We start from the raw sequence: 576,716 nt of genomic DNA, 5'->3' as shown, positions 1-576,716 counted from the left end.
ACCACATAGTTTTTCTTGCTACCATCCATGGTATACCTACTCCATGTTTCAGAAAGTATATTGCTTAACTTTTGCTACATAACAAACCATCCCAACACAGTGCCTTGGTCTATTGCATTTCTTCAAGTCTGGGCCAATTCTACCAATCTTTCTGCTTGTGGTCAATCTGTTGAGTGGCAGTTGTTGGCTGAGGTGTATCATTTCTCCTCCATTCAGTGTCTCATCCTTCCAGCAGCTTAGCTTGAGCATTTTAACATGATGTCCCTGGGATCCAAGGGCAGGAAGTATTTGTCAGGTCTCAGGTTGGGTTACATTTGCTATTGTCCCAGTGGCCAAAGTAAGACACATGTTCAAGCCCAGATTCAGGGTTTGAGGGTATTACATATGGGAATGACTACTAGGAGATTTGAACAAACTAGGCAATATTACAGAAACAATCTACCACAGGTGGAAAGCCACATAGCCTGTCTATATTAATTTCCAATCATATAATTTTCCTGGTTTTGTGGAATACTGATGAGTAAAAAGTCAAATAATGGAAGAGAATGCGAAGAGTGGAAATTTTCTTGCTCTCAGAAAGTTACGGATTTCCAGTAGGTAAATGTCCATACACCTCTAGTTGGAAAGTGAAATGGAATCACAGTGCAATGGGTCACCTCTCTACCTGCCCAATGGGGGCATAATGGGGATCAGCTCAATTATCTGCCTGAATGTCCCATTTGTGTGTGATTATTAGAACTTCCTGCTGAAATTTGGAATATTATATTTAATTTCCCTATGCTGCAGATATTTTCAATCCTAGGTTCTGTGTATTTCCTTGACTTGTTCAAATGAAAAGGAGGTAAGGGGGAATCTGGCACTACTGCTTGCCATCATCATACCCTGAGGTGCTTTCCACATTTTTCTTTATATTAAAACTGTGCCTATATTCAAATCTATAAATATTGATCATGTGTTACTTTTTTTGTACAGATTTTAGGAGAATATGATTGAAATAAAATAGTCTGTATGATCAGTAATTCATTATTTCATAGAAACTATATCTTGTGTTTCAGAATGAAAGTTTTTCGGGGGGTGTCCTAAGCCATGTGGTTCTGAGAATACATTCCATTTAATCATTAAAATACGATGTAATACTGATAAATTCTAATTCTCCTTCTCTCTCTCTCTCTCTCTCTCTTTCTCTCATCCTATACCCCCCTAACTTAAAAAAAGTGCTCTGCTAACAGTAAGCCCATTTTCCAAGTTATTCATTCTTCATTTACTTTGACAACCCTTATCTTGGAAACGTTCTCCATAGACATTTTCCCAATTAAACATGTCTCCTATCAATTGTTAAAGAGTAACACAAAATTAACAAGTATTGGAAAATAAAAAAACTCTGATAACTTATGACAAGTACAACTGAAAAATGGTCCAGTGGTTTCAGAATCTATACCTTTCGCACACTTTGTTGTGTGTGTGTTTTTTTTCCTTTTCCCAGGTAGTTATTTTTAATAGGCCTGAATTTTTATCATTCTTCTATGGGTTTAGAGTGTTAATGTTTTAATACTTCAGTGATACGTGTGAAAGAATTTTTAAAATTCAGCTCTAAACGCAAAAGTTATTCTTAAATACTCTGTTTTGACTAACATCATCTAATGTTAAAATCTGGTTTTACTACATTTACTACATTAGAAAAGAGCTTAAGGCATAGATAATCTCAAATTTGCTGTACAGGAGAGCTCTGTGATCTCTAGCCAGAACCACTTGTAACATTTTGTTCTTCTAAATAGTTTGCAGTCAATGGTCACTGCCCACTCTTCCCAACTAAGCTAAAAAATATTTACTGCTTCATTTAATTTTGCATTTATCATTCAACAAATATTCATGGAACCCTTGAAACAGGCGAGGCAGTCATCTAAACCCTGAAAATACAAAGATGTATAATACAAAAATTTCCTACTCAGGAAAATCACATCTTTGTGATGGATATAGACAAGTAAGCAAAGAGTTAACATCCCAGGCTATAACAGAGACATGAAATATCATCTCTCGGAAACACAGGAGGAGGCAAAAGCAAAGGAAGGAGTCATTTGGGGAGATATGCAACAAGCTGACCATGGAAAAGGCCAATAAAAGGCCCAAGTGAGAAGGAAGCTATGAAGACAAATCTGAGTTAGGAACTGGAAGGTGCTGATGGGGATCAAACAAGAAAGCTGGAAGACTATTCAACTGAGTCCTAGAGAATCTGGGTGAATGATAAGTTGCTTTGAATCTTCATACGCTTTTACAATATTATGTTCCATTTAAAACACTTTAATCATGACTGCTAGCCTACATGCAAACATTCTTCCATGTCCCTGTGAGAAATAATTCTACCCTTAGCCAAGAGCCTAGCATTCCAGAAACTTAAGTCGTGATACAGAAATCCAAATTCAATTCAACACCATCTGCATAACCAGCTGTTCACCTCCCATATTTCCTTCTTTTTTCATGTACCACATGTTCACGGGAAAAAAGAAATTATGAATGAAAATGTTTTCTGTGCTTTGAAGTCCTACATTTCATTATCCCAAAGTCATCCACTGATATTCTCTGAAAGTGTTGTTTATGCCACCCAGAGAAGCAGATTGTATTGTCTTGGGGCAGGAGTCAGGTATTTGGTAACTTTTAACAATGTCTTCATACTAAGATCCTAAAAGCACATGCCAGAAAACCAGTACATGTGCCTGGTGATTTGTTGGAATGGTTACAACCAGCAAGCCCCTTGGCAGTTGGCAGACACTCACCAGCCCCATCGCAATTTCTGAGTCAGGCTCTTCTTTTTGTCCTATGCTTCTTTTCCAGAGGATTTGAGCTCCTGTTCACACATCTATCCATTTATTCATCCACAAACATTCACATAATGCTTATTACATACTCGGTAGACAACAAAATACAACAAACATATCTTTCAAGTATTGCCAATTGTTCAAAGGGTTTTTTTTTATTCTTTTATTCCCCTTAGTCACTGAAGGTAATAAAACTACCTAATGTATATGGTAGCTTTCAATACTAAATGAAACAGTGCAAGTCAAGGACTTCCTAAAATCACAGACTGGTGGGGCACCTAGTGGCTCATTTGGTAGAGCAGGAGACTCTTATTTTAAGTTTATTTATTTATTTTGATAGGGAGAAAGAGAATTCCAAGCAGGCTCTGCACCATCAGCACAGAGCCCAACACAGGGCTTAAACTCACAAACTATGAGATCATGACCTGAGCCAAAATCAAGATTTGGACGCTTAACCAACTGAGCCACCCAGGTGCCCTGAGCATGAGACTCTTGATATCAAGGGCATGAGCTCAAGCTCCATGTTGGGTGTAGAAATTACTAAATATCAATCAATCAATCAATCAATCAATCAATCACAGACTGTCCCATAGTAAGTATTCATTATGTATTTGTTATTATTATTTTAATAATGCAAAAAAACAGGACTAATACATAGGCCATAAATTTTATGATTCACAACACCTTTATGAGTAAAACTATTTCTAAGTATTCTTACATAATTTTGCCTTGTCTATATTGACTACACACACACACACACACACACACACACACACACAAATTAAACAATTATCCAATACATTAGAATGGTATTACAGCCGATGCAAATGATGCAATTTGGTTTTTTTAATGTGTAGTTTATTAAAACAAAATACAGTTTGCCGAGGATTATATTTACTCCTCATTTCAGTCAACCATTATTGGAACAAAGGTATGATCTGTTGCTTTGTTGGTGATATTTTTAAATATAAAATTTATTATTCCATGGAAACACAAGAAGACACATCAATAAAATTGTAATATATTATTTAATTAGATAAATCTTAAAACTAACCTAAAAATAACCAAACTGCATTGTTGAAAGGACTTTGAAAGACAGGGTTGAGTCTGATTCTGTGATTCATGCCAAGTAAGCATCATGAAAGATAGAAATTAAACATCTCATCTCTGTTTCCTTTTCTATCTGTTCCAGAACAGCATGCCTTCAAAGCATCGTGGTGTAACATATTTTGTGCATAATTCTTATTTGTTCCTTTTGTTGTCCCTGATTATTGCTATAGAATACCTGTGCTTCACCATAATCCTCCAAAAAGCACATTTTCCCCTTTTATTTTTGATCTATGATTTCCACAAATTTAAAAAAAAAGTAGGATAAAAAATGTTGCTTAAGGACTATGAACTTGAGGTCAGAGGAGTCACAGCCTTCTTCCCTTCTCTGTTTTTATCTTTTAAAAAATGGGAATAATTAGAATCCTGGAAGATATTATAATATGGAAACCTATAAACATTTTATAAGCTTGTGTCTTCAAGTTATCCTTGGGAGAGTCTATCACCTGTGGCAAAGTGTTTTATTATAAAGGTTACAAGAGCCATGAAAATGCTATCAGTTTCTCTATTATCCAGAAACCCTAAGCAACTGGAATACTGGAACAGAATTTCTGGTCCTCATAATTTATCTGTAGTGCATTTATTGACATTTAATTTTAAATGTCATTCCCATCACAAACAGATCCAAAAGTTGCTGGGAATATCTGGCAAATTAATTAGAGAGGATTAGCAATTACATGAGGGTTTGTAGTTTTGTTTAAGACTGTGCGCAGACACCTCAGAGACAGAGAGGAGCAAACAGGTGTCTCTGCAGACTTGAGTCAGAGGCCTGTGTGGTGAAGGCTGAGGCAAAACCCGAAGGCGCTGTTTTCAAAAAGGACTATCAGTTGAGGTACAGGCTGCACTGATTAAATCCCTGGACAAAAAGTGAGGAGACTTCTACTTGTTTCTGCCTGGAACACTAATCTAGTACATCAAGAGTCTTCACACATCAGTGTTTTCCAGATGGGCAACAAAAATGACCCCAATTAATCTTCAAATGGCTTATCAGGCAAAGGTCATCTTTGTGGAGCTAATGAGTCATGGCAGGTATTATGGACTGAACTGTGCCTCCTGACCCCACTCCCTTCCACCCCCCCCCCCACCACCGCCAAATTCATATGCTGAAAGCCTAACCCTCAGCACCTCAGACTGTGACTATATTTGGAGTTGGGGGTCTGCAAAGAAGTGATTAAATTTAAATAAGTCCTTTAGGGTAGACCCTCATCCAACTGGACTGGTGTCTTCATAAGAGGAAATTCAGACACATGGAAGAGACATCACACACAGAACAAAGACCATGTGGGGAAACAGCAAGAAGACAGCCATCTGCATGTCAAGGAGAGAGGCCTCAGAATAAATGAAGCCTACTGACACCTGGATCTTAGACTTCCAGCCTCCATGCCTGTGAGAAAATAAATTTATGTTGTTTAAGCCACCCATTCTGTGGTATTTTGCTGTGGAAGCTGTAGCAAACTAATATAGCAGGAAGTCAAAACACACGGACTGTGACGGTAGTTGACATATTGGTTTATAAACACACATGAAACAAACCTTGGGAGTATTCAGACATAAGTGAGAGAGTGGAGGCTCAGGAATCCCTCAATGTCTTTATCAGCAGAAATAACGAGGTCAATCTCATAGGGTTTTTGTAAGGATTAAATGAATTGATATATGTGTTATTAAACTGTGTAGCAATACAGGGACATATGTAAGTGTTAACTATCAGTATTTTTATTATTATTTTCATTATGTATTTATTATTATTATTATTATACTAATTTGAAAAGACACCAGTCAAAATATTGACTCAATCTTCACAAAAATTTTTAGGTGACTGAAACATGATGAAGTTTAGCTACTCAAGTTCACACCATCAGTAGGTGGACCCAAAGTCTGACCTTAAACATTACAGACCCATATATTACTGTGCTCCATAGAAATAAATTTATTTACAGTGCCAAATAAATCAAATATATCTCTAAATGCCAAATAGATCACTAAACACAAGGTGTATTTATGTTTACCAAATTTACATTAATCCAAGAGACTTCTCCAAGTGACAAATTTACAATTAAAAATACTTCTTTTATGACTGCAGTTTGACAAGTAGAAAATGATAGTTTAGACAGTGTATTAAAACAATAGGCTTCTCTTTTTTCTAAAGACATATTATCTATTAAGTAATTAAGGGAAACATTTAATGATAAACATTTGATTGAGGTAAACAGAGATAAACAGCTTTTAGAATATATTCAGAATGCTTTACTATATGCATTTTAACATTTTTCTATATTTTTTTATTTTTAAAATTTATTCAGGAAGTAGAAATATGTGAATCCCAGATTGAACAATGCCTTCATAAAGAAATGCTGATTACATTGTCCCCATTTACAAGTTCTTTAATCACAAACCAAATCCTGATGTGCATGTGCTTGGATTGAGAAATAATTCCTCATTTCCTTTAAGAACAAAATTATATATGCAAAGTGGTGGTCTGTGAAAAAGCAAGGGAAAGAGAGAATTAATTATTAATAAAAAGCAGCAAAGTTTATTTTTTTCTCATAAACATTAGAATATTCAATGCCTGTAATTAATTAGTTTTCCAAATGCAGGGACAAACCTATAGCATCCTTTCCATTCCATCTCACTTGGCTACACAGGGATGAAGTAGACACAATATTTATGAGAAAGAAAAAAACTGTGTTTCAAATTCTTCTCTCCTTGATGCCTCTTTGGGATACTAACTTTATATGGGAAATATTTTTGGATACTGAAATAGCTAAAGCCTGAACTCAACTTAGTGGCTGGGCCACTTTTTCTACTGGGAGAGCCACCATGAAAGAATGGAGCTTGACTGCATAGACAAATTCTGTCAAAATAATGTAATCATTCCTTTTTTTTACCTGCTAAAATGGAAGTAATAATGAGTAAAGAATTCTGTGTCTTGGAGAGATTGTGTATTTAGCATTTGAATATTTCTGAAAAGTCAAATCACTGTGGTGAATCGAGCATCTTGTCTAGTTTTTATCTCCCAGTAATGTCTTAAAAACTTTCAAAACAGGTAATCAAGGAGGATAAGAAAAGATAGGTTAAAGTTTAGGAAAGGAGCTAAAGAAAAGATGCATTGCTCTAATTCAAGATACACATTGCTCCCAATCTCCTTCTAGCTTGCTTGAGACACCACAGAACAAGTTTTTAAAATATTCAACAGCATTTTTAGTCGTTATTCATTTTTAGATAAATCAATTTTCTATGCCTGCAAATTTGATTAAAATAATAAAATATAGACATATTCATTTTTAATTATAAAAACTGAAACAGAATACTAGAGTATCTTCTATTTGAAATAATAAAGGCACCTTGGAATTTTAATTTTAATGCTATAACAGTGAATATAAAATGATAATACTTCAATCATAAGAATTTTAGGTGGTAGCAAAAGTAGTTTTTTGTCACATTATCAGAGATCATCAACCTTCCTTCATTATTAAGAAATAGGTGTAGGAATGACTTTACCACTTCTCCAAACAAATGTATATATACTGTGTCAATTCTTTACCTATGCCGCTATACCGCTTATCCATTGAATGTGCCTTCACTGTTCTGGACCTCCCTGATCTACCTCATTTTTAAGTTGTCATAGTAGAACAAGTGTGTCATTAGACTTATTAATAGGCAAATTACCTCAACCATTAAGTAATTATTCTATTCACATATTTATAATATAAAGACAAGTGTGGTTTTACTTGTTTTCTACAATAAAATATCACAGTATGTTCAATCAGTAATATAATAAATGCATATTTTTGAATTAAATATTCTACATATTACAAATCTTTGCAAGCATTACAAGTCAGCTGGGGCAGGTTTATAATACCTACCAAAAGTTAATTTTCATGAAAATGTATGAGAAAAATTAATTTTCTTTGTTTTTACATTGTGAAAAGCCTGTCTACTTCCTCTGCCAGGACTCTAATTTTGACAGCATTTATTCTATGTTATTAGTTCCTACTCCCCAACCTATAAAATTTTTTAAAAACTATAATTTAGAAGAAAACTTGTGTTATATATTGAACTACCATGGGGAGATTATTATATATTTACTTGTTTAGTTTTAAAAAGAACACTAAATATTGCATTTCAAATGCTTTACTTACCACAAATTAGTGAAATAAATACATTACTTTGATTATATAAAATAACAGAAGAAATCTAGTAATAGAAAACTCTAAAATCCAAACATAATTCATTTTTTAAAAACTTAAATCCATGTATTATTCCAAATTACAAAAAATACATGTACTTCCTTATTTTAAAAAGCTCCCTAGGGCCTTTGTACAATAAATCACCACATCCAAGCCTATCATACTGTTTTTAAAAGTTACTTAAGGTTCTCAGCATTAATTCAGGTGCCTGTTCCCACCTGCCAGATGGGAAAAGACAGTATTTCACAGGTCACTGGGGAAGGCATATGGAGGTTCTTGCCTCAGTAGTGGGAGTAATTAACCCTAAGTACTCCAGGACTGCCTAATAAATCTTGAAAACAGGACCCGAAAAAAAATCAACCTGTTTATAAGAGCTTAAGTGCATCTTCAGAATAAACCTGAAGAATATTTATAGAAATATAAAAATATAGAGCACCCAACATAATAAAATACACAAACATCTATCATCTAATCAAGAATTACCAAACATGCAATGAAGCAGGAAAATGAACCCATATGAGGGTCACCAATTGGAACCAACCCAGAACAAAGCACAGATGTGAGAATCAGCAGGGGACATTAAAGGAGTTATTATAACTTTATTTCATATGTTCAAATAGTAAATAGAGGCATGAGAGATACAAAAAGATGCTAGTCAAACTTGCAGAGGTGAAAACTACAATGTCTGGGATCAAAAATACCCTGGATGGGATTAATATCAGATTAAACATTGCTGAATAAAAGAACAGGAACTCGAAGACATAACAACAAAAGTATTCAAAATGAAATACATAGGGAAAATTAAATATAAAAATTAACAGAGCACCAGTGAGCTGTGGGATAACTTCAAGCAGCCTAGTGAACTTGAAATTAGTGTCCCCAAAGGCACAGGAGAGAGGGGGGACATGGAAAAAATGTATTTTAAAAACTAGTTATGATTTTAGATGAAATTTGATGAAATCTATAAAACTATGGGTCCAAAAAAGGTTAACAAATACCAAACACAAGAGGTATGAAGAAAATTACAAGTAAGTCACATCATAATCAAACTGCTTAAAATCAATGGTAAGGCGATAATAAAACCAGCCAGTCGGGGGGTGGGGGTGGGGAAGACATATTATATTTACAAGAACAAAGGAAGGATAGCAATAGATTTCTCATTAGGATCAATGCATAGTAGAACACAGTCCAGCAACATCTTTAACTAACTGAAAAAAAAAAAAAAAAAAAAAAAAACCTGTCAAACTAGAAGTCTATACCCAGAGAAACTATTTTTCAAAATCAAGGCATCACAAAGAATTTTTCAGACACATAAAAGTTGAAAGAATTCACACCAGCAAACCCAGAATACCAAACCAAACCAAACCAACAATAAACCTTAAAGGAACTCTTTTAGTCCAAAGGTAAATTACACCAAATAAAAATATGCATCTGCATAACAGAAGCATATCAGAAATGGTAACTATGTGAATATATAAATACATAAGACTTTTCCTAATTATTTATATCTCCTTAATAGATTGACCCTTTAAACAAAAATGATATACTGTATTATGGAATTTTTAGCATATATCCAAGCAATATGTCTGCCAAAAACAGCACAAAAGCCAGGATGGGAGAAATGGAATTATACTACTCTCAGGTTTTCATGTTAAATGTGAAGTGATAAGATTCACTTGGAGGTAGACTCTGATAAATTAAGGATTATAATATGAACCCCAAAGAAACCACCAAAATAATCAAAGAGTTAATAACAATAATAATAAACCCAGAAAGGAAATAAAACATAATCCTAAAACTACTCAATTCATCCAAGAGAAGGCAGACAACGACAAAACTGGGAACAAAGAACAGATGGGACAAATAGAAAAGAAAATAATAAGATGATAATAATAAGATTTTAACTCAACCATATGAATAATCACATTAAACTAACTAATCTTTATACCCCCAGTTAAATGGCAGAGGCCATCAACATCATGTGTCATTTGAGAAATCCAAATTAAAAACACAAATTAGTAATGAGAAAATAAAAACCAAACAACAAGAAAACTTGATGATGATGCAGGAGAGCAAAGGAACTCTGCTAAGTGTTGACAGAATTGCAAAATGTACAGTCACTTTGGAAACCAGTCTGGCAGTTTCATATAAAGTTAAACATACACTTACAGTATGACCCAGCGATTTCACTGCTAGATATTTATCCAAGAGAAATGAAAACTTATGTTCACATAAAAACCTACATGCAAATATTTATGTTGGCTTTATTCATAGATAGATATCAAAAACTGTGAACAGACCATATGTCCTCAAACTGGTGAGTGGTTAAACGAACTGCGGTAGTCATCAATAACATTCCATTGATATAAGCAACAAAATGCATGAATTTGGAATGTTTGAAGCTGAATGAAAAAAGCCATATTTAAAAGGCTATACATACTGTATGATTTCGTTTATATAATGATCTGGAAAAGAAAAAACTAGAGACAGTGGTTGCCAGAGAGTGGGAGTGGGTAGTGGGGTTGAAAATAAGGGGGCAGCACAAGGCAGTCTTTGTCACTGATGGAAATGTCCTGTACCTTGAATGTGATGGTGGTGTATGACTCTATGAATTTATCAAAACTCATAGCACTATACACCAAAGAGTACATTTTACTGTTAGGTAAAATTTTTAAAGTAGATTTAGTCCCACTTTTCGCAGGAAGTCATCCCAGGTCACTTCCACTAGAAATATTCCTCTCAATCCCTAAGTTCAAAGGCCCCATTCTCCTGGAAATGCCCTGAAGGAATGATGCTGTAGTCTCTATCAGAGTTTGTTACAGAGAGATAATTACTGGTTGAATGCATACACAGTATATCTGGGCCATACGGTGTCCCACTTTTATAACTCACATTCCCAATAATTTGGCAGTGCTAATTCTCATTAATTGCACATTATCTGTAGGGACAGATCTAAATAGGAAAAGCAACTACAGTTATGGCAATTATCTAGGTAATTAAACTTAAAGTATACATTTCATCCAAGCATCTGTTAGCACCCTCAACCAGCAGGGAATGCTGTGTTTTGCTAACCACCCACAAGTTTTTTTGTTTGTTTGTTTTGTTTTGTTTTTTCCCTCATGAGTAGAAACAACTGTATCTAAATTGTATAAATTTGGTAAATTTTCATAATCTATTCACTGTTTATATTTTACATAAAAGTTAAAATTACATGCATGCTTATTTTTTCTCTATAGCATATTCGATTACATTACCCTATTTTTACTGATTAACCAATGAACGAATTGTGTACAATATTTGTCCGTATAAAAATGATTAAGAAAATAGGGATTGACATATAATAGTGGACACATCTGTCTGCTTTTACCATTTCTTTTTCCCTTATGAGTGACTTAGAAAAGAGAAATGCATGGAAAAAGTCACAACTCTCTACGGCTCACCAACAATCTGTATGAAGATGTGAATATCATGTGCTAAGGTGCAAGATTTGAAATTGTTCCTCATCCTTGATGTTCCGTCTATGAATGTAAAACAAGGAAAATTGTTTACCGTGCAGATAGTTGTCTCTGCACAGAAAATCAGTATCTATGATAAGCAAGCACTGGGGGGAAAAAAAAACAAAATACTCAACAAAACAGGAAAGACCAATTTGAATGTTCCACAAAAGACAGAATATAATGGCAGCCATTAACTTACATTTTGGAAGAAAAAAATGCTTCTAATCAGGCCCAAGGTACTGCACAACCCCAAGTACATTATGTTCACATTGTTATCTATGTAAACAGTAATTCTCGCAAAGCTACTGCAGTGAATAAGCTGCATGATTCTACACAGAAAGCCTGCTTATAATTTAACGTAAATAATCAGAGTCAGGGGCGTTTGCATGGCTCATTTGGTTAGGCATCTGACTGTTGGTTACCACTGAGGCCACGATCTCACAGTGTGTGGATTCAAGCCCCGCTGTCAGCACAGAGCCAGCTTGGGATTCTCTCTCTCTCCCCACCCCTCTCTCTTGGCCCCTCCCCTGCTCATTCTCTCTCTCTTTCTCTCTCTCTCTCTCTCAAAATAAACTTAAAAACAATAATTAGATTCATGATTCAGTTATAACATGTGTGATTATTAGTAAGCATGACAAAATATTAACAGTGATACCTCTTAGTTGTAACATTATATTTGAATTGTCTGAATACTCCATAATGAAAATAATTCACTACATTAATTAATGAAAAAAATGTTTATTCCTATAAAAATAACAGCAACTAAAACAAAAGAAAACAAGAACATTAAAAACCCAAGAAAAGCCAGGCTTCAAATCATTGCAAAGGCACTTCTAGGTTTAGAAACCTTAGACGTGTTATACAAAACCCCTCAGTTTCTGTTCCTTTACTAATAAAACAAAGAAAATACCTACCTCAGAAAGGTGTTGCAAAGATCACAAAAATAGTGTCTGGGATGTAGTAGATCTAAACAAATTTAGCCACTATTATTCATCTTGAAAGCAGCTTACTAACAGAAAAAAGAAAACTTTGGGATGTCTCTTTTTTATTTATTTTTTTTAATATATGAAATTTATTGTCAAATTGGTTTCCATACAACACCCAGTGCTCATCCCAAAAGGTGCCCTCCTCAATACCCATCACCCACCCTCCCCTCCCTCCCACCCCCCATCAACCCTCAGTTTGTTCTCAGTTTTTAAGAGTCTCTTATGCTTTGGCTGTCTCCCACTCTAACCTCTTTTTTTTTTTTTTCCTTCCCCTCCCCCATGGGTTTCTGTTAAGTTTCTCAGGCTCCACATAAGAGTGAAACCATATGGTATCTGTCTTTCTCTGTATGGCTTATTTCACTTAGCATCACACTCTCCAGTTCCATCCACGTTGCTACAAAAGGCCATATTTCATTTTTTCTCATTGCCACGTAGTATTCCATTGTGTATATAAACCACAATTTCTTTATCCATTCATCAGTTGATGGACATTTAGGCTCTTTCCATAATTTGGCTATTGTTGAGAGTGCTGCTATAAACACTGGGGTACAAGTGCCCCTATGCATCAGTACTCCTGTATCCCTTGGATAAATTCCTAGCAGTGCTATTGCTGGGTCATAGGGTAGGTCTATTTTTAATTTTCTGAGGAACCCCCACACTGCTTTCCAGAGCGGCTGCACCAATTTGCATTCCCACCAACAGTGCAAGAGGGTTCCCGTTTCTCCACATCCTCTCCAGCATCTATAGTCTCCTGATTTGTTCATTTTGGCCACTCTGACTGGCGTGAGGTGATATCTGAGTGTGGTTTTGATTTGTATTTCCCTAATAAGGAGCGACGTTGAACATCTTTTCATGTGCCTGTTGGCCATCCAGATGTCTTCTTTAGAGAAGTGTCTATTCATGTTTTCTGCCCATTTCTTCACTGGGTTATTTGTTTTTCGGGTGTGGAGTTTGGTGAGCTCTTTATAGATTTTGGATACTAGCCCTTTGTCCGATATGTCATTTGCAAATATCTTTTCCCATTCTGTTGGTTGCCTTTTAGTTTTGTTGGTTGTTTCCTTTGCTGTGCAGAAGCTTTTTATCTTCATAAGGTCCCAGTAATTCACTTTTGCTTTTAATTCCCTTGCCTTTGGGGATGTGTCGAGTAAGAGATTGCTATGGCTGAGGTCAAAGAGGTCTTTTCCTGCTTTCTCCTCTAAGGTTTTAATGGTTTCCTGTCTCACATTCAGGTCCTTTATCCATTTTGAGTTTATTTTTGTGAATGGTGTGAGAAAGTGGTCTAGTTTCAACCTTCTGCATGTTGCTGTCCTGTTTTCCCAGCACCATTTGTTAAAGAGACTGTCTTTTTTCCATTGGATGTTCTTTCCTGCTTTGTCAAAGATGAGTTGGCCATACGTTTGTGGGTCTAGTTCTGGGGTTTCTATTCTATTCCATTGGTCTATGTGTCTGTTTTTGTGCCAATACCATGCTGTCTTGATGATGACAGCTTTGTAGTAGAGACTAAAGTCTGGGATTGTGATGCCTCCTGCTTTGGTCTTCTTCTACAAAATTACTTTGGCTATTCGGGGCCTTTTGTGGTTCCATATGAATTTTAGGATTGCTTGTTCTAGTTTCGAGAAGAGTGCTGGTGCAATTTTGTTTGGGATTGCATTGAATGTGTAGATAGCTTTGGGTAGTATTGACATTTTGACAATATTTATTCTTCCAATCCATGAGCAGGGAATGTCTTTCCATTTCTTTAAATCTTCTTCAATTACCTTCATAAGCTTTCTATAGTTTTCAGCATACAGATCTTTTACATCTTTGGTTAGATTTATTCCTAGTTATTTTATGCTTCTTGGTGCAATTGTGAATGGGATCAGTTTCTTTATTTGTCTTTCTGTTGCTTCATTGTTAGTGTATAAGAATGCAACTGATTTCTGTACATTGATTTTGTATCCTGCAACTTTGCTGACTTCATGTATCAGTTCTAGCAGACTTTTGGTGGAGTCTATCGGATTTTCCATGTATAATATCATGTCATCTGCAAAAAGCGAAAGCTTGACTTCATCGTTGCCAATTTTGATGCCTTTGATTTCCTTTTGTTGTCTGATTGCTGATGCTAGAACTTCCAGCACTATGTTAAACAACAGTGGTGAGAGTGGGCATCCCTGTCGTGTTCCTGATCTCAGGGAAAAAGCTCTCAGTTTTTCCCCGTTGAGGATGATGTTAGCTGTGGGCTTTTCATAAATGGCTTTTATGATCTTTAAGTATGTTCCTTCTATCCCGACTTTCTCAAGGGTTTTTATTAAGAAAGGGTGCTGGATTTTGTCAAAGGCCTTTTCTGCATCGATTGACAGGATCATATGGTTATCTCTTTCATGACTACCTCTTCAAAGAAGTCATCTTTCCTTGGTACATAAGAATTTTCCTTTAAATGGTATACATCATACAAAACATGCACCTAAAAAATCCCTTCCATGTGTGCTAGTTCCCTAAAAAAGAAGGTTAAATTACATTTAGGGCAAATAATTTGGACAATAAGTTCTACTTTATGAGATGAAATTGGAATCAATGCGAGTTTTCTTCTCTGAAGTTCTTAATCAATAGTCTCAGAGTCTTCCTATGTCCCCAACAAAGCCACTGGGTGAAGATTCTGATCACAGCATTATCAGAGAGGATAGTGTGGGAAAGCGAATACAGAGTTTGTGTAGGAAGTTTCAAAAGGACTACAAAAGGAAAGTTTTACAAGAAGGTAGAAGGATGTATATATGGAGAATGAGACAGTTTCATAAAAATATTGGGAATGAGGCATTTTAAGTATGAATTGCTTTAGCAAGACAAACAGATCTCTCTCATGTAATTATTGGCTTGGTCAATCTTTTGCTTTAGCTGTGTATTTACAGGTTAAATGAGGTCTAAGAAAAGTTAAATTAGGGACCAACAAAAGAGAAGAAAAATGAGAAAAAAGGGATTGCTTTAATTGACCATCTATTATCATCCAAGTATAAACTTTATGTATATTCTGCCACTGAAAATATTTAGAGCAAATTAAATCACAAGACAAATATACAAAAAAACAACTGTTTTATGAACAGTAAGGATTGACTGAAAATATATTTGTTTGTTATATATTTATGTAAGGTACTTTTAATTCAATGTTGTTAAGATTTGTATTGTTTATTGGATATTTGTGTAATAACTATAACTGCACCTAACAGCATAGTGAAAATATATGTGTTGTACCTTTTATGATTACAACTTGAAAACCCTGATTATGTTGTCCAGTTTTACAATTGCAAATTGGAATTATGTCATAACTTTTAAGCAAATTAAAGAGAACCACTTATTTCAATTATCAAATATTTTAAAAATCCTTATATAACTGCAAGAGAATTTTAATCTAAAACAATGTTAGGAGAATATGAATAAAACTATCTTGTAACTTAATAGTTAAAAAACTGAATTTCTAAAAATATTTAGGTATAACATTTTCGTTCAATAACGACTCTAATAGTATATAATATGAGAGTTTGGGTGCCTGGGTGGCTCAGTCAGTTGAGCATCCAACTCTTGATTCCGACTCAGCTCATGATCCCAGGGTTGTGGGATCGAGCCCCACATAGGGCTCTGAACTGAGCATGGAGCCTGTTTAAGATTCTCTCTCTCTCTCTCTCTCTCTCTCTCTCTCTCTCTCTTCCCCTGCCACCTCCCCTGCTGTCTTGTTCTCTCTCAAAGAAAATAATAGAAAAGAAAGAAAAGAAAGGAAAGAAAATAAAAGCTCATTTCCAGTCGTCCTAAAACTACTTAATTCTCTCTTCCTCTGCCCCTCTCCCCCACTCTCCTGCTGTCTCAAAGAAAAGAAAGGAAAGGAAAGGAAAGGAAAGGAAAGGAAAGGAAAGGAAAGGAAAGGAAAGGAAAGGAAAGGAAAGGAAAGGAAAAGAAAGGGAAAGAAGGGAAAGAAGGGAAAGAAGGAAAAGAAGGAAAAGGAAAGGAAAGGAAAGGGAAAAGAAAAAGCTCATTTCCAGTCATACTAAAACTACTTAATTCTCTCTTCCTCTGCCCCTTTTCCCCACTCTCTTGCTCTCTCAAAGAAAAGAACAGAAAAGAACAGAAAGGAAAAAGCTAATTTCCAGTCATCCTAAAACTACTTAATTCTTATACGAGGTGTAACTTACATTACATATAGAAACACTATATGCATGCACTACTCACATAGTTGACATTGTTTTGGAGTTTCTGACCCATATCACCTCTCAAAATTACAGTGACCTAGAGAACATCATTTGGGGACATAGGAAAAAGTGGGGTGTGGATATTGAAGATGGAAGACAGGTTTCAAGAAGGATGAACAAATTTTGGGAAAATGTAAAATAAGTTATGTCAAAATTGCTACCTGTAAACACCCTTCAGAGTTCTAGAGTTCCAATCCTCATATTCCCCCAAAGTACTGCACGGGTCAGCCTTCAGCCAGGCAATTTCAAAGACACAAATGTAAGATTGAAGACTTTAGCACAAATAATGTAACTGTAAATGGGTTTTCTAAGACTACTCTTTAAGTTGAAGACAGTACTGTTGCCTTTTCCTAACTAAATACTCTCATTAAATTTAAGTTCCATGTATAGTATTTTCAAAAGAATCTTGAAACCATTCAGCTAAATGCAATACTAAATAACTAGAGAAGTATCAGGAAGTAAGTAAAGCATTCAGGCAAAAGCTACAAAATTATTGATCAAAATATTTAATTAATTTGAAAAAGGACAAAATGTCTAAATGTATTTATAAGCCCTCCAAGATATATTGGAGGAAATTATTTGAGGAGTTACTACAATGTTCAATCTCAAGTTGTTTTACAGGCAAAATATTACATTGTAGCCATCCAGAACAATAAATATAACCACTTAAAAAACCTAACTTACCCCCAAATTGTTTAAAGTATCTTGAAAAATCTGAATTTGAGTACTCCCACTTAAATATTCATTTTTTTGTCTTCATTCACAGGTTAATTGCATCTGGCAAACAAATTTTGATTTTTTTTTTTTGTTAAACCAATATTTAACTTTAGTAGGATACATTACAAGCCAATGTACTTTAAATTAATGTTTTGCTCGATTTATCAAAATATTTTCAGTTTTTCTGTAGTGTCCTGTTATTTTTGCCACCAAGCATCTATCCCCTTTCAGGTAATATAATCTTCTTTGATAATATTACCTTTATCATTCTTTATCCCACTCTCAATATATAAACTTTGATTGAATTTGATTCCATCTTGTTTCAGAGTAAGCATAAACCAAAGGACTTATTTCCTTGGCCAATCAGAAGAATCTATTTCCTTGACCACAGTGTAAGGTTCAAAAGTATGTTCTTGCCCAAAGTCACTGAGATGCAAGGAGACCTTAAAACCTTTTCTTCACCCATCCTCATGGGATTAGAACTTGGAATCAAGTAGCAGCCAAATTGGTATTATATAGACAGAGTATGAAGCAATGTGAATGGTAAAGCCAAGAGCTAGCACAGAACCGTTCTTTGAATGCAGCCAAACCAGGAGCTATATCTTCCATGGGATTTTCAGATATGTCTGGCTACATGACCCTTTTATCTTTAGGGACTTGCAGTTGGATTTTCTGTCTTTTGTAGTAGGGAATTCGCTTGTTTGTATTATCTGCTACACAACATTGTGCCTATAGTAAACAGTATTGTATTGTGCACTTAAAATTTGTTGAATGTAAATCTCATGTTAAGAGCTCTTACCACCGCAACAATAATAAAAAAAAACAATAGACAACTGAGGGGGTGGTGACAGAGTTTGCCTTTTGCTTCATGTGAACTCTGAGCAGCAGGGATAAGGTCTTTAATGAATAAGCCATTTGGTGAAACAGGTAAGGGGGAAGCACTTGGCAGAATGTCCACAGCTATTAGAAAGTATATTTGTTTACATCTTCATTACACATTGTTTATACAACAAAAGAAAAATAAAACATAAAATAAAAAGCTCAGATCATTTTTGTAGTTTGTACATTTTCTCTTTTGTGTCCTTGTCCGTTTATCCTCGTAATATATTCATCCTTTTATTATTGATTTGTAAGATATCTTTTTAAATTAATTATTTTTTCACCTTTATTGAGATATAACTGACATATAACACTGTGTAAGTTTTAGGTATACAACATGTTGATTAGATACACTTATATATTACAAAACAATTACCACCATTACCATTTTTTTGTAGACAACATTTAAGATTTACTTGTAGCAACTCTCAAGCATATGATACAGTACTGTTAACTATAATCACTACATTATACATTATAACCCGAGAACTTATTCATCTTATAACTGGAAATTTGTATTTTTTTTTACCAATATCTTACCTTTTTATCTGCCCCTTAGGCCCAGGTAACCACCATTCAAGTGTCTATTTCTATGAGTTGGGCTTTTTTAGATTCCACACACAAGTGATACAGTATTTATGCTTCCCTGATTTATATCACTTAATATAATGTCCTCAAGGTCCATGCATATTGTCACAAACTGCAGCATGTCCTTCTTTCTTCTTTCCTCTATCATGAATAACATTCGTACGCATATGCACACATACATATAGTGATCCATTCATCCATTTGATGGACACGTCAGTTGCTACATTTAATCTTCCACTCTATGAAGATTTCTTTGAATACTTGCAGAATTCTATCTTTTTTTAAAAAGTTTATTTATGTATTTATTTTGAGAGAGAGAGAGAGAGAGAGAGAGGGAGGGAGAGAGAGAGAGAGAGAGAGAGAGAGAGAGAGAGAGAGAATCCTAAACAGACTCCATGCTGTCAGTGCAGAGCCCGATGAGGGGTTCAATCTCACAAACCATGAGATTAAGACCTGAGCCGAAATCAAGAGGCATACACTTAACAGACTGAGCCACCCAGGTGCCCCACAGAATTCTATCTTTTAAATTTTTTTTTATGTTTATTTTTGAGACAGAGACAGAGCATAACTGGGGGAGGGGCAGAGATACAGGGAGACACAGAATCTGAAGCAGGCTCCAGGCACTGAGCTGTCAGCACAGAGCCTGATGTGGGCCTTGGTCTCATGGACTGTGAAATCATGAACTGAGTCAAAGTTGGACACTTAACCGACTAAGCCACCCAGGAACCCCCAGAATTCTCTCTTTATCACCAAATTTTAAAAAATAAAATATATAAGAGTGAGTCTAAAGATCGGTCTCTTTTAGTTTCTGGTTCTTAGTTTACTCTATCAATTTGTGATCTGTATCTTCTTCTGAAGACAGTTTTCTTGTATCACATCTGCACTTAGTTCTTCTGTTGTGTCCCCTCTTCAACAACACCAGATAGCTACATTTTGCATTTCAATTATTTTTTTCCAACAATTGTTCCTCAATCTTTTATATTATGTATATCACCTAATTTGTAAATTATTATAAAATGAGTTTTTTACATTAGTGATCAATTCTATTTTTTATTTTTAATGTTGATACTAAACTTGATACTGTCTTTAGTTTAACTGTGAGCTCACTCTGCATCATAGTCAGCTGTTTCATAATCACAAACAAGTGCTCTTCTCTTGTTCTTTAATGAATTACTGTTTTCTTAAATATTATTAAGAACACCAAGCAATGATTTGTACAATTTCCATCTATTTCCTATAATAAATCTTTTAAAGGGTCAACCTTATTTCTAAATCTTGATTGTTAGATCTTTTTTCCTATGTTGCTTATGCTGAAATAGGCAGCATTTTGTTGTTGTCATTGTCACTGTTGTTGTTATCGTTTTTTGTGTTTTTCCTGTTCACTTTTGCTTAAATGATAAAAGCAGTATCCAGTTCTATCATTTGCCCATATAAACAAAGGGTGGATTATTCTTAGTTCCTGTTATTGTCCTTGTGTATGTAATTAAATTTCTATTTCTCATCTTGAGCTTCTGTGCTATTTTATGTATAAAGGTTCTAGCTAATACCTGGTGTCTGGCCAAAGCTTACATTATATGCTTCTAGACTGAAGAGAAAATTCTTTTTCTTTTTCCAGTTGTGATATATAGGGAAAAGACTTTATTTAGGGACAATATGAATTCTTTACACTTAAGTATCAGACAGAAGGTATAAAACTACAACCTCTAAACTTCTCTGTTCATACCTTCCTTAAGCTCAGAGGAGTATTAATGGGGGAAATTAGGAGGCTATGATGGTGCAACAAGTTTGGTCCCTTTACAACCTAGCTTTTGGAAACACAAGTATAGTCTGCATTGTTATGTTTACCAGAATATTTGCATGTTTAAGATAATAAATACAGAGATCAGTTGAAGATTACAAATCTTGAGACTAGTGACTAGTCCTTTAAACATTACCCCCTAATGTGTGTGTGTGTGTGTGTCTCTCTCTCTCTCTCTCTCTCTCTCTCTCTGTGTGTGTGTCTTTGGTATACTCTGGCAGGGAATAATATTGCTAATATTTCTAGCTGAAAATTTCAAATATTTTGGTATTTTTGGTAGGTATTTCAATCAAAGGCAAAGAAAAGTAGAATAACCGTGAAATTTTTTCCACTATAATGACATCTTAATTATTGACTTTTGAGTGACTAAATATTCTCATACCAAAAGTTACAAAATAATTTACACTTCAAACAATCCAGTTTTCCTCTGTTAATATAGACCTCATCTAAATGCATGTTCTTGTCATTTATTATTTTTATTCTCCAAAACTTATTTACTCTGTTCAACATTCATATAAAGGTAACTAGAGAATCAAATATACAAATACAGAAAAATAAAGAGAAATAAAAAGAAAGATCTACAGTCAACTAAAGAAGAGTGATTTCTAGCAATTCACAAACCCATTGTTATTGACTCTCAGTTGGCACTCACAGTTGGAACAACTCACATCTCACATATCCAAATTGACAGATGGTCAACTCATTAAAGGGGTCTTAGTGGTTCTTAATGTTTTCACAGAGGTGTTTCTGTGGGAATATGAATTCTGTCATGGTGAACATGTACATCAATATCATGGGTACAAGGATAGTAAGAAAACCTCTTCAGTTGTGAGAACATGGAACTAAGAAAAGCATATTAAATGGGCAAAGAAAAACACTGCTACAGTCTATCGTCTTCAAATATCCCCATCAAGTCAGGATAGTATCACATTTTTGTGTAATGGAGATATTTGTGATGTAACAGAGAAACCAAGGCATAGGAGTCAGACTTTCCTCCTGCTGTTATTGTATATATGCTAGAGCTTCACTGATGTCAATATATTCCTAGGGTTGAATCTCCATGATGTCTAGACTCTGATATATAATAGATAAAAATGGATTTTTTTCTCTTCCCAAATAAAAATAAAGAGAAAAATCATTGAAAGTCCTGATGACTTTTATCTTCTATGATGATATGCTTCATGATAGAGTTTTCAGCCATTGAACCCCATCTAAAGAATTGTACAAAAGGAATCTTAACCAATCTATAAATATATATGTATATGTAAGAAATTATTGATCAACTTCTAAGGCAGATATTTGTCTCACATTTTTCATTTTTATCGTGTCTAATGAAATGATTGTGTTTTTTTCTTTGCCTAGGTAATGTGACTCCAAACTAAACTTCATTCAAACTAATTTTCATTTAAAAAGTGCATTTTGCACCTTTTAGATATTCTAATATTTGTGTAAAATATAATCTGAAATACACAATAAACATATATCTGAACATATGAATTCTTAAACCATTTCTTAGCAGACTGATATTTTCAAGTTTAAAAGATAATATACTGAAATCAAAATTTAGTTTTCTTACCTTTCTGGATAGGTAAGTGATTGTACCATGACACGGTGGATGTTGTAATTACATTGGAAACATTGCCAATTTGAGCTCTGAAAATATCCCAAACCAATGCCTGAAATATTTACAACATCATTTGAAAACTGAGCAAGAATCTTGACTTCTTGAAGTTGATAAAATGATCTGTTCTTCCTAAACAGAAAATTTAATATGCTCACCATATTAGTAATTTAAAATTTAATTTAACTCTAAAGTCAATATAATCTTAATGTAGTATAGAAACAACAATCTTAAAGGAAAAAAAGCCAAAACATATTTGTGAAGTATTTATTAAAATAAATGAAAACAAAATAAAATAATAATATAGGTATCCTCATACAAAATTATTTGGGGACACTTTTTGAGAAAAAAGTGGGGCATCTTGTCTTTCTGACTTGGTGTCTAGATTGTACATTTGTCTAAGATTACAGGAGTCATTTTATGCTTCCTGTTTTAGTCACCGTAACAACTATTACAGTTCCCTGAATGGACAGGATACTCAAATAATAATTCTTAATTGATCTGTGCCATTTTTTCAAATATTTGTGAATTATTACAAAAGCTTCAGATTCAAAAGGAAAAAAAATAAATGTAGAATTTAATAAGTACAATTTCCTGAGCATTTACAGTGTACCCAGAACTATAATGAAGCTTGACATGCTTGACCTTATCTAACTATCTTGACAACTCCCTTTACTAGGTACTATTAGTATTGCCATTTACAGATGAGAAAACTGAATATCAGAGCATACAAATGACTTTCCAAAGCTAATGAATGCAAAACAAACACAGCCACGTCAATGCTCTTCTTCATCACTCTACTCAAATTCCTCACCCCTATGTGCCAGAAACATAGGGGGGCCTGGAGTCAGATCAATATGGATCTGCTTGACTACAAAGGAAACTCCAAAGAAGGTGAAGAAGGAGGAGGAGGAGCAGGATAAGTAAGAGAAGGAGGAAAGAAAGGGAGGGAGAGTAGGAGGAAGGTGGGGGAGGGGGAAGAGGAAAGGAGGAAGGAAGGAAAGAGAAAAGAGGAGAGAGTAAAAAAAAAAAAAAATTAAAAAATCTGTCGTGGTAATTTCCTCCTTCAAGGTGACAATGATTTGCTTGAGCAAAGGCAACAATCATACGTAAAACAGCTGAGGAGCAACCAGTGGTGTCTCCAGCTCTTGTGCCATCTTATATTTATCCCTACTCTTTCCTGCTTTTGATTCTTCGAAACAGCTGGGCTCCAAAAAGGTTGTCATTACTCTCCTCAAAGCCCATATCTATTACCCCCAGGAACTGATATTACCTCCTCTTTCATGGAATATAATGTCATTGTTCATATCTCTAATTTCTAAGATATTATCTAGATTTCTCAGAGATACTTCAGAGCCAGTATGTCCAGATGGGAGCGTGCTATCTCTCCCTACAATTTCACATCCACTTCAATGATTTCAAATACCAACTATTTGCTCGTGACCACCAAACCTCTGCCTCTATCTGAGCTCTGTTTGCTGAGATCTATTGCTTTTCACCATGTGTACCTGCATACCTTAAGGATGTCTAAAACTCAGTAGGGTTCAAATCTAAATGACATCTTTCCCAATGCCCATAGCTCACAAAAAAATAAATAAAATAAATAAAAATAAAACCTACAACTAACAAATTTTCTTATTATTTTAAATGGCATCACTACCTATTACCCAAGCTAGACAACTAGGATTCACCCTTGATATCACCCCCTCTTTCAATCCCTACATCCAATCTATCATAAATTCCTACTGATTATTCCTAGTAAATATCCTGAATCTGCTTTGAATTCATACATTTCCACAGCAAGCACTCAGACACCACTGTTCCTTTCCTATATTCTTGCAACAGCATCCTGTCTTTTTCCTTGTCAACACATTGTGGTCAAATTGTTTTTCCAAAATGAAAATCCAACCCGGCTCCAACCAAACTGCTCCAACTAAAACCTTTTAGTGATTTTCATTTGCTCAGTGAGTAAAATATAAATCCCAAAACATGCCCTACAAGTTCTAGTTCTTACAAAATCCAGGGGCTCTCTACTTCTCTCATATCTCTCTTGCTGATCCTGCCTCCATTCTAAGACATTAGAAAATTCCTTCAGATCCTGAAATGGGCTATGTTCCCTCCTGCTTCAGGATCTGTGCATTTGTTGATACTTTGTCCTGTAATATAGCAAAGAAAATCAATCTTGTCCCTCATTTAGGTCTCAACTAAAATGTCCTCAGAGAAACTTTTAGTGACCTAATTCATATCCCTTATTTCATGTTTCCATGCACACTATAATTTGCCTCAAGACATTTTTCAGATTTTATTTATGTAGTTTTATTTAATTTTTATAACTGTTACATATTTCATTGGGGCTTCAAGCTTAAAAAGGGTAGGACCATATCTATCTTTCTCATCACAGTATCTTCAGCACTTAGCACAATTCCTAGCTCAATGTAGATTCCTCTGTTCGAATAGAGGAATGATGAACATCATCATTTTATTTGTATTATGTATGTGTAAAGTCTATCTGCTGCACTAGACAGAAGTTATGTAAAGACAGAAATCTAATTTGTCCAGAATTGTATCCCTAATTTCTAGTACAGTCATTGGCCTATAGAAGCTTTCAAGAAATTATACTGAATGATTAAACTGGCTCCTCTCCATGACTTCCTAGCTCAATAAATGGCATCATAATTTAACTAGTTACCTTGAAACTGGTTTCTTTACTTTACTTTCACATATTTAATTAATCATAAACAATATCTATCCTAAATCCTAAAAAAAAAAAAAAAAAAGGAAGAAACACCTCCACGTATTGAGTCTAGACCTCTATCATGTCTCACATAAATTATTATAACAGCCACCTCCACCTCTTTGGACACGTGCCACTCTAATCTCTCCATTACTCATCCTCTGGGGGAATCCTTCCAACCAGAATGTCCAAAATTGATACCTCTTGTTTAAAATCCTATATTTATATATTATTATATTTAGCATATTATAAAGTGTAATATTTAGCGACATCAAAAAATGATTGCACTGTAGCATTCAGTATAAAAATCAGGATACAGAACACATTTGTGGTAAGATCCTAATTTTGCTAAATGAAGAAAATAATGTGTGTGCACAAGGGTATATATCAGAATGAAGAGAGGAAAAAGAGGAGGTAAAGGAAAGGAGACATAGTTGTAGACCACATAGTAAATGTGAACATCGCTGGATGATATAATTATATATGATTCTCATTTTCTACTATATAATATGACACATTTTCTACAGTAAGCAAATCTTCCTATTTTAATTTTGAAGAGGGAAACAAAAGGTCATTTAAAAATCTCTGACTTCCGGGGCGCCTGGGTGGCGCAGTCGGTTAAGCGTCCGACTTCAGCCAGGTCACGATCTCGCGGTCCGTGAGTTTGAGCCCCGCGTCGGGCTCTGGGCTGATGGCTCAGAGCCTGGAGCCTGTTTCCGATTCTGTGTCTCCCTCTCTCTCTGCCCCTCCCCCGTTCATGCTCTGTCTCTCTCTGTCCCAAAAATAAATAAACATTGAAAAAAAAAAAAATTTAAAAATCTCTGACTTCCCTGGTTTCTGAAACAGTTTAAATCTCAAAGCATGACTAAAGTTATTAGCAAAGAATTATTAATAGAAAAACAATAAAGCCCTTGGCCAGTCATAGATGGACAGATGTGTCATGAATATATCATCCTTCATGAAAAATGCACTAATTGAAGGACGTGAATAAAATATATCAATATTTCAGGGTGTTCTGCATACACAATGATGTTTATAAGGGAAATGAAGAATCACAATTTCTTTGCCTTTTGAACAAGTTGGAAACAACTTCTCTAGGACTGTAGTCTGTGAGCTGTTACTGAACTCAGGTACTCTCCTATCTTCATGCCTTTGAAAACACTGTCTCCATTCCTTGATTGCAATATCTCTCCTTTAAATGTTTCCTTGCATCCTCTTCATACACCCACAGCACATAAGTATTCTGCTACTATAGATCTTATTACTCAAAGCTGTAATTACTCATCAGTCTCCTTCAGTGTTCTGTGACTTCCTTAAGAACCGTAACAGTGCTATTTTAGCTTGAGTATCCATTATTTAGCGAAACGCCTGAATAAGTTTCAGTGTTGCTGAATAACACTGTTGAATAAGTGGATTCAAAAGCTAAGAAAGCATATATTTCATAAAAATAAATAAAGGATCATACGCATATGTGTGTGCACAGATAGGCACATACATACACTATTTTAAGCAACATAAAGCAATAAACTATTACAAAATAACTATTATAACCCAGTCAATCGTGCTGAGAATTAGGTGGAAAGAATTTGAAGTTTCTCTTATTAAAATATGGGCCTTGATGTAAATGAAGAATTTAGATTGAAATCCCGGTTTGATTTATTTAATAGTCTTTGGGTGACTGAAAAGAAGTTGAGAAAAGGGAAAAAACAAAAATAATTGATGCTCACTCAGGACAAGTTTTATCCAACTACTAAATTATCTGCAAAGCCTTTAAAAATTTTATGAAAACTATTTTGGTAAGGCTCTAATATTAAAAATACATTTATCTCAAAGTTAAAAAATTTTTCTCTGACTTATGACTCAGAATGTTATTTCCAAGAGTGGCCTTAGTATCCCATGATACTATAAATAGTTTCTATGTTATGTCAGTACACAGGTTCTCAATATTTGATTATAATATACTTCTTTTACTATTATTTTCTTTGTGGATTTTAAGGTGTTAAAGATTTATCTACAAAACAAACTTCGTTTATTATGAGCTATGGCTACTTTGTATATTTTTGTTATTTTAGATTTTAAACAAAGGTTCATATTAATACTGTAAAATTACATACATCACTGCCATTATTTGTGACACTAATGTGCAAATATATAAGCATGCAGAGACTTTTTCCTGGTTCACTTTAATGGTTGCATAAATTTGGATGTCATGATGTACTCAAGTCTGAATCCCATCACACACTAGATTTAGTCAATTCAGGTATTGTAACTACCTAGACTGTGACAACAGTAAACATTGGATATACCAACTATGCTTCCTGAAATTTGAATGATATCATCAGTAATCAGTCTAAACTTAAACCAAACTGTTGTAAGTCCAGGTGTAATAAAATAAAGTGTTTCTTTTATCACATCACTAGATATGTTACCTGTGAGCCTTTCAAAAAGTTACATTATTTAATAGATTTCTAGAAGTCTAGCACAGCAGGTTCGAAACTACTATTTAAAAATGTTTTTAATGTTTATTTATTTTCGATAGAGAGAGATGGGGGCCCAGGGGCGGGGCAGAGAGAGAGGGAGACAGAATCTGAAGCAGGCTCCAGGCTCTGAACTGTCAGCACAGAGCCTGACGCAGAGCTCGAACTCAAAAACCGAGAGATCATGACCTGAATTGAAGTCAGACACTTATCCAACTGAGCCACCCAGGCACCCTGAGGAAACCACAATTTTAATAGTAGCATGCATCTTCATACCATTCTTTTATTTAACAGAAAATGAATTTCCTTGTTTGAGAACTTATGAAATAGACAGGTATACCTTCAATAAATTCAGGCTGAGAACATTCTTTGAGATGATTAGATAACTTTTAAAATATGTATATATAACATACATCTATACACAAAAAGCTAAATAGAAGATTAAGTAAAAAAAAACCCTCTTCTATTTTGTAGGATTTGTAGCTGCAAGTGTTTCTCTGAAATACTGAAACTGGGTCGCTCTACTGACAGAAGTTGCTTGACATTTGGTCATATCACTGTGAATACAATGTTGCCTGAAAACTAGAGAGAAATAGAAGGCAAGGTAGTTTGAGAAGAAGAACACAGGAATGACAATCAAAAGAGAAAAAAAAAAAGTTTTCCTAATGTTTGTAGTCCCTAGGTGTGTATGACATAAAGAAGTTAAGTAGTAGACGTCATATTCCACATCTTTCTGCAGACAATGAATGAATTAGAATATAACACCTGAGATATTTTAATATTTAATATTTTAAGACTCTCTGGAGAAAAAAATTTACACTATTTGTATTATATTCCAAAGTGGATGCTCAAGAAAACAAACATTTAATTTATGAAAGAAAAAAATTACTAAATTATACTTACTCATAGACCCTTGACTCTTCAACCATTCCAAGCTGGTTTAATAATTTAAATGTAATACAGCCATTTTTCATATTGTTATCCAGAACAGTTATACTGAGAACAAAATAATAGCCTACAAAAAATATAGAATGCAATTGACATTATTATTATTTTCTACTTATTTTTGGTACCTATACAGATATATATGTGTGTTTGTAAATATGTGTGTATAATATACGTATTATATGTAATATACAGGTAATACATGTAATTACATACATGTAATCTAGACACATATTATATATGTACATAATATCAAGAGGCATTTTGTACATGGGTAATATATTTTCATTTTGTCAATTTTTAACTAGACTTGAAAATGAGAAATGGAAAAACCTGCCAGAAAGTCATGGGTATGGTAAAGAGCTGGCCAAATAGAGAACACTAACTGGTGTGCAAACCAAAAAAAATCATAGTTTACGTCAATGAAACAATTTTTATTTTTCAGTAGCACACCTAAAATAAATATGATAAGTTTCCATATTTATCTGAGGAATTGTCTTGGCTAAAATTGCTTGACAAATATAATTCCCAATTTCATTGTTTTTTAGGAATGAGTGTAAAATTAAGTATTTTTATACATACCCAGCTCGTAGTAGCTCTTATTCAAAATACCCAGTCAAAATATCTGTACACTGAAAACTACATAACACTTATGGGAAAAAAACTGAAGAAGACACAAAGAAATGGAAAAACAGTCCATGTTTTTGGTTTGGAAAAACAAATGTTGTTAAAATGTCAGTACTACCCAATGCAGTCTACATATTCACTGCAACCCTTTTTCAAAGGAACATAAGCATTCTTCACAGAGCTAGAACAAACAATTCTAAAATTTGTATGGAACCAGAAAATACCTCAAATAGCCAATGTAATGTTGAAAAAGAAAATCAAAGCTGAGGGCATCACAATTCCATACTTTAAGCTGTATTACAAAGTTGTAATCATCTAGACAATATGGTACTAACACAAAAATAGATATAGATCAACGGAACAGAATAAATAATACAGAAATGGATCCAAAAATGTATGACCAACTAATCTTTGACAAAGCAGGAAAGAATATCCAATGGAAAAAAGACAGTCTCTTAAGCAAATGGTGTTGGGAAAACTGGACAGTGACATGCAAAAGAATGAACCTGGACCACTTAATTACACCATACACGAAAATAAACTCAAAATGGAAGAAACACCTAATTGTAAGACAGAAAACCATCAAAATCCTAGAGAAGAAAACAGTCAACAACCTCTTTGATGTTGGCCACAGTAACTTCTTACTAAACATATCCCTGGAGGTAAGGGACACAAAAGCAAAAATGAATTATTGGGACTTCATTGAGATGAAAAGGTTCTGCATAGTGAAGGAAACAATAAGCAAAACTAAAAGGCAATCGATAGAATAAGATGAGATATTTGCAAATGATATATCAGATAAAATGTTAGTATCCAAAATCTATAAAGAACATGTCAAACTCAACACCCAAAAAACAAATAATCCTGTGAAGAAATGCGAAAAAGACACCAACAGACACTTTTCCAAAGAAGATATCCAGATGGCTAACAGAGACCTAAAAAGATGCCTAACATCACTCATCACCAGGGAACTACAAATAAAAACCACAATGAGATACCACCTCACGCTTGTCAAAATGGCTAAAATGAATAACTCAGGAAACAACAGATGTTGGCAAGGATGCAGAGAAAGGAGAACCCTTTTGCACTGTTGGTGGGAATGCAAACTGGTGGAGCCACTCTGGAAAACAGTATGGAGGTTCCTCCAAAATTTGAAAATAGAACTACCTTATGACCCAGCAATTGCAATATTAAGTATTTATCCAAAGGACACAAAATGCTGATTCGAAGAGGCACATGCACCCCAATGTTGAAAGCAGCAGCACTATTGCCAATAGCCAAATTGTGAAAAGAGCCTAAATGTCCACTGACACACACACACACACACACACACACACACACACACACACACACAGGAATATTACTCGGTGATCAAAAAGAATAAAATCTTGCCATTTGCAACAATGTCAATGGAACTAGAGTGTATTATGTATGCTTAAGTGAAATAAGTCAGTCAGAGAAAGATAAGTATCATATGATTTCACTCATGTGTGGAATTTATGAAACAAAACAGATGAACATAGGGAAAGGGAAGGAAAATAAGATAAAAATAGAAAGGGGGTCAATCATAACAGACTCTAAAATACAGATAACTGAGGGTTGCTGAAGGGGTATGGGGTGAGAGGATGAGCTAAATGGGTGACAGGCATTAAGGAGGGCAGTTATCAGGATGAGCACTGGGGGTTAAATGTGAATGATGAATCACTAAATTCTACTTCTGAAACCATTACTACATAAAATGTTAAATAACTTGGATTTAAATTTAAAAAAATGCCCAGCTAAAAATTGATACATATTTCAGAGGCAAGGATACTGAACTCACCCCCATACTCAGTGTTGTCTGAACTATAGAGAAAGTTCTGACTCCCTGTGAGATTTTTTTTTAGCACAGAAGAATTTATTAAGGAATATGTAGCTCAAACAATCATTCAGGGCCAGAGAACAAGGCTCAGCCAGAAACACTGCCCCAAAATCACAGGACAGACTGCTTCAAGATCCCATTGCTACCACTTCCAAACATGAGCTAGAAGATTAGCTAAGAAAGCAAGTTTAAGACACTTTCATTTCTATGATGAGAAAATATTAACACATGTGGACAGGGAATACCCAGAGGGAAGATTTAAATTCACATCAAAGAGATATTTTTAAGTATGCATTACATCTACCCCTTTTACCAACTAACATCAATATCCACTCTTCCTCCTATATTTCAAGCACGATGCTATTATTGCTTAGGTGCCCATTCCATAGTACCAGTAACAGCCAAGTGGGCTACATTTGACTGCAATCCAGGGTAAGGCAATACCCATTCTTTTAGTTCTATCCCAATCCTGTTGTGATATTGTAACTTATGGACTAGAATGTACAGTCCATCTCCATCATACTTTATATAAGGGAGGTAGACACTAGTCCCTGTACTGTGAACTATTTCTTAGAAGAAAACATATAAAAACAGAACATGGAATGTATGAAATTATCTTGTGAGAAATACATGTAGTAAAACCATGCAGGCTAGGTGTTAAATGTTGCTACAGAACAGACAAGAGTAACTTCTTGTTTTATGCCTGATGCTTACTCAGTACCACCTTAAATAAGATAATTTATTTACCACTGGACCTCAAGAAATTCTAACACAAGAGACTGAAGAACCACTTCTTACCCTGAAGTGACTCCCCAGCTTTAGACAAAAGACTTTGTTTCACCTCACCCAGAAAAGTAGGTGTTCAGACTCTCTCAGATGATTTCTGGTAGTGTGACATATTAAGATGTCACAGAAAAAGCCCATCTCATGTTACAAGTACATGGAAATGATGACTGTACAATCCATAAATTAAATACAAAACCAAGCTCAGATGAAGGCAGGGAAAATATCACAAGGCAGAAAGGAAGAGAAAATAAAGGCAAAACATAAGGAGGACTGAAGCCCTGGATCCCTACACAACCTGGGAACTAGATTTATCATGAAGACAGAGGATGCATGTCAGCTTCCATGCACAGGAGGCATGATGCTAAGTAAAGGAGCTCAGTAAGTAGAAGTTAAACCCAAAAGGAAGAAGTAGGGGAGGGAGAAGAAGGCCAGATAAAATGTAGAAAAACAACTGGTAAATAGAGGGAGTATTTGATGTAATAGCATCCATAATAAATACTAATTGTTAAACAACAAGTGAAATAAAATACTATAGAACATAATATTCAAGATGGAAAAGAAGACAGATTCAAGGGGTCTATGAGACAAATTGTTGTGATAGAATCAGATAAAATCGGGAGGCAATTTTATGTACAAAGAAAAAAAGAAGGAAGTCACCAGGCAACTATAAAAATCCTGAACTTTTATACATCTAAGAAGCCATAGTCTCAGAATAAAGCTAAAATCTAAACAATAGCTGCCTGCTCAAAATAAAAGATTTAAATAGGACTCAAATTCCAACATAATAGACAAAATGCTCAAAACATTATTGAAAATTGCCCATTATACCAAGAACAAAGACAATCACAACTTTGGTGAGAAAGGAAATCAATTGATGCCAACACTGAGATGAATCAGATGCTAGGATTATCTGACAAGGATTTCAAAGAAGCCATTATAAAAATGCTTCAAAGTCAGTTTCTTGAAAACAATGAATAGAAAAATCTGAGCAAAAAAATAGAAACTGGAAAAGAAAGTAGAAATTACATAAGTAAAAACTACAGTAATGTATATATAACTCATTGCATGTGCCTGACAGTAGAGTGGATGATAAAGGATAGAAATCAGTGAATCTGAAGACAGATCAATTTGGCACTCAATCTCAGCAATGTAGAGAAAAGAGATTTAGGGGGAAAAAATTAACAGGGCCTCAGACACTTGTGGGACTAAAACAAAAGATGTAATTTCTGTGTTATCATCATATCAAAAAGAGAGAAAGGAGAGTGAGGCTGAAAAAGTATTCAAAGAAATGATGGCTGATGGCTGAGGACTTTCTAAATTTGGTGAAGGAAACTAACATGAAGATTCAAGAAGCTGAGTGAACGTAAACAGGATACTAAACAAATCCTCACCATGTCATCTCATAACTAAACTTCAGAAAACTGGGAGGAGGAGCCAAGATGGTGAAACAGCATGGAAGGTTTTTGTGTGTCTCACATCCATGAAATACAGCCAGACCAACACTAAACCATCTTGCACACCTAGAAACCTAATCTGAGGATTAACACAACAATCTACACAACCTGAACCACAGGATTCAGCAGGTACGTGGCATGGAGAGGTGAACTTGGGGAGAGAGAAAACCTGGAGGGCAGGGAACTGCTTTTGCATGCAGAGAGAGGATGGACATGGTGGGAGAGAATAAGGAGAAAGCACCCCTCCCTAAAAGCAGCTGGAGAGAAAGTGGAAAATTGGAAACAGCTGCAGGGACTGAACTAAAAAGGGAGAAAGGAGAAAGGAGAGGGTTTAAATTCCATTAAGACTGTAAACAAGGGGATCACAGTCTGCAACTCTGCAGTTCAATACCTGGCGGTGGTCTGGTGGAAAGGGTGAATCCCCAGGAGCAGAGTGGGGTCCGACAGGTTCTCGGGCTACAAGGGGAGAAGCGGTTCCACTGCTGGAGTGACGTTTGGTAGAGGCTGTGAGGCCACCTATGTCCAGAAGACCCCAGAGAAGGGCCACATTCACTGGTGCTGGAACAAGGTCATTAGGGGTGAAGCCTGATGCCAGATGTGTGTTATTATTTTCCATACCCCTGAGGTGCTGCTGCTACACTGTCTTACGAACTTTTTCTGGGGCGGGCTAGCACCCAGCCGCAGTTAGTGGGCATCGGCAGCAGCATGATCCCGCAAGCATTCCTGGGTGTGGCCGGCACCCGACTATTGCTCTGTGAGACCCTCCGCAGAGGGGCAGAGTAGGTTAAAGCCACAGTATCTCAGAAGTGGGGGGATGGGGAAGGCAGCAGCATCTGAGACAAAACTCTGGAGGGAGGTGCTGCCTGGGGTCTGGTCACTGATGGTGTGGAAGTGGCGAGCGGACAGAAGCTGAAGATGAAGGACGGGTGCACGATTGCTGATTGGGGAGAAAAGAGTTCCAATACTAGAGACTGAGTAGCTGGGTGACACCATTTTCACTGCTCCCACACATGCGCATATGCACCTACAAGTGCCACAACAATCCACCCCAGTAGGCTAGCAGCGCCATCTAGTGGATAAGGGAGCCATTACACTAAGCCCCCACCAACTGGGCTGACCAAGCTCTTCAAGAACACAAGTCTCACTGCTTGCTCAGTTTATGTACTATAAAGTGCTTCATAGTCTGACTTCTAGGGGAAAATGAAGTAATTTAAGTACTATTTCAATCTGTTAGCACGTCCATCTATTCAATTTTCTTTTTTTTCTTTTTTTCACCTCTTTTTCTTGAATACAGAAAGAGAAAAAAGTTTTTATTTTTAATTTCTATTAAAAATATATTTCTTTAATTTTTTCTACTATATTCTTTACTTTTGTGTAATTTTTTTCAAATTCTATTTTACTTCCATCATTTCATTTTAGTCCATTTCAGTATTTTCATTTTTTTCAAATTCTCAAACAATTTCCTTTGTTTCCCCCTTTTTTCTCTAATCTATCAGACCACTTTCAACACCCAAACCAAAACACACCCAGGATCTAGCATCATTTATTCGATTTTTTGTATGAGTGTGTTTTTAATTTTTTAATTTTAATATTTTTTAATTTTAATTTTTCTACCTCATTAATTCCTTTTCTCCCTTCAAAATGACAAAAGGAAGGAATTCACCCCAAAAGAAAAGAGCACGAAGAAACGACAGCAAGGGATTTAACCAACACAGATACAAGCAAGATATCTGAACCAGAATTCAGAATCATGATAATAAGAATACTAGCTGGAGTTCAAAATAGATTAGAATCCCTTTCTGCAGAGATAAAAGAAGTAAAAACTAGTCAGGATGAAATAAAAAATGCTACACCTGAGCCGCAATCATGGGTGGATGCCTCAGGGGTAAGGATGGATGAAGCAGAACAGAGAATGAGCGATATAGAGGACAAAATTATGGAGAATTATGAAGCAGAAAAAAGAGGGACATTAAGGCAAAAGAGCATGATTTAAGAATTAGAGAAATCAGTTACTCATTAAAAAGGAACAACTTCAGAATCGTAGGGGTTCCAGAAGAGAAAGAGAGAGAAATAGGGGTAGAAGGGTTATGTGAGCAAAACATAGCAGAAAACTTTCCTAACCTGGGGAAAGATACAGACATCAAAATCCAGTAAGCACAGAGGACCCCCATTAGAGTCAACAAAAACCGACCATCAGCAAAGCACATCATAGTCAAATTCACAAAATACTCAGGAAAGAAGAGAATCATGAAAGCAACAAGGGGAAAAAACTCCCTAACCTACAAGGGAAGACCAATCAATGAGCAGCAGACCTATCCAGAGAAACTTAGCAGGCCAGAAAGGAGTGGCAGGATATATTTAATGTGTTGAATCAGAAAAATATGCAGCCAAGAATTCTTTATCCAGCAAGGCTGTCATTCAAAATAGAAGGAGATAAAACGTTTCCCAGACAAATAAAAATTAAAGGAGTTTGTGACCACTAAACCAGCCCTGCAAGAAATTTTAAGGGGAACTCTCTGAGAGGAGAAAAGATGATATTATAAATAAATAAACAAATAAATAAATACCAAAAGCAACAAAGATTAGAAAGGACCAGAGAACACCACCAGAAACTCTAAGCATCATAATGGCAATAAATTCATATATTTCAGTACTCACCCATTAAATGTCAATGGACTCAATGCTCCAATTAAAAGACATAGGGTAACAGAATAGATAAGAAAACAAGATCCATTTGTTTACAAGAGACCCACTTTAGACCTAAAGACACCTTTCGATTGAAAATAAGGGGATGGAGAACCATCTATCATGCTTATAGTCAACAAAAGAAAGTCAGAATAGCCATACTTGTATCAGACAATCTAGACTTTAAAATAAAGACTGTATCAAGAAATGCAGAAGGGCATTGTATCATAATCAAGGGATGTATTCACCAAGAGGACCTAACAATCATAAACATTTATGTGCCAAATGTGAACGCACCCAAATATATAAATCAATTAATCACAAACATAAAGAAACTCATCAATAGTAATACCATAATAGTAGGAGACTTCAAAACCCCACTCACAGCAATGGACAGATCATCTAATCAGAAAATCAACAAGGAAACAATGGCTTTGAATGACACACTGGACCAGATTGACTTAACAGATATATTTAGAGCATTTCATCCTAAAGCAGCAGAATACACATTCTTTTCCAGTGCACATGGAACGTTCTCCAGAATAGACCACATGCTGGGACACAACAGCCCTCAGCAAGTATAAAAAGATCGAGATCATACCATGCATATTTTCAGACCACAATGCTATGAAACTCGAAATCAACCACAAGAAAAAATGTGGAAAGGCAAATACTTGAAGACTGAACAACATCCTACTAAAGAATGAATGGGCTAACCAAGCAGTTAAAGAGGAAATTAAAAAGTATATGGAAGCCAATGAAAATGATAACACCATAATCAAAATCTCTGGGACGCAGCAAAGGCAGTCATAAGAGGAAAGTATATGGCAATCCAGGCCTTTCTAAAGAAGGAAGATCTCAGATACACAACCTAACCTTACGCCTTAAAGAACTGGGAAAAGAACAGCAAATAAAACCCAAAACCAGCAGAAGACAGGAAATAATAAAGATTAGAGCAGAAACTAATGCTAACGAAACCAAAAAAACAGTAGAACAGGTAAATGTTAATTCTTTGAAAGAATTAACAAAATTGATAAACCACTAGCCAGTCTGATCAAAAATAAAAAGGAAATCACCCAAATAAATGATATCAAGAATGAAAGAGGAGGGATCACAACCAACACAACAGAAATAAAAACAATAATTAGAGAATATTATGAGAAATTATATGTCAATAAAATGGGCAATCTGGAAGAAATGGACAAATTCCTAGAAACATATACACTACCAAAACTGAAACAGGAAGAAATAGAAAATTTGAACAGACCATAACCAGTAAGGAAATCGAATTAGTAATAAAAAATCTGCCAAAAAACAAGAGTCCAGGGCTGGATGGCTTTACAGCGTAATTCTACCAAACATTTAAGGAAGAGTTAACACCTATTCTCTTGAAGCTGTTCCAAAAAATAGAAATGGAAGGAAAACTTCCAAACTCTTTCTATGAAGCCAGCATTGCCTTGATTCCAAAACCATACAGAGACCCCACTAAAAAGGAGAGCTATAGACCAATTTCCCTGATGAACATGGATGCAAAAATCCTCAACAAGATATCAGCCAACCGACTCCAACAATACATTAAAAACATTATTCACCACAACCAAGCGGGATTTATACCTGGGATGCAGGGCTGGTTCAATATCCACAAAACAATTAACGTGATTGATCACATCAATAAAAGAAAGGATAAGAACCATATGATCCTCTCAATAGATGCAGAGAAAGCATTTGACGAAATACAGCATCCTTTCTTGATAAAAACCCTCAAGAAAGTAGGGATAGAAGGAGCATACTTAGAGATCATAAAAGCCATATATGAATGACCCAATGCTAATATCATCCTCAATGGGGAAAAACTGAGAGCTGTCCCCCTAAGGTCACGAACAAGATGGGATGTCCACTCTTGCCACTGTTATTCAACATAGTATTGGAAGCCTCTGCAATCAGACAACACAAAGAAATAAAAGGCATCCAAATCGGCCAGGAGGAGGTCAAACTATCACTCTTCACAGATGACATAATACTCTATATGGAAAACGCTAAAGATTCCACCAAAAACTCATAGAACTGATTCATGAATTCAGCAATGCTGCAGGATATAAAATCAATGCACAGAAATCAGATGCATTCCTATACACCAACAATGAAGCAACAGAAAGAGAAATCAAAGAATAGATCCCATTTACAATTGCATTAAAAACCATTAAATACCTAGGAATAAATCTAACCAAAGAGATGAAAAATCTATACACTGAAAGCTATAGAAAGCTTATGAAAGAAATTGAAGAAGACACAAAAAAATGGAAAAAGATTCCATGCTCCTGGATAGGAAGAACAAATATTGTTAAAATGTCGATACTACCCAAAGCAATCTACATATTCAATGCAATCCCTATCTAAATAATACCAGAAGTCTTCACAGAGCTAGAACAAATAATCCTAAAATTTGTATGGATCCAGAAAAGACCCCAAATAGCCAAAGCAATCTTGAAAAAGAAAACCAAAGCAGAAGGCCTCACAATCCCAGACTTCAAGCTGTACTACAAGGCTGTAATCATGAAGACAGTATGGTACTGGCACAACAACAGATACTCAGATCAATGGATCAGAATACAGAACCAAGAAATCGACCCACGAACGTATGGATAACTAATCTTTGACAAAGCAGGAAAGAATATCCAATGGAATAAAGACAGTCTCTTCAAGTGGTGCTGGGAAAACTGGACAGCGACATGCAGAAAAATGAAACTGTACAACTTTCTTACACCATACACAAAAATAAACTCAAGATGGATGAAAGACCTAAATGTAAGACAGGAAGCCATCAAAATCCTCAGGGAGAAAGCATAAAAAAGCCTTTTGACCTTGGCCGCAGCAACTTCTTACTCAACACGTCTCCAGAGGCAAGGGAAACAAAAGAAAAAATGAACTACTGGTACCTCATCAAAATAAAAGCTTCTGCACAGCAAAGGAAACAATCAGCAAAACTAAAAGGCAACCGACACGATGGGAGATGGTATTTGCAAACAACATATCAGATAAAGGGTTAGTATCCAAAATCTATAAAGAACTTATCAAACTCAACACCCAAAAAACAAATAATCCAGTGAGGAAATGGGCAAAAGACATGAATAGACACTTCTCCAAAGCAGACATCCAGATGGCCAACTGACACATGAAAAAATGCCCAACACCACTCATCATCAAGGAAATACAAATCAAAACCACAATGAGATACCACCTTACACCTGTCAGAATGGCTAACATTAACAGCTCAGGCAACAACAGATGTTGGCAAGGATGCAGAAAAAGAGGATCTCTTTTGCATTGTTGGTGGGAATGCAAGCTCGCACAGCCACTCTGGAAAACAGTATGGAGGTTCCTCAAGAACCTACCCTAGGACCCAGCAATTGCACTACTAGGCATTTACCCACGGGATACAGGTGTGCTGTTTTGGAGGGACACATGCACCCCCATGTTTATAGCAGCACTATCAACAATAGCCAAAGTATGGAAAGAGCCCAAATGTCCATCGATGGGTGGATGAATGGATAAAGAAGAAGTGGTATACATATATACAATGGAGTATTACTCGGCCATTAAAAAGAATGAAATCTTGCCATTTGCAACTACGTGGATGGAACTGGAGGGTATTATGCTAAGTGAAATTAGTCAGAGAAAGACAAATATCATATGACTTCACTCATATGAGGACTTTAAGAGACAAAACAGATGAACGTAAGGGAAGGGAAACAAAAATAATATAAAAACAGGGAGGGGAACAAAACAGAAGTGACTCATAAATATGGAGAACAAACTGAGGGTTACCGGAGGGGTTGGGGGAGGGGGGATGGGCTAAATGGGTAAGGGACACTAAGTAATCTACTCCTGAAATCATTGTTGCACTATATGATAACTAATTTGGATATAAAATATAAAAAAAAATAAATAATGTAAAATAAAATAAAAATAAAATAAAATAAAATAAAATATCCAGTTAAGAAATAGGCAAAGGATATGAACACACGTTTCACCAAAGAGGATATACAGAAAAGATATTCATTATTATACACCATCAGGGTAACAAAAATTAAAACCACAATATGGCATCACTATCCACCTATTAGAATGAATAATTTTTTAAATAATCACAACACCAATTATTAGTAAGAAATCAGAGATATTGGATCACTCATACTTTGCTGAGGGGATTGCAAAATGATACAGCACTCTGAAAAACACTTGGTCAATTTCTTATAAAGTTAATTATCTTCTGACCTAGCAAGTGCATTTCTTAGGCCTTTGGAGAAACAAAAACTTAAATTCACACAAAAACTTGTATATAAATGTTCATAGCTTTATTCATAAAGCCAAAATTAAAAATATCCCTCGTGTCCTTCAAGAGATGAACAATTAAACCAGCTGTAGTACATATATACCATGGAATACTACTCAGCAATAAAAAGGAATGATGGATAAACCTCCAGAGAATGCTGAGTGAAAAAAAAAAGAGGCAATTAAAAGGTCACATACTGAATGAGTCCCTTTATATGACATTTTCAAAATGACAAAATTTTATTTATTTTTTATTGTATCTTCTTTTTTTTTAAATTTAAACTTTAGTTAGTTAACATACAGGGCAATATTGGTTTCAGGAGAATTCAGTGATTCACCACTTATATACAACACCCAGTGCTCATCACAAGTGTCCTCCTTAATACCCATCACTCACCTAGCCCATCCCACACGCACCTCCCTCCATCAACCCTCAGTTTGTTCTCTATCATTAAGAGCAAAATGACAAAATTTTAGAAAAGCAGGACAGGATGGTATATGTGGTTATAAAAGTATCACCCAAAGGATCCTTGTGGTGATGGAACTGTTCACGATCTTCACTGTAGTGACAGATACTAGCCTTAAACGTATGATTAAATTGTACAGAACTACACACACACACAGACACAGAGGAGTGCCTGGGGAAATATGAATATCCTGGTAGTGATATTATATTATAATTATACTATGTTGCAAAATATTAACATTAAGGAAAACTGGATAAAGTGTACACAGGAGCTCTCTGTATTTCTTATATCTGCATTTGAATCTAAATTTAATTTAGTAAAAATTTTAATTAAATTAATAGGCCTAATTCCAAATGGTACAATATAACACTAATATTTAAAAATTATTTTAAAATATTTTAAAAATTACAATATCTTAAAATTGATAGCAACTGTGTCTGCAAAATATTAACACTAACAGCCCTAAAAATACTTTTATTTTTTATCTATTTTTTAAATGTTTATTTATTTTTTAGAGAGAGAGAGAAAAAGAGTGCGAGCAGGGGAGGGGCAGAGAGAGAAAGAGAGAGAGACACAGAATCTGAAGCAGGCTCCAGGCTCTGAGCCGTCAGCACAGAGCTCAAGGCAGGGCTCAAATTCACAAACTGCGAGATCATGACCTGAGCCAAAGTTGGATGCTTAACTGACAGCCACTCAGGAGCCCCAAAATACTTTTAAATACGAGAATCGATTTTAAGTACTTATCCATCAGTAACTAAAGTCAATGGCAGCGACTTGAAACTTCTCGTAAGATTCTTCTTATAATAGGATTTACCTTTATTTATAAACTACCAGCTTTTCATCTTTAAACAGAATAAAATTTAAAATAGCTCCTCATAAGTCTAATTATTTAATATATTTCTAAGAGATTCTCTCTTGTTCATTGAATTTTCTCTGGTCTCTAAATATATAGGGGAGGTTATTATTTACTTATACATTTTGTATTTATATAGTTTAGGTTCAGTTCCCAAAGGATATTAATAGTGTAGACAGATGTCTTGAACTCTATAATCAGGTATATGTTGACATAACTCTAAAGGTGGGAAGGATAATCAGGCAAATTTGGAGGAAAAGAACAAACAGACTTTATTGTTTCCTTGGGAAAATATTGTCCAAAGCATATGTTCATTCAATCTAAAATATCAAGTCCTTATTTGAATTTGGCTCTAACAAATTTCAGAATTCCTTGAAATTACATGATGAAATTGGAGTGGTTAGAAAGAACATTTTGGAGAATATATAAATTAGTATATAAAACTATTATTTGTTCATTTGTTGAAAATGTTAACTTACTGCAGAATGGTTTTGTGCCAGTAGTATCCAAAAACACAGTGGTCCTAAGAAATCTTTTTTCTTTTCTTTCTTTTAAAACATCTTTCCATAGCTCAGCTTGATAACCTGAGATTTGAGAAAGAAAACATTAGAAACTAGACTTCAAGCAAATAGCACACAAAGCTTTCAAATCACTAAAGGAACTAAAGGATCAATGTATTATGATAATTATTATAATTATAGTTCAGGATCTTTATCACTTAAAAATGATTTTTCAAATAATTTTACATTATATTTATTTTTTAAAAATTTTTTTTTTAACGTTTATTCATTTTTGGGACAGAGAGAGACAGAGCATGAACGGGGGAGGGGCAGAGAGAGGGGGAGACACAGAATCGGAAACAGGCTCCAGGCTCTGAGCCATCAGCCCAGAGCCCGACGCGGGGCTCGAACTCACAGACCGCGAGATCGTGACCTGGCTGAAGTCGGACGCTTAACCGACTGCGCCACCCAGGCGCCCCACATTATATTTATTTTAATTACATGATAATTCAAATTAAAGATTCACAAGCAAATCTACTCCCTGGAAATCTTATCAGAGGTTAGAATACTCTATATGGCTACAATCCATTTGTAGCAGTCTTTACTAATATATCATAAATTAAGAATTTTATTTGTATCTTTTTAGTAAATATAGCAGAATAAAATTATTAGATAAAATAAACACAGAATTTAGTTCCATGAGTACACCCCCCAATTCTCCTACAAATACACATTCAAAGAGATACAGTATATATGTCTGTACATTATATATAATACATGAAGTGTAGATAGCATCTATATACACTATATATTATGTATATAATATGTATATTTCCAATATATACATTATTACTAAATTTGAAATATTATCACACACACATATATATTGAAAATGCTTCCCACTTTATGTATTTGTCTCTTTCCACTTTCTACCTCTGAATTTGAAATGTGAACAAGGTAGAAAGAACACTGAATTGAGAATTAAGGATTTTAACTCTAGCTCTCACTTGTGTCCTTACACAATACTTATGCTCACACTGGGTCACAATTTTCTCATTTATATGGAAGAGCAATGAAACCAGAAAAGCAATCCCCAACATGAGGTCTGAAAAAAAGGAATCCCATAGGATGTTTTCTGGACAGAAGAGGTCTACAAGAAAATAAGTCTGACAAAGCCTGCATATTGCCTGTCTCTCCTAGCAATTCTCTATGCATGTTAGTATAAACCTCCTGCTGAAGAAAACTGCAGGAAGCTTTTTAATTCAGCCTTTGTAATTCCTTCCCATTTAATAGAGCCCCTTTGGCTCTGGAAACATTTCTGGCAGATCCTGAAAATGACACTGATCAGATGTTTACATGCTCATAACATGCCTGGGGGTTGGTAATGTCTTTGGAAAATCCTGAACAAACAACCTCTGAGATTCTTTCCAGCTCTTATGTTCTATTTTTATGCGGATTCATTTTTCTCTATAATTTCCCACCAGCAGGCTGTAGTTATTGAAAGTTGGAATACTTAACCACTCTTGCCAAGTTTTATCAATTTGGAAGGTGTGAACCATGTATGATTCATGTCTACTTGCTAATAGCAAATGAATAGCTAACAATGGTTTATACCTCTTCACTTGCTCCTAAAGCTTTCCATAAAAATAAAAACCCTCAATGCCACTAAGAATGCACAACTCTCAAAAGAAAGAAAGAAAGAAAGAAAGAATGCAGTCTCTTTCTTTAATGGAAATATACATGGATGATAAATAGTGAGAGTCCTCTGCAAAGCAAGAACAAAGATCCTCATGAGACCACCAGATCTGTATACTACACTGAGCATAGAAAGGCAGTTGATTAAACTTCTCTCACTAAATACCTTATAAAATACTTAGTAGGAAATAAACTCTTGTGTCTGGTCGTTCCACAGGCAATTTTTCCATAAAATGCTAACATGTTCATAAGTAAATAAAAAGCTTCCAGCAAAAAATACTAACAATTATGTTATTTATTTTCCACAAAATCTTATAGTCATCATACCAATCTCACTTACCTAGCCTAGGACATGATTTTTCCTTGAAGTCGTCACAGTCCACACATGAACCAGCATGGAAATTTTTGTATGAAGGACAAGGAAATGAAATAAAATTGCAGGTTGTTTCCAAAGATGCCATGAACAAGTAAACGGCTCTCTGGTGACTGCATTTAATAAATGCAACACCTTAAGTGTTAAAAAACGAAAAACAAAAAACAAGCAAAAGAACTGCAGATGTATTAAACCAAGTTCAAGCAAATTAGAGAAAAAATTAAAGGTTAAGTTCTACTCAATACCATGCACTTGTGAATATTGAAATGTTGCCTGACCACAATGTGCCGTTTTATCTCAAGCAGCTAGAGGTAGTACCATTGAAAATGTAAATTCAGTATGCTTTTACAGGAGATTTAAAAGACATTTTTCTAAAGTAATAATTACCACAGGGGAAAAATGTGTTTAATTTCAATAATCTGACACACTACAAACACAGTGCCACAACACTTAATGGCTATGTACACATGGTTCTCTTCTAACCCCTCACCCCTAATATTTCTATTTAATGTCAGAGAGGATTATGAAACCAGGTAACATTAGAACTTCATTATGTCCCTTTCTTTCCTCAACTTCTCACATCCTTATAACCTTTGATCAAACTTCTCTAGCTACAGTGGGCTTTGGCCATATGTTACTTGACAGGTGTCACTGTAGATGCTTCCTATGGCTCTGAACTGAGCCAAACTCCATACCTGGAGCAGCTGTTTGGCTATTTATGTAATAACCAAGTGCAAGAGATTATGAATCTGTGTTTGTACAATACTATAGTGATGGTAAAGATTAAGTCCTGGAACCAAACTCATGTTATATGATACTTTGACCAGATTGCTTCTTCAATAACTCAGAATTTCTCCTAATGTTTAAAATAATGAAATACAACTGTTGAAACTAATGTAATAGGTTTCATCATGACCAAATGGTATATCTACTGGTCAACTTTATGAACCAATAAAAATCCAATTAAACCATTTTTCACCAATGACTCTCATTAATCATGAGCAACAGTGATCAAAATCTTGCCCATAGATTAAGAGGGAAAAAAAGTAAACTGATTTTCTTTCATCATTTTGAATCATCTGTAATTCATTCAAAAATATTATTGGTATACCTGAAAAAATGGATTTGGGACAGCCAGGTTGCTTTTTTCCTCCATTTGCATAAAAATCTATATGTCCCAAAGGTTCATTAATGCCTAAACCTGAGAAGAAAAGCACTCGAGAATCACAAAGTGAACATAATCAGGTCAGCAACACTTGTACAAATAGCATCTCCTATAAATTCCATTGAAAGTGACTCCTACAGTTTGAATTGAAAATAAAATACATGCTATTTTTAAAAAGACGTGTTTTAATGCCTCAAATTAACTCCTCATGAAAATTATGTCATTAATTTAACATATTTATCAGTCACCGATTTACTATGCCCATCACAGTTCTTTGTGCTATGAATATGCAAGTAAAAAAGAAAAAGAGAGAAAAAATCCTTTTTTTTTTTTTGGTGGAAATTAAATTTTAGTGAGAGAAAGACCTAATAAACAAGTAAGAATATAGTATGCCAGATAATAATAAGGGCTGTAGAGAAAACACAAGTAGAACAAGAGTACAGTTAGTGCCTAGTGAGGGTGGCAGGTTGCTCTTTCAAACAGTTTGGTTAAGGAAATTCCCATTGAGGAGGTAGAGTCACACAAAATGTGAAAGATGTAAGACAGTGAGCCAAGCAGAAAACTATGTGAGCGTACCTAAAGTATTCAAAGAAGCCAGGCTAGCTGGAGTACAACGTGGATGAGGGAGCACTGGAAAGAATGAAGCCAAGTCATACAGGACCTTTTAAGCCAGTGTGATGATTTGCTTGTACCCTGGATAATAAGGCCTAAGACTTGGTACTAGATTCACTAACTGGAAAAATCTAAATATGCTGCTTCAGCTGGAACAAACTGGGCCAGAGTGACATAAACCTGTAGCTATGATTTAAGGGCTTTTGTATATCTGTAGATCCTCAAGGCACTGGAGAATTACAAATTCTGAGTCCATGATTACCAATATGGGATCTATAACTTAGGGAAGTCATAGGAATGAAAGAGGGTAACAAGTTCAGAATACTCAGGACTATGATTAGAAATGAAAATCTTGCTGCCAAGTAAGCCTGCTGGGCTTTGGCTTAGGGACCACAAATTTCCTACAACATAATAAACTCTTAAAAGTGATCGGCAATAGATTTATATAACAAAGTAAATACTTGTGGCTGACAGTCAGGATTAAGATGCAGCAACATGATTTAGTTCTAGTATGTAACAGAACAAGATAACCGTTAGTGAGGTATTTATTACCAGAGCATAAGAACACCGGGCATGTGCAATATCGGGGAGGGGATTCAATGTGTAAGGAAAGGCAAAGAACAATTTTTTTCCCCTTCTTTTAATGTTTATTTATTTCTGAGAGAGACAGAGACAGAGACAGAGACAGAGACAGACAGACGATGTGAGTGGGGGAGGGACAGAGAGAGACAGGGAGACACCAAATCTGAAGCAGGCTCCCTAAGCAGGCTCCAGGGTTTTAGCTGTCCACACAGAGCTCATGAACCACAAGATCATGCCCTGAGCCGAAGTCGGATGCTTAACCAACAGAGCCACCTAGGCACCCCAGCAAAGAACAATTTGGGTGAATTCATTGGAACTCCTTAGAATTGGGAAGCATAAGTGTGATTTGACTGTAACAGTGGTAAGGGTTTGATAGCCTCTTTATATTCCATCAACTGCCTGAAATTTCCTAAATATGGCCCCAAAAAACAAAAAGGCCAATGATTTTGGAGACCTTTAATTTCCTTATGTCTGAACTCAACATGGAGTTCCAAGACTAGGGGTTCCAGGTTGGAGCCATCATTTTCTCCAATCTTCTACTAAAGTAGAATCAAGCCAAGAAGACTCCTCAGGGATCAAAGAGAAGCAAAAGACATTTATATTAACTTAACAAACAGCCCTTGATGTCATTTTCCCTTTATCAGATGGAGGAAGATGAGCAGTTTGGTCACTTAGGTCATTCATTTCCTTCATTTGAGGAAGTATAGGAAAAGCATATATGGCTTTTTAAATTTTCTTTTTATTATAGTTTATAATACATATATGAAGAAAACATAAAGCTATGGATTAATTACTATCGGGGAAATAGCCAATTAGCTACCACACCAATGTCAACATATAGCACCTGGAAACCTCTACAGTGTTCTTATCTAATCACCAGCTTCTCCTTTTCCTACAATAATAATAACTACCTTTTAATAAAATAATTTTTTTGCTAACTTTCGCTTCTAAGGATGCCTCCCAAAACATTACAATTTATATTTTCCCATATAAAAATTGACTCATATTCATGTGTCCTTTTGTGTATGCTTTTATTATAAACTTGCTTTTTTATAATAATCCAAATTGGGTATGATTAATTATCCATTTTTATATGTTGCTGAATTGGTTTACTAGTGTGATGTTTTATGTAGAATTTTTGTATCCATGGTTATAATAGAAAATGTCCACAAATTTTCTTTTCTGTAATGTCTGTCTCAAGTTTTGACATTAAATTTATGAAGGCTTTTTAAAAAGGTTGTAAATAGTTTCCTACATTTTTTTTTACTTTTTAATTTTTTTTTAAACATTTATTTATTTTTTGTGAGACAGAGAGAGAGAGACAGAGTGTGAATGGGGGAGGGGCAGAGAGAGAGGGAGACACAGAATCTGAAGCAGGCTCCAGGTTCTGAGCTGTCAGCACAGAACCTGATGTAGGGCTCTAACTCATGAACTACGAGATCGTGACCTGAGCCGAAGTCAGATGCTTAACTGACTGAGCCACCCAGGCACCCTGGGAATTTTTAAATTACAGTTTCTATTTCATTAATAATTATAGAACCAAATTTTCTCTCTTAATTTGTTAGTTTGGTAAATGATTTTTCTTCTTCATAAAATTTTTCTATTTTATATATCATACCATATAATCATATATTTTCATTTCTGCATAATATTGTTCATTATATCATAATACAGTCATTTTAAGACCTGTAGCATCTGTAACACTATCTCCTGTTTATTATTGATATTGTGTCTTCTCTCTTTGTTCTATTTTTTCTCTCAAAGAATATATTAATATGGAGAGTGATATATAAAGTTTAAGCATTCTATATTTCCTTCATTTCATGGAAAGAAGATAAAAATGAGATGTTTTACAAGCTTCATGTATGGGTTTCAAAAATATTTCTGATACCTCTGCATCAGAGAACCTACTATGAGAAAAGTGACTCCAAATCACCAGTTCACTTCTAGAATTTTTCTAGATGTCGGACTGGTAAGTTTTCCCTGATATCCCAGCAGGAATATTAGCCCAAATTACCTAATTCACAATTTTGGAAGGCAACATAGATTTTTTAACATATACAACTGAATAAGGACAAAACCTATTGGTAAGTAAAAGATGCACTCTGAATAGTATTCAAGGAAGAATTAATCTGTCAGATATGTACTGACCCCAAATATCTCATTCAGAAATTCCTTGAGACAGGTGGATATGCAGCATCAAAATTCTGTGTCCCTCATTTGTAATGGTCATGAAAAGATCAACCAAAGGTGCCAAAACAATGTGGCATTTAGTGGTAAGTTAGATCTGATAGGTTGGGTCATCAAAAGATGTTGAGAATGAAAGACAATACAAAACAGTTTATTAGGAAAATCCAAAAAATAAATAAATAAAAAGTAGGAAGAGCTAATTCCAAGGCCATAGGCAGAACTGAAATTGGGATTTCAGAAAGAAGAGCTCAGACAAAGAACTGCAGAGCAACTGGGCAGTAGGTGTACTATGCGTGGGAATGCTAAGCTGATATAAGAGCTAGAGATAAGGAAGACTTGAGAGGTTGAGGTATCACACTAGAACTGTGAACCTTAGGCACTGACTCCCTGTGAGATATAAGTGAACTCAGATTCCACTTTAGAAGCAAAACTGTACCCATATAGGGTTAGCCCAGGCATTGATATTGAGAAATTGTCATCTATGGCATTTATAGCATTTATATCTCTTGCAAAGGCACTGGTATGGATCACCATGAAGTGAATTCAGAGGACTATGGGAGCAAATAAATTACCTGGACCAAAGAGAAAAGTAACCTGAGGAAATAGGAGAATCAGAATAGTCTTTGCATCACTTCCCCCTTTCTCCATGGTAGCACCACACCTCCCCATGCCCACAGTGACAACACATGTAAATTATCAGCTAATCAGAACAAGAAACTGGTGAAGGCAGGCTCTGGAATCAAAAGATTTGAAATTTTGAAATTTGAAATTTCAAAAAATTGAAATTTTGAAATTTGAAATTTCAAAATTGAAATTTTGAAATTTGAAAGCGGCTCTGCCGCTTACTGGCCTTGTGACTTTGACTCTAGCTTCCCCATAAGTAAAAAAGAGATGACATTTACTTATCTCATGGGAACTTAGGAGAATGCCATAATTAATTCACATAAAACATTTAAAACACTGCCTGAAGTATATAGAAAGTGCTCAATAAATATTAGTATCATCAATTCCAAATCAGAAAAGGGCTTAGGGCCATCTAACTTATTCCTTGAAAGTGCCTGTCCAAAGCATTCTGGACCAAACTATCAATAGCATATTTGACATTTGCAGGAAGATAATTAAAAACAATAGAGAAATTATTTCTCTACCTTTTGGGGAAGGTATTCTTTATCTGTGCCTGAAATGCTGTTTTCATTTCTAGTTGATAGATATCACAGCAAGAAAATGAGTGGAGAATGGTAACCTAAATACATCAGGAACATTAAGCATGGGAGAATTTGTGATCAAATCAAAATTGTCAATAGCATGAACAAGATGAAGTATTTTTTAATCAAATTTCCGCTTTTTAGGATGATAGGACAGGTCTTGAAACCTGAAGGAGGTAAATTGAAGGCAAAAAGTGCCATGTTAACACCACAGGATATCACTAACTCCAAGAAATACCACTTGTGGGAAACATAATCATTTTATAATTACAGACTCATCATCACTTTATCCACTAATCTTCCTCCTTTTATGTTCTCCGCATCCCAATGTCTACACCTCCTTTTCATTTTCAAGTAATTAAGCAATAAATTCTACATTGTTACCATTGATATCAGAATGGATGACATCCACAAACTTTGCATCAGTGTAATCTAATCTGAGATCACATGGCTGTCCAGAGAACTTTGGCCCAGCTGGGTCAAGACCTGAAATTCAAGAAAGAAACTATCAATCAATTAATCAACTTCTACTATAGTGTTTATTAGGTCATATGTTTGCAGTATTTTATTATAAACATAAGTCTATACAGCTTTAAACTTGTCTAAAAACTAATCTAAATGAAATTGGATGAATAGCAAATATCTTCATTATCTGAATACTTTATACCAATCTTCCGAGTTTACCAACAATCTAGTGTTAAGCCACACTAGAAATGCCTCAACAAAATATTGTAGGTTTTTTTTCTTAGCATTTTTATTTAAGAAGTACTTAGAGATAAACTGGTAGTATTTTTATAGTTAATAAGTAACTACTACTTTTCCTGGAGGGGAAGGGGAATGAGTAATAGCCTGGTCCTATCTTGAACTTCATTCCTTACTAGTTCATCCCAGATCTATCTACATTTCTAAAATGAATTTTAAGTGCCAAATACAATTTGTGGTGGGGTATAAAACATAATTATTATTATGTTATCATTCATTTTCCACCAAAAGCTTCCCATATACACACAAGAAAAGAAAAATGTATTAAAAGTTCCATGGAATATAGATATTATTTCTGGTGCATGTGAAATTCTACATAGAAATTCTAGGCTCATGACCTACTGGCAACTGTCAAAAAGGGGCAAAGAGGTAAAATTCAACACCTTGAGAACATCTGTGCAATGGGAGATACACTCATCTCAAAAAAGAGATTTTTTAAACTAAAATATAATGTTGCTCATCCCAAGCCCTTCTATTTTCCCTAGTGTATTTAGCCCACTTGACTGAATGAGGCAGAAACTTCTCTTTTCATAAATAATTCTGATGTAGAACTACTACACTTGCTGGAATTTTAAACCCTGATGATTGCTTGACATGTGGAGCCATTCAAACTGGACTAATATGTGAATAAACACACTTTAACATAAAGTAGGATTACTGTGATGGTTGAAAGAGAAATAGGCTTTGGTTGCTAGAAAGCTTTGCATAAATCCTGGCTTAGCTGTTAAGAACTTTTTGACCTTCCTACATTCATTCAGTTAACCTGTTTCCGTATCTGTGTAACAGGGATATTACTAAAACTGATCAAAGTAAGAAAGGTATACTTAAAGTTTGTAAAGCTCTTACTTATGCAATTTATTCACCTCTCCCCTCCCCCTTTGCTTCACTTAATACTCTATTACTTTTATTAACACTCAAAATCATTATAAATATTCTACAGACACATATGTCAATAATTGTTTTAAAAAAACTATAGGGCACTTAACCTGACTATAGGGAACCTAGGTGTCTGACTCTTGATTTCAGCTCAGGTCATTCATGGTTTGGGTTCCACACTGACAGTGTGGAACCTGCTTGGGATTCTCAGTCTCCCTTTCTCTCTGCCCTTCTTCTCATGCTTTCTCTCTCTCTCTCTCTCTCTCTCTCCCTCCCTCCCTCCCTCCCTACCTCCCTCTCTCTCTCTCAAATAATAAACCTTTTTTTTTAAGCTAAATTGGTTGGGGAAGGATACTAACTTTCTGGTTCTAAAATCACCACCATTCCCAAAAGGAAGCATGAAAATCCACGTCAGCATTATTTGGCTACTAAACTTTCTGCATGCAGGAACTCTGTGAAGGAAAATATGAGAGGAATCAGGATCTAGACTCTCTCAAGCCTGGTTGTCAACTCCTGATTCTCTCTTCTGATGTTCAAGTAAAATTTTTAAAAGAACTGAAATATGTTAAAGTTTATGAAAATTAAATACATGGGTATATATTTAGTTAATACATGAAAAATTTTTATAAAAAAAAAGTTACAGAGGGAAGGAGGCAAACCATAAGAGACTCTTAAATACTAAGAACAAACTGAGGGTTGATGGGGGGTGGAAGAGAGGGGAAAGTGGGTGGTGGGCATTGAGGAGGGCACCTGTTGGGATGAGCACTGGGTGTTGTATGGAAACCCATTTGACAATAAATTATATTTAATATAAAAAAAGAAAAAAGTTTTACATTTAATGAGTCAAGCTTTTCTCTGGATTATTACAATAATAGGTTCTTAAAATTCACATGGAGCTGCAGAAATTGATCGTCCTCCCAGTTCTATATGAGCACTTCAACACTGCTTAGAACTAAACAAGAAAGAAGACTTTAGAATCTAACTAAAACAAAGGTGAGCATTGAATATAATACAGAAAAAAATAATGTGCATCATTTTTACTGTTTAACTATTGTGCCTGTTAACTTGTAAATAAAGTAATTTCTCATGGTTAAAATTATGCTAAAACACTAATTTTATCAAAAATATTTTACCTGTTATTCTTCCAAGTTGACCTTGAAATATCTTTCCAACAAATCCACTCACATGAGCCCCTAAGCTCATACCTATGAAATGAAAATTATCAAGAGTCGCTCCATGGTTCTGCAATTGAAAATGAAGTGTTATGATTTTCATTTCAGAAATCACAAATTACGCCCTGTGCATCAATATTATAGTATTCACTATTTTTTTTTCTGGTTTAATACATTTCTGGGAGATAGAGAATGGGATTTTATAATTTCAAAACAACATATTGTTCAAATTTTTCCATAAGATATCTGATTTTTCTCAATATATTTTTAGTAATAACATTAAGCTTTTAAAAACCTTTGTTATCTATTATCTAAAATAGTATATGCAAAATAATATATTAATTAATAAATAATTTTGTAATAATATTAATAGACATTAACAGGTACTTAACTTGAATAAGTGTTTTATAACTATCATATTCACATTAACTTGAATAAGTGTTTTGTAAATCTCATATTCACATTAGTCCTACGAGTTATTTATTTTTATCCTATTGCCCAAAGTTATTAAGAGCACATATTAAGTGTTGAATGAATAGTTTGATAATGAGTTGCCCAAAGCCAAATATACTTATTACTATAAGGGAAAAAGATGGACTTCAAGTCCAGGCCTATTTAACTCCAAAATATATACTAATCTGCCTCCTTGTTTTATCTGATCAGATTGTGTCAAAATCCCTAGGAAGACTGAACAGTGTGAATTATCATTCTCATTTCAGAGATGATAAAATGAGACTCATGGATTTTAAGTGATTTCCCAAATCCACAAGCTGGAGAGTGATGGAATCTGATCTTCCAAGCCCAAGTTTTGAGCACTTCTTAGAGTCTTAGCCCTGGAGGGCCACTAGGGAGCTAACAAGGAGGGAAAGTTTCTCACACCACACTTTCAGAAAGCAGGTTGTGGTCCATTCAGCAGAGTGACACATTTGATGGCTTGGAGAAAGATGTGGAACATTTACTGCCAATGAGAAACTAGACCCAGGCTTTCCAGCCACAGGTTAATTTTCTTCAAATTTCTTAGAGCAATGCCCAGAAACCTGAAGGGGTATTGCTGTCAACTTTAGTGTTATTAATCTTTTCATTTTTTTCCTTAATATAAAGCCTCTTTCTAAATTTCTATATTTAATAATCATATTTCCAACACTTTGAAGTACATGTTTATTAGAGAAAAGACCACTTCTACAAGCAAAAATCAGTTATGTAGTTTACAGGTGATAAGAACAGGTGAATCAATCACCTCCTCTGTCTCTCTATAGAGAGATGGTTTGGTTTTGTCCAAACTTGGGGATGTATAAATTATACTGATCCTGATTTTTACTCAGATTATTTTATGCCAGGTCCTGGTTAAGAATTAATGTCATTTCATACTTATATAAAATATTGTCATAAAGTTTGATTATCTCAAATATATAGATAAATAAATGAGGCAGAGAGATTAAACAATTGGTCAGAGTCACACAGAGGATAACAGATTGATTTGATCTTTGAACTCCTCCAGTCTGACTCCTAACCATTATATGTAACTGCTTCTTGGATCAGTTATGCTTGCTTAGTTTTAAGAGAGTCTCCCAAGCACAACTGAGCAAGTTGAGTTGAGCACAACTCAAAACAGATTTCAAGCCCATGAATGCCCCAGAAATTACCTTTCTTTCTCTCAAGCGCTCATCACTACCACATCTCTCTCTAGAATAGACACTGATCGCCATATGGGTTGACATAGTAAATGTAGATGTAAATTCCTGATAAGCCCAAATTAGCCTCAATTTGTTAGACTCATCCCAACCCTGGACCTAAATGCTGGACAAATCTAAATGTTATATAAGACTGGTCTCGAAGATTGGCAGAAGTATGCAACTTTTTAAGATGTTTTTCCCTCACTTTTACCAATTCACACTCAATTAACTATAAACATATTAGCCATACCTTAGAAAAGAACTTAATGATTATATAGTTTATCTCCTTGGTGCACAGAGAATCACTACCTTAACCTCAAGTCAGTACAGGTAAAGTTACAAAAGGATAAAAATCTTAAAAGATTGTTTTAAGTTTATTTATTTATTTTGAGAGAGAGAGCACATGCAGGCATGCACGCATGTGAGCAGGGGATGGGCAGAGAGAGAGGGAAAGACAGAATCTTAAGCAGGCTCTGCCAGCACAGAGCCCAATGTGGGGCTCGAAGCCACAAACAGTGAAATAATGACCTGAGCCGAAACTAAGAGTCACTTAACTGACTGAGCCACCAGGTGCCCCCAAAAATCTTAAAAGATTTTTAAGACAAAATGTAATAACTAAGTCTTTAAGACATTTCTTCTAAAAATAAGACAGTACACATCTACATATGGCATTTATCCATTTCCACATAGAAAACATGGCTGTAAATGGTAGCATATAAAAGCAATAATTCTTAATGCTTATAGAAAAAAAAGTATTTATCTTACTATCACTCTGTGGTATTGCATAAAACACTGTATATTGTATAACATACATAATATATAAAATTCTTACCAAAAGAATCTGAATGTATGTACCCAAAGTAGCAGCAACTTTTCTGATGTTTTTAACTGCTCTGTGGTAAATAAAAGTTGTAGCACCCCGGTTCCAGTCTACTACAATTACATTCAGATCCTCGTGATTCAACAAAACCTTTAGAAAGTTCTGAAGCCATTTAGGAGTGGAGCCCATTGGTCTGTATCCATGAATAATCCAGACTGTTTTCTTGCTTGTATTGAAATTAACATTAAGTGAGTTATTCTGCTCAAACAGTGGCTCAGCACAGGAAGGGTTGTTTCTTGTATACATCATCAAAACAATGTCCATTTGGGGAGAAAACAAATCTTTGATGGAATGCAATATGTTTAGCTGAGAGAATTCAAGGCATGGTCTTTTATTCTCTGAAATTGAAAAAAAATTCAGTTAAGCTGAGTACTGGGATAGTATTTGATACAATTCTTATTACTGTTAAAAAGAACAGATTTGAACTTGAAGGGTGGTAAGGATTTTATTTCACTAGTATTTCAACATAATATCCTGAGCAACTACAATGATTAATTTGTTGATTGTATAAAGACTTTTTGAACAAGAAGCATTCAAAATTTTAAAATAAAATATAGAAAGAAATATGGTTGGTTAAAAAAATTATTTTTTATCTGTACAAAACAGCAATGGTGTGACTAAAATCATTAATATTGTTAGTAACGAAAGTATTATTCATACCAGTAAAAGTACATAAATTGATTGTGAGCTTTAAAAGAAATTCTGCAGAAGAATACTTACATGTGAATAATAATCATTCAAAAATATATTTTATCTAATTAGCGATCAAATAAAAAATCAAAACAATATGGTATAAATTTCTTCCTATCAAATTAAAGAAAATGAAGAAAATCATATTAATACTTAATACTTGTGAAGGTAAATTTGACACATAATTATATAAATGAATGCTAAGAGTATAAATTGGTATAACATCCTTTCCTTTTGAAATTGAAATTATGTGGTACACATTCATAATCTTAAAAATATGTATTCTTCCTCACTTTCCTTCTAGGATTTATATTAATGAAATAAACAATTTGTATTAAATATAAGACATTAATAACAGGTTTATGCACAATTGTACAAAAATTTAAAACAACTTAAATATCATCATTTAGTATTTTCTACTTTTTTTAAGTTTATTTATTCATGTTGAGGGGACAAGAGGACAAGCGGAACAGAGACATAGAGAGAAAAAGAAACAGAGAGAATCTTAAGCAGGGCCCATACTGTCAGCACAGAGCCTGATGTTGGGCTTGAACACACAAACCATGAGATCATGATCTGAGTTAAAATCAAGAGTCAGACACTTAACCAACTTAGCCACCCAGGCACCCTGTCATCTTATAGTATTTTTATCAATGCATGCATCCTATATGTCTGCCTATCTATCTACCTTATGTACCTACCTACCTATCTATCCATCCATCTATCCTACAAGGAAGTAGGGAAGAAAATAAAATATCTAAGCCAAATCAATAGCAAGAATCATAGCTAGGCAATGAAACAATGGCTGCTTTTTTAATTTTCTTTTCCATAGGTTCTCAGAATTGTAATTTCTTTCAAAGTAAGCATGTAATCCCATTTTTTTATTTCTAAAAAGAGAGAGAGCATGTGAGTGGGAGAAAGGGGCAGAGGGAGAGAGAGAGAGAATCTTAAGCTGGCTTCACACTCAGCATGGAGCCCAACAGGGGGCTGATATCAGGACCCTGGGATCTATGACCTGAGCCGAAATCTAGAGTCTGATCAACTGACTGAGCCACCCAGCTACCCCTCAATTTTTTTTTTATGAGAGCATATGATTGTACTGTTTCTGGAAGTTTTACTTGTTAAAAGATTTGGGAAACAATTTGCCAGCATATATCAAAAATTCACAAAATCATTAATATACTTCATGTCAATAATTCTACTTCTAAAAATTTATCCCAAGAAAATAGTCATTTAAACATACAAAAAAGGAAGAAAGATTTCAATTAGGAGAAGAAACAAAGATTGGGGACAGGAAATGATGATTCAAGTTAAAAATCATCGTTTTACTGGAATGGGAAATAATTGGAGAGGGAGGGGTAGCAGTTACAATAACTAAGGAAATAATTGCACACCAGGGTGTGCAAACTGAAAGACTCAACACAATCTAGAGAAAATAAGCTAATTAGACTCATCAAGAGACTTCCTAGAAACTGCTTTGGGTTTTGATGAAAGAGAAAAATATCCTAAAAACATCAAGGCAGAAAATCCATGTTAAAAATAGAGGAACGAAGTCTTGATGACTTCAGATTTGCCTTCCGAAGCAATACATTAGACAGATAAAAGTGTAATGAATGAAGGTTATAAGTGGAAAAGTTTGTGGCCTAAGAATTTTATATCCTCCCTTAAGTGCACCACTCACAAATGACACAGTACAGTTCCCAACATCATCATTGTTAAATAAGTGCTATATTTAATGAAGACAAGATCCACAGAAACTCACAGTATAAAAAGATTGAAAGTGAGCATAGAAATAGGTTAGACACCAATATAAGTGTAAATATTAAAAACTGGGTAAAACAAATGCAATATCAAAAGGCATTCTTATTTGAATGTTTGATAAGAATATTTAAATATTAAGACAAGTCAATATACTAATAAGATGGGAATTTCAGTTAAAAGTAGTATCAACAAAGTAGGTGTGGATAAAATTCTTTAACTGGGGGATTCAAAAGACGTCAGTTATTTTTAATTTTAATATATAGTTAAATGTGGCTTTAAAAAGATATTGAACCCTGAAATGTTAAACCCTGTACTATGTAAAACAGTACATGTAACTTTGTACACACTAAAAACATAGAAGTACAGCAATGTATATATATATAAGAAAAAATGAAAAAGAGAAATATAGAAAGTTAAATCCATGAAACAAAATAATACAATTATACTAGAGAAAAAATATACGATATATACAAACTTATGTAACTGTACAAAGATTGCCTATTCAAAAACAAAGAATCTTCAGTTTTCATTAAAAAATGACACTTAGCTATAAGTTATTTAAAAGAAGTACACAGAAATTTTAAATAAATGGGAAGGTATATTCTACACAAAATAAAAGGAAAGCTGTTTGGTATACTAGATTATAAGGGTGGCTCCAATTCATCCCCCTTTTCTTGCCATGGAAAATAGGATCTTGGTATATATAATACAAGCAGAAACTTAAAATGGGCTTATACATTGCGGGGTTGGCCTCTCCTACTTTGGCCATCACCATGAGAATATCCCTGGTCTGGCCTGTTAGAAGAAGAGAAAGAGGTGTAGAAGAGCCCAGCTCATCAAGTTTCCAGCTGGTCACCCCAGGTGACTGACAGCCAGTCAAAAGCAAAACATGCAAGTGAACCCAACAGAAGAGCAGTGCTACCTAACCACAAAATCCCCACCTGACTCCACAAGTATGACTAATGCTGCTTTAAGCCAAATGCTACTGAGGGCCTGGGGTTTTGTTTTGTTCCATGGTGTTTGGCTTTACTGTGACATGATATAATTTTTTTCATTGGTAATATTAATATCAGGTACAGAAAATAAAAACAAGCGTCTTTAAAAGATAATAAAATGTTACACTAGTATACAGTAAAACTCCTAAAAAAAAACATTGAACTGAATTATAGATGTTAGGAATAGAAAAATAAAGCTCTATATATCAAAAACTTATCAGAATTCCCAATAATACTGTCATATTTCTCAGCAGAAACTTTGTAGTCCAGAAGGCAATGAGATGATATATATTTAAAGTGATGAAAGAGAAAAACTTTCAACCTAGAATTCTATATCCAGCAAAACTGCCCTTAAAAAAATGAGAGCTAAGTTAAGACATCCCTAGACAAACAAAAGCTGAGGGAATTCACTGCCATAGACTTGGCTCTACATGAAATAACAATGGGAGCCTTCAAGTTGAAATGAAAGGGCATTAGACAATAACTTAAAGTCATATGAAAACATAAAGAGCTCTGGAAAGGGCAAATGTATAAACAAATACAAAAAATAGTATTTTTAAATTTTGATTTATAACTCTTTTTATTTTCTACAGAATATAAAAGGCAAATGCATAAATACAATTATAAATCTATGTTAATGGTATGCAATATAAATACAAAATTTGTGCCATCAATAACTGAAATGAGGAAAGCAGAGCTATAAAGGAGTAGTTGTTTATGTAAAAGTTAAGTTTTTTATTGAGGTCTTTATTTTTTTGAAGTTAACTTAGTATCAATTTAAAATAGATTGTCGTAACTTTACGATGGTACAAGTAATCCCTATGATAACCAAAAAGAAAATAATCTATAGGACATATACAAAAGAAAATGAGAAGGGAATCATAATGTGTCACTAAAAAAAAAAAAATTAAATACAAGATAGTAATGGAGGAAATGAAAGACAAAAATGAGCTCTAAGACATATAAAAAAACAAATAAGAAAATGGAAAAAAGTAAGTGCTTCCTATCAGTAATAACTTTAAATGTAAATGGATTAAACCACTTAATAAAAAGAAATAGATTGAAAGAGTGGATAAAAAACAACAACATCCAAGTGTATGCTGTCTACAAGAGACTCACTTTAAAGACATTCATAGGTTGAAAGTGTTAGGATGCAAACAAGATACTCAATGCAAAAAGTAACTGAAAGAAAGCAGGGATATGAAGAGATATCTCCACATTCATGTTCACTGCAGCATTATTCACAATAATTAAGACATGGAAACAACCTAAATTTCCGTAAGCGAATGAATGGATTTAAAAAATGTAGTATATATACATAATAGAATTTATTCAACCATAAAAAAGTAAATCCTCTCATTTGGAACAGTAGATAAAACTAGAGGGCATTATGCTAAGTGAAATAAGCCAGACAGAGAAAAACAAATGCTATATAATATCAACTATAAATGGAATCTAAAAACAAAAACAAAACACAAAAAAACAATTTCATATTAACAGATAATAAAATGGTGGTTACCAGAGGCTTGGGACTGGTAAATGGGGAGGTACAGTAACTTCCAGTAACAAGATAAATAAGTTCTTAGGATCTAGTGTGCATCAGGTGACTATAGTTAATAATACGATACTGTATATTTGATTATGTAATAATATAATATTGCATACTTGAAAGTTGCTGAGAGTGAATCTTAAGCATTCTCATCATGCACAGAAAAAGTGTTAATTTTGAGAGGTGATGGAGGTATTAATTATCTTGATCTTGGTAATCATTCCACAATGTATATGTGTATCAAATCATCACATTGTAAAATTTAAATATACACAATTATATTTGTCAATTATTCCTCAATAAAGTTTGGGATAAGAAAAGAACAGAGATTGGGACATCTATACTTCTACCAGAGAAAATAGACTCTAAGTTAAAAATTCTTATAAGAGATAAAGAAGGATATAATAGAACTAAAACCATAAAACTCTTAGAAGAAAATACAAGAGAAAACTTCAAGACTTTGGGTCTCAAAATTACTTTTTGAGAATTACCAAAAACAGCACAGACAATAAAAGAAAAAAGGATGAAATGTACTTCATCAAAATTAAAAACTTTTGTGCATTGAAGGACATTATAAACAGAGCGAAAAGGCAATCCAGGGAATGGGAGAAAATGTTTAACAATCATATATCTGATAAGGGATTTATATTCAGAATACATAAAGAACTCCCATAATTCAATAACAACAAACAACCAATTAAAAAACTGGCAAAAGATTTGAATGGACATATAGATAAGATATACAAATGGCTAATAAGCACATGAAAAAATGCTCAATCTCACTAATCATTAGAGAAATGCAAATCAAAACCATAATGAGATACCACTTCAATTCCATTAGAATCTGAAGGTAAAAGATGTAGCTACTACCAAGAAACACAAAATAACAATTGTTGGCAAGAATGTGGAAAAATTGGAATGCTGCCCATTGCTGATGGGAATGGAAAATGGTATGGTGGTTCCTTAAAACATTAAAAATAAAATAACAATATAATCTAGAAACTCCACTTCTGGGTATACACCTAAAAGAACTGAAAGCAGAGACTCAAAGAGATATTTATATCACCATGTTCATAGAAACATTATTTATAATAACCAAAAGGTGGAAGCAACCCAAACATCCATCAATAGATCAGTGTAAAAACAAAATCTGGTATACATATACAATAAAATATTATTCAGCCTTAAAATGAAAGTAAATTCTGACATGTGCTATAACACGGAAGAACTCTGAAGACATTATACTAAGTGAAATAAGCCAGTCACAAAAATACAAATACTGCATGATTACACTTACATGAGTACCTAAGGTAGTCAATATAGAGAGACATAAAATAGAATAGTGGTTGCCAGGGGCTGGGAAGGAGAGGAAAATGGGGAACTATGTTTTTTATAGGTATAGAGTTTCATTTTGGAAAGATGAAAACGTTCCGGTGATGGATAGTGGCAATGGTTGTACAAAATGTGAGTGTACTTAATGCCACTGAACTGTAAAAATTATTAAAATGGCGACTTTTATATGTGTTTTACCACAATTAAAACAAAACCTTCTAGAATCCAATTCCTGTCATGAAATATATCAGATTCCATACTTCTCTCACTTCTGTAAACAACTCGAACAGTGGATAAAATGTGTATATGAAACTTTAGACACTGGACAACAAAAAGCACAGAACTGTGATCTCTAAAAGAAAGGAAACAAATTATGTGAACACTATAATCTAGTAGCTTCCTGCCTAGAGATAGTCTCCCTTAGTTCAGGAAGTTTGGACCCAAGGAGAGCATGATGATGTTACCAAGTTGGGGAGAAAGATCAGGGTTTGGGGAGAGTAAAACAACTAGAATTTCTAGATTATATGCTGCAAAAGAAGTGGCTCTACAGAGGCAGAGGCTTGAAATCTGCAGAGGGGTCCCCAAGAATCGGTTGCTGTATACAGACCTATGCATGCATAGTGTGAAACTCCACAAAGAGCTGTAAACTGAACAGTTCCAGAGGTCACAATGCTCTGGGAGACAATGAAGCCCTGGCTAGCCAGAGTAGAAAGACCCTAAGGAACATCATGGACATTCAACAGAGACCCTAGAAAGGTCACATTTGGTTTTAAGAGAGCTAAACTAGCTCTAGAGTGAAAGAGACTCATCTTTTCCTCTTTTCATTCTCTCAACTCTACTTGCTTTGATTCAACTTCATTCTCTGGCAGGCAGCAGGCTATATGTCTGTAATATTGAGAGAAAATATTAATGATCTTGAAGTAAGCAAATATTTCTCAGACAAGATTACAGTGAGTGTGAAACATAAAAGAAAAAGGTGATAAATTGGACAGTCATAATGAAACATGTCTGTTCCTGAAAAGACACTCATCGTTAAGAATGTGAATATGTAGGCTTGTCATATGTACACCTGAAAATCACCTGTATCCAGAATATGGTGGGGTGGAGGGAATCTGAGTGTTTATATACACATATATGTTAAACACACGAACTCAATTTTTCAGAATTGTCAAAATAATTGAAGACACTTAACAAAAGATGGTATAATGGCCTAAGATCCATGCTCAACATCACTAGTCACCAGTAAAATGTAAGTTAAATTAAAATAATAATATCACTACACACCCACTAGAAAGGCTAAAATTAAAAAGACGGAGGGGCACCCGGCTGGTTCATCCAACTCCTGATGTCGGCTCAGGTCATGATCTCTCAGTTGGAGAGATCAAGCCCCGCATCAGGATTTTCTCTCTCTCCCTCTCTGTCCCTCTCCCACTGGTGCGTAGTTTCTCTCTTTCTCTATCAAAAATAAACTTAAAAAAAATATGGACAGAACCAAGTATAGGTGAAGATGTAGGGCAACTTGAAGCATCCTTCATTGCTAAGGGAAGTAACAAAATGATATATTTTGGAAAACCATTTAGCAATTTCTCAAAATATTAAGTATATACTTTTATGACCCTAAAAAATCAGTTTCAATTGTTTACCTCTGAGAAATAAAAGCATTTGTCCACAACATGTACAAGCTCATAGACGTTTTTTCATAAGGACCCCAAACTGGAAAAAACCTGCATGTCAATAAAAGGAGTATAGATATACAAATTGTGGCATAATTATACCATGTAATACTACCCAGCAATAAAAAGGAATAAGCTGCCCATACATGCAACAACTTTGATAAGACTCAAAAACATGATATTGAACAAAATGTTCCACAAAGAAAAGTACATGTTGTTTAATCCCATTTTTATGAAATTCTTGAAAAGGGATATTTAATCTAGAGTATCAGAAAGCAGGTCAGATTTGTTTAAAACCAGACAAGGAGAGGGGGTTACTTGCAAAGAGCTAACTTTTGGTAATTCAATAAACATTTTATTTTTTGATAAGACTGTTACATGCCATGTAAAATGTGGTGCACATATTTTTAAAAACTCATCAAAGTATACTCTTAAATGAGTACATTTTAGCATATATAAGTTATACCTCAATAAAGTTAAAAAAAACTTATAGTAAAGTTCTAATTTTTTTACAAAACAGAGAAAAACATAAAGCTTAATCATTTTTAGAAGCTAGAATATCTCTAATATCAAGCATAACAAAAATAGGGCAAATATCCACATAGATAGATACAGGAGCTATAAATTACTCCAATTCATGTAACAATTAAAGGCAAAATTCCCAAATAACACACTTACAAGCATATACAGTCCATAGCACAGTCCACAGCATAAAACTAGAACAAGAGTTAATACTATATTATATAAATTAAAAATAGAAGTATATTTTATTAAAATGACAAAATATTACCTATTACATGCCAATAACGATTGTCATATTAGTGATGAAACATTAGTGACATTATTTCCATTAAAATTAAAAAAATATAAAACATCTGCTGTCATACATTCTTCTGTCTAACTCAGCAACAATATAAGAAAAAGAACCAAACTCAACACCTGAAAGACAAATAATCCAGTGAAGAAATGGGCAGAAAACATGAATAGACACTTTTCCAAAGAAGACATCCAGATGGCCAACAGACACATGAAAAGATGCTCAACGTCACTTATCAGGGAAATACAAATCAAAGCCACACTGAGATACCACCTCACACAGCTCAGTGGCTAAAACGAACAAATCAGGAAACTACAGATGCTGGTGAGAAGGTGGATAAAAGGAAACCCTCTTGCACTGTTGGTGGGAATGCAAACTGGTGCAGCTGCTCTGGAAAACAGTGTAGAGGTTCCTCAAAAAATTAAAAATAGAACTACCCTATGATAGCTAGTAGCTAGAGTCAAACCACATAAGACCCTTAAATACAGAGAACAAACTGATGGTTGACGGGGAGGGGCAGAGAGGGGACATGGGTGATGGGCACTGAGGAGGGTGCTTGTTGGAATGAGCACTGGGTGTTGTATATAAGCCAATTTTACAATGAATTATTTTTAAAAAATTCAAAAAATAAAAAAATGCAAGGCCCCCCAGCAAAAAATATATGTAAGAAAAGAAATATAATCATTGGGTACAGACATAACTTGCTTAATGTGTTATATTCTATTAAAAATATGAAAACAGGAACTCAAAAAATTAATCCAAGGGGAAGTTTTAATATACACATATAAAAGAGGCACCTGGGTGGCTCAGTTGGTTAAGCCTCCGACATTGGCTCAGGTCATGATATCACAGTTCATGGGTTCAAGACCTGTTTCAGGCTCTGTGCTGACAGATCAGAGCCTGGAGCCTGCTTCACATTCTGTGTCTCCTCTCTCTCTGCCCCTCTCCTGCTCACCCTGTGCATGTCTTTCTCTCTCAAAAAATAAATAAAACTAAATGGGCACCTGGGTGGTTCAGTTACTTAAGCCTCTGACTCTTGGTTTCAGCTCAGGTCATAATTTTGTGGTTTGCAAAATCAAGCCCCACACTGGGCTCTGTGCTGACAGTTCAGAGCCTGCGTGGGATTCTCTCTCTCCCTCTGTCTCTGCCCCTCCTCCCGCTTACTCTCTGTCTCTCTCTCAAAAATAAATAACCTTGAAAAATTTTTAAATAATAAATATTAAAAAATAGATATATAAATATATAAAAATCATTAGCCTTGGCTCATATTAGCAATAGTCAATATAAAATATAATAAAATTATTAAAACCCACAAAAATATAAATATTAATAATATTTCTGCAAATATATTTTATATTTACAGTTCTCCAGCTTTTCTTTTTCAAAACTTCCCCCACAGTAAGTGAATTTTTGGAGCTAACCATAAAGATATGCTCTCCCTTCATCCTAGACCAATTTGAATACCCAATCAACCTAGACCCAAGATTAGACCACAGGGGAATGTAAAATCCAAACAGGTCCATTCAGGACCCTTTGGGGTAGGTTGATATAGACCATGGGAGAGAAAGTGGCTTTCTTTCCAGATTTCAAGCTATAAGGAAATAAATCCTGAAGCTACAGACGGCAATCTTTCTTTTTTTTCAGTACTTGGATCCAGTGGTATTTAATGCAAAACTTTTCAGTTATATGACATAATAAGTTCCATATATATATATATATACATATATATATATATATACACACATATATATATACACGTATATATATATACACACATATATGTATATACACATATATATACACACATATATGTATATACACATATATATATATACACACATATATATATACACATATATATATATAACAACCATATATATATATATGGTTATGGAATATATATATATATATATGTATATATATATATATATAAACCATCAAAAAGAATGAAATCTTGCCATTTACAACAACGTGAATAGAGCCAGAATGTATTATGCTAAGTGAAATAAGTTAATCAGAGAAAGACAAATCCATATGATTTCACTAACATGTGGAATTTAAGACACAAAACATATGAACATATGGGAAGTTGTGGGGGTGGAGAGAGAGGGAAACATACCGCAAGAGACTCTTAACAATAGAGAAAAAAACTGAGGGCTGACAGAGGGAGGTGGGTGGGAGATGCGCCAGATGGGTAATGGGTACTAAGGAGGGTACTTGTTGGGATGGGCACTGGGCGTTGTATGTAAGTGCCGAATCACTGAACTCTACAACTGAACCCAATATTGCATTACATGTTAACTAAACAAAATTTAAAAATAAATAAATAAATAATAAATAAATAAATAAATAAATATATTTTTAATATATTTAATTTAATTTATTTAATATATTTTTTAATAAATAAATAAATATAAATAAATAAATAAATAAATAAATAAATAAATAAATAAAGTCCCTTCTTTCCTTAGCTAGTTTGAACCAGGTTCCTATGATTTGCAAGTTAACTAGCCCTTTGAAAAGAGGAGAAGAAAGAAGAAAGGATGAAGAAAAGGAGGAGGAAAAAGACAATAGGAAAGAAGACCAGAAGGGAAAGAGAAATATACAGTGCCCCTAAAAGAAAAACAAAGCTTAAAAATATTACAAAGGAACATAAAAGATTTGAATAAACACTGAGATATACCATGATCCAGAATGGAAGATCTATTATCACAAAATCAATTCTACTCATATTAAATTTATATGTGTAATATGATTCTAAATTAAGGTCTCAATGAGATGTCTCCAGGGAGGGGATAAATGCTCAAGGAAAATGAATGATATTTTAAAGATAATAAATGGGCATGATTAAAATTATGTTTATATTATAAACTAATTAAAAAGAGGCCCTGAAACTGCATCAAGAATTGATATACAGATTAATGAAACTGAATGGGAACACCCAGAAATAAACTATACTACCCATAATAATTATGGCAATTCATGGTCAAAGATAATGGATTTTTAAATAAACAATGACAAGGATAATTGATGTTAGTCCTATTTAAAAATGCCATGTAAAAATTAAATTATATGACCTAGAAAAATATAGTTAATATGTACATGACCTCAGTTTGAGGAATGAATTTTTAGCATAAAAACAAAAGAAACTATAAAGTAGGAGACTAATAGATTTCACAGCACATAAATTTAAAACTTCTGTACATAAAAACTATATACCAGCCAAAAGACAAAATATATAAGCTAGGGAAATATTTTCAATGTAAGGTAGGAAAGGAATTGATATGCTTACAAGTAAGTATAAATGAAGAAAAAGAATACCCACCTGAATACCAAGTGAAAGATATAAACAAATATTTTATAAAATAAAATATGAAAATGGCTCATAAAGTTATCAAAATGTACTTAATCTTCTTAAAAATCAAATAAAAATTACCATATTTTCTTATCACATTTTTATTATACCCATTAATAACACCAATTTATATCACAGGATTTTTAACAGTGAATATTTGAGAATCAACTAAATGCACAGAAATGAGAGACTAGAAAAATAAATTAATGGTGTATCCATATGATGGGGGCTGTATGCAGCAATCAAAAAATTTATATAATCCATATATATGTGTGTGTTAATATACAGTTGTAAGTTTTATCTGTTATATATATATGTGTATATATATATATATATATTATACTAAAAACATACACATTTGTGCACACATACATATTTATTATAATAGAACTGATAGGAAATAAAACAACTTAGTTGTTGGCAATATTGGAGTCGTTTTTTTTCTGTATTTTTATGTGTGTTTTCTATTTTTTGTACTTCACCATTTTCTAAATGTTCTAGATCTAAAATATGCATTAATTTTACACTAATGAAAAATGATTTAAATAGGCTTCAATTAATTGATAATGACAATAGCAAAAATAAGTTAACAGCAAAAGGATGAATATATCGAGAACAGAAAGGCAAGTATCATTTTTTTAAATCCTGTTTAAAAAATAACAAATTGAGGGTCTAGAGAATACAGTAAGTAATTCTATCGTGGTAAGAAATTCAGTAGCAGGGGCACAGTATCAGATTCCATTGCCAAATATGTAGGGAGATGATGACTCTAGTAATCTCAACAGAGGTACACTGAGAAAGAATTCTGAAAATCTTCTGAGACTTCAATTCTAGAAGCAGTAAAATTGTTAAAAAATATCAAAGACATATGGTGGAATTAGGATAATCATTCTAAGTTGTTCAGTTGTATCTCTGAAATATATTTCCATTACAGTGACAATGGCTGTGATGAAGACAAGGGGATCAAAATGGACAGAGTCCAGAAACATGGACAGTGCCCTGGACATGGGCAGCTGAGACCCAAGTGCCTCTAGCCTCCTCAAATATCTCTTGTGACTCTGAGTAAATCTTCTCATCTCTGAGTCTTAGTTTCTTTAAATGCAAGGAGTTGAAGCAAATGCTCCCTATGACTTGTATTATTCTAACATTCTTTGATTCCAAACCTATTTTCATATTCAGTAAGCTGCTAAGACCAGTTAGTCTGCCTTGCAACTTTCAGTGTTGACCAAGCCAATAACAGAGGAGCCTCAAAACCCAGCCAAAGAAAGCCAACAATCCCAACACATTCTGGAAAGGTCTACTGCTACTTCCTTTGATAATCCTCTGAAATCCCACACTCACCCTAAAAAGACTCCATGAAAACCCTCTTTTCTCTTTTCCCCATTTCTGAAAACAAAACATATTTGTTAACACCTATAAACAAAACCATCAATGATAGTAATAATGGCTAATGGTTATTTAGCAATCACTCTGTGTTGGGCACTGTGGTGCTTTTGTATTTGCTATCCTTTCCCTCATTTTATATATGAAGAAAGGTCACACAATTAGAAGCAACAGAACATTTATGAGTGATATCTGAAAAGCATGACCATATTCACAGCACAAGTTACTATGTAAACAGTTGAGCAACATAAGTTCACTAGCTTAATTATACTCATGTGTAATAAAAAGAATGAAGACCTTTGGGGGCTAGCAAAATATCAGGTACCAAACAGTAGACTGACTTTATAGCTACAAAATCAGAGATTTTTATGGTCATAGAGCCAGTTAAGACACAAAACTGTAGGTAGAACTGTAATATCTCGGAAGGTTAAAGGCAGAAAGCAAAATTAAAGGTAAAAGTATCCTTAATTTTCTGATTCTGAAGCAATCAAAGCACATTTAGAAAATGTACACTTGTTTAACAAGTCATAAGTAGCCCAGATATTCAATCCACAACTCTTTCAACTGTGCAAATGTTTGGAAAGTTGTTAAAAATGAAGCTGACTACACACACACACAATAAACTTGATGTCTGATAGGTCTTGAGGCCAAGAATTCTCAAGCATGGTTTTAAAAATGGGTGTAAAAAATGACTGGGAACGTTTGTTCAAAGTGTAGTTTCCTGGTCCCATCCCCAGAGATTCTGGTTTGGTAGGTAAATCTGCATTTTAAAATGCATAACCCAGGGGATTCCGATATAGGTAGTCCATACAAGTCTACCACAACTGTGTACAGGTAGATATAACATGAAGACTTATACCTGGAAGTTAATCTGAGACAATTACAGAGAAAAGGTACATGGGAAGAAAACAGCGGATTATTCTAACCTAATTTATAACTGACCAAATCGTACTTTATCTCCTCTGAGCTTTTCAATGCAGTGAGACAGTATTATAACTTTTACTTCCATTTAAAAATGAGGAAACTGAGGTTCACAGAAGCTAAGTGATTTGTCTGGGATTATAAACTGCCAGGACTTGAATCTGGGTCTTTCAATTGCAAATTCCATGTTCTTGCCTGTTCCCCTTATTTTAAAGACACTTTGGTACAATAAATTGTACCAATAAATTTGGTACAATAAGTTGCTTGTAGTCATCTGATTTTAGCAGATCAGTGGAAATGAATTACTAGTCATATCAGATTTTTAAATACAAATTATACAAATTTACATAAATTGTACAAAATTTTTATACAAATATATAAATTTTTATACAATTACATAATGATGAATTTATTGAGTCCATGGGCTTAGAATGCCATGAGTTTCAGAAAGACCACTGCCCTACAAACAGCCCACTAAATAAAGTTCTACAAATGTCTATACTCTCACTACTCAAAGTGCAGTCCCATATACCCACAGGCATCATCTGGGAGTTTATGAGAACTGCAGAATCTTGGACTTCACTTCCTGCCTATGGGATAAGAATTTGTATTTTAAACAAGACTCCCAGGTGTTTTGTATTACATATGATAGGTGCTATCTATCATCTTAGAAAAGTGACTCCATTTTTCTGAATTTCACTTTCTTCAACTGTAAAATGAGAAAGAAGAATTATTTTTTTTAAGTTTCTTTCTTATTTATCTTGAGAAAGAGAATGAGCAGGAAAGAAGCAGAGAGAGAGACAGAGAGAGACAGACAGAGAGAGAACATCAAGCAGGCTCCATGCTAACAGCATGGAACCTGATTCAGGGCTAGAACCTACGAACCGTGAGATCATGACCTGAGCTGAAATCAAGAGTCAGGTGCTTACCTGACTTAGCCCCCTATGAACCCCTAATTTATCTTTAATATCTCTTCCAGATTACCAGAACAATAGAATTGGCAAACTATGTCCAGAAGGCCCAATCCGGCTGGCAAGATAAGGCAGGTTTTTACATTTTTAAATGGTTGAAAAAAATTAAAATAATATTTTGTGACACGTGAAAATTACAATAAATTCAAATGTTAGTGTCTATAATAAATTTTATTAGAAAACAACCATACTCATTAATTTACGAATTATCTACGGCAGTTTTCACATTATGATGACAGAGCTGAATAGATACAGCAGAAATCATATGGCCCTCAAACCTTAAATATTGATCAACCAGCCCTTTACAGAAACATTTGCTGCCCCTTGCTATGATAATAGCAGCAACTACAACTACCGTTTAAGCACTTATATGAGCAAAAAACTGTAACAAGAATGTATATTCATATAATTTGAATATATATGCATACCGCTACATATCTGTACAGTTTGTTCAGCTATCTCTTCATTCCCATTTTTTCCATTAAATTTTTTTTTTTAAACATTTGACTAATCTCAGTTTTTCAGAATGTTTTTCCTTTGTTGAAGGCAGATATAACCATATAATGATTCTCATGTTGAGGAGTGTGAGGATTGAGGAGATGCTAAGAGACATCTATAAGAATCTCTAGCAGAGAAGGGAGGAGAATGTATGGTTTAAATAAAACATACTTACATGAAAGTAATTACTGAAAATTCAACAAAATTCCCTAGGCATGTGGGATTTCGAGGAAAATGACAGAGAGCACGAGAGTTTGCATGGGTTACAAATGATTTTGAGAATAGATGAATTCTTTACCTTATTTTCTATTTACTGTTTTTAATATCTAAAAGGTCTTCTATTTCAGTCAACAGAGACAGAAACATACTTAGTAATTATATCTGAGGGTTCCCAATTGAAAAATCAGGTAATTACTAACTACTAATCAAAACAATAATCTTAGAAAGTCTGCCACATGAGGTTGGAGTAGAAACTATGATACTAAGAAAATGCCAACTCTAAATGACATAAAAGTTAGGGGCTTAGACTTCAAATTTCTCTGACTTCCAATTTAAGGTGGCACTATCATGCATTACACAAATATAAAATGCCTACCAAGAAAAATCTAAATGAGAAAAAATATAATAAACTGTATATTAGCACCATTTAGATTCTGCATTTGAATATAAAACTCAAACATTTCTAGAATTTATGATAAACTCAAATATCTAATTGAAAAGAAACAAGAAATAATTTGAATTTCTAGGTGATATTTTAAGGTTATTCAAGTATGCATTCAATAATTTTTTAAAAGAAAATTTAAAACAAAATCATCTGCCTTTGCAAGGGACAAAAATCTATATGCATCATGAATTTTAAATTTATAACATTATCATAAAGTAGAACAAGTACTTCTACTTTATTACCAGAAAGAAATAAATGATATTACTAACATTAGTAAACTTTATTACCATAAATCTGTAAAACAGGAGAATAAAGTTCTACTTTATTACTATAAACTAATTTTGGTTTTAGTCACACTTGAGCATAATAGTACAAAAAAAAAGTTGTAGTATACATTTACTTGTTAGTTTTGCAATTGACAATTTACCTATGTAAACATTTTCCTCAAAAGTAAGATTATTTGAGCATTCAAATTGAAATAAGATGTTTATCAAGTCATGATTTTCAAATAGATTTAATTTCTCTATTACTGAATTATTCTGTCTCTTGAATATTTGTTCTCTATTTACTTAGTTATTAACTGGAAATTAAGTAAAATACAGAATATAAAATTTACCAAACACACACACACACACACGCAAACTTTATTCATAATTAACCATTTGATATAGTTAGTATTCACAGTCATACTATTTCCTTTCATACCATGATGTCACAGAATTTTTTATCCCAGAGTCAAAATACTATACTCATTATTTGACACACAATTTGGTAAGATAAATCAAATTATTAAGTTCTTACCAGATCTTGCCCAGCACATCAAACAAAGAAAAATGTATACTCTCATTTGGAATCCAGTAAAAGTAAAAGCAGCTCTGAGATTCAACACAAAAGAAATTCTGAAATTCATTAAGGTTTCTCTTTTGTAAGATTGTCAGAGTCTGGTAGGTTTTATCATAAAAGATCCCTGATCTTTTGCTCCTCCCTGTTTGTTGAAAAGGTAAGGTAGGTTGGGTTTTTTTTTTTTTTTTTTTTTTCCCTCTCATCTGGCTTGTGGTTGTAAGAGGATTTTTAAGTCAAAACTCTGTAATAAGTCACAAACAGCTGCCCAAGTTGAATTGAAGGGAAAGAAAAAGCTAATTATATCTTTCCTTATTCCTCTTAACCTCAGAATTTCAGAAGCGGTCAGGAAGAATATGTTTATTGAAAGCCTAGAGCAAATGTGATGTTAGAAAATGCTAGAAATGGAAAAAGTCAGAAAACGTTGTGGTTTATGTTCATTTTGATTACAAACCAAGCTGTCTTCATATACCATAAAATCAATAATAAAATCCATATCCATCAAGCTGTCAGATATAAAATATGACCTTTTCATGTTTATATCATTTTGCAACCCAAATTCAGTGGCTATTTTAAAATTCAAAATGCTAGCTTGTCTCTTGAGTTCTACAATTGGAAAATCAAAAAAACACATTTTTGTTTTTAATATAACAAACATTTTTTTAAAATTATTATAGGTTTCTTTTCGCATGTTTATTTTTCCCCTTATTTTCCTTCCAGTAATAGACTTTAGTAGGTCAGGAAAATAGAGAACCATTTTCAGTACATGCATTATCAGTTCAAAAATTAAATTTGTTTTTTGTAAATTCAAGTTTCTGTAAATCTGCAAAGATACTTTAAGAACAGTATCAGCAGAAACTAATCTGAAGTCTAGGGAAATATTTCAAAGAATCCACAAACAAAATGAGATATTCATTTAAAAACTGTGAAAAATGTAAAAATCATCATTTTCAATTGTTTGATCTCTAGGGGGTTTATGTGAAACTTCATTTTTAGAAGGGGGCCATTACTATAATTTGACTGGAGACCACCAAATAACCTATGTCCTTTAATATCACTTAGCTGTAACAACTGTACTTCTCTAACAAAAATATAAATAAACCACATCTCTTCAAAATGTGGGAAAAAATGTAATGCAATTGTTGTACATGTTAAAAGAGATTATTAACAAGTTTATACTTAAATTAAAAGATAAACCTTTCCTATTTAACATATACTTCTTTTATTTTGTGCTTTTGATGTGACACTGTAATATGAATCTTATACATTATTTTCATCGTTGTCATTCTAAAGAGCTTATATTGAAAATCTCAACTTGGGGGCGCCTGGGTGGCTTGGTCGGTTAAGCGTCCGACTTTGGCTCAGGTCATGATCTCACGGTCCATGAGTTCGAGCCCCATGTCGGCTCTGTGCTGACAGCTCAGAGCCTGGAGCCTGTTTCAGATTCTGTGTCTCCCTCTCTCTCTGCCCCTCCCCTGTTCATGCTCTGTCTCTCTCTGTCTCAAAAATAAATAAAAACGTTAAAAAAATTAAAGAAAAAAAAGAAAATCTCAACTTGGCATTTAAGACAGTACAATACATAGCAGTAACAAAATATAAAAATTATACTGTTTTCATATTTTTTACTTACTGTCAATAGCGATAAAACAGATGAATGTCCATTGCATTAAATAGCATAATACTGAGGAGTAACAAAATATTATATAAAATGTCTATAATTTAGTAAGACAATATTTCTGTGCTTTTTTTAGTCCTCCTGAGAAATAAACAATGATTTTAAGCTTACAGACATGGATACATTATTAATAATACTATAAAGGTGATAATGAGGATGATGAGGATGAAGATATAAAATTGATTCAGCTCTGTGTACCAGGCAGGCTTCCAGGCAGTTTATAGGTAATTATAATAGGTAGCTGAGTAGTGTATATTGAGATGGGGTAGTCATTGTTTATCAGAATATATTTTGGCACAATCTTTTGTATAATTTAGCAATATGTGTCAAAATGCTTAATGGTTATTACCCTTTGATTCAACAATTAAACATCCAAGATATTTTCCTACATAAATTTTTTACTAACATATGTGCACAAAGGCATATGAGCAAGGACGTTAATATCAGTATTTTTTTAATGGCAAAAAAAATGGATACAATGTAAATGTCTAATAGTGGGGGATTAGTCTATGGATACATACAGTGGATTAAAACTAATGATGTGAGGGGCGCCTGGGTGGCGTAGTCGGTTAGGCGTCCGACTTCAGCCAGGTCACGATCTCGCGGTCCGTGAGTTCGAGCCCCGCGTCAGGCTCTGGGCTGATGGCTCAGAGCCTGGAGCCTGTTTCCGATTCTGTGTCTCCCTCTCTCTCTGCCCCTCCCCCGTTCATGCTCTGTCTCTCTCTGTCCCAAAAATGAATAAACGTTGAAAAAAAAAAAAAAAAAAAACTAATGATGTGTATAAATCACTATTTATTGGTAAAGAAAGTCTCCGTTACATAGCACAAGGGGAGAAAAGGTAAGCTACAAAACAGTATGTATAGTAAGATTTATTTTCCTAAAATGTTTTATGTATATATGTATATGTATATGCACATGTATATTTCAAACTAAGGAAGGTTTTCCTCCAAAATGTTTATGTCTGCATGGTAGACTTATTGATGATTTTTACTTTCTTATTTATTTCTTTAAACATTAAAAATATTTCTTTACAATAAGTATCTAATACAAGTAAAACAAACAAAAAAGCTTGGGACAGAAACAGTTAAGAAAATCAGAATAAATAAAAAATGAAGGTAGGAAATAAGTGAAGTCAAAAGTGAGGTCAATTTTAGAAAAAGCATCCACTAACTAGAGTCCCTTAATACTAATTTATCAAGTTTCTCCTTTCATTCATTCATTTATCTAACTTTTACTAAGCATCTACTAATTTCCAGGTATAATGTAGTTGTCGAACATACAAAGTAGAGACATTTGTTTATTCAAACTGTACTATATCAACAATTATTTATGATATATCCACAGATATGTCAGGGATTGTCCTAAGTACTGAAATATATTTATTTACCTTATAGCAATTCACAGTGAGGAGGGCTTGAAAAAGGCGTATCTATGAAACTATGGCACCACACAGCAGGACCGTTAGCTAATCTAGAGTGCAGACTTCAGGGAAGATCTTCAGGACATGCTGCCTGGGCTGAAGTGCCAAAGAGAGTAAGAGTCAGTTGGGCAAAGAAGGGAAGAAAGAAGCTCTAGTTTTAGACAGATAGGTAAATAGATACACTTATTTATTTATATACATAGCTTATAGTTTTACATATATTATTATATATAAACGTTTTCATTTTTGAATACATAAAGTTAGGGGTATAAAACATCCTGATAGGAGTTAAGAAAGGCCAATTCTTTATAGTGTACCATGCACTTAACACATTGAAACTTATATTTGGCTAATGGTCCAGGAAATGCTGAGGATAAAGTGAATTATATTTGGGGGCACCAGTTGAGTGTCCCACTTTGGCTTAGGTCATGAACTCACTTTCTCTCCCTCTCCCACTACCCTCTTCCACTTGTATTCGCGCTCTCTCTCTCTCTCTCCCTCTCTCAAAAAAAAAAAAAAAAAAAAATTAAACCAAGCAAAAGCAAAAAGTGAAGTTTTTAAAATCCATTAAGAAGGTGGCTTTTTGAGGCAACTGGGTGGATCAGTTGGTTAAGCAGCTGACTCTTGGTTTTGGCTCAGGTCATGATCTCATGGTTCATGGGTTTGGGCTCTGAGTCAGGCTAGCTGCTGTCAGCAGAGCCCACTTCAGATCCTGGGTCTCCCTTGCTCTCTGCCCCTCCCCCGCGCTCACTCTCTTTCTCTCTCTCAAAAATAAGTAAACATTAAAAATAAGTGAATTATTTTTTAGCTGCTGCTAGGTTTATTACTACGTGTTCATTCAACAGAAGCTAGGAAATACAGTAAGCTTACGTGAGAAAAATGATATATATTAAGGTCAAATTCTGAACAGTTAACCGCACGAGCTTTCAAAGCTCATAACATTAATTTTTTTAATGCTTATATATTTTGACAAAGAGAGAGCACACCCATACAAGCAAGTGGGGGAGGGGCAGAGGGAAAGGGAGAGAGGGAGAGAGAGAGAGAGAGAGAGAAGCCGGAGCCTATGATATGGGGCTCAATCATGACCTGAGCAGAAATCAGGAGTCAGACACTTAACCAACTGAGCCACCCAGGCACCCCAGAACTTATAACAGTAAAAAAAGTACCATAGAGATACAAGCACCATAAACTTAGTCCTGCCAAAAGAAAAGAGGATTGATAAGAACATGAAAATCATACACATTTCTAAAAAAAGAAAAAAAAAACTATGATGCAAACCTCAAAACTATGATGCAAACCTCAATATAGCAAGACAACATGATCATTAACTATTTGTAAATACAGCTAAAGTTTTGTATCATTCACAATCATATACATGGGCACTGCAAATTTTACAATGAAACCTGAAGATAACAGCTCCCAGATCAGTGTGACTGAGGGGAAATGAAAAATATGTTCATTTGGATAAGATTTATGAGATAAATGAATTTTAAAAATCAATAGAATTATACATAATAGAAATCTTTGGGTATCCATTCATTTGATCCACACATATTTGTTATATATCTACAATGTGCTAGTTTCTTTAACCCCTTCCTACCCTACCGCAATGTTGATGGCAGAGGAAAGGAAAAATGGAGACAAGACCTGTATACTTATATCAACAGAAGGTGACTGCTGAAGTTACTGACACATTATGTTGTATTTATTTGTATAGGAAAATATTAAATGAAGTACTGTAATTACATTAGCTCAATACATTCCTTAAGAAATAGAATTTGAATTCCTAAAAGTGATATTACTTATATAAAATCATAAAATTAAATAATGTCACAGTTCAATTAGAAATCAGGTTTCCAAAGATGTGTTCCTTTTCATTAGAAAAGAAGGGCATTTTTGTCCACCAACTAAGTAAATGCGTGCAATGCAAAATGAATTATCACCACTCCTAACTAAAGGCCAAATGATGTCCTGATTACTTGTTTATTTACAGGATAATTTCAGGGTCTTTTGGAGACATGGATTCTTCAGAAAGGAAACCAAGTTAATAGTTGTCAGTTGATTTATTAATCTATTGACATTCTGAGTAGGTTTTCTTCCCCCTTTAATTACCTTTCTTCTTCTTCTTCTTCTTTTTTTTTTTCCTAACCCTCCTCAAAAAAGAATGAATTCTTCACCCTGTTCACTGTATACAAACATTGGATCCCGCTACAAGCGCCCTGCAGCCATCCTCAAGAATTCTGGCTTCAGTCACAAAACCTGCTATACTCTTTCTAGTGTTCCTAGGTATAGGATGTTTTCTCAGGCCTTCTGGCCTGAGAAATGCCTTCTGGAGTCCACCTAAAATGTCTATGCCCATTTTCAAAGACTTCTCTAGGGTGCGCTTCCTAGGTAAATAAACTTTAATTCTAGCACTCCATTGTATTCCACACCCATAGCCATGCATGCATGGATTTATTCTTTCAAAAAGCATTTTGTACAGAATATACATTCAAAATCCTAGTGATTTATACATTTACTCTTTGGAAACAAATCTTCCCCCATTAGCCTAGGAGCGACTGTACAGCAGCTAGTACGTCTTAAAGCCTCTCTACACACATTTTGTTGAAAATTTTGATTGAATAAATCCGAAGTCAATTAATAACGGTGCGTCCAAGAAAATGGAGGGCACTCCACAAGCAAGAGGGGCAAGCCCCGAGCACAGTAATCCTTTTTATTCTCACTCACACCCCCTCGGTCCCGGCCGGATCCAGGGCGTTGGGGAGGCATGGTGGGCGGCCCCGCGGGGCGCCGGGGGGCGTAGCGCCTACCTCGCTCCGCCCCTGGCGCGCGCGCTCCCGTCGTCCGCGCGACTCCCCTAGTCCGAGAGGCGCAGTAACACGGCGAGAGGGGGCGGGGTCTGGGTGCCTCCTCTATCCTCGGCCGGAGACCGGAGGGATGTTCCCTGCTCAGGAGGAGGCCGACAGGACGGTGTTTGTGGGGAATTTAGAGGCCCGAGTACGGGAAGAGATTCTTTACGAGCTGTTCCTTCAGGTACCGTCTGCGGGGGGCGGTGGAGGGGCGGGGAGCGTTAAGCCGGAAGCGCAGCCCGAGGGGCGGGGCACACCTGGACCACCCGGTGCCCGGCCCCCTTCCCGCCCCATCCTTTATAGTTTAGTTCCGTTTGGGCTCACCTGTCCCCACGTGAGCAGCTGGCATTGAAGTGATATAATGTACGTCCTATCGCCGTCCCCACTGTACAGTTCTGCGGGTAGGGGGTGACTTGGCTCCCCCCAGCGCCCAGCCCTGAGTGAGGGCTTCCCAGAAACTGCCTGGGCCTTGAGTATCTTGGGCAAAACAGAAAACAGCCCTGTCACTGCCTTCCTTCAGGCAATAAGCACCCTCACGCCTTACATCCAGCGAAATGAGAGGTATAGATTTTAAAATGTTGCTCTATACATTACTTATGCCCCCAAGCCCTTTTATATGGAGGGTATTTTTACTCCAGTATGGTAAATGAAATTTAGTGATTTGGACAGCCGCATCATAGCTGACCAATTGATTCCTTGGGAAGCTCCCTGTATTTCATACCAAGAGGACCTTCTGGAAACTTTTTGAGACCTAGGACTTCCATGAGTAAGCCTCCTCTGTCTCCTCTAAACACTCACCTATTATATACATGTAGGTGTCACTTGCTAAAGGGATATCTTCATCCAGCCATTTATCTAACTCTTTAACATTTATTTATTTTTGAGACAGAGAGAGACAGAGCATGAATGGGGGAGGGTCAGAGAGAGAGGGAGACACAGAATCCGAAACAGACCCCAGGCTCTGAGCTGTCAGCACAGAGCCCGACGCGGGGCTCGAACTCACGGACCGTGAGATCATGACCTGAGCCGAAGTCGGACGCTTAACCGACCAAGCCACCCAGGCGCCCCTATCTAACTGTTTAATGGTACAAAAATTACATGGCAAACACAAAGTAAGATGCTGAGCATACAAATTTAAGAGATAGGCCTTGGTTTTTCTAAAAGGGAAAATTTTAAATTAAGTTTTTGATTTAAGATAATCTACAAAAAGGTGGATATGTAATATAACGTAGCTGTTTGACTCTGATGTCAGCAAAGTGACACTGGGCAAGTAAATGAATATCTCAGTACTTCAGTTTCCTTAAATGTCAAATGGTAGTAATAGCATCTACAGTATGATGTGATGTGAAGGTTAAATATATTAATCCAGGTAAAACAGTTAGAATTGAGCCTGGCACTTTTAAGCGTTTGCTGCTGCAAACTACTGCTACTACTGATAGTATTACTATTACTACTAACATCAAGAGAAATCAAGAAAGAATGACTTCTCTCTATCCTAATAAGGGCAAGTTCCAAGGGAGACTATAACAAAACTAAATTTCTAGGACTAAGTATGAGTACCGGTGGTGAAAAGGGTTCTCGATATAGTTTCTGAAAAGCCCTAACTTTGTGTCTGTCTACTGCTAATTATAGATACACACAATTTGGTAGAGAGAATTCCCTCCCCACCCCAGGAACATAAAACTTGTTATTATTTGAAAAATATTGTTTATTTTAAGACTTTTATGCTTATTCTAATATGCCCTCTTAAAAAGGTACTTAAGTTTAAAAAGTTTAAAAAACTGGCCTTTTTTAATCTGTTCTGATAGTTTCCTATAGTTATTTCCCCAAATATCATTTGAAACTTATGACTCTAACTAAAAGAAAAAAAATTTTTGAGACAAAAAAAAAAAAAAAAAAAAAAAGAAAGGGAGGGAGGGAAGGAGGAAGGAAGAAAGGAAGGAAAACAGAAAGAAGCCTTATAGTTGTTTTCCCGTTAAAGGCTTCTTCAATGATGAGCTTCCAAAAAGAAGGCGGGGAGCTGGTAAAGGTGTTGGGGATAATCATGAAGGCCCCATGCACTTACATTATTTCTAGTCAGCAGGGCCTGGATCCATCTATTTATATACATATATATGTGTGTGTGTGTGTATATATATATATATGTGTATATATATAATATATATATATTATATATATATATTTATATTATAATGTAATATATAAATTATATACAACTATATAAAATTTTCTCATTTTTTATAATTTCACCATTAGAGATCAGGCAACCAAGCATATGTTTTTATTTTTGCCTTGGTCCTTCTGTATTCTGGAAGGATTTGCTAAAGTGAGGTATCTTTTAAAAAGGCTTTTTAAAACACATAACCTTAGTCTTTAAAAAGATTGAAAGGTGATGGGATTGTTGCTATGAGCAAATCTTGTTGAAATTTATCTTTAAAAATGCTTTGGTATATCTTTGAATTTGTGAAATTCAAAGCATTTAAGCATATTCTGTTCATTTGTGATATTATATATTTACTATCTGTAGAAGAACAATACTGATTAAAATTGATTTTATTTTATTACTGTGTATTTATCCTTTTACTAGTTTTTTTTAATTTCTCATTATCCTTTGACGTGAGAAAATCAGGTTTAATATTTTTGTACTTTTGACTAAGAAATACTGAAGTAAAGATGTGGGGGAGAAAGATAATGAATGCAGTTTCAAATGTGTTGAGTCTGAAGTACAGTCACACAGAGGTCTCTAAGAGTCATGAGTATAACAAATAGATTTGTTGGTGAAGTGGTCTTTGAAGTCATAGGGAAGGATGAGCTAGTCCCTGGGAAAGCAGAAAATGAAAAAAAAGAAAGACTGAATCTTAAAATATAGTATAATTTTAAAGATAATAGTTAACATTTTTCTTTAAAGGCAGTTTATTTATCCAACTCTACAGAGAAAAGTAATCAATCATTAATATGCAATTAAAAAGTATGAGCCATTTGCCATTAAATCTTGTTTATAAGTCTTTGTGGGTACTACCTGTAACACTTATAATGGGGGAGATGTAAGTTTTTAGTTTTAATTAACACTTTTTTATAATATTTGCTTCTACTTTTTAACTCTGTTTTGCTAATTATAGGTTTTACTATAAATACAATCTGAATATTTTAAATTTATTTTATCCCACTTTAGCAATACACAATGGAATAATATTCACCCATTGTTGGGTTTGGAATCTTTCTAATTTTTCACTCACATAAATAGTGCACCTACTTAAAAGTTTTAAAAATATTAAAACTTTTTTTTCTTTGGAAATATTTATCAAATAGGATTATTAGATCAAAACACATGATAAATTTAGTTTCTCTTGTAAAAATGTTTAATCTTGACAAAAGAAATTAGGCCTCAATACAATATTAACACTTTTTTTAGGATCACTCAAATAACATTAGGTTGGTGATTTCAATTTATTTTTGAGTTTACACAGTTAATATGTATGGAGAAAAGTAGTATTTCATTCTTAGATTCAAATGCTCTCTACATTGTTTTGTTAAGCCTAACAGAGGGTTTTCTGTTCCTAATACTACAAATGTTTCCTTGATCAGCCAAAAAATACCAGAAAGTGTGATGAAATATTACTGTTAGTAAAATGTATTATTTGCAGAACTACATAAAGCTATTATTGCTAACAAATTTTTTTAACTTTGAAGTTGAATATACTTGATTTATCTGAATGTAAAAAAAAATCTTTAGATTTATGAGAAAATAATTTTTAGGTTTCTTATAGGCTGGGCCATTAACCAAAGTGACTATATGCAAAGACAGAGAAGGAAAGCCGAAGTCTTTTGGATTTGTCTGCTTTAAACACCCTGAATCAGTGTCTTATGCCATAGCTTTGCTGAATGGAATTCGTTTATATGGAAGACCAATTAATGTACAGTATCGATTTGGTAGGTCTTGCCATCGATGAATCTTCCAAGTGTGTTTTGTTGATGGTGTTGTTCTCAGAGGTGTAAATATTGTGTGTTCTATATGATGTATAGGGCCCTTGTGGTCTCTGTTAAATTTTCTCAAAATACATGTGGACATTGAAAATGTTATATGACTAATTAGTATTGCCAACTCTATAGCACTTTTTTCTATATGAAAATTTAAAATGTTCTTAGTACCAGCCAGAAGGTAGCTACGATATTGCTATTTGCTGTTTTAAATTAAGCAAATCTAAATGAACTGCGGACACACAGCTCTAGCCTTTATACAGCAAGGCTATTTGCTAATCTTCTCGTCAGTGCTAATGTATGGTATCAAATACCTACTATTTGGAAGGTATATTGAGTGTCTTAGTCATTCTTCTGGGAAAACCATACTCTACATATTGCCCTGGATCAAAGTCCCTGCAAGAGCAGCTGGCTGAAAGTGGCTGCAGAGTGACCCTCAGTAACTGGAGGAAAGCTTCCTGACATGAATGACCTCAAATGCCTTCTCCTGCATACCCCCCAACAACTGGTTAAATACGAGGGAACACTGTGCTACTGCTCTACCTCTTTCATGCTTTGAGAGACTGATAGAGGCGATGCTTATGCTCATGGTGCAGGACTTGGGATGCTTATGTTCCGTCCCTCCCCAGATTATTCAAGGATATTGATGTATTCCTTGTTTGTTTTTTATTCCTCTCATTATACTAAAAATGAATAAGAATAAGAAAACAATACCTCATTGCAAAGGAAAAGGGTTTCTCCTTGTGTTTCTTTCTTTTATTTATTTTGTTAATGTTTTCTCAAAGCTAATTAGCTATAATGCTCTCAAGTACTTTCCGGTTAACTCACAAGGACTGGTAAAATGGGCCACGGCATAGTATGTTCTGACACATCCCAGCCAGCTGCTCAGCGTCCTAAGGTTGCATCCGCTTTTGCCAGTGGGGGTTGGAGAACTCATGCATTCTACAAAGGATGCAAATAACACAAATGTTTGCCATTGTTAGTCTACAGGCATGTAGAACAATACAACATCAGGGACCTTATGGTCCCATATCAGTATCATTTTTCTGTACAGCCATTACTTTGGACAAATCTTGGTTGTAATTCATTCATTTGCAGTGATGTAAATAATTTATAAATATTACTTGGGAGATCAAAGATATATTTGGGTATCTTAATTATATGATTAAGGAATTTTAACCAGTGCTAAATCCTTTCAGGTTTTGAGTTTCTGTATGGCTTAATGTTAGAACTCAAAAAAAAAAAGTACCATTAAGTAATCAGTTGTTCTATTTCTTCCATAGGGAGCTCTCGCTCTTCTGAACCAGCCAACCAAAGTTTCGAGAGCTGTGTTAAGATAAATTCACACAGCTACAGGTAATTAAAAATATTTTTTTTTTCAAAAAGGTAAAGCAAATAAATGTGTTCTTATACCAGCAGTAGTTTTTATATATACTGGACTATTGTAAAACCTTACTATTTAGACATAGGATAAAATTAAGCAATTCGCTTTTTTTCTGAAACCATGAAAAGTGACAAAATATTTTCATTTAAAGTGGGGTTTTAATATTTTCATCAGTAGGTGGGAGAGATCTATGTTTCTAGTGTTCTTTATGGTTTACCTTGTGCCTGTCATAGTTGTTAAATTACTTAAGCATCCAAGGTGTCATTGTGATGATCACAGAGATACCATTATCCATATTTTATATTTGAATAAATTGAAATGCAAATGTTAACTAATTTTTAAGGTCATGAAGATGAAAAAGTGGTAGTGGCTAGTCTTGAAATAAAGCCTTCTGCCATTAAGCCATTCTGTTATTTATTTTACTACTTTTTAGAACTTCCCTATTGTAATTTTCCAAATATTCTAAAATTTTGCATTGGCTGATTTTTCGATGCAACGTTAACCTCTAAGGACATTGTCAGGCAAGCTATCCCAGAGGTCATGGAACAGAAGGACTCTCAAACTGAATTAAGATGTTTGAGTCACACTGTTTATTAAACCAATTTAAAAGACACAGTGAAAAACAACAGGAAAGATACTGGATAGGTTAGCACACTTAAGCAGTGGGTACAAGTGGGCCGAAGGACCAGTGTACCGCGTTCTGGTTACACTAATATTCATGCACCGTTTTTCGCTCTGCTGCATCAGCCTTCCTCACTGCTAGCATGCTTCTGAGAACTAGAGTTGAGGTTCAATAAGGATATCCATTCAGATGGAATATTCCCAGAATTTTCCTTCTCAAAGAGGGTCAGGGGCAAATACACCTGGCCACACAAGTAACTTGTTGGTTAGTCTGCTAGATGCCCCCAGGTTTTATCTGAGTTTCTGAGGCAGAGCAAAGATAAGAGAAGCAACATAATTGTTAGCCCAGGGGTGACATGATGAGGACATGGTGTTTCTTTCCCTTTTTGTCCATAAGTAACGTTCTTACTTATTCCATCCTATATTCTGTTGAATCTATCTATAGCATGTCTGGCAGCATACTAACTTATTTCCTATCTATATTTAATATTTATTATAAATTCTGCCTTTATCTCCCAAGTGATTTGCTTATTCTATCTCTAACCCAGCTTCATCACTGTTCCATAAACCGGCAGCTTACTTAGAGTCTATTACAAGCATTTCATCCATCTTGTTTGTTTTTGCCTTCTGCAGCAGAACCAAATATTCTCAAGTAAACTAGCTGTAGCTGAAACTCCTGTCCCTCTGAGGCATAAGACAGTGCCTCTTAGGACTGACAATTACACAGGCTTATCTGTAGTAAAACTATTTCATCCCAAATAAAACACAGTGTGCTTCACATCATCTTTCTTCCCAGCATTTCTGTATCAGGGACATTAGAAGTTAAAAAGTAGGCACTGACATCAAATTGCCTGAATTTGAATTCTGCTTTTACCACTGTTTTAATGTTATGACCTTGGACAGGTTATTTCACCACACCATAACCTGCCTTTAAAATGAGGATAAGGGGCGCATAGGTGACTCAGTCAGTTAAGCATCCAACTCTTGGTTTCAGGTCAGGTCATGATCTCACGGTTCATGAGTTCGAGCCCCGTGTCGGTCTCTGCACTGACAGTGCGGGACCTACTTGGGATTCTCTCTCTCACTCTCTCTCTGCCCCTCCCCTGCTCATTCTCTCCCTCTCTCTCTAAATAAATAAATAAACTTAAAATAAAACAAAGATAATACCTCAAAGATTATTATGAGAATCAAATTTTGTAATAAATGCAATGTATTAAAAATACTGGACACATAACAAGTATTCAGTGAATACTTTCAGCCAGTGTTACCAAAAAGGAGAGAGTAATTAACTGTGTTGGTAGGGGAAGTGCTATAGACTCCTGAATTGAGCTATATATTTAAAATAAGAGTTTCCCCTCTTCTCGTGGTAAAATATACCTCTTTTTTCTCAGGAATTAGGAAGGAACAAGTTATTGCTACGATTTGAGCAGAGGTAGAAAGACAAGACAAACCTTATAAGATGTTAACATAACTCTCGTATTCTGTACTTACGTTTGACAAACTAACTCATCACAAATTCTAGGGTAGAAAATCAAAATTATAAGTATATTCCATAATACTATACTTCATCGGTAGTAGTAACTTATCTTCTAGTTATTTGTTATATTATAAAGGAAGAATGAGAATAGGTTACAGTAATGTCCAGAGAAAAGTGGTGTACATGTCAAACCCTTCATCTTTCACTGGTCTTTCTTGGAAAAGGGTTTTTGTGCTTCTATTGATTGCCTCTCATACCTTCTGTTTTTAATAAATAGTTCCTGTATTAGTTTGTTAAAGCTGTCATAACAAAGTACCACAAACAGGTATTTAAACAACAGAAATATTTTGTCTCACAGTTCCGAAGGCTAGGAGCCCAAGATCAAGGTGCCCAAAGAGTTAGTTCCTTCTGAGGGCTGTGAGAAAGAGTCTGTTCTGTGTCTCTCCCTTAGCATCTCCTGGTTATTTGGCAATATTTGATATTCCTTAGCTTATAGACCCATCACCTATATCTCTGCTTTCATCTTCATATGGTGTTTTCCCTGTGGGCACCCATCTCTAAATTTCCCCCTTTTATAAAGACACCAGTCCTGGGGCATCTGGGTGGCTCAGTCAGTTAAGCGTCCAACTCTTGATCTCAGCTCAGGTCATGATCTTACAGTTCATGAGCTTGAGCCCTGCATCAGCGTCTGCACATGACAGCACAGAGGCTGCTTGGGATGCTGTCTCTCCTTCTCTCTGCCTCCCCCTCCCCCCAGTCTCTCACTCTCTCTCTCAAAAAAAAAAATAAATAAACATTAAAAAAAATAAAAATAAAAAAATAAAGACACCAGTCCTATTGGATTAGCAGCTCATGCTACTCTAGTATGACCTCCTCTTGATTATATCTGCAACAATCCTATTTCCAAATAAGCTCTCATTCTGAGGTTTAGGGGGTTAGGATTTCAAAATAATAAATTTGAGGTGACAGTTTAGCTCATAACCCTTCCCAATTTACATGCAATTCTTCTATGTAGACAACTGTGCATGCCCAGATACTCACATAGGAAGGATCGTGGTTTTAGAGAATCTGTAATTGCTTTCATGATGGTGCTAATTTCACTATTTCTGCTACTGAGGTCATATCTTCCCTACTCTAGAATTTCATTGCACTTTCCATTTGTTTCTTTACTATTGCTTGTTCTATACACATGTTCTGGTCTTTGCACCTTGTCTCCAAATCAGGCTATTATATTACCCCCCCCCCGAAAAATCTTTCATCCTTCACATCCTTACTTCCCATACACTTCCTCTTTTATAACTGACAGCTGTCTAATTCCTTCCTTAATGAAATTTACTCTTCCTCTGGTTTTTGCAGTACTGTCACCGCTTATAAATGGGATCTCCGCCTATCCATCTAACTGCTTCCTGTCATTCACCTGTCCTCATTTTTGCCTTTACCTGCCTGTGTTAGTTTTTTTAATATGAAATTTATTGTCAAATTGGTTTCCATATGACACCCAGTGCTCATCCCAACAGGTGCCCTCCTCAATGCCCATCACCCACCCTCCCCTCCCTCCTATCCCCCATCAACCTCACTTTATTCTCAGTTTTTAAGAGTCTCTTATGGTTTGGCTCCTTCCCTGTCTAACTTTTTTTTTCCCTTCCCCTCCCCTATGGTCTTCTGTTAAGTTTCTCAGAATCCACGTAAGAGTGAAAACATATGGTATCTGTCTTTCTCTGTATGACTTATTTCACTTACCATAACACTCTCCAGTTCCATCCACGTTGCTACAAAAGGCCATATTTCATTCTTTCTCATTGCCAAGTAGTATTCCATTGTGTATATAAACCACAATTTCTTTATCCATTCATCAGTTAATGGACATTTAGGCTCTTTCCATAATTTGGCTATTGTTGAAAGTGCTGCTATAAACATTGGGGTACAAGTCTCCCTATGCATCAGCACTCCTGTATCCCTTGGGTAAATTCCTAGCAGTGCTATTGCTGGGTCATAGGGTAGATCTATTGTTAATTTTTTGAGGACCTTCCACACTGTTTTCCAGAGCAGCTGTACCAGTTTGCATTCCCACCAACAGTACGAGACGGTTCCCGTTTCTCCACATCCTCTCCAGCATCTATAGTCTCCTGATTTGTTCATTTCAGCCACTCTGACTGACATGAGGTGGTATCTGAATGTGGTTTTGATTTGTATTTCCCTGATGAGGAGCGACGTTGAGCATCTTTTCATGTGCCTGTTGGCCATCTGGAAATCTTCTTTAGAGAAATGTCTGCTCATGTCTTCTGCCCATTTCTTCACTGGATTATTTGTTTTTCAGGTGTGGAGTTTGGTGAGTTATTTATAGATTTTGGATACTAGCCATTTGTCTGATATGTCATTTGCAAATATCTTTTCCCATTCCATCGGTTGCCTTTTAGTTTTGTTGATTGTTTCCTTTGCAGTGCAGAAGCTTTTTATCTTGATGAGGTCCCAATAGTTCATTTTTGCTTTTAATTCCCTTTCCTTTGGAGATGTGTCAAGTAAGAAATTGCTGCGGCTGAGGTCAGAGAGGTTTTTCCTGCTTTCTCCTCTAGGCTTGTGATGGTTTTCTGTCTCACATTCAGGTCCTTCATCCATTTTGAGTTTATTTTTTGTGAATTGTGTAAGAAAGTGGTCTAGTTTCATTCTTCTGCATGTTGCTGTCCAGTTCTCCCAGCACCATTTGTTAAAGAGACTGTCTTTTTTCCATTGGATATCCTTTCCTGCTTTGTCAAAAATTAGTTGGCCATAAATTTGTGTATCCAATTCTGGGGTTTCTATTCTATTCCATTGGTCAGTGTGTCTGTTTTGTGCCAATACCATGCTGTCTTGATGATTACAGCTTTGTAGTAGAGGCTAAAGTCTGGGATTGTGATGCCTCCCACTTTGGTCTTCTTCTTCAAAATTACTTTGGCTATTCGGGGTCTTTTGTGGTTCCATACAAATTTTAGGATTGCTTGTTCTAGCTTTGAGAAGAATGCTGGTGCAGTTTTGGTTGGGATTGCTTTGAATGTGTAGATTGCTTTCAGTAGTATTGACATTTTAACAATATTTATTCTTCCAATCCATGAGTATGGAATGTTTTCCCATTTCTTTGTTATCTTCTTCAATTTTCTTCGTAAGCTGTCTATAGTTTTCAGCATACAGATCTTTTACATCTTTAGTTAGGTTTATTCCTAGGTATTTATGCTTCTTGGTGCAATTGGGAATGGGATCAGTTTCTTTATTTGTCTTTCTGTTGCTTCATTGTTAGTGTATAAGAATGCAACTGATTTCTGTACATTAAATTTGTATCCTGTGACTTTGCTGAATTCATGTATCAGTTCTAGCAAACTTTTGTAGAGTCTATCGGGTTTTCCATGTATAATATCATGTCATCTGCAACAAGTGAAAGCTTGACTTCATCTTTGCCAATTTTGATGCCTTTGATTTCCTTTTGTTGTCTGATTGCTGACGCTAGAACTTCCAACACTATGTTAAACAATAGCAGTGAGAGTGGACATCCCTGTCGTGTTCCTGATCTCAGGGAGAAAGCTCTCAGTTTTCCCCTATTGAGGATGATATTAGCTGTGGGCTTTTCATAAATGGCTTTTATGATGTTTAAGTATGTTCCTTCTATCTCAACTTTCTCAAGGGTTTTTATTAAGAAAGGATGCTGAATTTTGTCAAATGCTTTTTCTGCATCAATTGACAGGATCATATGGTTCTTATGTTTTCTTTTATTAATGTTATGTATCACATTGATTGATTTGTGAATGTTGAGCCAGTCCTGCAGCCCAAGAATGAATCCCACTTGATCATGGTGAATAATTCTTTTTATACGCTGTTGAATTTGATTTGCTAGTATCTTATTGAGAATTTTTGCATCCATATTCACCAGGGATATTGGCCTGTAGTTCTCTTTTTTACTGGGTCTCTATCTTGTTTGGGGATCAGAGTAATGCTGGCTGCATAGAAGGAGTCTGGAAGTTTTCCTTCCCTTTCTATTTTTTGGAACAGCTTGAGGAGGATAGGTATTATCTCTGCTTTAAATGTCTGGTAGAATTCCCCAGGGAAGCCATCTGGTCCTGGACTCTTATTTGTTGGGAGATTTTTGATAACTGATTCAATTTCTTTGCTGGTTATGGGTCTATTCAAGTTTTCTATTTCTTCCTGTTTGAGTTTTGGAAGTGTGTGGGTGCTTAGGAATTTGTCCATTTCTTCCAGGTTGTCCAATTTGTTGGCATATAATTTTTTATAGTATTTCCTGATAATTGCTTGTATTTCTGACAGATTAGTTGTAATAATTGCATTGTCATTCGTGATTCTATCTATTTGGGTCATCTCCCTTTTCTTTTTGAGAAGCCTGGCTAGAGGTTTGTCAATTTTGTTTATTTTTTAAAAAAAACCAACTCTTGGGGCGCCTGGGTGGCGCAGTCGGTTAAGCGTCCGACTTCAGCCAGGTCACGATCTCGCGGTCTGTGAGTTCGAGCCCCGCGTCGGGCTCTGGGCTGATGGCTCAGAGCCTGGAGCCTGTTTCCGATTCTGTGTCTCCCTCTCTCTCTGCCCCTCCCCCGTTCATGCTCTGTCTCTCTCTGTCCCAAAAATAAATAAACGTTGAAAAAAAAAAAAAAAAAAAAACCAACTCTTGGTTTCATTGATCTGCTCTACAGCTTTTTAGATTCTATATTGTTTATTTCTGCTCTGATCTTTATTATTTATTTTCTTCTGCTGGGTTTGGGGTATCTTTGCTGTTCTGCTTCTGTTTCCTTTAGGTGTGCTGTTAGATTTTGTATTTGGGATTTTTCTTGTTTCTTGAGATAGGCCTGGATTGCAATGTATTTTCATCTCAGGACTGCCTTCGCTGCATCCCAAAGTGTTTGGATTGTTGTAATTTCATTTGATTCCATTGGTTAAGCCATTCATTCTTTAGTAGGGTGTTCTTTAACCTCCATGCTTTTGGAGGTTTTCCAGACTTTTTCCTGTGGCTGATTTCAAGTTTCATAGCATTGTGGTCTGAAAGTGTGCATGGTATGATCTCAGTTCTTTTATACTTATGAAGGGCTGTTTTGTGACCCAATATGTGATCTATCTTGGAGAATGTTCCATGTGCACTCAAGAAGAAAGTATATTCTGTTGCTTTGGGATGCAGATATATCTAAATATATCTGTCAAGTCCATCTGGTCCACTGTATCATTCAGGGCCCTTGTTTCTTTATTGATCCTGTGTCTAGATGATCTATCCATTGTTGTATGTGGGGTATTAAAAGTCCCCTGAAATTACCACATTCTTATCAATAAGATTGATTGTGTTTGTGATTAATTGTTTTATATATTTGAGGGCTCCCATATTCGGCGCATAGACCTTTATAATTGTTAGCTCTTCATGATGGATAGACCCTGTAATTATTATATAATACTCTTCTTCATCTCTTGTTACAGCCTGAAATTTAAAGTCTAGTTTGTCTGATATAAGTATGGCTATTCCAGCTTTCCTTTGACTTCCAGTAGCATGATAGTTCTGCATCCCCTCACTTTCAATCTGAAGGTGTCCTCAGGTCTAAAATGAGTCTCTTGTAGACAGCAAATAGATGGGTCTTGTTTTTTTTATCCATTCTTATACCCTGTGTCTTTTGGTTGGAACATTTAGTCCATTTACATTCAGTGTTATTATTGAAAGTTATGGGTTTAAAGTCATTATGATGTCTGTAGTTTCCTGCTTATAGTGATGTCTCTGGTACACTGTGGTCCTTGCAACATTTCACTCACAGAATTCCCCTTTAGGATATCTTGTAGGCCTGGTTTAGTGGTGATGAATTCCTTCAGAGTTTGTTTCTTTGGGAAAACCTTTATCTCTCCTATTCTGAATGACAGACTTGCTTGATAAAGGATTCTCGGCTGCATATTTTTTCTGTTCATCACATTAAAGATTTCCTGCCATTCCTTTCTGGCCTGCCAAGTTTCAGTATATAGGTCTACTACTATTCTTATGTGTCTACCTTTGTAAGTTAGAGCCTGTTTATCCCTAGCTACTTTCAGAATTTTCTCTTTATCCTTGTATTTTGCCAGTTTCACTATGATATGTCGTACAGAAGATCGATTCAAGTTACGTCTGAAGGGAGTTCTCTGTGCCTCTTGGATTTCAGTGCCTTTTTCCTTCCCCAGATCAGGGAAGTTCTCAGCTATGATTTGTTCAAGTACACCTTCAGCCCCTTTCTCTCTGTCTTCTTCTTCTGGAATTCCTATGATATGGATATTGTTTCATTTGATTCCATCACTCAGTTCTCTAATTCTCCCCTCATACTCCTGGATTTTTTTATCTCTCTCTTTCTCAGCTTCCTCTTTTTCAATTTTATCTTCTAATTCACCTATTCTCTCCTCTGCCTCTTCAATCCATGCTATGGCCACTTCCTTTTATTTTGCACCTCATTTATATCATTTTTTTAGCTCCACATGACTATTTCTTAGTCTTTTGATCTCTGTAGCAATAGATTCTCTGCTGTCCTGTATGTGTTTTTCAAGCCCAGTGATTAATTTCATGACTATTATTCTAAATTCTTGTTCTTTTATATTGCTTAAATTGTTTTTGATCAATTCATTAGCTGTCGCTACTTCCTGGAGTTTCTTTGAGGATAATTCTTCCATTTTGTCATTTTGGGTAGTCCCTGTGGTGGCTCCAAACTGCAAGGCACTTCTCCTGTGCTGTTCAGAGTAACTTGTGTTGTTGGGCAGGGCCACAGTCAGACCCAATGTCTGCCCCTAGCCCACTGCTGGGGCCACAGTCAGACTGGTGTATACCTTATCTTCCCCTCTCCCAGAGTCAGGACTCACTGTGGAGTGGTGCGGCCCCTGTCTGGGCTACTTGCATGCTGCCAGGCTTGTGGTGCTGCTTCGATGGGATCTGGCGTATTAGCCGGGGTGGATCTGCAAGGTGCACAGGGGCAGGGGGGCAGGCTTAGCTCACTTTGACGTTGGTGGTCCCCTGTGGGAGGGGCCCTGCAGCACCTGGAGGGAGGCAGGCCTGTCGGAGGGATGGATCCACAGAAGCACAGCGTTGGGTGTTTGCAGGGTGCAAGCAAGTTCAGTGACGGGAACTGGTTCCCTTTGGAATTTTGGCTGGTGAATGAGAAAGGGAGAGGGCGCTTGCCAGTGCCTTTGTTCCCCTGCTGAGCTGAGCTCTGTCTTCCGGGACTCAACAACTCTCCTGGCATCCTCTCGCCCTCCCCACTCTCCAAGAGCAGAGCTTTTGACTTATAACATTCCAGATGTTTAGTTCCGCTGGCTGTCAGAACTCATGGAGTCCAGCCCCTCCGTTTTTGCAATTCAGACTGGGGGCTCTGCCCTGCAGGGCGGGCTGCCCGTCCACTGCCCTGGTTCCCTCCCGCCAGTCCGTGTAGCATGCACCGCCCCTCTGTCCTTCCTACCCTCTTCGTGGGCCTCTGTATATGCTTGGCTCTGGAGTGCATTCTGCAAGTCTTCTGATGGTTTTCTGGGCTATTTAGGCCGATGTGGGTGGAATCTAAGCGATCAGCAGGAGGAGGTGAGCCCAGCGTCCTCCTATGCCGCCATCTTCCCAGGTCCCAAAAACATGCCCGTGTTAGTTTTACCCTTTCTCCCAGCACATCTCTTTCCTAAGGATTAGTCGTATTTGCATTAAAATTGTGGAATACTGAGGAGCAAGTAGCAAATGAAGGCTAGTTGTTCTAACATTGGAATTTATTAAACATCTTCATAGAAGCAATATTACACTTACAAATGAAACTTTAGCTCACAACTGTTCTTGAATTAGGGATTTTTATTATCTTAATTCATGTGTGAAAGAAATCAGCAAACATGGCTTGATGGTAACATTAACAGTCCATTTAGGAAAGAGCATAATCTTTATAGTTAAACAATGAAGATACCTTCCAAAATAAATTGAGGATAAATTCTATATTTCTTTCACTTTTTATATCTGTAGAAAATTAAATGCATTCTTGGTGGTTACTAATGACTAGCTTTGCTCTCTTCATATCTAAGTGTTCTTTTTCTTTATACAAATATAACATATTGAACATTTTCCTATCAGAAAGTCAGATGTGACTCTATATATTTAGATTTCAGTATGTTAGCAATTAATAAGATATAAGGCACTATGAGGTCACTATTTTATCAGTATAATGTCTGATCATTTGTATGTATATGTTTCAAGTTAATCTTAATCGAGTTGTCTTAAGGAAGCTTTGTTTTTTAATTACAAAGAGCTTTTATTATTTTTTTATTGTTTTTTTAGAAAAAAGGACATTTGTGTGTAAGAATTTTAACTGTTCATTAATTTTTCTTTTCCCTTCCCAAAGAAATGAAGAAGTTGTGGGCAGATCTTCCTTTCCCATGCAGTTTTTTCCAATTAATGGTGCAACTTTACCTCAAGAATATTTTTTCTTTCAGAAAATGGTAAGTTTGATATGCCTTTGGTTCAATGTATAATATAATACAGACTATGGTGGAACTTACGGTTCTCAAATCTCAACCTGGAGTGAAGGCAGAGGCTGTCTTCTGCCCAGTGGTGGTCGGCTCTAACACAGGCATCTTCAGTCTCAAACTTAGTACCTGAGCGAGTGTGTCAGCACAAAGCAGGTAGATGGTAGTGAGGATGCACTGTGGTCCAAGGAAAATTTGAATAGAGAGTTCTCATTTAAATTTAAATTTAATTTAATTTAGGTTCTCAGTTGGTAGAGTAAACTGCATTATTTCCAAAGGCTCTCAAAAATGTAGTTCCAGCCTCGAAATTATAAGTATGGTCACAATAAGTTAAAGGGGAACTTAGGAAAATATTTTTCGTTTAACTCTTCATTTTATGCCTAATAAAACTGAAGGATACAAATAGGCCCAAAACACCTTGTCAGTGACAGATGTGGGATTGTAACACAAGTAGTGTGATTCACAGGTTGTGATTTTTTTTTTTAAATACCCAACATATATGTGAGCTTCAGATGTTTCACGTAGGCATTTTCATTTTGTAAACATAAGGAACATCGAGAATTGAACCTCTGGAAAAAATTTTTCTTAGTTACAGTGAGATACTAGCAAACAACTAGTTCTCATTCAAAACTGTCAATATCGTTCTTCCTACATGTCATGTTGTTGGTAGAGATGAGAAACATACGCACCCATGCATGCACTCACACACACAAGTTCATTTTGTCTCTATTAATCTTTCATCTACTTTTTGTAGTTAGAAACTTGAATTAAAATCAAGAAAGTGTCTATCTTAATAGTGGACAAACATGCTCTATCGTACGATGGCCATTAGCCGCATGTGAGAATAAGGAGCTGAGTTTTAATTTTACTTAATTTTAATTTTTATTAAAATTTAAAAACAGATAACTCGGTTCAGTTATTAGAATATTTTTTTAATTTTTTTAATGTTTATTTTTGAAGCAGAGAGAGTCAGAGCATGAGCAGGGGAAGGGCATAGAGAGAGGGGGACACAGAATCCAAAGCAGGCTCCAGGCTCTGAGCCATCAGCACAGGGCCTGATGCGGGGCTCGAACCCACAAACCGGGAGATCATGATCTGAGCCGAAGTCGGATGCTTAACCGACTGAACCACTCAGGCGCCCTCAGTTATTAGAATATTTTTAAGAATATTTGAAACCTTGGGTATGTGAATCTCCTTTTTCAAATGTAAATTTTGGATAATCTAAATTCAGATCAAGTATTGTCTGTGCAAATGTAGCATCTTAATTGAGACGTGCTATAAGTATAAAATGCACACCAAATTTTAAAGACTTGGTATGGAAAAGGGAAAGTAAAAAAGCTCATTAATAATTCTTATATTATTCACATGTTCAAATGACAGTATTTGGGATATTTTGGGATAAATAAAATACATTATTAATATTAGAAACAGTATAAAATATTTTATTTTCGTATTGTAGCTACTAGAAAATATAAAACTGTATCTGTGGCTTGTACTGTATTTCTGTAAGGCAGCACTAATCTGTATTGTAATAAGGCATATACTACCTTCAATCTTCACATTAACCATTTAAGGAAACTACCACATTACCGTTTTGAAAAGTCACTGTCCTTCTAACACGCGGTTTAGTTTGCTTGTAGTTATTTGTAACTGTTAACTTTTTTTAAACGTTTGGGCTTGTTTTGGTAGAAGATTATCTTCTTTTTCATGGCAGTGGCACGCGTATAACCCAGCACTGCAGCTTCCGTACTATGAGGTGACAGCACCGCTTCCCAGTAGCACGGCCATGTCTTCTCCCCTAAATTGTGTTCCAGATCTAGAGGCTGGACCCAGCTCTTACGAATGGACTCACCAACAGCCCAGCGAACCTGACCTTCATCAGACGAATAAACGAAAGAGGCAAAAACAAACCAGTGACAGTGACAGTAGCACAGAAAATAATAGAGGAAATGAATATAGCCAAAAGTTCCGAAAGTGTAAGAAAAAGAAAAGATATTAGGGATTATGTTCAAATGAAATTTGTGTATACTGCTCTTCATTTTCTTTAAAAAAAACAAACAAAAACACAAACAACCAGTATTCTCCTAAATGACCAGTTTCGTGGCTTTCTTGTGCTGTTTGAAATATATAATAATATGACATCTGATTTCCTGTTAATTGACAAAAATTTTTGTCTTGAATGACAAAAACTTAAAAATAATATAATGTAGTATTTTTTGTATTTGTAATAGTATTTTTGACACATTGTCAACAAGAAATACGCTTTGAGTTATTATATTTTAGTACTGATGATGGCATTGCACTAACTTCTCAATCAGAAGTCACTTCCTGAGCACTTGTGGATAAGGCACCCTGCTCTCCGAGACTGTTGCCTGTATGGAGCGGTGGATTTTCTGAATGAAATCTAGTGTAAATATTTAGGAGTTGCATGTTGTTCCTAACAAAGATGGAAAAGCAGGCTTTAGTTTCCTTTGTGAGTAACATTTTATCTTTTATGTCTAAATATGGTGTTTCTGAGCCTTACTCTCCTGCAGCTTTATTTCATAAAATGAGGATACCAAAGGAAAGCTTATTATCATGGGACTGGTTTTTAGATCCTTCCCTTTTTATGTAACTGTATAGAAATAGGAATACCTGCCTCTTCACTTCTCGCTTAATTGTAGTTCATGAAAATTAGCTATGACCGTATTACCCAACCTCTTTTGTCAGCTGGGTTTGATATAGTATATTTGACATACTTAAATCTTGATGATGAACAATAAATAGAATGATACTTCATTAATGTATGGTATTTAATATTTATTATCAAATCATATTTCTTGTCTCTGGTTCATTTATTTTATTTTTTATTTTAGAGAGAGAATGGGAGCAGGAGAGAGGGACAGAGAGGGGGAGAGAGAGAGAGAGAGGGGCTCTGGATTTCCGTAGAAATTATATTTTAAAGCAGAAAGTTCAAAGGACATCTTTTTTTTTACAAAGGATGCTTCTGTACCTCAAGCCTGAGGAAGTTCAGTGAACACAACTTCTCTGGTTTGCATTAAGTGATATTTTCTGAAGTTGATAGTGATGATGTTATTTGATCAGAATGGGTTCTACAAGGTCACGTGAGGCCACAACTGTGGACTAAGTCTACTACTAGTCATGCCCAACCTGCAAAAATTACTTCATGTGTGTGTAGAAACTGCTTTAGCAGATAAGATCAAGTAATCTATTACCTGGTTCCCAGTAATATTTCCTTTTCAGTTTCCAATACCATCTTGTTATATCATCAACAGGTATAAGGGTTAAGAAACACATGTGCTACTTGCATTGTAATTAGAAAACATAACCAGTATGTAAGGAAGGATACAAACTCACATATTTCCTGTGTTATAAACTCTGAGAATGATTGGCTCTCAACAAGTTTATAGAACATCATCTACTGCAAGGAACCTGGATATAACAATAATTGTTTCAACTACTGGACCTTGCTTGGGGAGCTTAATAAATGAAAACATACTGTAAGTGAATACTGTTAATCAGTCCCATACACTATGAATCCTAATAATTAATGTCTTTGCTTCTATTTCTATATGAGAAAATTAGTAATATCCTGGATAGGAAAATAACTTTCACCCCAGCTGCTTGCCCCAGGCTGGCAACAAATCTTCACTAATTTTATCCCACCTCTAAGTTAATCACAAGGGAAAACATTGCAGATTCTCTTGCATGCCAATCAAAACCCTTGGAGTTATTCTAGACAGTTCCCATCACTCCCATTTCTAAGTAGTCATTAACTCCTCATTGTGACCTTGTTCAGGTTCTCTTCATTTCCTGCTTGGAGTACTCATTAAAGCAAATCAATCAACAAGGCATGATTATCATTCCAAACACAGAGTTTGGTGCTGAGGTGACAGACATCACTGGAAAAGTTTGATCCCAACATTTGAGGAGTTTATGGTCTTCTGGCATAGATGCAGAGTTAGGTGATTTCAGGATAATGTTATAGTAGAGGTAAACAGAGAACAATAGGAGGTCATGAGAGTCTCCATTCCTCAAGACAATAAATCCTGGGAGGAAGAAAGGCAGTCACCCGAATACACAGAAAAAAAGGGAGAATACCTAGAAGTCCAGTTTTCTATCCTGACTCTCAACTGTTCTCACATTTTTAGGCCTGCTCTTTACCCATCCTTGGAAGAATGGCTCCAAGTTTTAAACCTGTATTAGTAAAATGGTTTGCCTCTTGTCAATATCACCCCAACCTCTTAAGGATACAGGAACGTGGGTTATGCAATGTATTTTTTAAATCATGTTCTTATGGAATAGTGTAGTGGAAAGAGAAAAATTAAGGTCAATAACAAAGTTAGATGTTGATAACAGCTAACTGCTGAGGAAAAAAGATCTATATATACACACATATGTATGTACACACACACACACACACACACATATATATATATATATATTTTTTTTAAAGAACATGTTTAGGGATTAAAAACTCAAAGCAGGAAAGAAAGCTATGTGGATATCTGAGGAATGAACACCAGGCAAAGGGAACAGCAGAGTCAAAGACCCCATGGGGGAAGCATTCCAGGGAAGAAAGAGAATATGGCTAATATGGTGGAGGAGGTTGATCACAGCAGAGATGTGAACAGAAGATAATGGGAACTTACAGGTCATTGTAACAACCTTGACATATTATTCTTAGCAGGGATGTCTTGTGGATGGGGTGTGGGGAGTGAGGGTAGGACAAGGGCAGAAATATTGAGACTATTGAAGTTATCCAGTCAAGAGGACATGGTTGTTTGGATCAGAACAGTAACAATAGAAGTGGTCAGATTCTAGATGTATTTTAAAGGTAAAGATGACCATTCACTAAGCATTCTAATCATGGGAAAGAGGGAATGAAGGGTAACCAATGACTCTTAAGGTATTTGGTTAGAGCAACTGGAAGAATTACCATTTACTGATATGGGCAAAACTATGGAGGAGTAAGTTTTAGAGCAAAATCTGGAGAATTTTGGACATGTTAATTATGATTTGCATGTCAGAAATCTAATAGATATCAAGAAATTTGTACATATAAATCTGCAGTCCAGAGAAAGATCTAGGTTGAAGATTTAAATATTATATATTAGTGGTATTTCAAGCCTTAAGACTGGATAAGACCATCTAGGAAGTGTGTGTAGGTAGAAAGGAGAGGAGCTCCAAGGCCTGTGCCCTGGGTATTGCCAGTATTTGTACCATAGGGAGATGAGGAAGAACCGCAGTAGAATGACAAACAGAACATGGTATCTGGGAATCCAAGCGAAGACAGTGTTTCCAGGAGGAAGAAATAATTAGTTGTGTCAAATGCTATTGATAGATCAGGTAAGATAAGTACTCAGAATTGGTCACTGGATTTAGCAATGATGTTTCATATAAGACATTTTGGTTAAATGATTCTGGCACAAGCATGATCAGACTGATTTCGAGTGAGAATGAGAAAATAACTATAGCTAATGGACTGCAAAAGGATAATTTATTCAAGTTTCTTCCTGTGAAAGGGAGGAGAGAAAGAGACATAAGGAAGATATGTGGTTAAGAGATTTTTATTGGGTTGGTTAGTTTGTGTTCTTAAAAATCTAGAGAATGTCAAAAATTTTGTTGTTGGCCTTTTCCCAACCTCTGCTGCTTAAATATTTTTTTCTTTTTTTTAATTCTTATTCTTGTTTTAATCGGTTTTTGGAGAACGAGGAGATAAAACTGTGTTTCTCAGTATGTCAGTGTGTCAGGTCTAAAAGGAATTTCTATTTGCTGATTTTTAAATCCTTCTTTATCTTAAGAAACTTCACTCCTTGTTATATATATTTAAATAATTTTCCAGGGTTTTTTTATTTAATTTCCAGAGCAGATTTTAATTTTCATATAGTTTGTGGGGGATAAGCTTAGGAGTCCCCCAGGTTTATACCAATGGGTTAACAAGGCATAAAGAAATACAAAGTCATAAAATGCTCACACCCAAGTTTGGGTAAACCAGATTGGCACACCAAGAACAGGGGGTGCAAAACACCCTGAGAATAGTGAGGTGCAAAGGTGCCAGGAATATGGAGGTGCAAAGGCACCCCAAAATAGAGAGGGGGTGCAGAGTCCCCAGAGTAGAGAGGGAGAGGCAAAGGCCTAAAATAGGAACGGTGCAAAGGTGACCAATACATAGGAATATGAAATAAACGAGATTAGATGTTCAGGGTGGAAGCACCCCCAATTTAGTACTGTGGCAGAAAAGCTGCTTTCACAGTAGGATAGAGCTAGGTTAGGTAAATTGTTGAATTGGACTATGGACCCTGCACTGCAGGCAAGCAGCCCAGAGCAGAGATGGTGACCAAAAGAAAAGGTGCCTTGTCAACCCTGAGGTTATTCCTCCTACCTGCCTCATGCCCTAGGCTAGCTAAGATAAACAGAGGTGCTGCCTCACATCCGCGGTAAACAACCTTTCTCCCAACTGCCCTGTGCCGGATTTTGTGTTATATTGATCCAAACCCCCAAACACTGTATATCTTCAAATACCCCCTTTTCCCTCACATGCCCAAGTTAATGTTCCCAGTTTCTTTGTCTATTTGTACATGCCCATCACGTTTGTAAGCCTTCTGATCTGAATAAAAACAGGGCAAGGACCCTTATTCAGGGCTCTTGTCTTTCCCAGACATTAGCCATCTCTCACTATCAATCCTGCATCCAGCTCTTTTGCTAGACAAGAGAGAACTTTAGACCCAGAGTCCACGACATAGTTAATATCTTATCATACATATTAGTCTTTCTTATAGTTTTGGGGATTTTTCCCAGAAAGCCTTTCATAATCAAAGATTAAGAAAAAATCTATTTTGTTTTAGAATTTTGCCGAATTCAATTTTACACATAAATCTTTGATCGTGGTGTGTTTTTTTTAGGATATGAAGGGTAAAATCTTTAGATTTTTGTACAATATAAACAATTTTGAATTTCTTTCGGAATGCTTGCCGAAGGGTTTTTTTTTTCATATTAAAATAGTGATTGTGTTCGTATGTGAGATACTCCTGTAGAGGATACAGTCCTGAGGGAAGGAGGGAATACTCCCAGTGACCGAATTTATTGCCCCCACCCATTGTCATGGGAGTGTGGAGCAGAAAGTAAGTTAAAGAAGTGATGCCAGCCTTTTGCACAGAATAAACAGTGTAGTCAACAAAGGTGACAAGGTAGAGTTTATGAAGGTGGTGACATTAAACTTGAATTTAGAACAATGAGTGGTATTTTGAAACATCCAGAATGAGGAGCTTATTTCTCAGCAAAATGAATATTTAGAGGTAAGAAAATGACAGCATAATCAGAATATGGCAAATAAAATTAGAGGAAATTAAGGAACTGAAGTAAGATACAGTTGATGGTGTTTAGAAACTTAAAAGTTAACTATAGTTTAAGTTAGGGAAATCTTAAATAATAATATGACACAGTTTAAAATATCCTAGACGGGCTCCTGGGTGGCTCAGTCAGGTAAGCGTCTGACTTTGGTTCAGGTCATGATATCAGGGTTCAGGAGTTCAAGCCCCACATCAGGCTCTGTGCTGACAGCTCAGAGCCTGGAGCCTGCTTCGGATTCTGTGTCTCCCTCTCTCTCTGGCCCTCCCCCACTCATGCTCTGTCTCTCTCAAAAAAATAAAAACATTAAAAAAAATTTTAAAAACAGCTTAGGAAATATGTCTGCTGTCATAAAATAAAAACATCTAAGAAAATAGATGAATGAAGCTCTAAGGAAAAGTAAATTGTCAGTTGTTATGCAAGGAGCAGGATTGTCTGAAAATAACCCACATGCCTACTTTGAAAAGGAGCTGGCCAAAATAAGGATTCCTGCTGCTGCTTCCAGCCACAAGTGTTCAACTTAAGCTCAATTCCCTAGGGGATAAGTGGCTTCCTCCCACCTTTCTCTCTTAGCGGAGACAGCAACTTCCTATGTGTCCAAGGTCTTTAAGTTCGGGGCAGCAGTGACCCCTGCACTGGCCCACAGACTCACAGGCACGCAGCTTCTCACAGGGAATAATTGGAGGGCGGTGAACCGTGCCTTCTCTTTTCTTGTTCTAAGTTTCAATGGAGTCTCCTCTTGAACCCATCAATGGGATGAGGAGAAATTCATCCTGAGTCCTATCACAAGACAGCTGGTGACTCCAAAGTGACCCATCTTACAGACAACGATCTATAAGCTACTTTCGGAAACCAAAGACACAAAGATTAAGAAAATTGACCTTGTTTCCAAACTTTCAAGCTGTGATATGTTTGCCTCCTGTAAAGATACTGGAGTTTAACATCATGGGAAGTAGGGGTATGTATTCAAGTGGGTTATCTTTAATTACCAAGGTGGGTAGTGTTAGGAGGAAAACTTTTCTGCTACCAATTTAGGTGTAAGTAGTCTGGAGCCTGAAAATTAAATTGACAAAGGTTAATTCAGTAATTTTGTTTGAAATTATTTGCCTGAATAAATGAATTTAAGAAAAGTTTACTTCACATGCATGTGGGAGCATACTATAAGGACTGGCTCCTCAAATTGCAAGGGCCAATGGTTTATACACCAGCTTGCCAAATGAGCGGAGAGGGTTAGGGCTTCAGTGGGAAAGTATGGAAGATTCTTTTGTTTACATGTGTTTACATGTTTTCATGCAGGTGCTGATAGGCAGTTTCCTTCCTGGCTTGAAGCTCTCCCAAAGGGGCGTTTATGGCAGCCTAACTCTCATCTGACAGGGTTAAGGATCAGTATTCTCTCGAACATGAGCCCCTTCAGGAGAAAGTTTATGGCTCTACTTAAGGCCATAACGGGAAGTTACTTTCTGAGGATGCTATTTGTTCAGGTGTTTTCAGTTTAAAGTTATCCTCAAACCACTCTGATGGGTTGTTGGTCCCTTTAATAGCAAATATACTTGCTTGTTTATATTTATATAAGGAACCTGATACTACATTTTTAAAAAACATCTTAAATGGTGAAAATTCAGTAATATTTAAACTGTATTTCCTATGAGCTAAGACAGTTTTGATTCAACTAACATGCCTCTGTATGTATATCCATATATCATACTATTTTTTATTGTTCAAATGCTTGTACAATACTTAGGTCTGGAAAATTGGCATGTTTCTTTAACCAGACATTCTTATATTAGTGACTATATTGCTTTAAAATGTAATTAAAATATCCTGAGCTTAAAACCTCATTCCTAGGTAGTGGCATAGCTCAGGGCCATGTCACAGGATCTTGGAAGGCAAATGAGACCAGCCATTTGGCCCAATTTCTTTCCTTAGAATATGTGCACACAGGAAAAATCTGATCAAAATAAATGTCATTGTTAGAAAATAAGAAGATGAACTCCAGAACGTTAGCCAATGGGTTATGTGTGAAAATGGGAGTGAGGTGGTTACAAGTCATTTCTTTGATGAAAATCTCAGGTTTGCCTTTCTCATAAACTAGTAATCTCTACCTTCTACCTACGGGTTATCCAGCTGCCCACACAGCAATTACTTCCCTCCTCCCCCTGGCATCCAAATAGGACAAAGACAATTATTCTCACCCACTGACCACAGAAGCAATTGGGAACTTTATGAAAAGAATTTTTCAGAATTCCATCATGTACTTTTCCGAAGAACACTGCAGATAAACTCACTGAACTGCTTCAAAGAACTAAATTTTCAGGCAATATGAAAAAAAAATAAGAACATTAGTCAAACTTTCTTTGTTTACTGCTTGAGTATTCATTACTGGATTTGGGGAGTAGGAATGAATGAATGAATGAATGAATGAACGAACGGGCTGAAACTGTACAAGGTTAATAATCATAATAACTACTATTTATTCAGGCCACTGAATGCCAGACATTAATCCTGAGAAAAAATACCCTATAAATGACGAAGCTGAGGCTCATTTGCCCAAAAACACACATCTTTTTTCAGCAGAGAAAATGCTAGAATATAAGTCTTGTGAGTTCTGTTCCAGTGCTCTAAATATGTTACTATACTGTTGGTACTAAAAATTTATTTACAGGATCTATAATAACCGGTCAGTACTTTTGAGAAAAATTTGTAAACAGATATCATAATTACCTCATGCTAGATTGAATGTCATTGTCACATCTCCTTCATAGAAATCGGGGCCCAATGGTCAGTGGGACTAAAAATGAGGCTCTCTATCAAGATTCTGCCCTAACTGAGGATAAATTTCAAATCTATTAAAGTTACTTCGGGTAAACTAAATGGAAGCTTCCCAACAATATTATGAGCAAGAGAACCATTTTATGGCAAAACTGCTTTTTTATTCTTTGATACCGTAATCATCCAATTTCAGTTTTATTTCTCCAGATTTCAATTATTTTTTCTCCAGATAACATGTACCATTTAGGAAATATAAACATGAGACATGTATTAAGTACAGGTGACACACGATATTACAGTAGTTTCAGGTGTACAACACAGTGATTCAATAAGTCTATATATACCTTATGCTCTGCTCACCACAAGTGTTGCTACCATCTGTATGTACAATGCTATTACGATACCACTGACTATATTTTCTATGCTGTACCTTTTATCCCCATAACATGAGAAATTTTATTTTTTTAAGTTTATTTATTTTGAGAGAGAGAGAGCCCAAAAGTGGGGAGGGGCAGAGAGATGAGAAAGAGAGAGAGAGATGAGGGATAGAGAGAGAGGAGACAGAGAGAATTCCAAGCAGGCTCCACCCTGTCAGCGCAGAGCCTGATGCAGGGCTCAATCTCACAAACCATGAGATTATGACCTGAGCCGAAATCAGGAGTCGGATGCTTAACTGACTGAGCCACCGAGATGTCCCAAAGTGAGAAATTTTAAATGGACTCGTTGAGTGTTTGTGTATTTAAGAGGGACATCAGTAGAAAAAATATTTTTAAAAAAGCTTTTAAATGCAAGAAAATCACCTCCTGCCAAGATGAGTGACAATAAAAAGCTACCTTCTTTTTTTTTCAATTTTTTTTTATATTTTTTAATGTTCATTTATTTTTGAGACAGAGACAGAGCATGAGTGGGGGAGGGGCAGAGAGAGAGGGAGACACAGAATCTGAAGCAGGCTCCAGGCTCTGAGCTGTCAGCACAGAGCCTGACGTGGGGCTCAAACTCATCAACCATGAGATCATAACCTGAGCCAAAGTCAGATGCTCAACCAACTGAGCCACCCAGTAGCCCCTTCAACGTTTATTTTTGAGAGAGAGAGAGAAAGAGGAAGAGAGAGCATGAGTGGAGGAGGGCAAGTTAGAGACGGGGGCAGAGGATCTAAAGCGGGCTCTGTGCTGACAGCAGCAAGCCTGCCACAGGGCTTGAACCCACGAACCATGAAATCATGAGCCAAAACCAAGAGTTGGGTGCTCAACCGATGCAGCTGCCCAGACACCCTGAAAAGCAACCTTCCTAATGAAGGTTTTGCTTGGTTAATTTTTTTTTTTTTTTTGAGACAGTGAGTCTGAGTGGGGGAGGGGCAGAGGGAGAGGGAGAGAGAGAATCTTAAGCAGGGTCCTCACCCAGCGTGGAGCCCAACATGGGGCTCCATCTCACAAACCATGAGATCATGCATGACCTGAGCTGAAACCAAGAGTTGTATCCTCAACTGACAGGGCCACCTGGAGCTCCTGCTTGGTTAAATTTTTATGTCACTAGCTTCAAGAAACCTGAAATTGAGGCATATTGACTATATTGAGATTTGAAAGGTACAATATAAAGCAGAGTTGTTGCCCATAGAGTGGAGCTGTACAAGGTTAATAACCATAATAACTACTATTTATTCAGGCTACTGCATGCCAGATGTTAGTACTGAGGAAAACACCTCAGAAAACATAAGGATGCTGATGATCTCCCTGAAATTGTTAAATTCAAAATGACGAGTCTATGAAGAGTCTAGTCCTCCATTTTGAAGTTCAGGAACCTGATTATGATTATGTCTGCACACATATTGTGAATTGCCTCACATTAAATAATCTCATTTAAAGACCAATCCTGCCTCACCATGATCACGTTATAACAGCAATTTCATAAAAGGACACTGTTTCCTTAGTCGCACATGTTTGGAATACATGCATAAAACCCAACCCAAGCCAATCCTTGTCGCCCCCCCACTTGTAGTCAAAAGTGCTTGGTTGGGATTGGCACCCAATCCAAGGAGGCTCAATCATGGTCTTTTCTGCCTGAAAATACAAAAAGGAAAGGAAAGAGTGGTTTTATTCAAAAAATGAAAATTTGGGGGCTATCTACAGCTGGCTTTTCATCTTGTAGGTAAGGAAAACAGATGAAGTCCTTTACAGAATAGAATAACATAGATATGTGGAGAAAAACAGAAAGAAACAAAAGAGGGTAACAAGAACATCTGAGACCCTCATTCAAAAAATCAACCTAAGACCCCTGTAGTTTTACAATAAATTCCTTTCTTTGGCTTGGGTGTTTGATTTGCATTCTAAATGATACACTCCTTAAATCCAAGAGTTTATGGTAATGTAAGGACCATAGGTTTAACTGGTAGTGATTTCTGTATCTCAATCTGATTTCGGTCACTTCCTAGCTGTTAACTTAGGGTAAGTTGCTTAATATTTCTTGTTTTGATTTTCTCTTCAGAAAGATTATGCTAATTTACATTTCTATCAGCAGCACTAGTTCAAGCTGCTATAACAAAATGCCATAGACTAGGTGGCTTATAAATAAAAGAAATTTATTTTTCATAATTCTGGAGGCTGGATGTCTAATGCCAGCAAAGTCAAGTTCTGGGGAGAGCACACTTCCAATTTGCAGACAATGCTCTTTTTATTGTATCCTCACATGGCAGAAAGGACAAAGGTGAAGCAGGTTCTCACCTGACTCTTCAGGCACTAATCCCAAAGGGCTTAGTGCTCCCCACTGATGACCTCATCTATTCCTAATCATCTCCCAAGGGTCCCCCTTCCTGATATCATTACCTTGAAGGGGTAGTTTTCAACATATGAATTTTAGGGAATACAAACATTCAAAATGAGACAGCTAGCTCATTTTCCAACAACCTTACCCTTATTCAATATTTAGTTTCTTTTATAATTGCCAATCTAATAAGCCATGTGTGCTATTTTTTTCTTTTTTAAGTTTTCATAGATTTTATTACAAATAAAATTTATGAAGAAAAATAACATGAACGTTTTTTCTAACTTATTGATCATTTCCTGTTGCTTCCAGTTTTGTTTAGGTACCTGTGAGCTGGAGAATTTAGCTTATATTCAAGTCTACCATTTTCTCCCTTGTGGTACCTGCCATGCATGACATTCTCAGGAAGACCCTTTTTTTTTCCTACTAAATTATGTGACTATTTCCAGGTTTTCTTCTCGTATTTTATTTCATACTTAGCATTAAAATATATAATCAACCTAGAATTAATGTTATTGTGTGATATAAGGCAGGAATCTAACCTTGTTCATTCTCCAAATGTTTAGTTAAAATGACTCTTCTGTCATATAATAAAATTTTACTTGTTTGTTTCTTGCAGCAAAGTGTATTTTTTATTCTATTCCTTTGAACCATCTGGCTTTACACTAATATTGCATTGTTTTAATTACTCTAGCTTCACAATATAAGATTCTATCTCCATAGCCTTTTGCCTCTCCATAAAACATTTAAATCAATAAAGTTTTATTGTAGTTAAAATGTGTTTTTCTGTTTGTTCTATTGATTTGACGTAAAATAGTTTAAATTAAAGGACTACTTGCCAGTGATTACATAAAGAATATGGCAAAATAATCACCTTGAAGAACTAATTTTGCTTTGGGATTCCTTTCAATCTCTTTTCTAAAGTGAGCTAAAGTATCTACAGAATTAGTCCCAGAAATTTATTTGAAAAATCTGTAAGAAAAGGCTGCCCTCTTGTGTCAATGTAACTTACATTTTATCAATTATTCCAGTTTTAAGTAGTCTCTATTTACAGTGAAAAGGATAAAACACAATCAATATTTTTGAACATTTTATTTGAATGTATCATTAAAAATAAGTAATAAAAGAAAGTGAACAATCTAATGTTACTCTCTTTTTTTCTCTCATCCTCGTTTAATTAATAGCTCTTGTATCATAATTTTTTTTCCTGAAAATTCTTTGCCACTTATAAAAATGTGCTAATTCTATTTTCAGTGGTATTGACACATAATACTTAAAAACGACTAAAGATCTCCTAGTCTTTAAATATGTAAATCTGTCAGGCAGGTGTTTCTCCGTGGAGAGCCCTCCCATGGTGTGGTTCTCTAGTATCCACAAACTAGGAAGAGGCTAATCTGAAATTCATATAACATTACCTCTAGCTCAAGAGCAGGAAATACTAGCGTTATTGGAGAGAGTCAAGCTGGAAGACACTTCAGAAGATGGTGAGACTTTGAAAAACAATTAGGAAATTGTTATTGAAAAGTTTGGTAACATAGCTTCCTGTCATAATGTAGAAAATAAAAATGGTATTTAATGAACTTCTGGATCTAGCTGGAGAGATTTAAAGACAGAATGTGGAAAATCTCAACAGGCTTCTAGCTTTCTGTAACTACACACAAGATGGAAGGGCGGCTGGGAAGAGGAAGAGAAACTAAAGAAAGAACTGTACCATTTTCATTCAGATTTTAAGAATTTAGAAGAGGTATAAAGGCTCAGGGATTTGGGGATTTGAAAATAAAATTGGTTTTCATCCTCAGCTATTACATCCAGAAAAAGATTCTCAAAGAAATAAATAGCTTTAGCAATCCAGCTCTATAGCAATAGCTATAAAATTGTTATATAGCAATACCTATAAAATTACTATATAGCAATAGCTTTAAAATCCAGCATACTAAAAGGAACTTGGGGTAAAGAATGCAAGTGTCTGGCTGCTGTAAATCCCCTTGTTGGCATCTCAAACAAAAACTAAGGACATGTCTCCTAGTACTCTGCTAGATCGTATAGATGTTGCCCCACATCATTCTTACTCTTGTCCCAAGGTAGAGAAAAGCCCGTCTCAGTAAACAAACAAAGAAACAACAGTGTGTGATATGGCTTATGCTTAATGGCATGGATTTAGAAAGTACAAAATAAAAAGTCTTTGGACATCCCCAATTTACTGTGGGCAGGAAGCAGGCTAAGAAGTACACTTTGTCGCACAAACTTTGCCATTCCATATAGATGAGGACACAAAAGGCAGAACCAAGAGCTTAGAAGGCAGTGCCAAGAACCAAGGAGAATCATTCCCAGGAGTAAAACTGTCCCCTTTTCGGGATTTCAAAATTACTAACCCCAGTAACTGCTGTGCATCTAATTCTGTCCCTATTTGCACTGCACTTATTTTTGGCTCACCATCCTGTGGTGACAGAAAAACGTATCTCTTTAGTTCACAGCTTATCAGATAGAGAGGAACCACATCCTAGGAACCAAAGAACCCATCCATACCTGGACCTGATTCAGATGATGACCACCTGAGCATGATGCTGTAACATGAGAACCTCAGGGGTCATGGAAGGGGCTGAATGTATTTTCTGTGCAGTCGGAGGGCAGGTAAAACACAATAAAGATGACCCTAAGTTCTTTGGTTCTCTCCTCACTGAGCTAGAGGGTATTTGTTTCCTCCCCTTGAATCTAAATGGGCTCTTTGACAGCCTTAGGAAATAGAATATGGCCAAAGTGATGAGATGCCAGTTTTTGGACCTAAGCCTTCAGAGACTAATGTTTCCATTTTCTGTACCTTGAAATACTTACCATTGGAGCCTTTAGTCTCCATGTAAGCAATTCTGCTAGAGGGACTATGTGGAGAGGTCCTAAAACTACATGGAGAGGGAGAAGAGCACAGCTGAATCCAACCTTCCAACCATTCCTGCTAAGGCCAGGCATATTAATGAATCCATTTTGGACCCATCAGCTGAATAACACCGAATGACGCCAGCCAACAACATAGGGAGAAGAATCAAACCATTGAGCTCTGCCTACATTTCTGACCCACCGAATCATGAAATAAAATAAAATGTTTTGGCTTTTTAGCCACTCAGGTTTTAGTCATTTTGGGATAATTTATTGCATTGCAGTAAATAATTGGAACAATGTTTCAGCATGAGACATCTCAGTCTACAGTTGGTGGGATACAGAAGAAAAGCATTCATATCATTTTCATATGGAGAAGAAGAACAGCTGTTTCCATTGATCTTCTTGGGGTAAGGTTGGTCTCAGGTGTAGGTATTCTCTGTTCCTTATACAATAAATTGGACCAGCACCACCTTTGCTGAGTTAATAAGCTTTCATGAATTTTAGAGTTTAATAATTGGGGACTATTTAGATGTAATACTCTACGTTTTCCTCCCAAGCTTTATTAATAAAGATAGTTATGTTTTGGCCACTCCTTGTCTTCCCATATCTTTGGAAGTCAGATGAAGCTAAGGGGGGATATGTTTTCATTCCTCTCTAAAACATTTCTGCCAAGCCCAATTTTCCAAATTTTATTTTATTTCCGATTGGTTTTATTTGCTTTTAAATACAAGTGAGATGGAGGGGAAAAAACTGATTTTTTTTGTCACATTCCATTAACCAACGCAAATAACTTTCCATATGCTCACTGAACAATTTAAATGCATCTCTGCAGTCAACCTGCCTTTAATCTTTTTGCAACATATCTGTTAGCTGGGGAGTTTAGATCTCCATGGCACCTCTCCCTCCTTATGGTTAGAGAGTAAGTAAAACTACAGACTTCAATCCTTACAGTTAATCTATAAAATTTTTAATGCTCATTTAATTTAAACCATAAAAAAATCCCATTTAATCATATGCTATATCCATAAACAGATACGTTTAAAAGCTGGCCTTAAAAAGACTTGGGAAATCAACTTGCCTTAAAGATGTTCTAAGAATTTTCGTATTCTGCTTCTTGTTAACTCTGGGTGTCCTCTCTGAGCTGGCCATCTGTACAGCTCTTTCTTAGCCTTCTTCACATTTAACTATGATTAGGGCAAACCACACAACCTAGGAAAGCTTCAAATCCAGCTTAATCTTCTCAGATGGAGTAATATTACAAAAGCACTGTTTATCTCACACAACACTTTTCATTTCTTTACATTTCCTTCAGGGAGACAAAGTCGGCTCCTCCCACCTTCTTTCCCAATCCATCCTGTTTATTCACAGTGACCATCATGCAGATCCAGCCTTGTGATTCTCAGGCTTTCTAACTCCAAACATCTAAGTGGTATTAGGCTCCCCAATATTTCCTATAACTATTAAGTAGGAATCTAGGTATAAGTATAGAATATAAGGTATTCTATAAATAAGAATCTGGATTCTATAGCTATTTCATGGTTAAATCAGAGTTATAAATCCCTCAGGTGACTGGATTATTTTGGGGGTTCCATCCAAAGGGACAAGCTGTGTGCTGACAAAATGTCCCTTCCTCTTCCTTCTCATTACTAATAAAGGAGGGCTCTGTAGCTCTGTAATGTTCTGGTAAGAGCTTCACCATTCTCTCTCCCTGCTACTTTTAATCCTGGTACCCACAGCACCCCCATAATTATTTTCCCTGACACCATTAAGATCGATCTTATTATGGTGTTCATCTTGATTTCCTTCAGTTGCTACAAAAAAGCACATTAAGTTATCCCTCATCTCCCAGACTATAGGGACCAGAAGGCTTGTGAAAATTCCTTTTCTTGCCCATATTCCATCCCTTCCCAATTCCTGAAACTTCCTGCTAAATTCCTTTGAGAATTCACAGTCTTTTGGCGCACCCGAGTGGCCAAAGCTTCTGACTTTGGCTCAGATCATGATCTTGAGATTTGTGGGTTCCAACCCTGCCTTGGGCTCTGTGCTGACAGCTCAGAGTCTGGAGCCTGCTTCGGATTCTGTGTCTCACACTCTCTCTGCCCTTCCCCCAATCGTGCTCTGCTTCTCTCTCTCAAAAAATAAATAAACATAAAAATTTTTTTTAGTAAAAAAATAGAGAATTCACAGTCTTTCAACAGAAAGATCTCCTGTCTCCTTAGGCTGTTCTGTTGCCTTCATGCTCTAACTGAAACTGGATTCTCCCCTGAGGACACTGGTTCCCTTGCAGCCTTCTCAAGAGAAGGCTGTCTCCTTATGTACCTGTCCCTTTCTGCTCAGCCTGGAGGAGGGGTAGTTTCTCTTTCCTCAACATTTCCACTTCAAGATCATTCTCTCTTCTCTCTGTTGGGATATATCTCCTGCCATACCTACTCACCGCATCATTTACAGTGTTCTCTCATTTCCAGAATCTAACTCCTGGCTCATTATCAGTGTCTTCAAATCTATTCCTGCTAAAATTTCAGTGATTTCAATGTACATCCAGCAGATCCTTCCGAAGGACTGGTCCCTTAGTTCCCTGAATTCTTCTCGAAGCTTCTCAATTCTTAACCTCATACACTCCCTCCCATGGTCATATATTAGACCTGGCCCCATTACCAAAAAATGCAACCTCTCCGTATTTCAATTTCAAGAATCCTACACTTCACTTCCTGAACAACTCCTGTCTTTCCATTAACAGGTGAGGGCAAGAGAAAGATTCTTGCTTCAAACTTTGATCTAATGCAGGCTGGAGAACCTACATTTCATAATACTGCTTGATTACTCTGCTAGGAATGTGAACTGTTTTTCACTATTGTAGATCATGCTGAGCCAGACATCTTTATGCAAACTGCTGACCATTAGTGAATTTATTTACTTATATGCATTTCTAGGCATTCATAGACTCAGAAGGATGAGCTCTTTTAGTGTTCCTGCTGCATTAGTTGAAAGTGGTTAACTTTCAGAGGAGTTATAATGAGAACTAGAAGATACAAACCTTTTTCCCCCCTTCATATTTCTGTATAGTTTGAGTTTTAAAATAACAACCAGCATTTATGAATCAGTGATAGAGCTAAAATGTTTTAGTTTTAAAAATAGTAGATAATACTAACCAGTAATTCACGGAAGATAAAAAGCAAATTGCCAATGAATATGTGAAAAAAAAGTTCCAAAGTTGAACTTTAAGACCAGGATGAGTATTCTCTTATTCTTTGTAAGAAACATAGCTTTTGCCTCTTCATACTTTTAGGATTTTGCTCTTTATCATTCTGTTTTCTTTTTTTTTTTTTAATCTGAGAGTATATTCAAGGTGTTGATTTCATCTCATTTACAGGATATTTAAAAGTGTGAATGTATTCTTGTTGATTCTACCTGAGATATGCTGTCCTCTTCTTCCAATTTTGCTTTTTTTTTTCATTTATGGTATATGTAAAACCCCTCTTTTTCTCATTCATCTCCCGTTTTGTAATGTTTTATTCATCTTTACACCAACCTGTTCTTTCTTTGTGGTTCTTCTGCCATGTTTAATTAATGTGGAAACCTCTTGTGTCACGAGGTAAATAAACATGCTCATTATTACATTGCTTAAAGTAATCAATCTCTGGAGTTTCCTCTTTTTCTGAAACTTTATGAATACTTCTATTCTGTTGCTTTATCATACATTTTAATTCCCCTCTTTTAAAATGTACTCATTTTTTAAACGAGAACTCTCCTCAAACAGTATTTACCAAATTACATGCAATAAGGAATGAGTTTATGTCCATTGTGTGCCAACTTGGGTGCAATTCCCATTCTTGTGTTGGGACTTTATCCAGAACACTGTTTCAGGAGCATGTGCCGAGCTCATAAGCTCTTTGATTACTTAGAAGACTTTTATCTATTTCTGTCCTGCAGGAATGAGATGAGCCTTTTCTGTATTCACCACCTGGGTTTTTAACATTCTAAACAGATAATACACATGGATCTGTAGAACCCTCAGTGTGTACTGTGACCAGAGATCTTCCCGACTCCACCCCTGTTTCTAATGCTTTATTTGTGAGCCTTACACATTGCAGAGGATAGTAAGCCACCACCATCAGTCTTGATTTTGGGTGGCTCCTGGTTCTATCCCACCAGTAGTATGCGAATTTTGGTATCTAATTAGGTGTAGAAAAAGTTGAAGTGGGATGTAGATATTGATATTACAAAGTAGAGGAATAGCTGTTAATTTTCTATTTGATAGCGATCTTCAAGTTCTGAAACAGGAAGAGAATGGCAGAGAATGGAGGGAGAATGGCTCCTGCTTCTCACAGCTGAGCTAATTGGCTTCTTCTCACTTCCACCAGCCTGGCAGATGGTAGGGAATTTCCCAGCTTCGGACAAGTTTACTCCTGTGGCCACTTTGAGTTTTTCTTGTCTTCTGCTTCTAGAATTGATAATTTGAGTCCGAAGCTGAGTGAGGCAAATTATAGCCATTTTCTTAAAAAGACAAGAGGTCATTAGTCAAACTACTTTTTATTCATGAGATGTAAAAAGGAAACCAAAACAAGCAGGTGGGGAAAAAATAATGTATAGATGATGGATCTGATTTCCAAATAATCCTGAAAACAAAATGCAAATTACTAATACTTTTCTATCATTTTCTTTATCTTTTACTAAGAGAAGCATTTAAATACATGCTCTGGGCACAATGAATTGAAACAGAAAGAGTAAATATGTTGTAAAAATCTCATTAGTCCTCTTGATGCAGCCTCATATCATAGAAGTAAGTTCATCTGTTCTGTCTCCACAGCTTTTGAAGAAGATACAATGCTGTCGACCTCAATGAAGAGGCAAGCTTAAAAATCATTAATAAAGATGAGTTTATTCGGGAATAACAGAGGAATTGTAATTCAGGACAGGCAAACTGTAACAAGCTACAAGCAAATCTACTGAGGGTTTGGGGTGGGCTGTATTTATGGGAAGGAGTGTAAAGGGTGGGGGAGGTCAGTTAGAGCCTGATAAAATCAAAACAAGTGCAGACCATCCTTTCTTCAAAATTCCCCAGCCAGCCAAAACCGGTCCAGTCATACAGACAAAGCTTAATTTAACTCATTTTGCCAGCCAACCCAACCTGGGTCATTTCTTGTTTAAGACTCTGGAAAAGAAATAAAACTTTCCAAAATCTCTGGTTACTTTCCTATCTTTTAAGAAAATCCAGGGTGCCTGGGTGGGTCAGTAGATTAAGCGACCAACTGCGGCTCAGGTCATGATCTGCGTGGTTCACAAGTTTGAGTCCTGCATTGGGCTCTGAATGTCTGACACCTCACAGACTGTAGCCTGCTTCAGATTCTGTGTCTCCCCCTCTCTCCTCCTCCCCTGCTCACACTCTGTCTCTCTCAAAAGTGAATACATGTTAAAAAAAATTAAAAAAGGAAAATCTGAATATTACTAGTTTTCTACCTGTTAGGTATTCGGGGGAAATCAGTCTCTCTGTCCTTAAGTTTTGCTTTCTTGAGGGCACATCCATGAGGTTTTCCATCTTAAATTCTCTGGTTCTGTTTTAGATTAAAATTCGTTCATAGTGCCTTTGAATCAAGTGGACTAGATATTTGATTTTTCTTACCAATCATTTGAAGATATCATTGTTTACTAGCACTGAAGTCAGTGTGCATTAATAGTTTGATGGCAGGAATATATGCATTTAAATTGACTTATATCGCTACTTAGGACATTTTCAGAAATTGCCATATGCTAGTTGTCCTAAATTCTCTGTATAACAGATCCTTTAACATTTCTTCAAGAAACTGAATGTCTGAAATCTATATCCAATCCAAATCAAATATAGAAACATAGCCCATGAAATCTGTACCATTTCTATTCTCAGTTTTATTCATTTGAAAGTGAAAAACAATGATCTATTTCATATGTTAAGGATAAATGCAACTAAGAATGTCCTAGACACCTTGTAAACATTTAGTAAATATTATTTTTCTTTATGGACTACAAAAATCTAATTCATCATATCTATTGCAAGAATTCTGTTTGTAATCATGAGATGGGACATGGAAATGGACTGATGCTTTTGCCATACAAATACATAAAAGCAAAGCTCTGTTCCACATCAATGAGAAAACACTCAATGCAGAAGCACCAGTTAATAGCTTTCAATATTAATACAAGGATATTCTATTGCTATGTTCAGTTTTCCATATCTCTTTTGTTATGTTTATCCATTGAGTCAGATAATTGATACAATTCTCCAATTTAAGTCATCTGTGTGAGGAAGAATTTTAATATTTTTCATTCTATAGAAAACATGATTAGATGAGGAATATATCTCATTTCCTCAAATTGTTTACCCATTATCTACCTAGTGTAGTCAGATTGTAAGGGATAAATTGCTGCCATGTGACACAGCAGGAAAGCAAGTTAAAATTCTTAATAAGTCCAAGGCAACTATTTGGATATCCCAGAATGCAGTGAAGCGATAGGGATATGACTAGATCATGCAAGTGTTCGCCAGATCACCCTACTTATTCTATAGTTTTACCTGTGCAAAAACAACATTAATGTTTTGACTCATCATGCTCTTTGCTACCATGGATATAACAGTCATTAGGTCCCTTACAAAATTCATTTTTGCAATGAGAACTAAGAAAGAGAAAAATTACATCTTACATGTGTCTGAGAGTTGTAATATTATAATCCTACAGCTTCCTGAGAAGATAGATGGCAGTCATGAATATAGACTAATTATATAGAATCACTGACCCTTTTTAGCAGATGTCAAAGGAAGGCTAAGAAAGTCCTTCCAGTCCTAGAAACTATAGGGCAAACAACAAACTACTTCCAGAGAATAGGATGCTTGAGTTCCAATCATCATCACTTACCTTGGGGGTTTGTAAATAACTTTAAACAAAGGTTTTGGTTATTAATCTAGCTAATTCTGAGTAGAGAATTTTTTTTTTTTGGTCTGAATGATCAAATCCAGATATTTGATAGAGAGAAACAATTAGTTATCTATCTATTAAAGAAAATCAAGCTTCACTTCTTAATTCAAGAAGATTTAGACTTTGAGCTTCTAGTAAAACGTACAGAGTCCAGGGCACTCAGTATATTTTCAGACTGACCAGTATATCTCCTTTGACCCTTTGCTATTCTCTCACTATTTTATTTCTCAAAAATATCTCATCCATAATCTCTGTGAATCCTCCCTGTGGTCCATATTCCAGCCCTGAACTCTCTCCTGAATAGCAGTCACTTGTTCCCAAGTACTTACAATGTGCTTTAACTGCAGATAGTTGATGTAGTTGATTGTTTGGAAGAACAGAAGGAGAAAAGTGGGGGTTACAGCTCTGCTCCACAAAAAAATGAGTTCTCTTGAGATTCAGCAGAGAATCCTCCTGACTTGTATCTCAGGGGTGCCATGGACAGCTTTAAAATACAATAGAGAATGGAGCACAGGAAGATGGCGGCATAGGAGGACGCTGGGCTCACCGCGCGTCCTGCTGATCACTTAGATTCCACCTACACCTGCCTAAATAACCCAGAAAACCGCCAGAGGATTAGCAGAACAGAGTCGCCGGAGCCAAGCGCAGACGAGAGGCCCACGGAAGAGGGTAGGAAGGGCGGCGAGGCGGTGCACGCTGCACGGACTGGCGGGAGGGAGCCGGGGCGGAGGGGCGGCTCGCCAGCCAAGCAGAGCCCCCGAGTCTGGTGGGCAAAAGTGGAGGGGCCTGACGGACTGTGTTCCGACAGCAAGTGCGACTTAGCGTCTGGGAGGTCATAAGTTAACAGCTCTGCTCGGAAAGCGGGAAGGCTGGAGGACAAAGGGAGGGAGAGCTGCTGAGCCCCCGGACGACAGAGCTCAGTTTGGTGGGGAACAAAGGCGCTCGCCAGCGCCATCTCCCCCGCCCATCCCCCAGCCAAAATCCCAAAGAGAACCAGTTCCTACCAGGGAACTTCCTCGCTCGAGCAAACACCCAACTCTGTGCTTCTGCGGAGGAGCCAAACCTCCCGCAGCGGATCTGACTCCCTCCCGCTGCCACAGGGCCCCTCCTGAAGTGGATCACCTAAGGAGAAGCCAGCTAAGCCTGCCCCTTCTGCCCCTGTGCACCTTGCCTACCCACCCCAGCTAATACGCCAGATCCCCAGCATCACAAGCCTGGCAGTGTGCAAGTAGCCCAGATGGGCCACGCCACCCCACAGTGAATCCCACCCCTAGGAGAGGGGAAGAGAAGGCACACACCAGTCTGACTGTGGCCCCAGCGGTGGGCCGGGGGCAGACATCAGGTCTGACTGCGACTCCGCCCACCAACTCCAGTTATACACCACAGCACAGGGGAAGTGCCCTGCAGGTCCTCACCATGCCAGGGACTATCCAAAATGACCAAGCAGAAGAATTCCCCTCAGAAGAATCTCCAGGAAATAACAACAGCTAATGAGCTGATCAAAAAGGATTTAAATAATATAACAGAAAGTGAATTTAGAATAATAGTCATAAAATTAATCGCTGGGCTTGAAAACAGTATAGAGGACAGCAAAGAATCTCTTGCTACAGAGATCAAGGGACTAAGGAACAGTCACGAGGAGCTGAAAAATGCTGTAAATGAAATGCAAAACAAAATGGAAACCACCACAGCTCGGATTGAAGAGGCAGAGGAGAGAATAGGTGAACTAGAAGATAAAGTTATGGAAAAAGAGGACGCTGAGAAAAAGAGATAAAAAAATCCAGGAGTATGAGGGGAAAATTAGAGAACTAAGTGATACACTAAAAAGAAATAATATACACATAATTGGTATCCCAGAGGAGGAAGAGAGAGGGAAAGGTGCTGAAGGAGTACTTGAAGAAATAATAGCTGAGAACTTCCCTGAACTGGGGAAGGAAAAAGGCATTGAAATCCAAGAGGCACAGAGAACTCCCTTCAGACGTAACTTGAATCGATCTTCTGCACGACATATCATAGTGAAACTGGCAAAATACAAGGATAAAGAGAAAATTCTGAAAGCAGCAAGGGGTAAACGTGCCCTCACATATAAAGGGAGACCTATAAGACTCGTGACTGATCTCTCTTTTGAAACTTGGCAGGCCAGAAAGAATTGGCAAGAGATTTTCAGTGTGCTAGACAGAAAAAATATGCAGCCAAGAATCCTTTATCCAGCAAGTCTGTCATTTAGAATAGAAGGAGAGATAAAGGTCTTCCCAAACAAACAAAAACTGAAGGAATTTGTCACCACTAAACCAGCCCTACAAGAGATCCTAAGGGGGACCTTGTGAGACAAAGTACCAGAGACAACACTACAAGCATAAAACATACAGACATCACAATGACTCTAAACCCGTATCTTTCTATAATAACACTGAATGTAAATGGATTAAATGCGCCAACCAAAAGACATAGGGTATCAGAATGGATAAAAAAAACAAGACCCATCTATTTGCTGTCTACAAGAGATTCATTTTAGACTTGAGGACACCTTTAGATTGAGAGTGAGGGGATGGAGAACTATTTATCATGCTACTGGAAGCCAAAAGAAAGCTGGAGTAGCCATACTTATATCAGACAAACTAGACTTTAAATTAAAGGCTGTAACAAGAGATGAAGAAGGACATTATATAATAGTTACAGGGTCTATTCATCAGGAAGAGCTAACAATTATAAATGTCTATGCGCCAAATACCGGAGCCCCCAAATATATAAAACAACTACTCATAAACATAAGCAACCTTATTGATAAAAATGTGATAATTGCAGGGGACTTTAACACCCCACTTACAGAAATGGACAGATCATCTAGACACACGGTCAGTAAAGAAACAAGGGCCCTGAATGATACATTGGATCAGATGGACTTGACAGATATATTTAGAACTCTGCATCCCAAAGCAACAGAATATACTTTCTTCTCGAGTGCACATGGAACATTCTCCAAGATAGATCATATACTGGGTCACAAAACAGCCCTTCATAAATTTACCAGAATTGAAATTATACCATGCATACTTTCAGACCACAATGCTATGAAGCTTGAAATCAACCACAGAAAAAAGTCTGGAAAACCTCCAAAAGCATGGAGGTTAAAGAACACCCTACTAACGAATGAGTGGGTCAACCAGGCAATTAGAGAAGAAATTAAAAAATATATGGAAACAAACGAAAATGAAAATACAACAATCCAAACGCTTTGGGACGCAGAGAAGGCAGTCCTGAGAGGAAAATACATTGCAATCCAGACCTATCTCAAGAAACAAGAAAAATCCCAAATACAAAATCTAACAGCACACCTAAAGGAAATAGAAGCAGAACAGCAAAGACACCCCAAACCCAGCAGAAGAAGAGAAATAATAAAGATCAGAGCAGAAATAAACAATATAGAGTCTAAAAAAAACTGTAGAGCAGATCAACGAAACCAAGAGTTGGTTTTTTGAAAAAATAAACAAAATTGACAAACCTCTAGCCAGGCTTCTCAAAAAGAAAAGGGAGATGACCCAAATAGATAAAATCATTAATGAAAATGGAATTATTACAACCAATCCCTCAGAGATACAAACAATTATCAGGGAATATTATGAAAAATTATATGCCAACAAATTGGACAACCTGGAAGAAATGGACAAATTCCTAAACACCCACACTCTTCCAAAATTCAATCAGGAAGAAATAGAAAGCTTGAACAGACCCATAACCAGCGAAGAAATTGAATCGGTTATCAAAAATCTCCCAACAAATAAGAGTCCAGGACCAGATGGCTTCCCAGGGGAGTTCTACCAGACGTTTAAAGCAAAGATAATACCTATCCTTCTCAAGCTATTCCAAGAAATAGAAAGGGAAGGAAAAGTTCCAGATTCATTCTATGAAGCCAGTATTACTTTGATTCCTAAACCAGACAGAGACCCAGTAAAAAAAGAGAACTACCGGCCAATATCCCTGATGAATATGGATGCAAAAATTCTCAATAAGATACTAGCAAATCGAATTCAACGGCATATAAAAAGAATTATTCACCATGATCAAGTGGGATTCATTCCTGGGATGCAGGGCTGGTTCAACATTCGCAAATCAATCAACGTGATACATCACATTAACAAAAAAAAAGAGAAGAACCATATGATCCTGTCAATCGATGCAGAAAAGGCCTTTGACAAAATCCAGCACCCTTTCTTAATAAAAACCCTTGAGAAAGTCGGGATAGAAGGAACATACTTAAAGATCATAAAAGCCATTTATGAAAAGCCCACAGCTAACATCATCCTCAACGGGGAAAAACTGAGAGCTTTTTCCCTGAGATCAGGAACACGACAGGGATGCCCACTCTCACCGCTGTTGTTTAACATAGTGCTGGAAGTTCTAGCATCAGCAATCAGACAACAAAAGGAAATCAAAGGCATCAAAATTGGCAAAGATGAAGTCAAGCTTTTGCTTTTTGCAGATGACATGATATTATACATGGAAAATCCGATAGACTCCACCAAAAGTCTGCTAGAATTGATACATGAATTCAGCAAAGTTGCAGGATACAAAATCAATGTACAGAAATCAGTTGCATTCTTATACACTAACAATGAAGCAACAGAAAGACAAATAAAGAAACTGATCCCATTCACAATTGCACCAAGAAGCATAAAATAACTAGGAATAAATCTAACCAAAGATGTAAAAGATCTGTATGCTGAAAACTATAGAAAGCTTATGAAGGTAATTGAAGAAGATTTAAAGAAATGGAAAGACATTCCCTGCTCATGGATTGGAAGAATAAATATTGTCAAAATGTCAATACTACCCAAAGCTATCTACACATTCAATGCAATCCCAATCAAAATTGCACCAGCATTCTTCTCGAAAATAGAACAAGCAATCCTAAAATTCATATGGAACCACAAAAGGCCCCGAATAGCCAAAGGAATTTTGAAGAAGAAGACCAAAGCAGGAGGCATCACAATCCCAGACTTTAGCCTCTACTACAAAGCTGTCATCATCAAGACAGCATGGTATTGGCACAAAAACAGACACATAGACCAATGGAATAGAATAGAAACCCCAGAACTAGACCCACAAACGTATGGCCAACTCATCTTTGACAAAGCAGGAAAGAACATCCAATGGAAAAAAGACAGCCTCTTTAACAAATGGTGCTGGGAGAACTGGACAGCAACATGCAGAAGGTTGAAACTAGACCACTTTCTCACACCATTCACAAAAATAAACTCAAAATGGATAAAGGACCTGAATGTGAGACAGGAAACCATCAAAACCTTAGAGGAGAAAGCAGGAAAAGACCTCTCTGACCTCAGCCGTAGCAATCTCTTACTCAACACATCCCCAAAGGCAAGGGAACTAAAAGCAAAAGTGAATTACTGGGACCTTATGAAGATAAAAAGCTTCTGCACAGCAAAGGAAACAACCAACAAAACTAAAAGGCAACCAACGGAATGGGAAAAGATATTTGCAAATGACATATCAGACAAAGGGCTAGTATCCAAAATCTATAAAGAGCTCACCAAACTCCACACCCGAAAAACAAATAACCCAGTGAAGAAATGGGCAGAAAACATGAATAGACACTTCTCTAAAGAAGACATCTGGATGGCCAACAGGCACATGAAAAGATGTTCAGCGTCGCTCCTTATCAGGGAAACACAAATCAAAACCACACTCAGGTATCACCTCACGCCAGTCAGAGTGGCCAAAATGAACAAATCAGGAGACTATAGATGCTGGAGAGGATGTGGAGAAACGGGAACCCTCTTGCACTGTTGGTGGGAATGCAAATTGGTGCAGCCGCTCTGGAAAGCAGTGTGGGGGTTCCTCAGAAAATTAAAAATAGACCTACCCTATGACCCAGCAATAGCACTGCTAGGAATTTATCCAAGGGATACAGGAGTACTGAGGCATAGGGGCACTTGTACCCCAATGTTCATAGCAGCACTCTCAACAATAGCCAAATTATGGAAAGAGCCTAAATGTCCATCAACTGATGAATGGATAAAGAAATTGTGGTTTATATACACAATGGAATACTACGTGGCAATGAGAAAAAATGAAATATGGCCTTTTGTAGCAACGTGGATGGAACTGGAGAGTGTGATGCTAAGTGAAATAAGCCATACAGAGAAAGACAGATACCATATGGTTTCACTCTTATGTGGATCCTGAGAAACTTAACAGGAACCCATGGGGGAGGGGGAGGAAAAAAGAAAAAAAAAAAAAAAGACGTTAGAGTGGGAGAGAGCCAAAGCATAAGAGACTGTTAAAAACTGAGAACAAACTGAGGGTTGATGGGTGGTGGGAGGGAGGTGAGGGTGGGTGATGGGTATTGAGGAGGGCACCTTTTGGGATGAGCACTGGGTGTTGTATGGAAACCAATTTGACAATAAATTTCATATAATAAAAAAAAAATAAATAAAATAAAATAAAATACAATAGATATTTTTTAATCACACGAGTGTTTGTATAGGCATTTGACTCATATCTGATCATTGAGAATGAAAAATATTATTTCAGCCAACAGAATTTTACATATGGGTCATAAAAGCCAGTTGTCAGTGCCATTAAACAAAACAAACAAAAAGCAAAACCCTTGGTATGTCTCCTTAAACCCTCTAATTTTAATAATTTCTTCTGTTACACAAAACATGATGAATTATGATGATATGTGGTCCAGTGAATTACTTCTTGGAAGATATTTGTATTTGATATTGACAGATCATTTCTTTTCAGAGAAATCATGTTTTTGCAAAATAAGTGGAAAAATACTAATGTCTTTCTAATCAATTTCTCAACAATTTAAAGAAGTTGGAAAATAAAGTTATATAAAAATCATGCTGAAACTGGCTTAATCTATTGTAAGTGAAATGTTTCAAAATGAATTAAGCTTAACAGCTGAAAGGGGTGATTAGGCAGTGTCTTTATTTAGCAAAATACCTTGAGACGCCATTAGAGGGCAATCATTTAGTGGGAAACTAGGGAAAAAAATGCCAGCACTGCATAGAAATGAATAGAATTGTGTGAAAGAGTAAAGAAGGGAAATTGAGAAAAACAGAAAGGAGAGCAAGAGAGAGACAATACAGCTGATCAAAATAGTATGAGACTGGATCCTTTGTTGGTGGAAAGTACCACAAGATAGTGTTTAATACTCAGTTTCAAATTATTTACAATTTCAAATTACTCATCAATGTAATGTCAACCTAAGTCATCCATCCAGATTATCAGTGAAGTCAAGTAGGCCAGTAAAGACCCTGTGTGTGTGTGTGTGTGTGTGTGTGTACATGAGCACACATGCACATGTGTTAAAAATAAAAAAAAAAACACTGAGTTCAGTGTTTGAATTAATAAGGTATGGAGCAGTATCAATATATTATTTATACTAATTTAGTGGAAGAAGGAATTTGAAGATAAAGATGACTATGGCTATGACTACGTTGGGTATTTCTAGAAATCTTGGGGAGGCTCCTGCATACTTCATAAAACATGGATCTGGGATTTGAATCAGTCTTAACAATCTTAAGTAGTAGAGTTTAACTCTCACAAAAGATTTGATATGACACACACATATGTTCACCTTTTTACTGAGTAAAAGATTGGCATGGAGCTTTTAAGTGGTTACCAGTTCATAGTGGCAAATAAAATAGTCTCGGCAGACACGTATGTATCTGTATCAACATCTATCATCTATCTATCTATCCTATCTATCTATCTATCTATCTATGTACCTACCTATCTGTCTGTCTATCTGTCTATCTATCTATCTACCAAAAATAAGAGATAAAAACCCATAAGGAATCTTGGAAGAAAGAAAAGCAAAGCATGGCCCAAATAATCATTGGATATACTGCTCCCAATAGCAGGATAACAATGAAAGCACTCTAGACCCAGGGTCTGTAGACAGCTAGAGCCAAAGAAGGTGCAGGTGAAACTTACAGTGTGATTTGTTACTTGCAGAAGGATCATCCAGACAGGGTGATCCCCCAGCCCATCCACTGTGAGCTCCTCCTTTGAGCAGCAGCCCTAGGGCCTCTGTCTCCTGGTAGCTCTGGAAGAGGTGGGTCACATCTACCAATGACTTTGTCAACTTTTCTTTGATTCTATTTCATTTATATTTATATTTTTATGACAGAAAGAAAACTCTAATGTTAATGCATCAGTATTAGTACTAATTCCAATGCTGTGGGCTTGAGAAATAAATTTAATCATAACAGTTTTATGTTACAGAATTCCTAAAATATCTAAAGAGTTGTTAATATAGTTAAAGTATAAGGAGGTCAATATATCATGAAGCACTGGGTCAATATTTCGTGAAGCATGATACCTAGGCCTTCCCTTAGAAAACTGTTCCTTTAGAATATTAGACCATATCTCTCAAATTTGGGCCAATGCTCTGTCACCTTGAAACTCACTTTTGGGTTCATTTAATTTTAGTGTTCTGCTGCATGGGAGGAAATATACACAGCTACTTAATGGACCTAGGAGGTAATCTATAAGAGCAGTGTTGGGTATTGAAGAAGTTGGCTGTTGAAGTTGGAAGCTGTTTGCTCTGATAGGCGGCAAGTGTCCCCCTCAAATGGGAAATATCCTGTCCCTGATTGGCTTTTGACCTAAGGGTTAAGCCTAATGGATTAAGAGAATGGAAAGCCTGGGGGTATTAGAGGGAAATATGTTGTTCATTCACCTCATGTTTTCATTCCATGGACATTTCCAAATAATTCTTTGTAGCCTCTTATCCTATATCGTATTTACTTGACCCTATGGAGGTGTGGAGTTCTTCCTTGAAGAAAACTGTTAATCCATATTTTCTGATTGTATGGACATATTGATAAAAAACTGGAAGTCGTAGGGATTTAACTCCTATCTTCTTCCCCATCTGCCCTGGACTCATGTGAGAAATCACAGTCCTGGGAACATATGTCGGCTCTGCAGAACTAAACTTTTCACCCTTTGGTTGTGTCAGTGTCTACGCTCCATACGAGGCGGTGTTCATAGCTCTTCTAGTTTGTGTTTGTTCTTTTAAAGGTCTTTCTAGTTTGCAGTTTTCTGGTGTATTTCATAGGGTTTTTTTTTCACCTTGGAATTTGAACCTCTTTTTCATTCAAGGTCAAGGAATGGAAACTGGAAATGCCAATACTGATTTTAAGTTCCCACTAAGTCCAGCGATGGTCACTAATATAGACTGCAGCTGGTGAGGCCAGGAAGTCAAATCATGTTAAGATACTGCAACAATAAAATGCAAAAAATGCATTAGTAATCAAATGTCAATATACGATTTCCTCATTTTAATATAATCACTGACAATGTTTCCAGGGAGAAATTAACAAAATTAATCTCCTCACAACCTGAAAGAAATGAAAAGGAAATTAAAGTCCCATAGACTGAAATAAAATAATCTTGCCCTTGTGAGTTAAGGCCCCAAAAACTCTAAAAATTTTTAAGTTAAAGTCCAAAGAAATTAACTTTTTGTGGTTTTGTGTTCTTCTCAGTAGCAGCCTGAGCAATTCTCCATGCCTGTTTGAGGCTGGGTTTCCTTTATGGCTGCATCTGGGTTCTGCCTCATAGTCTCCATAAGTTTTCCCGATCCAGTAAAAACAACTGGAGACCACTCCCATTGAAGGATTTAATTTGACAATGTGTTTTGTCACATCTGAAGGAAAAGTTCATCTATATACCCATTTCCTTTCTCAGAGATATTTAAAGATTGCTGCCTTACAAAATTTAGGAAATCCCTATGGTGATAGCCCCAGTCTGCAGGTTTTTTGAGGTTTCTTATTTTGGTACGCTCCCAAATATTCAGAAGTTTATCATCTCAATTTCCTCTTCCAACCCTGATTTCTCGTTCTTTAAGCCTGCATGGAAAATAAGAGTCAGTCCTGCAAGATGTGAAAGAAGAGTTTAAGGACCTCCATTTTGACCTTCGTCTGTACTTTCTCACTGATTAAGTTCTTTCTAGCTTATCTCTTAACTCAGGCAAAAGACCTGGCAGGCAAGGCATCTTGTGATGGGAACCTGACCTACCCAAGCAATACCAACTGCCCTGATTCTACTAAGACCCCAGATGTTTGACCCCAAAACAAGGACCTACCCAACCTTTACTGCCCAGCTGTCTGTACCCACTGACCTTTGCCCCACATTTTCTTATATAAACCTAGAAGTATTTTCAGCATTTTGGAGACAGTCTTTGAGACTGAGATTGTAGTGTGCTATCTTCCTGGTGTTGACCTCACTGAAATAAATTCCTTTCTTGTTTCTAGGCCACCCGTCTCTCTCTGCCTTTGAATTTTGTCAGCAGCGAGTGGCTGAATCCGGTCTATCTGAGACCCCTGGAGACAGGTCTCTTGCACCCTTGGGCCCTGATTACAATACCTCCCTTCAGACACCATTTGCAAGTCTGGGTTATCATCTGACCAACTGGATCTGGATTGGAGGTTCCAACAACTCCTGCCTTGGTTCAATTAATTTGCTAGAGCAGCTCACAGAACTCAGAGAAACACTTCACTTACTAGAGCAGCAGTTTATTACAAATAATATGTATAACTAAGAACAGCCAAATAGAGATGCATAGGCAAGGTATGGGAAAATGGTGCAGGGCTCCCATGACCTCTGTGAGCACATCACTTTCCCCAAACTTCCCTTTGTTTGCCAACCTGGCAGCTCGGAGCCTGTCCTTTTGAGTTTTTATGGAGGCTCCTTGAATGAACATGAACACAATTGATTAAATCATTGACCATCTGCTATTGATTCAGCCTCCAGCCCCTCCTCCTCCTCTGAGTTCAGGGAGGTGGGATTCAAAGGTCCAACTTTCAAATCACAGGGTTGGAGTTTTTGTCACTCAGGCTCTACCCTCAGGTGGGTTCCAAAAGTCACCTCATTAACATCACAAGAGACCCCTTCGTAACTCCTCTCTTAGGAAATTCCAACGGTTTTCGGAACCCTATCCCAGAAATGAAGTTGAAGACCAAACATTATTTCTTATTGCAAATCGCAATATCCAAAGTTGTACCCCAGAGTCATCCCACTGGAGGGTGAGGAGTCTGGGCCATTTATCCTTGGACTTCCATCCCCCATCAGCTAAGAGTTGCCTTGGGCACATTAACTACCCATTCCAGCCTTTCCAGGGCTCTGGAGAATTTGCAGACAGAAAGGAGACTGACTGGCTGGAGGGAGAAAGCTGGGAGCTATGGGACATTGTACTTAGCTGCTAGTGAACTCAGATGGGCCGGGGAAAAGAGTGAAGATTCATCCACAGCATCTGCTACATACTCTAGCCTGAAGTTTTCCTCTGTTATCCCCCTACTACTTCAGCTAAACTCAACAGTTTCTAGAAGTTTCTGATAATTTACCATTGCAGGATAATTATTTTCCTTATGTTAGCCGAACCCCAGTGTTCCTTTCATTTTAGTTTTCTTTTCCTTTCTGGCCCAGTTTTCTTGTTTTGAAAGGCCACCCATAGTAAGATAGATTTATAAAGCATACACAATAAATTCAGAGTCTCTGAAAAACATCAAGTATACAGCTCTTTCCCACCTGCACCTCATGGAGCTGGATTATGTTACCCAAAATGTATTCTCTTATCCAAGCATCTTCTAATCCAAGCTTGGACTCTTGTCTTGGACTCTTTTGCTCAGAGCCCTTCAATATGTATCATTTCTACTGTCCCTTCCCTTCGAAAGCTATTCTCTAACTTCTGGAACATGACTTTAAGGGTCAGGGGAATGCTCTGTCACCTCGACATTCACTTAATAAGGGTGTGTGTATATTATACCAATTTTGTCAGCTTTCCACTTTCACATTTATACAATCCTTTGATATAGCTGTTCCACTTTTTAAAGGATGTGTCACAGTTTGGGTTCTCCAGAAAGGAAATTTTGCATGCAGTTTAGTGTGCAAGATGTTTATCAGAGAGTACACTTGGGATCAACACCAAAGGAGGGAGATGTGAGCAGTAATGGGCAGAGGGAGACATGATCGTCCTTTCATAATTAGAGCTATCCTGTTTTGGACTGAAATGGCCTGGTCTTTATACCCCAGCCTCAATCACCCTCATTTAATGTAGGCTACTCCAGAGTGTATGCCATTGGGGGTAATGCCATAAAGAAACACAGGACAGGAAAAAGAAAGAAAGAAAGAAAGAAAGAAAGAAAGAAAGAAAGAAAGAAAGAAAGAAAGAAAGAAGAAAGAAAGAAAGAAAGACACAAAATAAAATGGTATATTTAAACCCAAATACATCAGTAATCACATGATATATGAAAGCTCTAGATAAATGACATTTTCACACCAATTTTTTAAAAGTCCATCCATCTTCTATTTACAATAAATCAACTAATGGCAAAGGATACTTAAATGTCCGAAGCAATAGAATGGGAAGGTATATACCATGGTAACATAAAGAAAAAAATTGGCAAAAATGTATTAATATCAGGAAATAGAGACTTTAAAGCAAACACTATTATACATGATAAAGTGGGAACTTGAAAACAATAAAAGTTCAATTCATTAGTATGATATAAATCTAAAATTGTATGTACCTAATATCATCATCAAAATACGTAAAGCAAAAAATTGCCAGAGCTGTGAAGAGAAATAGTCACAATTATAGTGAAAGATTTAAATTTTTTTTAATGTTTTATTTATTTTTGAGACAGAGAGAGCATGAGCAGGGGAGGAACAGAGAAAGAGAGAGAGACACACACACAAAATTCGAAGCAGGCTCCAGGCCCTGAGCTGTCAGCACAGAGCCCGATGTGGGGCTTGAACTCACAAACTGTGAGATCATGACCTGAGCCAAAGTCGGATGCTTAACCAACTGAACCACCCAGGTGCCCCTATAGTGAGAGATTTTAAACAAGTTTACACGTAATATAAAGAAGTAGATATACAAATCAACAAAGGCTTTAGTAAAATTGAACAATGCAAGTATCAATTATAATTAAAAATAATTGATACTGGTGCTCGCTTCGGCAGCACATATAATAATAATTGATATTGATATCAAAATATTGATAATTCATATTTGATATTGATATCAAATGTAACTAATAATTTAATTATTTGACTATTATCTCTATCTCACTATATATCCATCTATCTATCATCACACCAACAAGAACACTAAACAATTAAGAAAGTTGAACTTAGACTAGTCATAAAACAAGTCTTTAAAAATTGTAAAGACAGATATCACATATATTAGGGGTTAGTAAATTATGAACTATAGGCCACATTCAGTTTGCTGTTTATTTTTTAAAATAAATATGTATTGTAATAATATAGCCACAACATTGTCGATGGCTGCTTGCATACTGCAATGGGAGACTTGAGTAGTTGTGTTAGAGGTCTTTGTTTCTGTTAACTTAGTGATCTCGGTTCCCAATGGAGTAATTCTTGCAGTAGAGGACCCAGTAGTAAGGTACCATTAAATTGGAAGTTGAGACTACCACCTGGCCACTTGGAGCTCCACATGCCAATAAATTAATAGACAAAAAAGGGGGTAAATGTCCTGAGTAGGCAATTAATTCTGATAAGCTAGATAAAATGTATTGCTACAACACAAGGGGTATAAGTAGATCTGGAATTTGGGAATTTTCCCTGCTTCTATCCCTTAGTATTCCAAAGTTCACAGCAAATGGGATGTTATTTAAAAAGCGTCCAGCAGATGGTGCCCGAGTAACATGCGTAGTGGAACTGCCGCTCCTGCAGGCTAGTGGTGGATTTGATTTGCATCCACTGGCCCCTGCTTTTCCCCTTGGAAAGGTAAAGTCTGCATTTGCAATTGTTAAAACGCTGGCTAGACAGCCTCCTGCTTCTATATAGGAGCTGAATGCAATTGCTTGTTTTACTTTGGGAGTAGAAAGAATAAAGGTTAAACCAATACCTTCTAGTTTTTATAGACTTACTGATAGAGTTTTTATAGAATCATAAAATATTCTTGAAATTAAAAGTGTGTGGGCATAAAGATAATACTATATAATCATATATCATATATTTTAATGGAAAAGTCATATTTGAAAAGCGTGTTCAATTTTTAATCCATACTATGCATAGGCATGCTGTTTTATTCTAGGGTTAGTGTCTAATCCCGAACAAGAGCACTTGTTAAGCTTTATTTGATCTTTTATAGGAATTCCCCCATCAACTGAAATGAGTATTTGAGATTTTATAAGGGATTTCAATTCAAATTTACAAAGCTATAGATAATCAAAAGCACTTGCTCAGCAAGGTTGAAGTTATAGTATATAAAGGATTTAATTATTTGGGGCAAAATGGTAGAAAGTATAGCTCTGGAGACAACCAACCTAGGTTCATACATTTATTTGCTCTGTACAATTTGGAACAAGGTTCTCAGAGTCTCTCTGTGCCTCAGTTTCCTCAGCTTTAATATGAGAATAATTATAGTTTTTCCTAATAGGTTTCTCTGAGTCAACATGAGTACAAATAAAACACTTAGAACATACCTGGCATATAAGAAATGCTAAAAAAAATGTTAATATTATCACTATTATTTAAGAAATTTAAATTTCATGAACATGCGTCTAAAATATTAAAATTTTATTTTGTAATTTGGGCCACTCATGTAGGGTAAATGTGTCCTTATTCTTATTTAAATCTTTTATGTTAATCAAATTTCTTTACAAAATGCAATGTTATTATCTTTCATTTAAGTAGAGTATATGTAATTTAATTTAAATGAATTTTGATTAAATCAGGATTTAATTCAGGGACCAGAATTAATTTCCTCATTCTATTTTATAAATGGCATATTCTGGTTCAATATATCAATATTTACATTCTTGATAATTAAACTATAGTTGCAAATTTTGTACTTAAATGTAATAAACAGTTTGGAATGCATATCTTATATATTTCAAATAATATCCAATTAAATATATTACATTCTGTAGCTACAATCAGACACAGTTTTGTTCTAGTTATAGAAGTTTATTCAGGGGACTCTGATGGGAGCCCTGGAAGGTTTCTCTCCCCTAAGTTTCATTTAAGCACATGATTGCACCTGTGTTACATTGAGACCTAGTGACAAAAACTTAACAATTTGACTTTGATTACATTGAAAAAATATCAATACTCCTGAAGTTAACATATACATTTAACACAATCCCACACCATACACTTATTTTGTAACTAAATACATTTTCTGGTAAAAAAATAAATTTGCAAGACTATGAAACAATACTGGGAAACAAATGAAAACCATGGGTTTAGTAAGAAAGTATAGCCTATCAAAGAATGTAACATATTTTGATCCAATAGTTACTAAAGTACCCTTGTACAGCCATAAAAATATATCAGTGAAAACGAATAGAAATTTTAGAAATAGATACAATTGCATATGATAATTCACAATGTAAGGAAGTACATAACACTAAGTGATGGCAAAAGGGATATTTAATAAGCAGTGTTGTGATAAATGAACAATATTTAAAAGAATTATATCCACATATTTTAACATATTAAAAATAAATTCCAGTTATATTAAATAGGTCAATTTAAAAACTCAAGACTTTAGAAAACCAATCCTTTCAAAAATCCCGTAAGATTTTTAAGTACTAATTGCATAGTATGACTGGGAAAACTTATTTTAAAGAGATTAAGTAAACTACCCGAGGTCACTGAGCTCTCTACTAGAAGAATAATGAATCAAACACAAGTTCATTTGAATATAAAATCTGTAATTTTCCATTACAATTCTATATAAAGTGCTTAGAAAAGTACCTGGCGTATTTTGAATTAGTCAAGCTTATCATTTTAGTGGTGTTGTCATGTCATGATCATTAGTATTCTCAGAGCTAGAGGAGAGTTCAGAACCAGGTGAAATAATGTAAGTTAATAGTCTATACTTCTGGGTAATATTGCCAAAGCTAAAACCAGAGCCATTGAAATGTTTCAACCTCCTGAACTTGGTTCAACGAATAATTCTTGGTAATTCATTTCAAGGAAGTAGTGAAACGAAGTGGACAGAAACACTTCGTGCACAAAGAGGTTATGACGTGAGTCCTTTGTGACAGTAAAAATTAGAAAATAATCTAAAATTTGAAGAATCACCATTACTTTATTAATTAAATTATGCTACATTAGCAATAAAATGTTAGGTAGTTATTTTTTTTTTTTAAATGTGAACTCCAATTATGTTATTTTATTTTATTTATTTTTTTTCAACGTTTATTTATTTTTTGGGGACAGAGAGAGGCAGAGCATGAACGGGGGAGGGGCAGAGAGAGAGGGAGACACAGAATCGGAAACAGGCTCCAGGCTCTGAGCCATCAGCCCAGAGCCTGACGCGGGGCTCGAACTCACGGACCGCGAGATCGTGACCTGGCTGAAGTCGGACGCTTTACCGACTGCGCCACCCAGGCGCCCCAGGTAGTTATTTTAAAATGATAATTATAGGGGTGCCTGAGTGGCTCAGCCGGCTAAGTTTCCAACTCTTGTTTTTGGCTCAGGTCATGATTTTACGGGGGATGAATTTGAGCCCCACACTGGGCTCTGTGCTGATCATGCCCAGCCTGCTTGGGATTCTCTCTCTTCCTCTCTCTCTCTGCCCCTCCTGAGAATGTGTATGCTCTCTCCCTCAAAAAAATAAATAAATAAACATAAAAAATAAATAAGACAAAATGATAACTATGTAGAAAATGTAGCAAAAGGCAATCCTTGTAGGAAAAGGAAAAACATAAATGTAATCATGGTAAAATTTCAGTTAAATGTAGTAATGGTGCTCATAGAGAAAATCAGAACATAGAAAAATCATCCACAGGGTGGCCATCAGAGGAGCATGGAATTTGGGTGATTTTCTTCTTTGCTTTTTTTAAAAATCTTTTTTATGTTTGTTCAGTTCATGAAATTGTAAGATGATACATTCAGGTAATTTGCTTAATATATTCATCATCATAATTATTTCAAATATGAACATAGGTATATTTGACATTTAAATTCAAAATAATGTGAGCTTTAAAGTAGATTGTTTTAGCAATTACAAAGATAATAAATTAATCATATTAAATAATACATACTTTCACTTTCTTTTCCATTTTGTCCAAATTCAGCTAAATTTTCTTCTCTTTAATCCTTAAATTAACTCCCAATTAACAATGAATCACTGGGGGAGAAACCATGTCCAAATTTTTGTAGGGGTCTACTGCAATTAAGGCTGGATAATCACGTTGGTAGTCTTGGAAGAATCTAAAGGTTTTTTGACTTCTCTCTGTTCATTAATGTGCATTTTAACAGCCAAATTAATAAAACTCTTGCTTCTATAGCTCATCCTTATCCCACAAATTCATCTTGTTAATGTTAATGGGAAGATAATTACTACATTCTTGTGTCATACCATCACCTTTCCTTTAATAGCTAAAGATTGATGGTGATTCTAAGTAGGAGAAATTGGTCAAGGAGGGGACAGGAAAAGAGGCAGAAATTGTGCACAGCCTGTCATGACCCCTTTTCAAGCTTTTAAATACACATGATTTTATCATTTCTACTTGAAAGACATTACCTCTGGCACACCTGGGTGGCTCAGTTGGTCAAGCGTCCAACTCTTGGTTTAGGCACAGGTCATGATCTCACGGTTTGTGAGACTGAGCCCTGTGTCAGGCTCTGTGCTGACGGTGTGGAGCCTACTTGGGATTCTCTCTCTCCCTCTCTCTCTGTCCCTCCCCTGCTTATGCATGCTCTTCCTCTCTCAAAATAAATTTAAAAAAATAAATACATTAGCTTTATTTTAGAAAGTATTTTTTTTAATAAGAAGCCTCCTTTGAAACTTTTATCCTTGATTAAATTACACCATATGCTGTTCACAATACTGTAATTCATTGGATCTAAGATGTCAATGATTATAGATTTACCATTATTTCATGGACAACTAAGGAAAAAAGTATACTACCAACTAAACTATGAAATAAGGTTTTCTTACCTATCACATGTGTTATTTTATATTTCTAAGAGAATGTTTTTAGACTTTAGAGAGTTTTTTTTATTTATCACTGTTCCACCTGCATGAAAATGATAGAACAGGAATAAACCAAATCAATTCATACATTTCTAAAACGTCCTGGTACTCAGATCCAACTTTTATGAATCCCTCTTCAAATCAGAGTTGTTGTGGTCCTGTTTGTCCGCACCACATTGTCCTCTGTGCAATCAGGAGCCGGTGTAGGTGGACATTCTGAAAAGTGTCCAGTTTTTTCCAAATGGCAGACACCTGTTCTGCAAGTTTTCACGCCAATTTCCTTGGCTATTGCCAGACACCACATTCCTTGTTCCTCTTTTCCCACAGGAATTTGCTTAAAAATCCTTTTTCAGAGAGTAAACATTTTGCTGATCACCACATACAAATTGCCACAACATCACTCATATTTCTTTCCCTCTTTCCCTTACTGTTTTCCCCCACAGTGCACTGACAGCAAAACATTGCTTTATGTATGTATTCACTGTTTGTTCCCCCAGATGTAAAGTTAAGTTTTATGTAGACAGGATTCTACTTCCTTTAAAATTTTTTGTTTTTGTTTTATCCAGCACCTACCACCGCAATATTTTATCCAAGCACCTACCCCATAATAGATACTTAAAGAGTAACAGATGAATGACTAAGTGACTATTCACCTGAACTGTGGAAAATTCAGAAAAAAAAAAAAAAAAAAAAAAAAAAGCAAGCACTCCTAGCTTTCAGGAATTGTCCTCCCTTTGAAACGCTGGGGTTATGCACTTAGAAAATATGTTTCTCCCTGAACCCTAGTCTATGATAACAACCCCACCCCATTTTGTTGACACCACCTTTCCCTAGCTGTGTGAATATCACTACACACAATCTTCCATAGTTTTTGGGCTTTCGTAGCATGGTTGGCTACCTTCCATTCTGAATATCTTGATGGTAAAATGCTTCTGGTCAACTCTTGGATGATCAGCCATATGACTCTTTCAAGTTATTTATTTTCTCAAAAATTCCTGGTCGTATGGACTTAGATTATAAATGTAAACAATATACCAACTAACATAGTAAATGCACTATTCATGTTAACTGTTATTAAGTTTGGATCTTAAAGTCTTCAGGGGTCTGTTTTAGCATCTTACATGAGTTTGATAAAAAAAAAATACTCAAATCTATTAGAATAGATTTGCACTATGCATTATCTACAGAATGTATAGAAGAAAACATGGACAGAGTTGTGTAATGTGGCTCAATACATGTTCATTTAAATAAGATAAATGTGGACTTTGCTCCATAAATGTCTCTCTAGAAACCAAATAATGATTCAGGCAATGTTGGAAAAAGATGGAGAAATAAAGAATACGGTCTGCTGCATGTTTAGCAATACCTAGTCATGGGCAGATTGCCTGTTTTCAAGTAATTTGCATCATAAAAAACATGAAAAAAACACACAAAGAAAAAGTGTTTAGGTTTCTGCCCATAGTATTTCTCTACCTGACGTTGTTTGCCTTGTGCTATTGTGGTTGGCTACAGTGTATTCATTATGTTATAACTTGTGAGCCTTCCCCAGCTAATTTGGAACGGTGTTCCGTATCTTGATTCACTTGTTCTCTATTATTGCATCTTGTTCATTTTCTTCATATCACTGTACATTTTGTAGTTATTTATTTTCTTGTCGGTCTCTCCCACTAGTGTATAATTCAGTGAAGACGAGAACAATTCACTACAGTCCCAGCACCTACAAGAATGCCTGGCACATAGAAAGTAGTCAGTGCTTGTTAAACACATGATAAAGAGTGGCACCTGGGTGGCTCAGTGGGCTAAGCGCCTAACTCTTGATTTTGGCTCAGGTCATGATCTCACGGTTCATGAGGTGGAGCCCGACATTCAGTTCAGTACTGATAATGTGCAGTTTGCTTAGGATTTTCTCTCCTCCTCTTTCTCTGCCCTTGCCCCGCGCTGTCTATCTGTCTCTCTCTCTCTCTCTCAAAATTAATAAGTAAACTGGAAAAAAAAAAAAGAATTAAGACATGATAAATAAAGCAGTGAAGATTTGAAGAAATTCTCTGGAAAATATTTGGAAATTTCTCTTGGCTCAATGATGAGCATACAACTTTGGGATCAAAGAAAAACGATCACAAATAAATTGTTGCCATAAAAATGAGCAGACTTATAGCTTCTCTCATACATTCGCAAATCACTAGTTATTTGAGGTAAAAGGAAAGGGTATTATATTGCTATAGTGGAAAAACAAACACAAAGAATCCTGGATTCAAGGCAATCTAATACTTTGCCCTGGTTTTCTTTCTAACTGGAGTCGTAGGAAAGTCATTGAACTTTCCCCTGGCCTCCTGGTCTCCTCCTCTGTGCCATAGTGGATTTGGAATAAATCCTGAGAACCTCGAGATCTTTTCTAATATTGCTTTATTTTTAATTTCTCTAGTGTTGATTTTTTAACTTTTGTAATGCAGTCTAAAACAGAGCAACTTGCACTTGCTTTTAATACATGGAATTAATAAGTGACCTTATACTATTTAGACTATTATTTGTGAAAATATATAAAAGAAATTTCATTTAAAATGGAGTCAGAAAAAAAAATAATAATAAAATGGAGTCAGGGGCACTGAAAGGGGTGCTGTCATGCACTATAACTCAATGTAAGAAGGGTACCTCATCCCAAATGGAAGAAATTTACTATTCATACCACATCAACAGGAAGAATTTCTCCTTGCCCATCAATAGTCCAGCCAATGAGAAACTGCCGCACTCAGCCAATGAAAAGCCATCACCACCCTGAACTCAGCAAAATAGCCCCTCCCAGCTTCCTCCTTTCTTCTATGAAAGCAAGCCCCTCTCTTGTGTTCTCCGGACTTGCCTACGGTTTGCCAAAGTTTGCTTGTCCCGAATTGCAATTCCTCTGCTATTCTTGAATTAACTCATTTGGCCAGTAAAATAACTGGCTCTTTTGTTTTTTAAGGTCAACATGTTCTTCTAACTCCACTTAGCTATTAGGAAGAACGCGGGGCTGAAAAAGTTGGCAATTTTCTCTATACTGTCAGATTCTGAGGTCTGAGGTCTGAGTTTCATAGAGAAAAAACCTGTGCATACTTGATAGAAATAGACCAAGATATTCTAACCTGAAAAACGTTTGATTCGCCCTGTCAAAATCAATACCTGCCCTTTCCTTTTGCTGCTAAATGCCATTATTGTGATTCGTGTGGAAATTCTGAGGAAATTTGGTTATGCTTACTACTGGGGGAAAAAATAGTAGCCATGTTCAATAAAGAATAAAGCCATCAACTCCAAATGACAGACCTGCATGCGGGGTTCCCTGTAAACCCAGTAGAAGAAAGCCAAGTTCACCTTTAATAGACAGCCGTCTGTTGGCAGAGTCCTTTGGAAAGTTGTTCTATCTGCCCCTCTAAAGTCATGTTTGGAATCGTGATCTGGTGACTGATTGTTTAAATACAACTTGTCAAGGTTTATACTCTTTGAGATGTGCTGGTCTCCAGTTCCCTCCCACTTTCCTATCCACAGTGACACACTCAAAAGCAGTCTCAATTCTTGCATCTTAATATCTTACAGGTTCTCTTCGTGGAGTAAATCCAATCATTGCTTCAAATACTCTCGTTCCCATGTGGATAAGGAAATCTGGAAAGACAGCCTCATAATTCTGCTCACTGGCTGTGCTTTACATTTCTGGTTTCCCATGTCAGCTGGGCCCTAGCCTTTGGACTTTTTAGATATGGCTGTAAATGTAATGTGATTGCAATGTTTACTGAGCACTTAACTGCATGCTAGGTTCTGTGCCCAACATTTTAATTTAGATTCTAATTCAGATTCTAATTTAGTACTTTTGGTGCCCTGTGAGGTAAAAATTAGGCTGAAAAGCTGAGGCTAAGAAACAAGAAGCTAAGTAACTTGCCTTGTTTCACACAGGTCACAAATGCAAACCGAAATTCTAGCCCAGTTCTCACACTCAAGCCTTGTTTTCAACCCGGTCCTCAGTAATCTCCTCCTCTCTTATTCTGATAATGAGCCGTGGAGGTACAAAGCATGTGCTGAAGAATTATATGTCTATTTAAAAACACATCTGCCTAATGGAGAAACATCCCTCATTTAACGTTTATTTTTGTCTACTTTAAAAACTAATGCATGTTTGCTATAGAGAATTTTGAAAATATATAAATATGGAGAATAAAAATCTTTCATAATCTCACTATCCCATGGGGACCACTATTAACACTGCTTATTTGCAAACGGCAAATAATTTAACATTTTTAAATGACAATAATTTAACTAATTACGTATACTTTACAGTTGCTGTCATAGATAGAGGCTATATCCTTTAAAAGTTGTATAATTATATAATTATATTGTTAGCATGTTCAGATGTTAACTTTTATCATAAATATCATGACATAATATTGCATCATGTGGATGTATATATATTAACTCAAAGGTGGTCCTATTGCTATACTTTAATTTTTCCTTGCTCGAAATATATAAATAATGACCCAGTGAAAATATTTATCAGTAAAACATTCGATTTCATTGCTGTTTATTCCCTTGGGGTGGAATGTGAATCATTAGGAAATTCTGTTATTTAAAATTAATTTTTTTTTTTAATTTTTTAACGTTTATTTATTTTTGAGACAGAGAGAGACAGAGCATGAATGGGGGAGGGGCAGAGAGAGAGGGAGACACAGAATCAGAAGCAGGCTCCAGGCTCTGAGCCATCAGCCCAGAGCCCGACGCGGGGTTCGAACTCACGGACCGTGAGATCGTGACCTGAGCTGAAGTCGGGCGCTTAACCGACTGAGCCACCCAGGCACCCCTAAAATTAAATTTTAAATATAATGTAAATTCTCTTCAGACCTTTCCTGAATGATAGTCTTGCTATGCACCATGGATGAATAATTAGTCTTAGGACCTTGTCTTTTTTCACTTGTCTTCCTCACTTTGTAAATATTTGGACCCATAATGCAAAAGTAATCCCGGGTAAAACTGCTGGCTCCCCAGGACAAAAGAATGTAGGAAAGCCAAGCCAAGTCCAAGCAGTCACTGCTTTCTTTACCATTGTGTGTCCCAGTAAATTAAAGTGTGTGTGTGTGTGTACAAATATTAAATCTTGACCCTTGAGTATGTATTTCTAGTATTTTGTGTGATGAAATTCTAAGTCGCACAAAGAACTTCTGCTACATGACAAAGTATGATAGTAGCTTTGAGGAAAAACACTTATACAACGGTCTAAACTGAAGCTGAATTGACACTATATCACAGGACACCAGTTTTACATGAAAGAATGATTGAAGACAAACTATGGTTATTCAGACTTGGATACCTGGCAGAATTTGCTCAACAGTAAATAGAGCGAATCTATCATTGCAAGGAATATAACTGACAGTGTTTGTTGCCAATGAAAAATTCAAGGTTTTTAGAGAAAGTTGTATTTTTCCACTACCAGTATTCACCATTATGAGCTTGACAGCTTTCCAATACTTAAAAAACTTTTTGCTGAAGTTGATGGTGATATCAATAAGCTTTTTCGGATATTGCATTATGATATGTGTCAACATTTGGAATATATTCATAACTCAGTTATTCATACTGAGTTATTCATAACTCATCATACAGTTATAAAATCATACAGTTATAAAAGATTCATTCAAAATGCAAGATAGACCAATGAATTTTAATGTAGCACAAAAGGTTTGCTGATAGGGTTTCAGGTTCTACATTGCAACTAACTTTTAAGAAACTAGCAGAGGTTTGCTGTTATTATCAGACAAATATCCGGGACTACCTGAAGAGCAACTAAATTAGTCCACCTCTTCCAACTATAATGTGTGTGAAGTGAGATTTTCTTCATCTACTTCAATCAAAAACATACATCGTAATAGACTGAATACAGAAGGAGGCATGGGAGTCCCACCATCTTTTACTAAACCAGGCATTAAAATGTAAAACAATGCCAGTATTCTTAGGAAAAAAAAAAACAAAAAACAAAAAAAAAAAACTTTGTTCTTTAAATATAGCTATTTTTCATAAATAATATATCATTAATGAAAACAGGTAATGGGTTATTGTTAGCTTTAAATAAATTAATAAATCAAAAATGTTAAAGTCTCATTTTAATTTCTAATGTAGTAAATATCCCTAGAGATCCTCCATATATGCAAAAGTTGTTTAAGTACTCAGTAATTTTGGAGTATGTAAAGGGTTTCTGAATCCAAAAAGTTAGAGCTCTCTTGATCTAAGAGAAATTCATACACCAGTCCTCCAAGAGAGAGATTCTTCACAGCACTGACCATGGGAGCAAGGAATTGGAATGAGCCTATAGCTTGTTCACTAGGCAATTATTTAAGTAATAATTATCACAATAATTTATGTAATATATACCATGTGTTCTTGCTGTTCTAAGTGCTTTACTTATTACACAATTGGATTGTGTAATGCTTACCACGAATCTATGAAGAAGGCATTGCTATTACTTCCATTTTATAGATGGGAAAGTGAGCTCTGAGATGTTAAATGACTTGCTGTTAAATAGTGGCACTGGACTTTAACCTGAAGTCTTACCTCACAGTCTACACGCTTAATGACATTCAAGTTCCTGTAAATTGTAGTGTTTGCAGAGAACAAAGCACCATGGAGAAGTCAGGAACAGCAGGTGAGTATTGCACAGCCTCACGTGGGTAGATCCTCTACAAAGAATAAGTTAAAAAATATGGGGGGAGGGAAGGAATTGTACTGCAATTGCGATGACTTGTAGGAAAATGCCATTTGTATACTTCCATGTTATTCCAGATAAATGACTTATGGTGGCTAATAAATGTACTGGAAAAAGAACCAGTGGGGAAATATCAATGAAACAAAATAAAATAAAAATGGCCCTTCACAAAATGGTGGTAGTATGCCATGAACTGAATAGTATTGTTTATTCAATTTTTAATGGCAAGGTTAAAAAAAGCAATGAAAATAACATCTACTCCATACCACCCCCCACCCCCCCCCCCATTAAAACATAAACTCTGATTGTCTTGAGGAAAAGAATTCTCCCCTGTCGGCCACAGCGCCAAACACTTGCCCAGATAACTATGGGAAACAGGCAGCTCTTTCTTTCAGCCTTATTTCTAATCAGCCTCATTTCTAATCAGCCTCAGAGATTCTGATCCTAATCTATGAAGCTCTCAACAAGAAAGGATAAGGTGTGTGCCTAGAGCACTTCTAAAGTAGAACAGAATCCCTGGAAGGAAAAGAACCCCAAAATGAGTCTTTCCAGCAAGCTAAAAAAATTGAATACTATGACATAAAACGTGTCCCACCCATTACTAAATCCATATGCCCTTTTATTCCCTCTCTCCATGATTTTCTTTTTGCTGAGAAGGAAATATTTATTTTATAATTCAGTTAGTGTGAGAGTTCAGTGATAGAATGCTAACTCTGTGGCAATGTTTAGTTTATGTCAAGGTCATTTTTTTCATACTTTCTGTTGCCTAGGTAAATCTAAATATTTTACTGTTTTTTTTTTTAAGTATTGAAGCAATGAAAATTGTCATTCCTTTCTTAAAAACCTCTCATGCCTTCCATCTCATTAGTGCAGTCTTACTGTACCTACCTCCTTCAAAATAGAGAATCTTGGCATTAAAATATGATTCTGGGGGCTCCCAGGGATTTTCCCCCAATTCCTTTGAGTGGAGACGGTATTACTCCAGTTTCCCAACACACCTATAGCCCTGATGTTTACTAAATTACCTTGGGGACCTCTCTCCTCCCACTGATCAGTAAACTGTGTGTCTCTATAGAGCTGAGTATGTGTAGAAATCTGTCTGCTTTCAGTTGCTAGAACCAGCTTTTTCTGAGGGGACTGATTCCAAGAAGAGGAAGGAAAACAAACGTTGAATTTAAAGCCTGAGCTATTTTTAGGCCTCTTCTTCCTGGCTTACCTCCTTTATGGCACAGGTCCAAACTTCCTTCTTTCCTTGTATCTGAAAAGCAAGGACTAGCTCTACAAGAAGATCTTGCACATGGAATCCACACAATGAGCAGTTTCAAAGTACAGATGGAGAAAGGGCCCCTCAGGCTGAGGTTGCTCAATATGAGATATCCCCAGATTGGCACATGAGTTTGTGTAAAGTTCTGGAAGAAGTGAGACAAAGTTTCTAAGTCCTGAGCTGCGATCTCATCTCATTTCTTCATAGACACATTTGTTTTAAAGTAAAATCTGTCACTTCCTCTTTGCATAGGGCCAGACAAACGTGGCCCAAAGAGAGGAAGAAAGCCAAATAAATCTTTTCTAGACATCTATGACAAATCATTTAGTCTAACCCTTATGTAGAAATTATCTGGTTCCTCACAGTTTGACTCATTCTATGAGCAGACTAAAACTTCCTCCAGGTATCATCTTTGGGCCTTTTTCTCTTGGAAGCTGGCTCTCTCCAATGCTAAATCTCATTCTTTCTATTTACCTCTAACATTAATTTCAAGAAGCAGACATAATTTCCCTTTGTCCTGAAATATAATTACCCATCCTTGCAAAATCATCACACTGCCTTATCTTTACCCCATTATTCAGAATGTCTAAAATTTCTTCCCCTTGGGGTGCTTGGCTGGCTTAGCCAGTGAAGCAAGACTCTCTATCGCAAGGTGGTGAGATCGAGCCCTACATGGGGATGGAGCCTACTTTAAAAAATAAAATAAATAAATAAAAATAAATAAAATTGCTCATTCTTCTGTCGCTTCAGGGTCTAAGTTAATTGAAACAAAATATTTCCTCAGACCAATGACACATCTCAGGGATCAGCAAATCTTCCTCAAAGTATTGCATACACCAGACTTCTTCTTTTTTAAAAATGTTTTATTTTTTTATTTTGAGAGAGCAAGCACAAGTCGAGGAGGGGCAAAGGGACAGAGGGAGAGAGAGAGAGAGAGAGAGAGAATTCCAAGCAGGATCCTCCCTGTCAGCGCAGAGCTGATCCCCTAGGCTCAATCTCACCAACCAGGAGATCATGGCCTGAGACCAGCAAGAGAGTGATGCTTAACTGACTGAGCCACCCAGGTGCCCCTACAGCAGTATGTCTTTATACAAGGCTCCCTGTTCCTTAATAGTTATTGAAACTCAAAATGCCATCCTTAACATTATATTCCCTTTTATATGTCTTGTATCTCGTTTAGCTCTTTGCTAGTTCTAGTTACTGAGGAGTTTTTCATTTATTATGTTGCTTTATACTTAATTTGAAGAATAAAATTTGGATTCCATATACTCCTATGGTTTTCTAATAGTAAGGGAAGCATTTCATGTGTTTCTAATTTTATTTTTTTTTTAATTTTTTTTTCAACGTTTATTTATTTTTGGGACACAGAGAGACAGAGCATGAACGGGGGAGGGGCAGAGAGAGAGGGAGACACAGAATCGGAAACAGGCTCCAGGCTCTGAGCCATCAGCCCAGAGCCCGACGCGGGGCTCGAACTCATGGACCGCGAGATCGTGACCTGCCTGAAGTCGGACGCTTAACCGACTGCGCCACCCAGGCGCCCCATGTGTTTCTAATTTTAAAACCAGTCCAATAAAATTCACTTCATACAATTCTACTGACACCTGTTGTCCTTAACAGTTCCCTGTAGGGGACAACTGCAATATTCTGTTTACAAACAAAATTTCTCCCCTCATCCCAGGGAGAAATGAGCTTTGTGCTCTATCATGAAGAAACACTGATTTTCTAACAGAGCAATCCTGCAGCTTCAAGAGTGGAGACCTACAAAGTGCAAACTCCCCCGGAGGCAGATCTTAGTACCCTACAGAAGGTCCCGCCTCTCCTTCCGCCCCTACCTCCCACTCCGACCCCCCTGCCTGCTCCACCCCGCGCCCGCCTCCCGCCTCCTGCCGGTCGCCCGGGGCGCGCTCGCGGGAAGGGTCGGGTCCGGGCACTGCGACTGCCAACTAGGTCTGGGCTGAGTGCGCGCGTCCTTCCACCTTGTAGGCGCCGGACTGACCGACCCCAGCGGAGAGAGGTGACAGCCTCGGTGCCTCTCCCCGCCTCCCGTCGTCGCCAGGCGCCCGAGGACCATGTTCTCCGGCCCGCGGAGGTGGGGCGCCCGCGGCGACTACGAGCGGGTCTCCGAGGGGCCTGAGGCGCAGGTAATGCTTATTGGTCCTGCGGGGAGAGGCGGGCGGTCTCCCGGCCACTCTCGATGGGGAAAGGGAGTTGGGGAGGGGAGAGCCTCCTGTTAAGACGCTGAAACGCGAAGTGATGGTTTAGAGCCTTGTTTTAGCCGTAATCACACACGAGACACACACACACACACGCGAGGGCAGTCTTGAGAGCGGCAGTCGAGGAGGCTGCTGGAGGAGAGAAAGGCATCTTTGTTTGAAGGGATGAATAACTCCCCCGTAGTAAACAGAAACAAGCATTTGAGAAAAGAACGAGTGGACCTGGCATCGCTGAAGGAGTAGAGGTTGGAATTAGAATTCTGCAAGCGGTGGCAGACCCCATTGAAGCCGCAGGAGAGACTCGGGATAAATAATGCTGTGTTAACCGACAGTTTTGGGAGACTGAGGTTGGGGCAACCCAGAAACTGCGGACACTGAACTGTGCCTTACTCTGCCCCCATGATAACACGTGCTTCTTCCACAATAGGAGTCACGTGCTAGGGCAGAAGTACAGGGAAATGAACCCCGCACTTGTGTGTTAGGAGGAATTTCCTTAACAAAAAATTCCACTTGTTTTACTTTTCACCACTATAGGAGATAAGTCTTAGAAATAGCCCCTAACGTAAGTAGTTCTGTAATTCTAAAGAGGAGGAGGAGGAGGAGGAGGGAGATTTCAGATCCAGGTGATCTTGTTCTACTCCTGGTTTTTGTTAGTGACTCCAAGTGTCACTTACATACGACGATACTGTTCTGATTACATATGAAATGAAACTATAAACTTCTTTAAAGGTAAAGCAAATTATATGGAAAGTATTCTTTTAAAAGTTTATAAAACATAAATGTTGAATAAATCGCTTAAAAATATGAAAGAGCTCCACCAGGACAATACACCTTTTTTATTTGTTAGGCTTAAAGTGGGAAACGGGTTTAACATCACTAATACAACTACAGAGGTGGCAGTAAATCACACACTTGTAGGGAGAGAATTTATAAAACAAATAATTCTCTTACCCCAAATTCCAGTCAGTTCTTCCCATAGGATTCCATCAATGTTTATATCTTTGACTATTATTCAATCTGGATAGCTTTGTGGACCAGGAATCCATTTAGGTAAGATTGAAAATACTAGTTTTAATTGCATTTTCTTTTTGTTATTTCTGTGATGTCAAATTGAAAAAAAAAAAAGTTAAAGGTTTCAAAGCATATTGAAAACCTTTTATGATTACATTCCATTAAAACGACTTGATATTTTTGACATAATAGATCTCAGATAAGAATACTACCTACTTATAAACTAAGAACATGGCTTTGTTTTAATATTTATGTATTTATTTTGAGAGAGAGAGAGAGAGAGAGAGAGAGAGAGGAGAGGGAGAATCCCAAGCAGGGTCCCTGCTGACAGTGCCAGTGAACAGTGAAATCATGACCTGAGCCAAAAATCGACATTTGGATGCTTAATTGACTGAGCCACGCAGGCACCCCAAGAATATGACTACCTGATAGAGTCTACGGTTGGCATGGTGACCTACGAATAGAATGCTTCTAAATATTTTTCTTGCAATGATTAGTGGCCATTCATTCATTCCTCCAAAACATGTTTGTTATGAGGTAGTCTCTGGGCTGAAACTGAAAGTATAAAGATAAATCAAATATGGTTTTCTGTCTTTCAGAGCAATTACGTCTAGCAGGAGAGAAGAAACTGTGAGCAGATGATTAGTCAGGAAACAGTGAGGGTAAATTCAGTGAAGACTGAAGCCCTTTAAATCCTTCGTGAAGAATATGTTGAGATTGCTATGGTAACCCAGAACAACAATATAAGCCTTGAAGGCTGGGATGGGAGGAAAGTAATTATCAAAGTAAATCTTTTTCCTTCCTTCCTTCCTTCCTTCTTTCTTTCTTTCTTTCTTTCTTTCCTTCTTTCTTTCTTTCTTTCTTTTTTTCGAAGGCAATAAATCTTAAATAGGATTGAAGTACAAGTGAGAATTAGCCAGAAGTGAAGTAGAAGGATGTGGGCAGGAGGAAGGGTATCTCTAAGCATCAGCAAAAGCCTGTAACAGGTAGAGTTGAGAGTGTGGAATTATGGCTGGGAGATAGAGTGAACTAAGTAGATTAGATCCAGTCGCTTAAACTTCTTAGCTGGAGGATCTTCAGGTAATTTTCTTAAACTCTAGGTCTTCATTTTGTCTTCTGTAAAATGGGGATGACAAAAATGGTCTCACCACAAAGACATGTTATAGTTAATGAGATAATATACTTTGTACAGAATCTGGCACATAATAATTGACTAAGGAACCAATTCTTTTTGATTTCTGGATATTTTCCCTTCTCCATGAAGCTGTACTTCCACCTCCGCTTAATTTCCTCCACCAATTCCAGAACTCTCCTCCAGTATCTAAAAGAGAGCTCTTGAAGCTAGGGGTTATGAGATATCGTTAAATGTAGCAGTCACACAAACCATATCTTCATTGGCCACATCTGAAGATTGAACCCAAGGAGACTGAAAGCAACACGCTGCATTAATCCTGGACCCTGACTATGCTGTGGTATCATGGTCTGAATACTTCCTGTTCTTCCATCATAATCCAGAAATAACAGGACCTCTATTTAGTTGAAAATTGCCCTTAAGTCAGAAATGTTAAGGTATGTTTATGGAATTCCTACTATATGCCCAATGGTAGATAAGTACAGTAGATAAGAAAATGGCTTAGAAAACAAAGGCCTGTACTAGGCTTGGGTAGATGAGGAAAATGGGAAAGATTTGGGGTAAATAGATCTGCAGACCAAAAATACTGTCAGAGTGAGGGTAAGTGAGTTAGAAGGACTGAGAAATGCTTAGGAGAGGATAGGAGGAACTCAGAACACTGAAAGATACTTTTAGAATTGTTCTGTCTTAGTTTTCTATATAGATGTTGCTTTGTGGCAATATATCAATAATGAACTCAGTGAGACCCGTGCTGTGAATTCAGTAAGTATTTATTAAAAAGTCATTCATACATTCTTGGTGCTTGGTAAGGCTTATTACCTTCACCAGATATTTTACCTGTTTACTGTTTATTTTCTGGGAGGTAAATATGCTTGGAATTCACTGTGACAAGTTCAGTGTAAGATGCCTGGAGCACATCTAAGGAGTCTGTTTAACAGAGGACTCAAAGGACCTCATAGGAGATGCTTTCCCATGGACAGTGGGCCTAGACAGAAAGTTAAATCAAATACTGAGTTCTTGGTCTGCTAAAATAACCCTCTCTAGAAGCTTTGTAAGACATGGGTGCTGAAACCAACCACCTTTTTTTTTTTTTTTTTTTTTTTTTTTTTTTTAATTAGCTCATGATTCTCTGATCAGTTGGATCATGACCTAGTTTGGGTCAGCTTGACTGAACTCTGCTGAACTGTTTTAAGCACTACTGCCAGCTGGAGGGTTGAATGGTGACTGGGTAGTCTAATCATATGTCTGGCAGTTTCCAAGCCAGGATGACAGACAGATGAGCACCTCAGCTCTCTTCTCCGGGGTCTCTCATCCATTAGCAGGCCAGCTTAGGATCAGACACGTGGTGCACTCAGGGTCCTGAGCACACCAAGCCTCTTGGGGCTTAGAATTGGAGCTCTCTTTGTGTCACTCCAGATCAAAATAAGAAGCAACGCCAGCTCAGATTCAAGGGGTGGAAAATGGAGTCTACCTCTTGATGGGAAAAGCTGCTAAGAATTTGTAGCCATTTTTAATCTGCCACAGACATACTTGTGTCTTGGATGTGAATAAAATCTTTTCATTGGTGGTAAACGATCAAATTGGCAACTCCCTGTGAAAGAAAATGTGCCTTCCAGGTTAATTGAAGAATTTTCAGAACGTTTTCCACAATAATATGTGCACTTATTTTCCAAATGATACGTTTGGTAATAGTAGTGATGATGATATCATAGGTCACAGGAGTGAGTGGTTGTTTTGGGCCACAGTGTGATGATGACTGTTTTACATTTGTCATTGCATTTACTTTGGCAACAGTAATATCAAGGTAGATAGCAATTGAGTAAATTATATATATCTTCAATGATTTATAGTATGTCATTTGCTACAACTCAGAGAGCAGATTTGGAATAAATAATGTTCTCACCTCCATACTCAGGACATTTTGCTGTACAGGATAGAATTTTGGCACTCACTCCTTCTAGGATAAGAATTTTTTAAAAACATGGTAAACACTTTGTGTATGAAATCAGAACCGGATTAGAGAGGATGTATGATAAAATTGTTAAATATGGGACAGTTTCTAATAATGAGCTTGACTGTGGTGATCAGTTTTACTTTTTAAAATACGGACATTGATGCTGACTCTAAAAATATAAAATGATTACTTTTGAGGCCCTCTTTGTTAAAACTTTCTTTTGGTTGAACTCACCAGATCAACAGGAAGGAATTTATGGAAATGTTATAACTTCCCAAAATAATATGTAATGGTGACAAATAGATAATTGTTTATGTATTTATACATTTATACAAAAATATGTAATTAAACACACAGAAGTAAACCAAATGACTATTAGTCTCTTATTTTTCTATTTTCCAGAAAAAGACAAAGCTATCTTTAATTTAATGAATAAAATATTTTGAATTTAGCTTATATATATACATATATATATATCTTCACGTATATACACAGTCATAGAAATTTGAGGATATATATATACACACACAGAGAGAAAATGAGAAGTAGAAATATCAGAAATGATTTTTCTTTCCTACATGGTTTTTTGCTGTGAAAACGAGTCATAATGATAATTTTGGGAGAAATCTTAAAATGCTTGTAGTCTATCCACCATTCTAATATCTTAATTTTATTCCTTAAGGATTACGATATGAACATAGCTGCGACTGTTAGTAAATGAAATTTTTTCATGTGTACTTTTCCACCTGCTGACAAAGATATTTCAAATATAAAGGCATATTCTTCACAGACTACTTGTTGTATTTTTCTTTCTAGAAATGCAATCCAGAGAAAAGTGCTTCATTCTTCAGTAGGATGACATATTCCTGGTTTAGCAGGTAGGAATTTTACTAATTTGTATGTAACATACTACCCTAAGGAAGATTCCAAGGGAAATGACACCTAAATGTTATTCCTCTAATCTAAGCATGAATATATATATTTTTTAATGTTTATTTATTTCTGAGAGAGAGAGAGAGAGAGAGAGAGGAGGAGCAGAGAAAGAGGGAGACACAGAATCTGAAGCAGGCTCCAGGCTCTGAGCTGTCAGCACAGAGCCCGACGCGGGGCTCAAACTCCAAAACTGCAAGATCATGACCTGAGCTTAAGTTGGACACTCAACTAATCGAGCCACCTAGATGTTCCAGCATGAATATTTTTATAGAATGACTTTGTGAAGGTTTTTTCTCATAGAAAAAATTTTATTATAGGGGTGCCTGGGTGGCTCAGTCGGTTGAGCGTCTGACTTTGGCTCAGGTCAGGATCTCGCAGTTTGTGAGTTTAAACCCCGCGTCGGGCTCTGTGCTGACAGCTCAGAGCCTGGAGCCTGCTTCCGATTCTGTGTCTCCCTCTCTCTCTGCCCCTCCCCCGTTCGTGCTCTGTCTCTCTCTGTCTCAAAAATAAATAAATGTTAAAAAAAATTAAAAAAAAATTTTTATTATAGAGAAACCACAGATAGTAACATAGAAAGTGGTTCACAGATAAGATTGCTAATAGTCCTGCAATATGGCTGTCCCTTTATAGGATTTGTATCATATTAGCACCATGGAGGGGCAGAAATTTGGATTTTTTTTTATTATCCAGTATATATGTGTATATAATTTCACTTAATTCTCCCCCCAAGTCTTATGAGATAGGCATTTACAGATGAGAAAATTGAAAATTGAAACTTAAGGAGGGGAAGTAACTTGTCCATTGATACCCAGGAAGAAGCACACCAACTTGGTGTTAGAAGTCAGATTCTTTGAGTCCATGTTTCATGCTTTTTTTTTTCATTTTGTTATTCTACTCTTTATTAGGAATACTCCCACAAATATTTGAGGTCTATCTATCTATATCATAAGCTCAATTTGAGCTTTTATATATGTATATATATTATATATATTATAAAATATTACGTATATTATATATTACAGACATTATATATATACATTATATATTATAAAATATAACTATTGTATATATTACTAATTACTTAATTACTATTACTAATTACTAAAACACATACACAGTCATTTTTATAAGACATATGGTGTGATTTATCTCACAGAGTAATTCATCTAGAATTCAAACAAGAGCAGAGCTGACTTTTTCTAATTTTATAAATTCAGAAGCTTTCTTTAGAAATGTATTTTTCCCCCATAACAGAAAAATCATGATCATAGGAAACTAAATTTATTATCTTAACTTTATGCCCCTTGTTCTATAGTTAATAGAAACAAAATTTCCCAATTTGATGTACAAATATGCTCTCATGATTCTCATAGATGAATCCTTAAAGAAACAGAAAAGGTTGATTGTGTGCCAGATACCCTGCATTATGCTAACCTTTAAAAATGCAGAGAAAAGTGACCCAGTTCCTATCATCTAGGAATTTGTAGTAGATTTAGAAAGATTAAAAGGTGCTTTTTCAATTACCCAAAAAGGCAAAAGGCAATATAAGCATTATAAAGAAACACAAATTTCAGGAGTGCCATGTAAGCGCATTTGCACAGTTAGGGAATGTTTTGCAAGTAATTCATGCTTTTAACTCAACATTTGACAATGTGTAAGATGAAGCCAAGTGGCATTCCAAATTGAGCAAATACTGTATGCAAACCAGAGGCAAGAGTGAACTGACCCCTCCCCCATTGCAGCCAGTTGATGTGGCAAGAGATCAAACTGAAAGAACAGATCATAAAGAGTTTTCTAGGTCATTCCAAAGATAATGAGAAGCCACTGAAGAATTTTAAATAGAGAGTAATGTATTCGTGTTTGCGCTTCAGAAAATCACCTTTGCAGTTGTGTGGATATGGTATGTACCAGATGAAAATGGAGATAGAGGGAATGGTTAGAAGGTTCTTCAATTATCCTGGTAGATTTATGGTTAAAGTTTGAACTATCGTAATGATAAAGAGGATGAAGAGGAAGGAACAGATTCAAAAGCTAATTAATAACATTGATTAGATAAGGAAATTGAAGAACTGGGAAGAATGTTAATCATTTTTTGGCTCAGATAACTGTCAGATTCAGGTGTGACAAAAAACTTTATGTTCAGTTTAGAGAAGCTTCAATTTAAGATGTCTAACTCATTCCCATAAAAAGTATTAAATAGGTGTTTGGATATATAGGCTTTTGATCTATGAATACGGATTTGGGAGTCATTGACTATATGTCAGTAGTGGAAGCCATGAGCATGAATAAGATCATCCAGAAAGAGAGCTTATTGAACGGGATGAACAAATGGAACATTGAGATTCCTCAGTATTTAAATGGTAAAAGGAGTGGTAATCTAACAAGAAAGCTAAGGAAAGACATTCAGAGTGTAAGAGACAAACAAAAGAAAGAGTGTGTTTGAAAGCTAAGGAAACTGTCAAAAAAGGAGGACAATAAGGTGGTCAGTAGTGCCTAACGCTGAAGAGGGGTAAATTTAAAAAAAAAAAAGAATTGGGTATTCTTTATTGAGTTTATCATTGTAAAGTTCATTGGTGATTTTTATGAAAGCAGTGTAAATAGATAACTGGTATACTTGGTGAGCAAATAATTGGGCAGAAGCATATAATTGGGTTGGGTTATAAGAATTCCAAGTTAACACAAATCTATGAATCACTTAAGGAGGATGGCAAAAATTTTACACCAACATATTACGTTAAATTATATATATATATATACTATAAAAAAAGAAAGGTTAAATAAGAATTATGTAAATGTGGGCTATTTATACTTAATGATTTTTTGTTCATGTTTATTTTCCAAACCTGAGTTATATTTCATTTGTGTCTTGAGAGAAAGAGTGAGGTCTATTCTGGCTTTAAAAGTTTCAGACTGTCAGTTTTAAGTCACAGAAAATATCACAGAATTTAAATAATGCAAATAAAATTAATTTTAAGTAACTGTACTTTTAAAACTTAATTATCAAACTATAAAAACTATATGTGTTTGTTTTAAATATTATGAATACCATTTTATGAAGCCTAAAATATGAAGCTGAAATTAAACTTAATACGCAGGATAAGGCACAACAAACTTTAAAATATGGCACCTCAATATCTGTCACTATCTTAGATCAATCAAACCAATAAGATATAATTGTTGAATATAACATTTATTTTCTGTTCAAATTTAACATCTTAGACCTAGATAGGAAATATTTTTATAGCATGCTCCTATCTGGAACTGTCACTGGCATGAATCTAATTTGAGTTCTTATCTGGTAATTAAACGGTAGCAGCTGAAACATAGCTATTGTTTAAGAGAATGCCTTTTTGAAGACAGTGGCTAATTGTGTTCTCAGATCTGTTCTTTGAGTTACAGAATAAAGTCAGAAATTATTTCCTAGGCCAAATTCAAGCTCCCATAATTATATGAATAATTCAATTAAAATGTGCTCAGATGATACAAATAATTAGGGAATTATATGCTTATGAGCCTTAATTCCTAAGGCAGAAGTTGTAGCGTGGTTTTGATGATCAAATAATTATGAAGCCTTTATTAGCAAATATAATCTGTCATCAGTGTATAATAATCATTGTCATAGAATAATCCCCTTGACATACACGGAAAACTCTAGTTAAAGTTTTTACCGGTCACAATTGAATCACTATTTTAACCAGGGATACACTATCCAGTCTGCCCTACCTTTTCCTCACATATTAATAAAACTTGTACACTGCCTGACTTTGTCCTATCCTACAACTGTTGGACAGACTGACTTTTTGCCTTCTCCTGTGACACAATCACCGCTTTCCAGAAATATTTAAAAAGGTGATTAACAGTAGTGAACTTGATAATTCGATTGTATATCTATACTTTCCACACTTTCTGGTATTACACATCTACAAAATTTACCTTTCATCTCATCTTCCTGGCCTACTGCTACTGGTTTGCTGCTCTTAACATCAGTTGGATGAGATGTGTACTCACACTTGTTAATGTCAAATATACTCAGAATTCTAAGATAGCAATATTGAAAACAGAGTGGAAATATTACACTTAATGGCATTGTCTGCCTATGGTCACGTTAGCACCGGTTTATGTCACATTTAAAAAACTCTGACCAGGCTCTGGAGTTCCTGGTGTTTAACCGCCTGTAAACACGGGAAATTAATACTGCTCTGCCTGCTTCAGAGAGTTGCGAGTATCAAATTCATTGAACTGAATGACCTTTGAAAAGCACTATCAGTGTAAAACATACAAGATGCATGCAGGAACCTTATTACCACTTAGGAATCAAGTCCTTAAGTTTATGGGACCCAGTCCAGGCTGCATTCCACTCTCGGGAGGGTCAGCTGTTGGTCCTTGTTGCCTCCCTAAGAGCTGCCTCATCATTGGATTTAAAGAAGCACTGCTTCCTCTTTTCCTGGATGCTTATGTGTGGTAGGAAGATGAGCCAGGGTGATGAGCATATTTAAATGTACAGAAGAGAGCAAAAGAGAAGGAAGAAGCACACACCTGGGAAAAGGGAAGTCACGGTGGTTAAACAACTGAGCCATGTGCATCACAATCAATTCAGTGTAAGTGTCACTTTTAGATGCTGCATTATTTGGAGACTCAGCATGAAAGCCAGGGGTCACTTATCCCTGTGCACCAAAACCGCTGAGTTTTGCATGGTTCTAACTCAAAATGCTGAGGCAGTAAATGCTATTAAAATGCTTTTGTGAAAATCAATGCAATCTTATTTTGAAAATGAATATTTACTTTGTGGAATGGAAGAGAAAGGCTTAATATGACTTAAAAGTAGTTTATTGCTTAATATGGTTTTGAAACTGCAGTGCAGGAAAATGTCCAGCATATTTGAGCCAACAGAAACGTGATTACAGAAGGTCCTTTCTTATTACATTTAAACCTTTTTGTTAAATATGAACTGTAATATGATATTATATAGTGTAATAAAAGTAAAAATGAATCCTGTGGAGACTCTGGTTACCACAGAGTTTAAATCCATCTCAGGGTCAATCAATAATAGAGATTGTTCAGTAATAATGACAATGAAGCAGTCCCAATTTGGGATAGTGTAACACCATGTTATGGTTTCTTGGACTAATAAGGTACTTTATAATGGAAAGAACAGAAACTATTGAGTCAGAAGGCCTGAGTTTAAATGTCGGTTTAATTTCTTACTGAACAAGTCATGTCACCAAGCTCATAAACTGAGTATATCTGAACTTAGGAACATGTTTTGCCTCAAGCAACACAATAGCCAGATAATTATAGCTTAAACAAATAGGTATTTATTTTTTTATGTTACTGAGAAGAACGCTGGGAATAAGCTGATGAACTACCTTAGAAATGTTACAAAGGGCCCAGAGTTTTTCTTTCTACTTCCCATCCTTATTATTTGGCTTTTCACCCATGGTGAAGAAGATGGCTTCTCTATATCAGAGCATTATGCCTTCAGTGCAGGCAGGAAGGAGGAAGGGGAAGGAAAAAGGAGGCAAGACATTTTCTCCTCTCGAAGTTTGAGCCTTCTTTTGGAAAAGAAAGTTCTCCTCAGCAGACTGAGTTATATTGTTAATGCCAAGCAAAATGTCAGATTACCAGGACTGCTTTAGACTGATCATAATTATGACTCTGGCTGAGATAAGGACTTATCCTGAGTTCAAGAGATTTTCACCTGAATAAGTATCAAGATTCCTGGTAGTAGGAAGATGATGGGGCAGAAGGATGGCTGTGAGGTAAGTATAATTTATTGTCTGCCACAACATCTGTGGTGTAACTAGATCATGCATCCTAGTTTGCCTGGGACAGTTCTAATTTAGACCTGTTGTTCTTGCATAATTTATTCACAGTCTCCCTTGGGGCAAGTTCATTGAATGGGGGAGAGTGGAAGTGCTGAGACTAGCAGTCATTTGTCACACTTCTTAAGGCATGGGTTCAGAAATGACACTGTCACTTTGGCTCATAGTCTATTGGTCAAAATAGGTCATATGGCCAAGGCTGATGTTTATGGGGCACAAACAAGTACTCCACATCTAGTTGGACAATTTGTAAAGTCAAGTGGCAAAGGGTATATATATAATGTCCCGGTGGAATAGGAGAAGTTGCAGATGCAGAGGTTGGATCCATTTCTCCTCTTATTCAAGACTAAAAAGCAGCTAGTTTGGGGTTTTGGAGTGAATACACCTTACTGTGAATGTTAACTATTTAAATTTCAGTAAGGTAGGTAAGTAGTAGGTGACTCCAATATGAAATGAGTAAATTTAGTGTTTCACTAAATAAATGGATGTCCCAATAATTCTAAAAGCTACAAATGATTATTACACATTGTTCAACTGCAGGATAAGTTGTATGACTTTCCAAAATACAGTCTAATCATTCCATCCTGATTAAAAAAATAATTTATAAATCAAAGAATAAAATAAATGCATGAAAAATTATTTTTAAGTTGATTATTAGTTTTGCTGAATTGTTTACCTTACTCTTTCATTTTTAGAATAATTCTTTTAGGATATAAGAAGCCTTTGGAAAGAGAAGATCTTTTTGAACTAAATGAAAGTGATTCTTCCTATATTGTGTGTCCCATCTTTGAAAAACAATGGAGGAAGGAAGTTTTAAGGAATCAAGAGAGGCAAGAAATAAAGGTAATTAATTCTTTTTTTTAATGTTTTTGTTTATTTTTGAGACAGAGAGAGACAGAGCATGAGTGGGTTAGGGACAGAGAGAGAGGGAGACACAGAATTGGAAGCAGGCTCCAGGCTCTGAGCTGTCAGCACAGAGCCTTACGTGGGGCTCGAACTCATGGACAGTGAGATCATGACCTGAGCTGAAGTTGGACGCTCAACCGACTGAGCCACCCAGGCGCCCCAAGGTAATTAATTCTTAAATCTTAAGTACCTAATTACTACCTAAAACTAGAAAAAGCTTCTTCCAAATGTGGGATATTATTATTAATTTAGAAAGTTCCTAAAATATGTGAAATGACAAGCCATTTTCATAAGTACAATTGATTTTTATTGCAACTAATTTATGTCATAAAATTATTCAGCATCTCCTCCCTTTAATATCAAGAACAATGTGTTGATATGTTATCTTTGGCTTTTCACCAGTATCTTTTGCTCAACTATCATGGCAAAGATGGTTTCTATATCTCATGGCCTCATGTCTATTGGTCCATGTAAGTAATATGGCAACCATGGCCAAAGTTTATGGTGCAGGGGCAGGTACTCCATATCTTATATCACATATGCACACATATCTCCTCTTTAGAATTCCCAAAAAGAAAATATAATTTGAAGATAAAACTCTATTTATATTAATTATTTTAATGAAAGTTTCAACATTCACAAAAGTAATAAAATACAACTATTTCTCTTGTGCATTTATACCCCATGATATAAGTAATATCAGGCGTTCTGGAGACATACTTTACCAATGATATAGGTCATATTTTCAAGTTTAACTGAATTTATCCCTTTCTTATTACTTTATTATTTTTGTTTTATTTATTTATTTATTTATTTATTTATTTATTTATTTATATTTTTCGAGAGGGAGAGAAAGAGAGAGAGCATGAGTGGGGGTGCAGGGGCAGAAGGAGAGGGAAAGAGAATCTTAAGCAGGCTCCATGTGGAGCCCCATGCAGGGTTCAATCTCATGACTGTGAAACCACGACTTGAGTTGAAATCAGTAGTTGAACACTTACTGGGTGACTGAGCCACCCAGGTGCCCCTATTTTATTATCTTTGGGTTACATTACTAATTTTATGGTTGGTTTATATATATATTTCATTTTTACTTGTATTTGCTCTGTCCAATTTTCTCATGGTTTCTTATTTTCTTTCATTATGTAGGCATCCTTTCATAAAGAGGCACGTGCCAGGAAACCATCTCTGCTCTATGCATTGTGGAACACCTTTAAGTTTGTCCTGATTCAAGTTGCTTTATTCAAAGTGTTTGCTGATATTTTGTCCTTCACTAGCCCACTCATAATGAAGTAAGTTGTAGTCTTTTCTTTTTTTTTTTTTTACTCTCTCTACAGTTAAATGATAAGCAAATGATAAGCAAGTGTTTCGCTCTAAGAGTTGTACTAAAAAAGAGTAGGAAAAGACCTTATTGCAAATTTTACTTAGGATATGGACATTCTGTTAGCTTTGCCATTCACACAAATGTGAATGATGATAATATAGTCAATATTTACTGAAGCCAACTGTGTACTACACACTCTTCTAAATTCTTTATATTAATTATCTTATTCAATCTTTACAACCATCCTATGAGATAGGAAGTATTATTACAATCGTTATCATGATGCAGAAACAGAGAGGTTTAAGTAATTTGCCTAACTGCACAGAGCTAGAAAATGCCAGAGTTATGACTAAAATCTAGGAACTCTGTTTTAGATGTATATTCAGAAAATGAAATGATACATATGAAGGAAAAACAAATTTTTTTATTGACCTATAATAATATTTTTGTATTGAATACATTTCCAGGTTGTTGGAGTTTTTAAGAACTATTCAATTCATGAAAACAGAATTAATCCTTAGTTACTTGACTCTTAGATAATGTCCAGGCTTGTATTTTGTCCGGTATTTATTGAGTACTTACTACACGCTACTGTACTTGATTGACCCTAGGGGTAGACAAAAGTCAAAAAGTCCCTGCTCTGATGACACTCAGAGGGGTGAGACAAATAGTAAACAAATGAATAAATATAAATGATACTAAGAAATAATCAGTGTTAAGGACAAAGTATTCAACAAGGAGAAGCAGGAAATGCCTCTCTAGGGAGATCGAAATGCTATGTTAATTTAAAGAAGTTAGGGAAGATACTAGTGATAAGGTGACATTTGAAAAAAGTCCTGAAGGAAGTTAGAGAGGAAGCCAAGACCTTATCTATTGCAAATAGGAAGAACAAGAAGGGCAAGAGCCTTGAGGCAGGTGCATGCCTGGTGTCTTTGAGGACTCATGGGAGATAAGTGAGGCTAGAACAAAGAATTGGAGAAGAAATCAGAGGTAAGAAAGGTCTGGGAATGAACAAGATTTTAAAGGAACTTATGGAATATGATGGGGGAAATAGGCTTTTATTCTGTGTTAAGAGGGAAAACGTTGGAAATTTTGAGCAGGAATTGATATGATTAGACCTAAGTTTTATAGGGATCACTCTGCTGCTATGCAGAAAATAATATAAAAAGGAGGAAAAGTAAAAGCATCACCAGTTGAAATACTGAGATAATCCAGGCAGAAGTCAGTGGTGGCTTCGGCTAGGTTGTAGCAACGAAGGTGATAAGAAGTAGTTAGATTCTGGCTCTATTTTAAAGGTAGAGTCAACATCATATACTGATGGATTGAATGTAAGTTGAGAGAGGGGAGGAATCAAGGATGCCTTCAGAGTTTTTGGTTGAAGTCACAAGGTAAATGAGACACCATTTACTGAGATATAGAAGGCTCAGGAAAGAGTAGAGTAGGGTGTGGGGCTTCCTTTTGGACTTGCTAAATTTGAAATACATATTAGCCATTTTGCAGGAAAGAATGAACTGACTCACTGCTGTCCTTTGGAAAGCCTGACTGCTATTCTTTGGAAGGTCTGCTTAGAGGGGTGACTTTTGGTAGGCAACTGGAACTTGCATTTCAGGAGGGTTCCCGCTACCATAACTGTTAACAGTGGCTCAGTACGTCCAAACTGCTTAACAATCAATACGATTCATGCTGAATACCTGCTTTCCTTCTGGGAGTCTGGAATTTTGGGATATGTTAGGAAAAGGGTGCCCTGGATACTGAATCTCTAATGAGCTTATCTGGTAGACAACATTTTACATATGCGGCCACAACTAGTTGCCAGGATAATTGTGTTTTGTGTGACCCTACTGAGAGAAGACTTTTGGAAGCTTTTATCTGTTTTCTCCTGGACTTTACTACATGTACCTTTTCTCTTTGCTGATTTTTTGTGTATACTTTCACCATAATAAATCATAGTCATTAGTATAACTAGATGCTGACTGCTATATGTCCTTCTAATGGATGATTTAACTAGGGAGTGGCGTTGGGGATCCCTGATAGCCATCTAGCCAATCCAAAAAGATTGAGTAAGCTTAAGTCTGGAGTTAAGAAAGATATTAGCTGAGATAATAAAATTGGGAACTGTTCCAACAAATTAGATTGGGTATGTCAAATCATTTTTCTGGATGAGACCACCTTACCATGGATAAGGAGAAGTAAACATCTCTGTAGATAATCAGCTATTCCAGTGTGTGGAATTAATGAAGATAGGGAAATCCACAAAAGGACAGTGAGAAGGAGTGCATAGTGCAAAGAGAGGAGAACCCAGAGAAAATGGTGTTGGGGAATCTAGGGCAAGAAGATATCTCTTTGCTATCAGAAAACTGGTCCTGTCATTTTTCACCCCAAAGTCTGGTTCCCTTGCCTACGGAAATATAATCCAAATGTCTGCTGGGTTAAAATCCCCCGCAGACAAGGTAACATACCTTTCCTTCCCCCTACCTCTGCTGCTCACCCTTATATATCCCGGCTATTTTAAGGAGTTGCCATAGAGTTATCTCATCTTTGGCCAGAAATCTATCAGAAATGTATATTAAACAGCATCTTCCTCTCCTGCCCTGTACTGGTGATCTATTGCCGTAGTATTAAGTATGTCAAATTTATTGGCATAGAACAATGATGATTATGTTCACAAATATCTGTGAGGCAAACACAATAATCACTGCGCTACAGAAACAAGGCATAATCTTGTGTATTCAGAGAGGGATGGATTTTCTTTGATCCACCATGATGGTGGCTTTAGCTGAGTAGCTTGAATGGCTGGAGAGACCTGTAGCAGCTCAAGTAGAGACAAATTTTGTGGGCCTTGGCTCTGGCTGTTAGCTGGGTTACTTTGGTTCTTTTTTATGTGTACTGGTGCTGGAATGTCCAGGATGGCTTCTTAACTTACATACTGATGCCCGGGCTACGATGGGTGGAAATGGCCTGATATCAATCTTTGTCTGCCTGTCTGTCTGTCTCTATCTCTCCATTGCCTCTCCAAATGGTTAGGTTGAACACAGGAGTCTCTGGTAAGTTGAACTTCTCACATGGCAGCTGGATTTTTTCAGAGTGAACATGCCAAGAGGCTCAGACAAGTCTTGTTATGACTTAGACTTAGAAGAGCCAGAGTGTCACTTCTGCCACATTAGTTTGGTCACACAAGCCCCTAAATTAGCCCAGAGCCAAGGGGAGGAGAATTAGAATACTTAGGTTTAACTTGTCAGTGAAAGGTGTAGTAAGACATTCCCAGCCATTTTTAGGCATGCTCTGATTCCTATTTTCCAATGACTACTGCTCAAAAACTCATTCTAGAATCTCACTGTGGTTACTGTTTTCTAAAATAGCTATAGGTGATGGCAATTCAGGGTCTCTATCTTCTCCAAATATTTGCAGTCTATAATAGGGTGTTAAAGAATTGCTAACTCCTTGCCTAAGGGTTACACAATGGTGCCCATAATTTTATGACATACTTTTGTAACATTCTAGCTTGACCATACCTGCAAAACAGTAGTGTCAATATTGTATTGAAATGAGTTGATGTGTATTTCTTCCTGCCTAGACTTCCAGCTCCTCCTGGTAAAGGATCATGTGTTACTCAATGTCTGTGTCCTTAGCACCTAGCACAGAGCCTGGCACATAGGACTCAAATACATTTCCTCAATAGAATACTAAATAAATGGGCTTATCCAAAGTTATACTCTTCAAGAATCAAGAGAATCAAGAGATTCTCATTCTAAAGTAGATGAATAGCCTTAATATTTCCACATTGAGGAATAAATGATCAGAAAAAAATTTATGAGTTTAACTATATGTTAACTAACTAGAATGTAAATAAAAAGTTGAAACATAAAAAAAGAAAGAATTTTATGAGTTTGTATGATCATAATCCGAGCCTGGGGGAGTTAATTTTTTTTAGCTAATTTCGAGATGTCTATTTTTTCTTTTGATAAGGAAAAGTACTAGACAGGACTGTTTGTAAGGATGAAAATATATTGTCCTGTTATCATGACTCATATATGTAATAATCAAACATCTAAAAATAACACTTTCATTAATTTACTGTTAGAAGAAACATGTTTCTTGCTGATTGTTGTGCTTACTATTTTCCCCCTTTCTATGAATTTTATTATATTAGTCAAACAAAAAAATGAGTATTCACATCTGATATGATGAATATGGTTTTATGGTCTTCACCATGTATTGATCACAGATTATTTTTAGTACTTCCTGATTTATATGTGTAGACCCACTGTGATACTTATTATAGTCATTTAGTTGTTTGATTTTATGAGAAAGGAAAAAGTCTGATAGGTAGATATATCCACAATAAGAATAGTGCACTTCTTTCAGGAAATTTAATTTCCAGACCAAGAAAACATTCAGTAAGTTGCTCTTGTAAAAATAATTTGGTGTCCCAATGGATAGCATCTGATACAGATCCACTGATAAGTACCAAACCTCCTATTATTTTATCTAGGTGGGGTATGGAATAATTTAATAGTGTCATTGAGAATATACAATGCTCCAAATAATTTTCAATGACTAGAGGTTTTAATAGTCATTTTAGAAACACTGGTTGGTATATAGTTGATTCCAAAGTACAATTTTAATAAAGTTAATATTTTGAAGTACTTGGTTTATAAAGCAATTTGGTTTATAAAGCAACACAGATTGCTTTTAATTTTTCACCCATATGCTGTCCAAGGTGCGAATAAAATAGATCCAAGCTTAGACATCAATTTTTTATTTTTTAAAAATGTAAACTCACATAAAGAATGAATTTTTATTTTTTATTTTTTTAAGTTTATTTTTGAGAGAGAGAGAGAGAGGGAGAAAGCGAGCAAGGACGGGGGAGGGAGACACAGAATCCGAAGCAGGGTCCAGGCTCTGAACTGTCAGCATAGAGCCTGACATGGGGCTCAAACCTATGAGCTGTGAGATCATGACCTGAGCTGAAGTCAGACGCTTGACCGACTGAGTCACCCAGGCGCCCCTAAACAATGAATTTTTAAATTCATTGTTCTTAAAATAATTTAGGTATAGTCTTACCTAATTACATGTGGTTTCCTGTGAGTATAACCTTAAGTACATTCAAAATGGCTATTCACAATGACAAAGCACATTTCTGTATCTCCAGAACTCAGAGTAAAAAAAGGTATATTTCTAAAACATCTTCTAATATTATACTTTTTACCTATAAAATAACAGGAACTACTTAAATCAAGAACTGAGCCTGCAAAATAAATGATGTATTAATCTGTAGTATCAGAAAGAATATATCCAAGTTGTTTCCACCATTATGTAGAGTATATGTAGTCTTTTAAAATTATTATTATTATTAGTCACATAGAGGCAGTTGAAAAAAGGTTAAGAGTACCACTATAATGTTATTAACAATGACATCAGGCATTCTGAGTTTTAAGCAGTGTATAGTTGAAGGACAATAAGCAACCAAGATCGTTTTGATTAGAACCGTCCCCATTGTCTAGCATTGTCCCCAGCATTGACCTGATATCATGGCCCTGCCTTCACCAAACTTAAGAGAAAATAAGGGAAGATAGAATAGAGGGGAGTTGGATAGGATAAATGTAATAATAAGAGGTGAGATATAATTCAGACCTTTGAAAAAAAACTATGTGCCATTTTAAGAGATTCACTACTTAAATTTTAACTGTCATGTTTCCATATATTTAACAAAATGCATGATTATGATAAAACAGAAGCTTTAAGTGTCTGTATCTTAACTTTCATGATGAAGTTAGACCAGAACAGTTAGTTGATGAGATTACCATATGAAAACTAGAAAATAACCTTGCACTCAAAAGCATCTGAAAGTAACTGTTGATTCTATTAATTTTATTATATAATACTTGAATTAAAAATAAATGGGGGCACTTGTGCTGAGCATTGGATGTTATATTTAAGTAATGAATCACTAAATTCTACAAGTAAGAATAAGTGTGTGTGTGTGTGTGTATGTGTATGTGTATTAGTTTGAAAACACTTAACTCTAATTAGCATTTAACTATTAGATGTTTAACATTTCTTCCCCTTTCTCAATTTTTGTATGACATTCAGGCAAATGATTATTTTCTGTGAACATCGCCAAGATTTTGGATGGAGAGGCTATGGTTATGCTTTGGCACTTTTTGTTGTAGTCTTTTTGCAAACCTTGATCCTTCAGCAATATCAACGTTTTAACATGCTCACTTCAGCAAAAATTAAGACAGCTGTAATTGGACTCATCTACAAAAAGGTAAAAAGTTAAGGAATTCTCAATTTCTAAATGGATTCTTTCATTGTATGCTTTGAAATAGCCTATAGTATATTAAAAATTCTTAGAGTGCCCGTTGAATATACATTTATTTTGCTTTAAAAAACTTTGACTCATCAATACTGGTTGTATTAATTTCTCTATATGGTTCTCTATAGTCCTTACAGTCCCTGAAACTTCTAGTGAGCCCTAATCCAGGAAACTAGATGATGGTTTCTGTCCACTGTTGTGTCACTGAACTCCTCCTCACACAATAGCCTTGAGTATTTTCATGTTTGTCTGTGTTTATGTACGAACATTTCTTCCTTTCATGATCATTTTCTTTCTGCATGCTACTTTTTTCTTCCTGTGCTCACTCTGCTTTCTCATGCAACAAAGCCATCTTTCTCTATGCAGTCATTATCTGCTTCTCTTTCATTCTGTGCCTTGCCTCTGCACTGCACCCCCAGAAACGAAACCTGGCTGATACTTATACTTGTCATAACCCTGAAGTTTAATTTGTTCTTTCTTGAAAATACAGTTTTAAATACCACCTCGTTACCATCCAGAGCCTTTTATTTACATCATAATTAAACTGTTAAAGAGCTTATTTACATCATAATTAAACTATTAAGGAATTTCTTCCTTCCAGTAGTTATCTCTTGAATTATTCAATTAAGTGTATTTTGCATTCCTACTCACTACCCTTTTGTAAATTGTGGGCTCTTTAAGATTTGGAATAGAAACCTATTTACCTGTTGTACTTTTATCATCTGGGAGAGTGGCTTTTATACATTTTTATAAAAAGCTGGATGTCTGAGTAAATAAATAAACAAGCCACTCCTTCAAGAAATTAGGGGGAATTATTAGCATATATAATTGATGTGTGGAACTAAATGCAGGTTTTATAAGAGGTCAAAAGAACAGGAAATCTACAATGATTGTGTGCGGTTAAGGAAGGTTTCACATAGAAAGGAAGCCTTGAAGTGGTCTTTGGGACGGGTGTAGAATTCGTATGAGTGGAAGGAAGTATTACAATTTGGACTGAGCTGGGCATTAAGCATTACAGGCCATTTGGCCATATTGGGCCAAAATGGGAGTATGGAATGGTTTTAGCCCAAGTGCTGGGTCATACTGCCACAGTCATAATTCTAGAGGCTATAAATTCTGAGAAATCCTAATAGGGAGGAAAGATGTCAACAAATCTAGGAATCAGTTTAAATGCTAACACTTGTCTTTGATATACAGTCCATATGGAATAGGATTTCATTCAGTGATTAAAGCATTGGAGTTTGAGTGTAGGATTTGGGTGGATTTGCAAATATGAAAGAGGGGAATGTGGTAGAAATTAGAACAAGTTGTCAAATAAAAAGAAGAAAATCAAGCATTGTGGGTGACTCTTACAAGGGCAGAGAGACCTTGGAGATAATAACGTAAAAGGTCACACTGGCTACAGGGAGGAAACCATAGATTCTTTAGAGAGATTGTTTAAGAACAAAGAACACTCAGGATCAAAGGAGTATATCAATCAAGCCAGCTCAGTAGACCTTGCCATAGGGATTATGATTTAATTCCAAGTCCATCAAACAAGCAGCAGAAGACATTACAACCTGTTGTTATAACCTGCATTGATGCACTGAGGTAGCATGTGCACATGCCACTGATTTTATAAGGGTGGCTTTTTTTCTGAGTCTCCTATCCTACACCTGCTTTCTAGAGGGAGTCTCTCTCCATGGAACTAATTAGGGTAGTTACATTTCTCTTCTCTTTCTCTTCTTTGTCTCTTTACAGGTTGTAGAATTCTGATTTTCATCATACTTAGATACTCAATGTCCAAAATGTCTCTCATAGTGGTGCCAGATACCCATATTAATCTGACATTGGCTCTAGTTCATCAAGGACTTGTTTTTAGAGTGGGGTAAACCTGATCTCAGATCCTGTTCTTGTTGAAGAGGGGAGCTGTTAGGACTTTCTTGTTCTCTGTCCATTCACATGCTGCTCGTTTGGAATAAAGGTCAGGGCATACCAATTTTAAGGTTTGTGGAAAAAGCAGGGGCCTCCTTCCACTTGATCACTTTAGGAGTTCATGAGTCTCAAAGCTCAGATTTTGTTACACCTTAGGTCACAGGTACGGCTCCATGACAATTCTTGAGGTCTAAGAAATGGGATATGCTTCAAAAGCAGCATCAGTTATCCTGGGTTTAATGTGGGCAGTCTGAGAGCATTCCTCTACCAAACACTGTCCAGTAGAATCTTTGTGATTTTAAAAATGGGTGAAGATGATCAGAATGTATAAAACTTTTATTTAAAAAATAAATGTCATGGGAATATAATGTGTAGCATGGTGACTATATTTTGTATTTGAAAGCTGCCAAGAGAGTAGTTCTTAAAAGTTCTCATCACAAGAAATTTTGTAATTTTGTACTATGTGTAGTGATGGATGTTTAGACTTGTGATCATTTTGCAATATATACACATATCGAAGCATTATGTTACACACCTGAAGCTAATGTATGTCAACTAAATATATCTCAATTTTATATTAAAATGTTTTTAATGTTTGTCTATTTATTTTTTAAGTTTATTTTGAGAGAGAGAGAGAGAACACAAGCAGTGGAGGGGAAGAGGAGAGAGAGAGAATCCCAAGAAGGCTCCATGCTGTCAGCATGGAGCTCAGTGTGGGGCTTGAGCTCACGAACCGTGAGATCATGACCTGAGCCAAAATCAAGAGTCGGTTGCTTAACGGACTGAGCCACCCAGGCACCCCTTTGTTTATTTTTGAGAGACAGAGAGAGAGAGAGAGAGAGAGAGAGGTGGGAGCAGAAAGAGAAGGAGACATAGAATTCAAAGCAGGCTCCAGGCTCCGAGCTGTCAGCATAAAGCCCAATGCGGGGCTTGAACTCATGAACCGTGAGATCATGACCTGAGCCAAAGTTGGACACTTAACCAACTGAGCCACCCAGGCACCCCAATATATCTCAATTTTTAAAAGAGGGAGGAGAAAAGGAAAAACAGGAGAGATTTGAGACATGGAGTGCTGACAAAGAGAAAAGATTTGAGTTAGAGACCAAAGTTTTGTTTTCCGTTGAAGGAATAATATGAGGATTTGGGATATCTGGAAAAAAATAAAGTGAAATAAAAGTTTCAAAACAATTTTTTTAACTAAAAAAAGTACTACATCCACACTATCTGGTTGGGCAGCCACTAGTAACATATGATTATTGAGCCTTTGAACTATAGCTAGTAAGATTAAGGAGATGAATTTTTAATTTTAATTAAATGTAATAACCACACATATAGCTAATGACTACCATATTGGATAGTATTACAGTGCCTAGACTGTCTACATTTGTACTTTAAAGATTTATTCTTACCTTAATTGTGATAATTATAAAATGCAAGAAAATTGATAAAATATATATATACATATATATATATAATTTTTGTTTATTTATTTTTGAAAGAGAGAGAAAGAGAGCATGGAGGAGGAGTAGAGAGAGGGAGACAGAGGATCTGAAGCAGTCTCTGCGCTGACAGCAGAGAGCCTGACACGGGGCTTGAACTCATGAACTGTGAGATCATGATTTGAGCCGAAGTTGGACGCGTAACCGACTGAGCCACCCAGGCACCTCAGATATATTTTTTTAAAATAAAGACACTCTACTGTGGTCAGGATTAGGAGAAGCAGAATCCATATCATGCACGTAGAGTCAGAAAGATAATTCTGGCATATTGTATTGCATGCAGTGGAATTGAAGAAGAATGCGTTCTTATAAATGTTACGAGGGTCTACCTTTAGGTACACCTTATGTCATTAGAAGTATAGTAACTTTTGGTTTAGAATCACTGGGTTAGGAATTTTTAGGGCCCTTCCAGCTCTAAATTATGTGATTTCTGTGACTTATAGCAGCGTTGGTCAGGAAAAATGTCATGGTTAATATTGCATAATATTGCATGACGTAGGTCTGAAGGATGAATTGCATAAGGCAAAGGCTCTACTGTTGGAAATATATAGTGGGAGGGAGTCCACAGATGAATACATGGCTTACTCAGAAAATGATGAGTAGATTAATGTAGCTAGAGATAATATTTTATGAGCACGTTGGTGGGGAGGGTTAGGATGGTAAGATAGAAGGGATTGCAGCTCATTTTTTTAGAAGCTTGCAAACTACATTGTGAAAATGTACTTTAGTTCTAGAGGAAGTTAGGACTCATTTGAGCCATAGGACAGATGGATAATCAGGAGAAAGTAATTAAAATAGGTTGGGTTGGAAATAAAGAATATTTTAGAACTATATTAATAGTTCTGGAAGTAAAGATATGAACCAGAGCCATGGCAGTGAGTCTAGAAATGAAAACATACATTAAGAGGGAGAATGTGAAATGGCAAACATATTTCACCATCAGATGATAAAATGAGATACTGGTGAATTGAGTTCAGTGATAGTCAAGATATCTCCAGTCAATAAGATGTTTTTAAAGGCTGGGGCCATACCTGGCTCATCTGGCTCTTGTTGGAGTATAATTCAATATATGAAATCAATGACGTTTCACAATGTGATGAGTCACCTACCTGTGCTGTGTGTGTGTAGACTAGATAAAGACAATATTCTACAATATTCTAGAAAAGAAATCTCAAACTTGGATGGAATTTAAAAATAACAGAGCTTTGTGAGTGTGATTACGATTACAATATGACTGTTAAATGAAAATTGGCTAATTTTCATTTTGATTGCAGAGTATTTATAAACTCTCAACTTTTCATATGGTTTTAGATTTTACATTTTTTTCCCTTTTACCTCAGTGTTGCTTTCTCTCTTTTATAAGGTTAAATACTTTTTACCAGATAATTTTTCAGTATGTTGCACCGTCCAGTATACTTGTGGTGTCATATTGCAGTATTCTTCCAAATTGTTTTGTATAACAAAGAGGCAGTTTAGATTGTGTAATTTAGGAATAAATGGTAACTAAATTCCCCTTCATGCCTTGTGAATTTTGTCCCTCACAGAAATGTAAAAGTTTAGTTGGCAGAAAAAAATATTGAAAGAAAAATCAGTGCTCCTGATGTTAAAAATGCAATGCAGAACAACATCCATTTATATAGTGCCCTTTAATCTTAATATTTTGAAAGCAGTTAATTTTTAAAGATAATTTTCTTTTGTATATTGAAGAAAATATGTGTAATGAATAAAATGGGGCAGACAAAATGACAGCAATTCATAATTCCAGATTGCAAAGGTAATCATTGATGTAATTTCCTCTAATTATTTTACATGCATGCATATATATGTGTAATATACTTTTTTATAATCTATTATTTATTTCATAATAGGTCATGACCAAACATGTTGAGAAAATTCTTTGTTATATGACACAAACAATTTAAATTCATAGCAGAAACTTTCATATATGTATACACTACACTTTTTCCTACTACTGTCATTTTTTGCCTGATTTACTTGTCACCTTGTTTACCATCTTCACTCATGATACATATGGTTCACTCAATGTATATTGGAGTTCTTTTTCCACACATTCTTATTTTTTTTAAATTTTTTTTAACGTTTATTTATTTTTGAGACAGGGAGAGACAGAGCATGAACGGGGGAGGGTCAGAGAGAGAGGGAGACACAGAATCCGAAACAGGCTCCAGGCTCTGAGCTGTCAGCACAGAGCCCGACGCGGGGCTCGAACTCACGGACCGCGAGATCATGACCTGAGCCGAAGGTGGACGCTTAACCGACTGAGCCACCCAGGCGCCCCTCCACACATTCTTTATAACCATAGCAGTATTGTCTTCTGACTACAGATTTTACAGCTGCTGCCAACCCCCACCTCTTACCCCACCATTTTCAGATAACCTGTTTTATTTTAATTTTACTGTGTTTGGGTGCTTGTATTTCTTTTTTTTTTTTAATTTTTTTAAAAATATTTATTTATTTTTGAGAGAGACAGGGAGAAACAGAGCATGGGGGAGGGGCAGAGAGCCTAGAGAGACACAGAATCCAAAGCAGATTCCAGGCTCTGAGCACTCAGCACAGAGCCCAATGTGGGGCTCAAACCCATGAGCTGTGAGATCATGACCTGAGCTGAAGTCGGATGCTCAACCGACTGAGCCACCCAGGTGCCCCATAAGTATATCTTTCTAAGGATAATTTTAACATTATAGAATTTGCAAATTTTACCAGGATAAGAGAAGGTACTGTTTTCTAACTAAATTGACTGATACTTCCTGATTGCTTTTGGTTTGAAATATTTTCTTCAATCAGAGAGATTGTCTTCTGTTTTATCTTTAATTATTTCTTATTCTTTACTTGTAAAGTAATTGTTATGTATTTATGTGTCTACATATATATATATATATATAATATACACACATGTATATAATAGACACATACAAACATATATGTTGCACTCTGTTTTAAGCACTATTATGTACATAGAAATAGATACATGGTCAGTTATAGATATGGATGTAGCTGTCAATATAATGCTTAAATATGTAATATAAAGAAACTTAAAGTCAGAACAATTGAGTAACTTACCCACTGTCAAAGAGTTATGAAATAGTGTTACTGGCTGGCCCTAGAACCCAGGCATTTCACCCTACAAGTTGGTTATTCATTAATCTGTATTTATAAAGAAATATAAATGTATATGTAAATACATATTAATATAAATACATCATATTTATATTAATATGTATTTATATATTTATAATATATATTTAATATATTCATATAAATATAATACATTTAAAACATACTTATGTAATATATACATATATGTGTGTATATTTATATCCCATGAGTGTATACCTACCTGAAACTCCTCCATGCCTTAAATCTTTTTTTTTTTTAATATTTCATGTTTAAAATATGTTTTCTCTAATATCTGGGAAAAGTTTTTGAACATATCTACTGGTTTAGGAATTCCATTTTTGGGGGCGCCTGGGTGGCTTAAACAGTTAAGTGTCTGGCTTTGGCTCAGGTCATGCTCTCATAGTTCGCGAGTTCAAGCTCCACATCAGGCTCTCTGCTGTTAGCAGGGAGCCTGCTTCAGATCCTCTGTCCCCCTCTCTCTCTGCCCCCTCCCCTGCTGTCTCTCTCTGTCTCTCTCACTCTCAAAAATAAACATAAAATTGAAAAAAAAAATCCTTTCGTGTAACATCCATTTGGACTTTTGGTGCCTCCACTGTAATTTTAAACAATTTGACATTTGTATTTTCAATTTAAATTACTCTTTTTTGTTTTTACTCATTTTAAACAGTTATCGTGTTCTTTTGCTATAAGAGTAAAAAGGGATATTCATATATTTCTCATGTTTCTTGTGGTATATTTTGTTCCAATAGGTCATTTATTTGATTCCTTGGATAATTTAGCTACTTTGAACTATTCAATCTGCTAGTATTTTCATAAATACTAAATACTCTTTAACTTTTCCTTCTATAAGTGTGAGAGAAAATAGTTTATAACTTTTTATAATTATAAGTTGCTGGTGGATTCTATTAGAGATCATTGGTCCTCTCTTAAGAAATGTTATAGACTTAATGAAATGAGAGTTACAGTTCTAGGATTTCCATGGTTTCACTTGGCCAAATTAGGCGATCAGTAACATGTTAGGGGAAGGTTAAAGAGCTGCCTTTGGGGAAAGCTTAATATCATAATGACTAATATGTTTTTCTTTTTTTCCCCCTCTTGTGGCAGTAGTAGTCATTCTGTTTTATCACTAGCACAACTGTCCCCCCATTACTAGTCAGTAATAGAACTGTTTCTAATTTACTGTGTAGAAATGTAAACAAGGATTGAACACTGCAGCAGTCATAAATGTTAGGGGGATTCTGGAACCTTATGATGCTCCCTTATGATATGGATATGGATATGATACAACCTAATGAGGCTGTGCAGACCACCACCCCCCCTGCCCCCAAGAAGGTGTACCTCTCTCTTACATGAAGCCCTCCTGCTTTAAACTCAGGAATTATAGAAGAGTTCCACTGAAAGTCGTACCTACTTATTTTTAATATAGGCCTTTTCTTTGGCTTTTTATTATTCATTTGTTGAAAAAAATAGACTTTGAGTGCTTCCTATATCCCATTTACTCTTGTTAGCCCCAGCTGTCTATCCTGTCCCTCTTTAAATCAGTGCAGTGGACGTTCCTTAAAATTCTTGGCATATGAATGAACTTTTGCCTGGCTTCCAGTACAAATACCAATTCCCCACTACTTTTGCAGTTTATTTTTTCATTTCACTGGGAATTTTAAATAAGTGGAGCATTAAATAAATGAATTTCTAACATCAACCTTAGTAAGAGTTACCAATAATTAAACTTGGGAATATTGAATTCAGTATACAAATATTAAAATAATGTGCATAGAGACAAAGTGAGAATTGGGCCTTGGAAGAAAAAATGTATTTCCATCTGCTCCACGAAGCCTTTCCAATATTTTTATCTTTCTAAATTCCCATAGCCCTTCTTAGCTATTTTTATACTTACTATCATTCTGTGTGGGAGGTATATGTGTGTGTGGGGGGGTGGTGGTAAGTAGACTCCACAACCAGATTATAATCTTTTTGAGAATTAGGATAGTGTCATTTTTAAATTTTCTAGTTTCAAGCATAATACTATTCATCAGCATGCATTAGATATTTATTGATTCTTTTATGTACTTTGTATTGATAAAATTTAGATGGTTTAGCATTTTAGGGGTGCCAACGGATAGAGAAGATCCTCAATGCTAAAAATATAAAATAGATTTTTTTGTGTGTGAATTCTATACCCATTGTGGGGCTTGACCTCATGACCTCAAGATCAACAGTCACATGCTGTACGTACTGAGCCAGCTAAGCACCCCTAGAACAGATTTTTTTTTTAAATTTTGTAATCAGCAATTTGTAGAGGGTTCTTAGTGAAGATATTTGCTTGGGAATACAAATGTTACTCTCTACCAATATGCAGTGAATTTTAAAACTGTATGTTTTGATCAATAATTGTATCTTCCTCATGTAATAACATTAAAAGTTCTCAATATTTTATAATCCTAATACATAAATAATCTTGTATGTTTTCCTAAATATATTAAAAATTGATATTAAAAGTTACCATTGTTTGATGATAATAATGCCCCAAGTTCTACAGAACTCTTAAATATTTTGCTGCTGCTTTTTTTTTTTTTTTTCCTAGGCCCTACTTTTATCTAATGTCTCACGAAAGAGGTTTTCAACTGGGGAAGTTATTAACTTGATGTCAGCAGATGCCCAGCAGCTCATGGACTTGACTGCAAATCTCAATCTCCTTTGGTCAGCCCCTTTACAAATCCTGATGGCCGTATCACTGCTTTGGCAAGAGCTGGGTCCAGCAGTGTTGGCAGGGACAGCAGTCCTGGTGTTGGTTATACCAATAAATGCTTTGGTTGCAACTAGAGTAAAAAAGCTAAAGGTAAGAAAAAGACTGCATCCTGTTACACGCGTCAAACAGAAGCCGCGTTTTCTGACTTGTGTTGACAATAACCATCTAGCAAATTCTGTATATGTGGAAATACCCAACTTTGTCATTCATTCATTCAACCAATATCGATTGGACTTCTGTTCTGTGCTGAAGTACTGCAGTGAAGAGAACTGATGAGTTCCAGCTTTCATTGGAAGAGAAGGCATTGAGAAATGAGTAAATAACACAATGCCAGATGTTAATTTGTATACGAAGAAATACGAATTAGGCTAGGATGATAGAGTAACAGAGTGCCATTTCATATACAGGGGTAGTGAAGTCCTCAGGAAGGATATGAGATATCAGCAGGGTAAGGGAGGAATCCATGTACATATCTGAGAAAAAGATTTACTAAGCAAAAGTAACAGTGTGCACACAGTCTAGAGATAAGGGTGTGCTTGTTTTGTCTGAAGAGTGGCAGGGAGGCTGGTGGGTTACAGTAAGCAAGGAGTGACTACATCCAGAAAGTAGTTGGTAAGTGATTAACTGAAATAATTTTAATATTCTTACTTTACATTCATTCATCTTACTGTTAATACCTTATTTGATGTCTGCCATGTACCAGACAGTGTGGACTATGCTATACTGTAGAAATGGAGAAACAGGACATAGTTTACTACACCAAAAAACCACAGTTTAAGGGGAAGGACGAATGGTTTCATGTGTTAAAGTAAACACACACATGCAGGTGTATTGCTTATGACACTTATTTTATTTTTTTAAATGGATAAAAGATTAACACTATCTATGTACTGACATGGAAATGTGTCAATCACATATTAGGGGGAAAATAAAGAAACCTATATATGCAGATATATGTGTATATTATGCATACATGTACATATACATAACCCAATTTTTTTTATGTTTTTAACCTTTATTTATTTTTGAGAGAGAGAGAGCGAGAGAGCATGAGTGGGGGAGGGGAGAGAGAGAGGGAGATATGGAATGTGGAGCAGGCTCCAGGCTCTAAGCTGTCAGCACAGAGCCCAACACGGGGCTCAAACTCAGACCATGAGATCATGACCTGAGCCGAAGTCTGACACCCAACAGACTGAGCCACCCAGGTGCCCCAAATTTTTTAAAATGTGAATATACCTATGACATGGGTGTGATAGAGAATACTAAATGAAATGATACAGATTTAGATATAAATGAATTTTTATAGGCATAGAAATAATCTAGAGATGAAGCACCAGTCTTTTAAGAATGGTTACCTATAGAGTAGAATTAAATGGAAGGAGGGAGATTTTTCACTAATTACTTGAATACATTTAAGGGATGAGGATTTACACCTTCTTTTATATTTTTCTGAATTTTCTAAATACAGATCAATCACCAAATAATTACTAAAATTACTACCAAATAATTACTAGAAAGATGACTAGTCTTTAGAGATGAAAACTAGAAAATACCATATAACTATGAAATAGTTATGAATTACTAACACAATACTATTTAGAATAACAAGTTTGTATTATAATTAATATTTTTAAACTAGCTTTTAAAAATTCTAGATTTTAAATAATTTAAATTCAAACTTTTATGAATTGAAATACATTTGGGGGAAATTTCAAAGAGAGTACAATATTATGTACAAATATACTAAACAGAAAATATGCCTCTAATCACACAAATAGTATTATGGATAGTAACTTGTAAGTGTGTAGTTTGTTAGATATACAAATACTGTACTTATTATTTGCCAAAAAAGAATAAGTATTTGAAAATATCCATTTTAATCACTTTAATTTCCAAAGTATTAATACTCAAGATAGTATACTTATAATATACAGACTTTTATGTTTATTCTATTATAAATAAATATATATATGTGTATATATATATATATATATAATTGATAAAATTTGGGGGATTTAATCCCATTTAAATAGAGTATGGATGGATATTATTTTTTTATTCAATTTTAAACAAATTACATGTAAATAAGTTTTCTACTATTTTGTAAAGTATGCAGTTTGCTCTTATTCTACTGCTGGCTACTTTTAAGTTTTAAAATATCTACTTATAACTAATTTTTACCTTTACCAATGAAAGAATATATGAATATTTTATGATGGTTTTTCAACTAAATATTATATAAAATAGAGGGAAGAGACTGTATTTTTTTTAAAAAGCTGTAGCAAAGTAAGTTAAATTATTAGCAACCTTTGTCAAATATGCTATCATTTTCTTCCCCTTAAATAGAAAAGCCAAACGAAGAACAAAGATAAACAGATAAAACTACTCAATGAAATCTTACATGGAATTAAGGTAATATAAAAAGAATGTGATTTTAATTTCACTATTTAGAATACAGTAATGTTAGTGAATAAATGAATTTTTTACCATTCTCAATATCAAAGTAATGAAATATATATATTGAAGGAAAGTAATGAAATATATATATTTATATGTATATATATATGCAAAAAATACATATGAGTATATCATATAAACATAGGATACACATTATCTACCATTATATCATAGGATATAAACATTCACCATTACTACACTATAAACATTCATCAACACTATCATTATAAACATAGGATATGCCCGTTATATGTACACATTGATTCACATATATAGGTATACACACACACACACACACACACACACACACACACACACACACACGCACATGTAATTGTTGGCAGAGTATTTCAAGTCTCATGTATAGGAATTCTTATTGTTAAAATAGCATTTAAATGAAACCAAATAAAATGCAGGTATTTTCTTTTTGTTTCTCACCCAAGAATTAAACATAAATATCCCCAAAGAGACAACATATAACTTGTTTTAAGGGGTTGTGTGGAAGAGATGGAATGAGGCAGGCAAGAGTGGCAATGACATTATCATCAGGTTGAAGGCAGGTTTATATGGGGAAAGTGATGAAATGTCATTCAGGTTCTTTTAGGTGGAATGGAAATGATCATACAAATGGTATTTTACAAAATGTATGTTATAAATTATTTATCCCTAAGAAAGCTACCCCCCATTCCACTAATATTTTCTCTATCATAAAAGAGTGCAACCTCATGAACTTTCTAGATAGGTAGATAGATAGATAGATAGATAGATAGATAGATAGATAGAATTTCAAATTCTGTTTCACCTAGATTATACCATATCAGATTTTTCTTTTTTTTAATTTTAATGTTTATTTATTTATTTTCTGAGAGAAAGAGAGAGACAGAGAGAGAATGAGAGCAAGCCAGGGAGGAGCAGAGAGAGAGAGAAATCTCAAGCAGGCTCTGCACTGTCAGCACACAGCCCGATGTGGGGCTCAAACTCACAAGCTGTGAGATCATGACCAGAGCCAAGACCAAGAGTCCAGTGCTTAACTACTCAGCCACCCAGGAACCCCTAGATTTTTTCTAAAGGACAAAATTTGTAAAGCCCACATGGAATTTCCTTCTGGAATTGACAATTGCATAGGAAATTTTCTGTCTTGTGCATTTATCATTACAAACATAGGATATGCCCATTATATGTACACATTGATTCACTTTAGGAATCATTAAAAATTCTGCTCTATTGTACTGTGTAGAACTTTCACAAAATTGAAAACTACTGAAGTGAAAGACATTGTTAAAGATACCTTGAAAAGAGACTGATATGATTCACTTACTTATCTGAATATAAGAGTAGCCTTAAGTAGCTCTGAAATTTAACTCAGATTAAATTACTGAATAGCTGATATTCTGTAATAAGGTCATACACCCCCAAAGGAATGTGATCCTAATGCATCCAGTACTTCTCAGTGGGTTAATTGATAACCCCTGCATTCATACAAAGTGTAGCAATGTATGTTTATAGGTTGTAAATGCTGATATTGGTGGGGGGGCGCTGGGTGGCTCAATTGGTTAAGCGTCCGACTCTTTATTTCAGCTCAGGTCATGATCTCACAGTTTATGGGTTTGAACCCTGCATCGGGCTGTGTGCTGACAACATAGAGCCTGCTTAGGATTCGCTCTCTCTCTCCCTCTCTCTAGCCCCTCCCTCACACTGTCTCTGTCTCTAAATGAATAAAAAATAAATAAATAAAGATTGATCTTCATAAAAGGAAATTTATATTATCAGTAAGACTGGGACAGTGTAGATAAAATAAAAGAACATTTCCTAGATATCTGAGCAAAGTCAAAACTTTGAAATTAGTTCCAGCAGTGAATATACTAGACAACTGGTAGAGGACCAAGTATAGGGAAGTTTAAAGTATAGGATAGTTTGAAGGTGTGGGCAGTCAGCATCCCTGGGGTTTGGGGGAAGAAAACAGATGCGATAGCCTCTCTCTGATAATGATAATAGCTCTCATTTAGTGAACAATTTTTACGTGCCACATGCTGTAATGATCACTTTGGATCTGTTTCCTCATACAATTCTTAGGAACCCCAAGAAAATAACTTCTCATCTTCATTTTCCAAATAAGGAAACAAAGTCTCTGAGAAGTTAAGTGTCATGTCTGAGTTCACAGAGCCAGTGAGAGATTTTTAGGGTTCTCCAGAGAAACAGAGCAATAGGTTGTATGTGACTGTATATATTCCAGTTTACAATCTCAAAACACTAGTCACCTTTCAGAAAATGGCTTGAAGTCCCATGCCATCAGTCTTCCAGAAATTGAGAGGCCATAGAAAGGAGCATAGCTATGGGGAAATGGGAGTGGACAGAAGTGAGAGCTGAACCAGCAGGAAGAGTACTAATATTAAGCTAGACAGAAACACTGTGGGGCTCATGCCCAGAGCTGAGATGTTGCTGAAGTCTGGCTCAGGAATAAGCTATTGGTGGATGAGAAGGACAGAAACCTGGAGAGGTGGTGATTTTCTACTCCCAGCCATCTACCCCCCAAAAACCCATAATAAAAGGAAATACTTTTTTTATGTTTATTTTTGAGGGAGAGAAGATAGAGAGCACGAGCAAGGGAGGGGCAAAGGGGGAGGGAGACAGAGAATCTGAAACAGACTCTGTGCTGTCAGCACAAAGCCTGACGTGGAGCTTGAACCCATGAACCGTGAGATCATGATCTGAGCCCAAGTCAGATGCTCAACCGACTGACCTACCCAGGAGCCCCAGGAAAAATTTGACCCAGGTGAAAATAGGAGTATTATTTGCTTTATGAGTTTAATGTCTTTTTTAAAAAACCTTTACAGGGGGCGCCTGGGTGGCGCAGTCGGTTAAGCGTCCAACTTCAGCCAGGTCACGATCTCGCGGTCCGTGAGTTCGAGCCCCCGCGTCGGGCTCTGGGTTGATGGCTCAGAGCCTGGAGCCTGTTTCCGATTCTGTGTCTCCCTCTCTCTCTGGCCCTCCCCTGTTCATGCTCTGGCTCTCTCTGTCCCAAAAATAAATAAACATTGGAAAAAAAAAATTTACAGTTGTGTGTATGTTGGGGGCCGGGGGAGTATACTGTGTATATTTGTATGGGTGCAGGTTTTTATTTCTTATATGATATTGATTTATCAAATAGTCATTGTCTGCGTCCTTTACAGATCCTCAAACTTTATGCATGGGAACCCTCCTATAAAAAGAAGATTGTTGAAATTCGAGAACAGGAGTTAGAAGTTCAAAAATCAGCTGGGTATCTTGCTGTATTTTCTATGCTGACATTAACTTGCATTCCATTCTTGGTGAGTGTGTATAATATTTCCTGTTTTGATTTTCAAATTTGATCTGCAGATCACCTCCAAATTACCTGGACTTAAGGTGTCCAAAGTGGAGTCTTCTGTATCTGAAATAACATTTTCATGAAATGCAGTCGTTGATTTATGTAGATTAGAGAATGGAAGTTTTAAAGAAGAGGAAAGTGTATGCATTCTCATTGGTCTGTATTTTTTACCTATAATACAGTTTTGTTTCTTTACAAATTTCTCACAGATCGACCACTTGCCTTTCTATCCTTAAACAGTATAACCTGCATTTAAGAGTTTCATTTCAGGTATAAAATTCCTTGATTGGTGTGATTAAGCAAGACCCAAAGGCATACTATATGGAGTTGGGAAGGGAATGAAGAATTATTGAGTGCTTCTCCAGCATGCCAGACAAGTTAATAGAGGTTGCCTTGTTTCATTCTTGCAATGATAAGGCATTGCTTTTCTCATTTCACAATAGGAAATGAAAGTCCATTCTACTTTGGTAATATCCTCAAAGTTATAGGATTAATATTCGGAGGCAAATTGATATGAACTGAGGGTGTTCTCTTTCTGTCATACCATGTAAGCGTTGGGAATTCCATGCTATTTAAACTAGAATATAAAGTGCCTTGAGGTATAAAGCGATGACTGAAAGCCAAAGGAAGACCAGACCACATAGAGCTGAAGCATCAATGTTAATCAAAGTTACCACTCCTGGTGGTGATGGGGGCCAGGGGAAGTTCCATATGTCTCCCTGGTTGGAAATTTTAAATATTATTATTTTTTATTTAGATAAATATATGAGTATTATGAAAATAAAAGTGATATTTACATTTGGAATTCTTTGGTAAAAATGTCCAAGAAGTATTTGCTTAAGATAAGTCCTATGTACATGATAGCATATTCTCATGCATATATGAACTTTTCTGCCCTTTCTAAATGACACTTACAAAAGTAAATATAAATGTTATGAACCATGATTTATTCATACTTTCTTCAGTTAATTTTGTGACTCACAGAAAGTATAATCATTACATATGAGTCCGGGTGTATACATATACCATTGGAAAATAAATTTACATAATACTCCATCTTAAAAAAAAAGATGTACACATTTTATTTATTTTTTAAATTTTTTTTAAGTAAATTTCTTCTGAGAGAGAGAGATTGGACAAGGGAGAGACAGAGAGAGAGAGGGAGAGAGAGAGAGAGAGAAAGAGAATTCCCAACAGGCTCTGCACAGACAGTGCATTAGTACACATTTTAAATGGGAATAATTCCAGTAGGAACATGATATCTGAAAGAAGGGAATTGGGCCACATGGTCTCAAGGATGCCGTTTTCTAAGATACACAATTGTATTATCTAAATATTATTTTATATTCTTCAGCAATCATACTGAATAGTACTGGATTTTGGTAAACAACAATAAAAAAGGTTTTAACATTTTTTCCCCTATTTTGGGGGACTTTAACTCATACTGTTGTTAGCACTGAATAATTGAAGGAAAGAACATGTCTGTATTTTTTAGGTGTCCCTGGCGACGTTTGGCATCTATTTCTTATTGGATGAAGGAAACTTTTTAACAGCCACTAAAGTGTTCACATCTATGTCTTTGTTTAATATTTTGAAGCTTCCCTTGTTTGATTTACCAATGGTGATCTCAGCTGTGGTCCAGGTACATCCAAAATATGCTTAAACCTTAGAAGAGTCATTCATCTACTGAAGTCTGTGGTTTTGCACATTTTACTTCTGTGTCTTTTTTTTTCGGTATTTATTTCACTTTTTGTTGTTGTTTTACACTGCCTTCAAAATTAATCTCCCCGAATTAATGAGTAATAGGGAACATTAACGAATCGAAGGAATCATGTTTTCTTTGCCTATGCTTTTCTCCTATCAAAATGACTTTTAAGTGTTTCCATATAGGATATTGTTTTCATTGCTAAGTGTTAGTTTATTTTATTTAGCTCTTTAAAAGGTAGTGTTAGACATAATGCCATCAAAAGTCTCATTTTATGTTTTCAGTTGAAAAAATATTTAGCTAGATGCTTTGTATGGAACTTGATATGAATGTTTCTCCAGGGTTCAGCAACATTTCATCTGTACTGAAGGAATAAGACAGGGAAACAAGTGCACTGATAATGTCAGTCTGCCAACAAACCGTGTATGAGGTATCTGCTTCAGCAGATCTTTATTGTAGTCTCCAGTCACTGGGGGCTCTTTTAATATTATTATAATGAGTAGAAAGCTGCTAAAACCACAGGGAATGTGGAGAATGATCCCTTTGCGCTGAGATTTTGTGTTAAATTTTTTGAATGTCAGGTTTCGATTTTCTGGGTGGCCTCCATTGAATCCTCTTCCTCAAGTCTGAGTTAATAAGCAAAGTGAAGCTTTGCTAATTGGAACCAGCTCTTTAATCTATGAACTTTGCCTTTAAATTTTTATATGATTTGATGGGTGCCTGGGTGGCTCCATCTGTTAAGCATCTGACTTTGACTCAGGTCATGAGCTCTCGGTTCGTGAGTTTGAGCCCTGGTTTAGGTGAGCTCAAGTCCCGCTTCCGGTGAGCCCCACCTCTCTCTCTCTCTCTTTCTCCACTCCCTCTCTGCCTCTCATGAGTTTCTCTCTGTCTGTCCCTCACTCACTTCTGCCCTCTCTCTCTCTCAAAAAAAATTTTTTTCTGTATTATTTAAGTAAATAGTAACTTATAGTTACTAATAGTAACTGTAATGGCAATAATTATATTAAATTATATTAATTATATTAAAATTATAATAGTAATAGTATATTATTTGAATAAATATATAGTGAATACCAAGTAATACATTTTTGTTTTATCATACCTTTTCTGGTTGTTATTTTACTAATAATGACCAACAGAGGGCATAGAAGTACTATTGATGTGATGCTTCTAACAACTTGTTTTCATGGCATTCTGAAAAATGCCATTCTTAGAATAAGTATTGTTTTGGTTTTGAAATTAGAATCTAGCTAAAGGTCTAGTATCTCAAAGTGTTCTCCAACTCCTAGTGGTACACTACTGCCTTCACTAAATAAATATGGAGAACAGTTGTTAAAAGAAAGGAAAGGAAAGGAGAGGGAGGGAGGAGAGCAGGGGAGAGGGAGGAGAGGGGGCAGAGGGGGGAGAGGGGGGAGAGGGGGGAGAGGGAGAGGGAAAGGGAGGACAGGGAGGAGAGGGAAAGGGAGGAGAGGGAGAGAAGAGGGAGAGGAGAGGGAGAGAGAGAGGGAGAGGAGAGGGAGAGGGAGCTGGAGAGGAGAGGGAAAAGGGGAAAGGGAGGGGGAAGGGGAAAGGGAAAGGGAAGGGGAAAGGAAAGGGGAACGGAAAGAAAGGAAAGGAGGCATACCTATATGCCGCACTTGGTAAACAAAACCGTGGCCCAGTACATCTTATCCACTAACAATAGATATCTTCTAGCATAGTGTGAATAAAAACATACTAGAGATTTCATGTAAGTCAGTTTCAGGAAAACAAAATTGATTTTATTTATCCTAATTGTAGGTAAGCATTTTATAGCTTTTTTACTAAAACTAAATGTTATTATTGCCAAGACTATCATTTTATACTCAGAAGCAGAACTCATTGAACAATTCTGAAGTTGCTTTTGAAAACTAATCTTTCTATAATTATTAATGAATTAGTCATTATGGCTTTACTAGAGTGTTAAGGAGTAGTTTTTGGCATATATGCCTTCCTGCATATATGATGTTTGTTTTGGTCTTTGATCCTTGAAGCTGTTCTTTCTTTTTAGGAATGAAATTATTTATAAACATTAAAATAATTCAAACTATGCTAACTGAAAATTTATATCAATATCTTCCATTTGCATCAAATATTTTTAATCGTACTGTAAAGTCCCAACAAATTTTTTTTAGTTGAAGCGCTCCTTGACCCCCAAATAAATTCCATCTGTGTTTATTCTGATAGACAAGAATATCATTGGGTCGGTTGGAAGACTTTCTCAACACTGAGGAGCTTCTTCCTCAAAATATTGAAACAAACTACATAGGAGGTCAGCATTTTCTCTGCCTTCAATATTTATTTGACTTCTGGGTTGAAGATAATTGGCTCTAAAATGCACCATTGTATTTATTTTTCTTCACAGATCATGCCATTGGTTTTACAAATGCTTCCTTCTCCTGGGATAAAACAGGGATTCCAGTACTTAAAAAGTAAGTCATAGTTTGGGAAAAATTAAAAACAAAAAATATTTTAGCATTGAATTCTATAATGTTCCATATTTTTATTTCTTGGAGTTAAAAAAAATTTAATGTTTATTCATTTTTGAAAGGCAGAGAGACAGAGCATAAGCAGGGGTGGGGCAGAGAGAGTGGGGGACACAGAATCTGAAGCAGACTCCAGGCTCTGAGCTGTCAGCACAGAGCCCGACGCGGGGCTCGAACTCACGAACTGTGAGAGCATGACCTGAGCTGGAGTCGGCTGGTCAACCGACTGAGCCACCCAGGTGCCCCATATTTCTTGGAGTTTTTAAAGCAGAAGATGAATATATTGAAATTTACAAGGCTATTTTTTTTAAATCTCTCACAATACCTTTCATTTTTATAGTTTTTTTCCCTCTCTTGCTTTCTATTCATTTCCTCTGTTTCCTCTGTAGCATTTGTTGTTCACAGTTTGAAAGGTTGGGTATTCATAGAATAGTGTAGTCTCATATGAATAGAAGCAATTTCAAGGATGATGCTCTAATTTATCTAGGAATATACATTGAAAACTGTAACAAGAACTTCCTATATCACTCTCTCCTTTTCTTGTCATGCAGCTTGAACATAAAGATTCCAGAAGGAGCTTTAGTGGCTGTCATAGGGCAAGTTGGATCTGGAAAATCATCTGTGCTTTCTGCCATGCTTGGGGAAATGGAGAAACTTACAGGAGTTGTTCAAAGAAAGGTAGAGTCAACAATACATTCATTCTCTATCTCCTAGTGTAATAGGCCATAGCCAACACATGGTTAGTGTCCTAAGAATTTATCAAATCAAATTGAAGATGCAAGTATGTAATGGGCATTTCTAGTTTGTAACAAACATTTCAATTTCCACAAAAATTGATTAGCTATGGATGGCTTAGTAACAGCATTCTGTCCTCCAAATACTTTAGCAAATCATTTATGAATGCTTATGGTAATTGTTTGATGATATTAACTGAATTGCAACCAATTATAGAGAAACTAATGTGATTTATATTTTAATTTGATTTGCTTTCTTATTATCTTCCATTGCAAAGTTCCCTAAGTAATTACAGCCACATTTCTAAGAAGTCTTGTAGTTGCTCATGGGTAGGATTTTTGACCTAGAAAAAAATCAGAAAAATAATAATATTAATAGCTTACTTTTAAATTTCAGCCTTGGACTAGGGAGAGGACTACTCCAAGCCTTTTGTTCTATTCTTAAAGGTCAATAGGAATAAGAATTCAACAGGTTCTTAATCAGCTGTTTCTTTTTTGGAACATTAGACTATCTAATGAGTTTTTCCTTAGGTTTAACTAGCTCTTGGATAAAATACTAACCTAATACTAACCTACTCCTCACTTCTGATAAGATGGAGAAGTTCTATGGATGTGAGACCAGTTTCTTCACAGTTTTCTCTCTAGGAAGAATCAATTCCAACTCTTTTATTTTTCTTCATAATATGTATTTCCTCATATCCTTTTATCTTTCCTGATTCCAGCCCTCCAATGAATAGTTCTACATTTATTCTTCTCTCTCAGCATTACTGTTCTTATTTTAGGATCAACTATGATGTCTGGGACATTTTCTGATGCAATTATACTGAAATGAATAGCCCTACTTTTTAACCTTAAGTATATTGTGTTTGTAGCCCTGTGCTCTTCATAACAATTGCAGTCAGCCTTTTGTCTATAGTTGAAGATGATTGTACTATATCCTAGGCCAATAAGTGTCCTTTAAAAATATTATGATTATCATATTGACTTTATTTTCATTTTGTCTCTTCAGCTATTTTTACCAAGCAATTATTGCACACATACTGTGTTCTTGATACTTAGTACAAGCAAAATAAACACGAATATGACATACCCCTCTTTTTACAGAGTTCATAGCCCGGTGAGAGAGATACTAAAATTAATTATGATGAGTATTTAAATCAGACATAAACAAATGGATCAAAGTATAAAAAACAACAGATTCTGCCTTGAAGAGTTAGAAAAATTATAGAGAGGAGGTAGCCTTTTATTTGATCTTGAGAAATAATTAGGAATTAATCAAGATAACAACAATATCAATTTTGGGTTTCATCTAATGCTTTAATGTGCAAAGACTTAGCCTGGTTCTTGGCAGAGTCAGATAGCTCCCTGTGAATTTTAATGGTTATTGTTATCTTTACTATGATTGTTGAGACTCTCATGGTAAGATTTAAAGATTATTTCTGATACCTTTGAGGGTTTGAAATTAAGAAAATGTTCATGGTTATGCAAGAAACCATAACAATGCTGTTCCTAATTATAAAGCTTTGTTTAAATTAAGCTAAGCTTGTGGAAGAGAGCAGATATTGTCTGTCAGTATAGTTGGCCACTTTGTCCTTCAGAAAGTTCTTTGGTCTGGAGCAGTGGCAGGACATGAGGTGTCATATATGAATTATTTCCCAAAACTTTTTTAATACTAAATTTATAACTATCATTCTTATTATCTCTGATTTAGTAATAATAATCATAACAATAGACGTGACACTTTGTGTTTACAAGGTGCTTTTGTGTTTTATCTTTCTGTTCCTCAAGGTTTCACATGAGAATTTTTTGAGGAATATCATGTTACAATGTTCAACCTCCGGTCTCCTGGTTCTCAGTATCAAAGGTTCACACCAGGCACTATTTATTCAGAGTATTCAGTGTTCGGTGTTGTTTGATGGAACATTACAGATTTGGAAGACCATTTTTGAATTAGCAAATCTTCTATTGTGGTTTTATTATTAAGAATAAAATGAAACAAAAACCCATTTTCATTTGTGTATAAAATTAAAATAGTATAAAAATTAAAGGAAAAACTTACACCTCTGTGAAAATGGATCAACTCTTCTGTAGTTCCAGTTATACCAGCACATCGAGTCTATACCTGTCAATGTAGTATTTAGTTTCTGTTTTATATTTTGTGCCATTTTTTGCTGTTCTTCAGCCTTTTTCTCCTGTGTTTTTCATCCTCTTTCCCCTTATCTTGCTGAATACATAGCAAGTGTTCAAAATCTTTATCACTTGAGGATTGATTTAATATTATTCTAATTAAAGGTTATTCAAGAGCAATCACCTTTGTGTTCAAGATCAAGTTGGATCAGAATTACATTGTTTTGGATCAAAAGCCACTCCATGTCTTACATGCTCAAAAAAGAAGAATTAAAGTTAATCTTGGATCTTTAAAGTACCTGATAGAAATCAAAATGTTAATAGTTATATACATACGCATAAGTTCATAGGTCAAAAAGTACGTTCAGTGTTTTGCATTATTGTACAGCACACAGCAGTCAAAATAAATTCTTTAAAATCAATGTTTGGATAGAGTCCATGGGGTAGATTGAAAGGTAAGTCTCTAGTTCAAATACTGTGGGTCCTTTCTAAGAAAAGAAGGGTTATTTAAAAGGATATTTTATGCAGCAGACTGTCACATATTCAGGAATCATTTTGAGACATAAAATCATCAAAAAATAAACTTAGGAACAGTGAGTATGTGGAAGACACAGATGTGCCACCTAGATCCCCCTTCTAGGAAGGGCTTGCCTCCCAGCTGTGGGAATACATATAGCAAGCCAGCTCATTCAGGGTTGGCCTGGCTAAGGCCCCACTCCTGAAGGTCAGGCCAATTTAGCCTAACACAGAACAACTCTGATGGATAATACTCCTCTATGTCTCTCTGGGGAGTTGGTCAAAACCTTGTGGGATCTGTATCACAGTGTGACTTTTCCATCTGCCCAATCCTCCTACCCCGTTTTCTTCCACAAGCATTGATCCCAAGTGAGCAACCTGTACTTCAGGCTTAGTGTTATGGGCCAAACCTCCCGCCCCCAAATAGATATTTGGAAGTCCTAATCCACAGAATGTGACTGTATTTGGAGAGAGGGTCTTTAAAGAGGCAATTAAATTAAAATAAGGTCAGTAGGGTGGGCCCTATTCCAATACGACTGATGTTCTTACAAGAAGAAATTAAGACACACATACTCACACGGAGAGAAGGCCATGTGAAAACTCAAGAAGGGAATCATCTACAAGCTAGAGATTTAGGCCTCAGGAGAAATATTGCTGACAGCTTGTCAGACTTTTAGCCTCCAGAATTATGAGAAAAGAAATTTCTGTTGTTTAAGCAACTTAGTCTGTGGTACCTTATAATGGCTGCTGGAGCTAATACACTCAGCCTCTACTTCCAGAAAACTCCACCAAAGACAGATAACTTTGAGAGAAACTACAGAGAAAGTAAATAAAAAAAGCACAAAAGTAACTCATTTGAAAGGGCCTATAATAAACATATATAAAATTAAAATGCAAATAGGATATATTTATATTTAAGAAATAACCTAGTTCTGTAAAAATTCAGTTTAAAGTTAAAAGAAAACAAAACCATGGACTAAATATGTTTATGTTCCTTTAATGTGGTACATGCAATGTTTTTTCTTTTCCCTTGTTAGGAGTGTTTCTTTTATTTCTTTCCTTTTTAGGGTTCCGTGGCTTATGTTGCCCAGCAGGCCTGGATTCAGAATTGCATTTTACAAGAAAACATTCTCTTTGGCTCCACCATGCAGAAGCAATTTTATGAGCAAGTATTGGAAGCCTGTGCTCTCCTTCCTGATTTGGAGCAGTTACCAAATGGAGATCAAACTGAGATTGGAGAAAGAGTAAGGAAAATATAATTCATCACGTGCAGGAATAGAATTCCATTCAGCCATGCTAATAACATATTTATAGTCTTTTTTCTGAAGTCTTAAAGAGCTCTGTACAACTATAATTTTTAAAAATCATTACAGAATTTCTATGAAAGGGATGGCGATATTAAGGACAAATAATTATCTATAATTGACTATTTGGAAAACAGATTTAAAATCAGCAGGGAATGCTGTCGTTAGTGTCCACATGGGGGAACGAAAGCCTACCAACTGGATCATCAACACTTTGTTTTTAGCTGCTCCCATAATGCTGTTCACTGTCTAATGAGTGAATGATGTTTTGTGTTTTTCCTGTATCTCTTGTGCGCAAAGTCAAGCCTAGGACAGTAGCAACAGAACACCAGTCTCCAGCGGTGGCACCGAGGCCAGGTTCTAAAAAGACTCAGACGATGCTGCCGTTAACGTGCCTTCTCCATGTTTGCTCATTCTTGCTTAAGAGGATCTTGCTTCCCATATTCTTTGTTCTATTTTATTTTCATTGCGTTAATGAATAGTCATTACTCTGCCCAGTGTTTTGGAGTTTAAACAAAACAAAACAAGAGAGCATGAGCCAAAGTATGAACCCTGAGAGATTATCTCTGACCCGTGACTAAACTCTCCATTAATTAAACATGAATGCAAAAGCAGCCTCTGCCTGTGATTCATGTGTGCTGTGAAGATGGGTAAATGATCTTTACCAAGTGCTTTGAATTTCTGAAAAGAGTGTCAGCATAGTGTTGTTAGGCGTTTGTACCCCTGGCCCCAAGTTGTTTAATAGTGCTGTTATATAAATTGATAAATAAAATAATTAGAGAGCAAAAAGATAGAAAGTAGAAATATTTAAGATCTAGAATGAGGCAAAATTTACCTTTTAACGAGACTTATGTTGGCTTTGTTCATAGCCTGTTACTTTGCAGATGTATTTTCTCAAGTTATTAAATAGATTTCATTTTTTTTCCACCACATCTGTGTTGTCGTTTTTTTTTTTTTGTTTTTTGTTTTTTGTTTTTGGTGTCTTTGCTATCCCTTGGCAAAATGACACCATAGCTAAAATGATGCAGAAATGTGACTTCTTCAAACTTGTTACTACATACTGAATATTATGCTGATAAAGCCAAACTCTAACAATATGAAATGTTGACGGTATGTAAGTAAAAAGAATTTAAAGAGGAAGAAAATGCAAAATGTGAAGTATATATTAAATATAGGCATAAATGTCATCACCATATATAACTTACACTTTTTGTAATTAGATGTCTCCCAATCTGATGATATGCTTTAAAATAAACATGTAATTGACTATTTCAAAAGGAAATCTGTTTACAGCTGTTTATGAGACAACTAAGATAATGGATATAGAATTGTATTCATTTTTATTCATCTTTTCCTTTGGCATTCTTCAATTGACCACAAATATTTTTAAATCTATTATATGCCTTTTTTCTGCTATGGGGTACATAATGGTGAGCAAGGGAACTGTCCCCCTACCTTCAAGAGATTTGCAATCCAGTGTATCTCTGCCAATGATATTATCAGTTGTCCTTATTAATATTTATTAATCACCTAGTGTCAGACACAATCTATGTGCTGGGAGTGTAAGGATAAACTAGATCATAGGTTTGTGAGGGAGACTGATGTGGGTATTGCCATTTCTGGCAATGGGATGAGTAAACTGAGCATCGCAAGACAAGAATGGAAGGAACGAATCACTTTACTTGGAACAGTGGGTGGAAGATTGCTTTGGAAAAAGACTTCTTAGAGTGACTAGATTTTGAATTAAAAGGGAGGATATGGGCTCTAAGTAGAATGAACAGCTTGGGCCGGTCTGGCTGGCAGGCCACCTTCAGGTGAGGACAGTATCAGGAGAATGGTTGAAAGATGAGTCAACACCAGAACGTAATTATTGTAGATTTATACTAAGGAATTTGTTGTTGCTCCTGGATGATGGCAAATGAGATGTGGGCATCCCAGGTTTTTAAACAAAGTGATGACATAATCACAGGATATGCAATGACAAGGCAGAGGATGAATTAGAAGAATGATTGGGGATAATAGCTAATGTTGATTGTGTCTGTACTTGGTGTTGGATTTGTTGTAAACTTGTAAGTTTTTTAAATTTTTTACAAATATCTTTTGGTTTTTTGTAACTTATTTATTGTAAATATCTTATTAAATGCTCATGACAAACCCATGAGTTGGGGGCTGTTATAATCACACACACACACACACACACACACACACACACTCACACACACATATTATATTATTTTATATATATTTTTGCATGCCTTTCCCCCCTGCTAAACTGTGACCTCCTCATGACAGAGGCTCAGTTTCATTATCTTTGAATCCCAAGTGTTATCTAGCACCCAGAATATGATTATACAAAGCAGGTATTTGTTGAGTAGGCACAAGGTGAGAAAGGCAAAAAAGCAATGGCATTTTACAATTAGAGGTAACTGGCTAAGTTCTGTGCTGCAAGGAAAGCTTTTAAGCCAGATCTGTAAACACTAAATATAAAATAAATCAAGTAAATTGGGCCTGGCCCCATAATTCTCTATACAGGGCTGTACATGTCGACTTTAATTCTCACATGGAATGATGGATATTCCTTATTTCTTGCTTCTTAGAGTTGTACTTTTGCCAACAAGACTTGTAGTAATCTTTCTACAGAATAAAATAGGACATGATGATTACTGCTTTAGTAATTTAGCTATTATTCTCAATTTTCTATGTGTCAATTTAAAAATGATCACTGGTGTCAGTATATGGTTAGCAGCCAAAAATCTTATTTAATATATCAGAGGCATGACTTTTCAGAGTTAGGGGATTGGAAATTCTTTTCTCCTTAATTGTTAGTATCTACTTTTGAGAGTAAGCAATTAAGAGAAAGCAGATATATCTGTTAATTTGCACAAGTTAGTAGCACTTGGAAATAGCGGATGGGGGCTAGGCCTTTTGTATTTTGGAATAAAGAAAGGTTTGAGGGTTGATCTTGAATTGTCTTCTGTCCATGCTGCAGAAGAGAAATTGGATGTCACTCTATGTGCTTTGAGATTTACCCATTTTTGGTCATGGTTTTTCTCCTGCTCCATTTTCAGGGTGTGAATATAAGTGGGGGCCAGAAGCATCGAGTGAGTCTGGCCAGAGCTGTGTATAGCAGGGCTGACATCTACCTCCTGGATGATCCCTTTTCTGCAGTTGATGTCCATATTGGAAAGCAACTTTTTGAAAAAGTGATTGGGTCCTCGGGTATTTTGAAAAACAAGGTAGCCATAGTGTCATTTATGCTTTGAAAGGATAAAGGGAAGATAATCTGCATCGCGGTGTGCCTAAAATTCCAGTATTTTGTTCATTTGTTGAAGCAAAGTAGTGAAATTTTACGTGAAAGGGGGGGTATTACATTAATCTTTTTACAGACAAATTTTCATGAATATTTTTTAAAGTTTTATTTGCAAGTTTACTGTGACAACAATTTATGTGATTGTTACTTTATAGACTGATACCACACTCTAAAGGGAATTTGTATGTCAAAATGAGTTGTTTTTTGTTTATTTGATTTTTTTGAAAAACGGTATTTTCATACATAGCAATTTCATAGAAAGTATTATTTTACTATTAATTTGTTACTTAAAATTATGGTATTATTAATATAGCAATAACAATTCAGTTCTCTTGTGAAAGGGCCAAGAAGAAGGGTATTAATATTTACTGAGTGCATTCCATGTCTGACACTAAATTAGTTCATTTAGTTCTTAAACCAAGTCTCTGAATAGGTATTAACATTATTCCTGTTTTACCTCTGAAGGAACTTGTAGTTCAAAATAGTTTGATATAGGTTGCGTAGCTTAAGAAGAGCAGAGATTTTAATAACATTTAGAATTGTTGAATTATTATGTTATGCACCAGAAACTAACATAATATTGTGTGTCAACTGTACTTTATTATTTTTTAATTTTTTAAAAATTGTAAATGTTTATTTGAGAGAGAGAGAGAGAGAGAGAGAGAGAGAGAGAAATGGAGTGTGAGCTAGGGAAGGGACAGAGAAAGGTGGGGGACAGAGGATCCGAAGGGGGGCTCTGTACTGACACCAGAGAGGCTGATGCGGGGCTCACATACACAAACCTTGAGATCATGACCTGAGCCAAAGGCGATGCTTAACAAACTGAGCCACCCAGGTGCCCTCAACTGTACTTTAATTAAAAAAAAAAAAAAGAACAGATTTTAAAAAGTCTGTCTGACCACAAAGCCATACTCATTCCTTCATAATATGCATTTATGGATTTGTTAATATAAGCACTCTGGAAACATTAAATAAATGTGTAAATGGTAAAGTATATATTTAAGTAAATAATAAATACCTTACTTATCAAAATGAACCCAAGATAAAAACTTATCGTTCAATCCTATGTGTGTGTGTGTACAGTAATATGGAAAGATTTAAAAATGAATAATATGAATTATGACTGTAATCAAACACTTTATTGTAATCCTATAGGGCCTTTAAAAAACTAAGCCATGGATGACAGATACGAAATTTTTAAATTTGTTATGAAATTGATTCATTTTTTTTTTTAATTTTTTTTTTCAATGTTTATTTATTTTTGGGACAGAGAGAGACAGAGCATGAATGGGGGAGGAGCAGAGAGAGAGGGAGACACAGAATCGGAAACAGGCTCCAGGCTCTGAGCCATCAGCCCAGAGCCTGACGCGGGGCTCGAACTCACGGACCCCGAGATCGTGACCTGGCTGAAGTCGGACGCTTAACCGACTGCGCCACCCAGGCGCCCCTGAAATTGATTCATGTTTAATGAATGAAGAGTCCCTGAACCAATGGGTTAAAAACGTTTGCAGTCCAGGGCGCCTGGGTGGCTCAGTTGGTTAAGCGTCTGACTTTGGCTCAGGTCATGATCTTAGGGTTCGTGGGTTTGAGCCCCGTGTTGGGCTTTGTGCTGACAACTCAGAACCTGGAACCTGCTTCGGATTCTGTGTCTCCCTCTCTCTCTGGCCCTCTCCCCCTCGTTTTCTGTCTGTCTCTCTCTTTCTTAAAAATAAATAAGCATTTTGCAATCCTTTTTTTGGTCTAGCAGCATATAATCATTCATTGTGAAATATATAAATGCTGCCTTAAACTGATACCAACCAACAATTACACTCTTAAATAGTAAAAAAAAAAAAAAAAAAAAAAAAAAAAAAAAGAAGAAGAAAGAAAGAAAAAGAAAGTAAGAAAGACTACAGCTTTCCTTAAAATAGATTATTTTTGGGGCGCCTGGGTGGCTCAGTCGGTCAAGCGTCCAACTTCGGCTCAGGTCATGATCTCACGGTCCGTGAGTTCGAGCCCCGCGTCGGGCTCTGTGCCGATAGCTCGGAGCCTGAAGCCTGTTTCAGATTCTGTGTCTCCCTCTCTCTCTGACCCTCCCCCGTTCATGCTCTCTCTCTGTCTCAAAAATAAATAAACGTTAAAAAAATAAAAAAAAAAAATAAAATAGATTCATTTTGCCATTTTTTACTATAATGCAAGAAATAAAACACTCTTTTTCAGACTCGTGTTTTAGTGACACACAACCTCACACTGCTACCACAGATGGATTTGATTGTTGTAATGGAGAGTGGCAGAGTTGCACAAATGGGAACATACCAGGAGCTGCTGTCTAAAACCAGAAACCTCACACATTTGCTTCAGGCCTTCAGTGAACAAGAAAAAGGTGAGACACAATGAAAAATAAGCCTAAGATGTAGCGTGCCTACCCATTCTGAAAGTCCATTAATTGTGTGATTTCTTACAATGCATTTTTCTTTATTCATCCTGCTTAAGTCAGGAATTGGGCACCTTCCTTTCTCTAGAAAGGAAACAAATACATTGGAACACATCAGCTAAAAATTAACCTCATTTATGATTTTTAAGCAAAATGTCATGCCCCAAGATCTGTTTGTTCATCTATGAAATGAGAGATTAGATGATTTATAAGCTCTACTGCAGGTCTAGAATATAATGGGTCTAAACATTCTACTTTCTTTTAAATTAAGAACAGGGAGCATAAATCTATGTCAAGTAAATAATAAATATTTTAAATGTTGCATGTTGAAGGAGAGAAAAAAAAGAAGGGAAATGATATTTGTCTAACTTTTATTATGAATTAACAATTGAGTTTACTAGTTTTTCTTATTATACTCCTAGCATTTTAACTTAAGATTCATAAATGTTTATGTAAATGAAGTGGTTTGATCCTTACCTAATTAAGGCACAGGGATGTTTGAAATCAAGCATCCGAGGGGTCCATTATTTCCCATCTCTGAAAGTTTAATGCACATCATCTTTTTCTAGCTAGATGGTTTCTTATGTAGACCACTATGATCATTGTCCTGTAACTTCCCAGAATACTACTGAAAAATTACTATAAAATCAGTTAACTATTTCATAATTTTGGGGTAACAGAAGAAATATTGAGCTATGCTTTGTATTTTCTATATGAACTGGGTAGCCACTAATTCACTTTACGTTGTGCCTAATTATAAACGTCATAAAAATGTGTAACCAGTTTATAACAAGATCAGTGCAATTTATTATTTGAATGTTGTGAAATTAAAAAAACAAAGCAATTTTGCTGATGTGTTTCCTTTTTGGACTGCAGCAAATACCAATTAGTTATGCACCACTGTTTTTCTATACCTCGTCTTTATTCTTTCTCAAATTCAAATATTCTATTTGCAGTTGCATTCTGAAATTCTTAATAAAAGAAGGACCTCCTATTCTCTTAATGGCTAGCGATTTTGGAAATGATCTCTTACTTACTTGGTCAGGCTCAGTAATAATTTATATTTAGTATAAGTATAGGAAAGAGATGTCTGTGAATGTCTCCAGGACTAGCATGAGAATGTGGTCTGTCATTTTTTTTTCTTTTCCCAGCACTTAGGTAGTCTCATGCAAGGGAGATTACAGGTACTCAGTAGCTGTTAAGCAGGTGAATCTGCCGGAAGTATGTCTCCTCAGGAATTAATGGGATGATTTAGAATGCTATGAACCAGTGTATTTTTCATGTGGCCATTTATTTTAAAGGCCACATGAAATATAAGTTATATTATTTTGGAAAATAGAGCTCTAAAAGCAGACAATAACTTCAATGTTCCATATTTAATTCACCATAAAATATGAATAGTGTGTCTTTTGAAAGTTGTGGAATTTGCTCTTGTTTAAAACTCCATTTTTGGAAACAAAAATCATGCCCTTTCTGTATTTCTGTATACCTTCTTATGTATATGAATCCTCTATGGTAACAAGTGAAAACAGTATTATTCTTGAAGCAGGGCTGACATTAATAGATGTCACTGCCTTACCACCAGAAATATGCCAGAGTTAGAAAAATGTAAATTGAACTTTTTTTTCTTAATGACTGCAGTGTTGTGTCTTCTCTGTTAAAATTCAGGAAGGTGATGAATAGAGTTATTTTTTGCATTAAAAATATAATACATTTTTAAATGAATATTTCTAGGACTTTGATTTTTTGGATGCTGAATAAAAATGTAAAATGAAGGCTTTTTAAAAGCAGTCATCAAATTACTTTACCCATGATGATACTAGATGTTAGATAGATATTTGTAAAAGGTCAGCTATGTATAGTGCAATTCCCTTAGGGGCCACACAGAGCAAGGCAAAAGTAGTTTTTGATGACATAAAACACCCCACTAAACAATAGCTTCAAACCAGGTTACATTCAGTGTCAAGTTCTTGCAGTGCTGCCCTTAGACATGGGCCAATGTGACCCAGTACTATGCTCCATGCTTTAGAGAGTCCCTGTTTCAGACTTTCCTAGCTGGTTCTCTGACCAAGAGCCCAAGGGATTATTGTGCCCATGAAGGGTCCCCTTCTGATATTCTACCTTTTTTATTGTTTGTATTTTTAAACAATTTTTTTTAATTTTATTTATTTATTTTTGAGAGACAGAGAGAGTGTGCAGGGGAGGGGAAGAGGGAGAGAGGAAGAAAGAAAATCCCAATCAGGCTCTACACCACCAACATGGAGCCTGATGCGGGGCTCAAACCCATGAACCATGAGATCGTGACCCAAGCTGAAATCAAGAGTTGGATGCTCAACTGAACCAGCCAGGTTCAGAAGATGAACCAACCTCATCTTCTACTTTTTTTTCTACTGTTCTGGGTATTTGGGGTTCCAGAATTCTCTGTCGAGATGACATAAACTTGCTCCTCAGTTCTGCCCTCCCAAAGGCAGGCTGATCTACTGGCATTTGCCACTCTTTGGCTTGAGGAATTTTTTTTCTTTCTTGGAAGGGTTAGGGTGAGTACAGCCTAGACATGTAGCCTGAAGTGTCCATCCACAGACATGGTTCAGGGTGGGGCCAGGGTAGGAGAGAAGGGGACAGGAACCTTGACTGAGGCCATGTCACCCAGAACTTCCATGTTTTCCAGAGGAACTCTTAGGGTTCCAAATACTCTCACATGGACCTTGCCTTGAATATGGTTGGGGAGGTGGATTGCTAAGGATAAGCAATAGAACATATTTGTGAGTCTGTTAGTTCAATCTGTAACTATTAAATAATTAGCAATATGGCATGTGGGGCCTTCATTTATACTCTTGCCCTGGTTCCCACCAATGTGAGATGCAGGCTTGTCCCTGTGGGGCATTTCTTTTTTTAATTTGCATAAGTAGTAGGGAAAACCCAAACTATATCTGAGAGCATTTTTGTTGGGATTTAGAGGAAAAAGATGGTCTGGACAGGTAGTAAAATTTAAGAGGTATGATCCTTAGTTTGAAAATACCCTGTGATCTGTCATTTATTTAACTTATCTTCTTTGATCTTGAGTCTGTTCAAGAATTCTTTTAAAAAGAACACAGTCCTTCCATTTTAAAATTTGTGTTAACTTATGTGACACCAGAGTGGGAGTAAATGTCAGCACAACCTGGTGGAAACAACACTGGGCCAATTTTAGGTGCCCCAAGCACCTAACTAGGTGAATCTTCATAAATATGACTTAACTCTTCTGGTTCTTCCCATTTATAAAACATGGGACTTGAACTAGATCCACTTTTCCTGGTGGCTGATGTGGAATTGAACAATGCAGGTTTTTATCACTCCTTTGCCCTCAAAACTGCTTATGACTCAGCTGCTTTTTCTCCTTTTCTTATCATCCTCAATCTTGCTATTGGGGTTGAGAACAGATAACTTAAAAAAAGTAGTTTTACAGTATGATCTGGGTTTGGATACATCAGACCTTTAAGAATCCACCCAGCTCTGAAAAGTCTATAAATCTCACCTTTTGGAAATATTATATTAGAGAATTAATCAGAGGTAAAAAGAAAGGTCAATGAAGAAAGATATGAGGACTAATGATAAATTTACATGGAATCTCATGTCTCAGAGAGATAGGTGATGTAAGTCAGATTCTTCCATTAAGGGCTATTTGATATTTATTTCTGAAATAAGAAAACATAGAATTCATATAAGAGATTGTAGAAATTCCCAACTTCAGTTTCTATCTTTAAAAATGAGAAGTCTGAAATTCAAGGAGTTTAGGTATCATACTGTAAAAAAAGACAAAACCCAGCCAAGTTCTGAGATGTTTCCCTTCAGATTCAGGTTCAGATAACTCGAACCTCTCAGTGTTGTAGTTCTAGATGTGACACTTGTTTCTGTGACTTGCTTAACTTCTCTGTGCCTCAGTCTTTTTATCCCCAAGATAAAGGGATAATTATACTATCTTCCTCATAGGAATATTCTTGAGAATTAAGGGAAAAATTTATATATATATATATATATATATATATATATATATATATATATGATTTAGAATAGTGCCTGCCACATAGGAAGTTAGTATTAGTGATATTAGTAAGAAGATGACAGAGATTTGGGGGACTTACCATTGTGTTTCATCAATAATCTTCACAATAATCACAATTTTCTGTAAGACTTCATTAAATTACATTTTTCCTTTAAAGACTAGAGTCATATTCCTCTTGGGCAAATAACTAGCCCTTCTGTGGAAGATCCAAAACAAGTTAGAACTCTAATGTCCAAAAAAATAATTTCTGTGGACTTATTCATTATGAAATCTCAGTTTTTATGAAGATATTACAAGATATTTCAGGCAAAGGGGAAATTATGGGGCAAATGAAAGGACTCCCTATATTCCTGTGGATCCAGAACACAAAAATTTCTTCAACTGGTATCTTTCACCAAATTTCTCACTATTTAATGCATTGTTTGCTTATATGTATATAAAAGCACTCACCATCTTCCTCTCCAGCTCATGCTTTAAAGCGAGTCAGTGTAATCAACTCCAGAACTATACTGAAAGACCAAATCTTGGAGCAAAATGATAGGTGAGTATTAGGATGATACCAAGCTCACTGGGATTATGGACTAATTACACTTTTTTAAACATTTAAAACGCATCCTTTATAAAGGATCTACACATTATAATGGCTACAAAAGTACTTAGTGGTTTCCAAATTTTGAACTATAGGTTAGATGGATGTGTCTCAGTTTTTAAGTGAGATGGATGTGACTTAGTTTGGGGAAGATATGCTCATTAGACTCTCAGTAACTTCTAGACAAATTCTAGTAGAAGAAGTGTGTGTGTGTGCGCGCGCACTAAAAATATCTCCAACCTATAGCATTCATATGCACTGCTGATGTAAATGGGAAAATAAGCTTGAGACATGAAAATTCTACAATGGACTGGGATGATTATCAGGCCAGGATATGTAACCTAGAAATACAGACTTGGTGTAGGAATTGAAGAATCTGTTTGCTAAGACAAAAGGAAGGAAAGAAGGAAGGAAGAAAGAGAGGGAGAAAAGTGGGGAAGGAGGTATGAAGGGAAATAGGGAAGGAGGAAGTGAAAGAAGGATGGGAGAAAGTGAGAGAGAAAGAAAAATAATACAACGTTGACCCTGATTGGATTTTGTTATATTACACTTCTTTTTTTGTAAGTTTCCAAAATGAGCAGTAATTGAAGCTTATTACCCTAATCTGTTATTTGCTCCAAATTTCCCCACAGCAGTTGCAAATAGGAGCCTGAAAGAAGAAAAAGAAATAATAGGAATAAAAAGATTAAAAAGTCAGTGCCAGAATTATAAGGAGCGGTCACTCAGCAAGATTGCTAAAATGGAGAATTGGAATGGATTATAGGGAAGCAAGCACTTTGGGATCCAATAGCTTAGAAATTTGTAGATTTGACTTTCAATTAAAAAAATGGACCTTAAAATAAATGGAATTTATTTATTTATTTTGAAAAGAGTAGATATCCCTAAGGATGTGTGGATGATGTGAACATTACAGGTTTGAGTTTTGCCTCCACGACAGATTCAGCTGACTCAATAGATCAACTAAATCATTCTCCCAGATATCATGGCTTGCTCACCCAACTTCTGTAGGTCTTGTTCCAATGTTACCTTATGAATGAAGACTTTAGGTTTAGTCACCCTATTTTAACATAATACTTCCTCCCCTTTCCTGGCTTAATTTTTTTCCCCATAATTCTTATTAATTTTCAGTATACTGGAAAACTTACTTACTTTTATTTTGCCTTTCATTTCTAGGTTTTAAGCTGTAGGACAGCAGAAATTTTGTCTATTTGTTCATTGCTTTACTGCCATCTAAACAAGTTTCAACTAAACCCTGAGTAGCATATAAGCTGATGTTCAATAAATATTTTGTTGGATGGATGAATAAGTAACTGAAGTCTGAAAGAACACTCAGTGATTTTAATCCATCATTTGTTCTATGTTATTTTTTTGAGCATTATAACAATAGCTTTCATTTAAATGAGTGCCAGTTTTTAAGCATCCCTAAAAGAAGCAAATCCAGGAGCACTGAACCAGACTTTGAAATTTATGTGCTGTAGGATCTACACATCTCTGATCACTAGGAGAATTTTCACCTGTGTGTAGTTTCACTGGCAGCCAAATTGTAACTTGTTTAAAAGCTTAAAACTTAAAAATCTATAAGGATTGTTGTAAACTTAATCATACCCTTCTCTCTATAATAAATCAATTTCTCTTATTTATAAAATCACTGTCAGTCATAATATCTAAATTGAACCCCTCATAGTTTTTGTGAGTCACCTTTGGGAAATTTCTACTTAAAATAAGAATCCCAACCCCCATAAAAATACACTTACAGAATTGATTTCTAAACATTTCTCAAGTTGTGGAGACCCAAACTGAAGCCAGCATTCTGAAACTTCCTTCTCCAGTAAGGAGCACATTGAGAAGATGGCCTCAATTCCAGTATGTCATATTCTTATCAACACAGCCCACTATCAAGCTTCCTTTTTAATGACTGTGATAAAAATGTAATTGAAGGTCCATAAATTCCCCCATGCTAATCTTTTCTTGTTTGTCGCCATAGTAATTAAATCATTTTTTATTTTGTGTTTGAGAGACCAGAGGCCTATTTTAATTTTTCCAAAATATGCGCATGTTTGGCTACTACCTATGTATTTCCTAGTTTATTATTTTCTGTGCTACTTCCCATTCTTGGTTTCATTTTTTTTTTATCTGCTTTACTATTTGGTAAGATAATATTACATGGAGAAAATTTCCTGACTTTTCAAACTAATTTTCTATTTTTAAGAATTACCCAAATTTCCATTAGTGCAGCATTAAGATAGACTAGGGGTTGGAAGATACACAGAGGCAGGAACTATACAACAGCAAGAAACTCTCTACAATGGAATGTACAGAGAGAGAATACAGTGAGTCTTCTTCATGGAAGAATTCGTGGGGATAATGGCTAATTGCCCATCGGGAGGTAGGTGAAAAGGAAGAGAGTTGGACTAAATAATGTCTGAGAATCCCTCCCCACCCTGAAATTTAAGGCCTAGAATCATTTTCTGATGTTAATTCAGATTTCTAATAGGGACTAAAATAATTTGAACTGTCTCCACATTTTTTTTCACTTTTTGGTTTAAAGTTACCTGGTGTATATTAATTATTTTATTTCTTTAAATATTCCTTAATATCTTCCACAAGTAAATTAAATTAGGAGTGTTATTTCAGTACCTAGACTGCCCCCTTTCTGTCTTTCATGTCAGACTCTTTTCATCACTTTAATCCTCCCATGCACATTCCAGACTTTGCAACTGCATGCTCAGTTCCAGAATAATGGTTTCAGTATGTTAATTTTATATCTTTTATACAAAAATATGCAGACGGGTATTGTGCCAACTTTCCTGAGGGTTTCTGAAGGACAACACGAAACTCATTTTTAAAACTTCTCTACCAGCAAAATAATTCGCTCTTTTAAAATTCAGATAGAATCTGTTATTCACAACAAAGTGCCCCAAACTAAATGCAGTATTTTGTGGAAAAAATAAATAACATTGTAGTCTGGAAAAGCAATACCCTCCTGTATAGTGTCCAATAAATTCTTGGTTTTTGTTAGTTGTGTCTAATTACGATGCTTTAATTCCCTTTTAACAGTTGGGTTTCACAGCATTTTATATCCAGCTACATTAAGAATTAATTTTTTGGCTTGATACCAATGCCGAATTTGCTTATCCAAACAGAAGCCATGCCAAGGGCTTGAAAGATGATGACAGTAATTAACCCAAATCATATACCAGGAGTTGTTCCAATGAAAGTGTCTGTTAAATAGTGTATCTTTTCCTGATGGTGAAGCTGATTGTACAGAGGCCATGTATTGCAACGTCCCACAGAATGTTTCTTGACACTAGAGCCAGAGACAGAAAGGGAAGAGCCACCAGACTGATCAAATAAAGCCTTTCTTATTCTGGTAAATAACATGGGAAATGGGGAGAAATGAGGGCACATAGCTCAGCTCAGTATTTCTAGAGGTCAGTTCGATATTAGATAAATCAAATGACCTAGAACTTGGCATACTTCACGCTTCTATGTCCCTACAAGGGACAATGAGATATAGGTAAAAAGCATGACCATTGCAGCAAAAAAGTAGGAAAAAACTGCAGCCACTATAACTACTGATTTTGTTATGTAAATCTTAATATAGTAAAGTGATAAAATATATCATCATAATATAAAATATAATGCTGTTATAGAATAATATTTTAGGTTCATTATATACTGAGCTACAAAGACCATGTATAAAATGGTTTAAAAATTAAAAATCTGTTTTAGAACAACATTTGTATTGTGATACTACACACATGTAGGGAAAAGACTGTGGTAATATTCACAAGCACTTGAGCACCGAATGTCTCTGGAGCATAGGATTATGAATGTTCCTTCTCCTGCTTCTCTCCCTCCTCTGTTTTCCCTCCTCCTTTGCCATTACTTTTCTTCATGCTGTTAGACATTTTCCAAATGTTTCTCCAATAATACAGATCTAGAGGAATTGACACACACTTGGTGATTGGTTAGAAATATGCCAAGATTGAGACAGAGGAAGTATTTGTAGCCCTTTACAAAGCCAAGGAAAGCTTTAAAGAAGGTAGGAAAATAACTGATTCAATTTAGGGTGGTATAGAGATAAACAAGCAATGAGATGAATTGGATGTCGAATAAGCATTTTACTGTATAGATCTGGAGCTCAGGGAGGAAGTATGGACTAGAACAATCAATCTGAGAGTCACCCACAAGGAAGAAAGTTTTTGTAACTGGGAGTGAATGAGATTGCTCAGGAGAGTGTGGAGCATACAAAGGCAATACAGCTGGCCCTTGAACAATGTGAGGGGTTGGGGGCACCGACTCCCCATGCCGTTGAAAATCTGAGTGTAACTTTTGACTCTGCAAAAGCTTAACTACTAATAACCTACTGTTGCTGGGAAGCCTTACTGATAGCAAACAGTCAATTAACACATATTTTGTGTGTATTAACTGAGTCCCAGGCAAACCTATTATTTCTCTCTATTCCCTTCGATATGCAGCCTGTACTCCATGATTACCATCTCATCCAAACGATGGCAGTAATGTGAAGTCTCAGGCTTTGCTTTCTTTCCATTAAACCTTCATGTTAGAACTCACATGTCAGTGCTCATCACACTTGCTTCAAAAGATCATACAGCTGTATAAATTGGTTCCACCGTGAATTAACACCTTTCCTCCACCTGGGCTCTTAATAGTGCCTAGAAAGTCTTCCATGACTCTCAGAAGGGGCCCCACATCTTACTTGATGGAGAAAGTAAGGGCAGACAGGAAAGTCAGTCAGATACATTTATCTGCATCTCTACACAGCCTTTTATAGTTCTCTCCTACAGCAAACAAAGGAAATTCTTTATTAACATCCAAGAATAGCCAGATGATCTGAATTCCATTCTGTCCCATTTAGTCAAAACACTTTTATTTTTTAATGTTTATTTATTTTGAGAGAGACAGAGAGAGAAAGACAATGTGAGCGAGGAAAGGGCAGAGAGGGACGGAGGGAGTGGGAGAGGGAGAGAGGGAGATAGGGAGAGAGAGAGAGAGAGAGAGAGAGAGAGAGAGAGAGAGAGTGAATCCCAAGCAGGCTCTATAGTCAGCATGGAGCCTGACACAGGACTCCATCTCATGAACAGTGAGATCACAACCTGAGCTGAAAGCAACAGTTGGATATGTTGTGTGTATTATGTACTGTATTCTTACAATAAGATAAGCTAGAGAAAAGAAAATATTATTGAGTAAATCAAAAAGAAAAGAGAATACATTTACAGTACTGTATGTATATTTATTGAAAAAAATCTACACATAACTGGACCTGTGCACTTCTAGCCTGTGTGGTTCAAGGGTAGACTGTAATGACTAGATCTGAACCTAAGGAAAAATGAACATTAAATGGAAGACAGAGAAAGAAACTCAAAGAGAAACAAATGGGGGGTGGGGCAGAGAGGAGTGAGAAAATACAAATGCATGGTGGTAGGGAAGTAAAAGGAAATGTCCCTTAAGCAAGGGAGTGGTCAGTGGTGATGAATGTCATGGAGAGTTAAAGTGAAATAATTTTTAAAATATTCCATGGATACAACAATAAGTATTTTACTTATTTCATTAAGATGTTGTTGATGGAAACGCTTTCAGCCAGGTGCCAAGTAGTTCAAAAAGGAAAGGTGACTTGGCAGAAAAACATTTAGCTATAAAAAAGTCATGAAGTAGGATAGTAAGTGAAGAGGGATATGGCATTGAGAATAGAATCATTTTAGTAGCGATGGTATTGGTTTTAAGATAAGAAGAATGTGAGGTGCCTGTATGGTTCATTCAGTTATGCGTCCGACTTCGGCTCAGGTCGTCTGGCTCTGTGCTGACAGCTCAGAGTCTGGACCCTATTTTGGATTCTGTGTCTCCTTCTCTCTCTGCCTCTCTCTCTCTCTCAAAAATAAGTAAACATTTGGGGTGCCTGGGTGGCTCAGTCAGTTGAGCGGCCGACTTCGGCTCAGGTCATGATCTCGCGGTCCATGAGTTTGAGCCCCGCGTCGGGCTCTGTGCTGACCGCTCAGAGCCTGGAGCCTGTTTCAGATTCTGTGTCTCCCTCTCTCTCTGACCCTCCCCCATTCATGCTCTGTCTCTCTCTGTCTCAAAAATAAATAAACATTAAAAATTTTTTTTTAAATAAGTAAACATTAAAATAATTTTAAAAAGATAAGAATATGTTATTCTCTATAGACTGATGGGAAGGAGTCAGGAGAAGGGAAGAACAAAATGAAGATTAGAAGATTGTGAACAATTCTGGGTTTCTTAGATTTGCCCTAAGATGAAAATCCCTTGGATCATTTATTTGAAAGGCAAGTTTCTAGAGGGGAAATCTTATAATCTGTATTTTTTTTTTAATTTTTTTTTCAACGTTTATTTATTTTTGGGACAGAGAGAGACAGAGCATGAATGGGGGAGGGGCAGAGAGAGAGGGAGACACAGAATCGGAAACAGGCTCCAGGCTCTGAGCCATCAGCCCAGAGCCCGACGCGGGGCTCGAACTCATGGACCGCGAGATCGTGACCTGCCTGAAGTCGGACGCTTAACCGACTGCGCCACCCAGGCGCCCCTTATAATCTGTATTTTTAACAAGCACCATCAAGTGACTCATTGATAGGAAAGTGTGGAAACACTATAATTAATAAATGTGTTTTACAGCACCTGGCTGGCTCAGTTGGTTAGGCATCCAACTGTTGCTTTCAGCTCAGGTTGTGATCTCACTGTTCATGAGATGGAGCCCTGTGTCAGGCTCCATGCTGACTATAGAGCCTGCTTGGGATTCACTCTCTCTCTCTCTCTCTCTCTCTCTCCCTCTCCCTCTCCCACTCCCTCCATCCGTCTCTGCCCTTTCCTCGCTCACATTGTCTTTCTCTCTCTGTCTCTCTCAAAATAAATAAACATTAAAAAATAAAAGTGTTTTGACTAAATGGGACAGAATGGAATTCAGATCATCTGGCTATTCTTGGATATTAATAAAGAATTTCCTTTGTTTGCTGTAGGAGAGAACTATAAAAGGCTGTGTAGAGATGCAGATAAATGTAGAGATCCAGTGACTGATTTTCCTGTCTGCCCTTACTTTCTCCATCAAGTAAGATGTGGGGCCCCTTCTGAGAGTCATGGAAGACTTTCTAGGCACTATTAAGAGCCCAGGTGGAGGAAAGGTGTTAATTCACGGTGGAACCAATTTATACAGCTGTATGATCTTTTGAAGCAAGTGTGATGAGCACTGACATGTGAGTTCTAACATGAAGGTTTAATGGAAAGAAAGCAAAGCCTGAGACTTCACATTACTGCCATCGTTTGGATGAGATGGTAATCATGGAGTACAGGCTGCATATCGAAGGGAATAGAGAGAAATAATAGGTTTGCATGGGACTGAGAGTTTCCTGGAATGTGGGACAGTTAATGCTAAAACTAAGAATATCTGGGGAAACCAGAATCATCCTAGAGAGCAAGGATGGTAGAAAGTTGGATTCAGGATCTGGAAGTCTAGATGGAATAAAAACCAAATGTAGTGAGAATAATTTAATGTACAATTTGGAATAGAAAAGGTTATGGCCAGAGATTGAAATGTTTAGAGTTGAGTTTTCCAAGGTGTGTTAGTTCCAGGTTATAAGATTCATGACTTAAGGACCTGACAATTGATGGTCAAAGTAGAATGCAGATGAAGGACCCTAAATATATGATGGCTCTGAAGTTGAAAAGAGATTGAGTTTAATGAGCTGTCTCTGTAAGCTATGACATCACTCAGGATGGTGGCAGAACAAAGTGGGACGGTGAGCCTGATGCCATTTTTGATAGGCCAGGAGGCAAGTAGATGAGAAGACATAGATTATGGTACAGATAGGTGGCATTAGCTTAAATAATCTAGGGATTTAGCTCAAACTTGGAGGATAATTATCTGTAGAAGAAGGAAAAAATCAGACTTATTCTCCTGACTTTAAAATATATGGGATATCAGAGAATGAACTCTCCATTTGAAGAGATTAATGGAACAATGCTATATCATCAAGGCAGAGGAATATGCAGCAAAGCAGTTGAGAATGTATAATTTAAAAAAAATGCTTGGTCAATCTAAAACTTACAAAATGTACATTGTCTTGCTTTATCAGGCCCTCATTGGATCGAGGAAAACAGTTCTCGATGAAAAAGGAAAAGATCCCTATTGGTGGGGTAAGCACCAGAATAAATATTATTATTTGTTATTAATATATATTAATGTATATGATTATATTGCATTATTAATAAATATATATTTGTCATTGAATTTGAGGAGGTTTGTTATATAATAATTCGAAGAACATACATTAAATGGAACTATTGGATATATAGTGTTGTTTAATTAGGATTACATGCTACTTAGCGATATATATTCTTGTTTACTAATGATAGTAACTAATATTATTTGAATATTTATTTTTAAGTGCTCTGGACTGTGCCAGCACTTTACATATAACTTATAAGGTGGCTACTATTACTATTCCAAGTTAGAGATGAGTACTCTGAGAGATATGGAAGTTAGTAACTTGACTAAGATCACATGCCTCCAGCAATGTCAAGTAGGATTTAAATCTACCTTGTCTCACTTTTAAGTACAGTAACCTAATTTTGTATCAACTTTGCTTTTAGGTGAAGTTCTCAATCATTCTGAAGTACCTCCAAGCCTTTGGCTGGCTCTGGGTGTGGCTGAGTGTGGCCAGTTATGTAGGGCAGAATTTGGTAGGCATTGGGCAGAATCTATGGCTGAGTGCCTGGGCAAAAGAAGCAAAACACATGAATGAGTTCACAGAATGGAAGCAAATAAGAAGCAATAAACTTAATATCTATGGATTATTGGGATTAATGCAAGGTAAAAAAAAACAAAGAAACAGCTGCTTCTCTTTTCTCTTTTTGTCCTATTCTAATGCAAGCATGTGGCATCATTTTATTTCACATAAAATCTGTGCCATAATTTGCATATATTTTAGAATAATTTAAATGCATATGTTTTTAATTCACCGTATTTGAGAAAGTAAACCAAAACTTATGTGTGTCAGCTACATGGCCCACAGTAAATAATGTGTTTGTCTCATTTAGTCTTGACAAAAAATTATTTATAAAGGTGTTATTATCCCTATTTTACAGCTGAGGAAACTGAGACTCATCTGCTAAGTCATTCAGGACTCAAAAGTCTTGATTACATGGCTACTCACTATATGTGTTTAAACTAATTTATTAATTTATTTAACATACATTCTAATGAAGGGACTCCTTGAACTTGGGCATCCTGCTTAGATAATATGTGTAAAGCTTATAGAAAAATGCTGAGCATAAACCAAGAGTGCAGTAAGTGTTGGCCGTTACTTAACACTATACAGAATGAACACTGTGCACGAAATCCTATGGATAGAAAGTTTTAGAGCCAGGATTTGAATTCATGTCTACCTGATTCCCCAAACTTAACCACTAAATTAACATTTCCAAAAGGAGTTTTACATGAAACAATAGAGAGGCTCCACAAATACAGGATTCTGTCCTCTAATAGGTCTGCAAAACTGAGAACTGTATTTTTCTGTGCATCTGAAATCTTTTTTCTTTCCTTTTGCTAAAAAGTTTGAGATATTCTTCAATAAACTGACCCATTTAATTATATTTAAATCAATGTTTCTCAAATCCATTTGACCATAGGGAAAAATTATTTTCTTGTGTTGTCCATTAACATCTTGAGCAACTTGTTTTCCACAGAATACATTTTGGAAAACTCTATACTATTATATGCTCCATTCCAAGTGAAAAGTATAATGTAACAAAAGCCAGAAAGAAAAAAAAATAGTCTTTCAAAAAACTTCTTAATAGTTCTGAAATGCTATGGAAATGTTAAGGAGAAAGAAAATTGAGAAAAGTTCTGTGATTATAGTCAAAGATGCATAATCCAGAAAGAGGTAGGAAAAGAATGCAGATTGTAGGTAGTTGAATAATTGATGATTAAGGAGTAGATACATGTTGTCCTTCAAAGAAGTTAGGTGATTTGAAAGAGAAAATTGAAGGATATTCAAAAGTACAGTAGAAATAAAGAGAAGATTTTTTTAAATATAGACATTTTGTGTGTGTGTTTTATAAGAAGAAAGTAAGGCACCTTGAGGGAGAATGATAGCAAATTCAAATTAGAAAATGATACATGGAAGTCATGCTATCTAAGGATATTCATAAGGGAAAAGACAAAGAGAAGTACATGCATTTGGGAAAATAAAATAAAGATAAAATAAAAAATACGAAACTAGGGCTTTGCTTCTCTTTTGTCCTTTCCCATCTTTATTGTGTGGCCCGAGTATTTCTTGTAAGTATCTCCATCAAAAAGTAAGCAAATATTGTGAGACAGATTTATGTTTATTTTGTCATTCTGCTAACATAATTCACTGGGGAAAGAGATGTTACATTAATGACTAAAATGAGATATAAGGACTAGCTATAGTATGAAAGATACACTATGTTTGCCTTTGAATCAGTGAGAGTCAAGTTTATTGGCTTGCAGTTTACAATTCATTGAGGAAAAAATGGATATAGCGGTCTAGAATTCTAAGCAGCTAAAGAGGATCCATATATACAAATATCTCTATATCTGTGTCTATCACATGTGCATATGAGAGTTAAACTCATATCGATCCAGGAGCTCATGTTACAACTTTCAGGGAAATTCAGTATACTTTGAAGAATATTTTAAGTGAGCAAATATCATTCCCTATACTAGACAAGGTATGCAGGTTTAGTACTCACAATTTTACTTTTGTATATGAGAATTTTTAAAAAATTTTTATTTAAATTCCAGTTAGTTAACATACAGTCTAATATTAGTATCAGGTGTAGAGTTTAGTGATTCATCACTTACATATAACACCCAGTGCTCATCACAGTAAGTGCTCTCCTTAATGCCCATCACCCATTTAACATGCTCCCTCACCCTCCCCTTCAGTAACCCTCAATTTGTTCTCTACAGTTAAGAGTCTTTTTCCTGATTTGCGTCTCTTTTTGTTTCCCCCTATATTTATCTGCTTTGTTTCTTAAAGTCCACATATGAGTGAAATTATATAGCATTTTTTCTTTCTCTGACTGACTTATTTCCCTTAGCATCATACTCTTTGCTTCATCCATGTCATTACAAATGGCAAGATTTCATCTTTTTTAATGGCTGAGTAATATTCCGTGTGTGTGTGTGTGTGTGTGTGTGTGTGTGTGTGTGTGTGTGTACACCACAATGTTTTTATCCACTCATCAGCAGATGAACATTTGGGCTCTTTCCATAATTTGGCTATTGCAGATAATGCTGCTATAAACATTAGGGTGCATATATCCCTTTGAATTACTATTTTTGTAATCTTTGCATAAATACCTAGTAGTGCAATGCTAGATCATAGGGCAGTTTTCTTCTTAACTTTTGGAGGAACCTCCATACTGCTTTCCAGAGTAGCTGCACCAGTTTGCATTCCAAACAGTGCAGGGGGGTTCCCCTTTCTCCACATCCTCACCAGTACCTGTTGTTTCTTGTATTGTTGACTTTAGCCATTCTGACAGGTGTGAGGTGATATCTCATTGTGGTTTGATTTGTATTCCCCTAATGATGAGTGATGTTGAACATCTTTTCATGTGTCTCTTGGTCATCTGTCTGTCTTCTTTGGAAAAATGTCTGTTCATGTCTTCTACCCATTTGTTAATTGGACTCTTCACTTTTGGGGGGTTGAATTTTATAAGTCCTTTAAATTTTGTATACTAACCCTTTATCAGATATGTCATTTGCAGATATCTTCTCTAACTTCATAGGTTGTTGGAATTGTTCATTTTGCTGATTGTTTCCTTCACAGTGCAGAAGCTTTTTTATTTTGATATAGTCCCAATGTTTTATTTTTGCTTTTGTTTCCCTTGCCTCAGGAGACATTTAGTAAGAAGTTGCTACATTTTATATCAAAAGGGTTGCTACCTGTGTGCTCTAGGATTTTGATGGTTTCCTATCTCAGATTTAGGTCTTTCATTCATTTTGAATTTATTTTTGTGTATGGTGTAAGGAAGTGGTACAGTTTCATTCTTTTGCATGTTGCTGTCCAGTTTTCCAAACACCATTTGTTGAAGAGACTGTCTTGTTTTTAATTAACTATCAATAGACACAGGAAATATTTTGTAATGAAGGCAATAGATTATGCACAGCTTAATCAAAAGATTTTTTCTTGATTGGTGTTTTGTGTAGAGTGGTCTTCAGTCATTAAAATATGAATCTTCTCTATTTTTTCTTTATTTTTAATTTTTTGCATTAAAAATTAAAATTTTCTGAAGATTTGTTATTAGATGCAATTATAAGTTATCTATAAGTAGGGTGGGCCTAAGAAATGAAAATGCATAATTTCTAATTTTTTTCAGTAGACTATAGCTGCATCTTATGGAATCTTGTCCAATCAAGAGCAGGCTGTATTCACTGACATCATCATAGCTCACAAAATAAAAAAAGCTAGTGGGGGCAGAGGGGCGGTTAAAGCATAAACAGCATTGTCATATGTTATTACCACAGGCCTCTTATGAATTATATAAATTTTAACATTCAAAATAAGCTAGAGTTCGAAGCACAATGTTAGATCTATATTTTATAACAATAATAAAACTCTTACCTTATTTTCTACAAAAGAAATATTTCTGCACATTTTTTTTCCCTGGGTCCCAGCTATTTGCCTTAGAATCTCTAGGACACTCTGAACATCTCTTATCTATTGTGTTTTATGCCTTACCTTTCTCCAATCCAATGTGAACATATAGGCATCTTATTTTCAAAGTGCAATGTGTTTTTTTTATTTAAATTTTTATTTATTTTTATTTTTTGAGAGAGAGAGAGAAAGAGAGAACTCATGTGCAAGCAGGGTAAGGGGCAGAGGGAGAGAGAGAGAATGAGAGAGAGAGAGACAGAGAGGGAGAATCCCAAGCAGGCTCCATGCCCAGCATGGAGCTCAACTGGGGCTTGATCTCATGACCCTGGGATCATGATCAGAGCTGAAATCAAGAGTCAGACATTCAACCGACTGAGCCAGCCAGACGTCCCCAAAGTGCACTGTTTAGAGTACACTGCTGTTTCTAGTTTAACATGAGTAAGTGGATCATCTACTTTACTTACCTCACAAAATACCACCGAAATGACAGTGAATAAATATAAAGGAAAGACTTCAGAAGATTTCAGAGTGATAAAGTTTTACATAAGCAGTTATTATACTGATAGATAATCAAGGGTAGAGGAACCTGTAGATATGGGAGAAGCTGTAACAGAAGAGGGAGTTGTTCCTTTGAGCAGTGGATAAACACTAAACTCATGGTCATGGGTAGAGAATAGGATTGAATTGCATGGAAATAATCAAAGTAATTCACTAGACCATTGTTCTCCTCCCATTAGCCTCTCCTACAACACCCACCACCGTCACCAATGTGCACAGCAACTGTCATTGTAGTAATTTCATTGTAGTAATACAATGAAAACTAGAAAGTTGATATATAAAGAGGAAATGAGGGTTTCTAGTGTGTGTGACATACATAAGAAATCCTTAAATGGCTTTTGGAGAAGCTCCAGCCTACGCGTCTATATTCCAGTATTCCAGACTCTCTGTGTCACACCTACCCAATTTTGTGGAATTTGAAGCAATCTCTTCCATTCAGAGGAAAAAAATGTTGGGGGAAATTAATGTGTGCAATAGCAGAAGGAAGCCATCAGGTACCTCTATTAATTAACCATGTGTTTATTTCATATGTTTAAACTGATAATGATGGATGATTTTGCATTTTAATTAAACCAACAGTATAAATAACAGCTAACAAATCAAGCAATGGAGTTTAGTAATGAAACAATCCTATTTGAAAGAGAAGCTTAAAATGTCAAATTAGTATCTTCAGAGATTCAAAATACTATATCCACAAAGCCAGTGCAAAAATGTGCTGAAAAAAGTTCAATCATAGACAAAAAATACTTGAAACATTTAAAGAATTTAAAGAGATTATACAAGTGTGAGAAGATATGTTAGAAGACATTTTCCCAGAAGTACAACATAAAAAATATAAATCGAAATGATAAATAAGAAAATTAAGGGAATAATCCAGGAAGTTCAACATTCACATAATACATCTTTCAATAAACGCAAGTGAAAATGGTCAAATTCACAATATTTAGCATTTCCCAAAACTGAAGAATGCAAGTGTTCTGATCTTGCAACCATTCCAGGTTAGAGTGGAAAGTGAGAGGGTTCCAAAAGAGTAGATGATGCTGCAAAACAGGAGAGGGCTAAATAGGATGAAGGAAATAGAATATCTGATGAGTCTGAATATATTTGGAAAAGATTTGCTGACAATTGAAGTGTTTGGGAATGAATTAGTGCTTGTTATAGAAAACTAAGAATATGAAAAAAGAGTGGTACAACCATAATAAATTTCGTTAACTTCATACATAATGTATGTTTGGTGGCAATATAAACATTGGATATTTATTTGAGGAAAGAGGGTAACAACCTGTTTTTGAAAGGGAAAGAAGGAAGTATGGGGGAGTGAGGTAGGAAAAAAAAAGAAAATGTATAAAGTTAGAAATCACTTAACAGCAGCATATGATATTATTTAAAATATAAAGGAATTAGTTAAAATAATTTAAGATGATCAGGGTTAACTATCATTCTTTTGTTTTGGAAGTGTTTTACACACTTCCGAGGGTATAAGAATTATGCTGGCATCACACTTTTGTTAGCAATTTCGTGTATTAGAGAGCAGTGGAGCAACTGTGTATCCCCTATGACTCAGAACAAACTAGCATAAGTAACATGGGAATTTATTGACTCCCCAGACTGAAAAGTCTAGGCGTAGGTCATGATACATGCTACAGATGAAGTGTCCACTATTTTTTTTAATTTTTTTTAATGTTTATTCATTTTTGAGACAGAGGGAGACAGAGCATGAATGGGGGAAGGTCAGAGAGGGAGACACAGAATCCGAAGCGGGCTCCAGGCTCTGAGCTGTCAGCACAGAGCCTGACGCGGGGCTCGAACTCACAGACCGTGAGATCATGACCTGAGCCAAAGTTGGACGCCCAACCGACTGAGCCACCCAGGCGCCCCAAGTGTCCACTATTCTTTTTTTTTTTTTTTCAACGTTTATTTATTTTTTTGGGGGGGACAGAGAGAGACAGAGCATGAACGGGGGAGGGGCAGAGAGAGAGGGAGACACAGAATCGGAAACAAGCTCCAGGCTCTGAGCCATCAGCCCAGAGCCCGACGCGGGGCTCGAACTCACGGACTGAGAGATCTGAAGTCACGGACTGAAGTCAGACGCTCAACCGACTGCGCCACCCAGGCGCCCCTGTCCACTATTCTTTACGAACTCTACTTGTTGTCCTCATTGGCTTAATTCTCAGGCTTCACATGATGATGGAAATGTTCTCTTTCAAAGAACTTCCTTTGATGTTCATAGAAATTCATAAAATTTTACTCCTTGAAACAATTTGAATCACATATCCATCCTTGACCAATCACTGTAACAAAGCATGACTTCTTTTAGCCCTATAAGTTCTCCATTTTGAGAATTCTTTGTCCTTTCATTTCCTCTCCCACATGGATAGCCTTCTATGAGCTTGTCTCTTTCTTGTCATACTTTGTCAAATGCAAGTAACAATAGTCGATAGATAAAGCTAGATGCTTATTATTTATATGTCTGCCTTTTCAGCTGTGGCAAGAACAACTCTTCCCCCAACCAAATCTCAGTAGCTTAACAGACCAAAAAAAAAAAAAAAATGTGTTCATTGTGGGTCAAGTAAAGGACTACACTTGTTCTTGTGACCCAAGTTGAAGAAGCAATCCAACCACCATTATAAATGTTAACAGGCACTGTACAAGGAATAAACGTGAGCAGTTCTGGTACCAGCAATTAAATGCTTTAACCTGGTATTATGTGTTGTTTCTCCCTCAACTTGTTCTTTAGAACCCTTGATATGGTCCCCTACATCACAAGGAGGCCAGAAAGGACAACTCTACCATGGACTAGAAGCTAGGAGAACTGAATTATTTGGCTAGAAGCACCAGTAACTACCATATTGTCCCATGGGACATCACGAAGAGGTTGCTAGAATTCTGTGAACCTGGTTGATCTGCTATATTTTGTGCATTACTCCAGAATCTATGCCCATGAATAAGGAGAGTTCTTCTTTGATAGGACTGCAACCCATCAGAGTGTCTGTATTTATTATAAATGCACCATTTACATCTACACTTAGTTTGATCCACAGTCGCACGTTAAGTTTGCGCTTTGAGTTTTCCATTTAAAAAATGCTATGATAAACAACACTTTGAGAATTAAAATATAAAATTCCTTAAAAAGGTTAACATGCCCTTGATAACAATTTGTTTTTAGGTCTCTTTGTCTGCTCTGGAGCCTATATACTCACTCGAGGGTCCCTGGCTGCCTCTCGAACATTGTATGCTCAGCTATTGGATAATGTGCTACACCTCCCGCTCCAGTTTTTTGAAACCAGTCCTATAGGCCAGATAATCAATCGGTTCACCAAGGTTAGTAAAGCTGTACCTTATTGAATAGCATGCTTAAAAATGATGATCCATATTTAATACCTTGCAATAGCATTTTTTAAATTTTTAAAAAATTTTTTAGTGTTTATTTTTGAGACAGAGAGAGACAGAGCATGAGTGGGGGAGGGGCAGAGAGAGAGGGAGACACAGAATCTGAAGCAGGCTCCAGGCTCTGAGCCATCAGCCCAGAGCCTGATGCGGGGCTCGAACTCACGAACTGTAGGATCGTGACCTGGCTGAAGTCGGACGCTTAACCGACTGCGCCACCCAGGCGCCCCTCACTCTCTCTCTTTTAAAAGTTTATTTTGAGAGAGAGAGAGAGAGAGAGAGGAGGGGAGGGGCAGAGAGAGAAGAGAGAGAAAGGGAGAGAGAGAGAATCCTTAGCAAGCTCCACACTGTTGTGGGGAGCCTGATGTGGGGCTCAAACTCAAGAACCTGAGCCGAAGTTGGACAATTAACTGACTGAGCCACCCAGAAACCCCCGCTATGTTCTTCTCTAATTCCCATTGTCCACTTCAATCTTTCAGTTTCTAATTTTGTAAATGAAAATTATTTTGTTTTCCTGCCTTTTGTGATGTTGACAGGACCCAGCTAGCCAAGAAGGCCACTGAACGTGTTCTTGATGGATAAGAATGGCCCAGGAGTATTTTACATTTTTTAAGTAGTGACTAGTGCTAGGCCAATGCTCCTGAACACCCAATTACTGGGGTTTGGACTCTTTTTTAAAATCTTTTTAAGCAGAGTCTGACATTAGTCATATAAACTAAGTGCTGTGTATTTGTCACTGGGAAACACACATTGCTTGATCATAGGCATTTTGTTACTAAATACCCTCTTAACTATTACAACTGACTACAGGGGGAAAATATGTGGGGATAGATTGGGGAGGGCAAAGACCATGTAGTTAGACGTATTCAATCATCATATTGTCACATCCAGGTATTTTTAAAATTTTTACATTGAATGATATATTTCTTCTTCTTCTCATTTTAAACCATGAAAAGTTAAAAATATAGTGACCTGATATCAATTTTTTAGGACATGTTTATAATTGATATGCGTTTCCATTACTACTTACGGACCTGGGTGAATTGTACATTGGATGTTATTGGAACAGTTTTGGTCATTGTAGGAGCTTTACCACTCTTCATTCTGGGGGTTATTCCCTTGGTTTTCCTCTATTTCACTATACAGGTAAGTACATGGACTTTTATGTGTATTAATAACAGAAGTTCACAGTCAATTATAGGTTCAAGCCCACTTCAATTGCCTGTTAGTTCAAGTTCTCCAAAAAGTAGATTCCAAGAAAGGATTCCATATAGTAGAGTATGACTAGAGAATGCCTGCAAATGATAGAGGAGAGGGAGCCAAGGGGTGAGCCCTCAGACAGCAATGCATGTCTGATTCCTGTGAGGGAGAGAAGAGGATTGGGTAGGGAAAATCTTGGATTACAGGACAGTTCCATGAAAGATTCATCAAATGGATGGGGAATCTACAACCAATGTCACCCATTGGAGTATTCCATGTGTCCCCGAGATGGGCCTGCTCTAGCACCCCTGCCATCCCCACTCATTGCCTGGAAACAACCTGTGGGTAACATGGCCTCCATGCTTAATAGAGTAGTAGATGCTGGGGCAGCAGCCGGACTGACAGTCAGCTGTTCTGCCTGCAGCTGGAGAACAGAGTTGTGCATTTTTATGGTCACCACAAAATCTATATGGTATTTGCATTTTAGCAGAAAGTTAATTTGTCTGTAAATCCAAGAGAGAAACAGATGCTGCCTTTTTGTCCTGTTATCCCTGATATCGGCAAAGTGCTCCTAGAAGAACTAAACAGGTCTCTCATGACGTGATATATATCTTTATATTCCAATTAAAATGTGGTCAACCACATTCCAAAATTATGTCACTGTGAGACTACAGTGTAAAATGAAATTTATTTTTTAATGAGATGTCTTAACACATATTTAATTTAAATACGAAAGTATTTTGAGGCTGTTTACATGAAAGGATGCAGTTCTTGTAGTTCAGTGCTTTCCCAAAACCCAAGTTTTAAAATTCGTATTGGAGTTTAATCTGCCCAAACCAGAATGTTAATCATTTTCTTATTTCTACACCTTTGTGATTATTATTCCTCCTACTTTCTATGTTTTCCCTATTTTCTCTGCCTGACTGGATGTTACTTACCTTTCATGGCCTAGGTCATATTTCATTTTCTGTGTGAATGAAGTATTCTTTACCAAAATAGTGCAAAGAGATGAGACTCATTCAGGTATTATTGATTTATTATACTACTAGTATTATAGGCTATTTTTAGACCACAAATTATCTCTCCAATGAGATTGTAAGTCTTCTAGGGAAGACAACTACATCTTAGGGCTAAAAGAAACAAATCTAGACCATGAAGGATGGTACTGATGGTACGATTGTACCTGCTTAAAAAAAAAAAAAAAAACCCTCATATCACAAAAGAAAATTTATGTGATAGTCTTGTGGTTGGTAAACTATAACAGGGTGACCAGGAGTGGAAACGATCTAGAAATCATCTCTTGTTAGGGGACACTGTATGGAGTGAGCCCTGAATATGAATTCAAGAGCCTCAAATTCTAATTACTTTCCTGACTTTTATGTTTGGCACATCACTTCCCTTTCTAGGCTTCATTGATCCCCCCTATAAAACAGGAGTTTTGTTTTATATCAGTGCTACTCAAAGTATGGTCCCTAGACCTATGGGAGATACCCCAGACCTATTGAATCAGAATCTTTGGTTGTACCTCTTTTTTAAAAAATCACATCTTAATGTATACATATATAATTTTTATTTGGTAATCACATTCTAATAAAACTGGGAGGAAATAAAGAATCTATCATGGTGAGGCCCACAGTCTGTGTTTTACCTTCCAGGTGATTTTTATTAAAGTATGAGAAGCATTGATCTAGATCAATAGTTCTTAAACTAAATACTCTAGATAGATTTGTGGAAGAACTCCAGTGCTTTTGCAATTCGTCGAAATTTCCTGCAAATTTCTTTATGACAATCTCTTAAGTCCCCTTGCAATCCCAGAATGCCATAATCCTTCCTCTGTGTTCTCCAGGAGAGCAGAGCTGGTAGACTGCAAGTTGACAGGCCATATGGAGTTTCCGATATGTTTGTGTCCGGCCTGCTCAGTGTTTTTTACTAAAATGAAGACATTTTAAAATCAGTGATTTTACATAAAACTCCAAGCCCAAAGATTTTTCTTGAAAACATTGCAAAACGTGATAATTCTTGATTTTCATTTCCGGTGTGTTGTGATTATCTGGGGCTGATGAATGATGGTCCAGTTAACTAGGACATGCTCCCTCCAGCCCTCCAGTCTCTGCCCATCCCAATTATTCTCAACTAAGTTGGAGGGGAAGTAGCCAATTATACTTGTGGCTGCACTGGAGGGAAGTGCTTGTAGACCAGAAAAATGAATATTTTTTCCATAATTATATTTAGGAACAAAAATAGTATTGTTTGTATACTTGAATAACTTCCTTCACTTGATGGGTTCACTCCCTAGTCACATTTCCAACATGTGACATAGAGCTTTTTCCATAGCAGGTACTCAGTAATGGTTGTTAGAAAAGATTACCAAAGTGGAACCTTACCCACCTCTGTTCTAGTTGTGCTGTCCAGAATCTGGGTTTTTTACTGTGCCAAGGGTGTATTCATTTCTTAGAGCTCCTGTAACAAATTTGGTAGCTTAAAACAACAAAAAAAATTACTCTTTCACAGTTCTGGAGGCCAACAGTCCAAAATCAAGGTGTACATAGGGTTGGTTCCTTCCGGAGCCTTTGAGGGAGAATTGGTTTCATGCTTCTCTCCTGGTTCTGGTGGCTGTTCGCAATGCTTGGCATTTTCCCTGGTTTATGCACACATTTCTCCAATCTCATCCTCACATGGCTTCCTCCCTGTGGCTTTGTCTTCTCCTTTTCTGTCTCTTATGAGGACACTCAGAGTTGGGCTTAGGGCCCACCCTAAATCCAGGATGATCTCATCCAGAGATCCTTAATGACATCTGCAAAGATTCCATTCCCAAATAAAGCCACACTCACAGGTACTGGAGACTGAACTTGAACTTCACTTTTTGGGGTCTTGTCATTTTCAAACTATGGAAGCAATTTCTGCTCCATCTTTCCAACTGCTTTTTTCTGTTTTCCGGCTAGAGATACTACGTAGCAAGCTCTCGGCAGATTCGACGATTGGCAGGAGCCTCTCGCTCTCCTATCATTTCCCACTTTAGTGAGACTTTATCAGGGGTGTCCACTATCCGGGCATTTGGACACGAACAGAGGTTTATCCAGCAAAACAAAGAGGTGGTGAATGAGAACTTGGTCTGTTTCTACAATAATGTAATTTCAAACAGGTAAGTGAGAGCAATATACCTACCTCAAGACCAGTCTCTTTTAAGATGTCTTGTGCCCTGACTTCTAAACAGAAGGAATGTTTTGCAATGGCATTTCATGAAATTATTAAAAAAAGAAAAAGAAGAAAGCCTTAACTGTTTCTAATACTTAATGGACATTTAAGTTAAAATGTATCTGTTCATATTCATATAAAAGTACACCCTACTTTACATGAAAATAAGGTCCCAAGTTTTTTGAAGGTCATATAGGATGCTATTGGAATTTCTAGAGATATGACTCTGTTATATTCTATATTTGTAGAATATGTTCTATTTGCAAGCAATACTTTATAATAGTTTAAATTTGAGATCATCATTTTACATAAAGAGGAAAATGAAATATTAAATAATAGCGGGGCACATATAACTTTTGGAGACTAATGTTACCATACAAAAAAGGATATGTAATCGGAAAGGTGATTGATTTTCTAATAAGATTTTAAAATACGACGCATCATTTTAGCTGGTGTTCTTTTTTGATTTTTTTATTCTGATTAAGTTTTAAAGCAAAGTTCTGCAAAAGTAAAGTTTTTATGCAAAGGAATCCTTTAATGTATCATCACTGCAATCGTCCTATTTTGACTGAGTTCTTAGGAAAAGAAAGCAGCTATTGATGTTTATTTTCCATTTCCCAGAGGAGAGTTCAGACCAAGTACACCAAAAATCTTGCATCTCAGTTGAAGAATATTTTCCATTGTCACAGGTGGCTGTCTGTTAGACTTGAATTCCTTGGCAACCTAATGGTATTTTTTGCTGCACTGCTTGCTGTGCTGGCTGGCAGTTCGATAGATTCAGCAATAGTTGGCTTGTCCATATCCTATGCCCTAAATGTAAGTAATAATGATTTTGTGGTATATGATATGTTTATAATGCAATTAATTAAGCTATCCTCTCCTTTGCCTGTCTGAATTATAGATTGTATTAACTAAGTAATGAGAGACAAATCTGGATTGCCCTGGAGGCTCATTTCTTCCTCTGTTGCTACTAGCAGGAAGCTGGCTCAGCAATACTAAGTCAGCTCGCAGAAAGAACAGGCTGAGTGCTAAAAGACCAGGAAACTCCTGCTGTTACACAGTTACCCAGAAGTTTCTTGTTCTCCTATCTTTATGGATTTATAGCATGTCATGGGGGGGGGGGGGGGGAGGGGAGGGCCTCTCTCCACTGTGGCCTGCCAATCCAGTTTGCCCAGTCTAACCAAGAAGATAATGCAAACTCTGGGGAGAGTACATGCTCTCCTTCTTTGCTTGTAAGTTTTTCCCTAATAAGCCCTATTTTATATTACATTGAAAAGTGCTAGTGGTATGAGGGTGTTCTTGCCCTCTTTGTAAAATAGAATATTCCTTAAATTACTTAGTATAATTACATATTATTAGAGGATAAGTCTAGATGATGTGGGTACTTGCCCTTCATCCCTTATCCAAAAACCTTAATTAAGGCCAGTTGCATTTCAGAATTCCGAACTTAGTCTTGTAGAAAGGAAATAATGACACATATACCATAGTCAAGGTCTGGGGCAGAATCCCATAATCAAACTACTTGCTTTGCAGTAAAATATATGAATGTTTACTCTAAGTGGGTTCAGTAAAGACTTTACAGAGCCCCATGTCAGTTCAAGTCAGGTTGGCCATCAAATGATTTGGCAGCAAACTTAAGGAAAAACTGAACTGACAAGAGTTGTTTGACGTCCAGAATTAGGCTTGAATTACCACCTGTACTTGTGGGTAGGGTGAAAAGAAAGTAGAGTTTAAAAAAAAAAAGAGGAGACGAGAGTGGTCAAGGGTTAGGAGATTCCTGCTTCCAGTGAATCCTGCCAAAGGTAATGTTATTCACAACTTTTTTCTCACTTGGGACGTACATTTCTTGAGGCACATCTCATCAGTCTTGTATCCACCGTTCCTTACACTAAGTATGGACTCCTTCAATACCTGCTGAACTATATTCATTCTATCTTCTGCCAAAAAAACATTGTTTGTATTGATCAGTTTAACATAAAGAAACACTTGTGTGTATGTGTATAAATATATTTACTTCTGAAGTTGTTAAATAATCAGAAGAGAGAAAAGTACATGAAAACTATGAAAAGTGAAAGTGTATAAAGTATGATTAATATTATGTAAAATACTAAAGAACCAGTCAGTAAGCTCTTGGGTTTTTTCCCTCCAGATTACTCAATCTCTGAATTTTTGGGTAAGGAAAGCTTGTGAAATTGAAACCAATGCAGTTTCCATTGAAAGAGTTTGTGAATATGAAAATATGGGTAAAGAGGTAAGCACTCCTAAATAACCAATAAATAGATGCAGGATTGAGATATTGTAGTGCACCTTGAATTGACATTTAAAAAAAATTTGGTTGGCTCACTAGGTTAAGTGTCCAACTTTGGCCCAGCTCATGATCTCAGAGTTTGTGAGTTCAAGCCCTGCGTCGGGGTCTGTGCTGACAGCTTGGGGCCTGGAGTCTGCTTCTGATTCTGTCTCCCTCTCTCTCTCTGCCCCCCCCCCCCGCCCCACTCACACTATGTCTCTCTCTCTCTCTCTATCTCAAAAATAACTAAATGTTTAAAAAAATAAAATAAAATAAAATAAAATAAATAAATTTTAAACAAAGCCTACCTTTCCAAATTCATGTTTTAATATTCAGCATTTCAATAAAATTAAAACCCAATGTATTGTGGAATACACCATTATTTTATTTTATTTATTTATTTTTTTAATTTTTTTTTCAACGTTTTATTTATTTTTTGGGGGACAGAGAGAGACAGAGCATGAACGGGGGAGGGGCAGAGAGAGAGGGAGACACAGAATCGGAAACAGGCTCCAGGCTCTGAGCCATCAGCCCAGAGCCTGACGCGGGGCTCGAACTCCCGGACCGTGAGATCGTGACCTGGCTGAAGTCGGATGAAGTGAACCGACTGCGCCACCCAGGCGCCCCCACCATTATTTTATATATCACAAAAATAGAAGAAAAGACCACAGATAACTAAATTAGGATAATACATTAAATGTAAGATACATTTGTAAAATGTAAGATATATAACATTTGTTATGTTATAAAAATGAAATATGATTACTTGTTTTTAGAAGGCACAATGATTTGTCCTCTACCAATGTAGAGTAAAATATGCAATCTAAGATTATAACTTATGTGAGGATTTTATGTTGAGAAAGGTGTCTTAATATAGTGCTCTCATAATTAAAGTCTGTGCAATTTTTAAATTAACTATTGCTTATGCCTTCTGTTTCATTTACTCATCATTAGCATCTCTGCGCATGGGAAAGAGGAGGAGAATAAATCAGTCTGTTTTATTTCCTTTAATTAGTTATAATTTAGACAAGAGAAGAATTGGGGGTGCCTGGGTGGCTCTGTGAGTTAAGCACCTGACCCTTGATTTCAGCTCAGGTCATGATTTCAAGGTTCCTGAGTTTGATCCCAATATTAGGCTCTGTGCTGGTGGTACAGATCCTGCTTTGGATTCCCTCTCTCTCTCTGCTTCTCTCTCTCTCTCTCTCTCTCTCTCTCTCAAAAATAAATAAATAAACTTAAGAAAGAAGTAGAAAAATTAACTCTCTCTCTCTCTCTCTCTCTCTCTCTCTCTCTCAAAAATAAATAAACATTAAAAGAAAGTTTTTAAAGGGGGTCCCTGGGTAGCTCAGTCAGTTAAGCATCCAACTTCGACCCAGGTCATGATCTCACAGTTTGTGAGTTTGAGCCCTGTATTGGGCTCTGTGCTGACAGCCCAGAGCCTGGAGCCTGCTTCAAACTGTGTCTCCTTTTCTCTCTGCCCTTTCCTCTCCCGTTCTCTCTCTCTCTCTCTCTCTCTCTCAAAAATAAATAAACATTTAAAAAAATTTTTTTGAAGAGTAGAAGAATTAGACTATTGACAGTATAATATTTGAGATATCAGTGTATTTTACTAATCTGATTTACTTCTGTCTCCCAGTTCCATGAATTAACAAGGCAGATGTTATAGTTGACTTGAGTTTCTGTATCTTCTTCAGTCCACCTGTAAAGGTATCTGAATCTTCATGAAACATTCCTCTTTTGCTCATGTCTCTCAGGAAGAGGTGTCCCTCCTCCAAATAGAAAACCTGAGTTTCTACTTGTATTTTTGGTAATATTTGTTCATTTTTTCTCTCAGATGTTGCTTCATTAACCACTTCCTTTAATTCCTACGTATCAGTACCCTGACCCCCTTGCCTCTCTTAACCTACAAAGATGCTAAAATATTATCAACAGCCTGGAGCTCCTGGGTGGCTCAGTAGGTTAAGCATCCGGACTCTTGATTTCAGCTCAGGTCATCATCTCACAATTAGAAGCCCCATATTGGGCTGGGAACTGACAGTGAGGGGCCTGCTTGGAGTTCTCTCTCTCCCTCTCTCTCTCTGCCCCTCCCTGCCTCTCTATCTCAAAATAAATAAACTTAAAAAATTTTAATATCTATATCCTCCAACTCTACCTAAACTTTGATTCTTCTCTAGAGTCTTCCTCAGGTCTTAACCTCTTTTTTCACACATGGTTCATGGAAGATTAATCTACCTTCACAACCTCCAATTATCAGTATTCAGTTTGCTCAGCCTATTGCCACTGTATCATTTTATTGTTTTCTGTATTTTCTAAATATTTGTATAAATATTTTTATATGTAAACTTTTTATATGTATAAATGTTATATATATATTCTTTTCATATTGTAAAAAACAATAAAATGTGTGTGAATACACACATAACACACCCACACCCACACATTTTTAAAACGAAATCATCTTTATGTGGGGTGGTTGCGTGGCTCAGTCCATTAAGCGCCCAACTCTTGGGTTTGTCTCAGGTCATGATCTCACGGTTCCTGGGTTCAAGTCTCGAGTCAGGCTCTGTGCTGACAGTGAGGAGCCTACTTGGGATTCTCTCTCTTCCTCTCTCTCTGCCCTTTCCCCCACCTGCATGCACTCTTTCTCTCAAAATAAATAAATAGACATTAAAAAAAATCATCTTTATGTAATTTGGTAACTCAAGTTATAAAACCTCTTGACATGCAAGAAGTAAACTGTCCAGATAATTCTGTTTATCTCTCGGTAGCCCAAGGTATTTTACAGCAGAATTCTTTGGAATAGCCTCTCATCCTACTTTGGACTCGCTCCAAACAGGCTTTTAATTCCACCACTTCACGAACCTGCCCTTGGAGATCACCCGTGGTCTCCTTTCAGGCCTCCCTTGACCTGATCCATCATCTGACACTGGGCGTCACTCCCTCTCATGAAAGCACTTCACCTCCCCACCAGACATCACACTCTCCTGCGTGTTCTTCTGCTTCCTCCTGTTCCCCCAACATCCCAAGCAGGCCCTGTCTCAGGACCTCAGCACGTGTTGTTAGGTGCCTGCCAGGAAAGTGATTCAACCCATATCCCAACAGCTTGTTCTCATATCTTGTCCAACCGAGCCTTTCCTAACCACCCTACTTAAAAATCACGCCGCCTCTAACTTGCCTATCTCCCGTCTTCCAAAGCTTTATCACTGTTTAGCATTTTGCATATGCTATGTGATTCTTTCTGTCCCTTCCCAGCAGGCTCTATGCTCTGTAAAGGCAAGAATTTGTGTCTGTTTTGCTCACTGCTGAATCTCCAGCAACTAAAGCACCGACTAGCATAGTAAATACTCAGTATTTGGGCAATGAATGAATGCCAAACTGTCCTCATCTCAGCTGCAATTTCAAATAGATTACCTTCAGCTCCTTTGTAGGGTTTAAGAAGACTCTTCTTAATAACTGGATAGGGAGTGGGAAGCCTGGTTACCTCTAAAAATTTATTTCTAAGCTTTCTTATAACTAGATGAGAAGTTTTATGCCGGTAATATTTAAAACTGTATTCAGGAGATCATAATATCCACAAATGTTTTCCATCACTTGTGTTTTTTATGCATGGTAATTATTTTTAGAGGGAAAGGTACTTTTATTGTAGTTACTGTAATCTTTCTTTGTTTCAAGGCACCCTGGATAATGTCTAAAAGGCCTCCAGCACAATGGCCCAACAAAGGGATAGTGGAATTTATTAATTATCAGGCTCGATACCGAGATGATCTTGGTTTAGCATTACAAGATATCACTTTCCAGACTCATGGAGAAGAGAAGGTACCATATACATTTCATAAGTTTCACTCTCCTTTTTATCTGAAAGTATTCATTGTTAAGGTCAAAGTTTAATACGGTACGGAATAGAAGATGGTCTTTTGTTCAAATTTCATATAAAAGTATTAAACTCAACTGTTTGCTATATATAGAATAAAATTCCCTCTTTTAAAAAAGGTATTTTTAGGGGCGCCTGGGTGGCGCAGTCGGTTAAGCGTCCGACTTCAGCCAGGTCACGATCTTGCGGTCCGTGAGTTCGAGCCCCGCGTCGGGCTCTGGGCTGATGGCTCAGAGCCTGGAGCCTGTTTCCGATTCTGTGTCTCCCTCTCTCTCTGCCCCTCCCCCGTTCATGCTCTGTCTCTCTCTGTCCCAAAAATAAATAAATGTTGAAAAAAAAAATTTAAAAAAAAAAAAAAAAAAGGTATTTTTAGGGGAATCTGAGTGGCTCAGTTGGTTAAGCATCATACTCTTGATTTTAGCTCAGGTCATGATCTCACAGTTTTGTGAGTTCAAGCCCCACATCAAGCTCTTCACTGGCAATGTGGAGCCTGCTTGGGATTCTCTCTCTCTGCCCCTCCCCGACTCATTCTCTCTCTTTCTCAAAATAAATAAATAAACTTTAAAAAAGGTATTTTTAAATTGTGCATACTATATTATGAAACTTGATTTTAGTGTATGTTTCCAGCTTTACTGAGTTATAATTAATAAGTAAATAATGTATATATTTAAGCTGTACAAGGTGATGGTTTGATGATGAAATGATTACCACATTCAAAGTAATTAACACATCCATCACCTCACATAATTACAAGGCTTTTTGTTTTTGTTTTATTTATTCATTTATTTTTGCATGTGGTAGGAACACCTAAGATGTACTGTCTTAGCAAATTTCAAGTATACAATACAGTACTCTTAACTATAGTCAGCTCACTGTACTTTACATCCCCAGAACACGTTCTTCTTATTCATCTGAAAGTTTATGCCCTTTGACCAACATCTTCCCATTTAGCCCACTCCTCAGTCCCTGGTATCTACCATTTACCCTGTGGTACTACAAGTTTGACTTGTAGATTCCATGTATAAGCAAGATCATACAGTATTTGTCTTTCTCCATATAGCTTATTCCCCTTAGCATAATGTCCACCAGGTTCATCTATGTTGCCACAAATGGTAGGATTCCCTTTCTTTTTATGGCTGAATAGTATTCCAGTGTGTGTGTGTGTGTGTGTGTGTGTGTGTGTGTGTGTGTGTGTACATTTTCTTTATCCATTCTTCTATGGACACTTTGGTTGTTTCCATATGTTGGCTATTGGGAATATGAACATGGGAGTGCAGATTTCAATTCAAGATACTAATTTTATTTCCTTTGGATATATACCCAGTAGTAGTGTACTATTATTTTTACTTCCTCTATTAGGTAAAGAGTGATAATAAGACAATAAAATTAAGTTACCTGAAATATAGTAAATTCATAGGAGAGAATATCTGTATAGTCAATGACATGTTTTCCAGCATTACTAGTGAGATGGGAAAATACTTGAGATGTAATTTGATTAATAAAAACTACATACAAAACAGTTGATACTATATCAATTTTCTGTTTTAAAAAAGCAAACAGGTAAACACATTAGCAAAAATCCTAGAACAGTTGTAAAACATAAATAGTAGTCCTCTTCAGGTGACAGGATTATAAATAGTTTCTACTTCTATAGTTTTTCCCATAGTCTTTAAAATGTTTTATGAAAACATATTATTTCCCTAGACAGAAAGATTTTACCAATAAGTGAAAGTAAAAAAAAAAAAAATGAACAAAAAATTAACGGCAATGGCCCATTTTTTCTTTTACAGACCTGGCTTTTGTAACCCCAGCCATCTCTTTTTCTAAATGTCTAAACCAGGTCCACTGCATAACATCAAGGACAAAAAAATGTCTTTGGAACAAATGAAATCATTGTGGAATTTTGATTATGCCAATTAATTTAACAGATTCCTGATTTTTCTGGCATAGAGTGTCAGATTTAAGATCTTTTATCAGGGAAAACCAACCTCCGTAATGTTTTCTCTGCCTTATGTTCCCATTAACACCAAAGTACAAATCAACACCCAGAAGGAATTGCTTCAGTCCTCATGGTCAAAGGAATATATGCAATCATTTGCTATTTATGACAAGGTGATTATTTTGTCCAAGAATCCAAGATCCTGCATGTTATCTGTGGCCACCTTCTATAGTTTTAGTGCAGTACCTGTTTTGATACACCAAGGGAATTTGCAAACATTCCTTTGGATTTGCTATCCTTCTGGCAAAGGTTCCTGTTCCCTTTGTTTGTTCCCTTTGTTTGTTTGTCCCTTGGGGGCAAGGAGAGTAGAGAAGCCTCATTTTGAAAGTCCCAAGAAAACCACCCCATTATCTGAGTCATCTTTGGCCACACTCTTAATGGCTAGTCCCAGGATAGGTCAGGGGTGGTCTGCTCCTCCTGGGGCTGCTGGCGTGTTTTGGTTATGCGGTTATTAAATAACTCAAAAGTAGAGAAAATATACATTTTAACCTGAGCCTTTTCCATGAGTAATGAGTGTCTGGGTAAAGACTTATCCTTACAGTCCACATTACATATTCCATGCCAGTCAGGGTTATTCTGGTTGGCAAAATTAAATCCCGCTGACCTGACAGTGTATCTGTTGTCGGTGCAAAAGCCCCAGTCCCTTACAAAAAGCACAGTGCAAACTGCCCATGATCATTTTATTGCAGATTGGAATTGTGGGACGGACTGGAGCAGGCAAATCAACACTTTCAAATTGCCTATTTAGAATTGTGGAAAGATCAGGAGGCAAAATTATTATCGATGGAATTGACATATCAACTATCGGACTTCATGACCTTCGGGGCAAACTTAATATTATTCCACAGGTAAAGCCTGTTTTGTCAGTAGACCTTCTTAACTCCCTCTAAATAAACTTCTTCTTTTTTTTTAGTGTGTTCCTTCCAAGCATCTAAATTCATTTTTCAAAGTCAGAGCATTTTAGATGTGTTATGAAGTATCACTACATAACTGAATCCTATTAAACATTCTTACTGTAAAGTATTTTTCCTAAATGCATTTATCTATTTGAAAAACTGGCACATTGCTTTACAAGTTCCCTTCATAATAGTAAATGCAAATAAAATTTGAATGAAGTGGATCTCAGACTGAAACACACATTGGTATTTTTTGGAAGAAAAAAAATTACAAAAGCTTTTGCGTAGTTGGTAGAGTGAGTGTAGAATTTTGCCTCTTTTGATTTGAAATTTAAATACATTTTAAAAGATGAAAAGAATAATAATTCAGTTAGATCATTTTTTCAAGTCCTTTGATTTGTCTCTCTGTGGCATCAAAGGAACTTGATCATTAACAAGTATGCAAATTGGCTCAAGAATATGCCCCTGTAGTCAAAGATGACTTATTCAGTTGTTTGAGAGATTTAAGCTGAGCATTTGTGAGATATCTTTGTATTACCTTCTAAAAATATCTTAAAATACTTTAGTCTCTTTGTCATATTATTTAGACATATGCCTCTATTCATGAATTTACTTCAAAAGCAAATTTGAATGGAATTCTTGCAGGGAAAAAATTAATGAAGAAAAGAGATATTAGTCATTCCTCTCTTAAAAATAAATACAGGTGTAGTAAAATACAGTTTCACCAGGCATGTTGGTAAGCTGGAAAGAGCATGGACTTGTCCTATTTGAATTCTACCCAACCACTTACCTTCTGTGTCTTTGGACAATTTAGACAAGCATTCTTTTGAACCTCCAGGTCACTACGTGTAAAATGGGAGTATGGACTTCCATCTTTCTGGAAGATGATTGATAACATTATGTCCATACTATAGTTTGCATTTATTCAATTCTGTGTTATCTTATATCTCTGACCGAATGGCAGCTGTCATCATCATTAATATTATGGCTAGTATTGACATTGTTAAGGAGAAAGATGATCAGGAAATTGAAAATGATTCAATCTCACTTATAGCTTATTCTAATTCTCTTCTGCTTTTGTTTTCAATATAATGAATATTATAACTATTTAGGTCAATCATTTTGCTTTTTCCTTGTTTATTTTCTGAATCTAATTTTTTAATGTATCTATGCATCATGTGACAATGAGATTACTGGTGATGATTTTATTCTCTAGGATCCTGTTTTATTTTCTGGAACCCTTCAAATGAACCTGGATCCCTTAGACAAGTATTCTGATTGCCAGCTGTGGGAGGTGCTAGAACTGTGTCACTTAAAAGAGTTTGTGCAGTCCCTTCCCAAGAAGCTGCTGCATGAGATTTCAGAGGGTGGTGAAAACCTCAGGTAAGCTGCTAAGAACAAAGCTTGGTCCGGTTATTCATTCCAAGGCTCCTTAGGAACTTTGAGTTAGCCTCAAAGGGAAGTCGCTCCTGAGTCACCAGAGACCTCCTTTTGTCTATTCGGAGCACACTATTGCTGATTCCCTTTAGGGAAGAGGTACAAGGAATAAAATGGTAGCCACTGGTTGGGAAACGCTGGTGAAAGGAAGAAAGGGCGGGGAGAAGGAACAATACAGTATGAAAAGTCATATTTAATTGACTCTTCTTTTATAAAGACTCCTACTCGAATTAACTTCTTCCTAAAAATGTTGTAAAGGGCTCCTTTTTTCTTCCTGGCGGTTTGATGACCAATGACAGTCCCTTTCATGTGATCAGAGACATAAGGAAAGAGAACTAGATCCTCCCTGTGATCAGAGACATAAGAGAACTAGATCCCCTCAAGCCCTGCACTGCATGACTCAGCCTCTTGGTTGCTTTCTCCCTGCCTCTGTTTCTGCCACACTGGCCCCCTCACTGTTTCCTGAACATGCCTAGCCAGCCCTTGACTGCCTCAGGGATTTTGCATCTTCTGTTCCCTTTGCCAGGAACAAGTTTCCACTGGAAATCTGCATGGCTCAGTCTCCCCTTCCTAAGGGTCTCGAAATAAAAGGCAACTTCCTCAATCCAGTGAGGGTTTCTTTGGCAGGCCCATGTAATGTTCACCCCATGCCCACTCTCTATACCCTCCCTTCCTGTGTGCTTGAATTCTTCTTATTACTATGCATTTTACTCATTTATCATGTTTATTTTTTCTGTCTACCCGTAAGAATATAAACTCCACATTGAGATTTTTGTCTCTTTTGACAAAATAAATATTTCTTGAATAAATGAATGTGTGGCTTAGAAAGTGAATTGCAATGTAATCAGAATTACAGAACAGGAAGTGTGTAGCCATAAAGTCCACTGTAGAAGTTATTTTACTATTTTTTTAACAGCGTTGGACAACGGCAGCTTGTCTGTCTTGCTCGTGCTTTGCTTCGAAAAACAAAAATTCTCATCTTGGATGAGGCAACAGCTTCCATCGATTTTGAGACTGATAACCTGGTGCAGACCACAGTCAGGAAGGAGTTTTCCGATTGTACCATCCTGACGATTGCTCACAGATTGCATTCTATCATTGATTCTGATAGGTATGCTTTGTTTTCAGAAATAAAACATCTCTCTATATCTCTATAGAGATAGCCACTGAATACACTAAACATACTGATTGCCATTAATAATTTTACCTGTGCTGAAAACAGTTGTTTTCTGAAACAACTAGAAGAATATGCTAATCCTGACAGAATATTAGAAAACTGGATATACTTCTTGAGTTCCGTGGTCCCCATATTTTGTAGTGACATAACTCACTAGGTAATCTAAACTTTACTTTATCAAGAAAAAGAAAAAGAAAAAGAAAAAGAAAAAAAGGTGAACTGGAAAACTGATTATAATTACCTGACTGGGTTCTTTTCACATTGCAGGGTACTTGTTCTAGACTCTGGAAGGATTACAGAATTTGGAACACCACAGAATTTGATATGCCAGAAAGGACTTTTCTTTGAAATGCTAACAGAAGCTGGAATAACACAAGATTCAGTGACAAAATAATGATTTTAGCTGTGTATTGGTTATACTCAATAAAAAATAAGTTAGTATTTAAAAAAATGACAAGGAGCAGTGCACAAAGACAGGCCCCTAGCTACATGTTGGCATAAATATCGATAAGCATCATATTTCTAACTTTCCTGGGCTGTACCCAAACTTCTCTCTTCCATTCCTGCCCTCTGGAATATCGGCCTGCTCCACAGCGCCCAATGTGCTACATGCCATTTGTCCTTTAAAATTTCTGAGTTCATCCAGGAGTCACCTTCTCTGTGACATGTCCCCTGATATTCCCCTCTGTTCTCCAGTCTGATCCAACTGCCCCATTTCTGTGCCCTCACCGTCCCCACATGCATACCCATGTACCATGGCAGGGACTCTATTTCAGTTATTTTAGTCTGTCTTCCCACTAATGCTACTTAAAGGCGAGTACCCAGTTTCAGTTGTCTTTGTATGTGAAGTTCCTAGCATAGTGATTTTCATACAGTTGATACCCAACAAATGTTTGAAGAATGAATGACTTGGCATTTTCAAGTATATGATACAGGTATTTATAGACATACATAATATATGCTGAGCTACTGGACAGTATATAAAATGATGGAGGAATCACAAATAATATTAAGAGTTATTCAGTTGATTTTGGAAATAGTGATTGTATATTAACTGAATTTTCTGGTGTGCTTTATTTAAAAAAAATATTTTTACTATTGACTTTGAATTAAAAAATGGTATTTTCTATGAAACATTATACTTTTGGTTGGGTTAACCTCAGTGACTTATATATCAGATGGTATACATTCACAAGAAGATTGTTGATTTCTAATACTAATCATATTTTGAAGGACTTTTTAATTTAGTAGTTTTATGTAATACAAGCAATATTATTTCTCTGAGTTGCCCTTCAAATTTGAAGTATTTAAATTTTAATGGCATTTTCCTTTCAAGATGGTTTTAATAAAATATTTTAACATGTTCTTGAAAAACCATCAATTATTTCTTTCATTCACTTTTTCTCCTTCCTACAGCCATGTACAACCTGGCTTCATCCCTACAGGTATTTATGAAAATTTGCTTTAAGTTATAAAACCCTAGATTATCTAAAGCCTCCTTCCATTAGAATGGAAGCCACTAGAGGTGTTTTCCTGTCTTTACAATCCCTGAAGTGTCAACCACTATATTTTGTACTCAGTAAACAATGAATAAGTATCTGTTGAATTCCATTAAGAAAGGGATCTAGACTCTTCAACAAATGATGTTGGGGACACTGGATAGCTACCTACAAAAGAATGAAACTGGACTACTTTCTTTCACCATACACAAAAATAAACGCAAAATAGATTAAAGACCTAAATATGAGACCTGAAATCTAATGTTTTCTTAGAAGAAAACATAATAATTTCTTGGACATTGGCCTAGCAACGTTATTCTAGATATGTCTCCTTAACCAGGGAAACAAAAGCAAAAATAAACTATTGGGAGATTCTGCATACTAAAGGAAACCATTAACAAAACATCAGGCAAACTACTGAATGGGAGAGATATTTCCAAATGATATATCTGATAAAGGGTTAATATCTAAAATATATAAAGAACATATACAATTCAACACCAAGAAAATGAGTATACTGATTAAAAATGGGCAGAGTACCTGAATAGACATTTTTCCAAAGAGGACATATACATGGCCAACAGAGACATGAAAAGAGGCCCAACATCATTCATTATCAGGGAAATGCAAATCAAAATTACAGTGAGATATGTTACACCTGTCATAATGGCTAAAATCAAAAACACAAGAAATAACAACGTTGGCAAGAATGTGAAGGAAAAGGAACTCTGGTGGGAATGCAAATTGGTGCAGCCACTGTGGAAAACAGAATGAGGTTCCTCAAAAAATTAAAAATATAATTACCATATCATCCAGTAATTCCATTACTAGAAAACAAAAACACTAATTTGAGAAGATATATACACCCTTGTGTTTATTGCAGCATTATTTATAATATCCAAGATACAGAAGCAACTGAAGTGCCCATTAATAAATGAATGGATAAAGAAGATACGGTATGTATGTATGTGTGTGCGTGTGTGTATATAAAAAGAATATCATTTAGCTATAGAACAATAAATCAGTCTTGGCATGTGCAACAACATGGATAGATCTAGAGGGTAAAATGCTAAGTAAAACAAGTCAGGGAAGAACAAATACCATAAGATTTCACTCATATGTAGAATTTAAGAAACAAAAAAAGGACAAGAAGATTTTAAAACAGTGGTTTTGTTTGTTTGTTTGTTTGTTTTTTTCTTTTTAAGAGAGAGAGTGCAAGTGGGCATGAGAGAGAAGGAATCTTAAGCAGACTCCAGTGCTCAGGGCAGAGCCTGATGGGTGACTCTATCCCACGCCCCTGTGGGATCATGACCTGAGCCAAAATCAAGAGTCAGACACTCAACTAACTGAGCCACACAGGGAACCCCCCAAAAAACATGGTCTTAAATACAGAGAACAAATTGGTGGTTGCCCAAGGGAAGATGGGTAGGGGGATGGGTGAAAGAGGCGAAGAGGATTAAAACTACACATTTTGATGAGCACTGAGTAATGTATAGCATTATTCAATCATTGTACACTTGAAACTAATACAATACTGCATGTTAATTATACTTCAGTTTAAAAAACGGAGGGGCACCTGGGTGGCTCAGTCGGTTAAGCCTCCGACTTCAGCTCAGGTCACGATCTCACGGTCTGAGTTTGTGCCCTGCATCCGGCTCTGGGCTGATGGCTCAGAGCCTGGAGCCTGCTTCCGATTCTTTGTCTCCCTCTGTCTCTGCCCCTCCCCCGTTCATGCTCTGTCTCTCTCTGTCTCAAAAATAAATAAACATTAAATTTTTTTTTTTTTTTAATAAAAAAAAGGAAAGGCAGGGGCGCCTGGGTGGCTCAGTCGGTTGAGCATCCGACTTCAGCTCAGGTCATGATCTCGCAGTTCCTGAGTTCAAGCCCCGCGTCGGGCTCTGTGTTGACAGCTCGGAGACTGCAGCCTGCTTCGCATTCTGTGTCTCCCTCTCTGCCCCTCCCCCGATCATGCTCTGTCTCCCTCTCTCTCAAAAATAAATATTTTTAAAAAATTAAAAAGGAAAAGGATCTAGATATTTCATTAAGTTAAAAGATTGTTTTAGCCTCTTTACACCTTTGGTAAATCAACCAGAGACCTTCTGCTATTTATTTATTTATTCATTCATTCATTCATTCATCCATTCATTTATTATTTGTGACCCTCCGTAATTTAAAAAAAACAAATGGGAAATCAACAGTAGCCTGAATAAACTGCAGCACAGTCACACAGTGGAAATATATACAGCCATGAGCATGAACAACAGCTACAGGCAACAGTAAGGACGGATCTGACAAGTAAGATGTTGAGGGCAAGAAACCAACTGCAAAGGAGTAGTAGTATGTGATTCTATAATTCTGTTTCTACAAAAGTTTTTTAAAAAGGAAAAAGTATACTGCTACTAGAAGTCAGGATACTGTTTCTTCTTGGTGAAGACAGAGGGGACAAGATTGAAGGGGTACACAAATCGGGCTTCTTGGATAATGGTTATATTCTGTTTCTTGATCTGGGTCTGATTATTGGTTCAGTTCGTGAAAATTCATCAAGCCATATACTTAGGAGTGCAGTTTTATATCTATATCTATATCATCTAGATCTAGATCTAGATCTAGATCTAGATAGATATACATATACACACATATGTATATGTATACACACATATAACATATAGTATACTTTAAAGAGTAAAAAGAAAGAAAAGTAAGCATAAAATATGACTAAGTCAAAATTACTCAAAAATAATTTTTTCATGTTTTAAGAAATTAGTATTACATTTTCATTTCAATTACGTTCACAAAGCTTATTCAATCGCTGAGTATACGAGAAGCAAAGTGCAAGGTCCTCAGTATGACTGGATTACAGAGAAGTAAGTTCATTTGAATTTTTAAAACAAACATGTGTATTCAATGATTGTCTGGTTTGCTTAAAGACTAACTCCGAAACAGGTTTAAGAAGATAAGGATTATAATTTCAATATATAGAAATATTTATCTTAGCTTATAGAAGGAAAATCCTAAGCAGCATTAAGTTGAATTTTTTAGGATATTGAGGATATTTATTATTGAAAGCATACCTATGCCAACTAATGTGTGAGGCATTGGAATCATTTGTTACTTCAGTCTTCACTAAGGAATATAAGAAAGGCATTATTATCCACTCTATGTTTCCAAAAATAAGATTTCAAGATCTTGGCCAATAAAATGTAGACTCCAGGTCCATGTGATGGGAAAACTGATTGTCTTTGCAGTGCCTACTAAGATGTCCCATTCCTGGGAGAGCTAGTTAACAAGAGTCTGGTGGTTAAAAATAGAGAAGGACTTAAAACCAATAGTGTTGTAAGCATAGTAAATGGAATTAAAGCTTGCGGGCAGGCTGCTTTTTCAAATGTATTATTAGTTTGAACCATATGAAATAGCCATTTTTGTAGGTCAAAATGGTTTAGTAATGGTAATTTTATATGTTTTCTAGCATAGCTTTGATATCCAACAGTATTGAGATGTAATGCTGCATTTTAATATACACACAAATAATAGTTATAACTGATCTGTAGAGCCTTCCACTTAGGAAACATAATCAAGAAAACTAAAAAAGGAAAATACAGTAGTTTTTAAAGCTACTGGATCGTGAGATAGGATGTTCAATTCCACTCTCACCACTTTGTAGTCCTGTACACTGGGGCAAGTTAACTTACTTCTCTGGACTTGGTAGTAACAATTTTATCTACCTCCTGAAGTTTTTGAAAATGAAATCATGTAACACAAACTCTTAGGACAGTGTCTGGCATATAAAACACATTCAATAACATGTTAACCATTTCAATATCAGCAGTCACAGCTCCTTGCAATTGGTGTCTCCTACTTATAAACGCATCACAGAATGCACTGCTAAGTAAATAAAAAGGGCAAAATTGAGCCAATGTTTATGAAGGTCTATTTTATACACAGCAACTTTGGGATAACCAGGGATTAAAGTAAGATCTAATCCCCATTGCTACACAATATGGCTATATTATTATCAGGTTATTATGTCACTTGAGGGAGGCAGCAGTCAGGAGAGATCTAGTTCCTTCCTGTTTTCCCAACTCCCATCTTTCTGGCTGTCATTTTCTAAGCAAGTGGGCCATCTCTAGAATACTGAAATCTTGACTTCTGGCTATATTGTGAGCTCTATTTCTCTAAATGTGCTAATGGAAATGAAGACTAGGTAGTTCATGTGGCTGCTGTGCTACTGAATTAGTAAGGCCAAGGCAGTGGGTATGAACTGGGCCAAGGCTGACTGGCTTCTCTTGATCTCTGACAAAGGTAACCAGAGTTGCTCACCTGTTTTTTTACGGATTGACCAATCTGAGTACATGGGTAGTTATATAGTTGATCAAAGATGGGAATCTTGTTTATCTCCTGAGCATGGCACAAAGAACAAAATAAACATGAATAGACATATGAGTAAAATGTAAAAATAGGTTATAAATGGAGAAATATTTGATATTTATAAAAAAATATTGTGAAAATCTTGAAAACTATTTGCTCCAAGATGTTAGAAGGGAAGTAACACACATGCATTTTTGTGTGTGTGCTAAGATAAGCAATAAAGGTCAATGTTTGCATTCACGTTTATAAAATGTAGCTCATCATTAATATATTTACAATTGGTTTACTGCTGATATATGTAGTAGAAAATGTAATGTGTTCAGAAAGTAAGACTTAAATGATTTGGAATGAGTGACAGTGAAGTGCAAATAGGAATGCAATATACATATTGATAACACTTCAGTCACCATGAATTCCCTCTAAACATCCTCTTTTGGCTTTCTGTTCTGAGCATTTGTGTAAGTCTCCAGGTATTACAAAACAGTCTTCTGGGGCGCCTGGGTGGCGCAGTCGGTTAAGCGTCCAACTTCAGCCAGGTCACGATCTCGCGGTCCGTGAGTTCGAGCCCCGCGTCGGGCTCTGGGCTGATGGCTCAGAGCCTGGAGCCTGTTTCCGATTCTGTGTCTCCCTCTCTCTCTGCCCCTCCCCCGTTCATGCTCTGTCTCTCTCTGTCCCAAAAATAAATAAAAACGTGGAAAAAAAAATTTAAAAAAAAAAAAAAAAAAAAAAAAAAGTCTTCTGCTTTCCCTGCATTGCCATATCTATGATTTTACAGAGGTAATGGACATGAATTAATGTTGACCATGATGTGCAAAGTCCTGTTGTTTCATATATTTCATCTGATATTTAGTTGAATCAGTTCCTTTTCATTCGGTCTTGGCCAGAAGCACAGGGGCAACAAATGACACTTTGGCCAAATGTTCATGTAGTTTTTGTCCAAAGAATAAGATGAACTTTATCAGAAAATTACAAAGTATTAATGAATCAACCAATTATGCAGGATTATTTATTAACTATAGGTTAATTTAGGTCTTGGCTCCATTATGGTCAAAGGCCATGAATTGGTATTCAGAATACTGGACATACTATTCAGATGGTAAAGGAACTGTCTCTTCTAAATTAGGAAAATACAGAAATTAGAAAAATTAGAAAAGTACAGAAGCAACCCCAGAGTCAGGATGCAGACAAGTAGGCAACAGCTGCTGAAGTCACATGCCATGAGCATCAGATCAGCTCTCTCCCTACCTTCTCTGTCACTTGTAAACCTCAAAAATGTACTCTTGCCTAGTCCTGAATGGAAAATAAAGTACACAGTTTAAAAAACAAACTTCAAAGTGGTATTTATTTACATTAAAATGTGAATTACCTGTACACACACAAATTTAAGAGGCACAATCTGCTATGCACAAGAACTATATAGTTTTCAGTACATGTGATACACAGTAGCATCTGTTAAGTCAGTGGTTTGAGTGAAAACACAGTACCAAAACATTCCTGATACAAAATAAATTACTCATTCACATATTCTAATCATACAACAGTTAATATTTAAAAAGTTATGCACTTCAAAAAACACTAGCTAGATGTACAACCAAAATGTATTAGGTTTGTTTTATGAAAAATGTTTTCAGATTAGGCATAAATATCCCTTTCAGGAAGCATTTTTATCTTTTAAATAAATAAACTACATTGATTTCAAGACCATTTATATATAGCCCCCTAAAATATGATCAAAGACAGACATTACTTCGTATTTTTAAAGGTGTAACTATATTAGAGAATATGCTAAACACTGCCCCCAAATTCCAACACTGCCATTCTATTTTTCAGACACTATCAAATTATTTAAATTCCCTTTTTAGTGTATGAGATTAGCTGCCCTTTTTTAACAAATTGTTGCCCTAACACATTGTCCTAAACTATCTCATGTATTTGAGAAAGTCAAGGTTTTTTTTTTAAAAAACGTCAAAATTCTTCAGGTTAAAATTGATATTTTATGTGGAGATTTTAACAGATGGAACACTTTTTTCTTAAAGACCTTTGCAAAAAGATCTTTTCCAATTCTAAAATCTATTAAAGATTCATATCGTCTGAGAGAACACTCAAATATTTTCATAATGCAGTGAAGGATTCATCTTTGGCATTTCTCTGTTAGTTCTAAAATAAAATATGTCAACAAACATTTTTTTCCTACCTACTTGACATTCCGTACACAAACTATTTGATTGAAATTGTGTCTTAACAGCAATCTCATTGCTAACATTATTTTTTTAGATCTGCGAAAAATATTAACATTCAGCTTTTTATTATGAGTAGCTGAATTGTTTTGATGTTGCTGAAATGAGTTTGCTTAGTTCTCTTTTCAGTGATTGGAAATTCAACAGCCTTTAAATTCAACAATGGATATAAAGCAGACATACTTTACATCAACAAACATGTTGACCAGAGTATAATCTTTGAATATGGTATGAAGCATGCTTGTATTAAGAAAAAAAAAAAATAAAATAAATCTTTAAATATGGGCATCTCAGAAACAGAACTGCTTGCTATATTTTCTTTCTTGGTCCCTGTAGCTTTTCTAAACAGAAACAAACAAAAGCAAAACAAAACTGCTACAAATGCTGATTTGTAGAAATTTTTCCACATTGCCTTCCACATTAGATTGCAACATTACTTCCAATATTCACAATTTTTTTTTGCTCTCATCACATACTAACCTTAAGGCTAAAAACAGTCCAAGAGTGACCATTGTAAAATGATAGTGGGAAACAGTAATAAGGATTTTACAAATGATCTTCAGTCAAATAACATGGGGTAAAATCTCTGTAGAAACTGAATCAAGTAGGATTTGACAGTTCAAATGCAAGCTACAGTGTCCAGGGCTCATTGAAAATAAAGATACAAAAACAAAAACAAAAACATAAATACTGTAGCTAATTACTGCTAATTACCAAGTCTGCAAACATTGTGGATAACAAAAAAGAGATAGTGATGATGGCTTTATTATGACATTAAGACATGTATCAAATCAAATTAATAATTCCTGTTTTCTAACCAGGCAGAATCATGGAAATCCAAGCAAATAATGTATAACAAATGAAGGAACTACAGTGTAAGTTGGTTACTTTTACTGTCTGGTACTGAAACATTTGAATAAATCACATAAGTTTGAATTTGTGAAAGCAAATTTATTACATACATGTCAGTTACTGAATATTACATATGCAGCTTATATTAATAATACTGCCTATCTCTCAGCCAATGTAAAAATCTGACACCAATACTGTCCTTCAAGTATGGCTCAAACTAATAGTTAACATGTGATGACCAAGTCAATCAATTACCAGCTCCTGCTAATACAATTTAGTAAGAACTGGGAATTGTAAAATTGGCACCAGGCAATGTTTACAGAATACAACGTTAAGTGCATATGGTTATCTACTTCCAGAATCCAAAAAACAAAGCCACCCATGCTCCTTTAAGAGTTTTACCTCAATTCTGTCATTTTAGAAGTATTTGTTGGAATGTGATCTCTCCAAAATCAAATAGGATCAATCTGGTCACATTTCATCCTAAAACAAAATGTTATGTAAAATTTCTGTGTATCTAAATGTTCCCTTTCAGGTAAATTTGTGAGATTATTTTACAGATTTTTCTTTATTGGAGGAGGTGGTCTGATAAGGAGGAAGAGATCATGAGACAATCACAAATAATCATCCCTCTATAATTCAGTTGAAGTTGGTCTTCTGTAAATGCTTATTGGGAATTTCTAAAGCACTGACTTGAAGAGGCCAAGAGCCTCCATCGATCCCTGCTTGGATGGCCACTCCTGTCACCACGGCCAGGTCAGGGTCTACAGAAGTGTTGGGATCCTTTCCAAAGAACTCTTGAATGACTTGGCGGATTCGAGGAATACGAGTAGAGCCCCCAACCAAAACCACCTCATCAATCTCAGTCTTTTCCAGGTGGCCTTCTTTTAGTACTTGCTGAATGGGTACAAGTATTTTCTGGAAGAGATCTTCATTAAGGGTGTCAAAGAGCTTCCGTGATATTTCTGTTTCAAATAACACCTGACTTTCTCCACTTTTCTTTTCAGAAAGGCCAGCTTCAAACACACTGTTCACATGGTGGCCATCAGCGGGGGAAAATCTGTCCTTTGGCAGTTCAGTGTCACTACTCTGAGGTTCTTTCTTGTCTTTTTCCTCCACTGTTAGTAATACTGACAACTGAGCAGACTGATGAAGAGTCAGGTTTAATTTGACCATTTCCACAGCTTGTCTTAATCGGTGAATTTCTTCTTTCCTAGAGGGTCGAAAGCCGTATGTTTGATAGATCTGTTTATATAAGTACTGAAGCAATCTTTGATTGAAGTCCTGTCCTCCAAGTTTATTGTTTCCTAAGTTAGAAATAAAAAAGTTCATATTACACTTATGCATTTGTATGTGTATATGCATATACATGTCTGTAGTATGTATGGAAATGATATTCTAGACATACATCTCTTGCTTAATGTACTTAACTATTAAGATTTTATTCATACAAAATCTGATTAAAAATAATTGGGTTAAAAAGATTTTAACTAAAATGTGTTCTATTTAAAAACAGTGCATATCTGGTTAAAATTTTTATTTTTCTTAGTTTTAATTTTTTAAATATAATTTATTTTCAAGTTAGCTAACATATGTACACAGTGTGCTTTTGGTTGCAGGAATAGATTCCCATGATTCATCGCTTACATACAACGCCGAGTGCTCATCCCATCAAGTGCCATCCTCAATGCCCATCACCCATTTTCCCCTCTCCCCTGGCCACCCCAACAACCTTCAGTTTGTTCTCTGTATTTAAGAGTCTCTTATGGTTTGCCTCCCTCTCTGTTTGAAACTATTTTTTTCCCCTTCCCTTCCCCCATGGTTAAAATTTTTAAATGATAGAAAAGGAAATATTTCTTAATGATATCAAATAATTTTCCAGAAGACAAAGATTGACAACAGATTAGCTTTTAATTGCAATTTAAAAACACTGACTGCCATTATTCTCAAATGAAGAAAGTCCTTATAATTAAAAAGTAGCAGTAGACATTTTGTCTTTTTATAACATGTTTGCTTGCTTAAGAGCTGAAATTAAAAGAAAAAAAAGATGTAAAGGGAAAAGATTAATGTGGTACAAACCCCTGGCACTGAACTTGGTTCTAAAGAATCCAGTTAGGAAAAAGAAAAAAGCAGGAGTTAGACAACCTATAACTGACAACTTCTCTTTCAAAACAGGCTCAATTCCTTAAATTAAAACAAAACCTTTAAAGAAAGATTTAGAATGCACAATCCTCTTATTTCTTAGAGAATACTATTAATAGTATTAGATTTTCTAAAGACATCTATTTTGTAAAATATATTATCAAATGAAATAAACTGATCACTCTTCATTTTAAAGGGTTTTTCTTGCTTTCTGTCCCCTTCACCACAGCCATCAAGTCCTACTGGCTCAGTGAACTACAACTGGCAGTATATTTATCTACCATGTAGGATGCCCATTTTTTTTAGACTTTACTTTTTGCTGTAAAAATACACAAATGGTGGTTATAAAATAACATACATAGATTACCAAAATGAAGTCAAAGTACACTGAAAAAAATTTTTAAATAAACATTTAACACATTAGGTGTGCTAAGGAAAGCATTGTGTGAACCTCTTTTAGCCTCCCTGTATTTTTCTTACCAGACATTGCTCGGGTTAGAAACATTCCTCCTTGTTTATTTAGCAACGACACATCTAGAGTTCCTCCGCCCAAATCTATCACCAAGACGTGAAAGACATCAGCTTTATGGAGGCCATAGGCCATAGCTGCCGCCGTGGGTTCATTTATTACCCTCAAGATCTTCAGTCCTATAAGATTGGTTGGAAGGAAGAACAATTCATCGCAGGACACCATTATCAAAATTTCTTCCCACTCAACCTCACACAATGTTAGTGTGTTTTCTAAAGCATGAACCCCAATGAGTAACAATGGCTTTTATTAAGGTAAGAAAAAGAAAAGCCCAGATTCAGTGGAATGTATCATTCTAGTCTTTATTAATTAATATTTAATTAAAAACACTCTTAGCTTCTTCTAATTTTCATTATTTTACTTGGGAATACATAAGCAATAAAAGCTTAATCATTACGTGCTAGAATAAATTGCTGTGGAAATGAAAGCCTGGAGCCTGTTTCAAATTCTGTGTCTCCCTCTCTCTGCCCCTCCCCCGCTTGCACTGTCTCTCTCTCTCTCTCTCTCTCTCAAAAATAAATAAAACATCATATATATATATGATATATATCATATATGTATGTCATATGTATATGACATACATATATGATATATATATACCATATATATATATACCATATATATATAATATATATATACACCATATATATATAATATATATATACCACATATATATATAATATATATACACCACATATATATATATAATATATATATACCATATATACATATATATGACTTTGACAGGGGCTTCTGGGTGGCTCAGTTGGTTAAGCATCTGACTCTTGATTCTGGCTCAGATCATGATCTCAGTTTGTGGCATCGAGCCCCGTGTTGGGCTCTGAGCTTGGGATTCTCTCTCACTCCCTCTCTCTCTGCCCTTCCCCTACTTGCCCTTTGTCTCTCTCAAAATAAAGAAACTTAAAAAAAAAAAAAGCCTCTGATAAAAACAAGCAGATAAATAGATAAAAAATTAGATGAAATATTTCAGGGGTGCCTGGGTGGCGCAGTCGGTTGAGCGTCCGACTTCAGCCAGGTCACGATCTCGCGGTCCGGGAGTTCGAGCCCCGCGTCAGGCTCTGGGCTGATGGCTCAGAGCCTGGAGCCTGTTTCCGATTCTGTGTCTCCCTCTCTCTCTGCCCCTCCCCCGTTCATGCTCTGTCTCTCTCTGTCCCAAAAATAAATAAACGTTGAAAAAAAAAAATTAAAAAAAAAAAAAAAGAAATATTTCAATAGACACAATGACTCAAAAAGTAGACTTAAAATTTAGGATGCTCAAAAAAAAATTTAGGACCCTCAAATGCAAATCTGAAATATACAGCAATCTGATCTTGAAGATAATGTTAAACATTACAGTGAACAGTGAAAGTTCAGATTTCTTTGTGCAAATTTCTTGCTTTACCCTAAGTGCCACACTTAATGAGTGGTTTAGAAAGCAATATGCTATTATGCATCAGGAACCATAAAAAACTATTCAAACTCTGAAGAATTTATTTAAAAACCTTAACACCATTTCCTTTAGCTCTCTGACTTCATCACTCACTCTGCTCTGGCCACACTACCTACTTCTCATCTTCACATGTGCCAGCAAATTCCCATTTTATGGCTGCTAAATGACTGTTTTCTCTCCTGCAACAGACTTCCTCTGTATATCTGCTTGTCTAACAACCTCACCTCCTTCAAATCTGCTTACATGTCACCTTCTCAAGGAGGCCTACTTGGCCACTGTAAAACCCAAGTCCCCCACTTCCTGACCACTCCCAGCAATCCTCGTCTTATGCTGTTCTGTCTTCCATAGCACATTTCTTTCTGATACACATTTATCAGGGCTCTGCACCAGGGGCAATTCTGGCCCTCAGGGAACACTGGGCAATGCCAGAAGACAGATGACTGTCACGTCCTGGAGAGGCTGGTGCTGCTGGCATCTAGTGAGCAGAGGCTAGGGATGCTACTAACTCTCCTATAATGCATGGGACAGTTCCCCACAAGAGAATTATCTAGGCCCAAATATGCTAGGGGTGAGAAACCCCATAATATACTTATTTTTAATACAGACTTTCTGTTTCTCTCCAATAGAATAGAAGCTCCACGGAAACAGGGATTTATGTTTTGTTTGCCAAGGGACCCAATATTTGCTGAATGGTTTTAAATGAGTTCTCTTCCACCTCAGATTTAAAAAAAAAAAAAAATATTACACTCATCTTAACATTAAAGAAAATTTATAAAAAAAATTCCTCACTGCTATCATGAACCCATGTCCTCAGTCTTTGTCACAGGGCTATCTTACTGGCCGTTGTCATAATATGTTGCATTTTACATTGCGTTATAGAATTTTTTTAATTTTTATCTTTAAATGTATATCAAAATCCACCTAATTTACCTCCTTTGGGTTTATTTACATGCCTAGATAATTAGGTGGTTTGCAAAGTGATATACCTTACTACAGAAGATTTCTAAAATAAGAACATTTTGAGAAAAAATGCAACACAGTCAAGGGTGGTATTACCTGCAAGGTTAGCAGCTTCAATTGTTGAATTTCTCTGTTTTAGATCAAATTCTGCTGGTACAGAAATAACCGCATTAGCAACTGGCATTCCGAGATACTCCTCTGCCATTTCCTTTAACTTCAACAGTAGTCTAGAGCCAACATATTCTGGGGAAACGGTGATGGTCTCATTACTTGTCACCGAAAACTCAACCATTCCATTTTTGTTTAAAACCTATGAATAGGATTAGTAAAAAACAAACAAAACAAAAAGGACAGAAAGAAATGTAAAACTGTGTGTGTACACATCCACACACATATACTTAAACACATACATACATACACACTGGACTTATTCAATGAAAATTTAACTTCATAAGGTCATAAAATTTTTTCTAATCTGTCATTTACCAAAATGAGAAGTTATTAAAAGTTATACTTCAAAATCTATAAAGTGAATCAACACCATAGCTTTCAATAACAGCAGAATAACCAAATTCATCACCAAGCATATAAATGGAACACAGAAGATCTTCAATATATATTTGTTAAACGAATAAAAGAAAAAAGGTGAAATATAAGGAATAAAAGTTGCTGGATCATGTATTTGATTCAGGATCTTCTTTTAATTAACTTGTTTCCAAAAATAATTGATAACTGAACAAATGTTCTGGTACATATTAACACGAATCATTTTAGTAGTTCATTATGTTCTTATCCAAGAATCAAGTATCATTTACATTCTTATTTCCACGAAAACATGTATCATGTATTAGCTCCTTATCCCTGCTAATGTGGTTGTATATTTAAAAAACTAGATGAGGGGCACCTGGGTGGCCCAGTCGGTTAAACATCTGACTTCTGATTTTGGCTCAGGTCAAGATCTCACGGTTCGTGGGGGATTAAGCTTCTAGTCTGGTTCTTCACTGACAGTGTGGAGCCTGCTTGGGATTCTCTCTCTCCCTCTCCCCTGCTTGTGCATGCATGCTCTCTCTCTCTCAAAATACATAAACTTTAAAAAAATAAATAAAAATAAAGAAATAGATTAATTCTAAAACATACTATTCCACTTTCACCAACAGACTATATTAATATCAATAGTAAAGACAATTAGTCTCTTCTAAGAAATTATAAGAACTTTACTCTCATCGCTCTAGACTGTATAATAGGTTTCAATGAAGAAAACTTGACCATCCACAGACCTATCTGGGAAAAACAAAAACAAGCTACGATTAAAACAGACGTATCTGGGAAAACAAGACACGATTAAAATAAGATTCAAAGACACCATACCCTCAGAGCCCAGGTGAAACAAACAACAACAAAAAAAATCAAAACACTTAGAAGCTTAACAACAACAACAAAAACTGAAAATAACTCTGTGTTGGAAAACAGTACAGAAGTTCCTCAAAAAACTGAAGCTAGGACTACCATATGATGTAGCAATTCCACTTCTGGGAATATACCCTTGTGTAGCTATCTGCACTCCCACGTTCACAGCAGCATTTACTTACAATAGCCACGCCATGAATACAAACTAAGTGTCTATCAACAGATAAATGGATAATGTTGATATTAATACATAATGAAATATTATTCAGCCATGAAAAAGAAAATCCTTCTGTCTGTGACAACATGAATGGACCCTGAGAGTATTACACTAAGTGTCAATAAGTCAGAGAAAGACAAACACTATATGACCTCTCATGTGAAGAATCTAAAACAACAACCAAACTCAGATAAGCTGGTTTATCAGCTGGTTTACCAGCGGTAGGGGATGGGCGCATGGGCAAAATGGATGAAGGTGGTCAAAACAAAAGGTACAAACTTCCAGTCATAAGGTAAACAAGTACTGGGAACATAATGTTGAACATGATAACCAGAGTTAATACCGCTGTGTGGTATATATGAAAGCTGTTGAGAGAATAAATTCCAAGAGCTCTCACAACAAAGGAAAAATTTTATTTCTTCTTCTGTATCTATATGAGTTGATGGATGTTAACTTATTGTGCTAAACATTTCACAACATATTTAAGGCAAATCATTATGTTGTACACCATAAACTTACACAGGGCTGTATGTCAGTTATATCCTAAAAGTCAGGGAAAAAATAACTTGCATCAACAGGTAATACACTCAAAATCATAATTTTGAGGACATGTATAGCTTTATATAATTTAAGCACTGCTTACGAAAGATTTATAAATTAATAAAAGATTCTAAGAATAAAGCCAAAAAAGAACAAAGAAATAAATATAAGAAATACATGGGGTAAATTTATGTTCTCCTTCGTATATGCATAAAAAATCTGAGAATTTTATTCAATAAGCAGCACTATTAATTTTAAAACCTATTCATTTAGAATTCCACTTCATAATTACCAAAAAAAAAAAAAAGAAAGAAAAAAAAACCCCTCTATGGAAAGAACATTTAAATATTTAAAAGACATGGGTCGGGGGTATGGATAAAATAAGTGATGGGGATTAAAGAGTACACTTACCATAATGAAAAAAAGAATTAAAATATTTAAAAGAAAAAACATCAAAACACAACCTTACAAATGCTCAAGTAAAAGTATTAGAAAAAAATTCAAATGGATAGGATGGAAAAGGGCATTGTAAGTCTGTAAGAGTCTATAAGCATTTTTTTTAAAATTTCAAGATGATTTGCCACATGAAAATTTAACATTAAGAAAAAAATTTTTTTCAATGTTTATTTATTTTTGAGAGACAGAGAGAGACAGAGCATGAGCAGGGAAGGGGCAGAGAGAAAGGGAGACACAGAATTCAAAGCAGGCTCCAGGTTCTGAGCTGTCAGCACAGAGCCTGACGCGGGGCTCGAACCCACAAACTATGAGATCATGATCTCACATGACTGTGAGATCAGATGCTTAACTGACTGAGCCACACAGGTGTCCTGAAAATTTAACATTCTTGAAAGCTCAAAAGCAAAATTATATAGCATCAGTTAAATAATAGAAAGAATTATTTTTTAAATAATAAAAAGAACATTAGAAACAAAAGAAAAAACACTGAAAACATATCACAAAGGTATTTTATAGTCATAAAAAAAGATACACCCCAAAATAGGATTCCTAAAGAAAATAAAAATGCCAATGAACATATTAAAAAAAAAATCTGACCTCACTAAAAATCAAAGGAATGAAAAATTAATATAAGATACCATTTTCACTTATTTTTTGGCAAAGATTAAAAAATAGTAACTAGGGAAGACATAAGCATTCTAAAAAAGATAGTTAAGACACACAACCTTTCAGCGCACAATTTGACAATATCAATCAAAGTACTCAGAGAACTCAAATTCTCCTACTTCTACAATTCCAGTTTAGGAAATGATCAAGAAGAACACAAAGATATATGTACAAGGCTACTCAAAGAAGTTACAACATAAGTGGAAAACCAGGGAAAAAATAAAATGTGCACTTATTGAGAATGGACAAATATAGGGATAGCCGTTCCAAGTGTCCATGAAAACAATGTGAACCTATTATCCAACTGTCCGTGTCACATTGTTGAGTTTCAAACAAGTCATAAAACAGCAATGCCTAGTATGATCTCTCTCTCTTTTTTTTAAGTACACAAATGTGTATAACCTAACACACACAAAGCATCTGTCCATCTATCTGGCTATCTGGCCATTGATCCATAGTACATGGGGCTTCAGCTTTCTTGCTACAATGAAACAAAGAGATAAGTAGACTCTGAGGATGGCAGAGCAAGGATACAGCTAAGGCTCTGAGTCCATGATAGCACTGTGGAGCCAATGAATCAACTCATTCTGGAATTGCTGTAGGTCTGCTCGTTGTAACATGACTTCCACGCAGATTAAGGCGAAACAGAATGTTGTATAAGGCATCACTTGCAACAATATATGCTGAACTAAAATTAAAATAGATTTTAGCCTAATCACTTACCTTAAATGGGTATCTGCCAACCTCAGCCTCCAGCTCTTCTGGGGTAAATATCTTGCCTATGAATCTTTTGGCATCATATATTGTGTTCTGAGGATTTGAATCGGCGAGCTCTAAGCTTTCATAACCCACATACACATCATCGTCAGTAAAGGACACCATGCTGGGTATACTGATATGCCCATTTTCATCTGGAATGACCTTTACTTTTCCTGTGCCAGGAAAAAACACCCCAACCGAACAGTAGGTGGTGCCAAGGTCAATGCCAATCACTTTAGGAGTAGGCAATGGTAAATACTGTTGTGCCAAATAGCCAGCCAACAGGAGAGTCAAAACAGCTGATCCTGAAATACAGGCAAATTAAAAGATAGGTCTTAGTAAACTAGTATGATACGCTAAATTACTATAGCAAACTCCCTTTAATATCACTCTTTGAGATAAGACTAATAATCCACACTCTCAAAATATTTTCTTTTATAGTACTAATGGTAACAATTCTCTCAGGCATCAAGTTTTTCATAATGCAAAGTCATCATAACACAATTAAAATGAAGGAACAACAACAACAACAAAAAACTCCTCTAGTTGTAGGTCTGTGTACTTCACCTTGGTGAATGAGAAGTAAAAACTTTTAATTGTGCTGATGCTGACAGGAAAACCCATTTATCTCTAGCAAAAGCTAGATAAATGTTAAATATAGATGTATTTCAAATTCTTGATCATTTGGTATTTAGATCTTATAGCTTTCTACACAGCTTCAATTATCATTATTAAAAAGAAATTTCATTATTAAAATTTCCACAGCAAAGACTTTGTTATTATCGTAGGGCTAAAACTCTACCCCTTCATCTCCTTTCTCTTTCCAAAAGAATGAACGGGATAAATTGGTAAAATGATTTTGAAAGTTGTTTAAATATTAAACTGTCACTTTACAACAGAACACAGTTAACTTCTTGTATTTAAACAGGAATTAAGGAATACTTCTTGAGGAGTTAATATGTAGGGAAAGAGAACCATAAATGTGGAACCCTGAAGGCAACATAAAGCGCCTTGAAGGCAGGTTTTGTTCACTGTTGTATCCCCTCCACCAGGAATGGCTCCTAGCAAATAGCAGAGGCTCAACTAATATTAATTGATTAAAACACACACACACACACACACACACACACACACACACACACACAAAAATATGAACAAACGTCATGCAGATTGTAAACATAAGTGATGAAGAAAGATGCCACTTTGAAATTACAATTAATCTGTTATTTGTTTTCAGGAGAGAATATCCATACGTGTTACATACGACCCCAAACGTCAATCGGTAGGAGTCTGTTTCACTAACTGTATGCTCATCTTCAACACATAACTCAAAAAAAAAAAAAAAAAAAAAAAAAAAAAAGACATCAAGCGCCAACCCCACTTTCCACTTGCTCCTACGTGGGAAACTTCAGACATTTCATCGTTTTCCCGTTCGGGGAGGATTAATTGCTAAGCTAGATGGGCGGAAAGAGCATCAGACCACACATCCAAGAGGCCTGACCTCTCAAGATGCAGCAGCATCCCAGGACTCTGCAGCTCAGGCTGCTGGTGCTGCTCCTCCCCCTTCCTCTACAAAGAGGTCTTGGGGATGCACGTTCTTGCGACCTCTCGAAGGCCTCAATTCAACCAATGACTCAAAATCGACGTTCTTTTGAAAAGAACCGTTCCTGAGGCCCGATGTCCTTGGGATGTACGCAGAGGGTCGCCGCCGGCCCTGCATGGCCTACTCTGGCCCAGGCCATTCTAGACGCGACCCCCAATTCGGCAACCCGAAGAGCCAAAAACCGACTCTAAGTCATCTTTTCGAAGCCCTTCCCACTGCGCCAATTGGATCCAGGAGGTGACAACCACCCCCGCCTATCCCCGCCTCCCCAAACTGCTCGAGTGCCCGCAACAGCCACAGGGAACCCCTGGTCACTGACCTAAGATCGTCATCTCTCCGGCCATCACAGTCCCGCCGAAGAGGCTTGGGATGACTGTACCAGACGTGAGGTGACGCCCCCACGCCGCCCCGCAGCCCCAAGGCCTACTGGGTAATGTAGTTCTTTTTCTCCGACGCATTCGGAGAAGCTACATATCTGACCAGAGAAGGGACTTCATTTACCGTCAGGTCGCAGGACTGAAAACTTCCATTCAACAGCTGCCAGTGGCGTCTAAGCCGCCCTCCTACGCCGGGGCTACGGAACCAATGAGGCTGAGGTGGAGGAGAGCCAAGAAGAGGCACTGGAATTTATAATCAAACCTGAAGCGACTGGAGCCAAGTAGAGGTAAAAACAAACGATTTCTTTAGCGCCGCCCTGCCGCTTTGCATTATGGGAAGTGTAGTTCCGGCCTGCCCCCTCTTCGCTGGAGGGAGAGTGAGGACAGTTAGGTTATTGCTTCGTTTGGCCCTGTTCCTAACCAGGCCCGGGTTCGAGGCTTTGTTTTTTCGTTCTTCCTGCCTTTCAAGGAGTGCTCCTTTGCCTAGATCTAGATTCTGCATGGGGATCCTTTAAGCGCCCCTCACCCCTCCAGCCTTCCTACAACAGCCCCTACAGCAGTGTGGGCACAGAGGCAGGCTGATGGGGCATCGCTGAAACTCCCAATAAAGCTCCTCAGCCCTCTACTTTTGTTTTGGGATAAAAGTATTCAAGCAGTCTTCAGTGAATGTGAATTATTCAAGAGAGCAAGGAAGCATTTTGTCTTGCTAACACCGAAGTGGACTATTACTAACGAAAACAAAACACTTGAGCTTTCTCTTGAATTAAGTCACAATTGGTAGGAATTGCCTTCATGGACAAGTCCTGTAACATATAATGGCCATTTAGGACACTTGTGAAGTGTTTTCTCAGGTCCGTGTCTATAATATACAACTCCCCTCCCCCTTTTTTTCTTCTTTTCTTCTTGGTTACTGGGTAGTACTTAATGGCTCTTTTTGAGAGTGTTTTGTCTTTTATTGCTGTTATTAAAGGGCACCAGAACTATGATCCTGGAGAATTGAAATGTTTCCTCACCTTAGATGTAAATCAAGTTGATATCCCTGTTGATAACAAGTCTACCTGCTGGAGTAATACACCACCACTGGCTTTCTAGCTGCTTAAAACACATACGTGAAAATATTATGGTTATTGAAGGTGAAGGAAGTATAGTTAATGGGGATTTATTATAATCTCTCCATTTCGTGCATTGAAAAAAATATTTCACAATGTAAAGCATAAAAAGTATGTGTATGTCTAGGGAGTACTATTGAGTATAATTTCCCTATGAAGAACACATAATTCACTCAATTCATGGATATTATTAAGTATAATGATCATATTAACAAACATTTATTGACCATAGTGGTAACCACTGGTAACAACAGAAGGAGAGACAGAAGGTAAACACATACATGTAATTGATTATGGTATATGCTGTGAAAATAAAGGAAACCTCATCTAAAATGGAGCCCAGAAGTCTTGAATGGGCAGTTCTCTGGGACTACCACTGGTTGTCAGTTGCAGACTCCACCAGAAGGAATCATACCTTGCATGCTTAGCAGGAAGAAGCTTAATTTACTGCCCCAGCAGGAGGAAGTAAACTTTTCTCCTTGACCAGCAATAGCGATAGCCAATGAGAAGTTCAAACTCTCACTCAACTCCAACAGACTTTTGTTTAAGAAAGAGCTTCACAATTTCATCCTTTCCTCCATAAAAGCAAGCCACTGGACTTTGTGCTCTGGACTTGCCTGTGGTTCACTATAGTTTGCTTGTCCCAAGTTGCAATTCCTCTGCTATTCCTGAATAAACTCACTTTGCTAATAAAATAACTGGCTAATTTTAGGATTGACAACACCGTATTTGCGGTATGGACAGAGGGCAGAAACAGAATTGAATAAACACTGTAATTTTATCTTGAAGTTGAGAAGGCTTAGTGAAAGAGAATATGTCTAAGAAATACTTAGAAGAGTAAAAGGGAGCCAGGAGATGGGTTAATAGGATAATATGAAGCAATTGGTTGAAGGTGTCCCAGAAAGAGGGAACTGAATTACCAAGAGCATATAAACAGAAAATAATCTCATAGGTTAGATGTTCTGGATCATAAAGCAATAGGTGAAAGTCTGAGAGGGAGGACAAGAGATATAAACCAAATCAAGAGGATTAGTAATTTGTGGCAGGCCCTATTATCCCTATTATCCCTGCCACCCACTCCTTCCTCCTTGTTAATAGGATCCTGATATGGTCAAGAAGTAGGTAGAGCTCACATGATCTCATCGTGGAATGCTCTTAATATAGGAGAGAAACTAAAATAGAACTAAACACTTTCTATTTTTCCATTACATTACTGCCTTAAATTACCACAAATTTATTATTTTACATTTCTGTAGATCAGAATTTTGGTATGGATCTCACTGGATTAAATCAAAACAGCAGAGGGCTACATTCCTTTCTGGAGATTCTAGGGGGGAATTGTTTCCTGCTAGATAGGAATTGCTGGCAGAATTTATTTCCTTGGCGATTGGAGGATCAAGGTTCTTATTTTCTTGCTACCTGTAAACTTAGGCTTATTTCCAGCTTCTAGAGGCCACCCACATTACTTAACCGAGAGACTTTCTACCTCTGTGGCAACGGTAGACTCAGAAGACATCATGTGATTAAATTGGACCCACCTGGACAATCCAAGATAATCTCCCCATCTCGAGCCCTGTAACTTAAAAAAAAAAAAAAACCTGTAAAGCCTGTTTTGCCTTGCAAAGTAACATAGTCACAGGTTATAAGGATTAGAATGTGAATTTAAGCCTACCACGATTTGCTCTCTGGTCCCCAAAGATTTGCATCCATCCACATGCAAAGTCTCATCCTACTACAGCATCAACTCAAAGTCCAAGAAACTCTTGTAAACATCATCAGCTCAAAAGTTCTAAATATCATTACCTAAATCATCTAAAGTGGATGGTAGCTGTGGTCATTTATTCCTTCTTGTCTGCTTATAACCAGAGGAACAATGAAATACTTAGATAAGAATGTTGGTTATGCTAATGTTAAATAGAACTGCAAACCCCGGAGTTGGGAAATAAGGATGAGGGCAGGGATATGGAAAGAAATGTGGATATACCGTTTTCTTCATTTTTCTTAGCAGGGAGTTCTTAGATATTTGGAATGGAGAATTTAAGAAATCAAAGTTTAAATAGATAATTCAAGGTTATGAAGGCAACTTTCTGAATGACTAAAAAATGATAAAATATACAGATAAAAGAATAGGTTATAAAGAAGAATAAGTAGGACAAAATTAAAATATATACTTTTTTCAGTTTTTCCTAGAAAAGTGTCAATACATGTCATTTAAAGTTAAATTTAAAAAATCTATGTACCAAAACATATTAAAAAAGGAAGCAATAAACCAAAAAAATTTACCAGATAACAGATTTAGGATCAATTGTTATTGTATGCATAAATATAAATAGGGTGGACTAAAAACTACCAGATTGTCTTTTTTTATTCACAGTTGTAAGTATTTATTAGAGACTTTTAAATAGATAACTAAATGAAGTTCATAGCCGGAAAATATCTTAGAGGGCATCTGGATCCACCCCTTTATTTATAGAGAGAAAAATAGAGGCCAAGAGAAGTCAAGAAAATTATGATCTCAATTAGTGTTCATTCTCTTAATAAATTATACTTCACCTTCAATTTGGTGATTAGAGGTAATCTTTAACAATAGTAGCTGAAGTGAAAAATTGTCTAATTATATATCCCGATATTTCTCATTATTATTTCAGAAATGTGCTCCATTAGGAAAATCACTGCCAAATAATAAAAATCTTACCATATATCAATCTAATTCAGGGGACAAATTGTCCTTGTTGTTGTTTAATTCACACATTTCTCTTCCCTCATCTGTATACGAAAAGTTCATTGAATGGAAAATTGATCCAGTTCTCTGCACATTCATTAAAAGAATAAGTGTATTGAAATTACAATTTAGTTTGAGTTACATTGCTAGATTCTATGAAGCACTATAATATTTGAACATAAAAGATTACTACTATGTTAAAATTATGCCATAATAGGACAGATCTCATGTATTGAGCCAGAGTATTTATACATTTTTTCCTTCTGCTAGACTGTTATGGTTCCATATATTTCTGTTTTCGGGGGATTGAAAATTTATTGCATGAAGATTTTTCATGTAAAGGTATTGGTAGGAAATAAATTTGATTTCTAACTAAAAAGCTGATACTAATGTTTTTGTTTTTTCACAGAATCTCATTATACCTCCAAACTTTTGAAAGATGAATGTTTGCCTTTTATTTTAAAAATAGCTTATATTTTCATTATTGTCTGTAAGTTTAAATTAATTTAAGTGGAAATGTATATCACATATGTTTACAATAAGAAATGTATGATCAAAGATATATCCCAAACAACAAACCAGCACCAACCTTAGAATTATTACCAGTACAGTTGAAAATGAGATAAGAATACTCATTTACAACTATTATATAAGAGTACTTTGGAATTAGCAGTCTCTGCAAAAAATAAATAGAAAGTATAAATTCGAGAAAAATAGGCAAATTTATCATCATTTTCTAATTATATGATTATTGTATTAGTTCAGGCTACTATAGCAAAATAACATAAGCTAGATAGCTCATAGACAACAGAAATGTAATTCTCATAGTTCTGGAGGCTGTGAAGTCCCTGTTTCCTGGTTCAAGACTGCTGTCCTCATTCTGTGTCTTCACAGGGTGGAAGGAACAAGGGAACTCTCTGGGGTCTTTCATAAGGGTATTAATCACATTCATGAGGATTATACCCTCATGATCTAACTACCTCTCAAAGGTCCCACCTTCTAAAACTATTATATTGGGGATTAAGTTTAACATAGATTTAGGGGGTAAGAAGGAATGATTGCCTTAGAGATGTCGTTCCATTGCCATTGTCTTCTATTGTTTCTTTTGGAAAGTCAGTCATAAATCTCATTCTTACTTTCTGAAGTTAATCAAATCTTCTGAAATCTTGTCTTGTCTCTGCCTAATTAAAAAGTTTTTCTGTTTGTTTTTGAGCATTTTACCTATGTTTTTCCATGTATAGTTCCTTTGTATCTATCCTTTTTGGGGTTGACTGAGATTCCTGGATCTCTGATTGATGCCTCTCATAAGGCTTGGAAAAATTCTCATCCATATCTCTTTAAATATTGTTTCTGTCCCTTTTCTCTTCATCTGAGATTCCACTTACACATACATTAGCTCATGTCTTGTATTAACTTTTTCTCCTATATTCATTTATACTCAGTTCTTTCTGTTCTTTCTATTTTTTTCTCTCTGTGCTTCAGTTTGAATATTTTTCTGTTTTTATGTTTACTAATAGTGTCTTTACTGTGTCGAATCTGGTATTAAACTATTCCATGAATTATTAAATTCATATATGTATTTTTTTGATTCTAGAATGTTTCATTGGTTTTTACATTGATTCTAATTATATGTTGAAAATATCAATCTTTTATTCTTTACATAATTTACTGTATTTAAAATTATTGTAATCTTGTTATTTACTTTAAAGCTCTTGTCTGTTTATTCTGATGACATTCATGGAAGGGATGTGGTCTCCTTATATCATCTTATTTTTCCCCATTTCAATTACATTTTCCTGCTTCTTCCAATGTCTCATATTTACTTTTGCATGCCAAAGAACCATGAAGAGAGAGGTTGATGTTATTTCCCTCAGCATTTGCCCTTTTCTTTGTTACACACATGGGCTGAGGGCAGATCATCTCAGTTCACAAGGGAATTTAGCTTGGTGGGCACTTAATTGTAACTTAAGATAAATTTAGTACTTCTATGGTTTCATATATTTCAAGTAGAGAAATTTTCTGTGTTTTTGTGGACCCCACCCTCTAAAGGGGCTTTGTCTCCTCAGCTGTGCAAAAAAGCAGGAATTTTTGCACCACCCCAACACTCACATTTGGGCTCCTTTAGATTCTATTGCTGATGACCACCCAAAACTCTGCTGATTTCTCTTTCTGTAGCAAGTTTTTTTTCTTAATTTAAGTCAAGCTGGATCTTTAGTATGTACATGGAAGATTTTGCAAATGCTCCCAATGAAGAGAATTGCCACTGGTCTTATCTTGCCCAAGAGGAGCTCTTCCATCCCTGGAAACAATTCTTCTAGGCCTCTTCGCTTTCTCACTACTTTCAGGTTTGCCTTTACAAACTTGAGTTACATGCCTTTTTTCTTGCATGCCTTTTTTCTTGTTTATTGAAACAGGGGCTAGAGCTTGCTCCTATGTTCTGCATTCTACTCAGGGGTTTTTATTTATTTTTCTTTATTTATTTTTGAGAGAGAAGGAGAGAGAGAGAGAGAGAGACAGAGGGAGAGAGAGAGAGGGGGAGAGAGGGAGAGAGAATGAGAGAGGAGCAGAGAGAGAGGGAGACAGAGAATTCCAAGCAGAATCCCTCTGCCGTCAGCTCAGAGCCTGACTCAGGGCTCGCTCGAATTCATGAACCGTGAGATCGTGACCTGAGCTGAAATCAAGGGTCTGATTCTTAACCTACTGAGCCACCAGTCACCCCTATATTAAGGGGTTTTAAGTACATAATTTAACTTGTTTATTAACTTTTTTAATGTTTATTTTTGAGAGAGAGAAAGGGAGAGAGCAAGAGCCAGAAAGGGGTGGAGAGAGAGGGGGACAGAGGATCCAAAGCACCCTCTGTGCTGACAGCAGCAAGCCCAATGTGGGGCTTGAACTCATGAACCTTGCAATCATGGCCCGAGTGGAAGTCAGATGCTCAACCAACTTGAGCCCCATCTTGCTTGTTAACTTTAAGTGATAAGTCATTGCTGGTGTGAATACTGTGATTCACAGTGTTCATGGTATTCACAGGATTGAAAAGGATTTTGAAATCACATTCGGAGTCTTGGGAAATGAGAGCCATAATTAATTAACAATGTCTACCATGGGTTTGGATATGGAGGTGTGGCATACATGCTATTCCTATGTCTGATTGCACTATTTATTACTGTGTGCTAAAAACTTTGGTGGGTGGTAAAGGTGCCCAAGACAGAGGAAGATGAAGAAGGAAACAGGCAAGTACAGTGCAGACTATGGTGGAGGTTTCAGGAGACAAGGGGCTTTGTTGTCTTGTTCTTCGTTATATTCCCTGTTCCTAGAACTGTGAGTGCCAAATACATGGTGACTGCCTAAAATATATTAACTGAATGAATAAATAAAAGAAGTAAATACCAAAAGGATATGAAAGGATATGGGTGAAACCCTTTACTAAGTCTTAGGGATCCAGCTGCTTAAAGACTCTGACTATGTCTACCACATTTTAATATTTTCAGAGCATGCCATACATGAATATTAGATGCTTTGTGATTGAATGAATGTGTATTGGAACATGTCATCACATATATTTCTAGTGTTACTAAAATAATTGGATTTATCCATGAACTATTATCTATTCCCAAGTTGTGTCAAATGCTGTATTCACTGAGGGCGATTTTTACTTAAGCTAATAATGATATGTGAGTTTGTACAAATAGCATGATTATATCTTTAAATTTATTGTGCCAAATGCTGCATAAACAGTGTGTTCAACAACCTGACAAAATAATTTTATAGGCTTTTATCTTCTTTAATGAGTATTAGTATATTCTGCCATGAGGCTAGTCATTCAAAGATCACACTACCTTGAACTTGAAGATCAAAACAAATGATTAGACTCATGAAAGATAAACCACTTCTTTCTGGACAATCAATTTTTAATGATGAGTTTGAATTTAAATATGTATTATTTGAGCTGTCTTTAAGGTATAACAGTCTATGGTTTGCTAAAAAGTTTATTTGAATTATTAATAAAACATAAAATAATAGTAGTTACCTATTTACTTCTATAATAGCTGCTTTGTATGTATTGTAAGCTTTTTTTGCAAGCTTTATTTCTAAAAATGGATTTGTGATAGATTAATAACTTTTTAAAGACAGGAAACAGATTTTGAGAGTTAGCTAAGGGAGAATTTGAAACTAGGTCTGTTTATTAAAGACATTAACAAACAACCTATCTTCTTGTCTTAGTCAACTTGGGCTGTCATAATAACAAAATACCATAGATTAGGTGGCTTAAGCAATAGAAATTTACTTTCTCATATTTCTAGGGACTGTAAACTCCAAGATCAAGGTATCAAGGTAGCAGCTGATTCAGTTTCTGGTGAAAGTTCTCTTCCTTGTTTGCAGAGGGTTGCCTTTTCTGTGTGTCTTCACATGGTTTTAAGAGAGAGGGAGAGGGAGTGGGAAGGGAGAGAGATTTCTCTTCTTATAAGGTCATAATCCTTTTATTTTTATTTATTTAAAAATTTTTAAGTTTATTTATTTAAGGGGCACCTGGGCGGCTCAGTCAGTTAAGCATCTGACGCTTGGTTTGATTGAAGTCATGATCTCACAGTACGTGTGTTTGAGCCCCATGTCAGGCACTGCACTGACAGCAGAGGGATTCTGCTTGGGATTCTCTATCTCTCTTTCTCTGCCCCTCACTGGTTCACGCTGTCTCTGACTCTCTCAAAATAAATAAATAAACTTTTTTGAACAAGTGACTGAGCCACCCAGGTGCCCCGGTCATAGTCCTTATAGATTAGGACCCCACCTATATAACCTCATTTAATCTTAATCACCTCCTATAGATCATATATATATAGTCACATGGAGCTTAGGGCTTCAATATAATAATTTGGAGGAATGCAGTGCAATCCATAGCAGTTTTTAAACACTATAATATGCAGTTTTGTAATTAGCATTGTTATCATTTTTAAATGAGGATGAAATATTTTAATATTTTGAGTTATTTTTCAGTTATTTTATTTGTTTTCTGGGTGTGATTCATTTTGTGACTTACAGTTAATAACTCCATGAGTAACTCATGGCACAGAGTAATGGTGAAATAATAAATGCATTCCACCACCTGAGAAGAATAAGTTTATGGTCACACAGACTTGTGTTCTTATAGGATTTTCAATTTTTTTGTCTCCAAAGTATGAGTAAGTTATGCATTGTTTTCAATGCAAATGACACATCCTTTAATTGTTCTTGCTAGCAGCTCTAGAATTCAAAGCGTAAACTCAGCTTCTGGCCCCTAAATTTAATTATGCCTTATGATTTGGCACTTCAAGTGTCTAATCCTCCTTGCCATCTTCATTGTTCCTCAGCCCATCAAAATATTATGTTGTCACAGGACGATCATTAGATTTAAGATATGCTTTTGAGCACATGAAGAAAACTGTCCTGATAGTTAAAAAATTATTTTTCATAGCTGGGCCAGTAAGGGAGTTAATATGGAGTCTAGAATATGGCAGCTTTTCAGGTTTCTTTTTTCTTTCAACAAAGAAATCCTTAAGAAACGTGGTCTTTTCAATGTATTTATTTAGTTTTCTATAACACATAGTTTTGGCCTTAAATTTTTAGCTAACATAAAGAAGAAACTTGATAGAGTTGCAAAATAAAATAGCTTCTAACCTTAACTACAGACAGGCTGGAGACAAAGGAGAGAAGGGAAGGGAAGGGACATTCATAATCCATTGATCCTATTCAAATGGTCTGATTCAAATGTTGTAACAACAATCTGAGATTTTAGTGATAAGTGTTGAAAGGTTTGCCTAAATTTTACCAAATTTGCCGTATGAAATACATGAAGATATTCAAACTGGGATGAAATCCACTAATTGAAACAAAATAGCATCTGTTGTCTGGTAGAGCAGAAAAATTCTGGTCTAGGTAGTAGAAGACAATTCCAGGGCCAGCTCGGTTGTACTGATTACATACTTCTTATATCTCTTTTATCTCTGCTAAAGAGAGATGGCATTGGAGTACCTTTTTCTTCCAAAATGTGACTGATTTCCTTCTTCCTCTCCTCCCTCCCTTCCATAAATATTTGTTTTAGACCTACTGTTTCCTAGACACTCTGCACACAGTAAGGAACCAGAATGAAAGAATTCCTGAGCTCAGGGAGCTTATAAGAGCCCAGACATTTAACACTTAGTTGCTGAAATAGTCATATAATTTTAAGTGTGATAACTGCTTCAAAGAAAAATTTACCTTAGTGGAGAGGAGGCTTTTTAAAAATATTATTTTATGTCTTTATATATACTTAAACTTCCATGTATTGAAGGGAAGCATTCAGAGTCTTTTTTTTTCCCCTTACTGCAGTGAAAGAAAAATTTAATTGATAATGGGCTAAAATTTCTATGAAGAAAATAACATTTGTAATGCAGTCTAACTTGGGCTTCTTTTAGGCTAACAGAAGGACTCTTATAAATACATTTTAAGCAACATTATCTGTCCATTTCCTAAAAATTTTCTTTTGCACTATTCTAGGAGATTTCAGTGCCTTCTACTTTAGGAATTACAAAAGTTGCCAATGAGTTGTTTTATTCATGAAGATGATGAGCTCAGAGGATTAGGTGAAATATACTGTGCCCTAGATTTCTCCTTTTTTTTAATGTGAATTTTTTTCTAGATTTTAGGCCAGCTGAAAGCACTCTCTTTATATAGCTTTTTATAAAAAAATCTCAACAATGCAGTAGTATATAAAATTAGAAAGAAAACTTTTTCCCTTCAAACAATCCAACTTTCCCATATGGTGTCTTTCCTTGAAAAAAAAATGTTTTTGCATAGATATGCATAACATAGCTATACATTTTTATTAACAGGAATGTGTTTCTGTGATACAGTTTTGTAATTTGTATATCTTCCTTAACTACACACACACACACACACACACACACACAATGGATATTTTTCCATGCCGTTGTACATAATTCTGTTTTCGCTCTAATAGTTACGTAATTTTCCACTACACTAATGTACTGTAATTTATTTAAACAGTCAGATAATTGGGTAATGTTGGATACTTGTGTTATTTCTATCTTTTTGCTAGTATAATTCTGCAATGAAATCCTTCTGCGTCCGTTTTTCCTTTTTCTATAATTTTTGTGTACCAGTAATTGAGGTTAAAATTTATACAGATTCAGAATTTTAATAGATATTGCTATTTTGCCATCTAAAAAGCTGTGTACCAAATTATACTCTTGTATATTCATGTGTATTTGCCCCTGTTCCTCCCTGCCTTCTGGCCAGTGCTGCATTTTACCAATATTTGCTCATTTCATAGGGAAGATTACATTGCTGTTGCTTTATTTTTGCAATTATATGTTTACTGGCGTTGTTAAAAATCTTTGTTAATGTTTATAATTCACTTATACTTATTTTTCATATCCAAACTTATTACTGATTTTACCTATTATTTTGTAGATACTTACTATTAATATTCACATCAAGACTCACAATTATATGCTATTTTTTTTCTCAGTATGTCATTTGTTTTATTTTGTTTATACCATCTTTTTGTCATGTTAAAATTTTACATTTTTATATAGGTAAGTCTCTTTTTTGGCTTTTAAAATTGGTATCATGCATTAAAAGAACTTCCCAGATTAAGATTTAAACAATGCTCCCCCACATTTTATTCTTACATACTTATGTTTTTAAATATTCAAATCTTAACATAAATTTTTTATAACATATGTTGCAAGATTGATTTCCAACTTTATTTCTAAATATAAAGGCAATTGTTAAAATAATATTTACCAAATAAACTATTCTTTCCCCACTGGTTTGAAATGTTTCATTTACCATATATAAAATTTCCATATGCGCATGAGTCTTTGGTTGACTGTTGTGTTTCATTAATCTGATTGTCAAGGTGAGTAACATACAGTTTTAGTAACTGAAGCAGTGTCATAAATATTTATATCTGGTTAGACAAATATATGCTTATTATTCTTCATTTTGACAATTTCTTGTCTCTTTACATTGACCTTCTTTTCCACATAGACTTAAGAGTCAACTTACTTCCCTTTCCTCTAAAAACATTACAAGGATTTTGATTAAAACTTTAATTTTATGTATTAGTTTGAGAAGAATTGACATCTTTAGAACAATGAGATTTCCTATCTAGGAATAAGATATATTTATACATTTAATAAAGATTTCTATGTCCAGTGTTTTAGTTTTCCTCAAATAGTTGTACACATTCTCTGTTAACTTTATTCCAAGGTATTCTGTAGCTTTTGTTGGTATTGTTATGCAATCTTTGTTAGAGTTATATTGCCAATTAAAAACTTTTAAACTGCTGATTTTTGATACATTAGATCATTGAATTTATTTATACTTGATTTGTTTCTGATTTTCTAAGTAATGATCATCTCCAAGTAATGATACTTGGTTTCTGTTGTGGAGTAAGGAAATAGGGAAGGAATTCCCAGCAAATGGGTGGAAGCATTTTTCTTTTCATGTGCACTATATAGAATGGTGTTATTGGGAATACTGTAAAACCTTGGATTGCAAGTAACTTGTTCTGTGAGTATTCCGCAAGACGAGCAAACATTTCTAATAAATTTTAACTTGATAAAGGAGTGACCTGTTGCAATAGGAGTATGTGATGCTGAATGGCACATGATCACAACTGAGCCAATGGTTCTCTCTCTGTCTCTCTCTCTCTCTCTCTCACTCGCTTGCTGTGGGATTGTGGGTGATTGTCTCCCATGCTCAGATGCTCCCATGCTCCCATGCTCAGAGTCAGCTGTGTCTGGCAGAAATCAGTGATTTTTCAGAACAGTGGGAGGTGCCCACAACTGGCATTAGTTTATTTTTTGTCACTTCAAAGCACCTATATGAATGGTCCTTTACTTTTCCATACAAGAGTAAACCTAGGGATACTTTGCTTCATTCTAGGTTGAGCTGCCTGCAGATCTAGACCCTTTCCTCTGCTGCCTTATTGCCATTTACATTAAATATAGTATATGACAAGGGCTTATTAATACTGTACTGTAGTCAACATCTGTGTGAGCATATATAATGGCTCCCATGCAAAAAAAAAAAGTTTGATAAGAAAGGTGGTAAGAAGAAGGAGATGATTATGGTGGAAGTTAAGAAGGAAATCATTGAGAAGTAGGAACAAGGTATGCAAGTGGCTGAAATTGCAAAATTTTATGATAAGTCTACGTCTGCATCTTGTATGCAGAGGAGGAGTAGAAAAAGGCGGAAAAATTCCTCACTTCAAATGAGATTAGGGAGATGTGTAAAATGTGGGAAACCGTGCAAAATTTTGTAGAAAAGCACCACCCAAATAAGACTGTACTGTGCGAGCGATAAATCTGTTTAATGACAATGCAATGTCACATTTCCACGGAATCCTCAAAAGGAGGCAAAAGCAAGTGTTATTGCATAGGTTCCCTGCTAAAGATTTCATTGAGCCAATTGATAGCAGTGATTCTGTTAGTGATAGTGAAAGTCGTCCTACACAATAACCCTCTGCTCTCTTGTTTCCCTCACACCAGCCCGGAAAGTTTTCAAAGGTAATTGCAGGTTAATTTGTTTATTTTTCTTTATATTTTGTATTGTCTTTATTATTACATATTATATTACAGTATTGTAATAATTTTTATAGGAATATTTTTGGGTTGTGGAACAAATCACCTGAGTTTCCATTGTTTCTCATTGGGGAAATTAACTTTGATGTGTAAATGCTTTGGATGACAAGCATATTTCCGGAACGAATTATGCTCACAAAGCAGGGTTTTACCGTACTACTCCATTGCTACTCTGGCTGTGAGAACCGTGTTAGGAACCTGCTGCAATATTGTCCTAAACGCAGTCGTGACCGGTTACAGCCTTAGTTCGTTGGACAGACAAGCCTTTCTGGTGTATACTCAGAGTACTAACTAAAATTACTACTCCTAAATTATTTTGCTTACCCTGAGGCTTACACCTGGGCCTGCTCATGTTTGTAGCCTTTGCTATCTCTGAGGATGGGTTTTTCTAGGGTGGTTCAGAAAATTGGTGCACCTTCTGCTCTAGACACTGCATTCTTTTCCTGTCCATTTTTTTTAAATGTCTTACCTCTTGTTTTTATGCCTTTCTTATCTCAATGCTTTATTTTTTATTATTATTACATACTATTTGATACACACAAAATTATATGCATAATATATATGCAAATTGTGAAGTGAAATAATGAAATGAACACCAGTGAATCTCCCCTCTCACCTGGAGGACTTTACCCCTGCCATTCTGAATACCATTGAATCCACAAATGTATTTCTTTCTTATCCTTTCCTATCCCTGCTTCCCTCCAAGAGGCAATTTTGTGTTTGCCATTTTCTGTCCTAAAAAAATTTGTTATCAATATGATGCATAGCAAAGCAATGCATTTTTTAGTTTTAGTTTCGAGTTACCTAAAACATTTGGACACACTCTGACGTTGTGCTGTTTGTATCAGGTAGGGTTTGCTCAAGGAAGCAGAACCCATGTGAGTGATAATGAATAAGGGATTTATCACAGGGATCAGAATTTAGGCAATTATGGAGCCGTAATTATGGAACCAATTAGGCAGTTTATGTACGTCTGGCCTTTCTCAGTTCAAAGTCAGCCAGGCTTGAGTCTGAGTCTGAAGCTGGACGTGAAGTGGGAGAGACCACTAACAAACACATTTATTTCCTGTGGCCTCCAATTTGGATGATGTAGGTGACCTGAAGGATGATTCCCTTCACCCCGGAGCTGAGCCATATCTGGCCAGAGTCAGAGAACCTGAGGGAGAAAATGTGGAGGGATTTGGGGAAGCTGCAGGCAGGCCTGGCTGCTGTCTTTTGCCCGGATCAGTGACAATGTGTCTGGAGCTACAGCTACACATGAATGATTCTGACCTTCTGGGAGTTAAAACTTTCACCTTCTAAAAATCTCAGATACATTTTTTTAAGCAAGCAAACTTAATTAAAAATCACAGAAAGAAGTATTATGGGACATGTAGTTTCAAATTACTTAAATTGACATGATGGAAAATGTATCCAGTCTATATAGATTTACATGCCTTTTTCCTCTCCATATTTATTTTGTAAGATGTTTTGTGTAGCTATATGTTCTTAGTTTTTGTTGATATATAAATAGTTCATTATGGGAAAAATCTGAAATTTATTTACCCATTCTCCCATTTCTGGACATTGCACTTATTTTCAGTTACCATCATCATCAAGAATGCTACAGTGGACACTCTTGTCTGTTTCTCCTGATGGTTTAGAAATAGGAGAAAGTATGATATACAAATGTTCAGCCTTATAAAATAATTCCAAATTGCTTGTCAGAATAGTTTTGCCAAATTTATACTCCTACTCATGCCATTTCAAGTTTTAATTGAACCACATTGCTGCCAATGCATGGCATTATCATACCGCTTAATATTTGCTAGTCTGATGAAAGTAGAATGATATTTTTTGTGATATTTATTTGCATTTTCCTGATTGCCAGTGAAATTGAATATATTTTCATGCTTATTCTCCAGTTCTTTTTATCCTGTGGAAATTCCTGTTTGTATAATTTCACTTGTTTTGTTTTTTATTTTTTCCTAATTTTTAGAAGTTCTTTGTAGATTTTGAATACTAACATTTTGCAGATTATATGTGTTGCAAGTATCTCTATGGTTTATCTTTCTAATATATTTGTAGTTCCATTTAATGACATAAATTTTAATTATATAAAGTGCCAAATTTTATCAATCATTTATGGTTAGCACTGTTTGTATCTTGTTTAAAAATACCTAACCTATTCTGGGGTAATTAATAAATCCTCCTGTGTTATATTCTATTAGCTTTGAGATTGGGTCTTTAATCAACCTCGAATTGATTTGTATGTGGTTTGTGGCAAGGATCCTATACCATTTTTTCCCATATGTATAACTATTAGCCCAATATTTATTGAAGAGTCCATGATTTCTATAATATTTTACGTGACCATCTCTTTCATATATCAAGTTTCAATATGCATACATCTGTTTCTGAGCTATGTATTCTATTTTGCCCATCAATTGATCAAACACTCTTTTTATTATTATAGTTTTATAGTTGGTCATGCTATTTATCAAGGCAAATACCTTTGCTGTGTTCCTCTTCTTCAGGAGTATGTTGGCCATTTCTCTTTCCATTATTCTTCATAAAAATATTAGGAAGGAAATTGTCCAGCTTTCAGTTCTGTATGTAAGGCTCTTGGAAGTCTCCACTATGTCCTAACAACAAGTAAAAAGGTGAACAGACTGAACTGAAAAATCAGCAACTCTTTTATGATTTATAAGGCAGGTGAGGACATAGGATAAACTGATGTTCCCAAGATTACAGAGACAAACAGGTGAATACAGGGAGTCATGGCTTACCAGAGCAGAGACTCAGGAATAGAAATTGCTGTGGGAACCAGTGCCAGGGTAGGAAAACTTGAACTATAATTGGTGAATTGCTGGAAGCTCTGGGTGGACAACAAATATCAGAGAAAAATCCCCTTCTACTTCTAGGAGGGAGGGGGAAAAGGAACCATTTTGAAATAAACAAGAACTCTCTGTTCTTCTTAATAATGTCTGCCCTTAGGAGTTAACCAGAGTCCAGCTGACCTGGAGGAGGGGAAGTACCCAACTTTACTCAGTTCTAGCCTTCCATGTGGGAGAATGGAAATACTCAACCCCAGCCCACTCTAGCCATCCATTCCAACCTGGGGGGTGGAGAGGGGACTTGTGAAACACTTGTGAAATTTACAGTCCAGAGGCATAGATTCACTAAAATCCTCAGAACTAATCATAAGACAGATCCAGGAAGCTCAGAAAGAACTAGACAGTCACCTAGGAGAAATGGGGGGGGGTGTTGGGGGGACTGCAGAATTTATCCTGTTAATTGCCTAGGAGAAATGGGAGGGGTGCGGAATTTATCCTGTTATCTGATATCATATTATACTGGATCTCTCTTCTTCTCTCCCTCTCTCTCTCTCTTTCTCTCTATTTAGATAGATAGATAATATAGGTACAAGATGAGAATTATATCTGATATATCCTCAGAAACCATGCAAGCAAGAAGAGAGTGAAGTATTTAAATTTTTTTAAGTTTATTTATTTATTTTATTTTAACAGAGAGAGAGAGAGAGAGCGCGCACAAGTGAGGGAGGGGCAGAGAGAAGGAGAGACAGAATCCCAAGCAGGCTCCATGCCATCAGCACAGAGCCCTATGCGGGTCTCGAACTCACAAACTGTGAGGTCATGATCTGAGCAGAGATCAAGAGTCAGATGCTCAACTGACTGCACCACCTAGGCACTCCAGATAAGTTGGACTTCATTAAAATTAAAGACTTCTGTTCTACTGGGGCACTTGGGTGGGTCAGTGAGTTAAACATCTGACTTCAGCTCAGGTCATGATCTCACAGCTTGTCAGTTCGAGCCCTGTGTTGGGCTCTGTGCTAACAGCTCAGAGCCTGGAGCCTGCTTCAGATTCTGTGTCTTCCTCTTTCTCTGCCCCTCTCCCACTCACACTGTATCTCTCTCTCTCTCTCTCTCTCTCTCTCAAAAATAAAGAAACATTAAAAAATTTTAAAACTTCTGTTCTACAAAAGACAATATTAAGAGAAGGAAAAGACAAGCCAAAAACTAGGAAAAAATATTTGCAAAACACGCATCTGATAAAGGATAACTATCCAAAATACACAAAGAACTCTTAAAATTCAACCATAAGAAAACAACTAGATTAAAAATGGGCCAAATACCTTAACAGACACCTCAATAAAGAAGATACACAGATACCAAAAAATCATATGAAAAGATGTAATATATTATATGTCATCAGGGAAATGCACATTAAATAACCGTGCGATCCACTTACTAGAATGGCCAAAATCCAGAACACTGACAACATCAAAAGCTGGTGAGGATGTGGAGCAACAGGAACTCTCATTCATTGCAGGTGGGAATGCAAAATGGTGCAGTCACTTTGGAAAACATTTGGCAGTTTTTATCAAAACTTCATTCATAATAATTATTCGTTCATAATTAATAAAATTTGGAATCAAGATGTCCTTCTGTAGGTGATTTGCAATCAAGATGTCCTTCTGTAGGTGAATGTATAGATAAATTGTGGTACGGGCAGATAATGGAATATTATTCAGTGCTAAAAAGAAAGGAGCTATCAAGCCATGAAAAGACATGGAGGAACCTTAAATGCCTATTACTAAGTGAAAGCAGTCGATTTGAAAAAGCTACGTACCGTATGATTCCAACTATACGACATTCTGAAAAAGACAAATCTGTGAGGATAGTAAAATATCAGTGGTTGCCAAGGGTTGGAGTAGAGGGGAGGGATAAATAGGAGGAACACAGGATTTTTAGGATGATTGAAGTACTCTCAATGATACTATAATGATGGATACTTATCATTATACACTTATCAAAACCTATAGAATGTACAGAATCAAGAGTGAACCCTAAGGTAAACTATGGACTTTGGGTGATTATGATATGTCAGTGTAGGTTCATCAGTTGTAACAAATGTGCCATTCTGGTGGGAAATGTTGATAATGGAGGAGGGTATGCATGTGTGAGAGAAGGGAATATATGGGAAATCTCTGTACCCCCCACCCCCAATAATTTTGCTGTGAACCTAGAAATGCTCTAAAAAAATAAGTCTTGGGGCTCCTGGGTGGCTCAGTTGGTTGAGCATTTGACTCTTGGTTTCAGCTTAGGTCATGATTTCATGCTTTGTGGGATGGAGCCCCCACATCAGGCTCCGTGCTGACTGCCAGAGTGTGCCTGGGATTCTCTCTCCCTCTTTCTCTTCCCCTCCCCTGCTCTCTCTCACTTGCATGTCAGCTTCTCTCTCTCTCTCTCAAATAAAAACAAAACAAAACAACAGCAACATTTTTTTAATTAAGTATTTATATTAAAAAAATGACTTATGAAATGATCCACTTTAATCAGGACAATTGATTTTGGACCACTTTAGTCTTGTCCAAGGACTTTGGCTAAATCCATGAATCTCAGGTTCATCTTCTCTGTCTTGCTAATGGCCCAGAATTTGGAGTGATGATCTTAGCATTTGCCTTTAGGGTATCTCTGCCTCCCTCCTTTTGAGTTTCAACAAACTTTTAAAATATTTTCGTCCCTCAGATATTTCCCTCCAAGTTTCAAGAGATTAGCATGCAATTAAAACAATGGTTTATGAAAACCCCCACCTTTTTCCTAATGAGAGGGCTCTTTAATGTGTCTAATACACAGTTTTTCCAGAAATACAAGTCCTCCAGATTTCTTATGTTGCAGTTTTAAAACTCTTGAGCCAAAAATGTCACATTTTGAATTGACTGATGACCTTTGAAATGGTAATTTTTACTTGTGAGTTAGGGTCAGTGAAAGTGACCAAACAGTTTAGCTCTGCCATTAAAACCAATTGACCCAGACCCACTTCCTCTTTTTTTATTGTACATTATTACCGAAATTGGAAAGAACTGTGTACCTAGATAGTTAGCAGCCCTTAACCTTCTTTCTCTCTTATTTAAAAACTATAAATTAGAGATTATTTGCTCCCAAATAGGGTTATACTAATCAATAATAGTGAAAAGCCATGCCAAAATGAGAAAAGCAATCAAGAAAATCTCAGTGTCAATAGTTAATTTTAAGAACTTTAAAAAACAAGCTACAATATAGATATGCCTGAATGATATCCTGCAAACTAAGTATCTGAAACAAACAAAACTAGATTATGATATTACCTGTTATTCAATGTCAATCTTCAGTATGATTCTAGGATACTTCAAGTTATTTTTGAAATCCTGAATTGAAAGTCTGCCAACTGAGTTCTTAGCCAGATCTTGCTATCAAGATTACTTAAGTAGTAGTCCGCTAACATTTTGGCATGCTACAAATTGGATGTAGTTTGAAACAGGCTTTAACTTTAACATTTAGCTTTAGGAGGATGAGGCAGGGACAGGATTCATTTCAACGTTTCAAGCAGTGTCTTCCCCAGAGAGACTAAGTAGGATCATACTGAGAGCACAATCTTTGGAGCTATATGGACCTGACTTCACATCCCAATACACAATCTGAGGGAAGCTCTTCCAGACTCTGTGAGCCTCAGGCAACCTCAGTACAGAAATAGAGATCACAATCTCTTCTTTGCAAAACTTTTGTGAGAATGAAGTGAGATAATATTGTCGTTTATGTTTGAAGGCATTCATTAATAGTTGCATATATTCCCTATTGCAATTACTAGTATATACTTACTGGAGTCTTATATAATTCAGGACAAATCTATTTTTTCTTGAAGAGGATTAGATAATAAAAAGGACAATGATAATTGTTGCTTTCTCTTATGCAGTATTTATCCTTCAATCAGGGAGTAGAGCAAGGACAGTAGAAGAGAGTGAGCATGGGAATCTCATTTACCAGACTGGTCATCAATATGAATCAAATTTATTGCTTAACTTTCGTCTTCATTTATTATTGGCATAGATACCAAGTAAATAATTTAATCATCATATCGAATGTATGAAGTTATATATGAACTTCTTTCCCTGCAGCTGAAGTTTGAATCCAAATATTATTAGCAGAATAACTCAAGTGGAGCCAATCTATTTTGGACCACTTATGGTGAAGATTCCTGCCAAACTAATCTTCCCTAAACAGTGAATTTATCAAGTCACTCTCTTTGAATTTATCAAAACTCCCCTTTCTATGTCCTGATGCATCAAATCTAAACTTTCTGCCAAGCTTTCAAAAATCTCCCTACACTGGCCCCACACTTCCAAGACATATATTTCTTACTATTCCATAACTTCACTCACTGCTTTCAGGAGACCTACCCTGTGCTCACAAACAAATTCTTACCAGGGTTTGCTCCCTTCCCATTACTCATGTTGTTCTCTTTGCCTGAAACAATTTTCACTAAAACTACCTACTTGACTTTAGCACACTATTCATGTGCCCACTCAGTGTTTATTTCTACCATGAACATTTCCCTAACTGGTTTCTAACCATCCTAGCACTCATGCAGGAACTTTTACATGACTTTGGGCTATCATCATTTGATTTAGCTCTTAATTAAATGCTGACATTTTTGTACAATAGTTCATGTGAAATAAAGTAGTCTATCCAATTAGAATTGAAAATAGATTGTCTTACAGTTCTGCATCTTTTACAATCCTTACTATTGAACACAGAGGGTTAATACATGTCAACTGATGAACTAATTGATTACAATTAGCCCTTTTTATATTTACTCACATTGTGAATTTAGCCATGAACAATATCTCACTGAGTTAATTTATGCCACATGCAATTTTAGATTCTGAATGTAATTCTTAGTTTTGAAATATTTTTTAAATCTTTATTTTCAAAGCAAGAGATTTGACGGCACTAAGGAAAATGCAAATTATATTGTGTTTAACAAAAGTATATTTATTCATAGTATTAATCTCAATTAGAAAAAAAAAATAACTTCTGAGTTAAAGTTCTCTTTGTGATAGGAGTCCCAATTTATGTCTCAATCAACTGATTAATGTTTGTCTGACACCTTTTAAGTACCACTATAGTTGATATAGACACATCTATGGTGAACATTTTATAGCAGTGAGAGGAGATAAACCAGTTTCTTTTACTGGCATATAGTGTTAGAAGGTAAGCTTTTATTATTTCTACATAATCATGGCTTACATTCTTTTTCTAAGACAAAATGCTAGCTTGGTATCTTAGATACATTTGTTTTATCATTTTTATCATTGTCATTAACCATACTATTATTATGTACTTTCAAAAAGCAAACACTGGTTATTTTTGTTCTGGTAAAGGAGACTTGTATGGTATACTTTAACTTTTAGCAACATTATTACATTACACAAAGCAGTTTTAATGTAATTATATTAAAATGGCATCAGCAAAATTGTCTTGGTAGCACAGATTTTTCTCCAGATTCAAAGTGAAAAATACACTCCATTGATTTAATTATCTTTTTATAGGAATCTATCATTATGTTCATGCTGTGAATTTTCAGTGGTTTGGAGACTATCTGAGGGAACAGGATACAGAATGAAAGAACAAATGCATTTGAGAATTTGAACAGTGAAATAGATGATAACCAGCAGGTGTCTCTGTTACACAATACAGTTGAGATTCTGGAAGCTTTTCTTACATTGACCCTATTTTACATCTAACTAAATTCTCTTCAGTTTTTACATTTAAATTTCCTTTCTTCTCTCATGCCATGTGAAGAAATTGTTATTACTCTGATGTTGTTAATCATGGCTCTGCTTCTTATTTTCCTTACAGTGCTGTATCCAAAATTATTTTTTAGTGCCTGACTTTTGCCTTCCTTCTCTAAGTTCATCTTATACGATCTTTCAGAATGAGGGCTGGATTAAGATGTTTACCCTAAGTACTGAAAAGATTGTGATATCACATCTCCACATATGTAATTAAATCAAAATATAGTAAATTAGCTAATGGTAAGGACATTTGATGTTTTTTCAAAAAATGTAACTAAAAGTTAAATAATAACTATGGCAGCATGGTAATGTTTTCTTAATATACTCTTTTTCTTAAAAGTTTAGAAAAAATCTGATGATCTATATTGAGAGATTTCTAAATTTGGGCTGCCTTTTGTATAATGTATCACTGAGTTAAAGGGAGGGTCAAGATGAAGCCCAGAATTATGCAGAATTCCCCTGCAAAGAATTTAAATCATACAGCAACAAAGTAGAATAGATAAAGGAGACCAAAGGAGAGTCAAATGAAAGCAGAAGCAGAGTGAATGAGCACACCTAGACATTGCTAGTGAGAGCATAATTTGTACATTCTTCCCAACAGAATCTAACGTTTATCTATAGTTTAGTATGTGCTAAGCTTTGTATATATTCTTTTTTTCTCACTGTAGCTCTAATTGGTGCTATGGATTAATCTCATAAGTGAATAAACTGAGGCCCAGAGATAAGTTGCACAGGGTTATACAGTAAGAGATTGGCTAACATTCCTAACCTCTGACCTCTATGCTATATTGTTAGAAGACAGTTTGACACTATTTTTTTAATTTTTTATTATTTTTTAAAATGTTTATTTATGAGAGAGAGAGTCTGAGACAGAGGGAGACACAGAATCTGAAGCAGGCTCCATGCTCTGAACTGTCAACACAGAGCTTGATGTGGGGCTTGAACTCACAGACTGTGAGATCATGACCTGAGCCGAAGTTGGTCACTTAACCAACTGAGCCACCGAGGCACCCTGACACTATTTTTTTAATTAAAATTTTGCAAACTTTTGGCTTATTACTTCTAAAATTTAAAGAAACAATAATGGATAAGTGCTAACTGTATCTACAAGGTTTTATTTTTTTTAGAAAATTTGTATTGAAATTCTTAGTTAATACTACAGAATCAGACTTCCACAGACATTTATTTATTATGAGGCTTCCAAAGAGTCTCCAGAGAAATGGAAAGTTGATTCAATAAGGATCAAGTAATCAGGAAGGAAGAGGAAAGAAGCAGTCTTGTAGCTAGTAGATCTGGTCCAGATGCCCTCATAACTTTAGCAGACACTACCCCTGTTCAGATGAACAACCTCTAACATCTTCCTTCTTTACTTACCTCAAGACTCGATGTTCAAAGTCCCAGGAGAAGGCCTCCAGCTAGCCCAATTTAGGCTACCTGCCAACAATACCTGGCTGTTGAAACAGAAGAGATAATTTCTTCCCTTTGGCTGCTGTAATGGAAGGCAGTCTCTGAGAATTTTTCTCTCCCAAGACTTAAAACAGTGGAAAAGAGTTACTTTCTAAAAATTAGGGTGCTGCTGGGGAGAGGGAATAAACCTTGAAAGACCAAAAATCAAAAAAGGGACAAATGACCCCTGGACTATTTTAAAGTTGAAATATCCAGCAAGGAGGATTAATGGATTAAGTATATTATGCCACATCAATCTAATAGAATACAAATGAACAATTAAAAATCAAGTTGTAGAAGACTGTTTCTTGACATTGAAAGATGATTGTTGGGGCCGCCCACGGCCTGCCTCTGCCCCTCTCCCACTCGTGCTTACTCTCTCTCTGTCTTTTTCAAGAGCAAACTTAAAAAAAATAAAGGTATGGGGCGCCTGGGTGGCGCAGTCGGTTAAGCGTCCGACTTCAGCCAGGTCACGATCTGGCGGTCCGTGAGTTCGAGTCCCGCATCAGGCTCTGGGCTGATGGCTCAGAGCCTGTAGCCTGTTTCCGATTCTGTGTCTCCCTCTCTCTCTGCCCCTCCCCCATTCATGCTCTGTTTCTCTCTGTCCCAAAAATAAAAAAAATAAACGTTGAAAAAAAAATAAAAAAAAAATAAAGGTGGTCATGATATACTGATGAATTAAAATTAAGCTAAATTAAAAATAATTTGTAATGTATGGGTCCTTTCTTGTAAACACACACACATAGTCACACATACACATTTTTTAATTTAAAGTTCAGAAACACTAATTCTTAGAACTGGTACTATCCTAAAATTGCCCAGCAGCTTTTTGTTCTTCTTAATAGTTTTCTCTTCCTTTTCTCCTGACTTCTTTATTAGGTCCTCTTTCACTTTCAGTTCCAGTTAACCTCTGGGAGAGAGAGGAGTGGAAGTGATTGTGTGTGTGTGTGTGTGTGTGTGTGTGTGTGTGTGTGAGAGAGAGAGAAAGAGAGAGAGAGAGAGAGAGAAGGGGGGGAGAAAGAGAGAGGTCTTCTAGAATTATACAACTTTACCCTTCCCTTTGTCATTTGTGTGTGTGTGTGTGTGTGCGCGCGCGCGCGTATGCCAGCGTAAATAGTTGTAGAAGCTGATTTAGGTCATGTGAATTGTGCTATGAAATCATTTCAGAATCATTGATTGAGAGCGATCATCATTTGATTTGAAATAATTGGAAAATTTGGGTGGTTCTAATCTCTTTGCTTCCTTCATGAATTTACATTACTTTCTCTATGAGGGAGACACAATCACACCGTTTATTGAATTTATAGGAGCACTGGGAAAAATGAATAAAAGCGCTTATAAAATGTGTTAAGTATTTTAGGCAAATTTTATTATAAAAGCATTATATAGTAATGATAAATGTCCATTTATAAAGATTGCTAATTTTCCAGCATCTAATCTAAAGTCAGTTTTTTTGAAATACCATCTAGTCTTGAAAATACATCTGAAAAGAGCTTGAGACAATCTGTTAACACATGTGGGATTATGCTGATATTTATCAAATGTTTCTTTAAAGGCAGTCCAAACTATTAACCACTGCAATGCCTCACTTAAATATCACTCTTGTCTGTGCTGACATGTGACTTGTAGTTGTCTTGATGTCTGACTAGTACAAAGAACTATTTGTTTAGACTAAATGTATTTTTGAAGCTTCCTGCTTTCCCTGGTCAGCTGAGAATGATCTCATTCACACAGATTTCCTTAGTGCACCGTAAGTTGTTCCAGAAGTCACAGCTGAGCATATTTTCAAGTTAGAGTATAGTGTTAATAAGGTCAGGGAGCTGGGTTTTATAGGCCAGTTAGCTTTGCTGTATATCTAGCCCCAGTGCCTTAACTCCATACCATTGTTTGTCAGATATGTGCCTCAGGAGAACTGCGTTGAAGTTTACCTATGGATTAGTGGAAATCTATTACCTATAATAGAAAAAGGAATCAAGATCCACATCATCTGCCTTATGTAAAATTCAAAGCATATCGTAAAACAAACAATAATTTTGAAAAAAACATACATATTTTACAAAATGCAACATGGGCTAACACATGGTGATTTAAACAATACAGTAACTTGTTACAGCATATTAGAAGAGATTTCAGAATGAAAAAATTAAAAATCTAGGAGTGACTAGATCTCATTGGATCATAAGTTCTTTTGTCTGTCTGGAAGCAAGACAGAAAGTCCACCATCCCAGATGCTGATTTCACATCTTTCCTAATCACACACTGCAGGAGAATAAAATCACATTAATGTTTTAAAATATTTCAATTAATGTAATGAAAATAAAATGAGATTGATTGTCACTCCTTTTTGCATATATATTTCCTGTAGTGTGTTCATTTTATTAAAAAAAACTGGTGTGCTCTAGTCACATGGTAAAATGAAATCACAGAACACATATCATATTATATACTTGAAAGCAATTAAATAGAGTAAGCAGGGTACTGAACCACTAATGTAGAACTTTTTGTTTCTATCGCATGTGCATAATTAATATGCATATAAATGTATTAAAATAATGAGTCCAATGTTTGTACTACTTTGAGTGTGAAGGCAATATTGGGACAGAACACATTTTGAACACTTTTCTATTTTACATTACTTGCAGAGTATTTTCTAAATGATTTTCCCAAGTTTTTGTTCTTTGCCTCCATGTGAAATGTCTTCTTAAAGTATTAATAGTCTGTATTTCAAAGTGGAAATAAGGAATTAATAGCTTTTACATTTCCATATACAAGTTATATAGGATGCTTAAGTTAAATGGAATGCTTCCAGTGGGATGCCTGATGAAAGCAAACAAAGGTGTGATTATCCTCCTGCTGCAAACATGAATAAAATGTAATAATTTTTAAATGTACCAATGAGTTCAGAAAAAGACAGGGAAATGCCGAGGTGCCACAATGAAGAGGGAACCGATTCCTGGAGTGCTAAGTGCACTAATACACCATGCCCTTTATGGAGGTCTCAGTCCTGGTAACCAAGGAGCTGTATTTTAAGTCTCATGTAGGGACCAACTATGAGGCTTGGGATCTGACAGGCCTTTTGAGCCTAGATCAATACAAAAGCCATGATCCTAAAGAGTTATGCTACTGAGAGAAATTATATAGTAAAGGGAAAAAATATCCATCACCAGCAATAAGGAAGTTTTCTGTAACTGGGACCTGGGTGGAAATAAAAGTAAAACACAACAGTAGTGGTCTTTTCTGAGAAATCAAAACTCCTAGCTCTTCCTCTTGCAACTTAGGGATCCAAATTGAAGCCGAAATCGCAAACTGAGAGATTAACATAAAAGTTGGCCCCTGCCTGGGATACTCTAGAATATTTTGTGGAAGGCTTTGAAGAATCATAGTGAAATTAGACCACATAATCCACATCATACAGAAATCCACACAAAAATGACAAAAAATAGCAAATAACAAACAGGAAGAATAGAACCTCCAGAACTTTGCATAATAGAACAACCTAAAAGACTAAACATGTTTTTTTTTGAAGATATAAAAAAAGACATTAGAACATTAAGAAGGAAATGCTTTTTTAAAAAATATTTTGAAAAGAACCAAATAGAACTTTTTGAGGAAAAAATTGCTTCATTTCTTTCTAGCACAGGTAGATAAAGCAAACAATTCACCAGAAGGATATAACAATCTTAAATACACTAAGAATATAGCCTCAAAATACAGGTGTTTGTGTTCACTTTTGTTTCAAATATAATGAGGAATTTTTAAATTCCCTTCAGTTAATAAATAGATTAAGCCAATGAAATATTAATAGGACTGTAGAAGACTTGAGCATTTCAATTAACCTTCTTAACCCATGGACTTTTTTAGACCCTGTACCCAATCTTTATAAAATGCATGTTCTTTTCAAGACTACATGGAATGTACCAAAATTAATTGTGTTCTCAACCTACAAAAAATCTCAAGAATTCAAATGAATCAGTATTACACAGGCAACATTCCCTCACCAGGAAAATATATAGAAATAATTACATAAATTAAAATTAATACCCATAATATAAAAATATAATAAAAAGTCCTTACACATTAGGAAATTAATGCAACATATTTCTAAATATTTCATGGGCCAAAGTAGAAATAAAAATGTAAATTAGAAATTATTTAGTACTGGATAACAATGAACACACTTTATAACAAAACTTAACCAGATGCCACTCAAGCAGTAAAGAGAATGTATAGCCTTAAATTCATTTGAAGAAAAGTCAGAGTGATGAATAATGACTGAAGCATTCGCTAAAGAAGTTAAAGAATAAAAATAGAAAGCCAGAGGGAAGAATATAATGATGATAAGAAAGTGAAGTGAAATAGAAACATGAATAATAAAGATCATCAAAAGTCAGATCTCAGTTCTTAGATCAATGCAGGTCTGTTTCTATGTGTTCTGATTTTTTTTTCTTTTTTCTTATTTTTCTTTTCTCCTCCTCCTTCTTCTTCTTCTTCTTCTTCTTCTTCTTCTTCTTCTTCTTCTTCTTCTTCTTCTAGGGTCTATTTCTGACATTGCTTTAATTATAACACATATTCTAAAAGCTACTGTAATCAAGACAAAGAAGGTACTACCAAATCAGTAAACCAAGGATGGAATATTCAATAAATGGTACTGGGATAAGTAGCTATACCTTTGGAAATACGTAAAGCTAGACACTTACCTCTCACCAATATAAAACTATATTCCAAATAGATTATATACCAAATATAAAAAGCAAAACTAAACATTTTAAAAGAACATATCTTTATGCTATTGGAGTAGCATACGATATCCAATAGCATGAAGATACGATAACAAGAAAACACGCAGAAACTATAAAGGAGTATCAAGTAAATATATTCAAGTATGCTCAACATCCTTAAAGAAATGCAAACATTAAAATCATAATGAGATACTTCTATTCTCCCACCAGAGTGACTAAAATGAAAAGGATTGACATACCAAATGTTGACATTGGGTGTGGAGCATTTGGAACATTCATATACCAATAATGGGAGTGTAAATTGAGATAACTACTTTGTAAAACTTTCTGTTAGTTTCTACCAACTCTAAACAAATGCCTACCCCATGGCCAAGCAAATCCACACATCCAATAATATTTACAGAACTTGTAGTCATGGTTCTAGTATTCCCATCACTAGAAACATCTCAAATGGCCACAAGCATGAAAATGAATGAATTGTGGTAAAGAATGAGCTATAGCTACTCTCAACATGGATGAATCTCACAAATAATGCTGACAAAAGAAACCAGTTACAGGAATTGACATTGTATCTTTATATTCCTATGACATAAGACTAGGCACAACTGATCTGTCATAGTTGATGTCAGAATACTCGTTACTTTTGCAGAATGTATCTACAGGGAAGGGACACAAGGAAGTCTGCTGAGGTGCTGGCATTGTTCTATACCTTGATTAATGTGATGGGTACACAGGCACACAAATATGTAAAAATTCATTGATCTATACACTTAAGATTTGTATACTTTAATGTTAGTTTATACCTCAAAAACACATTTAAAAATATATTTATCAATGGGGGCACTTGGATGGCTCGGTTAAGTGACCGACTTTGGCTCAGGTCATGATCTCCCAGTCCCTGAGTTCGAGCCCTGTGTTGGGCTATCTCCTGACAGCTCAGAGCCTGGAACCTGCTTCAGATTCTGTGTCCCCCTCTCTCTGCCTCTCCCCCTCTCCCGCTCTGTCTCTCTCTCTCAAAAAGTAAGCATACATTTTTTTTAATTATTTATCAATGGGTTCACTAAAAGTGACAAAAAGGGTGATAATGTTTGTAACTATATAACTAACAAAGAATTAGTATCCAAACTCTACAAAGAACTTCTAACCCTTAATAAAAGAAAAGTACAAACAATTCAGAACAAATAGGCAAAGGATAAAATGGGCGATTATTAACCAATGGACATTAAGCTGACAAGCTGTTAAAGCTAACTAGGAATTGGGGAAGTACAAATTAAATCAAAGTGAAATATAATTTCATACCCATCAGATGAACAAAATTAATTGGTCAGGTAACGCAAATCTTGGTAATATATCAGTTGCTAGGAGCTCTGAGGGGTTGCTGGTGGATCTACATACTAATATACTTGGGAGAGCAATTTGGTAGTTCTAGAAAAGTTGAAGATGTGCAAAGCATCCAACCAGTAATTCTACACTTGTGGCTACAACCTAGAAACATTTCCCCAAACATTCACAAGAAAAAAAAATTCAAGTCTAGACTGTTTATAATAAAGTGGAAAAACTTGTTACCTAATAGAGATATAAATGAACTTTAAATGTGTTCTATTTATGCAATGCACTCTAATTTCTTGATTAAAATAAATGAATATATCAACCTATCTCAGTATATACATTTGTCACAAATATGAGTAAAAAAATAAGATATATTGTAATACTACTTATGTAAAATTTAAAACACAGAAACATAGTATATATTATTAATGTACATATACATATGTAACAATTACAAAAATATTCATGACAATAATATACACCAAGGTCAGGATAGTAGATAATGAATGGAGGGGAATGGGGATTTTACTGTGTCTGTAACTTTTATTTAAAATAAACTTTGGGGGTGCCTGGGTGGCTCAGTTAGTTGAGCATCTGACTTCAGCTCAGGTCATGATCTCGCGGTTCATGGGTTTGGGCCCCATGTTGGGCTCTGTGCTACCAGCTCTGAGCCTGGAGCCTGCTTCAGCTTCTGTGTCTCCCTCTCTCTCTACCCCTCCCCTGTTCATGCTCTGTCTCTCCCTATCTCAAAAATAAAAACATTAAAAAAAATTAAAATAAACTTTGTATGAAGGATATATTATTTTCTTTACTTTGGAGTTACTTAATAATTAAAAATCTTAATTATTCAGAAAGAAATGAGACTGGACTATGCCTTGAATTTTCCATGAATTATCTTCTCTTGGACTTGATCATATATTCTAGCACAATTTTATAAAACTTAGGACAATATTAGTATAAGAAATTTTCCATGTCCTGCACTGTCATTTTAATCCTAAAATAGTTTCTTCTAGAGATAGTACAGTGGAGAAAAAGCTGTGGCCTGGGAGAAGGATTTGGCTTTGAATTCCAACTTTTTATAATCCTAGATGAATCTGTTTACTTCACTGAATCTTGGGTTTCTCATCTGTAAAATAATAAGTTTGGACTGTGTTATGGGCTGAATTGTTTTTCCTCAAAACTCATATGTTGAAACTCTAAGCTGCAGTACCTCAGGATGTGACTATATTTGGAGGCAGGCCTTTAAAGAGATGATTAAGTTAAAAGGAGGCCATTAGGGTGCGTCCTAATCCATTCTGACTGGTGTCCTTGTGAGCAGAGGAAATCTGGACACACAGACACCAGGGATGCATGAGCCCTGAAAAAAGACCATATGAAGGGCACAGCAAGAAGGTGGCCATCTGTAAGCTAAGGAGAAAGGTCTCAGAAGAAACCAAACCTGCCAACACATTGATCTTGGCTTTTTAGCCTCCAGAACAGTGAGAAATTAAATTTCTGTTGTTTTAGCAACCTAGTCTGTGGCATTTTGTTACGGCAGCCCTAGCAATGTCATACAGTAATATTAATAAATCACTGATAATGTCTTTTCCAGACCTAAATTTCTACTGTTGTTTTAAAAGATGGCTTCTCTCTTTCTTGATAGTCGAAGTGGATACAGATAATGCTGATAAACTTGGTGTGGTCCTAATCTTGCTTGTCTGTCCTCCTCTGCCTCTAGATATTTGCTACGAATTGGTAGAATCTCACTAGCTTATGGTGTAGAATTCTAATATCATACACAAATAAAACTTTACTCCCTCAGCTTTTGTGTATACTCCTTCATTGCTATGTTTGGTCTTTCAACTCAGAATCGGTGCATGAGGATTGAAGTGTGGATTTTTCAGACCTTTATCTTTTCTATGATCATCATTGGTAAAATATATCGATGAGTTATTATATAAGTAAATTCTTCTAGTCTCACCAGTTTATTTCTACAACTATAGTCTCTTCATGTTTCCAGTGCCTTTAGTATCAGATCCTCCCCATTTCATTCTTCACATAATTCTGATAAATATAAAATCTTGACGCATTTGGTTTTATTATAAGTTAAATGATATTTTCCGCGTGCAGAGGTAGCATATATTGCATGCATATCTTCATGATGGCACAAAGCATGGTAACTAGGACTCCCTAGAGAAATTATTGATTCTAGAACTGGAGTAGGAATTATACAAGATGAGTCTGGACCATCCTGTGGTGCCAGAAAATAAGGAAATGCTTACAAATAAACAAAATCCATATTGATGGGAGTGTGTCAAAGGGAAACAGAAGCCAACCAAAAGAGCCCTTCATGGCCAAAACTGGAACAAATTAAGCACAAAAATAAAGTAGTATTGGGTTATAACCCAAAGTATAAAATAAATATTCATGAGTCCTTACTGTCTTAATAATATCAATGTAACAGATGATTGAATAAGTAGATAATGGTAGGAGAAGGAACAAATTTATGGACAAGGACTCTAAGTAATTGATGTAGCTACTGTGCCCTCAGGGAGAAGAAGCATAATTGCCCACTTCTTAGGTGTGGGTTGCCCATAGTGACTTCTTTCCAAACAGAAGAATATGAACAGGGGTGGAGAGAATAACTCTATAATGGAGAAACCTATTAAACACTAACTCAGGTGGTTAAGATCAACAGCAATAGTCATAAATTATAGTGATAGTATGTACCCTTGGTATGCTGTGAGAAAAACAGCACTTTAATGCCATGAGAGTCTTCCCCCCAAATCCATAACTGGGTATAATCATAAGAAAAATATCAGACAAACTCCTAGTTGGGGGGATACTGCAAAAAATCCTCCTCAAAGCTGTCTAGATTATCAAGCAAAACAAAGTCTAAGAAACTGTCACAGGCAACAGGAGCCTAAGGAGACATAACAGCTAAATGTAATGGGGCATTCTGGATAGAATCCTGGAACTAAAAAGGGTTATTAGGTATTGATCCATTAATTGTAACAAATGTACCATACTAAAGTAAGATATTAATAAAAAGAGAAGCTGGGTCCGGGAACTCTGTGCACCATCTTCTTGATTTTTCTGTAAATCTTAATCTGTTTTTCAAAAAAAAAAAAAAACTATTTAAAAACAAACAAAATAAACAAAGCCATAAAGTCAGACTTTAAACCTAAGTATTATGATGACATTTTGAGCTGAGCACTGATGATAATATTAGAAAAAAGGTTAAAGTGTGTCTAAAAACTTGTATTTTAATTAGGTTTCCAGAATAAAATTAATTTGAGTTTTCTCTTAAAAACAAACAAACAAAAAAAGCTTAAGATTATGAAGTCCATCCTGGTTCCTGATACATCACAAAGCTTTTTCCTAAAACAGTAAAATTTGGGAAAATGTAATTTAGTAAGACATTTTATTTTGTATTACTTTTCAGTTTTGAAATTTGCCCTCATAAATATGATGTGTAATTATCATTAATTCTCACTTGCAGATCAGGAAACCAGTACACGGATATATGCTCAAGGTTACAAAATTAACAGGACCGAATGGAGACCTGAACCCAATTTTCAAGATTCCTAGCTAAAGATGTGGACTACCACAACAGTGGTCTCAAATACTTTTATGGCATGTGCTTATCAGTAAATTATTTTGAGAAATATCCCCAAGTATATGTTTGTATGTTTATGAATCATATGCATGCACTGCTAAATTAATTTTGAGTAAAGTATAAATCATACTCCAAACTAAGTTTTAAGATGATTCAATAGCAAATGCATATAAAATTTCGATACTTTCCTACATACCAGGTGTCTGTTCAGCCTTGTTAATAAAGTACTGATGAGGGGCACCTGGGTGGCTCAGTCAGTTAAGTATCCAACTTGGGCTCAGGTCATGATCTCACGGTGTGTGAGTTCGAGCCCCACATCGGGCTCTGTGCTGACAGCTCAGAGCCTGGAACCTGCTTCAGATTCTGTGTCTGCCTCTCTCTGCCCCTCCTCCACTTGTGCTCTCTCTCTCTCTCTCTCTCTCTCTCTCTCTCTCTGTGTGTCTCTTAAAAATAAACATTAAACTATAAAGTACTGATGAGTACTAGTGTTCCAATTATTTATTGCTATGTAACAAACCATGTCAAAACAATAATTTGTAGGTTAAAAGCATTTGCATTTTATTATTATTTTGCCTGGTTCTAGGGTTGACTGGGCTCAGTGGTTTTCACTCAGGGCATCTCTCATGGTTGCAGTCAAATAGTTATGGGCCAGAATCATCTGGCAGCTTTGCTCATTCACCTATTGTGCCTAGGATGGGAAGATGCCCACAGCTGAGGCTCCTCATACCATCTCTGTCTCTCTCTGTTCTCCCTTCGTTTCTCTCCAGCACAGTGTCTTCAGGGTAGTTGGAGTTCATCCATGGTGGTTCAGAGTTCCAAGGCCACATTCCAAGAGAGAGCCACGTGGTTATTTTATCTCTTTTTATGACCTAGACTCAAAATTCATGCAGTGATGCTGTTGATTCTGTTAAGCGTCACCAAAGTCAGTGTATTTCCAAGGGGAGGGACTTAGACTTTACAACTAACTATTAATGAGAACAATGTCAAAGGACTTGCTGACATGCTTTAAAATCATCAAAACCAAAATGAATAAACGTTAAAATTTTTTTTAATAAAAAAAAATAAATAAAATAATCAAATCCAGAGTCTGAACTCTGGTCATTTTACTTTATGGGGTAAAGTCTACCTAAGAATCGACAGCTTTGAAGAAAGAATCTAGGTATCACTCCATACTTCTGACAGCTGCCTTACTGTGGTCATTTTCACAAATAATTCTACTGATACTCTCCTCTTCTGTAATTCCTTAAAGAGGAAAGGTACGAATTCTCAGACGCCTCAGAACTCTTTCTCTCTCATCTACATCTCTAGCAGCTTCCCAGGAACTTTTCCCCATCAGCCCAAAGCTGTTTCCACCCTGGACAGGGGATAGGATTTTTACAGTAAAGGCTACTGATACTGTTTTTGTTTTGTTTGTTTGTTTTGTACTTTGCTCTTTCAGCAAGCTTTAACATAAATTGCTGGCATCACTAATATTTCTACTGAGCACTTTTTGACTCCTTGTTATTCAGCATACTCAATATGTATTAGTCTCTGGATTGCATTTGCTTTCTTCAAGACCAGTGACAAACAAAAGAATATAATCATCAATGCCGTTGTCATTTTATTTCCTAGACAATTCTGCCTCAAATATCGCTACTCCTAAATGAAAACAAATGGAATATAACTTATGTCAAAGTATGGCATGTGCACCTCTTTTTGGGGTGCATGCTGAAGACACTATTTCTGTTTCTTCTATTATCCCCTTAAACCACTCAGGTAAGTGGTTCTACTTTTTTACCCAATTTGATATGTTGGACTTACGACTTTTCTATTTTTTCTGATTATAAAAGAACTCTTACCACTTTCCAACTTAAAAACAGCCTCATTTTAGTAATAGATTCAATCCAGAGTTTCAATATAAATTCTTACTTCATTTATAGCTACAATAACCTGTCTCAGTTCTGGCTTGCTACTGCCTGTAAGCCACAATGTGGAAGAAGTGAGGGCTTTGTCACTGGTTTTTGTTTTCTTTTCTCTCTTTCCCTGCTTTAAGTTGTTCTGCCTCCTGCTCCAGATTGTCTCTGGCTCTGTGCAAGTGGTGGGAAGGAAAGGGGGAGGAATATATGGGTACCTTTCACTTTTCAAGTTTCAGGACACTGGTGTTCTTATCGTCTTCCTGTTCACTTTATTATTCTCATTCTCAAAACTTCCTGATCCTTTTCCACACTCAGAAATTCCAGCTGAGTAATTTGTGAAATGAAGGGTTTAAAGAAGTAGAACTTCTAGGCCATATGGATGTGGTGCTCCCTAAGCACCTGGAGGTTTAGATAGACCTGAGGCAGGGAAGAAAGCACAGGATAAATGGGTTTTGATCACTGAAATATTAGGTTCTTGCAAAATAGAATGATAATGGATCAAGAAGAAAGATCAAGGTTCTTGCAAAAAAGAATGATAATGGATCAAGAAGAAAGATCATGGAATATGAGAATTCACAGTTGGCAAGCTTTATAAGGTACCTACACTTAATTTAGTGAGGGACAAAATGTTTTGTCATACAATTAGAAACAAGGCTTAAATGCAAATTATCCAGGAAAAATTACAACAATAAAAGTCATTCAAACTATGGGTACCTGGGTGGCTCTTCAGTTGAACATCTGACTCTTGATTTTGGCTCAGGTCATGATCCCACGGTTGTGGAATTGATCCCCACATCAGGCTCTACACTGTCAGTGTGGAGATTGGGATTCTATCTCTCTCCCTCTGCCTCTCTCCCCAACTTGAACATGCTCTCTCTAAAAAAAAATGTGTATATATATTTGCATGGCCCAAACTGGCTATACATATACATAGCCAGTATGTAAAATTCATACTAAAGTGTAAATGGTTAATATAAAATCAGTCTTGGACATGATGATGGGAGAAAAAGGTCACTGCACTTCCCATGGGCAGTAAACAACAACCCCCAACATCTGGATGAGAAAATGGCACAAAGATGTTTAAGGAGACCAAGACTGGTTCTTTTTTTTTTTTTTTTTTTTTACCACAACGGCCTTTGGATAAGTAAATTTTTCTGAGATATGTGACATTTTTTATATGGGACATGTTTCAAATGTTCTGCCTCAAAGTACACAGAAAAGGACTTAAAAGGGACAGGGGGAGCCACATTTCTTGTGGACAGTAATTCTGATTCTGAAGAACACATGCGGTTGCTCAGCAACACTGCTGGCTTGAGAGATGAGGTCTTGGGAATTACCAAAAAGTGCTTTCAAGATAATAGAGCTTTACAATGTTCCATTGCCTGCAGGGGAACTCCAGGGCAGATGGTCTTCTCTGGAAAAGGGCTAAGCCTCTAAAACAGAACAACAAACAACGAAGGAACTGAGGCTTTGGAGTTGTTTTAAGGAAACAAACACCTGTGCATGCATATACACAAATTCCTGCCACTTCAGGATTGACAGTACTTACTTTTACTCGTTTTTTTTTTTTGTTTTTTGCTTGTTTTGTTTGTTTTGTTTTTGGTGGCATTGGTAAATGAATGTCTCCTGGGGGATCAAGTCTTCATAGCAGGAGGAAAGCAGAGACAGGAAGCAGCTATGTGGAAAATTCAGGGAGATTTGCTGCTTCTGCATACATTAGCATAGGCATGTCTTTCTAGAAGCTCCTGAGGAACTGGTCAGTGCTAAGAAACTGCTTTCAAAATTACGTTTGAAATATTCATTTTTTACCTTGGTTTCTTTCACCTCCAAAATTTTCATGATTATTGGCTCTCCTATTATTTGACATTTCATAAAGAATTTCAAAAATTGTAAACATTACAGTTCATTTGACCTTGTAACCCTTTTCAGCTTGAGCCCAGGCCTCTTCTAATATTTACACTACAGATAGGCTGAATTTTAGTCTGTCAACACACACAAAATTTAAGGGACAGTGTCTTTTGTGCTCACTCATCTCCTTTGTCAGCACTACTTTGGTGATTCTGCTGCTTCCATCTGCTCTGGCCCCTGCGTCCTGGCACCAGTTCCACCTTGGCTGCCATTCTCAAATAGCCTTTCTTTTTCCAGTCAGTAAATAGATATGGGAAACAGTGGTATCCTTACACTTTGGCATGAGGTGAAAATGTTTACATCTGATTTGTGGATCCCGAGATACAATTTTGAAGCAAAGACTGATGGTAGTGAAAGTGGCAGGTAAAATTACATGGAGCCCTTGCCTTATGCCTCTTTTAACAATTACACCTCAAAAATCCTCATCCTCTGAACTCGATCGAAGGGAAGCCCTCTTCACTATTTCTTTGTCTGGATGTGACTTGTAGTTATCTAACAGGATGATGAGATTCTCATTCTTCATTTAGGATAAGACTACAGCTATAAGCATGGAAAAGAACTAGAAAATTGTTCTAGTATATTAACAAATCGATCATTTGGAATAAATGCCCAGGATGATAAGTAGGAGGTCTCTTAGAATCATCCAGATAACGTCTCCAAGATTCCACTTCTTGTTATGATGACTTGGCCTCTCACATTACATCTACTTGAAACTACTACCTAACTAAACAGACGTGAGGATGCTCGTAGCAGCGTAAAGCAAATTCTTTGTGGTACAATTGTCACATATTTTACTAAAACCAGTAGAGCTAGAATTATGGCGATGAATTTATTTAGGTGATAGTATATAAGATAAAGTAAGTCTCATTAAGACAGAGATTTGTAAGGCGTTCTGCTTTCTTGGTTTTTGCTTCCCTTGGACAATAGAATAGTGATTTTTCATAGCTAGCAAGATTCTACCTGATCTGGGTAGCTATCTAAAAAGATAGTTGTAGGTATTCTTTAAGATTTTATAAGGTAATGAAAATATTTTTCTATGAATAACAGAGTCCACACTTTCTATACGCATAGCTTTTGTTACAACACAAAATTTTTAAATCACTCAGCACATTTCATTATTAAAAATTTTCCTTTACCTTCTCCCATCTCCCTTGAGCTCTACTTCACTGTAATCACTGTAAAATTATTTTGTAACTATATCCTTCCAGATTTTTTATTCAATGGCTTCCTTTTTATTCTTTCCAGACTATTCTTCTGGAAACTATACCAGATGGATGTTGGCCTCTTGGGAATTTCCTCTACGTCACTAGATGATTTTTTTTTCTACTTTTAAACTTTATGCATTTATGATGTATTCTGGGAACATTGGTCCATTTTCTCTCCCAACTCACTGATTTGCTCTGTAGCAATGACTATTCAGTCTACATATAAAGGTTTGTTGTTGGTATTTAATTTCTACGAATACATATTACTTCTTTTTCATAATTTTCTGTCCCTACTGCCTAGATGAAATACCTTCCTGCATCACTTTAAGGATAATTACATTTCATTTTAAATATCTTTTCTGACTGCAGAAGTAGTTATTTTTACTCACTTATCAGTCCTTTCTTCATTATTCCCCCTCATGGTTTTGGTTTTCATCAAAACTTATCTCTCTAGTTCAGAATTCCAACTGTTGGTAGCCAGCCTAGGAGGAAGGGTGGAATCATCTTCCAAGGGGTTAACTTCACCTGTTTCCAGCTACAATGAAGAGAAGGGAATAATGTCTCAGCAACTGGTCTTCTGGCCCTAACATCTGCCAAATCTTCGATGGTGTCATCACCTTTTTGGGTGACATGTCTCTTTGACCTGAACACTGCTCATTCCTGGAGACAAACCCTACTATAATGTCAGGGGCATGATACATAGGGGCGGAGGGTTGCAGAGTCAGCCAGTTTCTATGCTCTTCGTGCGGTAACCAATTAAGCCTGTCAATAGAACCATACTTTGCATAATAGTTGAAAGATTGCTTTTAGCACTTAACAATATATTCAGGACATATTTCCAGGTTATCCACTTCATTGTTTTTAATGTCTGCACAGTATTCCATTGTATAGACATGTTATAATTTGTTTAATTACCCCCTTATGGATTTTAAACTTGTTTCCAGCGTTCTGCTATTGTAAACAAAAATTTGACTGTTATTCTTTTCTTTATTTTCAAAGAATAGATTCTTAGAAGGATGATTGCTGGGTCATAGAGTATGCACGTTTTTAATGATGTATAATCTCATCAACAACATTGGAGAGTATCTGTTTCTCCACTTGTAAATCAACTTAATCTTTTTTAATTTTGCCAAGTTGATACATGAAGAATGGTATCTGACTTATTTTGACTTGTATTGGCGTCATTATAAAATTTTTCTTCTGTATTTCCTTCTAATTTGATTACAATTTCGTTGTTTTCTTAAATGATCTGTCATTTATTGTGGTATAAATGTGATATAAGAATTCAACTATTCTTTTTCATATGTGTCAATACCACTTATTGAATAAAACTTCCTTTTCCCCACTGATACTAAATGTCAAATTTATCATATATAGATTCTAATATATACTTGCATTGTTTCTGAACTCTATTCTAGTCTGGTGACCAATTTCTCTATTCTTATATTTGTATTAGACTTACATTCATAATGACAAGGGAGTGCATCTTATTATCTGATGGGCTACATCTCTTCTCATTATTTTTTCAAAATTTTCTTAACTTTTGTATCCACTTGTCAGATTTTAAAAAGAAAATAAAAGGTCAAGCTTCTGTTTGGAATATCATTGCACTTATCTAATAATATATATCCTTTATATATGAATGGAATTAAGTCTTCTCATCTGGGAAAATTGTGTTTCTTCCTGTATGTCCTTTAGTAAGGCTGTATAGGTTTCTTCTTATAGTTTTTATTTCTTTTTTTTTTCATATTAAAACATTACCAATTTTTGTTACTAATATAAATGTGTTCTTTTTCTCCATTTTCTTTTTAACTTTATTTTTTTTCATAAAGGAAACCTATTGGCATATTTTCTTATATAGGTCCACTTTATAGAACTCACTTATTCTAAAATTATTTTAACTTAGGAAAATAAGCCAAAACAAAATGGAAAGACCACATCCTGAATGGGAGAAAATATTTATAAATCATATATCTGGTAAGGGATTAAGATTCAAAATATATAAAGAACTCATTCAACTTAATAACAAAAAACCCAAACAATACAATTAAAAAATGGGCAGAGGATCTGAATAGGCATTTTTCCAAAGAAGACAAACAGGTCACCAATAGATACACAAAAAGGTGCTCAACATCCTAATCATCAGGGAAATGCAAGTCAAAATCACAATTAGATATCCTCTCACAACTGTTAGAATGGCTATTATCAAACATAAAAGAAATAAGTGTTTTCCAGGATGTGGAGAAATGGGAACCCTTTTGCACTGTTGGTAGGAATGTAAATTGGTGCAGCCACCATGGAAAACTGTATGGGGGTTGCTCAAAAAATTAAAAATAGAGCTAACGTATGATGCAGCAAATCTACTTCTGGGTATTTATCAGAAGAAAATGAAAGCACTAACTCAAAAGCATATATGCAACCCCATGTTTACTGCAACATTGTTTGCAATAGCCAAGACATAAAAACAACTTAAGTGTCCATCTATGGCTGAATGGATAAACAAAATTTGACATATGTATACAATAGGATATTATTCATCCATAGAAGAATGAAATACTGCCATCCATAGAAGAATGAATGAATGGACCTAGAAGGTATTATGCCAAGTGAAATAAGTCAGACAGAGAAAGACAAATATTGTATAATCTCACTTATGTGTGGAATCTTAAAACAAAAACAAAACCAAAAACAAATGTAAAAATCCAAACTTACAGATACTGAGAACAGATTTGTGGTTGCTGGGGTGGATAAAATGTGTGAAGGTCATCAAAAGGTACAAACTTCAGTTATAAAATAAGAAAGTCCTGGAGATACAATGTACATTATGGAAGCTATAGTTAAAATAGTGTACTGTATATTTGAAATTTGCTAAGAGAGTAGATCTTAAAATTTCTTATCACAAGAAAACAGAATTAACTGTGTAGTGATGGTTGTTAACTAGACTTATTGTAGTTATCATTTTGAAGTATATATATTATGTTGAAATCATTATGTTGTACACTTGAAACTAATATAGTGGTTTATGTCAATTATATCTCAACTTAAAAAAAAATTACTCCAACAGCTGTGAGGATCATTGATTAGAGAAGAAAGAATATAGTTGTTAAAACAGGGAGGGGGGCGCCTGGGTGGCGCAGTCGGTTAAGCGTCCGACTTCAGCCAGGTCACGATCTCGCGGTCCGTGAGTTCGAGCCCCGCGTCGGGCTCTGGGCTGATGGCTCGGAGCCTGGAGCCTGCTTCCGATTCTGTGTCTCTCTCTCTCTCTGCCCCTCCCCCGTTCATGCTGTGTCTCTCTCTGTCCCAAAAATAAATAAACGTTGAAAAAAAAAAATTTTAAAAAAAATAAAAATAAAAAAATAAAACAGGGAGGGAACAAAACATAAAAGACTCTTAAACGTAGAGAACAACCAAAAGGTTGCTGGAGGGGTTGTGGGAGGGGGGATGGTCTAAGTGGGTAAGGCCATTAAGGAATCTACTCCTGAAATCATTGTTGCACTATATGCTAACTAACTTGGATGTAAATTAAACAATAAAAAAAAAAGAAAAGAATGTAGTTGTTAAAGTAACCCAGACCAGAGAGGGTGGTGGCCTGCAGTAAAGTCATTGTATTGGAGATAGAGAGAAGTAGATCACGATTAAAGTGAAAATGTTGGACTTCAGTAATTCCTTTACTTTGCTACCACCATGCAAACAATCATGAGAACTTATAGGCTCCAACTTTTACTTTCTCAGACATGACATCCTATTTCTAATAGAAATAGTAGTAGTAGTAATAATAATAAACATTTAGTTATTTCTTTTGGATTCTCTAAGCATAAAATTACATCATCTACAAATAATAATAGTTTCTTTCTCTTCTTTTACACAATTTGATCCATTAGCAAACTCTTCTGAAACTTGTTGCATGAGCTATAGCCTCCAAACTATTGGTGACCCTCAGTTATATTCGTATTACTCTTGGCTTTGTTGGGGATGATTTAGTATGTCATCTTTTAATGTTTTCTGTTGGTTTCATACATACATATATATATATATATATATATATATATATATATATATATATGTTTTTTTTTTTTTTAAGTAATCTCTACATCCAACGTGGGGCTCAAACTCACATCCCTGAGATTAAGAATCACATGCTCTATCAACTAAGCCAGCCAGGTACCTCTTTTCTAGTAAATACTACTCATGATGTTTAGGACATTATCTTTTCTATTTTTATATTAGAAGCATTTTTTTAAAAGGAGAAATATCTGCCACATTTTGTCAAGTTTTCTCTTTAAAGTACTAGTAATAATCTTATATCATCTGAGGAAATTCATCTGGCCTGATCTGGACTCTTTCTCTGTACCGGGCAAGTCTCTGGTCCCATGTGATCTGCAGTAAAACATCTGCTGCTTACTTTTTTTATCATTACCTTTTATTTTATGTGTATATATTTAATGAGTACATAATGTACTGAATCTTTCTCAACCAATTTCTTTGGAAGTCCCAATTTTGTCCAAATCTCACCAAACGCTCTCTGTGGCCATATGATGCTGTGACTCTTTTCTCATGTCTCCGTCTTTCATTTGGATCCATGTTCTCTCTTTGGCAACTAATCCTGTTTTCTCTGTGGTAGCAGCAACCTCAATGGCAACAGGAGTAGGGGAGATTTTTACATCCTCTTTGGCAAGAATAAACACTTCCTGCCTGGAACCCAAAATGCAAATAAATTGCCCACTGTGCAAAAACATGGAAGTCATGATACTCCTGATGAAACATCTTTAAATAGTCTCCCAGCAGTCATGGTTTTGGGTGTTACTATTTACACAACCATAGGGGTCACATTTCCATGAGGTTTTGAATAATTTAGCAATAAAATACAAATTATTTATTGTGTAATGTCTATTTTTTTGCACTGTTTACACTTTAGTATTCTATTAGCTCTGAGGGATGGTGTCCGTTATTTGCATCTTTATTTCTGCCATTCATGGAAAAAGAAAGAATGGAAGTGACTTGGACATTTCAAACAAGTTGGCATTGTGAATGATTACAATTATAATCCTGAAGCTGATTCTTAAGAATGGGATTTTTTTTTGCACTGAAGTGAAATTAAATAATTGGCGTGTTGCTGTGTATTTTCTTTTGTGACGGTAGGTCATACCAGTTAGAACTTTAATTGTATTTTATTCTTTGCCTGCTATGCAAAATGGTTCTAAATTTTCTATCTTCCCTTGACCTTTTACCATGCTAGTTGTTTTATTTTTCGCATATCTAAGATTGCCCCATTCTCAACCCTTCTTTATTTACTAAACTTTTTAATTTGGTTGTTGTTCTCTGAATTTTTTCCAGTTTCTTGATGTGCTTTAACAAATAAAAAAAAAAAACAAAACTAAGAACTTCAATGTTGAGTGCTTTTAGTTGCCACATAGGGAAGAAAAATAATCTGTGTTTACATGTGATACTCTTATTAACAACAGTCTCAGTTCAGTATTTATTTTTCTGGTGAGGATATTTATTATTGACTCATCCTTTTTATTCCTTTCCTTATAACCTTGAGGGTAATATATAATGAACAGGAAATGAAACTTAAAGCATAGGGCAGAGATTGGGGGTCACAAGAAGGTGGTATGATGTTTTTTCAAAATTAGCTTAGCATTTGTGATATTTGCCAGTCAAACAAACTTTGGGTATTGAATCAACGATATATCGACAATTATACACAATTTAAATGCCCCTCTGCCTCTACCAGACTTTGGCCGTGATGTAAATAGGATCACATTAAACATTCTTATTGCTGATGTTATCATAATTTTGACTTAGTTCCTACAGATTGCTTTCAACCTTTTATCTTTACATTTCCAAATAATCACTTGGTGTTATTTCATTTTTATTGTAGATATGAGTTCATGCTTCCTGACCATAAATATAAATTCAAGGGTATTTTATGGCACTTTCCAGTTTGGAAAAAGCTTTCATGTATGTATTCTCACTTGATCCTATAGCCTTAAGGGGTGGACAGGAAATGGACTCTTGGTTTCATTTTATACATGGAAAATCGAGGCCCAGATTACTTAAGAAGTTGTCCAATGAGCTAGCAAATGTGAATAATTCCATGAATACCTGTTAGAAGAGCTTGGGTTAGTGTATAGGTCCATTGACTCCTGGTCAATTCGTAGTTTAAGTACACAACTCTATAGAAAAAAAAGTTTAGCTATTACTTTAACTCTTTCATCATTGCGTTTAGACTACTATGCCCACAATGTATCAATGGTAGGACTCAAATGCAGATGGAATGAATATGGTCATAGAAATTAAGAAGGAAAGAATAAAGAAAGTCAATCAAGGAAGGAGCTAGAGAGAGTAGCCTCACGTGAATTGTATCTGGGTGCTCATGGAACTGTTGTCAGACATCACCAATTTAAATTTAATTTTTGAATCTGTCTGAGCCCTTTAGTACTGACAATATAAATTATGCCAATGAGGGCATATATGAATATCTGTTACTTGTATAACTAATATTCCCAGTTTGTGTGTGTGTGTCTGTGTGTGTGTGTACGTGTGTGTGTGTGTGATTTGTGTTTGTGTTCGTAGTAACAAAATTAACCACTGCTACAAGTCTTTTACTCTAAACCTCAGATCTCAAAAATTACAGTCCTTTCTCTCTCAGAGACCTAACGCTTACCTTGTTGCCACCATGAGAACTGTTCCATACCCTGGAGCCTGCAAGGCATTATTCTTCTGTAACTGAGCTCTTGGCATGTGGTTTCATTTCTATATGAAAGACCACCCAGACTCTCTCCCCTGTAGCCTTTCAACTTATGTTTGTTGGTACAAATGTTGTAAACTTGGGATCAAAGGGAAAGTCATAACTTATGTTAGGTATCATTCTTTTTTAAATTTTATTTATTTATTTTGAGAAGGAGAGAAAGGGGGTGGGGAGAGGGACAGAGAGACAGTGGGGCTTGATCCCATAAACTGTGAGTGAGGTCCTGACCTGAGCAGAAATCAAGAGTTGGACACCCCACTGACTGAGCCACCCAGGAACCCCTATTAGGTATCATTTGTATTAAAAGTGTTTATAGATCTAATAAAGAAGGTCAACTGCAGAGATTTCCTAGAGGTAAGTTGTAAAATGAAATAACAGAAACTCCAACAAATGTTTTAACTTTTCTTTAATTTCTGTTTGACTTCTGAACCTATGATGATTCCATCAGAATATTCCAGAGTTGTGAATGTACCTAATTCATTTCTTTCGTACTAGCATTCTAGCTTTGAGTAAGTTATAATTATGGACACTTTAGTATAAGGCAGAGACTTGTGCTCCCTGTGCAATTCTGGCTTCCATTTCTGGCTCACTGCCACTCTCTCCTGTGGCAAAGACCCAGAAGCCTGGGATCAGAAGAAATACACTATCAGTTCTCATCACACCAACCTGGCTTTTTGCCACTTTCAGCTGAGAGCACCTGAAAAATAACAACCAGGTTAGCTGCCATTTTATTGACCTGGGGAAAAGGAAAAAGCCAAATGGGCAAACTATTCCTTATTTAAACTGAATTCAGTTCAATCCATCACACATTTTTGAAAGCGCGTTCTGTGACTGGCACAAAGCATGCAGAAATGAACAGGGGTTTGCTTCAGACGAGGCCGGTGCTTACAATATATCACGATTAGGGAACTTTCAGTTGTATGTACAGATAAGCAGTAGTGTCTCATTATTACCCCAACGAGAGGATCATTTGTCCATCTGCATTAGACCTCACAGCCCCTTTGTTATGTCAGAACGTGGCATGAAACACTGAATGCTCTCTGCAGTTCCACAGAGGGCACTAGAACAGCCAGTAGGAAGTGGTGGACTTTTCTAACAGTCTTGGACTCTTGGAGTGTCTGGCAGCCAATGACATTAAAGGTATTAAAGGTCTAACCCTCTTAGGTTTGGGATTGGCAGGACACCATTTTACTAGTTAGTAGAAAACCCGCTAATACAAAGACTGTTTAAAAATATCAATAGCTAACTTGCATGAGGAGCTGTCATGGTAAGAAGCCATCCTTGCAGACCAGGGAAGAGAGCAAGTAGAATGAAAAGTTATTGAGATAATATTACGGTATTGAACTACATCAGGGATAATAGCATTGATTCACTCCAGAAGGATATTGTAAATAATGACCAATTAATTGTTGCAGAAACTTTGAAAATAAATCAATGAAAATCAGGAAGACAGATTTGGGTGACTCAGTGAGTCTGTTCAGTTTTTTAGAAAGTCCTCCTTCTGAGTCCTCTGTCATCAGGGCTCATGGTATGTTTGCAGTTCCTTCTGTCAGAAGCCTTGAGAAATTTTATCACACCATTGTGACTTGAATGTGGACTTTTCTAGAGTACCTATGCCTCCTTCTTTGCTCATTACTAAACCCTTAAAAACAACAAGGCTGACAAGTAGAAAGACACCTGTGGAAAAAATTGACCCTTTAATGCTTATTTTATTTGGGAAAACAACCAGAGGTCTTCGTTGATGGGGTGCGGTAGTCTATCAGCTTGGACGAGTGACCAGGAATGATCTATTTTTCTGTCTTGTGCATAGCACTTTTGCAATTTGCATTTTCCTTTTCTTAAGATGCAAATAGCACTCATTGGCTTCTCTGACCCGCCACCTCTCCTGTCACTCCTACAGTCATGTTGAGAAAATGACACCTTTACAAAAGGTCAAGTATTTGTCATATGTAAGAAAACTCTCTCAGAATTATGATCTCAAGATACAGAGGCAAAAAGTTAGGTTACTAAAATCTTTCGATTGGGTTTACCCATTTGAATCATGAGAAATGCACCAACTTTATGGATGCTTTGAACTATTTATGAGGAGGTCTTGAATGAAAGTTTTCATCCTTTAAACTGTCATCTCTCTGATTCCTTCATGCCTTCAGAAAGTAAACAGCTCTCCTCTGATTGGGGTTGTTTTCAGGATGTAGTAAAGTGATGGGCAGTCATTCCAAACAAGTGAAAAATAATAGAACCTTCAAAGATATGTGCATCTAAAGGAAGTGTTCAGAATTAGCCAAGTATCAACGCTCAATATTCTTCAACTCCTGACCAGGCAGTATGCTCATCTTCTGGGCAATTTTTTTAAAAAATAAAATGACTGAAAATCATTTTAAACTGCTTATTTATTGTATAATAACAGCTTACAAATGAGGAATGCTTCCTATGTGCACCTGATATGCATTTTTATTTCATGCTCACCATGAGCCTGTATGGTGGATCCTCATTGTTTGTTTTGTTTTGTTTTTGTTTTTGTTTTTGTCCCTTTATTCTACTGGTAAGTTGGCCATCCCTTCACCCCCCACTTACATCACTGGCCCTATTGATTCTATCCCCAGGATACAACTTGAACGGTCTACTTAACACCATATCCAGGGTCAACCTGCTAGTTCAAGGCACTATCATCCCTCACTTAGCCTCCTGTAGTAACAGTCCTCTTTTCTATTCTGGCTCCCATCCAATCTACATAGTAGCCACAAGTACCTTCTTAAAATGCATATTGATTCACATTGCTTCTCCCTGTAAAATCCTGCTCTGTGATGTTCTGTGGAAGCCAACCCACCATACCCTGGCTGTTCTGATCTCACCCAATTCTCCAGCCTCATCTTCTACCACCTTGTCCTTGCTCATGCCACTCCAGGCTCATGATTGTCTTTCTTTTCTAGAAGACGCACACTTGTCTTTCCTTCACATGAGCTGTTTGCACCCAGGCTGCCTGATGGATGCACTCCCTCAGAATTTGCCTGGCTACTGCTTCTCCTCATTTAGGTCTCTGCTGGAACATCGGTTCTCAGTTTCCTCAACTCATCCCTCTAAAATAGGTTGTTCGCTTTTTGCTCTCATAGCAGCATTCTGTACGTCAGTATCTATTTATCTCTGCTATATCTACTGTATTTTCATCCACATGGATAGATTTTGTCTCAGACCCTTTCTGATGCTGTCCTAGACCTGCCATAATTTTACTGTATAAGTCCAAAATCACTTAGCATTTTTTAAAACAAAAGAAAAACATTTTAGAGGCACTTTTGAAAATTTTTTTAAATTAACTTATTTTTATTTTTAGTTTTTTTTTTAATTTACATCAAAATTAGCATATAGTGCAACAATGATTTCAGGAGTAGATTCCTTAATGCCCCTTACCCATTTAGACCATCCCCTCTCCCACAACCTCTCCAGTAACCCTCTGTTTGTTCTCCATATTTAAGAGTCCCTTATGTTTTGTTCCCCTCCCTGTTTTTATATTATTTTTGTTTCCCTTCCCTTAGATTCATATGTTTTGTCTCTTAAAGTCCTATTATAGTGAAGTCATAAGATATTTGTCTTTCTCTGACTGACTAATTTCGCTTAGCATAATACCCTCCAGTTCCATCCACATAGTTGCAAATGGCAAGATTTCATTTTTTTTTATTGCCGAGTAATATTCCATTGTATATATATGCTACATCTTCTTTATCCATTCATCCATCAATGGACATTTGGGCTCTTTCCATATTTTGGCTATTGTTGATAGTGCTGCTATAAACACTGGGGTGCATATATCCCTTGGAAACAGCACACCCATATCCCTTGGATAAATACCTAGTAGTGCAATTGCTGGGCTGTAGGGTAGTTCTATTTTTAATTTTTTTGAGGAACCTCCATACTGTTTTCCAAAGTGGCTGCACCAGCTTGCATTCCCACCAACAATGCAAAAGAGATCCTCTTTCTCTGCATCCTCGCCAACATCTGTTGTTGCCTGAGTTGTTAATGTTAGCCATTCTGACAGGTGTAAGGTGATATCTCATTGTGGTTTTGATTTGTATCTCCCTGATGATGAGTGATGTTGAGCATTTTTTCATGTGTCGGTTGGCCATCTGGATGTCTTCTTTGGAGAAGTGTCTATTCATGTGCTTTGCCCATTTCTTCACCAGATTATTTGTTTTTTTGGGTGTTGAGTTTGATAAGTTCTTTATAGATTTTGGATACTAACCCTTTATCTGATATGTCGTTTGCAAATATTGTCTCCCATTCTGTCGATTGCCTTTTAGTTTTGCTGATTGTTTCCTTCTCTGTATAGAAGTTTTTATTTTGACGAAGGCCCAATAGTTCATTTTTGCTTTTGTTTCCCTTGTCTCTGGAGACGTGTTGAGTAAGAAGTTGCTGTGGCCTTGATCAAAGAGGTTTTTGCCTGCTTTCTCCTTGAGGATTTTGATGGCTTCCTGTCTTATATTTAGGTCTTTCATCCATTTTGAGTTTATTTTTGTGTATGGTGTAAGAAAGTGGTCCAGGTTCATTCTTCTGCAAGTCACTGTCCAGTTTTCCCAGCACCACTTGCTGAATAGACTGTCTTTATTCCATTGGATGTTCTTTCCTGCATTGTCAAAGATTAGTTGGCCATACATTTCTCTATGGTTCTCTCTTCTGGGTTCTCTCTTCTGGGTTCTCTATTCTGTTCCATTGATCTGAGTGTCTGTTCTTGTGCCAGTACCATACTGTGTTGATGATTACAACTTTGTAGTACAGCTTGAAGTCTGGGATTGTGATGCCTTTAGAGGCACTTCTTAAGATTTGGAGACCAAAAGGAACAGCATACCATAGTTCCATAACATTTTATTCCAAAACCCTGATCTTCAAAGTTCTGTGGGGAATTTTTCTTAAAATCTCTGATTGTCCCTCCTCACATTGACTTCACCATCACACAGGATGCAACCAATACAAGTGCACTAGAATTCCCACCACCAATTCCCCGAGGCAATAGCACTTATATTCCCCATCCAAAATGAATAGCAATTATTTCTGGTCTAGCTTCTACCAACTAATCTCCACTAGTTACACATTGGTCTACACAGACAATCCAGCCACTAGAATGGTTTAACAAGCTGTGGGGAGGGGCATGTGGGTGGCCCAGTTTATTAAGCATCTGACTTTGGCTCAAGTCATGATCTCAAGGTTTGTGAGTTCGAGTGGGACTCTGTTGTCAGCACAGAGCCCGCTTTGGATACTTTGTGCCCCTGTCTCTCTACCCCTGCCCCACATTCTTTCTCTCTCTCAAAAACAAATAAACACTAAAAAACAATAAAAATAAAAAAATAAAAAGCTGTGGGGGATATATGTAACTTAGTGGTGTTTTGTTACATTAATTTCTGTGATTTTTTAAGTTTATTTATTTATTTAGAGACGGAGACAGCACAACTGGGAGGGGGGCAGAAAGACGGGGGAGAGAGAGAATCCCAAGCAGGCTCCACACTGTCAGCACAAAGCCCAATGCTGGGCTTGAACTTATGAACTGTGAGATCATGACCTGAGCTGAAATCGAAAGTGGGAGGCTTAACCAACTGAATCACCCAGGCGCCCCTCTATGATTTTTTTAATGCCTGTCTCCTCACCATACTGAGTTCCATAATAGCAGAGACCATGACTATTATAGTCATAGTTAATACCCCCTGCACCTAGCACAGTGCCTGGCTCATGAAAATCACTAAATAAGTAGTTCTTCAATGAATTGAATAACTTACATGAGATCACACGGTAGCAAGTAGTGGAGCCATAATTTGAATCTAGGTATGTGCCTGATTCCAAAGGCCATGTTTAAAACACACACACACACAGTGCTCCAAAAGCCATGATTGATGCAATTGTGCAATGTGTATGCAAATCGATGTATGGTCTCATACACACCTGATTTGTCTTTGTCAATCAAGGCTTGCATAATATAGTGACATGACTTTAAATGCATTGATGCTTAAGAGATGTAAGCACTAGAGACCATTATGAGACCTTGTAGATATGGTTCTAACTTGTGTTTTTTCCTAACAGGGAACTACTGATCATTTATCATTCTACCACCTGCCTCCTCTTATCACATTTTCACAATCTAGAGTGTGAAAAGAAATCTAGGCATCATAAGACATAACTCCCAGTACAGTTTCTCTTTCAAAGAACTAAATGGCAATTCCCTGCCATAGCAAGAGAAGATTTAAAGATACAGATGTGTGCAAACTCTTTGGGAAGCTGTTACGTGACCTCTAAGGTTTGTGTGCTATCGTACTCTCAGAACGATCAGTGACAGAACCATAAGAGGACAACAACAGGTGGCCGTGCCCTGGGCTCCCTACTGCAAAGTAGGGTGCCCTAGAAGGAGAGCTCTCTGTGTGGTTTCTGAATGGCCCAATCATCAGACAGAGAAAGCAGAGTCATTTTTTAAAATTAGCTTTTATTCTCAAGTTGTCAAAGATAACTCATTTATTTATTCATATGTTTATTCATGATGATTACCAGGCATCATTTACTAAATCACAAGTAATCCCCATTCTAAATTACACTTGCATGCCAATGTAATGTTTCTCTTTTTGGTTATAAATTTAATATAATTTAGAATATTTGGAAAGTACTGGACAAAAGGTAAAGATTATTTTTAAAAATCTCCAAATTCATGAATAAACACAATTTTTGTATGTATTTGGGTTTAAGGACATATGCATTTCAATGTTTGTGTACATTCCTACCATAACTTATGAAAAAAGAACTGGGGTTATCCTCTTCTATAGAACGAAGAAGGAAATTTTAGGATATAAGGCAAAAAGTTTCACATGCGTTTTATCCCATGTGAAGTGCGATGTTCAGTCTCCATGCAGAAATCACCTGGACTCTCCCAGTCTTTCATTGAATGGGTAGAATTTTCATTGGTGGAGTGGTGCTTTTCCCCAAACCTGGTTCCGTCCGCTTGGTGGTGGAGGACAGGTCAGAGGGGTCTTGCTTACCCTTGTTACTCTTGAACATCATTGGGACTACCAGGCTAGTGTCCAGTAAGAAGTGGGGCTGTTACAATTCTGTTACTTCCCCCAGGATCAAGATTGTGAGCCCATTGACGAAATCAAGTTATAAAATTCACTTCTGCCGTTATTCTGCAGTCACAAGTTTCTCTATTATTTCATTCAAAGATTATTACCTTTGAATATACTTACCAAACAGAACAAACAAGAAGGATTTGCAAACAAAGGGGAATTTAAGCAAGGGGTATGAAGATGCTACTCATTTTCTTAGAGCAAGGATGTAGCTTGTATTTCCAAAAGTTTATAATTTCTTTTTGTCGGGGTGCCTGGGTGGCTCAGTCGATTGAGTGTCCGACTTCAGCTCAGGTCATCATCTCACGGTCTGTGAGTTCGAGCCCTGCGTCGGGCTCTGTGCGGACAGCTCAGAGCCCGGAGCCTGTTTCGGTTTCTATGTCTCCCTCTCTCTCTGACCCTCCCCCGTTGACGCTCTGTCTCTCTCTGTCTCAAAAAAATAAATAAAAGTTAAAAAAAATTAAAAAAAATTTCTTTGTCAGAGTTTGCTTATGACAAAGTCCTCTTTCTTTTACCTTGATAAAATAAAGACACAAGAAATTCCCATAATAATTTTTAAAGCGCATTTTATCAAATTTAATTCTTATGACATAGCTAAGATTACATATATTATCTGCTTGGACTGTCATAATAAACTACCACAGACAGTGTGGCTTCAATAACTGAAATTAATTTTCTCACAGTTCTGGAGTCTAGAATTGCAAGATTCAGGTGTTGACAGGGTTCCTTTATTCGGAGGCCTTTTTCCTTGGCTTATGGATGGCTTTGTTCATTCTGTGTCTTCACCTGGTCTTTCCTCTGTACATGTCTGTGTTATAATCTCTTCTTATATAGGAATAGTAGTTTAGGGTTCACCCCAATGCCCTCACTTTAACTTAATTACCCCTTTAAAGAACCTACCTCCAAATACAGTCACATATGACTTCAACACATGATTTTTGGGGAGGGAACACAATTCAGCCCATAACACATAGGTAGTGAATTAAGAGTCTGGGGTTTAAGTCTGGGGTGGCTCAGTGGGTTAAGCATCTGACTTCGGGTCAGGTCATGATCTCACAGCTCTTGACTTCGAGCCTGCGTCAGGGTCTGTGCTGACAGCTCAGGGCCTGGAGCTGGGTTCGAATTCTGTGTGTCTCTCTCTGCCCCTCCCTCGCTCCTCTCTCTCTCTCTCTTTCTCTTTCTCTCTCTCTCTCTCTCTCAAAAACAAACAAACAAACAAACAAACAAACAAACAAACAGAATCTGGGGCTTAAACAATGGGTTTTCTGACTCCCAAGTCCAGAATTTTCTGGACCATACCCTCTGTATCATTAATTCTCTTCTCTACTAACTTTATTCCATCTAGTCAGCTCTACTTCCCACCATCCCAAGGTGCTGCTTCTTGCTAGTAAGATTTTGAACAAATTAAAGTCCTTCTCTTCAGAAGATGGAGTGGGTTAGCTGAGAGGAAAAGAGGCATCAGTCAGCAAATGAAATACTTGAAATACAGTTGAAGGAGGTTGTACAATTATTATCTGAAAAAAAAAATTATTGAATGAATGTGAGTTATTTGAAAATAATTACTACATTATTTGGAAGTATTCTCAATGAGTGGGAACTAGTTTAAGGAGAAAAGAATAACAAGTCCCCAGGTCTACCTAGTCATTGTTTTATTTGTTCTTCAGTATAACCCTGCTAGGTGAACAGAGTTCTTTATTTTTATCATTATAAAGAATAAGGAGTTGAAGCTCAAAGAGTTTGTGTAACTTGCCCAAGTGGTAGAACTAGGACTCCAACCCACTTCTTTTGATTCCAGGTGCAGTGATCTTTTGCTCGTACCAGCTGCCTCCCTATTCAGCGTACCCACAGGATGCTGTGTGAAGTTCTGGTAGGTAATCTGTAGATTCGCCACAGGATATGCTCTCAAAGAACCTCCTTTGTGAAAGATCAGACTATCATACTCCTCACTGTATCCCTCTGCCCCACCCCTGAAGCCCATGGGCACACAGATAGATATGCATACCCACACGCAGAAAGTCCTATTTCATGGAAATAAATTTTCTAAAAGTGGACCTTACCTAGAGGGGGGCGGGCAACTACCTGATACACAGTATGACTGAGAAGTTCGCAAGCTCACACCTGCCCTCAGATGTTTCTACCAGTCTGCCAAGATGCCACACTTATTCTTCTTAACTGATTCTAACACTTCATCCAGAAGGAGAGCTAGAATTAGTTGTTGTTTTTTTTTAAGTGGCTCAACTGTCACTATCTGAGTGTTTGTCACTAGTGAGTTCTGAAATCAATTTTGTGGGTCAAGGCCATCATTTCGAATATGAAATGCAATAAATAAAATAGAAAAATATCAGAGTGTACTGCATGAAATTAGAGGAAATATTATTTCATGAAATTTTTGTTTCCATGTTTTTCTCTGTTTGTGTGCAAGGCCACATACTGGACCCTTAAGAAAATGTATTTTGTGATGGATGGCAGTGAAAAAAAGGTTGAGAAACAATCTTTTTTAAAATAGTTTTTTATACTTTTTTAAAAAAATGTTAACGTTTATTCATTTTTGAGAGACAGAGTGTGAGCAAGGGAGGGGCGGAGAGACAGGGAGACACAGAATCTGAAGCAGGCTCTAGGCTCTGAGCTGTCAGCACAGAGCCCAATGAGGGGCTCGAACCCACGAACCACGAGATCATGAGATCATGACCTGAGCTGAAGTCAGACGCTTAGCCAACCAAGCCACTCAGGGGCCCAAGCTTTTTATACTTTTTGAATTGAGTATTCTTTTGATAGTTATGGTCTCCTTCCCAAAATAAATGCACACAACTGGAGAGTTCTTCTGGGCCCTTTTCCTCAACACTTCCATATTTAACCTTGAGAAATTTAGAGTTAAGAGCCTATCCTGAAAAGGATGAGAAAACAGGGTGTTCAAGCCATACCACACCAGCTCCACCAAGATTAAGTTCTAAAGGGGGAGAAGGACAATAAACAGCCTAACGAATGAGGTGATTTCAGATCAGGTTAAGTGGTGTAAAGAAATTGGGGGGATGAGATAGAAGCAACTGGAGAGGAGACGGGATAGATTAAGGAAAGAAGTTTGTTTTGGCTTGGGCATCAGAGAATGTGTCTCTTTTATCACTGGTCATGCTTTCCATGCTACATTGCACCTATCAGAGTATTTTACAATATTTCATAGCATTCCATGAATATTTATTGATTGTGATTTTATTTAACTTTTTTTCAGGATAGATGGAAAAAATGTCATGTCTAAAAGTATAGATTCTGGCATCAGACTGCCCGAACTTGAATTCTTGCTCTGCCCTTTTACTAGCAATGTGACTGTGAGTGAGTTACTTAATCTCATTAAGCTTCAGTTTCTTCAGGCTTATTTCTAAAATGGGGCAAATAGTATTACCTACATGATTAGACTATTATGAGGATTAAATAGGTTAACAAATGTAAAGAGCATGCATATTACATTTTCTGATACCCACCCCAGTCCTTAGTGGCTTTGAAAAACAACCATTTTAAGATCTCTCACAATTTGTGGGTCAGGAACCTGGGCAGCTCTCAGTGGGGCAGTTTTTCTACCTTATTCTTCCATTTTATCAACTGAAGTCACTCGGTGGTTTTTAGCTGGCAGATGAGCTATTCAGGGAAGGTAGAGAGGTTTCAAGTGGCTTTGTTCACATGTCCGGCATGTGGTAGGAATGACCGGAAGGGTGGAACAGTAGACCAGCGCTCCTTCATGTGACCTATTCAGTAGGTTTTCTCAGAATAATCATTTCTTATTTAGAAGCTCAGGGCTCCCAGAGAGAGCGTTCTAAGAAAGGGGAAACAGTAGCTGATGGCTTCTTAGGGGCTGGGTCCAGAAACTAACACAGAGATACTTTTGCCATATTCAACTGGTCTAAATCATCACAGAACCAACCCAGATTCAAGAAGGAATTGTAGACCCCACCTTTCCATGGGAGAAACGTTAAAGAATTTGTAGCCATCTTTAACCGGCCACACTAAGCAAAGCACCTGGAAAGTACTAGATAAATATTTAATCTATAGTTTTTATATCCTGCTATATCTTTCAAAAATTCTGGTTTTGTGTTTATTTCAGATTGTCAGAGAAAAATCAGACTCTACCTTTGCTTTTTCTTTACCTTTTTTTTTTTTTTAAACCTTTTCATACTTCTTAAAATAGCCCTCATCAATAGGTGGCAGTTGGAGATTTAAAAATTGGCAGATCCTACACAGGCCATTGAGCTTTAACTGGGGTAATTTCCCTCCCTTGGTAGCGGTGATTTTTATTTATGTCACAAATCATACAAAACTTGGTTTCAGTTTATCCATTGGTAGCCTGTAATTCCACGAATATCACCACATGGTTGTGTGTGTTTCCTCTTCAGAAGGCAGGGACTTAGAGCAGTACATTAAAATTTATTAGTAAACAATTAAATTTTTCTTGACACAGGTACTACTTGACGGAACCCCAGGCTCTTCTTTCTTCCCCCAACACCAACTAAATCTTCTAAACTAAAAGGACAGAAATAAAAAGCCATATAAAAAGTTGGACAAGATCACATTTAAAAATTTCTTGTAAAAGACCGAGGATTGTGTGGCATTAATCTAAACAGACATTTCCTGTAACCACTTACACCCCCTAACAAACCAGCAACTTAATGTGGGTTCTGCATTCTCATCTATTGGTTCGGCTGCCCTACTGAGTATTTGTTTGTTTTGGCCAACTCTGCCTATCCTGCTTTCCTTTTTATTTATTTATTTATTTTTTCCAGAGTTAATACTGTCCTGAGGTACACAGATGCTCTTTTTGGTTTGTGAAGCTCAAGGTCAATTTAAAGGCAGGTCCCTGGAGAAGTAAGCATTGGTGACTGGGTCATCTGTTTCCCTGAATCTGTTACAGCTTTTGAGATATATGTAAGGAGGAGCAAACAGATAAGCCAAATTGGTTTTTGAAACGAGGGACACCTACGAATGGAGCACTATTGACCATGAAAATGTAGCATAACAGTATTTATTTGGAGAAAAGATCCATTTCATCATTTTATCCTCTAACTTGAAAACAAAATGTGTATACCCTGCTCTTCTTTTAAAAAATTCATCAAAATGTAAGCCATTCATGCCCCCACCCACCAGCCTCAGTTCTGTCTTTTAAATAAATTCTGTTTTGAAGTCATTATTTTTTCCAAGTTTCCCAGCATTACCACTCCCCCCTCCCAAAACTGTTCTAATTTGTGTTACAACACTACTCCATAAGGGATATTTGCTAGCGAGAGTATTGATTCAGTAATGGAGTTGCAGTTCAATTGTGGTGACAAGGAGCCTGCTTTTTTTGTTCTTTAAGGATCATCAAGATATTTAGACTCCAGGGTATAAAATTTCTTACATGAAATCACCCGATTTTACCTGCGCCATTTCTTTTTACGCTTAGGCAATACACTTGCCTTAGCGGGTTGCTCAAAGTTCACACATTTGTACCTTTGAATAGCTTTCAAAAAGAAGGCTGTCATTCCCTCTTTGGAAAAGAAAAATTGCCTTCTAACAAGTGGGAAGTTTGATATTCCTCGGAGACCACCAGGCTTCTCATGCGTGACTTTATTCCCATTATCATACTGGGACTCTTACAGACTTTACCTAAAGCACAGCGTGGTGGAAGGAGACTAATCAGCAGCCAGGAGGACGGGCTTTGATATTCTCTTCTGCTCTTTGCCAGCTGCTGAAATTGGACTTGTGCTTAACCTTTTAGGCGTCCTCTTCCTCTGCCATTTAAGGCAAGAATGAAGAACTGTGTGATCTTACGGGTCTCTTTCAGTTCAAAAGGCAAACGCATAACAAGCTTGAAATATTTAGCTTTGGTATGAATTTAGAATGGACAGTGGCAATTGAAACACTTTAAATCTTTTTCGTTTTGATGTACTTTTTAATGTTGATTTAAATAATCAATTTCTCTCCTCTGAGATTTTTTAACCTAAAGGTGGTCCTGTTCTCCTTATTTCTCCTGAGAAGATACTCAGAGAAACTTGCAGAGGGTGTGAAGATGGAAAATGTTGATCTGATTTCTGAGTTTCAGTCACCTTTGCACTCCAGGCTAGCACTTCCCAGAAAACAGATGCCCACAGTTCTATTTCTTGTAGCAAATGGCTTGGCCACAGGGCTTGTACAATTTCTCTCTCTCTCTCTCTCTCTCTCTCTCTTTTTTTCTCAGCGCAGCACCTTCTAAGTTCACATAAACTCTGTGTTAATTATTTTGGCTGTTAGCTGAGAAAGAAGAAAAGCTCACATTTGCTAAATCAAGAATGACAAAGTGGATTCAGAAATGCTCTCTCTACAAGATGCTTTACACTCTGCGGCTAATGCAGACTCTCTCTTTGTTTCAATGTGTTGCTCACAAATATCGATTAATCATTTTTCTTCATTAGCTTACGTCCTCTCAGTAGTATAATGCATTTGACTCTCTTTTTGCCTTCCAGGAGAGTGGGATGCTATAAACCGAGCTGACACTATCAGCAAAAGGACTCCAGCAGTTTCTAGAGGTGGGGAAAGAGATAAGTAATGTTAGTCTCCTCTACTGAAAGATATAAACGTTAGAGGGGAGAGTGGGTTTTTTTTCATATCCTATAAAAACTTTGTGTTGTATGTGGCTCATAGTGAGAGTGGTAGTGAAATCATCCAGTTCAAGACTTGAATCTTTCTGTTGGTTCCACACTGTTCCCTAGACAAACTTTTCAGTGCTTTTTAAAGAAGGACCAGAGGCCAATTCTAAGACATGCACAGCTGGCAGAGAAAGTGTGGAGGCACAGGAGAGAGTCCACATGAGCTCCTTCCCTCTAACTACCTGAGGAATGTGTATTTTCAGGTGCAGAAGAAAGAATTAAGCTGCCTTTCCAGGTCTGAGTTGGTAAGCACTAGTTTTAATAGTCAGAACTCTCTGGCTCCAAGTACGAAAAGGAATTGAGTTAGTTTACATGTAGGAGTTGCTTCCAGGGGTGGGAACTGGGTTTTACAAGGACACGGGGAATTATCTCCCTGTACATCTGTTTCCTCCTCTCATGTTGCACACTGGCTTTTGCTTTTCAGTTAACACTAAGGGGAAGATAGACCCCTCATAGCTCCTAGGATCACACTGTCTTATTTCAAAACAATAACAACAACGAACAAACCGTACTAAGCTGAGGGTCTTTTAGCCTCCACTCTTACTGTCTCCGCTCATGTCAGAGGAGTACTCTTCCTTGAATTAACTGCCGCTAAGGGTTTGATAATGAAACACATCCCTGGCTGCCAGGATGGCCTGCTACCAATTCACCTACCCCACCACTCTGAGTCAGGGAAGCCAAGCAAGTATAATTAGCGGTTACATATTTTACCATCATTAAAAACCTGAGCTTTTGTAGTCACTCCTATGAAAGTAAAACCCAACATATGTTTTCACTTGATCAGCCTTTTATATGCTTGTCAAGAGGGGCTTTTCCAAATAGAAAGTACAGTCCAAAGCTGAGGCCAAGATGCATTTCCGTTACTATTTCTTTGAATTTTAGGGACTATTTATTGACTTCCACTGTGGAAGAAGAGAATTTTGTTCTCTTGGATACCCAGCATCTCCACCTCCCCAACATAGATGCCTAGCTCCCTCACCCCACACAGCATTCTCACACACTACTTTTCCTATGCCTGCCATATAGTTATACCAGGACTCTGGATAAAACAATAATTACTGTGTTTATTACTGTGAACATGTAAATGTTATTTATGACAGAACTATGTAAAATACTGCGTTAGACAGAATGGGCTAATCTACATCACAATGATGAGCAATGCCAGAACCGCAGGGACTTTTGCTCATACAAAGTCCAGCAAAGGACCAGTGGCTCCCCTGGGCAGTTTTCCCTTAATGCATTGACCTAGCAGTCCAGAATGCTCTCATCTTGTGGCTGTGCCAGCTCAACAGCAACCTCTAACGCAAAAGAGGGAGAATGGAGTGGAAAATCCCCTGGATTTTACTGCGTCAGATCAGAAATGATTTATACTACTGCTACTCACGTTTCATTGGCCCAGATCAGTCATATGGCCTTGTCTAATTACGAGAATATTGGGATGTGGAATTCTCAAGAAAGAGAAGAGAATGGGATATTTGTGATGTCTAATGCATATGAGATTGCTTTTTAAAATTTTTTTAAACTTCCTGAAATTCCTATTATACTGGTTTTGTTATTCTGTATGCTTATATATAGGATGTGCCACTTCTGCCTTCTTGACAATATCTGTCTTCTAGCATTTTGACCAGCTCCAAATGGTACTGGTTTTCTGCATATCAGTTCTATAATTGTTTTCCTGGAGTTGCTTTCACCTATTACTTGAGTCGATCTCTAATATTCTTTTTTTTGGTTTATGGCCTCATTCTAGTGGAACATGTCTTCCAGTGATTACTTGAGAAAGGGTAAATTAGAGATAAATTGTTAAATAACATGTGTGTCTAAAAATGCCTTTATTTTGCTTCCTTTTATTGATAATTTGGTTAAATATGCAAACCTAGTTATGAATAACTTCTTACAATTTTAAAGGCATTGATCTTTTGTTTTCTTGTTTTACTATATCTAGTGCTTCTCTGGGGAAGGATATAAACCATTTTTATTCCAATTTTTTATGTCATCTTTCTTCCTTCTGGAATTCTTGTAGAATCGTGTCTTCTTTCCTAATATTCTGAAATTTCATGGTGATAGGTAATGTGTGCATCTATCATCATTCTGTGGGTCACTCAGTGGATCCCTTTAAGTGGAATCTTAGATCTTTCAATTCAGAACATTTTACCTACAACATTTTTAAAAATTTAGTTCTTTTCTTTTTCTCTATTAGGATTTTGGTATCTCTTTGGTGGATTTGTACATCCTATTCTGGTCCTATAATTTTCTTTTTTTTTTAATTTTATATTTAGTTTTAAAAATATTTCCCTTTAACATTTTTATTAATTTTTAATTTCTATGGCAATATTTAACATTTTTAAGGTTTTTTTCTTGTTCTTTGATTATCTCCTTTGTAGAATTGATGCTTATTTCATGAATGAAATAGTTCCTCTTTCTTCTCTGAAACTATTAACAATATTTTTTCCTCTCTCCCGGCATAAATTGTTTCCTATAAGTTACTTTCCAATGTTGGCTTGTTTGCACTTGTCTTTCACATTAGACACTTTTTTCAGATGTCTGGTGATTTTTGGATGTATGCTTATATGTACAGGTTGGGCACTATAATATTTACTGGAGTGTTTGTAAACGTATATGTGTGTGTATGTGTGTTCGTGACTTGATGGTAGGCTTTATTTTAAAGCATTCTTATTGGGCTTATTCTCATTGGAGATCTTAAGTCAAAATGTTTGGATCTTTTTTCTTGTGACTGGCTCAGATTCTCCAGATAAAAACCTTTTCTTGTTCAGATGGAGAAAGCCTGCTGCCAGCATCCTTAGAGTTAGGAGGGATAAAGAACTGGGGGTTTCAGTATGAAGGTATAAACCTTTACTTCGAATCTTTGTTTTTAGTATGGGTTACCTTATTTCAGATGCTTTATTTCAGATGCCAGGTGCCAGGCAACTAGAACTCCTTTACCAAATGGTAGGAATAAACAATGGTAAAACTGTGGGGCAATCTGACATTATCTACTAAAACTTATGATTTAGAAAATTCACTTCTTGAAATATCTAATAGAAATACATATACAGGCATAGCAAGAGGCATTGAAAAGAATGTTCATATCTGTATTATTTTCAGTCATCTCAAACTGAAACAACTTAAGGTCCATAATCAGAAAAATTTTATAAATATATTGTAAATACTCATTTATTAGTATATACAGCATGTAACTACTATACAGCAATGAAAGTTACAAATGGTTGCTACATACAACAGAGATCAACCCCACAAAAGTTACAGTGAACAAAGAAAGTCCAATAGAAAATAATATATATTGTATGATTCCATTTAGAGAAAGTTTACAAGGAGACAAAATTAATCTATGGCATTAGACATCAGGACAGTGATTGCCTTGGGGGAGGAGAAGAGGAGTAGATGATTGGATTGAGTACAAAGTGAGACTTCAGGTGGTGTCAGTGTTCTATGTCTTGACTTGAGTGGGTATTTCATGGGTGTGTTCACTTTTTGCTAATTCATCAAGTTGTACATGAACCTGTACACTTTTCTGAATATACACAATACATCAATTAAAAAGTTTCAAAAGAAACTGACCTGCTTAAAATAAATCCCATTCTGTCCAATATACATGAACCAACCCAATCTCTAAATTTTTTATTTCTGTAAGAACAGTATTGATGCTCTTTATTTGTATGGTATCCAGCAATTTTCAGAGAACTATAAAGTAAATTATCTCATTTACCTTCAGGGCATCATAATGAAGTATTGAACAGGTAATTTTAGATTTGTTGAAAAAAATAGAATAACTCAGAGAGCCATCCTTTGTTTGTGGTAAGCACAGTTCCTTGTTTCCTTCCTTGTGGCAGAGTTGGGACTGTAACCCCAGACGAGTGACTCTTCACACAGCTTTCTTTCACTACACTTACTTGGATCCACAGCCTGTAACCTTGAGACTTTGGACAGATTTTATTCTTATGTTTCATTCCCTAATGAGTCTTCTTGGGTCATAGCTATCCTAAAGAACCAGTGTAGGCAACTTACTAGTGAATTATGAGCTAACTATGTTTTATTTTTTTTAAGTTTATTTATTTATTTTGAGAGAGAAAGAGACAGCGCTAGCAGAGAAGGGGCAGAGAGAGGGAGAGATAGAATACTAAGCAAGGTCCACACTGTCAGTGCAGAACCCAATACTGGGCTTGATTGGATGCTTAACCAGCTGAGCCACTCAGGCACCCCTGAGTCATCTATGTTTTAAAAGGAGCCTTCTTAGGAAATTTTCTCACCCACAGGTGAGATGAGACACCATACCATGGCAGTTTGATTACTGGGGTGTGGGGGCTAGGGCAGAAGATGGGGAAATACTTTGCTTTTTGCTATGTTACCATTAGATACAGGACCTTAGTATCACATTATATAATACCTAATAAATATGCTTATGTGTAGACCCAGGTTTGTTTGAAGGGAACCGATCCTCTACAAATGAGTACATTTATTACTTAGAATTCTAGAAGTTCCCGGACCTCTCTTGTGCTAAAAGCACAAAGCACACATAGTGGGGGAGATATGGAAAGAGGTCAAATATAGAGGTCTGTTGCTCTAGTCATCCTGCTGCAGGTATCCTTGGGTTTTAAAACATCATCCTCCAATTTACATTTAAGTTCAAGGACCTGATAGGAGGTGGTAGTAGGGAGAGCATAGAGAATACCCGTCCTAATTTGGGATGAGGTTGGGAATGCTTAGGAGGTGGGATGAGAGAGTGCAGGTAGGAATGAGAAGGGAGGGAGACCACATAATACTTTAAAAGACCTGAGGTTTATACTCCTGTAAATAAGTAGGTTTATATTCACGCAAATAAACTAGAGTCTATATTCATAGGAAAAACTCACATAAATATCAGAAGGCAAGGCCCATTGCCTTTTTCTTTCTGTTCCGAGTTCTTTTTTGCTCAAGCTCCAGATTGTTCTTTTGTGTTTTGTTTTCCCCTTTAAGATTTTCCTTGATTCCCACAATCTCTCTTCTTCATGTAGGTGATATATCTCTGCTCTGTTTGGATTTGCTCCATAATCTTGAGAGAAACCTGAATTTAACCATATTTCTTAACTAGGGATTCTTAAGAGAGGGGTTTAAAGACAACTAGGCAATGACTTAAGATGATTAGTGGTTAGGCACTCATTTGCCTTGTTTATGTTGTTCTGTCCCTCATCGAAAACTGTTTGGGAATCATGGTTTTATAAAAGAAAAGTGAACTAACAGTTTTATAATGCTTTCTAAATTTTTTAAACATGAAAGAGTTTTCAATGGGAATTCAACATACTTTATAGCATTCAGACCAAATGCCCAAGTGGTTCAGTCAGATTAATAACAAAATCAGGAAAATAGTCTACAAACTAAGTCTACAAACTTAGTCTACAAACTAAGAATGCATCCCACTTTAAAACAGAACCAGGGTGCCTGGGTGGCTCAGTTGGTTAGGCATCTGACTTCGGCTCGGGTCATGATCTCATGGTCTGTGGGTTCGAGCCCCACGTCGGGCTCTGTGCTGACAGCTCAGAGCCTGGAACCTGCTTTAGACTCTGTGTCTCCCTCTCTCTCTGCCCCTCCCCTGCTCTTGCTCTATCTTTCTCTTTCTCTCTCTCTCAAAAATAAATAAACATTATTTTTTTTTTAATAGAATATGAAGCTTATGCTATTTACAGCATGATTTTAACTGCTTTAATGTGGGACATTTTTCCCAATGAAGACACTTTTACCAATCAGTCTTTGCTGCTCTGAAAGAAGCCATTGTAAATTTTTGGGTAAACAGTATTTCAACAGAGTGCAGTGTTTAATCTCAGATATGCATTTGACTCTTAACATTGTCTTTTTAGTCTGATTAAATGTGAATTTTTCATATTTAGTCCTAGGTTAAGACATAAAGATGTAACTTCACCTTTTCTTCCCTCCCCCCCTTTCAACTCTTCTCCCTTAGTACGTTACAAGAAAGCAGTTAATTACCATTTGTAAATGGTGATCATAGTGATTCAAAACATGAGACATTCAAAGTACTCACTGAACTCATTTTTGATTCCATCACAAATCAATTTTATTTTCATATCATCTTTAGAAACTACAACGTGCAGAGGGGGAAAAAGATGGAACCCATGAGCCATACCTACCTCTACAACCTCTGCCATTGCCTGCAGCTCCAGAATCTTCACTTCCCTGGCTGGGCCCAGGGAAGTTTTGTGCTTAATTTGGGACAACAGAACAGAGGAAAAAAGGTAGGAGAATGAATTTTGTTCTGTTTGGCTTATAAACTGTGTTAGATAGAATCAGTGGGAAAAAATAGACAAGTTATCTTTTAAAAAGTATTTTTATTTCAAAAATAATACATGTTCCCACAGAAAATACTGAAAAAAATTTTAAAGAATTTAAGTATCTCTAAGAATCTCTAAAGGATAAAATATCTAATCCCATGACCTAGAGAACTCCTATTAATGTTTTTTCAACTTTTGTGTAGGTTTTTCTTATATGTACATACATACAGTGTATAATATGTATAGAAGCCGCTTTTAGGCAACAGGCTTGAGCAATAGAAACTTAATCAGCGCAAAAGGGCCCAGAGTGACCCCAACCTCACGACTGAATACAAACAGGCCCATTAAGCGGCCCACCTCAAAATATCCCTAAACCCTAGCTGACCAATGGACTATTGCAACCAGGCAGGAAAAATTCCATATGTCCCCATACCTTCTCACCCCCCTTTAAATACAGCCCTCACCCACTGCCTCTTTGCAGACTTCTCCTTTGCTGTCTTGCCTGCTGCTCCCTTGCAGTATATTCAGTGTATTTAATATACTTATATCTCCTTTGTCCTGCCTATGTCACTGGCTTCCAGCTGATGGGGTTGCCCCACATTTAGGGGCCCCCATCCAGTCAGGAGAAACACCACAATATATATGTGTGTGTTTCATATATATATGCCCATATGCACACATATATACATTTATACAGCTGTGCATTTTATTTTTTAATTTTAATAAGCTAGTAATAAATGATACATTCCAATGCTATTATATATAATCCTCTGTCCCCAAAAGCAAACAAATAAGCTAACCATTTCTCCATTGCATATTTTAGGTTTTACCCATTCACTATATGTTGAGTCTCTACTCAGTGTTAAGGATACAATTTTTGCTCTGGAGAGCAATCAAATTAACAGAGAGTGTAAACACACAATTTCCTGAGAGTGATAAATGCTGTAGTAGAAGAATGCCCAGAATTATATGGAAGCACACACATCAGGCTATTGAATCATAGTGAGGATATCTGGGACATTCTTTCAGAAAATGTTAGTATCTGAGCTAAGTCTTGAAGGCTGATGAAGAATTTCAGTAAAAGGAGCAGTCCTAGATATGGGGAGCAAGGGGGTGTGAACCAGTTTGAAAAGTTTGAGAGCAAAGCACATTGAAAAATTAAAAGCAATCTCCTATCACAAGAGGATAGGGTAATGAGGTAGGAGTGGTGGAGTGATGAATGATGAAGCTGGAGAATTAGGTAGAAGCAGATAATTAAAAATCAGTGTAAATGTTTGAATTTCTTTTAGATAAAGTACTTGAGAGCCAGGGAAGGATTTCAGTTGGGGAGTGGTGTAATCAGATTTACATTATAGGATACAGTCTGGGAATGGATTGGAGAAGATCAAGTATGGAGTTACTGAGATTAGTTGGAATTTTGATGGTATAATTTTGAAAAAGGAGATAATAGTCCTGAGGCTGAGGCAGTGGGCAGGAAGGGGAAGGAATAAGTTTGGAGTATAATGTTTTGGCATTGATGGGAGAGGAAAGAATCAATGGTCATTTGGATTTCTTTCTTTTTTTTTCTTTTCATTTTTATATTTCTAATTGGAATCTGGGTGGATGATGGAGCACTGGTAGAGAATAAAGTTTTGGAAAGAAGGTAGTGAATTTAATTTTGAATAGGCTAAGTTGGAAATTCATGTGAGACATTGAAAGTAAATCATTGAATTGAAGGGCTGGGCTAAAAATCTAGAATGGATAGAATCACTGAGGTAAATGAAAATATTGTTTTAGTTATTTTGGATACAGATCTGGGAGTGGAATTGCTGAGTCATATTGTAAGTCTACATTTAACTCCATGGGACCTCTATTTGAAGAACTGCCAAAATGTTTTCCGAAGGGGTTGTGCCATTTCACATTCTTACCGCAATGCCTGAGGGTTCCAATTTCTCCACACTCTTAGCATTCGTTATCATCTGTCCTTTTGATTCTAACCATCCCGGTCAGTGTGAAGTAATATCTCAGTGTGGTTTTGATTTTCATTGCCCTCATCACTAATGATATTGAGCGTGTTCTCATGTGCTTCGGGGCCATGCATATATCTCCTTTGGAGAAATGTTTGTTCAAATCCTTTACTCATTTTTTAATTGGGTTATTTAGTTTTCTATTATTGAGTTGTAAGGATTCTTCATACTTTATGGATACAAATCTATTATCGGATATATGATTTGTAAATATTCCCCCCAATCTGTGGATTGTCTTTATATTTTTTTGGTAGTATTTTTTAAAAAGTATCCTAAAAAATGATTTTTAATTTTGATGAGTCCAGTATATCTATTTTTCATTTCTTACTTGTGCTTTTTGTATCATCTAAAAAACTATTGCCTAATACAAGGTCAGGAAAAGTTTAACCTTATGTTTTCTTCTAAGAGTTTTATAGATTTAGCTTTTGCATTTTAATCTATGATTTACTTTGAATTAATTTTTCTATACTGTTTAAGTTTATTTTTTGCATGAAGATATCTAGTTGTCCCAGTAGCATTTGCTAAAAATATTATTTTTTCCTCACTGTAATATCTTGGCATGCTTGTTGAAAATCAAGTGGCCATAAATGTCAAGGTTAATTTTTGGATTTCTCAATACTATTCTAGTGATCCATATGTATAACCTTATGCGAGTATTTGGAATCAAGAAGTGTGAATACTTCAGATTTGTTCTTTTTTCAGGATTGTTTTGACTATTCGGTGTCCTTTGCATTTCCATAGGACTTTTAGGATCAGTGGGTCCATTTCTGCAAAATGGCAGAGGAACTATTGATACAGTTGCATTGGATATGTAAATCATTGGGGTGAGTTTTGCCATCTCAACCATGTTGTCTTCTAATCCATGAACACTGGTATCTTTCCACTTATTTAGGTCTCCAGTTTATTTCAGTTATGTTTTGTTTTCAGTGTACATATCTTATACTTTTTAAAAATTAATTCTTAAGCATTGTATTATTTTCCATAAATTTTTCCAATTGAATAGTTTTCTTGATTTCCTTTTGGGATTATTCACTACAATTGTAAAGGAATGCAGTTGCTTTTTTAATATTGATCTTATATCCTCCTTCATTACAAAACTCATTTATTCTATTTTTTAAATGTGGAGAGGGAGAAAGCATTCATTCTTTTACCATTAACTAGGATGATATATATATATATATATATATATATATATATATATATATATACTAATAAGTGTTTTTATCACGAAAGAGTGTTGGGTTTTGTAAAATACTTTTTCTGCATCTGTTGAGATTATAGAGATGATAAATTTTTCTTCATTCTATTAATGTGATGTATTACATAAATGGCTTTTTTTTTTATGTCAAAACACCCTTGCATCCTTGTGATAAATCCCACCTGGTCATGATTTATAATCCTTTTTATATGTTGTTGTATCTGTCTTGCTAGTATTCTGTTGAGGGTTACTGCCTCTATATTCATAAAGAGTATTTATTTGTAGTTTTCTTTCCCTTGTAGTATGTTTTAAGCTTTTGTATCAGAATAATACCAGCTTTATAGAATAATTTGGGAAGTTTTCCATTCTTTTATTTTGGGGGAGATTTTCAAAATATTGATGTTAAATATTCTTTAAATGTTTGATAGAACTCACTGGTAAAGCTATTTGGTTGTGGGCTTTTTTTTGTGGGAATGTTTTGAATATTAATTCAATTTCTTATCATGCTATAGTTCTAGTTGAATTTTGTTTCCTCTTGAGTCAGTTTCAATAATTTGTTTCTTTGTAGGAATTTTTCTATTTCATCTAAGTTATCTAGTTTGTTGGCATGCAATTTTTCATAATATTTTTTATAATTCCTTTTGTTTCTGTGTAGGCAGTAATCACATCCTATTATTCTTGATTTTACTAAATTGATTCTTTCTATTTAACTTCGTTTAGTTTAACAAAATTAGATTTATTAATTTTGTTGTTTATGTTAGTTGTTGATTTTTTTCAAAGAACCAGCTTTAAATTTGTTGATTTGGGGGGCACACGGGTGGCTTGGTTCGTTAATTGTCCAACTTCACTGCAGGTCATGATGTCACAGTTCAGGGATTCGAGGCCCGTGTCAGGCTTTGTGCTGACAACTAGGAGCCTGGAGCCTACTTTGAATTCTGTCTCCCTCTCTCTCTGCCCCTCCCCTGCTTGTACTCTGTCTCTCTCTGTCTCTCAAAAATAAATAAATAAGAAACTTAAAAAATTTAAGTTTGTTGTGTTTTTTTGTTACTTTCTATTCTTTATTTTATTTATTTCCCCTCTAATCTTTATTATTTTCTTTCATCAGCCTGCTTTGGGTTTAGTCTACTCTTCTTAGTTCCTTAAAATAGAAGGCTAAATTATTAATTTGAGATCATTCTTCTTTTTCAGTATAGACATTTACCCTATCAGTTTCACTCTAAACATGGTTTTTGCTGCATACACTAAAACTTGTCATGTTGTATTTTCATTTTCATTCATCTCAAAGTATTTACTAATTTCCCTGGTGATCTTTCACCCATTGATTATGTAGAAGTATGTTGTTTAGTTTCCATATATTTTTGAATTCCCCAAATATCTATTGGTTCCTAATTCATTCCACTATGATCAGAGAGCACACTTTGTATTATTGCAAATTTCCAATTTAAAAAGAATTATCACGTAGCTGTATACTCAAGAATGTTCCATCTGCCCTTGAGAAAAATGTGTATTCTTCTGTTTATATGGAGTGTTGTATAGATTTCTGTTAAGCCTACTTGGCCTATTGTGTTATTGAAATCTTCTATTTAGTGAATGACCTTTTGCCTAGTTGTTTAAATGTCACTGTTTTTATCTTTTTAATAATAAAATTTAACATAAAATCTATTTGGTCTGAAATTTAAAAAGCCAGTTTAGTTCTCTTTTGCTTAACTCTGCATATCTTTTCCTGTCCTTTTGCTTTCATCCTATTTGTGTCTTTGAACTGGAACTGTGTCTCATGTCAACAGTATACAGTTGAATCATGTTTTCTAAAAATCCATTCTGCCAAAAGGTCTTTTTATTTTTTATTATTTTTATTTTTTTAACTAAGTTTCTTATTTTAATTCCAGTATAGTTAACATACAACGTTATGTTAGTATCAGTTGTAAAATATAGTGATTTAACAATTCTGTACCTTACTCAGTGCTCATCGTAAGTGTACTCTTAATCCCCAGCACCTATTTAACCCATCCCCCTACCCACTCCCCTTCTGATAACTGTAAGTTTGTTCTCTGCAGTTAAGAGTCTGTGTCTTGGTTTGTCTCTCTTCTTCTTTGCTCATTTGTTTTGTTTACTGAATTCCACATATGAGTGCAATCATATGGTATTTGTCTTTCTGTGACTTTTTTCACTTAACATTGTACTCTCTAGTTCCATCTATGTTGTTGCAAATGGCAAGATTTCATTCTTTTTTTATGACTGAATATATGCCATTCCTTCTTTATGCTTTCATCTATTGATTAGCACTTGGGCTGATTACATAATTTGGCTATTGTAAATAATGCTGCAGTAAACATAGGGATGCATGTATCCCTTTGAATTAGTGTTTTTATATTTTGGGGGCACATACCCAGTAGTGAGATTGCTGGATCATAGGGTAGTTCTATTTTTAACTTTTTGAAGAACCCTCCATACTGTTTTCCAGAGTAGGTGCAACAGTTTGCATTCCCACCAACAGTGTAAGAGGGTTCCCTTTTCTCCACATCCTTGTCAACACCTATAGTTTGTTTCTTGTGTTGTTGATTTTAGCCATTCTGACAGGTGTGAAATAATATCTCATTATGGTTTTAATTTGCTTTTCCCTGATGATGAGTGACGTTTAACATCTTTTCATGTGTCTGCATGTATTCTTCATCTGTTCATGTGTTCTACCCATTTTTAGTTGGGTTATTTGTTTTTTGTGCGTTGAGTTGTATCAGCTCTTTATATATTTTGATTACTAACATTTTATCAAATATTTTTTTGCAGATATCTTCTCTCATTCAGTAGGATTGCCTTTTAATAGAGTTGATTGTTTCCTTTGCTGTGCAGACCTTCTTATTTTCATGTAGTCCCAATAGTTTATATTTGCTTTTGTTTCCATTGCTGCAGGAGACATATCTAGAAAAATGTTGCTACTGCTGATGTCAGAGAAATTACCGCCTGTGCTCTCTTCTAAGAGTTTTATGGTTCAGGTTTCACATTTAGGTCTTTAATCCATTTTGAGTTTATTTTTGTGTATGGTGAAAGAAAGTGGTCCAGTTTCATTCTTTTGCATGTAGCTGTCCAGTTTTCTCAACACCATCTTTTGAAGAGACTGTCTTTTTCTCATTGGGTATTCTTTCTTTCTTTGTTGAAGATTAATTGACCATATAATTGTGTGGTTATTTCCAGGTTTTTTATTCTATTCCATTGATCTATGTGTCTATTTTCGTGTTAGTACCATGTTTTTGATTACTACAACTTTTTAAATATAACTTGAAGTTTTCCAACTTTGTTTCTCTTTTTCAAGATTACTTTGGCTACTTGGGGTCTTTTGTGGTTCTATACAAATTTTAGTACATGCGCTGCTGAAGTGAGAGCTCTGTACAAAGTTTAGTATTGTTTATTCTAGTTCTGTGAAAAATGCTGTTGGCATTTTGATAAGGATTGCATTAAATGTCTACATTGCTTTGAGACTCTAGGCATTTTAACAATATTTGTTCTTTCAATCCATGAGCATGGAACATATTTCCATTTCTTTGTGTCATCTTCAGTTTCTTTTACTAGTGTTTTTTGTTTTGTTTTGTTTTGTTTTGTTTTGTTTTTCAGTTTTCAGAGTACAGGTCTTTCACCTCCTTGGTTAAGTTTATTCCTAGGTATTTTATTAATTTCGGGTCAATTATAGATGAGATTGTTTTCTTAATTTCTCTTTCTGCTGCTTCATTATTAGTGTATGGAAATGGAACAGATTTCTGACATTAATTTTGTATCCTGCAACTTTAGTGAATTCATTTATCAGTTCTAGTAGTTTTGATTGACTCATTCAGGTTTTGTATATAGAGTATCATGTTGTCTGCAAATAATAAAGATTTTACTTCTTTCTTACCAATTTGGATGCCTTTTATGTATTTATTTATTTATTTTTTGTTTGATTGCTGTTGTTAGGACTTCTAGTGCTATGTTGAATAAAAGTGGTGAGAGCGGACATCCTTGTCTTGTTTCTGGCCTTAGGGGAAAGCTCTCAGTTTTTCCTCCATTGAGTATAGTGCTCACTGTGGGCTTTTCATATAAGGCTTTTATTATGTTGAAGTCTTTTTCCTCTAAACCTACTTTGTTGAGGATTCTGCAAATTCTGTCTTTTAACTGGAATATTTAAACTATTTACATTTAACTTAATTACTGGTAAGGTAAGATTTCTGTATGTAAGTGTCTTTGTGTTCATTTATTTCTCCATTACTTCCTTCTTTTGTGATATATAGATGTTTTGAATTAGACTGTTAAAATTTCTGTTTATTTTACTTTAAAGATTTTCTTAATAATTGTACTGAGGATTACAGAGTTGTAAATTTTTAAAAATTAATTCTTATTAATAAAAGTTTAACTCAAATAGTTTGTAAACACTTATTCCATTATAGCCCTGTTCTCTCTCACTTTTTGTGCCATTATTGTCATACAGATTAAATTTTTACATGTTATAAGGCAGTCAACAGCTTTATAGTCATTGTTTTCTGTAATTTAAATCAAATAGCAGAAAAAAGTTACAAATTAAATACATTTATAATGTTTTTATATTAATGTGTGCACTTATCTTTACCAGTGATCTTTATTTGTTCTTGCACATTTTAGTTATTGTTTAGTGCCTCTCATAGCCTGAAACACTCCCTTAGTATTACTTATAAAGTAGGTCTGCCAGCAATATATTCTTTCAGTTTACAATTACTGAGAATGTCTTCATTTCTCCTTCCTTTTTGCAGGATAGTTTTGCTGAACATAGAATTCTTGAGAACATTGGTCAACAATGTTTTTCTTTCAGTGCCCTGTACCTGTCATCCTACTTCCTCCTAGAACCTATGGTTTCTCATGAGAACCTACCTGTTGATCTTTGAGGAACTTTGTACATTATAAAATACGTTTATTTTGCTACTTTCAAGATCATCTCTTTTCCTTGGCTTTTGACAATTTACTCTAATTTGTCTAGGAATGAATCTGTCTGAGTTTATCCTACCTGGAATTTATGTTGCTTCCTAGGTGTGCATGTTCATGTTTTTTTTTTTTTTTTTTAAATCAAATTGGGAAGTTTCTGGCCTCAGTTTCTTCAAATTGTTTGTTTGTTGTTTTGTTTTGTTTTGTTTTTTACCTTCTCTCTCTCCTTTTTTTTTCTGGAACAACCATGATGTGCATATTGGTATGCTTATTGGTATCACACAGTCTCTGAGGCTCTGTTAATTTTTCTTCATTAACTGTCCTTCTATTCTTCAGCCTGAATAACCTAAGGTGTTCTGTCTTAAGATTCTGCCATTTCAAATCTGCTGTTAAATCCCTGTAATTAATTTTTTCATTTCAGTTTTTATACTTTAAATTTCCAGAATTTTTATTTGACCCTTTTAAAAATAATTTTTTCCTTTTATTGATATTCTCTATTTGGTAAGATATAGTCCTTAAATTTTCCTTTAATTCTTTAGACATGGTTTTATTTAGTTCTTAGAACATATTTATAATAGCTATTTTAATGTCTTTGTCTAGTAAGTCCAGTATCTGAGCTCCTCAAAGACAGTTTCTTTTCGCTTATTTTTTTTTCCTTTTTATGGTCTATAACTTCCTGTTTCCTTGCATGTGTTATAGTTCCCCCATGCCTCACCCTTGAAAAATAAATCTTTCTGACTCTGGAAATCCAGCTCCCTCCTCCCCCTCCCACAATCCTTGTAGTTTTGTTGTTTGGTATTGATTTGGTTGTTATGGATGTTGGTTTGTTTATTCAGTTTCCTGAGCAAATTCTGTAGAGTCTGAATTCTTTGTCTTGTATAAAACTCAACATCTCTTCTCAGTTAGTGTAGTGGTCAGCTAATGATTGGACAGAAATCTCCTTGAATGTACTAAACCAATAAGTCTTCCCAACTTTGTTGAGGGATTTGTGTGTGTTGGGGAGGAATATTTCAATACTCCAGTAGGCAGTTTAAAACACTACAATAGCCTTCACTTCTTGCTTGTACAGACTCACAGGCATCTACACATGGGAGATTAGAGCCTCCTCAATGTCTTTCCTGAGCATGTGCACATTCTTGCACATGCATATGGCCTTTTAGATTTCCAGGAATATGTCAAATATTTTCAACATCCCACATAAAAATTTCATTCCCTGGTTTTCCTTTATAATATTTTAGTAAGTTTCTTACTTAACCCAACTGGTATTGCTACCTCAGGCACCTGAATTTTTAAATGATTGATATTGATTTTCTTTTGACAAATGCCATAGGGGCAGGTCTGTTCACACCGAGTGAGCTGAGTCAAGTTTGATTCAGCAGTCACCCAGGTTAACAAAAAATAAGTGCTGAGAATGGAGATACAAGACAGGTAAATAGTGACAATTCTCTAGAGATGCAATTTTTTTTTGGGGGGGGGGGAGTAACTCCAAGCCTGTTCTGTTTGTTCCAGTGGCTGATAGGCTGCTGTTTTTCACAATGAATAAAATCATGTAGCTTTTGGTTTGAAGGCTACAACAGAGATTGGGGGTAGGGGTAGGGATGGGAAGAATCAAAATGCCACAAAACTTTGTTCTTACCAAGTTTCAGCTATTTTTCTTGAATAAACGCTTCTTATATTTTTGAAAACCTTTGATTAATTTCCAGAGTTCTGAAAAAGTTTATTTTGCCTATTTTTGCTAATATTCTCATTTCTTTTATGGAGGAATGGATACATGGAGGCCTTTACTCTGCCTTTTAAAGTCTTTTCTATTAGAATTTTAAAAGCTCCTTATGGACAGCTTCTAATGTTCAGGCAAAGTTGAAACCCACTTATTTTTTAGAGAAAGGTTCAAGGGCCTGATTATAGAAAACACAAGGCATTTAAGACCAGGACAAAAACAAGGAGCTTATGAATGAGTCAGATAGGGATTGGTTCAGAGATGGATGGGGCTTATAAAAAACAAAAGAGAAAAGAGTTTTAGGAAGAGAATAGTCAAAGCTATTGAATGCTGCCCACATGGTTCAGAAAATGGTTTGAAAACTACGGATTTGAATGATCTACTAAGAGGTCACTGTGATCTTTGTTAGAGCAATTGCAGTGGGGTGGAAAGGCAGAATCTTAACTGCAGTAATTTGTAACATGAATAGGAGGTAAAAAAGAGAAAACAAGTTTAGAATGAAGAGCCTGGACTGTGAACAAAAGGAGAGATAATACAGGTCAGTAGCTGGAATAGAATGTGAAGTCAAAAAAGTTGCTTTGTCCTAGGGATCATTTTAACCACTTTACTCTTATTCACAATTTTTTCTTTTGGTCTCGACCCTAGACCATAGGGCCATCACTAGTGGCTTGTATTTGAGGATAAGAAAAGTGACTTTTCTTCCATTGTATGGGAAAGAAATGTGACCTTAGACAGATAAATTTTGCCTCAAAACAGATTCTCGGTGAAACTGTATGACTGGCATTGTGAGGGGTAGTGGACTGGGACATATATAAAGTCTGAGAAAACTGAGTTGAAATCCCAGCTCCATCACTTTACTGGTGCTAGCTGCGTGATTTTAGTGGAGCTACTTGGCTCTTTCGGCCTCACTTGTCTCATGTGGATAGGAATACCAATCTTTTGAGATTGTTGTGTGGATTAATTTATACAATACCTAGGTTTTACAGTAAAGAAGAGGATGTTATATAAGGAAGAAAAAGTTAGCCATTTAATCTCAGTTTTCTCACCTGTACCATAAAAGAGTTGTATTATGTAATCTCCATGATGTGTTTCAGCTCTAACCAAATGGGCCCCCAATATCTTTTCATTCAGTACCATTCTGAACAAAACCTCTATTCTGGACGAGGTAGATATTTGGAATTGGTTGATGACCTAAACCATTCTGTGTAAGATAGTTTCCATTTGAAAAGACATTTAGAATTCCAAAGGATTGACTTACAAATAAATTTGAAGGATAGCTTTGCTGAGCTGGGGTGTACTTTTAAATAGATGAGCTCATCCCAGGACATATAATAGAGAGCACTCAGCAAAGCATATTTTAGATCCTTGAGAAATGAGCTTTGAGGAGATATACATCTGGCATGCTATCAGATCCCAAAGATACCATATCTGTATTTGGGAATACAGATTGATTGTTCTGGATTGATTGTTCTACTTAAAATATTTGTGTTTGTGAATGTTTATAACTGCTAGTTTTGGGCGGTTGAGGAAACTTTGAAACAATAAGCCACATGAAGAAGAAAGGCAGGTTTGAAACCAGCCAGAAAGTGCTCGGGGAAAGAAATAAAAGGTGAAGCAGGAATGAGTCAATGTATATAGGAGGCTTGTGAGACCAACAGAGCAAAATGAGAGTAGGATTAGATAAGGGACTCAGAGACACAGGAAAAAGTGAAACCAGAGGCCAATTGAGGCTGAACTGGACTAGAACAAGAAGAACGAAACAAAAATGATTTGCCTCGTCAGAGACTGATTTACCAATGCTCTCAGCTTGTTTTGTTGAGTTCACTGATATATTTTGGTAGAATTTTATTTGGGTAGACATAGGGGGAGTGCCTCTCATTTCTGGCAAGCATTGAAAACTTGCTCATTTTCTATTAGCAGATTAGTGATTTAAAGATTAAGAAAATATGCTCTGTGATTTCAAAGATGAAATGCCTATAAAATAAGAACACTGAAACGCGGTGCCATATTTATTGTAATTTTATTAAAACCACCCTCCATGAAACTGAATCCACAGTGTCTCAGATACAGCTTCTTTCTGAATTTTGAAAGATTGTACTTTGGTTCTTTTTTTTTCTTCCTCTGCTGATTCTCCTCAATTGGCTGTACCATAACTTTACTTTTAAAATTAAATATAGTTGGCAAATTTTGCTTTAGAAGTGACCCAGTTTCACACTACTTCTTCAAATGGCTAGAATTGTCCAGGGTGGACTATTAATCTATATTGTCTACTCTACCAGAGGCTTCATATCCGTTCAAGACACTTTGCTCACATGTAACTTTTGGCAAAAGAGGATGACTGGCAGGTCATTGGATGGCCCCTTGTCAAAGTGGACTCTTTAGATAGGACTATTGATGAGCAGAGGCTTTATAGGCAGCTGGGCAACACTGCAGCCCGAGCGATCTTCCTCGGCAACCTGCAAATGAAACTAACGTTATGAAGGATTTCTCCAAAGACAGACATCTTAAATTAGGCAAAGTCCTATAACCGGACACATCTCAGGAAGATTTAAGGCAGAGCTGGTCGCTGTGCCAGCCAAGGGGCCTGCTCTGCCAGTTGAAAGGCAAGCACATCCTTCCCTGCCAGCTTGCAAGGAGCTCGTTCTTGCCGTGACAGCACATCTACCATGCATGTTTGATTTAAGGCCCGCCATTACCATGCATTTGTAATTATCATCAGGTGATGACGAGCCCTGGGAAAGGTAGAAGTCTTAAATATGGAGATCCAGGAGCCTAATCAAAATGCAATGCATAGAATATATCTTTCTTCTTGATGCTCCACCTCTTTTCAACCAAGCGTTACTGGTTTGAGGAAAACTGTAGCACAACCCTTTGCCAATGATTGTGATTCATTTTCACTTCGCTAATCAAAATGTGTTTCATAAGGTCCTGACGGCGTTCAAGACTTCTTAAAGGAGGTATGACTTTTCTCTCAGTTGACTGGCATAGATTTCATAATTTACACGCAGATGTGGCAAAGATTTGTAAAAGCCTCCTTGGGCTTATAAATTCTCTTATTCTCTATTAGCATCCTCATAGAGTCTTATAGATTCTCATCAGGATTCTATATGGGCAAACATTATATTGCTGACAATTTCTATTTTGTTATTACTTTGGGTCAATGATGTCCAAACTAGTGATTCTACTTTTTTCCTACTTAGGGACCATATGTTATTGTATAGTGTATGTATGTATAACACAGATTTCAGAGAATTTGTATGGGTGAGAGAAGTTACTTGTTCTTGATAAGACATAACTTCAGTCAGAGAAATTATGTTAAATATTCAACTTTACCTGGTGCCCTGTGTTACTCCTATGGTGAAGCAGCATGCTATGAAGGAAAGATACCTGGAGTTAATTCCAGAAGATCTCAATGCAAATCTGAACTCTTCTCATTTGTGAATAGATGTTATCATGGATGGACCTTTATCCCTCTAGGCCTCCATCTCTTCTACACCATGATGGCATTGGAACAGACCCTCTCCAAGTCCCCTCCATGTCTGGCATCTATGATTCCTTGAAGTCAAGAGTCCCTTCTTTTAAGGATATAGCCATTAGTATTCAAATATTAAGTATATAATTTGTAAAAGTCATTCTTTATGACACTCAAGTGACTAATATATAGGAACTCCTTTCTCCCAAGATGTCACCCTTACCTGTATTGTATTATTGCAGATATTTGAAATTTGGGGGAATTTGAAATAGAAGAAGGCTTTATTTGCACCATTTCCACATTCATGGATCCAGGGTTACAATAAGAATGGCTTCTTTTGGTTTGAGGAGTATTATAACCACTGAGACACTTGTGTCTGATAGATTCATTCAGCCTTTAATGTATGCCCCCCTTGTATTATTGAGTCATATATAAAACCTGACCTCCTAAACAGAAGATAAGTCCCTGAAGGCCTGGGAGTATGTTTAGGGGTTATAAATCTCCCTAACACCTACCATTTAACATTTAGCCCCACAACTAATCACTTATTATGTTATATGACATATTTTTGTGTATAAAAATGCTTATGGAAAAATTATATAGGCTAAAGATGTCCTTTTATCACTGAAATGTAAACAATTTTCCACAAAAATAAATGAAAATGGAATGTAGAAATGAATAATTTGGTCTACTGTGGGGCATTGAAATTCACTCTGGGGTGATTAGTGGTTATTCAGTTTTTAACTGACAATAACTCACATAAGTCATATTGTATACAACTAAGTAGTTGGTACTTCAAAAATAGCTTACCTAGTATATGGTTATATAGTAAGTGTCTGTTTGGTTTCCACCTCATTCCCCCCCAAAAATCTGTATATTGAGGACCAGAGTGTCTCAGTTTAGAAGGCAAGTATCCTATCTCCCAACACTTAGCGGTGTCTCCCTCCTTTGAACTCTACAGCTATTACTTTGTCCTGTTGGCTTGGCACTATGATGCATCTCTTGTTACAGGATTCTGTTGCTATGATACTTTTTGATATTTGTCATGCCTCCTCAGCTAGACTGCAAACATGATGAGAGAAAACACCATGTATCCTATGATCATATATTCCAAAGTGTCTAACAGAGTTTTAATTATCTAAAAAATATTCAATTTGTATTTGCTGGAATTGTATAGATAGGGCAAGAGACACATTGTCCATTGCAAGTTCGCAATAAAATCAACAAACATTTATCTACTTACTGAACTTCCTAATTCATGAAACATCCTTACTGCATAAACAACTATTTTTCTCTTATAGAATTCAACTTCTCTAAATTTTTGTCGTTCTGTTTCTCTTATATCAAAAGGTATATTTAGGTCTTTTAGATATTACCACAGTTTAGTCTGGGATCTTTTGTGGGAATTGGGTATTTCAACATTTAAAATACCTTTAATTCATCTAAAATAACAATTTATTGGATAACTGAGTTTTCTTTCAATGTGCAGTACACATTAAAATTTGAGACAGCTTTCTAATTATTGAAAAAAGATAGTTGATTTTTATTAATAGAAATTTATGTGCTATCTGATTCTTGTTTCAGAAATGCACTAGTAGGGGCGCCTGGGTGGCGCAGTCGGTTAAGCGTCCGACTTCAGCCAGGTCACGATCTTGCGGTCCGTGAGTTCGAGCCCCGCGTCGGGCTCTGGGCTGATGGCTCAGAGCCTGGAGCCTGTTTCCGATTCTGTGTCTCCCTCTCTCTCTGCCCCTCCCCCGTTCATACTCTGTCTCTCTCTGTCCCAAAAATAAATAAACGTTGAAAAAAAAAATTATTAAAAAAAAAAAGAAATGCACTAGTAAAGAAGCCTTAAATTTACATACTTTTCCTACATTTTAAAGAGTTTTGGGGCTTTATTCAGAGGAAAACTATCCTAGACCTCTTAAAGCATAGTAAATAAAACATTTATAAAGGCAGTATAAAAGGTACACTCTAGGAAAATCTACATAAATCATAGTTCCCAGAGTCCTTTTTAAGATTCAGGATAAGAAAGTAATTTCTCTCATTTAACTCCCTTGGTGTGAATATGATACTTCAATATTTCATAAATATTTAATGAATTATTATTTCCTACAACTTATGAGTATTTGGACAATTGAAAGAATTATTTGAAATACACGTATATGTCTGGCTGTGTGGAAAAATGGGTGATTATAAATGCTTGACACTGCGTGTCTTTAAAAAAATTGGGGAAAAATAATTTCTAAATTTTAAAGAGGGCAGGAAGGATGTTTGGTAAGATTCTTTATTATATAAATTTGAAAGTGCCTGGGAGTGTGTCTTCATTCTTAATTTTTTTTAATGTTCATTTATTTTTGAGAGAGAGAGAGAGAGGGAGAGAGCAGATGGTAAGTGGGGGAGGAGCAGAGAGACAGAGGGAGACACAGAATCTGAAGCAGGCTCCATGCTCTGAGCTGTCAGCACAGACCCCAATTCAGGGCTCGAACTCACCAACCATGAGATCATGACCTGAGCTGAAGTTGGACACTTAGCCAACTGAGCCCCCAGGCGCCCCTTCATTCTTAATTCTTAAAGTATTATTACCAAAGATAATATCACTAATACAAACACTGGACCTGACAGAGGTAAAACATTGCAGATATCATGCTAGGTGCCTTACTTGTTCAAGTTTGTTTAAGATACAACTCTGCAATGTAGGCACTAATGTTTCTTTTACACTGGAATAAACTAGAAGAACTTGAAACAAATAAGTGCTGAAACCAAGTCTTATTCCAAATCTCTCACATTCCAAAAATCTATGCTTTTAAATTGCATCATATTCATTTCGTATGTTGAGGAAAAGTTATTTTTCTTTTATTATCTAAAATATAGGTAGTTCTTTGCATACTGTTTCTGGCACTGTCTCACACAGGAGCTTCCAATAACTGCCAGTCACATGGTGACAATTATGCTTGATTAAGCAGATCCAGTAAGTACTTGATCGACTTTTTCCCATAAATGCTGACATTTGCAGCCAAAGGGAAAAGAACGCTTGCCATTATTCTAAGCACTCTGGCCATCTCCCCTTGTCCCTCCCAGTAACACCAAACCGAGTTTCCTAAGAGCAGTGTCCCCAGATGCTTAGACTCAGCCCAGATTCCAAGGTTTCTATCAAATACTTATTTGGGTAATCTGAATTATTGAGGTCTGTAAGTCCTATAAGCTGACAGGTGACAATTTATGAGATTTGAAAGGGATGTTTGACAAAGTGTCATTGTTGCTATTGGTCATTCTATCCCTGATAATTCACTGCTATAAATTTTGAAGTCTTTACAATGTCCCAGAATCCTCTAAAAATACATGAAAGAGTGCTTTGGAAACTATAAAATCAAATAAAAGAGTAAGTAAATTATAAATTCATGTTATTATAAGAATGTAAAGAACTCCATGAGATAATACCATAGCTATTGACTAGCACATTGATTTATAGTCAACTGAGAAGATGACTTTAGTCATTGTTCTCAAAAGGTGTTTCAGAATCGCTCAATGAGCTAAATACCGGTCTGGGTCCTATGCTCCTTGTCTCAGACCATCATACTATCAAACATAGAGTATTAGGGTAATAATAAGTGGCTTAAGACATTAAAGTTTAATTTTGTGTGGCGCTCTAATATGGGTCAAGCCGCATAAAGAGCCTGAATGGTTGTCTTCCAAAAATGACCCGGGGGTTCAGGCTTTTCCTATAATGGGCTCTTTGGTTCAGAGTTCATTGTTTCCAGCTATACAAATAAAGGAGTGGGAAAGTACAGGAAAGAATAAGGGAAACCTAGTGAGGTGAGAACATGAACCTCAAAGGAGATCTTAGGAGCTAGGTCCTAACTTTGGCCAGAACTTGTCACACAAACCCAACCGAATGCAAGAGGGCTGATAGACACAGTTTAATGAAACGATAGCATCTTTCCCTGCTTCATAGGTTAGATAAGTTTGTATAAAGCAGAGAAAAGAGAAATCAAGCAAGCATGAAAAATTTTGATCATAATAGAATTTTAATGGGTCCCCAACAATGCCTTTATAGTTAATATAGGCCTGTGCAAAAAATATATATGACCATAATGTGACTTTTAGGCAGGTTATTCTCATTTTCATAATCTATAATATGGCCCTTGGGACAATCCAAATGGGGACAATTGATAAGGAATATCTGAAACCAGGACTAGTTTTACGGACATGTAGCCTGTGTTGTTGCACAGGACTCTGTTCCTACAAAGGCTCCGTATTTTTTTAATGCTCTGCTACTACTGTCTTAAGAGTCTTAATAGTTTTGAATATGGGGCTCTGCATTTTGATTTTGTGCTAAGCCATTATTCTAAGCTCTCGACATCCCCCATTATGTAGCTAGTCCCACCTGAAACTTATGCTTAAAATCTTTAAGATAAATAGTTAATGCTAATTAATGTTTTAAAGAAGACAAGTTACAACAGCAAAGTGTATGTGCATGCATATAAATATACGCCCACGCAGGAATGTATCTTTTTAAGAAAGAGTTTATTGGGAGGAATTTGTTTTAATTGATATTCATCGAACATCATCCCATTGCTTATTGTTAGTTACTCATGTGAAGAGTTGGTTGATGTCTATAGCACAAGCATTTGTTTCAGATAAATGGATGTTTCAGTTGGATAAGTTTTAATTAAGCAACCTTTATTGTACAAGTAGTTGTTTTTGAAACCATGAGAAAACCACCGTAATTTGCTAATTCCGTTACCCAAAATCTGAAGGTGTTGCATCTTGTCTATAACCTTGAATACAGTTTTGTCTATAAATGTCTCAAATAAGGAATAAGAAACTTTTCCACTGTAATGTTAAATTCCTTTTCTACCAAGACACAACTTAACTCTTCTCAAGCTCATAGAATCATCTAAAGTGAATGATTTATCTTTAGATCCTGCTTCCACACCACTTGCTACGGTCACTACTTTAGCATTTCGCATTTCATAGGAATTTACTTATTTACACATTTGCCAAAGGAGTAAACTGAACTCTTTAACTCCTTGAGAACAGGTGTTGTTGCTGTTCATCTTGCTATTTCCAGAGCCTAGTATAGTTTCCAGGCACCCAAAACATGTTCAATCAATATTATTGAAGGAACGAAGGAATGAAGGACGAAATGAGTCATACAAAAACATTTTTGTTTCAGCAAAACATATATTTCCAAGTCTTAAAGAAGGTTCTACTCTTAATAAAGCCAAAATTAGTTTTTGTTTTGTTTTGTTTTACAAGAATGTTTTAAACTTGCATTATCCTTTAGCTCATAGCAGCTGTATTCCAGGGGAGGATGAAACAAAGCATACTCTTATTAAGTGAAATTTTAAAACATCTGAAGGGTAAGAATAGTACGTATTTAACTGTCATATTTATAAATTAGGTATTTTAATAAAAGAGCTTTTTTTCCTATTAAAAAATGAGTTGCTTGAATACATTCACCTAACACATGTAAAAGTAAGGAAGAACAATATACACAGGTTTCAGCAGATATATATGTTAATATTCCTTTGTATTAAATTGGTTGTTAATACTGTAATTTTTTTTTCCCATTGTCTACTAGTAATACCCATGTATAGGGGTTACTATCCTTCTCTTTAAGGCTGGGAATGGTTTATCCATGGTATTAGTTACTTGTGGCTGCTATAACAAGTTATCACAAACTTGGTGGCTTAAATGTGTTTTCCCCTAGTTCTGGAAGTCGGAAGTCCCGAATCAGTTATCACTGCACCACAACTCAAAACATGTCTGGAGAGCTACACTTCCTCTAGAGGCTGCAGAAGAGAATCTGTTTCCTGGCTGTTCCAGTTTCTGGTAGCTGCCAGAATCCCTTGGTTTATGGCCACATCACTCAATCATCAAAGCCAGCATCTTCAAATCTCTTTGCTCTGTCTTCACACTACATTTTCTTCCTTGTGTAAGAAATCTTTTTCTATTATAAGGATACTTGTAATTATATGTAGGGCCCACCAAGATAATCCAGCAGAATCTCTCTATATAAAGATCCTTAATTAATCACATCTGCAAAGACCCTTTACCCAAATAAGGTAATATTTATGAGGCTCTGTGCACTAGGATCTTCTGTCTTTGGGAATGGTTAATCAGCCTACTATACTTTTACCCTGCCCATTTTTGCATTACTGACTAAGAGGTGGAATTCTAGATGATGTATAATAGTATATTTTTCTCTATGCTCACTGACACAGGAATGAGGGTGCCATACAGTAAGTGAGTGCTGGAGAACTATAAACTAAATAGTTCTATAAAGGAAATGCTGCCTAAAGAAGCAGGCTTTGGCAAGTAGGGCTCAGAGAGGGAGCTCATAACTTCATGATAATACTTCACATAAATTAAAGTAATGTTAATTGTCTCTTCCAAAACAAGGCCATTAAGCAGTTTATTGCTCCTACCTTAAGAATTTATTTTGGTATTTCTTGTGGTCCTACCTTTCCAATGTATTTTACTTTTTACCCAGTGGGGATATAAACACCTCCATGACAGTCCTTTCTGGTATATTTCATCTCTAAGGATAACAAGAGGAGGAAATAAATGACCAAATAGGTCCCGATAAGCTCTGCAGCAATCAAAAAACAAAAGTCTCCAGGAAGATATCAGTAGGTGGAGCTTCATTTTGAAATACAGTTCCTAACAAATGGAAAGAATAAGTTTGTCTACATAGCCTAGTTGTGAACAGCTGAACTGTCAGTGACCTTGTGCCTGAACAGGGAAGAATTTTGTTTCATTTTTTTCCACTGTATGGAGGTAAGACATTTGAACCAGGAGAGAAGATGTTTTATTTTTTTGGCCCATTTTTATTCATCTCCTACTATGTGCCAGCTATTAGGTGTAAAACCCTGGTTAATACGATTGCTTTCTTTGTCCCTCTGTCAGTGGTCTTCCATTTCATTTTCAAGTTTCTCAAAACTTTGCAGTCTTATGCTTGGTCATCTACAACTGATCCAAGGTCACAAAAGGACAGCTTAGCTGGAAGGGAAAAAGAAGAAGAAGAAGAAGAAGAAGAAGAAGAAGAAGAAGAAGAAGAAGAAGAAGAAAAAAACAAGAACGCTAAGAAGTTACATAAATGTCCTCTAGCACATTCCCTGTTCTGAGGGCTAATGTACTGTAGCAATTCATCAGTCATTCTAATAGTCTTTTAACTTCTGTCAGAAAGCCTACTAAATGCTAACATCTTAAATGTTTAATATTCTAAAACATATTTTCATTAATCATGCAAATTATCTGGGCATCCATATTTTACGATAACCTCTTTTGAGATTAAGAGTCCTGAGGCTTTGTGTATGAGAGACCCATGTTAGCAAATGATACTGTAGGTGAAATATAACTTAGAATTAAAGAATTTTAGCAATGAAAAGTCACTAGTAAAATTCCAGTATCAATGTGCCATCTCATTTATAAAAAAACCAAAATGCTATCAATGTCAGATTTTTTTGATTAGGTAGCAAGCAGCTAAAATATGCATTTGCTTCATTCTATTTTATTACATAGTTGATGGATGAATATTAATGTTGGTAGATTGTATATTATCCCAATAGAAATGATCCTATGTTTCACAGCAAAGTAGACTGTTATTAGGAAGGGGTAGAACATGTGTTCCATGCATTTAGGTTGGTATGAACTGCACCATGAAAACCTTCATTTATATGCTGCCAATCCTATTCCAGTGATTCTTAGCTGCTTGGAAAAAGGAGAAATATGTGCATGGGCCTCATTAAACAGATTAATAAGAAATTGAAAGGGGTAAAGGGCATGAGTTTTGGTAGTGTTAGTGGAAATGCTTTACCTTAAAGCTATTTGTCAGTAGGGATGGAGGCTGGTAGTGAAACAGATAGAAATGACCTGAGACCATGTAAATGTAGTTATGCTGGAGTCATGGAGCAATGCTCATTAGACTCAAGAACATGACCTAAGTAACTGAAAGTCATGAGCAATGATAGATCAGTACACTAGTCCGGCTACCAAAAGGAAGCAGATGGCACAATCAAATTAGGATAATTCGAGGAAGGCTGATTTATAAAGGGACTAATTGCAACAGTATAGGCACAGTGAAGGGTAAAGGAACCATTAAAGGCTGGGCAGATAGTGAGCTAACAGCCACAGAACAGTTATTAAATCTAAGCCTTTAGAAGTAAGAGGAAAGGAACAATTACCAGAATCTGAAGGAAGGAGAATCATGTACAGAATGACACTTTTAGACCTTTCCTTAAGGGAGACAGGCAACATAAAGTGATCTCATGGGGTGAGCAAATACCCTGACCTCATTCCTCTCTCTCCCTCCAGTCTCTTGATGGGGCTTCCCATTCATTGAGCCCAACAGGAACCCGAGGGTACAGATCAAGGATGTTGTCCATACAGATGAGCCTCTCTAAAAGGGTATCAGGGCCTTACATGTGGAGAGTGGATCTGAAGGGAGACATGCAGGGTCAGAAACATCTAATTTTGGTATGAATACAACCTCTTTGGTTTTGTGACCAAAATTCATAGTTACACTTTGAATGATTTTCTTATGTCTCCCCCCCTTTTTTTACCCATTTCTTAAATTTTCTTTTATGGTTATTTTCTTTCACAATATCTCCTGAGGCTGTTTTCATTAACAAAATTTCTAGTAGCAATGCTACATACCCAGTACACACAAAGGAACAACCTTAGCCTCTGAGTAAATATATGTATGTATGTGTATATATATATATATATATATATATATATATATATATATAATAGCTAAATGCTATCCAGACAGTTTATTATTCTCTCTATATAGCTTTTTTTAGTATATCAGTGTGAATTTTTTTTTACATTTATTTATTTTTGAGAGACAGAGAGAGACAGCGTGAGCAGGGGAGGGGCAGAGAGAGAGGGAGACACAGAATCAGAAGTAGGCTCCAGGCTCCGAGCTGTCAGCACAGAGCCTGACATGAGGCTCGAACCCAAGAACCGTGAGATTATGACCTAAGCCGAAGTTGGACGCTTAACCGACTGAGCCACCCAGGCGGCCCATATCAGCGTGAATTTTAATGTCTGTAGTCTGTATTGCTAAAGGGATGGTGAAGTCTTCACTTTTCTACGTGGTTTGCCTTCTAATTATATTTCTCTAGTACAATATTTAACCATCATTTCCTCAATCATGGGTTCTAAAGTGCAATGAAAAAAATCTAAAGGGAAATATATTTGTTACTTTTCAAAAAGATTTTTTTCTGGAGCATTTTCAATGATTGCTGCAGGAATGAATGAGTAAAGGTTTCAAGAATGAATAGTTGCAGAAAACCAACTTACTTTTGTACAGAAGTCCATGCAGCAGCCCCCCAGGGTAGAAGTACTTTTGTATCTCCTTTTGTTGAGTTCTCTATTTTTTTATGAATATGCATATTGGGGGAAAAACTTCCATCTGCTCTCTTTTAGCTGATTATATCACATTTTGGAGCTGCACATCGTTATGGAGCTTCAGAGAAAGATGATCATTTACATTACATATGGATATAAAGTAGAGAAGGAGTTGATGAATTGCAAACAAGTATAATTTATATGGACAAAGTGTGCCAGAAGTGCTTTTCACCCCATTTTACTCTGCAAATGGAATGATTCCTGCCCATTCACTTGGCACGGTTCCCAAAAACTCAGAGAGGAAAACGATCCCGTTAGCCTTCTGCATCAGGATTCCACTCCTTCCCTAAGAGGAGACAGTGCTCTGCCCTCAGGCCCACCAGGGACCCCAGAAGGCCAAAGGAGATCTCTGAACACACTAATGTCACTTTTAAGGTTTTTCCGTCATGGCTTCTTAATTTATAATCTACATCACGCAGACAACCTAATACTCAGACTGTTGGTAATTCAAATGTGAGAAGTTTGCATGATGAAGAAAGAAAGGGAGAATAATGAAAAGCTCATATTTTCCTCTGTGCTGTGATTTTCCCATGGCAGATCATTTGCCTAAATGCCTGTAAGCTTTGTAAATATGTGAAAATCTACAGTTAAGGTGTGTTTCTAAGGGCTTCTGTGTGGGCTATTGCACAGTCAGCTGTGACTCCATATTGTAAAGACCTGGGCCCAAGATGCAGTAATAAAAGTAATAACCCCAAATCTTGTTTTATGTTATTTAATTAATTAATGTGGGCATTTAATTATATATTCAATCATTCAGTCCTCAAAAGTGATTATTCCTATTATGTGTCAAGAGTGAGGAGTCAAAGCTAAATACCATACAGCCTCTTCCTAAACTGTCATAACTCAACAAAGAAATATTCTGTCAGGACAAAACAGTCATTTATCTGTGAAGTTCTGGTGAATCAGCTGATTCTCATTGCTACTGGAAGACACAGTTGTCCTAGCCCTCATACAATCTGGGTCTGAAGAATTTCAATTAGTACGAGCCTAAGCCCGTCCTATGGTAGCGTATGCACCACTTTTATTTTATGTTCAGATATTAGTTTTTATGCATGCACAGTGCTGAGTGTTTTGCACATATTATCTCATTTAATCAACACAGAAATATGAAATATTAGTATTATAGTATTTGTATTTCACAGAGGAGGGAAAAAAAAAGCTTGGAGGATAAGTGATCCACCCAAAGTCACATAATCCTCAAACCAGGACCTCTGGGTCAACATTGGGTGTGATCAGATGAATTCAATGGTAAGATAGGAGGTAGCCTAAAGTAAGGGTTGCTTCCATCTTAGTTCTGTAGGCAGAAAACCTGGTCAATTTTAGAAACTGCTGTTCTTTTACCTATATTTAGTCCCTATTCATTTTTCTCTCAACCTTTACATAATTTTAGCATGACTTCCCACTTTAGGAAGGAGTTCTTGAAGTGTGCATGCTGATTAGTTACACAGTTTTCTTTGGTGGTGGTGGGGGAATGGAAGCGTGTGTGTGTGCGTGCGCGTGTGTGTGTGTGTGTGTGTGTGTGTGTGTGGCGTGACAGAGTATCTAAAATTTCTTCATGTTATTTTTCTCAGAACTTAGGCCTGTAACGGAAGTTTCTCAACATGAAATGTCATCAATTTGGCCTCACACAGGAAGTTGCAAGGCGCTTGACTAACCTCAGTGAACTGGATGTTGTCTAAAACCTGATAATCTTTAGCTATCACTTTAGAAGTTTTAAAAGTTATTTTATTTCTTAACTCATTATCTTAGAAATGTAACTGATAAAAAAGAAAAGCTTCTGATAACAATTTCAGGGTTAAGATATATTGGTACTTATATCAGGAAAAGAATCGGATGAGGGGGCAGAATTTAAATGATCTCATTTTTGTTCTTATTATCAAAAAATTATTATAAGGATTTTATCCATACTTAGAATAAAATTTCTCTAGCCATGCATACTTCACATCATACTTGAATTTGTAATTTCTGATTCCTGGGATCAGAATAATCATTGCATCGCAGAACAGTTTTACAACATTTCTGTACTGAAAGACTCAGCTTGTTCCAGTGAGAGACTATGGCAAGATTTTAATGCAGATTATCTGAGCCAAAGGGCCTTTATTGGCATGGTCTTGGGGAGCATATATGTCTTGGGGAGCAAATAAATGAACAAGACTGGGACTCCCTTGAAACCAGGTTTCAACCTAGAACCAGTGTGATCATCTGGTAACCATTAAAATGTCAACTTTCTAACCATCTTCACATCTACTCTTGAAAGGCTCAGATTCTTGTCTATCTTCTAGTCAAGGGCAGTGGAAGGCCTAAGTCTCTCAACTGCCTCACAACCTTGGATGAACTATGTCTTGCCTTTTCACTCCTCTTTATCCAGCTTCCATAGTTGAGAGAAAAACCTAAGGAAAATGAGCTTCAGGGATCCAGTCTGTGAAATGAAGGCAGCAGTACTCTCTTCAGTGTGGTGTATATGGCTACAGGTATCCTTTTCAGTGCTGTGCTATGTGATGGGGTCATCCTTCTGGTAACTTGAACCTCATGGAATCCAGTCTCTCTTCTTCTTCAATCTCCTCATGGCCTTTGCGGCATTTCTGCTCATAAGCGTTTCCATAAATCCTTGACTGGATGCCAGATATTCATTTTTAAAGAATAGAAATCATGGCTGAGGACATTTCACCAGCAATTTCCACCATTTTACATTTAAGCGGTTCCTTAGATGGTTCCTAACCTACAATTTCTTGGTATCTTCATAAGGAAGCTGTACTCTCTGGAACTCCCTGAGGCAGCAAGTTGATGAAAATTTAAAAATTATGGTCAGTGGCTATGCAGTGTCCAAGGAGGTCCTAGAATAATCTATTTGGAGTGCTGACCATGGCCAGGAGTGGGGCCATGATGCAAGAAGCATGTTAGAGGGTTGAAACTGAAACACTATTTCCTGCTGTGGAGAGGGAAGAATAGAAGTAGGCATGTGATTTACTCCTGACCTGGGCACTGCATATAGGATTAAATCTCATGGATCTGGAAAAATACACTAGAGATTAACAGTGTAACATTGTCTCCCAGCATTTGAAATAACATTTTGTGTTTCCTGATTTTTCCTAAAGTATTGTGTTTTACATATTTAAGAAACTTTTAGATCACTTTGGCAGGCATTTACCTATAGACTAAGTACATTGATTTAAACATAAATATAGAATTGTTATATGGGAATAATTCCATTCAATGCACTTCAGCAAACATTTCCGAGGTTCCCATTCTGTACCCAGTACTGTACCAGGCACCAGGGATCTCTTTCACAAAAAGATCACAGTGTTGTGGAAGGGCAAGTGCCTTTCAAATAGATAAAGTATAATATGTTAAGTGCCATAACCAACAGAGATACAAGTTGCTATGGAAACACAGAGAAGTACACCGAAGGAAATCATGGAACACTTCACAGAGTAAGTGACTTTTGTGATGTGTCTTAAGAGGAAAAACAGAGGGAGTCTCCTAGATGTAGAAATTCATAGTAGCCACTCCAGGAAAATAAATAGCATAAGAAAAGTCACAAAAGAAATAGTGAATTTGTAGAATTGCAACTAGATTGTTATGGCTGCAGAGTGTAGAATGAGAGAAAGGAGAGGAAAGATACAAATCATAGGTTAGGTAAAAAAATGGTTGTGAAGAACCTTATGTATCTTGGAAGAAAGTTTAAATATTATACTAAAGATAGTGAGGAGCTAAAAAAAAACTTCAAGCTGGAAGTACATGATTTGATATACAGGTTAGATCTTTCTGGGAGCTGTTGGGAGGATGGATTAAAAGGTAGGGCACAGGTAGAACAGGGATGAGTTGGAAAGCCATTGCACTATTTAATATATGAGATAATGACATTCCAAAGCAATACAGTAGCCATGGGAATGGTTAGAAAGCCATGAATGGCAGAGCACACCTAGAGGTCAGACTTGATTACATATTGAATCTGTATGAGAAATGTATGAGTGAGATGAAGTGAGAAATGATTTTCTGTTTTGGGTAACTGGGTATTGGTGCCATTAAAGAGAGAGCTTTGTTTGGAATAAAAAAGGAGAGGCAAATTTGTAGAGAAAATCAAAGATTTAGGTATGTTGAGTTGAAGCTTCTAGAGTGTTATGGGCTGAACTGGACCCCTCTTCCCACAAAGTTCATATGTTGAAGCTCTCACCCCCAGTGTATGGTACCAGTGTATGGTATTTATAGATGGGGTTTTGAGGAGATAATTAGTTTAAATAAGGCTGTAAGGGTGGGGCCTTCATGATTGGACCAGTGCCCTTCTAAGAAAAAACACCAGAAAGCTTACTGTTTCTGATGTGTGAGGATACAGTGAGAAGGTAGCTATCTGTAAGCCAAGAAGAGCTCTCATTAAAGTCCACCCATGCTGCAGCCCCATCTTGGACTTTTGGCCTCCAGAACTGTAAGAAATTAAATTTCTATTGTTTAAGCCACCCAATCTGTGGTATTTTGTTACACAGCCCGAGCTGACTAAGACATAGAAGTATTCAGGAAGTTGGATGACACAGATCTATCAGGAGGAGACAGATTGAAGTGTTGATTGATTTGGAAATTATATATATATATATATATATATATATATATATATATATACAATATATAAAATAAAATATTATATATATTAAAATAATATATATAACAATATATATATTGTTTCCATAAGTAAACAATGTATTTGTTTATTATTAAAGAGATATTTACACTCAGATATTCAAGCCTGGCTATCCTAGAAGATAAAGTTTGCCCTTTTTTTTTGCTCACCTGCAGTTTTGTGGGATTCATATATATATATAGATAGATAGATAGATATAGATATCCATATATATATGGAGAGAGAGAGAGAGAGAGAGAGAGAGAGAGACTGACTATAAAACCTTGTATGGCAAGAGATATTTTGTCTAGAAGTCAAAACATTAAAAAATACCTTAAGCACCACTCGTGTGGAAAAGAGTAAATGCATGTAGTTCTTTTTATTATTAAAATTAGGCTATTTCAAAATTTAAAATATTTATAATTAAAAATGAAACATCTGTACAATTATTAAAATTAGTTTTACTAAATAAGAATTGACAACATCTTGTTAACTCTTCTTTTATACCAGATAACAGTGAAGAAATCAACAAAAAATAATTACTAAAACTCCACTCTGGATCAAGAGAAAATGTCTCCAGTATCAACTCACGCTTTCCTATTAAGTATAAAAATGAGTGTAACTGCTGCTTGGACAATTGGTTATACAGATGCTCTCTCCATTACTATTTGTTCAATAACGTACATAAGTTCAAAACTGGCAGGGTTGAAAAAATGAGTTTTCCCTGCAGAATTTTTCATGTTGCACTTAGAAAATAAAGATGAATAAATCTTATCTCACACACACCAAAGACTTACACCATACCTCTTCTCATACAGGCAAATGAAATATTAACATGTAGCATTCAAAATAATAAATACACATACTATTTACAATAATTGGGAATGTTGGAGACACGAACTTTTGTGTAAAATCATTCTGATTAAAATATTTTAACTTCAGGTTGTATTCACAAATACTTCTCTTTCTCTCCTATTTGATCTTTTAGCTCAAATAGAATTAAAGTGGAATGTGTCTGTAGATATAAAGTTGAGAGTGTGTATTCAGTCACTTGGCTCTGTGATAGTAATCTTCTGTACCATGTCAGAGAGATTTTCAGATTCCACATCTTCTTTGCCATTATCTGAATTTTCTGGTGAGATATAACAACCAGAGTCCCTTGGGCAGTCCTCTAACTGTGACTTATTTAAGGAGATGTCTGGGCTTAAGGATAGGGGCACAGATTCATTTTCTTGCTCTTGAATAGCTGTAAATGGAAAAGAGGGAAGTAGTTAGGAGAAGCCAAGACAAGTTTTATTCATGCACTCATTCATCTTTGAGCCATTTTAACTGTACCAACCTTGACTTCATTACATTTGAAACTTCCATAAGTAAACAATGTATTTGTTTATCATTAAAGAGATATTTACACTCAGATATTCAAGCCTGGATATGCTAGAAGATAAAGTTTGCCCTCTTTTTTGCTCACTTGCAATTTTGTGGGATTCATGTGAACTGCTTGCATAAGCGAAGATCAATATGGACTCTCGTTTTACATTAATGATAAGTTGCCAGAGAAAGCAGATTGTATCCACAGTTTGACTGATGCCTTGTCCAAATACTCCTTAAAGTAACATTAGAAAAAGTCTTTTGTAGTTTAACTGTACAATACACCTCAATGGTGATCTTTGTGAACGATTCTAGAATCATGATAATGTAGATTAATGAAAAAAAAAAATCTCTGTGGGCAACAATGTACAGTTAGACTTCAATTACTTGGAATTTAACTAATAAAACTTAAAGCACTCAGATTTTCCTATGTTTGCATTCAACAGAAAAATCAGCATAAGAACCAGGTTGCTTTTAGATAGTAAAACACCACCATTTTCATTGGATCTGAATTGTTTGGTTTGTCTTCTACATCTTTGTAGTTCTGGATAACAATTATTTATATTCAGATTGGTGACTCTGTTATCACAGCAGTATTCTAGATTCCACAGACAGTTTCTTTGAAAAAAAATTGATATTAGAGATGTAACAAAATATATATTTACTTTTTTGTAATATTTTTCATGTTTATAAATTTTGAGAGAGAGAAAGAGAGAGAGAGAGAGAGAGAGAGAGAGAGAGAATCTCAAGCAGGCTCCAAACTGTCAGTGCAGAGCCTGATGTGGGGCTTGAATTCATGAACTGTGAGATCATGACCTGAGCCAAAATCAAGAGCCAGAGTCCTCAACTGGTTGAGCTACCCAGGTACCCCAGAAAGTATTTTTAAAGAACCTAAGCAGTACTATAAAGTGTTACTCTTCTCAAGAATCCTTCAGCATCAATGTTCTCGTTGTCAATGCAAAGTTTCTTTCTATGACTTCCCTGACACCAGTAAATGTGTGTTTCTCTGCATCATGAGATGGGGTCCTCAGGGAGGAGATGTATCTTAGGGCACCACCTGTCAGCAGTATCAGCATATCTAGCTCTTTCCCCTTCTAACCCCAGAGCCTCCCCACTTTGCACAAGGTGAGTAACTCCACTTTGGAAGAACCAAACACATACATTTCAGGGTGGGACAAGACCTCTGCTGTCACAAACTATGCACTTCATCCTATTCTAGTGAGGAGAAAATAAATCCCAACTTCAAAACCCTGGAAGAAGGAAACTGTAATTTTCCTCAATAGACTTTTAAAAAGTAAAATGCTAAGTAATTTATCTTTAAGAAATCCACCCCTTGTCTTCTCTACAAATGTCCCGCTTTTTAAATGCAGTTTCTAGGCTCCAGATATCTTGTCAACATTATGTTCTACTGTGTATCCAATTGTTATCAACATCCTTTATGGGAAAGAATTGAGCTCTGGTGCCCTGAGGCATCCTTGTATGTAATGAATTAACTTCAATGTATCTAGGATGATACTCTTTTACATAGCATCCATGGAAGAATGGAGAAAAGAGTCACATTATTTTTTGTATTCTGTGGTTTGCATGAGGAACACAGGTTGAGAAAGGTTGGGGAAAAGGATAAAGATCATTTTAGTATACTCATCTTCAAAATGAACCATAACAGTTCTTTTAACCTTTCCTCAAAGCTTTAATTTGCAACAATAAAATGTTTATGCCATTATTCTGAACCTTTGCTATATTTGCCACAACTTTATATTTTTTTTCTTTTTATTGAGAGAGAGAGAGAGAGAGAGAGAGAGAGAGAAGGAGAGAAAGAGTGGGGAGGGGCAAAGGGAGAGGGAGAGAGAGAGAATTAAGCAGGCTCCAAATCCAGTGCTGAGCCGAACTCAGAGCTTCATCTCAAGATAGATCGTGAGATGATGACCTGAGCCGAAGTCAGGATCCCCATGCCACAACTTTATTGAAGTGTGGATTCAAGAATCAGATATTGAAGTCTGGTGATGTTTTAACTACTTCTAGGTATAAGGAGCTTTAATTTTAATATGTATCAGTTGAGATTGTTATTTAAAAATTTTAGCTACCATGAAACATTTTCTCTTTGTTAGTCTTAGCAACTTTTTAAGTTTAGGAGGAATCTTCTTAACTTCATTAGTGTTTGTGAATAAGGGTCATTAGGTTTTGTTTCCAAGCCCTTCTGCTATGAAAAGACAGTGATGAAATGGGACCTCATTCTCTGAAGAAAACCTAGCTCCCCTGCCTCTGCTTTTGAATCTTATTGCCACTGAAATGAAAGAACAAGCTCTGAGTTTTATTATCCAAGTGTTTCTGGAAAAGGCCGGAGAAATTAGTCCTTTTGTCATGCTTCCTGCTACATCAGCAGTGATTCACCATATTTGGAGTGTGAGCTGAGCCATATTTCCCCAGATTGTATTTGGGCCTATCACCTCAACACAAAATTAAAAGAACAGAGTTAATTCCCTTCAGACTGACATTTTAAATGGAGCTTGGCATAATAAAAACTGCTCCCAATACTGTGTTCTATTTAGATTGATTACTGATTGTGGGCCCTCTTTAAGATATAACATTTAGACTTAAAGAATTCTGATTTCCAAAACCAGCTCTTTTCCTTTCAAAAGATAAGTACTTAGCTTGTTATTTCATCCTCAGGAGGCTGTGTCCATTCACCTCAAAGGGTAACGAAGAAAACAAACAATAAATGAAAATCTGACTTTAACAGAGACTATGTCATTTTTTAATATTGGTAATAAAATGTATTTGTTTGTTTTTAGTTTCACACGAGAAATGCTATATCACATTCTCTCAATTCTAGGAATTGGTTTGTTTTAAATACAGATTATTTATTGTAGAAACCTTTTATCTGCAATTTCTATGGAAAAAGGAAATAGTTTCTCAGTATGAAAGTTATGCAGCACAGTAATTTACAGAACAGCAGTAATTTGCTAAATGATTTCCTAGTGAAGTGAAAACATGACTATGCGTCCTCAAACACTTCCCACCAGGCTAGCAATAATTTCAGGCAGGTGATCAGCTAGAGCCCCTCAACTGTAACTATAAAAAGAAAAGGCAGGCCATTATGTTATATTATGGGAATGAAAGCTATATAGTATTCAGTTTTTGTGTTTGGAGGTCAAGGTTTTCCTTTTCTTCTTTTTTTTGTTTTGTTTTGTTTTTGTTTTTTCCATCTTGACACTAATGGCTTCGGGATTGGCACAAACCTAGGTCTAGTGCTATGGATAGTTTTTCCAGCACAGGGGATGAATTCATGCTAATATATCCGTATTTTCTTTCTAAATCATTTAGTCCCTTCATGTGCCCGTGAAACAGAGTAAAGCTAACTGACCTACCTAGACCTGATGCTAATAACCTTCTTCGGTTTTGGCCCATGGTCCAATCATCTGAGCTAACCAGGCAAATAACACATTGGAATAAGGAACAGTTTGCCTCCAAAATTATAGACTTACCATTATGAGATATGAGTGCATCTTTGTTTAATATCAACGTGTTTTCTGATAATATGTCAAGTTAAAAAAATCAGTATATATGATTAAGTATTCTATTATCAACATTATGTGACAACATATAGGCATATGTATATAATTCACAAATGAAAGTGTTAAAATTTTAGATAGATTTCCTCTTTATTTCTCACATCACCATAATGTTTTGTGTTTTAATAAAAAAACAAAACAAAAAAATAAAATGGTACAGTTTTTCAATAAGCCCCTGAATGGTTTGCAAATACTCCAAAGACTATACATTTTCAAATCTGGGTATATTGGGGAATTATTAAATAATTTGAAAAAGGGTGTCTCTTATCACTGCCAGTTAACAGCAGGAATACTCAGAAGGCCAGAAAGCAGCCCCAAACAGTTCTGTACTCTATATAATGAAAATAAAATAATTATGTTAAGAAAAAATTATTGAGGAAATATTTTGTCATAAAGAGCTAATCTGAATATTAAAATATTTTATTTCTTACCAAAATGTTTATGGAATTGTGTAAAGCCCATGGTTCAACATTTTAAGATAGTCATCAATAAAGATAAAAAGTGGCATGGTGATTAAAACAGAAGACAGCTAATATAATTATTCATAAAATAATTATATTGGAATTGTGACATTTAATTAATTAAATATAGGCAATTTCAATTATACTAAAAGTGAAGAAAGCTTTAAGGAAATCAAACTAAATCCTAATGCTGGAGAAAAGTTCTCATATTCTAAAGAGAGAAATCTGTCCTATATTCACATAGGTTTCTTTCTCAGGTTTCTTTACCCAAATATTTCAGATTTTAACTTTACTGTCTTGTGTGTCTTAGGTATGATGCTTCTGCCTCCTTTGGGCTTCTGTTTCATTATAACATAATGCAATCTAGAGGGCATAGGAAAATGCCTGGCCAGGGAAAGTGCTCAATAAACATATTTTTTAAATAAAAAGAACGTGATGTTCAGATTAATTAAAGGAAATAGACACTAAAGATCAAATAAGAAATGTTGTTGAAATTCAAATGAATATGCCTCTTGGCTTTTTGAATTACTATCCTCTTTTTCTCTACTGGTGCCGGCTCCAAAGAGAAAAAGCCAAAGTTATGTCATCCTCTTTGAGGATGGCTCAAAACCTCACCCTCATGTTGAGCCCCACTTGAGTCATTCAGAATAAAACTCCGGCATTCTCCAGGTAACTACAGCTGCATTTATTTGTACACGTGCAGTGTTGTCCAAGGAGGAGCATTCAGTAGACAACATGGCACAAATTGTAGTTGCTTCTGATTTTGTTTTAAGCACATCCTTAAATTATCTGAACATGTTGATTTTATAATTATAATGAATTTTTGGTATTCATTTCATTTAAATACTAACCTACCTTTTAGAAAAATCCCAAATTAAAAACAAGAGTCCCTTCCTGGAATAACCAGTTGCTATTGTTTTCTGGAGGCCATGAGAACACAGGAGCTGAAATGATCTCCCTCTTTTTGCACTTTTCTCTTTGCATCTTAACATCCTAGTCCACCTTGTAATGAAATGTGGGCCAGGGGGTGAATCTTTTCACTCACATCCGCAGCACCTTCCACTGCCAGCATGCTGGCTGCTTCAAGAAGGTCAGAGGCAAACTCCCCTAAGAGCTAATCACTCAGAACCAGCACAGATGCCACTCTGGGCAATCAGACGCCCTTGTGGAAGGCTTTGGTCCCAAGAAATATTTACCCTTGGTTGAGTTGTCATACTGGGCAATTTTGATAAGAATCTTTTAAGTAAGATCAAAAACTATCATTACATACTGCTTAATTATGGGCCTTGGGAAATGAGTTTCATTTTTCTTATAGATTAAATTACTTGGTATAGTGGAAAAAAAACACCTAATTTCATTATTTTAAAGCTTATTTGACAAAAATAGGGTTACCCTGCATGTCACTGATTTACAATTTGCTTGTACTATTTTAATATGTTTTGGACATACTTTTATATCAGTATGCATTACATTCTCTTAATATCTTCATTCTACTTTATTGTTTGCATATACTAATTAATTTAACAGTTAATTATTACTGGAAGTTCACACTTAATTAAAAGTACTAGTAATTTAGCTAGTATTTTTACACATTTATATGTTGAAGTTAATCAAATTTCTGGATACAAAAGTTTGCACATTTCAAACTTGATAGCTTTTACATTATTGCCCTCTAGAAAAGTGCTCATATGTACTTGTGCATATACAGGCACACATGGTTAGCATATACATAACGCACATTTTGACCACACATACAAACACCCATCTGCCTACTAAAAAACTTTTATGTGCAGGGTGGGTTTACCAGGGACTTAAAGCTTTACAATCAGAAAACGTTTGCCTACAATTTGTAAAACTCTTCATCCCCTCACTCAATGATGATTCATTGTACTTGTAAACCATCCACTCAATGCAAAGCACAGAACTAGGGGCTTTGGGAACGCACTTGGTAACAGAGGATTCAGTCCTGTTTGACCAGGGTCATCCTCACAAAGTCACCCCTAGTACACAAACATAGTACAATGTAAAAACAAGCACATTACAAGTTCCTTAGGTGACTGAGGTTAAAATTCCACGGGCTTTTTACTCTGGGAGTGGTTCTCTGATAGAAGAGTAAACACGTTTACATTTCATTTTGTTGTTTTGTGTATCATATGGAATATGGCATCGATTGTAAATTAAATCTTGGTTTTGGGGGAGGAGCAGTAAAACCGAAGAGTAATCTGAAGAATTGAATTGCATAAAGCCCAACAGCTCTGACTAGAAATACATATTTTTTTAATTTAACAATTTATAAACATAAGTACATAGGAATAAAATGGCTGTGTGCCTTCTCTAGTGTGTATATGTGGATGGTTAGCATATCTTTTCTTAAAAGCTGTACCTTTCTTGAATCTAGATTCAAATCATATGGCAAGCGGGTTGGAAACACCAGGCATGCATGTCAGGGGCTAGGGCACCAAGCTACCCTGGCACGCTGTCAGGTCAACTGCTGGACTGCTGCTTGGCAGAACTACAAATCTCCCCGCTGGCAGCTCGTGTTCCAGGCTCCTGGCTGGGCTTCGCCTCTTGCCCTGCATCGTTTTGGGCAGGTAGGCAGGCAGGAAGGCACAACTGGGGATAGCTGAGCAATGTGGAGCTGCTGTGACCACAGCTGGTGCCAACATCCTGGCACGCAACCCGCCCCACCCCTTTCCTCTTCACCAAGCCCTGCAAACAAAGGTTGCAGTTAACTAAAATATATTATACACAGCTTCTCGTACAGTGTGCTTATGTGGTTACTCAGTTGTTGTTTTTTTTCTACTCCAATTTAAAAGTTAATTATTTCTGTGCTATAGGGACAACAAGATATTTCCATCACCCATTTTCCCTGAGGACAATGTACACATTCTCACAGACACACTTTTAAAACACATCAAAGTGCCTCTAAATGTGGGAAAAGAGGAACAAGTTCAGAATAAAGAGATACTATTTACTATAAATAGCAGTTAACTTTCTTATTATTTGCAAGAGGCATTTATTAGCTAGGAAAAAGGGTCTTGAAGGTTGTGTTTATGAACAACACACACACACACACACACACACACACACACATTCTCTGTTCTTACTGGGGATATTTATTCAAAGCAAACAAAGCATTTTAAAATTCAGATGATAAATAGAGAAACCCTAATGTGCACAAAATAAACAGATTCTGCTCTTTTGCTCCTTCAAAAGCCGAGTCTCACCCCAGTTTTTCTTCTTCTTCTATCCTCATCTAGATTCCCAGCTGAGGGAGCCAGTGACCTAATTCTGCTCAGTTCTAATGCAACACGGGAGTGAATTCAGAATATCTCGGTACTGGCCTTGCTGGGATTGCAGAACCCCAAAGTCATTTTCCTGATGCAGAGGTAATCCTGTAATCAGCGCTAACACCACTCACCAACCCTTCTAACAGCTTGTAGGAGAAACCCCTTTACCTCCTGTCAAGCAGTGACCTCAAACACTTTAATCCACTTTACATTCTCAAGGTCAGAGTGGGTACAATGCTATCTATTTGGCCTAAGAGAAAAGGAAAATTTCTTGCTCTAAGTATTACATTTCTATTGTCCCACCCTCTTGGTCCTTCTAGATGTATGAAAGGCTCACATGGGGCTTGTAGTATTCCCTTCATCATCTCAAAATTTTAACTTGTCCTCGAAACAGATGCCCCTTCTCCTCAATTTTTATACTGAAAAAATGGCAAGCAAAACTTCCCAGTTCCCAACCTAAGAAGCTCTAAACTAGGAATTTATTGACATTCCCCAAGTTGGCTTTATTCAGTGATCAAGATAAAACGCATGCATAAAATCCTGGCCAATTTGCATACCTTATTCTTACACACACACACACACACACACACACACACACAGCTAACTATTTTTTAACCTGTGACTGTGACATACATTTGTTTTTAATAATATCTTAGTTTTATATAACCATATATTCAAGGTCTTTATCATTCAAGGTACATGAAGGTTGTGCATTTAATCTTTAGCATGGTTGTAGAAGATATGATTCACAGAGTAGAGAATAGATAAAAATAAGCATGCAGCAGCATGGTGCCGAATCATCAGAACTCACCATCTTATCAACAAATAGAAGTCATTCTTCTTTATTTCTTGAGCAAAGCAGTTTCATATAAGATAAATAGCTTTCAGTCAGAATAGCCTAACATGCAATATGCATCTTTTTGACATGTATATTCTAGCACTACTTTAGACCGTAAGATTAAAATAAGAAAAATCTCAGCGTTGTGTGTTGACAACAAACACTGGTTGCATCGGGATTTTTTTCTAGTTTTCATCCCCCAGAATTTGACTCAGTGTGTGTAGGTTTGCACATTACTGGCTATTGCTAAATGGTCAGTTTCTAGTGACCTTCAAATACCATTTTCTAAAGTCTTATAAGGGAAATAATTTGGGGGATTTGTACTTTTTTATATTAAACATTGAAAGTCACATCGCGCTTTGGAGATACTGTGTTTCATTTTCAGAGATCAGGGCATAGTAGAATATGTTTACAATAGATTTAGGAGGCTGGGTTCTAGATATGTGACCTTGAGAAGGCCATTTAGCTAATCTAGTTTTAGTTTCTCCATCTTGCAAAGGAAGCATTTGGGTCAGATGGTTTTTCAAATTACACCTAGCTGTAATACGATGTCATTTATACATTATTGTTCTTTTGTTAACATAGAAAGTAAATAGGGAATAGGGAGGTGGATGAATAAATTAAGTAGACACCTTCCATGGCCCAAGCCTTTGGCACTGGACCAATCTTCCCTCCGTGGGTCCAGACTGACCACTGTTTTATGGCTAAAAACCCTTCTCACCCAGGCTGTCTAAGCCCCTCCTATTCTCAAGTCCTGTTGCAATGCAGCCACAGTAGCCTTGCACCTTTAAGGCAGTGATGTTGCTGCAAGGTTTCTGTTCTCACTGAAATATTAACTTCTACTTTCTGAGACGGAAAACCTAACTGAAGCCCTTGAGAAAACTGGCATCGTAGAAAACTTCAATTTTCAAATATTCATTGTTCTTTCTATATTTACCAGTTTGCATGTGTGGAAGAAAGAACTTGGATTTTTAGAGCAGACTGCCTTTGCTTAAAACTCCAGCTCTGTTACTTATCTAGCTCTTTGGCCTCTTTGCAACTCAGCTCTGAAATATTTTCTCATCTGTAAGATGGACAAAATACCCACATGGATAGTATTATAGAAGAAAAGTAATGTATTTACCAGTGTTCAAAAAATGCTCTCCTTCCTCGCTCTACTTCAACATCAAATTATTTGGGAGGGTATTGACAACGATACCGAACATTCTCATTTACAAGAAATCTACAGAATCTCTTTTGTAGCCTGTTATTTAGGGAGAATCCATGTTTTGAAATGATAAGGGTGAAATAAACTGCCTCATTTACTGAAAGATCCTGCTACATCAGTTGACACTGATCAGTTTTGTTTTGTCTTGTACTATTGAGTAAATTGGCTCCTTTCTTAAGGCTGACCTTTGTCTGCCTCTGTGACCCCATCTCCCTCTCCTAGTCTCCACAACTTCAAAGAATGCGCGTAAACACATAGGCCCAAGATTAAATAAATTCTGCAGGTGCCAAATTAGTCTTACATGTGAAAGCTCTTTGAAAAGAATGAAGCTCTATGCAAACTCAAGAGAACTGAAATACAGTTTCCAAAAGAGTACATTTATTCCTACTAGATAAAAGGCCAGTGTGGAAACACGTACTGTGCGCGTTTTGGAGCAGAAGAGGTCTAGGATACAGGCAAACGTGCTGAGAGACCTGGGTCCTAAATACAACTTTCCTCCTTGCTCTCCATCTGGGCTGTTATTTGTGGAAAGTATAGTAGCATCACAAACACTGGTCCTGGCTCTCCAATTCGCTACGTGTGTGAACTTGGACAAGTTACTCATCTTCTCAGTTTCTCGTTATAAATATAGGGATAGTACTATCGAACTCACAGAAATGTGGAGTGCATGGAAGAAGATAATAAATGTAACGATCTTGGATCAAGTTTTCCTCAGAATATACATTCAAAAAAAGTAGCTAATGATCATGATTCATATCATTTTTGAAAGAGAACAGTTGAATTAGGCAGTGTAAGTTCTTTTTCATCTTTAAAAGTCGACACCTTCCTCTTTTCTTCCTAATAAAATATTCCTTGTGGAGTTTGGCATGTTCTGAGCTCAGGGTTTCAGAAGGCTGAGCAGATTTAGAAAGAGTGTTCAGATTGGGCAACTGTAAAAACAAAAGCTATCCTATCTTTACAAACCCAGTTGGTAAGTGAATGTGCATGAATTACTGCATCTCCAGTTTATACGTTACAAATACAGAGAACCATCTCAGATAATAAAAGTGAGTGCTGAATATTTTTGCAAGCTATTATAACATTTTGAAGGAATACTATAAACACATACAAGATGTGACTATATGGTAATGAAATGAATTTTCCTGTGTGGCGCGAAAGCTCATTAGCTTAGAGCCTTGTTCTGTGCTGTTCTGCAGAAGTTGCATATGACATTTCTCACTAATGGCTCATGCTGTCACTAAATATTTGTCTCGAACTCCCTCAGTCTTTGAGAATGCAGACATCCACTTGTGTGTAAATTAATAGCTCTGCAGAATCTAAATGAGATGCCCGGAAAAGTCCTTTTCATTTGCTGAGTCCAATAAGGAAAAAAAAAAAAAAAGTCCTTTTCCTAATTATAGACTTGACCAGAGTTGTTGTTTCCAAATAGATAAGAAAATACTTATTCTATGGGAAAGGATGCTTTGTATGATTCTCAGTAAATAAAACTGGGGCTTTGTTTTTAATAATTCTACTCTTTACATTGAAATGTGATTTTCAGCAAAGGAGAAAAGTAGGTGTGTACACTTACTTTCTTCATCAAGGAGATTTTCAGCAGCTGATAGTAACCTCATCCTGTCTTCTGGGTTTTTAATGTTTAATTCAATGAGATGACTCTCTTTTATATCCTTTAAATCTTCTAGGGTCTCATAACCGTTGAGTAACAGTGTTGAGGTATATTCCTATGAGGGAGAAAAAAATATGTATAGTATAAACTAGCCAGATTCAAATATTTTATTTTTAGTTCTCTTTAGATTTAAGGAAAGTGTAGAAATGCATATGGAAACCAAAGGCACTGATAGGACTTTTGTGTAACTTTATTTAACTTGTACTAGTTTTCCACATCTGAACTCTAGGGCATTTAGAAGAGTATGCTGGATAATTCTCACCTTCTGGAAGGACAAATGTAAAGAAGAAATAATTACCTTAAGCTGTGCAGTGCTAAATCATGGATCAATTAAATAGCTGGATCATTCATCCCATTTGGCACTTTTTCACTTCTCAGATAGCTCAATTGACAAAGCTAGGGTGTCCTTATGTCTATCAATAAAATGCCTCTGGAAGAGTAATTATAGTAATATTTCTGAATCTCCATCTCTCCTTGTTTGCTTGCTTGGAAAATATTTGCCCTCACTAACTTCTTGGGGTAGTTTGAAAAGTGAATATGAAACAGGCACAATTCTTTATAAAAAATAGACCTAGCATTTTGTGAAATCATTATATAAACTGAAGGAACTCCAGACTTTCTATTTAATTAAAAGCTTTTATTAAGCATAAAAGCATTGTGGTTGGGAAAAGTATTGTTTCCTTTTCTCAGCATGTATATTTTTGTCCATCATTTGCATCAATATATATTAGTTTAAAATTCATAGGCTTCTGATTTCTGAGTCTGTATGTTATTTATGTAACCTCTGTTCTCTCTAATGGAATAAAAATGCAAAGTGAAGTTGCTTTACAACTTCCTCAAAACTTCTTCCATTTTACTTGATCATAATTTCAATATCCTTATTTTGGTTACTAAAACTGAATAAGAGGAGGTATAAAAGTTTTAAGCAATTGGAAAGAACTACCAGCCCCTTTTTACAAAAGAAAGAAAAAGAAAGAAAAAGTACCACTTCTTTTTAAAAAATAATGCCTCCTAGATGGAGTACCAAGTTAGAACAGAGAAACCAAAATTCCCATTCTGACTTATGTCTGATTGTGGGTTCTTGAGTAAGTTATTTCACTTCCTCAGACCTGGGTTTTCTCATAGGTCACAGGCAAACAAAAAGAAGAAGCAGGGTTTACACTTGTACTTCATCCAAGCAGTGCCCCATTTGAGGGGCACCCATCGTAATGTAGGAAGGCCAAGGTAGTTTGTCTACAGACAGGAGTATAACTAGATAATTCAAGAGAAACAATTAAGGAAAGTTTAATTGGCTATTGCCTTGATGAATCTTGAAAATTATCAAAGTACTGCTGCATTAATTTTAGAAATGGACTGCAAAACAGTAAATTGAGTGAGGCTAGGTAAATTGTATGTACACACCATTGAACAAGGTAGATATTTCATAGAAATTTTGCTAATATAACAAGAAAATAATTGGATTATAAATATAAACAACACAGTTTCCTTAACACAATCATCATGGGGGTTTAATGATCACTATTTCCTAACAAATTGCTTTTGGAACAATTATATTTATCTGTCTTCTCTTGACTTGCTTTTGATCTCTGCCCTATAGAAAATGCAATTTTCTTTTCATTTTTCCTTTCAATTCTCTGGATTTTTACCTTTACTCTTCATACTCCATCATTCTCATTTACATGTTTTCTCTGGGCCTTTTATTCTCCAAGGTATTTTCATTTTTCACTGCACTTTCTCAACATTAATCTCTACTGTCACTGCTAAGTACCATTAGAGTTTAGTCCAAGGGATGTTATATCAAGACCTGTCCTTGCATAATAAAAGTAATAAAGGAGAAATAAGAACTCTTCTTGGAAAACAGATTTCCCTTTGCTGTAAGTCATATATTTTTTAACACTATACAAACACTGATCCATTCTCCTCATTTATTCCATCCAGATGCCACCAGAATCAAACAGGCCACAAGTTTGCTAACCTGAAGGTCAATCCTCTGTAAGAACTCCTGCAGAGTCTTGGGTTTTTCCTTTCCACTCCTTCGGTGTGCCTTTATTTTCTTGGGGGCTGCTTCCTCTTCTGAGATGACATCCACATAAATAAATTTGAAGTTTCCCACCTTATTGTTCAGCATTCCTGTCCACATCCCCATTGGCGTTTTGCAGATAATGTCTATTATGTCTCCTTTCTAAAGACAAAGAAATATACCAATCAGTTTTCAGAGACCTCTGGTGCTATAACAATTGGTAGAAAGAATAGAATCATAGAAAACTAGAATAATGAGGGAATATGCTAAGGGGGGGGGGTTACTGATAACAGAAATAAATCTAAGAGAAAAATTCTTTTAAAAGTTCAAGGGAACTATTTGCTAGTAATAATGAAGAAAATTTCAACCAACTTGAAAAAAGCTCTTACATACATTTGATGATATCTTTATGTTTTTGGTATATCAATTTATGAACTTAAAATTGTAGAGCACAATGGAATTTAGAAATACTTTTGCATATACTGAGTCATTTTATGCCCATGATACACTTCTTAGGTACATATACAAGGTTTCATTATTACTCTAAATATTAGAGAAAAGAAATGCAAACATTAAATTAAATTTTGAAAATCATGGCAGTTGTCTGAATTCAAATGACAGAACCAGAACTCAAGTCTAAGTCGTCTGAACTCAAAAATGATGCTCTTTTCATTCATCTTGTCAGAGCAATAGATATGTAACCAAGTTCAAGCCATGATTCCTGAAGGAGCTCCCGAATAAGGAAGGGGAAAAAAAAGAAGTCTGTATCTCAGTCCATGCTTCTAGTTCATCTGAAAATTTTACCTACAGTATAAAATAAACCATCTAAGTGTAGCATTCATCTAAAATAAGGAAACTGTTAAGAACTTTGTATATACCAACTACGTAAGAAAAGTATGTGTGCACTATGGATAAATTATGCTACTTAATTATTTTAAATAAGACAATACTTAGATTTAGTTCCACACCAAAGTTGGATTGATATATGACTGAGCACATAAGCATGGACAAACCAATTGGTCTTTTTCTTTATTTACATCTGAGACTCTAATTGGTTATAGGCTGCCAGTTATTGGCAAGAGTAGAAAACACACAGGGGTACTTCTTTATAAGGAAAATTGATTTCTATGTAAATACAGTGCCTACATTTAAAAGTCATAGCTACTCCTTTGAGACTTATAAGTTTCTACCCCAGAGAGGACATTATAGATTTGATATTTTTACAAAACATTTTAAGGGTCTATCCTCAAGCAAAGCATTAAGTCTGCTACTAAAAATACTTTTTTACTGATGCTCTATGAATGTGTATTCTATCTAAAACACAAATTGTATTTTTAATAGTGGGATTCAATGTGATCAAAAGATCTGATCTTTCTGATTTGTGATCATCTGCTTGTTTGACCCTATCAGCTTTTCATCTCGTTCTTCCTGCCTCTAACTATGGGGAATCAAATCCTGGGCTTGATAGGATCAGCTAAACAGACCTAGAAAATCCCCAGAAGCTCTAAGGGAAGTTGCTAAGCATGGGAGCTCTCTGCTGCATCCTTCCTATTATCCTTTAAATTCATAAAAAGTATACATTCCAGGAAAGCCCATAGGTCACCAAGCAAAGACCCAATTTCATTGTGGATAAGACCCCTGATATAAACAATAGCATTCAATCCCCAGTGGTAACTGTGGGATTTTTATTGTGTCCTACAAGAGCTCTACAAATATCACCTTAGGCAGGACAAGTGGTGATGCACTGGTATAGCATTGTAGGGAAGGTGAAAAGCTTTCCTGAGTCAAATGGGTTCAATTTATTCCCTTATACAGTCCTTCCCCAACTATGGTTACTAGGCTACAAGCATTCTTCCCCCCAAGTCTTGAACTTAGACTTCGAATTATTTCATTCCAAGGATTGAGGAGCTAACTATGAAGAATAATGTTTTCTTCATTCTCCAGCTGAGCTTACTCTGATTTATTATCCTAAAAGGGATAAAGAGAAAAGCTGAGTGTCTTGAATACTAAATAATAACATCAACACTTCATAACTTATCATAATTACTGGTTAATACTGGCTTGATGTTGGTAGTATAGAAAATTCATCATTTTTGTCCTTTTAGCTATATCTATTTGTGTTGCTAAAAGGAATAATTTAACATGTATAAAATGATTTGGCACTAAACCTTCTATTTGTACTATTGCAACAGCACCTCCCTTTTAGTGTGAGTAGAACTACAAAAATAATAGATCTCATACCCACAATTATGTTGTATTATATGACACAAGGGACTATGCAGATATAATTAATGTCCCAAATTAGTTAATTTTGTAATTAAAAGAGAGCTTATCTGGATGTTTCCAACTTTATCATGTAGAAGCCCCAAAAAATAAAGAGATTTGAAACATGAGTGAGTTTTTCTTCTGAAGGCTTTGAAGGAACAAACTGCCATGTTATAAAGAGGATCATGGCTGGCAGCCTCAAGGGGCTGAGAATGGCTCCCAGACAGTATCCAACAAGAAAGCAGGAACCTCAGTCCTACAACCACAAGCAACTGAATTCTGCCAATAGCCAGTGAGCTTGGAGGAGGACACTAAGCCCCGGGTGAGGACACATAGCCCCAGCTAACACCTTGATTGCAGCCCAGTGAGACCTTAAGCAGGGAACCCAATTGAGCCATGACCAATGGATGGCCCACAGAACTGTGAGGTAATAATACATTTGTGTTGTTTAAAAAGCCTCTGAGTTTGTGGAAATTTATTACACATCAATGGAAAATACAGATAATAAGAGTAAGAAGAGGGAATTCAAGAGATTATATCGTTGGGAGAAGGATATATGGTCACTCATAGCAACCAACTTAAGTACTAAATTTGCCCAGCCAAGTCTGGTTCCCAAGGGAGTTGCTCTGCACGGCTCTTGCCAGATATCTCCAACTCTTTTCTCTCGCTCCTTTTACTCCAGCAAGCATCAGGCAGGGCTGGGCACCTCCAGTAACCTGTGAGGCTTTTGGCTTTCAGAAAAATGTAGACAATTTCTTCTCCCCTGACAGGCTTTGATTCTGCAGTATCTATATAACAGCGACATATGTTATGGCCTCAACAGATGGATTCCCTTACCCACCTCTCATGTTTTGTTCAAATTCTTGCAACATTAAACCAGTGCTCAGTTCTACTGCTGGGAAGAACACATTTAACCACCCCACCCCCCACACACCCGGTTCCCACTGTGCATTTCCTGACACAGATCATACAACCAGCACTAGACAGACCATACAGAATACAGATATGATGTGCACACACCTTGATTTTGAGGGAGTCAGTGTCATAGGGGCTTGGTGTAAAATCAGTATGTACTCTGGCACGGCCACAGAATGGTCCAGAGTATGGGCCATCATCATCAAGTCGAAAACTGTCCCGGTTACTTGTACCATCTGAACAACTTGTGACTCCACCTGATGAAAGCAAAGCAGAGGTTAACAGTTCTCCCTGAAGGTTCACAAAATTCTGAACCATCGTCTGGATACAGCTAAGCAAGGACAATGCTGAAACATCGGATGCCAGCCTTTTGAGGGGGTTCTAAGTGATGGATTCTTATTTTTTTTCTGCCTCCCAGTCACTCTCCATTCATGACCTCTGTTCTCTGAGCCATAGCTGAACTTTCTCCAGACAATCTGACTCCTCTTTCCTCAAACACTAACCAAAAACACCCTCTCACTTCAGTCTTTATGATCTGATCTAGTAGCATAGTGTTTTGAGCACTGAACACTTGCTAAAGAGGCAGACAGTATAGGCTTAACTCCCTGTGCAGGCCAGACAATTAATTTTGTACCTGTAAACAAAGACAAAAACCTATAGCAACAGTTTGATCTTTGTATGCTACTGATCACAAATGTTCAAAGAATAAGACCACAAGTTTCCCCATGCTTATCACAATACAGCTGGAATACTCTCCCAAACTTCATATTATGTACCACAAGCCATTTTGAAGCAACATCTCTATGCATAAAAGATAATGCTTTTGCTTGCTGTTTGAGTGTGAAGGAAGGAGGATATGTGCCTGTACCCAAGTGGTTCTAAACTTTCTAAACTGGGCTTGTAAAACTGCTCCAAATCCTTGTTCTCTGATCCTTTTCCCTTCTGAGTTGGAAGCTCAGGGAAAAAAGAGAAAACGGATTCCATTTTGGATGCTTGCGAGATGGAGGCTAGAATGGTTCCCAGTGGAAGTAACTCTGTTTGTCCACCACTCTCTGTTGTCACCTCACTTTTTCTTTCAGTATGGCCCTTCAGTGTTCTGTTCAATGATGGAACAGCCCTGGTTTCTCTATGTATTCAAATAATTATGGCAATACGGTAAAGAAACTTAGAGGTGCTCCATATTGTATATGAACTGGTATAAAAGAAAGGTGAGCTGCATGTAATTACAGAAATTAAGCCACATATTACAACAGCTAAGTGGGCCACCGTTTCCTCACACCCTCCCTTCCATGACCACTTCAGGCCTCGGCTTTAAACGGTATGCTCTAGTTAGTAAAATTCTACCCACATTCAGCATTACAGTTTAGAATTTTAAAACTTCCAGCAGAAATGAATACTAATGAAATCTGAGTTTCACGCATGCAAAAACATATCCTTCAAATGTTTCTGCATTAGCTTTTTTTTTTCACAAAATAACTGTTGTACAGCCAATAGGAAAATAGAAATATAATTCACGATGTTTGAAACATCTGGTCTTTGTGATCTGTCTTCAAATAAGAAAAAGTTGATTTCAAAGGAAATACAAGACAAATAAACCTTGTGCAACAACAACAACAACAACAACAACAACAATATTTAAAGCCCAGAAGAAATTAGAAGGATGTATAACAGTATACATATAATAAGTTATAAGGCATCTTTCAGTTATCAGTAGTTTCATCCAACTATTGTAGTAGATATGTGACTGAAACCTGAATGAATTCCTTCTTAGAAACACATGCTGATTCATTTCTGTCACCTAGTTAGTGGTATTCCTTCTATTTAGTATTTACATAGTATTTCACTCTTTACTCATAATGCTGGATGGAGACCTAAAAAGTAAATGTCAGAATTGATGCATATGTCCTGCTCTTTTCAGAATACTTCAGGTAAAATGGGAGGAAAAAAATGAGAGAGGACAGGAGAGGGAAGAAAGAAAGAAAGAAAGAAAGAAAGAAAGAAGAAAAAAGAAAAGAAAAAAGAAAAAAGAGGGAAAGAAGGAAGAGAAAGAAAGAAAGAAAGGGAAGGGGAGGGTGGGAGGAAGGAGAGAAGAAGAAAGAAAGAGGAAAGGAGAAAGGAAGGAAAACAAAAGGAGGAATAAAGAAAAGGAAAAGAAGGAGAAAGAGAGGGAGGGAAGAAGAGATAGAAAACAGGATTTTGTTTTTCTGAATTCTTCAACTCATGTTAGTAATTATGACGCAAGATAATCCTAGTTCTCTCAAGCATACATTTTTTTATCTTAAGGATGAGGATTTAGTTACCCAACGTGATCTTTTTGAGACATGCCCCTAAGAGCCCTGCCAACTACAAAATGAAGTTTCAAAATAATTCATAATTCTATCTAATATGTTGTATATCATTTTAAACAATAGCAATTTTATGGATTCATCACATCCTACATTTTCACTATTTCTCTTATGAAGTAGCTGGAACCTTGTTGCTAATGTGATGAGCCCCAAATCTATTGTTGCTTTTCATTTGCAATTTGTTTATTTTGCACTGTTTTTTATTTTAATTCTGGTAGTATTAACATCCAATGTTATATCAGTTTCAGGTATACAATATAGTGATTCAACACTTCAGTACATTACACAGAACTCATCATGATAAATGTACTCTTTAATCCCTATCACCTACGTCATCCGTTTCCCCACCCACCTTCCCTCTGGTAACCATCAGTTTGTTCTCTATAGTTAAAATCTGTTTTTAATTAACTTAACTCAGGCCTCCCAGTTGTCCCTTATTCTATAGCCTTACTTGATGAACTCCGCCCACTGTAGAGACTATCCATGGAGTCACTGGCTTCGAGGGAGATCTTCTCTGTGTGAGATCCAATCATTGGGTCACTGTTCCGGTACGGGAGGGTATCCTCTCCATCCTCCTCATCCTTCAGAAAAACATCAGAGGTTAAGTGCAGAGAACTGATTTCCTTGGAGATATTCACTGTGTGCATTGATTTAACAAACGAGACATATTTTAGCAATAAAATGCTTAGGAATACATCAGCATAAAATATGAGAGTCATTAATCTTTAGTTCAATTTCTAGCAAAACATATTATACTTGGAAAAATTCTTTAGATGAAACATTCCACATTATGGAATTCAACTGAAATTATAATAGTTCATTTGTAAATTAGGATGAATATCACATCAAGACTATTTAATCAGAAATGTTAGATTTATTAACATCTATGCTTTATCCGTGAAAGCATTTTTATTTCTTCATGTTCTTATCATCTATTTACCACCATTACTAATCCTTTGAGATCTGATATTACAAGTTTAAATTCTGCATAGTTGTTTCATGTCAGTTATTTGCACCCTACCAGATCACTAGATATGAATAAAACATGCACATTTTGCAATTCTAAAGCAAAGCTTATCTAAGAAGCTTTACAAATCTCATACCGTGCTTGCACACCTAGTCAAGTGAAAAGCAAATCCCGCATAAAATTAGGAAAGACAGACAATTTCAAAACAAATTACATCTGCTTGAAAACATCTCAAATGTCTTCCATATTTAGATTTTTGGACAAAACCTATACATTTCTTAATACTCATCAAAATGTAATTCAATATTCCTCATTTATGAGCATTTCTAAACATTGATGAAGTTTTAGAATACATATATGCTATGTATTCAGTTTGATTCTCTGCTTTTATCCATTCTTTTATTCACTTGTTCAGTCATTCCCCATATGTTTATAGAATCCCTTGTAAGTACCTCTCATGTTTTTTGGAACTAGAGATACCATAGCAAACAAGGTAACAGGGTCCCTGCTCTAATAAAGTACATTTAGTGTGATGGGCTGTGTGTGTGTGTGTGTGTGTGTGTGTGTGTGTGTGTTGTGTTTGGGGACATGTGTATAAACAAAATGGGCAAGAAAATTGCAGAGAATAGGTGCTATGAAGGAAATAAAACAGTGATATCAGAGGATTAGATACTAAGATTAAGGTTGAGGAAGGATAGCTGATTTTGATGGAGTAGTCTCCAAAGACTTCCTCTATAAGGTAATTTATGTTCTGAATTTTTGACCTGAATGCTAAGATATAACATATGTGAAGATTTGGAGGCAGTTTTCTAAGAAAAAGGAAAAGCAAGAACAAAATAATTAAATTCAGAATTAGTTTGGGTTATGCACAGGAAGACAAAGCCAATGTAGCTGGAGCTGAGTGAAAGCAGGGACAGTTTTAGGAGATGAGCTGTGAGATGGAGACCGGAACCAGATAAGGGAGAGCTTTGTGTGGTGGTCATGGAAATGTGCCACTCAGATCTTTTGCTGCAGGACCCTTCTTTGCCAACAGCCCAGCTACCGAATCCACCACTGTGTCTGCATGGAAGCCATGCTCTCTGCCAATCACTGAAACAATGTGGGTACCATTTGAGTCGATCTGGGAGGATATTGGTCTCCTCTAGTGAAAAACTTTGGTTCAAGGACTGTCTACCATTCTGGCTAAAGCTTTGTTCCTCTCCTTTCACAGGTGTCAAACTTGCACTGTAGTCTGAAAACTTTCCCTACCCATTTACTCTTTCTCTACTTTATCCTTCACAGACATTTTCCCCAATAATCTTTGGTGTGTCTATTCCTTTCTTAGGCTCTGTTTTTCAGAGCACTGGAATGAACATACCATAGTAAAAGAATGTATTGTGAAGGCATTGTAAAAAAAAATTTAATCAAGGGGAGTGATGTATTCAGAATTCTACTTTTCAGAGGTCTTTCTAGCTTTCATTAGAGAATGGTTTTTATGGAGGAAAGAATGGAAGAAAGACAACCAATTAGGTGATTATTATGGTACTCGAGGCAAGAGAAGTTGTTATTGTTTTTGTTTATTTGTTTGTCTAAAGCAGGAATAGTTTACAAGGAGGAATTAGGGGTTTTAGATAATGCTTTGAAGTTTGAACCAAGAGGATGTGCTGATGAATTAGTGTGAAAAATGAGAGAAAGAAGGAGTTTTGAATGATTCTTAGGCTTCTTTCTTCTCTCCTCTCCTCTCCTCTCCTCTCCTCTCCTCTCCTCTCCTCTCCCTTCCTTCCCTGCATCTAGAGTTATGGTAGTGTTGTCTATTACTACTAGGAAGACTGCACAAGAAACATTTTTTTTGTAGAGCATAGAGAATTAATAATCCAGTTTTGGATATATTGGGTTCCAGTATCTATTGTACATTTAAGTGATGATATCAAATTCACAAGTGGTTGTTTAAGCATAACAGATAAGATGTCATAGCTAAAGATATAATTATGAAAAGCAGTCATGACATTGGATGAGATCACTTAGGAGGAGAGAGTACATTGAGTAGAGCATCTAGGAACAAGCCTCAGGAAGACTCAATATTTAGAGAGACAGGAAAAAAAAAACAAAGCCAAGAAAGGAAATTCTGAGAAAGAAAGAAAGCCAGAAGAACACTCAGTTAGATGAACCAAGAAAAGATGATGTTTAATATATATTGAAATCATCACTTGTCAAATAGAGTTGAAAAGTAATGTAATAAGAAAGAAAAGTTATCAGTGAATTTGACCACACAGAGGTCAACACTGATTGTGACTACTGTTTTAATGGAGTACTGGGGACAGAAGTCCTATTAAAAGGGGTTAAAAAGAGAATGGACATAAGACATACATATCAATGTAATAGAATTGAGAGTCAGAAATTAACCCCTATATTTATTGCCCGTAATTATGGCCATGTATTTATTATCAATTGATTTTCAACAAGGGTGCCAGGAAAATACAATAGGAAAATCGTTGTCTTTTTACCAAATTAGTGTTGAGACAACTGGATATACACATGCAAAAGAAGGAAGTTGGACTCCTACTATATTCCATAGAAAAATTAGTAGACCATACACCAAAATTTAAGAACTACAACTATAAACTCTTAGAAAAAAACACAGGAGTAAATCTTTGTAACCTTAGGTTAAGCAATAGTTTTTTTTTTAAATACAATACTTAAAGTTCAAATGAAAAAAAAAGATCAGTTGGGCTACATCAAATTATAAACATTTGTGCTGCAAATGTTACCATCAAAAAAATGAAAATACAATGCACAGAATGGGAGAAAATATATCAGACAGCAAATCATATATCTGATAAGGACCTGTATCCAGAATATATTTTTAAAAACTTTAGTGTCAACAGTAAAAAATAAATAAATAAATAACCCAAGGTGCCTGGGTGGCTCAGCTGGTTAAGCATCTGACACTTGATTTTGACTCAGGTCACAATCTCATAGTTCCTGAGATCAAGGCCCACGTCAAGCTCTGCCCTGACAGCATGGAGCCTGCTTGGGATTCTCTCTCTCCCTCTCACTCTCTGTCCCTCCCTTTCTCTCTCTCTCTCACTCTCTCTCTCTCAAAAATAGATAAATAAACTTTAAAAAACCCAAATAACCCAATTATAAAGTGGGAAAATATTTGAATAGACATTCCTTTAAAGAAGATATATACAAATGGCTCATAAGAACATGAAAGATTCCCAACATCCTTAGTCATCAGGGAAGTACAAATCAAAGCCATATTGAGATTCCACTTCACACCCATTAGGATGACTAGCAACAAAAAGACAGTAACAAGTGCTGACAAGCATGTGCAGATATTGGAATGTTCACACATTACTAGTGGGAGTGTAAAATGATCAGCTGCTTGGGTAAGCAGTTGCTAATTTCTCAAAATATCAGATAGTTACCATATTCCCAAGAGAAATGAAAGAATATCTCCACACGAAAACTCACACACGAATATTTATAGCAGCATTATTTACAATGGCCAGAAAGTGGAAACAACCCAAATATCTATCAACTGATGAAAGGAAAAATAAAATCTAGTTTACCTATAAAATGGAATCTTAGTTGGCAATAAAAATAAATGAAGCACTGATGTTTGTTACAACATATGACATACTGTTCTTCATGTACTATATGTGTGATCTTTCCAAGTGTCTGTTTCCTCTATTAAAATAGGAGTAATAATGTTGTTGTTGTTGTTGTTGTTGTTTTCCATCCAACTTCTGGGAAAAATTATTGAGGGAGAAAACAGATGTTTGAAGTCCTCCCTAAAACATCAAGTAATTCTATGTCTATAAGAAGAATCTTTGACTATTTTAAGAAAAAATTTAACAGAAAAATACACATGATTAACAGAGGGTGCTTACCTTTTCCTCAGAAAGGGCTTTGATGTATTTTTTACCCACTTTTTTCTTCATTGTCCAGGAAATAGCTCTCATTTTTTTCCCTAAACCTCCTCCATTATTTGAAGTTTTATTTTGTTCTCCATTTTCATTTATGGATTCCCCTTCATACACCTAGTTAGGATTGTTTACAAAAGATAGAATAAAAATCATATGACTTCACTCATATGAGGACTTTAAGAGATGAAACAGATGAACATAAGGAAAGGGAAACAAAAATAATATAAAACCAGGGAGGGGGACAAAACAGAAGAGAGTCATAAATATGGAGAACAAACTGAGGGTTATAGGAGGGGTTGTGGGAGGGGGAATGGGCTAAATGAGTAAGGGGCACTAAGGAATCTACTCCTGAAATCGTTGTTGCACTATATGCTAACTAATTTGGGTGTAAATTTAAAAAAAATAAAAAATCAAAGATGGAATAATAAAGCAATAAAAATCATTTATTTGAAAACATTATTAGAGGGAAGATTCCAAATTTGTGAACTTCATATACATCGTATACCGCAGCTTCCAAAGTTTCAATCTGGACATAATACATATTTTTAAAGTTGTCCAAGCCTGGTTACATGTGTTATGAATTCAGAAAATCAAACTTCTGATGTCAAAGGACCTGAGCTTCACATCTAAACTTTTTTAAAGAATTTAGCTATTCTTTAAATACCTGTACAGTAGAGCCACTTTAGTTTTACCCATTTTGAGATGCCAAAAATAGAATTAAATGCCAGGAATAATGAGTGGCTAAGTCTACAGAGATGGGAGACACTTTATTGGAGGCCTTTAGAAAGGGAGACACTTTATTGGGCCTTAAAATATCCTCTTGATCCTTATAGAAATAGAAATGGTCATTTCTTAAAAAGTTTTGGAATTAAGTAAATCCACTGAGAAAGTGCATTTTTTTTTTTTATCTTTCAGGTAAGTATCCCATACATATTTCCCACATTGTCAAGCAATAGTAAATATGAACTTCGTCCAGCCATTGGTACAAAAATCTTCAAGTAGTTAACATGTAATTTATTCTTCTAAGTATTTAACATTACCTGATAATATATTTGTTTCTTTGATTGATTATTGCCTGCATCTCCCACTACGAGATAGGCTCCATGAGACTAGAGATTTTGTATTTCTTACTTATTCTAAATGTCTAGAATACTTCCAGGAACTGACAATATTTTTTGAATAAGTTAAACTTCTCATGTAGAACTTTGGAGTGACTTTTTTTTCTTGAATACTTGGGTTATATATCCTTAATATTTCAGATTGGCAAGAAAAGACCCTTTAAGGTCATCTAAGCATTGCCCACCATTCTCAGTGGATGGACAGCCAGATATTTCTTGCATATACAGAAATCAGGGAAACTTCTCTTTCGTGAACATGAATATTTTAATATGAAGGTTTAACCACAAAATTAACATCATTATTAATAAATATTATGTTTTGCTTCGTATCTTACCCCAAATTGCCTGTGATAAATATGAATGGACAGCCAATTTAAGTACTTATTGAACTTTATTAATTTCTACATTCAAGGTTATAAAGGCAAAGAGTTTTTGCTTAATCCAAAAGCCCTGAATAAAATATAACTTGGAAACACTTTAAATTTTTAAAGTTAGCCCTTTTCTTCTCTCTTCTCCCTATGTAAACTCTACCTTCTTTGTAAAATTACGAACTTAAAAAATAATAATAATTAAATAAATAAGAAAGTATATTTTTTATTACCACCAGTGTTAAATTACCATTGCCTAAGCATTAAAAAAGTATCACAAATATTTGTAAGTTTAGGTTTTACTATCATTCTTTACAGAAGTTTCGAAGAAACTACCTCAGCATATTTTAAACTTGCACATTTTTCTCTACTGTTCTCTTTCATAGCCTGGATTACAACTTTATTAGGTATTTATTTACAATTGTTGTTGCTTTTCGGGGCGCCTGGGTGGCGCAGTCGGTTAAGCGTCCGACTTCAGCCAGGTCACGATCTCGCGGTCCGTGAGTTCGAGCCCCGCGTCGGGCTCTGGGCTGATGGCTCAGAGCCTGGAGCCTGTTTCCTATTCTGTGTCTCCCTCTCTCTCTGCCCCTCCCCCGTTCATGCTCTGTCTCTCTCTGTACCAAAAATAAATAAATGTTGAAAAAAAAAATAAATAAAACAATTGTTGCTTTTCTAAGATCTGTCTCTCCCTCTAGACTTTAGGCTTCATGTATTAGGGATCTTCATCGGTTATTGCAGTAGTAATTTCTGAGTGCCTACTGGAAACCCTGTCATAGAGTAGATGTTAATAAACACTTGTTAAATGAATGAATGCTGAATTGCTGAAAAATGTGTGAACTACTTTTTCAGGTTCACTAAATTCTTTCACAAATTACTAAGTCACCATTCCCAATCAATGAACCTGAATGAGCCTAAACTACTTTTACAGGTTAACTCTAGAATTATAAAGTAAATATAGTAGAATATATCTATGTGTGGTTATGGAAAGTTGAAAGTGTATATAAGATTATAATTGGAAATGAAATCTACGCTTTCTCACATAGGTCTGTGTATATAAATATATATATATATATATATATATATATATATATATATGGATAAAAGACGATATATGTAATATATATATGTATAAAAGGGGATATATTACCCACGTGCATATATGTATACTAATGGATATATTTAGAAAGTAATAATAGATGCCATTCTATTTTAATTTCTTTTGTTTAGAATTTCCATTACTGAAATAAAATTATTTAAAAATATTATAGATATATACACATAAGAACCTGAAAAGTACGTTGAGAAATTAGATATGATGAATGGAAAAATTCCTTACAAAAAACAAAAAGTAAGCATACAATAATGACAATGAGTAACTAAGAAATAGGTAAGCTCCAAAACCTACTGATCTAAAATGTATCACATGTGGAGTTGTTGAATCACGTTCAATGATAAACGTGTATTCTTAATTTTCTCAATATATATCCTCCTTTTTATCAATTTATTAGTTGTTTTACCTTTCATTAATCACTTATCACAGTTGACCTTTTGTTTGTGAGATAGTGTAACAGAATGGCAAACTTGAAGTCAGACAAGAAGTTGACTTCTGTCTTTGTCATTTATTAACTGTGTAATTTAGAAGTAATTTTCCTCAATGAAATGCCTTTCTTCAATGGTAAAATAGTAATGTTAATAGTTCCTGCATTATAGGTAGGTAAAGTGTTTAGTGTTGTGCTTATATGATGATGTGTTCAATTAAATGTAGATATTATTAGAACTATTACTATTATTATTATTTACACTTAATTTTATGGGAAGCTTTTCTCGTGCTACATCTAAAGTGTTCATGATTTGTAAACGTGTATGTAATGGTCACCTATGAGACATTTAAATGCATATGGTGGAAATGTGAGTACAACTGAACAACTGTATGCTCTCCTTGACAAACTTGCAACTAAGCCATTTAATTATGTGATTAAATTAAAGCAATTACAATTACATAAAATTTAACATATGCATTGTTTTATTGTGGAAATGCTCAGAAAATTTGGGAATATCTGTATTACTTTACATTGTAACTCTCTTCATAAGTTCATGTTCTGCTTTTCCTAACATGTTAGGTTTCTTAGATAGCTGTTGACTTTTAACACCCAACATGGTATTAGGTACTAAATTGTTTGTTCATTTATCATAAAAATATTGGCAGGACTGTGATTTTCAAATACACTTATTTTTCTTACTGTACTTTGCAAAAGTGATATTGGCTTCATAATTTTTCATAATGTGTTTGCCTAACAATTGTAACAAAAATACTAACCTCAGTTGAATCATCTGGTTTTGAAATGGAATGATTCCGAAAACGATCGAAATTCCCAAAACTGCTGCTGCGCTATAAAATAGGAAAGAGAAAGGAAAGGGCATTTAGGATTTGTGACTTTCGCTGATAAAATTGCTAAATATATTAGATTATGGTTCAATAAGTGTCAGTATAGTGCAATGATCGGATTAAAAAAACTTTCTCTCTGGAATATCTAAAGGCACTGAAGGTATAACTATTATTAACATTATAATATTTACGGTTGATTAAATGCCTTCATATGTTTCATGCTATAGTGTTAAGTACCTTGGAGAAAATATATTAAATTATTTTCAATTGATAGTGTTACTTCTGCTCTTGGGAATGGCAGCTGAAGAATCTAAGAATTCTAAGCTGAGCCTTCTTGAAAGGGAGTCAACCACAAACTTATTTCCATTAGGGAATGGCAAGAATTGAGAACTAACCAACTAATAAATAATATATAACAACTAAACAAACAAACACAGACATCTAAGTAGATCCATCAATATGCCTCATAAAGATCATATTTGTCAAAAAGCCAAAACTGAACACAAATACATTTATCACTGATAACTTGATCATTTGAGACTCTCCACTTGGTGTCAGAAAGAGAAGGCATACACAGAGACCTGTTCATAAATTGAGAGCAGCGTTTAGGCGTACACAGTCTAAGGCTGGGAGTAAAACAGACTTTGTCCACATTTAACATGGAATAAAATGAGACCTCTGGGGAAATTTCATTCACTGGTTTTGACAAAAAGCTCAACATGTTAATAGAAGACTTGTTCCCTTGGATACTTTTTGCCTACAAAACCAAATTTTTATTCTCATGTATGTAACTCATTCTAGGCTGGTAATTATAAATAATCCCTGATATGTTACAAAGTAAATTATTATCCTAAATACATGTTCAACAATCTTTAGGGTCATTGAGTCAAAACACTGATGTGTCTTTACTGCCTGTTTACTTTTATCCATTGTTTGGAATGGTGGCTATCTGATATTATGCCCTTTATGTACCCATAAATCCTCAGAATATGTTCTATACAGAGAACTTAACTTCATTCCAATCTTATGATATTTTCAAAACAAGCTGGTGGTATTGCAAAACAACCTGGTGATTTGAAAAGTTAACAATGGGCGTCTGTAATTGATAAAACCTTGTATTGTCTTTTCAGAAGTCACAGCCCAGATTAGTTCAAGTCAGTTTCAAAGGCTCTTCATTCTTCCACGCACTCTTAGACTTATGTTTCCCCACCAGCTATCTTTGAAACTCCCTGTTTCCCTTTTAAATGAGCTGAAAATAAAAAGATCCTGACGTGTGACCAGGGGTTAGCTTGATAGACAGTGTGATACATAATACCGCTCGGAGGATGCTGGCTGTGTTAGACACAATTAACGCCTTTTGCTGACTCGCCACCCCTGCTGAACCAGCCCTTCGGCTTGTGGAGAGAAAAGAGAAAGACAAGGGCTGAGACTGAGAACCACACTGGAAAATACGAAGTCTTCTCATGCAGGGCTGACTAACCTAGAATGACTTCCCGAGCATTAATCACTTCAACCTGCCTAGTAGGCATTTCCATGAGGCTATCACCACCCAGAGATCACGAAAGGGAATTGAATGTATTGTCCTGCTTATAAACAATCTGAACACAGGGAAATCTGTTACTCTTATATACTTGAAACATTCTGATGGCCTATTGGAGCCTATGCCTGGGGCAATTTTGTAGCCTGCATCCAGCCTGTGTCCTGCCTATTAAATATTAATGAGGGTTACAGCATGATTTCCACCACTGGATAATGGGTCCTGTTGCCCAGGAGGGCACAGAATAGGCTCACTTCAGCATTTCTCAACACTATCTTCTGCCATTAAGTAATCAATAGTCACCACCTTTTAAAATTAATTCTCCCCTCATTATATCAATAAAGAGAAGCAGATTTAGAAGTAGTGGCTTAAGAAGTCTCTAGACTATTACTTTGGGTTTTGTCAGTCATCTCATTGTGAATCACTCGACAGCTTTAAGCCAGAGGAGTATAGTATCAGTCCATGATAAGACACCGTTAAGAAGCAAATCAAAGCATTTAAAATGCTGTTTTAAAAATTTCATTATTCTCTAGTCTAAAAGTTAGTGACTTTCTGAGATGGTTTCATAATGTATAGGTTACGGCTTATGATGAAAGGGCTAATGCCTACTATGAGGTATGCACAACGAACAAATTTATAATTTGTCCTATTAAGTTTCTAACAAAAAGGTGAATCATGTGGAAGCAAGCTGGCTTCCCAGATAATAGTCCTTGATAAATGAGAATGTATTTGAATATCAATAATTTTGCATTATAATCATAATGGATTAGCTTTAGCAAATATTATCTTGTGACAGAAGCTCCCATCAAGACAGAGCCGTTATATAAACGAATAGCTATCAATGGGAACAGTAACTTAAATAAAACTGCAATTCATGTTTCAGATAAGTCTTTGTTTCTGTTGACATTAGATAATATTTAGTTTTAATCCCACTCTTTCTCTATGCAATTTTTCCTTCTGCAATTAGATATGCATTTGTAAAAGGGCACAACATTTATGGAGGGTAATTTGGCAAAACTAACAAAATGACATATATATTTGCCCTTTGACCCAGGAATTCCATATACCAGAGTATACCAGAGATACTCTTAGCTATAAACTGATTTACACATCCGCATTCATTGTAAAATTTCTATATTATAAAAAAGCTTTAAACCCTAATGTTCATCAAGATAGGTTGAATAATTTATGGTAAATCCAAACAATAAAACAATGCAACTGTAGAAAGTTAAAATGTATCTCTTTATACTACCATGGAATGATCTCCAGGATATAGTGTAAGTGAAAAAAGCCAAATGTATGTAGAGAAAAATGTACGTAGCAGGCTGCCACTTATCTAAGGATTTAAATATATGCTTAAGTTTTAATACAGGCAAATACATATTTTCTTTCTTAGAGAAATGGGGCAAAATGAATATACCTTGTTTTGTAGATTTGACTTTAAAACTATGTAACTTTTACATATTTTTAGCAGAAGTAAATAAAATAAAATAAAAACAATCCTGAGGTAGGGGGGCACCTGGGTGGCTCAGTCAGTTAAGTGTCAGACTCTGATTTTAGGTCAGGTCGTGATCTCATAGTTCCTATGAGTTCAAGCCCCTCATCAGGCTCTGCACTGGCGGTACAGAGCCTGCTTGGGATTCTGTCTCTCTCTCTCTCTCTCTGCCCCTCTCCTACTTGTGTTCTCTCTCTCTCTCTCTCTCTCTCTCTTTATCTCTCTCTTTCAAAAATAAGTGAATAAACATAAAAACAAAAACTAAAACAAAATTTTGCCTGGGTGACTCAGTCCTTTGAACATCTGACTCGATTTTGGCTCAGGTCATGATGTCACGAATGGGCTCCCCGCTAACAATGTGGAAACTGCTTAGGATTCTCTCTCTCCTTCTCTCTCTGCCCTTCTGCTCATGTGCATGCTCTCTCTCTCTCTCTCTCTCACAAAATAAGTAAACTTTAAAAAGATAAATAAAAAATAAAAACAATCCCTAAAAATTTCAAATAAAAATGAAACAAATGAACCTAATTGTATGTTGAATTGGTGGCTTAGAGAGAAGAATTCTTTTAAGTGATTTTTAAGAACAGTAATTTGACTGTCCAAAGAAAAGAAAACAATGACAAATTAAATGTTAACCCATTTTCAGTAATCATATTGTTATTAATACTATCAGTATATATAAATACATATGTTGAGGGACAATGAAAATAAGTAATGATGTTAATGACATTTGCAATTAAGATTCTCAGTCAAAATTCTTATAGTGGTCATAGCATAAAACAATAAGCTTTCAAAACCTACTATGGCTAAGTCAAAACAACACAGGGGCCATTCTGAAGATATTCTCACTGCGATAGATTGTATCCAAAGATGGGATAATTTTCGTATCAATGGGAATAATAAGTGAATATTGAAATACATCAAAGTTCATGAGTTCGTAATGATACCAAAAGAAAAAAAAAAAACAGTGGCCACATTTGGAAACATTACAGTTATATTATGAAAACTGGCAAATAAAGGGAAATACTTAAATGTTTAATCTGCTTTTCATGTATGAAATATATTTCAGAGTAAATAGTTTATGAAAAAAAATTATCTTTCTGTGTGTGTATTCTAGCTAATCAATTAAGAATGGTGAAATTATGGAATTACTGAAACCCCTGAGGAAATAATGGATCCCAGCGATAATACTCAATAGCTCCTAGAATTTCAAAAAGAAAGAACCAGACTATGTGTTTCATAATAGTAGCACCTAATCCCACTAGTGAAGAACCTAGTAAATAACTAAACAAAAGCAATCACACCAAACTTCTGTATGTAACTACCAGATTACATAAAATACAGAGACAAGGGAGCATCTTAAATGACATCGAAAAGATGCAGTGAATCAGAAAAATCTAGACAATGAGAAAATCTACAGGACAAATAGCCTGGTTTCTTCAACTAATTGATAGAAAGAAGGAACACATAGATTAATAACCTCTAAGAATTGTATGATCAAATATAGCCCATGGATCTTGTTTAGATATAGATTAAATAAACCACTATAACAAAAACAGCCAGGATAAAACTGAGGAAATTTTTTAAATAACTAGCTATTTGATGATATTGAGAAAATACTGTTATTTTTTAGTTGTAATGCAAGGTAACCTAGTGAGAATATGAAATGTATGAGAATATGAGAATAAAGTGTATGAGAATAAAGAAAAAATATGACTGGTCATTATTTTTTTTTTAATTTTTTTTTTCAACGTTTATTTATTTTTGGGACAGAGAGAGACAGAGCATGAACGGGGGAGGGGCAGAGAGAGAGGGAGACACAGAATCGGAAACAGGCTCCAGGCTCTGAGCCATCAGCCCAGAGCCCGACGTGGGGCTCGAACTCACGGACCGCGAGATCGTGACCTGGCTGAAGTCGAACGCCTAACCGACTGCGCCACCCAGGCGCCCCTGACTGGTCATTATTTAATGACTAACCAGGTGATAGATACATGAGGTAGATTGTAGTAACCTCTTTTTACATATTCTTGAAGCTTTCCCTAGGAAAATGTTAGGCTAAAAGAAAAAGAGAGAGAGAGATGCACCTATAAAATATCTAAAACATAATTTACAAAGAGTTAATCACGTGTGGGGGCAGAGAGGTTCATGGGAAACTGTACTTCCCTGTCAATTTTGCTGAAAATCTAAAATTACTCTACAAAATAGTCTTTTAAAAAAAGTTGATGGTCACATAACTTTCTAAGGAAACAATTTGTAAAAATATCGTCAATATTTCTTAGCTCATAGTTGTTTGGAAGTATAGACATATTTAAGGAGAAAATAAAGTTTTGCTTTCCAAGTTTATTTTAGAACAACCAACTTTCTGATATTGATGCACGTTATTCGATTGACTTTTGAATACTATCTGCAGTTACATGAAGCAGATTACTTTCTTCCACTTAGTCTACTTGGTTTCCACCTAAAAGGACTGAGCAAGTGTCATTTGGTGTGTTTGAACATGTGTGTGTGTCCCTACCCATGCAATGAATAATATAAAAGAACTTAAGAGGATTCATTTTTTTTTTTTTTAGTCAAAAGTTTTCTCTAGTTTTGTTTAACAATTCTAACCATTACAGAATGTCATTACATGATATACAGCTGACAGGGTTCTTGGAAATGATCTAATCCTTCTCAGTGAGGAAACTTATGGGAACAAGAACTTGCAAAAATAAGTTCCTTCTTTTTCAATTCTTCACACTGATGTGCTCTCAACTATGACATTCCATTCTAAAGTTTTGATATTGTCTTCCACTTTTCAAAGAAACTTGCTATCTAAACAGGGTGGAAATTTGGAAAGTTAGCTTGATAGAGCAAATGGAACTAAATAGAATTCTTAGAACAATGGCGAGCCTAAATTTATCAACATGAAGGACAACTGGCGGCGGTGGGGGGGGGGGGTCTCTTTTTGGAAATGTGAATCAACTTTTTGGCCAAGGCCAAGAGAACTTGACCCTTATGTTCATTTCTTAACCAGCCATCAACTTTCGGGGTATTTAAGTAAAATCTTATCTCCAGCCATTTGGGTAAGGAACTGGTGGAAAAGTTTCACAGTCTATTTCAAAGAAAAAATTTGCATATCTGACTCAGACATCCGCAGTATTTTGAAATGTACTGGCAAATTAAAAATTACACACACTCTGCCAATGCGTTCTCACATCTTCTAAATACTGCACATAAAGCAATGGTTAGTAATATGCTCTTGAAGATCAGAATTGTTTCAGCATGCACTTGTGTGAATATTTTCCAATAATACTATGCTAAATCTCAATAAGCTTTTCAGCCTTTATCCAAAGGCATTCGAGGATTTGATTGTCCTAACTTAAGGTGCTGAGATCTTTTGAAGAGTGCGAAACAAATTTAACTCACTTAGAATAACCTGTTAGGATTGCTTCAGTTTTAAATAATTACACTATCATGTGGTGCCAATGGAAGATGGTTGTGTGAAGTGTCAGGGGGCTGCAAACTAAAAGACTGCCTGAGCTGTGAAACATAACCTTCAACACTAACATTTTAACCTTGAGTAAAGGCCACCCAATGTTCAAACATATATCAATGCTCTAAATATTATTAATGTAGATCTGGGCTCTTGGAACAAAAGTTAGTTTACTTGATCTTTCTGGTTCAGTGTCTTTTCTGTCAACTGCAAAGTATCTAAAGGAAATGCAGATTCTGACTCCACTTTAGTGTTTTAAAGTTGTGTCAAAATTTCCATGTGAAGCTTTACTTTCAAAAGTCGATGTGCACTAGAGATGTTTTCTGCAAATTGAAACTGCCTTAAAGAAAATTACCCAAATGAAAGAAACTAGAATTAAAAAAAAATCAATGCAGAATGACCCATTACCTGTAAAATGGTTATTCATATCAGCCTATTTAATGTAAAAAAACAAGTTTTGTGAGTAAAAAAGACTCAGATATTTAAAATTGTCAATTGTACCTCTGCATGATTTATTACTGTATGTTATGATTTACATTACATCCACAGATTGTAAGTCATGCTGCAGTTGTAAACACTGAATGGAAATTAAGATAGTCTATTTTAGTTGAAAAGAGTTTTTAAAATAAATAACATCGATAGGTCTTAAATATCTTTTTTCAGGTAAAAAGCGTAATGTGGCAAAAGTTCAGTCACCTGATATCGCCAATTCTTACAAAATCCTGTAGAATAAAAAGGAGATGAAAAACTTTTTAAAATGTGACCATGATCAGACTACCCTGAACTGTTCAGCTTCTTGTTTTCCCTATTGCACAGCTTCTGCTTGGCTTGCTCACTCCTAGACTATTGTTATGTATAGTACACTGTCTATTCCTTCATCCTCTCTTTCTCCAACTACTAAACCCACTAACAAATACACTAAACGGTCCCTCTTGATCCTCCTGGAATTGTTTCATTATACCACTGCTTCCTTGAAATCTTCAAGAATTTCTCCAGGGAACCCACATTCATAGCTGCTCTAGGCCGCAGTGGCTTCTCTGCCTGCCTTCGTGCTGGAAGGCAGATGTACCAACCAAGGGCACTTTCTGCTTGTATCCAGTTGCCCCTGAGGATCTGCTTTGATTTTGCCTTCTGAGCCATCTCCCTGTGCTCTTGGAAACCTGTATTTGCTCACTTTGGGAACTTTGGCCATATAATGGCCAATATACCACACACGCAGTCTTTCAGCCTCCACATCTGGTCAATTCTTTCTTGAAATCTCTGTTTTAGGCATTTATTTTCATTATTGCTGGTCAAATATGTGCTGATAGCCTCATTCCTGAGCCAACCCACTAACATTCAGCTTCTTAGTCCCCAAACTCTTGCTTTCCCAATCCTCTAACACCACACCATTGAACTAATTTTCCAAAAATACCAGTTCTTATCATTTGGTTCCTCTCAAAGTGTAAAGCTTACTCCGTATTGTTATGATGGTTACTGAGAATTTGCTCCATGCCGAGAGATTTATCTACAATTATCTCATTAAATAAACACAATCACCCTCTGAGCTCAGTATAGATGTCTCCAGTTTACAGATGAGGAAAACTGAGTCTCATAGAGTTTAAGTAGCTCTTCCTTAGGCGATAAAATAAAGCTCAAACTCAGCATGATGCACATCCATGGTTCCCCATGGTATCAGGTAATGGTAGTCAGTCTTATTCGGCAGAACTTCTGACAGTTCTTGCTGGTCGCTGTGGACACATTCACTTTTGCTTCTAAGCTGTTGCTTATGCTGGTTTTTGTTGTTTTTGTTGTTTTTCCAAGGAATGTTCTTCCTCTTTTTTTTTTCCTCCCACTCTGATCCAGTCCATTCTTCAAGGGCAGGACCCAGTCCCATCTTCCCTATGAGATCACATGCCAGTGCCTCCTCAGTTTAGCACGCAGTGGTTGTTCCTGTTCTACTATGGCTCTTAAGTGCTATATAATACCTCTGCAGAAAAGTCCTACTGCCGTGAGGCATGGGAAAACCACAGCAGATAACATCCTACATTCCTCTTCAGGGTAAATGCCTCAAAACCATATATTTCACGGTTAACACAAAAGCAAATTATAAGCTGGTCATGTTATAGTCACAGAAGATGATTTGCTGATGTTTAATTAAAGACTGTAATTCAACATAAATATATTATGCAGTTCATCACAAATAAATTAAGTGGCTTCTATGGCTAAACTTTATAGTTGGGGTCAGGCTGTCTGCAGGAATAAGACAAGAATCTATCCTGGAGGAATTTACACTCTTTTGGTGTCGTCAACCAAATAACTTCAATCGGTAAGAGTTAAATAGAATCATATTCAAACGAATGGTATACAAATATAGAAGCAGTTTCTTAAAGCAGATTATATTTATTCACAAAATAAATGAACTTAATAATGTATAATAGATGTCAACCTGGAAACTTATATTCATCCACTAACGAATACTAATTGGCACCGCTTAGTACATGAAAAGCATTTTGTACACATATGTCTATACTTATGTTATTTATAGTCAGTCTAAAGAAAGGCAAATTAAAATGATGAGAAATTTTTAAATTAGCTGAAATCAACACAATTTGAATTTGCCTCAAAAATTATTTACCCTGAGAGATTATGTGGTTGCTGACTGAGGGACTCTTTAAAAATCTCCAAATCCAGGGGCGCCTGGGTGGCGCAGTCGGTTAAGCGTCCGACTTCAGCCAGGTCATGATCTCGCGGTCCGTGAGTTCGAGCCCCGCGTCGGGCTCTGGGCTGATGGCTCAGAGCCTGGAGCCTGTTTCCGATTCTGTGTCTCCCTCTCTCTCTGCCCCTCCCCTGTTCATGCTCTGTCTCTCTCTGTCCCAAAAATAAAAATAAAAAACATTGAAAAAAAAATTTTTTTAAATCTCCAAATCCAAAGATGGTGATTGCTAAAATGATGACAAAGAAACAAAAAGGTGATGGGCCACACTCTATATATTGAATGGAGTACTGGATAACAAAAATGTGTCTAATATAATTATTTCCTGAACTCTTCAAGGGTTGTTTCTAGTGAACATAGTAATTTTGGTCATTATAAGTGTGTATTCGGTACAAGAATATTTCACTAGGATTTTTCCATTGTCTGGAAGGGCTTTCTCTCAAAACCAAAATTGGCAATAAGTTTTCAATCTTGCACCAGCACAGTTTGTTTAAAGCTTCACAAAAAGCTGTGTTGAGATGAGTGAGAAGAGTTCTGAAACCACGTTCAGGCTTAGAGTTAAAGAGATAAGGATTAACTGTGTCAACAATGGTTACAGAAGATACTATGTGTTTTAGGGAAGACAGTGGGGAGAGGGATAGGAATTATAGGTAATAACAAATTTGATGTATTTACCATCCTTACTCTCAGTAACTTTCCTGAGCATTTCTTATTACTAATTTTGTTTTCTAAGTACCTTGAAAGTGAGAAGGTGGTAACAAAGATAGATGATTTACATTTCCAGTTATAAAAATATGTATTATCTTTCCATAAATTTATAATTTGTTTTCTATTGTATGAATATTAGATTTTTTCTATTTACAACCAACTATTAAATATTTTAACTGCACATAATTATCAGCCATTTTCATCCTATAAATAAACTCCAAAAACAAATAAATACCTGTGCAAAAAATATATAAATAACTGTATAAATAATCTTCCTGTGTAGGATCTGGTTAACAAGAGAAGATAATAGTGAATATGAATATGATGGTGAAAGAAGGCAACAGTTATTTAGGAGAAGAATAATTTTCAAGTACTAATCATAACAGGCCTTCCTAAATTGACCATAATCTTAAGTATCAAAATTCTGGTTTTCTTAAAAAATACCTGATTCTTCTATTCTACCTTTTTTTTTTTTTAAGTTTATTTATTTATTTTGAGAGAGAGAGAGAGAGTAGGGGCTTGCAGAGAGGGAGAGAGAATCCCAAGCAGGCTCCACATTGTCAGTGCAGAGCCCCACACGGAGCTTGAATTCACGAACTGTGAGACCATGACCTGAGCTGAAACCAAGAGTGGGCCATTTAACCGACTCTGCCACCCAGGTGCCCCTTCTATTTTACCTTTTTAATGAAATTATATCATATGCATTTTGCATAGTTTCGTTAATCTAAAAGACAAACTATTAAAAATATAAAAGAGAAATTATGTCTTCATTTTTATCAAAGGGACTTAAAAAAGAATAAGAGTAACTTACTTAAACTGAGCATTCTCTTTCTGGATCTTAGACTTATTTTTTTTTTTCTTTTCGATAATCAGAGAGAGGAAAAAAGTCTTGAAAGTGCTTCATTAGCTGACACATGGTGAAAGAATATACTTTTAAGTCTATTATGATACTTTTTAACAGAATTAATAGTTAAATTTTGACTAAACTTTAGGTTCCTGAACAATTTCCTACCATATTTACCAATCAAATGTTTATACCACTAAATTCAGTTACTCCAGTTTAAAAAATAAAATCATCACGAAGAAGCAAATACTCATTGTTTGGAAATAATGGTTAAATAAAGGAATGCAAATTAAGTCAGGAAAACAGAATCCGTTATAAACTTCCCCGTCAAATTTTCTGGAACAAAACCTGTTACTCTCATTCGTCTTCAATGTCCTCTGCTTTCACGTGGCCTCTGGATACATAATAACCTTTCTAAAGGTCTCCTCAAGGGATATTTTAGTCATGCAGTGATCTCCTTGAACACAAGTAATGACAAACAATAAGCTAATTCTCAAAAAGTTTTTTTTTTAAGTCATTTTTACTACTTTTAAATGAGTGTGTTTGATGCATGATTTTGGTCCCCCTGATTAATGGTCACCGCCGGCCCAGCTTCTGGAGTTGTAATGTTTCCGTGAGCTTCCCTCCAGCAGAGCTCGACCATTAATCCAATGGCATATGTCAGCTCAGCAGAGCAAGGTCACTCTTCTGCTTCAAGGGGAACCTTTTTAGAAATAATAAAACTGACAGAAAGTTCTTTTTTGCATGCTTTATGCCACCTGAGGTTGAGTGCTGCAGTTAATATCATAAAGCTTATAAACATTCCCATCTCAGGCAGCACCCGCTGCCACTATGGTTAGGAATTTAAACGTTTTTTCCTTAGTAAGAACAGACATGTTTATGTGGGGCAAATATACAGTATGTAATCCCAAACAGGGAAAGAATGGGTGGGAAAAAACAGTAGTAAGTTCATGCTAGGATATTTGGAAGAGATGTTAGGGTTCTATAACTTCCTTATTATCAATTACATTCTCTTTTCAGCAAATTTGGGTTTGGCTATATAAAGATTTCAGTGTATTGAGGGGTCGATAGTGATATTGAATGTAATAGTCGTGGTAGAAATGAACTTAAACTTACAATATCATGTCTGACAACTGTAGAACATTTACCTTGGAAAGAATTTTCTTTCCAAAATTACAAATTTGCTGTAATTATTTGTTTTATATAGGTAATGGCTGCTTTAAAATTGATAAATAATTATAGTGAGATATTTACAATCTTAAAGTAAGTTGAAACACAGATGGCCTGAGAAAAGATGATGCCTATATATAATAACTAGTAATATAAGGAATACATACCCATAAGCAGTATAAAATTTATATATTTAATTACTCATTTTATGACTTTTCCTTATTAAAAAAATCAATGCTGCACAACTGTAACCATATGAAATATTCAGAAAAAAACTTCTAGAAAAAATATCTAGATTAATGCCATGTCACTATATATATTATAAAATAGAATTTACTGCAAGGTAAACCTGCTTTAAATCTTATCTCAGGAATTTAAAGTATTAAATTTAGGGAAAGTATAGAAAGGAAACGTCATTATTTATATTGAGTTGTCTTCACTGTATGTATGTAGAGAAAAAGCGGTAACTCAGGCTCATCCATGCTAGGAAACCAGTTCCTTGGCCAGGTCTCCATGTCTAATGTCAGATCCTCACTTTATCAGGTAGAGAAACTTTATTTTTCAAGCTTTCTGAAATAAACATTCTCTGAGGGACTGACTCATAAGCTAAACTAAAAAGGTAGCAAAAATAGCAATACCAAGTATTGATGACGTATGAGGAATTCAACTGTCAGGAAAAATGCATATTCTTGTTGACTTAGCAAAGAATGTTCTCCCCTGGAGGAAACACTGTGTGAGACACAAGATCACTGCTCACAGTTTGTTTCATCTGTGTAGTAAAAGCCACAGTAACTCGGCGGCTTAAAGGGCTAGAGGCACGCACGAAGCTACATGGCCTGAATTGCATCTCTTACCTAAGTGAGCAAGTCTGCTGAGCCAAATGGAACATTTGCTTCGGCTGATGGATGTTGTTCTGCAGACGCAGTGGCACATTTCTACTGTCCCACTCCTTTCTAGTCTTCCAGCAAAGCAAGCCCCTTTACTAATGCTTTTCTTTTCAGACATGTTAAATCACAATGTTTGATTATCGTTTTGTTTCATTACATTCTGATTCCAACAATGGTTACTTTGCTTTATGTGGGTGTTACCCAGATCTTTCTCAATGACCCATTTGTAAACTATGTCCTGGGGTAGAATCCTTCTTTAGGTGACTAATATTATCCATTAGTCATTCCACACTCATTGTACACACATTGAGACATCGCAGTTATGTTCTATATGATAAGTGTTCTTGGCCATAGCCCAAGTGTAATAGGAAGCACGTGGAGTCTGAAAGTCAGACAGACTGAGTTTAGTCCTCCTCGTTCCCGACAAAAACTCCAGGGATGCAAATATGCATAACAAACATCCCTGTTCTTGATGGTGACTATGGTTGGGAGAGCATAGTGGAATAAACTCTTAATAATAGTTAAGAGAAACAATGGAGGTTGGAACAAGCACTGAGAAAACAGAACAGAAGGCGAGGTTATTAATGAAACATGTACTATGTGCTAGAAAATTTACATATGGTAATTAATTAAATCCTCACATCAATCAGATGTGACATGCTTTAATATACACTTCTCCAGATAAGCACACCGAGACTCAAAAGGGGTTTAATAAAATGTGCAATGTCCCCTGGTTAGGAAATATAAAAATAGAACCTCAAAACCAAGTCTGTATGACTATTTAATGTTTACTTATTTTTGAGAGAAAGAGAAAGACAGAGCATGAACGGGGGAGGGGCAGAGAGAGAGGGAGACACAGAATCCGAAGCAGATTCCAGGCTCTGAGCTATCAGCACAGAGCCTGACACAGGGCTAGAACTCACAAACTGAGATATCATGACCTGAGCCGAAGTTGCACGTTTAACCAACTGAGCTACCCAGGCACCCCTTATGTGACTTTAGTTCATTCCCTACTGCTCTGCCAGAATGCGGTCTGACACATTGCCATGGGCTAATTAGAGGCTTTGTTGCGGGCTTAACTGTCTGGCTAGACAGATGAATTTAGTAGGTAGCCAGAAAGTCACTGGCCAAAGGGGTAGAGCAGATGTTTTACTTTCATTAGTTTTCAAATGTTTCTTAATAGGGGCCTAGTGGGATGTTGCAGATGTGAGTTTAGATGGAAAGAAAGAACAAGGAAAAAGACTGGAGAGTGTGGGTAAAAGGGAGCCACTGTAGTGAGGTCAGGGTGGCTGGCTGAATGAGGGTACTGGTCAACTGGAAGTGAAGAGGGGTAGGAGGCAATTGGAAAGAAGGAAGCAGCTGAAAATCAAATCTTCACTTTTAATTAGTAGAACTTTATGGGCTATGTTGTGAATGGAACGTGTATTCCAGACCTAATCCCTCGTACCTCAGAATGTGACTGCATTTGGAGATAGGACCTTTAAAAAGGAAATTAAGTAGAAATAGGGCTGTTCTGGTAGGCTACAATCCAATCCTCTGGCATCCTTTTAGGCAGATGAGATTTGGACACATAGAAACAGCAGGGATATACATGGACAGAGGAGTGAGCAAGTGAAAAGAAGCAAGCGTGGCCATCCGCAAGCCAGTGAGAGAGGCCTGGGGAGCAGATCCTTCCCTCATGACTCTCAGAGTAAGACAAACCTGCAGACACCCCGATCTTGGACTTCCAACCTCCAGAGTTGTGAGACGATACATTTCTGTTTTTGAAGTCACTCAGCCTGTGGTATTTTGTTATGGTCACCCTACCAAACCACTAGAGGCGAGATCCAGACTTCTAAGCTCATCATGTGAGGCAAGAAAGGAGACATAGCCAGCTGTGTTGACAAATGGCCCTCTCTATGTATAGAAGAATCACTTCGTCTACCACTAGAGACAGCTTAAAAACCTCTTCTATTCTTATTAATCAATTCTTAATGTAGGACATTTTTGTTCTCTAAGAAGCTAATTATGAAGGTCTTGTTTCTAAAAGTTCACCTAAATCCTTAACACTAGAAAGAAAGAGAAATGGATCAGTTTGGTAATGCTAAATTTGGAAACTTAGATATGTAGAGTATGGACTTAATTCCATTAGAAAAAACAAAACAAAACACAATCTTGAGGGATAATGAAGCCATTTGTCTCCAAAGCAAGGCAAGAAAAGATTAAAGAGAAGTGTCTCATTCAACTGATTTGTAACAAATCCAGTGCTTTGGTAGTCAAAGTAGTGACTTGTTGCTCTTCCTATAGGATATAATATCCAAATTTCCAAAGAAAGAGAGGCTACATATTTGTCATTCTCTCAGCTATTTGTCTACTGAACTTTCTGTATACTGTCTGGACACTGTTTTTCTCCAAGGAGAGCCAACCTAGTTGGCCCCCAAATTTTTGCTACTTGCTTGCAACACAATTTGATTATAGATTCAAAGCCTACAAAATGGGAAGGCTAGAATGAATTAGTATTTTGGAGAAAAGTTTTCAAGGCAAAATTATTTAACTCTTTCAATTGAACATGATGAAATGAACAAATTAGTTCATCTCTTCTGATTGAAGTGCCCTAGAAATGAAAATTAAGGTCAACAGAAAATTGTATTTTGAAGGAAGAGGCAGAAAATTTTGGGAAGTGGCACATCAATTTGGGGATGAATTTCTGGTGGCTATGACAGAGAAATATGGGCATTTCTCCTAGAATTGTGGGCACCAATCAGAAGCAAGAACAGTGTAGGGCAGTGGCAACCCTTCTGTTTATCATCTTTTGGTCACATGAGGTGTGGTTAAGTTTCCTGTTCATATTCCAATGGATGCAATAGGTACAAATATATCCCAAATTCAGCATCTCCTCAACATCTACCCTGCCTGCTGCTCCCCTCGTGTGAGCCATCACCATCTCTTGCCTAGTTTCTCTAAAGCCTCCTAACCAGTCTCTTCTCCCTACTATGTCCAAATCTTTCAGTGTATTCTAAACACAAAAGACAGAATAACCCCACTAAAATGTTATCCAGAACGTTTTCTCACAATCTTTCAATACTAGCTCAAATCCTTATAATGACCTGGACGCCCTCTGTGATCCTGCTGTTTGTGAACACTCTTCCCCTTATGCACTCTGTTCCACTGTTTCTCAAAACACTTGGGATGCTCCTGCCTCAAGGTTTTTAGACTCTGTCTCTCTTCTGCCTGGAATACAACTTCCTCAGTCAAACTCGTGGTCAGCTCCTTCATTTCCTTCAGGTCCTTTTTCAAATTCCCATCCTCACCAAATCTTTCCTGGTGCCTTCCTTGTATCCTTCCTTCCATTTTCAGCACTCATCATTACCTAGCATACTATATATTTAACATATTTATCTCGTTTATTGTATGAGGGCAAGGATCTTTGTTTTATTCACCACTATATTCTGCACATATGGTGTATATTGTCTCTAGCAAGCACTCAACAGATATTTGTTGTATTGAAGAATGAATGAATAAACGAATGGGTAAATGGATTAATAAATTACCTATGTCTTTTGAACAGGTTAGTAGAAAAAATGTCTCCAGATGGGGTAACTAAAAATTCGTGATGCTCAGGCACATCCTATATTAGGTAATCAAAATATTTGAAGGTGGAGTCCAATCATTAGTATTTCTTAAAGTTCTTCAGTGATTCAAATGTGCAACCTAGGTTGAGAACCATGGATGTGAACATCATTTCTAAACTCTGAAGTGTTCACAGGACTCCTAGGTATCTTGTTACAATATATATTCTGATGTAATAGGTTTGGGGTAGGCCAGAGAATCAGCACTTCTAACAAACTCCTAGAATGCCAAAGCTGCTAGTCTGTATGAACACACTGAGTAGCAAGCACTTAGGTCCATGTTCAACTCAGCCTTGGTGGCCCTGTAAAACCCTCTAACAGGATTTCTACTCCATTTTCACCTGAATTATTTTGTTTTAGTTTGGGATCATAATCTATTTTAACTATTTCTTGGAAAACAAATGGGACATAAATACTAAGTAAATATATAATTGAAGAGCAACTTTTGGGAGATTTGGGGGGGGTGGAGAGAAATAATAACCAAATGCAAAATATATATATATATATGTATACATATATACATATATATATTTACACCCATCATTTTTTAAATGGGAAAAGTGAATTTAAAATATTATCTACATTGTATATCACATATCTTATTTGGGATCACATTGTTTGAAAATCCAAACATTCAACTGAATTCATCTAAATTAAAGTCCAAAATTATACACCAGATGAAGAAGCAAAAAGAAGTAATGGGGGGAAATCCACAGGTTTAGAAGAAGAAACTGTCCCATATAATCTTGAATTTTTTTTTTTTACTAGCAATGTTACCTTGAGTGAAATATTTCATATCTGCAGAACTGTTTTCTTTCCTGTAAATTGGGAGAAGAATGCCATAAGCCCCTTGTGTAAGTGCCTGGCCTCAAGTAAGCACCTGTACATGTAAACATTTCTTCCCTTTTCTTATACCTGGTTAGATAAGAGTTAAAATGTATTTTAGCAGTCTTGATAGGAAAAGCAGTGAAGAAAGCTCTTTAATGCCACAACTACGTGTCATCCTTGTCTAGGAGCATAAATTCGCACAGCGGGCAGTGCAGTGAAAACAGCTCATAATCAACTCATCACCTCTCATCATTGCTAGGATCAGATGCAAATGGGAAAGAATGCCACTTCAGTCATTGCTAGTGAAAATTAGCTTCTGTGACACTAATGGTGTCTCATTTAGTATGTACTTTAGATTTAAAAATATGGTAAAAAAAAAAAAAAGGCTATTTCCAGAACTGCCATTATTCCAGTGTTTCCCTTTAAAATACCTGTGGTATTTGAATCTTCTTTACTTAAAAAATCCTGTGTTAAAATTTATTAACAGATCATTAATCCCAGATGAATAAAGGCCAAGTTATTCTAATTATAGTTGCAAAGTTTCATTTGTCTATTCCTTTCCTGATTTTGAAGTTTCTACCATATTCCCTGACCTGGAACAAAGGTCTATGGTTATGTAATGGTGGGCCTCTCTAGAGAGTCTGGCACAGCATTTGCTATATTGGAGTCCTTAAAATAAAACTTAAAAATAAGTTACAGTTTGCATTTACACACATACACATAAACTTTCTTATGTGCACGCTAGCAGACTTAGTGCCAAGAATAATGAAAGTACACTGCACTAAAGAGTATTTATTCCTGAACCAGGATACATAGAGTAGACTCAAGAGACTCCATTCACTTTACAAATATTTATTAGGGCCTACGACATCAAAGGTGCTATGCTAGGTGCAGGAGGGAGATACGTGGTTACACTTATCTCAGTTTTAGGCCGTTATTTTTTTTTTTGACAATTTGAACATGTGAATATTTAAAAAGTTATTGTGGTTTTACAGTTTTAAGCACTGACAGTTGAGTGGACACCTGGAGGGATTTTATTGGTGGAAGTCTTATACCTAATCACAGACAGGAACGGGTATCTCCAACTTCCTTTCCAACTTGCAGAGGCTCTTAAGCATATGTTCTCCCTGGTTTTCATAAAATTTAGCTGGTAATTAAGACAGAAATAGAAGAAATATCTACAGTCCCTATGCTCATAATGGCAGGATAATAAGAACAGGAGTACTGGAAATTGACATATCACACACTTTTCTTTTTCATCTGAGTATGTGTCCCTGCTCAAGTTAATTAACCGTCTCTATGCCTTCTTATCCGTGCAGCTAAATAAGAGTGATTCTCTCACAGACTTGCTAGAAATATTAAATAAATTAATGTACAAAACCTGAGAGCCACAGCAACTAGTATATAATATACTCACAATAAATATGGAAAACTAAAATACAACATTTCAGAGAGAGAAACAATCACAGAAAATTATGTTCTAAAAATGAAGCATTTATAGAGTGTAATGAGATCGTATCTTATCTACTCCGAATCCTAGATATGCTCAAAGTTTTAAAAAATCACTAGCAGCAGTGGGCAGTAGTGATGAGAAGGCAAAAACAGACTTCAAAAAAGAAAGTACAGTACTTTGCATGTATGTTAAGCAAGGCTATTTTTGAAAGATTAATCTAAATATATAACACTTAAGCACTATTCATCAAATTTCCGTGTTAATTTGAAATTTGCCTATATATACCATATAGAGTTCTGAAACACAAATTAAACGTTGGAATTATATTAACATTCCAGTATACATAATGGGTTTCTTTGGTAATAACTCTCCAAAGCTTTTCCAGTTTCCTTCTTGGAGTATCTCTGGTCTCACTCTCTTAGCCTCCACTATGAATCTCTTATAACCACTATGAATACTATTGGTCCTACTTATGAGCTAACTGAAGGAAAGATCTCATACCAAAAATGGAGATACAGGAATAAAAGCTGAAAATGATGACACATTAATGATAAAATTAAAGATGGTAAAACTGAATTTTAATGTGTGCTTTCATTTTTTTTTTTTTTGAGTCATGGACATGTCTATTGGTAAGTCTTCTGAATTTAAGAAAATAATACATTATTATATATATAGATTTATAAAATCTATCACTACATTTTTATATCCGTGAATACTTGGAACTTTCTCACAATTGTAAGATCTATTTAAAAATACTAATAACAAAGTCCTTCTCCATTGATATCCTTTTCAAATAAACAGGTTTCCTAATTTTTTATTGAGGGAAACTTAGTTATAATATGCATTCACCATTTGAATTGTGTACTAGGTCACCTGAACTATAATCCACAGGAGTTAACATGAACTAGATACTGCAATAATAGTTCCCTCATTTTCAATGCTATCGCTCTTTATTTCAACATTCACAATACAAAGCAAGCAAATCTCTCTCAGACATTCTGAAAGACTATCGTACAAGGAGTATACCTTTAGGGGTCAGGAGAGGCAAGCTATTGTTTGGTATGTACTTAATTAGCTTGGACTGTTACTCCCCATATTTCAGACAGATTTCTTGATGGTTCTGTTCTATTTTTCTAGACACAGATCCTCTGGTCCCTTCCAGTAGATGAAGGAATTTGCACTCTTCATTCTATTAGCCATTTGTTTGTAGAGATCATCATGACATCCATTTCTACCACCTCTTAGGGATTCTGTTGGTTTTCCATAAAATACACAAAAATTATCCAGTAAAACAAATAAATGTGAATTAAAGAGGAGTTGTTTCTAAGACATCATTACAATAATTGGAAAAATATTACCTCAATATAAAAAGAAAGGCTTTTGTTGACCCAAAATGTATGAAAAACACACTTGTACATATACACTCACATATCTCTAGATTTGTATAGAATGAAACCACTCATCTAAAGATAATGGGACTTCATTCACAACATAAGTTAATATGTTTCCAATGTGACTACTCTCTGTGATATGTTTTATTCCTATATATATATATAGACAGAGTATCAGATATATTTTTGTAAATGAGTAAAGTCAGTAGGATGAACAATACCCACTTATATTTCAATAGTTTCTTCAATTAAGGGAAATGATGATGATAGACTAAACTATTATTTTGAAAATAGTTCACTAACATAATTATGATAGTAACTCACTACGTATTGCAGTCCTTGTGAGATACTTTAACTTCAGATTTTAAATACCTAAAGGAAAAGTACCAAATCATATTAACTTTTATGATCCCCTTAGAACCTACTATTGTCAACTCAATATTAGTTGCATTTAATTGAGTAAATTCTATATACGATCAATCTTAAATATAAAAGTAAGTGATGCTTTTAGAATTTTTTTTCACTCTTTGGGAAACATGCCTTTGAATTTTTATTATATTAGGAGAAAAGATAGACATCATGATATATTATCCAGCTGTATTTTTAACTGAAGATCCCTGACTTATTTTTTAAAGATTGGAAATCATTTATTTATTAGTTTCCTTCAGACAGGTTGTATAGTAACTTGCAAAGACTTATAAAATATTGACCACTGTTCGATGCCTCATCAATCCAGAATTTCGCAATCAATTCCCAACTCCTTTCTCTCAGAACAAGTGCCAAGCAAATACAGACCAATAATAGATAATAAGTCAGTCCTTTAAAAAGACATCTGAACTCAGTTATAGCTCATTCACAGATAGATTAAAAATGTTATTTATCTAAGGAACTCAAGAAATGTAAACGTATTGGAGAAAACCTTTGACACCAGTACTTCATGGTTTGTTTCACATGATTAATGAAACTAATTTAGAGTTCTACAATAGAATCTAAACTTTGTTATCTCATGCTGTACTTTTTTGTAAGTGGCAATTATTGTCAAGACAAAGGATAGCATAATGTTCCAAATAGAAACAATTAGGCAAATCTATCAATATATGGAGTTTTGGTGCTTCCTAAAATATAACCCAATCCACTCTCTAGTATAATGTTAGTTCAAGCAAGAGTGGGAAACATAATCTTTTCAACAAGCTATCATATTTTAATACAAAAAAAAATGAAAAAAATCAAATGCTCAGCCAAATCCTCTCTACTTACAATCTTCTCATAATTAAAAGTAATATGAGAGCTGAACCCATAAGGGATAAATTGCATTCAGTTAAATAGACATTGACAAATTTATAGTCATGAAAAATGTTCAAGAATATTTCCTAATATCCACCTTTCAAGCAGAGACCACCAATTGATTTCCACAAACTTGGATCTGAGCTCCAATTTCAGTTACAAATGTAAGTGATCAAATATACACTATAAGGTAAAATTACAGAAACAATAATTGTCATGTATTATTTAACCGCTAAGTTTTCAACTCATTGTTTTTCACACCTTCCACGAGGCATTTGACCCTAGGGTTGAATTAATTTATAACTGACAGCTAAGAACAATGTGTGTGTATGTGTTTGTGTGTGTGTGTGTGTGTGTGTGTGTGTGTGTGTGTATTCTAGTGTATTCTATTAAATGGTTTGATTTTATTTAACTGTGTATAGCTACCTTACCTTTGGTTTTTGATGTTTCTCCTTCTCTGAAGCATTGGATGGTTTTCTCTTCAGCATTTTCAATTCAGACTACTCCAAGTGAGTGCACTTCCTGTTGTTACAGAAACAACTGAAGGCTGTCAGCAGTGTGCGTCTATGATGTACAGCAGATAAGTTTGAGCCCAGTGACCTGCCACTTCCTCCTTTTTGGTCAGGATATGACCTCACAACTACATGGGTAAAGGTTTTTGTTTTTTTTTAATGGTAATTCTTTGGTAACTCTTTAATGTTCTGTATTTTCTATAGTCTGAGGTAGATTCCTAAATCTCACACTTCCACATGCCTTTAGGCATAAAACTATATGGTAGAGAATATTATCTCATTTATTTATCTCCCACAAAACTATATGATAAGGAATATTCATGATAGTTTTATACTTCTAAGTAAACTTTGTTATAAGATGAAATAAACTAGACTTTATGAAATACTAATCCTACTTGAAGTGTATATGCATATACTCAAAAGTAGAGCATGGATGAAATTAATATAAATAGGAATAGGACTTCAGAATTAATTGATTATGCATATTGTTACTTTTTAAACACATCACTATGTTGTAAAGCCCTGATTAATGTGAAAATCAGTTAAACAGAACCCTGAATTAACCAGATGTCTTTCTGCTACAAACGATAATGCTATATCCTGATAACTGCTATTCCAGGGATGGTCCAATGGATCAATGGTACATTCACATGAAGCATCCAGTGTCTCAATTTAATAGACCTGGAATAGGTCTAACATGGCTTAGAAAGACTTTTCTCATCAAAATAAATGGTGTAATATTTTTACTATAGTGTCAAAACCAAGATACCCAGAAAGTAAAAGCAAGAAGTTCAAGCTTTCTTGTTGATGAGGGATTTACCAAAGGGAGCCTTGTGGAATGTCTAAAATTCCAGTTCTAGTGAAACAGTCTTGTTAAAATCAACCTAGCTTTCCATTTGTAAAACTCCGGGATTGAAAATCAATGGTGCCATATTCTTAATTAGCAGCTTCTCTAGGTAAAAATCAGCTAACTCTATTTCTCAGTCTTCCCTCATATCTCTGAGCCCCTCCCCCCTGAGGCCCAGTTCTAAGTATTCAAATTTCACTAATCATTTAACAAATATTAAATTAAACGTTGTGTGCTGTTTGACAGTATATCATACCTCTTGATTAGCTTAAAATTATTTATGTCCTATAATAGAATTAAAGAAATACACTTAAGGTTATGATTAATATGCTTCTTCCATGAGATATTAAGAGCACAATTCTATCTTTAGGAGTTATCAGACTGGCATTTTCAAAATAACAATGAGGACTCTGAGGTTGGGTAATTCCCTAGAAGTATGGCTTAGGTGAAGGCAGTGACCTAAGTGTATTTTCATTTCATCTTTTCAGGAATTGAAAGTCATAACAATATATTCCTTAACAGAAATATTTGCCTCACTTTCTTTACCTGTGAATAGAAGTTTAATTCAGTTGTGGAGTTCAATCAACAATATGAGAATGATAATATTTTCACTTACTACAGTAATAGAGTTTTAGTGAGAGTAAAAGCGAATACCAATAAAGAGCATACTTATCATATGACTTAACATTTAAATACTGTTTTATGTCAAGAAACGTTTGTGGACCTTGAAGTATGAGATTTCAAATTATACTTCTACAGTGATAACTAAAGACTAGAGAACACTCACATTCATGGTGACATACATGAGCTAGACTATATGCAGTTTTAAAAAGTGTTACACTCAAGTAATTTGATAAAAACTCAATTTATGATCTCTAGGCACTTTACCATCATTAACACTATCAGAAATATTTTAAAATGTAAGTAAAATAGGAATATTTTCTTTCAGAATTACAAATGGGAGAAGCAATTTTCTCTTTCTTTTTTAAAAAGTTTATTGATTTATTTTGAGAGTCAGAGAATGAGCTGGGGAAGGGCAGAGAGAGAGAGAATCTCAAGCAGGCTCCACAGTGTCAGCACAGAGCCTGATGTGGGGCTTGAACTCATGAACTGGGAGATCATGACCTAAGCTAAAATCTAGAGTCAGACGCCTAACCAAGTGAGTCACCCAGGTGCCCTGAGAAGCAATTTTCTAACCTCTACTACTCAGGAAAACTGTTTTCTGCAGATTAAAAACATCTCAAGTCCTATCATAGTCTGTTAAACAACTTGTTCCTCAAAATATCTCAGGTGGTAAGGTAACAAAATTTTTTTTTATCAATTATCTACTATGTTTTGGAATTCTGGGGCCACCAAGACATTTAATTAGTGACCAGAATGACCCAGAAAATTCAAAAGTCAAAGGTGAAATAAGAATGGGGTAAAGAGTAACTCTTGAGCACATCTAACTCCCTATCATGATTAAACCACTAAGCCACATGTTGCTTAAGACTTGTTCTGAAGCAGGGAAATTGCAAAACAGCAGTCTGGGTGCTTTGTTTTTACAAATTACCTTAATGGTCTTAGAAGCCAGGCAGGGCAAAGCAAGGTTGGGACTTTGTGACATACATATTACTATTTCTGCGTCATAGGTTGTGTCAAAATTTTAGAGAAACTGCAATCAAATAATGGTTATTGGGATATAGATGTAATGAGAAAACAGAGTGTGACTATAAAGAGTTGTTTCGGTAGTTCAACAAATATTTATTGGTGGATTGCTACAACATGAATTATCAAATTCAAATCAGAAAAGAATAGGTAAAAGAAAATGTGGTCTGATGCCTTTCATTCTGATATCTTGATTGCCTGATGGCCTCTGTCTCTTTGTTCCCTGTCATCAGGTTGAAGACTGAAATTTGTAATGTTTGGATTACTCCTAGTCTATACTTTAAAGACACATATATTTTTTTCAATGGAAGGAGGGTTTTCAAATCTTTTAAAATGGAACAATAATCCCCACACCCCCTTAATGTGTACACCTCCAACATGTGGACTTAGTCACAGTAAATCTAAAGCTTCCATGTGTTACTGGGGCAACCATGACTGAAAGCGATTTAAGTAACTATAACCTAAAATACTCCTGACTATACCTCAAATGTATTGTTGGAGGGGGACAACAGAGAAACATCTAAGAACTTGAAAAATAAGAGAAGTGAGATTGTTATCATGAAGTACAACTCTGAAGTTCATATTTAATGTAAGATAGAATCCTTATCTTATAGAAAAAATGGATTGTATTCCATGTAGATCTACAGACTTTAGTCACTTACGATAAAGAAAAGAAGGAGTCAATCATGAAAACACATTAAACTTGATAGTTCTGCTTTTCTTTCTGGCTCCTTGGAGCAGGTTTCTCTTTACAGATGGGGAAGAAAAGTTTATAGAAAGAAGCCCAGTGGGGCTGCTCTGTTCTTGCCTGTTTATGGCTTGCTAGAAGTGGAGATCCTACACTACCATACAAATTCCAACTCTACACAGGATTTCTTGAAGCAAAGGCACATATCGATCTGATGATGTTCTTGCAGATCTTTACTCAATAATTTGGTTGGTAGTTTCAAAGTCATAGCCATATACAACCTATTGGGGTTGACTTATTCTTACAATATGATGGATAAAACACCTCCTTGTTTACACTCGGGTGTTTATAGAGAAATCGTGATATGGATATTCCCTCATACCTACAGTGGGGATGAAGAGGAGGGGCGGCTGGGGAGAATGGTGGATTTTCTGTGAATCTTCTACATTTCGTAGCTCTCTGAGGTCATTTACCAGGGTCTCTGGAGTCCCTATTTACTAACCCTTTTCTGTAAGGGACCCACCCCCTTCCCTAAGCTCTTGAAATCCCTTCTAATGTCTTTCTAATTGAAAAGTCTGACAGTGGCTTTTCTGCTTTTCCCAGGGACTTGCTTTATGGAATGACGAAGAGTTTTTGAGGAGATACTTGAGAGAAGAGAAAATTCTGATCCTACTAACAGCACGTGTTAAGAAGCTATAGCGGTTTGTTTTTCTCAGGGAGGCCTGAAATTAAGCATATGTATCCCAAGGATTAATTTTCTTCCAAGAACCCATATGAAATCCATATGAGAAATTCACATTTCACCTATTAATTTCTCCTTGTGATATGATGCCCTGACTGAGTTTTATTACAGAGTTCTCATACCTTCATTAACAGTGATGGGGGTGATGGCCAAACCACTTAGAAGGTGGGAGGAAGTCTTAATTTATTTTGCCCCACATAGAGAAAGAAGTGTAACAGAGAAAATATTTGGTAGTACCCACTCAAGCCCCTGGGTTCAAGAAAGAGAGCTTCAGTAAACCTCGAGTATCTTAATTCTCTAACAAGATAATCCATCATGCGGAGATGGATGCATCAAGCAGTTTTAGCTGGATTTCATATTTTTTATGAAACTACTATTTTTTTTATTTTTTCTAACTACTTTCTATTTTTTATTTCTATATTTTTTCTAACTACTTCTCTTTATTTTATTTTTATTTTGAACTCAAAGAGTAACCTTGAAATGATGAGTGAATTCCTTGGGTAGGTCTGCCCACAGGTGGCAAATGTATTGTTCATACGGACATCAAATACCTGAGACACTGCAATCGTATTTCTTAGTATAAGTTAATGAATAGCTATGCTGATTGATCAGAGTATGTCCCAAAAAAGGATCCACTCTTGGTATGCTCAAACATTATCCTTCTGAGATAGGAGAGCATCTGGTCAGGCCCTAGAGATCCTGGGAAGTCTCTTGAGAGAGAGCCTGGGCCTGCAACATTATTTCATATTTTAAATTTCCCACAAGATAATTGAGAATCTTATCTCATTATCTCGGTTGTAGAAGAAATAGAGGAATGAGATAAACAAAAAGGACCAATGATCTAAAATGAATGGGGAACGTAAAGAATCATACAGTAAGAAACTGTCTTGAAAGAGACAAAGAACTTAGATCATATCTGTGCATGGCAAGATGTTGGAAAACAACATAAAAGAAGACTTAGTAAGCAAAAAGTGGGGTGTACCAGTTCCAAAGTGACAAAAATAATTAGGGAAGCTTAGTTTGAGATAAGTGCAAACTATTCAGATTATTCAATAGATTATAAATATATACTAAGTAGTCACCATTAGTAATGATAAAATAAAATTTCATCTATTTATGATTCAAAGTTATAATAAATACTCATAGAGTAATCTTAGTTTCAAAGTTAAAAATAATGAGTATCAGTTTTGAGCGATTATACAGCTACCATTATGCTGAGTACTTCAGTCATATTTTCCAGTAATCCTCAGAAAATCTCCATAAGCTGTTCTAACGTTGTCAACCTCAATTTCCAAGTGAAGTTAGGTTTGGTGTCCAGTTTACCTAGCTGGAAGTGGTGGGATCAGGATTTAAACCAAAGCCTCAGCTCATAACCATAATTCTCTATCATAGTTATGCATTGGCATATTTAAAGACCTGCCATAAAATGGGAGTGATTTCTTCGGGGATTAGGTTCCAAATGGTAACGGATGTGAAGAAGGTAAGGCTGAGTGGGAGACAGTGTTTCAATCATTATGTTTATAAAATAATTTAAAATCAGTAATTGTGCAACCCATCTAGAACCCTCTTTAATTAAGACAGCACCACAGGAATACCTGCTACCACGTCATTTTCCTTCTCCAACCCAAGCTACCTTGTTTGTGACTCTAAGAAGAGTTAAGAGCCCCTCAATGCTATCTTTACTAATAATTTCACACGTGTAAAAATCAAGGTAGGAGTACAAATTAGACTCATCCACACTTTATGGAATTACCTATATTCTGAAGTACCCCAAAGATGACTTTTGATACTTTTCATCTATAAACTCATGCTATCTGTGAAGATACTACCAGAAGCACATTTTTTTTCCTCCTCGATCTGGAGCAACAGCTCCCAAATTTATGTTTCTAAAATTTATGTATTATTCTCTTAATCTTTGACTCTTAATTTCACCAGTTTCTGCTTGCTTCAAGGTCACATCTAAATTATCGTCATGATTTTCACATTTCTATAATACTTTTCCCTTCAACACACCTAAATACCATTTGAAGTTCTGTAAAAATTAAAAAACCAAAAAACAAAAAAACAGAAGCTTCCCTGTATACTTCCAGAATTTCTAGTAGTTCTTTTCCTGACTCCCTCTAGTATTAAAAGCATTTTTCTTATTGTGTACATTCATGTTTTTCTGTGATAGGCCCAAACTTATTTGAGTATTAGACATTACCTGCTGATTCCTATTTTTATCCTTGAGGATTTTGTACTCTTTCACTCCCCAACTCCCTTATAATTATTTAGTTAAATCAGTAGTCATTATTATTTTGTAAATATTGTCTGTGGCTAACTCAAATTGTGTTTAGTGCTTTATGCTTAAATTTTTTGTCCATTTCTAGAGCTCATGATTACTTTCCTTTTTTTAATAGTTGATTCCCTATGTATAATTATTAATATATCCCAGATAAATGCCCCAACAAATCTATCAACTGATTAGTTTTGAATATTTAAATATAGATGTCATACTTGTAATTTCAAATGCTCAAACATCTCGGGTTTATTTTTTTCTCTGTTCCAAAGGGGTCTGGTTATTCTCTAAGTATACATGACTAAGGCTGAAATGGAACTTCTCAATTCTCTCTTGATTTGGATACTCTGTGGCCTGAGTCTCACATCATCATACTTGTCTATTTTCTCATTTGCTAAAACACACCTCCCAAATGGCAGTGTTCTAGGTCCTTGTAGATCCTTCATATGTGGATGCTATTTTGACCTAAAATTGAATTCTACCCTTATTTTTCCTTAGAATTTAGAAGGACTCTCCATTGTCCTCTAGCCTCCAGAGTTGTTACTGAAAAGTCTAATGCCATTGTGATTCCTGGTTTATTGCATATGGACTCCCTGTCTCTAACTGTATTTCCCCTTTATGCTTGGTATGTCCTAAAATCTCATATTATGTGCCTTGATATGGGTTATTTTTTCATCCCCTCTACTGTTCATTCAATGGTTCTTTCAAAATGGAAACACACATACTCGCTTCAGCAGCAAGTGTACTGAAATTGGAACGATACAGAGAAGATTAGCACGGCCCCTGCACAAGGGTGATATGCAAACTCATGAAGCATTTCAAAATGGAAACACACACCTTCTGGTCTGTGTTTGTTTAATAAATTCTTCATCTCTCTTTGTTCTTTCTTTCTGGTAATCTAATTAATCCAATGTTAGACATCCTGGATTGATATGCATATTCTTTTGTACTTCTCTGTTTCTACTTCTTTTTCTTTGTTTTGTTCTTTTTGTTGTTTTTTTTTTTTACCTTCTAGGAAATTCCATTATTTTTTCTACTAACGATCTAATAAATATTTTTGGCTATAATATTTTATTTTTGCCAAAGCTCATTCTGATTGTTCTTTTTATAACATTCTGTTCTTTTTTATTTTTAATACCGCAGTAAAAATTAATGAAATCAACTGTCATTCAACCATGTGGATAATCTTAAAAATATAATATTAAATGAAAAGAAAACATTCCCAAAGGAATTACATATAGTATGGTTGTCTTTAAGACACACACACACACACACACACACACACTTTAAAAAAAAGGAAAGAGTAAGGAACACAGCCCTGAGTATAATGATTCACTCAGGGGAAGAGTGCAGCATAGACAGATACAGGTTATTTTCGAGGTCTCACCTTTTATTTCCTGGTTATATTTTAATAATAATATATTATTAAAACTAAAGAAAGTGGGTTTTGAAAAACATTCTGTTTTTAATCCTTGATTAGGTAGTAAAACGTATTGGGTAAGAGGGTGCACCTTTGAACACAGTAGGCTACCTCATTTCAAATCCTGGTTCTACCTTTAGTAGGATGTCTTTGGAAAGTTCCTTGGCCTTTCTATAAAATGGACTTGGCAGTATTGCATACCTCAGAGAGAATACTGTGACCATTATGTTAGACATTATTATAAACTTAGTACAACTAAGCATCTGGCATGTACTAGACACTGAGAACTAAATACATACATGAAATATGTTCTTTTTCTGAGGTCATTAATTGTCATTAGTTGTTTCCCTTCTGTCCCTTTATTTATCTTGGTCTCTGACTTCTTTCTTCTGTCTGCTTTGATCTCTGTCTTTCTTCTCTGAGGCGCTCTTTAAAGGTCTAGCTACCTTTGGCTGTCAGTACATCACTAACAGCATGGTATGAAAATCCTTATTGGCTCTGTAAATGGGTGGGCTTATGAGGTGACTGGGCAACGAGGAAGTTTTTTCAGCAGAAGACCCCAGATGGCAGTTTCTGGAGTTCTCTTCTCCGAGAGCATTCGGGTTTGGCAGGTAATAATCATTCTGTGTCCTGGAAGGGCTGTGGGGGAGAGGGAGGAGCTTCCCTGCAGTTCTCAAACGCTGCAGCTTTTCGTGGCTCTTTGGTGTATGCTGCCTCACTGCGCTGAAGCATCCTTTTCTGCAGGTCCTGAGACTGACACTTGCTCCAGTCCTCCATTCACTCGTTATGGTCCCAAACTCTAGCTGGCATCTCTCCTCACATCTTTTTACCGAGTGTATTTGTTGGTGTGGATTTTCATCTTTCTGATAAACGTCTGGAGATAATATACTACATTTAGGCAAAGTCTAGTTGTGCCAACTCTGTTTCTTCACATCTTTATCACCTCTGACTCTCTTCTTTCATTCTGTCCTTTAAAACATTTGCATCTTGGGGCACCTGAGTGGCCCATTCGGTTACGCATCTGACTTGATTTCAAGTCAGGTCATGATCTCACAATCCTGAGAGATCCTCTCATTAAGCCCTTCATTGGGCCCCATGTCAGGCCCTGTGCTGGGCATGGAGTCTGCTTAAGATTCTTTCTCTCCCTCTCCCTTTCTCCCCTCACCCATCTCAAAAGAAAGGAAGAAAGAAAGAAAGAGAAGAAAGAAAGAAAGAAAGAAAGAGAAAGAAAGAAGAAAGGAAAAGGAAGAAAGTAGAAAGAAAGAAGGAAAGAAAGAAAGGAAGAAAGAAAGAAAGAGAAAGAAAGAAAGAAGAAAGAAAGAAAGAAGAAAGAAGAAAGAAGAAAGAAAGAAAGAAAGAAAGAAAGATTGATTTGAGTCTCTTTATCTTATTTGCCACGATCCTAATTATATGGAACATATATCTAATTACAAAAAACCAGTCCCTGTCACTACTACTCCTACCTTACGAATTCTAAGGTATACATAGGACATGGCTACTGGTATGACATGGTAGGAAGAAGCCAGGCCACAAACAGGAAGCTTTTCCATGTCAAGTCCACTCTCACATTTAAGTATTTGTGCTCTCTAGACATTTTCAGATTCTTCATAAGCACAGACATACAGTATCTTATGAAATAGTTTGCCTTTTAATTCTTTATAGACAGTATAAAACAATAATAAAAAAACTTATATTTCATTAAAAAAATCTTCAAAGTAATTTTTAAACTAAGTCTATAATTCAGTATCACCTGAATCATATCTCATTAGGCCGAAAGGAAATTCCGACCAAAAACTGACCAAACCACTTGAACTAACTTTGCACAAAAGTGTTTTCTAATGAACTTTTATCTGAACACTGTGCACATCACATGTGCTGTTAAAATCCCCTGCTTAATTCGTACTTCTTTCCCCAGAAGTACAAGAGGAAGGTAGACTGTGCTGATCAATAGACCATGATTTCCTGTCTTCACCTACTGAAGAAAAATGCAATTAATAAAATATTGCTGAAGAGATATATATGAGTTCCTTTCCTCAGAAAACCTATTTTTAAACTGGAAGAACGAAGTCATTTCTATTTCCTTTCTCTCTTCACTCATCAGAAAAATTTACAGCCAATTCAAGAGTTACCAGACTGTTTTTCAGACCTTACCATTTGAATCTGCACTAAAACTGTAAAGCTGTAGGAGATGGTAATTGTATACCTTATCTATTTAAATAATTAAAATCCTTTATGTGATCTTCATTCCCTCAACTTTGGCTACAGTATAACATGAAATACTTTAATTGCATGTCAGTTTAATTATGAAAGAAAAAATAGAATGTGATTGCAGTGGATGTTTTTAATATAAAAATGTTTACACGGCAAAACCAAGTTTCATAGTGTCATATATATACTTATACACACATCACATACATTTGCATATACGTGTATATATGTGTGTATATATACATGGTATATATGTGTGTGTGAGTGTGTGTGTGTGTTCATTTGGATGAAATTCCTTCTTTTCTTCTTAATACAAAGGGTAATGGGAGAGCTTCTTAGGAGATCAAGTACATTGTAAATAGATACACATTGCTTTCCATGACCCAACCCACATAAAGTAAGGTTTCCATGTAAAGTGTGAAGCCGCAGTGAGGCACGGCTCTTCAGAAACCCCCCTGTATTCTAATTTTAAAGCCTCTGAATTTGTCATTTCTAGGAAAGGAAAGATCAGGTGATCATTTACAGGATTTTACAAGTATGTTACCCACAGCTCAATTCTATTTTCCTTTCAATCAAGAAAATTTTCCACAACTTTTAGGCTATACTTTTAAGAAACGAAAGAAACGTCTGGTTTCCTTGTCGATCAGTAGTATTTGGTCAGCCAAAGACCCAAGTTAATATCTGTGCCCAGTAGCCAGAGAAAACTGACAGATGAACTGGAAACTAATATCTGGTTGGAGAGAAAATTGGATTCCCTGTTTATTTTCAATGGCACAGAATTCCAACCACCCAAAGTGGTCCCTACAATAAACATTCTGGTGACTAGTCCTCTGTTGAGCAAGCCTGCCTTGGGGTCTGATTTTCCTCATACCACCCATCCTTGGGGGCCCTGTGGTGTGATGAGAACATATGCCATTTAAGTTTTTTTAGTGTTTATTTTTAAGAGAGAGAGAGAAACAGAGTGTGAACAGGCGAGGGGTAGAGGGAGACACAAAATCTGTAGCAGTTTCCATATATGCTTGGAGCTGTCAGCAGAGGGCCTGATTTGGGGCTTGAACTCACAAACTGCGAGATTTTGACCTGAGCCAAAGTCGGACACTTAACTAACTGAGCCACTCAGGTGTCCTGAGAACATGTGAACTTTAGAGGACTGATGTAGGTCTGAACTCAGACAAGCTACATAAACTTGGGCCAAACCTTTGATCTCTCAAAGTTTCAATTTCTTCACTGGTAAAAGGGTAAAATAATATTTACTCATAACAGTATTTATATATACATATAAATATGTATACAATTCCCGACACAAAGAAGGTCTTAACAAAGGCTACTTTCATTCTTTCTCCTTCAAGTACTAAGGTAGAAAAGCATGAGATTCTTAGGGATTCAAACCCCACCCTCATTCTGGGATGTGGTCACAGTGTGTCCCAACTTCCTGGTAACATGTTCAACCTCTGATTTCCAAAGCCCGCGCATGATGTCCTCTCATTGTCACGTGTTATAATGATATTTGAGTATGCTGTTTATCCCCTGCCAACAACCAGGGGAAATTTCTACAGGGGAACTCACTTCTACTTTCACTTAGATTGGGGAATGAACATTTAACTGTGGATTTGCAAATGCACTTAAAACAAATTCCATACTCTTTACCATGACCAGAACATGGGAGTGTTACCCTGAACATCTATGGCCTTTGCCTATTCTATGCCACTCTCCTCTTTTCTCTGACCTGGCCATGTTTGTCTTCTCTCTGTGTTTGGACACCATTGAATTTGTTTGTTTGGTTGGTTGGTTACTTCAAAGGCAGAGGCTGGCACAGAGAGAAGCATAGGAAATGTTTGTTGGATGAATGAACAAACTAAACTCTACAGGTTTGCACAGGTTAGGGGCCACCTCCTTGGACTGACAAGTATCAGGATCAAAATCTCAGAATTCATACCCCTAAAAGGACTATGGCAGGCAGAATAATTGTTTAATTAGACATTATGAGAAAAACATCTTGCAAAAAATTTTGAAATATACAGACTATAAACCACTTTATAAAATACTTTCTCCTTTATGGAGAAACACATGAGATAGATATATCAACATACCTCCTAATGATGATAATGATCTATTGTTGATTTATATAACATCCTTTCCTAAAGTTTGAGCACCTTTTAACATAAATTATCTTACCTAAACAGCTTTCCTATGAAGTACTTATCCTGTTTTTATGCATATGGGAAACTGATTATTTGAATTTCCTCTTCTATCAACTCAACCTCTGATTCCAGAACTTCAAATTCTGAGTTGATGAGCTTTCCTAAAAAACATTCATTGAAACAAAATATCTCCTTACAAGCTGTTGAAAGAAATTATATTGGTCCCATCTCCACTAAAATCTTGGCCCTCGAATTCTCTGAATATTACAGCTTGACTTATCCACTCATCCTGTGGAGAATCTTCTTTCAAAAACTAACACTTCTCCTTTGAAAGAGAGAAGAAACTTTCTTTACATGATAAATATTTAGAGGAAAAATGTGGATGTTGTTTCTAGTCCTTAGTGCAATCAGTAAGTATGTCATATGGTTCATGCAAAACCAACTTCTTTCTATCAACCAGCAAAGGTCCTATCCGCTTCTGAAGATCAGTAGGTGAACAGAAACTACACAGTACCACCTCAAGAAGGTACCAGTTTGGAAACTAGACATCTGTCGCTGGTCTTTAAGTCATTGCAGCTTTGGCCACCATCTTGGAAAACCTTAATATACTTTAAGGCCTTTCCTGTGACTGACTCTTGCACTGGCGAGGAGAACTTGGTATAATCCCTCTACCTATTAAGTAGACAGAAAGAAGACTGAGTGGGATTTGAATACCTCACAGACATAAGATGTTGTTTTTGTTATTCTCTTACCATTCTTATATTCTAAGATGTTGAGGACAGCCCCTCCTATTTATTTGCTTAAAAAGTATTTATTGAATGACTACAGTGGGCTTGGCATTCTGCCAGATGGGAAGGCCTGGGCACTGCCTTATAAGAATTTACAGTTTAGTGGGACTACAGGCAGACCAAGAGACAATGAAAATCCAATGTAACACATTCTGTATGTGTGCAAGTTGCAATGTGTGGAGAAAAAAATTGAGAAAAAAATATTGCTAATTTGTGTGGAGAAATAGGGAAAAAATTCACCAAGAAAGCAATGCTTGAGGTAATAGTGAGCCAAATAGGAATTTTCTGGGCAGACAAGGAAAAAAGAAACATGCTAGCAACGATAAGAGTATATGATAGGATCAGAGGCATGAGAGTGTTTATCCTGGAGTGGACATAAGGAGTAATTTCTTACAGCCAGTGTGTATGGTGAACAAAGAGAAAGACAGATGATGGGGCTGGCAGATGGTTTAAAGCCAGACCATGAATGGTTTGGAGGACATGTGTTATGGGTTGAATTGTATCTTCCCCCAACAAGCTACATTGTAATCTACACCCCCAGTACCTCAAAATGTGACCTTATTTGGAAATGGGGTTGCTGCAGATATAGCTGGTTAATCTGAAAACTGGAATAGGGTAAGCTCTTAGTCCAATATGGCCAGTGTCCTTAAAAGAAGAGGGAGATGTGGACACACACATGCACAGAGCAAAGACTAAGTAGAAACACACACACACACACACACAGAGGATGGCCATGTGAAAATGAAGGCAGAAATTGGAGTTATTCTGCCACAAGCCAGGGAACACCTGGGGTACGAGAGGCTAGAAGAGTCAAGGAAGAATTCTCCTTTTCTTCTTCTTTTTCTTGTTTACTCATTTATTTTGAAAGAGAGAGAAAGTGGGAGAGGGGCAGAGAGAGAGGAAGAGAGAGAGAGAGACAGAGACAGAGAGAGAGAGAATCCCAAGCAGGCTCTGGTTCTGTCAGTGCAAAGACCCACGTGGGACTCAATCTCACAAACTGTGAGATCGTGACCTGAGTTGAAATCAGGAGTTGGATGCTTAACCCGCTGAGTCCCCCAGATGCCCCAGAAGAATCCTTTTCTAAAAGCTTCAGAGACAGCATGGCTGTGTCAACACCTTGATTTGTGGCTTCTAACCTCCAGAACGGTGAGACAGTAAAATATCTATGTTTTAAGCCACCAGTTGGTGCTGCTTTATTATGGCAGCCTTGGAAACTAATACGCCATACTAAAGAGTATAGATTTCAATGTAATGACAGGATACATTTGTATGGGGTGGGAATTACTGAAGAACTATTGCCGAAACAAGAGAGTGACCCAACCAGTTGTGTGTTAGATAGAAAGCTCTGGCTGAAATGTGGAGCGTAGACTGGAGAAGAGGAATGGAGAAAATCTGCAAAATTTCCAAAGCTTCTTGACCACTATACTTAGGATTGCCTCATCTATGAAACAAACAAAAAGGATGGAGAAAAGGTCACTCTTCTTCTCTTAGTTTGGTTCAAAATGTTACAGCGAAGCTCTCCTCTCTGTATAATGTTACCTGGATAAGGAAGTGGCACACTTTGAAATTCATACTGCCAGACTACCTTGTTTAGTGATGGGAAGGTCACAATGAAAAATGATAGTAGTACTAATATGATGATACAGACACTTTAAATGATTTTGATATTGATATTTTGATATTGATAAAAAATATAATTCAGTTGAAAATCTCATAACCATGAGATGAATAAAATTAATTTTCCAGTAGCAAGCCATTTGAGTTCCCAGAATGGTTTTCTTTGATCTTTATCTTAATTGGACAAACTGATTTATATCCATATTTTGAAATGTCCATTCCTATGCAAGTAAAAACTTGTGAAGAAACATACACTAAGATCAATACTAGGGATGCTGGAGTACACCTGTTGTTTCTGTTAAGTGTATTTCCTAGAAATATTATGAATTGCAGTGATAATTGGCAAATTTGATACAAACACATGACTTTTTATTTTTATTTTTTTAATTTTTTTTAATGTTTATTTATTTTTGAGACATAGAGAGACAGAGCATGAACAGGGGAGGGTCAGAGAGAGAGGGAGACACAGAATCTGAAGCAGGCTCCAGGCTCTGAGCTGTCAGCACAGAGCCCCACACGGGGCTCGAACTCACGGACCGTGAGATCATGACCTGAGCTGAAGTCGGACACTTAACCGACTGAGCCACCCAGGCGCCCCAACAAATGACTTTTTAATTGGAGTAGGTGGCATTCAAACCTCTGACACTTCTAAGGCTATATATCCTTTAGCTATTTCTGATCTTAAATGGTTTAAATTTTTTTTTTTTTATGTTTATTTATTTTTGAGACAGAGAGAGACAGAGCATGAACGGGGGAGGGGCAGAGAGAGAGGGAGACACAGAATCGGAAGCAGGCTCCAGGCTCTGAGCCATCAGCCCAGAGCCCGACGCGGGGCTCGAACCCACGGACCGCGAGATCGTGACCTGAGCTGAAGTCGGACGCTCAACCGACTGAGCCACCCAGGCGCCCCTGATCTTAAATGGTTTAAATAGATCCTATTATAAATACAGAAGGTTTGAGTATGTTTTCAGTATTTCAAGCAATGTAAATGCACACACACACACACACACACACACACGCACACACACACACACACACACTTTACAAGTGATACATCTTTACCAAAGGGATAGAATTCACTAGAGAGCAAGAAGACAATGTTAAGGCATTCTGATTCACATTCTGCCATTTCATCATAATCTCCTGAGACACATCATGTTGTACTTGCATATATGAGTAAATAATTTGATGAATATAAAACATGTCTCAATAACTTTCATGTACTGAATATGATCATTGGTGTCACAGAAATATTAATTTTGGGGTGCATGGCTGGCTTAGTTGGTATAGCATGTGACTCTTGATCTTGGGGTTGTTGAGTTCAAGCCCCACATTGGGTGTGGAGCTTACTTAAAAATATATATATTAATTTTATAGCATAACCAAACAGGTAAAGTACATATGTTTCTGATTGTATTATATTGAAGGAGCAATTTAACATGACTTCCCTTTTTTTTAAACACGAAGTACATAGTATGATAAATTTAAAAATCACGAGATTGTTAAATTAAGACTCTTCCTAAATAAACATAGAACACTTGTGTATGCAACTTAGTATTTGGATGTCTTGAACACTGACATATAAAATTATAATATTCCCTTGGGAAAGTTAAGGCTCAGAAAGATGAAGAGCCTTAAGTTAAGGAAACAGAGATAGCTAATGGCAGCAGTGATCTAGAGCCTGAGTCTTTTCACTTGTGGGACAAATATAGTGCTGTGCCGTTGCCACACGACTTCTTCTTCAGTGATAAACTGTGGGTACACGAACAACAGGGGGTTCTGTACCTAGTGATTCCTACAAAATTACTTTTTAGAGAAGTTGGAAGCCTTAATCAGTATTGCGTGATAGTTTCTTATTCTGTAAAACACATTTCCTCCAAGGAAAAACAGATCTAGAATATCTGCGAGGGGCTGTGGATAAAAGTGGTATCCTCTCTGTAATTAATATTTGTGGCAGTACCAGTAGTGGTTGAAATACCTAAATAGGGAAAGGCTGAGCAAGTGATACAGGCACAATTAAGAATGGAAGTGAAAGTAAACAAAAAATACCCTGTATCTACATGGGGTGGTCACGTTAGATACATTTACCCACTGGTATTCATTCATTTTTTTCATTCCTTTCTCCAAATACATTTTTTAGTGCTTACTATGTACCTAGCACTAGAGAATATCTCCATTAAAGAAAAAAATGTTTCATTTGCATATGTTACCTGGACTTCAGGAGGAAGAAAATTACTATTTCTGAACCCATGCATTTGCTTTTAAATCAGATAATCTAAAAAGAATTTAGATGCCTCTAAAACACTGACTTGAAAGAAGAGTTATATGGATATATAGACAGAGAAATATTGTTTATAAGTTAAAAAGCCACAATGCCCCATACTCACATTATTCAGTCTAATTTGTTATTAAAGTACAGAAGAGACAAGAAGAGTGACGTCTTGGAAGAATAAAATGAGCAAATATTTACTGATACCCAGCTATAGGTCACTGTATCTCATTTAATCTTAACAACTGTTAAGATTATATTATATTATATTATATTAATTATATTATATTATAAACTGTTATTATCTCTTCACTTATAAAGAGGAACCTGAGGCACAAAACAGCTAACTCACCTAAAGTCAAAAGGCTAACAAGGAGTAGAGATTTGAACGCAGGCATGACTGACTCCACTGACCTACAGAGCCAAACCCTTTATGCAAAATAAAACTCGAAGCAAATTAAGGGAGAAGATTGCCTGCCAAAAGCAACACCTCTCATTTCTTTGGTAGTTAGCTGTGCATATAAAACTTGGTTTTATAACTACAGAATGGGCCACCTCCTCACCTTTGTCCTCTGTCCCTTCTGGTCTATTTCCTTTCCCTACTTTCTATTTTGCACTTCTTTTCCTGGGCCTTGCTACACTACCCCTTCCTCCTAAGACCCCAGTGGAGTATTTTTCAGGATCAGTTACAGAAGGAAATTGAAGGCAGAGCACGGTAAGCTCAAAATCGAGCCAGGAGAAGTTGAAGAAGCACAAACTCACCATTTGGCGCGCAGGCTTCCAAGGGATTTAAATGCAACTGGAGACATTACTGAAATTGAGCAGAAGTGAGGGGAGAAAAACAGAAGGGATGCACCACGAGGCATGGAAAGCTAACAAGAAAACACATTTTACTCTATGTGTATCCTACAGAAGTCTTCAAAGTATCCCCAACTATTGACCCTCTATTGACCATATTGACATTTACACCAGCAGCCATACTGAGAAATTTAGAGACAGTATTAAAGTTCAAAAGCAAGTAAAGAGCTCAACAAAATGTCTCATTTACCCCTAAATTTATAATTTCCACACTGGTGTTGAGATGCAGCTTTCTAAAATATGCATTTGTTCCATTTTAACATTGGTTCTTGGGGTTTGGGGTTACCATCTATATGCCAGGCAGAGAGCTAAATAAGCACCTTCACATAAAATATCTCTTACCATTTTAGCAATAAGTCTGGGATAAGGGCTATATTTTGCCCACCATGCAGAAGAAGCAACCGGGGATCAGACAGTAATGTGACTGTGTATGCCATGGATTCCAAATTTAACCTCAGGATTCCTTCCATTAATGTCTAATGTCTTCCCCTTATCCCATGCTATAAAACTTCTAAGTACAAGGCTAGCCACACTAAAAATGCAAAAATTTTCTATGGATACTAGGGGTTTAATAAATATTGATGATTGGCTGATGTGTTTAATTTCAAAAGGCAAGCCATTGTAGCATGTCTCCCTGTCAGTGGGGTGGGAAGTGAGGCATATGTCTAGACAATGGAAAGAACGGAGACATACCATAATTTATTCACTTCCAATTACATATGCGCAGACTGACTTTTTAATTAGTCTTATTTTTGTTACTGATAAAGATATAACCTAGCTGTTCTAATAATTTTCCCAGATACAAAGGTCAGACTATTGCTTTGGTTGACAACTCGTTGGCAGCAACCACATTTGCACTGCGGTTCCTTTGGTTGACTTTAAATTCAATTGTATTTTAGTCAAAGGAGACTTTTCTCCACTTTCATCAGAACTGAATTAATGCACAATAAATACAGCCATCAAATTTACTAATTGTGGTGAATATGGATATTCAAGGGGTGCAGACTGTCAGGAAAAGCACATTACAGAAGCTAAGTACTCAGTTTCAAAAAGCCTTTTAACATAAATATTTCAAAATCATCAGTTTTGTTACCATTTAACACCAATGATTCTCATTTCCCACAACCTATTCTGACATTTAAAGGAACATTATAAAAAAAGAAAAACCCTATTGAATCATATACGACTACCATCATATAATGCCACTTACAATTTACGGGTTTGGAATAAAGATAAAGACAGAAGAAGGTTGGCCATGGTGAATCAAAGACAACTTTTTTCACATGTTTCTTTTTGAGTTATGTTATCTGATGTAAAGAAACACATAATCACATATACATACACACACTGCCTCGATATCCCTTCCAAACCCATCAGCTTGGTTCAAACATTTTAGGACTTAGGGATTAAGACCAAATGAGATTGGAAATACTTACTAAAGTAAGTGGGTTGCATAATAATACTGGACATTTTCTTTAATCCTCTGACAGGAGATGACTTTTGCTCCTCAGTGATTGGGTAGAATTTTGTGTTAGGGGCCTTAGGTCATACAGAAGTGTTGGGAGAGAGTTCCATGACTACTAGAACCATAGGAAGGCAACTCACTAAAACATCCATACGAAGGAGGAGTTGGCAGAAAAGAGGATTGAGAAAGGCTACATAGGAAAGAGGCACCCCATAAATTGAAGAAAGTCACAAAAATGACTTGGGCAAATGGTTTTTAATCCAACTTGGATGTTAAGCTCAAAAGAACAGAGCAATGATCCAATTAAGAAAATCAGATTCTACTTACAAAGTTACTAAGGAAAATTATGATTATGTCATAATCAAAGAGTTATTTATATTCAAAAGCATTTTGTAAAATCTGGAAGACGTATGGTAAGTGGTCTGGCAGTTTGTTATATCCTTTATCTGGGGACTTTTCTGCTCTGTGATTTATCAAAAGTCCCAAACACTCTCTGACGGGTTTTAACCAAGTCAGCTTGGAAAGCACAAAACTACTTCTGGGGATTTATCAGGTGTACCCATTAGAGGCTCTGTATACTTTCATGCAGGGTGATCATAAGGGCTTTGAGTACTGAGAGTTCCCAAGGGCTGCCTGGTGCATTATGTTCCTGTGTTCTGAGCATGAGGTCCACAAGATGATATGACTATCTTATAGGAATGGGATTCAGAAGACTTTGACTGAATGTTCAGCTTGGCCCTGGAACAGAACTTGGGTAGAAGTTCCTTAATCCACAGAGCCCTACTCACTCTTTCAGAAAATTGAATTATCTACTTTATATAAATACATATATATTTTTTTTCAAAAATACTTTCTGGAGAAGTGAAGATTAAATTGGAAAATCAGGGAATCATGAATGGTTTTCTTCTACTCAGAGGTGATTCTCAAACTTTGGTGAGCATAACAGTATCGCCTGTGGAACTTATTAAAGAATGTCCATCCTGGATATTCTAATTCAGTAAGTCTGGCATAGGTAGACCTTAGTAACGAATGCCTTAGGTGATTCTGATGCCTTTGGTTCATGGAACCACACATTCAGAAACAGTTTCAGAACACAGTATTCTAGCAAAACTGTGAAATAGATATTTTATTTGGAAACATCAGATGCGCTGCAATTCTTTCTTCCAATGTCATTTCTCTCCTTCAAACCTTCAGGTTTCCAAGAGTTTCTGATTCTCATCTAGAATGAGCTCTCTAAGTCCCTCTCAAAAATGAAACTATATCAACCTTTCAGATCCAAGCAGCATTGAGTTCTAATAAGTGTGCAAAGACAAGATACTCAAGTTAGAACACCATACTTTGCCTAATTATTTAAAATTGGGTAATAGGTTTTCACCATTTTAACTTTTAAAATGTAAGGCTCTAAGTTTAGGAATATTTTCATGGGAATTATGTCCTATCCCCAAGATAATGGCTTAATGTAATCTTCAACTGCTATTTATTCCTTCACAAAGTTGATTCATAAATATTTATTCCTGAAAGATCCCTTACTGGTTACCTAGTCTTATCCATTTATTTTACAGCTAAGGAAATTATAACCTATATTATCTGGCTTGTCCTCCAACTCAGAATCTTTGTTCTTCCCAAATGAAGAAGTTTCCCACCTAAGAGAAACCTAATTGAGAACTAAGTCTACACTTAGAAAAATTTCCCCACTGAGTCACGCTTTGCAAGCCAGCGTCGAAAAAGGAACCCAGGGCCTTAAATTATAGGAACAATTTCTTCATATAAATAGGATGCAGGATATTTAGGTTAACTTCCTTCAGAGTATTTAATTCATGGAATGAAAAGGCAAGATCATTGATTCATCTCACAAAGAAATACACTACTCCAACAAAACGAAATTACTCAGAACTCTTTTGACTTCAAGTACTGAAAATGTAGCATTAAAAAGCATTAAAAAGTTACCTTTTGTGAAAAGAGACTATCTGCCACATCCCATAGTAAAATCTGAATACCTTTTAGGTAATTGCTGCTTTGAGTATGCCCCCATTTTCCTTCCACATGTACAGAAAACTTAGAGCTGATGATATTTTTAATCTTAATCCTCATCTGCTGTTATTACAGATTATTTCTGCACTTTTCAAAATGTGTCCTGTTAACCCAGGGCCACACAACTAGCAAAACTCCCTGGAACTCATGCCTCTAATTCTCTTCTTCAATCCTGTAAAGCTTTGAAAGATATTGATTCTGCAGATGTAAAAAAATTAACTTATCAAAAAATAGCACGCATAAAATGGGAACAGGCCAAAGAAACCCTAAGAATATTGTTTTAACTGGAAGCTGTACCATTAACTGCTACAACTTACTGTATTCCTGTTATGGCTTTTTGCGATATATTTATCATTGTGTGGGAGCAGTTTAATCTACTCCATACAGAGAGCAGTAGGAGCTCTCAGGGGCTTCAAAATATGATGGCTCTCGCCACAAACAACTGATCTAAATTTCTTGCAGGTGGCAGGTCTAACTTTTTTTTTTTTCTAAAAGGAAATAACCCTTCTCTAAAAGTCAAATTTGTTTTTAAAGCTGCGGTGTCTTTAACCACTTCTTTTTCCAGTTTTTCAGGTGACACCTTGTCATGACTTACGGTGGGTTGCATCAATCATTCTGGGTTCTTACAGAAAATATTTTGTGGTGGTGACTATCACATGCGAGAAACTAAGTGCCCTTTGTGGGTGACTGCGCAGGTACCTCTGATTTCTTGCCAAATCATTCAGAATGCCGCAAATCCATTAAATCTCTCCACAGGGAGGAAAAAATTCCCGCATCCTAGAGAGAGAATTTATGAGTTCCTTTCAATCACCACAAATGAAAGCCACCCTTAATATTCATTAGAGATTTTATGGTGGCAATATGCATTATCTATTCGTATGCCCCTCTGAAAGGCCAATTTCCCTTGAAACCTTGCATGGCTCCAAGCCACTCTTTGTGGAAACAATGGCCTATGTCCAAGTGGAATCAGGGAAAGCAAATGGATGACATTTCCTTATCCGTTGGTAATGATTCCATTAAGTCACTGTGGTGGCTCTGAGCTTCTAAGTTTTAAAAATTAAAGCACAGATTTGGAATGTGCAGTCATGTCACCGTGTCACTTCTCTGCTGTCATCTGTGACCATATGTCCTAAAATGAATGGGGCTTTTCGGTTGCATCACAAAAAATGACTTTCAAAACCGACGTTTCTTTCCTCTGGAGAAAGCTGTGCACTAGGAACGTAAGTCTACAGGCCTGAGAGCTTTTCATTAATCTCTTCTTCTTTCTACCACCAGAGTTCAACCGTCATCTTGCATCAATTTTCCCCTTCAATCCAGGTCTCGTCACTATGGAGAGTGATCTTTTAAAAATATAAACTTAAGCCCATATCTCACACCTTCAAAAGCTAAGGAACAAACAAACAACAAAAACAGACCCTAAGCCATTGGCTTAAAACACTTCTTGTGTCGCTTCCCAATGCTTTTAGGGGACAGACAACAAAACTTAGGATAACCTATCAAACCATAAGTGACTCGTTCCTCAAACTTACCTTGTGCCACATCTCCTCGCTCTCTCCCAGCTGTTCTGACCATTATCTCATTCTCCCTAGCTTTGGCTAATTAACCTCCACTGTTTTCATCAGGTTTGAGTTCAGTCATCATTATCCCTGTAAGTTTTTCCTGACTCCTTGACTAGATCCATTCTGCTTCTTGTAGGCCCCCACAGAACCACAGAGCTCTCCTAGCTCTCATCAAAGGTCTAATTTCATCCTTATTTGTGTGATTATATCTTTGTTTGTCTCTTCTTGGACTGTGAGGTTCATAGTGCCTGTTTCTGCCCAACAGTTTATCCTCCCTAATGTAAATATTCCGAAACAATGTTAATATTCCAAAAACAAATTTGTTCAGTGAATGAGTAAATGACTTCTTGAACTTCATTCATTTTCTGCCCTTGCTGAAAATCCCTTTTTATGAATGAGATGTGGGCTTCAGTTTGGGTTGGGCTTAAGATGAGCTGCAAAAAGGCCATATTTCTAATCCAATTATTTATCAGCATAGTTATATTTAATAGCTAGGAACCATGAGACCTTACACTGATCACAAAGATCTTACACTGAATGTTCACATGGGTTTGTAGAGTGAATTCAACCAGTTGCTTTACAACTTCCTAGGAAGGAGAGAGAGCATCAATTTCTTGCCTTCATTTTTCATTCTCTTCTTTAAAAAAGGTGAGTTATGCCTGAGAGTTATAGTCTGACTGTGAAATAAATATCATAAAATGCATATGTGATATGGCTATGATAAATACAGGAAAGGAGCCTTGAAAGGCTAAACTAATTTTACATAAGTAACATGCTGCTAATACAGTGATAATTTGAGGAGTCCAGAAAGGGCAGTGGTCAGCCCAGCACATACACCTCCAGCCCCACCTTCTTTTTGTCTGCATGCTTCAGAGAATCACAAGCATGAAGATACTAGAGGAACCCCAGGAAGCTAAAAGCAGAGCCTCACCCTACACATACTGTGTATATTTGAGCTAGGCAGTTCTGACTTTCTTATCCCCAGGGAGAAAATCGGGCAAACTGTGTAAAAAAAATCTTAAAAATAAGTGAAAACTAGTAATGTACATTTAATACAACATTATCTCATATGATATGATGTTGCAGGGAATTATTGATGGTGAGGTGCTAATGCAAAGTACGTGTTTTAGTCATCTTTGTGGCCCCACAACCCAGCACAATACCAGATGTCTTAGACGTTATGTTGTGTTCATTGAGTGAAGGATAATTATAAATGCAGAATTGTAAATTATAATTAAATAGTAATAATTTCCACTAAAAATAGTAGCCTTTCTTCATTAAGTTCCAACTGGGTATCAGGTACAGTTAAACACTTTATGGGCAATTCACAAAGAAATCTTCGTTATGTCTATTTAATAGATAAGAAACTGAAACTCAGAGAAATCAACTGGCTTAGTCACACAGTAGGCAGTGAGGCTACGATTTGAAGACCAAGCTTATTTGGCTCCAACATTCATGGAATTTCTACTCTGTATCCTTTCCCTTTACAGGCATATTTATTTCCCTTTCTGCTGAAAAATAAAAACTACTTAAAGACAACTTAGTTGTAGGAAAAGTCTGGACTGAGACTTAGGAGGCTGATGTTTAGTATATGCCATCATCTGCTGTGGAACCTCGGGTAATTCACTTAATCTTTCTTGTGCCTCAATGTCTCCATGTGTAAAATGGCAATAAAGTTTTGCCTAATTCATAGAGCGAGTATAAGATAAAATATGGGAAAAGTTATATTGTACCTTGAAGGCTGAGACTCTATTTATTAAGCTATTAAGCCCCTACCTTGCACTGACACTTTCACATGGATCATTTCATTTTTATACTGCAAGGTAGGAACTAATGTCTTCGTTTTTACAAATGACACAGGTAAGTTGCTAGCCTGGTCTCAAATGCTACAAAGCCATGATCTTTGCAGTAAACTTTTGATTCTTACAGATTTGAGCTTAAAATCCAGCTCTGCCACCTACTATTACATTGCACAAATTATTTAACCTCTTTGAGCTTCAGGTTTTTATCATAAACATGGGGGTAATAACACCACCTTACTAAATCATGACACCAAGATAGCCTGTATAAAAGCTCCTGAAACACGTTCAAGTGCTAAGTCAACGGAAGCCATGATCATCATTATACTGACATGTCTCCATGGTCAGAACAAGATCTCAAGGCACACAGTACTCAAGGTGGCACTTAGTGGGTGTGTGTGCGTGTATGTGGCGGGTGATGGTGACAAAAGAGGATGTCTCACTCCAACCCGGCACTCTTTAACCCGCATAACCCCTGCTTTTCTCCTCCTCTCTACAATCTTACTTAATCGCCCACCCATTTTTCGAAGCAGAATTCAGTCCTCTGAAATTATATTCAAAAGGATATTTAGAAGCTTTTCTTTGCGAGTGGCAGAAGCCTTCTTGGCTTCTGAGAATGGAAATGTAGACATTTTGGTCCCTGAAGAAGATTTCATGGCTATATTCCAAGGGAAGTCAAAATTCATATACACAGTTGCTGGTTCAGAACATGAGGGAGAAAGGAAGTAGCAGGGACAGAGGAAGTGCAGTTGGTCAGGAAAAATAAAAAAAAAAAAACAAAAACCAAAACCCAAACCTAAAATAGCTTATGTAAAAGAAAAAAAAATGGTAGAAATAAGGTCAATAATGGTCATCTGAAGAGTGAGAAAAGAGCTGCTTTTAAAAAGCTGAGAGAGGGGCACCTGGGTGGCTCAGTCTGTTAAGTGTCCTACTCTTGGTTTTGGCTCAGGTCATGATCTCACAGTTCGTGAGTTCAAGCCCCACATTGGACTCTGCTGACATTCAGAACCTGCTTGGGATCCTCTCTCTCCCCCTCTCTCTGCCCCTCCCCTGCTCTCTCTCTCTCTCTCTCTCTCTTTAAAAATAAATAAATAAAGTAAAAAAAAATTAAACACCTGAGAGAAAATCTACTCACTAATCTTTCTGTATATAGAATTCATCATCCTCTGTGTGTCCTCATAGTCCCAAACATTGAACATAAAATTAAATAAGACCTTAAAAATAATTGTTAGTCCTCCCTCATTCTAAAGATGAGGGATTAAGCAAAGATGGAGATTAAGCAATCTCACTCACAGTGATTCTATTAAGTGACAGAGTTGAACTCACACGTGACTCTCCTGGCTTCAACCTGTGCTCCTTTGATGTGTAACATGGCCTCCAACACACCATGCTACACACTCAGAGTATGACTTCGGTCTTTAGCTTGCTTAGCAAAAGTTTGAGTTAAGTACTTCTTTCTCTTCCACAAAAGAAAATCTACCAACATTTAGAGTGCTTTCCAAGGCTCATTATATTGTATACAATGTTCTAATAGTCAGGCTTTACTCTCAAAGGTTGATGTCCAGATTTAGTGATTTCTTTGTTCTTTTGAACCATGCAAAATAATCAGGCTCTAATTAAGAATGTTATTTAGGGGCACCTGGGTGGCTCAGTTGGTTAAGCATCTGACTCTCGATTGTGGCTCAGGTCATGATCTCACAGTTGATGAGATCAAGCCCCCCAGTGGGTTCTGCACTGACAGCATGAAGTCTGCTCTCTCTCTCTCTCTCAGCCCCTCCTTCTCCTCTCTGTTTCAAAATAAATGAGTAAACTTAAAAAAAGAAAAGAAAGAAAAGAAAAGAAAAGAAAAGAAAGAAAAGAAAAAAAGAAAAGAAAAGAAAAGAAAAGAAAAGAAAAGAAAAGAAAAGAAGGACATTTAGGTCTCCCAATGCCAGTGAGCATCATTGGATCCTCTCTTCAGATTGATGTTCTTTGTCCTCCTTCCATTTGAAGATCCAGTGAAACAAATTTCAACTTTCTTGTGGAAACCAAAATGTAGTTATAATTGACCATCGTGGATCCCTTTCCATTATCACAAGAGCCATTTCAAATGACAAATATTTTATGATGACTTTATTTTTTTTTTAATTTTTTTTCACTGTTTATTTATTTATTTATTTATTTATTTTTTGGGACAGAGAGAGACAGAGCATGAACGGGGGAGGGGCAGAGAGAGAGAGGGAGACACAGAATCGGAAACAGGCTCCAGGCTCTGAGCCATCAGCCCAGAGCCCTACGCGGGGCTCGAACTCACGGACCGCGAGATCGTGACCTGGCTGAAGTCGGACACTTAACCGACTGCGCCACCCAGGCGCCCCTTTATGAGGACTTTAAAAAGATTTTCTTGTGAGGAGTACGAATCAACTTTCTCCCTAATTTGATGCATTTGATAAACAAGCACACAGTGAAAACAAAAACAAAAACAAAAACAAAAACCAAGAGAAAAGTGGGGCAAAACCTTAGGGTGATACATGAAGGAGAAGGATTCTTTGCTTCTGTAACAGTTTTAGAACTAGATCACATGTCTCTTATTCTCACTGATATGCATGAGGTTTGTGTAACCGGGAAAAGCCATACACCAACCCAAATAATTAGGCTGGTTTTCATTCTACCTTGTTCTGCCTCAAAAGTCTAACTTAGTGATATCTCTGGTTACCCTGGACTTGTAGAATACTACTTCACACAGAGCAATTACATTTTCTCATTTAATATTTTTTGTTATACATAATTTTATTAGAAAAGACATTCAAAAATTTTATACACACTTAACAACTTACTTCCCTCAAACTCAACCTAAAACATTTCCATTAACCTGATACCTTGTACTGTTACAATGTCTCATCATTTGTTTCTTCTATAATCTCTTTTTTTATTAATGGAAAATTTGTTTACATGTCTCACAAGTTCTTTTCCTGGATTGTTTTATATACAATTACTGCAGTGTGTTTTCCATCCTAGTGTATTTTCACACCAAGGATTGTGTGATTCTGTTCCTTTTTAACTTTACCTTTTAACCCATAAAGTCTCATTATAAATATGAAATAATAGATTGGCTACCCCACATACACACTTCTAAGCTCATACATTCATAGCCTCACGAGGCACTTAACGAGAATTTGCTAACGAGTGAATGAATCGATGAATGAAGGAAAAAACGAATCAATAAGCTGTTACAGCATCTCCTAGTTTTCACATTCTTCTCTTGGGTAAATGTTAATTCTCCTGCCACCAAACATCATATTGGCTACAGTTAAAAATTTGTCATGTAAAATATTTGTAATTAATTAATTTATTCTTGTTTATTTAGGCTTTTAAAATTATTTTTAGAATCTCAATGCTTAGGTTCATCAATTTCAGTGCAGAGTGTAGTAAATATAGATATCTTTTGGTATTTTGGTATCACATTTTTCTATTTTTCCTTTTGATTTCCTCAGTACAGATTATTTACTTTGCCTTCCCTTTCAAAATTGTCCAAATCTACTCATTGAATCATATTCTCTTTCCATACTACTGTAATTTCAATGTCAGCAGATAAAAGTTAAATGGTTTTTGTTGTCACAGTTGAACACAGGGGCATGAAACTATGAGAAATTATGCATAGATGGTTCATAGCCCGCCTCCCTCTGGGTGGATTCGTAAGCAGTCTTCTTTGCCCGCGTTATTCAGTGGGACCACAGAGACTTTTTGGTAGGAGTCTCACATCACTAATGGACAAAGAAAATAATAGAATCTCTGAAATTAATGCTGCCTTTTTTCCCCCTAAACCGTGTGTTTCCTTACTCTCTTTTTACTGGTCGTCTCAATCTTCATTCCTTTTCATATCCATATTTTTTCTTCAAAGTGTACACCATGGATTCTTATCCATCAACACTTCTAAACTTCCATACTATTCATCAAATAGGTAGAGAAGAAAGGAAGGACTAAATGGGGCAACAGTATAAATAAAGCTAGGAAGATGGAGAAAAATCAGTCTTTGGCAAAAGGGTGGTATCACCTTGTTGATAGCAGAGTATGTGTGTGAAAGAGATTTGTGGGGTTCTAGTTAAGGCAGATTAGGTGAATGAGTTTGCATTTAATCCTGTAGGTGTTGAGAAGATATTTAAAGGTTTGCGAGGGGTGCGGTAACATTAGGTTTGAGCTTTAGAATCGTTAATCAGGTAGTCAAGTAAATTGACCTGGTAGATTAAACTGGTAGTGACGTGTCATTTTGATTGAAGGAAGTAGACTCTGGTCAGAGAGACTGGGAGAGATTGCCAAGGCTGAGAAAAGAGAAATTAGACACGCAAAAATAGCATATACTGGTCACTTTTCTCTCACAGATCAGTTTTCTTGGTCAGTATAAAAACTCTTATACCAACTTAGCAGTGGGTCTGTGGGTCCCAAGATCATTTCCCCTTGTCAATAATTAGAGCATACATTACTTCCCATTTGAACGATTAATTGTAAGACATGTTGTTCCTTTACTTCTCGGCGAGCATCAGCAGACATCCTGTTCCTCTCGCTGAAACAGTTCCATAAAGAAATTTTCCATTATCCACACTTTCTCTTCTGGCACAGTTTTGACAGGTTCTCATAGTACTCCAAGAAGACCTCAGATCTCTACTCTTCTCGTCTTCGTCTTATGTACCTTAAGATGCTTTAAGTAGAACTCTGTTTATTTTCTCACCCTGAAATTCTGTATATAAACTTTACTCATTTTTCTTCGATTTTTATGCAATTTTCACTATTATTTTTCTATCCACACTGCACTTGAATGATCCTGTGCTCTGAGTCTCTGTTCTGTTCCTTCAGGCCTTTACTTTCCTCCTTCCTGAAAGAGCTTTTGCTATTATCACTTTTTAAATATATCATTCTATTTTTATAAAATATTTTGGAATATCAAGGGAGAAATGCATATCTGCTCCCCCTTTTCATGTTAAGATTACTTCCATTTCTTAATATTATAAAAATAATTTATCTCTCTTATAAATCTGAAAAATTATCCCAGATTTTGAAAAATATGTTTGCTATTATCATGACATCGTATTCAAGGAAGGCCTCACCTCCTCTGCAACACACAAATTTTCTTTCTTGCTTGCTCTTCTTCCCGACCAATTCTCTGACTCACTTCCCTCTTTTGTTAAGATTTTTCAAGCTCTTAGCATGCAGAGCTACGCTGTAAGTACCCTTCAATCACTCTTCTTGTAAATTGATTGTAAACACTTGGCTTCAAATATTATTTTTGGCTACCTTCACTATTACCTTTCTTAAAGCCATCTGAAACCCCCTCTCTACACCACTCATCTCAGATATGAAAAAAAGAGCTCTGCATCCTTAAGTAGTTTTTCTCTTCACACTTTTCTTGTGGAGCATACACTTTCATAAATCTGGCGTTACCCTTCTCAGTTTATATCAATTCCATAATCACATATCTTTCCCCATGCCCCAGATCCCACAGACCTTGCAAACAACTAAACTGCACGTTAAATATCCATGTATGTCTCGTTCCTCTCCTGTTGACTACTGTGAAAAGCCCTTCACAAATAATACATTTCCCTGTCTGGCTTCAGTTTGTTTATGGCATCTCAACTGAATAAAATGTTGCTTCTTTCCAAGTCTAGCACAAACCTCTAGATTCTTTGGTTTGGGTATAAATATTATCGGCTATCAACGGAGTCCTGGCACCATTTTCTTTAATCTCCCCCAACAGCCTTGCATGATAGACATCAATAATCTTGTTTTACAAATAGGTGTTTTCAGCACACACAAATTCACTCAGAAGAAAGGGGATGAGCAAAGTTGGAAAGCAATGCACAGAACTGGACTTAGTGGGTTAAAGAGGGTAAAGAATTTGCCTAAGCTCACTCTGCTGGCGATGTCAGAACTGGTGTTAAAGCCAGTTCTATCAGAACCAGCTTTGAGAGTATGAGCCCGCAGGGCTTAGTCGAGAATCAGACTAGGGTGAATGAAAACTTTCGGCAAGACAAGTCAGTTTCAGGCCACCTGAAAACTCTGCTTTGATAATGGCATCAAAGGAACTGGAATCTACTATTGCTGAAATATTTGAAGGAGAAACTAGCATCTTTGTGGATTGGTTTATTTCCCTTGAAATGTGGGGGTTTGGCTCAGCTCCAGCATATCTGTATATGTTGGTACATATTTCTTTTAAATATGGTCATACTTGGGGTGCCTGGGTGGCGCAGTCGGTTAAGCGTCCGACTTCAGCCAGGTCACGATCTCGCGGTCCGTGAGTTCGAGCCCCGCGTCGGGCTCTGGGCTGATGGCTCAGAGCCTGGAGCCTGTTTCCGATTCTGTGTCTCCCTCTCTCTCTGCCCCTCCCCCGTTCATGCTCTGTCTCTCTCTGTCCCAAAAATAAATAAACGTTGAAAAAAAAAAAAATAAATAAATAAATAAATATGGTCATACTTGGGGCGCCTGGGTGGCGCAGTCGGTTAAGCGTCCGACTTCAGCCAGGTCACGATCTCGCGGTCTGTGAGTTCGAGCCCCGCGTCGGGCTCTGGGCTGATGGCTCAGAGCCTGGAGCCTGTTTCCGATTCTGTGTCTCCCTCTCTCTCTGCCCCTCCCCCGTTCATGCTCTGTCTCTCTCTGTCCCAAAAATAAATAAACGTTGAAAAAAAAAAAAAGAAAAAAAAAAGAAATATGGTCATACTTTTACCCTTTAAAATTGCAAAAATGTCACCTCTAACTACTTGTCATTGATGGTAAGTAACACTCATTTCAGAAGCAAAACTTTTCCCTCAACACTATTTGCCTTCTGTACTTTCTATAGAATGAAAGTTAAAGTATAACCCAAGTAATAACCCTGCAATTACTACAGAAAAAAATACCAGCTATGCTAAAATGAAACTGGGTATTTTTCAGTTGGTATTATTATAGAATATATTGTAGAATATAAAAATAATAATTTGCACTCATCCAACTCCTTTCATTCTATGTCTCAAATCCCTGAGTGTGAGTGGTCTCATTAAGTTTACCAAACCAATTTAACTCTAACATGTTCTTGAACCCTTTCTCCAAATCCAGAGAGGTTTTCCTGTCACAAATGCTGAATGTTATCATCTGAAATTGTGTGTATTCTGTAGATATGTTTGACCTTATGCAGATAAGACTTGTTTACTTAATCATTTAGGTATGAACTATAATAGACAAAACTACCAAAAAGAAAAGAAAAATGCTACTATGTATATATGCTTAGATCTATACCCACATTCACAAACACATACACATGATAACTGAGTTTATATAGATTGGATTAATATGAGAATAGTTAAAAGAATAAGGATAAATGTTCCATGTAGATCTATGGAAATAAAGTCTGTTGGTTTCTAAAACTCCATTTATTTAGTGAGGAAATGCTACTCAAGTATTTATTGAGTTCCCATAATACTCTAGGGATTAGAGAGCATACAAAGACAAGTATTTATAGGAAATAAGCAGATGCCCAACTAATTCTACCGTAGAGTAGTACTCAGTAAGGTCCATGAAGACAGGGGCAGTGTATGTATTGTTTGGCTCTGTATTCCCTAGTGTCTAATATTGTGAACTGATACAAGTGATGCCAATATGTGTTTTAAAAATATATAATGAAAGAAAAATGCCTTTAAGTTCCCTAAAAAGTTCAAAGGAAGAAGCAATTATTTTTATCTGGCACGACCCAGGTAGCATTTCTAAAGGACAAAGTAATCTGAGGGATAGGGTAATGGTTAACGGCAAGAATAGCACGCTAGGCAGAGGCTGATACGTAAACACAAAGATAAAGAGGCAGGAAAGAGCAAGACAGTCATCAGGAAGAAGCAGAGCATTCAGTTTGGCAGTCCAGCACAAGTTTTCCATAAGGAAGCTTTAGATCAAGCTGAGAAGTTAGACTGAGGTCAGACTGCTAAGATCCAGAAATGCCAAGTTAAGGAATCCAGATGTTATTCTTGAAAGAAGCTCTGAATATTTGAATTTAGATTTTTATACACCAGCTTTGCTACTTGCCGAGTAGTCCTTATTCTTGATCCTGATTCTAGAGCTGTCAGGGGGAGTCTTCAGAAGTAGATCCTAATTATATTATCAGCTGCTCTCCGAGAAAGTGCTCCGGGAGGAAGCTTGCAAAGCCCAGAAGCCCCACAGGAGAAGATGAAGACTAAGGAATTGGGAGAGACATTCCTAAAAATAATTGATGTTGGACAGTTTTATCAGTTCTGAGTCTGCTATTAGACACCTGTAATATTTAATGTGGTACTTTGAACACAGATTACTTTAGCACTAGTCTGCAAAGACCTAACTTAATACACAGATCTTAAAAGAGGAAAAAGACTCCAAGCCTCTTCAGAGAGCGCTAATGCACCATGAAATATAGCCTCTAATGAGAGACTGATTCTTAAAGCCAAGTGGTGTAGAGTAGGGTTCCTGTATTCACAGAGTTGTTCCATTCACTCCCTACAAGCTCAAATGACCATGAACTGTAGAGAAATAAAGGTATATAACACGTGCCTTTAGTAACTTATAACCAAGGTGAAAAAAAATTGCTCTTAAGTGCTAGAATATTTGTACTATTTAATTTCAGTTTCCTAATTACCTCATGAATTTAATATTACTATTTCCATTTTACAGTTGATACAATTAAGATGAACATGTTTTAATATTTTGCCTAAGCTAAACAAATAGAAGAGCTTGGATCCAAACCCAAATTTCTGTAACTCCAGAGTCCACACTCTTTCTCTTGTACCATATAGCCTTAGGGCCTAGTTCAGTAGATGGGAAACACTATTATTAGCTAAAAGCAGGATCCTCAGTGTATGACTGATCTTGGTTCCACTTTTGTTGGCTCTGTGACACTGTACCTATTGCTATCTTTTTGTGTCTCATTTGTCTCAATTATAAAATGCGGGAATTAGCATTAAAATAACATTCCCTACCTTAGAGGATTGTTGTGAGATTTAAATAAAAGAATGAAGTGCTTAGGGGAATGGCAGGCACATAGAAAATGCTCATTTAAATTAGCTATTCTTTGTCACAGAAACTTCATGACCACAGCAGTGATTTAGACAATTCAATCCACACCTTCTTGAGCTGAATCAACATCCAAAGTTTTCTTTCAACTAAAAAAAATTATCTCAAAAATATCGTGCAGTAGTTTATTTGAACACAAGGAATATATATACACACTATAGTAACGTGATAGCAAAAGTCACAAGAGCTGCAATGCTTTCTGGAAAGACAACTGTAGTTTTGGTAACTTTTCCTGACACTGATACAGTTGACTGATTAGCACTTTTATTATCTGTTTCTTTCTTGCTGGTACAAACATCGAGATGAGACAGTGCATTTCCTCAGTTTACAAACTTACCCAAGAATGTGGGAGATCCATATCTGTACAAGAAGACTTAAGTTGTGGGTGGTGAGTGCAGCGCGAACAGTCGTTCCAGGGTCCAACTTGGGCAATTTGAAAATCAACACATGTCCAGAGAGGGGTTTCTGGAAAAAGCTTCCAGCTGTTCCACATCTGAACTTCACCTTCATTGTGTGATAACATTTCTGCCATATTGCCTCCAGTGGAAATGCTGGATCTAACCAGTGATGCAGAAATAGAATCCAGTCTCCTCTCCATTTCTTCCTTGCCCCTTGTGCTAACATTACTAATTTTCTTTTCTTGGGATTTGGTTAATTTCATACAGGAAATTAAAGTTTCATCTTCATCTTCTGAATTACAAAGAAAAATCAGTTAAGAATATAATATGGATTTTATACTTCCTTTGATATAGTAGAAATGAATGAACATCATAGGGCAACCAGGAATTCATTTACCTTCACAAAATAATTTAAATTGCAATGCTTTAAAGAGTAATCCTTTGTATAGTAAATGATTTGTCTTGTAAGAACAGATTGACCTAAAAGATTTTGAAGCTGTATATAACGATTATATATAGTCTGGCTACACTGACTGAAAGCCACATGCAAATAGTATACTAAAAGATATTTTAGAAAAATTACAAACTAAAAAATTCCCCATATCATAGAAACATGGTATGGTCTGCTTGCATTCTTTTTTTAATGTTTATTTATTTATTTTGAGAGAGAGCGAGGGGAGGGTCAGAGACAGAGAAGGATAGAGAGAATCCCAAGCAGACTCTGTGCTGTCAGTGTGGAGTCCAACATGGGGCTTGATTGCACAAACCATGAGATCATGACCTGAGCCAAAATCAGGGATCGGATGCTTAACCAACTGAGCCACCCAGGTGTCCTAGTGTGCTTGTATTCTTAAGTTTTTTTTTTTTTTTTTTTGGAAATAATGTGTATAGAGAGCATCATAAGAAAGTAAATGAATTATTCCCTGCACATAAATAAAAAATGAAATCTCAGTGGACATGGGCTGAAATACCACTGGTATTCTAATTTTTTTCTGATATCAGTCTATAAATAGATTTATGCATAAAGTGTTTCTCATAGTGAAATACTTTGGAAAAGGAAGAACAAGACTGAGAGAACAACAAAAAGAAAGTATATCTTTAATACTATGGAGTTGATTAGTGAGACCTATATTTTTACATGTGGTGAAGGGTCTGATGAAATTTCTAGGAATATATAAAACAATTACAGAAAATAGAAATACATGTGACCCATGTATGGAAATTATACCATATCACAGAATCTCTTTCAGTCAAATGCTCTACCCCTGAGCTATACCCCCTCACAGAATCTCTTTCAGTTCAAATATTTCATTGATGTAAACCAAAGATTATGATTAATAGCATGTAATTGTGAATAAATAAATGAACTTCAAAGTTGCATGTCATGACATGCCATTTTGCTGCACTCACATAAAAATTGAAAAATACTGTTTCCCGTGGCCAAAGAATGGGAATAATGAACAATTAGGACCCTTATTATCTCATTCTCCCACGCTATCCCCGAGTCTTGTCTTGAAGGGAAGGAGATATGGTATATAAAGCAAAATTCAGGAATAGGGTAAGGATATCTGTTTCACAAATAAATTTCTAATTTAAAAACCCTGAAGATTTAATGGTTATTTTAAGACCTTATCAAAATGGCCTTCATTTTATATATGCTACTCAAATTCTTTCTCAAAGAATTTTTGGCAGCTTTTTGACTTCTTACTTACCAAGGTTTATTAATGTGGGTTTTATCTCATTCAGACTCGGCACCCTGGCTTTCTTGGTCCAAACCAGTTTCTGTAGTCTCTTTAACGTCCCCATTGATTCCGCTGGGTCACCGCTTGATCTTACAGCCTAGCACAAACACAGCTCAAGGTAGGGACAAATTATTCTTCACAAAAGATTAAATTTAAAATGTGTCAAGATCATAAATATGAGAAAATTAATAATGTGACCTCAAAACCTGTAGCCTGAGACAATTTTAAGCAATAACTTGAAAGCAGACAATTTTTTGGTTTCAAACTTGTAAAATATATTACAACCAGCCAGTCATACTAAAGTAGGGCATTTTTTTAACCTTTTTTTTAACTTCAAAATGCAACAAAATGGATTGAATCTGGTGCCATCTATGTGCTTGTGCTCAGTGTGAAATAGTGGAAAGACGCAAGGTCTTTGCAGGATAACAAAGAAGGAATAAGAGGTTTCAAGTTGCTACGTGCAAGTTGTTGGAACAGACTGATGGTATGCACAAAAAAACAAAAACAGAATTTAAATTTTCTTCATTTTTTTTCATTTTTTCTTTTGGAAATTTCTGGTAAACCAGCATTTTATTTCAAGCATGAAATGTTTTCAAATACTATACTTGTCTTTGAATATTGCTTCTTGCTTTTTAGATACACACTGAGGAAAAAAAAAGACAGCCATATTGTTCCATACTGTAGTATATAAGTGTCACTGGTTTATTATAGCAAAAAATATGGATAAAAGAATTAGTAACGCTTAGGACTCAAAATTTCTTCGGAAGGTACAGAGACGCTTCCCACGAGTTTAATGTTGGCAAATTTGTATTTATACTGCTTTTACTTATTATATTTAGGATAACCTACGCTTAACAATTTCACAATATTTTGGAAGCTGATATTTTATATGTTAAATTTAATACTAATTGGTAAAATAGTTGCATTCTGTGATGTTAATTAGATATGAAGTATTACATGGAGGAATACTTGTTTCTCATCCAGAAATCGCTGGATTCAGAAACATTTCTCTCTGCTTTTGCCTATCCTTTCCATTGAACAGCTGATAAGTGACATCTAAACAGATACTGCAGTTCGCAAAAGGTGAATGACTTTGCTTCCTCATTAATGTTTGAATGAGAAATATTTATAATAGTGCTTTCCCATCCTTTGAGAGAGACTATAAGCCCAAAGAAATGCTTGCAAGAAAAGGCTCTCTGGCATCCAAGCATTTCCAGTCATTAGATTCAGCACTTGGTCTTTAAGAATGACTTTGAGCAGCCAATATAAACTTGATGCTCTGTCTCTGCATAATGGCACCTAAGTAGGAAATGTGACGTTTTGTCAGAGCAAGCCATACCTGTTTGCGTTAAATAAATGGGGGAAATATTGAAATCATTTTAATCTTTCAGAGAGGCCTGGGATGAGATTTTCTTGATATGCAGAATCTTCCCTCTCTTCCAAAGGTCATGCTCAGCTCAACACAATTTCTATTGCTGTTTACTTTTGTATCATTTTCTCCTGTGTTCCTCTTCAGTATTTTCTGAGTTACTCAGTTTTACAGGCCCTGTAACTCAAGAAGAGTCATTTTCTAATCTTTAGGCTCTTCCAGAAATAATAAGCTGACATTGCACAACCACTGAACACAATTTTCTTTGTTGTACTTCTTTTCTTATAGCAACCTCTTCCTATTCCAGCCAATGCTTAATTGCTCCACTGAAACACTGGCATCAAAAATGGCCTTTTCCCTCCCCCTTCTTTGTGAAAATGACTTTCACTTCATATGGGGAAAGGTGTTACATACCGGGGTAACTGAATTCCATATTAATGATTTGCCCCTAGGAGGAAGAGAAGCATTTGTATAGTGTCTAAATTCATATAAGTGAGATCTCATGGCCCAGAGGTGTTAAAACAAACTGACCTCTCATTATTTTGTTCAAACTGTGTTATAGCCTTTTTAAAGCAGAGTCTTGTTAACTTTCGTATCTTTAATCACTCATGGAGCTTTGAGTTAATAGAGATCAGTCTATTGCATTTTATTCATTTTTCAATTACATATGTCTAGTATAGTACATGGCCTGATAAATGTTTGCTAAATGTAAATACACTTTTGAGTTCATATATATGTTTTATCTACCAAATGGATTATCCACAGTACATTTTTTACACTAGACTGGCTACTTTCTAACAGCAAACTACTTCCAAAAAGCTTTCTCTTGCTATTAGGTAGTACATACCTGAGTGATGAAACTTAGAATAAAAATTATGATAAGAGATATAGAATCATTAAGATTATCTATTAAAAAGAAATCCTTTAGAATATTTTCAAAATTGTTATTCACTGTAGTCTCCTAATCTATTACTTATAAATTTGTGCTAAATTTGACTAAAATTACAATAATGTGCCTTTTATTCTATTTTTTAAATGTTTATTTATTTTTGAGACAGAGAGAGACAGAGTGTGAGCAGGGGAGGGGCAGAAAGAGAGGGAGACACAGAATCTGAAGCAGGCTCCAGGCTCTGAGCTGTCAGCACAGAGCCCAATGCGGGGTTTGAACTCACGAACCATGAGATCGTGACCTGAGCCAAAGTTGAATGCTTAACCGACTGAGCCACCCAGGTGCCCCATAATGTGCCTTTTAATTCCTAGATGTTTTCTAAGAAGACTGACTTTTAAATTGAACTTACCATTCAACCAATCAGCGAAAGTTTATTGAGCACCTACGATATGCCAACATTATCATGCATTCTGGGGATGTGGCATTGAGTACGTGAAATGAGACCCCTGCTTTCATACAGTCTACGTTCTAGAGAGAAATGACATACCATAAACAAATAAACAAGTACATAAACAAGAAAATGTGCCATAGGCTATGCTAAGAACAGCATGACTGAGTGTAGATGGGAGGACGGTTACTAATTTACATTGGTTGATGGAGGATGTTCACTAAAACTGAGGCCTGAACCTCAGTTCAGATGTGAAGATTTGGAGACAGTTTTGAGCTCCACGGATAGTCAGGGAAGACATTTCCAGGACTATGATTTAAATAACAGAGAGGTCAGCTAGGCAAAGAGCAGAGGGAAGAGAATTCCTGTGAGGATAAGACATGTGCAGGGGTTCTACAGCTGAAATTCCGGGAAGAATTCTTAGCATTTGCCCCAAGGAAGAGAAAGGAGGGAAGAGGGTCATAAGATGAGCCAGAGACTTAATGAGGGGCTTTCAGGGAGGCCTTTGTAGAACAGTTGAAGAGCATGTATTTTGTTCTAATCAGGCAAGTGACACATTTGGTTTACATTTTTATTCGTCTTCCCTCTTTACTGATCCCTCTTTGTGATCATCTTACTTTTTAAAGGACTTTTCCCAAAAGCATTCCAATATGCTCTGATCTGATCCATCGTTAATTTACCATATTTTATTTACCACCCTTTCTGCCCCCTTTCCCATGCATACTTCTCAGAAAAGTCAACTATGTTTACTTCCCCTAATTCCTTTCATTTCTCATCCCTTCAAATCACGTCATGTACTCAGCAATCAGCTTGTGTTTCTGATATTCCATTTAGATTGCCTTTGTTTTCCAATGAACCATTCCCAAACTCCATTACTGCTTGGTATCCAGCAATACTGACCGTGACGACCTTCAAGAAACACTTTCTTTTCTTGGTTTCTGGGACACCATGTTCTCTGGTTTTCCTTTCACCAAATTTTTTGGCCATTCTTTCTCTAACCCCTACATGCTGACAATTCCTTTCTCTCAAAATTAAATGCTTAAATCCTTTACAACTAGCTCTGGGCCCTTGTCTTATATCACCATCATTCATCATTCGTTACACACACACACACACACACACACACACACACACACACAATTAATGCCACTTAAATGCTGATGATTCCCAATTTATTTCTTCAGAGCTTCCTTCAGAGCTTCAGACTCACATACTCAACCGTCTCTCTAAAATGATTTATAAGCCCTATCAAGACTGACCTCTAGCCCCCAAACATGATTCTCATCTGGTATTCTTCCACTCAGTGAATGCCATCTTCCTCCACCGTATTGCACATTCTGTAAATAATATTATCACCTTTGCCACTTACTCTCCTTTGTCGACTTATATTTATTTCATTACTAACTTTGGTCTGTTCCATTACTGAGTTTGGTCTGTTCTTTAAATGTATCTTGAATCTGTTTCTTTTTCACCATTTCCATTGTTACCACCCAACTGCAAATCTCTAATTGGTTTTCTTTTTCTTTTGCCTTCCTTCAGTTGATGCCCAATAAAATGTTAGAGTTCTCCTTGAAAGATATAAATCTGATGATATTACCATCTTGCTTAAATTACTCCAAATTTCCTGGTGTTCTTTAAATACAATCCAAAATACTTGACTCGGTCTGTATGACCTGTGTTTCCAGGCTCCCTTCACACTCACAAGGTAAATATATTTAGGTTCCCAATCTCCAGAGCTCTTTTTTCTCAGTGTTTTTATGTATGATGCTCCCTCTGCCTGGAATGCTTATTCTATTTCTCCTGGATTAGTTAATTCCTACTCACCCCAGAAACTTCATACTAAATGCCATTTTTTCAGAGAGATCTTTCCTGACTCCCAAGCCCAAATTAGGTCCTCATTCTTTTACCTTCTTGGCTTTCACCACAGTTTCAGATTTATATTTTTGTCATCATTGGTTAAATGTCTTTCCTCCCGATAGACTCTAAACTGAAGGAAGAAGACAGGAGCCATAACCTTCCATATAGGTACCATGCAGTATCCTTAATACTTACAACATTGTTGATAGTTGGTACTCTCTATGAATTAGTTGAAGTGATGATATGAAATGAATGAATGAATAAACGGATGAAGACTTGATTTGGTAAAATATATTTCTTTAAAATGTAATGATGCAAAGAACAGCATTGGAAGTTGAAAATGAGAAGAGATAAGAAAATTAGTGTATTTAGTTTACTTTTAAATTTTCTCCAATAAAATGATAATTATATGTGAATATAAATTAAATATTTCCCATATGTATGTTTTGCTATGTATATTCTGTATCTTTCATATATAAGTATGTATATACTTTAATTAATTTTGTTCATATTCCTTAAATAATGTAAAAATTTGGTTAGAAGTGTTAGATTAAATACACCTCATTCTGACACTTTGCTTGACTATTAGGATGATAGAATAATTTTTAGAAAATAGCGTCAATGAATTATTGAACTGGATTAGTCTTACAACCATATTTTATGAACTAGGATGGAACTTATTGGACATCTAGTCTACCAGCATTTTAAAAAATGAGAAAAACCAGAGAAGCTAAGTGGCTTATCCAGAGAAAGATAATTCATTAATAATAGAGCTAGGATGAGAATCAAATATTATGAGTTTTAATCCAATGTCCTTTCTCACAAGATTTTTAGAAGCTAACATAATTACTAGTTATCTAGGATTGAAAGCTAAATTAAGACCAACCAAATCCAAGGTTTTGATTTATAAATTAAATACGACTCTTCAGGGGCGCCTGGGTGGCGCAGTCGGTTAAGCGTCCGACTTCAGCCAGGTCACGATCTCGCGGTCCGGGAGTTCGAGCCCCGCATCGGGCTCTGGGCTGATGGCTCAGAGCCTGGAGCCTGTTTCCGATTCTGTGTCTCCCTCTCTCTCTTCCCCTCCCCCGTTCATGCTCTGTCTCTCTCTGTCCCAAAAATAAATAAACGTTGAAAAAAAAAAAATTAAAAAAAAAATAAATAAAATAAATACGACTCTTCAATGGAGGATAAGTATCAGGTGGACACTCTTAGATTTATAGGCCTATTCTTTTTTATATATATACCTCCTGTTTCATGTATATATAAATACATCATTTTTATTTTTATCTTATTTATATATTATATATTTATATACAGATATAAATATGTAAATGTATTAAACACCTCAAACACACACACACACACACACACACACACACACATCCTCTTTAACATACATATTTCACTACAGGGGAATTTAATTGTTTTTTCCAATAGGATCCCTTCTTTTACACAGAAGAAATTTAGGCTTATGGAAACTAAATAAATCCAGACCACCTGTCTGAATTGAAAAGGAAGCTGGAGGGGCGCCTGGGTGGCGCAGTCGGTTGAGCGTCCGACTTCAGCCAGGTCACGATCTCGCGGTCCGTGAGTTCGAGCCCCGCGTCGGGCTCTGGGCTGATGGCTCAGAGCCTGGAGCCTGTTTCCGATTCTGTGTCTCCCTCTCTCTCTGCCCCTTCCCCATTCATGCTCTGTCTCTCTCTGTCCCAAAAATAAAAAATAAACCTTGAAAAAAAAAATATCGAGATCTTTAAAAAAAAAAAAAGGAAGCTGGAAAGTAACGATAGACTTTGCATGAAGTAAAATAATTTCCCTTTGTTCCTTTTTTTTTTTTGTTCTTCTGATTTAAAAAAAGAATTGTTCCTCTCTCATGACCTTTTTAACAAGTATTCAAATAGAAAAAGTCTGATCACTTGACGTCTATTTCATGTAATTTCTTCAACATGGGAAACAGAGATCTTTTAAAATTAATTATCTAGGCTTATTTTATTTATTTATTTATTTATTTATTTTTTAATTTTTTTTTCAACGTTTATTTATTTTTGGGACAGAGAGAGACAGAGCATGAACGGGGGGAGGGGCAGAGAGAGAGGGAGACACAGAATCGGAAACAGGCTCCAGGCTCTGAGCCATCAGCCCAGAGCCCGACGTGGGGCTCGAACTCACAGACCGCGAGATCGTGACCTGGCTGAAGTCGGACGCTTAACTGACTGCACCATCCAGGCGCCCCTCTAGGCTTATTTTAAAGGAAGGCTGTAGTGAACACTGAAATGAAACCTCAGATAATTTCATATATTTTGCTTTGACAATTGTTCTCAGCTCCCTAGTCTTCTGACTCTCCACTTAGTTACCAAAGATTTGCCAATTTTAGGGTTTTAGAAATGATTTTTCAATGGTCACAATACACTATTAAGTAAAAAGTCAGTACGTACATTTGAACAGAAAGTATAAACACCACTCTAAGTGGCTTTCTTTTCCTTCTTTAAATAGTTTGCATTTCCCAATTTTTCTACAATAAAGACATATTACTCCTATAATTGAGAGAAATTCTATATTTTAAAAAACATATTTAGAATGCAGGGTTTTTTTGTTTTTGTTTTTGTTTTTAATGTTCTGAGACAGAGACAGAGCGCAAGAGGGGGAGGGGCAGAGAGAGAGGGAGACACAGAATCTGAAGCAGGCTCCAGGGTCTGAGCTGTCAGCACAGAGCCTGATGCGGGGCTCAAACTCACAAACTGTGAGATCATGACCTGAGCCGAAGCTGGACGCTCAACCTGCTGAACCACCCAGGTGCCCCTAGAATACAGGTTTTATAATCAAATCTATTTCTGCCAAGCAGAACATAAGTACCCAGTGTTTTTACTGTGAGTTTATTTCTAGCCACTTGAAAAAAAAGATACCTAGGGACTGGGTAAAAATGAGGAAAGTTATCTTCATGGTAAAAACAAAAGGAATTGGTTTTAAATGGTGAGATTATTAAAACCTTGAAGCTATATGTGCATTCACTTCTATATAAAAGTGACTACTGTCTATTTACGACTTAAAACATACTCTAAAAAGATAATTTGTAAGGTCACAGTGATCAATTAACACTTTGTAACTCAATGCACAGTAATAAAACCAAGAATTATAAACTAGAATCAATCAATGCAAACATATAAAAATAAACAAGTCTCTTTTCAGAGGATTATTTTACTGCTTTCTTGGAACTACAACTAACTAAAATGACAATTTGAGAATATTTCATCTGGGGGCGCCTGGGTGGCTCAGTCGTTAAGCGTCTGACTTCAGCTCAGGTCATGGTCTCACTGTCCGTGAGTTCGAACCCCACGTCGGGCTCTGTGCTGACAACTCAGAGCCTGGAGCCTGTTTGAGATTCTGTGTCTCCTTCTCTCTCTGACCCTTCCCCGTTCATGCTCTGTCTCTGTCTCAAAAATAAATAAATGTTAAAAAAAATTAAAAAAAAAAGAAAATATTTCATCTGTATAAATGAAATATTGATTGAAAAAATAATTGGTGGAAAAATTGCCATGTTGATGTTAGGTATTCTTATGTAATTATAATTACAAAATTTATTATTTTTTTAATAATAGAAATTAAGATAAAATGCTGGACCAATACTTAAAATAAGGTCAAGCACAATTTTAAAAAAGGCAATTGAATGCATATTCAATTGAATGAATTAGGGAAATAGAATTCACTCTCCTAGAAGAATTATAAAATATTTATTCATTCAACACACATTTACTAAGCATATAATCTTTGGGAGATTCAGGTATTTGTCTATCATTGCTTAGTATGAGTGATTTTAAAAATCAGTAGTCTGTTTCTGTGCCTGTCCCCTCCAAGAAAAGGGTGAGCTCTTTGGGGTTCCAGAGTTATTTTGCACATCTCAAACCTGGTCTCTAATATGCTCAGTAAATAGATGTGAGCTGAACAGCTGGCTAAAAATACATCTGGAAGAAAAGGTTAATGTGTGTCATGTGAGAAGTACAAATAAAATGTGATGGTTACTCACAGGAGAGAAAGATTGCATAAGGTAAAGTGGGGAAGGGAACTGCACCTGCCTGGAGAATTAACAGGCATTTGAACAGCTAAGCGGTGTAATTCCGCAAGTCTAACAAAGCCCTTTATGTAACAGTCTTATCCCACTATATAAATACAAATCACGTCCTCAAGTTCTATCTATACATGTTTCTGGCTCCTTCTGCTTCGTCTCAGGCAGGTTTTGGTGTTCACAATTCTGGTCTTGGAATAATGTGCCACATGGGCTCTATTCTCCACAGAACAAGGAAGTTACAGCTCCATGGTCATCTCTCCTACTTCTGTCTGGGAGCCAAGACTGCTCTTTGCTCCTTTACCCACAGGCTGGGGTCAGTCTTTTAATATGAAGACATTGAGTCTACCTGGGGGCTGCCTGGATTACATCAAGTCAGAGATTACTTTCCACGTAATAGCTTCTGCTCTGAAATTTCAAAGAAGTTTCTAGAACTATTCATAGGAATATTTCTCTTTAGGTACATTCTTTGACTGACCCCCAAAAATGTACACAGTAGGAAATATAAGTGCCAGTATACAAATTAATTAATTTTTATTAAACATCTACTAGATTCCTAGCATACAAGGAGCTATGAATATAGGAAATTACATAGAAAAAAATACAACCCTTGTATCGAGGAGTTATAATCTCTACAAGAAATAAACAAAAATGTCAGGGAAACCCTGACTTGATAGAATCAGCTTTGGTCTGCAGATAAGCTGATGTGGGAAACAAAGGCAAAAGAAAATTAAATTTCCTTACAACTTACAGCCCATTGACAAATCCTTGAGACAGTCAGAGTGATGTTCCTCTAGGAACTCAGCTGCCTTGATGAGGACATTTTGCTAAGGGCAAGAGGCAATCTTAGCTTAACATTAGCCTGACGGCCCCAGAGTCCTGTAAGTCTACTTTAACATATAAAAATTATTTTGGAAACTTCCTTTATCTCTACCCCCCAAATCTATGCTAGCAATCATCCACCAAGTGTATGGCACACTGACATACATCTGAAGGGTCTCATGACAGAGTTTTTACTAAACGGTAATAAATGACCTTTTCCTAACAATAGCTATCCTCCTAAAGGTCCTGGAAAGCTTGCTTCTAAAATTCCTTAGAGAATTGGGCTATCCCTACCCCCCTCCCAACTTAAAAATATATAATCAGTCACCCGTCACAATATATATCAGTCACTGATATATAATCAGTCACCTGCTCTTACTGCCCACGGGTCCTGTCCCCATGCTTTGATAAAACCACTTTTTTGCACTGAAGACATCTCAAGAATTCTTTCTTGGCTGTTGGCTCTGAACCCCAACATTTCCACATCAAAGTGTTTTGCTGTGATGTTCTGCTTCGTGACTAGCCATGTGAACTTGAACAAGCCACTTCACTTCTCTGTGCTTCTATAAAATGAGGATTTGGATCACAGGAATTCATTGTTCTTGTAATAAGTTTAGGGACATTAAACTAGATAAATATCTTCTTTTGTTACTTTACATAAACTCTTGGACCTGAGAGGAATATCAAGGAAAAAGTAGGAATGAGCTACTATTGATCACAGATTATTAGAACTTAAAAAGATCTTTGTGTTCATCTAGTCCAATACCTTACTTTCAAAAGGAGGAAACTGAGGCACAGAAATGTGAAATTAATAGCCTAAAAGCATCGGGGTAGCTCGAGATTTCTTGATCCGGTTCTCTTGATTCTGTTTCTAATTAAGTTATTTCATAGTCCTCCCAAATGCATAGCTTCGTTTTCATCTAGGAAGTCCTTTTTGTATTCATGATGATTCGGGTTTCTTTTTTTCCTACAGCTGTTTGATATTTAACTAGTTATTAAAAACTTAGAAGGCATGAGAACCAGCAAGGACAGAGTACATTAGTTTTTCAGGAAATAGAAGTAATATTTAAACAGTACTTTTTCATCACTTCTTCCTACCTAGAATAGCTATCATCCCTTAGGCAAAAAAAAAAAAAAAAAAAGTACTGTTGAGAAGAAAACTATTCTAGAACCTTAGATGTTAACATCTTAATTATCTTTGGGAAGAGCGTGCTGTGAAAGGAGATGCCTTGAAATTATCATGTTCATCCCTACATCAAGAAACATGATTTATTGAAAGTAGCTATTTGCCACAGAATCTGCAAGTTATATTACATTTTAGGAAATAATAATCAAATAAATCTGTATCATTTACCTTGCAGTGTTCCCAAAAGCAAGTCTGGAAAAAAAATTGTAAAGAGGGCTTACAGTGTATTCAGTTCCATAACACTATGGGACTTGCTGACGTACATGAGTGTCTTGGAAATTTTCCATACCCTTTAAAACCTGTCCATTTCCTGAACTTGTGTTTAGCAATGGCCAACAAGGAGAGGATGGTGGTTAATATGATCTGAGGATTTTAATACAAGAGAGAGTTGGCACACAAAGATACACTTTTTAACACTACAAAATTTTCTTTCTCTCAGGAAAAATTCCTAAATTTGGGGGAATTTTTTTTACAATAAAGACTCATCTTTCTTTAAAGGTACCAATTTATGCTTAAGTCAGAAAGCTTTTCTTTTTTTTTTTTTTTTTAATTTTTTTTTTTTTCAACGTTTATTTATTTTTGGGACAGAGAGAGACAGAGCATGAACGGGGGAGGGGCAGAGAGAGAGGGAGACACAGAATCGGAAACAGGCTCCAGGCTCTGAGCCATCAGCCCAGAGCCCGACGCGGGGCTCGAACTCACGGACCGCGAGATCGTGACCTGGCTGAAGTCGGACGCTTAACCGACTGCGCCACCCAGGCGCCCCCAGAAAGCTTTTCAATAAGAACAAGTCTTTTTTATATTCTCTAAAAACACTTGCATGTGGCAAATGTAATAAAGAACTGTAGAAAACAATTCTCATTGCATTAAAATTACAGGGAAACAGAAAAAATAGTATGATTTGGGGAGAAGTTTTCTACTATTTCTTTGGCAGTAGGTTTTACATGTCTTTTAAAAAATATTTTTTAATCTTTATTTATTTTTGAGAGAGAGTGTGCATGTATGAGTGGGAGAGGAGTAGAGAGAGAGGGAGATACAGAATCTGAAGCAGGCTGAACTTCCAGCACAGAGCCTGACATGGGGCTCAAACTCATGAACCAACTGAGCCACCCAGATGCCCGGGTTTTACATGTCTTTGCTAACGAAAGAGACTCCACCATTTAAAGGTTACCCTCTTTAGCATTAGAAAAACAAGATTGAGGGCCGCCTGGGTGGCTCAGTCGGTTGAGCCTCCGACTTCGGCTCAGGTCACGATCTCGAGGCCGTGAGTTCGAGCCCTGCATCAGGCTCTGGGCTGATGTCTCAGAGCCTGGAGCCTGCTTCCGATTCTGTGTCTCCCTCTCTTTCTGCCCCTCCCCCGTTCATGCTCTGTCTCTCTCTGTCTCAAAAATAAATGTTAAAAAAAAAAAATTTAAAAAAAGAAAAACAAGATTGATGTTAACATTCTTTAACAAAAGTAAATAAATAAAACTGCACAAAGGTGTAAAATAGTGAGGAAAGGATCCATATTCTCAATTATAATAATCAAGTCATCAAAATACATTGATTAATGTTTCATCAAATACATACATATAAAGGTGAATATATGTGTGCCGGGGTTATGTATATATATATAACATATAGATTCACTTACTATCCTTCACTTTCTCTAGTCCCAACACATGATCCATACCCAGAAGTTGGTAGAAAGAGTTAGAACCAAGAAAATGGCTTATGAAGTAATCTAAACCTTAATCCCCTAACGCCCTTCACTATCAGGTATACAATAGGCATCCTTGTTGAATATCTGATAGAGTGTGAAATCAAACCACATATATATTTGGAGCTGAGTAATATCTGGAATCATAGCACAGGATATTTTAGGTTTAGTACTTGTCCATGTAATCTCCTTACTGTAGACATCTACTTGAAAAACCCATGTACCTGGTATTAAGCTAGGGGCATTGGATGGAGTTTGTAATAGAATAGAAGGGAATTTCAAATTTTATTTGAGGGTAGGGCCTTCAGTAGGATTAAGAGGAGTTTAGGGAGAGGATGCAAATATTCACTGAACATCTGGGGATAATATATGCATGCTGTTTCATTTAATATTTTTAACAACCATAAGAAGTTTTTCTCATCACCATTGGACACATAAGGAAACTGAGACACAGAGAATTTAAACAAGTCCAGAGTCAAAAGTTATAACTCATGTAAAGGTAAAGCAAGTTTGGTTACTATAAGATCCAAAGCTAAGCAGAAGTCCCACAAATCCTACCTAGCCAAGAACTGAGAAGCAAGTAGAAATACAAAATAGCTCAAGGGACAGAAGCTCATACTGAATGCCTGCATTTTATTTTGCCATTGGGTGTAGCAGGTGGATTTTTAGAGGATTAGGCCAACATTTGCAGGTTTGTGTTACATTTTAATGATGTCAACTAGTGCTTGGTGTTTGGCCCAGTATAGGTTACTAGAATGTGCTCATGAGACATTTTTTGTATTGTATAACTCTTTTAAAAATGAGAATTGTGCTAAGGAATACCCAAATAACTCCTATCGACCTTTTAAAGTGGTCAAGATGGGAAAATATCTGTATATATTTAAGTTAGTTCATTCATAAAATTTATTTGTTAGAACCAGGCATTTATTTTCCTTGTATAAACTAACAGTTGAAATGGCAACTGCTTAACCTCTTTTACTTGTTTTATGAGGGAATAAATAGATGGATAGATGATATTAGATAGGTAGATAGATAGATGACAGATAGATGATAGACAGACAGATGGATAGAGAATGACTTCGGATACTAAAATAAGAAAATCTACTCTAATTTTAATTTCATTTCACCAGAGACAAAGATATGGATTTCATACTAACATTCAATATTCCTTTAACACCAACTAAAGCCACTCTTTCAAATCTTCTATTAAAAAAAGAAGTTTCATTTTTCTTCTATAACAAATAGAGCTCTACATTCTATCTACAAAATGAGTTATAATATTGCTCTTGGGATATTGGGAAACTCCTCCATCTATAACGTTGTAATATCATTAGGTAGCTCTGGTGGTTTTAAAATATGTTCCTAAATTGTTCTATATTGTTCTCTTGAAAAGGTGGGTCGTAATGCCCCTATCCTTAGTATAAGCTGGATTTAATAACTTGTCTATAGTAAATAGAATAAGGTGGAAGTGATGGTGTATGACTTCTGAGACTAAGTCTTAAAAGACATTATGGAACCCTTCTTACCCTGTGCCTTGGATCACTCATTCTGTGAGAAGCCAAGTGCCACGCTATGATATACTCAAGCAGCTATATGGAAGGGTCAACAAGATGAGGGGCTAATTCCTCCAAACAGCTATTAGCAAGGAGTACAAACCCTTGGCTACAGTAGGGGGAAGGAGTTTGAAAACAGACCCTTCAGCCACAGGTAGCTTTTAAATTTTTTTTTTTTTTTTAACGTTTATTTATTTTTGAGACAGAGAGAGACAGAGCATGAACGGGGGAGGGGCAGAGAGAGAGGGAGACACAGAATCGGAAACAGGCTCCAGGCTCTGAGCCATCAGCCCAGAGCCCGATGCGGGGCTCGAACTCACGGACCGCGAGATCGTGACCTGGCTGAAGTCGGACGCTTAACCGACTGCGCCACCCAGGCGCCCCACACAGGTAGCTTTTAGATGACATTTTGATTTCAACCTTATATGAGACCCTGAGCTAGAATTACCAGCTATCCCCAAACTCCCGACTCTAAAACTATGAGACAATACATGTTCGTTGTATTAAACGCCTAACTTTGGGAGTAATTTGCTATTTAGCTATAGATAACTAAGACAGTAGCAAAGTTATACAATGGATAAGAAAGTGCTTGAAAATAAGATCAATGCATAACATAATTTGTTCATTTTGATATTACATCATACATAAAAACTACTTTTTGGTTGACACTGCAAGTGCTATTTAAACAATCTGTTGGGGCGCCTGGGTGGCTCAGTCGGTTAAGCGTCCGACTTCGGCTCAGGTCATGATCTCACAGTTCGTGATTTCGAGCCCCGTGTCGGGCTCTGTGCTGACAGCTGTTTCAGATTCTGCGTCTCCCTCTCTCTCTGCCCCTCCCCCACTTGAGCTCTGTGTCTCTCTCTCTTTCAAAAATAAATTAACGTTAAAAAACAAATTATTAAACAATCTGTCATTCTGGCCTTTTTATTTCCTGCCTTACCGTTTGTTCACAATCTTTGTTTAGAACCACTCCGAATCTTGTCTGATGGAAGCTAAGGAGGGACCTACCTGTCCTGCTTATTCACAGATCACGGCATAACCTTAAGGTTCTTTCCCAGCCACCTGGTGTCCAGTGCCCTCAGTTAAGTGCACCAAAAGGCAGTCCCGCTTTGATCCAACCTCCGTGTTTTTCCAACAGCGGTGTGCCGCACCGGAAACAGTTTTAAGTCTGTACGTTGCCAATGGGTTGCGTGTAGCCAAGAGGTTTTTGTTGCTGTCGCTGCTGTTACTAATCCAGTTTTCCTCTTAAAGACTAAATGACTAACTCTCAACTCTAGATACTGATTGCACTGCACGAGAATTGGAGGAGGCTAGTTTAGATGGCACAACCAGAGCTGAGTCTAGCCACCATCTAACCCTGTGGGCAAGGTTTGGAGCAATCAAGGTTCCGCAGTAGCAAAAGTGGCAATTTCACAAACAAAATGTATTCATGAGGAACACGTCCCGCTTTGAAGGACAGAAAACCCAATCACAGCAGCTTAAACAAGTGTAAGGCTTATGTTTCCCCACAAGAAGTTCAAATATAGGCAATCCAATGCTGAGGCAGTAACTCAGGAATGTCGCTGATGAATCAGGCTCCATGCCTGTGCCCCACCATCCTTAACATGTGCCTTTGGCCTTATGGCTGAAAGACAGCTGTTAACTCAGCAGATACCATGTCCGGCTTCCAGCAGGGAGACGGGCAAAGGGCAAAGCTTTCTTCTCATGAGGTTTTGCTTCCCCCCCCCCCTAAAAGAACCCCCTCACCCACTCCACCACCAGGCATTTCTAGCTATAATTCACTGATCAGAATTGGATCCCATGACCACCCTAGCTACAGGGGCAGTTGAGAATTCAAATACCTAGCCTTGCAGTCTCCATCAAAAAAGAAATCGGTTGAAATGGGTGTGAAGTGATGTAAGCCTTAGAAGAGAACCTAACACACCCATACATATGCAGGCATACTTTTAAAAATTAATTCACTCAGCAACACTTTTTCCACTGAAGGAGCTTAGGAAGAAAATGTTTTGGTGCAGTCCTGGGTGGGGGTGCTTGACAGTGCTTAATATCACCAGCACTGAAAGTAATAAATGTTATCCCTCTTTTCTATCATGAATATGAATGACGCTCTGAAGGCTGAAAGCAACCTCAGAATTTACGTGAGAAATGAGGCATGAAACATTTTTGAAAATATATTAGCCCAAAGTCTGTATTACTGCATAGTTTATACCCTTTTCAATATGCTACAAAAGGTCTGAGCCATCAACTGAATGCTGCCAGAAAAGAACAAATAAGAGCAAGGATACAAAAATAAATGCTGGGAGTCAAGTTACCCCAAGATGTTCTTTATGGTTGGGGTAATGATCACGGTTACCAGGCAGTCTGCTGTGCTTCAAACTCTCCGCATCAGTGCTTGTCCTGCCAGCTGGGTTCTCCAGCAGGTTTATCCCAGACCCAAGTAGTCAGAAATAGTTATGGAGCTAAGTCACTATTGAAGAGAGCATTCCGTGAACACTTCCTGTTCCTACCTCCTGCCACTTGGTTCCTAGTACTTTCTTCTATGCCTTAGATCTTTCCTCTTCTTTTAAGTACATTAAAGGAACATGTCTAGTTGAGTATTTCTTTTCTTAAAAAAATTTTTAAGGTTTATTTATTTTTGACAGAGAGAGAGAGAGAGAGAGAGAGAGCATGAGTGAGGGAGGGACAGAGAGAGAGGGAGACAGAGAATCCAAAGCAGGCTTCAGGCTCTGAGCTGTCAGTGCAGAGCCCAATACGGGGCTCGATCTCAGGAACCTCGAGATCATGACCTGAACCGAAGTCAGATGCTTAACGGACTGAGCCACCCAGGTGCCCCAAGTTGAGTATTTCTGATTGGAAATTCAGTTAATGTTAAAAGTTTTTATAATGAATGTTTTTTATTGTCCAAAATATATTTTGTAGGCCTAGTCACATGATAAGTATAACTACGAATATGTTTTACGTCCTATGAACTTTATCTCATGTTAATGATATTCAGTAAAATTGCCAACCATATGAAAATATTGACCCTGTTAAGATATTATTCATTATTTGTTTAAGTTTATTTATTTATTTTGAGAGAGAGTAGAGAGAGAATGTGAGCGAAGGAAGGGTACAGACAAATGGGGACAGAGAATCCCAAGCCAGGTCCATGCCATCAGTGTGGAGCCTGATGAGAGACTCAAACCCATGAACTGTGAGCTCATGATCTGAGCAAAAATCAAGGGTTGGATGCTCCATGAACTGAGCCACCCAGGTACCTCTTCATTATTTTAATCATTTCTACTTTTACATGATCTTTAAATGATCTTTAAATGTCTATATATATATATATATATATATGACAAAAATCAACTTCAGTTTTTCCATGAGGCTACTGTCTTGCTAGACCAGACATGAGCCAGGTTTGGGCTTGGAAAGCGAAATTGCATGGGGCATCATATCAGTAAACAAGTGCCCATCAAATGTCTGGATGCCATGAGTCTCATGGTTCATGTACTTAGCACCATCAGGACACTCATAAAAATACCTACTCCTGGCCCCCAGACATGATAATTCATTTGGACAGGGGTGAGGCTCAGAAGTCTGCATTTTTAACAAATATCCTGATTCTGACACAGACAGTCCCCAGGCCACATTTGGAGAAATATTGCTCCGATAAGTCGTTTGCTCACTTGATAAGAGGCTACAGTCTGTGCCAAAGTCCGTTCTTATGGACGTCACCGACAGGTCAGTTTGCCCCTTCACATGAGAGAATGTGTCCCTCTCTCTGCCCCGTCTTCCAAAGGGTAAACAGCTTTGGCTTTTCCTCAGTCACAAGGAGTTAAAAAATTAACAAATTGCATAACATTTCTTAATACTTAATAGTATCTCATTATAGTATTTTGTCATACAGAAAAAGTCTTTCTTAATTAGTTAAGTTCAATTGAATGCCCACCATGAATATGAAGAGATATACTAAAGATAGATAAGACCACCCCTACCCTCCAAAATGAGAATTTCTAGATTAGATATCTCCTGCTCGTCAGTCACTGCTTATGGATTTTCTCAAATGATCTTTAATGAGAAACTACATAGTACAAGTGAATAGTTACTGTTCTAGAAGGATCATTTCTTAGCCAATGAAAATGCCAAAAAAAAAATTGGTAAAGATTTACCTTGAACCCTTTTCTTCCAAGAACTTTATATATTATTTTCTTCATTCTAAGACATGGTTCTGGTTTTCTGCTAAAACCATAAAGAAGGACTTCTCTTGGCACAACACATGTCTGGGAATTCTTACTGTAAATCAGCCTTCATTTCCTCCTGGCTATCAGACAATGTTTCACTTAGATACTGTATCTGAGGCCTCATCTAAATTTAGGAGAATGAGACTGCATATTTCAGAAATAATCTCCCAGCCGCACTTGTGAAAGTGTCCATCCCTCGCAAAGAGTAAAAAGAGGAGGAAGGGGGAGAGAGGAGCCTTGGGGGACAACAACAATTTAATTTGTTTTAAGCATCTTCTAAATGCCAGCCATGATGCTAAGTGCTTTACTGAAGTATTTCACTTCATCCTCACGACAGCCATGAGACAAAGGTTCTTTACAGACCAGTTTTACAGATCATGAAAACTGAGGCAGAGAGAGATTAAGTAAATCGCCCTGAATCACAGAGGTACTAAGGGGCAAACTAAGATTCAGAGCTCTGTCTGTTTTCAGAGCTCTCCACCATGCCCTGCGGGAGAGCTCACTGGTTAAAGGCCCTCAGGCAATGTGGTGTGGACCCTCAGGAGCGTAGGATTGTGACTCTGGCACTGTCAGAACAGCCAGCAGAAACTGTGGTTGATCAAAAGTTATGGTCCACTGTCTACTCCATCGGACGGCCTCCAACAGTCTCAGGTATCAGGCTGGATTGAGGAACGCGAGCTCCCTTTGCTCACCAAATCAGTCCCTCACGATTCAGACACTGTATCCCTTCTTCCTATTGATAAATCTACTGCACCAAGGAAGGCCAGTTTTAACTTTCTAATAAATAAAACTATCAGAATGATTAAAGAGAATCTCATGGCTGTCAGAAAAATATCAAAAGTCAGTATGATGCTGGAGTTGGCCCGACTGACGCACATACTATTTTTCATTACAGGGTGAATAGCAACTATTTGGCTGTTAATTAACGTTATATTATTATTACTATCAGGGAGGCCCGAGGTTCAGACATTCTTAATTGCCTGAACTCCTGGGCTAACTAATGCAATTTATAAGGGATATGTCAGAAATAATAGTATATGCTTTTATATCAAACGTAAAAACATGAGGGACATGCCCCTCACTAAAGGTTGCCAGACAGTTCTCAGCACTTAACATAGGTCTTGTCAGAGAAAATCCCAGTACATTAACTTAACAGGTTTAGCGTTACTTATCAAAAGGCTGTAGAGCATGATGTTTTGCATAATCAAAATGGCTTATCAACTCAAGGCATCAGTGAACGCTTTCATTTATATTCCAATTCACAGAGACATAAGCGTATCAACTACAAAACAACCTACAATAACTAAAGATAAAATAGTTACAAGGCTAAGTATTGTACACTACATCTAGAGTATTACAGAGCTCAATAACAAGATGATGTTCACATAACACCACACCAAGTGTTGATTGTTCACATTACCTGACAGGAAATGCCTTGTGGTTTTTTTCCTTGAAAAGTATGCATGTAATTACTCAAAAGAAAATCCTCTTCATTTAGATCTATGAAAAGAGATAAATGTTATATATAGATCGTCAGAAATTACAGGATTTTAGAAGTTTAAGTGCAATTTAATACTCATTATAGTTTCGTTTAGTCTGTTAAGGTACTACATTGTCTAGATCATAAATGTTTTATTTTCCTAAGGATATGTTATTCTCACAAGAAACAGATCAAAATAAAATACAAATTTAACAACACCACCACCAACAAAAATGAAGAATGTTGCTGGCCATCTGTGTATCTGAGCAAGCCATGGAACCTCTGTGGGACTCAGTTTCCCTCTCAGTAATAAAAGAGTAGCATACTAGCTACTAAAGCCACGTCTAACTGCAACATGCTAGATTCCACGAAGTTATCTCCTCACCTGTTTCTGTTAAACTAAGTTTTCCACCTCTGGCATTTTGAGCTTCATTAGCTTATGTCTTGTCAACAGGGATTATTTGTGTTGAAATTGTTCTATGTATGCTTTTGTAAAAGCTTTCGAATGTGGTGTCCGTTAGCTTGCAGCTACATGAAATCTTCCAACATTTCCCTTCCAGGCTCTGGAAAAGGGGCTCCTTTTATGTAAATCTGAAATGCACATGCGCTAAAAGAGGGTAGCCCTCTACACCTCACTTAATCCAACCCGCTTGGATGAGGAAACTGAGACTACAGAAACCACCTGGCCACAAGGCCAGTGACTTTCCCTCTCACCTTCACTATTCACGTGCAATCACTGCTTCAGTTTCCCACTGTTCCTTGTTCTCATATTCACTGGGGGGAGAAAGCGGCCAACACGACCTACCCTCCACACACAGTGAAAAACACGGGCAGGTTGTCCTCCAAATCCCCATCTTGGCTCTCTTGAAAAGATAGTTCAAATTCCCAGCTCAGTCTCAGAGTTGTTTACATCACTAACAATATTTAAAATCAGAGTAACCACAAAGGATTCCAGAAAATACTTAAATGTTAAAACGAGCTGGTTTTGTGAGCTGGCTCTTTGAAGCAAGATTTTCCATTACAGTGTCAGGATGCCAGAAGCAGTTTTGGCAACTTATTATTTTTTTTTTAAGGATTTGTATTTAGGAAAAAAAAATCTGTGCTCTGTTCCTTCATTCCTTTTCATCTCTCCCCTTTTTGGATTCCTTTAACATGAATTTTGGAGAACTCCCTCTATAATTATCCTTCTGGGTATGGGAAAAGAACAGTAAAGTGGTCACCTCTACTCTAGAATCCGGAAGCAGCACAGGAGTGTGCAGAATGCATTTACATCGCTTATGTAACAATGCAAAGTAGGAAAATGAGTGATTCAGATGCTACTGTGGGGACGGATCACTATGACTCAGGGTAGTCCTGGGAGAGGTAGGGCCCCAGTGGAAGCTTGAAGTGTGGATATAGTTTGGAAACGTAGAAGAAAAAGAAAAATGACAAATGTAGCAGCAGTGCTATGAACGCTAACCTACAGTGTGGAATAAGTGGAACATATTTAATTAAGTGTAGAGATTGAAACTGGTCAAATGATAGGCGTTTCTGAATATAGCATAGAAGGAGGTAGGGCTGGAAGAGTAAATAAAGTAAAATTTTAATAGTCCTTGAGTGCCAGGTCGAGGAATTTGGACGTAACCTACTAGACCAATGTTGCACATATAAATATATCTGCAGAACTCAAATAAGTAATTTAACTAAATGATGTGAATTTTGTCAAGGAGATAATGGGAGACATGTGGTGAGCTGAAGAGTCACCATTGCTCTCAGCTTTCCCAACTGAAATCACCTCAGACTTTGAGCTCAGGATTGTCGGTATAAATACATGGATATTCATGTAAAATTTCCTGATTTTTAAAATACTGTATGGTCCAAACAGACTTTCTCTCAGAATAACTTCAGTTACACGGCTACCAGTATGTGGCCTCTGCCGCAGACAACGGAAGACCTTTGAGGGTCTTGGACTAAGGAAGAGACACCGGAAAAATTGTATTTTATGAAGATTAGCCATTTGTTTTGTGGTCTTCTACACTTTTATCTATTTGTAATCTCCCAAATATTACCAGACGAGAGAATATTTATAAAAACGTAAGTTGGGGCGCCTGGATGGCGCAGTCGGTTAAGCGTCCGACTTCAGCTCAGGTCACGATCTTGCGGTCCGTGAGTTCGAGCCCCGCGTCAGGCTCTGGGCTGATGGCTCAGAGCCTGGAGTCGGCTTCCGATTCTGTGTCTCCTTCTCTCTCTGCCCCTCCCCCCTTCATGCTCTGTCTCTCTCTGTCTCAAAAATAAATAAACGTTAAAAAAAATTTAAAAAAATAAAAAATAAAATAAAAACGGAAGCAATTTGGTCCTACGTAGCAAAAGAGTTGCAGTGGATGAATTAGGCAATATGCAGTTGTGCTTTCCAAAAATGGCCACCAAAATATCTCTCATACCACATATTCTGCAATATGAACTTGGCATGCCTCTTCTTATTGAATTGAGCTAGTCTCAGTAACTCACTTGTCACAGGACAATGCAATGTAAATGATCATTTGTAAGCCCCCAAATTAAGTCAGAAGAAGCTTTACAGCTTCTGCTTTGATCATTTGGGATGCTCACTTTCCAGACACTTCCTCCATGATATGTGAGGCTCCGTTTCGTGTCCCTCCCTCTTGCAACCCAGCTCTTGGCCTGAAGAAAGCTTGTGTCTCTTGGAGGGGCCACACATTGTTCTCCAGTCAAAAGTCTTCACTGAGCCCAGCCTTCAAGTTGTCCCAGAACAGGTGCCAAATATACAGGTAAAAAAGATTCTAGATGATTCCAGCCACCAGACATTGGAGTCCTCCCCAGTCAGGCAAGCCTTTTCAGAAGAAGCTTCAGATATCATGAACCACTTGCCTTGAATAGATTCCTGACCCACAAAATCCACAAGCCTAACAAAATGTTGTTTGATGCCCTTAAGTTTTGGGATCGTTTGGGGCACCTGGGTGACTCAGTCTGTTAAGCATCCGACTCTTGACTTCAACTCAGGTCATGATCTCACGGTTTGTGAGTTTGAGCCCCACGTCAGACTCTGGGCTGACGGTGCGGAACCTACTTGGGATTCTGTTTCCCTCTCTCTCCACCCCTCCCTGCCTCTCAAAAATAAATAAATAAATAAATAAATAAATAAATAAATAAATAAATATTTTTATTTCAAAAAAGTTTTGGGGTAGTTTGCAGCAAAAAGATTATCAGAACATGCATAAACTACTTAAGTGAGTCACAAGCAATAGTATATATAGGAATGCACCATTCAACATAAACATTCAGACTCCAACTGCTCCTCAAATTCAGATGCAGGGAAAAAATGAGATTAGGTAAAAAAGCAATATTTCTAATCAGCTTTTAGGTGATTCTAATGAAGATACTGACCATACTCAGGCAACTATCATCCTAGTAAGAACTCCCCTAAAGAATTAAAGGGAGATTCATTTGTACAAAACACCAGGATGCTGAACATTCTCATCACTCAATTCAGAAAGACCTCCTTGGAAGAGGCCCACTTATAGTGGCCTTTGCTCAAGGAGTTTATCCCCACAGGATGAGCGTGTAGATGTTCGGCTGTGAAATAGGGCTTCTCTCTGTCACTCCTCATGTAATCCAGTCTAACCAGAGTTAAATTACAGGCTCCAGGGAAACAATTTTTATTTATTTATTTTTAAATATTTATTTATTTATTTTGAGAGGGGGCGAGGAGCACAGAGAGAGGGAGAGAGAGAATCCCAAGCAGGCTCCGCACTGTCCTCACAGAGCCTGATGTATGGCTCAATCTCCCTGTGAGTTCATGACCTGAGCCAAAACCAAGAATTGGATGCTTAACTGAGTCACCCAAGCTTCATGAGGAATCATTTTTAAATTAGATTGTAGTCCCTGAAAATTAAACAGAATGGTAAATATGTTTGCGACTTTATACATTTGCCATCTTGAATGAGAAGGTATCAGGCCAACAAAGAAAGAGAATTAATAAGGTTTGGAAAAATTAAGTCAAAATATTTACATGCTTACTCTGAAGAGGCTGGCCAAACAATAATATTGACTAGAATTCAGGAAAGGTTTCAAAGGAATGGCAATTCGAGTGCTAAACTGGAAGGCCCTAACTACATCCCTCCTCTGCTAGGTTTTTTGGATAATGAGTCTCATCAAAATCACTTTTTAAGATAATTTCACACAGTATGGGCGAAATTAATATTCCTTTCAATACTAACCATCTTTCTTGACCTTATCCACCCCTCACTTCCTTTACTAACAGGTCAATTATTTGGGGCATATTTTACGTTTTATGGAATAGTCTGTCGTGGTCACACCGTTTGAAAAATCTCCAAATATGTTCTGCGTCCTTTTTATTATTTAAAAAAAAAATTGCTTTGTTTTTATCGTTTGTACTTTCTGACATTAAATGTGAAAACCTTGTTCTGGATACTGTCTTTATTTAAATCAAAACTTGATCTTAGGTAAACTCCAATTCACAGATTTCAAAGTTTGTTCTTTTCAGACTTTTATTTCCTTTGTAAACCTAAGGCCAAAATAAATTTGAAAACTTTAAATTTGATTTTAATTTACTAAAATATGTACATGATGAATATTCTGCCTGTTTGTGATGCTGAAAATACAATTAATATGAATTACAGATTAATTTTCCTTCATACCTACACTTTGCCAATGCTTCAGTCATAAAGTCCTGAGCACTCAATTTATCCTGCATTTATTATACAGATGTAGTCTCTTTTAACAGCACAGATGGAGGTTTAGATAAAACTCTTCTTATAAGAAGGAAATGGACTAGATAAACTAAAAATATTATGCTTCTGGCACTCAACTTATTCTGATAAATTTTGTCTTAACTGACACAACATAGTCTTTTATCAAGCTATGTGAATATCTTTATGGATTAAAACACCAGGCACAAATCCTTGGCTAAACATAGCCTGTGGACGTTTCTTTCATCAGGCCCAATAGTCTTTAGGCCTAAAATTAATATATTAATTTGTTAATTATGTTTATAATTTGCTTATATGTTATGTTTATATACATATTATGTTTATAACATGTTTATAATTAATTTGTTAATGTTAATATATGTCATGTATAAATACCATTTTGAAATTGAAATTTAGAGAAATACCCTTTGTTTTTTTTTTTTGGTCTTAGTGTTTGTAACAGATTCTTTAGGAGTTTTGCCACTCCTACCATTTAATTCCCTATATATTTTCTTCTATTTTATTGCGGCTGTCTTTAAAATGTCATCATTCGTGTTCAATAAAATAAAGGGCTCTGGATGATAACAACGATGCACCTTCCGGCCTTCATCTCACTAAACCTCACAGACTGCCTATCCTCAGACACAGTAAACCTCTCTGAAGTAATTATCCAATTAACAGTTGAAAAGTAGTGTTTAAAATGAGAAAGAAATATTATGGGTTGATGTATAGGGCACTAATTGCCTAGAAATACTCTGAGCTTTCCAAATGAAGCTACCCCACCCATAAAATCCAAGTCCACAACGTGTGGCCCTCCCTCCCCACTGAATTTCTCCCCTCAATTTACAGTGGCACCGACAGCCTTGGTCTCAGGCCATCAACTCTCCCTAGCACAGCATTAATCCCTAAGAAATGTCCTGTGACTCAGCTGCTACCGCTAAAATGCCAGTTGAACTTTTAGACACACACACACACACACACACACACACTCACGCAGGCACAGACACACACACAGGATATAGGGTAGCTCAAGAATCCGCGAAACCAAAGCTGAGAAGCTTTCTGTAAAGGATTTCTTGTTTGTTATTCTTCTCTGACAAAGAACACATCACTAATCAGAAACGCCGCATTTTAAACCAAGATTTTTTTCCTCAGAGTAGCTGTAATAGAATCACCTGCCTATGACTCCTCAATTAAAAAAAAAAAAAATCTCAGAAAGGTAGTTTTAGCGAATAGAATTCTTGAAGACATTTGTGGCAAAATCTATAACTAAAAATAATTTATAGTGCAATTATAACTTCTTGATCCATAGGTCAATACCCAATAATCTAAAAATTGCATGTGCTTATTAAAGGGATGCACGGATGGATGATGTGGATGAGTGTTTGACTAATCTACAGAGAGTGTGAATGAAGATAGCTGGCATCCTTGGGGTGAAGATAGAATCCAATCAAAACATGATATTATTAACACATTTCCTCTGTTGTGATTAAAAGAAAATATCTAGGGGGTGCCTGGGCAGCTCAATTGGTTAAGAATCTGACTCTTGATTTCAGTTAAGGTCAAAAAAAAAGAAAAGAAAATATCTAAATCCCAAATGTTTCACCAATTTATTTACAATAGAGTAAATTGTAAATATTTAAAAATTCGGTTAAATTTATTCAGCAAAATGTTACATAATCTTGAATAAAACTGAAATGTTTCAAAATAAATTATTTTCATAAATAATTACTTTGTAAATCTAAGAGCAGTGTTAAACAACAGGTGAGATCTGAACAGAATATAAAATCAAATTATTAAGCTCCTAGTGATAAAAATGCATTATAATTTCCTTCCTCCCAAGATATTAAAAATATTTGTAATTAAAAACTAGAAATTCTTAATCAGTAACTAATATAATCAAGAATTTCTTGTTCCAGTAACTACAGAAGGAGAATACCAAGCGGATAACTTTTTATGCCGTTGTTCATCTTCGTGAACTCTTTTTTTTTTTTATTTTTTTTTAACGTTTATTTATTTTTGAGACAGAGAGAGACAGAGCATGAACAGGGGAGGGGCAGAGAGAGAGGGAGACACAGAATCCGAAACAGGCTCCAGGCTCTGAGCTGTCAGCACAGAGCCCAACGCGGGGCTCGAACTCACGGACCGTGAGATCATGACCTGAGCCGAAGTCGGACGCTTAACCAACCAAGCCACCCAGGCGCCCCCATCTTCGTGAACTCTTAACACTTCCTGGTTTCTTCATTACCTTCCCAAAGTTAAATAATTATAATTATGAAGTCATTTATCATTAATAAATTTTTATACCAGGCTGCTAATTTTTGCTTCTTGGGAATTTTTAAGTTATGAAATGATATAATTTTGCATTAGTAGTTGAGATTATTCTTTTGTATTTTTTAAGGAAAACCTAAATGTAATAACTATTAATATACTGATGTTATTTTTAGAGGGTTTTTCTATGTGGTGATGTTTAATACATTATAAAATTCTTATAGACATTAAAGACTTTCAAATATTATTTGCAATTGATTCTTCAACAGGCAACCTAATTAGATTCCACTTCCTTTTTATATGTCTGTATGTATCTATGCACACGTAGACACACACACGTATCACATGTATATATGCTATTAACAATACGTCCTCTCTATTCTAGTTGTTTTTCCCTTTTAAGTAGACCACAATGCCCAGCTTATTTTAATAGAGAAAGATGTAAATTTTTCTTACCTCCCCTTTAAACTACTTTGGGAAAATGCAAAGTCAGCTGAACTAAATTTAACAATTACCTTTTAGCTGACTGAGTCTTCTGATGTGGGAATCATTCTCTGGCTTGCTGGGTTCTTGCCACGTTGTGTCATTCGCTATTTTCCTTTCTAAAAAAGCAGAGGATTGGTTAGCAGAATTCACGGTAACATCTGTCCAGTAAGTGTAAGAAATTTAAAATCAGAACAAGATCAGCACACAATTGTAACTTGGAAAGTGATAAGAGAGCTCTCCAAAATGGAGAGTTCTACTCCCTGGTGGACAACCCCAAGTGGCCTGTGGGCTCCAATTTATTTCCATGAACTACAAGGACCCACGCATATGTGGTAGAATGGTGCTATTGAAATACTTGTTGGTAGTTTCTGATTACATTATTCTTTGAAGTATTTCTTCTTTTTTTAATTTATTTTTTCGAATAAATAAGTTCAAATGTCCCCACCCTCCACATTCCTCATCATTTTCAACAAAATGACTAAGTGTGTACAGAGTCCATTGAGCTGTGATAGTTTCAAGAAACTCTAATGTGAGATCTTGAGTGGAAGAACAATAACTTGCTCAGCCCTGTCCTCCCAACACCTGCAGCAGGGCCTGGGCACGCTGTGAAGGACCAGACTGCACCAGAATGAAGAGTTAAGAATCCCTTCTAATCTCCTTACCAAAGATGAATCATTCCACATGCTGTGTTATCATATTGGAAAAGTAAATTTGACATAATGCAACCAAAGCATCTCATGGAAACAAAGTCAGCATACCTGTGCTGTTTATAAAGTCACTTTTTGCTCTCATATTTGACTATGGGGAAGGCAGTCCAGCATCAAGAAATATGTTGGGATGGAAACATCTATAGCTTTGTGTGTAGAAACCACATAGCATGCTATGAGAATAAATCTAGATGGAAAACAAAACTGTGCCTTACTTCCTTTTATTTAAGATTATGCATTATTTGAATCAGGGATGATATTCAAAATGACCAATTGCCTACAGAGTCTTAACTAGTGACATAGGACATAGCCCCTGTGGACGCTGCCACTGGAAGAATATGAGACCTGATTAAAATACAGACACCCTTGGAAGCTGCATCCATTGATGATCACCACTTTGGTCTGAATGAGCTTTTCAGAGCCTACCTAGAAGACAGGCTTTTGTAAAGACAGGGAAAAGAGTTTGAGCATCCAGCTCTTAAACTCTGCTGGGGAGAAAGGGCACCCACAAGTTTGACAAAATGCATAAAAATAAATTATTGACTGAATAATCCAGATGTTTTGTCACTGTGACTATTTTATAACCAGTGACACTATACTCTGCAAGAGAAGGAGAGCCATTATCCATTAGCTTTCTAAAAGTGATTAATAGAATTAGATATTTGCTTCAGAATTAAGATAGAAATTAAGCCAATTGCCTTTATTAGTACTACAGATACTGTAATCACAAAAACAGAAAAGGTCCGGTGTTTGAAGAGTCTTTTGTAATACAAGCATTTTTCATTTATTTTTTGTTCACTCTTAGATTCATATATCTAAAAAGATATTGAAGAGGTCACCTTGACCATGGTCGGCCAAGCTAAAGTTGGGAAACTGGAAGATAATCATCCAATAAACCATCAAAGAGAATTATATTTTTAATGTAAAAGGAAATTGTTCTGAATAAATCAATGATTTCTTTGTCTTAGCCATTTACAGTTAGAGTGGAACCACATTCCTTTTTAAAAAATTTCTTCTATAGACTTCAAAGACAACTCAATTTGACTTCCATTAATCACTTATTGTTGCTTTCTGGAAGGAGCAGAAGAAAAGAACTTTTAAGGAAACAAAACATATTATCTGCATGAGTAATCTTATAAATTACTAACCAAATCCTTTGTTTTCAGACATAGATCTCCCGATTGACCTAGAAGAATAAAAGAAACATATTTAAGTCTGCATCTAGTAAATAACATTTTTAATCAGACAGAAATTAGATCACCTAGACATATTTGCAATACCTTTGAGAGCAGAAATAATTCTACCTCTAACTAAGGTCTATATATGGCCCTGAATTTTTCTGACCCTAGCTGGCAAAGTGCAGTTAATATAAGTACAATCTTGGCCTGGAAATTCCCATGCAACATTCATAAAACCCACACACAAAAAAAGTGGGTCATTTTTACATGAAAGTGTCTCAAACTGGTCAACAGTTAATGTGGAAAAGCTCTTTTTGAAATACTTCTGTTTAATAAATACAGAAAGAATGATAGAAATTGAGTATAATCATATACAATCCCTAATGAAACAATAGATCTAAGCAATAATCAACAATCGTTGTTAAAACTTTTAATTGAAAGGCTGATGGGCAACTGTACTGGATGGATCAACCAGACACCATCTGAACCCACTAAGCAAATTCACAGTCATAAAAATAGAGACAACCAGATATATGGGCTTCCAGTGTAATGCAACAGGAAGTATATAGTCACCGATGACTTACTTTTAAAATATATATACATATATCAAACTTGAACATTATCAAGCCTTGAGATCTAACTAAAAAATTACAGGAAACATAGAGGATAAAAGAAAAAGTTTTGTTTTTTTTTTAAATACCACAATGATGCAATCAGCAAAATTCAAAACTATGGAAAATTCCTCAGAACAAACAATCCAGTTTCTTCAACAAATCAATAGAGAAGGACCTATGAATTAAGAGACATGAACCGAATGCATTGAATGGATCCTGTTTGGATCATGATTCAAGTAAACTATTAAAAAAAGCACTTGCAACTATCAGAAAAAATTTAACAATGACTATATATTTGGTCATATTATGCAATCTTTCTTTTTTTGTTCTAGTGCAGTGGTGGTTACGTAGTTATGTTTTTAAAAATACAGTGCTTGCTTTTTAACTTGCTTTTGCATCAAGACATGAAATTACATGTCTGGGATCAGCTTTAACAAAAAATAGTGGAGATTGAAGGGCTGGGGAGTCAAATGGGTAGAAATTAAACAAGTTTGACTATAGATTGATACCTGTTCAGGTTTGGTGATGGGAGTTCATTATTATTTCATTTTTCGTGTATGATTAAAAATCTCCATAATAAAATGTCTAAAACAGAGAGGATAGGACTATGCTGACTCAGTCATGTTAATTATTTTGTGCACTCGGTGAACACACACATGTCCTGTACCTACAGTTAACTTTGTTACAGCTTAAGTGTTTTCCACTATTTATATTCTTGGTAGTCATTAAATTAAAGCCAAGTTCATCTTAAGCTCAGAAAAAACCTGCATATATAATTTTTTTCTTTACCATTTTATTTTGGTTTGTTCTTTATTTTTTTAATGCAAACACTGAGGACTCCTCTTAGCAAATAGTAAGTATTCAAAACAGCTATTTATACTATCCTAAGGTGAAGTGGGTGCATAACAACATGAGATGTTGTTCCTTTTAGAGAAGTGGTGGACAAAAGAATTAAGAAACTCAAGAGCCTTCAGTTTGATTTTATGTGGTTGGACTCCAAGGAGCACATTAACGGATTTTGGAAAATCCTAATTCGGTCAGCATCAGGAGCTTCCCCCTCACCCATTCCCCATCTGCCCTTCCATGTTTTGGTATCCTCTAATCTATAGAAGCATCAATCATAGGCCAATGGCTGTAATCTCATTTAAGTATTTTATTTGGAATTGGTGAGTTCCTTATCCGTGAATAGACTAAAAAAACTACATCGGCACGGCAGTTTTTAAGCCTGAGAGAACACTGCCAAAAAAGCTCCTTCTTCACTCCAGCTCAGGTTTAAAATGCCACTTGCGAAGTTTAAGTACTTAACTGTGGCTAAAATACAACTACCCTTGCCTAGCAGGTGCTCTAAGCTGTTAATCATCCAATTACCTACTTACTATGGATGTATTTTATATCCTTCCTGGGAGAAAGCAGGAAGGGGAGGAAAGCCTAGGAAAGCAGAGAATGCCTTGGGGGCAGGAAAGCAAGGCTGTCCAGAAAGACTACATCCGGAGAGAATTTCACCTGTTAACAATTTGGTCTCAGACCATTCCAGAGTGCAAGGAAGCTATTCTGTATCATCAGCAACCAATCTGGAAATTTCCCCATACACCAACTTCTGGCCCCTATGTATTTCCTATGTGTTAGTTAAAATCCCATTACCTTATGCAACATGTGTGTATCACATCCTCCGGCAGCTTGCTGTGCTGACTGTAAAACCAAGCCTGACTGAAATAACCCAAATCTCTTTGCAAACACATTTTTATTTGGATTAGAAGAACTCTTCAGAAGATTAACAGGTCACCAATAGAAGCGTGTTTTGGAGGAGGCTCCCACTTTAATCTGAGCCTAGTTTAAACACATGTTTCTTCTTCTAGAAATTGAATTTTCACATCCTTGTGTACAGGAATGTCACAGCACAGGTTTCCTATGCATCAGCATAAACAGAGAAATGGTAGCAAAGTAAAACCAATCTAGATTTGTGCACGACAATTTTTTAAGCACACTTTGACAGGAAAACCACTAAAATACTCCGTTCAGCATTATAGAACTAAGAGAACAGAAAGTTTTCAAAGTAAACTTGACTTACTTTCTTTTTGGTTTGGCATTCTCAAAATTAGAAACTTCCTGAAAAATAAAAAATAAAATAAAATAAAATAATACTACTCTAAGAAATCAGAAGGAGAATTCAAGTATGGTTCATCTTTGAGTATATTCCAAACACAGATCATTTTGCCTTTTCCTACTAAAATGACTGGTGTTTCCCCCTTGTATTTTAGTACTATGTCATAGAATCTGGGTTCAAGTTTTTCTTCCTCCTGTAATGTTTGTAACTTTGAGAAATGTAGAGTGTTTCCTTTATTAACTAGGGCTTATACCTTATTCTAAGCCCTGGCCTTTAACAAAGCATGTCTTTTAAGTAAAAAACAAAAAACAAAAAACAAAAACCATGCAACTAAATCCTCATAACCTCAACTTTCCATCCCCCATCAACCTACTGACACCAAGGGGAGAGATACAAGCCAGAGTATCCAAGTACATCACACAGTACCTTCCTTTAAGAAAGTTTAATCTATCACAATACACTGAGTGTGTTGAAATACACCTGTGATTCATCTGGCCTTTCCCTTCAGAGCAACTGAATGTTGTGTAAAATCCCTTACACTTTTCGGGGAAGAAATGTCGCCACATCTTTCACCATCCTTGAAAGAGCTTAAACTGCTCCAAGACACCTTTAAGAACCTTCCAGATTTTCTTGTTATAATTCATTTTTTCCTTCATTCAGAAACCACTAATGCTTTTGATGTTCAAAGTGCTTTTTGAACATCTACTATGTCATAGGCAACAGAGCATATTGTAGAGAGGTTTGATTGGTATGGAAGGGATTTGTGTAGTAAAGAATCTTGGAACCAATGTTCCACATAGAGGGAAAAACACAAATGCAGAGATTGGGAAGAGTAGTGAATGAAAATCAGAAAAAGGAAAAAAATGGTTTTATTATTCCAATGGTTGATGGTGTTAATCCGAGCACTGCCAAATCCAGCATAATTTCTGCCCTACAGAGTGAGGGGGCCATTTCTTTAACTCTTATTGTGTTTTTATCAAGATTTAACTCCCAAGGATGATCTGAATTACCTGAATCCACTGTTGAGTAGAGTGTCACTGAAAATTCCCTGTGCTGAAACTCAGCCCCTGAACTTGAGGAACAGGTTTTGCTAAGTTAAAATACCCGTGAATCACCCCAAGGAAGACGTCTGGTAGGAAATAGGTGGAAGTGGAGGTGAATATGTGGGAGTCATGAACCAAGCCCTGAGGTGAGTGGGGATATTGAAAGACCTTTGAGGAGTTTGATCAGACTGACCACTCTTTTAATTCTTTATGCTTTGTCATCATGTAGCCTAAAAATAATCCATCTCTATCCATGGTCTTTTTAAGAAATTCTTTCAGTCTTGGTCTGGATCTCTCCACACATAAGCCTAGAAGCCAACCGTGTTTCTTTCACCGTAACCGGCAACCACACCAACTTTGTGAGGGTCATTAGGAAAGAGGACGGCCATCTGTCTTTGTAGTTATATTTTCCTGTCACATATATTTGGAATATAGCTAGCTTCCATGTTCACATAACCTACAAAATCTGGGTCAAATATATTTCAATAATCAGAATCTACTGTTCTGAGTCTCATGAATTTGTTGTATGGGTTTAGGTAACTTTCTTCTGATTGCAAGTCCTGGACTCTTGAAAACATATCCCACCTTTTCCAGGTATAAGAGAGGTCTAGTATAGAGTTAACCAATACAAAATGTCGATCTGCAATAAGAAAGATGGGAAACATTAGATATCTTTTGTGTTGTTTTGTTTTTTGTTTTATTTTTTTAATTGTTTTGAGTTTATTTATTTTTGAAAGCAAGAGACAGAGAGAGTGAGCAGGGGAGGGGCAGAGAGAGAGAGAGAGAGAGAGAGAGAGAGAGAGAATCCCAAGCAGTCTCCACACTGTCAGCACGGAGCCTGATGTGGGGCTCAGACTCACAAAATGTGAGATCATGACCTGAGCCGAAACCATGAGTCAGACACTTAACCAAATGAGCCACCCAGGCGCCCTGTTTTTTTTTTTTTTTTAATTTTAAATTTACTTATTTACTGTGAGAGAGAGAAAGAGTGAGGGAGGGACAGGGAGAAAGGGAGGCTTCATGCTGTCAGGGCAGAGCCCGACACAGGGCTCGATCTCACAAATGTGAGATCACGACCTGAGCAAAAATCAAGAGTTGGATGTCTAACCAACTGAGACTCCCAGGTGCCCCTTTTTCTTTTTAATCATGCAAATCACAGAACTTTTGAATTAACTTACTATATCAATAATTCATTATTTTATTTTTTTTACATGCTAAAGTTTATTTTGTGCTACATGAAAAATGCTACCAAAAAGATTAACTGTAGAGAGCTAACAAAACTTGTATGCAACTGAGCCCTAAGTGTTTGAGTTTGGGACAGGGGGCATATTATTCAGGCACAGTGTCGTTCTTCACTTGGGTAAAGTCTTGGCTAAGTTAATACAACTAGGTGTTGGGCCTACACAAAACTGGTCAAATATATGTCTGTGGATTGTGGCAAAAGGGACACAGCTCTGAGCTGAGATTTGGAGACATCTGGATCAAGACTGAAGGATTTCGTGAGACCAGGAATAGCAATTGGTTATTTTTAGGACATATATTGCCATAACCTTCTCTAGGGACTATCTACTTTATTCTGTTTTATTGGAAACCGGGTTATCCAATTTTTACTTGTAATGAATCACTTTGATTTGGAGATTTTTTTATTTTTATTTTTTGGTTTCAGGGGTAGAATTTAGTGATTCATCACTTACATACATATAACACCCAGAGCTCATCACAACTGGTGTCCTCATTAATGCCCATCACCCACTTAACCCATCCCCCCACCCACCTTCCCTCCAGCTTCCACCTCCCCTCAGTTTGTTCTGTATAGTTAAGAGTCTCTTATGGTTTGCCTCCCCCTCTGTTTTTATCTTATTTTTCCTACTCTTCCCCTGTGTTCATCTGTTTTGTTTCTTAAATTCCACATATGAGTGAAATCATATGGTATTTTTCTTTCTCTGACTTATTTTGCTTAGGATAATATGTTTGAATTGCATCCATGTTGTTGCAAATGGCAAGATTTTATTCTTTTGATGGCTAAGTAATATTCCATTGTGTGTGTGTGTGTGTGTGTGTGTGTGTGTGTGTGTGTGTGTGTTTCTCACATCTTCTTTATCCATTCATCAGTCGATGGACATTTGGGCTCTTTCCATAATTCAGCTATTGTTGATAATGCTGCTATAAACATTGGGGTACATGTGCCCCTTTGAATCAGTATTTTTAAAACAATGAAATGCTTCACAAATTTGTGTGTCTTCCTTGCACAGGGGCCATGCTAATCTTTTCTGTATTATTCCAATTTTAGTTTATGTGTTGCCAAAGCAAGCCCTGGATATTTTTTGTTGAAGAGTTCTCTTATAATGGATACTTTGAAAAAGATTTTGACAGGTACCTAGCTGGCTCAGTCTGAAGAGCTACAATTCTTGATTGTGACTTCAAACCCCATGTTGGGAGTGGAAATTACTTAAATAAATAAAACCTTAAAAAAAAGATTTTAGGGACACCTGGGTGGCTCAGTCGGTTAGGCGTCTGATCTCGGCTCCGACCATGATCTCACAGTTTGTGAGTTCAAGCCCCGCGTCAGGCTCTGTGCTGACAGCTCGGAGCCTGGAGCCTGCTTCAGATTCTGTGTCTCCCTCTCTCTCTGCCCCTCCCCTGCTTGCACTCTGTCTCTCTGACTCTCTCTTTCAAAAATAAATAAACATTTAAAAAAACGTTAAAAAAGATTTTAGTTAAAAGTTCTCTTAATCCCTATTAAAATGTAAAAGTTAATGTTGTTTTGCTTCTGCAATCTCCTTCCTACAACAGGGAGGGAGAGTCAAGCACATTAAATGTGTGTCTGAAGTGCGATTATATGGAGGAAAGGGATTACTCAAACAGGGCAACATCTACTTAATAGTATGTCTGTTCCCTGGATGTTGCCTAGTTATAGATTACTACTGAATTGGTTAAGCAGTTTTTAGTATTGCTTGCACCAGCCTCAAAGCAGCTGCTTTCCATTCTGACTGCTGCTTACATAAGCAGACGGTTATGTATTCAGAGTTTAGACCCTGTTTTCCTAAAGGGGCAAGTCAAAGACTAGATACAGATTTATTTTTAGAACTACATCTATGTGTGTGTGTGTGTGTGTGTGTGTGTGTGTGTGTTACTCTAAACTCCAAAAAGAAGATACCATTTCAGAAAGTCAGTGAAATGATTCTGTCTAGTACATTAATTTGACACTTGCCATAAATACCAAGCAAAACTTGTTCCTTATCCCCTAAATCAAGCACTAATCATTGGTTTTACCTTTCATTCACTAGGGAGTTCGTGGTTTAATTTAATTTTTACCCCTGGCAATTATTAGGAAAATAAAGGATGAAATGCAGGCAACTTATTACAAACGGGCCAACAGAAAGTGAAGAATATGTCCAAAATGTATTATTATTCAAGTAGATGACAGTAGACTATAGGGGTAAAGCATTTTCACCTAACTGTGAAACAAGGTAAAATTAGGTCAAATTAAAAAAAAAAAATCAAAATGAAGAAGGAAAAGGGGCCACTTAAAAGAAATTTTGGATACTAAATGCTGTATTTCTATTTTCATTCGGTGGTTATGGTCGACTGTCCTTTGGGGTTGAATCTAATATGTGTCTGTTTCTTGCATTATTGGTTTTTAAACCTTACTTTCAAATCACAAAGCCAAAAGGAAAAATGAAGTGAACATATCAGGAATTGTTGTTGCCTAACTAATGGAAATGTGAAAGGTGTTTCTGCACCAGAGAAAACTGATTGGCAGTAAAGGATGGTGTAAATCCCATGGTGAACCTTTAAGACTACAGAGCTGATGAGATCTGACCTTTGATTTTCAGATGAATAAACTGAGATCCCAAATGGTAAATTGACTTGTCTAGGGTCATGCATACAGTGCTCAACTTTGATTAAATGTTAGTCATTTTTTTTTAATTCTAATATATTCTTTTGGAATTATATAATTCATTCACTGACACATTCACAGTTCTTTCAACAAGTATTTATTGAGCATTTACTATGGACCAGACACCGTTTTGGATGCAAAGAAGAATTACAAGTGTTACTTCTCACAAATATTTACCATCAGTGACTGCTCATCTCAGGATCCTATTGGAGTTCACAGTTTCCTTCACTTTGAAGTTTAAATGAGCTAGTCTTTATAAAATCCTTACATGATGCCAAACACACTGAAGATACTCACAGATGTTATTTCCCATTAAGTTAATTATTCATTTTTAGTTACATAGAATTCTAATACTGAGGCAAGAGTTGAACATAAAGACAAATACACACACATATGTATGTATGCATACATATAACTTCTCATTAAAATGAGTTAACCCAATTTCTATTTTGTTCAACTCATTCTTGTAAGTTCCTTACAAAAAAATTCTAATAGACATCTGGCAAAGAGGATTATGATGCTTCAAAATTAATATAGTAGTTTTGCAGTACACCTAAAGCCACCAGAAAGAGAGTGTATTCACACCACACGGACACACACACACACACACACACACACACACAAACACACACACATACACACACATACATGAACCATCAGCTCTGTTCTCAAAACAAAGAGGACATTTGTGTGACTGGATAAGAAACCATCACCCACGTAAAGGAGTCCTGCCGCCCATGAGCTCTTCTACTTTGCCTCGACATCTTATTGCAAACATGTGGAGAAAAATCCCATGATGGAGTCTCCTAAGTTATCAAATAGATCACACAGCAAAGAGAAATATTAGTAGATGCAGCTAGTCTGAGCCCAACTGGTTAAAGCAAGTTGCTGAGAGGGATAAGGCTTTAAATCCTACTGCTTTTCTAATTTCTTGATTTAACACATTTGCAGAACAATAATGGCACAGCAGTCATGTAATATCAAGCACAATTCTCATGCTTTATATATAGTAATTCACTTAATCTTCACAGCAATCCTGTGAGGTTGATATTATTATCATTATCCTCAATTCACAGATAAGTAAACGGAGGCACAGAGCAGTGGGAAGCCTTGCCTCAGGTCACATAACTAATTTGTGGTAAAACTGGTATTTTGTACCTGGTGTCTTAATTTGAACACAATTCTACTTCTATACTTGACTGCACAGGTACAGAAGCCACCTGCCATCTAGATCAGAGATCTCACAAATGAGAGCTATTGGCCCGAGGGAGAGTGACTGAAAAAGCAGAGAAAATATAATACTATTCACCACTACTAAACAAACAACTCAGAAAATACACCCGTACCAAAGCATCAATACTAATAATTTAGTATTATTTGAAGACAAGTGCATAGACAGCACACTGATGTGTTTAAAGGCGTTCATCATTTTGTGGATGCTGCCATCATCATCAGAGAAGGTCCAGTAATTTATAACAGCACATTTAATTAAAAGTGGGCACTTCAGGAGCCACTGAATTTAGATGACAGTCTATACATTGGAGGTCCCCCACTATATTACTACAATAATGTCACGGTTCTCAGAGAGAGAACAGATTTCATCCCCCCATGAGAATGCACTGAAGAAGAAGAAGCAATGTCAGCTCCTCCTGATGGGAACAGTAGACTTTCTTGCCAGCCTGTCCAGCTCCTGTCAAAAAGTAACAACCCTATATAGCTAATGAATTCTGATATCCTCAAGAGGAGCAGGTGGTGGATGGCATCCCCACATGGCCCGTCATCTCAGGGCAAATCACAAAGCTGGTAGTGCCTGGAGAATGCACAGGTACCTTATCTAATCCATCACAGACAGAGCTGGTAAATCACATAAAATTTTGCCATTTGTCTACGGGTATGCCAAGTGAGCTTTCTATCAATCCTGAACTAACAAACTCCTCTCACAGCGCTATAAATACCCAGGATGACAAAACAAGTTACCTAGGGGATGGTTATTTGCATTATAAAAGATTCTTCCTTTACAAAAAGATTCCATTCCAGATTTCTTTAAAAAGAGAGCTTTTCTTAAGTATCTTCAAATGTGTCATGATGTATGAAATTATATTTACACAAGGTTTTAGAAAGGGGAAGGGCGACTAATGTTTATTAAGTTTCCTATTTGCTGTCACTTATTATCTTCTTTAATCCTCATAGCCCCAAATGGATCAAGAGCAAGCCGAACAAACTTGTTGGAAGTGTGATAGGAAATGCGATGGGTAAAAATACCAAACTCCATCCTCACAATGAGAAAACACTGAACTGGCACTCCAGAAGCTGGCTTGGTTCCCCAGGTCTGCTGCTAAATTAGCAAGATCCAAAAACTCTTCACAGAACCTCAGTTTCTGCATCTATAGAATAAGGTTGGTGAACAGAACTTTAAAATCTCTTCCAGTAGAAACAAGTCATGGTTCCTAATCTACACTATTTCAATCCAAAATCAGTAGGGATGACAAAAGCGTTTAAGAGAAAATTAAAGTGAGAATGGGCTTATTCTTTAAAACATGATTAAAGAGAGAACCATGGCTTTCAGTAGATTCAATTAGTCATTGTATCATAAGCCGAGGAAATAAAAAAGAGAATAAGGCATAATTAACCTTAATCTATTGATTTCATTTTACTTTAACATATGTCTCTGTTTAGGAGAGGAGACGAATTAAAACCACCAGGTAGTGTTCACCCATGAATTGGTGGCAGAAAAACCGTAAGTCATCCTAGATATAATGGGTAAAAACATAAGAAATGAAAGAAAAGTGCAGTCTTTTTAATGAAGGTAATCTATGTTTTACATGTCAGCTTGTTAGGAGTCATTTTACAATCTAGAAATCAAGAAAAGGATTACATGCACTGTTTTGACACTGACTCCTCTTGTTCATAGTTTGATGAAGACCCAGTTGATGGGATGCCATTGTTAATCTCATTTTCTTCCTTTAGTGTCTATGTTATTAATAGCTCTGTCAATGCTGATGCTAATATGGAGACAGAACAAAAAAATCCCAGTTTTAATAGTTTGGAGGCAAGTCAGGAATGCAGTTGAGTGGTAGAATACCAACCTGAGAGTCACCTGCCTTGACTTCTCCATTATTCATCTATTCTAAAATGACATGTCACATTTCAGTGTGTCCTTTTATCCATTTGTAAGACACTTGGCTTTAAGTGCTTTTTAAGCTCTTCTGTGAAAGATGCTAGAACAGCGTGCAATGATAATGTCTTAACCGCCTCCTTTCACCACTTTTAACCCTAGTTCTTCCTTCAAATCTTCCTTTAAGTCTTCCTTTAAAGCTTAAATCTCACCTCCGTGGAACTGGCACCGTTAAACCACAAACCACAGTTAGGTTCTTAGAGATAACACCCTATTATTGATCATTTACGTTGTGCCAACCACTGTACTAATAATGTTAATTATATTGTTACTTTTTATTCTCAAATGATGAATAAGAGAGCAGCAAACAGTTCCCTCATTGGATAGAAGAAACCGGGCTTGTAGTGTTAAAGGAAACTGTTCAAGATCACAAGGCTGGTCAATTTCAAAACTAGAATTTTTATAAGATTTATCTGACCCCCAAGTTTTGTGCTCCTGACAACTACATTATATATTTTTTGGAAATTCCTTCTGAAAATTCTTATAGAAGTCAAGCTTGTTGCTTACAGCAAGGCATTTAATTCCATAGCTACTTATGTTTCTCTCTACATATTTTGGGTATATATATATATATTTCTTGCTGTAGTTGACATCTGTCATTCACTAAACCTAAAATCAATGTATAGAAGAAGATAAGAAGAAGAGGAGGAAGGGAGAAAGAGAAGGAAAAAGTAAGGAGGGAAGGAAGGAAGAAAGAGAGAAAGACGGAAAGAAAGAAACTACTCTTGTAACGAGAATAAGATGTGTGGGGTCCTGTCCACCTCATGCACCACCCTAAGACACTGATACAAAACTGACTAACATGGGGCAAAAGCTGAAGTATGGGCATCCATTTTTAATGTAACAAATCTCAGCAGAGACAGTGTGGTTCTGGAGCAGTCACGGCGATAGTGTCTTCTTGACTTTCTGCTTGTGACAGAAGCAACAATCTCTTTAGTGGCAAGTTTTGCAGTGTGTTTCTCAGAGTAATTCTGCAAGCTCAGCCAGGTATCTGTCTTCAACCTCCCAAAGATTCTGAGCTCTCGTTAACCTGTAATATATCCTTTTCTGCTTAAATCAGCTAGCATAGATTTGGTTATCTGCAAATGAATCTGATCAATAACTTGTCAAATTAATTTTAGTTCCTGTATTAGTGAAGTATTGCTGTGCAATAAATTACTCCAAAATTCAATGGCTTAAAACAATACACATTTATTATCTCACAGCTGGTGTGGATCAAAAATATGGGCATGACTTAGACGGGTCCTCTGTTTCATGATCTGTCACAGGGTTGAAGTCAAGTTGTCGATCCAAGGGTCTGAGGTCTCATCCAAAGCTTAGCTGGGGAAAGGGTCTTCTTCTAAGTTCACTTAGTGATTGTTGGCAGCATCCAGTTTTTGAGAGTGTTGAAATAAAAGCCACATTTCCTTTCTGGCTGTGGGCTGACTAGCTGCTCTGGGTTCCTTACCACATGGGCCTCTCTAGATGGGCTCTTGCTTCATCGTAATGTTCAAGCCAAGCAGGCGACAGAGCCAGTCTGCTAGCAAAACAGAAGTCAGGGTCTTTTGTCACCTAATTATGGAAGTAACTTCCTGTTACTTTTGCCAAATCCTACAGGAATCAAATCATACACAAGAGTGGGGATTACACAAGGACTTAAATATCGGAAGGCAGATATGAATCTTCATTTTGTTTCAACTTTGCTAGGCCAGATATTTGGTCAAATGCTAGCCTAGAGGTCACTATGAAAGTAGTTTTCAGATGACATTAACATTTAAATCAGTAGACTTTAAGTAAAGCAACTACACTCATTAATATGAGTGGGTCTCATCTAATCAGTTGAAGAACTAAGACAAAAAGACTAGTCTCCCACAAGGAAGATGGAATTCTGCCACTAAACTACCTCTGAACTCTAGGTATTTTTTGAAGTTTATTTATTTATTTTGAGAGAGAGAGAGAGAAGCACAATGAGGGAAGGGGAAGAGAGAGAGGGAGAGAGAGAGAGACCATCCCAAGCAGGCTCCATGTCAGCATGGAGCTGGACATGGGGCTAGATCTCATGACTGTGAGATGATGACCTGAACCAAAAATCAAGAGTCTGATACCTAACCAACTGAGCCACCCAAGCACCCCTGGACTCTAGGTATAACATCAACTCTTCCCTGAGGCTCCAGCCTGCCAGCCTGCCCTGAAAATTTCTGACTTGCCAGCCTCCATAATCACATGAGCCAATTCCTACAAATAATTTCTTATATACCCACAACCTATTAGTTCTGTTTCGCTAGAGAACACTGACTAATACAGCTGGGTTCATTAGAGGTCATGCTAGAAGTCTGTCTTTTACTGTCCCAAAAGGAAAATAATAGTATTTTACGTTAGACAACACTCCCTTTCCAAAATAGTTTAAAACATATTCAAGAAAACATTTTAGAGCAGCAAAGGGCCTTAAAGACCATCTAGTCTTATCCTATTATCTTGTAGAGGTGGAAACTGAGATCCAGACAGTGTAAGGACTTATTCAGCACTATTTAAGAACAAAGCCAGGGCAAGAACTCAGTTTTCTCTCATAACGCTCTTACCATTGACCCATGAATTATCCTAAGTTGAAAGCCGAGAATTATACTGGTGGCCTGAAGACTGATTATAGCGAAGGAAAATCTTCATGGGCAAATGAACTACTGGTCAGCAAGGTTGTTCTTGCCTTGATTGTTCTTCCCATTGTGGGTAATGGTTTTGTGCTGTGCCTTCTCATCTTCCAACCCAGACTCCTTAATGATCAATGGCACACATAGGCAAGACAGCAGACTGGGGTCATGGGTACTGCCAGTGGCGATGGAACACAGCGAAAATAACTGGCCATATGGGGATTAAACCCCTGACCTTGGCCTCATTAGTGCTGAGCTCTAACCAACTGCTAGACATGTATTGTATTGTTTGTCTTTAAAACTATCTTTGAATCTGCTCTATTACTTTCTGATTAACATCTGGTAGCTGGGAACAGTTTAATTGATTTCTCCGGTGCTTTTTTTCAGTACAGAATGTTGGTGAGTGAGTATATAAAAAATTAGACTTGCATTTTAATAATATTTAAGTTAACATGGACCTCCCCCACCCAAGAAACGAAATAACAACAACACAACAACAAAAAACCATCCTGAAATAGGAATAAGGCAAACAAGAGACACTGTGATAGATTTCCTTGTTCGCTGCTGTCTACACATCATGGGAAATCTCGGGCTGAATTGTCAAACATTGCACTCAACCTGAGTGTTCATGATTTGAGGCAATTTGTGGAGATTAAAATCTTGGGTGTTCTAATGCACATCAACAATAAATCCTGTTGCTTCTTCTTGTCCAGCCCAGTAAAAATCAATGCTTTTAGGTAAGGAGTGTTGATTACAAATTATTTTTGAGCCGTTATTTTAAAACGACATCCGAGCTCAAGTGAGAGTTTGACTTAAAGTCATTTAATCAAGGATATTAAATTAAAGGATCACTCTGCCCTGGTGTGATGGGTTGCAGAAGGCAGGAAAATGAACATTAACATGCATTATGCCAGGTGCTTAACGTGTGTTATAACATTTGATCCTCACTACAAACCGAGACGCAGACATTTTTATCCACATTCTATTGCTCAGGAAACTTAGGGTCAGAGAAGTTCAATAACATTTTCAAGGACACACATTTCTCAGCCGCCTGGGGAGCAGGAATAAAACTCGAGTCTATTAACTACATTGCCCATCTCAAGTTCTTCCTGCTATGTTCTCTATCATCAGATTATATTTAGCATATATATTATAAGGTTGGATTCTTTATCCTCCTATCTTCTCTTCCTCTTCACTGCTTATCTCCCAAGAGTACTCTGCCACTCACCTGTCTCCTGCTTTCCTGATTTCTCTAACTCGCATACACACACATTCATACCACACACAGAGACACACACACAGACACACACAGACACACTCATGCACACTTCTGGCAGAGGGGGCCAAAGGACAAGATTAGTATTTGGGAAGCCATAACTCCAGTCTTGACTCCATCTGTCTCTTCAGACAAGTTACTAATCTCAACTTCCTCATTGGGTAACACACACATGTTCCCTATTGTCTCCTCTACGTCTAAAAGTATGTAATTAAATGTTTATCATCAAGAGTTTTTATACTTTAATATCTATGCATCCCTAAGCGAAGTAACGTATGACACTACCTGGTTACTTTGATGTCTCAATACTGTTGACAACTGCCAGAAGTTGTAGCAAAGTCTTAGCAAAGTTATAGCAACTTTTTTCTTTGTGATTTATTTTTTAATGTAATAGTTTTAGATAGTTTTGTTTCCCCCATTCCTCTCCTTCTTAACTGGATAAAATCAAACATCTTAATTTATCACCACTTTAGAAGACCCAAATATTACAGAAGGGTTGTAACTCACTTTAAATGTTAGGATAATACTGTTAGCCTGGGGTAGTGATGATACAAATTATTTTCTGCAAAGACAAAAAACCGCCACCTTCAAAAAGCTAGCCACTTTTCCCCTCCACTGTAGAGGAATTCCAGAGGTGAAAGGGCACTGCTTTTGTTTTGTTTTGTTTTGTTTTGTTTTGTTTTGTTTTGTTGAGGATAGTAATGCTAATGATAAGAAAGGTGAAAGACTCTGAAGGAAGGATGATGGACATAGTAGATTGACATTTAACATACCCTCACCTTCCTTCTGGTGTGCCTCCATCTATCAGAGGCCAAAAGGCTAAAAACTACATTCTACAAGTTTCCTAAAGCCTGAATAGTATATATAATTTAGGTTTGGTAGAATACATAAATATCCATGTAACATTTGAAAGGCGGGATGTGATGTGGAAGCCACAATCTGGTAGCCATGTTAAGAAATTAGTGAAATTCCATTTAACCTAACATACCCAAAATATTCTCATTTCAGCAAGTAATTCATGTAAAAATTGTTAATAAGATGCTTTATACATTTTTCATGCTAAGGCTTTAATTGGAGCGCCTAGGTGGCTTAGTCTATTGGGCATTTGACTCTTGGTTTTGGCTCAGGTGATGATCTCGTATTTCCTGAGTTCAGTCCTCACATCGGGCTCTGTGTTGGCAGTGCAGAGCCTGCTTGGGATCCTCTCTCTCGCTTTCTCTCTCTGCCCCTCCCCTACTCACACTGTCTCTGTTTCTCTCAAAATAAAACAAATACACTTAAAAAAATTAAATGTGGCATGTGTTTTACCCCTATTGCTATCCACATTTGGACTAGCCCCTTTTCAAGCACTCAGTTGCCACCTGTGTCTGTAACTGCACAGCCCGAGGGCGTCTGTATACTTTTTCTGTGAAAAGTCAGATAGAAATATATTAGGCTCTGTGGGTCACATACAATTTCTGACTTTTGTTTTTGTTTTTAAACAAACCTTTAAAAATGCAAAAATTACTCTTAGCTCATGGGCCATAAAATATCGGCCCCTGGGTCTGCTGTCTGCAACCTCAGCTCCAGTGTGACGTATCAGCCCTTCCCATGTTCTTTAACTTCTGTGCTGGATCCTTCCCACATGTGGAGAGGAGGAGTAATAAACTCAGCCAAGCCTATGCAAAGGATGGTTCTCAATCTATAGAGAAGGACACTCAGGTCTAGGGAATTTGAGCAACTTTCCCAGGTCAAATAGCTGGTAAGTGGCAGAGCCAGAATGAGAACTTCTATTTGCTCAACTCCAAAGCTCATGCTTTTTAACCCTGCAGCATACATACTCCATTATTAAGACTTCCTTTGGCGTAATTAATGGAACTTCACTTATCCATTCATTTAGCTTACAAATATTTGTTGAAGGAATATTTTGCAACATATAAAAATATGTTCAGCATGTAAATAATAGGGACATTGCCCCTACCCCACATTAATGCTCTTTTTGAAAAGGCTCAAATTTCTTATCAGTTTAACTTCTGAGTTACAAAATGAAGTGAAAATTGACAATTATTTGCTTACTTCAGTCAATATAGATGGCAAATCAGATAATTCAAGACTGATCCAGTTAACCTCCAACTGGCAGAGGTACAAATATTTTATGTTCTCACTCTATTTCTAAATCAAGATATTTTATTAGCTTCAGACATGATAAAGAGGTACTAAAATAGGTATAGAATCAAGCCATAATGGCATGCATTGTAACTAATATGGTAACAAAGTAGTCAACCTTTAGGCTAGTATATTCGCACGTTTTCTTTCAGCATAAATTATTTACTTAGTTGCAGGAGTATTCACTCCATAAAACTTTTTACCCATTTTTTTTTAGCAGTAGCTTTCCCAAACTCTCTGGCTTTGCTAATATACAAGTGGATGGCTTATTATTCCTCTTCACGAAATTAATAAAATCTTGTATTTTCAATTGATTTCTCTTTAGACCAGCTCTCCATTACCAACCACCCTGGAACGGCAATTAAAATGAAAGCTGGGCATTTCAAATGTTCTTCACTTGAAATCCCAAAATACTGAATAGACATTTCTCCAAAGAAGACATGCAGATGGCCAACAGACAAATGAAAAGATGTTCCACATCCCTCATCATCAAGGAAATGCAAGTCAAAACCACAATAAGATACCATCTCACACCAGTCAGCACAGCTAGTTTCAAAAGGACAAGAAATAACAATTGTTGGCGAAGATGTGGAGAAAAGGGATCCTTCATGTACTGTTGGTGGGAATGTAAATTGGTATGGCCACTATGGAAAACAGTTTGTAGGTTCCCCCAAAACTAACACTAGAAATACCATGAGATCTGGTAATTCCGCCTCTGGGTTTTTACCCAAAGAACATGAAAACACTAATTTGAAAAAAAATACATGCATACCTATGTTTATTGTAGGACTGTTTATAATAGCCAAGATATGAAACAACCTAAATGACCACAGACAGGTAAATGGATAAAGAAGATGTGGTTTATATGCACAATGGAATATTATATATTATATACGAAAAGCCATAAAAAGAATGAGATCTTGCCATTTGTGACATTGATGGACCTAGAAGGTATTATGTTGAGTGAAATAAGTCAGATGGAAAGACAAATATCGTATGATTTTACTTAGATGTGGAATCTAAAAAACAAAACAAACCAACAAATAACAACAATAACAAGAAGAGAGACTCATAAATATAAAGAACACACTAGTGATTACCAGAGAGGAAGAGGATGGGAGATAGGCAAAATAGGTGAAGAGGCTTAAGAGGTATACACTTCCCGTTATAAAATAAGTTGCAGATATGAGAAGTAGAACATAGGCAATATAGTCGATAATATTGTAATAACTTTGTGTGGTGGCAAATGGTAACTAGACTTATCATGATGAGCATACCATAATGTATATAACTGTCAAATCACTACATTGTACATCTGAAACTTGAAGTATATGTAAACTATACTTCAATTAATTTTAATTAAAAAATTCCAAATAAACGTCTTTCCCTTTAATACCTATTCAACCCTTAAATTGAAGCTGATCTACACTGGATTATCTCCTCTGGAACTCTGTATTATTTTATTCTCATCTATGTTACATCACACCTTGTTTAAAACAGTGTTTTCTACATCATAAAACTCCTAATAAATAGGAATAAATAAAGTATGTTTAAGGGAAGTCAGGAAACCTAGGATTCCTCTCTCATTGTGAGTTTTCTTTTCAATTCATGTGACAAATGATATTACTTTTAGTATAGGCTATTAATTTCCACTACATCAACTAGATATGCTGTCTGTTTGGAGAGCACCCTCTCCTCTGTGGGAAGGTCACAGATACACTTGGGTTGAGGACTGGGAGCTTGAGACATAACTCCATGAACTTTAGGGTTGGTTTTATAGTATTTCTAGAACATCAATCCAAAAAGAATAATATTCTTCTGGTATTTTTAAGACTAGTCCAAAACTTTTTTTTTTCCCTTGAATTAGCGGGGAAAAGAGGAAGTGAGAATACTAGGAGGAGAAAAGGATCCATTCTTCAGAGGATCAGGGGGAAAGTTGTAAATCACTAAATGTCATTATTAAAAGACTTATTTTATTATATCCAAGCTGTGGAATAATTTTTATAAAGAATATAATATCAGTTGTAATTTGAAAGGACTGGTATAATTTAACAGTTAATACTAGAATCAGTGGTTGAACTGGTTGCCTTTCAGTGTATACACACACACACACACACACACACACACACAAACACAAATTTATGCTTATATGTATGCACATATTTTTAAATTAAATATGGAGTCATATACATCTATATGATATACATGTGTATATATGTGTGTGTGTGTGTATATATATATATATATACACACACACACACACACAGATAGGGTTGTAGCAATTTAAATCCAGTTTTTATTATTCTCATTTACTTTTGCAATGTAAGTGAAGTTTGATAAAAATTCTAGTAGACTGCTTGGCCATGGACTTGTTTGTTTTTCATGCATATTTATTAAACTAACACATTTAAAGAAATATCTTCAGGCTCTTCAGCTTATTCAATTTTTCTTTTTAATGATAGAGTAAAAATGCTTACAAACATTTTGTGGACTCAATTGAGAGTCTCTATGTAAGTCTCTCTCTCTCTCTCTCACATTAATATGTAAAATGTATTGTTGCTTCTCTTTATGCATATCTGTCAACATCAACATCTTAATGGATATTGAATAGGGTATAAATTGAGGGAAGAGTTTCCACCACACTAAATTTTTGGGGGGTTATTTTTACTGACTGAGACTTATCACTGAACTTGTTTGCTTGCATCTGTAAGCTATATAAAAAAGAAGTTCATAGGAATGTTCCCACAGAATAAAATAGGTAGGCATAAAGGTAGGTATAAAACTTGAAAGTACTTTACTGTAATCCTTTCTCTAGAGCAAAGACAGATCTGGGTTTCAATCGTAGGTCATCCTCTTTTTAAGTGGGAAAGTTACTTAACCCTTCTCAACATTTCTAAACCTCTCTGAAGTTATTGTGATGATCAACACAAATAATGTCATATGTAACATCACCTTTTCCAGTGCTTTACATAAAGGAAGCGGATATTACTGTGTGTGTTGTTATTGGGGCATCTATATCTAGAAGGATAAAAAAAGTTCTGTTCTTTCTTTATTTTTTTATGATTTATTTATTTTTGAGAGCAAGAGAGACAGAGCATGAGCGGAGGAGGGGTACAGACCACGAAATCATCACCTGAGCCAAAGTCAAACGCTTAACAGACTGAGCCACCCAGGTGTCCCTAAAACAGTTCTTTATTTGTAGCAGACGTAGGATGCTTTGTACTGTACTAAGCCACAATAGAAGCAAAGTAAGTTTGTTAGTATGGGATTAATTTAAATACAGCACAATCAACTAATAAAACAGCTGGCACTGTTAAACAGGGACAGAGCCAATTTTGCAGAGCACGGGGAACTCTGTGCCTCTGGTAATTATAAAGATAATTCAAAAAAATGATCTGCTTTTGCATTCCAGTCATACTCAGGCTTTGTGAGTTCACGATGTGTGCTCATAAACTTAAGGAGCAGCTTAGTAAAGTGGTTAGCACAGATTTTAAAGCCACCAGTGGTACGCTGGAGTAGGCACCAGAGATAATGAACAAATAAATATTCAGCTATTGGAAGCCAGTTGTTAAACCTCTGGTGGCTTGAAAATGACCACAGTAGGAGCACTTAGACCATGACAAGCGGCAAATGCTACAAATCTGGGGGTCCCCCCACCCATCCCGAACACCTGGTGTACCAATAAACTACTGATGCAGACCCACGTATATTTAGTTGCCAGCTTTAACACCTCATAGTTAGCAAGTTAATTTTCCCTTCTCTCCTGCAGTTTCCTCATCTCCAATAAGATATAATTATTTCTTTGTCATGAGGCTGCTTTGAGGACTAAGTGACTTAACTTATGTAATCACATACTCTATAAAAGGTAGTTCGTATTAATAAGCTAAAATCACGAAAGAGACAACAGTGAAGAGAAAATCAGAAACTAAAAGTAAATGAAGAACTTTCTGAGACGAGTGGTTTTCGTTGCATTAACAGGTATCGTTAAGCAAAATATTCTCAATTTGTAATAGAGAAGTCACCCACCCAACTCAAGGCTTCACTCACCGTGAAGAGATTGGCGTGTGCTTTTCCACTCTCCCCATGAAGTGAGATAAGAGAACCAGTCCCGACAGAGGTGCTTCCTTGGTTAGCTTGTTGTTCTGGGACTGGCTCATATAAGCTATCCATAGAGCCCTCCTGTAATAAAAGAGATTTATGAGGCGAAAAATAACAAAATGATATTTTCCTTGAAAAGTCATCTATCCTATCTACCCACTTTTATAAAGCACCCTATCCAAATTCTCCTGGGCATAGAGGTTGAGTTAATGGTATGCCAATTTTCAGCAGTGAACAAGGCCGTAGAAAAAAGCATCCTCATCACTCGCTACAGAGCCAGGAATTCAAACAAGACAAGTGTCAGGGAGCAATGCACAAAGTGAGGCAGTTTCTCAAGAAGCATGATGAAGACATTCAGTTCCAGGCACTCAATAAAGGCCTATCTGGACAGCAACAAACTGTGTTGGGTGTCAGGTCACAGGTTTCAGATATACATATCCCTCTAATTAGTACTACGCCCTTGTGTAAGAAACACAATCTGTTGTACTTGGGCTTCCTCAACTGTAAAGCAGCACTTTCATTCATGTTACAGACGACCTGTCAGGATAACATGAATAGACAGAGTATACTTGGAAACAGCAAAAGTATTTCACAAGTACAATGAAGGCACTAATATTAATGTCTATAGTATTTATATTAATAAATCATAGCATTTATTTGTTTTTATTCTTTGATGGAATAATGAACTTTAAGATGTATGAGTCTGCATTTAAAACCATTGTGAACTATACTGTGAATTTTCTTTGTACTTGGGAAGCAAACTTATCAACTGAGTTGAGTTGTTGTATTTTCTTCTTTTGAGACAACTTGGTCTAGTTATGACATCATCTCGAGACAACCTTAATGGAGAGAGGTATACATACAGTATGTTGAAAATTTCTATAGTAACTGGTGATGCCGATAATGGTGTCATAGGTCTGTTGGATTCTGAAAAAGTTTTCTCGGTTGAAACAATGAGTAAGAACTGTAGTGTGGCAGTGAATACGTTTTCATCTTTAAAAATGTTTTTTTTTTTAAGATGTAAGCTAAGATTGAATTGCTTTTGCATTGTCTACTTACAGAACTTTAAACTAACCTGCTCTACAGTTTTGTATTGTCAATAACCACCGCTCAAAACACATGGCAAATTATTGGGAAAATTAAAAAGACTTAAGTAAGAACTAAGTCATGTATGCTCTAAAATCCCTAAACATGTAGGAAGACTGAAAATCTAACTGAAACACAAAGCGGTGAATGAATGTAAAACTTTCAACCTGGTAAGCACCCATCCACAAACAGGTAGCACTGGCCAGATCTTGGGCTTTGTGGAGTAATGCACTGTAGACATCCTGCACATAAAGCAACTCCATGCTGAAATCCAGAGGCTACAGAAGCACTCGTGATTAGAAAGAACACTGAAAAAAAAAAAAAAACAATCTCCTTCCAATAGCTGCTGGGACCCTTGCTTCTAGAAATTTGTAAGTCAGAAAAGCAAAATTTATTTTATTTTTTTAAATTTTTTTTAACATTTATTCATTTTTTGAGAGACAGAGAGAGAGCACAAGCAGGGGAGAGGCAGAGAGAGGGGGAGACACAGAATCCGAAGCAGGCTCCAGGCTCTGCGCTGTCAGTACAGAGCCCCGTGCGGGGCTTGAACCCATGAAACACGAGATCATGATCTGAGCCGAAGTCGGACGCTTAACTGCCTGAGCCACCCAGGCGCCCCCAGAAAAGCAAAATTTAATAACACAGCCAGCAAAATGGGATCTGAAATAAGCAGCCAGCTGGCTCAGTGACTGGATGGGTGATACACCAACTATCACCTTGGGATAACATCCCTAGACCAGCATTGTAAGTCTTGGTTCTAAGTTGGAGCCTCAGGAGACTTGAGATGTCTGTTTCACAACTAGAGGGAGAAAGGTGAAGAAGAGAGAGAGGTGAAGAGAGGAAAGAAAAAGAGAGGGAGCAGGGTGAGGGAGAGGGAGCCACAGGGACTCAGGGAGGGCAAAGAGTTTTGTCATTTGACATTGACCGAGGGATGAAGGGATTAAATGCTGAAAAAGAGAGCCAACTGAATAGACAATCTGAAAATAAAACCATTTCATTCCAGGTAAAAGTGAAATCATAAAATGGATGGAGAAATGATTTACCAAAGAATGGGATCTTCATAGAACAAAGGAAAAAGTAACATCCAATTATAAGTAATCTATGATAAAACCAAACAGGCAGAAATGAAACAAGAATCATTAAAGAGCAACAAAAAACTCTTGAAAATGAGTAATATAATCATAGAAATTTATATTAAAAATAAAAAAATTAAGATAAACTCGAGACCTTTGAAAAAATTATGAAATGCTGAAGAGGCTACCCATGGTGCAGCGTATAAGAATAAATAGAAAACACACGGAACATTTGGGTAAAAGTGTAGATGGTAATATATTAAGACATTACAACATAAAATTAATCAGAACTCTGGAAAAATAAAATGACAGGATTTTCTTGTCAATTCAAGAAAACTACAGACCTATTTTACTTATAAAACAGTTTTAAGATATTCTAAAGGTGATGTTAACAAAATTAAATTTAATAGTGTACATAAAATTAGTATTTAATGTAGGAATATGAGGATATTTCAACATTTAAATGCCTTTTTACAACATTACAAAGAAAACTTATTGAAATAATATATGGGAAAACTTTTTATTTGAAAAAAATGTATTCTATTTGAGAAATAAAATTTGAAAAATTTGTTCATCTGCGATAGAATCTAAGCAAATTGGGAAAAGACAGGACTTCCTTAACCTCATTAGGGTTATTTATTAAAAACCTCAGGAAGACTCAGTTAGGAGTAACTACATGAATGTTAGAAACAAGAGTAAGATGCCTGCTATTAGAGCGTTCTTGTCAACATTACAGAAGAGAGAGAAAAGTTAAGAATGATGTAATTACTAAAGAAGAAGAAACCTTATAGATTATCTGCATGGAAAATCTAAGAAAAAAAATGTAGACTACCAGAATTTTAACTCAGCAAAATTATTTACTTGCAATTTCAATATCAAGACGTCTATAATGTATCTATAAACCACAAAACAAATTAGGAAAAATAATCGCAACAGCAAACAAAATTCTTAGACCCCTAGCAATAAATTTAGTAAAAAGATGTGCATGAACTTTATAGAGCAAAGTACAAATTATCTTAATAGTCCATAAAAGAAAATTAGAATAAACGAAAGGCTACACGTGTTTGTGGATGGGAGGACTCAACTCCATAATTAAGTCAATTTCCCTTAAAGATGACATAAAATTAAATCCATTTTAATCAAAATTCCATCAAAGATTTTCATATAACTTGAAATTTACATAGAAGCACCAAGACTTAAAGAGTCCAAATTTTGAAGAAGGACAAGGAAAGGGTATTCTCTTGAGTAAGCTGTCTATTAGAATTATCTTAATAGGTATGTAAAAGAACAGGTATAAGGAAAGGGGTAGAGATATACCAATGGGATAGAATAGACTCCAAATAAAATAGAGGCAGCATTGCAAATCACTGAAGAAATGGTGCAGGGATAATTGATTTGTAACCTTACTGGGTTACAAAGTCATGTTAAACTCAATAACTATATGATGAGCTCAACAAGAAAATCATCCTGCTTCTAATGAGCAAGCCTTCTAAAAGCCTAATCACAATGTAAAACTGTAAGAAAAATTCTGGAGTCAGAGTGGCATGCATAAAAGGATATCCCTGCCTCCCTTTTGAAAGATAGACCCCATTTCGAGTTTATAGATCCAAAATAATAGCAATCACCCTTAATGGATTATTTATAGTATCCTTGGTTCAGAATGGGTAGTTCATTAAGTTTGCTTTATATTTCTCTTAAAAACCCCATTTACTAAAAGATTTACAATTTCCCCCTACACTTAAATAAGGGAATGTTTAACTCTTTCTCTGGCTTTCTTCAGCGGCAATCTTTATGGGATGCTTAGTATTTAGAGCCACCTCCTTCCTACAGAATTAAAGGTCAGTATATTTATACACACTGCTACTTTTTAATTCTGCTATCTTTATTTCCACTAAATCAGGGATTTTTAGTCTCTTTTTTTAATGAATGCCCCATATGTTCACATTCCTACATGCACAGATAAAATATGTTTTGAACTATGCACAAATTCCTGGGGAAGACTGTAACCCCACCCCTTTTTCACAGCTCACAACAGCACAGTGGGGTGTCTCAACACCCTGGTTGAGAGCCCATATGCTAAATAATTTTATTTATTTACTCCACAGGAAGGAATAAAAAACCACCTAAAATAGTTTGATTTTTTTCCCAAGTACCTTGTGGACATTTTATTACTAAAGCAATTAATGTCGATAAACTTTGGAATGCTTGAACAAAATATTTAAGTGTTGATGATGGTGCAGTCTAATCAAATCTGTTTCTGCACAAGTAAATTTTTAAGGACTTTAAAACATGGAAAAGACTTGCAGTCAAATTGAGTTCATGAGGCATGACTTTGAAGCCATCCTTTTTTGAGTATGCCCTCCTTTTCCTATATTACCCAGAGAGACAATCATGCTCAGTATATGGTTATATGTCTTCACTAGCAGGATTACAAACGTATGCCACACTATGCTGAGCCATGCTATGTTCTAGAAACATTAGCATATTGATTATAGAACCATTCAGAGTGATTTCACAACGCAGTTTTCTCGGCTGCTACACTGCCTATTTCCATGGGACGTATATTCATATAAACCACATATAGCTCTTTTAGATCGACTAGAAAAGAATGCACAATACCATTTAAATCACCTGAAATGGGATTTCTCCAGTCAGATTTATATGGCATAAAGCAAAGTTGAGCACCGGCAATTATTTTGTAAATTGGGACTACATAGGCAATTGGAACTCGATGATTCAGCCTGCCACAACCCACAATTGCATTTTATTTTTCAAGATGCTCTAAGATTAAATCCCTTATCTTGGCTTAAAATGCCTCCTGTTTAGGTATTACAACCTATGTCAGCACCATCTCTAGCACTTATGTTAATCTTATTTGCAATTTGGAAAGAAAACAAACATCAAAGTGAACCATTTTATTTCCCCGAATGACAGGGATCTCCCATCCACATCTTGAAAAACCAATGGATAGGCATAATGTCCTGCTGTAAACACACATAGAAATGAATAAAATTATTTTTGAAATCCATTTTTAGCATTGGCAGATGGTCACAATTGCAGGTTAGAGTTATAAAGTATTTCCAGATCTATGACTACCTGCTAACTTTCACTGATCTACTTCAGGCTAAACTAAAAAATAAGGTAATAATGTAAAAAAGAATTTGAGAAGTGCTTATACCCTTGAATGAGCACATCTGCAGGACTGAAATAATCTATCGTACCTTGCATCCACAGTACTGTGTAACTCAGAAAGCTGCCTCCATGGTAGTTTGACAAAGCCAACATTAAACAGAATTCATTACTCAAACAATAGAGAAGACATTTTGATTCCTAGGATGTCCCAAAGCGAAGCAATCAACCCAAGTGCAGCACATTTTGCAAAATTTTCCTCGTATTTATAATAAATAGAAGAAAATAGTCCCTCAAAAATTGTTGACATACTATACTTAGAGATTCAGCATCAAAATGTTAACGAAGTAGTAATTGTTTTAGATAAATGTATATATATTTTTGTAAATCACTTGCCTCTGAACAGAGTTGGCTTAAGTGCTTTAATAAAAACATCCTTTTTCCTCTTTCTGATGTGGACTTTTCTCATGAGACCCTAAATATATTAATTAATATCACCGCATAGGAAGTTTAGGGCATTCCCTAACTCCATGCCTTTTAGTTGATACAATAAAATAAAAATGAGGTAACCAAAGAAACTCACCAGTGAAAAGCAGAAAAGATTCATTTTGGTCAACTTCAGTCTCTTGTTGCTGTGCCTGAGAGAATGTGACCACCCCTGTAGCTCTCCCTTTAGCCTTCACAGCTGTTCGGGCAGCTCTCCTGGGAGATTATTACAAAGTAAAACCCCTGCCATAATCCAGGGGATTCAGAGACCGTGATCAAGTAAGATAGGTCTTTATTAAACAAACAATTTTCTAAATTAATGAGGAAGCCTGACTAATAAAATGAGAGAATGAGACTTAGCATGATTTGTGTAAACAGATTTCGGAGGTGGCAATAAAATTACTAAAATCTGAGGCAAAATTGCAGTGAAAACAACCTTATCGGCCTAGCTAACTGAATAGAAAGTATGGAGCAAACCTTCAAAAAAAAAAGGTCATTCTTCAATATAAAAGTAACACCTTCCTTTCAAAGGCGGTAGGTCAAAGCTGTGTCTCATGTGCCTCCCCGGGCCCATTCCTCTATTCCCTTCCATTCATTTAAAAAAGAAAAAAAGGTTGGGTCTTTTATAGGACATAAAGCTCAAATAAGTACCTTTTATGGTGGTAAAATATACATAACAAAATGTAGCATTTTAACCATTTTAAAATGAACCATCTTGTGGCATTAAGTATATTCATGTCATCAATCATCACTACCATCCCTCTCCGGAAGTCTTCCTCTTGCAAAACTGAAAATACATACACATTAAACACCAACTCCCCATTTCTCCCTTCCCACCAGCCCCTGCAACTACCATCCTACTTTCTGTGTCGATGAATTTCACTATTCTAGGTAACTCATCCAAATGAAATCATACAATATTTGCCCTTTGGTGACTGGCTTATTTCTCTTAGCACACATGCCTTCAAGGTCCACCCATGTTGTAGTATGTGTCAAAATTTCCATCTTTTTTAAGGCTGAATGATATTCATTGTATGTATATATGTGGGTATATACCACATTTTGTATATCCATTCATATGTTGATGGACACTTGGGTGGCTTCTACCTTTCGGCTATTGGAAATGACACTACTATAAACAAGGGTCTACAAATCTCTGTGTGTGTCCCTGCTTTCAATTCTCTTGAGTACATACATAACCAGAGATGAAACTGCTGGAAATTTGAATTTTGTACTTGCAAATATGCTTCTTCTTCAGCTGGTCCTGAACTTTTTTTTCGGTAAATAACATTTATTTTTAATACCCTCAGAAAGGGCATCCATAGTTGTCCCTTGTTCTTAAACTCGGGATATCTGGAGAGATCCCTTGACATGTTCTGCTCATAGAATGCTGTAAGTTAAGAATGCTTTAAATTCCGAGGTGCCTGGGTAGCTCAGCCAGTTAAGTGTCTGACTTGATTTTGGCTCAGTTCATGATCTCAGGGTTCCTGAGATCAAGGCCCATGTTGGGCTCTGCTCGGACAGTGTGGAGCTTGCTTGGGATTCTCTCTCTCCCTTTCTCTCTCTGCCCCTCCCCGACTTGTGACCTCTCTCTCTCTCTCTCTCTCTCTGTCTCAAAAATAAATTAAAAAAAATGCTTTGAATTCCAAGTAACAGACTACATATCTGAGGATGCTTACTCAAGAAGAGTTACTCTCCTCATGTAAGAATTGGTTTGTGGATTGACAACAGCTGGTATTGATGCAGAGGGTCAGTGAGATCAGAGTCATGGTGATTTTCTGCAGTCCCCTGCCTTCCCTTCCTGTTCTGAAGATGGATGCAGAACCTCAAAGCATCAAGTCCTCACAGTTTCTTTCAAGTGAAAAAAAACACATCTTGGGGACCATTGTCAAGCAGCCCTCTGTATTTGGCTGCAGGCTATTAATTTTCCCCAAAGTCGCCACAGCACCCCTGTAAGATTCTCCATTTCTGCGTGCTTTCCCAAGTTAGTACTTTTGGGGAATATTATTTCAGGTGTATTTTGAGAAGATTTAATATTAAAATTTAATCAAAATCAAAACCAGATGAAACTAGAACTTCGAGTCTTTTTTAGGAACTCTAATATTATTTTGAGTCTGAATATTTTAAAAAATTAATCATGAGATTTTCATATGTACTCAAAAGTAGAGTTCATTAATCCCTCCTCATTCCCATCACCTATATTCAATAATTATCAAAATATTACAACAGGTGCTAAATTTATCCCATTTTATCCTTATCATTTTTCTTTCCTGTGCAAGTATTTTAAACCCCAGACATCATGTCATTTCACTCCTACACACTTCACTTCGTATCTCTAAAATTTTTTTGACATTTTCCTAGATAATCAGAGTGCCATTGCTATGCTTTAAAATTATTCCTTGAAAACTTCAAATACCTCCCTGTGTCATTCCCCCCACAGAGAGATGGAATCTATTTCTCCAATTCCTTGAATGTGGGCTGAAGCTGTGACTACATTGATAAATAGAATATGGAAGAAATATCACTGTGCTAGATCTAAGCTTAGCCTTTAAGAGGGCTGCCAACCCCCCTTTCCTCCTTTTTGGACCCCAACTGTCCTATTGTGAGGAAGCCCAAGCAGCACATGAAGAGACCTACATGAGAAAACATCAAGGGTTCCAGCAACAGCTCCAGCTGCTGTCCACGTTGACAACCAGCACCAATGTGCTAGCCCTGTGAGTGAGACTATCTTAGAAGTAAATCCTCAAGTCCCAGATGAACCACCCTAGTTATGACAACGAGGCAGAGAGCTATCCCCAAAAGACCTGACCTGAGTGCAAAATTGTGAGAAAATAAATTGTTTTAAGCCACTAAGTGGTCCACCATGTGACAAGATTGCCAAAATATTTCCATAATTAAATCCGCCAATGATCTTAAGAAAAAAAAAGGTATCTTTTCATTTGCACCATTTGAGTTAAGATCCAAACAAAAAAGACCACATGTCACATTTGGTTATCATGTCACTCAAGTGTCTTTACTCTAGGACTTGTCTTTCTCTCACTTTCTTCCCGTCTGCCCTTCTCTCTTCCTTGCCACTAACTTGTTGCAGAAATCAGTTCCTATGAAATGTACCACATTCCAAATTTTCTGTTTGCTTCCTTGTGTACCATTTAACTTCTTCTTCCATCTCTGGTATTTCCTATAAATGAATATCAGCTTTTTCCTACCAATGGAAATTAGTTATATTCTTAATTCACCTTTTTCCAAGAACTTTTCATAGATGGTGCTAGGTGCTACACGTTATAATGTATCAGGGGACACTTAATATTTCTCACTTTTGTTGATACTAAGATCTAGTTTCATCTATTGATTACCCAAACTTAAATAAATAACCTCAGTAGGAGCTACAAGATAACTTCTATTTATGTAAGTCAACTCACATTAATCAGCTGGAAAATTTTGTAAAGTAGCAATGTCTCTCACCAACGAGGACTATGTTTAACCAAAAGTACAGTATGTAGCAGAAAAGATAGGGTGACATTTTCAGAGGAAGGAATTAGTGCTCTAGTTATTTTTCAGTGATTTTTCTTCCCTTCCTCCTCCTCCTCCTTCCTCTCTCTCTTTCTCCTCACGTTATGAACTTCTAGACTTTTATATATGTAATGTGTTTCAATTAATGCTTCCATATTCTTCTTGATGCCCAATTTTGTCCTATCGTTAGCCATTAAGAGGCTTTCAATACATGTGTTCTGGCAAAGAAGAGCTTACTGTTTTCTGAGTTGTTTGGATTCTAGCACAACATGGTATCCTAGGCTCATTTTATATATTTTCTTCCTCAAATCTAGAGTCATCCATTCAAGGAAAGTATGAAATCTTTTAAGAAAGGCCAAATCCATGTGCCATGATATCTTACTCTTCTTTTTTCTCTCTGATTCTCATTTGCTTGTATTTTGTTTTGTTTTGTTTTGTTTTGTTTTAAGTTTATTTATTTTGAGAGAAAGAGAAAAAGAGCGTGCATGCACATGTACAAGAAGGGGGAGGGACAGAGAAAGAGGTGAGAGAGAATCCCAAGCAGGCCCGAGGCTCCATCTCCTGAGCTAAAATCAAGAGTCAGATAGTTAATTGACTGAGCTACCCAGGCACCCCCTCATTCCCTTGTTTTAAGATACCATTATTTCCCACGTATCTAGCCCTGTGTATGCGTCATGATTAGAGGACTTATCTCTTCAAACTACTTGTTGGTGGTACGGCTGAGGATCAGAGATAGTTCCTTGTAATCCTTTTTTTCCATGGACTCTTGCCATTAGGAAGCAGGTGGTCATTGGCAGAATCTAAAAATAGTACTGTAGTATCAAACTTCTCAAATCTTTGTAAAAATTTGTCTCTCTGCACTTATTCTTCAACTTCAAATTTTCCTGGGACACCTGGGTGCGTCATCCGGTTTCACGTCCAACTTCGGCTCAGGTCATGATCTCACAGCTGGTGCGTGCAAGCCCCACATCGGGCTCCGTGCTGACAGCTCAGAGCCTGGAGCCTGCTCTGAATTCTGTGTCTCCATCTCTCTCTGCCCCTCTCCACTCACCCTCTCTTTCTCTCTCTCTCAAAAATAAATAAACATTAAAAAAATTTTAAAAAAAAGAAAATTTCATGATTCATGTCCCTGGAAGAAGCAATAAAAACAATAAAACATCCTAAGATTCTTTTGCAAAAGGTCTCCAAGGAATTGTACCAGGACACCACTCCCCCAAAGCCATTTCCACTGTAAAGAAGAGAACAGGACCTGGTAGACACAGCAAATGCCCCTATTTCCTCTTCTCATATTCTTCCCTTCTCATATTCTGAAAATTAACTATCTTTTATTTATTTACTGTGCAAGCAGCATTTCTATATGTTGTAAGATGACGATTGCTTTTCATTCCAATAGGTAGGTATCATGACAGTGCACAAAGAGCATAAGATTTGGAGCCAGGCAGCTCTGCATTTGAATTCAGTAACTTACCGAGAAATCTTTAACAAGTCACCTAACTTCTCTGAATGCCAATTTCCACCTCTATAAAAAAGTGGTGATAGAATCTGCCATACATACTTCTTATACAAATTGATACCAATGTATATAAAATGAATTCCAGGACGAATTCAGCAAACCGTTATCATGAATCAGTTTGGTCACTTCCAATGAAAGTGCTTACCAAGAGCACTGCCTAAAGTTTACTGTCTCACTCAAAAAGAAGAAAGGAAGGTTATCCTGGCCAAAGTGCATCAGAGCAAAAGCCACAAGACTTGGATTCTGCACCTAGCCCTAAAACTAAGGAACTCAGTAACAATACCTTCAAAACTCCAAGGGCTTTCAATTCTTCATCTACCAAACAAAAGAGATAGAATCAGTTTTTTTTCAACACTTTCACATAACAGCACACACACAGCACACACACCACATTTCTTCAAGGCTTTATCAGTTCTTTCAAATTTCAAGGAGATGGTATCTCAACACATCCGTAACCATTCCTATCATGTCAGCATGTCACCTCACACTGCTGGTAAGCTCTGAACTGGAGGAATCTAAAGTCGCGTTAGCTCATGATACTCACGATGCATATTTAGGAGCAGGGAAAATGGTAAAAAATGAGTGATGGGAGAGGAAAAACACTTCAAGCAACATAGAAGTAAATCTAATGCTTAAATTCACATCTTGTGGACTGCTGCATGAAACTATCATATGGACAATTCTGAGACCCCACCATATATCTCCAGAGGGCACTTTCTAAAATGAAATTGAAACAATTATAAATCACACAGTCCATTTCATTGCAAAGAAATAGCTTTGATAAATAATAAATAATCATTTATTATCTCAAGTCCATTTCTGAATTTTCAGAAACAAAGCACATATGTAAAGTAATAAAGTTTGAAGAAATAAATAATTAGAATAGTGGGACATGAAAATACCTATCATTTTAATTTTTTTTTTCAACGTTTATTTATTTTTGGGACAGAGAGAGACAGAGCATGAACGGGGGAGGGGCAGAGAGAGAGGGAGACACAGAATCGGAAACAGACTCCAGGCTCTGAGCCATCAGCCCAGAGCCCGACGCGGGGCTCGAACTCACGGACCGTGAGATCGTGACCTGGCTGAAGTCGGACGCTTAACCGACTGCACCACCCAGGCGCCCCTTTATCTTTTTTTTTTAATTTTTTTTTTCAAAGTTTATTTATTTTTGGGACAGAGAGAGACAGAGCATGAACGGGGGAGGGGCAGAGAGAGAGGGAGACACAGAATCGGAAACAGGGAAAATACCTATCATTTTAGAAATAATTCATATAAATTATCTATTTATCAATCATATCTATTAGCTGGTCAACCCAGATAACATTGTTTCCCCATTTTTAAGCATCCGGTGTCAATGAAAGAAAAGAGAAGGAGAGGGAGAGGAGAGTGGGAAGAAGAGAAAGAGAGAGAGACAGAGAGAAGGGAAGACAAGGAGAAAGAGGACTCTAACAGTATATACATTTTTGGTACAGACAATAAGTATCCTGACTGCTTTTTAAGGAGAGCTAGGAAGAGTCACATTTATTTGATCAGGGTTTATGGAAATGTTTTGATTTTTCAATGCTGAAATTTCAACTCTTATTTGGTAAAGGTTTTTAATGTTTCCTGCAACCAAAGTAGAATTTGTCAAGGAATAAGCTTTTAGGAAGTTCAAAAGGTTTGTTTTAGAAAAGAGTGATTTGCAGATGTGGCAGAGAAGAAAAATGTTTATGTACTTATTTTTATGATTTATTATTTTGAGAGAGACAGAGAGAAAGAGAGAGAGAGAGTGATGAGCCGGTGGGAGAAAGGGGCAGAGAGACAGAATCCCAAGCAGGCTCCATGCTGCCAGTGTAGAAACCTAATGAACCATGAGATCATGACCTGAGCCCATGACCGGAGCTGAAATCGAGAATCAAACACTCAACTGACTAAGCCACCTGGAAAATGTTTATGGAAGGAAGTGGAGGAAGGCTAAATATATGATATACATGTATCTCAACTTCATCTATAAAGCCTATGGCCTACAACTGGGTAATTGTAAGATTCTTCAGGATTTTTTTTCAAATTTCTCTAGAAAACTGTAATGAATGAAAGATGACTTTAAAACTTTGTAAGCAAACTGGAATAAATTAGAGTTTAAGAAATATAAGACAAAACTAAACTAAATGAAAAAAATGTACTTAATTTAAAAGACTGCTTTATGACAGCAAATGCAGTTGTCATTTATTTATTTTTATTTTTTTAAATAATTTCGTATGTTTTTAATTTATTTTTGAGAGAGAGAGAGAGAGAGAGAGAGAGAGAGAGAGGGCATGAGTGGGGGAGGGGCAGAGAGAGAGGGAGACACAGAATCCAAAAGGTCAGCCCCGACACGGAGCTCCGAACTGTGAACCCTGAGATCATGACCTGAGCTGAAGTCAGATGCTCAACCGACTGAGCCCCCTAAGAGCCCCAACAATTGTCATTTTTTAAATTAGTAGTTTTTTAAAGTTTTAATTTAATAGAAAAGATATAGATAGAGAAAAACAAACTATTATCTTCTGCCCACAGATTTCAAGAGAAGACTGATTACTAGCCTCACAGAGCACTCCATATTAGCTACATGGGCTGAGAGTCAGGAATACTGCATTTGTCTGACCTAAATTGAAATACTTTTCCTTTATAATATATGATGACAGTAGGAAGTACACGTGGCTGTTTACTGTAACATCTATTTGCTTTAGGTACAGTGCAAATTTAGTATCAAGGAAAATATATGCCACTAAAAGGCCACGAGTGTCAGCTTGTTGAACATCTCATTTTGCTTATGTAGTGTTTATGCAGTGTTATTGAGAATAACCTGACTATATCTGCTTTTATGCCAATGCTTTGTTTGATACTGCTAAAACAGTCTAGATTTTCACAGAATTGGCCAAACCAGAATACTGATATGTCTCCAGGCTACAAGACGGGCCCTAGAGGGGCTCGTGATTCTGGACCAGTCTCTGCTGACTGTATACAGTGTCGGTCTACTGGAAAAATATCAGCCTTACTGATGTGTGCCATGATGAGACAAGGAATGTCATCATGTTATGGTGGTGGGACAAGGGCAAATGTTTGAAGCGCTTAGTAGCCTGAAAGAAATGAGGCAAGATTTTCTCCAGGATTTCTTAATGGTGGATTATTTGTTCCAGCGAGGAACATCATCGCCATTTTTGAAAAATTGAGATACAGCATACATAGAGTAAGCCATAAGTATATAATATAGCTCAATACATTTTTACATATATGTACAGTCATGCAACAACCACCCACATCAGACCAAGCCCCCAGTGTTCAAAAGGCTAAACTGTATCCCCACCCCCTCCATCCCCTTGGGGAGGATCCTCTTCACTGTCTCCCAAGGTAACTACTATTCTCACTTCTATCAACATATACTAGTTCCACTTGCTTTTTATTTTAATGTAGATCTGACTTTTAATTCAATAAGTTTTGTCTGTGACATTCATCCATGCTGTACTATTTCTTCTTCATTATGGTGTGGCATTCCATGATGTAAATATTCCATAATTTATTTACCCATGTACTATTGATGGGAAATGGGTTTTTGTTCTGTTTTTGTTTTATTTTCCATTTCAATTGTTATGAATGAAGCTCCTCTGGACATCCTTAGAAAGGTCCTTTGGTGTATATCTGCATTCATTCCTCTTTGATATATAACGAAGAGTAGAAAACTGGGTCATAGGTGAGGTAGATGTTTAACTTTGGTAGATACTAGCAAATAATCTTCGAAAGTGGTTGCAACCATGTACACTCCTATCAGCAATGAAGGAGAATTCCAGTTGCTTCACATCACCATCAAAACTCCGTATTGTTAGTTTTCTTAAGGTGAGCTGTTCTGGCGTATGTATTTCAACTGCAGTTTTAACAATGATGAGCCACTCTTCATATCTGTCAGCCATTTGACACTGAAATATCTGTTCAAATCTTTAACCCATTCGTAATTTAATTATTTGTTTTTTTTTATTTATTCATAAACATTCTTTATGCTCTGTTAATGAGAACTTTGACAAATATCTCTATAGATGCAATATTACAAAAATCTTTTGCCAGCCTGTAGCTTGACATTTATCTTCTTTTTTTTTTTTTTTTTAACGTTTATTTTATTTTTGGGACAGAGAGAGACAGAGCATGAACGGGGGAGGGGCAGAGAGAGAGGCAGACACAGAATCGGAAACAGGCTCCAGGCTCGAGCCATCAGCCCAGAGCCCGACACGGGGCTCGAACTCACGGACCGCAAGATCGTGACCTGGCTGAAGTCGGACGCTTAACCGACTGTGCCACCCAGGCGCCCCTTGACATTTATCTTCTTAATGCTATCACTTAATAAACAGAAGTTTTTATTTATTAATTAAATAATTAAATGTATTTTTATTTGTTACCATTTTTTGGTGAGTAACTGTTGTATCTTAGTTACAAAATCTTTACCTATTTCAAAGTCATAAGGATGGTCTCCATGTTTTATTCCAGAAGTTTATTAGCTTTCATATGTAAGGTTTGTGATCTGTCTCGAATTAGTTTCTTTGTTTGATGTGAGGTAGGGTCACAATTTTTAGTTTTTGTTTTTCATTGATATATCCAATTGACCCAGCAGTATGTATTGGGAAGACCACTGGTTCTCTATTGAAGTGTAGTGGCATCCACACCACATCTTATTTGGGGCAGCATTTCAGTGGAGATATGCTTCTGGAATATCTATTGTATTCCATTGGTTTTATCTGTGTGCCAATATTTACACTTTTTTTAAGTTTATTTATTTTGAGAGAGAAAGAGATAGAGTGCAGGAGCAGGGGATCTCACAGAACCTGCAAAATCATGATCTGAGCAGAAATCAAGAGTCAGATGCTTAACCTATTGAGCTACCTACACTTTCTTAATTATATTAGCTCTAGGGCAAGTTTTGCTATCTGGTAGTGGATATGCTCCAGCACTGCTCTTTGCCTTTAATATTGCCTTGGCTCTCTTAGGCCCTTCAGTATATTTTTTTAAAGCATTAGATTGAAAATCTAGACAGAAGTTTAAATTTCATCTTGGCTAGTGTCTAGCTATGACCTTGTGAAAGACATTTAACCTCCCTCTCTCTGCTCCTCATTTGTAAAATATGCAGGGTTTGGATTAGACAAACCTGAAGACTTTTGCATTCGTGATTTTCTAGCCCAATTTACAAAGAAAGGGAAGGCCATTAACGTTCATAAATAAAACTCAGGAAACCTCCCTTGGAGGTATGGTCGCTTAAACACAACCAAATTTTCCCTCCACAAATATTATTTTACATTTATAATAATGTATTTGAAAGTGGGCTGAGAGACCATGTGTTGAATATAATATCAAAGAATTTACAAATTCATTAACTTCCTAACTTGACACTTTAAGAATGACGCCACAAAATGCACAGCATCTATTGCAAATCAAATTTGGATATTCCTAGAAACATCAGCTCGCATATATCTCTCCATTACTAGGAAAAGAATTTAAGTCTGCTGTGACTGGCATCCCCCTACCACTCTGAACACGATCTTTAACCTCAAACCCATCCCTCATTTTATCAGGCTAGCACCACGGTGTCACACTCTTTTATTCTCGAGCATTTATCTATGACAGTCTCCACACCTATGATGTCCTGCTGTCTTTTCACCAGTTCACATCTATTAGTTTCTTTATAAGTCACTGCCTGCTTGTCTTCCTTGAGTAACCCTATTTCACACTCCTTACCTTTCCACTTTGTACTCATCCACCCGCACTGCATTTCATATTTTATCTATATACACAACTTGCATTAAACATTTTGTTCTCGTCTCCCTAATTCGATTCAAAGCTGCTTTTATTTTGATTTGTTGGATGAGGAGCACTGTGACTAGTGTTATGCACTCATATCCAGGTCCTTGGGAAGAACTGTTGTCGGAAAGGTTGTGAGTGCTTCCTCTCTGCCAGTCATATGTGTGACCTCATTTCACAGTGGCCTAGTGGGGTAGGCAGTATCCCCCTCATTTTATAATTGAGGAAATGTTTATAACAATCAGGTAACACCCTCAGTGTCACTTACAGTGTCTGAGTCTCTTCTTCCATCAAAGAGATGGAGTGGGAACTAATTGGATTAGTGGTACGGCTGGCAATTGAGGGGTAGGGGACAGGTCCTAAAGGGCACAGACTAGAAGCAAGGTGTTCTTTTTTTTTTTTTTTTTTAATTTTTTTTTTCAACGTTTATTTATTTTTGGGACAGAGAGAGACAGAGCATGAACGGGGGAGGGGCAGAGAGAGAGGGAGACACAGAATCGGAAACAGGCTCCAGGCTCTGAGCCATCAGCCCAGAGCCCGACGCGGGGCTCGAACTCACGGACCGCGAGATCGTGACCTGGCTGAAGTCGGACGCTCAACCGACTGCGCCACCCAGGCGCCCCTAGAAGCAAGGTGTTCTTATCAGAGACAAGAGATACTGGGGCTGGAGAAAAGACTTAAGAAAGAAGGGATCAAATCTGGTCAAGGTCTGGGCTAAGAGATCCAAGATGGATGCCAAATCCAGAAGAGCAGAGTTTGAAATAGAGAGGTAAGATGGAGCAAAGTCTGGTTTGAAACACGGGGAAGGGACTCAAAGAAGGAGGTGGTGCCGCAGCAGAAAAGAGAGCAGGTAATTAATAAGCATTTCCTGGATGGATGGATAGATAGATACATAAATAAATTCCTTATAAGGAAAAAATAAGAGAGTCATCAAAAACGTATTTGGAGATTTGAAACCTGGAAAATGACAAAATTTGAGTACCAATTTACAGAATTACGGAAGTCAGGAGAAAATAAAAGCTAGAGTTGTGCATGTCGAGATAGATTGTAGATGTGGGACATCCCAGCAGGGAATGTCTAATACGCAAATGAAAATGTGTAGAGTTCAGGGGAGTAGACATGAGAGTTTGCGGTTTGCAGCCTACAAAATGCTTTACATGCTTCACCTTTTTCTCAAATGAACAAAAAACCTAAGCACATTGGGAAACTAAAACTAAAGAAATTGGATTTAAGAGACATTAAGTGACTTTCCCAAAGTGACACAGCTAATAGGTAGATAATCCAGAATATACACACAGGATTCTAATCATAAAGTTCAGTGCTGACTTTATTATACCACACCACCCTCCCCCCCCAGATAAGAATGAAGAAACCATCCAAAATAGAGGATTTCAGATAATGATTCTGTTCATGCCACACAAATGATAACGTCTTAAGCTAACGTGCATAGCTTCAAGTAACAAAGAAGTGAAATTTATCAGACACAGCTAGTTGACCTCCCCCTTAGTTAAAGATATTTCTTTCACTCATTTCAAGAGTTGCTTGCTTGCTGCAATTTGCCAGCTGGTATGGACATAGCTGACAGCATCACCTGCCTGCCAAAAAATACATGTGCTGAAGGCTGTTAAGTGGATTAAAATTTTGTGCGACAAAGTAATGCCCAAAGCATAGTCAAAAATTTCACCTCAGCCGAAGAGATTCCTAAAAACTCAAAAACAGAAAGAATACTCTTACGCAGCTTCATGAGCTAGACGATATAAAAGACGTTACACAATATACAAGCAAAGAAAGCAAATAACCTGAAAATTTGCCAAGTAGCTGGAAGCGAGAGTTGAGAAAAAAATTTTTTTTGAGTACACTGATTTTCTAGAATAGTTGGAGAGTTAAAAGGAAAAAAGTAAAATAAAATAAATTATGTATTAGTTATCTACTGTAGCAGAACTGGCACTTTATTTCTTCTGCATTCTGTCTGCCGAAGGAAGTCAAAATGCAAGCCCAGATTCAAGGTGTGTGGAGGCACATGCCTCCTTTTAATAGAGGAAGCTGCAAAGTCACATCTCAATGGATGTGGACTCAAGTGACAAGGACAATTACAACCATTTTGTAACTGGTCTACCACGACCAGAAACTAGATGCTTGATTTTAGGCAGTTCACTTCGCCTCGTTTGGCCTGTTTCCTTATCTCTAAAATAAGGATGAGGACCAGATGGTCCCTAGGACTCCTCACGGTTCTCTAATTCTAATGCAATGGTTTCCAAAACTGCCTTTAAGGCAAACTGGAAGGTTTTTAGGTAACTCAAAGAAAAAGAAAATCTACATGTAAAGTGGCATGTAGTTGCTTAGCTAAACTCACTTATAAGTATAAATTCACTTAGTAAAATGCAAAAGTGCCATATAGAATATAGAAGTGACAGAGAATGTCATAAAATCAAACAACATTATAGTATTGCAAGTTGGAAGTATTTTAAAATTGCTAGTTTAGCCATTTGACAAGGCTAATATAAGTCATCCAGTATGATTACAAATAATCTATGTTAGAAATTGAGTTGTCCACTTCATGTCCTAAATGACCCAATTTGACACTGGCTCATCACCAATATTCTACCATGTAGATTTCATCAATAATTCAGCGTGTGAAAGTGCCTAATGTTAAAATCACTTGGATTAACTGTTCACATAGTTTGAATTAAGTGGTTAATCTCTTAACCTTCAATTTCACTTGGATCATAAAGATTCAACCAATTTTATGAAGCCCAAACTTTAGCCAGTAAAAGAAGGAAGTCAGTCAACTAGTCAACTAGTCAAATGTGCTTCCTGTTTTAATATGCAGAAAAGTAACGTACTCTTATTAGAAGCCCCAACTACAAGAGAAAACAAAATGCTTTACTTTTCTTAGACTGGTAGGGAAGCAATGACTAAAATAGAAAGTGTCATTGCCCAGAAATAAAAACAAGCCTTCTTTGACAGCTAAAAAAAAAAAAAAAAAAAAAAAAAAGTTTGAATATTTTCCATTGGTGTAACTTACAAATATCTGCATGCTCTGTTTTTCTCCAGGATACATGGTTCAAACGTCAAACTACTGGAATCTGGAGATTACTTTAATTAAATCTTGTCTCACTTAACTTAAAGCAGGCTAAAGAAGTTAACCCTAATCACCCCCATCAGTAAGAAAGAACATGTCTGCATTCAGCACATATTATACCTTAGGAAGCTCTAATGTTAGACAAGAATGAGGAAGTGCTCAGATCTAAATGGAGCTGCTGGTGTAAGAAAACCATTTCCTTGATATCTGCATGTTCATCATCTTATTTCGCAGGCCCCAGACAGCTGTCTCTTGAACTTTAGGAAATTAGACACCAAAAAGAAGATCTGAAAAACTAAAATCAACCAAGCCTGTACATAGCAGACAGAGGTCAGGCAGAGCTGTACTTAGGATAAATATTGAGAGCTCTGGGTTTGTCTGTTTGTCTTTGCAGGAGTGGATGTTAGGGTGATGAGTGTACACATCTTAAGTAGAATGTAGAGAAGTCAGTAAGTTAGTGTAAAATAGCAACCTGCTTTATTAAAACCTAGAGAATTCGTTGACTTTTTGCTGCTGGAGTGATGTAATCTATATATATGATGTCGTCTTCATATTTTCAAAATAGAGAAAATTTAGATGACACAATTTAGATGACATTAGCAAACGGAAATTGCAAAACAACAAAAAAAAGCATTTTAGAAAGTAAACTCATTTTATTTGCATTCTTCTTTCCATCGCTTCCAAAAATGTTTAAAAATCATTAGCATCAAACTTTACAGTCCCAGTTCCCAAATCGGCGCCCTTCTTTCCCCACTCTTAGTCCTTGTTATATTCCCCCTTCTGTTTCTACAGCGCACATCTGAAGACCTGGGGTTGCATCGGCAAACACACTCTTTCTTCATGAATGTGAGTTCTCAGGAATGCCTATCCAAATGATTGGAAGAAGGAATTTTGAACATGACATTTCTCTTAGACCAGCTTCCTGACTTCCTTCATTCTTTCATGTATCTGGCATATGAACAATTGCTCTTTAACTTGCAGTGTGAGGTTAAACTCCTTGCTGTGTTCATGCTTTCATCCCTGTCCCACCATCTCTTCCAGAACAAGGATCTTATATTACTAACTGATGTATTTTCAGCCTTTTCGGCCATACTGGTCTATCACTGTAGTCTGTACAGCAGCTCAAGCCACTCTGTCTTTAAAAACACCCTCTATGACCCTAAGCCTCCTTCCATTAACCATCACTCTCTTTCTCCTTCCTCTCACAACAAAATTATTCCAAAAACTAGTTTATAATCATTTAGTCACATCATTTATTTTTTAATCTGCTCCAATTGGAGTTCTGACCCCATCATTTTGGATGGAAAGTGATTTGCAGGTTATTATGATTCAAAATTTCCCAATTCAATAGGCTCATTGATTGTGATATCAACTCAGAGCCTCTTAGCACAGTTGATCGCTCCTTCCCTCCTGGAAAGACTAACCCCTTTTCCTGGTCTTCTATTATTCCTTTGACCAAGCCCTCTCAGTGTTCCCTAAGACCTCAATTCTGCCTGTCCACCTACTGCCGTAACATCTCTGCAGTACTCCACATCTATCTCCACCTTCCAATCCCCTAGCGCCTTAGTTCAGTCTTTACCATCTTTCCTCAGGCTCTAGCAGATTCTCTTTTCACAGGTCTTGCTGCCTCTTCTCTCTCTCACTTCATTTATCTCATTCCTGTCAGTGTGGTCTCTCACATTTACTTTTATCTAAAACAACTGAACGCCTTCCTAGCGCTCCTTATCATGTTGTGTTAGCTGCAATTTCTCCAGAAGCAGACCTTGACATAAAGGTTGATGGTGGTTTGTTTGGGAGTACAAAGAATAAGTAAGGGAACGAGGAACTGCTAGAGAGATTGGAAGGCAGGGTGACGGAGGCTTAATCCTGCTGGAATAGTTGGGGAAATGCTGCAAAATCCATGTCTCAGAGTCATTCCACTGTAGGGGGAAGTTTTCTGGGGTGCATACATATCAACTTCAGTCAATCTGCTTCTGAGATGAGGATTTCACTTCCTTTGGCACTTATGGCCTGCCAGGCGTGGCCAAAGTGACCTTCTACAGATCAAGTAAAGCCCCCAGGCACAGCTTGAAGTCAGCACTCGAACAGAGTAAGCTGGTTAAGGTACAAGGGATATGAGTGAGGCTCTGACAACATCTGCTGCAAAGGTCTTACAAATGTCATTTACTTTCTTTATGGCACATCTTCTTAACTTATCGCTTGTGTCACCCTGCCTCTCCTTCTTCTTGCAGACAATGCTCACAACCATCAGGAAAAACTTTGATCTCATGTTGATGTGTTGCTCTGGTCTATGCTTCTCTAGAATGCCCTTCTCTCTTTGCTTATTGACACCTGACAGTTTAACAATCATCTCAATTGTTATCTCTGTCATTAATCTGGTCCTGACACTCCCACAAGTACTAACCAATGCTTCCCTTGAATCCCCACTGTGAGCTGTACACGTATCAATCCTGCAACCTTGAACACTTCTCTGTAGGTTATGTGTTTGTCTACAATACTAAATAAGTTGTTTGAACTAGAGAAGTGAACTCAGGTCACAAAACTACAAATATGAAATAAGATAATTTATTTTAGGGAAGTTTGTAATGAAGTTGTATTTTAGGTAATGTTTGTAATGAAGTTGCCTACTATGAAGATTTACCATGTTTAACAAAGATAATTCCTGAAGAAATAAGTAAAATTAATAGTATTAAAGTTGAGCAATAGCTTGGACATTATAAGAAGACTTCCATTCTGCGAGTCAAAACATTTCATAAAATTCCTTATTCTATCTTGCCTTTTGGAAATACTCACTTTTATGAAATAATAAGAAAATTGCAGCAATAGAAAATGTCGAAATATCTGGCCAGCTGCCATCCCCACCCCGACACACCTACACTACGCAGACCAAAATGGTAATGCAGCCCAAAATGAACTCATGACCCTGGGGCAGCCTCACCTAACAGGGGTTGGCAATATTTCTTAGTTAGACGACGGCAGCAGTCTGTATCTGTCAGATCAGAGATGGATTTAGGCATCCTGGTAAAATGTATAAGGACACAGGTTATGCAAAAACTGAATATTGCAATAGGAAGGAGCATTTGGATCATATTAAGGAGTCATCTCTGGAAGGTTTGTCAGCTTATTACTGTCAGAGCAAATAGATCAACATGACCTCTTGAAGCCAAGATCCAAATCATCAATTTGCAGAAACCTGGGCAATAAAGTAGAAATAATTTTTTTCAATGAATTACCTTATTTGTGTGTTAGGAGGGCATATCTTGATCTAATCTATAGATTCTCAGCCCTTTGGGGTGTAATAGAAAGAACATAAAACTTGTGTAGAAGACCTTGGCACCTACTTACCTGGCATCTCCTTTCAGTAGACAGCATAATACCTGCCAGTTTAAGAATTGGCCAAGGATCTTAATTTTTTTAGTTGTCTTTTATCAGCCTGCTGTCTCCAATCCAACCAAATATTGAAGACAGAGAATACTGATACTGAATAGAGAGAGTTTAAAGCAGTACTATGCAACCTCACTGGACATTAGAAGAACCTGGGGAACTTTTAAAGCCTGAAGATACTTGACCTCATCTGAGACTAAAACAGATAAGGAAGGAAGGAAGGAAGGAAGGAAGGAAGGAAGGAAGGAGAAATGGGATCTGATGGGATCCATTCCTTAAATTTAGCAAGGACAGAAATCTAAATAAAATACAAAAGGGCAAAATTCAGACTAGTGAAATTCTGAGCTTCTGACCTACCTAAAGCTTCAGCCTGGGCTACACTGAAAAGACTTCTTGTAGAGCTTTGAAGTCCGTTAATTCTACACCTCTTCTTTTCTGGGCCACTTCAGTCTCCACTACACCCAATTAATTAATACTTTCTAACAATACTACATTCATAATAGGCCTCAAATCCGAGGCCACGATCACTTTTGCTCAATGTCAAAGACCAGTGTTTTAGTGTATGCCTCCATAATTATTCACCAGGCTCTCTGTACCCATCTCTTAACTGAGTGTCTGTATCCCAAGTATCCTGTATACACCACTCTCTACAGCAAACTCCTTCCTCTGCTGAGAGATATGGACATACCTCTCTCCAACTTAAGCCCATGCTTCCTCTTCATTGAAAGCACCGGATTTTAATCTGGAGACTTGAAAACTTTCTGAAATCTGCATGAATTTGAGTTTTTCTATGTGAATGTTCATTTTTCTTACGAGAGGTGCTCTGTCTCCTTCAATTCTGAAATAGGCCTGAAATATAATCAAGGTTAGTGTCTTCAGGACAAAGTCACAGACCTTAGCGTAAAGTCCAAGACACCTCACGACCTAGCCCCGATAGCCTCTGCCATCCTAGTGTTACCATCTCTCCTGCACAATTTATTCCCAGTCATAGAAAATACATTTTAATTTCATGAATGCACCAACTCTCTGACTTTTTCATGTTTTTGCACATCCTGCTTCTCCTTCTGGAGTGCTCTGGCCTCTCCAACATCACTCATTACCTAATTTCAACCCCCTTTCAAAATTTGACGTAGAGGTCAATTTCTTTGTGAAGCCCTCCCTGTCCACCTTGCTAGCATGCAATTGATATCTTTCTTTTAGGTCGCCATGGTACCTGGATAGCTCTATCAAGGCACTTATCAAATAATATCATAGGTATCCATCTATACAACTGTCCCACTGTGAAGGGTGAGCTTCCAGAACACAAAGGTTGTTATTTTATTTGTGTTGGTAATCTCAGTGCCCAGAGGTATCTCGCGTAAGTGGTACTCAGTCAAAGTTTGAAGAATGAAAAACATAAAGGCTGCTGAGCAAGAAGATGGAGGACTTCAATGGAAACAGAAAGCTTCAGGGCCATGTTTCAATCAAGGGAAATCGTACCCCGGGCAATAAGTAATTAATAGCAGGCATTTGGCAGAGCATGTTGCTGGGAGTGAACCCCATTAGAAATATGAATGATATAAAGTTTGTACTAAAAGTTCCCTCTGAACAATTACATAAGCAGAGGCCAAGCGTTGCCCTGCTTGCCGCAAAAGGAACCTGAAATAAGGAAGCAACATCTCAGGGCAGAATCTCATGTTACCCAAGAAGTTTGGCAGAATTTGAGCAGTAAAAAAAAAAAAAAAATTAACACTTGAAACCAATGCTGAGCAGAATTTTTCTCTCAGTTCTAATTGGCTAAATAGGGCCATTTGCTCCCAAGACAAGACTGGAAATTAATATTAGAAATAATGATCATTCGGTTTATTGTGAATAATGGTGCTGGGTTTTATTATATCTTAAATGGTAGATACAGTAGTTCATATCCATAGTTATCCTTAACAAATCATTTTCTTATTTTCTAAAATCTCCAGTTTAAATTCGTATTTATTTTTGAGAGCAAGTCGGGGAGGGGCAGAGACAGAGAAAGAGGGAAAAAGTCCCAAGCAGGCTCCAGGCTGTCAACACAGAGCCTGCTATGGGGCTCAAACTCACGAACCGTGAGATCATGACCTGAGCCAAAATCAGGATGTGGACGCTTAACAGACAGAGCCACCCAGAAGCCCCAGTAAAATCTCCAGCTAAAAGAAAACCTGACCATCAGTCAAGATTCCATGCATAAGACTAAGGGAAACCAGGTAAGCAACAAGCCTTAGTGATTACTTCTATAACAAGATCTATCCTTGCAGCATGCTACATTTGTACTCTCTTAGAGTATTCCTTAAGTCTCTTAAAAGGGATTTAAGAAAATAAGATAATGCATAATGGTATAAATAATAAAGAGAGAGAAGGTAAGGCACCTGAGGCTGCAGGTAGGCTGTTGTTTCTGTTGAGCTGGGGAAGATTTTTAGGAGTTAGAAGACCAGCAGGGGAGACCTTTGTGAGCACCACTCCTAGAAGAAGTGAGATGGGAAGCCATGCAGGAAAGAGAGTGTTTAAGAAATGTTGCAACTCCTCTTTCAAGATTCTGAATGTCCTCCCCCTTTGGTTTTACTGCGAGGGGTTGCTATACATATATAAGATGCTTTGTAAATATTCTTGATAAGGGACTAATGTCTCTTCAAAAGCAACACCTGGTGGTTGGACTGTTTGTAGGTTAACATTTACAATTTTAGATGTTTTCTAAATTACTATGATATCTTTCTGATACACCAAATTTATGCAGACTTTGACAAATAACATAGTTGACTTGCCCGCATTCCATTCCATTTCTTGTTTTCTGACCTTCTGTCTAAGCTGGGAGAACAATGATTGAAAGCACAGGCTGTGGACCCAGACTTGCTTGCTATGAGGGTGACTGTGGGCAGATTATGAGTCTTAGATTCCTTAACTGTCTAATGGGATCATAATAGCTCCTTGCAGTCTTGTTATGAGGATTAATAGAGTTACTGTTAAAATCAAACTCTTAGATTAGTTCCTAGAATATTATGAGTTCTCTGTGTGCTTGTTAAATAAACCAACTTTGGGAAGGTAAGGCGAGGCATTGAATAAACTGCACCTTCACAGTGAATAGAGACATATTTATGGAATGCCCACCATGTTCCTTAAAAAACATCTTCTCATCCCCTCGGTAATGTCAATGACACCGTGAGAAAGGTTGTGATTGCTGTCTCCACCCCAAAGTGAGAAAAATAAATCCCAGGGAAGCCAGGGGATATGTTCATATTTCACACACCAAGTCAGAGGTAGAGCTAAGCTTACTCAGACCCAGTGCTCTGACTCCTCACTAGCTCTAAAGAACCCTGCTCAGATCCCTGCTCAAAATTCATAAGCAACACATCCGTGACTCCTCTTCATGCAATCTCTCCTCCTGCCGAACGAAGACCTCCATCCTCATCTTAAAGTGCAATGCACAGACAACTCAATGAATCATAGAAAGAGGACTGGACAACATATCACGGCTCCTAAAACTCTACCCTTTATTTTTTTTCAGGTAAGGAAACTCAAAGAGAGTTCAAGGAACTTGCTCAAAGCCATATAATTTATTTAGTATCAGAGGCACAGTGCAAACCCATTTCTCTTGACTATCATCTTAGCACTCTCATTATATCCATATCATTTGAGCAATTTTGACAGGAGAGCAAAGGAAGGGCCAGGAGGTCACGGGAGCCTTGAAGAAACATTGGGGAGATGCTAGAGACAAAGAAAGGAAAATACGGGGCCCCAAAGACACAACTTTGCCTACCAAAACATCTGGCTTAGGCAGACAACTTTTCAAAACTTTCTTACTGTAATTGTTAGTAAACCTTTTAAATAAATTTATTTAAATAAACTATTCAGATTTTAGAACCTTTTAAATAAATTATTCAGATTAAGTTAATTCATAAGAAAATCCATTTCCACTTAAAGTAGCTAAAACTAACCTACTTAAAACCTCAGTTCTCAAGTGGTACAGTTTGAATAAATTCTATAGGGATACAAAACTGTGTTCACTTTCTTTGGTGTTATAACTTGCCTTTGGGAATTCTCAAAGTGGGTCTGATTAATTTATTCTTGTATTTCAGCATCCAGTACAGCACATAGCACTCAATGAATATTTCTATTTACTATTTTAGCGTGTATAGTGGTCCTCAAACTTCCCTGAACCAGAGCCACACTTGCAATAGCCTGTTAAGAAGGTGGATTCTCTAAATACAACCCCAGAGGAGTTAACCCAGCAGTCCTGTGGGGAATTGTTAACAAGCTTCTCCAAAATCTGAGGGGAGCAGTTTTACATAATGTGCAAATTAAAAATACAAATAATAGCTTGGGTCAATGTGTTATCTTTCTTTATTATTTAATCCAAACGTTCCTCCCCAGGTACACCTCACAAAGCTCTCTTATAAGTGCTTTCTAATTCACATGCCACAGAGATCCTAACAGCACCACATATCCATATATATATATATTTTTTTCCTAGCTAGAATTGTAATAAAACTTCAGAGAAGTATTCTCGTTAGACCATCTCAATTCTTTCTCTCAATTATTGTTTGTTTTGTTTTGTTTTTGCTATTGAGATTTGATAGGAAAAAAAGTTGTTGAGAGAAATATTGAGGGGTTAAATTGGACATTACGGGTACAATGGAAAATTTATGGCCTCCTAGAATAGGAGCTTATCCTAAGTCTGTCTACTTGCTGGTTAACAAATATTTTAAGTTACTACAATGGTCTCAAAGGCAGACTTACACCCTGAGAGACAGGGTAATAGTAGGGCAATTATATAACTAATACTAGTCCTTGAGGGTAGGATTCCATAAAAAGGTTGTTTGGGGTCAGTCTGAGACATTCTAAAAAGGAGTGGATACTGCACATGCCCACAAACACATGTTTAGGACTAAATTCTTCACATTTAAAGGTCTGCAGTGTCTCAATGCGTTGCCCTCAGAGTCTGTTTGCCAGCAGGTCTGTTGTAACAAGTAACACGATCATGGCTGGGACTCAAGAGAGGCTTAGGCAGAAAATGGCATCATTTACAATGTTTTTTATGTTTTTGTTTTTTCCTCTGGAAATCTTTGCGAGAAACTGTTTTTGGTCGGTTAATTGTCACAATAAGTAATTAAGAGGGACAGGGAGCATAGCAACATGCTACAGAACGAGACAATATAAATTAATCAACAGAAAAGTGATACTTCTGGTATCACTCTAAGTATAAACAGAATAACAGGCATGCTGGCTGCTGATGAGAATGTAAGAACCTAACATTATGCACATAAACACAGAGTCAGGTAACCACGGGGTAGAACAGAGAGTTATGGGTTTCTTACTGGTCTCATGCTCAGCCTTCCAAAGCATGACCTGGCACTTTGGATTCATCTACAGTGTGCTCGTACAAGTGCTCTTGTTATTATTTCAAGGGAAACATTTTAAGACTTGACATAGAAACCTGAAAAAAAGGAAAAGCAAAACGATTAATCTGAGAACAGAGCAATACAGTCTGCCCCCGCTTGCGTGGAGAGCAAAGGAGCATTGTATTACTGGTATATAAATAGGACCAATAATCAATTGACACTGAGAAGCCTTACACTAAGATAATGACAAAGAAGAAGGGTATGGGGCTCCTGTCCTTAAGGAAATTGCAAACTGTTGGTGGAGAAAAGAACAATATAAATGCATGTGAGGTTTTAAGAGTATAGAAATAGGTATATACATACGACAGGAGACAGTTGCAATAGCATTGTAAAAATTAAAGTTTGGACAGAAATACGTGACCTGGTTTAATGGAAAGGGGTGCACATGCCACTTTAAGTGAGAATAATAGCAAATCTTAAGGGAAGAAAATAATAAGGGAAGCTAGATGGCAAAGAGTTTATGTCTGGCTGCAGAAGGGAGGAGAGAACAGTGTGTGAAACAAAAGAACAGTAAGGTACAGGATGGACAAAGGAAGAGAGTCAGAACATTTTATTTTGATGCAAATCAAAACTAGGAGTTCTTTTAAAGTTATTTAAAGAGAGTGACATAATCAATAGATGACTGCAGAAGATCATTCCTTCTTCTTATAATTGGAGGAAGAAAAGGAAAAAAAAATGAGGTGAGGTCTGATGACTTTTTTAATCCATTAATTTTAAAGCAGACATGGAGGACAAACTTAGATCAAAAACTTGAAAGAAATTCACAACATTTCATCAGATGCCCAGGAGTTCTTGGCAGGAAAAGTGAGGACACCTCTGCACTAGACCATGTAGCCTGACTTAGAAAAAAATTAAAAAAAAAAAAAAAGAAAGAAAAAGAAAAAAAAAACAACCTTCCATGGAAACAAATAATGTGTTCCACTTCTGCCAAGGTCATTCTGCATATACAGATGGCTTAGGTGGCTCAGTGTAGTTAACTCCTTTGGCAGAGGAACACATATTTCCATCAAATCCTTCTTCTGCTCACTGATATCTGGCCCCTGGCCTTGCTTGATCCTGACATTTTAGAAAAACTGTGTTGCCTTGTTTGTTGTTCTCATTTTAGTTTCTCTAACCCTGATACCTTCTGTAGCAATTGTAAGTGGCAACATATAGGTGAAGCCAATTCAGTATTGCCTCAAGGAGGTAAGGTATCTTTATCTTCGTCTCAATTGCCAAAGTTATGTGGTTAGGGAAAGTCTGCTAACACAGCTCTCCTTGGCTAGGATTCACTCCAGAGTTTGTCATTTCTCTGAAGACCCATTGAGCAACCTGGCCTGAGTTTGAATTTGTGCAAAAAAGCCTCTAACCACGTTTGTCACACATTTTTTCCAGCTCATTAGCGATGTTGTGGACAACTTCTTTAATGAGGTTTGACATTTGACTACCACCACATCTGCGACCTTCTCCATCATGTCACCCTCCCCCCCCCCATCCTCTGCTTCCTTTGCTCTTACTCATTTTTGTGAGTGAATCATCTGATCCTGTCCCTTATATGACCATGCTCTGGTTTGATTAATCTCTGTCATCAACCCTCCTTCCTGAATCTTCTGATTAAATCTAGTCTTCTCCCTCCTCTCTCCATAATGCATGGGACCTTTTAGCAGCTATTAATTATTTAAAAGAACCTTACTTTCTATCATGCTCAAGTTAGTCACGACAGTTTTCTGTCGACCATGTGGCTTCTGTTAAAAATTATTGAACCCAATTAAGAAAAGCTTTCAAACACCAAGTTCTAAGAAGCTATAAAAAATCATCTTTTTCTATTACATTGACAAACTTGCTAGGTTGGAGAAGGAAATAGACACAATATGTCTCACCAAAATACATCTCTTCATCCTATCCCAAATGGCATATGGTACTCACCAACAGATTGAGGCAATGTGATTTAAATCAAATTATCAGCAGGTGACTGTAAAACCGCTAGGGGTCATTCCCAAGGAGGAGTTTTACCAGTGGATATTTTTGATCAAGCAGTCAAAATTCTGGTGGCATTCCACCTATGTTAGACCCTTATACAATATTGATGCTTTTCACTAACAATCCAGCACAATTACTAAAAGGTAACACAATAAATTAATCTGTTGTTTAATTTTTAAAAAGGAAAACAACTATCTGGACTGATTTTTACCAATTTGACTGAATCAACTGAAAGTGTGGCCATGGTATAGATAGTCTTCAGTGAATCTGCTCTCTAAATCATTTTCTGATGGCTATGAATTAGCTGAAAGTAGCTAAAATAGACATGACCTTTATAAGCTGAAATAGCCTGTGGGTCTAAATAGGATGAAGTAATAATATAGTGCCAGGTGCCGCTCACGTCCATTAGGTAAGAAAAAAGAAAATATCCAGAGAGAGCTAGACTGACTTGTCTAAGCCAGAGAGGCATTTGAGGTCAGACCTCACCCCACGTGAAACCTGGCATAATAATGCAGCACTGTAACTAAGAGAAGCGCAATTCTTAGCTGTATTAATACAAGCACAGTGTGTCAGGAAACACGAAGAAATCTTCATTAATAGTTTCCAAGCAGAGCTGACATTCAGCCAGTAAATACCAGAGGGGCACACAGACAAGGGTGATCATGCCAGTTGGTCAAAGCGTGCAGTGTTAAATATCTAAGATTTTGTAATGCTGTGTTTACAACAAAGTGTTATAAGAGGACACTATTTTGACAGTGATTAAAGGGAAAGAAAGATCATTTTATAGTCTACTGAAGATATGGACTCTAGTCTTGTCTCTACCCTTAATTAGAACCAACTGCCAGTTATTTTTTGATACAGAGAACTGGACTAAGTAATCTTGATAATCTCCTCTAGCTCTCAAATTCTGACTCAAGGGAACCTCGTCTCTGGATTTCTCAAGCTAAATAATTTCATATCTAAATTAAAATATGAAGTAAGGTACATGCCATTCATTTAAGACTTGTGTCTAAAGTTACTGCTATATCTATATGTTTGTGGATTGCATGCCTCTCCATAATAGTCAAAATAGAAATAAGTAAAATAAAAATACAAACTTATTGCCACTCAGTAAACCAAGACACCGGTTAAGGGCACTAATGCTAACATGTAATTTTACCTTTGTTCCTTTGTTCTTCTTCTATCAATATTTATTCCAGTTTCTCTGAGGTTGAGGGAACATGAGGCTCGGGAGGGATGGATATCTTGCTTTGGGTAAAGAGAGAGAAAGAAGTCATCTAAAGTTAAATTTACAGAAAAAGGAATTTTCTCTTTACTTTCTATTGCTCAAGTGTTCATTCAATATAATCCATCAACCATTATCTCATGCAATTATAAGGGAGAAGACACAACATTGATGCCAAAATTGAATAGATTTTGGTCAGAAAGTTTCCGGCAAATGCCAAGCCACACATTATTATTAGTGTAGAACTAGTCTACTAGTGTGTAGAGCAGAATTTTTTAAAAGAAACTAAAGCTCTTGCAGGATGTTCCTCAAATGCATTGCATCTGCAAAGCAGACGTGAGAGCCTCCTGAGCCATTCAAAAATCCTTGTTAAATACTTTCTTCGGCATTGCCCAAGATTTACCCCAGAGGTGTGTTCATTAAACTAGGCTTATTGGGCTAATTTGTTTTTTTTCGCAATCATATACTTTAGTATAAGAAATACAGAGAAAAGTCAAAATGAAGGAAAATAGTTTCTATGGTAAACATTTAGTGAGCAAATGGAATCTCCTGAGTTTATTCATCCATTACATAACACACACACACACAGACGCGCACGCGTGCGTGCACACGACGCCCATACGCACCGTATGATAAAGAATACCAAGTAGAAAGAAACAAATCAATTCTGGTTAGTAAAAATTCAAATTTCTTTGATGTTCTTTTCTTTTAAGATTAGAAGAGGTGAATGAGAGGAAGGATAAGACATTTTTTTCCCTTAAGAAAGAAGAACTACTGAACATGGTGGATTTATTTAACGCGGAAAGTCACATTATTGAGATTAGACATCTCTTTTTCAAGGTGCTCCTGAGAGATAATGGCTCTCACACCTATAATTCAGGGGACGCATCGGTGACATAAAAATGGACCTGAGGACCGAAGTTAACACCTTCATCTCTACATAGCACATGATGATTTTAAGAATAAGTCTAGAGCATATTTTTTCTTTTACATTAGTCTCATTTCTAAAGGTTTCTTTTAGGTAGACCCTATATAAATATGTTTTCTTAAAAATCTGGTCAATTTTAAGACAAATGAAAAATGTAAATTACGAAATATTTTTTTTCTATTTGCTATTCCATGAAGTTATAATTTATAATACTATTCTTGCCCATAAATACAATCAAGGCAGGAAAAACTTGAAAGTCCTGCATGACATGGGCAAAAGAGTTAGAAAGTGAATCTTCATTTGTGAAATAGATAAGATTTCATAACTTATTTTAAAATAAAATTAAAAATAAGAAAGCAAGTTACTTTTAACATTAATTTTGACCACTATGGATATGTTTATCCTAGGGAAAATGAAAAGAAAAAGAGATATGTTGATTCTCAAAAAGTAGATACTGAGTGTATTCATCTAATCTTTGAATAAGCCAGGACCTCGTCGGCAAAGTTCTCAGCCTCTGCCCCTACACTGTCTGTTTCCTCGCAAAATTTAGCCTATTACAGTCTTGTTTTTCTGCAGTAATTACATGTGGTTATAGCCAAATTTTGACTTGCTTAATCTGATCTCTTCATGATCAAAGAGACGACTCTTAGGCTCATTCTACCCCTGTCCACAGCCTCTGAGCCCGGAAGCATAATACAGTGTGGTTAAGGCAGCTTGCCCAGGGACTTTCACACACCTTATACTGTCTCCTCTTAAGACAGGGAGCATGTTTTTTCAAAGTCTACCCCTTCTCCAATACTCAATTCTAATTTCACTTACTCCTAAAGGCTTCCCTAGATTTCTCCAGCCCAGAATGGCTGTTTCCCCTCAATTCACAGTACTATAGATTCTGTACAGGTGAAAAATGTACCTGCTTTTTGATATCTATCATGTGATATTTTAGACTGTTACATGTGTTTTACATCTCAACTTTGCAATTAGACTGATGACATTAGACATTAGACATTAGACTGATACAGTTAGTTGCATTTTTGAGTGCCTACTATGTGTTAAGGAGTATTTATGTGTTCAAAATTTTACAACAAACCTGCACAGTAGCTATTACCCTCATTTGACATATAAGTAAAGGAGACACAAGGGTTAAATTAATTGCCTGGGGCTATATAAATACTGTGTACCACACCTGGATTAGAATCAGATATTTAGAAGGCAAATATCATTGTTGAAATTCTTGTATATTCCCTTTGTCCCTTTTACAGTGTTTTACCTAATTAGATACTACAACATTATTTTCTGATGATTGGTTTTAAGCACTGACTTAAAACTGGCCAGGTTATCATAAGTAATATTCTATGGTATCAACCAAAACTAATATTTATGCTGTCTAACATGCCACAGAGGAGACTGGCACTAGGCCAATGCAATCAATGAAAAGAAATATAATTCTGAAGGAGGAAAACAAATATGTGCATGGATGCACGATCAGGTGCATTGCTTTAGAAATAGGCAATGACTTTGGCCAAGACGTCCTCTTTCTCTCTCTCTGAAGTGCTAAGGAAATAGTGAGAAGAGATATAAAACAATGAATATGCAAGAATATGAGAGCTTTCTCTCCAGATTTCAAGAGCAAGATTTAAGCACATCTGAAATAAAGTAGTTGATAAAAATGGTTATGAACATGGATAATAAGAAACTATTTAATAAGTGGGAGAGCCTGGGCCCATACCAATCACAACAGGTAAAGCAGGTGTTAGGATGCACAACCATGGACAATTGGTCCAACCATCTAAGTACGTGTTGCCTAAGAATCAGTCCTGGTTTTGAGGTATGGACTGGCTAAAACAAATAAATGCCTCTTTCATCCCTCAGCATGGTTCAGTTCTAGTCTGCTGTAATTGCCATACCCCTGGCATTATCAGGTCCAATGGACAGGCTACTTAGACCATGGAGATTCATTCAGCAGATGTTTATTCATTATCCACTCTGTGATATCCACTGTGCTAGACAACAGATAAAGACAAATCAGACATCATTCTTGTCAGGGAGTGTGCAATCTAACTGACTTTTGACCAGAAATTATCTCTGGTACAATTCTAGGAACTATTTTGCCATGGAATGATAAAGATAACATGCTTTCCTAAGAATTCCATGTATTAGTTGAGTTCTCTACAGAAGCAGACCCTGAAGCAATCTTAGGTATGCTTGATCTCCTGGCCATCCAGGGAGTAAGCACCAGTAACCATAAATAAATCCCTCTTATTCACATACTTTAGACAAAATCAATTTCCATTACTTGCAAACAAAAAGTTGTTCAGTCATGGCAGTTATTGTGCATGTTTGAAGAATGTCATGTTTGTGTATAACTCACCCCGTACAACTGGAGAGTGGAGAGGTGGTAGAGGGAAAACAATCCATAAAGGGTGTGTTATTTAAGCCAGTCACCACACTGGATGACCAAAATTTATCCCCCTGAGACACTCAGAACGACCTTGGCAAATTACCCCTCATGCTCATCAGTTATTAGTTAAGGGCTGCCTCTGCAACAACTTCCCTAGGGCAGCCCTGAGATAACCGTGCTACTGCTGTGTTGTAGGAATCAGGGGCTGCCTTCCACTGAAATGAAAAGAGAATCCATGAGGAAATGGGTGACGTTCCAACAATGTCTACTGTAGTGTCTTATCTAAAAGTTATGGACCGTAGGTAATTAGCACAATAGATACTGCCATTGTCAAACAATAGATATTGAGGATCTACTTTCATTAAGGCAATATGCTAGTAACTGAGAGACGGGTCATGGCACGAAGTAGTAAGCTTTTCTTTTTATGTACATTTTAAAATATTTTTTAAATGTTTATTCATTTTTGAGAGACAGAGAGACAAAGCATGAATGGGGGAGGGGAAGAGAGAGAGGCAAACACAGAATCTGAAGCAGGATCCAAGCTATGAGATGTCAGCACAGAGCCTGACGCGGGGCTCAAACTCACAAACTGTGAGATCATGATGGGAGCCAAAGTTGGACGCTTACCTGATGGAACCACCCAGGCACCCCTATTTCTTTATATTTTAGATGGTTTAACATTATCCCTCAATAGGACAATTTTCTTTTGCCTTTCAGAAATTGACAGTCTAACTTTATGGGACAACTGTACACAAAATGACATTCTATGAGCAGGTATGATAATGCATGATATAATTAGCAATATTTACTTGCAGATAACATAATTTAATTTTATCTGACTTATCAAGAAGAAAAAAGAATTTATTGGTTGTTTACTAATACTGACTTTTGGCTCGCCAAAAGACCACAAGAAAAACCTGCTGATCCAGGTGTATTAGACCTACCACACTAAACAAAGCCAACATTTATAGGGCTTTAGGGTCTGGATATAACGATTGTAAAGTAAGTCAGCAAGTCAGGGAACTATCTGGGCAGAATTTATGATATAATAGTTTTAGGTTAAATGAGCACAGTGAAGCAAGGGCCTTGAAATGAGTTTTGATGAGTAAGCTACTGGTCCTGATTTTAATTGGTTTACAATCTTATCTTCCAGGAACACGTATATCCTGGAACATGAAGCTAAGTAATATTTGCTGGATCTCAGTATTGCCTCACACAGGGACAAGGAATTGTGTTGGTTTCAGCTCTCATTGAATAGCTCATAGCCTCAAAAGAAGAACTAAACCATCAGCTCTCCAGAAGGATAAGAACTAGGATACCTTAGGGAATTCAATTCAACACAAAGAAAGTTTCTTTAGAGATCCTACCATCTTTCATTCCTGAGTGTTCCACCTTAGGGATAGAATTCCCAATCGAGTGCCAACAATTGGTCCAGTGTGGGATATGCAACAACCCTGTGGTGAAGAGAGACAGAGTCTGTACTTCTGTATTCCAGAAAAGTCACATGAAGAGAGAAACGTGGGTGATCAGTCAGTTGAGCATCTGGCTCTTGGTTTTGGCTCAGGTCCTGAGTCACAGTTCCTGAGCTCCAGCCCTGCAGAGGGCTCTGTGCTGATAGTGCAGAGCCTATTTGGGAGTCTCTCTCTCTCTCTATCCCTCTGCTCCTCTCCAACTTGTGCATGCACGTACTCTCTGTCTCTTTCTCTTAAATAAATAAACTTTTAAAAAGTCACATGGAGAAGAGTACAAGCAATTTCTCAAAGGAAGAGCAATTAAGCAAATAGATAAGAAAATATCCACCGCAATGTTCAAATCGCTCTCAAACTTCTCTCTTACCTCCTTCTCCTTATAAATACTGAATTTTGATTGAAACTGTTTCCTTTCATTGTTGTTCAAAATTTAACAACTACATTTTTGTTGGTGCTCAAAACACGAAATTTGTATTTTTAAAAGTCATTTCTTTCCTTTGATTGCTTCTCTATAATTAACCACTGCAGTCAACACTTGTCAGTTCAATCTCTCCAACATGTTCTTCTCTCCCACCCTTTCCTTTCCATGTACCTATAACTGATCTGATCTATTCTTATATTTATGTTATTTCAAGATTCTTTCAATAGCCTCATACCTGTTCTCTGCATTTATAAAATCTCTTGTCTATTTCCAGTTTAATAATCTTCTTGAAACACAGTTGTGATTCCATCATTTCCAGCTTTTCCTGATTCAATTACTCCTCATTTGCTATCACCTAAGTGTCACACATTCTTATTTTCACCTTAAAGATCACTTAACAATGGCCATCAGTTCTCTATCTGGACTTACTGTATACTACCCACATTCATGGGCACTTTGCCTCTAACTGGACACATGGCGATGTTGTTAGGGTATGCTATGATTTCTTAATTCCAAACTCCTTGAAAACACAATGCCTGCCTGATTCACTTTCATATTCCCCAAATGCTTAACACAGTCCATTAGGTTGCAGTCTGAGTGACTACTCTGATGAATTGAAAATGATTGCCTTAAATGCTACTTTGAAAAAGATCATGAGGTCAAGTTCAAGATGAATGGAATGTTGTGATTGATTATTAATGTTTATGATGGGCAGTTGGTGTGTGTGTGTGGAGGGAGGACAATAGCAGTGTCTGCACCTCACCCTTTCCATCTTTTCCTGAATATTCAATTAACATTTGTTGAATGAAGTTCTCTAAGAATTTAGAGTAAAGATGTTTCAGAAGAGACCTCTTTGATCCTCACTGGCTTGAGAAACAAGACTGTCTCTATCTACAAATAGCAATTATTAAAGAGAACTAAAGTTATCTGCATTAACACGACTCAACTACCTGTAGCAGGAAATTCTTGCCCTAGAAGATAGGGTTATAAACTGAAAGATAACTTAGCTGTTTGCTTTAGGAAAATTCCTACAAGCCAACTTGTCTGGGTAATTATTTTGCTCACTTATCAAGACAATGGATTGCTCCTCTGGGCAAAAAATTCACTTATCAAACTTCAGCTTACTTTATCAAGATTCATTTTAAGGCCATGTCCTCTTAAGTCCACCACTACTAAACTGTTACGTCACATACGTTGCCCAGGTCCAATCACCTCCCCACCTTGAACTACCCACCCTAAGGCCTACTTAATCCAGACCCCAGACCCTATAAACGTCCTATAAATGACATTTGCCTTCTTGAGACACTATTAAGATTCAATTAGGCAGTATTCTCCCTTACTCTAGTAAGTTAATAAACTTAGCTTTGTTTTTCAATGTATTTTGTGTTGATTTTTTAGAGACTTGATATCTGATAGTCGATTTAAGAAATACCATACAAAATTGGGGACAAATTCAGGAAACTGATAACTTTTTGGTGAGAACAGAGTTCCACCTTCCTAGTTCATGAAGAGTTTTCAGGGGCAGATAAATTGAGAATAGGTCAACCTTACTTTGTAGAAGCAACATGACATTTTTGCACATTTACAATGCAAGGAAAAGACAACCATTAGCCTTCGACACTGTCACTCACCTTCGAGCACACAAGGCCAGTTGATTCCAATCATGTAGAGTTTTTCAAACTATGACATACACGAGTTTCAGAGGGGCTTGTTTACAACACTGATTAGAGGTTCAATTTCTAGGGGTGCTTGGGTGGCTCAGTTGGTTAAGCATTCAACTCTTGATTTCAGCTCAGATCATGATCTCATCATTGTGGGGTCGAGCCCCACATTGGGCTCCACACTGACAACACGGAGCCTGCTTGGGATTCTCTCTATCTCTCTCTGCTCCTCCCCTAATCACACTCTCTCTCTCAAAATAAAGAAAGTTGAAGAGGCAAAAAAGAAAAAAAAATGTGGCCATTAAAAAAAAAAAGACCCAACTTCCAAAGACTCTGATTCAGAGGTCTGTGTCAGGGATGGCATCTGCCTATCAAATAAGTTGGCAAGTGATACTAAGGCAAAAGAAGCCCTGACCATTAGAATCCAGGATGATATCTAAAGTTTAATCACCTAAAACTATTTCTACTATTGATCCATTTCCTCAATGACCATTTCATCTCAAATTCAACTTCTTTTGACTATTTTCATATTCATTTGGCTGTCCTTTTTTTTCTTTTTGCATATTTTTGATACTTTAAGGATTTCCAAAACAATGGAGAAAGAAAGGGGAGGAAGGGTAGAGAGAACTCATCTTACCTAAATCTTTTTTTCTGTTATCACATTTTTTTCTATTTTATGAATGAGAAATTATTCTCATCTTGTACATTGAATTTTTGTATTTGTATTGAAAACTTGTTTTAACTGGGCTTTGGGGAGACACTTCCTTAAAAAAATTTTTTCTAGGAATATTAATTTACTAATAATACATAAAACATGAATTACACTCAATTGTTATGCAATACGCATAATGATCCCTGAAGAAAATGTGATAGATTTGTCAAGTATTAATTTGGTTTTAGGAGATTCTTCTGTTAACTAGCTTAATATGCAGATGTTGTCAGAAATAACTTTTCCTTTCCTGTAACAAACCTTTGACTTTGTGTAAGAAATAAAGAAAAACAGATTGCCTACACCAGACATACGCCAAAGTCCAGCAAGACAGAAGAGAAGGGAAAAGGTGGAGAGGAGTTACAGGTTCCTGAACAAACCTTCTTTTTTGACTAGGACCAGCCCTTTGAGCCCTGTCTGAACTCAGCTCTTAAGAGCAGTTCTTCAGAGACTCCTGGGTGGCTCAGTCAGTTAAGCATCCGACTTGGGCTCAGGTCATGATCTCACAGTTTGTGGGTTTGAGCCTCATGATGGGCTCTGTGCTGACAGCTCTGAGCCTGGACCTTGTTTCAGATTTTTGTGTCTCCCTCTTTCTCTGCCCCTTCCTGGCTTGTACTTTGTCTCTGTCTCTCCCTCTCTCTCTCCTCTCTCTCAAAAATAAATAAACATTAAAAAAAAAAAAAAGAGCAGTTCTTCTGGACCAATGATAGGGATGGTGAAAGAATCCCAAGAACACTGTAATCAAAGTTATGTATACATGATTAAAGCAGCTGTTAACTTTTTTCTTGCAAAAGTCAATGCCTTATGTTCTTCATCCTGACAAATTAAAAAATATATATATATTTGCACAGCAAAGATAGTACCTTTCTTGTAAAGCAGTATGTTTTTCAAAATACCTTTTTTTAACTGCTTTGGATGAGATTTTTATTGTCAAACTTATTGGATGCCAGCTTTTCCAAGAGCTTGCCCTATTTTTTTCATTCAGCATGAATTGTACCAATCAAACTTGCAATGCAACTTTTTGCATTATAGTCGGATTTGGTGATTGGTTTCAAAATACATGCTTTTTGGGGCGCCTGGGTGGCGCAGTTGGTTAAGCGTCCGACTTCAGCCAGGTCACGATCTCGCGGTCCGGGAGTTTGAGCCCCGCGTCAGGCTCTGGGCTGATGGCTCAGAGCCTGGAGCCTGTTTCCGATTCTGTGTCTCCCTCTCTCTCTGCCCCTCCCCCGTTCATGCTCTGTCTCTCTCTGTCCCAAAAATAAATAAACGTTGAAAACAAAATTCAAAATACATGCTTTTTAGTTTTTGTAACATATAAGCCAGATAAATTGTTAATGCTTTAGAATTCCCTACCTTGTCTACTACAAAGCTGTAATCACCAAGACATTATGGTATTGGCACAAAAACAGACACATAGACCAATGGAATAGAATAGAGACTCCAGAATTGGACTCACAATAGTATGGTCAAGTAAACTTTGACACAGCAGGAAAGAATATCCAATGGAAAAAAGACAGTCTCTTTAACAAATGGTGCTGGGAGAACTGGACAGCAACATGTAGAAGAATGAAACTAGACCACTTTCTTACACCATTCACAAAAATAAACTCAAAAAGGATGAAGGACCTGAATGTGAGACAGGAAACCATCAAAACCCTAAAGGAGAAAGCAGGAAAAAACCTCTCTGACCTCAGCCGCAGCAATTTCTTGCTCAACACATCTCCAAAACCAAGGGAATTAAAAGCAAAAATGAACTATTGGAACCTCATCAAGATAAAAAGCTTCTGCACCGCAAAGGAAACAATCAACAAAACTAAAAGGCAACTGATGGAATGGGAAAAGATATTTGCAAATGACATATCGGATAAAGGGCTAGTATCCAAAATCTAGAACTCACCAAACACCACACCTGAAAAAACAAATAATCCAGTGAAGAAATGGGCAGAAAACATGAATAGACACTTTTCTAAAGAAGACATCCAGATGGCCAACAGGCACATGAAAAGATGCTCAACGTCACTCCTCATCAGGGAAATACAAATCAAAACCACACTCAGATACCACCTCACACCTGTCAGAGTGGCTAAAATGAACAACTCAGGAGACTACAGATGCTGGAGAGGATGTGGAGAAACAGGCACCCTCTTGCACTGTTGGTGGGAATGCAAATGGGTACAGTCACTCTGGAAAACAGTGTGGAGATTCCTCAAAAAATTAAAAATAGATCTACTCTATGACCCAGCAATAGCACTGCTAGGAATTTACCCAAGGGATACAGGAGTGCTGATGCATAGGGGCAATTGTATCCCAATGTTTATAGCAGCACTTTCAACAATAGCCAAATTATGGAAAGAGCCTAAATGTCCATCAACTGATGAATGGATAAAGAAATTGTGGTTTATATACACAACGGAATACTACGTGGCAATGAGAAAGAATGAAATATGGCCTTTTGTAGCAACGTGGATGGAACTGGAGAGTGTGATGCTAAGTGAAATAAGCCATACAGAGAAAGACAGATACCATATGTTTTCACTCTTATGTGAATCCTGAGCAAGTTGGCAGAAGACCATGGGGGAGGGGAAGGAAAAAAAAAGTTAGAGAAGGAGGGAGGCAAACCATAATAGACTTTTAAATACTGAGAACACACTGAGGGTTGGTGGCGGTTGGGGGAGAGGGGAAAGTGGGTGATGGGCATTGAGAAGGGCACCTTTTGGGATGAGCACTGTGTGTTGTATGGAAACCAATTTGACAATAAACTATATGTAAAAATTTTTTTTCATAGAATTCCCTAGGCTGTATGAATGATGGAGATTTCTTTGTTACCCCTGATAAAACCGTTTTAATCATCTTCTTATACTATGCCTGCCTGTTTTGTGGTACAAGTTCAGAAAATTGCTGCACAGAAGGTATAGAGCCACAGGCTTAATTTTCAAAGCCAGGCAATATTATGTGGTCACATATTTTTAATATAATTAAAATATAAAATCACTAAATAAACTGACCCAGATAAAGTAACTGTTACTCTTAAGCAACAAATCAGAGGTTTGTATAGGCTGAATTCAGGCCAGATGAAATTTCCATTTGTTAGCATTGTTGCTATCCAAAGTGCCAATGTTTAGTAAAATTTTAATTGTCCATTAAAAATGAAAGACTATTTTTACGCAAGAAAGGACAACGATAAATACAGCCAGACCCAATCTTTTAATTGTGCCTTAAAGTCTTCTGTCACCTATATCTAATATCTGTACTTCAGCTCTATGCTTTGGATTATATTCAACCAGATGCACTTTTTTTCTCTATTTATAATCAGGATGTGTCTACATGAGGTGGAAAATGTGAAACATTGTTTAGATTGTTCAAAAAATAAGAGCAAGTTCAACTGAAAACATGCAAATGAGTGGTGCAGAATGAGGTGGTTTTTGAGATGGGCATTCCGGGGAATCATCTCCAGTTTTCTATCTTACTTTTGTAAGTAGTTTCTCCTCATTTTTATTTTCTACAGTTTGTGGATTTGTAAATCTGGCTGCAGATCCTTTTGAAATAATCTTGAGGCATTTTGTTTACAAACTGGTCATGCATGGCAGGGTTATTTGTGCCTTTAAACTCTACTTTCAGAAAAGTGAGGATTTCTAAGAGTATATGATGACTAGTTAGGCCCTACATAACCTGTTGGCAATGTTTGTAGAAATAAATTAGATGAATGGCATTCAGAGGCATCCTTTATGTGAAGGTAATATGAAGGCAAATAAATCTTTCTACCCACTCCCCCACCCCCACCCACACACCTCAAATTACCTACCCTCTGTCTCATTCTTTTAGGGCCCTGGGGGTGGGCATAGTGGTAATTCATTTGTGAACTTCTGGTCTCCTTATTCCTCACTTATGGGAGTTTGGTTTTCAACTAGTGTTTGAAGCATAACATTACCTGGAACTTGTTAAAATATAACTCTTGCTGAGATGGGTCCCATCTCACACCTATCCCATCTCAAACCTGCTGAATCACAACCTGAATTTTAATAGTATCCTCAGAGTTTTGTAAGGACATGAACATTTGAGAAGCTCTGAGTTACACCTCATAAAGCCCTGGTCTGACTAGCTATCCTCTAACTAAACCGTGCTCTAATTGGAAAGTCAGAAAATAGACTTCTGATACTCATAAACATTTCTGTAATTCTACATGAGATCTGACCTTACCTCTCCTGGCTCTCTATTGTGTCTCAACAGCTCAAGAATATCTTCAGTGTCTTCCCCTGAAATGAGCAACTTCCTACCTTAAATGCATGGATGGTTCTTCTACAATGATGAGAATTTTGGACACCAGTAAGGTCAGGGCAGAGGAGCTTTCGGAAATTGTTCTTTAAATCATATCATGTAGGGGAAAGTCTTGTTCATATTTATTCACCTTGTAAAGGAAATAAATCAGTTATAACTCACAGTCTATTAGCTTATATTATAGGCTAGTCTTGGTGCATTTTAGGATACTTTTTCTGCCTTGGGTCTCTCCATTTTGTGTTGATTCTGAAATTTTGGTAGAATCTTCTTCTAGGTTCCTAAACCAAACATAACTTTGATCCTCAGAAGGCCACCTTTTCCTTTTACTTGATTAAAATGACAAGTAACCATTCATTATGGCAGTGGAAATAAGTCTGCCAAGAGCAATTTACTCTCACTTTGCCCAAGCTGAAAGAATTTGGGAACTCTACAGTCCTCCTCACTTTTCTACCTCCTGCGCACAGTTCTCTTTCCCTTCTCTCTATTCCTATTGTTACTGTCATAGTCTGAGTTCTTATCATTTCTAATGTAGACTGTTGCTATAGTCGCCTAACTAGTCTCTCTGACTCTGGTTGCAATTCTTCCTCTTCAGTCTCCATACTTTCGAAAGTATACTTCTGACCACATCACATTCTGTTAAAAATTCTTCAATGACTCCCACACTCTCTGCTCTGTGATATACAGACTCACTAGTTAGTCATGCATGGGTTTCATTGGTCAGACCCCTGACTTTCTGTGCAGTATCATGTCCCCTTCCTTCTCCTTTTTGCATAAACATCAGAAATATGTTATAAGCTCTCTTACACCTTGATTCTTTCACCCAGAATGTTCTCAAACTTTTCTGACTTTAAGTACTATGCATCCATTAAGTCCAAATTCACCCATCACTTTCTGTGAAGCCATTCATGGTGTACTCCAAAAAAATTACATTGTCTTCCTACGTTTGTATTGTGCTTTATATATCCATCCAAATATATGCATAGTGTGTATTTTTATAACTGTCAATGAACTAGACTATAAATACCTGAAGGCAGGGAAAACCTTTTAATTCTTTAATTACAACTTCCTGACAAAGAGCATAGTTGTAAAGCTCAAGAAATATTACAGATTGACTGAATGGAATTCATCATCATATTGAAGGTAATGGTTTTTTAGACATTGGGAAATGGAGGTTCTATCTGCAAATCAGTAGTCAACAATCATATACTATGCATAGAGAGAACTCTATACTTGATGCTGGGCAGAATATACAAACTCATTCGACATATATCTATTTAGTGCATGTCAATACTGTTCTGGGCATTTGGGAAACATTGCTGAGAGATATAATCGTTATCCTAAATTGCCTGCATGGTATTGAATAGAAGACTTCATTAAAGCATACTCTGACCAACTGTGCCTTAATTAATCTGAAGTCAAATTAAAACTATAAATGAGGGCTCCTCCAATTCATTTATCTTTTGGTAGTTTATTATGGTGCCTCTCAAACCTGAAAGTGCCTATGAATACACATTCCGATTCATTACATCTGTTATGAACCTGATGTCCTGCTTTTGTAAGAAACTCCTAAGTGATGTTCATATTACTGGACCGTTGGCCATGTTTTTTTTTTTCTTTCTTAGAAAAAGCTTAAGGTTCAAGAACAATCCTGAACCTTAACCTCTCTCAAAATACCAAAGCTCCAGAGCACCCTCATTGTGTTCTTCAGAACCACATATCAGAAAGGGGTAAAGACAGAACAAGGCTATGTAGACTGCTGCGCTAGGGAGGTCTAGAGAGATGTTGTTTTCAAAAAAGTTCTCAGGGTTCATCTACCCCTAAACAGAGGCAAGGAAACAAAAAGGAAAAAGTAGTTGGATGATATTGGAAATTGTTTCAGAACATTGAAGTAGCAGCCCTCTAGAAGTTAAAGCTCGTCCCAACTTAGCCTGAATGATGGAGAAAAGAGTGCCTCTGGATAGTAACAAACTTATTTTCAATTGATATGTCCTCACCTAACTTCCATAGGAAAATGCTTTATATAGATTCCTTTGCCATTCTTCACAAGATCAAAGATAGCGCTTTGCGTAGAAGAGGCTAAACATATGTGGAATGAATGAATGAATAAATGAATGTTCTTTATGTTATAAGCACTCAGAATTTAAGTGACTTGTCTGACCTATTTGTTATGGAAGTTATTGTCTGACCAATTAGTCAATTAAGCTTTATTGAAATGCTGTTGTTAAGCAGTGAGTTATGCTGGCTTATGTGGGATTAAAAAAAAAAAACTTTTAAGAAAAGTACACATTACATAAACTGCCTTTTAACTGAGTAGGATGGCTGGCATTTAAGCACTGGTTTTTATGTTCTGTGCTGGTTGTCTGCCACAGTCTAGCTGAAGTTTAACATTAAATAATGTTAAGTATGTGAATTTGGGGGAGAATTTGCATTTATATCTCATATGGTTTGTTACCCAAATAGAATTGAGTGGTTACATTTTTCTATTTTTTCATGTCTTATTTTGTTAATCATTCCAAACACATTTGTTCCATTCCATAAAAATGAGCAGCTTACCTTCCACCTTGGTGAAATTACTGTTAATCATTCTCTAATGTCTGCATTATCCCATTTAAACCGTTCCCCTGTGGTTTTACAATTCCTTCTGCTCACTAATCCAACAGGAGGAATGATGTGCAACAAGCAAATATAGAGAAACAAATAAGTTTCTCTTGTGAATCATCACTGTTAAGCCTCGTCAGCAACATTAGAGTTTCTCAAACTGTTATTTAAGAGTCATATAAATCTACAGATAGAGCATTCCAACCAATGAGGTTGAAATTTTTCCAAGCAATGATATAAGCCTAATAGAAGATAGAAGATACCTTTTTCCCCCAAATTTGTATTTAAATTCTAGTTAATTAACATATAGTGTAATATTGGTTTCAGGAGTAGAAGATACATTTATATTCATGATCCAGTTCCACTTCTAGTATCTAGCCTTAATCTTGACTGAAAGAACATTAACCTTAAAACGTAACCATGGTGAAAGAATAATTGGAACCACATGATGTATATAGTGGAAAGAGAAAATATACATAATATCCTAAGACTTATGTCTGTTTTGCTGCCCATACTTATCTCCAATGATAAAAGATTGCATATCTCCATGTAATTGCTACATGAGCAAATACATCAACAAATATTGCCAAATACCTGCATGGAATACAGAGACATCTAATCATTTAGATTTTTTTTAAATACCTTAAATTTCTTAAATATTTCTTAAATACCTGAATGTTTCTTAAATATCTGAATGTTTCATGTTATATAAGTAAAATATCCAGATATTTAACTGAAATTTGTCATTCTCATGTGACTGCTTCATACTTTGTGTACAAATAGCTAAATATGTATTTTGGGCCAATATCTGATATTGGTATATTGTATATAATAATCTTAATTCATAAGCAATGACATTATATATCCATCATAATGTCACATTTATTTTTATGAATAAATGCTATAATTTTAAACTTGTAAATTAACGGTGAGCATTTTCAGGTCTACAATGACCCCACGTAGGTGCTAAACTAGTATTATCTAATGACAGTTCACTGGGGCTAGGGAAGGAGGCAGGACGAGAACATTGACAGGGTGTACCTCTCATTTATTCATTCCCTTTCTAACCACTCTCTGAGATATTAAATACAAAAAAAAAAGATATGCAAGGATAATAATAAAGTAAAAAGCTGACTAAACACCAAAAGAGCCAATATCACACTTAAATCCTGAAATAAAACCTTTATATTCTCCATCTGTCAGAACAGAAGCACCTTTTTTTTTTACCTCAATAAAGATTACTCTTCCCGCTACAATTCTCAATTCTCCTTTTTCATTTTACAGGTCTAGGGTCTTTAGTGACATCACACTATAATTATGCTCAAGTGTGGGTGACTAGGAAGGGAGAACATTCCCCTACTACTTTCTCCTTGCCTTGTGAGAAGTTAGAGCAGGATGTCAGAGATTATCATGCATTGCGCCATGCCTCAGTTCATTAGACAGCCCACTTGCCTACCATCATAGGAAAACTTGACCCAAACATGAAATATACCATTGGTAATTTTTACCTTCACCGTATATTCAATTCAGATAGAGAATACACATGTAAGCTGAAGTCCCCTTAATCTCTGATGGTGCCCTTAATTCTGACGTTCTCCTTTAACCCTCAGCACCACTGACATAAACTCTTACACTCCTGCTCTTATCTCTGCTGAAGTCTTTTATAGACAACCCTTTTCTACGATTTACACCTCATTATAAAAATCAAATTTCTTGGCTGTCAGAAAGAAATTGAGTGCAGCAAGCCGGGAACTCGCTCTCTGACACCCTGAGATGGCATAACAGCCTGGAGGTGGAATTCCCAAAAGAGAAAGTCGGAATTATAGATACCACCTACATCCATTCATAAATAGAAGAAATAATGATGGCACAGGACAGTGGTTTTGAAGTTATAGTGCAGAAGATTCCAAATAATATTTAAATTTAAAAAGTAGGTTTATGACTAAAATATGACTAAAAATTCACCAGGACTCACTTCCCCCTTGCACCATAAATTAATATCGCATTTATCTTATTGGAAAAACAAAAGTGTTAAAGATTTGTAAAATGAAATACAGTGATATTTCAACTCTCTTTCAGAAGGAGGATCTACCAGTTTCCCTGAAGCTCTACAACTAATCCTGTTAACATTAGTTATTTTTTTCTATTTGAACTTAATCTGTCCCTTTGACCACTTTAAGGAGATATATAGGCAAAGCATATAACTTTGATTTTTAACTAATTACATACCGCAAGTTTCTTCAACGTTTATTTATTTATTTTGGGACAGAGAGAGACAGAGCATGAACGGGGGAGGGGCAACGAGAGAGGGAGACACAGAATCGGAAACAGGCTCCAGGCTTTGAGCCATCAGCCCAGAGCCTGACGCGGGGCTCGAACTCACGGACCGCGAGATCATGACCTGGCTGAAGTCAGACGCTTAACCGACTGCGCCACCCAGGCGCCCCGATATACCTCAAGTTTCTTAAAGCACTTACATTAATTTGGGTCATGTGAAAAAAGCTACAATTAGACTTATGACTTCATAAACCATTTCCTATGTATTCACTATTTATTAATGTGTCCATTTTTAAAAAGAACTAATGGCTTCTTCTTGCACTCAGCTCCCTCCACTACCCATTCTCTCACTATCAGCATCTAATACATGCTTTCATATGTTCAGTAAATGTATGTAATGAATTTATGTGTCTGTTAGTATATGTATGTGTCTCTCATTAATGAGACAGCATGTGGAGTGTCCATCCCTGAAGAGCTTCAAGAAGTGAATAAAACCTATGTTGTATGTGATGCATTATTCTCCTCAGGAGCCTTGGTCAGATGATCTCTTAAATTTGTTTTTTGATCTATAACTAAAAGATCAATGAGCTATCATCAGGTTATTCTGTACTATTTAGTACACAGCTCTCTTGCTCAAGAGTGCTAAATGGTGCCCTGGGGCTCTGAAAAAATTAATGTATAACCCTTAGGGTCCAAATTACTGCCAAGGAGTGATTTAGGTAATGAGAAATAAACTCCATTAATATCTAGCAAAGCAGTTAATCAGAAAGTAAAATAACAATAATAAATAGGTAAATCTATTTTCTCATTGTGTCCTCCTTTGGACAGAAAGAATAACTATTATGTGTGTTCCTCACAAAAAATCTTTAATAAATTTTATAGTAACGATCAAGTCTTCCCTTGGGTTTCTTACCTCTAAACTAAATATTCCCTATTTCTTTAATCTTTGCACATAAGATCTGTTTTCGTCCCTTTAATCACCTTCATTTCTCTTTTCAATGTCCTCCTCAGTTTATCCACATCTTTATCAACATGATAACCCCTAATATTAATCTAATGAAGGACTAAAATATATTCAAGGGGCACAAGACATGCTCCTTCTTGCCTATACTTTTTTTTTTTTTTAATTTTTTTTTTCAACGTTTATTTATTTTTTTTGGGACAGAGAGAGACAGAGCATGAACGGGGGAGGGGCAGAGAGAGAGGGAGACACAGAATCAGAAACAGGCTCCAGGCTCTGAGCCATCAGCCCAGAGCCTGACGCGGGGCTCGAACTCACGGACCGCGAGATCGTGACCTGGCTGAAGTCGGACGCTTAACCGACTGCGCCACCCAGGCGCCCCTTGCCTATACTTTTAAATGTTAGCTTAATCTCATGACAAACAGGACAATTTTATAAATGCCATATCTGTAGTTTCTAAAATGACAAGTTGCACATCGGTAGCCATTCTAGTCAGTGATAATAGTTCCTAAAATCTCTCTGGTTTATGTACCAAGTTTATGAACGAGGCTGTGTTTAGTTTTGGCAACAGCATGTCACTAATCACAAGAAGTGGTGCAGTAATATTTGAGGTCCTACTGTAGTAGGACTATAAAAACATACACACAAGTCTTCCAGGTCTGAGAACAACTATTGGTGCCCAGCCATATCAGGCTTTTCCCTCAGTAATCACATCTATGTATACAAGAATACTGCATCTAATAAAAGAACACAAGATCACTATGATTTATGCTTTTGTGTCAGTATGGTAACCTCTGCTTAGTACTTCTTACTATCCAATTTTTATTAAGTTTATCAATAACTTGGCCAATTAATATACCTGGAAATAGTCCCTATTGCAGTTAAAACAAAACAAAACACAAAAGAGTCAGTTGTTAGATATATTCTGACACACGTCTTCATTCACTTGCCTGGTTGTTGTTTGTTTTCCCTTGTAGAGGAAATTTCTTTATATATGGGGAATGCTAGCCATCTGAAATTCTCCAGTTTCCATAAGGAAAGTGAAAAGGAATTATATGCTCTGTCAACTAATGCCTAGGATCAGGGCTTAGTGTGAAATTCTTCAATATCTGTGTATTTTTCCATTTGTGAGACTCAGTTTTGTCCAAAGTCCCATGTCACTATATTGCTACAATCAATCTCTTCCCAAATGGAAGAGTAAATTTTAAAGTTGGATGTATCACTTAACACAGTTATTTTGAAAGATAGTTCACCAGAATATGACCTCATTGAACTTTGACATTGGTAAGAAGAGAAAGAGATGGCCCTGTTCTTTTTCCTAATTCATGTCTCTTTACCACTGTGATGCATTTTCAACTCTTCCACAAAGTAGTGCATCCTAGTAAGCACTCTCAAATCACTTCAACAGCTCCTTTAGTTCTTGAAGTTACCATTTTCTTTCGCTTAAAGAAGAACTTGAAGATAGGTTGTCAGTGAGAGGAAAGAAAGTCAAGTCATCCATAATGCTGTTATGACACCAACGGTTTTATTCATATGAGGACAATTGATTCTTAGAAGAATGGTAAAGAAAAGTTTGGAGAACATCTTATTGAAACTAATAAAGAAAAAAAAATAAAAATAGTTCTAATCCCATAAGAGTAACCCCTATGGTAGGTAATAAGTGAAAGGAATTGGCCTTCGTCTGAGGCAACAGGTGTGGTCAGATCAGACAGATACTATTTTACTATCATGAAGGAAGATACAGATGTATATGTGTACTTAGACCTAAGGGAATGTAAAGTTACCCTTTAGGAAACTTAATGAAAAGAGCTGGGACTTTGTTGGTAACAGACTTTGTTTCCATAGTAAAACCAGTAAAGTTTGCACAAGTATCATTGGCAATGTTAGACATCCATACTTACATATCATAATCAAACTGTTGAAAGACATTCTTGAAAGTGACGAGAGAAATAACTCATGTACAAGATGTTTTCATTAACAGCTGACTTCTTATCAAAAACCACCGAGGTCAGAAGGCAGTAGGAGATGACACATTCAAAAGTACAAAAGAAATGGAATGTTAACCAAGAATTCTATATTCAACAAAACTATACTTCAAAAATAAGACATTCCCAGATAAATGAAAACTAAGACAACTCACCATACTGCCACAAGAAATACTAAAGGAAGTGCTTCAGGCTGAAACGAAAAAATCTAGACAGTAACTTGAATTCACATGAAAAAATAAAGGAAAAAAAGTTCATAAAAACTCATAAAGAAAAAAAGACTCTTTCATAAAAAAGGAGGGTTGCAGATTGAAGCCCTCTGTGTATATTACCTTTTTCATTAAGGATTATAAAGAAAGAAAATTGGATTAAAATAGAACAATTCCCACAAATGTTAATAATTACAGATTTTGGTTTCTTTAGTTCCTTTGGTTCTAATATTTAGTAGCATATTATGATGTACAGCATCATATCAAATACTTTCCTTGTGACACACATTTAACATTCTCACATTACAGACCACGGGCCCAGATTCCAGTTCAAATGCAATTAGGTTTAAGTGATACAATGGGAGCCATAGGAAATGTGAGAACTGTCAAATACCACACTGTCCTCACTACTGAGCTAGACTGAACCAGAAAGAGGCCAGGCTTTAGGATTCCCATTCTCCCATCTCTGGCAATTCTGAACTTGACCTCTGAGTCAATCTTTACTGAATATGCATTTTAGTGACAGGTTAAGGGTTTTTGTTGTTGTTGGTGGTGGTGGTGGTTAAAAAAAAAAGCAGAAAGAGCACTGATTAAGGTAACTATATAGGTAAATGTAAAAGTATGTACTTTTAGTTTTGACTCTTATCTGATTTAAAGGCAACCACATAAAGCAATAATATAAAACTGTGTTGATGGACTTATAATGGATGGAAAATGTAAGTTGTAAGACAATAACAGCACAAAGGAAGGTGAGGAAATACAGCTATATAGGAGCAAAGTTTTTTAAACAATTGAAATTAATATGGCATTAATCTGAACTAGATTGATATGTATTAAATGTTCACTGTAATTCCTAGGGCAACAACTGAAAAATAATTCAAAAAGTAGCATAAAAAGAAATAAGAAGAGAATTAAAATAGTACACTAGAAAATATCTATTTAACACAAAAAAGGTGGTAATGGAGGAATAGAGGAACAAAAAGAGTATAAGACATAGAAAACCAACATTAAAATGTAGATGTAAATGCTGCCTTATGGGAAATTACATTAAGTGTAGATGGATTAAGCACTCAAATCACAAGACATATTGGTAGATGGACTAAAAAACAAGAAAAGATCCAACCATTTGCTATCTACAAGAGACATGCTTTAGGTTCAAAGACACAAATAGGTTGAAAATAAGAATGGAAAAAAATATATTATGCAAACAGCAATGAAAAAAATGCTAGAATTGGTATACTGACATCAAGCACAATAGTCTTTGTTTTGTGGCCAAAGTCAAGGGGAAGCATGAGATATGTTTCCTAAGCCATCATTTGCCTCATTCCAGGGTAGTGGATTAAAGAGTGAGGAACATCTATCACCAATTCCTGTCTCTAATTATTGTCCTCTCCCTTTCTATGGCCTGGGGAAACAGAAATTGCTTAGATTCTAAATTTGAAGGGTGCCTGGGTGGCTCAGTTGGTTAAGTATCTGACTCTTGATTTCAGCTCAAGTCATGATTTCATGGTTCCTGAGTTCGAGCCCCACATTGTTTGAGCCCCACATTGGGCTCTGCACTGATAGTGCAGAGCCTGCTTGGGATTCTGTCTCTCCCTCTTCACTCTGCCCCTCCTTCACTTGTGTTCGCTTTCTCTCTCTCAAAATAAATAAGTAAATATTTAAAAAATAATCTAAATTTGATTAAAAACCTAAATTTGATTAAAAAGCCTAAAATATAGTTTTTATTTGATTTTATTTTTAATAAAATCCTATTATATGTGAAAATACAGTCATATTTTTATTAAACAATAATTTATGAACATAAAGGATATAAAACATAAATGCAAGCTCAATTCATTTTCACAAGTGAGAGCATACTTACGTAATTAGATCAAGAAATGGAACATTGACAAGGTACCTGGGTGGCTCAGTTGGTTAAGAGTCCAACTTCAGCTCAGGTCATGATCTCGCTACTTGTGAGTTTAAGCCCCAGCTCAGAGCCTGGACCTTGCTTTGGATTCTGTGTCTCCATCTCTTTCTGCCCCACCCCCTCTCTGTCGCTTTCTGTTTCTCAAAAATAAATAAACATTAAAAAAATGTTTAAAAAAGAAAAGAAATGGAACATTGCTAACATCCTTGAACCAACCACTTTTGTCTCATCTTCTAGGCACTTCCTCCCTCAAAGGATAACTACTATCTGGACTTCTAACACTATAGATAAGTTTTATCTGTTTCTAAACATTATATAATGATATAATAGTGCGTACTTTTTTGTGTCTTGCTTCTTACACTTAATGCCATGTTTACGCAATACGTCTATATTGTGGCTGCAGTTGTACTTTGCTCATTCATATTGTGTTACCAAATTCCCTTGTGTGATTATACTGTAATGTATTTATCAGTTCTGCAATTGATAGATTTTGGGGTAGTTTCCAGATTGGGGCCATTCTGTGCAGTGCTGTTATGAATATTTTTGTATGTATTTTTCAGTAAAAATATGTAAACTTTTCTCTTCATGAATAAGACTAAAGCTATTGGGATAGGATATACCTATATTCAACTTTAGTATGAGTTGCCAAATATTTTCCAATGTAGTCCTACTAATGTACACTCCCTCCAGCAATTTATGCGAGTTTAGTTGCTCTATATTCTCACCAATATTTGATGTTGACTGTTTTCATTTTTTTTTTTTCAACGTTTATTTATTTATTTTTGGGACAGCGAGAGACAGAGCATGAACGGGGGAGGGGCAGAGAGAGAGAGGGAAACACAGAATCGGAAACAGGCTCCAGGCTCTGAGCCATCAGCCCAGAGCCTGACGCGGGGCTCGAACTCACGGACCGCGAGATCGTGACCTGGCTGAAGTCGGACGCTTAACCGACTGCGCCACCCAGGCGCCCCTTGACTGTTTTCATTTTAATCATTCTGATGGGCATGTAGTTATAGTAAACTGTGATTTTAATTTTCATTTTTCTAATGAACACTTTATCATATATTTCTTGGCCATCTTAATATCTTTTATATATTGAACACTATTATGTATTTGTTGGTCACCTTAATATGTTTTTTTTTTCTGAATTCTTGCTTATTTTCCTGTTTGGATTCTGTCTTTATTTTTTTTATTGATTTACTAATGTTTTCTCCCAATCTGTGGGTTAATTTTCACTCTATAAATGGTGTGGTTTGATTAACAGACATTCTTAAAAGTATCCAAGTTACTAATTTTTCTCATATGGTTATTGATTCTGAGGTCATATTTAAGAAATACTTCCTTACTTTAAGATCTTGAAGATATTCTTCAGTGCCTCCTCTAGAAGACATTGTTTTACCTCTAAATGCATCTCTGTACCTTATCTACAGTTGACTTTTGTGTGTGGTTGAGAGATATGAGTTAATAGATAGATATAGATAGATATAGATATAGATGTAGATATAGATGATATAGTTATAGATATAGATATAGATTGATACAGATTTACCCCCTATGGATGGGTATCCAATTCACCCAGCACCATTTATTTAAATGACCATCCTTTCCCCATTAATCCCTAAGGCTGCCTTTGCTGTGATTTTTAAGATCTTTTCCTTTTTTCCTCTTTTTAGCCAGCTAATGAGAGTCTTGCAGATGTTACCCAGTAAGTATTGGTGCACAGAAAATCATTAACCAGTTCCTGAAAATAAAAAGCATTGATGCTATCATTTCCACTACTCTTCAGTTGTTTTATAGTCTAGCCATACATAATACATATAGCCTTCTCATGATTCTTTTTTGTTCTTTGAAAAATAACTTTTCTAATAAGATAAGCAATACTGTTCATTGATTTAAAAAAAACTTATAACATACAGAAAATAAAGCAGAAAATATGAATCACCATAATCCCATCAACTAAAAGAAAATCACTAAAAAATTTGATGAGTTTTCTTCTCACTCATTTTTCTAAAAAGTTCATTCATAATATTTAATTCAAAGTTACTAACTACATAAAAACACCAAAATTTATAATTAAAACATAGATGATGACATTTTGCTTACCAAAATATGTATTCATGAACACTTAAGGGGTGCCTGGGTCGTTCAGTCCAGTAAGCGTCAGACTCTTGATTTCAGTTAGGGTCATGATTTCAGGATTGTGAGATAGAGCCCCACATTGGCTCCATGCTGAGTGTGGAGCCTGCTTGGGATTCTCTCCCTCCCTCTCTTTCTGCCCCTCTCCCACTCATGTATGCGTTCTCTCTCTCTCTCAAAAGAAATAAACATTTAAAAAAAAAACTGGAAGAACATTTAAAAATGCAGAAGGGAAGAGCACCTGGGTGACTCTCTCTGTTGTGTGTCCAACTCGGTTTTAGCTCAGGTCAAGATCATGGTTTGTGGGTTTGACACCTGCATTGTGCTCTACTCTGACAGCCCAGAGCCTGCTTGGGTTTGTCTCTCCCTCTCTCTCTGTCCCTCCTTCGCTGAAGGTCTCTTTACATAAATAAACAAATAAACAAACAAACAAACACAAACTTTGAAAAAATGCAGAAGGGAAACAAGATGGCACAGATCATCTTTTCCTACCAAGTGCAGCTAAAAATTCTGAAAATAACCCAAGAGGCAACTCTGAAAGTTGAAAAGAGGAAGGTGAACTGGCTAGAAATCTCAGAACCCAAAGCAACATAGTAGCCTGACATCTTCTGACCTTCTCCTGTCCCCATTTACACCAGCAGAAAGAGAACCAGGCCCAACATCTTCTGGTCCCCAACTAAATGGGAGAATATGGTCCAAATAACTGAATTCTTTTCCCAGATTGAAACAATTAGCATAGATTTTTGTTCTCTGCCCCATGGCCAATCTTATCCCCCACCTTCAAACTCAGAGATATAGGCAGCCTTGATTAAGTGGGAACCCTGCCAACAATAGGAAGCCCATGGAACTATCTCTACCCCATGAGCAAGAGTTTCCCTTCCCTTAAACACTTAAAGACTCTAAGTACCTGGCCTTGTGGCTGGCACCAGGGAGGAAAACCAGAGAGACAAAAATAGACTATAAAGGCTTATAAAGATAAATTGTCAGTGCAACCGTAGCCCATGAAATGTAGGCCAGGGCCTCCATGCTAAACCAGAACATAAGGTACAGAAAACCAGAGAAGACAGAAAAAATGAAGAAGGTGACTGCCTGATAAAACAGAAAACTTAAGTAGGATCCAGAGTATCCTAAAATAATAATCAAAATTTCCGGGACAAAGCGAAAATCATTTGCCATAACAAGAAATAGGAAAATCACAACTTGAATGAGAAAAGACAACAGATGCCAAAACTAAGAAAAACAGGCTATTGAAATTATTCGCCAAGGAATTTACCTTAGCCATAATCAAATTGCTTCAACAAGCAACTATAAGTATCTTTGAAAAAAAAGGAAAATCTCACTTGAAAATAAAAAAAGACCAAATGAACATCATAGAGCTAAAATACACAATAACCGAAGTAAATTTTTTTTTCATTGGATGGGCTCAATAGAAAGAATATGACAGAGAAAAGAATCAGTAAACTTGAAACTAGAATAACAAATTACTCAATGAAAACAATAGAGAAAGCATACACACAGAAACAAAATAATAAAAGATCCAATGTTCATGTCATCAGAGTGCCAGAAGAAGAGAAAGAGAATGGGGCTGAAAACATATTTAAAAAATAATAGCTAAAAATTCCTAAATTTGGTAAAATATATGCATCGACAGATTTGAAAGAGTTGAGCAAACATCAAACTGAATAAAAACTTTAAAAAATCCACATCAAGACACATTAAAATTAAGTTTTAAAAACAAAGAAAAAAATTTGAAAGCAGCCAGAGAGAAAGCAGCCAAACAAAATACTACCCATAGTGGGATGACATACGATATTTTTCTCATCCGCAGCCATGAAAACCAGAAAGAAGTGGTATGACAGTTTTCAAATAATTAAAGAAAAGAACTCTCAACCCCAAATATATCCTTCAGGGAAAGAGTTAAAAAAAAAAGAAATTTTTAGATGAAGAAAATTTAAGATAATTTGTCATCAGCAGACTTATTCTCAAAGAATAAAGAAAACACTCAAACAGAAAGAAAATGGCTGCAAGATAAGATCTGAAATTCCAGAAAGGAAGGACAAACAATGCAATAGGCGAAAATAAAATTAAGCAGAACTTCTTCTCTTTATGATTTTTTCAAAATCATTTTTGATCACTGAAGCAAAAGTTATAAGACCATCTATTCAATGTATTCATATGTAGAGAAAATATTTAAGGAAATTATATTTTCAAAGATGAAAGATAAAGAGACCTAAGTGGAAATAAGCTTTCTACATTTCACTGGAAGTAGTAAAACACCAAGACTAGTACATTGTGATAAGTTATATAGTTATATTATGATATCTAGAGCAAGTACTAATGAAACTGTAGAAAAAAATATACTCAAAATCATTAAAAATTAATGGTATCCTAAATAATGGTCAAGTAACTCACAGGAGAGCAAGAAAAGAGAGAGGTATGAGAATAAACAGAAAACAAACAAAATGGCAGCTGTAAGTCCTGTTCTTTCAATAATTACCTTCAGTATACATGGTCTAAATACACCAATTAGAAGACATTTGGCAGGGTGGATTTAAAAACAAACAAACTAACAAACAAACATCAAAAACCCACATGACCCAATTCACTGTATGCTGCCTCCAAGAAATTAACTTCAAAACCAATGCAGGTGAGTTGGAAGGAAAGGATGGAAAAAAGACACACTACACAAGCATCAATTGAGAAGAAAAATTCAGAGAGAATTCTTTCTTTATTAACATACTCATAATGTTCAAATACTCTAATGTATGGTGGGGCCCAGTGTTGATGTAATCATTTGATTACTACAGATTTGCAGACTTTCTTAGCTCTTCCTGAACCAAATTACTCAAGTACTGAGTCAAGATCTTACTAATGTATATATTTTTAAATAGTAATAACTAGAAAACCATCTAGATGAGCACACTGATATGAAATTGTTGGCAGGAGGTTGCTGGTCAGAAAAGCAGCCAAAGCTAAAGGGAGCACATATGCAAGATCACTTAGATAAATGAGAGCCCAGCTTCATGTTTTGCATTTGAAAGAGTTCTAATGCAGTACGAAAATAGCAATAGAAGAGGGACAAGTGAAGAGATGATTTTTATCCTCAGTTCTATGGTGTGGCTTGTGGCTCTGTTCTTTTCAACATCTGTCAGTCTCTATCAATATATGCCTGCATAAAAATTCAGGCAATTATCATTTGAAAGGTTATAAAATTGTCCACACAGTCACATTCACCTTCTCAGTTGTAGTTTGACAGCAAGGTTGATAAGTTAGATCCAAATCAAATTAGCCTTCAATAAGATGCTTTCAAATTACTATAACAAACTTCCTGGTACCTATAGTGCCTTTTAGAGGACCAGAGGCCTCACTCAAATGGACCAGAAAGCCTGTTGACTAGACCATACTGCATGCAGTCCGCTAAAGTGCTGGAAGCCATGGACAAAAACCAAAAACCAAAAAAAAACAAACAAAAAATCATCCCTTGCTTTTTCCCCTAGACCATTGTAGAAAAGTGAAGGGTTTTTTTTTTTTAATTTCTAAAAACAGATGAAAATATGCTAGAAAAGGTACTTTCTATTTTTTTTTTTCAATCAAATTCTAGGATGTCCTGTGGGTTCTGGAACCAATGAGAGCGACCCTGTACCTATAGAGAAATCCAGTAATTGCCCCCAACTCGCATGTGAACTCCCGTATAAAAACTGTCATAGATCTATAGATGGCTGGCCCTGAACTAGGCATTCCCATAACTTGATAAGAGAGCCACAGGAGGGCTCAGCATGACATTAGAGTGGAAATAAGATATGGTCCTCTTCCTACAGTCCTCCTGCAATCTTTCATGACCAATCATCTATTTAGTTAGAAATACTAATTTAGATGTTTAGTCTGAGTGCAATCTTTCTTTATCTCAGCCACATTCTGTCCCTAGCCAGATGTAGAAAAGGGTCATACTCTATGAAGAGTGATAAATAAATTGATTCCATATTCCTAACATCAGTTTATACTGTGAGGTTGTAGGGGGGATGGTGGGTAGAATATAGTGGGCTTAGATCAGCTTTACAACATTTGAAATTTTTTTCTTTCAATTCAGTACCATTCGATTCAATTCAATTTCACAGTTATTAGACATTTGATGTGAAAGGTACTCTATAATGCCAATAAAACCAGAGGAAGACAGAAGTAGTTGTCAGTCTGATAAAGAAGTGTGTTAAATACAACAACAATATCACAAGGTAAATCTCTCCCTCTTTCCTTCCTTTTTCCACTTTTCCCCTTCCTTCCTTCTTTCTTTTTCTTTTCTTTTTTCCCCAGCTTCACTGACATTTAATTGACATACAACACTGTGTAAATATAAGGTGTACAACATGATGTTTTGATACATGTATATTGTGTATTTTATATACATTCACATATATTCGTGAAATGATTACCACAACAGGGTTAATTTAACCTATCCATCATCCCACAGAATTATCAGTTTTTGTGTATGGTGAGAACATTTCTTCCTGATGTACTGTCATCCCAAAGACACATTAACAAATATAAATACTGATTTCCACCTATCATTTCTCTAGCATCTTTCACTCACCAATCAAAGACAACAATGCCCTCATATTAGTAGATGTCATAAGCAATCATTCCTTTTGCAGAGACCTAAAGAGCAAGGAAGACTTTCTCAAGGTCACCTTTTACTTTTCCGATTCACACAATGAAAACACCAGCACCTCTGCTCCTGGTAAGGGCATCTCTCATAACTGCAGTTTTCCTCCACCAACTATAATGCACTACTGGTGATTTTCATCTACTTCTGTATGAAAACATGGTAGAATGCACCTCTTCCCTGGGTTATTTTCAGAGCTACTGTATTTATTATATTAATGTTTATCACTTGGATGTCATTTAATGAATGTCGGCGGGGGTGGGGGGGAGGGAGGAGATAGAATGTTCACCGAAAGAAACTGTGCCATTAATTCAAATGGATGGTAAAGACAAGCATGCACATTCATATGGCCATATGGGGGCTGTTTTAGGGCACTGAAGCAGTTAATTTTGTTTTAAAGACACAAGCTTAGATAAAATAGATCTTTCTGACTTTGTTGAGAATTGAAATTATAAAGCATGTAAGGCTTCAGATCAAAATGCCTTATTATTCTCCCCTCCCCACCTTATCTGAGGAGTGTAATGCCCTTACAATGGCCCACTTCTTGAACTCTTTCCAATTTCAGATATTTCCTATCTCTTTTAATACCTCATTGCTTTTGCATCAATTACAGCCTGACCTAAAGCTGCACTGGAAGTGGAAGTGATATATAGTGGAATCCATTTAAATGAATTTCTGATGAAAGAATAAAACTGTTAAAAGAATAAATTTACTGCACACAAATTTATACAAATCCCGTATATGCTGTGAAATCCTCTTAAATGAAAACCTGATGAAAGATTAAAATGTTAAATGAATTAAAATCCACCAGACTGGTGAAATATAATGATGATTTGACCTACTAAATGAATGGCTGAAATGAAGATATAAATTTGAAGTGCTCCAATGTATGTCAATTTTAACTGTGTGGTGAGCCAGCATAACACAAAAATATGGCTCTTGCTATTAAAGGAACACATTCTTTGTTGAACCAGCCATTATTTAGAAACACCTGTGTTCGTTCTTTGCATGATGAAAAAAGCAAAATATCCTGGTTCACACACAGGTAACATTATGCATTGACTCTTCCCTCTTTTCTAATCCTTTATCTATATCCTCTATATATAGATATAATCCTGTATCTATATCCTCTTTAGGTTATATTTCAATTTGGACACAGTGCCGTAAGTGTGGATAAGAACTGAGACCTTCCCATGGCCATGTCTTTCCTTCAACAGGGGTCCTTACTAAGACAGCAGTTATATCTTGTTCACTGAATATACATTGGCCAAAAGCTAATATTAGGATGTAAATTTTTAGTGAGACACAGGAAGTTGGCCAAGCAGTTCCTATTAAGAATTACTACTCTATCTAACTCCCAATATAACATTCAAAAAAATAAAAACTCTGTTATAAAGTTTCTAGCACTTAAAATAAGTTTGCAAACCGGCTTCTGGCCCAGAAGAATTATAGGTTCCAACTCAGTTTAGGGAACAGGTGATACATGTTTTGTTGGTAATAAACTTGAAGCCTTGGTCACTCAGATATCATATCTCTCTAATTAGGCACAACTGGAAGCCTTTGATTATTGCCAGGAAAAACAAAAATGCAATTGCACTATGGGAAACTTCACCCAGCAGTCCTTTGACCTCAGTTCAGATTATGGTATTACAGCCATTTGCAGTTAGAAGCCATGGCCAGGAAGAGGTCATTATCCCCACAGGCACCTCTGGTGGTGCCCAAATTTCTGGGCATATGGCCAAATGCATGTGACCATTAATTTAAATGCATCTACTCACCATCAAATGATCTATAATTTGTCTTAAAGGACCAAAAGGGGTGAGGTTTCTATGCTAATTAGGTCTGGCCAATCCTGAACCTGCTTCTAGGGAGAAATAGAACATTGCTTTTAGAAAGCTTTTGAATTTTTCATCAATCCTAGATATTCTTGGGTGAGGAATTGTCCTAACCTTCAGTGGAATTCCTAACAAGGAAGGAATCCAAGGCACGGTTGCAAGTGATCAGGGTGTTCTGTGGTGGTTACTTGGCATAGCCTAGAATAAATGTCTTGGGTGCTGCAACATCCCTTAAGTTACTGTTGTCTAAAAGGCCAGATGCTTTGCCTTTCGTGGATAATCTTGGTGTCATTTGTTAACTACAGTAGTTGCCACACCAGCTTCCAAATGCCTCAAGAACAAGAAATGAGTCTTGGTTATCTTTGCAATTCTAGGGAAACCCACAGCACCTGATAAATGTTGTGTTGGGGTGCCTGGGTGACTAAGTGGGTGAAGTGCCTGACTATTGATTGCAGCTTAGGTCATGATCTCACAGTTCATGAGATCCAGCGCCACAATGGGCTCCTCACTGACAGCACGGAGCCAGCTTGGGATTTTCTCTCCCTTTCTCTCTCTCTCTTCCCCCCTCTCTCACTCTCTCAAAGTAAATAATTAAGCTTTAAAAAGAATAAATAAATGTTGGATTAAACTAAAACGGTTGAGAGCAACTTTACTGAGGCAGAAGTGAGTAAGACTTGGGGCTCTAGCACCCTCTGGGGGATGCCATAGTTGACTTCCCTTATATTTTTTCGTTAGCTTCAGAATATTTATCAAGTGCCTCTTATGGAGAGCTAAATAGTGGGAATGGAATATGTATACTCAGGAGGCTTACTTTCTGTCAGAAATGCTGAAGATTTCTAATTGTTGTAATGATTGTTTATAGAGTAACAATTATTACCAGGACCTGTAGGAGGCACAAAGATACAGTAGTAAATAAGGTATAGCTCCATTTAAAGGAGCACTGATGGGGAAAGACGCAGTTACAACTGAATATGAGAAGTGCTCCAAAAGGATTAAGTACAGAATGGAAAAGAGTAAATATTATCTAAACTGAAACCTGAAGGATGAATCAAAGTAGGCAAAAGAGGCGTAAAAATAGAAGGGGAGCTATACCTTCCAGCTGACCTTATTTTGTGGATTCATGTTCTACACGTTTTTCGTTAACACACAGATATTTTCATCTTTCAAATAAATAATAAGAATATTTAGCTCTACCAACTGTTTGACTCTTTTTGAATAGCAGATGAGTGTCCACAGCTTATTTTCTTATGAATATTTTTTGCATATGTCTACCAAGTAGGTCAGGTATTAGCATGTAAAATTAAATACTTATCAGGATTACTACCATCAGTAATGTCATGGTAGGACTTAAAGACTTCCAGTATTTATTGGTGTCAGAGTGAAAAAGAATTCTTATATCATGAAGTTAAATAAAGTATAGTGAAAGTGTATTAAATTGCTATGGATAAAAACATCTATTTATATTCTTTAAGTTGTACTTAAATATGCATAAAAATTCATTATTTTTTAGAGATATTTATCAAACATGGGGATTAATCTTCACTCAGTTTTAATTTAAAATCTGAAGATGAATTGGGATTATAGAACATGATTTAAATAAAAATAATATATATCCACATGAAAAAATATATATAACTATATAAATATTTAATATATGTATACATTAAAATGCATTTTATTTTAATATAAAAGATAAAAATATATAAAAATAATAAAACATTAAAAATTATATATGTGTGTGTATATATATGTGTGTATGTGTGTGTGTTTATACATGTACACACACACACATGAAGTGGCACTAAAAGCATTATGAAGGACAACAAGTAAAATCTAAACAGTTATTTTTGAACATTTCAAAGACTTCTTTTTCTCAAGTCTTCTTTTGATTTCTAATTTAAATATATTAATTATTAAAAAGTATGCACATCTCAAATTTCACATTACCAATCAAACTCTCAAAAATTCCATTTTGCACTCACATAACCCTTTCTAGACTGAGATTTGGTATACAGTGAAGTACAAAGGTTTATGAATATCTGGTCACCTGATGGTGACTTACATTTGTCAGTTTATATGAGCTCTCTGATGATCCACCTTGGAACCATTCACTGAAAACTTGCTGGAAAGCAGAGTTTCTGGGGGAATAAATCTCTGATCATCAGAATCTTTGACAGTTTGGATTTATGAAATGCATAATCCTGGACCCATGCCAGGTCTACTGGATCAGAACTGTGGGAAGGCTTGGGAGAGTGAGATTTAGCAACAACACAATTAACAAAAGTAACCTTAATGCACAGTTCGGTTTTTAAAATGGTGAAACATGATAGAAGGTAAGTCTCCAAATTATGAAACCTTGAAGTGGAGCCCAAAACTCAATTTCCCTCTTGACTAAGATTATGACTGAGAATAACAGAAAGATTGGAAAGAAAAATAAATCCTTGGTAGTATCAAAGAGATTGTAGGTGATCACAATCATGATAAGAAGGAAAGATTTTTTTTCAAACTAAAATCTCCCTAAAAGATGGAGCTCCCTAAAAACAGCTCCTTAAAAGATGGAGTCAACAGCCATGAGAAGTCATCAGGGAAACTTAGTGAGAAAAGGGGGCTCTGGCAGGGATTAATCAATCATTCAAGCTCTAGGCCAGGAACAGCATAGGCCCTCAACAAATTTTTGTTGGATGAATGGATAGACCCAGGAAAAATTCTGGGTCTCATTTTTAGTGTGTCAGTGTATTAAGAACTACAAATGTGGAGATTCTAAGAGAATGGAACTTTATGTATTTTGATCACAAAGATATTCTACAAATCTAGTTGTGATTTACTGTTAGAATGCTTGCAAGTGTGATATGCTAGACTGTCTCCTAGGGCATTTTTCTGGATACCTACAGGAGACACAGTAATATGGATGCTTTGTGCCAAGGCCAATCTAAAGCAAGATTTCCAAGTATAAATAAACACTCGTGATTAATTTGTGCTTTACTTGATAGTAAATATTGACAGAATTATCAGATAGGCATCATTGCACCCGAAGCTTCATCTAGAACTTGGTATGCAAGTCAAGAGTATTATTTCAGTTTGGAGATTGAAAACAGGTAACATAATTTTCCTTGGCAACGTATTAAAATTGAAAAGTTCTTGGAGAACTTTTGGAGAACAAGATGCTAATTTTACCACTAATTCATTGTACAAATTTGGACAAGTTATTATATGCCTGTTAGTAAAACAAGAAAATTATACTATTATTCTAAAGGGTTAGGGCAGTTGTAATCAGTAACATGCTGGTAAATAGTTAACAACTAGATCTCTAAAGGAGGGGGGAAAAAGCCTAATTCATATTAGCATTCTCTAATTTACATGAAGTAAAGACTCTCTTTGCAGTCAATTTAAAGCTGTCAATATGATATCACTAAATGCAGAGTTGGGTAGAGAAGCATACAAGTGGGTAGGAGGTAATATTCTATGGTAACATAATAATACTTTATGTAACTATTCCCTAATCTGGAAATTTTCTTTGTTTCTCTTTTTTGCTCTTCATTTATCTTTAGATTCCCTGAAGTGAAATTTCTGAGTCAAAGAATGTACATATGTGAACATTTCTAAGGCTCTTGATGAAGATGCCAAATGATGTAAAAACAAAACAAAACAAAACAAACTTTAATTTATAATAATAATTTATTTAATAATAATATAAATTCTACCATACTATTGCCAAGATAGAGTATTATTATTTTTAAAACAGCTTTCTTAATTTGGTAGCCTTTTTTCTATAGTTTTTAATTGGATAAACTTTTAAGTATACTAGCTAACAATTTGTATTTCTTTCTCTGAAAAATGTTCATAAACTTTGTCATTTGTCTACTATAATTCTTAATGTATTTTTCTTCTTTAATGTTCATTTATTTATTTGAGAGAGAGAGCGTGCATGCACGTGAGTGGGGAAGGGGCAGAGAGAGAGAAGGAGAGAGAAAATTTCAAGCAGACTTCATGCTGTCAGGGCAGAGCCCAATGCAGGACTCAATCCCATGAACTACAAGATCACCACCTGAGCCAAGATCAAGAGTCAGACACTCAACTAACTGAGCCACCCAGGCACCCCTTACTGGATTTTTCTAATTAATTTTATAAGTTGAGCTTATAACCCTTTGTTAGCATCTTGCAAAAATGTGATTATAAAATTGTTTAATGTCCAAAAGTACATCTTTTATGATTAAATCCGGATTTTTTCCCATTCCTTCACAAACGTTTCTGGTTTCATTTTACATTTAAATATTTAAACATCTGAATTTACTGTGCCCTATGGTATGAGGAAAGATCTACAATGTTTGTATTTTCCCCTCAAAAATTTAGTCAATGTCTCCCTATCTCTTTTTCAAAATCTCTCATATGTAGTGATCTGTTTGCCCATTTAGCTTTTTCTATTGATCTATCTGCCCACCCTCATGGTAGTACCTTTCTATTATAATATATGCCCCATTGTAATTAATTTCAATATCTAGTAGATAATTCTCTGTTGTTTTCTTAAATCTTTATAAGTTATTTCTTCCAGATAACTTTATAATGGTTTAGTCTGTTAAAAAAAAAAAAAAAAAAAAGCCCAGTGAGCTATTTATACCTATTATATTAAACCCATATAGCATTTGTATCTTTGCAGTGTAACTATTTAAATCTTATTTTTATATTTCCTGGTAAATCTGGTGGTTTTCTTTATGTATCTTATTGAAGTTATTAGTAGATATGTAACACTTTTCATGCTACTATACGCAAAATCTATTTTCAATCTATTTTCATGTAGCTGTGTTACATATTTCACGACTGATAAGTAGAAAAGCCATTGATTTTATATAAATGTCACTTAAACTTATTCACAACATATAAATATATATATATATGTGTGTGTGTGTGTGTGTGTGTGTGTGTGTGTGTGTATGGTATGTATGTATATATGTATGTATGTATTTAGAGAGAGTGAGCAGGGGAGGGGCAGAGGGAAGGAGAGAGAGAATCCTAAGCAGGCTTCACATCATCAGCTCAGAGCCCCACATGGGGCTCAATCCCACAAACCATGAGATCATAACCTGAGCTGAAATCAAGAGTCAAATGCTTAACTGACCAAGCCACCTACATGCCCCATATTCACAATACATTTTTTAAAAATTAATCTTGAAGAGTTATATTTATACCATTACATGAATGATGATGTGTTTTCAGTTTTACATCATACTGTGTTGACCAGGAATTTAAAAACAATAATAATGGTGAACATTCTTGCCTGCTTACTTGATTTATTTTTTCTTGTCTTTCCTTTTTTTTTAATCTGGAGAAAGTTGCCTATTACATGCAGTAAGAAAATTCATCTATACTTGCATATTTGCACCAAGTGTTTTGTTAGCTCTCTGTTTGAGATACATATTCTTTTTTTTTTTTTTTAATTTTTTTTTTCAACGTTTATTTATTTTTGGGAGAGAGAGAGACAGAGCATGAACGGGGGAGTGGCAGAGAGAGAGGGAGACACAGAATCGGAAACAGGCTCCAGGCTCCGAGCCATCAGCCCAGAGCCTGACGCGGGGCTCGAACTCACGGACCGCGAGATCGTGACCTGGCTGAAGTCAGACGCTTAACCGACTGCGCCACCCAGGCGCCCCGAGATACATATTCTTTAAAGCATATTTCTATTTCTAATATTTTAAAAGTATTTTTGTTCTTGTATTTTTAATTATTTACTTCTAATTCATTAATTAAATCAAGTATTAAATTTTACCAGATAGATTTTTGGCATCTGTTGATATGTTTTGGAAAATAGCAAATAAAGAGGAAGGATTATTTATCGCCTCTCCTACAGGAACTATACCACTGGATAATCAAATAAAAGACCAGGAGACATTTCTCTGTATAGAACTATTCTAGCTAATAAATAAGAAATGAATAATAAAGTAGAATTTCATAATTTTTCAAATTCTAACAAACTAATGGAACAAGACACTGACCTCCAATTACAGGATGTGCAGAAGACCAAGGAATGTATTAAATTGTAGCACAGGGTAACAATCAGGCAGATACATACTCTGGAAAACTCTATAGGCAAATTTATTTTAAACAAATAAACCATAAGAAGAAAAAGATAGGGAAGGAGATCATACATTTAAAAGATATTGAGGGGCACCTGATTGGCTCAGTCGGTTGAGCCTCCGACTTCGGCTCAGGTCATGATCTCACGGTCTGTGAGTTCGAGCGCCGAGTGGGGCTCTGTGCTGACAGGTTGGAGCCTGGAGCCTGCTTCAGATTCTTTGTCTCCCTCTCTCTCTCTCTGATCCTCCTCCGTTCATACTCTGTCTGTCTCTGTCTCAAAAATAAATAAATGTTAAAAAATAAATAAATAAATAAATAAAAGATATTGAGACAACTCATCAAATTGTACACTTAAAGTAGGTGCGATTTATTGCACAGAGAATACACATCAATAAAATAGTTTCAAAAAAGAGAGACTTCACATATATATATATCAAAACATCTCAAAGTATGAATCTTATTTGTGTCCTGGGTTTTTTTTTATTTATTTTTATTTTATTTTTTTGTATTTATTTTATTTTTTTAATTTACTTTTGAAAGAGAGAGAGCAAGCACCAGTAGGGGAGAGAGAGAGGGAGACACAGAATCTGAAGCAGGCCCCAGCCTCCAAGCTGTCAGCACAGAGCCTGACATGGGGCTCGAACTCACAGACCATGAGGTCATGACTTGAGCTGAAGTCAGATGCTTAACCGACTGAGCCACCCAGGCGCTCCTGTCCTGGATTTTTAAATTACAGCAGCAACAACAACAACAACAACAACAGATAAATGTCATTTGTAAATAAATCTCATCAGAAATTTGAACACTGGACATTTTGATTATATTAAGAAATTATTAATTTTAGGTGAGATTTTAGTATTGTGGTTATGTTATAAATGATTCCTTATAATTAAAGGGACATAATAAATACTTATGGATAAGATAATATGGTCTCTGGAATTCACTTCAGAATAACAGGACAGAGGAAAATGGAAGAAAGTGTAGAAAGAACAGGACTGACTTTAGCTTGATATTATTGGGGTTAAGTGATGAAACTTTTTTTCCTATCCTATGTATTTTTGTATATGATTGTGAATCTCCATGTTAAATGCTACATGTTAAGAGAGGGTATAATCACAACTTTCATAGACTATAAAATGAATATATGTCAAAGACTGTAATTTATTATTTAATGAGGAAACCAAAAAGATGTTATAATTAGTTCAAAGGGGATTTCAAAGAACTAAACCTTTATAAGTGGTAATGGTGAAATGAATTTACAAAATTGGCTTATTCCATGAAGATTGTTGTGGTACTGCTGGGAAACCCATTGTATTTCCATGGGATAAAATGCACTTAGATGTCTATATTCAAGAATCCTTTGCTTTGTATCAGTTACCTGCAATTTACAGAGTTGTTCCAAAGCTTAAAGGCAATGAATGCTGCAGAAATGCCATAAAAATCAAATAACCAGGCAACACTTCGTTTTCAATGAAGATACTCGGTAATCTTTCCAGCCCATTTCGGACTTGTCACATTATGGTAGACAGAATAATGGCCCCTAAATGTCCATGTCCTAATCCCCAGAGCCAATGAATATGCTACTTGTACATGGTCAAAGAGATCATACAGATGTGTTTACATTGAGGATCCTGAGGCTGGAAGACTATCCTGGATTATCCAGACAGGCCCAATGTAATCACAAGGATCTTTATAAGAAAAGACAGAGTTAGGAGAATTGGAATCAGAGAAGAGGTGATGATAGAAGCAGAGGTTGAGCTGGTATAACTGCTGGCTTTGAAAATGGAGGAAGGAGGCCATGAGCCAAGGAGCCCAGGCAGCCTCCGGGAAAAAAAAAAAAAAAAGACAAGGGAACAGATTATTCCCTAGGGCCTCAGTGGAAATGCAGGCTTGTTTACATTTTCATCTTAGCCTACTGGGACCCATTTCTGACTTCTGACCTCATAACTATATAATGTGATAATAAATATGTTAGGTCACTAAATTCATGATACATTTTTTACAGCAGCAGCAAGACATTAATATAGTCTCTAGTCACGCTCCGTTTTAAGATCATAATTATCTCAAAGAAGGGTTATCCTTCATCACACAAAAAATGGTGATCCCATTATGTTTGGCCTGATTATTTACACAGGTGCAACAAGAGTGTTAATAAATCTCTTTGAGCTTATTTTGCCAACCCAGAACTGTACAATATCAAGCAACCACCAAGGCTTTAAACTTAACTTCTGTCTGAAAGTTTTCATATGGAATCTCTGGTCTGACCTTTATGAACATCTCATTTATTCTTCTAAGACTGGAAAATCAAACCCAAGAAAATATCTACTCCAGATTTCATCTCCAGTACCTTATAAATTTAAATGGATTCTTCTGTTCTAAGGGTCCCCAAATTTTTCAGAGCCCATGCTGCAAGGAAGTGACCATCTTACTACCTGTAGGACTGGAATTCTGAGAGTCAATATTCCTGAGGATGCATTCTAGCCATTGGCTCCATATGTAAAATCAACTTTAGTTCTTTAAGGGTGACTTGTCATATTTGATTAAAAGTGTATTATTTTCAAAAGTGACATTTCAAGCAAGGCATTGGTTGTATAATTGTTTTGTCCAATTATAATCATGGAAAATGGAGGACAGATTTTTACTGAACCTATACACATAACTATATTATCACCAAAAGTAAAGACTAAGTGCTTTGGAATTCCAGAAAGTCTGAGAGAATCAGCTATTACTTACAATTTTTCATTTTAGTTTACAAAAGCAGCGTTTACTAAATTACTGTGGGGCATAAATAGCTTTTAAAAAGATAGGACTCCCTCACCTATCCAGAAAACAGAAAAATACAATATTACAAAAATTTACTGTCCTAAAAATTTCATCATCAATTCATTCAGACCCATTTAATTAATTCTTGATCTCCTTGATCTCACATTACCAGTGTCATTAAGCCATCTACTTTCAATGAAAAGCAGTCATGAAAATCTAGACCCATCTACAGGTATAGTCTGAGAGCAAACTTTTTCTGTAAAATCTCAGATAGTAAATATTTTAAGGTCTGCAAGCCAGATGTTCTCTATTACAACTATTCAATTCCATCATCGTAGCAAAAAAATTAGCCAGAGACAATACACATAAATAAGTGTATGTGACCATGTTTCGATAAAATTTTATTTACAGAAACAGACAATGGATATATTTGTCCAGCAGGCCATAATTTGCTGACCCTTACTCTGAGCAATGTAAGATCAGCCCAGATACATCAACAGTTTGAAGTACAGTCCTTTTTCTTGAGGCTCTGCAACTCTCCTTTGTTGGACACAAACTTTTTCCTGTAGCTTACAGCTGAGCCTCCATACAAGCAAGCGTCAGAGTAAAACAAATACTATCTGTAGATGACAGAGAACTAATTGCTGGGGTTAATTTATTACAATTTTGAGATGTGAAAATTGGTTGAGGTTTCTGATAGGAATAATGCAATTAACAGCAGTATGACTATTTCTATGACATCAAAACCAAAGTTGACTAAGCCTTCCAAAAAATAAGTCTCTAAGAGTAATGATTAAGTCTGTTTTCAAAGATGTCATTAAATGCTATATCTGATATAAACAAATAGAATAGTTTTAAGGGAAAAAAAGATATAGCAACAATATTTCTGAGAAATAATATTTCACATATGAAGAATATAGCAAGAATATCAAGAAGAGAGATTCAGCAAGTCGGTAGTAGGGTCTAAACATGTGTAAAATTTCTTGGCTAAGTGTGATGTTCATCTCCACTTGAGAACCACTGGCCTAGAAGATGCTAGCTTTTGTTCAGTGTGGGATTTGATTTCACGCTACCTGAAAGCTACTGAGATATCCTGTTACCTTCTTATGGATTCTGACAGAAGATATGAGACTCTTTGGTCAGAGACAAAGGACTTTATTCCTCATATCACAACAAGCATATGAACATAAAATTGCATTAGTTTCCCTTGTCCCCAGATCCCACTGGGGTGACAGAGAAAGCCCAGATGGATGCTGTGCAGGCAGAGGGTTTATGTTACGATCTGAAGAACACTGAGTTTGGGGAAATCCATTGCTTCTATAGAAAGCAGTAAGCAAGCCTTAATTTCTGTCTCAGAAAGAAATATGACTTCTTTCCTAAAGTTAATCATGAGAACACGGCCCTGAGAAGTGGCAGGGTGAAGGAGCAGTCAGGGCCTTGAAATTTTTGCATTCCCAGCAAGACACACAAGGGCATAAGAAACCCTGGGACAACTGTCTTTTTCAACAGACTCAAATGAAAAAAGTAAAGCTGTGGCAAAGTAAAAACTGAAAAGTGACAGATAATGCTATAGTTGGTGCCTCACATCATCACATAAAACAGTCTAGGACTCTGACAATTATACAAAATCTGACAGACTATTTCATAAGAAATTTGATCAGAGTTTCATGAGAGGTTAAAATATATTATGGAAAGCAAAACACTGACAGACAAGGGACTTCAAATGAAGCATATGATTTCTGAAATATTTGCAAACTTAACCTAGGGAAGACTGAATGTCTCTTCTAATTTGACAGCTTTTGCTCCACAACTCTTATAACAGGGTAGCAAAAAGATCTAAATAGCTCTAGCATCTTTTTTTTATAAGCAAAAGAGCAAATCTTTGTGATTTTTCAGGAACCCTCTGGGAAATCCCAAAGATAGTTTGGGAGTACAAGATATGCTGAAAATTTTATTTTATTTTTTCTACATTTAGGACCTGAATTTGGAAGGTGAAATGTTTAGGAGGAAATCTGGGGCACTCTCTTGGTTACCTGTTTAAGTACAGGAACAATAAAACATTTAAAAATAAACATGGAAAGTAGGATGCTTCTAGAAACCTTAGCTCTTTCGTAAGTGAGGAACCTTTGTTCATTCTTTTTTCATTTTGCATAATAAAGAAATATGTCCTTGAAAGTAAGTCAAATAAGTCAATGAAAAGCACAGAAAATTATTTTGGTAAAATACAGATTCTCTGCTAATCTATATAGACTACACAGAAGGTAAAGAATAACATTTCCGGGTGACTGGATGCCCCAGCTCATGAAGTGTCCAGCTCTTGGTTTTGGCTCAGATCATGATCTCACGGTGCATGAGACCCAACCCCGCATCAGGATCTTCCCTGACAGAGCCTGCTTGGGATTCTCTCTCTCCCTCTGTCTTTTCCCCTCCCTCGCTCACACTCACTCTCTCTCTCAAAATAAATAAACTTAAAAAAGTTTAAGAATAACCTTTCATATTGTAGGTGAAGACAATCAGTAAACCAAGGAAGCAAACTCACTGAGTAGGCTCTGCTAACACTACAACATATTTCGTAGCTTAAAAAAATTTTTTTTAATGGTTATATTTATTTTTGAGACAGAGAGAGACAGAGCATCAGTGGGGAAGGGCAGAGAGAGAGGGAGACACAGAATCTGAAGCAGGTTCCAGTCTCCGAGCTGTCAGCACAGAGCCAGACGCAGGGCTCAATCTCCTCGACCGGGAGATCGTGACCTGAGCCGAAGTCAGAAGCTCAACCAACTGTGCCACCCAGACGCCCCTATTTCATAGCTTTTTTTAAAAAAAATATTTATTTATTTTTGAGGGAGAGAGAGAGACAGAGACAGAGTGCAAGCTGGGGAGGGCCAGAGACAGAGGGAGACACAGAATCCAAATCAGGCTCCAGGTTCTGAGCTGTCAGCACGAAGCCTGATGCGGGGCTGGAGCCCACGGACCGTGAGATCATGACCTGAGCCAAAATTGGATGCTTAACCAACTGAGCAACCCAGGTGCCCCTCATAGCTTTTTTAAGATGCAATATTATAAACCAAAGCCAAAAACAATTCACTTTTCAAATTTCAACCTTTATGTTTGTTCATATTATGGAGCAAACTCATGTTTTAACTTGGACATATCTCAGAATGTTTGTGAGGTAATAACTTGTTTCATAGTAGATACTATTTACGTTCATATACAATGCATTCATCTTTGTGATCTTAACATGGATCAATAAGCATTTTTTTAAATTTCTGTTTCAATTCCTCACATGGTTAAGATTGTTATTTATAATTCACATAAGCTGAAACTCCTTGGGATCTTCAATGAATCGCAAGAGTATAAGGGTGAAATGGGTTCAGGAACTGAAAAACAAACAAACAAACAAACCCTGAAAACCGCTACTTTAAAACAAAAACACTCTTTTCCTCTAAAGTACAAACAGTTGCATTTCTCTGTTATCGTTCCCAGTGTAGTTTCAATCACTCATATTAATTAACCTCTTCAATAAATAATCACAGAGAAAACTGGGGTGGGAGGTGGCTCATTAATAACTGTCATATGCAAGCATTTTAGTGGATGAGTAAAGCACATAGACACACATCACACAACTTTCTAATGTCACACAAGTATTTTAGATACCTTCTCAAAGTGGCAAAAGTAAACACATGCATTAACGCACCAGTGACTTCTCAATAGCACATACAAATGAGAATAAAGTGTATGAACTTAAATATGGTTAGTAACCAGCACCTGTATTACTTAGAAATTTTCGAGGTCTCCAATGATTAACCATCAATTTAATATCAATTCAAGATAAGTTAACTACAGATATTGGAAATTTTGTTCAAGCAGACATACTATAAAACATAATTACTGTCAAAATAAACTTTTGTCACAAACATTACTCCTGGTGAATACAAATTTACTTGTTTCATAATCTTAAACTTTATATGATAGTAATGCTGTTTTATTTGATCAGTAAACCTGTATAAGCATAGAAAACACAAACCTAAAAGACAAACATGCTTATATTTTTTTTTTAATTTTTTTTTCAACGTTTTATTTTTTATTTTTGGGACAGAGAGAGACAGAGCATGAACGGGGGAAGGGCAGAGAGAGAGGGAGACACAGAATCGGAAACAGGCTCCAGGCTCTGAGCCATCAGCCCAGAGCCCGATGCGGGGCTCGAACTCACGGACCATGAGATCGTGACCTGGCTGAAGTCGGACGCTTAACCGACTGCGCCACCCAGGCGCCCCTTTTTTTTTTTAATTTTTTTTTCAACGTTTTATTTAAACATGCTTATATTTTACTTAACATTGATAACTCAGAGAAGACATAGCTCTTTTTATTAAGCCAAAATTATTGATCTAGTCTCACTTACTAAAGATTCACCTTTATTACATAAACCTGAATTCTTAAAATATTTCTAAGTTAGTTTCTGTAAGAATTTCTTTTCAGTTTCTATAAGAATTTTTAAAGTCAAGTACATTTGAAGTATTAGAAGTTTAAAATTTTTTATTTTTCTAAAATTTTAGTAGTGCTCAATTTTTGTGCTGATAATTTAATCAGAGCAAAACTCCTTTGAGAGACTTCACAATCTAATTTATTAAATATCCTCTAGGAAGATATTTTACACCAAAACAAGAAGTAAAAACCTGTCTGAATCAAAGAAATATAGACATACAGGCTCATAAAGTGCTTAGTTTCAGATTTAAAACTTTAGCTACAAGTCAGCTGTAAAGAGAGAAACAAAACCTTAATAGTCCAGATATTAAAATTATACTTCTCCTCAGTGCACAAAATTCTGCAGTAATTTAGGCTGAAAAATAAACAAATCAACAAATACAAAGAACAACAAACCGGATTCTCTCTCTCTCACTCAACTACAGAGATCAAAAACAGACCATTAAACCAAATTTCCAGTAACTGCTGCCACCAGTGGTTCATAACTCACGTCAGCCATGTACAATCCAGAAACAAAAACAAAACACAAAATCACTGGAAAGGAAAAAAATTTTCCAGAAAAAGAGAATGAATTATAGTTCTATTGCCACTTGGGATTCAACCACTGGGAGTTGAGCAAGAGGTTTTGGGCTTAGGCAATGATATTACCAGACTATGGCAGGTGGATTCCCTGGGCATCTTGGCGGGACCTCCAACACTGTTAAAGGGTGATTTTAAAAAGAGGACATATTCATGACTCCCATACAAATATAAAATGAACACATCAAAGATTTTATTTAATCCATCAATTAATGAGGCAATCCATAGGATACTATAAATGGATCAAAAGATTAATCAAAGAACCACACATATAAAGACAATAATACTGAAATACAGTTATAAATAGATACAAAACTGACTTATTCTGTGGGAGGGATTGATGTCATGCACCAGGGAGAGCAATCTTCTTTTCACTATGCAAAATTCTTTTGTATGTCTATGGACAAGAATCATTTGCATTGCTATTAGTTATCTGCAACTGAAAGAGTTATAAAGTAGCTCAAAGACAACAAAAGGCATAGAGAATCTATGGAACCATAGAATGGAATAACCCAGAAGGATGTGCTTAAACAATCTTTTTGGCCCATTTTAAATCTTATGATTTCTTCCTATAACTGTCAGAAAGTTTTAAAACTATCATTCATTTCTAATGATTTATTGTATTTTAGAGGCCAAAGTGATCTAGAAACTACAAAAAATTATTTACAAAGTATTGATCTGAATGATAAGAAACTATAGGATTTCTGAGAAACAGAAATCAAAACTCAAGTGAGTCATAAAGTCTCCTTTTTGTAAGTGAAATCCATTGTCTGTTCCTCTTAAACTGCATTGTTTCGATTCAGTTGTAGGAATATCCAATTAAAGTTCTATTAACTAAAGAAATCTAAAACCTAGTAGATCATATAACTTATCTAAAACAAAAAATGTAATTTTAATGAAACTTATTTGCTTACAATATTGTGATAGAAATGCTAGTTGCTTGAACAAACACCCACATTTTATTGTTGACAATATAAAGTTTTATTTCTTGAGCATAGAAAGTTCTTATGCATTCGGCAGCTTTCATGGCTGTCTCTTCTTCATGCGAGGACTCACGGATCTGAGTTCCTTCCATTATGTGGTTTTGCCATTTTGGAGTCTTTCACTTCCAGACAGAGCAAACAAATGAAGGATCTCACAGCAGATTTCAGGTGCTAAGTCTGGAGTTGACTTTCAATACTTACATGCACATCGTCTTTGTCTAAACTAGGCGCATGGCCCTAACTCAACTGCAAAGAATGCTGAGCGATGTATTCATGGTGTGTGTATAGAAAACGGAACAGAGTTCTGAGTAGCTAGCCATTTCCATAATCATGATGACTGATTTAATTAATTTTCAGTCAAAAATAATTTCTTGTGAACCATGAAAACCGCTTTCCCTTTTTTGAGTTCTTTTAATTTGTTATCTCTCTTAATTTATAGTCAATGGAAAATTGCCCAACTCCTTGACTCCTTGTCACTCTGAAGACCCAACCTGGAAGACTGTTAACAGAGCAAAAGCTATATCACATTCCGAAGAGGACAATCGCATGGAAATAAATGAGCAATGGAGCCAACAGGGGTATCAACATGTTTTTCAATGCTTCATGCATCATCAGCTGTTTATTTCAATATTTTGTATGTCATCAGCACTTTGTCTGACAGCTCCATTTGTTCACTTTTCATACTCCTTTTGAGTAAACAGCACATGTAATAGTTCCATTTTAGAACAGCACATTAATCTTCCCTTGTTAAGGAATGACTTGTCCTCACACTTATCATCACACCTCTCTTGTGATATGACATCATCTCCTCATTCGCTGAGATAAATGCCAAACAACAAAAAGTCACACAGACATTTGAATTTCTACATTTGTCTATTTGATTTGCAGCACAACTCAGAAATATGGGGAAGGGGGGAAACTAGTCATCGGTGAAGCTATTTTTTTTTATTGGCACATTTGTGTTCTCTGCACGGTCTGTACTCAGTATTGAGAGACTCTAACAGATCTAAGCCAATTGGGTGGATTTCCCAGTAGGTTAAATCAAGCCATGCCAGAAAAGCAAAGCATACACCCATGTAGAGCACAGCAGAGTGGCAGCAAGTGTTCTTTGCCCTTCAGCATCCACAGGGGGCCTGTCTTCTGGAGCACTGAGTAATAACAGCCACAAGCCAATTGCTGTCTTTAAAGCAATTCTGGAAGTGTTCCTTATAGAAAATGAGCCATGCAAGTTGTGATTTATTTATAAATAACTCAAATATAAATACAAGTTAAGTCCTGTCTAGAAGGTAATGCAGACAGACTGCAAAATAGCAGTGTTTGTGTGCTGAGAAATGGCATTCAGTAGCCATGTTTCACCGCAAGTTAAGTACTATCATTAAATTCCTAATCAAATTCTCTTTGGACCTTTAATTTACTATAAAGCTCTGAAAAAATTCACCTCAACGCTAGCTCTCACTCTTTCTGTTTGTGATTTCAGCTTGAAATTTGACCACTGGAAAATACAGGGGAAGGTCGCTGAGTTTGGGGTTATAACACCTCACTATGAAAGACATTGAAACTGAAAAACACAGTTCGCTAAATGAGACGAACAGCTTTCCATACGAGATGGTAATATAATGATAACTTATAATTTGAAATAAAAATTATATAGTGTATTTGCTGATTACCTTTCATCTATAATAAATTATGGGGTATAAGGACTTAAAAGAGTAGAAAATTAGAAAAAAAACTAAATATCCACAAATAAAGGAATGAATAAATTGTGGTGTGTTCAAACAATAAAATACTATATAACAGAAAAGGAATAAAATACATCTATACCTATCAGTGTGAAGGATTTTCATGAACATAAATATTAAGGGAAAAAGGCAAGTTAACAAAGAACACATTGGTATGAGATTAGTTATATAAGCTCTTAAAACACACAAGAAAATATTATTACATATTGCCTAGGGGCATATGTAGTTGATGTGTTGGAAATGCACTGTAGGGTAAACAGCTTACCTTACAGTGGCTTCTTGAAGAGGCAAAAAAGAAGTAGGACATGATCAGAGAGAAAAACACAGAGGACTTCAAATATACAGATAATATTTCACTTGCTAAGCTGTGTGGTGGCTACATGCATTCGCTTTATCTTCCTTTATACTTTTTTCTGTGTATGTAAATGTTTGCAAAATAAAATTTAATAAAAAAGTGCAGTGATCCTTGACTTTACAAACTTAGGACTCTAGTGTGATAAGAAATACATATTTGGTCTTTGTCCCCAGTTGCTGATACATATTTTCTAAAACCTTTGGAATGTCCTGAGTGATAGGGATAACAGGAATATTTTTTGTAATTCATAAAAAAAAATCTCCTTTCAAGCACATCTGAGTTTATTCTAAGAAGGTGACTCTGTGTATGTCCCTACACAGCTTCAGGATGGGGGTTGGTTGCCAGAAATATCAAGCATGTGATTAGAGACCTGAAACTTTCAGTCCCACCCATGGACCTAGAGATCGAGTTCATCACCTATGGCCAATGATTCAGCCAATCACACCTACATAATGGAACCTTTAAAAAACCTGTAAACCTTTAAATACGTGTAAACAATGGGGTTCAAAAAGCTTCCAGGTTGGTGAACACATTAAAGTGCTAGGAGGGTGGTATACAAGGAGAGGACATGGAAGTTGTATATCTTTTCTCCTATACCTTGCCCTATATATCCCATTTGGTTGTTGCTGAGTTCTAGCTTATGTAATAAACTAATGAGGGTATTTTTTTCCCTGTGTTCTGTGAGCCCTTCTAGCAAATTATCAAACCTGAAGAGGGAGTTGTGAGAATCCCCTGAATTTATAACCAGTTGGTCAGCAGTACCTGACCTGAAGGAGACCTGAGACAACACGGGCATCTGAAATGGGATAATCTTGTGGGCCTGAGCCCTTGACTTATAAGATATGTGCCAACTCCAAGTACTTAGTGACAGAACTGGATTGAATTGTAGGATATTCAAGTCATATAGAGAAAATTAGAGAATTGGTTATTGGATGGAAGGAAAACACCACATATTTGGTTTCAGAGGTTTAGTGAGTAGAAACATGATCAGATCTAGCCATGGAGAAAAGGCACTTGCACATAAAAAAGTAGATGGCAGTACAAAATTACAAATGTATATACTCCAAATGAATCCTACCAATAATATTTCTGGAGTCTTTGGAAAATATTTCATGGAGAATATAAATGATCATATTATCAAAGAGAAAGATGAAGTAGGTAGAGGACTAAGAAGAATGAGATCCATGTCTATAAAATCATAATGTTTATCCTCCCACTTAAATGTCACCTCCATGAGGGTAGGATCATCTGTTGTATTCAGTACTGAATCCCCAGGCCCTGGCGTATCACAGGTAATCTCTATCTATAATGACTTTGATAGATGGAACACTGGCATTCTCTAACACCCAGGATACTAGACATAGCACACAGACATACTGACAGGTTGGTAATATACTTTACACAGTGGTTATCAACTTCATAAAACTCTTTTCTCCAGAGGAAACAAACTATATATACTTGGGGGTTAACATTTGTAGCTGATAGATCAACAAATTAGGAAGAGAATTTAATTCTATTTTATTAATAACAGAATAGAGACCCCCTAAATAAATCCACATTTATATGATTAATTAACCTATGACAAAGGAGGCAAAAATATACAATAAGGAAAAGACAGTCTTTTCAACCAATGGTGCTGATAAAACTGGATAGTTATATGTAAAATAATGAAACTGGACTATTTTCTTACACCATATATAAAAATTAACTCAAAGTAGATTAAAGACTTAAACATGAGACCTGAAACCATAAAATATTCTAAAAGAGAACACCAGGCAGTAATTTCTGACATCGCCATAGCAACTGTTTCTAGATAAGTCTTCTAAAACAAAGGAAACAAAGGTAAAAATAAATTATTGGGACTACACAAAAAAATAAAAAGATTTTTCACGGCAAAAGAAACCATCAAGAAAACAAAAAGACAACCTACTGAGGATGCCTGGCTGGCCCAGCTAGTAGAGCATGGGACTCTTGATCTCAGGGACATGAGTTTGAACTACATCAGGCATGGAGTCTACTTAAAAAAAAAAAGACAACCTACTGAATGGAAGAAGATATTTTCAAATGATACATCTGATAAGGGATTAATATTCAAAATATATAAAGAACTCATACAACTTAATAGCAAAAAACACCTAAATAATCCAAGCAAAAAAATAGGCAGAGGACCTGAACAGACATTTTTCCAAAGAAGGCATATATACGGCCAACAGACATGAAAAGATGCTCAACATCACTCATCACCAGGGAAATGCAAATCAAAACCATGATGAGATGTCACCTCACACCTATTAGAATGGCTAAAATCAAGAAGACAAGAAACAGCAACTGTTGGTGAGGATGTGGAGAAAAGAGAAGCCTCACGTATTGTTGGTAGTAATGTAAATCGGTTTAGCCACTGTGGAGAACAGTCTGGAGGTTCCTCAAAAATTAAAAATAGAAATACCATACAATCCAACAATTCCACTATTGGGTATGTACTCAGGGAAAATGAAAACACTAACTTAAAAAGATATATGCAACCTTATCTTTATTGTAGCATTGTTTACAATAGCCAAAACATGGAAGTAACCTAAATGTCCATCAATAGACAAACCTATAGGGAAAATGCGGTGTGCATGCATGCGCGTACACACACACACACACACACACACACACACACGTGTGCGCGTGCAAATATTACACAGCCATAAGAAAGGATGAGATCATGCCATTTGAGACACCGTGGCTGGACCTAAATGGTATCATGCTAAGTGAAATAAGTCAGACTGAGAAAGACATATAACAAATGATTCTACTCATAAATGGAATCTTTACAAAGTGAATAAAGAAATAAAAAGCAGAATCAGTTATAAATACAGAGAACAAATTGCTGATTATCAAAGGGTAGGAAGGTTGGGCAAAATGGGTGAAGGGGAGAGGGAGATACAGGCCTCCAGTTATGGGATAAGTAAGTCAAGGAAACAAAAAACAAAGCATAAGAAATACAGTCAATCATATCATAGTAGTGACAAAATGGGGCAGATGGTAGCTATCCATACTTGTTGTGAACATAGCATAATGTAAAAACTTGTCAAATCACTAATCTGCACACCTGAACCTAATGTAATATTGTGTGTCAACTACAGTCAAATAAAAAAAAAAGGAAGGGGCGGACTTAAGGGCATATTTGAAAAAGCAATTATTTTGCTTAAAGTGAAACTTGATGCTCTTATAAAAAAAGTAAAAAAAGTAAAATGGAATGACAATATGTACACCACACCTTCTTTATCCATTCATCTTTCAATGGAAACTTGGACTGCCTACATAATTTGGCTATTGTAAGTAATGCTGCAATAAACGTAGAGGTGCATGTATCCATTTAAATTACTGTTTTTATATTTTTTGGGTAAACACCCAGTAGTGTGATTACTGGATCGTAAGGCAGTTCTATTTTTAACTTTCTGAGGAATCTCCATACTAAGTAATGCATAGAATTGTCAAATCATTACATCTGAAATTAATATAACACTGTATGTTAACTATACTAAAATTAAAATAAAGAACTTAATTTTAAAAAATGGAATGACAATTACAATAAAATCTAGACCATATAAATCATTAATGTCAAAAGTACTGGATTAAGAATTAGGAAGCCTAAAATAAGATTTCTTGGTTTATACTCATTATTCCTAAGGTGGGATGGAAAAAGAACAGAAACAGAAAATAATGACATGTTTTAAGTGGTTCTGTGTGTCTTTTTTTTTTTTTTTAATTTTTTTTTTCAACGTTTATTTATTTTTGGGACAGAGAGAGACAGAGCATGAACGGGGAAGGGGCAGAGAGAGAGAGGGAGACACAGAATCGGAAACAGGCTCCAGGCTCTGAGCCATCAGCCCAGAGCCCGACGCGGGGCTCGAACTCCCGGACCGCGAGATCGTGACCTGGCTGAAGTCGGACGCTTAACCGACTGCGCCACCCAGGCGCCCCAGTGGTTCTGTGTGTCTTAAAGAGAAAAAGTGAGCCTCAGAATCATTTGCAGGCTCTACATTACAAGATCAAATATAAAGTGAGAGGTCTGAAGTGACCTGGCCAAGATGTGTGCCCATAGGATGCCCAAGAAAGCAGATGGTTTGCTGCGTTAAGTCAAACAACTGCAAATTCAACAAAAAAGTCAATGTTCCAGAAGCTTACTTGTGGGCTGCCGTTTTCATCTCTTTTTGCTATCACTCTAGCAACACAGGCTTGAAACTGAATGCACTTGAGAAATAAAAGATATAAGATGTATAAAACACAACAGTCTACTATGTACTAAGTTATCAATAAATACTAACTAGTCTGGTAAAATAGTATTGTTAATAAAATTTTTTGTTACTGGATTTGAAAATAATCTTTTGATTGCATTCATGGAGCCTCCTTCAATGTCATCTCTTATTTTAACTATGGCTTCACATTATCTTATCATAAAATTCAACCCTTTACCCAGCATCCCAGGGAGGGGTGCTTGCACCAGAATGCACTAACCCCAGGGAATCCAAAACTTGCATGATGGTGGCGATTTCTATTGTGAAGAAGAAATAGGACCTCTGTAATCTGGTCGATGCTCAGTTCCCCAGTGCGTATTCTCTGGCTTCTGGTGGTTTCACTATCTGCTGCTCTGCTTCTATTTATATCATCTTCATGAAATGATGGAACTAGCAGGAGGGCTGAAGCTGAGAAGGGGTGATGGAAGAAACAAAAGCTATGAAATCTTCCACATGGCTTCACATTACCAGCACTAGTAACAAGTTTGTTACAGGACTAAAAAGAAGTACAAAAATATCCATACAACAACCAGGAGATCCAAAGCCTAGTCCAAACTTTTACACTAATTCTCTGGTGACCTTGGGACTAGTTAACTTCTGTGACTGCAACAGTATGTTCAAATTAGAAAAATCTTCCAGATCCCTTCTAGTTCTAAATTCTTTTTTTTTTTTTTAATTTTTTTTTTCAACGTTTATTTATTTTTGGGACAGAGAGAGACAGAGCATGAACGGGGGAGGGGCAGAGAGAGAGGGAGACACAGAATCGGAAACAGGCTCCAGGCTCTGAGCCATCAGCCCAGAGCCTGACGCGGGGCTCGAACTCACAGACCGCGAGATCGTGACCTGGCTGAAGTCGGACGCTTAACCGGCTGCGCCACCCAGGCACCCCCTAAATTCTATGATTCATTGACCCTGAATTCTCCAAGATACTCAAGAATCATCCACAAAGAGCAAGAAAGTTTTTCTCCTCTCTCATCACACGGTATGTGCTATTACTCTCCAATTTTTTTTATTAGAATCCTCTGGCAAAACCAATGATTCCGCCTTTACTCACCATGAACAAAAAGGCCATGTTTGTTTTCTGACCTCCAGAAACATTTGCATGAACATGTGATATTTCGAGAAGAATCCTGAACCTGGAAGATCTGGGTCCAACCTCTGATTCTACCACTTACTAACAGTTTTATAGTAAAAACAATTATCAAATGTATAGGTCTGTCAGTTATTTTGGAGATTTTTGTCTTTGATTTCATTTACTTTATAGAAGACCAAACACATCCTGTGAGACTGAGGATACATACTGCTGGAGTAATGATGTAAACTTAGTTTTTTCCTCCAGTACTTTCAACCAGTGGGTAAGAAAAAAAAAAAAATCAGTGACAAAATGTTCTTCAAATAAAATCGAATGTGCAACTTCAATATATGATCAAATCAAAGTGATGCCAAAGTCTTAAGAACTTCCATTGGACCTCTTCCTTCTCAGGCCCAAAGCAGTAACAACTCCTAGAAAGGCCTAGAACTTTCAAAGCCCTTCCTCAAAGTGGTCATCAGCATCACGTGAAAGCATGGCAGCAGGGCAGAATCTCGGGCCCATGCCAAGCTAACTGAATAGAATCTACCATGTGAGGAGATCCCCAGGTGGCTCTCCTAGGTGTGCATAATAAACTTGAGAAGCACTGATCTAGAATACAATTTAAAAACCACTGAGTTACCCCATGCTGCTCCCCCTAATTAAAATCTCTAGTTTAGCTTTCTTATTGCCAGTCTCATAGTGTTGTTGAGAACATGAGTGTAAACTCATTTTGTAAAGTACACATTTTATAAACCAAAGGTACTTTTATTAGTTCCAAGTTCCTAGAAGTTTCTGCTACCTTCCTGCTTGTGTTCCAGTTAAAATCTCCTTAAAATTCCCATTGCAAAGAATAATTCCATATGGTAAAAATATCCCTACGTCTTAACATATTCCACAGGGAAAAACGCTTGATTTGATTATAGAATTTTTATGCAATAATTCCATACCTACTCTTTCTCCAAACTCTGTCAGTCTAAGTCACTTTCATTGATTGAAATTGTTGTATACTGTTTTCACCGTATACTGGGTGAGATGTATTTGATAAGTTAACAACTGCTGTATCCAGTAACTGTACTTCAATCCTCTTTCCAAGTAGCATATCCTACCTCAAATATTTGAAATAATGAAGTAAAACCCATTTTAAAATGTAACATAGCCAAACAAAATATAGAATAAAAGGTGATTAATAACTATTAAACATTCAAGTAAATATACTGAATGACCAAATGAAAGAAATTTGAAGAAATAAAGTACAAACAGGGTCAGCATATCCTCTCCTATCCCTTTCTACTTTAATCACGTGCTTTTATCTGAAAATTCACTTCAAAGAAGCAACTCCTTAATGGTCAGTTTTTCCAATTTTGATAATGTGATATGTAGCAATACATTAATTGTGACAAGTTTCCAAAACACTCAAAACCGTGCAGTTAACCCGAGTTTGTCATGAAGACATTTGACACATTATGCTTTTCTTGAATGTGTCCTATCCAGTTAATTAATTTAGGAAGAAAATCCATTTATATAACTGAGCTGTAAAATGGTTAGATGGTCTCTTGGATTTTTTTTTTTTTACTTAATTATAAAAGTCATCATTAGAAGATTTAGAAACAAAGAGTATTAGAATCTGAGTAAGCTTTTCTCTCTCTCTTATTTTCTTTGTCTTCCAACATAAACTCAACAGATATTGCATCTACTGGGAGGAAAAGGAAGAGAGAAAAATTGATTCCATATTCATATTTAATTTTCCTGGTTAATGCAAAGTATGTGATATTTCCAATCACATGTGCATATTACACTGAATCATGTAATTTTAGAGTTAGATTCTTAGAGATTTACACATACCACACCCACATCCTATATTCTCTCCAACCTATTTTCATTTCCTTCCCCATTTCTTTATATCATTCTATTTTTATTTTTTCTTCATACTCTCTTTTTATAGTGCTCTAGAATTTTTAAAACTATATTAAAATAGCATTAAGCTTGTGAATTTAGAATGCTGGAGATGGGCAGAAGCAAAGGGGAAGTTTCTTTAAGTAATACTGTATAGAACTACAAAATTAAAAAAAAAAAACTATATACTTGCCTATATACACACCATACAGAAGAACCAAGGAGTGAGACATTCATTTTTATACTGTACCTAAAGAGAACACATTTAGAAAGCTGTATAGGACTGGTTTTCTAGGGTTTAGAACCATGAAAATAGTATTCTTAAATTCTTAAGGGCAACACATTTGTTCTTCATAGATACTTGATCCACATAATTAATCCAAGCATCCAAATTTAATCCAAATGTTCAAATAATTAGATATTTAGCCTATTAAGTTGCTAATACCATCAGGCTCAGAAAAATGGAAAAACTAGGCCTTCATAGGCATCCATCATTTAAGTCACTCTTAGCCATCCTTAGTATCATGACAGCTAGGATTTCTAGGTAACAGAGAACCTTAGAAGTGATTCTACCACCTGTTCTGCACAGGTTGAAGAAGAAAACAAGAAAGAAGAAAACACAGAAGTGCCTCCTTGGGCTTAGTTTTCAAAACAGCATTCACTGGGAGTAATAAGGAACTATCAGTGTTTCAGACCTTAAGAACTTAGAACAGCCTGATGCTGTTTCACAGTAAACAGTCTAATTGGAGGAATGCAAAATTTACTCAGAAAATCCAAAGAACTTGCTAATAATTTTTTCAAATAATTTGACTTAGGATTTTTTTTCTAGTTAGAGATAAATAATATAAACATGCTACTTTAATTTTTTTTTTCAACGTTTATTTATTTTTGGGACAGAGAGAGACAGAGCATGAACGGGGGAGGGGCAGAGAGAGAGGGAGACACAGAATCGGAAGCAGGCTCCAGGCTCTGAGCCGTCAGCCCAGAGCCCGAAGCAGGGCTGGAACTCACGGACCGCGAGATCGTGACCTGGCTGAAGTCGGACGCTTAACCGACTGCGCCACCCAGGCGCCCCTAAACATGCTACTTTATATTCAATGAGAAATACAAAAAGTATATAAAGAAGAAAAATGAAATTCACCCATAAATCACCACCAGAGATAACAACTGTTAACATATTTCCGATCATTCTTTTTACCATGTATCTATGTATGGATATATGAGCAGATGCATACACATATGCATACACATATATACATATTAGATGTATGTTAGTTTTAATATGCATAGGTACACATATCTTTGTATATGTAGGCGGCTATTTTAATAAAATTAGGATGGTTCTATAAATACAGCATTGCAACCTTTTTAATACAAACTTCTAAGCATCTCTGACATCATAAAAAAGTCTCTGAAAATGGTTTTTAATAGTTACAATATAGTCACTGACTAACAATTCATTTAACTATTTAGATAATTATTATTTTTCAAACTTTTTGATTGAAATATAGTTGATAATGTTACAATAGTTTCAGGTGTACAATATAGTGATTCAGCAAGTCTATGTGTAATGCTATGCTCACCATAAGGGTAACTCCCAATGTCACGGTACAATACATTACAAAACCACTGACTAGATCCCCTAAGCTGTACAGTCCATCTCCATCACTTATTCATTCCATAACTCTAAGTATGTATCTCCTACTTCCCTTCTCTCACTTTGCCCATCTCCCCATTCTCCACCCTCTTAAGCAATCATCAATTTGGTCTCTGAATTTAAGTGTCTGTTGCTTTGCTCATTCATTATTAAGTGCCTGTCTTTTTCTTATTCATTTGTTTTTTTTATTTTAAATTCCACATATAAATGAAATCATATGGTATTTGTCTTTCTCAGCCTGACTTACTTCACTTTGCTTATTATCCTCTAGGTTCATCCATATTGCCACAAATGGCAAGATCTCACCCTTTTTTATGGCTGAGTAATATTGTATTATACATATAATTATATATTATTACAGTATATGTTATATTGTTATTATATACAATATAATAACATTACACTATATATCTACTTTTGTGGCATATATATATATATATATATATATATATATATATACACACATCCTCTATCCATTCATCTGTCAATGGACACATAGGTTACTTCCTTATCTTGGCTATTATAAATAATGTTTTGATAAACAGAGGGTACATATATGTTTTCAAATTAATGTTTGCATTTTCTTTGGATAAATATCCAGTAGTAAAATTATCAAATTATATTATATTTCTAGTTTTAATTTTTTGAGGAATCTCCATGTTTTCACAGTGGCTATCACAATTTACACTCCCACCAATAGTGCATGAGGATTTCCTTTTCTCCACATCCTCATCAACACTTGTTAGTTCTTGTCTTTCTTATTCTAGCCATTCAGACAGGTAAAGGTTACTTCTCATGTTTTGATTTTTATTTCCTGATGATTAGTGATGTTGAGCATCTCTTTATATGTCTGTTAGCCATGGGTATATTTTCTTTAAAAAAATGTCTATGCAGATCCTCTGCCCGTTTTTTAATCAGGTTATTTGTTTTTTTGGTGTTGAGTTTGGTATAAGTTCCTTATACATTTTGGATGTTAACCTCTTATCAGATATATCATTTCCAAATAACTTCTTCCATTCACTAGGATTACCTTTTCATCTTGGTGATGGTTTCCTTCACTGTGCAAAAGCTTTTTACTTTGGTGTAGTCCCAATAGCTTATTTTTTATTTTGTTTCCCTGCCTGAGGAGACATACCTAGAAAAATGTTGCTATGGCCAATGTCAAAGAAATTTCTTCCAATGTTCTCTTCTAGAGTTTTATGGTATCATGTCTCACATTTAGGCTTTTAATCCATTTGGAGTTTATTTTTGTGTTAGGTGTAAGAAAAAACTCCACTTTCATTCTTTTGCATGTAGCTGTCCAGTTTTCCCAACATCATTTATTGAAGAGACTATCCTTTCTCCATTGTATAATCTTACCCCTGTGTCATAGATTAATCGACTGGATATGCATGGGTTTATTTCTAGCTCCCTATTCTTTCGATCTACATGTCTATTTTTGTGCAAGTACCATTCTGGTTTGGTTAACATAGCTTTGTAGTATATGTTAAAATTGGAATTGTAATGCCTCCAGTTTTGTTCTTTCTCAAGATTGCCTTGGTTATTCAAGAACTTTGTGGTTCCGTACAAATTTTAGTATTATTTGTTCTAGTTCTGTGAAAAATGCTATTGGTATTTTGATAAGGATTGCATTGAATCTATAAATTGCTTTGGGTAGTATCAACATTTTAAACCATGAGCATGGAATATCTTTCCATTTGTATTGTCTTCAGTTTATTTCATTAATGACTTACAGTTTTCAGAGTACAGGTCTTTTACCTCTTTGGTTAAGTTTATTCCTAGTTATTTTATTCTTTTTGGTAAAAATGTAAATAGAATAGTTAAGAATTCTTAATTTCTCTCTCTGCTACTTTGTTATTAGTATATAGAAATACAACTGATTTCTGTGTATCACTGAAGTCAATTATTACTTCTAGCAGTTCTTGGGTAGAGTCTTTAGGGGTTTCTATATATAGTATGTCATCTGTGAACAGTGACAATTTAACTTCTTCCTTACCAATTTGGAAGTCTTCTATTTATTTTTCCTGTCTGATTGCTGTGACTAGGACTTCTAGTACTATGTTAAATAAAAGTGGTACAAGTGGACATCCTTGTCTACCTGATCTTAGAGGAAAAGCTCTTAACTTCTCACCATTGAATATGATGTTACCTGTGAGTTTTTAATAAATGGCCTATATTATGTTCAGGTATGTTCCCTCTAAACACAGTTTGCTGATAGTTTTTATCATGAATGGATATTCAATTTTCTCAAATGATTTTTCTGCATCTCTTGAGATGCTCATATGATTTTTATCCTTCATTTTATGTGGTGTATCATATTGATTGATTTGTGAATATTGAACCATTTTTTCATCCCCAGAATAAATCTCAATTGGTCATATATTTTTAATGTATTGTTGAATGCAGTTTGATAATATGTTACTGAGGATTTTTACGTCTATGTTCATCAGGAATACTGGCCTTCACTTTGTTTTTTTTTTTTGTTTTTTGTTTTTTGTTTTTTGTAGTGCCTGTCTGATTTTGGTATCAGGGTAATGCTGACTTTATAGAATATATCTGGAAGTTTTTCTTCTTCTGTTTTGTACAGTAATTTGAGAAGAATACGTATTAACTGTTCCTTAAATGTTTGATAGAATTCATCTGTGAATCCATCTGGTCCTGGACTTTTGTTTCTTGGAAGTTTTTGATTATCTATTTGATTTCATTACTAGTAATTGGTCTGTTTGATTTTTTATTTCTTCCTGATCCAGTTTTTAAAGATTGTATGTTTCTAGGAGTATATCCATTTCCTCTATATTGTCCAATTTGTTAAGAACATAATTTTTATAGTATTCTTTCATAATCATTTGTATTTTTGTATTTCTGGGGCATCTGCTGTTACTTTTTTCAAACTTTTTTTTATGACTTATGAGAGATTTAATTTTAGAAGTAAGATCAAAGGGTATAAACATTCCTATGGGGCATGGATTAGTTTGTTAAAGAATTTAGTAAATAGTCCAAAATTGCTTTCCAGGAAAGAGTAAATAATTATTGAAAGTAAAATATGCATTTGAAATAGAAATTAAACAGCTAAATTTTTTACATATAATCATTATAAACTTTCAACTGAACTTGAAGTGTCAAGGCAATTTTTTAAGGCAGTATAATAGCTAAGAATATGCTTTAAATCCATCCTATAGGTTTAATTCCACTCCGCTATTTGCTAGCTAGATATCATATTGGCTTACTAGTGCTGCCATAGGAGGATACCAAAGGATATTGTGGGTGGTATAAACAATGGAAATATCTTTTCTCTTAGTTCTGGAGGCTAGAAGTCTATAATAATGTTGCCAGCAGAGTTGGTTTCTGGCGAGATCCCTCTCTCTCTCTCTTCTCTGTTTTATAGATGGCTGCCTTCTTGCTGTGACCTCGCTGGCCTTCTTTCTGTGTGCACACATCTCCAAGTGTCTCTTCTTCTTACAAGGACAAAAGTCTTATCAGATGAGAGTCCTGCCCTTATGACTTCATTTAGCCTTATTTATTTCCTTAAAGACCCTATCTCCAAATACAGTTACATTGAGGTTAAAGCATCAACAAATTAATTTGGATGGAGGGATCCAGTTAGTTCATAAGAGGTGTGTTTGGCCAAGTAACTTGATGACTGCATATATGAGTTAGTTTATTTGTGAAATGAAGATAGTTATACTTTATTGGCTATGATGAGACTAAATGTGTTATAATACATAAAGCATTCAAAAGCGGTGGCTAGCAAATGGTTAAGTATTTAATAAATAGTATCACATTAAAGAGTGAAGGGATCACATGGACATTATATATATTAATCATGATACACTATTTAAAAATAGTTTCAATAGCAGAATTTCTAAGTTAGGCATTCTGTCCATTTTAATGTTTATTAGAAGATATTAGTATTTAACAGAATAGAAATAGAAGCTTTAAGCAAGTCACCCAAGATCATACAATTAAAATAAAAACAAGTGTCTCAAGAAAAGGCATATCCTTTCAATTCTTTTGAAATTAACATAATTGTCAGAAAGAAGACCAGTCATTTTCTATGATAAATATTTATTAGTTTTAGGGTGAAAATAGGCTTTAAAAGAAATAAGATTTATATTATTTGGAATACTTCAGTTCACTTATTTAAGGTTTTTTAAACTGTCTCTTCCACATAGAAAATAAACCTCCCATTATAACTATTCCAAAAATATTTAGTAAGATGCTTAAGAATGATGAAAAAAAAGGGCCAACAGACGAACAGCATTCATCTTGCTTCTTTACTGAAATAAACTTACTTGAAAGTCAAACAACCCACAAATATTTAAGGAATTGTATTTTGCGATTAGTGGTAATCCAAGTACCATTGAAAATGCAAAAGAAGTTATGACACATAAACAGACAATCAATACAGTATATATTAGAAAGCACATAGTACCTTGGAGTGTTGCTGAAGGACATCTCGCTCACCATGACACAGGAATGTTGGACAGGAATCAGGAGTGCCAGCACTGGAGTAGTCATGCCAGAAGAAATGGAGAAAATGAAAATAAGCTGAAGACGAACAGTAAATGACTAACAGTGGGGGCGAGTGAAAAGGGGAGAACAGTCAGGCAGAAGAAGGGAAGTCTCCAGGTAAATGGGACCATGGGATCAAAGAGGCAAATATGCAAAACTTGCAAAGAACTACAAATAGTTCTGTGTTCTAGCCAGAACCCGAAGTTCTAGGCAGTGGGTGATGAGACGAATCTGTATAGGCAAGATCACAGATGACTTGTATATATCGTAAAAAGAAGTTTGGAATTTAGTCTGTAGGTAATGGGAAGTTGCAAAAAGGTTCTGTAGCAGCCTGACTTAGAGTTATTGACAACTTAAATAGATCTCTCTGGCAGTCCTATAAGGGTTGGGCTTGAAGATGACAAAACCAGAGGCAGATAGATCAATATGGACACTTTTGTGATTATCTAGCTAGAATTGAAGTAGTGGAGATAAAAGTGAAAGGAAGAGAAAACGTCAAGAAGTCCTTAGGCATTAAAACTATTAGAACTTAGGACTTTATAGATATGGAATTATGGGAAAGAAAGATGATTAAACAGAAAGTTTAGGAAAAGGAACGATTTTGAGAGAAAATGACACATTCAGTTTGCAAAATATTAAGATCAAGGTAATGATAAATGGTTGACAGAAAGTTGGATATATGAATCCAGAGCATGAGGACTAAGGCAGGGCAAATGCCCATTGAAATAAGAGTGGATGAGATTCTCTGACCCTCCCCCGTTCATGCTGTCTCTCCCTGTCTCAAAAATAAATAAACGTTAAAAAAAAATTAAAAAAAAAAAGAGTGGATGAGATTGTCCGCTGAGTAATTAAAATGACAAATGATTGGGGCACCTGGATGGCTCAGTCAGTTAAGCGTCTGACTTCAGCTCAGGTCATGATAGCATGGTCCCTGAGTTCGAGCCCCTTATCAGGCTCTGTGCTGACAGCTCAGAGCCTGGAGCCTGCTTCAGAATCTGTGTCTCCCTCTCTCTCTGCACCTCCCCTGCTCACATTCTGTCTCTCTCTCTCTTAAAAAAAAATTAAAAATTTTTTTAAAAAAATAAAAAATAAATAAATAAAATGACAAATGATTCAAGGACAGAATCCTGATTAAAAAAAAAACAACATTAAAAGGATGGATCATGTGGCAGAAGTCCATGAAGGAAGCAGAGAAGAAATGTGAAAAACAGCAAAATAAAAGAGAAAGAAAGAAAGAAAGAAAGAAAGAAAGAAAGAGAGAGAGAGAGAGAAAGAAAGAAAGAAAGAAAGAAAGAAAGAAAGAAAGAAGAAAGAAAACTGGGTTAGGAAAGACAAGTGTACCAAAGATCAAAACAGATGGCAACCCTTAATGAATGCCCACTGAATACACCAAACAGAAAGCTATTTGTGACCTTAGAGATGTCAGTATATACATTGTGGGGGATTGGGAAAATAGATTGTATTTTCCTCTGAGTTCCTCTGAGTAGGAGATGGATGTCTGAAAAGACCTTAGAATCTCTCTTGGTTAATACATAAAGGGGGTAATCCAATCACTTAAGGTCACATATTATAAGGTGAAGCAAACAGACACAGAAGGTCTAAAGTAAGTAATGTGCAGAGACTAGACAGAGAAGTCTAGCCTAGATATAGAATTATGGTTCAAGGCTAGGCTTTCCAGCCAAATGACATGTTCTTACTTGGGAGAAAAGTAGGATTTCAGGTAGAGAACTGATCGCTGGAAAAAGAAGAACTATAATCATTAGAAATCAGGAGCAAAGAAACCATAAATACAACTAGCAGTAAGGTTGACTTTTGATGTTGTGTCCTACAAATTACTCAGGAAAGATTGCTTAAATACCAACAAACAGGACAGGTCAAGTTCCAGAGAACAGTCTATGTTAGAATGTGCAAGCAAGATCAGGTGGCTGCAACTAAGGAAGAAGAGTGTGGAGATAAGGAGCCAAGGAAACATAGAAAGGGATTAACAGAGAAGAAACATGACTGAAATGCTCAACCTAGCAGAAATATGCAAGGACACCATAACTAAATTGCTAGAATACATAAAGAAGTTAGGGAAATGTATTAGCCCATGAAATAAGAAATGGACAAACCGGGGTGCCTGGGTGGCTCAGTCGGTTGAGCGTCCGACTTCAGCTCAGATCATGATCTCACAGTCCATAAGTTCGAGCCCCACGTCGGGCTCTGTGCTGACAGCTCAGAGCCTGGAGCCTGCTTCGGATTCTGTGTCTCCTCTCTCTCTCTCTCTCTCTCTCTCTCTCTCTCTCTCTCTCTGCCCCTCCCCCATTCATGCTCTGTCTCTCTCTGTCTCAAAAATAAATAAACATTAAAAAAAAAGAAAAAGCCAAAGAAATGGACAAAGGAAGATTAGTATTTCAGAAGTCAAAGATATGTGAGAGCATCTATCCCTGCACACACAAATTACACCATAAAGATTTGCTGAATGAAGAAATTAATGAATAAATAAGTTAATGGAAAAACTAAAAAGATTGGCAACAGTTTTATTCTGTTCAACTTTAAATTAATATGGCTACATAGTATCCACTCTTCATCTAAAACTCCTACTTTTTTAAACGGTGCATGAATTATCTCATATATTCACCCAAATGTCTCCAGACAAGAGTTATTTTACAAAAGTAAACAATTTTCCCTTGGAAAATTAAATAGAACCAATAGAAACCAATTATGAAAAGCACTTGTAAGCATTAAGAATTAGTTTTCTTTCACTACTGTCTTATTTCTCAGTGTCTTCTCTCAACATAGAAGGTATTAATCTGCTCAATTGTATCCTGGAACGATTTTTTTACATTTAATCAAACATACAGCACATGCACCAAGCATATCCTCACTAAAGGCTATACCTTAATAAAGACAGTACAACATACTTCTATAACCTGGCAAGGTAAAGCCACAAGAAGAATAGATTAAAAGATAACTGAGTAATTGTTAAAATACTCTGAGACGATAGGAAGGAAGATTATATCTGGAGGACAAAATTATGGTATATCTCATAGGTATATCTTCAATTTAATACAATAATAAAGAAGATTTTACTTTGAGTCAGGAGACAAGGGTTCTAGTTCTGTGGCTCTTTTTGTATTCTAGGACAAGCATTTTAATATATTTGTGCTGGAGTGTTCCAATTCTTGTTTGCATTCTTTACCTTCCTCACTTCCTAGGTGGCAGCCATAGTCATCTTTTAAAAACATAAACTAGGGACACCGGGGTGGCTAAGTTGGTGAAGCGTCCAACTCTTGATCTCAGCTCAGGTTTTAATCTCAGGGATGTGAGTTCAAGCCCCACAGTGGGCTCTGTGCTGGATGTGAGGCCTACTTCAAAAAAAAAAATTTAAAAACATAAACCAAACCATATCACTTCCTCCCTTAAAACTCTTCAACAGTTTCTTGTTACAATTGGAATAAAATCTAACCCATTCCCCATGACCTTCATCAGCCTATGAACCCTTCCTACCTCTCTGAACTAACGTCTTTCCACTTTTCCCCTCATTAACCATTCTCGGCTTGCTTTATATTCTTTAAACTCTGAAAATTTCATAATTGCTGTCTGTCTGTCTAGAACACTGAGCCCAGGTGCTCCTGTGGTTGGCTATTTCTTGTCATTTAGGTGTCAGCTCAACTGCCACTTCCTTGAAGATGACTTGCTTGAAGATGACTTTGTATCATACAATTATGACTTTTCTTTATAAAACTTCCCTCTATTGGAAATTTTTTTTTAATTGATAGACATAGGTAGAAACCATACGAGCAGGGCAGGAGTAAAGGGAGACAGAGAAAGACAGAATCCCAAGCAGGCTCCACACTCAGCAAGGAGCCTGACACAGGTCTGGATCCCAGGACCCTGGGATCATGACCTGAGCCAAAATCATGAGTCAGACACTCAACCGACTGAGCCACCCAGGTGCCCCGA

At 36.3% G+C, this 576,716-nt stretch overlaps 5 protein-coding genes, 2 long non-coding RNA genes and 2 other non-coding genes across 23 annotated transcripts; 4 read left to right on the top strand and 5 right to left on the bottom strand.

The window, feature by feature from the left end:
• Positions 1-5,827: 5,827 nt before the first annotated feature.
• LIPI (lipase I) lies at positions 5,828-75,952 on the bottom strand. 4 transcript variants are annotated; one of them, XM_045501636.1, is made up of 11 exons: positions 72,724-73,244; positions 55,266-55,651; positions 52,722-52,830; positions 50,335-50,436; positions 45,308-45,397; positions 44,164-44,331; positions 42,108-42,212; positions 28,522-28,633; positions 22,363-22,539; positions 14,959-15,064; positions 5,828-6,396 (listed from the first exon to the last, which is right to left on the bottom strand). In XM_045501636.1, exons 1-10 carry the CDS (start codon positions 72,830-72,832, stop codon positions 15,034-15,036), a joined length of 1,389 nt encoding a protein of 462 aa, XP_045357592.1. In that variant the 5' UTR covers positions 72,833-73,244; the 3' UTR covers positions 5,828-6,396; positions 14,959-15,033. The 4 variants fall into 4 exon arrangements, with proteins under 4 accessions (XP_045357592.1, XP_045357594.1, XP_045357591.1 ...); XM_045501638.1 differs by lacking the exons at positions 14,959-15,064; positions 72,724-73,244 and adding an exon at positions 75,825-75,952; XM_045501635.1 differs by lacking the exon at positions 14,959-15,064 and having other exon boundaries at positions 72,724-73,243.
• Positions 75,953-78,446: 2,494 nt separating this feature from the next.
• RBM11 (RNA binding motif protein 11) lies at positions 78,447-97,438 on the top strand. The gene is made up of 5 exons (XM_045501634.1): positions 78,447-78,890; positions 82,474-82,636; positions 83,968-84,040; positions 94,500-94,596; positions 96,338-97,438. The coding sequence occupies exons 1-5, from the start codon at positions 78,795-78,797 to the stop codon at positions 96,620-96,622; spliced, it is 714 nt and encodes a 237-aa protein (XP_045357590.1). The 5' UTR covers positions 78,447-78,794; the 3' UTR covers positions 96,623-97,438.
• Positions 97,439-141,951: 44,513 nt separating this feature from the next.
• Positions 141,952-233,286, top strand: LOC123610712 (multidrug resistance-associated protein 1-like). Of its 8 annotated transcripts, none has more exons than XM_045501629.1 (29): positions 141,952-141,967; positions 150,421-150,482; positions 156,155-156,296; positions 157,055-157,202; positions 158,412-158,554; positions 164,680-164,857; positions 174,038-174,292; positions 176,549-176,614; positions 179,830-179,967; positions 181,501-181,647; positions 183,916-184,000; positions 184,094-184,160; positions 184,766-184,892; positions 188,659-188,835; positions 191,964-192,131; positions 194,405-194,567; positions 199,126-199,201; positions 207,355-207,415; positions 207,872-208,091; positions 215,630-215,784; positions 216,841-216,996; positions 219,993-220,192; positions 220,935-221,061; positions 222,395-222,496; positions 226,205-226,348; positions 229,092-229,250; positions 230,515-230,681; positions 231,652-231,846; positions 232,180-233,286. In XM_045501629.1, the coding sequence occupies exons 3-29, from the start codon at positions 156,286-156,288 to the stop codon at positions 232,304-232,306; spliced, it is 3,762 nt and encodes a 1,253-aa protein (XP_045357585.1). In that variant the 5' UTR covers positions 141,952-141,967; positions 150,421-150,482; positions 156,155-156,285; the 3' UTR covers positions 232,307-233,286. The 8 variants fall into 8 exon arrangements, with proteins under 8 accessions (XP_045357585.1, XP_045357581.1, XP_045357582.1 ...); XM_045501628.1 differs by lacking the exon at positions 141,952-141,967 and adding an exon at positions 145,407-145,435; XM_045501625.1 differs by lacking the exons at positions 141,952-141,967; positions 156,155-156,296 and adding an exon at positions 145,177-145,435.
• A 5,814-nt stretch (positions 233,287-239,100) lies between these two features.
• Positions 239,101-252,028, bottom strand: HSPA13 (heat shock protein family A (Hsp70) member 13). The gene is made up of 5 exons (XM_045501624.1): positions 251,914-252,028; positions 249,956-250,296; positions 246,043-246,256; positions 243,488-243,655; positions 239,101-242,172 (listed from the first exon to the last, which is right to left on the bottom strand). Exons 1-5 carry the CDS (start codon positions 251,936-251,938, stop codon positions 241,505-241,507), a joined length of 1,416 nt encoding a protein of 471 aa, XP_045357580.1. The 5' UTR covers positions 251,939-252,028; the 3' UTR covers positions 239,101-241,504.
• A 26-nt stretch (positions 252,029-252,054) lies between these two features.
• Positions 252,055-358,828, top strand: LOC123610711. Its single transcript, XR_006718262.1, has 6 exons — positions 252,055-252,258; positions 310,472-310,534; positions 316,740-316,896; positions 319,680-319,762; positions 352,939-353,067; positions 358,618-358,828. It is a non-coding gene; the product is annotated as an uncharacterized LOC123610711 (long non-coding RNA).
• On the bottom strand, positions 344,623-486,281 carry SAMSN1 (SAM domain, SH3 domain and nuclear localization signals 1). Of its 5 annotated transcripts, XM_045501618.1 has the most exons (15): positions 486,174-486,281; positions 480,252-480,383; positions 462,005-462,042; positions 459,293-459,330; positions 457,467-457,553; positions 449,915-449,994; positions 430,359-430,485; positions 428,586-428,938; positions 372,906-372,977; positions 369,067-369,216; positions 364,676-364,805; positions 361,985-362,136; positions 358,655-358,861; positions 356,584-356,734; positions 344,623-345,523 (listed from the first exon to the last, which is right to left on the bottom strand). In XM_045501618.1, the coding sequence occupies exons 1-15, from the start codon at positions 486,195-486,197 to the stop codon at positions 345,321-345,323; spliced, it is 1,944 nt and encodes a 647-aa protein (XP_045357574.1). In that variant the 5' UTR covers positions 486,198-486,281; the 3' UTR covers positions 344,623-345,320. The 5 variants fall into 5 exon arrangements, with proteins under 5 accessions (XP_045357574.1, XP_045357575.1, XP_045357577.1 ...); XM_045501619.1 differs by lacking the exon at positions 462,005-462,042 and having other exon boundaries at positions 486,174-486,267; XM_045501621.1 differs by lacking the exons at positions 428,586-428,938; positions 430,359-430,485 and having other exon boundaries at positions 486,174-486,280.
• Positions 401,783-401,885, top strand: LOC123576229. Its single transcript, XR_006701249.1, has one exon. It is a non-coding gene; the product is annotated as a U6 spliceosomal RNA (small nuclear RNA).
• LOC123576223 lies at positions 465,291-465,395 on the bottom strand. The gene has a single exon (XR_006701244.1). It is a non-coding gene; the product is annotated as a U6 spliceosomal RNA (small nuclear RNA).
• Positions 486,282-507,693: 21,412 nt separating the features above from the next.
• LOC123610708 lies at positions 507,694-512,119 on the bottom strand. Its single transcript, XR_006718261.1, has 2 exons — positions 511,888-512,119; positions 507,694-508,804 (listed from the first exon to the last, which is right to left on the bottom strand). It is a non-coding gene; the product is annotated as an uncharacterized LOC123610708 (long non-coding RNA).
• Between the last annotated feature and the right edge of the window lie 64,597 nt (positions 512,120-576,716).

The sequence above is a fragment of the Leopardus geoffroyi genome, chromosome C2, assembly GCF_018350155.1.
Source record: "Leopardus geoffroyi isolate Oge1 chromosome C2, O.geoffroyi_Oge1_pat1.0, whole genome shotgun sequence".
NCBI classification, from domain to species: domain Eukaryota; kingdom Metazoa; phylum Chordata; class Mammalia; order Carnivora; family Felidae; genus Leopardus; species Leopardus geoffroyi.
The sequence above is the reverse complement of the archived record's forward strand: the minus strand, read 5'-3'. Positions and strand labels throughout refer to the sequence as shown.

Coding starts and splice junctions, on each gene's coding strand:
- LIPI (XM_045501635.1), bottom strand. CDS start 72,832: ATGAATTTCAGAATTTCTTTTGTGTTGAATCTCAGAGCTGCTTTTACT. Junction 42,213..44,163: donor AAAATCATGTCCTAGGCTAG/GTAAGTGAGATT, acceptor CTCAAATCTCAG/GTTATCAAGCTGAGCTATGG. Junction 22,540..28,521: donor GAAGAGTCAAGGGTCTATGA/GTAAGTATAATT, acceptor TTTTCTGTTTAG/GAAGAACAGATCATTTTATC.
- RBM11 (XM_045501634.1), top strand. CDS start 78,795: ATGTTCCCTGCTCAGGAGGAGGCCGACAGGACGGTGTTTGTGGGGAAT. Junction 78,891..82,473: donor TTTACGAGCTGTTCCTTCAG/GTACCGTCTGCG, acceptor GGTTTCTTATAG/GCTGGGCCATTAACCAAAGT. Junction 84,041..94,499: donor ATAAATTCACACAGCTACAG/GTAATTAAAAAT, acceptor CCCTTCCCAAAG/AAATGAAGAAGTTGTGGGCA.
- LOC123610712 (XM_045501625.1), top strand. CDS start 145,364: ATGTTCTCCGGCCCGCGGAGGTGGGGCGCCCGCGGCGACTACGAGCGG. Junction 157,203..158,411: donor AAGAGAGGCAAGAAATAAAG/GTAATTAATTCT, acceptor TTCATTATGTAG/GCATCCTTTCATAAAGAGGC. Junction 220,193..220,934: donor AATAATGTAATTTCAAACAG/GTAAGTGAGAGC, acceptor CCATTGTCACAG/GTGGCTGTCTGTTAGACTTG.
- HSPA13 (XM_045501624.1), bottom strand. CDS start 251,938: ATGGCCGGAGAGATGACGATCTTAG. Junction 250,297..251,913: donor CGGAGAGATGACGATCTTAG/GTCAGTGACCAG, acceptor CCTGTATTTCAG/GATCAGCTGTTTTGACTCTC. Junction 246,257..249,955: donor TTGGCAGATACCCATTTAAG/GTAAGTGATTAG, acceptor TCCTATTCATAG/GTTTTAAACAAAAATGGAAT.
- SAMSN1 (XM_045501618.1), bottom strand. CDS start 486,197: ATGAATCTTTTCTGCTTTTCACTG. Junction 372,978..428,585: donor TGGATCTCCCACATTCTTGG/GTAAGTTTGTAA, acceptor CCTATTTTATAG/CGCAGCAGCAGTTTTGGGAA. Junction 362,137..364,675: donor CAGTGGGCGGAGTTCATCAA/GTAAGGCTATAG, acceptor TGCTTTCATCAG/GTGGAGTCACAAGTTGTTCA.